General features: G+C 41.7%; 18 protein-coding genes and 1 long non-coding RNA gene across 51 annotated transcripts in view; 11 read left to right on the top strand and 8 right to left on the bottom strand.

Annotated features, from left to right (window-relative positions):
* Positions 1 to 57,777: 57,777 nt before the first annotated feature.
* shox (shox homeobox) lies at positions 57,778 to 68,889 on the bottom strand. Of its 2 annotated transcripts, none has more exons than XM_030429337.1 (6): positions 68,396 to 68,889; positions 66,390 to 66,598; positions 62,778 to 62,835; positions 62,484 to 62,593; positions 60,275 to 60,487; positions 57,778 to 59,915 (listed from the first exon to the last, which is right to left on the bottom strand). In XM_030429337.1, the coding sequence occupies exons 1-6, from the start codon at positions 68,640 to 68,642 to the stop codon at positions 59,826 to 59,828; spliced, it is 927 nt and encodes a 308-aa protein (XP_030285197.1). In that variant the 5' UTR covers positions 68,643 to 68,889; the 3' UTR covers positions 57,778 to 59,825. The 2 variants fall into 2 exon arrangements, with proteins under 2 accessions (XP_030285197.1, XP_030285198.1); XM_030429338.1 differs by having other exon boundaries at positions 62,484 to 62,572; positions 68,396 to 68,888.
* Positions 68,890 to 160,810: 91,921 nt separating this feature from the next.
* Positions 160,811 to 185,129, top strand: ppp2r3b (protein phosphatase 2, regulatory subunit B'', beta). 5 transcript variants are annotated; one of them, XM_030427806.1, is made up of 15 exons: positions 160,821 to 161,028; positions 161,536 to 161,930; positions 174,530 to 174,715; positions 175,087 to 175,190; positions 175,851 to 175,953; positions 177,321 to 177,395; positions 177,528 to 177,614; positions 178,912 to 179,068; positions 179,734 to 179,782; positions 179,902 to 180,015; positions 180,267 to 180,442; positions 181,249 to 181,367; positions 181,470 to 181,573; positions 182,729 to 182,770; positions 183,762 to 183,898. In XM_030427806.1, exons 2-14 carry the CDS (start codon positions 161,577 to 161,579, stop codon positions 182,745 to 182,747), a joined length of 1,647 nt encoding a protein of 548 aa, XP_030283666.1. In that variant the 5' UTR covers positions 160,821 to 161,028; positions 161,536 to 161,576; the 3' UTR covers positions 182,748 to 182,770; positions 183,762 to 183,898. The 5 variants fall into 5 exon arrangements, with proteins under 5 accessions (XP_030283664.1, XP_030283666.1, XP_030283665.1 ...); XM_030427804.1 differs by lacking the exon at positions 182,729 to 182,770 and having other exon boundaries at positions 160,811 to 160,936; positions 183,762 to 185,129; XM_030427805.1 differs by lacking the exon at positions 182,729 to 182,770 and having other exon boundaries at positions 160,822 to 161,028; positions 179,926 to 180,015; positions 183,762 to 185,129.
* LOC115587801 (cohesin subunit SA-2) lies at positions 185,130 to 203,436 on the bottom strand. 5 transcript variants are annotated; one of them, XM_030427799.1, is made up of 32 exons: positions 203,277 to 203,435; positions 202,728 to 202,825; positions 202,565 to 202,652; positions 201,249 to 201,413; positions 200,362 to 200,458; positions 200,167 to 200,243; positions 199,996 to 200,067; positions 198,771 to 198,975; positions 198,538 to 198,689; positions 198,383 to 198,456; positions 198,173 to 198,296; positions 197,984 to 198,082; positions 197,289 to 197,368; positions 197,071 to 197,178; positions 196,863 to 196,983; positions 196,597 to 196,714; positions 195,095 to 195,198; positions 194,883 to 194,975; positions 194,656 to 194,742; positions 194,019 to 194,219; positions 192,054 to 192,130; positions 191,872 to 191,959; positions 191,683 to 191,763; positions 190,902 to 190,994; positions 190,636 to 190,810; positions 188,446 to 188,588; positions 187,300 to 187,401; positions 187,057 to 187,208; positions 186,836 to 186,964; positions 186,558 to 186,748; positions 186,382 to 186,457; positions 185,130 to 186,274 (listed from the first exon to the last, which is right to left on the bottom strand). In XM_030427799.1, exons 2-32 carry the CDS (start codon positions 202,775 to 202,777, stop codon positions 186,139 to 186,141), a joined length of 3,558 nt encoding a protein of 1,185 aa, XP_030283659.1. In that variant the 5' UTR covers positions 202,778 to 202,825; positions 203,277 to 203,435; the 3' UTR covers positions 185,130 to 186,138. The 5 variants fall into 5 exon arrangements, 4 of the variants coding, with proteins under 4 accessions (XP_030283659.1, XP_030283660.1, XP_030283661.1 ...); XM_030427800.1 differs by having other exon boundaries at positions 188,452 to 188,588; XM_030427801.1 differs by having other exon boundaries at positions 198,383 to 198,450.
* Positions 203,437 to 206,175: 2,739 nt separating this feature from the next.
* Positions 206,176 to 212,788, bottom strand: LOC115588073 (uncharacterized). 2 transcript variants are annotated; one of them, XM_030428371.1, is made up of 9 exons: positions 212,284 to 212,788; positions 211,865 to 211,983; positions 211,163 to 211,210; positions 210,890 to 210,950; positions 210,739 to 210,806; positions 210,508 to 210,610; positions 206,958 to 207,076; positions 206,714 to 206,859; positions 206,176 to 206,625 (listed from the first exon to the last, which is right to left on the bottom strand). In XM_030428371.1, exons 1-9 carry the CDS (start codon positions 212,342 to 212,344, stop codon positions 206,517 to 206,519), a joined length of 834 nt encoding a protein of 277 aa, XP_030284231.1. In that variant the 5' UTR covers positions 212,345 to 212,788; the 3' UTR covers positions 206,176 to 206,516. The 2 variants fall into 2 exon arrangements, with proteins under 2 accessions (XP_030284231.1, XP_030284232.1); XM_030428372.1 differs by lacking the exon at positions 211,163 to 211,210 and having other exon boundaries at positions 212,284 to 212,786.
* A 1,423-nt stretch (positions 212,789 to 214,211) lies between these two features.
* Positions 214,212 to 229,347, bottom strand: med14 (mediator complex subunit 14). Of its 2 annotated transcripts, XM_030428369.1 has the most exons (29): positions 228,702 to 229,347; positions 228,222 to 228,248; positions 227,998 to 228,103; positions 227,688 to 227,861; positions 227,454 to 227,583; positions 227,187 to 227,315; positions 226,911 to 227,018; positions 225,801 to 225,933; positions 225,502 to 225,652; positions 225,267 to 225,378; positions 223,136 to 223,261; positions 222,226 to 222,304; positions 221,725 to 221,884; positions 221,386 to 221,580; positions 220,929 to 221,063; positions 220,755 to 220,831; positions 220,445 to 220,605; positions 219,907 to 220,053; positions 219,385 to 219,629; positions 218,876 to 219,145; positions 218,064 to 218,313; positions 217,400 to 217,522; positions 216,990 to 217,166; positions 216,550 to 216,788; positions 216,267 to 216,446; positions 216,001 to 216,108; positions 215,434 to 215,559; positions 215,136 to 215,325; positions 214,212 to 215,008 (listed from the first exon to the last, which is right to left on the bottom strand). In XM_030428369.1, exons 1-29 carry the CDS (start codon positions 228,875 to 228,877, stop codon positions 214,935 to 214,937), a joined length of 4,308 nt encoding a protein of 1,435 aa, XP_030284229.1. In that variant the 5' UTR covers positions 228,878 to 229,347; the 3' UTR covers positions 214,212 to 214,934. The 2 variants fall into 2 exon arrangements, with proteins under 2 accessions (XP_030284229.1, XP_030284230.1); XM_030428370.1 differs by lacking the exon at positions 217,400 to 217,522.
* A 3,048-nt stretch (positions 229,348 to 232,395) lies between these two features.
* Positions 232,396 to 274,205, top strand: usp9 (ubiquitin specific peptidase 9). Of its 5 annotated transcripts, none has more exons than XM_030427572.1 (48): positions 232,397 to 232,869; positions 240,221 to 240,495; positions 242,888 to 243,033; positions 244,008 to 244,087; positions 244,882 to 244,994; positions 245,804 to 246,022; positions 246,831 to 246,946; positions 247,084 to 247,335; positions 247,460 to 247,595; positions 247,693 to 247,845; positions 249,472 to 249,576; positions 249,760 to 249,966; positions 250,081 to 250,217; positions 251,264 to 251,302; positions 252,761 to 252,894; positions 253,012 to 253,102; positions 253,976 to 254,089; positions 254,208 to 254,436; positions 255,367 to 255,462; positions 255,562 to 255,773; positions 256,103 to 256,343; positions 256,576 to 256,725; positions 257,692 to 257,812; positions 257,934 to 258,064; positions 258,402 to 258,680; positions 258,826 to 258,963; positions 259,283 to 259,420; positions 259,683 to 259,849; positions 259,952 to 260,060; positions 260,206 to 260,352; positions 260,496 to 260,642; positions 260,737 to 260,944; positions 261,038 to 261,258; positions 261,584 to 261,771; positions 261,878 to 262,051; positions 262,148 to 262,289; positions 262,430 to 263,186; positions 265,626 to 265,749; positions 265,842 to 266,067; positions 266,284 to 266,413; positions 266,850 to 267,035; positions 267,309 to 267,529; positions 267,619 to 267,707; positions 267,803 to 267,959; positions 268,102 to 268,314; positions 269,792 to 269,821; positions 271,385 to 271,483; positions 272,131 to 274,205. In XM_030427572.1, the coding sequence occupies exons 2-48, from the start codon at positions 240,388 to 240,390 to the stop codon at positions 272,359 to 272,361; spliced, it is 7,851 nt and encodes a 2,616-aa protein (XP_030283432.1). In that variant the 5' UTR covers positions 232,397 to 232,869; positions 240,221 to 240,387; the 3' UTR covers positions 272,362 to 274,205. The 5 variants fall into 5 exon arrangements, with proteins under 5 accessions (XP_030283433.1, XP_030283432.1, XP_030283434.1 ...); XM_030427571.1 differs by having other exon boundaries at positions 232,860 to 232,959; positions 272,131 to 272,361; XM_030427573.1 differs by lacking the exon at positions 269,792 to 269,821 and having other exon boundaries at positions 232,396 to 232,869.
* Positions 274,206 to 275,868: 1,663 nt separating this feature from the next.
* rpl8 (ribosomal protein L8) lies at positions 275,869 to 278,936 on the bottom strand. The gene is made up of 5 exons (XM_030429314.1): positions 278,649 to 278,936; positions 278,399 to 278,540; positions 277,221 to 277,439; positions 276,928 to 277,043; positions 275,869 to 276,065 (listed from the first exon to the last, which is right to left on the bottom strand). The coding sequence occupies exons 1-5, from the start codon at positions 278,784 to 278,786 to the stop codon at positions 275,907 to 275,909; spliced, it is 774 nt and encodes a 257-aa protein (XP_030285174.1). The 5' UTR covers positions 278,787 to 278,936; the 3' UTR covers positions 275,869 to 275,906.
* A 6,187-nt stretch (positions 278,937 to 285,123) lies between these two features.
* Positions 285,124 to 292,584, top strand: LOC115587628 (homeodomain-interacting protein kinase 1-like). 3 transcript variants are annotated; one of them, XM_030427553.1, is made up of 16 exons: positions 285,124 to 285,512; positions 287,490 to 287,700; positions 287,901 to 288,092; positions 288,189 to 288,370; positions 288,488 to 288,611; positions 289,085 to 289,195; positions 289,333 to 289,410; positions 289,492 to 289,640; positions 289,768 to 289,971; positions 290,102 to 290,266; positions 290,483 to 290,577; positions 290,666 to 290,830; positions 290,964 to 291,101; positions 291,340 to 291,447; positions 291,931 to 292,111; positions 292,204 to 292,584. In XM_030427553.1, exons 2-12 carry the CDS (start codon positions 287,506 to 287,508, stop codon positions 290,788 to 290,790), a joined length of 1,620 nt encoding a protein of 539 aa, XP_030283413.1. In that variant the 5' UTR covers positions 285,124 to 285,512; positions 287,490 to 287,505; the 3' UTR covers positions 290,791 to 290,830; positions 290,964 to 291,101; positions 291,340 to 291,447; positions 291,931 to 292,111; positions 292,204 to 292,584. The 3 variants fall into 3 exon arrangements, with proteins under 3 accessions (XP_030283413.1, XP_030283412.1, XP_030283411.1); XM_030427552.1 differs by having other exon boundaries at positions 291,931 to 292,129; XM_030427551.1 differs by having other exon boundaries at positions 291,931 to 292,584.
* Positions 292,585 to 315,421: 22,837 nt separating this feature from the next.
* On the top strand, positions 315,422 to 338,758 carry itga4 (integrin alpha 4). The gene is made up of 29 exons (XM_030428463.1): positions 315,422 to 315,857; positions 317,078 to 317,272; positions 318,408 to 318,526; positions 319,305 to 319,405; positions 320,104 to 320,236; positions 320,381 to 320,448; positions 320,761 to 320,893; positions 322,535 to 322,620; positions 322,844 to 322,906; positions 322,988 to 323,128; positions 324,175 to 324,283; positions 325,217 to 325,311; positions 325,480 to 325,570; positions 325,680 to 325,725; positions 326,070 to 326,224; positions 326,845 to 326,999; positions 327,137 to 327,289; positions 329,248 to 329,324; positions 330,577 to 330,718; positions 331,169 to 331,270; positions 332,014 to 332,090; positions 332,425 to 332,514; positions 332,805 to 332,892; positions 333,523 to 333,630; positions 334,036 to 334,161; positions 334,708 to 334,833; positions 335,024 to 335,122; positions 335,390 to 335,509; positions 335,675 to 338,758. The coding sequence occupies exons 2-29, from the start codon at positions 317,091 to 317,093 to the stop codon at positions 335,777 to 335,779; spliced, it is 3,090 nt and encodes a 1,029-aa protein (XP_030284323.1). The 5' UTR covers positions 315,422 to 315,857; positions 317,078 to 317,090; the 3' UTR covers positions 335,780 to 338,758.
* Positions 337,558 to 376,260, bottom strand: cerkl (CERK like autophagy regulator). Of its 4 annotated transcripts, none has more exons than XM_030428464.1 (14): positions 375,915 to 376,260; positions 373,250 to 373,359; positions 363,118 to 363,348; positions 355,430 to 355,561; positions 354,609 to 354,672; positions 350,199 to 350,329; positions 349,989 to 350,063; positions 346,331 to 346,508; positions 345,534 to 345,599; positions 344,820 to 344,845; positions 344,626 to 344,734; positions 344,403 to 344,499; positions 340,915 to 341,111; positions 337,558 to 339,580 (listed from the first exon to the last, which is right to left on the bottom strand). In XM_030428464.1, the coding sequence occupies exons 1-14, from the start codon at positions 376,052 to 376,054 to the stop codon at positions 339,502 to 339,504; spliced, it is 1,635 nt and encodes a 544-aa protein (XP_030284324.1). In that variant the 5' UTR covers positions 376,055 to 376,260; the 3' UTR covers positions 337,558 to 339,501. The 4 variants fall into 4 exon arrangements, with proteins under 4 accessions (XP_030284324.1, XP_030284327.1, XP_030284326.1 ...); XM_030428467.1 differs by lacking the exon at positions 375,915 to 376,260 and adding an exon at positions 373,463 to 373,568; XM_030428466.1 differs by lacking the exons at positions 337,558 to 339,580; positions 340,915 to 341,111 and adding an exon at positions 341,174 to 341,476.
* A 3,327-nt stretch (positions 376,261 to 379,587) lies between these two features.
* Positions 379,588 to 384,606, bottom strand: neurod1 (neuronal differentiation 1). Its single transcript, XM_030429258.1, has 4 exons — positions 384,476 to 384,606; positions 382,399 to 382,649; positions 381,051 to 381,280; positions 379,588 to 380,747 (listed from the first exon to the last, which is right to left on the bottom strand). The coding sequence occupies exons 2-4, from the start codon at positions 382,635 to 382,637 to the stop codon at positions 380,188 to 380,190; spliced, it is 1,029 nt and encodes a 342-aa protein (XP_030285118.1). The 5' UTR covers positions 382,638 to 382,649; positions 384,476 to 384,606; the 3' UTR covers positions 379,588 to 380,187.
* Positions 384,607 to 390,606: 6,000 nt separating this feature from the next.
* Positions 390,607 to 433,505, top strand: itprid2 (ITPR interacting domain containing 2). Of its 4 annotated transcripts, none has more exons than XM_030428686.1 (22): positions 390,607 to 390,712; positions 399,441 to 399,566; positions 401,648 to 401,812; positions 403,439 to 403,481; positions 405,571 to 405,620; positions 405,866 to 405,919; positions 411,288 to 411,327; positions 411,469 to 411,564; positions 413,611 to 413,758; positions 414,619 to 414,679; positions 418,711 to 418,818; positions 419,255 to 419,618; positions 420,216 to 420,420; positions 421,083 to 421,134; positions 421,804 to 421,886; positions 423,634 to 425,436; positions 426,411 to 426,458; positions 426,845 to 426,969; positions 427,131 to 427,245; positions 428,230 to 428,295; positions 428,446 to 428,781; positions 429,504 to 433,505. In XM_030428686.1, the coding sequence occupies exons 2-22, from the start codon at positions 399,524 to 399,526 to the stop codon at positions 429,609 to 429,611; spliced, it is 4,113 nt and encodes a 1,370-aa protein (XP_030284546.1). In that variant the 5' UTR covers positions 390,607 to 390,712; positions 399,441 to 399,523; the 3' UTR covers positions 429,612 to 433,505. The 4 variants fall into 4 exon arrangements, with proteins under 4 accessions (XP_030284546.1, XP_030284548.1, XP_030284547.1 ...); XM_030428687.1 differs by lacking the exon at positions 390,607 to 390,712 and adding an exon at positions 390,759 to 391,036; XM_030428688.1 differs by lacking the exon at positions 411,469 to 411,564.
* Positions 433,506 to 434,316: 811 nt separating this feature from the next.
* cwc22 (CWC22 spliceosome associated protein) lies at positions 434,317 to 449,903 on the top strand. Of its 2 annotated transcripts, none has more exons than XM_030429058.1 (20): positions 434,317 to 434,408; positions 435,656 to 435,712; positions 435,822 to 436,048; positions 438,237 to 438,568; positions 438,733 to 438,984; positions 439,265 to 439,393; positions 439,782 to 439,950; positions 440,346 to 440,399; positions 440,494 to 440,629; positions 440,780 to 440,986; positions 441,090 to 441,152; positions 441,236 to 441,331; positions 441,536 to 441,617; positions 441,989 to 442,049; positions 445,905 to 445,982; positions 446,318 to 446,470; positions 446,616 to 446,743; positions 446,990 to 447,091; positions 447,291 to 447,484; positions 448,734 to 449,903. In XM_030429058.1, the coding sequence occupies exons 2-20, from the start codon at positions 435,658 to 435,660 to the stop codon at positions 449,447 to 449,449; spliced, it is 3,234 nt and encodes a 1,077-aa protein (XP_030284918.1). In that variant the 5' UTR covers positions 434,317 to 434,408; positions 435,656 to 435,657; the 3' UTR covers positions 449,450 to 449,903. The 2 variants fall into 2 exon arrangements, with proteins under 2 accessions (XP_030284918.1, XP_030284919.1); XM_030429059.1 differs by having other exon boundaries at positions 434,355 to 434,439.
* An 8,179-nt stretch (positions 449,904 to 458,082) lies between these two features.
* On the top strand, positions 458,083 to 515,265 carry znf385b (zinc finger protein 385B). 4 transcript variants are annotated; one of them, XM_030428675.1, is made up of 11 exons: positions 458,083 to 458,316; positions 480,869 to 481,006; positions 481,703 to 481,846; positions 482,407 to 482,523; positions 503,818 to 503,954; positions 504,098 to 504,208; positions 506,751 to 506,913; positions 507,065 to 507,406; positions 507,627 to 507,811; positions 509,145 to 509,240; positions 509,587 to 515,265. In XM_030428675.1, exons 2-11 carry the CDS (start codon positions 480,871 to 480,873, stop codon positions 509,851 to 509,853), a joined length of 1,698 nt encoding a protein of 565 aa, XP_030284535.1. In that variant the 5' UTR covers positions 458,083 to 458,316; positions 480,869 to 480,870; the 3' UTR covers positions 509,854 to 515,265. The 4 variants fall into 4 exon arrangements, with proteins under 4 accessions (XP_030284535.1, XP_030284534.1, XP_030284533.1 ...); XM_030428674.1 differs by having other exon boundaries at positions 509,584 to 515,265; XM_030428673.1 differs by having other exon boundaries at positions 509,548 to 515,265.
* Positions 515,266 to 515,375: 110 nt separating this feature from the next.
* On the top strand, positions 515,376 to 528,834 carry LOC115588239 (solute carrier family 22 member 5-like). 5 transcript variants are annotated; one of them, XM_030428678.1, is made up of 11 exons: positions 515,376 to 516,778; positions 520,945 to 521,154; positions 522,640 to 522,743; positions 523,169 to 523,323; positions 523,788 to 523,959; positions 524,270 to 524,396; positions 524,477 to 524,577; positions 524,957 to 525,171; positions 526,567 to 526,749; positions 527,291 to 527,426; positions 528,053 to 528,834. In XM_030428678.1, exons 1-11 carry the CDS (start codon positions 516,569 to 516,571, stop codon positions 528,144 to 528,146), a joined length of 1,707 nt encoding a protein of 568 aa, XP_030284538.1. In that variant the 5' UTR covers positions 515,376 to 516,568; the 3' UTR covers positions 528,147 to 528,834. The 5 variants fall into 5 exon arrangements, with proteins under 5 accessions (XP_030284538.1, XP_030284537.1, XP_030284542.1 ...); XM_030428677.1 differs by having other exon boundaries at positions 520,942 to 521,154; XM_030428680.1 differs by lacking the exon at positions 515,376 to 516,778 and adding an exon at positions 517,045 to 519,445.
* On the bottom strand, positions 526,739 to 529,158 carry LOC115588240 (uncharacterized). The gene is made up of 3 exons (XR_003985295.1): positions 528,949 to 529,158; positions 528,047 to 528,151; positions 526,739 to 526,841 (listed from the first exon to the last, which is right to left on the bottom strand). It is a non-coding gene; the product is annotated as an uncharacterized LOC115588240 (long non-coding RNA).
* Positions 529,159 to 531,043: 1,885 nt separating this feature from the next.
* sestd1 (SEC14 and spectrin domains 1) lies at positions 531,044 to 550,259 on the top strand. Its single transcript, XM_030428608.1, has 19 exons — positions 531,044 to 531,331; positions 534,000 to 534,069; positions 534,197 to 534,305; positions 535,231 to 535,321; positions 535,409 to 535,522; positions 538,461 to 538,574; positions 538,707 to 538,801; positions 538,920 to 538,975; positions 540,051 to 540,125; positions 540,931 to 541,088; positions 543,425 to 543,547; positions 543,806 to 544,000; positions 544,224 to 544,338; positions 544,448 to 544,613; positions 546,363 to 546,444; positions 546,579 to 546,701; positions 547,500 to 547,691; positions 547,901 to 548,004; positions 548,373 to 550,259. Exons 2-19 carry the CDS (start codon positions 534,000 to 534,002, stop codon positions 548,671 to 548,673), a joined length of 2,283 nt encoding a protein of 760 aa, XP_030284468.1. The 5' UTR covers positions 531,044 to 531,331; the 3' UTR covers positions 548,674 to 550,259.
* Positions 550,260 to 550,551: 292 nt separating this feature from the next.
* dnajc15 (DnaJ (Hsp40) homolog, subfamily C, member 15) lies at positions 550,552 to 555,043 on the top strand. The gene is made up of 6 exons (XM_030428609.1): positions 550,552 to 550,703; positions 552,862 to 552,913; positions 553,139 to 553,212; positions 553,642 to 553,718; positions 553,857 to 553,927; positions 554,480 to 555,043. Exons 1-6 carry the CDS (start codon positions 550,596 to 550,598, stop codon positions 554,548 to 554,550), a joined length of 453 nt encoding a protein of 150 aa, XP_030284469.1. The 5' UTR covers positions 550,552 to 550,595; the 3' UTR covers positions 554,551 to 555,043.
* Positions 555,044 to 562,996: 7,953 nt separating this feature from the next.
* Positions 562,997 to 576,716, top strand: part of plekhm3 (pleckstrin homology domain containing, family M, member 3) — a 55,967-nt gene continuing 42,247 nt past the window's right edge. Inside the window, exons 1-2 of one of the 2 annotated variants that reach the window (XM_030428872.1) lie at positions 562,997 to 563,072; positions 566,043 to 567,037. In XM_030428872.1, the coding sequence (XP_030284732.1) occupies positions 566,515 to 567,037 (523 nt within the window). In that variant the 5' untranslated portion in view covers positions 562,997 to 563,072; positions 566,043 to 566,514. The other variant, XM_030428873.1, reaches the window with a different exon arrangement.

Here is a 576,716-nt window from a genome sequence, read left to right as displayed (position 1 = left end):
CGAGTCCAAAATCTGAAAACACTTCACACAGGAAGCGTTTTTCATCGACACAGTTTATTTGATTTCGATTTCCTCCCTCTTTTGGATGAAACGAGGTTTGACATCAGTGACACGTTTCAAATCACCGAGTACACAAACAGCGTTTAACTTTGTAGCTCAATCTACCCCTGGTTTTTCATCTCAGTTTGCCAAACTCCATTTTGCAATTGGCGATTCTCAAAAGCAGGGCAGCAGTCCGCGTTAATGTGGGTTTTGCTTGGGAAATCTTATTAACTCCGCGCACTTTATGAGATGTGGTTACGATTGTTTAATTAAATAAGCATTAGGGGGTGTTTTCAAACTCGTAAAGAAGTTATTCCATTTCCTCGGCTTTCAACAATCGTCGAAAAATGGTGTGATAATTAAAAGCCTCTAAGTGTTTCATAACAGAGAGCACGCTTAATGCCCGACTCTCATTTCGCACAAACACACACGCGGTTTATGGAGGATAAAAACCGGCCACGATGACATATTTGTGGGCTTGGAGCTGTTTTATCTAAACATGCACCGATGTTACCAAAGTAAACTTTTTTTCACTCAAAGTAAAATATGACGTACGCCCACCTCGTGAGTCTTTTTTTTTATTAATCTCTGTGTACATTATGGCACATACAGAGTGGAACTTTTAATATCAATCCACATCTTCTGTGCGCTGGGTTTTGTCAGCCCCTCAGTGAGCCGCTGCTTATTTGTTTGTTATCGCAGCTGATGTGTAACGTGGTTAACAAACACAACATCAGCAACTTGGCACACTGCGAGGAACCTTCAAAGCCTCAATCAACGCCGCATCCAGGGATTACGTACATACACTGACTCACTCACACACACACAAACGGGTCCTCAAGAAAACATTTTGGGAGTCGCTGCAGAGTTGAACGCGAGTGCTAGTGCCGATGATCTTGCTCTAACAGTAATAATTGGGGATGATCGTGTGCTCTCCTCAGCTCCACTCGACATCTGACGGAGGCCGACCTGCAAAAGTTTGGAGCTCCAGATGTGGCTGAGGCTCTCACCCCGGCGTGCTCTCCCACACTCGAAGTATATCCTGCTCCTGCACAGACGCCCACGTGTCACTGCATACACACAAGTATATGCATGCAGAGAAGACAGACACACAGACACCGCTCCCACACCCCCACATTTAGCGCAAGCATACACACTCCCGAGCACTCACAAATAAAAAACAAGAAATCAATGTAACCTGTAATTTTTACAGGGCTGATCTGAGTGTGTGTGACAGGCCAAATCCAATAGCTGCAGCCGGGCTGACAGGCCTGACATGAGTCTTGCCTTGCCGGCCCCTCAATTATGCATGGCCCAATGTTTCCCCGGATCTTAATTGAATCACACTGTCTCAAACTTGTTATTTCTAATTTGTTGCATTTGATTTCTGACATCAGCGCTGCCGTGTCATGAATTATGCAAACAGGAGGACCTTTAATTGTGAGTGTTATTAAAACAAAACTAATTGCAGATGATTAAAATGTGACTAGGAAGCAGGATGTTGGGGGCTTCACCCTGACATGGTTTCGCTACTACTGCCAAATAATGATTAGGTCTCACGGCTGTCTGAGCTGTTGTTGTTTTGTGGTTGGGACTGTAACCTTGGGTGGAATATGTCGCATGGTTTAATGGAGGGACATGATTTAGTCTGTCGGTGGAGGTCTGCATGCTGCGCACACGGCTCCATGGTGATATAATGTGCGACGATGACACACACAGCATACACTGGCATGTAGGAACACATACACATTAAAATATCCACACAACTTGTAGGAAAAAAGCATTGGTCTAATTCATCACTTCAGCCGAATCACGCAACTTCGCTCACTTTTATTGATCATACCTCATGCATTCTGATTAGTTCTTCATCCAGAAAATTGTTTGATTGTCCCCTAAATACATAGAAAATTGCTTTCAATATTGCCTTCGAGGCCGACAATATACAGACATTGACATAAAATGAGAATTCATTCTGTTTAAGTGTGTTGTCGGGCAAAAGTAATAAGGCATTTGATTAGATACACGAAAGGAGCATAAAAGGAGAGTCAGTCAATATAGTGTACGTCTGTAACATTCCTAAGTGATTACCAAATAAAAAGAATGTAAGTATAGTGTGTGTTAAAGGAGTGTGTTACTCTCTTTTCTGGGCTGAGTAAAAGCCTTTTTGTTCCTTACTATAAAGTCCACTTGTTCTTTTAGCCCCTATTTATGCAGCTAAGAGCAGTTGAGCAGAACACGATTATAAAATGAGATACCATGTAAAATAATTGCGCAATTATTCCAATAAAGTCAGAGGCATGCATGTGTAAGGTTGTAAGCAGTAAAATGAACCCTCCTGTTCTACTCATAAGAGATTTAACAATTGAATTGTGCCTGCAGGGCAACAGCTCAGCACCTGACTGAAGGTAGGGATCCTCACGGCTGTGTTCCATACGGGACGTTGGAGATGTCTGGAAGTCATTTCCACATGAGAGGAGGCGGGAGGGAGGGCACACTTTAGTTTCATGAATGTTCAATCAATTCAATAGGACAGCTTAACTTTCTCTTTTCCCTCTCAGAGCACATTTATAGGCCCACAGGCATTCGCAGGCTGCATTCAAAGGCTGACTGTGCCTCATACAAAAGCAGAGTAATTTCACTGTGGGGGGGATGGGGGGGCAGCAACTGAAAGCTGCAGTTTAGGGGAAAAGTAAAGGAAAAAGGTGTATTTGGTGCTGAAACAAATGTGATCACATTTCATTCTGTTATGTGTGCTACATGCTTAAATGCATCTGAAGCTGTGTTCCTAAATCTGTCAGTTCAGATTTCGTACACACACTTGTGGTCCCCAGATGATAACGCCTTCTGAGTTTTGCTTGTGTGGTAAATTCATTCAATTTGCCCATAACCTTTATCCATGACTTAACCTATTGACATTCCCATCAGAGTCAACTGGTATTTCTATTTTATACCAAATGTTAGAATGCTAAAAATCCAAACAGCTAAACATCACTGCGAGCATGTTAGCAATTTTTTCCTCCATCTAAATTATATACAAAGTGAACGCAAATAGACGCCAATTTAGGTATATTCAAGCTATGAGGCTTAAACGATGCAAATGACACAGCAGCATGCGTCATTCATGTATTCGTCAAGTTGAAAATACTGAATCTTCGCTGAGAAACGTGAATGTGTCGCAGTGTTATGTGAGGTGAGCCGGGCGGAGCAGGACGGGACAGCTGCTTCTCAGCTGCTCAGAGCGATGCAGATTTGGAGGAAAGAGTTGACTGAAGAGCCCAATCTTCTGGAGGAATAAACACCCAGAGTCTCTGCAGATTCTGCTTTGATCCGGGGGTTAATCATTAGCAGGAGAGCTCAGAGATTACTTGTAAACTTTTTGGGGAAAAAAAATTATTCATCTTCACTTCCTGCTTATCAACCTGACTCCAGCAGCAATCCGAGGAGGGTGTTTATGAACGGCGTTGACTTCCGACGAGAGCTGAAGAGGAAATGTTTATTATTTCATTAACGTACAGAGGAGAGGGGAAAAAGAAGAGAGAGAACTGGAGTCTCCGGTGAGTGTCAAGTTGTGTGCCATTGCATGCTAGCTTACGGCTTATGTACAGCAAAGTGTCATGGTTGAATTAACACTTGCATGTAAATGGCAAACACAAATGATTCCATCCCGGATGTGAACACACCATTAGTTTCAGTTGACTATTCACTACAGTTCCATTTTGCCAGTGGATCCCATTAAAACACTACACACTGGACCTTTAATTCACTCTATACCGGGACATCATGATTATGTTTTCTTGGCATGTTTCCCTGCCTTACTGTCATATTCCGTCTTGTGATTTGCTCAAAGCGTCCGTTATTTTCTCTGATAAAACAAACAGCTCGTTCAGCTTCCATTAGGAGAAGTGTACGCGACACTTCAGATGACACAGCACCGGCCTCAACCTAATGCTATCGAGCACTGAACATTTGGTAAAATGCTCTACTCCTACCTAACACAATCATCTAGAACTAGCCCAGGTCCAGGAGATGAGGCAGAGAATATATACATTTCCTTGAACTCCCAAACCCTACCTGTCAGATGCTTGTGTCTCAGCCGGGCCCTAAAAAGCTTTATTCCCATTATGTATGCATGCTAAGCAGTGGGTGACGTGACCTGCCAATTCAAAAAGTCTATCTTTGCATAAAGTCTATGTCAATAAGGTGCCTTGGTGGTTGGCTTTCTGTCTATATGATAAAGTAGCTAAGTATATTTTGCCTGTGCCTTCAGCATGGCTGCAGAACCTTGTCTGTGGAGATGACAATTAGAGTCACTTTCCACCCAGGTTAGGCCAGACAGGCCCTGTCAACCAGCAGGAAAAGAGAATGGAGGGAGACAGAGAGTAATATGTGTACCACTCTGATTCCGCTTCACCTCGTGATCCTTGCACTGACCACCGCGGGGAGAGGAGGCTTCCGATGCGGGGAGGAGGGAGGGAAAGTGGAGGCAAATACACCTCAGCAGTTACCGTGGATCTATTTCTAGTTTTAAAATGGTTATGAGCTGTCAGTGAGTCATTCTTATATTTACCATGTTCTCATATCAGCTTTCATGGACCCTCAATGTTCACCGACCAATAAAAGTGCCAAAGGAATCATTTCTGAGATTGTAAAGACGCATAATATATGATACGATAGAAAATGATCCGGCGCAGTGTGTATATGAGACAGAGTGAGCACACCGTGATGCACACTGTGTAAATTAAACATCCAATGGGAAAAGGGGCCTCACCGTGTTTTATTGCCATGCGGTCCAGCCAAGCTGCCATTACAGTTGATGTGCGAGAGACGAAGCAATGATCTCAGATCAGCTTTTGAATCTGACTCACACTCAGCCCCAATGTCTTCCTAACAAATCTAAAGTAGAGCAGGCTGTCAAACGTTTTGGCACAGCAGTGCAACTGTCAGGTTGGAGTGTGTAAGAGATGTGCTGCATGCCTCTGTGTTGCAACTTCCCCCTGAAAGGATTAATAATTTACATGGGATTACTCTAAAATTCCACCATTTGCCACAAACCTGTGTAGCATTGATTTGTTGAACTGTCATAATGGCACATCACTCAAAGTAAACAACCATCGCCTCACCACGAGCTGGAGCTAAATGTCTCTCTCTGAGAAAGGGAAGATGGAGGTAGGGAGGGGTGGGTTTCACTCCTTTCTCGTGGTTTCCCATCGAGTGGCTCTCTCCAAACCGAGAGAGGGAGAGAGAGAGGGAAAGAAAGAAGGAGCTGTAATTGCTGTCAGTCTCTCCTGAGCACAGCCTTAAAGGCAGCTGCTGTTTCACAGCTGAGGAGTGAAAGGAGTTTGGGCTGTGTGGCTTCCCCTCTAGGCCTCTGGAGGATTTGGTGAGTTCTCTCCCCCTTCTTGTTTACCTCTCATTGTCAACAGCAGCACGCAGATTTTTGGGTGCAGGGGAATCAGAGGGCTAAGAGCCTATCACGCTCAGAAACAGAGGCACAGGTAATTGAAATGATTATCCTCAACATGCCAGCTATGATTTAGAGGGTTTTCAGGTGGTGAAAGTTTTCCCCTCCAGAAGATTGCACACAGATATCAAAACAACAAAAGGCTTCCCCGAAAACATCAATGGGCGGATTTTGACATGTCGGTGTTTACTCCAGACGCCTTGTCAACCACTTTGGCAGATATATATTCATCCAAGCTCCTTTACTTTGCCGTAAAGCAGCCTCTAACCTGACAGACTGTAACGTCATTTTATGTGCATTTAGAGCACATGCCCCACATACGAGGTCTTAGCTGGCCCAATCCCCTGACTCCACCCTGCTGGGAACAGCGGTATCAACAGCGAATGCAATAAATAAACGCACACGTTTATGCGCTGATGTGTTCGCCTTAAAATATGTTGCACTTCAACACAACGCACTTTCATTCATACATGCACATATGCACATATTCACGGTTGTTAATTGCAAAAGAGCACAGTCTCATTCTCTCCTCCACTTTCTGGCCGACTTAATCCCTCCTTATAGGCAAACATTAGAATTCGCTTTAAGTGTTGCCCGCAGAGGTCAAATCCCCTCTTAGGGTGAAAAGCTGCAGGAAATTGCCTGCATTAGGGAGATGTATTGGTGTGAAAAGATCCCATGACATGCTGCTGAACAGGTCAGCTCTCTGCTATTTGTTCCTCCCCGCATTCCTTCTTTCTCCCCAACTCTGTATCCGTTTGAGAGCAAGGAGCAATACAATTGTCTAATTAGTCTAATGAATCTAGTTTTTATTGATCAGGGACATTTTCAGTTTCTCTGTATCAGATCAGTAATTGTCTGAGGTCTTTGGTTAATGGATTTATGCTGACTTGACTTGACTTATGCTACCTACGCTCACCCCCTGTTTATGAACATGAGTATTATGGTTTGTCTGACAAACAGTGGTCCAGTTTTTCAATTTTTTCTCAAAACTAACATGCCAACTGCAGCTTTATCATCTTGTTTAGCTGACGTGAGTTAGATTTAAGGTTCAACTCATCTGTTCCCATTTCTTTTTACTCTCTGTGGACTCTCGTCAATCAAGCCTTTTCATCATCGACTATATTTTTGGTTTGTTTCTTGTCTTGTTTTTTATTTTATTTTATTTAATTTTTTTGCATATTATACATATAACTTGTATCATTTGATCAATTTATGGTTGAACACTAGAACTGTCATAATTATAGTTTGTGTTTTGTGGCATGGAGCAATATGCGTGATCCAACCCCTGGAATCCAATGTATAATGCAGTGTAGTACACTGTAGCTGCTAAACGGTGACAGTATCTGCGACATGTATTATTCAATGTACCAAATGTGTTTACATTCATCTCGGAAGAGAAGTCTTGCTCCTTATTGTAACTGGGTGCCTCTGAAGTGCTCATGATAAGTCCATTCGGACTAAAATAAGATAAATTATCTATTGTTTTTTTTAAACAGCTGGAAGTGTAAGCCCTCTAATATAACAGCGTAAAAGGTCTTGACTAATGATACAGAAGCTTGCTCAGACCACACCCATCTTTGAATTTGACCTTGTTTTTTGTTTTTTTATCTACACAAATGCAAAGTTTTGTGACCGCTTCTTCAATGTTTTGGATGGCATTCTGCCAAATGCTTTTTAGGCAAGTCTTGCCACTCATCTTGCCATCTTAGCAAGTTATTTCAGGCTTACAAGGCCAGGTCCTCATTTAAATGAATGGGGAGAGAACCGGAACGTCACTTTTAATGGTCACAGGACAATTGGCTCATGAGTCAAATCTAAGAAAAAACGCTTACAAATTTGGCGACTTTCCCGACAGGATTTACTTCTGCTGTTTCACAACAGCAACTGCTTTTAGAGCTCATCCCACCGGAGCGCTTGAACAAATGCAAGTTTAGTGTCCGGTGTCTGAATAACCTGTCTTGGTGATCTTGTACATCAGCGTGAAATCCTCCTCTGTTCGTGCTTATTAGACGTCCGTGTGCAGAATTGGTTTAAAACTGTTTGGAATCTCAACTGTGGACTCCCATCAGTGCAACAACACAACTGGCTGATATCGTTCCCAGTTCAGCTGTGATAAAGCATGCAATCAGCTTTTTAGGGGGTGGGGGACACAATGACAACCATGCTGGATTAGGACACTTTGTTTCTGGTCTGCCTGCTGTTTGTGTTTAAGCTTTTGGTGTTAGTGAAGCATGCATCATTCTGCTGAACCAAATATTCATCAAGATCTGTGCTGCAGAACGCATATGGATGTTTTAAATGGATGTTTTATACTATTTGAAATCATGCAAACTTTGTATTTGGATATCATTTTTCAAAAAAGCCAGCTGAGATTGCGGTATAAGCAGAGAGCTTGTTTGGTTTCCTGTAACGAGATGCAGCAGGATACTGTTGGATATTGCGCTCGACGTGCTCTTTGTTTTGATGTATTGAATAACATACAGATTGATTTCTCTTTGCAAAAACAAACCAGCATGGGCTGTGATGTGGTTAATCAAAATCGAATCTGAATCAACTTTACTAAACAGGGCGAATTGGAGCCCTTTACTACGTCTGCCGGATCCAAAAACAGCAGCCCTGAAACATTTCGTCCATCTATAGAAAAAAAAAACCTCACAGCCTCAGATGTTAATCAACATGTCTGAATTAGTTTTGAAAGTTGGTGAGTTTTTAAGCAGCCTCTGGGACTTCCCGTCAATAAACTACAAACTCATTTTATTTTCCCTTTCAAAGTCCCATAAAGGGTACTTCCCCTCCAATGCTGCAACGCTTTACTTTGAAATGCCTTCACTTTGATAAGAAATGAATTAACGCTTTGGAGAGAGGCAGTGATAGCAGGATGTGACGGGCTCCTCTGCTTCCATCTGATACATATTCTAATTGCTGAGTGCTGACCCCTACTCCCACTGATGAGCAGCCGGAGAGATTTTGACCTTGTGGTGTGTGTGAATCGATGGGAAGTTGATAAAGCCAAGTTCATTGCTGCCTAACATAAAACAAAGCTGATTTGTTTACCTAGCTAAGCCCGCGCGTGTCAATCCCATTACGGAATGATTTATAGACCAGCACCCAATGAAATTGTTTAAAGCAGATTAGGTAGAGCCAACCATCACCACTAATATGACAAGCTGATATGCTGTGACAGGTAACCAAGCAAACAAGTTCCTGAAATTCAGATTGAATTAGAATCCTAATAATCCTACAGGGAGCAGTAAATTCAATCAGGAGAGGAGAGGAGGAAGAGAGGGAAGGAGGGAAGAGGCGAAGGACGCCGGTTTCTTCAGCCACCTCTTTTGTGATTTACTTGTCAGGACGCATCATTCAGCTCGCGCGGAAAGGGAGAAAGGAAGTGAGAAGAAAGCGAGAGAGATTAAGAAAGGGAGAGCTGTCTCCATACTAATACATGGCCAATAATTTCTGCTTTGATAACAGAGATAGTTTTTTTGATAAATGCCCAAATTTCCATTCTTTTGCCGCCTCTCTGTGCACTGCTCCGCATCTTTATCCATCTTTGTGTCTGTGACTGTGTTTCATAAATTAATTTAGTTAAAAATTGTATTATAATATCACATATCCCCTGAGAAAATATTTGTTTTTAGCATTATACAATATGCATGGGGTGTATTGTGTTACATATGACTGCGGTGCCACAAATAGAAATATTAATGTAATTTAATGTGCAAAGACTCCACGAAAAGGATACATGGAGCCACTGTCCCTCTCAGAATGATAAAAGACTCCCTTAATGGTATGGATATTGTGTTCCAATAAAATCTAGTTTAAGGTCATAGTACAACTGGAACATCAAGTATTTAAAACTGGAAAAGTAATCAGAGGATGTAGTTTAAACCCCACTAATATCTCTGAGAGTTTCTACATATTCATCATTTGTCTGCTCTGCCCCTTCTCTCCGCACACAGTGTCTTGTTTATTTGAAAATAATGAGAACAAAATGAGGAATAATACTCCTTTTCCTGGACACATTAAACTGATTGTATCTAAATTATGGTATTAATGTTTAACTAAAGTGTATTGTTTGGACATTTGAATATGCATGATAATCATTACATTTTCGAGGACAGAACATTTTCCCCCAGATCTGGCTGCACACATACATTATGCATGTTTAATATATCCGCTCCTTCACAGAGCACAATTAGAAAAAAAAAAACTTTTGATAGATATTATTCTGTGAGTTGAATATTAGTCGGGGACGCGAGCAAATGAATCTGCTGCATTTGTGCATCCTGTGGCTTTTATTTGTGTGTTTTAATGCAAAAAAAAAATAAAATAAAAATACATGAAAAAAAGGGGGCAAATCACGGCAAAGTGAGACGAGCTTAGTTGTAGACTTTTCATATTTTCCCCCCAAAAAAACCTTGCCTAGACAGAAGCGGCGCCGCTCGGCCTCTTTAGAATACTAAATGAATGCGCTTCCGTCGCGTGTGCACATCACAGACACAAACTGTTATCAAAACTTTCCCTTATATCCCTTCCACATTCATTTGATTAAACTTCCTTCCATAAATGTCAGCATTCTTCTTCCCTGTGATGAAGGGACATGGAGTGGGGGGAGGATGAGGGGATGAGAGGAAGACAGAAAGTTTCAGACGGGGACCTAATTAGGGAGCGCGCAGCCCAGTTCTCTCCCCCGCTCCTAATGAGGGGTTTGTTATGGCGCGGCGCGAGCGACGTGTGTCACGGCGAGGCCGGAGTAGAAGAGTATAGAGCGTGGCGCGGCCGACAAGCAGATCCCCTGCGCAGTGTGATTCTACACCTGCAAATCCCCAACACATTGAAACCAGGCCTCGTTTGATGTGCTATTCTTTTCATGTTGAGAAACGGGAGGGACCCGAGGAGTAGGGACCTAGTTGAAAAGAGGCAGGGGGGCTTGGGAGGAGTGCCGGGGTCTATTAGACGTTTTAATAATGTTAATTAATGAATAATAGGGTTTGTAATGAGCTACCGGCTGCATTTTATTCATGTGATTATCTCAGCCGCTCTCTAATTCTCTCTATGAGCACTGTCAAGGGAAGACGGCGATCAAGTGAAACACAAACAGACACACATAACTTAGTTCCACACACACACACACACACACACACACAAAGTTGCACATGAAGTGGAGGCACACCAAAGAGTTCAGAGAGAAATCCACCGCGCAGAGGAAAAAGAGAGGATTGGTACAGATTAGGTCGCAGTTAGTGGTGCGGTCAAGCAGTGTTTAAAGTCGTGGAGTAACCCAACGTGGCCCCCCGATGACTTATAGACCTCCTTCACAGGAAATGAGAGCGTTATCAGCCACCAATTAGGCCAAGAGGCTGATTTACACACACACACACAAACCAGTGCACACAGAGGTACAGACAAATGCACATAGGCACTCTCACACACACACACACACACACATGATTTATAGGAGTTAAACAGGTGGGTCTGTCTGTGTCTCTTCTCCCTGTGGTGTGAGAGTCGTCCACGTCCAGAGTGAAGGAAGGAGCCTGGTGAGCATGTGGATCGACACTCTCTCCCCGACTCTTTAATCTTTCTTTTCTCCTCGTGGCTGTCATCTGCTTCATCCCTCAGCCGGAGCGGCTGAAGAGGCACAGAGCAGCCACTAGTGGGCCTCAGAAAGGCGTCCTCACTCCTCCCACCGTCTCACCACCTCCACCGCCACCACCCCATCCCCCCCCTGACTAACAACTCCCTCTTTCTCTCTCTCTGGTAACGCTTGTTGGAAGGTGCAGAAGGGCCTGTTGCCAGAGACAATTCAATCAAAACGCGGTGGACGACTGCCAGTAATTAGAGAGATTTTCAAAAACACAACAATGGGTTTAGATTGAATCAGTATTTATTGATTCGCCGGTTCATTTGTAATGAGAACTTATTCAGAGGCAAGTCAGAAAGGTTTCCTCTGAAAGCGTGAATGAATCTAAGAGAATAAACCAGAAGTTTAAAAAAAAAAAGGCACAAAATAAAAAAAAAATGTTCATGATCTAAAAACTTTGACATTGACATTTGACACGCACACATTGAAAAAAACGTGCTGCACACTCACACCTGCAGCACCTGACACTTTCCCTGCTTGTCCAATTCCGAGCCATTTCCAACCCATCTCCCTTCACTTTCTATTGATTCTAAAATCAATAGTGGCTCCACCAGAGCTGTCTGTGTGAGACACTGTTACGCAGAACTGGCTTTTTTTTTTTCTCTTTTTTCATTTCTTTTTTGCTTTTGAGGAAAGAATTTCAAACTGGGGGCCGAATCTCCGCGCTTGAAGCTATATAATGATGGAAATAAATTAATGAGGTCAGTCTGGCAACATTATCTGCAGTGACTAAGACAAGAGGCCGAGTGTGAACTGAAAGCAATCACCCGGCTCATCCTTTCGGAAACCTGAAAGATTCCCAAAAGCTGGCTCCATCTGTCCGCTCTGTGGTCGTAATGAAGTTATCAGTGGGTGTTGGACTTCTATAAACCCCCATCCAGGTCTGTAAAGATTCTCATTAAGCCCATCCTCATTGTCAGCTGCAACACAAAGTCGGCCAACATTGTTCCCTTCCTTTCTTCCTCTGCTACTCTGTCCCTCTCTCCTCTTCCGGGGAGCGGGAGAACAAAAGGCAGCCCCGGTCCCAATCAGCGCCTCGCGAAGGGGGGATCCCACTCAGGTCTTAATCAGTGCTCTGCTTAATAGAGCAACACTTCCCAAATATTATTAACCTCATCTGTCTGCATTAGGCCCTAATGGCCTCCCTCTCTGTGTATTGTCTTTGCAGCAGCTGGTAATGTACATATATATTAATCCACTCTCTCTTCTCCTCCACCGCGAGATTGCGCGGCGCTCTCAGAACAAACGGTGCCCTTCAGAGAGCGAGGCAGACACAGGTTAGGAAGCCACTAATTAAATGTCAGACTTGACAGATTAAAATTATGAAATTTAAAATCTGCAAGTGGCTCTTTGTCATTGTCAAATTAAAGGGGTGCACTGTGTGATGAAGGGGAAGGGGACGGTGAGCTCTAATGGATTGAAAGGGAATGTGCTTTAGCAGCAAGCGGCTCTCAGTGAATAAAGATTTCGCCGTTCCTGCTTTTTGGTAGCACGGCTGCATGTTGAATTCCTCCATATTCTCCCAAGTCTGGAGGGTCGAGAGGTCACTCCAATGCTGCCGAGGCCCATCCTGACCACTTCATTTAGATTTTTCATTCCTCTGGCAACACAAATACCTGGCCACGAAAGCAACGCTCCGGGAAAAGCTATTCCACCTTTGGCTCTCCGTATCTCCGCGTTAAGCGAGAGGTAGGAGGACATCAGCGGTTATCTCCTTCGTGGCCCATCAAATCCCAGAGTTTGGTGAGGAAACAGCCAAGATGAGCCGCCTTTAAAAAAAAGTAACGTGGCTTTGGTTTGTGGGAGGCGAAGCGTTCATTAAAAAAACCAACAATTTAAAGAGGCAAACAGTTGTCCTTTTAAACCCTCTTTAAGATGCAGCAGATTTGTTCAAAGCAATAATTACAAAGATCCTTTCTATAAGTGTGCTTTAACCGCCTACACACAGACAAAGTGCACCTCACAGGGGTTGAGCTAACATGCTATTATCCCTGCAATTACGATCTGCACATCAATATGCTCCCTGTATTTTCAGATGTTGTTTTATGGATTTATTGTAGCCTGTCTCCTCCACAGTGAAGCCCACGACAGGATCAGGCAGGAGTATTTCCGGATATTTCCTAGAAACACTGATGATCTGACGCCAAATTAGAGCCGTTCCTTTACTCTCATCTGACGACCAGGGTTCAAAGCATCCACGGCGTCCACCAGGTCCACGCGCGTTTGGCCCAGGCGAGGTCGAGGACACGCGTTGCAATAAAACTCGGTATGAAGCGTAGGCAGCAAACACCCAACAAGGATCAAAACACCGGCAGCATGAGAAGTGACAAGATCCAATTAAATTTAATTACTCGAGCTGTAGTTTCATTTTAACTGACAATTTTGATTAAAGTGGCTCCGCACACTTAAAGCTAAAAGCAGAGGCCAAATTGTATCAGAGTAACCGTATTAGTGTGCGTGGAACCTTGACTAGCTAATTGGGTTTAATTAAAGCAGGGTCAAGAGGAACGTAACAGGTTCAATCAGACAGAGGAACGGGTCACAGGCGCGGCTCTGGTGTGTGTGTGTCTGTGTGCACGTTTTGTGTGTTCATCTGAGAACCACAGTGACTAGTGTCCACTGCACAGCTTACAGTTTGTCAAGTTATAACCCGCGTTTACTGTTTTTGTTTTCCTCTCGTTTTGCATGTGGCTATCACATCGGTGTAGAAAAATACTGTTAATATAACTTACATTCCATAATGTGTCCCCAATATTGCCTTGCTTTAATCAGTCTTACCTTTTTGAGTGGCCCCCACAAACCCTGCCCGGCGGTGGCTGAAAGGGGCTACAGAAGAAACATGGCAGGTCAGCATTTCATAGAAGCAGTCCTGCTCACTCTGTAGATTTAAAAGGCCCATTATAAGATAATGAAAACACAGTTATTCTTAGTTTCAGGTGATTATACACTAATGGAAACACAACGCGATAAATATTATAGTCCAGTAGATCCTAAATAGATCCTACACACAATTTTAGTTGTGTTTCATGTTTAATGTGGTTGTTGCCTTTATATCTAGATTAAAATGGTTCATTGTGTACTCAAGGTCTATTTCACTGCGCCTATAAAACACATCAGATTAAATGGTCATACCACATGTACACGCTGTGTCATACAAAGCGGCTATAATTGTGTGAAATACACCCCAGAGCAGTAGTAGCACCAGACAGATCCAAACTTGTGTTTTTGTAGCTCTGCTCTGAACAAGAATTTTGATATTAACTCCTATCCGGATTGTCTCCAGACCCTAGACTGGAGACAGATTGCTGTTCACAACTCTGAATCTCAAGTATGTCTCGAGTGAGCATTTGTGATCACATTTCCTTTCCCCACTAATTTGATTTATTCTGTAGGGAAACTACAACCGCCATTAAAATGAAAAAAAACACTCATTTGTTATCAACCACACGCCAAAGAACAGGACTTTGGTGGTTGTTACTCTACAAGTATTACAGCTGTGTTGGGTAGGTTTGTTTTGATGTGCAGCACTGCTTAGGATGTATGCGGTTCCATGACCTCCTGTCAGTAAAGGCATTTCAATGTGTCCTGTTTTTCAGTTTACATTCACATATGTACTCTAAAAGACCATTCAGTGCCTTTGTAAATATCACAGTGATAAAAAGTTATACCTATGTATTCATACCAGTTTATACTGTCACAATAAAATCTATGAATACCACATTCTGTCAGCGTGTAAACAAATGCTTATTGCTTAAGTCCAACAGCTAACCTTTCTGATAGAATTACATCTATTATTTAAATATGTCACAGAAATAATCAAGTCATGTTTACAATATTTCATTGAAATATTTGAGAACAGAGTATGTTTCAACATGACGTTGATGCCATTGACTGTCACTGCAAAGAGAAACGTTGTCAGTCCTCAGACGGACAGCTGCCTGTCAGGCCAGGGGTCTCAGAATGTCGTCTTTCTTACACATGGAGAATTAACATTAACATAAAATAGACATGAGACTGAGACGCGGTAAACATGGAGTTAACCGTCACATAGATTCATCTCACATAGTAATTGATTTTCTACATTACCAAAATTTAAATGAAAAGACTATTATGGATGGTTCACTCATCCCTGTCAGCTGCCCCTGTCCAGCCTGCTGCAGCCATCAACTGCCCCCATAGAACAAAATCATCCGAACAAGTTCACCTTAAAAGTATCACGGTGCTTTTTTAAGGCCATCCTCCTCTGGCTAGTCACCGTCAGGGTAGTAGTGCTAGCAGTGGTAACATGAGGATTGATTTTCCTTCATTTCATCATTGATAGATAGTCACAACATACCATGATGTTGTATTTATAAAGGTGGTGTTGGAGCTGTACATTTGTGTGTGACGGGGCTGTAAGCGATCTTCGCTGTATGGAAACAGGTAGGGAACTAAATTGAAATGAAAATTTTAACTTGAGAATGAAAATGCATTTACACAACAGCATTAAAATTCTCCACGTGTGTGTGCAACTTGAGTAACGATTGAAATAAAAATGCAAGAAGATCCGATTCGCATGTTTTGCGTAAAGTGCTATATGAATAAAGTTGAATTTAGTTGAGTAAAGTAGGTCAGCCATCTAAAAGGGGGGCCGTGTCTGCAAACAAGTTTTACATGAGCGAGTGAGTAAGTGAGTGAGAAAGGCCTCAAAATGAATCCACACCAGCCGTTATTACATCACCATGGGGGGGCGCTGTATCCCACTCAGCAGCTGGATGTAAGTTACAGCGCTCATGCCCTCCCCTCCCCACACACAGAAGTTCACTGACAGTGAAGACGTGAAGTGTGACCAAAGTGTTGCTTGGAAAAAAGAAGAAGGAGGTGGAAGATGATGCTTTTTATTATTTATCATACCTTCATTTAGAGGCATACTGTGCAGGATTTGTCGGTCCCCATTTATTTAAACACTATTAGAAGTTGGCACCGGGTCTCCAACTCAACCAGGGTGATAAAGACAGACAGCGGTTGGGTGAGCTACAGAGCGAAGGAGGAGAGCGAGCAGCGGTATCACGAAAAAGCAGTAAATTAGAGAAATAAAATGTTACTTTGTGATTGTGTCACAGCGTTTTTGCTCTAAAGCTAAATAATGAAACAATTCGGCGGAAAACTGCCCTCATGCTAGATTTTGTGTGTGGTTTGGTGTGTTTAGCTACAAATATGGGTGCGTTCATACATTGAGTCAAAAACTGTCGTCCACAGTTCTAGTTTCAGAGCGCTCAGAGCATCCTCTGCATGGAAGATATTTTGGGTCATGATCAAAATTCAATGTCCAAATAGATATTAAAGGTGAAATAAAGATAACGTGCATTGAAAAATAACACTTAAAATGTAAAATTTATATATTTTTAGGCTACAGCTGTCTTAATAATGAGTTAAAAAAAATCTATATGAATTCCTATCCAGGATTTCATATCATAAACTCTACCTCTGACTTCTCCAGTAAGGAACTGACCACATTTTGGCACCTTGACCAGGTTTTGACGTAGCTTTTCTTTTATTATAACAAGCACTGTAGAGCTCACTAGTAGACTGTAGCATGAGAAAACACATTCTGAAGATGATGCAAGGCGTTTCAACCTAGCTGTTTCAATAATGACATTAGATTATGGTTCAAACGCCATCAGATATTCTACTATAGAGTCATGTAACTGGTGTGGACTGAGAACTGCACCTCTGTAAAATCCTCAGAGGCAAATGAAACTCCAAAGCAAAAATGTTCTTTTTCTGCTCATCATACGCCTTGAGCATCCCAAATAAAAAATGACGCCGAAGATATTAACATACTCAGCACTGGTTTTTATCCCCATTGTTAAGAGACAAAGGTGGCAGCCCTGGCATCTCTACGGTTTTTGTTGTCAAACTTAGTAAATCAGGATGCCAGGTAGATGATGACGAAGGCCTCCACCTTCAAAACCATGCTTATAATAGTCAAAATCATAATAATAACTAATTATATATGTGTGGACTCACAAATGTATACAGTTCAGTCATAGATACGTTTTTTTTTGCCACTTTTATAAATCCGTATCATGAATCGCAGCTCAATGTCATCCAACTTCACTGCATTAACCCTATGAATTACCCCCAAATGTGAAATGACACCTTTAAGACTGGATGGTGTGTGTTCGAAAGGTTAGTGGGGAGTGTGAGTGGCAGGAACAGCAGTTAGCCTAAGGTGCTTCACTTTTTCAGTCACATGCTCTGCTGTGAGCACACACACACACACACACACACACACACACACACACACACACACACGCTCACCTTTACACAAAAAGAGACACATCCTCCACAGGGATGAGGCTCATCTGCCTGCCCTCTGGTGCTATACAGTTTTCAAAGCACCCGCAGCATTTGTTTTCTCAGAGTGTCTGTCAATGAAAGACACTCCAGCCTATTTGTCAACTTACCTATGACATGTATTTGTATTGCCGATACAAGTTTAGGGCACTGTACTTTAAGGTAGGTTAGCATTTTAGTCAGTGGAGGCAGGTGTTAATAATAAATAAAATAACATACCAGTATGTAGTAAACTTATTGTAATGATATGAAAACTGTGGTTATAGTGAATTTGTAACCAGTGGCGGTTCTAGACCAGTTTTAATAGGGGGGCCAGGTTGGGGCCGGCTTATTTGTTAGGGGGCACATACAACCCGGAAAAAAAGATAAGTCCCTCATTCAGACAAAACAGTGTTTACAAATTCAACAATCTTGATTGGGTAGTAAACTGCTGAGACACTTTATTTCTGCCTTTCCCTTCAGAACAAAATCATTGCAAGAAATCTGTCATTGTATCATTAATGCAGACTCCCTGTCAGGGGAGCCCACAGGGGGTCCAGACTTACGGGGGCACCGGCCACTGTTGGCCCCCCCCCTAGATCCGCCCCTGGTTGTAACTGCTCATCTGTTTTCAGCTACATTATATTGGCCTATAAAATATTTATCAAATGCAGGGTTTATGCTAAATGGGTTGTGATGATTGTGTAATTTACTTCCTGGTCCAGGGTCGCCCAAATTGCGGACCTTAGGCCAAAATTGGCTGGCAACAGCATTAAATTTGGCCCAGCAAAATATGTAGATTTGTGAGAAAAGTTATAGATTTATCAGATTGTATGTGAGGTAAAAATGCTCTTTAAATATGAGGCCTCACTAATATTTTTCTTCTTTTTCTGAATCTGAGCACAGCAGGAGTGAGTGGGTGTTTGATTTTGGCCCATCAGTCAAGTTTTAACTTTCAGCCCCCTAAGGGAAAAAAGTCTGGGAGCCTAGTCTTTAAATAAGTCCTTCGATCATTTTATTTCCAATGTCAAAAATGTTTGCCCCTATTGTGACTTTTATCAGTTTAAAATAAAATTATTTTATTCTGGAAAAAAAAACAGAGATTTTTTTATTTTACTGCAGCATCAGCTTTATTTTGCCTCATTTTAGATACAGAAAGTTCCGGAAAAAAAAAAATCCTGAAACAAGAGAAGTTGCAGCAAAGCTGAATGATCCTATTACATTCATATCAGAAGGAGTTTCCTCTTCTGTGTTGACATAAACCATCAAGAGTTTCCAAAGATTCTAAAATGACTGAGGGTTTTGTCTCCAGTATGTGTGAGTCTCAATGTGTCTATCTGTGCTGCGATCTGTGTGCTTATATGTGTGAGCGTGAATGTTGTTAATCTATGTGTTAATCCCTTCCCCATCTGTGCCGGCTCCGCTGCTGCTCTTTTGCAGGGGTGTGGGTGGCGTGCGCGTCTTAGTGGTGTGTGAGCGTGTGTGCGCCAGGGGGGGTCAGCCGGGTCAGGCCTGACACCATCTTTAACTGTTATTTACTGTGATTCCACGACAAGACAGATACCAGCTCCTACGACTCCACTGATGTATGTTAAGCGCGCTCCAAATTACCAGCCTGATGGATCTATTGATGGCCCATTCCAACCTGTCACCTAGTCTCCATCAGCCTCTCAGTTATCCCCCTGTTCCACCTCCTCTCCCGACCCTCCCTCCACATCAACCCCCCTCCCCCCTTCTTTCCTCCACCCTCCGTCCCTGTGGGTCTGAATAAGAAATGAGGAAGCAGGCAGATAGAGACCTTTGTAACCCACTGTGTGCCGCCTGCTACAAGACAATGGCCACCGCTGACACTATTGCAAAAGTTAAGCAGGTCTGTGTGAGAGCACAGCTGGAGCACACACACATACAGACACACACACACACACACACATTCATGCATGCACGAAGACACACACTCGTACTCGTCCCCAGAGAGACAAGAAGGGCAATGTAGACCATGACCGTGCCTGCTAACAGCCTAGTCTTATCACATCCTGTCATTTATTATTCTCTATACAGCCTCCTGCTCCAGATAGTAGACCCTGTCATAGGGGAGATGAAGATCCCAGAGGTATCTGTTACAGGTCTTGTAATATGCTGTCACCTGTGTGCTCCACTGATAATATCCTGCAAGCATTGATTGAGGGGAATCCAGGTTAACACGCTCGTATGATGGCGGACTGAAATGATCTGGGGAGGAAAAATCAACTCTTAAAAGACTTGTTAGTGCTGCAAATCAACAGCTACTCAATTTCAAAAACTCCCCACAGGCTTTTCAAAGAACCTATCGCTGTATTTTAGAGTGGAGCTGATGATGGGCCCTGTGGTCCCATTAGCCGAACGATAAGATGAAGATGGTCAATACACTGTGCGTGTGTTCTGGTGTGTGTAGCTGCTGCTCCAGCAGATAAATACTGCACTGAATCTAGTTGCGCTAATTGACTCTCGCAGGCATTACTGGGATTAAGTTAGCAAGCGTCCAAAGTTCATTACGCAGATAAATGCATCTCGGCCTGCTAAAGAGCCCTTGTGCAAACTTAACTCCTACACAATGCAAGCAGCTGAGGAAAAGGTTTGTGTTGGAGTTAAAAAGGGGAGATCGTTTTATTTGGGAGCGCCTCTGTGCACCTCCAAATCACCGGTGGTGGAAAGTAGCTACATACTTAACTCCAATTATAAGACCCTTTTGCTTTACTTCGATATTTCCATTCTTACATCTGTATGAATAATGCTTTTTTTACAACAGTGCTTTTATGTGGCAGCTATTGTTACTCGTTTTTCTGCAGATTAAGATTTTATCTGCAACACGTGAACAATTTATGAGATATGAATGAATTTATGGCTTCCGCTCTATAGCAATATGTAAAGTAAATGAATCAGTAGTAAGAATCCCATTATACATCATATAAATCTGAAAAAAGCCATTCTGTATAGATATATATAATACTTTTACTCGTGATTTAGCATTTAGCTGTTAATGCTGTACACAGTGTGTCATTGTGATCTTTCACAACGGCGAATTTCATTTTATCATGAAAGTTGGGAAGAAATCGAGTTTTCTTTGCGGGAAAAGCTTTAACATGCATATCACACATGCGTTATTACCGATCTCTCACAGTGAAATAATTGTCCTTATCACTCCATGACGGAAAAAAAAAGCTCTGCGATGACATCTGAGTTGATAATGGCAAAGCAAGTTAACATGCAATCTTTGATAGCATTTGAAACACTTGCCCACTTTCTGTATCTGCAGCGATGAGTGACACAACAGCAGGTGCTCGGAGAACCGTGGAGAGTGCTTTCATTTTGCCACTTATACGACAAATTACCTAGACAATGGACCTGGCGAGCCGGGACCCTAATTCAATTCCAACTGTTGACTCTGGGCATTCGCCTGCATGCATTCGCCGGAGAGGAGAAGGGAGATTCCCCTCCGCGAAGAGAAAGAAAGGGAGAAAAAAAGATAATCTGAACACAGTCAAACAAAATGAAAGGTAATATTCTTTATCTGGCCGAATATAGCAGCAGATGAACTGCCCTAATATGAGCACAAATATGATTTAGAGATTCCGTGCTTCAGATGGCCCTCTACTCAAAGTGATTTGGATCAATAGTGTTTGCTGGGCACAGCAGAAACAAAGACAGAGAGAGTCAGGGAGAGAGAAAGGGAAGGAAAGAAGGCAGGAGAGGAAACACATACATTTCACAATGGGGGGAGCAAGAGAGCAGAGAACCAGAGCTGTAGTCAAATTTCACTGGTGTCAAATTAATTTCCATGTTATCTGGAAATTCAATTAGAAAGGACCCCCCCTCGCTCTCCTCCCTCCTCTCCTCCTTTGTGAGTAAGAGAGTGTCGGACATCCCGGTGTGACAGATTACACTGCTCAGAGTGCATATCAGGCCGAAGTGTTGAGGCCCACTAATCCGCCCTCTAATTCTCAATTAGTGTAAAATGAGGCCATAAATCACGCAGACAGGCCGATCGATGGAAACGTTGTTTTAGGAGTGATTGGCAGCCTCCCCAAAGGTTACTGTTTAAGTTGGTTTAAGGTTACAGCTCTCTCCAGGCTGGAGGCAGGCTGGGTGTGTGTGAATGTGTATGTGCGTGCGCGTGTACGCGTGTGTGCGTGTTGGCTTGGCTTGTGGTTGGGAGGGCTGGGGGGGTCGAACTCAATCTATATGATGCAGGGCCTCGGTCCTTTGGGGATACAGCAGAGGGACAGCACCAATTTTTAGCCCATCAGCCGTCCAATTTTTCTCCTTTTCATACCTGCTGTAGTAAATGAGAAACAAATTAAATTTCACCCCACTATCTCCACAGAAACCATTTAAATCCTTTATGGAAACCAAATTGTCCCCAGACAAATCGCCCCTGGTTCTGTGGAAATACACTATGGCGCTGCAACCGAAATAAATTTGTGTCACTCTGGATATGGCATTGTCTGTAATGCCATTCATTGGAGGATCCTGGTGAAAGAGAGAGGGGAATAAAATAAGGGGCACTTTTGGAGGAACAAAAGGGGTGAAAAAGACCCCAGCTCCACATTCTCTTTCTTGCTCTCCTCTCCATCTCCCTCTGTCTTTCCATCCTTCTCCTTTGCGCCCTGCTTTTCCCCTGTGTGGTGTTATTAATTTTCGGCCAGAGTTTTTGCATTCATGAGGTTGAGATTGAAATGGAAATGAGGGCTGGCTGAGCGAGCGGAGTGAGCAGCCTCAGCAGTGGCCGCGGCCAAACGGGGGGCCCCCAGCGCGGCGCGGCGCTCCAGCGTTCAGCCGACACGTGTCAGAGACAGAGGGGACTCGGCGGCCACCATCCAGCCTCTCATTCCCCCAGATTACCAGCCCCTGACATCAATCACTGCATCAGGGAAACAATGCATAAAACGGCCCCAACAAGGGCGATGAAAAATTACTGACAGTGCAGGAGTGGAGGGGTACAGGGGGCGGAGGGAGGGAGGGAGGGGAAAGTAGGAGGAGACCTCGTGCCATTCTACCTTCACCGAGCCAGGCGATTAGTAGCATTCACAAGGGAGCAAGAAAGAGGTAGACAAGGAGAACACGACAACGAGAAAGGACATCAAGCAAAACTGAAATGAGTAACAGAGTGGAAAACGCTAAAGCGAGAGAAGGCTGCAAAGTAGGAGGCCATACTGACAAGCGAACAGTTGAAATTGCTCTAATGAGGTGACAAAGATGTGTTCTTTAGTTATCAAGCTTATTTATGTAACAGAAGAAAAACAAAGGTACGAGTCAATCTTTGAACACAGTCTTAAAAAACAAAGTCTTCTTTTACCCTAAACTCCATAATTACACTATACTCATCACATATATTATTTGAGAGTAAGTGATAATTAGATTATTAAAGAGATACTGGATGGAAGTGGCAGAAGAAAGTTGTAACCCCCTCAGATTTTCACTTTGCAAACTTGTTAATTAAGTTGTCTTTTTACACACCGTGCAGACATGGAGCATTGGAGTTGTGTTTCTGGAAAATTGTGCAGTATTCACCTTCCTATGTAATGTTTATGTATTTATGTTCAGTAATATCCATCTCCTTCGCTTGTGTGTTCTCTTTTTCCTTCACCGAGTAGTCACTGATACTCCAGCACAGAAAAGACAAGGAACTTCTTTAGAAAAATTCCCGAGCCAGATTCTGGTAAACTTTTACAGAGGAGCAATAGAACACATCCTGACAGGAAACATTAGAACTGTCCAGAACATCACTGGTACCCATCTACCAGCATCAGTGATATCCCAGTGTTAACCCAGTCATAGTCTGTTCCCCCTGCTGAGAACTGGCATAAGATACAGTGTTATAGAAGTCTTTTAAGCAGTAGACTGGAAGAGAGCTTTAGAAACTCAAGTCCGTTTACCATTTAACTCTGAACTGAGATGAGAAAGTGAGATGTCTCTCATCATCAACAAAAAACCTAATGTTTCTAATTCAGAATATTACTTATTAAGACTTTTTAAAACATCCTTTGGATGTAGTCTGATGAGGTAAAGTGTATGATGACGAACATGACACGCAAGAGAATAAAAAAAAAAAACAGAAAGGCATACTTGACCCCAGGCAGTGGGAAGTCAAATGCCTATTTTTGCAGGTTCACCAGCTTTTTTAAAAACCTGCATATTCACACTCATTTTGGCATAAAAGTCGTGAATAATTAACCGGCATTGCAGCATTCTCTTAAACAACAGAGGTCGATGGGGACTTGTTTTAAAACATTGAAAAAAACAACCCATAAAATGGCTCCATACAGCTCATCTGGAACTCTTACTACTATTGTAACTACTAAACCATTAGCGCACACCCCATCTGAAGTGTGTGGGTGTATATCATCTTCTCAAATGTATTTGGGCTGAGGGAAGCTGCAGAGTTGAGTAATAGTTATCTTGTCATTACAAGCTTTCCCTTTCACACTGCAAATTGGTCAATTGTTAATATACAAGTATCATTTTGTAGCCTCTTTAATTAATAACAACTAAAATTATAGGCCTGTTTTAAAGCCGTGTGAAGCATCGGGAAGACGTCAATAATTTAATTTAATTCACTTCTGGAGTGATAGCAGGGTCCAATCATGCGTTTGCAAATCGGTGTTTACCGTCTGTTGACACTCTGATCATGCATTGTGCCTGAGCTAAAGCTGGAGGGTGACCTGTCACACATTTTGACTTTCTCCAGACAACAATTTTCATTACCTTCTTGAAAAGCCCCGTCTCTGGCTTTGCCGTAAGGGGTCACCTTTTTACGACGGTTTCACCCCAGGTTCACGTCTAACCCAATCGGGGCCATTATTGATGACATCACCACTTAAGGGGGCCATTTTTGGGGCCAGTGGAATACCGTTTCAGCAGTGCCAGACGGGTCTATTATTATGTTCATTATTAACCGTGTGTTCCTTTTCTTTTCTTTTTTTTCCTCCTCTCTTCCCCCTGCAGTTGCTCGGTGTCTGCTTTGTGTCCTCCGCAGCGAAAAAGCTAATGTGCTGAAAGGCTGGTTCTTGTCTCCCTGTGCTTATTGAAATCATGTGAATGCCATTTGTGCTTAATCCTTCTGGGTGTGCCATAAAGAGAAGAGATTCGGCAGCTCCTGAAGTGAGATGAGAGGACCTCAGGGGATTCACTTTGCGTCGCCTCGTCTGCTGAGAAAGAGAGAGGGAGAGGGAGAGAGAGAGAGAGAGCGAGCATTAGACAACTGACAACCTAACCAAAATACGTCTCATAATTTGATTAGGTTACAATGACAATCTTTATTTATAGTCGGTCTCAGATGCAGGGAGGGGGGGTGGGGTTTTTTTGTAGCATCAGAGTCATATTAACTGGTTTCATGGCTTGAATCTAAACAAAAAATTAGCAAACGCTCGTGTAGCTAGAGGCTAATTACAGACAACAGCATGTCCATCTGACGCCCGGCCCCGACCGCTCCGAACACTCGTTTGCCTCATTAGGTTTGTGATCGCTCTTTTTTTAGTAGGCAAGGGGTCGTCTTCTCCTCAAAACCGGGATATCAAGTCACTGGAACACCTTCCATATGCATGAGAATTACATCAGAGCCGGCGCTGTTGTTCGAAGCTTTTGAAATAATAATGCGGCAAATGATAACGCCTCGGGACGCTACAACACCTCATTACGGCTCTGAGTAGTTCTTGTAAAGGAGAAAACAGGCTGCAATGAATAGGAAACATGGCGGCGCTTGAACAACAGTGGTATTTATATTCATCCGTTTACATCAAATTGTTGCTTCCCCACAAAAGCCTGGAACAGCAGCGGGGTTTTGAACTCGGGGTTAATGAAAAAGTCCCTGGCGTCAAGTTACCTGCTCGTCTGCAGGCGAACCCCGTCTGTCGAAACAAACATTTCATTTGTGCGCCACATGTTTCTCCGACGAGACCCCAGTAAAAGTTGTTCAATAAATTTTACCGTCTGTTTTACAGACCTCCCCTTTCCCCCCTGTGTCATTTTTTTAATTGAAAGTAGATTCTAACTCGGCTATAAACATCATTCCACCCAATCAGAGCTGGTTTAGATCAAACGGTGTGTTTCAATGGGCCGCGCGCTTACAGATGCCTTCAACCTCGCCTTGTCTCCCAGGCTCTCGTACTGTTAAACACTCTGGCACTCTTTTAAGGCTGGGAGATGGCTGTCACTGTATTTTGTCAGCAAAGCATAATATTTCTTCAGGAGTTCTGAACCTGGCACTCAGCGGGGTAGAAATGAAAATAAGGCAGTACATAAACGGAGGGAGTCAGCCGTAAATCACCTAACACGCAGAGGAGGCAGCAGGTAGACGCGCTGCTGGCTGTCACAGCGCTCCCCTGGAAAGCAGATTGGACACCAGCCATCATGCTTTAATCAAACTGCACATAATAGACATGTCCCCGCTCTTTACCACACACACATACAGTGCGGCGCGCACGCACACGCACGCACGCGCACGCACCAAAGAAGTGAGCTTTTCAGACTTCTCCAACTTGTGCTATTTAAATGTGGCTTATGTTTGTTTGTTTGGGTGTCAGAGGTTATTCTTTTGTGGTATCCTAAAAGCGATCTTTGAAGCTTAATTCAGCGGTTCACACACGCACACACAGACACACACACACTCTCTTCAAAGGTCGGCTCTCTTTACTGTGATATGATTCAAGCTGTTTTTTTTTTTTGTTTTTTTTTGACACGCTGCATTTCAAATGATAATGTTATTGTTGGCAAGACTCTTTTATAGCGGTATAATTTTATTCTGACTCTTTCCTTTCTTTTTTTAATTAAACAGTAGATGTCTGGTGTGGCTGTGGGTTTGCAGTTAAGTGCGGTTTGAAAGCTAACACCAAACAGATGGGGAAGTATTCATATTCTTATGAGAGCAGAACTGTGCAGACCAGCGCAACAATAGAAGACCTTATCTTATCCCAAAGATAAACGGTCCTTACGAGCAGAGGCGCTGAGGTTGTGTGACTGCATTCAGGTCATATCGTTGCTTTTTTTAGTTACATGACAGACTGGGTTTCAGAAACATCCCTCAAATGCAGCGTTATTATAGAATCTGCCTCTCAGCTTGTAAACCGGGACTCGCGTTGCTCATTTCCTGCTGAATGTCACAACTTAAGAAATGTCAAGAAACTACTTACAGGCTGTAAAAAAGGAAATGACATTCCCCCTTGTAAACCCAAACTATGTAATATGTCATTTTAGTCAAAAATAGGATAAGAAAAAAAAAAAAACAACACCCGCAACACCTCCTGAGTTGTTACACTTCAACAAAACATGTAGGGATGTGACTAATGATGCTGTCATTATGTGGGTGGTTCACTCTAAGGTGCGTGTGATTGCTGTATTCAGCTCAAAATGCAGCGCTGATTGTGAAGAGACTCTTCTGGACCAAGTGTCCTCAGAGGCCCTACAGGTCAAAACATCGAATTTGGCTTCGAATTGTCTTTTTAATCCTCCACCTGCCAACAATTTGCGACTGCGCCCACTTCACTGTAAGAAGATCTGAAAACCAGTTTGGAAGGGTTCCCGCCATTTAAGAGCAAAGGATGTAACTTCTGCCGCTACGCGTGTCTCAATTAAAACAAAACAAAGTAAGTGGCGTGATATCCAAGGGCGTACGAGTATCGCTCCGGTGGTCCGGAGTATGCACCGTATTTGTGACGTGAATTAGCAGCGATTCGTTTTTGATTTATGTAGAATAAGGAAGTGAACATAAGTAAATGGCGTAACGTAGGTGACATATGTTCTAACAGATTTCTCTGGGTTTAAGCATTGATGAAACCTTTTTAAAGTAAGTTTAAGGAAGTACAAAATATAAGTTAACTGTCTGGTCCTCTTCGGACATTTCAATGCAGAAATGTCACATACTATGTCTTTAAAGGAAAGTCAAGCAAAAAATGAAATAAACTGAATTAATCCAGCACTTTCTGGTGAAAGAAGCATGCAGTTTGTTCATGGAGTTGTTTTTCTGATGTTATATCACCTGAGAAGTGACAATGTCTCTGCAGCTACACCAACCGGTCCCCGAGGGGGAGGGAGACAGATGCGCGCTGATTTGAGAGCAGGCATCGGGGACAGTAAACCAAAACCAATTGAGTTACAGCTTCATTACATAAAGCCAGAGAAGGTGGTTTAAACTATATGAATGATAACCCAATATATTGGACATTAGCAGTGCAGATTGACATGTGACAGAGGGGGAGAGTGGCGAAAGAGAGGAGCAGATGGCTCACCCTCTTTCCTCGGTGTCTCCGCTGTAACACGGTATATCTTGTCGAGGGGCGAGTTGTATTGATTGAATTCCTGCCCTCAGACACAGGTCCTATAGCTACATGTGTCGGTGCTGCTCCTGGCTGCGGGAAACCCAACACCAGAGCACAGGTTGTGCAGCGGGGCGGGGAGTGGCCTTTTATGACAGTCGCACAGCCAGTCCCATCTGTCATCCGAAATAGTGCTTTCCTGTTGTCAGGGTCTCGTAGACGAGAGCCTCATTATCACATACAAATAAGAGCAGGGGACATTAGCAAAAAAAAAAAAAAAACACCATCTCCCTAAATTATCTTTGTACATCAGAGTTTTGTTGGTTTGTTGTTGTTTTGTTTTTTTTTGTGTTTTTATTTTGCGTCTTTCATCAAACTGAGATTTTAAGTCAGAATCTTTAAAAGCAAACACGATTCAAAGCCTCATCGTGCGGAAGATGAAGAGGTTATTTAACAGGGAAAAAATAAATAAGTAAAAGAAAGCCTTGGATGTGATCATGTTGTTTGTGTTTGTGTTTTGTTATCCTGTCAGAAGGGTAATTGCTGCGGTTTGCGGAAAAAGACTAAGGTCTTGTGAGAAAACACGAGTATTGAGTGGACACAGTTATGCCGCTAACCACAGTTTAATCACGAGAGCACAGAATGACCCCGCTCCCGCAAACAGACCTCTTAATTGCATACAGAAGGCAGCACAAAAAAAGAAAAAGAAAAAAAAAAACATTTCCCTTCAACAAACGGTTCATCATTTGATGTAAACTATGAAATGATGTTATATAATGATAACCATCAACAGTGATCCAGTGCACCCAAAGACCTTTCTCATCAATTATCTGTTATTGGAGCCTCTGTATCCTGTGTATTGTGATATTCGTTTACGTTTGATGAATGTTGCGCTCGGCGGGTGTTTTGGTCCCCAGGATATCTTTCTCCCACTGATGTACTTATTAATAATAAATTGAGCGAGGAATGTGTGAGTTCTGCCTCCCTCCACTGTGATTATAGAGACAAAAGAGTGTTTGAAGTATCCATCTTAATACAAAGACACTTTATTAGATAAAACTAACTTGCCCAAGACAAATAGTGACGCCGAGGCACTGGAGGAACAGCGGTGCTCGCGTTCCCTCTTTGCCTCTCCCTGTCTCTTCTTCCGCCTACTCGCCCCCTTTTTTTCAACAAATGATGATTTTTTTTTTTACCCGTAATATCATCACACAGAGATCATTGCGAGAAGGGCAAAGACCTTCCGCGGTGTCAGGTGAGGAGAGACCAGAGGCTAGGATGTGGTCTGAGCGAGTTTTCTGGCTGTGCGTTAAAACCACCAGAGGTTGTCTGCAGAGTCATATATGTCATTCATCCATATTACCACACTTCCCACCCCCTCCTGCTGTTCGAACACCAACAATACATAATCTTCATGTGTCGGACATTCAAATGAAAATACAGAGAGCGGTATTTATGCCTTCGTCGCACCTCTCGGATATGTGGGTCTTGTTTTTTTCTCCCGCTCTGTCAAAGAGCAGTCAGTCACCTCGGCCGTATAAATCACCCCCGAGCTGCACTTTGTGAAAACACGCCGATTAAGTTTGTGCACCGTGGTTCGGACTGTGAAGGCAGTAAATTTCCCTAGTAACAAAGTTAACATTGATTCAGATATAAGCACTTGTCCGCGTGTAACAACGATAACCTTTTAGTAGATTTGGAAAACATATTTGACACCCATTAAAGTAACGAATGATTTTTCTCTTCCCCAGAGGAAGGCAGGGAAGGTGTGTTTGGAGAGGAGGGGGGGACGGCTAACACGCTGTGACTTCACGGGCAGCCCGGCATCCTGAGTCGCGCGGCTCTCCAAGCAGCCCTCAGGAGCAAACTGGCTATTAAATTACAAATGTGAAAAATTATGTTGGCATTTGACAGTATTAGGAAGCAATAAACTGGAATACATTAAACAAATAACATCCAGTGTTTTTCATATAAACAAGGATCCTTATTGTAATAACAGAGTCATGACTCAACATGTCCGATTCAAACTTACATTTGTTGGCTTTTTCTCTGCTTTCACAACAGAACCTCGTAGGTCAAGGGAAATTCTGATAGAAGATTTAATGAAAAGCTCGTTGTGCAAATTTTTGTAAAATGTTATCAATCAGTCGCTATGTACTGCTCCGTGTAAAAGTAATTAGCCTGTGTGACTTTACTCGCCTTTCAAAAGCTCCAAAGTCTGCACGCCGACACGCCACATCCCCTGAATTTCATGCCCGTAAATAGAAAATGATTCGTTATGGTGTAACAGGCAGGCAGCCAACGTCTGGAGGTATTTACTGACCATCGACAGCTATCTTAACATTAGCCACGGTGATAACTTTGGGATTATTGGGAGGTGCCTTTCTCCTCTCCTCCATTTTCTCCGTGCACCAAGCTAAAACCGAGGCAGGGAGCACTTAATGCTATGGCAAGAGAAACTTATCTTCAGCCTCAATCAAACTCCCAGAAAGACAGAAAACAAGATGAAGAGGCAGAATGTAACTGGGAATAGAAACCTTAATGTGGTTACTGAATTCAAAAATGTAATGCCTTGATATAGCTTAAAGTACCACAGCACTGCTTTCACAGATCTCTGGTAACTGTAGTTCAAAAGCTCCCATGCAGATTATCTTACTGAACAAAGCGTGTAAGTATCATGAACTTGTGTTTGCCAATAAGTTTATTTCTGGCAATAATCCAAAATCTCCTGGTAAACCTGGTTAACCTACAAATATACGTCATCACCACAGCTCAATTCAATATTAAAGCTTAATTTATGCTTCTGCGTTGAATGGGCGGCATACCTACAGCATAGCCTCTGTATAGTTGTATGCCCTAGCTGTAACCTCCCTAGATATATAACTGCATGTTGTTGCTGCAACATCGCTGGGGTGTCTGCTTCGCAGGCGGTGGTCCGGTTTGCCAGCTGTACTTTCCCCTTTAAACACACTGACCCATTCTGATCGCAGCTGTGACTGGGCAGCGCGGAGTCGGCTGGCAGAGTGTCTGCAAGGAGGGCCGCCTCTCCATACAAACCGATATTTGAATGACTCGCTTTCGGCAAACGGCAGCTTGCCGAAAGCGAGTCATTCAAATTTGGACACGATGCAGACACGCCAGCTATCAGCCACTTATGTATGTCACGGTGTCAGTTTAACACAGAGCCTACGTCAAACTATAAATCAGCCTTAACTCGGTGGTAGTCTAACATTCAAAAAAAGTATACAAGTAGCACTTAATCTCACATTTTTGGAAGGATTGGAACAAGTGTCAATAATAAGTTGTTAAGAAATGATTAGTAAAATTAAATTTTTATTATGTAGTTATTATAGATAAAACAAGCAATATACCTTTCTACTGAAACAGTTTGTTTACACCTGCTTTTAATTTGTCATCGAAAGACTACAAATGTACGTGTAAAAATGCCTCATTAAGGCGATGTTTAAAAAAATATTTAAGGTGTTTGTACAGTGCCGGTAGGCCTCCTTGAAAATGCACAGACGCTCAATGGTGTTGAGCAGCATAATGTTCCATAGCAGCTTTAAAATAAACTCTGTCTACCTAAATAAACCTGATTACCAAGATTAATAACCAGAACAACTCATGGACTTAATTCAACACACCTGAGTTTCATGTTATTACACTGCAGAGATTTTTGTGTGTCTTTAAATATTTTCCAAGCGCAGAAACCAGACTTCAGCTCCAGCCTTTCATGATACCGCACTGTTCAGGCATGCAGGCAATAGTTTCCATTTTAAGTGCATACATAAGAGAGTATGTACGCGTGTCCATTCTTTTAGAGCTGATTTTGTCGGGGAATGTATTTTCATAATGCCACGCTCAGGTTAGCTTCGACTTCAATGAGTTGTGACAAGAAAAGCTCATAGTCTTGAATTTGTAAAAGTATCAAAGAACAAAAGAAAGAACAAGTATGCCTCTCTCATTTTCTTCTCTCCCAAAAAGCAGGAACACATGTCAGTCGGTTGTGTGTTCTTCCCGAGGTAAAATATTTTTCCTAGCAAAAGCACCAAAGTGACAACTCCATCACTGAAAGTAGTTTGTCCTCTGCAGTTCAGTGAAAATATTATGAGAAGCTGGAGAAGCAGAACTAAGGAGGAGGGGGCTGGGATGAGTGACGGACAGCTTTGACACACCGGAGTACTTAGACAATTACTAACAGTTTCTGCCAGTCACCACATCTGACACAACACAAACATGGCGAGGATAATTTTACATTACACTGCCGGGCACGGGTCACTTTAAAGGAACACAGGGAAGCCCGTCTCAGCTTGCATTTCAAGGCCAATCATCCAAATTGGCCCCACAACACAACCGGCTGCCTGAGACTCATTCTCGTTCCCCCTCTTTCTCTCGCTTTCTAACACACACCTCCAAAAACAGATGATAACCATGAAAGCTCCACAGCGAGCAGATCTTTGAAGTGCAGCTGTCAGTCAACATGTTTGAGTGGGAACGGTGAGGGTAAAATGGTGTACAGGTGTGGGAGCAGACACAGTTGGACCCCACTAGGTCAAACTGATACAGGGAGGGAGGGGGGGTAGGGCGCACTGTTATGGTGGGAACTGGCCTTGTAGGGCAGAGGAGGAATGAGGATCACTGCCAGCATAAAAATGGCAACATATCAAGAGGTGAGATGAGGAATTATAGCACAAACGCTCTGTGACGCAGTTTAAGACATTCCTTTCAGCTCAGATTTAAAGCAGTAGGGTGACATTTTGGAAAAGACGCCACAGCCAACAACTAGTTAGCTTCACAAAGCATAAACAAAGAGGAAACAGCACCATTGCTAATCCATTTGTGTTCGAATTAAACAGGTAATCAAATGAGGTATAAAATGCTAAGTAGATGAGGGATAATGTGTTAATTAGTGGATTTCATTACCATGGGACTGGTGACTGTTTCCATCTCCCCTATTAGCTGAGCTAACTGGCTTTAGCCCTGTTTACAGGACAGTTATGAGTGCGGTGTTATTCTACTCATATAACTTATGGCAAGGAAGCAAATGAGACTATTCTTTTCCAAACTGTTTCTTTAAATTCTGGTCAGTTTGGACTGTTTTGCTCAAATGCTTTGCCATGGGCTGGTGAACAGGTATTAATTCCTTTCCTACCCCCAAAGGCTGTTTTTACATCTTAATGAGATTCAGCTACTTTATCTCTAAGCAAAGCAAAAAGTTCACCAATCTTCTTAACATGTGATGTACGACTAAAGCACATTTTATGAATACATAAATAATCCCTATGGCCCTAGTTTAATTACCGGGTTTTCAGAATAAGAGCAAAGAAGATACCATGTGTACAGAGCAGAGTTCAACTGGTTGTAGAACTGTTCTCACATTATCAAGGAGTCTGACATGTTCTGACCTTTGACCTGTTACACCTGTTTCCACATCCAGCGACCCTGTCTCCTTGAAACCTCGTTTTTGTTTTCACAGTTTTCTTTTGGTAACTTTACAACAGTAAATGTAATGTACCAATGGTGCCCATCTTAATTGACAGATAGAAATGTCAAAGGTTAAACATGTATTCTTCAAGTGACATCGTAAAACTATATAAGCGGTACCTAAACATAATTAACCATTTATTAGTATTCTTTGTGAGCCTTTATTTTTTTTTTTTACATTTTTTGTTTCAATTGACAATGACAATAAATTTACAAAATTTCACAAAAGATACTGAATTTTGATAAAGTAATGTTTTTTCAGCATTGTAATGTATTAATGAATATTCAATTTACAGTTTATACACAAAAGAGACTCCCTGGGGCGCACAATTAAGACAATACCTTTTTCTCTTTTTTTTTTTTTTTGTTGCCTAGAAAGTCGCTTTCTCCTAATTAAAACAACTGCCCAAGATTCATCTTATTTAATTTTGCACAAATTCAGATTTCTAAACCGCTAATTATTGATTTCATTTCAAATAAAACTAGAAAAAACTAGATCTGTAGTTTAATTCACCCACCGTGTAGACATTCAGGCACGGCGACACAATGTTAAAAGAATGTCTACGATGGAGATAAAGGAACAAGGATACCTCTATGTGAGGGCCATTGAGTGTCCACTGATCACAACTTTTACCAAAAGTAAATACTAAACCGGAGGATGGACAAGCAAGTGGACAGTCGTTTCCCTTAAACATCACAAAAACAAACCCTTCTCTCCTCATGGAAATGGATTATGGAGTGGAGGTTTGCTTTTTCCTTCATCTCCTTGCAAACATCCCTTCATTTCTTGTGTGTGTTATACTCTAAAAGCATTACTTAACCATAATTTATCATTAATTCATTGTATATTAAAGGACAGTGGAGTCAGACAGCCCTTGCAGACTGGACTGGGAAACCCCAACTACTCACTGAGTGGCACATGTTCTGACTTTTCTTTCGTTTTCCTTTTTTCAGTGGTGGATGTTCAACATGTGTTGCCGTGTCTGAACGTCTACCCAGCGGGTGGGTGAATTAAATATGAATCTATTTATTTTTTTTATGTTTTATTTCAACTGAAGTCAATAATTTGGGATTCGAAGAGTTTTTGGGATTAAAGTTTTGTCATTAATCTGTCATTTAGTCCATTGTTAATATTAAAGTGTTCATCATAGCAGCTTTAATCTGCTTTTTCCTTCTTAGAGAAAGTTCCTCTAACAAACTCGGCTGACAGAGTGGATGAAGTAGAGTGCAGAAGTCGTATATGTTAATTATTAGTCTGCACATTTTGGATGTGCTTAAAGGGAAATACTGACATTTTTTCATCTCTCATTAGTTCACTACCATACATATACCAATGAATACAACATGTCATAAAATAACACACTTCAAAGAGTGTTTGCTTTCCAAAGCTCTCGGCCTCTCATTCAGTTTGAGCCTGCATCAAACATCCAATTGACAGACATCCTTGTCATTTCATCACTGGCAATTCACCAGTGTCCACTTTCTGCAGGGAAATTATTTCCTTTTATTTTCAGACAGCAGCTTTGATAACAGGCAGCCAGTCTTCAAAAAAAGTAGCCTTTGAATTCTTTTTTCAACAGAAGCAATATAATTTCTGTGGAACCAGTGCATGTGGCGCCAAATTAATACTCAAATATCTCCAGTTCTGTGACTGCTGTCAGAGCGCTGTAAAGGTATATAGACCTATGCAAATTTTGGACATGTTGCAACTATATATAAAGTGCAAAGACAGAAGTTGATGCACATAGACATGATTTTTTTTTTTCTGGTGGTGTAAATTAAGCAGATATTGAAACACGAAGACAATGAGAGGGAGTGTGAAGGAGAATCACAGCAGGCACTCTGCACACACAATTACTGCACATGTTGCTAGATAACTACCGTTTACTTATGCATGGTTGATAAACTGACTGTATGGGGGTCAATGAAGACAAACTGCAGAAACTCTCCAATGGGCATGAAATATTTGCATGAAAAACACAAGACAAATTTGTATTTTGCTTAACGGAGCCACATTAATGAATCCACTTCACAAAATCTGGTATTCCATTAATGCGTGATGGGAGATGCTCATAGCATGATTGTGCTCCGATGCTCTGAGAGTGAGCAGTTTAGAATAGAATAGAAAAACAGTTTTTGTGAAGAGAACAGCTCCGTACTGTATGAGACTGTTTTTTGTTTTGATGCAGTCGCTTGAAGCTGCTTACAAAAAACACAAATTTAGACGATGATTGCATGAAGTACAAATACAAGTGCGCCAAAGTCCAATTTAGCATGCAGGTGATTCACCGCTTCCTCCCATTAAGTTCTGTGGAAAGTGGTATAAAAAGCAAGACATTCTCAGCAAGTTGGATGTTGAGACTGATTCTTCAGTAAAATAAACACAGGACTTTTCCCCCAGGAGACCAGTGTTTATGTCCCATGTGAAAGTGAAAGTCAGTGTTGTCCCTTGTTTTAACTTTGCCTAAAGGTTTAATTTGTAGAATGGCTAGATTTCGAAGATTGCTCCAAAAACATAGGGGGCAGCACATCACCAGAGTCCCTGACAACTGCTTCTCTTTTCAAGCTAACCATGGCTGTAGCTAGCTACTGTAGAAGGATGGGAAAATAGCCTCTATTCAAAGTTAAAGAAAACTGACAACCCCTTATTTTTTTCGTGTATTTATACATTTAAATGGCTACTTCCTAAACTAGTCCCTCTCAGATTTAGGGGTAAATGTTTCTGTTTTTTTCTCGTGATAATCGGCCAGGCACAGTAGGGGACGCCATACGACAGGCAGAATAAACATGGCGCTCGCGTTGATCAAAAGCAGATAACTTGTCTGTTCTTTACTGCTTCACAGGTGTGTTAGATGTGTTTAAAGCAACTTAAAATGAGTAAACATACTTGTTAGATATTTTTGACAGTTTTATGGCTGATGTAGGTGCTTAGAGACCATATTGGAATATTGTTTGGTGTAATTTTTGTCAAGGTAGCTCCTGTTGTTGTTTTTTCACTGCCTAACTAAAAATGGCTAAATCTTAACAGTACGAAAAAATAATACTTGTCTGTTTGACATGTCTTTCGAAGTTAACAAGGTGCAGTAGTAGTGCAACATTTTCATGACAAGTATTCAATTTTGAGTTCATAAGCTATCTGTAGAACACAGTCAATTTGTAGCAGTTTTGTGGACCGTAATTGTTGTTTACAGACGCCACATGATTTTGCCCTGTGTTAAAGAACTGAAGTTCTATAGTCAATGGGAAATACATGAAGCATGTTTTTACTGTTATTTAACTGTTTTGTAAAAATTTTTGCATGCATTTGTCATTGTCATGATGCAATGGTATTCTACTTGCATGCAAGTATTTCTAATGCTACAGTACTGGTACTTGGATCATTTACTTTCACTTGGGAGGACAGTAAACTGTAGTATTGTGCATTCTAGGCCAGTTTGAATGGTTGGTGATGTGTACATTTTGTGACTGGGATATAACTGTAATTGTTTGTAGTGACTGAGGATACAGAATATATTATGTGTTCAAGTGCTTATTTTTGATACCGAAATATGTTTAATGATAATGTTATGAAACCTGAAGGATATCTATGTAATGGGTTGTTGCCACGCAACAGGCAACATAAACATGGCCCTTGAGTTGATCGCAAGCAGATAACTTGTCTCTGTTCTTTACTGCTTCACAGCCAATCAGGACTGTGCAGCAAAATAGCTACTGGCACAGGTACCCCTAGGCTTGACGTCAATAGCACTACCGTTAGCTAATTACCTCATGGCTGAGTTAGTCGTGGAGCCAGTGGCCCTAGAGTTTGTCTGGATGGGGAGCTCAAATCACAGGGGGAGTAACCATGGGCAAAGGGCTTAGCTTAACTGGATTTGGCAGTCTGATGTGAGAGTGAACACGGCTGGACACCAAAGTTGGCCTGAATACAGTCAGTTTGACAACAGAGGACACAGTACAGAGGTGATTTACAGTAAACCAAGACTATGACCTAAGAGACAACAAGACTTTGCAGGCGGGAAGCAAGAGAGAAGCGAGAGAGAGCTGGAATATTTTCACATCTCATTGTGGTGATTTATTTCAACCAAACCAGAGGTGCTTGTAGAAAGACAACAGTATTATATTTAGTTAATGTCAAGTTTGATCTGAGTGTGTTTTAAACTGAGTTACCGATGCAATTAAGCTAATCTTATCTCAATAAAAGAGAGAAACTTAAATTCAGATGGTAAATGATTGTATATTTCTGCTAAGTAAGAGTATTTTATTTCCTCACCTTTAGTGAGTTCATTTTGCTTATTTGTTATGCTATACATATACCTGCCAGCTGAAACTACGGGAGGCTATTAACTATAAGACTATGACAATTAAAGTTGAATTAGGAGACAGGATTAGCCAGGGCTAACTGGCTAGCATGCTAGCCTCATTAGAAATCACTCTAACACGGTACATAGTTCTTTAACACAACATTAGCACCGTTGTTTCTCCATTCTCCGTTGATAATGTTTGTTCTTTTTAAGAATGTTTTGCCAACTGAACTGAACTAAGATTCTGGCCATATCTTACAAGATTCTTTATTCTTTGACATAACGTATTTAACTTACATACTGGCACCTTTTCTAAACCTAACCAAACTGATGTTGTGTTGTTTTGTTGCCATGACAACAAAGGTCAACTGACTATGGATCTACTCTCCACAGGGGTTAACAGGCAGATTGGTGTACCACCTGCCCACAACATAGGACTTTCCATATCAGTTTAAAAGGTGTAAGTGTGCTTTCCAACACAGCCACACACACATTTATGCATGATGTCAGAGGCTACCATTCAAAGTGCCAGACTGCTCATCAAGAGCATCTTGGGGTTCAGCATCTTGATCAAGGATACTTCGACTTGCAACCAGGGAATCGACCCAGTGACTTTCATCTTACTGGACAACCCGCTCTACCTCCTGAGCTCCAGCCACCCCACTATTGGAATGCAGATGGATGCGACCAGGTTTCCTTAGTGCCTCAAGTCCCTGTACAGCTCCACCAATAAAACTAGTGTGAGATACTGACATGAAGCCCAGACCGAATGCAGCTGGATCCAGACGTCCTTGTAGTAGATCAAAAACTGTAACTTGGTGGCCACACCTACTGGACAACATGGAGTAAGGACTATTCTACTGACTGGATGTTTAAAAGTATTTTTTTTTTTTTACATTATGATTATGTGAGTATGATTATCATTATCTGTTGTCCTGCAGATTTCACATTTACATATATTACAACTCTTTTACATGCTATTGTGAGGTGACAGTGGTTCCCAAGACAAAGTGACCCGTTTTCATGATGCATGTCTCTGACCTGATTTCACCCTCATGTAACTTCAATGGCTCTAAATTTGGAACAGCTCATGTCACCTGTCAAATCTGACAACACTGTCACTTCTGTTCACTCCAGCTTGGCCGTGCATCCAGGCTAATTGTTCCCCAGATGTGAACATCCACCGCCATCTAATCACACTCCATTCTGATGTCTGTGTCGGAGTCCAGGTTAATCTGAACTGAGCGTGGATTTCAAGAAAAATCAAAAACATCCTGATTGGCTGACAGTCCTGGTTAGCTGCGTGATTTCAGAGTGACTATGCCATCTCCAATGGACCTGGACCTCCTACTGATGAGTGCTCGATGGAAATTTGTTTGAAAGACACTCCTTAGAGATCTTAGACGCACACACACACATACTCACGCATATACACAAACACACACTTCCATGCATATCAGAGAGAGAGAGAGAAAGTCCAAACTCATAACTGTCAATGATGGACAGGTTGATGCAGAGACTTTTTGAAGTGACAGAATGGACCAGGTTTTCCGCTGCAGACCCCTTCTGATTGTTTTTGCATTTTACTCTGTTTGGCTGAGCTCAGATGTTCACTGGGAAATCACAATATTTCTATTGTTGGTATTTTTACACAATGTCTGTCTGGGTTGTTTGACTGGGCAAATTAACAGGTCTAATGGTTGGAATAATTAGGAAGGCGATGTTTTGTTTCGACAAGCACTCTGCCAAACAGCTGAAAGAAAAAAAGGTAAGACGCAATTCCCTCCCTGTGTATACATGCCAACACATGAAAGTCATTTAGCTGCACTTAACTGTCGAAAAACAATTAGGGCAAAGCATAACAACATCTGCATGCACGACTCCTGTAGCGTTTTTTTCTGTATCCTCCTCCTTGCCTGCGGAACAAGTATTGGCAACCCTCAAATGCTAGGTACACTTCATGAATTTTACATCACGCCCGATCATTACCATAACGATGCTATCAAAGATATTAGGAGCCTTCAACGCTGTTTTCTCTTACACAGGGATCTCTCTCAGATCTCTTGTCAAGGAGGTGGGTATCATCTAGCATCATCGAGCATATAGCTTGCACGAGCCCCCTCTCCTAATGAGTGTGTGTGCATGTCTGAGTGTACAATATGTAAATCCTCGCGCTGAGTGATAGAGAGGGGGGTCGACACTGTCTGTGGGTGTGGGTTTGTGTGTCATAAATCCTTATAAAAGAGGCAACATTGTCTCCGCCGCGGTGTTGTCTCATTTGTCTTGGAATCAGTGAAAGCTTTCCTCGCTATTACTACTTTATTTTCTGGAGAAAATGAGCCCCCTTTTTTTTTTTTCATCAGCTTGGACAAACTATTATTCCAGCTGTTTTTGGAGCAAGAAACTATGAGGTATAATGTACCTATTTCTGCCCACATGTGAAGTGTGTGTTAAGCCCAGAAGATTTAGATTTATTACGAGTAAGTGGGTGGTTTGACAGACGTCCAATATGAGGTGGAGTAATTAGCATTCTCATCTAATAGTCTTATCTCTCTCCTGCTATTGTCTCTCTTTCTCTCCCTCTCTCTGTCACCCCCTCTTCTTCCTGGGTGATGTGACGTCCTCTGAAGCAGTAAAATGAAGCCAGTGTCTGTGTTGTCCTCGCTCCATCGCCGCGGCTCACAAACAGACTGTAATTATTTTCTGCCAGGGACAGGATCAGTGTGGAGAACAAAGTGCACACAAAACACCCTTGTGACGATCAGACTGGTTTTGTACAAAATATGTGTCGCGCACACACACGCCCAGACGAGCACACACATGATCACAAGCGGACAGGCATGTTTCCGCAGACGCGTGCACACACACACACAAAAAAAAAAAACGTGGATGAGCAAAGACACCAAACGAGCCCAACTTTTTCCCCCAGTTGTCTTGTCATGCTGTGATTATTCCCAGGGAGAAATTGATTTGCTTATTAATGCTACAAATGCTGTCTGTTTTCTGGCCATTTAAAAAAATGAAAATAAGTTGTTTACATGGGATTCATGCAATCACGTGTTCTTGCTTTTATTAACAACATGCACACACGGAGTTGTACATACACACGCCGCGTGCATGCACAGCAACCGACCATCTAACAATCACTCAGCACACTGTGGGTTTCTTCCTCCTATTTGCTGCCAGTAAATTGGATGGTCTCCCATACATATTTTCATATGCTGATGGCCACATTACTGGTGCAGGCATCCCGCTGAAGTGATTTGTGGTGCTCATTTGAAAGTGATAGGACGCAGGCAGCCACTGAACTCCTACTCAGCTGTGGCTAGAATCAGGCTGTCTTTATTGCTTTACAGCTAGCGCACTAACCTGGGCACATTGATAATGGGCTGTTGTGCTAACAGGCAGATAACACATCCAATCCATCACTAACGTCGCAGAATGTATGTGTGTTGTTTGCTTTTAAGTAACAAATATAGGGCCGGTAGCCGCGGAAATGCACCCGGCTATCTGTAAGGAGCCGTCCCTAAATGAACGATGAATCCGTTAGATTGTGCCGAGTTCGTTTTAACTACGGGTAACAGGCGTCTTAAAGCGAGGAACGTGCAGTTGTTACTGACAAATGATGTAGCACATAAAATCATGAGTACTATGTACAAAGTTGCTCATTATTCACTCTGAACTCTTTCTCTTATCAAACTGTCAGACTATGTGGTTGTTATACAATGTGATTACCTTCCTCTCTCTCCTTACCCCCCATATCCCCGATTCTCCCTGTCCCGCTCTCCTCCATGATTACCACACCGCCTCGAGCTAGTGAATTTGAATTGGGGCCACCTATTATTTTCCCCCCATGTGATAGTAATTATTTACAAATTTGTGAGTGTTCATGTGAAATACAGGATGTCCTATTAGAAGTTATGTGTAACAGTGGGGGAAGGTGGCAAGGTCTTGATTTTGAATATGCTATTAGTGCAATCAGATTAAAACACAGCCACAGGTAGTCGAGCAGTCAGGCTGGAGGAGCCCCTGAGACACTGTTAACCCAATCAGATTAATATTACAGATTGTCATGACCGCCTTTGTTTTCCATTTGGGAGAGGCTCGGGCGGCTCGCGGGGTTGGGACACTGTGAATGTGATTACCAACACGAAACAATAGGGTACAAAGAGAGCATCGCTTTCGGCGCTGCTGTATTCAATAACCAGGAGAACAGACCGGATTCTCGCCCATTATATTTCTTAATTTGGCGAATCTTCACGCAAATTACTCAGGCTGGCCTCATTTGGGTGGAAGTGCAGATTACAGAGGGAGGATGTAATTGCAGGAGACGTGGGGCCGCTCACTGGGAAAGTAGTGAAGCTGATTGCACAGGAAGTAGTATTATTGGCCGTGCATAAGGAGCCGCCGTAAGTGCTTCTGCAGAAATCAGACTATCAGTACCCAGTTAAATAAAGTAGCAAAACATTCACAGATTTAGGCTCTTCAATTAACATTGTCTCAAGCATATAATTATGAGCGGTACACCACTGCGATTGGTGTTGTATAACCACTAACACCCTAATGCAGCTTGTGCTACTCCATGGCACCCAGCAGTTTAGCTCATGGCCTGAAGCATGCCACAAGGTGTACAAACACACACTCAAAGCCAGCTCATTCTCTGTGTGTGAAAAACACACAGGCACAGATGCCCTGCAGAGACAACATTTTGCCACAAAAGCCTTTGTTCATTATCTGATACTACAGACTATGGCATTTTACACTGTGTTCTTAGAAAGTCCTCCATTCAACATGTTGGTTTTATCACAGCTGTTTGCAGGCCAGCCATTAGGAATCATGGAGAGGGGGATACGATTTTTCCAAATTAGGCCCTTAATCCAGACCCACACCAACACCACCGTCACCTCCACGCCCTCAGCTTTAATACCAACATGGGCAATTTCAAATACAGTCTTGGTCATTAGTCTTGTAGTGACACAGGTGAATCTATTCACATCCAGGCCCAGTGTTGCATGCATCTACTCAGCATGATTATAAATCCCAAAAAGGGGAAGTCATTAATTTAAAAAGGTGCAGAAAATATTTCTGTCAGATTAGGCAGTGACAGTTACAGGTATACGACCTTTAAACAAAAAAAAAAAAATGCTTTCCATTATAATGGTCATCAGAGAGAATCAAACTGTGATTGAAGAAATTACTGCAAGGTACTAAATCATGAGATCAAATCATGGCTGAACAAATTATTTTACTGGTTATATATCAAATGAATTTTTTTAGGGCTCAAAGTACTGGACAAATTGTGGGCAGAACTGAAATACTAAACTGATAAAATCGTATAAACAGAGGCTTATTCATCTCTCCCTCACTGGAGATGGGGATCGCTCAGTTTCAGTGAGTGATCATTAAGGGAAAGTCTCATTACATTCTTGCTAAACTCAGGCTGAACATTTTACTGTCTGCAAGCATTTAATATCTGCAAAAATGAAATTTGGCCCTTGCCATCCTATAAATCTGTTATGGTCTTTCTGTCTTTCACAAGCTGGTTCAACATTGAGATTTATTGATACGAAAGTTCCCTATATATATATATATATATATATATATATATATATATATATATATATATATATATATATATACGTATGTATGTATGTATGTATGTATGTATGTATGTATGTATGTATGTATGTGTGTATATACACGGTGCATGTGCTGTCTGTCCGTCTGAATTTTACTTGAAACATGTGAAAGGAATGAAATGTCATTAATAAAGTGAGTACAGATGATCGATAGTGTTCAGGACTCTTTGGTGTCTTCACAGGAATCAATCAGTCGCAATCAACTCTCGGTCATGTGTCATTTGTTTATTGATTGGTTTGCTCAGCATCAAGGAGGCACAACTTATCTAATGTGAGAGTGTCAGATGGCAAATGCTAGGAAAGAAAAAACAGGAAGAAAGAAGAGGGGACAATGGAGTGCTGATGATAACGAGGAACTCTTTTGCTTTCTGTGATGCACAGTGACTAATAACTCTGACGTCTTTTGAGTTTATTTTCTCTCTGTGTCTATTTGGGAGCTGTTGGCTTCACTTCACTAAATGAAGTGGCGCTAACACCGAGCTCAGTGCACGTTGATGACATGAGAAGAGGACCAAGCGTGTGTGTGTGTGTGTGTGTGTGTGACGCTGCAAGGGATGAGTCCACTGACTACAGAAAGCTAGTTGTCGTCACCAAGGTTCAAGTAAGGTCAGCATCCTTTTCTTGAAGGTGGCAACCAAAGGTTTTCAATAGATTTATGGCCTTTTAGAAGCTGGTGCAACATTGAGATTTATTTATAATAAAGTCCACTTTACCTAGCAAACAATCTTTTTAGTAGTAGTACTTGTGCTGTGGCAGTCAACCTTTAAGTACAATTATTTTAGCTATGGCCAGCCTGCCCATAAGGAACCTGAGTCAATGTAGGCGCGGCAACACATAATCCTATAAACTGATCTGATCTAATGGGGACTATCAAGTTTTAGTTAAAAGAGCAATCTGATTCTGAATGCTCTGCAAAAGCTGTTTATTTAAAAAAAAAAGTTAGACCTTCATATGAGCGTTTTGACATTTACAGATGAACAAAATTATTTACAAAGTGTTATGGATGAGGAGATCAATATGACTCTAATGTCTCTGCATTAGAGGTCCAAGGTCCAGGTGGTTGTAAGTTGATATATCGGTATAGTTGCTTAGAGTCTAATTCCCATCTCGTCCAGTACTGACTGAATCCAAAAGTCAGTATTTGACAAGTTGGGGGTGAGACTCAGCTATCATCTTTATAACAAATGGGACCTTTAAGTGCAGTTTTGGAGGTGATTAGCCTAGTTTAGCATGAAGGCGATGGAAGACAAATGGAAGCAATGGAACCTTGACTTTGTCCAAGGTTCAAAAGAGGCTATTTCGGCTCATTTTATGTGTTAATCAATAAACAAGGAAATGTAGTGTTTAACTATTTGGACCCCCAGGGTGTGTTTTGTAAGTAACAAGTGCCCCAACTATGTTGGAATAATTTTGGCTATCTTAAACCTGGTTTTGCACATGATGTGCTCCCATAACTGTCATCAGGGCCTCAGTCCATGATTCATTGGCTGGATACCAGTCACCTAGACTATCTCCAGAAACCTACTCTTCTCACTAAATGGAAAAATACAACAGCACAAGTTTCTCTCTTTTATTAAACTAAATCAAGCCCAATTGCCTTGTTTACTCCATAAAACACACACCATTCAAACTGGACATCGATTAAAAAAACCTCACCAACACAGTCTGTTTTTTCTTTCTACAGTCACAAGTTTGGTTGAAATAAATCTTCAATTCAGCAAGTAAGTAGTGAAAATATTCCAGCTTTACACACACTTTCGGCAACTCCATCTTAGTCTTCTGCCACTTCATGCCTCTTCTGTCGCCGTCTGTCACATCTGCTCGTCCTGAGTTGTGGTCTTGCTTTGAGCTGCTATACAGTAAATCACCTCTGTACTGTGTCTCAGAGGCTGGGTTCAGTTAAAGTCTGGTATCCAGCCATGTTCAATGGGAGGCCGTTTGGATGTTCCATGATACTTGCAGTGACTACCCCATGACGTCATCCGTGGTTGCTGTGTGGGCAGACCTTAACAGCTAAAAGGGCCTCTTAGCTTCACAACTACCTGAGCTTTACCTGCTAACGACTGGTAGTCGCTACAGCGGAAGATAGCTAACGCAACTCCTTGTTTGAGGAAGGCCCTGGGACCTACACGGAGCTCAACCATATCAGAGTGATAACCTCATTTGCATTAATCTCTCTCATTCTTTACATCTCCATCTGTCTCTTCCTTACTTTCATGCAAAATGGTACTTTAAATGCATCAAGTCCTTGTCACTTGGACAGTTTAGCTATGAATGGGGATCTAGAATCAGTAAAAAGAAAAAGAAACTATCAGACTTTTAGCAAAACTGAAGTTGTAATTCTAAGCAGCACACCCCCGTCTTTCTAACTCTATCCATCTCTATTCCTCTGGTGTATGTATGCAGCAGCTGCTGTGGCCAACATGCTGAAGGGTGTAGAAAGGGCTTGCGTGAAGTCGATTCAATATCACACATACTACACCTTAAAACAAAACAAAAAAAAGCACAATGTTATTGCCTGAAAACATCCAATAATAGCCAATTAGATCATCAAAAAACCTATTCCCAGCAATATACCCTCGCACAAATACACACAGCCGGGGCTCAAAAAAAAGGCACGAGGAACCCCACGGCTGTTAAACTTTAAAGCTCCTGCTTCAAAAACTACATAAAATAAATGATCTGACTAAAACCATAACCCTGGGAGACCTTGCTCACTGCCTGATAATTGTCTTCTTTCATGACACCATCCATCCAGAACATTAGGCTTGTGTTCTCAGGCCTGCTGGGTGCTATCACATAGGGCAATCGCAAATGAGGGGGGGCTCCAGAAAGGCTAACCTCCGCAGGGAGCTCTACAGCCCCCTGCTTATCCGGCCGTAGGGATCCGGGCCTACATAAACAATTTCAAAGACAAGCGTAGATTGTTGCAAACAGCCTCGTTACACTGCCGGGGCACAGTATACTTACAAAACGCGATTTATACGCACACAAACACATGAACGAATGCACACACACACAGGCTGGCTTTGGTTCTTACTCTTTGGTTCTTCACTCAGTCTTTTCTTTGAGGCAATTGCTGGTTTCAAACAGGATCTATAAAAGATGAAACAACCTTTGCACTCGTCTCCCTCTGATGTTGGGAGACATACCTGCAGCCAGTGTTATTAGTTACTGCTCATATTGATATGCACCATGCCCAGTGCAGCGTGTTGGCGGGTAAATACCACTATGTGTTTCTCCCACGCCTCTTCCCTTTGGACAAACAGACGCACTCTGGCCTCCAACTGCAGGATTGTGTGGGATATGTACATCTAATTGGGTCTCAGAATAACAGCGGAGAGGAGGAAGAGTTCATCAAGTTTAGCATCCAAACTAAACAGGTTCAGTCAAAGAATTCAAAGCAGGATTACAGACAAACAAGCGTTTGATTGAATATACACATTGCTACAGAGCGGTTATATGTTGCCCGGGTGTGATAATAAATCCACGGCGATATGCCGCCGAGCATTCATCATAACAAGCGCAACTCAATTTTAGCGTGAGCCAATTTCCTGCCTCCCATTGAAAGTCATCTAGTGTGGGTTGTGCTATTCAAATCACAATTAAATTCATCTTTCACGGCCTCATCTAATAGAACCCTCTCTAGTCAAATCCAACCCTGTTAATCTGTTCATCAATACAGCATGAGCATGCCTGCAGGGACAGACAGTGCAGTAACAGTAAGTTTTCATCAGCGTGTCCCACATTATGTACCTGCGACGTTTATTTGTTGTGCAGATAGAAACAGTTATCAAGCTCAGCCTGGCAAAAATAAAACATTCTTAGTTCTCTCTGAGGGTGATTACACAGTGCATTCATTTTTGTTAGCGTGTTAATGTGCTTGTGTGTGTGTGTGTTTGTGTGTGCGCGTCATCCCTGCGGGTTTGCAGGCGTCAATAACACTCTATAAATTCCTCCAACACATCCATAATAACTCGCGATAGGGTTCTCTGCCCTTTACTTCAAAGATGTATTTTTGTGCTTATGTGATTGCCACCAGAAAGCAGTAATATCCGTGAGGCGTAGCTGGAGAAGTGAAAATCCTAATGATCATTTTTTATTAGGCATAAGCGAAGATCTGTCACAGCGAGATATTATGATGCTTTACTCAGAAGCATCCTGTAAATAAGGGTAATTAGGTACTCTGTTCTCTTCAAAGCAAACAGCAGCCTTGCTGGATTTACTGATGTATCTTTCACTGGCGGATAATCATTACTGCAGTGTCTGAAATGGAAGGTGGCCGCACAAATGCCTGTAAACACCTAGAGAATAAGAGTTTTCAAAGCTGACAGATGTATGGGTTTATGTTCTCCGCTGCGTCGGTTACATGCCATTAAAATAATTGATTTGTTTTGTAACAAAAATACACGTTGAAACTACAAATGCAGTTGTGGTTTGTGGAAAAGCTGTAAATAAGGCACAAAAACAAGAACAAGGTGGCACACTTACCACTCAATTTGGGTTCCCCTCTACACCTCACGGGTTTGTGAAGAGTCCCTTGACCGGTGTTTATCCTCCCTCAGCATGCTTGTTCCACCAAACCAACTAGTGCTTTACTGCTTTAACAAACAACCTCCCTATAGACCATTTGACCATTTACCTTGTGGATCCAGCCTTTAGTGTTTTATCCTGACTGCTGTAAAGGCATGCCTGGGTATACATTCAGCACTTGAAGGTGTCAATTAGTCAAGTATCGAATATTTCTGTTTTTAGATAAACATTCAGAAAAGTTGTTGCATGATATTTTAGACGTTACCTTGGTAACTGAGTAATCTTATTTGGCATGATAAGTCCAGGTGGACTGATGAACTGTGTATACAGTCTGTGTTCATTTCATTTATATTGCATTCAGTTTAGTTTTTTCTTTTCTTGTTGTTGTTGTTTGTTTTTTTTGACCATTGCACATACGGGTATCAGGCATGTGACCTTGTTGTATCATATTTTGTCATAATTCTGTATTACACATAAATTGTCAGTTTGTTTATTTGGTTTTACACAGCAGCTTGTACTACTTTCACAAGTGGCTCGAGTTAGCCAAATAAGAAAGCACTTTGCTGTAGTTCAACTGCCAGTACTTTCAAAGTAGCTGCCCCAACGCATTTAACAGCAGATTTGAAGAGTTTGTAGTTAAAACCTGTGAAAGAAAAATAGCGTTTCAATAGCCTTGAATTCATAGCTCGCAGTAAAATGAATTTAAAAAAAACATACAAAAAAATGTACAAAAAAGTGATCAAAACATCTAAAACTGACATTCTGAAAAATATCTTCAACTGAAAACGTTGTGAGCGTGTGTGTGTGTGTGTGTGTGTGTGTGAAGAAGAAGAGGAAGAAGAAGGATAAAAACGATGCAGGGCTACAGTCTGAAGAGTGTAGGCGAGAGGACGAGCAAGTCAGACCAGAGGCAAATGTCAATAAAGTTGAAGGTCTCCCGCCAGGTTGAGTGAAATCTGGAAGGTTTTTCTTATTTCTTTTTGAGACATGTTTCATCCTTTTAAGCCAGCTGTTATCCTCGCTGTAAACTAAGTGCAGCAGAGGTCTCGACCAAGTGTTGCACGTCAGCAGTCGTTTTCTGCGTTGTCACCTCTGCCGCTGGGTTGGGTCGCCAGGTACCACCACATGTATCCAACACAGAGACTGATCGCTATGAAATTTGGAAATTAAAGGGGGAAATTGCCAATCCAGAGCTGCAGCAAAGTTTTTATTCAGACAGTGTCTTACATAGCAAAATTCAACAATATCAAGAAAAAACATAGTCTCCTATGGGAACAAACAACCGAAAAAAATGAAGCTGGCTGTTTGGACTGTGGCATTGCACAATTGACAGGGAAAGTATCCATCTGTCCGCATGCAGCCTCAGTCTATTTATAAGGCTGCCATTGACTGACAACTACTCCTTAGGCGTACTATAAAAGACCAGCGCTGGCTGAGAGGCTGCATGTGTAGTTATTGATTACCAGTCAGAAGAGCATAAAACATCTGGGAAACAGTGAGATGAGTAGCAATCAGCAAAGCTAGCTTTCCCTCAGGCAATTTATAGACCCATTTGCCTTTATCGTATGAAATATTCCCCTATTCTTCACCCTAAGGGGGCAGCGATAAGTAACACATTGTGCAGAAAGTATGTGCTGCAAGTCTGGGTGCACCCCTCAAGGCACTGCTCCTCGCCAGCGAGATCCAGGCGGGGTGAGAGGTCAGATGTGTGTATATGACACACAGTTATTTTACATGGCTGGAGATGACCCCGGTGGACCGTCACGGGGATTGTCTAGTTTTCTTGAATGCATTTTGTCCCATTTATATTCATATTTATCTCGTAATGCCACATGCACCGCGCTCAGTGTTGAAGATAAGACTAAAGCGCTGAGTTAAAGGCTCTGATTCATCTGTAAGGTCACGGGGTCGTACAAAAGTATGTGATGCACATACACAGTGCCGCTGAATTCAAATTTGTATTCATCGATTTCTAATTCTTAAACTGTGCGTTTGTATTTAACTTTGAATTAGGTAAGATCGTTCCAGCACTGGCTGTGAATCCAAAGATCGGCACACAGGTCAAGCATTTTGTTATCTAGAAGACAAGTCACTAGTGTTTGTATGGCAGTGTCAGTTTTGTAATTTCACATCTAAATGCACCTGGATTTGCATAAAATTATTATCTGAGCGCAAACAGTCCAAATTAATTCTGCTAGCCATCTGCTTTCTATTCAAATTCACATAATCCAGAAGTTAAAGAATATGAGTTTGGTTGCTGAAAAGCAGCTGTCCCTTCTTACCAAAGCTGACTCTGGTTCAGAGTTTGAAAGCGAAGTTGCTTTTTTTATTTTTGTAATGAGCACAACAAAGATGAGGAACCATGGAGTTGTGCTGTGATATAATTACAGAGGAGCCCCGACCCGTCTGGTCAAATGAGATCATTTTTCCAGAGCCGTGCCCTGGGCCAAGCCTGATTAATTTGCTACACATTGTGTTGGCTTATTGTACCGGTTGCATTACTCGTTCTCATTTTGTTGCTGATCATGATGAATCTGCTCTGATGCGACAAAAGCACAGAGGTTTTTCAACCCAAATTTATGAGGTAGCACAGGCTGTTGCTAGATTGGTCAGTTCAGGGACTGTATGAAATATCAGGAAAGGGGGGAGGGTTGTTACTTTTTGCTTTCTGATAACAGGAAGTAGCTCTAAAATATTTGGCAGGGCCCTTTAACTCATCCTGGAGAAAAGTTACAATATAAAGATCAGATTATACAGTACAGGTATGTGTGCCACAGGTCATGAAATTGCATTGTGTTATATGAAGACAATAATCATGTCTACATATCAGCAATAAGATTTTCACATTCAAATTTACTAGTCGTTAATAGGATCGATGTGATGAACCAAACGGATATGGATCTCTGCAGGGATTGGACGGTACATTTCCAGAGTGCATATTATTCATCATTTGTGGAAGAAAGTAACTAAGTACATTTACTGCAACGACACTACTTAAGTACAACTTTAAGGTATTTGTACGTAAACCACTTCATTTCGGATGGAGATATTTGTTATGTATATTATCCACTCTCATTACATTTATTTGACAGCTTCAGTTATTAGTTACTTAGGCTGCTCAGCGGTATATCAAGTAGCTACATACAAATAGCCCAATGAATGAATGGATCAAAAATCATTATTTTTATATATTATCCAGAAACACAATATGAAGTATTCTGAAATGGGCAGTTTTGAATAGTGATTACTTTTCCTCTCTGTGCTTTAAGTAGACTGTATCTGGATGGGAATGCATATATTCTTATTTTGAATATTACAGTTTTAAAGCCAAGACCTGCAGAGTATTTCTACACTGTTTTGATACTTTTACTTGGTAAAAGTCCTGATTACTGTTTCACTTGCCTACACCAGCTCCTAATTTAACCTTATCTTGCATCTTATGAGAAAGGGGAAAGAAAGAAAGAAAGAAAGAAAGAAAGAAAGAAAGAAAGAAAGAAGGTTGTATGAAGTGACAGTGACAGCTCTCAAAAGAATGGCAGAAATGTTGAATAAACAGAACCAAATGTTGTTATCCTTTTGCCATAAATCTGACAATACACTGTGCTCTTTTCAATTATTGATGGCAAAGTAAGCTGTACCAGTTCATTGGTGTCATATTAAAGTGGGGGTAGGTGTTGCATTCTCTTTTTCCGAAGGGGAGGTTCCAAAGAAAATACAGATAATATGCCCAAGTCCATTGCTTTCTTACTTTTTTCACACATTTGAGTTACAATGCCGCAGAACGCTAGTCAAACACTTCAGTTGCTTCTATCCACTCACAAGGTCACACTTTGTAAGGCGATATCGTTGATTCTGTCAGCGATGCCCTCTTAACAGAAAGTATTTGTCCACCTTTGAATGTACAACTGCCAGATTATTGACACAGCTTTCTAAATTTCACCAATTTCTGTCATAGGCACAGTTTCAGGACAGGCTGTCATCTCAGTTTTAAAAACAAAGTATTCTTCAGGTCTCAGCTTTTAGTTTTAGATATTAATACCAACCAAAAACAAGCTGATGTGCAGTCCTGGAAGCTTCAGTGGTTTTTCATTACTGCACACATAGAGCTGCTGACCAGATTTTATGTAAATCACATTTCCTACAACCCGAATGTTCCCTGAGGACAAAACTCTGAATTCACCCAGTCAGGTCTGACCTCCTGGCCTTGAAAATAACGGGTTCAGACGGAGAGACTCAAAAGTTTAATCTGCTCATCCACTCTGAAATCTCTTTGTGGCTTTCCAGCAGAGGACTCATGTTAAAAGTTTCAACAGTTGAGTGAAGATCAAGGTGACATTTTGTTTTGTTTTTTTATGTTTAATCTTGATTTCCTGACCAGCTCTGCCCATTGTCCCTCACCAAGGTTGTTTCATTAAAGAGGCCAAAAATCAAAGTCAACATTCTTTGTTCATTTCTTTTCAGTCTGAAAAACTTGGCACAAACTTTCCCGAACATGCTCCCACTGATCACAAGGTTTTGATCGAGGCAAAACATGTTTTCCGCACCGCATTTTCATTTTTACATTTCATTAACAAGACTCAGAAACCGGAAGTTGTTTTCATTTGCATCTAAATGCATTTGACCCTCACACTGGAAATGACAGATAATTATTTTCCCTGAAGTGTTCCTTGTTTGCAGGGCGAGCGGAGCGGAGTACAGAGCCGCGCCAATTGCTCAAACATGTTTTCCAGCGCAAATTGCAGCGGTGGGCTGTTTGCTTTTTCATTAACATTCACCCTCTGTCTGATTGCCTTGAATCGGTTCGGCTTTCTCTTCTAGAATCTCCTTTAAAGCCGCCCGGCTGTCAGGACACAGTGAGGCAGGTTTTGTCTTTTTTACCCGTTTAGTGAGATGAGATGCACTCTGGGACAGCTTGTTGCATGAGATTAACTGAGATGAGAACAATGAATTGAGATGACATGACATGAGACAAGATGAGATGAGATGAGATGAGAATTTGCATTCTCACAGTTGCAAATGAGTTGTTCATGAACATGGAAAGATGAGTTGAGATGATTGCTATGTATCTCTAAAGGATCATGAGTTTCCAGGAACAACATCTTTTCTTTCATACTATTTCGGCGAGTCTGGAGAAAATGGTCCAGAAAATGGATTTGAATCAAAGTTGTGAGCGGTGTTATACGTTCATTATGTCACACCACACAAACGAGTGTCGTACACACCAGCCCAAGATGGCCTCCTTGTCAGTAGTGGGGCCCTTTAATAAGGCACAAAGTGTGTTCCCAAAATGTATCAGCACCAATTCTCTGTCAAACAGATGTTTTGCAGAGCTACATCAAAACAAAACACTTGTTGAAAAGGGGAAATCATTTTCGGGACCTTTGCTCCGCCTTAGACCAGATTAGCGTAAACCACTCTGAGTGACTGAGAATGATAAAAAAAAAAAAAAGATGCAGAAGTTACTCTGCACTGTCATGGAGTCACACAACAGTCTGGCACAGCATTAGAGTCATCTTTCTAGTTTTTATATTAAAAGCTTACATGATATATTTACTTTAGAGTACATTAGCGTTAGGTGGCTAACTTTACCAATCTTTTGATTCACTCACTGTGACAAGAGCAATTAAGACATCACTGTGGACAAACATGTACTGAGATGAGAACTGTGAATTTGAGACTTCCTGGCGATCCGAGCTAACTTAAGCTAATAGTCTTGGGATTGACTCTGATGGTCTGTTGGGATGGTTAGCAAACGTTTACCGTTGGCATCTGTTTCAGTTCCTCAGCTTAATCATATTTGCTTTCCCATTTAGATTTTTTTATTTTTATTTTTTGTAAACATGAGCGTAACCAAAAGTGTCTATGTATACAAACCAGACGGTATCGACTGAGTTCCCCATGCAGCAGCGGCGGCGGTGGAGTGTGCTGTCTGCAGGGGAGAGCAGCTCAGATAAACAGGCAGCCCGGCTGGAAATAAAACTGCTGTTTGGTCGGGATTATTGATCACATTAATATGCAATGATTATTTTCTCTGGGTGAATTTGTTGTCTAAATACTGGTTTGAAGCCGCGTAATTACAAAAAATGCTTTGAAGGGGGCTGCGGTAAAGGGATTTGACATTTTAAGAAACATTTTTTGAAAACAGCTCTAAGTGAAGTGTTTGTTACTCTGCACTTCAATGGAGGACATTTCAAAATGAATTATGGTTCTATAAACCGCGTTTATTTGTACCAGATCCACCATGCTGCCGTGAAAAAAAAAAAGGAAAGAAAGAAAGAAAAACAATGATGCATCATTTAGCAGGGATGGGTTTCTTGTCTTGAAAATGAAGCAAGTTCTGATTTTGAAAAAAAATAAAAAGACGATTGATAATGGAGTTCATGTGTTCTCAGTGACTGTGGGCACTTCAAAGACTGTTGATGAACATGAACAACTGTCAGCGAGAATAAGAGACGAGACTCTCATGTCTAATGTCATCACACCATCTGAAGCTGGTCCACCAGCTCGCAGAACAAAGTTTGTTCTCTTTTGCCTTCTGGGAGAAATGCATAGCTCTCGTCAACATATAAGGGATTCTATTTTTGAATTAACATCAGCTGTTTATCTGTTTAGTAAAGTAAAGGGAATCCAAGGTAAGTATATAGAACTACAGTGCCCGCAGGCATGCAAGCTACTTTATTTATTACTTATACTTTCTGCCTGCTGATGAAGCAGGTGTTCGTACACAGTCCTACATTGTTGGTTACCTTCAACGCCACGGAGCAAGGAAGCATTTGGAAATCGTGACCTCCGCAGAGAAAATGCACAGACAAAAGAGCACGATATCCAATCAATTATTAAAGATTCCCTGAATAAAGCAATATGGAGATTTTGTATTTTAGAAGCATGTGATTGTGGTAAAAGTCTCCTCGTTCTATCTGTTTTATATTGTGGGATATTTTGTCAACTGTCAGTTCAGTAGACTTATTCAAAGCTAACATTTGTCTTGTCGTGGAGGCTCTGTTCTCTCCAAGTGTCCCGATAAGCCACGACACGAGTTGTTGACGGTGAGCCAGCATGAACAATCCTTTGGGACCCTGAAGCTGAAGCAGCTAAATGGAACCCAGCCGCCGTCCATCATGTTTTGTATGTGCTTTTCCTGTTGTGGCACAACACTCAAAATGTCCTCCGTGAAATCTGAAATGTTCTGACTTTAATCGCAGCAAACTATGTGGAACTGTTGCTGGAAGAAAAGAGAAAAAAAAGCTACACAAATAAATTCATTACATTCTTTATTTATATGAGCGTGCTTGATTGTTTTCACTGTGATTAAATTCAGAATATCTTTGACTCGTGTGACCCCGTCTTGAAAAAATGCGAGAGAGAGAGTGAGACAGACAGTTTGGGGGGGAAACAAGAGGAGGACGAGGAAACGCTCGGGTCAGAAATACTCTGAGCCCACTGGATGGAGCTGCAACGACACGCGGCAGCAGAGGAACCCACTGTAACCAGAGCTAACCAGAGGATTAAAGCGCAAACCAAAACATTTAGCTCCAAATGCTGCCACCGTGCACATATTCCATATCTCTTACTACATCTGCTGTTTAGGCTCCTACAGTTATTTTAAAGCAGAATGAATCGTAAGGTGTGTGCGAAAACGAATGAGTGAGATGGGAGGTGGATAGAAGGCAGAAAAAAGTCACGATTAAGCTGAAATTGTTCCTACGTTTCATTTTTGAGACAGCGTTTCAAGTCTCCGTGTTTACAGATGAAGCTGATACATCCAGTCGTAATGACTCCAAATTGATGGGACATTACACTGCAATAAGACAAGAAAATATTGTGTTTTTGTAAGATAACACACTTGGATTACAACAACACAAGCCCCGGAACGCTTCATCTGAAAATAAACTGCTAATGAGAGTAACATAAACGGCTGAACGGAATGTGAACTTAATGCCCGGCTTGCTTTTTTTTTCTTTTTTTTTTTTTTTTAATTCCTTCTTTCCTCAATTTTCTAAGTTTGAATTCTTGACACTTTCCACCTCCACTGCAAAAAAAAAAAGAAAAAAGAAAAGGACAAAGTGTTGACCCAGACTTAAAATGTTAGTTTTAATATAGTTTTGCACTGTTGATGACTCCAGATACATTTATGAGCATTAGCCAACAAAGCAAACCCGAGTCTAGCCCAAACAAACTGGGATGAAAGGCGGCCTTTGATCCCGGGCCGACCGGAGTGACTTCAGCACTTCAGCTCGATTGTTTTCAGCTGAGGTTTTCTCTGGGTGGCTTCACTTCAAGCTACAACTGAAACTGCCCGAGCGGGATTTACTCGGGATTTAAGAGCCGCAAAGTTGGCCCTCCGAAAAAAACTCTCGGCTAAACCAAATAAACGCTTATTTTCTGAGTCGCTGCGAGCAGCCGCCCTCCAGTTGTTGTGATATAGGATGACAAAAAGCTCCAACTTTCGTGCCTTTGTGCTGTGCGCTCGCCGCCTTCTCGGGCCCCCCTGCGCTGTCACTTCACACCGCCGCTGGCTTTACATTGAGGCTGCGACAGCTCACATTCCGTCTGATCATAGTTGTGTGTGACATTTCAAAGAGGATTATGAGAATGAAATGTGATAAAAACTATTTCCACGTGACCCCTGAGCACTTGACCTCTGATGGGCTAGTGCAGCACAGACCTCTGGGACTGTTCCGCAGTCCGTGCGAGGTAATTGCAACAAAACTATTATTTAACAGAAAAAAAAATCAAGTCTGGATATTAAAGAATGTGTTCTGATTCTCTTCCAAACACATTCAGAAAGAAGAAAACACTAATCAGCAATAAAACCAGATGTAATACACACACTCTCGCACACACACTCTCCTCTCCCCTGTTAATATATTATTGTGTATTTGTTACTTGTGGCCAACACAAACAGAGTTATGTGCCTGAACATGTTGACAAAGCAGCCATGGCTCATTGGCGGTTGATGGATGGCCGTGTGCGCCATGCTAATTATTAGTCCGCATAAAAGGATGCTGTTATTTCCAGACCTGGCCCGGCAGGTCCCAGCCGGAGGGGTCACTGGGTAAGTACGGAGCCATCAGTCTGCGACTATATCACTCAATCTTGATGTATGAGCAAAGAGGTACAAATTAAATGCGCGGCGACCTTCTAGGGGGTGCTGCGCTCAACAGGACGCCATTTGGGCTAATTCCTGCATGGGGCTCAGACAATAGGCCACTATACCACATGGTGTAATTACTTTGTGTACACACATCTGGAATTAAGCTCCCAGTGGAAGCTAATACGCTTGAAAAGAAGGAAAAAAAGGAGGCCGAGCAATTTTAGATGTGCAAAATTTAGTACGTGTGTGAGGAACAAGTGCGTTTGCCGATGCATGTGTGTGTACGCGTATAATGTGTGTGTGTGTGTGTGTGTTAGGCGGTGAGCGGGAGGTTGTGCTTCAAATGTAGATGCTGATGAACATAGGCTAACTCTTGACCTTGGCATGTCATCTGCTCAAAGTTAATCATTGCCGTTGAAACAAGGAGAAAAGATCCTCTTTGAGCATCGAGCTCAAAGCAGATTACATGTCATATATACAGTATCCCTCAAATCTCTTCCTCGCCTTCTATTTTTCCCTCCACACTTAAAGGCCTCCCACTCAGGTTACAGCCATCTTGCTTCTATTTGACGACGCCGCGGCCCCCACTTTCCATACCAATCCTATCCGTGTCATTTTGACGAACACGGGCAGGGAGATGGACCGCGCATGAGGGGGCTCCTGCGAATTCTGGCTGCATCTGGATTTTATAGCAGCTCAATTTTCCGCGGCCGATGCGCCGCTCAGATTGGATGCGATGAGCTGGGCCAGCCCGACATGGAGTGTATATGCGAATGTCAAGTCGAGGCTGATATTGATATTGATCCACAGGTTGAGACAGTTGGTGAGCATGAGCACGCAGAGAGCACGAGGGAGGGGGATCAACCCCGACTGCTGCTGTTATCTCCAAACCGTGGCTAGTTGTGTTTTAGCAGGTCACTGACGGGGATCGTCGTCTCTTAACAAGTCGCAAAATCACCTTAAAACTCAAAGTACAAATATTTATAACTTTATTGATAGTTTACTTGTACAAGATGTACATTCATATTTTGTGAATCAAAAGGGGAAAAAACAAACCGTACGATGATTCATGTTTAGGCATGCTTGCATATGAAATGATAATCTTTTTTTTTTTTAATGGGTACAACAAATTCCATGGAGTATTGTTCAGTTCAACCGTCCCTGAAATGTTTGTAAACTCGGACACGCTACATGTTTTTTTTTTTTTTTCTTTTTCTCTCTTTTAGGCAAACAATGCACTACAGCCACACCTCCTAATTCAAATTGAACACTTAAAAAAACAAAAAAAAAACATACAAAAATAAATGCAAAGCCATGTAAAAATGTACACTTGTAGTTCAACTATTTCATCTTTCATAAACTTTCAGACAAAATAATAATAAATAAAACACCAATATGTTTAATTTAAAATGGAGACATAGATAAACGATTCTAAATGGAGGTCTGTGAACAGAGAAAAGGTGTTTTTTGGAGACTGTTAGAGGTACGTAGAGCTCAGACAGATCTACACGTTTGGCGCAGCTCTGACAGCAGTGTTGAAGAGTTGAAAAAAAAAAACATAATAACCATCATCTTTGAAATCCAAAACAAGCCCAATGTTCTGCTGATGCCCGGATAAAATTTGTAAAAAAAAAAAAAAAACAAACAAAAAAACACAGTCTGAATTATTTGGAAAAATGATCGATGGAGATGTCACACATAACATGCAGAATTAAGCTAATCATATTGTAAACAACTGCTTGGTTTGGATTTAAAAACGCTGATCGTGAAACATTCCCAACAATCGGAAATATTCTTCATAATGTCGAGATTTTTTAAAATCATTTTCGAACCGGACCCCAATTTCTGCAGCATCCCAAAAAATGTGCTCGTGTTTTCCTCAACAAGAGGACGACTGCAGCAGGATGTGTACAAAACTGCTTGAATACACAGGCGGTGTAACGTTTGGATATGGCACCTGGTGATGAGTGACTTTCCTCGAAACTCAATAAAATAAACGCTGCTGTAGATAAAGTTTGGCAAAGGAATTCAACACTCTGACAGTGCGTGAGAAAGAGAAAGCGAACAAAAATAACCGTTGGGGTCTCTTTATCGTTGAGGATTAACTGCTAGCTGTTTTTACTTTTTTGCTATTTACAGTATTGCACTTAAACTGCACACCATTGCATTTCAGTTTGACTGATGCTTTCTTCTTATTTTCAGAATTACAAAAAAAAAGAAGAAGAAAAAAAAACAAACGCATGTATACCCTTTATCCAAGATCATGTCCCTTTTGCTGATCACATGACAATATCAAATCCCCCTCCCCCCTTTTTTCAACTAGCAAAGTAGTATCTGCTTGTAGTGCCATTTGTAAAACAACCCAACATACAAGACCTGAAGTGCAAAGGCTATCTTCACTTCTTTACCCGGGATACAACACAATAAACAGAAAGTAATAAAGACAGAGGGAGAGAGCACGTCGCGAGGAGAAAACGTCTCGCCGTCACGTGCCCGGCAACACAGAGGAACGTCTGCAGCAAAGGAAAAACATGAGTTGTTGCTTTTTGTTACAGCACAAGTCCTTAAGAAGAAGGGTATCAAACTGTAATGGAGACCGTTGTCGGTGTAGAGAGGGGGGGGGTGTCGTGGGCATGTAGAATGGCAGTGTTAAAAACAGCTGTCGAGCGTGTATGTCAGGTGTGAATAGAGGCCAGTCCCACAACGCTCCTCCATTAGAGCTCATGCACTTGGCAGCAGCAGGGAACACAGTGGTTGGAGACAAATATGGCCTTTTTTTCATATTTTCTTTTTTCTTCGTTTTTTCTAGGGTGAGGGCGGGGAGGGTCGGAGTGTAAAGGTGAGAGCTGTTCCAATGCCTCGATGAGGTGGTGTTTGGGTCTTTTTTTCCCCCCATGCTCAACCCCTCTGCATTGTCAACATGGCGACAGCCAGCGTCAGCGAGGCTCGGCTTTTGGCCCTGCTGCTGCCCTGCCAGTCTGTTCTAACATCTTCTGGTCTGACGGGCCCCGGCCCGGCCCTCAGACAGACATCCACATGTGTTTGTACGGTCCTTGGGATGTGATCTGTGCCTGGAGTGGACTGAGCCACTGGCCCCGCAGAAGTCCTGCCTGTTGGGGCGAAAAGTAAAAGGTGATTTCATTGGTATTTAATTACCGTTCTCTACAAGTGGTTTGTTTTGGCAGCTGGTTTTGTGACAATTTTCTCGCTCCCTCCTTTTTTTTTTTAATTTTCTTCCTCCACTGTTCTCCCCCCTTTTCTCTCTCACACACACTCTCTCTCCCCCCTTCTCTGTATGTGTTCCTCTCTTTCATTCTCACTCAGTGTTTTTGTTTAGTTTAGTTTTAGCTGTGAGTGTCACGGCCCTTTCACAGGCTCAGTCTTGTGTGAGAGGCGATTATGGGCATCAGGCGAGCGGAGGGGCAGCCCGGTGGGGTCAGAGTCCCAGAGCCTCGGCGTGTTTTCTTGCCTTGAGTCGCAGGTCGGCGATGCTCGAGTTCTTGCTGTTGCTTTTGGCAGCCGCTGCCACAGCCGCTGCCGCAGAGGCCGAGTCGGCGAGCGATGCGATTGGTAGTCCGAAGGGAGGGGGCGGGAACATCAGGTAGGGAGCGTGAGCGGCCAGGTGAGGGTGCAGGTGAGGGTGGGAGTGGGTGACCCCGTCCAACTGGAGCTGGGCTTGGACCTGCAGGAGAGCGAAACACAATGTTAGTCAGCGTGGGCTCCTCTGGCTGTGTGTGTGTGTGTGTGTGTGTGTGTGTGTGAGGATTTAGGTTTCACAGTCTGACACTATTAAATTCCACCTCAAATTTTACCCCCTCAAAGCAGTTGCTTACAGTGTGTTTTCTAAGAAAATAGTTAAGGGCTGCACTCTGCGCTTTAGCCCTTTTTTCATGTCAGCTATTCTACAAGTTAATGAATCATACATTGCTCTCAGACACCACATCCAATTTAATCGTCTAGAATCAAAGTCTTTCTAGGACCCAGAACAGATTTGTTTAATTCAGACTGAGGACTCGGTTATACCCTTGGAAATATGCAGTCTTGTTATCCTGATTATGTATTCAATTGCATAAATAAACAATTTTGCACTAAAAAGATATTCACATATTTGGAGTTATAAATATTTATCCAGACATATTCCTGAGTCAAGGGAAAAAAAGAAACCATAAGGAGCATAGAATATCAGTTTTCACATTCTTGGCAATTATTTTATGAGAAGTAGGTGAAAATTAAGCATCCACTCACTTCAGAGGGAGCAGGCTGAGCCTGTTGCCATTTCTCATGTGTTTCAAACGCCACAGGAAGAAGTGGGAAAACTCAAGTATTTCATGCTTTCTTCTCCAACCAAAATAGAACCCATTTCAAGTCAAAGTTTTAGCCCGACTAAATGTTATTTTCTTTCACTCTCCCTCCTTTCGTATCTTCCTAAAAATACCGAAAATGACTTAAGTTGTTAAATGAAAGGGAAAATTAATTTGGACCGCAAATCTACGGTTGCTCGGCAGCGCCGCAGTGGCATCCAAACAAAAACCTCCTGCAAACAACAAGCGTTTCCACATATCTCCTCCACCAACAAACTGTGGCTGCGGCTGATCATTTCCAAATGTATCATGCAATTACCTCTGATTCAAGCAGTGGAAACTTGATTCCGTGGAGTGTTTTAGGGGACATAACAGAATCTGATCCACTCCTGACAAAAACAGGTGGTGGACAGTTGACGTGCCTGCGCATTAGGGTGTGTGTGTGTGTCTTATTTGAATCCTCACACACACCCGCAGTTGTCACGGTCTTTTTGTTTATTAGGATTGATTTTTGACTTTTTGTCTGTGCTTGTTTGTTGATACTGAAGAAGGATGAGAAGGTTTTTCGGGCCGGATTCGACCCTCAGACCTCTGCCTGCACCTTACCCATCCAACCAACACCCATTCACCGGTTCTTAAATGCGGATTCTGCGTTGCAGTGTCAGCGCGGCCCCTGTGCGCGCCGCCTGTTTCAACCTCAAACAGCGAAGCCTATCTCGGTACGCTGGGCCTCAAGCCTCCACCCCTGCCAGTGCAGCTCAACGCCAATATCCATCAGAGCCCACTCCATTCCCCGCTTTCATCATCTCTTTTATGTGCTCGCGCCTGCTGAAATGTTGGCTTAATTAGGCCGCTTGCATTTCACGGGGGTCAAGCAGACAAACACGGCAGCCGGGACGCAAAGCAGATAGCGGCGGATCAGATGTCTGTCCACCTCCCCTCTCCCTGTCTCCCTGTACGGCCCGACCCTCTCCACACAGTCAGGAGGTGAAAGGTGCACTGAGGTCGGAGCTCCCTCTCCAACACACACACACACACACACACACACACACACACACACACACAGTCTCTCATCACTTGTGTCTAATAGCTGCACATGGCCTATAGATTCATCTGAGTGTACAGATATAGAAGGCCTGCTCTGCCTCTGATCGCACCACAACAGCTACATGCACGAGGCTCTACCTCGCTCACTTTGACCTTTAGGTGTCTCACCGCTGCATCACAATGTGCTGAGTAATCATCTTTTTCTACATTTTTGACTTTTCTACATTTAATTCTGCCTAAGTCCCTTTTCCCAGATTGCATGTTACATATCACACGTTTACATTTCTTTCAAGCATTGCCAGCTGCTGCTCACAGAGGAACGTGGCCTACCTGTTGAAAGGGCATCCGGAGGGCACCCATATTGACATAGGGTGCTACTCTGCACGCGTCGAGGTGACTGCCGCTGCCCAGAATAACACCTGGAGAGAAGGGAAAGATGTCTGTCAGACAGCCAGACAGTTGTTGTTATGTGAGATGGGGAGGTCAAAGGTTTTTGTTTTTTTTGTTCTTGTTTCAGCTTTAAAATGTGTAAAATTGTCAAACTGAAAATAACAACGGAAAAAAAGGAAAATAAAAATAAGTTCATTCAAAGGGTTATTTTAGAAAAAAAAAAGCAGCATTTACCTTTGTGCATCTGGTTTTCTTGTTTTCGACATTTTGCTCTCCTGTTCTGAAACCAGACCTACAATTGAAAAAGCAAATGACATTAAGGAAAACACGTTAAATTGAGTTTTTAGCACACACAAAACAAGTAACTGATGTCCTTTTAATTCTAATATGAGATGCTTTTCTAATAATACTATCATTTATGGACAGGTCACCTATTTGTAACCAATAAAAATAAATATTATGGGAAGGTAACATATGAGCAAATTAAATTGTGTGTTAGCTGTTGATGTAAAAAAAAACAAAAAAAACAATGTAATTGAAAAATAAAAGATTCATTTGTAGGCTATAAATAATGTTTCATTAGTAGGACACAAATAAAGAGCTATGTGTAGGATGTGCATACAGTTTTTTTTTCTTATGGGATTAAATAAAGTGAGAATAAACAAAAGAAAAATGGAAAAAATAACATAAATAGCCTGCACACAGGAAAATCATAAATCAAAAACACAGGCTGGCATAAATATGATAATTAGCTTCACAGTGAATTTTTAAAGGGGCATTATGGCGTTGGATCATAAAATACTAAAAAAAAAAAAAAAAAGATCATAGACTGAGTGAGCTGCCACAGCCTCACAGTCACTGTGGTAATATTATAGGAATCTTATGATGAGATAAAAAAGAAAAAAATTAAATAAAAAAAAAAAAAGGACTTTCATTAAGCACCGTCCAATTTGCTGCGTGTGTGTGAAGCTGCGGGCTGCAGGCTGCGGCCTATTGTTAATCATCATCAACCTAATTTGCCTCGGTGAATAACGTCAGCCCCCCTCCCCTCCCCTCCGACCCCCGCAACGATTATCATTTACAGATGCGAAATTAGCGGCCGGTCGCAGGACCACAGAGGGCGCAGACTGATGATGATGATCCCCCTCATCATCATCACCACCATCGGTCTCAAGGTGCCGCGGCGGAGCCATTTTGAGCCGCGTGGATCGGCGCTCAGCGCGGCGTCGACGGGACTGCAACAACAGGGCCGGCTGAGCGAGTGTCCGACAGATAGAAGAGAGCAGAGACGAGCGGCGGGCGAGGGAAAAGTGACCTGGAAATAAAAACGTCCTCAAAAACCGAGCCTGCAGATATTCTATACGAGAGGGATATTTTCAAAATAAAATACGAGATTTGGAAAGCCCAACTGTACGTGTGTGTTTGTTTTTATCAATCAAATTACATTATTATTATTATCATTGTTATTATTATTATTATTATTATTATTATTATTATTCCTACTACAAATATATAAATAAAGGCACACATTATAAATGGTCACGGGTGTAGAGGCGGTGTGTTATCAGCTGTGCAGCGGTAAATGGTGGTAGAAAAAGGTGTTTGTGAAAAATCCCAGGTGATTTTGCATAGACGCACAGTGATCCCTCAGATAAATCAAGGCTAATATTAGACGGGCCCGAGATCAATTCCAATTACGTGCCAGTATGTTAAGCAAAGTGAACTACACTGGTTCAGACAGTTATTTCTTCATTAAGGGCCACTCAATGATGCGCTTCACAAATACCCTAATCTCATTTCCTTTTTGATTTTTTAATAGAGACAGTGAATAATGACATTTAATTTAGCAGCGCGCCAGAAACCCAAAGATATTAGTCCTAACCGAATTACTGCCTGCTCCTCACCAAGCTCTCATAACTTTCAATTAGATTCATTGACAGCTGCTCGGAGCGCAGGTTCGCAGCCTGCAACAGCCCTGCTGCACTTCACTCCCACTAAATCTGGAGGAAACGTGTCCCCCGTGCGTAAAAGGGGCCTTTAAAAAAAAAAAAAAAACGAGACTTATTTTCAGATGCTTTGTATTATCAAAGGGAGGCAATCAACGCGTTGGGTGCGTTCACGGTCAGAACAAAAATGCAACGCACATCTAGCCATATTCACACCATCAATTATTTCAATAAACTTTATTAGTGGTAGTTGTAATGCTATCCCGCATTAGATCTACTGACGGTAGCTCCGAACGGTAGTCGGTGGGCTTATAAAAGCTCTATGATGGGTCTGATTCATCCGATTAGATGGCTGAACAGCAGCAGAGTTGGGCCAGAATTGAGTTATTTCTAATCTGTTTTTATGGGGACACTACATCAAGCCAATGGCAGATATTACAAAGAAAATGAGGAGGGATACGAGTTGACATAAGAGCGCGTCCCCCCCACACACACACCCCCGAAGCAGCCATTCAGCCTCTTCATTCATTTTAATCATTGGTTTGGTTGGGATTTTTTTTTTTTTTTTTTTTCTCGAATGTCCCCCATGGCTGCTGGGATCGTAGGAGTCCACAGGCTGCTGGCTGTACAGGCCTGCTGCTGCAGGTTCAGGAGGTGGATACATCCCGGGTGACTTACAGCATCCTGCAACTGTCTGAGAGCACTGACGTCTCTGGAGCTGAGGGCCTTTTTCTTAATCTTTATTTTAACTACTTGTCAGCAGCACATAGAGGCGCGCGCGCACACACACACACACACACACACACACACTTGATTGAATATTCAGTCTAAATGTGACTTCGTTTCAATCAGTGAGTCTGCAAATCGTGAAAAAATCCGCTGTGATCGTGCAGACGATTTTGTGTGCGCGCGCGTGTGTGTGTGTGTGTGTGTGTGTGTGTGTAGAATTTTACCCAGCTGTCACAGTGGAGCTGCGACTCCCCCTCAGGAATATTAAGACACCACGAAGAATGAGAAATAATATTGCAATAAAGTTCAAATAAACCCACCAGTGAGTATACCACGGGCGCTTAATAAATCCCAACAGGGATATTTTAAGAAGATTTTCAGATTTAAGGGTGGGAGCCATCGTTTCTGTCTCACGCTCGCTGCCTTGTTAGGAGGGCATCCTGCCTGCAGACTAATGAGCTCTTGACATTTTGCTTTTAATTTGTTTTCCAGGTTGCCGCGCGCACACACACCCTCGTCTCTTGTATCGCACACAGAAACGTGAGGAAAAGCTTTCTTTAAACATGTTATAAACATGACATCCAGCCCCACGCAGTATGTCTTGTATTAATGTCACAAGCTCAAAAACATTATCAGCGCCAAATTCTGCCACCTGGATTAATAAGGAAGAAAATAACAAGGGGGGGCGTGATTGTAATCTATTTATAGGCCGAACACGTAATTTTAAGATGAATGATTTTACGGATTTATCAGGGAGAGAAAAAACGTGCAACATCTTTTGCACGTGGCACCATTTTATTGTTTTATGGTCGTCTCTTATTTAGAGCACCGGTGCGTAAATAAAGGGCCTGATCACACCATTGACAAAACTCCAACGTGGCCCGTCCACGCCACTGAGCACCTCCTGACGGTACACAGCGCCGTACTAATACTACTAATAATACTTCAAAACAGCAGGAGCGTTGTCACTGACAGATCAGGACGGTGTAAACGCTGCAGGCACACTCCCCGTCCCTGCAGGAATACTGGGAGAAAAACATCGATGCTTGTTTGTTGCTCACACAGCAGCCGGTGTTAGCGCCGTTTGGAGTCAGATAAGTGAAAGAAAGAAATAAAATAAGGAGAAGAAGAAGGAGGAGGAGGAGGAGAGGGAGAAGGAGGGGATCCTCACCTGCACTCTGGCCTCGGACAGTCCCAGCCGCTGGCTCAGCTCCTCTCTCATGAAGGCGTCCGGGTAGTGCGTCTCGTCGAACAGCCGCTCCAGCTCGTTGAGCTGCTCCAAGGTGAAGTTAGTGCGACTCCTTCGCTGCTTCAGTTTGCCCTGTGCGTCCTCGTCCTCCGACTTCACGTCCTCCTTTTTCTCCTTACACTCGTATATCCCTGTTACACGGCCCCACGGTTGGGAGAAAGAACAGAGAAGAAAGACGGCGTTCAAATGCTGGCCTTTACGCCTCCCCTCGCAGTGACACAGACACAACGCCGCCTCGCTCTCCTGTCTTACGCTCATCACACATGGACATTACCGGGGGCCCCCCATGGCACACACCGGGCCCTGTGAGGGGCCTAAGGCCTGGCAATTTTGGCAACAACAACAACAACACAAACACATACACACACTACACAGCCTTTCGCTTTCTAGAGGGAGAGGCCCGTGGCTGCGTTTCCAGCCTCCATAAGTCGGTGTGTAATGTCAGTGCCGTTATAAAAGTAAATCAGTCAATACATGGCATGTAAGCCTATAAGCGATTTAAAGGGCAGCACATTAAGCCTCGGCTAAACGGACAAGATTTAGGCCTAATTACTCGCTCCGTGAAACAGACCGAGGTTATTTCAGGCTATAGATTTTTTTTTTTTTTTTTTTTTTTTTTTTTTTAATAATTCTACCAGAAACATTTAGTTTAGATTTACAATCAAACCTTAAAATTTCCTCGCGTTTGTCAAGCAGCACAATAAGCTGCACGGCTGTCAGTGTGGCGGATGTGTGTATTATCAGTGTGTTATCATCAGTAACACACTTGACAACTGCTGTACTCACTGGCCCGTTCACTCACAATTTGTTTGTTTTTTTTCCCCCTCCACGGTTGAAAGTCATTCAATATTATACACAATGTTATGTAAAAATCTTATCAAATTAATCCCCCCCACCACCCCACACACACTCACACACACACACACACACACATACAGAGGGAACACGCAGTCTCTTGCATAAGGCAAAATAATACAGCACAATGCTGACCCTTTCTTGCTCCTGAGACAGGATAAATATAGAAGCGAGTTAAAATTACTCACTAAATGTCTCAAAACTGTGCCCACAGCCCACTATCTGACTGCTGGGTGAAAAGAGGCCTGTCCTGCTGCGAGACTGTACTTTTTGTGGAATTGATATATTTAAAAAAAGCCTCTTTTTTTTAAAGGGGATCCGTTTTTAAGAGAGTGTTTACTTGCAAAAAAATTTCCAATTCACAGGAGCTCAAAGTGTGACTTCTAGGTGCACATTCTACAGGAGGACGACGACCCTACAGGTTATACTTTTTTTATAGGGACACTACATCTGAACAGCAGTAAATAAGGCCGAATGTAATAGAAGAAGTCAACGGGAATTCATGCAATTGCTTAACAGATAAAAAAAAAAAAAAAAAAGGAAAAATAAAGTGGAGGAGGGAATGCTTCCTGTAGGATTACACTCAGTATTTTCGTGTTGGAACAAAATGCGAACTTGCCATTAAAACTTCGCATTAAACACCACAATGAAAACAAAAGAAAATTCTGTTGTTAAAATACACACACACACACACACACACACAAACACACACACACGGTAGTGATTTTTTTTCTCATCACCAAACACGGAATGTCTGAAAAACATTCCTCAAATAGTTAAAGCGCCCGATCAGACGGAGGGGCCCGCCTCCTGCTCTGCGAAATAATCACCGAAACGACAGAATAACGTGTTGTAACTCTGTAAAATGTACTCAAACTAAGAGCGTAAACACAACTCCCTTTTTTTACGCACGGATTTGGAGACATTCGCCAAAAACAAAAAAACAAAAAAAGAAAACCGTCGCGCCGATGCAAGACAACTGAACTTGAGACACTCTCCCAATACAATACGGAGCATTCTCTTTATAAAAAAAATATATATATATATATATAAAAAATAAAACAAAGCCTCACCCTCTGTCGCCCTCGAAACATTAAACTCCTTCAGTTTCTCCTTTTCCAGCTCGACGTGGTCCTTGAACAGATGCACCGGGCAGTGGTTGCCCTCCGCTATGTCCTGCAGGTTTGTCTCCGGGCTGCCCAGCTCCCTCGCCCTCGTCAAGCCGCTCTCTAAAACTTCCCTGTACGTGATACTCTCTTTGCTGCTCTCCTTGGTTTTCTGATCGAAAGATTTCGACACGAATGCCGTAAGTTCTTCCATGGTCGGCTCTGCGGCTCAGTTAGTGGTCCTGGTCGGGGAAATCCACCGTGAATGTGTCGGTGCGCGTGTGTGTGTGTTACCTCGCCGTCTTCTGTGTAACACCAGCACTGCTCGCGGATACGCTCTCTCCTTTTTTTGTGTGTGTTCGGAGGCTGGCAGCAGCGTTAGATAGAAGGGGTGGAGAGGGAGGTGAGATCACTCCTGCTGTTGTGACTGTGTATTTGAGAGCACACTATTTATACACGGCCACCTCAGCCCAGCCCCCCCACCCCGTCTCCCCCCTCCGATCTCTGTGTCTTGAGCAATTACAGGCCGGCTCGACTTTGCAGAATTCAACTTTCAGCAGCTTTTTTTTTTCTTCTTCTTCTTCTTCTTCTTCGTCGTCTTCTTCTTCTTCCACAAATCAATGATGGAGCTGATGGAGGCGGTTAATTGAATTACGGGGTCATTAAAAATGCCCACGGTGGCTCAGTCCTGTGAGGAGGCTGTATATGGCTGTTATGTCTAATTAATTCGGCGCAACATTTAATTAACGCGATTAGGAGATAGAGAGGCGCGTGTTTGTGGGGTAGCCTCTTGATTGATTTCTTTTTCTTTTCCTTTTTTTTCTTTTTTTTTTTTTTTTTTTTTTTTTTGGCGTTTGTTGAGTTGACAAATATGTTTGAAGGCTAATCAGCGCACGACTCCGGTCCGCAGGTCCCCACCTATAACCTCTGGTGCATCAGCTGATTGGACTTAAACTCCTCTGATGTGGAGTCAGGGCGCGATCCTGAGCGCACAGGCACGACAGATTCAACGATATCAAATCAGAATTCAATATTAATCCATTCATTTAAAAAATAAATATCTTATAATATTTGGACACGTCCCAATAAATCTCCAATATAATTTTTAATTAATTAGGCTCCAACTCTTATCCTCCACAGATTTTCGTGCAGGACAAGTTCGTATTTCTTGCCAATTTAAAAGGCATTTTTTAAGAAATTATTATTATTATTTATTTATTCTCAGCTCTCCCTGCCTTCTGTATATTCACATGAATCAAAAATACAAACTGGATCTAATGAGGGAAAGTAGCCAGCAGTTAACAGCAACCAACACACACAGCACACACAATGACAGCGCTGTAATTAATATTAGGGCTGTTATAAATTCGGGTCCCATCTGAGTATTCACTTGTAAACCCTTTGTGGTTTCCGGTTACAAATATGGGCAACAAATCAATAGATATCAGCAGTGAAAAAATGTTCCCTCTATTTACAGGCTTTTCATGGGAATAAGTGAGCCCATAATGGCTCGACGTTATCTCAGTCGTTCATCAGTCCAGCACACAAACACAAAAGGCCGGGAGAGGAGTGTGATCCCCTGGGTCCGCCGCCCTGAGCGGCCCGCCACTGTGAAAGTCTCATATCTCAGCTCTCTAATGACTCGGTTTGATGTCTCTCCATTTATCAGTGAGCCCCGCTCCACATCACTGCGGCTGACGCACAAGCCGAGGTCTCTCCCTGGTGCCATGAACTGCGCCTTTTGTTGTTAATAGACCTAAATCCTCTTTAAGACGCAAATCTGCGCTCCCCTGTCGCGTGCCTCGATATCATCCCGCAATAAAAAGTTGCGTTTACAAAAAAGGCGCACATGCGTGTAACGAAATAATCCCACCAACTGGAGGCTCCCCTTAAAAAAAATGGAATTAATGGAAATGTCTTAACTTTTTACGCACGACATCTGCGTGCAATAAAGAGATCACTTATCTTTATTTGCTCGGTGGTCGTTTTAAATGAGTAAAAATATCAGAATATAACAATAACAAAAAAAAGATTTTCATCAAACAGTGGAATTAAATGTATTGTTACCAAACTGCGTTTATGAAGATAGGACATGTTGACGTGTTGTGTTTTGAACGGTGTACCCAACACTAGAGCTCATTTACAATTCTTCAGAGCAACAAAATATTCATCCAGAATAATAACGGAAAACATACCGCCAGAAGGCCTATAGGCTTTGCATGTTTAATACGAGAATACGAGTGACGAACACAGCGCCCAATTAAAATAACCGCGTGTAGCAAAAACGTATCCTTCCATTTTATTTCTTATTTCTATAACATTATTATTTTATCTTTTCACTTCATCCTGGGACGCCAGCAGCAACGGTGGATTTTTTTTTTTTTCCAGTCAAATCTTTTCTGAAGATTTAAAAAAAAACAAAAAAAACGTGTAATCTCGCAGACTCGAGGCACGTGGTGTCCAATCAGCAGCAGCCTGGAGGAATATCAGAAGAAGAATCCAGGATGGATGCTCTTTACGCACCAACACTGGTGTCGCTACAGTTTAGTGGCCAAAAAAAAAAAACTCTTAAAGGGGCCTCAATCATATTTTCACATGCTGCTCAGCTCACCGCGATCCCAGCACCCACTCCTCCTCCCCCAACACTGCACGTGCGCGCCCGAAAAAAAAAAAAAAAACACAGACATGTTATATTTAATTATTCAGCTGATTATTTATTAACATTGTTGCTGTTGTTAGTGGACAGAAAATGGGGTGTGTAAATGCACTGATCAATAATAATTCAAGCAGGAAAACGTCATCATCACAAGTATTATTATATCTATTATTATTATTATATCTATTATTATTATTATTATTATTATTATTATTATTATGAAATTCCAATGGTCATCTTTCTGTATTTTTTAGCTCCCCTTAATGTCCAGAAAATGCAAATTCAATTATTTAACAGTATGTATGTCCTTTTTTCCCCCCCTAATATTGTGTGTTCACTTCAGGTCATCAGCTTTGATGTGGTCCACTAAAATTATCTTCCTCATTTTCACTCTCATTGGCAGCACCACTTTTGCACGCTCATGTTTATATACACTGCACAACAGCTGTTCTGCCTCACTGGTAAATCAAATAAATTGAACAACCGAAAGCAGATAATCAACAAAGCTCAACCGACCGGCTCAGGGAAAAAAAAAAGAAGAAAAAAAAACATAGATGAATTTGTCTTTTGTCCACACTGTTGAATCTATTTGGAAAATGCTGAGTGCTAAGTAGACTTCAGGTTTCCTAACATTGGGTTACAAGTGAAATATCGCTCCCAGTGAGTAGCAGGAGGTGACGAGCACTGTCTTTTTACTGCTCATAAACCTACTTGGGCCCTGATCGTCCGTTTACTGCTAATTAGGGGAGCTGAGGAATTCCTCCTCTACCTGCTTGTGAAGGCTTTGGAACATTATCAAGACATCAGCAGACTTAAATGAGTCTGCGCTGGCTGGAGGAGAGCAGAGACAGAGGGAAAGGGAGAGGGAGAGGGAGAGGGGAAGGAGAGGGAGAGGGAGGGTAGAGAAACAGTAGGAGAGGGAGAGAAAGTGGGGGACATACTGTAGCAATGCAAAGCGATAAACAGATTAGGATTGTGTTGCCCCCATTGATCAGGCATCAGATTCACACGTTCGCATGTCAGATATGAGAGCACAGCTGTGTTTGTGCTCTGTGGCCTGCGAGGGCTCAAACCCCCTCTAATCCTGCCAGTTCTCAGATTTAGAGGTGCGTCCTCAGAATAAATGCCACAACGCTGCTCGAACCTGTTAATCCCTCGTGTGAGGAGGGACGGTGATCCTAAATATAGACCTCAGCTGCTGGAAATCTGCCAAGAATTTGTTTTTTTTCTCTCCCACTTCTGAAAGGAGCCAACAACTAAATCACTTCATTACTTAAAACTGAGCCATCAAAACAAGTCAAAGGATGAGAGGGGGGGGGGGGGGGTGGTTGTGCATATTTATGAATTACAAATGACATGCGTACAAAACAGAGATGGGAAAATAATACAAAAAAAAATGTGTGTTTTTTTCACTTGCGCACCATGCTCATGTCTCTGCGCCTTGCTTCAGTCAAATCATAACATATGACAGATGTGATTGTCTAAGTGTTGTACTTGGCCGCCAGAGAGCAGAGTGAGTTTTGGAAAATTGAACTTAAAAAAAGCGACGAATGCACCTCTAGCTTCTAACATCATTTCCATGACCATAAAGCCTCTTTTAGAGCAGCGCTTATCTCCAAATATCATCATCCCATACTGTAGGGACAGGGGAGCAGAGCAGAGAAAACGCAATAAAGCGGTACACTTGAATCTGATTCACCAATGCCGTACAGATGTGCAGGAATCAGAAAATTGGATTCCTCCCCTGGTAGATAAATTCAAACCTTTCCCTGCGAGGCGGAGGAGGATTTTTATCTTGCATCCATGTTAATGGCAGTGATTGTGTGTTTGTTTATTAGACTCCTCTGGCTTGTCTGCGGGGTGCAGGGATCTCTTGGTTGTTACATTGTCTGGTGCCTTCATTTAGGTCCTTTTTTTTTTTTTTTCCAGTGCTGCAGCGGTCCACGGAGACTACAGGCTGTTCTGTGTTCAAAAGCCTTGTCTGCCATCTAAATGAGGCTTTCGGGGCAAAAAAAAAAAAAAAAAAAAACGAGGAAAAAAATTCTACATGAAAATACCACAATGTGCTGAACATTAGCTCACTCTCGACTGGGATTGTTCTGGGAATATGTTGGTTCTCCTTTTTGCATTGTTATTTTTCCCTGTTATTCTCTAACTGCTATCTACCCACAGGGCACCGGGGCCTCTTGCTGAGGAGAAGAAAAAAAAAAAAAAAAAAAAAAAGAGGCATGAAATTGACATTATATCCTTAAATGCAGCGCGGATTTGCAGGGAAAACACTGTAATCCACTGACGATGTGTGGAAATCGAATACAAACTCCCTCTCTCTCTCTTTAACAAGCTATTTTGCACTCCAGGTAAAATCTTCTCATTAATTACTAGCATCTCCCTAAAAAAATCATCTCCTCTCATTTGTGCCCCCCCAAAAAAAAGAGAGTATTATGAAGATACTATTGTTCTGGTGATGAGGCACTCCAGGGAAATGCAACAATTTATACAAATCAATAGCGTTCAAATAATTCATGGCTGATCACATGGTGTTTTAGCTCCTTATTTGCAGTAGAAAACCATGTTTTGTTTGGCTCCCAGAGGGCAACATGAAAGACCTGGGGAGAGGCGGGGAGAGTCGGGGAATGGAACTGAAGAGAGCGCATGAGGATAATAGGAGGACATTGATCATTTGGTGCAAGAGAAGACAACTGAACCTGCGTGTCAGGGCTAACAAGATGTATCATTTATACATTATTTAGATGCGTCTGGGCTTCTCGTGCACATTCTGTTACATCAGGTTTGCATCATCGTCTTCGGAGGGGGACACAGCCCGGGTGACCCGAAGAAGAAAATACTACTTACGCAATTGTCCAATTTCTTTTTTATCGTGCGGGGAAGAAGAAGAAGAAGTAGGAGAAGAAGAAGAAGAAGCGTTACACAAAACTACAAGCAGCATAGCAGTCGGTCCGGTGTCACTGCTGTGCATTGTGGGAGCAAATAAATCCCTATTTGGACAGTGTTAGTCAGTCACAGCTTGTAATAGAAATTAATTTTGTAAATGTGGAGATGGATCAAGTTCCCTCTTGGCAGGGGAACCATCCCACAGACATGTTAACAACGTCTACAGAGACCAATGAGGCCCATTTACAATAAGTGTCTGTTTTAAGTTGCTGGGCTTTGTGTGTGTATGTGCGTGTCTTGCCACAGCAGGCTATAAGGGGTCCCTCTGGTGTCAGCCGGAGAACGGCCTTTTGAGGCAGACTGGCTTTTATGGAGTGATGTTACACTTTCTCAATCACACAATTAAAGACCGGTTGAGAGAGGAAAAGAAAGAGAGAGAGATAGAGAGAGAGAGAGAGAGAGAGAGGGGAGAAAGAGGAATAGCTTCTTTTACAGAGAGTGATTTATGTTGTGGTGTTGAGAAAAGAGGAGTCCTTGATAGATGACTTCATTAGATTTAATTAACAGAGCCCAAGACCCGGCTCAGACAGAGGAGACGGAGGAGAGACAGAAGGGGAGAGAGTGGATTTGAGGGGGGATTGAGGGATAAGAAAAAGGTGAGTAAAACACAGAAGAGGGGTCTACCCAGGAAAACAGCGAGGTAGAGCGCAGGGAGCTGGGGGTGAATGGAGAACAGATGCCGGAGATTAGGATGAGAATGGCGATGCATGAAGAAGAGGCTTGTTTTTATGTGTTATGTGGCGATCAGACAGGAGAGGACAGACAGACAGGCCCCATGAAGCCCCATCTGAGAGACGGTGCACATACTTACATTACGTTTGCGACACGCCAACACCCGCATGTATATAAGACTGATCTGGCATGTGCCGCAGGCTGTGTCTGTTGGCTGAAGGCAGGCTTTGATGTCCATCAGCTCATCCGATTGAATTTCTCATCTCTCACTGAGACAGAGACCAGAATTGCACTCATAAGTCAAAACTCAAGTCCACTTTTTGTAGGCCTCAAGGTCACACTTTACAAAGTGCTGCACAAGAATGTGAGTAGTTACCATGGAATGAGCGAGGAACTATCTGACACTTAATCAAATGAATTGTTAATGAGTGACTCATATAATAACTGTATAGATAATGATGAGTAACTAGAGAACAGACTTCCCTTTCATGGTTAGTGAACACAGTGAGTAATGGTCAGATAATCAAGAGGTAATGTGGGACCACTTAGTAACTGCTTAGTGAAGGGGCACAACAGGAGTAACTAATGATAAAGTCATTACTAATGAATGAGTCGTTACTAGTTTGTGGCTCTTGATGGCTAGCGCAAAGAATTCCACATGTGCCTGTGCGAACGGCTCGCTACAGTTTTGCTCGGTGCTCCTTCGTCTGTCAACACCCACCGGCTGCCTTTTGAGTGGACCACGGTGCAGCACTGCCGGACAGCTGGAGTGGCGAGACCAAGGAATCCCGCAGTGTTTGCACTGCTGTCAGTGTTTTATTATGAACAAGTAACCAGATGTTATGATGTTCTATCGGTGTCTGACTTCCTGTCTGCTCTGTGCATTTGAATTTGGCTAAATTGATGCGCCGTGGTTTTTTGGCATCTGGCAAAAATAGAGACCTTGCGTATCTACTACGGAAGGGTCCAGATTGCCGGAGCTGCAACAGAGTAGCGTTGAATAGACACAACGCAGCAGAGCCAGTGGAAGTATATTCATATAGACTAGAGTGAAACCTGTCAGCTCCACTGCCGTGGTGGATCAGAGACCGAACACAGATCTGGTGGAATTTAGGGGTAATTCGTACTTGCGCCTTGTTTCCACATAGCTCTGTGTACATACGTGAATCAACCTGGAGTCCATGAACTTCCACTATTTCCGTTGAGAATGTGAAACTCTTCCTTCTGTATTTTTTCCCAGTCAGGAATATGCCCCTATTACCTTGAAATTGTAATTTTTCTGGCAGATTTTCAGACTGTATTCACTATGCGCCACAGGAAGTAAGCATTAAAACTGAACTAGCTTACTGACTGACTGATGAATGTACAGCTCTATTTATATATGTTTTTCTAAGCGAATATTTCAACAGCATATTAAGCTAACATTAGCAGTGTGCTAGCCGTGTAACAAGAGTGCGTGCTTTTTTTTGACAAAATATATTTCCTTTTTTTAAACTGACAACACACATGGCAGGTCAACATCTTAATTTTCTTTTGTTGCCATTCATTATTGAGATTTGAGAATTATTAGCTTATTTTCTCGGTGCAATGCTATCCATCCATACAGAATTGCAAGTCCTTGCGATGAATGTGAGGGGCCTGGGTAATTATAAATAATCCAACTGCAACAACTCATTATGCAAGTAGCTGTTATTTTGATTCACAGATACTTATTAAGTAACCATTACCTAATGATGCATTAATGCATGGCTCTCCCAAACTGTTATCTAGTTACTAATTATATACTATATAGTACTAATCAGTAATTCAGGAACTACTCATTAACAATTCATTAATTATTAGACTGTTCCTTATTCGTTCTTTAGTGCCTACACACATTTTTGTCTCATCTTCTGACTTATCTTGGTTTTAACACTGGAAGAAGGTGAAAGGTAAACGTGTTAGAGTCAGATGGACAAGGATGCAGATGAAAAAAGGTTGAAGAATAGAAATTGCATTTTTTAGCAGAAGCACTCAATTAAAAAGCAGCCATTAATTATGACAGCGCAATATGAACTTTGCAGGGTCATGATATCATATTTATATCCTCTGACCACTCAGTGATGAGATGAGAAAACATCATTGGTAATAGATTGGGTTGTGAAAATGATTTTAGATCACACGTTTATTGTGTTGTTTCACATGTTAGTTGGCAGTGGCACGCGGCCCCTCCTGACCGTCATTATAAGCTGCTAGTAGCAGCTCAGTGAGCCGCTTTAGGCAGAGAGCACCTGTCACTGCTCATCCATCCATTTTTGTCTGCATTCACTCAGGTCTGATGGAGGGAAGAAGACCCTCAGAAGACCACAGCAGCCTCACCAGCTGAGAGCAATAATTAATCTAATTCCCACTCAATTCATTTGACACACCTAATCTATAGGTGCTGCAAGCACAGATGTGATACTGCAAAAAGTGTCAAATCAAATATGGACTATATTTTTTCTTATAATTACATCACCTTTCTCAACCCTCCTCCCATCCCCTCATCCATCCGTCTCCGCTCAGATGGATTCGGGCACCAAACACGTGGTCACATGACATGAATGGGTAATCAGTAGGTATTAGTGTGTGTTAACAACCCCTAAGCTGAAAGATGATTCCCCTCTCGATATTAAAGAGATAACACAGTGGAGGAGCAAAAAAGCAAATGGCCCTAACCCTCCAGCTATGCTCCCCTCCAAAGTTGTTTTCCTGGAAAATTAGGCGATTGACTAATGGCGTAAATGCTGTTAATTACCGGCACCACTACCCCAAACAGTCGTCTCTGCCTGTAACTAATAAGAAATCAATTAGCTAATGAATTGGTCATTAAGTGAAAAGCTAATCTTGGCCGAGGTATTTTTTAATGATTATTTTTTGCCTATGATCCTGGCTAATTGCCGTTGTCATACGGCGCTCTCAGCTTTCAGCATGCCTAATGAAGCTTCATTAGATCATAACTGGCACTCTTGGAAGATTCACGGGCAAACCTGCTTCCCAATTATTTTTAATTGCCAGACATTCTGCACAAACAAGTGCTGCTGCACCTTGCGGAACAGGAGAGCTCAGGCTGGCTGTGCTGTGCTTCCTTCATGACTTCATTTGAAGCGATTAGAGCGTGGGGCAGGGTCGTCGCCGAGCCGCTGTTGTCTGTGGTGGATTTAAAGAGCCCATCAGCTCAAACTGCTGGGCTCATTGTTACGCTTCCTTCCTCACTTTGATTTGGACTGAGGAGAAAAGCTGCTGCCTCCGACGTGGCTGATCTGGCTCCGTGTCGCCCATGTGCACAGACACTGACGGACACGTTGTGCACACATTGTGCACACAGACAAAGACAGATTCATGCATTTAAACCGGCGTTTCTGTGCAATCAGAAGACAGAGACAAACACAAACATATGAACACACACACACGCACAAACACACCGTCTGCACACCTGTACATGTGTCAGCTGACAAAAACAAAGGAGAGAGAGCATCCCTCCCGGGCATGAATAATTAAGAAAAGACAAAAGAGCCTTGTTTTTTTTCCTCCTGTATCTCCTTCTTTTGTGTGTCTAGTAAACCCCAGTGTGGTGTACTCTGAGTTCTCCACTAATAAGATGGAGGATCGTTCTCTCCATGGTGCTCACACAACACATGTTTCCAATCTGACCCTGTACAAGTATCTCTCTCTAACATGAAGAGGCTTGTGGTGAAGACAGAATTGCTGAAACTCAGTTTATTTCCGAATTTGCCACCAGGTCTTTCCCCTCCTCCATTGTTCCTGACGACAAACACAAACAATGCCGCTTCAATGGCACAGGACTGAAACGCGGTTTTGTTTTGCTGGTACGCGCAAAGAGACAAAAGAGATGTGTCCGCGATCGATTGCTTGTTCTCCAAACGATATTCGCGAAAGCTCAGACTCAGGTTTAGCCAGGCGGGGAGTTACACGAGGTGATTACCACCCGCGCTCGAGAAGATCCGGTGATACACATTAATACAGATATCAAGAAAAGGCATATTTGTCTCATCACAATACAGTTTTATGCCAAAACACTGTGCCTTTGAGAAAGCAGCCAATCTCTCTAAGGGGCTTGATATTGTGGCCAAGGCCTCTGATTCACAGTGATGCCAAACACCTCTCCCCAGGTGTCTTTGTGTACATGTGTGCCTGTCAGCCACGTGTGTGTGTGTGTGTGTGTGTGTGTGTGTGTGTGTGTGTGTGTGTGTGTGTGCATGTGTGTGTATGCGTGTGTGTGTGTGCGTGTGTGTGTGACACACTGTAAAGAGGGCTGGGACTGCTTCACTGGCACGCTGAAGTTTGATGGTGGATGAATGGCACTCCAGATGTCTATCAATATTTAGCAGTAAACATCCCAGGCAGGCGGGGAGACGTGGCAGCTGAGAACATGAGGTGGTGCAGCTATGAACTGTTGACTTTCAGTTTAACTGGTTAAACTGGGAGGTAAAGATTCTCTGATGCTGTCACAACCAGCCACAGCTGTTGACAGCCTCAGATTTTGGTGATGATTTTTCACCAAAGTGCGCACAGACGTTTTGCATGTGCCCTACCGTGCAACAGTTGTGTTTCTGGTAATTAAAGGTGAAGGGATTACGATTGCTGCAAAATGTTAACGAGGTACCCGTGCTTATATAGAGCAACAGTCAATAACTTTTGTCTTTGTTGTTGTTGATATTCAGTGAAAAAGTCCTCAACCAACAAGATAATGTACATATTTCTTTAATGTTTACATTTATCTATTTTTTTTCAGGGCATTTAACAGATTCTTTTGTCCAAAGCAACTTACAGCAATTCATACATACATTCATACAATGATGGTGGTGGCTGCCATGCAAGATGCCGACTAGCACATCAGGAGCAGTTTTGGGGTTCAGTATCTTGCCCACGGACACTTTGACATGCAGACCATTGCAATTGAACCAGCGATCTTCCGATAACAAGACGCTGGCTCTACCCCTGATCCACAGTCGTGATGTAAGACTGCATTTTGGCCAATGCTTATTTTGCTCTTCACACGGACTGCCTACCTGCATTCAACCACAACTTATAACCTGTGAAACCTGATCAAAACCGCTCAACTGTTGTGGCTAACACTGTGAGGTGGTCGCAGTTAGGCACAAAAACTACTGCTCAGGTTCAGGAAAAGATCATGGCTTGGGTTAGAATAAGCACTTTAAAGTTACGTTGCGTTGCGTTACGTTATGTTACATTACGTTATGTTGTGTTACGCTGCGTTGCACGATTTGTGATGTGAAATAAGTTAAAATAAGCCAACACTGACTTTTGGTTTGACACACACGGGATATGAACTGTCTTCGGGGCCCATCCAGCCCGAGCTCCTCCCTACACTGACTTTGTTATTCTACATGCCATGTCACCTGACTTTCTCTATTACTGCCACGGATAGGTTGACATTTGAGGTTCGTCAAAAGCCCCTGTGCATCTCAAGAACGGGCATGAGAAAATGTCGCTATTTGACTACATGGGAATAAGAACAGTCTGCAGCTAAACTGTGTCTTCTCCTGCCTCCCTTTCTGCCTTAAACCGACACACTTGGACTCGCACACACATACACACTCAAATCGCATTACAACACATCTAATTGAAGTTTATGATGCAGAGGAGAGCATATGCTCATTGAGCCAATTGAATCATTAGAAAAGCACACAGTAGGCAGAGGACCTGCCAGAACTGCAGCTGAGGAAAATATGTGAGGGCCCGGATCGGCTGTCCAAGACCGTTACCGAGATGAAACATGTAAACACGTCAACACAGGCACACGCCGAAGCACACATTTCACATGCAGTGTGACATTCTTCCGTTATGCAAATCCAGCTTAAGGCTGTGTGATTGTAGCCAGGTCTGTGCCTTGACATCTCCCCACACCTCACTTCCCCCTTTTCCTGAGAGCCGGTTGAGCTCTGACATCCGTGCACGTCCACACATTCTGTCTGACATCGGGCCCTGTGGTGAGATGCTCCTTGACCGGCCTTGATCCACAGAGGAGGGAGTAAGTGGAGGGGAAGTAAGATAGACAGGAGCAAAGACAGCCTGTCAGAGTTAAAGGCAAACAGACATTAGGCTTTCCAGAGCCGCAGTTGCTCTCTCTGACTCTCCTCCGCTCCACACTTTATAAAATTTACATGACGCATCAGAAAGGCCACAAGAGCCTCTTTGATTGTGGAACTATGCCTGAAAAATACATCAGTCGCCATCTTTTCTGGCGGTGAAGCTGGGAGACAGAATGAAGATACACTCGGCGCGTTCGCACGTCCTCTCGCGCTCTCATCCGCAAACAACATGGCACACACAAAGGCAAGAGACAGAGGAATAGTCGGAGACACAAGACACACAGACATTCACTCGCATGCAGGCTTCACCCTGTGTGTCTGTGAAACAGTGGGGTGCAGCTCCTCAGTGTCATCTCCAATCGCTGTGATCTAAATGTATAAGAATTGATGGTGCCTTCCACCAAATGCTGTTATTGGGGACCTGGTTTGTTTATTTAATGAAGCCGGTGTCACAGTGGATCTGCGTCCTTGCCTTTGGAAACGGTGGCAGGTGTTGGTGGCAGATTTCCCTCAAACAGGGCCACTGAATTAACAAATCAAATTAACATAACACTGGCGTCAGATCTGGGGGCCTGTTTCTCTGGCACGGCTGTCCCTGTAGTTTGCCTGCATGGACGCTCCCCTCTTGTGTCCAGATGTCCCCACAGTGCCAGCTTCCTCTGCCCAGAAACCACTGAACTGGGCCCAGGCTGGAATTAAAACAAATCATGGGCAAGGACAGAACATTTCCCTCAGTGCTTGAATAAAACTTTTTCCGTTTAATGTCATCATGGCAACACATCCTTCCATTACATCTTTTACTTGTTGGGGTTGACATATGGCTCCTGTTTGTGAGTGTGACTTTGCCGTGGACACACGTGATGACATGCGGCAGTCTGCATGGTGATAAAGTTCTCACCAAAGGAATTGGGGAGGTTGGCTAACCACGCAAACAAAGGGTTAGACTTTAAATTATCATTTTAGGTTTCATTGACAAGGTTCCCAGTAAATAGGCTGAACCAAGCTGATTTTTTACAGTGTTTCAGACAGATTTCCAAAAAGCGATAAGTGGATTTGAAGACACTGTAATGGCAAGAAAACCGCCAGGATAAATGTTGGCTAAGTATGTTTCTGCAAAACCACAGATAAGTTCGATACTTGTGTTTCTTTATGTTGCAACGTAACGTATGTTAAGGCCCAGCTCCCTATTTCTCTCCTGTCCTAATTCTGTGCTGGTTTCGAGCGCAAAAAAATCTCAAAAGGTTAGGGTTAGGAAAACATCATGGCTTATAATACACAAAAATGCCTGGAGATGGTCCAACTTCCCAGTAAAAATAGCCTGTTTTGGTCACCAATCAAACAAGCGGAAATGCTCCGCCTTCCCGTGAAAAGCATCCAGTTTTAGTCTTCACAAAAAAAGCCCTGAGATGATCCGAAATGTCCCAACAGAGTGGAGCTGTGGTCACCAGTCTGGCAGCCTTGTAGTTTGTGACAATGCCATCTCCTGATGAGAAAGTCCCTTAATAAGCATATAATGTGAACTTGATGTGCCACATCCGGCGCAAATGTCAACCTCTGACGTATCTGCGGTTTGCAGAGATGTTAACTGCTCACATTATTTTCTGTCGGCTGACAGACAGACGCTGACCTGAAACGGATCAAATCTGAATGGAAGATAATGGCAGGGTCATAATTACACTGGGATTGCAAACCACTGGGATGGTTCCAAAAGCATTAACTGTAACCATACCTCAACCAATTTATTTGCCATAACCAAAATATTTTCCTAACCTACCAACCTACTGGTCTTTCAAGAGGATGTGTTTTTCACGTTGCAGAATCATTCAGTGTTGATGTCGTTGTCTGGTGACAGGCTTGTTGGACTAAACGTGGATTTAGTCTGATAATGACACTGATTTATCATTTTGTTTTCATTTTAACGTGACACTGGGTACATGCTAGACAACTTCTTTTCTGGAAGGGGTGTTTATTACCCGTTGTGATGGAGGTATGGTCCCATCAACACCTTTTTCAGTCAATATGGGAGAAGCAGCAGCTGGCAGGGCAGTAATATGGTGTTTCTGGAAATCACTCCACAGTCACCTGTACAGCTCCGTTTCAGCTTTCTGCTGCTATTTTTCAATCTCTGGCACAGGAATGACATCCACATTCTCAATCCCAACTACACAACTCCGAGTGGTACGCTTGATTTTCAAACCGAAAAAATGACATGGTTGACTATGCAGAGGTTTGAGCCATGCTGAATTGAAATGTGATTGACTCATTTGATTCATGTGGGAAAAAAGAAAATAAAAATAATTTAACTCAACTAGACTCAGTTTACTCAGTGTAATAAAAGCGCAGTTAAATGCAGCATATCTAAAACCGTAGTTATGTGTGAAAGGGGTATGACAAGCGACATCATGAAGCACTAACAAACACAACACTATATAAATCTTCAGCAAAGTGGCTGCTGTAACTAATATTATGCCCTCAGTGCCGCCTCCTCACTCTGATGCTGATGGGCCAAAGCAAAAATGTGATTGTCTTAACCTCATCATGGCAGTTATCATTATAAAAATAAGTCAATGGTCATTGACTCAGGATACAGTTAGCATCATTTTTAAGCATCTCTAATTTATGTTCCCTAATTAACGTCAGTCAGCAGCCACAGCTTCATCAGTGGGTAGCAGAAGTCAGACATCCAAGTTCAACGCATTCTCCTCCGCTAGACGAGGTGAAATGTCACCGGGCTGTCTTCAAGTTTATTGTGAGAGATTCACAGCCCTTCACTACAGAGGAGTCCATTTGGTTCAACTAATTGCTTGGTAGACTAAAGTTGAACTTTGTTCTGTCGTGGAAACCAGAGATTACTCATTTGTGCTGCCTATTGTTAATATTTCAAACTGTAGGGAGGAAACCACAGTCCTTCATTACTGCAAAAGGTTCACACATCTTTTCATGTCATGTCTTTATTTTTCACAAGAAATTCTAAGTAGTATCAATAGGAGTACTGAGAAGAATTGGTATTGATCAAATATTAGCCATACCCGTCTCCACATTTGAAGCTGGGCAGGTGGTGTAAATAATTTTTTTCAGTGAAGACAGCTGCCTGCTGCTTGTGGAAATTGGGTTAATGGGAGCAATGAGACTGAGTGAAGTGGTTAAGCTGCAGATCATGAAACCAACAACAATGACCTGAAAGGTGCTGAAATGCTCAGTATAACAAGGTCTCTTAGGGAAGGGTAGCTGCAGAGTCCGATGTGATTCTCTGTGGGCTCATTACTACAAGTGACTCTTTTTACATAAAACATAAAACCTATTCAAACTATTCATACAAAAAATATCGGTGTAGCTTTAAATAAATGTACATCAGCAACAGCATCAAAATGTGCATATTTATTAAAAATAAAGGCAGCATTTTGTACAATAGCTGCTATTTTATTTACTGTTTGAAAGTTAGTTGGTTCTTAATATTTTATAAGCCAATCGTATATCTGGTGTGTAAAATCATAATTTATTTGACTGGACTGAGCTAAACAGCACTGTGCTGCTTGCAGGTGTGATGTAGCTTTGCAGAAAAGCAGAAGCGTCTAAACTGACTGTAAACTGGCTGTCACAGTCATTTATGGCCTCCTTATCCATCGACCTGATGTGGTGGATGTGCTGGCAGCACAAACAGAGACAGCCCAGAGACTGTCTCCCAGTGTTAAAAACAGTTAGCAGCATTTAGCTGTATTAAACAGAATATTAATGGATTTGGAATGAGACTACCGAGCACCATTAAAACCTCAAAGTGAGTTGATATGCAGATATAGATTCCATTACCTCCGTTTACCTTGCCTTTTATTCACCCGTTGACAGTGGTAAACAAAAAGCAAAGAGCTTAAAATGAGCGATTCCCTCCTCCGCGTACAAAACATTTATCATTACTGGCGAAAACCGACTGTGACGTTACATTTTCTAATCACCCAATCACGCCGGAGACTGCCTCTGCCAGCAACACTTCAATGACGCTACCTGTCCCGAGGAAGAGATTTAGAGTGAAAGCACACGTCCGACCGACTCAGTGTTAGACACGCGTATACAAAATGAAGCTGGACACTGCAGCTCAAGTCAGCCGCGGCATAAATGACATGAGTTCTGATAGAATGCAGGAGGAGGAGTTCCTTATTCATAATTATTGGTTTCAGTCTCCTCCATAACATGCCGCTACAGTAGGTGGATAAACAGTGACGGCTTGCAGAGTTATGCTAATGGATGTGTACAGTGACAGCCGATGGCTCAGTCAATCATAAACACCTCTCATCTCATAATCACAAGCCCGACGCAGGCCAGGGATGCCTGCTAGATACACTACGGCACAACACTGACAAATATAATGATCAACAACCACTGACAATCTGCAACCAGCGCAAGTACACACACACACACACACACACACACACTTTTCAGATCCGCAGACGTGACAGAAGATCCAAACTCTGAAACACCTCGTCACCGCGCCTGTGCCCGCATCTTATTTTAGAAGTAAGCAAACAGCGAAGATTGCCTCCGTTTAATGACAAAAGAAGCCCCGAATCAGGCGCAAAATGAAAGTTTGCTGATCCCTTTCACAAAGGAATACCAAATCTGTCAGAGTACTCTCCAATTCCCCGCTGTCGGGAGTTTGGGGGGAAAACACAGCAGCAGCCACAGTGCCTCCCTCAGCTCAGTCCATTTCCATAAATGCTGCTGGCTGTCTTACCTGCACCAGAAACACTGCTCGGCTAAATGCCCTGGCATATCATTTCCCCCCCGTTCTCTCCCTCACCTATTCCGAACCAAATGTTCATTACCATGCAGCCTGCCTTAGAGAAAAAGAAGGAGAAAACGACTAAGAGTACAGAGCTGAGATCATTGACAGCTTGATGTGACGAAGGTCAATTGAAATAACAGGTTTTTGTGTGTTTATATTTTAAATGGGCCACTTGTGTCGGCTGTTCTTGGCTCTCCGCACACGGGGGAAGCTGGGGAGCACCGCTGCGGCTATAGGCCTGCGTTGAAAGTGTGAGGCCAACACACACACACACACACACACACACACGCTCACACACACATACTCACTCACTGTAATGAGCAGGTTATGCTAAGGCACAGGCTGCTAAAATCTGTAATTATAATCAACCTCTCTCTCCACCTCTCCCCCTCATCTCCATCTCCCTTCCCTCTCTCTTTCCTTTTTTTCCGTCTACATCAGTGAGCAGGCATCAGGGAATCCTTCGCTAAGCACCGGAGGTAATGAGTTTATTGATTAACATGCAGAGATGAAGCGGCTCTCTCAAATTAGTGTTGTTTTACATTATTAGATCGACTCAGGGCACTTCAGAGCGCTACAAGACCATTACCTCATCGGGGTCCCAAAACTCACATATGCATCAACTCTATTACTTAACCTTAAGTAGGGAAACCTTTTGCCAAACCGTGCGCAAGGTGTTCGGACTTTTCAACATCCCGAGCGGCTTTGTTCGGCTAGTTTCTGCTAAAACAGAGCTCTGCGGTAATTTTTGATGAATGCCGCTCTCTGTTTTTAATGTGTTTGTTTATATGCGGGTGGGGTGTGCGCTCTGTCAGACGACTGGCAGCTCCGCATCTGGCAAACCATCTGGATGTGGAAGATCACATGTGACCCACATAACTGGTGTGTGACCCCGCTCTGTGACACGTCTCAGAACCCTACAGTAACTGCAGCAGGAGTTGTACAACGAGTGCAAGACGATTGTTGGAGATTTTGAAGAAAAGGTACGGATGATGTAAAGGAAATTCTTCGCGTTGGATTTTGAGAGTTGCCGCCCTGAAGAATTACAGACTCGATGCGATGAATCAAATCTCTTTGAGGAGACTCAGGCATGGTTGTTCTCTCCAGACTTTTCCGTTCCTCGCCATATATACCCTCAGGTGAACAACAGAACATTCATGTTTTTGGTCATGCCTTCCTCAGTACGATGACCCTTTACTGTTAGTTCTCAGGTGACTCACTACTACCAGTGGCGGTTCTAGACCAGTTTTAATAGGGGGGCCAGGTTGGGGCCGGCTTTTTTGTTAGGGGGCACATACAACCCGGAAAAAAAGATAAATCCCTCATTCAGACAAAACAGTGTTTACAATTTCAGCAATTTTGATTGGGTAGTAAACTGCTGAGACACTTTATTTCTGACTTTCCCTTCAAAACAAAATCATTGCAAGAAATCTGTCATTGTATTATTGATGCAGACTCCCTGTCGGTGGGGCCACAGGGGGGTCCAGACTCAGGGTTACGGGGGCACGGGCCCCTGTTGGCCCCCCCCCCCCTAGAACCGCCCCTGCTACTGACTCTAATCTGACTTCCTTGTGACTTAATCACAGTGAATCACATTCACATCAGCAAATCGATACATTGGTCACCAAACCCAAAAATGTGAATTAACCACAAAGAACTAATCGAGTTAAATTCTCATAAAAAGTGTGTAAATATTTATAAATGACAACAACAGAACCATCGTAGTTGCGGGATCCACTACAACTCACTGACAGTGACGACTAGTATGTCACATCTGACTGAGGTGGGTTCATTTATCAAATAATTTTACAGACTAGTTTTAGGAGCGGGGAATTAAGTCGGTTGAATCCATTAGACTACCAGTGCTCGAGTTCTTTTTCCTTCATTTTCACATTCATGCCTTTCAGCTTTGGCAAATACATCGTTATTCTGCAGTTTAATATGAAACGAGACCTTGTCGAAGCCAAAGTGCTACCAGAAAGTATTCCTTCAAGATCTCATTTACAACCTGAACAGCTTTGTTTTTACTTTCAAATGCTCTTAGATAATATGGTAAAAATATAGGAGATTTTCCCATCAAATACAGAGAAATATTTCAAAATGCCTAAAATGGCTAAATGAGTCTCCGATTTCCTGTGATTCAAGAGGCAGCGTGGGTCATCCGCTAATAGGGGTTGGTATAGTTATCCCAAGTTGCTCCCAATGGCTAAATACATTGGTCTGTGAGTGGACGTGTGAAGAAGAAATAGAAATATCATGGGGCACTTTGTTTAGGAGGCCCCGTATCGCTCAGCTCAGAGCAGGTCAGCACCTTGCATCTGCCATCAGTGTGTAAATGAGTCCGTGAATGTGGCAAGTGAGGTCAAGTTTATCTACTATTCTGGGTCATAAAATACTCCAGGCCATTGAGCTTTGTCACCGTAAGGTCGCTGGTTTGAAGAATAAATCTGGTTGGACACTGGTTGTACTGGTCAGCTCACAGGTGTGAACGTGAGAAACTAGCGTGACCAAAAAGAGAACAGCTTACCTAGATAAATAAAGGTTGAGCGTACTGTAAGTGTTCCAGCGTGGTGAGGCAAACCAGTGATTTAACAAAACACCTCTTCCTTCATACTTGAACCCATCCACAGAGAAGAGTCACACTGCTGTAGGACCCCAACCCCTCTTCAAAACAGCCCCCCTACCCCCGTCAACAACACAAACACACAAATACAAATCCGTTTAAACAGCCTGTCATGTACTCTCAGTGCATCACACGCTCATCCTCCAGGAAGGTTACCCATGCTCACCACTCAGCCAGAGGGGAGTCCCTCAACTCAGGCTTCCCCCTTTGCCACCTGGATACTTCCTCTGAAGGTTCCTGGTGCGCAGCATGTCAGAGGCGCTATGAAGATAGCAGCAAAAATGGCAGAGCAAAGGAGTGGCGTCAATCTCTCACCGCCGGTGCCTCTCTCGCGCCACTTTGATGTGATGGCTGCTCTTTGCTTTGTGATGTGGAGGAGCTGTCAGATTAGTGGGCCTGTCATGGCTCTTTCTGCTTGTCTGTTGGACTTGACAGAGCCTGTGATGGAGCTCAGACTAAACAAAAGGGCTATCACCTTCCCTGCGCTCGACCGCGCTACTCTTTCATATATGGGGAGGAGGGAGGAGAAGGCTTCCATCCTGCGTGCGGAGAGAAGAGGAGGAGGAGAGCATGTCACCCTTCAGCCACCGTCAAAAAAGATGTGAGCGGGAAGAAAAACGCAAGCGATTACCAGGCCTATCTGCATCCATCTGCATCTGCATATCAACTGTATCAACACCTATCTAAATATGTAGATAGGCTCATGCATATAACAATACTGCACATGCACTCATACATGTAGAGAGAATGCACATATTCACAATGCGCGCATATAGGTAAGACCCACTAGGTGAATTGGTACAGTAACCCCCAAGCATCGTACTACAGGAAGTCCCTGCTGCATGGACTTCCTCTCAAACACAGCTGTTACTTGAAATGAGGCGAAGAAAAAGCGATCCATTCTCTGGACACCTGGCGCCCACAGTCTACAGGTGCAGTGTGTGTGTGTGTGTGTGTGTGTGTGTGTGTGTGTGTGTGAATGTTTCAATGAGGTGAAATCACACCGTAATGAAGAGAGAGTGATCACCGCTGACACAGCCAGGCTCACACGGTAATAGGAACTTCCTGTTTCAAGTCATTTTTATTTCCTGCTCGACTTGTACTATAATTAAGGGGCCGGGGCCTCGACTACAGTTACTGCAGCCCGCATTACTGCGCGCCTCCGTGGGCAAGTTCAGCACAAAAATGCACAGTCCAGATTTAACACATCCCCATCTGTAAATAGATGGATGATTAGAGGGATCGCCTCCAGCAACAAATTAATATGTGCCATCCGGGTACTTGCAGAGCCCAGCTGACTCATTATAAATGCTTCTGTTTTCTGGATGTGCAAAATTAGTAATTCTTACCCTTCAACAGCGCGCTGACGCGGCCATGGTCAAACGTTCCAACATGACTAACAACACGACGAGTTCAGTGAAACGCATCATATATTCTAGGATCCGGTTACACAGCCCTGATGCGTAGCTAACAGTGTGTAAACATTAAAGTCCGCCTCCAGTCAAAATTGTGGGGTTTTTTTTTCTTCTTGTTCCTACAGCTGAATGTTTGAGCTTCACTGTGTCGGATGATGTATGTGCAGCGTTTGACACTAGAAGGCTGTTTTCCACATTCATTGCTGCAAGTGTAAATTCTCTCTGTGCTCGTTAAACATCGGATTTTAAGAAGCGGGACTACATCATAAATACTTTGGAAGCCAATCCTGGATTCATATCAAGCAGACACAAGTGTGATGTGGAAACCTGAACCATCCAGGGACCCTTTGTTGAGAACGCACTCCAGGAGTTAAAGCTTTACAATGAAACATTTTTGCTCATACAGATATTCTGAAGTGTTTTATCAGGTAGAAGGACTAAGTGCCATTTTAAATTTTCTAATCAAAATAATTTCAGATATACATTACAAAAATGTCATGTACGCCTCGATGTATGTCTAAAGGGGATCTTTAAGTCACTTCCTGAATTTTGACCATGATTTCATCAAATTACTCAAATCTGTATCTTCAACCTAAGGCCAGTGTGCCGTCCCTAATGAACAACACCATTGGCATTGTTCCATATATACAGCTGCCAGCCAGGCTCTACTCGGTTTGACTCTGCAGCAGCCCAGCCCAACAAGGATTTGCATTTTCAACACAACTGGGCTTCCTGCTTTAAGATGCGTCTTCATCTAATGACATGCTTATCTCCATCACCGCGTAAATATTGAAAAGTGGCTAAGCTAATTCAGTTACAAACATGTTTAATTTCCTTCAACTTCTTTGTAATTTGGTCATTTAAAAACTTCTATTATGACGCATCATTACAGGAAATGTTGCATTTTCACCAGGAGTAGCTGCACGACTACCGAAACACCTGAAGGAGAACACGATGAATCAGTAAAACACAGCTGATGTTTGAAAGTACGAACATGATGAGAGAAACTAAAGAGATTCAGTTAGAAGATACAAAAGAGAGCTCAGCACGCTGACTTTTAGAAACTTCTTTCTGTCAGTTATACATTTTTAACACACATTTGTCTGAGGAGGAGACGGTGTTTGTCACAGGTTGGCCACAGTGGCAAGACGTCACTGCAGCCCGTCGTGAGGCGGGACAGGGCGGGCACGGCTTGGCCTCGCTTCGGCGCAGGTGCTAAAAGTGCTGGTGGAAAAACACGACATATGGTCTGCCTTTGCCTAAGAGGCAGCTGAGGGGCTGATGAAGATCATTAACGCCACACATTGCAGAGGTCTTCTTCACCTGACAGATTATGCGCCGCTTTCTTCCCCTGTCCTCCTCTGGACAAGACATCTGTTATTTAAATAACAGTTTCAAACGGGAAGGAAAAAATTGTTATCCGGCACTGTCTCAGCAGCTGATGACAGAGGGAGTAAAGTCGAAAGGAAAGAGACAAACAGAGAGAGAGAGAGGGAGAGAGAGAGAGAGAGCATATTGAGTAGGTTAATAGTAAAAAAAAGAGACAGTATGAATTCCAATGACAGAGGAGGAGATAATGAGGTGTTTTGATGTGACACGAAAGACAGAAGGATCTAATAAAGGTAGTCAGCTGGTGGTGCGCGGCTGCACTACAGGTCATTCTGTTCACACACACACACACACACACACACACTCAATCACATAAATGCACAAAAACAGCTACTGCAAACTAGTTGCATTGCATACACTCAATAAAATCCATGTGCACAAAACACACACACCACGCAGGACTCTGGCCCTGTCTGTCAAATTCTACAGTCTCTATTTTCTACCTTGACCCACTGATCTGTAACGATACACATATTCACACCAGTTTTTATTAGTACTTTACATATGTATGTGTCCCTGTGTGTGTCTATCTCTGCGGAGTGCTGAATGTGTATATTCTCATTGCATACACACTGTACTGTGTGTGTGTGTGTGTGTGTGTGTGTGTGTGTGTACATCTGTGCATTTACATCTGCTGCATTTCCATTTGAAGGCGTCTATCTTGGCAGAGATAATAAGAAGCGGTGTGTGTGTCTCCCCAGAGGAGTGAGTGACAGTCTGAGGGAGCGTGGCGATACACTTATTCACACTGATGGAGAGATCAGAGTGAAACATGGCAGACGTTGTCATTGCAGCCTTACACCAGAGAAGGGAACGCTTCCTAACATTGATGTTACAGTCCTGTCTGGCAGACAGCGGCGCTCTGAAGACAAACAATCACCCAGGACAGCTTGAAAGTGGCAAAAGGAGTGGAGGAGGACAGATGGGCAGGGAAGAGGAGGAGAGGGAGGAGATTGTCGGATCCGTCCCACCGTAAGCTCCTCCTTTTCTACCATTTTTCATTAATAATTTCATTTTACTTCAATCTTCGTGGCGTTCTGGGGCTGTCTCCACTGCTTCAACACAGCCCTAATCTGTGTGTGAGCACTGTTACCCCATGCACCCCGTTGGAATCTTCTAAAAGATCCCCATACGCTGATATCCAGTTCGTCTTTCACTCTGCGTGGGGAAGACGATGCTTAAACCACAAAATAGCCTCACTTTAATCCATTTGTGTGTCTGTCCATTTGTCTTCAAAATATAACGTTTATGTTGAATACAAGCAAATTTTGAAGGAATAGGGTCCACTGGTCAATTCAACTCTCAGTTCATGACAGTACAGAGACCAAATATCTGAGGTGAATGCAGGTTACTTGCATTCTCTCACTAGACCGCAGATGCTGTGGTTTGATTCCTCTGGCTAGGTTGAGTTCTCAAAGAACAAAACTGTTAAATAGATGATTTGAGGCTCAGATTTTAGCAACATTTACCAAATTCCACCCCCCCCCCTTTTTATCCCCCCTCTCCATCCTCCACTGCCAGGGATCAGAGGGCTGGTTTGTTGTGAGAGTTAGTCTAATCTGCCTGACTTTGTCCTTTAACTCACTGAGGTTTAAGTCACGGTTTATGTCACGGTTTAAATCATGGCCTAGCACAGGACTTTTATGCTGTAGACCAGTGTCGGTTTTGGGAAAATTGGTATATATCTTTTCTGGAGTCACTGGCAATCGACTTAGTCAGCCGTTTAGGTAGAAGAATATGTGAAAAATTAGCAGTAGCTTAACTGTGATGTGTATCAATAAATCCATGGCACTGTCCGTTGCGCACATTTTTAATTGTGCATTTTTCTTGACCTTTTGTCAGTTTATCTTGGATCCATAGTAATCTACTAACTATATATAATATATACACAATTCTATACTATATTGTCACCTGTGTACGCTATAGAGAGGTGTCCAAGGTGTATCAAGGTAACACGTAGGTAACATGTGTAGTTACGGAAGAGCAAGAGAATGATTGAGACACAATGCTGATTGTAGTATTTCTCTAATATTAGTACAATCATTCAGAAGCATCTGTACTGCTGAAAATGACCAAGGCCAAGACACCTCTGTGATAAAATAATTTTGGGGAGACGTAAATACACAGATAGTTTTCATCCAGCAACAATGTCTTTGCTCTCATTGGGACACCCCCCTGTTATAAATTAACAAATCCCAGACTGCAACTGGTAGCCATCATAGATAGGAAGCAAGTGCTCGGTCTTGGACCAGAATCATGTTACCGAACTAATTACCCCCACTGGTGAGTCAGATGACCATGTGCACATGTAACAGCTCCTCACTGGCTGCTTATCCAAGGGTCATTATTTATTCATAAATGTATTGCACTGAAATGACATATCACACGAAAAAGACTTTGCATGAGCGCTACACAGAAGACAAGGAGGCTTGTTTACATCCTTCAAAGCAAGTAATCAGAGACAACAGCTCTGATGTGAAAACCTTGAAAAGCTCTCCTATCAAAGACAGTCACAGCACAGCAGTCAGACCTTCAGTTTTCCTTCCCAACACCACCAAACATCGCCCATATGTATTCAAAGATGGTTACCCAGGGAGAGGTGCACAACTTGGAGAAGTGGTGCAAAAAGATCACAAATTAAAATGGTCCGATGGACATCTTGTGATTGGAATAAAAGATGTTAATGTGACAAACCTCTATCCTTTCAACAAATTACAGGGGTTTATCGGGATATGTCCTGTTAAAGTGCTGGGGTTTGTCATGATGCTTTAACGTAAAGCAAAAATTGTATCTTGACAAAAACCATGCAAGGAACTGAGGTTTAGTTGTCAATGCAGATCACAGATAAAAACAAAACAGGCTCAGTTATAAGTCAACAGTGGGGGAGGCAACAATAGTGAAACATACTGAGAGCTGGCAAAAATGTTGAACTTGAATGTTCGACAATCAAATTTTCTTGAATCCAACCAACTTGGCGCCTGGTGATGACTATGATATTACTTAATTGATCAACTTAATATGTTTTTTTTTTCTCTAGATAAATGGTGATTTTAAAAAAAGATTTAAAAAATAGAATGAAGGAGGAAACCATAAATTAATTTGCCTAAGGCCTCCAAAGCACCAAGTTCACCCCAGGGTGTTCTCATCACTACACATATAGGCTGACCAACAGGCCGATCTCCTCTCTCCCTTCTGTTTTCTCGACATGTTTCACCAAGGATACTGTGCTGGTCCCATGTCTGGCTTCAGATAGGACCTAATTGGGGTCTAGTGGGGTCAGGTTCCAAATCGTTGGAAACGATAAGAACACCATGCATGAAAACCAGAGGACAGTGAAGCAGTGATATACCTGTTGGGTAAAAAAGGAAAGTAAGATGGAAGACAGAGGGAGGAAGGAAGGAAGGAGGACAGGGATGGCAGATGATTTAGGCTTTAGGGGACGCAGGGCCTTGGCATGGTAACAAAGGCAGCAGCGCTCTCTCATCTGTCGTGGCATTAGGACTTTCATAAGTTAGCTGTGTAAGCACTGTAAGCATTACCGTCTGATGATAATTAACTGTTTGCTCTCAGGGATTTAATGTCTTTTTCAGCAGTGTTACTTGAGACGTTGTCTCCGTGTAAAACCCTGCAACTGACAAAGCAGCATTCATGATCACAACAGTCTCTGTAATTAAATTATTATTATTAATTATTATGCACAAAACTGCTGAATCGGGGCAGGTAGTGTGTGTGTGTGTGTGTGTGTGTGTGTGTGTGTGTGTGTGTGTGTGTGTGTGTGTGTGTGTGTGTGTGTGTGAGAGCATGAATGCCTTAATTCCAGGCTGCTGTGGGATGGTGAAATAAATCAGGCCCAGCTGATGTGTGTTTACCTTCCCTAAGCCCCAGGAGACTTTGGGTAATTGAGCATGAGCAGATCTGCAATAGAAAACCCATTTCACAGGGAGATAGACACACACCCCTAAAATGCTACACAGCAACAGCTAGCAATGAGGCACACGCACTCACACAGGCCCCTTGTTGCTCACTGACCCTTTGGGACAACATGGACATGTTTAACGTGTCTCTAGTGAGTTTATGAAGATGAGTAAGACCATACTCTAAATGTGAAATATTGTGATGTTACTAAGTGCGTTCCTGTTCCACCCTTACAGCATTTTTTCATCATTTTAGAAATTCTGTTGGTTGCTTTTTTTCCCAACAGTTAGAAGATTAGATTAATAGCACTCTCATGTCTGCCCAATGGATATGAAGCTACAGCCAGAAGTCAGTTAGCTTAGCTTAGCTTTCAGACTGGAGACAGGGGGAAATAGGCAGTCAGTCTGTCCAGAAGTAACAAATCCACTCACCCACACCTCTATACTGCATTAATTAACACTTTTCATGTCATTTATTTAATCCATACAAAACATGGAATCATGTGAAAAAGACAGCACGGTTTTTTAAGGAGATTATAGCTATATGTCAGATTTCGGCATTAAAATGTCTAGAAACAACTTCCACAAGTTAACACTTCACGTTATGCGAATGAAACCGTGATACATTACCTCGTGTCTGAATCAGAGAACAGATGGGTAATAGTGTGTTCACCACCGGCAAATTTTTGTGTTGTGAGAGTTTGACCGCAGGATCATTTGTTTATTGGTACTTCTTGCATTTGCCCCAAGCAGCCAGATTACTTTACCGAGTATCAGCTGCAAGATAATGAGCGACGGCATGAGCTTCAAAACTACAACTTGTTGTTTTTGCACTTTGTTTTTTGTCCAGATTAAACAAACAGGACGAAACAAAAACAAGTTCTACGGACAGAACCAGGACAGCTGTTTTCCGACTGCTTCCAATTATTTATCCTAGCACAAACCAACCTGCAACGAGCTGTAGCTGTAGATATTCAGGGTCCATGTCAATACAATGTTGTTTTTCTGTGAGAACAGTGCTGTTAGACTGATTGAGTGGTTAAGAGGAAAAAGAAAAATCCTGGTTGGTTTGATTGCCATTAGCTTGGTAGCTAACTTGAAGGCTACATTAACAGAGGGTTAGCTCACAATAAGCTTTCAATGCCTTGGGTGATGAAACATTCAGGGTTGGGCTTTTCTGTCTCAGTTGTGATAGTTTATATCACATATATCATAAACCTCTGTGCAGATGCACAAAGCCAGAAGAAGCCTTCCTGCATCTTCTCGGTTACCAGGGTGACGGGTGTCGTGTCCCATCCTATTTATTATATGATTGGTTGGCTGATACTTTTAACTAAAAGCACTGGGAGCGGCTGCACAAAAACCTAAGAGCGGTATGAAAAAAAAACACTTAGTGCTGCGCTTTGTCTCTAAGCGACCGCACGTATGCTCTTTTCTCATCGGAAACAACTGAAAAAAAGAGACACAGGGCCTTAATGGACCAGTATTAGAGTAGTATTTATTCTCATCTATATCTCGAAAAGAAAACAAATGAGCGGATTTCCCAAAATGTGGGACTATTCCTTTAATCACATACTGTAGCTTACCCAATAACGTAAGATCTGTGTGTTTCACGGAGCTACAAATATAATAATACTGCAAACCGGAGTAAGACAGCATCTCCTGGTATGCATACGCTCATCTGAATAAATGCATGGGTTTACGTGTGTCTGGGATTTCTACGTGTGTGTGTGTTTGTGTGTGTGTTTCTGTCAGTGTGCGCATGTTGATGGCATCCCTGTAGTCGCAGCTCCCCTGCTCTTGTAATGTACCCATGTAATGGTGTAATGAGAATTCATGATGAGAGCATGTTAACTGCATTAGCCAGTCTCCCGAGTTCCAGCACATGAATAAAATGAACAAGGAGAGGAGAAAAAAAAAAACAGGGAAACTCATTTTGATGCCTAATTATTTTTGGACTTGACAGCCTGGCAGCGGCCTGGCCTGTGTATGTATGTGTGTGAATGTCTCTGTGCGTGTGTGTGTGTGTAGGTCGTCAGTGTTGCTTAGTAGATGCACAGCGGTAAGCAGGGCCCTTCATTATGGGCCATAATGAGTACATCCACCCCAGATACAACAGCCTGGGAACCTTTGTTGCATTGTTTTGTTCCAACACCTTGAGCAACAAATCAACACATTTTACATGGCTCAAGTACCTGAAATTCTTTTTTTTTTCCTCTAAATATGTAACAGGGCCACATCTCGCCTTGGTGTATGTTTTTTCTCCACGCTTTCCTTTCATTATGTCCACATGCACATTGTGATGCGCAGAAATCATTATCATCTGAGTACAATGCTGTAAAACCATTAAATTGCTCGAGGAAATGTGTGTTTTATAATAATTGAGCTATCATACACATGCGCAGATTCCAACTGAAAATTGTACACTTGCAGGCCACGCACGTTTAACGACGCGACAATATGTAGTATCTCGGAAGAAAAAAAAATTAACTTTGCTGAGCCGCTTTCTCCATCTTCGAAACATTTTTACGGTACCCGTTCTTGCATTTTTGTCGCCGCTACAGGTTTTTTCCTCCTCTCACGTCGGCATGTAAATGGAAGACTGTTGACTTAAGGGCTGAGCTGCATTCGGCGGAGTCGAGCGTTTCTTTGTGGTTACTGACACGGATCTGTGTAATCCTTACACAGTCGCTGTTAGTTTAGTGGAGTCAGATGTTGTCCTCAGCTCGTTTCACTCATAACAAAAATAGATTCTCCTGGAGACTGTGGTTTGTTTGATTTTTGCGAACGACGTCTCAGGGAGAGAACCAAAAAGGCAAAGTGCTGAATGTGATCGCTCTGTGAGGGATTGGGAGGAGATGACTGCGAGTTTTTTTTCTTTTTTTTTAAATAAATCTCTTCTTTTTTCGCTCTCTATACTCTTTGTAAGGCAAATGCCCCTCATATGGCTAATATTCAGCTGAGCAAAGGTTTCCTACCTTAGATAATCAGAAGCACCTGTGAGGCACAAATGACTGTGTGTGCATGTAATCAACCCAAGGGGACTGACTGAATCCTTCCTGCCAATGATGGAGACGCGCTCCAGTGCAACGGATGCAGCAGAGGATTCCCGAAAATCACCATCTCCCAGGATTAGACGTGGAATGAAAGAGAAGCGGGGCATCCGGACGGCCTTTATTGGTTTATGATTGCCCTTATCCTAACCACATTAACCTCCTGATTGCTCGAACAGACATTATTAGATGCTTCCATTGGAACAAAAAAAGGAAAGAGGAGAAAACAGAGACTAACGGGCAATCATGCCCAGCGGCCCATGTAAGGAATTTAGGGCCAAGGACACAAAGAGACAGAGGGAGCGAGAGAAGTGAAAAGGAGGGGAGAGGGAGAGAGGAGAGGAGGTGGGGGAGGAGGGGGAGCGGGAGTTCGATCGTCGATTAAAGTGCAATTGTGCAATTTCATTCCTGTTCCAGCACAATGAGGAATGAGATTAAGCTCAATTTGGACCTGTTCAAGAGATCTCCTCACCTCTGTCTGAGGTGCACTGTGCAACACACACGCACACACAAGCTCGCAAGCACACATGCACGCACGTGCATACACACACCTACACACCCCTGGAGCCCCTCACCATGTCAGCACCCCTCCAGGGAAATCAGGCGTCTGGAGACAGGTCAGCCCTGGCCCATGTATATATTCATGGGCTTAATCTGGCATCATTTCTCTCTGCTGCCGGAAAAAGAAATGTATTTAATTTACACAATCCCCATTTGGCCTGTTCACCAAGGAGAAATACATAGGGAAAGTAGGCCCACAGCGAGGGCTTCACCCCTTCAGCATGGACTATTTTGCAAGAGTGTGTGCATATACAAGTGTGTGTGCGCGTGGCTATATACTGTATGTCAGCATGCATAGTGGTGTTCTGTCTGTGTATAGCAAAAAGGGGAGGAAAAAAAAAAAAAAAAAACATCTTATCATATTCCAGACCTGTACAGTACACCCAAACAGTGGCAGCTGTGCTAGTCAGTTTGAATGGGAGGATGGGAGTTGTACCCAGCAGATGCTGTGTGTGTATTAAACAGATTAATTATTAAAACATGCTTGACAGATGAAAAGTGGGTCCTCAGGCTATAAAGGAAAATGTTTATTCTTCTGCCATAGACTGTAGTACACTTAGCTTCTGCTCTCAACTTATCCAGCGCCTCAATGAAGAGAGTAAACACTTTCTGTGCTCTGTGTGGTTGGAATCACATACATAATAATTTGAGATGGCCGCCTGGGATAAACCTTCAAATATGAATGTGTGTTTAGTTATTGGGGTGAAATATGATTAGCATGCAGCACCAGCATGTACGTGTGTGTGTGTGTGTGAGTATGGAGTTAGGTAGCCTGAGGACAGACCCAATCACCTTTTTTTTTTTCCAAACTGCGCACCTAATCAAGTAATGTTTCGCCTGTTCTCGCCGCCTCATATTAACTTTCTTCCTCGCTCTCGTTTCCCCTCCAACATTTGGAGTTTCTCTTACTGGTAGCACCGTAAATATGTGACTCTGATACACTGTCACAGGCGTGGCGAGCAGCTGTGGTGATACTGTTCGGCGCAGTGAGTTCAGATCGAGTGCAAAGATGGGGACAAATGCTGGTTACATCGCAATCACTGTGATTTGCGTTATGCTAAAAGACATGTTGTGCTGTAAAGAAAAGAGGTTGAAAGAGGTTAGTCATTTTTAGATACCTGTTACCGTGAGCTGTTTGACCATGTGTTTCATTATTGGACCTGGTTGGAAACAGCAGGAATTAGCCTGTATGCAAAAGTGTGATGAAGCATGAGGCTCCAGGCCGACATCTCAGTTATTTATCTCTGTTCCTGTCACGGCCTACATCTTGTGTGTTGTTCCCTTTCGGTTATAAATTAATGGAGATGCCTGGTAATGTCTCAACATCTTCTTGTTGTGAGCTGCGACAATAAGGTGTAACAGAGAGCTACTACTGCTGTCTTTACATTTTGGGGTGGAAGGGTGCAAGGTCAAGTCAGGAATCATCGAGATTGCTTTATATTCTGTATTAAATTGTTTTCTACTGTCATTAAAAAGTCTGTCAAAAGAGGTTGTTGATGCTATGTGTGGAGGTCCAAATGAAAAAAAAAATGTGTTGTCTATTAAACTATGAGATAAACTGACATAAAACTGTATCTCAATCCAAATGAGCACACTAAGAATTGTGAATAAATGTAGAAGTGTATAAGAATCGAAAAAAATATGGGCTCAAATTCATGTGTAAATGGCCTTTAATTAATACATCAAGGCTAAGCACTTAGCTACAGTATGCTGTTGTCCTTTTACACATGACTTTTGCTACCATCCTGCCCTGCCTCAGATTTGCAACTGTGTGTGTGTGTGTCTGTTGCTGTAGATTGTATTCACCCTGAACAGAGGCTCCCAGGCTCTCGCTGCCAGGCTCACCCTTCTCAGTAAAGCACCCGTCACTGTCACAGGGGAAGGGACCAAAACAACACTGGCAGTCACACATAGTTATTAACAGACTGTACGATTCTTTATGCTAATGACAGCAGTGTGCATGTTCAACTATACTTTCAGTAAGTCACCTGCGCAAGAGCAATTCTCCCTGACTGCGTGATGTCACAAGATAACGGTTCGTTTTTTTGAAGGTGATGGGTAAAACCTACACCAGTGTAGGCTGCTGTCGAATAATTTGGACTTATCATATGGTTGTATGAATGTAGGACCAGAAACCATTTAGTTCACTGAAGCTGTTTCTGGGTTGCCTTTAGAGAACATCCACAAAGACCCCTGATGTTTTGTCTGTTGTCATTTGGCAAACTTGCTAAACAGATTAGCTGGTCTGGTGATCATCACGGCTCCAAAATGTATAGAACCGAGAGAGAATCTTTGCAAAAAATCCAATATTGCTTGAAACAAAGTATGTTTTTTATTAGCGATAACAGGAACAAGATCGGATCATTACATCATATCATTTAGCCAAATCAGGTGTTTGACATGTTATTCCAAAAAAATTGAGAGGAACCACTGAACTGTGAAGAAGCACTTAGTCTGTGATAGTGTTTCATTATAAACACATCTGTGATCTGTATTACTGCTGTTGTTCTGGAGCACATCTGGTCGGGTGGTGTTCAGTGTAACAGGCTGAAGGATGATTCAGTTTCACTCAGTCACTTGACTTTTGAGAAAACTGGGTCTGTAGTTGATTTTTAGCTCAACAGTGTCACTGTGACCCGACCAGGCTTTTCATTGCACTGGAGGTCAAGATGCACACACCCACACACACACACACGCAGGTGGCAATTCTGTGCAGCAGAGCTCGCACTGTCTGTGGAGCGGAGTCCACTCTGTCCTGTGTGTTCGCTGGACATCTAGCATGAAAGTGCTGGATAAAAAGTGAATACTGAAAATATAGTGAAATATTTAGTGTTTCCTCAATGCTTTGCCACAAATTAAGAGTATGTAGCGTATTTTCAAATCAATTTAGGAGCTCGGAGATTCCGGTGACTTGGATAGAGTCATGTACCAGCTGCATGTCATTATATTTTTGTATATATATCTATACTTTACATCATTCTAAATCAATTGTTTAGGAGATTGATGCAATGCTCTTTTGCTGTGAAGCTCCAGAAAAGTTCTGTGGGCGATGAAACTTCACCCGACCTTCCACTGGCATGGGGGCAGGAAGGTAATGACTGAATTTTCATTTTTGGGTGAATTTTCCCTTAATGCTCTGATGACTTTACCTTCTTTTTTTTTGTTTTTTAATTCAGGGGGAGTTAATTGTTTCCCCTCTTCTTTTAGACAAAAAGACACTGCACTGCATTGAGAGTGAGCCCCAGGAGAAGAGAAGGGGATGGGGGGATGTTTGCAGCCAGATGCTTCTGTCTCTGCACAAGGAAGAGGGAGTGAGAGTGAGAGAGAGAGAGAGACGAGCCACCTGCTCTTGCCATTTTTCCAGTTCTTGGCTCCATGTAAATAGGTGACAAATTATTCAGTCCAGGATCTGAGCATCCAAGCCCCTTCTGAAGGTGGAGGCCAAGAAAAACGGACCAGTTACCCTCCCAGCATCCCCTTAAAGATAGCTCCACCCTTGCTTACACTCGCGTAGACACACATAAACACTCACACACAGAATGAAATCATTTCTCCCATCCCCCATATTAGATACAGAGACAGACACACACACACACACACACAGACACGGGTTGCTGGGCCCCCTGTTGCCTCATCTGTCAGCCCCCACAACCAAACACACACCAGCATCAGGCGCACACGCACAAGCGCCCTCCCAGGGGAGCGGGTCTCAGATGCAGATCATCAGTATTAGCGGGCGGCTGAGGGATTAGCATCCCCCTGCAGTGACCTACAGGTGTAGCCCTGGGTTAGAGCAGACACTTATCTTCCAGATCATCGCTGGGCCCTGACCCCCGGCGCCCCGACCAAACACACCTCACTGGAAAAAAACAGTTCTGACAGACAGATGGGGGAGGTGTTGTGGGGTAAAGGGATAAGGAGTTACAGGAAATGTGTGGAGATAAAAAAAAAAATGACAGGTAAATATAAATGGGTAAAAAAAAGAGGAAAATAGAATCTATCTATCTATCTATCCAAAAGCAGTATCACACTGGATGGATGGATGGATGGATGGATGGATGGATGGATGGATGGATGGATGGATGGATAGATAGATAGATAGATAGATAGATAGATAGATAGATAGATAGATAGATAGATAGATAGATAGATAGATAGATAGATAGATAGATAGATTTTATTTTCAATTAAGTTCTAATTGAATTAACCTAATCCCCCCATTGTGTCTTAACACTGACCTCAGTACCATTCACAAAAATGCACCTTTTGTAAGTGAATGTATAGACCAACATGTGAGTCACTGTCAAGTATGCAGGCCTTCAGCTGAGTCTGCAGTGACAAGAACAGCAGCACTGGGGAACTGGCATTCGGGGTGGAGAAAAGGTGAGAGATCCGAAAATCAAGCAACTTCATTGTTTTTTTTTTTCCAACTAATGAACACTTTCATTTATCGCGTTGCTTTCTCTTTTTTCCCTGTTGCACTTTCCCTTCCCTTCGCCTCGCCACGCTCCTGTAAGTTATCACATTTCTGATTGAATGCGCGAGAAAAAGCTCGGCTTGATAAGCAGACGAAGTAAAAACAATGGGAAGATCGAGGTAGACAGGCAAAGGGCCTTTGGTGGTTGACGCTCGTGTTTTGTTCGCTGTAATATCATCTGAACCCGGCTTGTGTTGTTGCCTCCCGTCGGACTCGGCTCGTTCTGTTGACATTTTGCTGTTATTTGTACACTGCAAAGCGGTCCATTTTCCCCGCATCAAAAGTGCTTTTACGCGCGTGTGTCAGGATGTCTTTGGTGCTTACCTTCAGCTCCTGTCAGAGAGCGAGAGCAGGGCCTGTGCTCAGGAGCAGAGGGGGGAAGGCTGCTTTGTGCCCTAAGCGTTTTTAGTGAAGGCGAGAACTGGCTCAAAGGCTGTCAACGCACATGGAAACACACATCAATACACACACACACACACACCAACAAGCGGTGTTTTCGATCTCAGCTGCACTCCCAGTAAGAACCAAGTATTTGAAATGAACTCGGAATCATAAAGCGCACGTACACACGGGCGCGCATACTATGCTCATTACACAGGTTTTCTTGCCTGTGTTTGTCTTTCTCAAAGGCTATAGAAACATGAGGGTGGCGAACGCAGCCCTGATCAAAGAAAGTAGAGTTAGGACTTAAGACCTGACAAAGGCAAACAACCCACAGTGTGAGACAATGTGTGGTGCAGCGAGAGCGGCCTAACAATTGACACGGCCGTTCTTTACGGAAAGCGCAATTACGGAGAGATGTTCACACGTCTTCCCGTGCCACGCGGCAAATTCCGCCAGATGGAAGCGGCAATCTGCTGCTCCGAGCGGCCTTTTTAGTTTTAGCCGCCACTGTGGAGAGGACAACAGGGTCAGACTTGCACTGTGAACTCTGCAGACGCTGGGAATTCATTTCATTAGTGGGCTTTTTGAAAGACTGTACCCTCATGCCACTGTAATAATTGTTTATTATGGCGCTCTATAAAAGATTCCCACTGGCTACTTTTTCTCTCACATCTTTGGTTAGGAAAGAACCCAAAGAATCCTGCACATTCTTCCCACTTTATTAACAACGCAGCGCTCCTGATACCTTCCTCAGGTAACATTCTGAAAGACACGTCCGAGGGTGCCAGGACAGTTCTTTCACAGCTGATGTTTTTTTTAGTCTTTTTTTCGCTGACCTCCTTAAGAGTGGGAGTGGTGTTTGCAGGTTTGCATGGTTTTTTCCCAAATATTGCTAATCAAGTCCAGTGCAGACGTCTTCTCTTCGTGTCTTCGCTCATAATGTGTCTAAGCTGTGCCTCAGCTCAGGGGCTTGAATTTTTAAAGGATGAAGTCTATGAACGTGGTCTTTCAGAGGACTTGATGGTTCAGCTGAACCTGCGCTTCCTTTCCAACGATGATGCCCTGGGCTCACAGCAGCTAAATGTGGTGGTTAATTCGGAAGGCACTCTGGAGAGGAGGAGTCGTTCCTAATCCAGCTGACCATCATGGGACCTTACTTCAGAATAGAAATATGTACCGTGAATGGCGAGGGGAAAATATATTTTTTAAACCCATTTATACCACGAATTACTCTTATGATGTCTGTCACTATAAATGATAATATGTCAAGTCAATAAAGTGGCTTTGTCGCAATCAACTAATTATGAGACTGTGAAAATACGCAATTAGAAAGATTACACACCCGATAGTCACCTAGGACACGTCATCTCATTTAACACAAACAAAAAACCAATAACTGAAGCCCTGTAGAGTCTGTCCTGTATATCAGCCAGTTCATAAATCTGACTAATTCTCCTTTTGCATTACTGCAGTTGTCAATGTGACCAGACTAGTTTTGATTTTCGACCTTTTCAAATACTTTGCCTGCGCCAAGGTGACGGCCATGTTGAGGTTGGTGATTCATATTTTGTGAGACGATGTAGATCACTGAGGGTTTTTACAAAAAAAAAAATTCATTATCGTTGCCACAAACTGCGACCGACCTGAACTGCAAAATAATTCTTTAAATTGAGAAATATGTGTAATTCCTGGCACGATTCAAATATTATCTGTCTCTCCATAACTGACTGCTGTTCAGTCCTTTTTTCTGAAATAAGGTCCCATGGCGCACAGCAGAAGGAATGTTACCTGTATTTATCTGATATGTGATGAAGAATTCAGGCTGCTGAACTGAAGCAATTGGGGGAATTTGTACCCTTTATTATTTCTATATTGCATTGTTTTGGGTTTTTTTTGGTGTGGATCAATCGATATATCATCCATTTACTAACGGCTATTTGAAGGCAAAGACGGTATCCGGTGAAATCATGTAATCGTGTGATGTTTCCTAACTTCACAAGTTGACTGGATAGTCAGTAGTGATGGGAACTGGGAACCTCAACCACTGACAACTGCTTCCACATTGTCCGATCCGCTGGAATTGTTTGCCTCCGAGCTTATTAATTCCTTTTAACGATGCCAGCATGTTTTTATGACATTTGTGTGTTGCGAAACGCTGACGTCAATCTTAAACAGAGCAGGAAGAAATCATGGCGGTCAACAGGGTGGCTTTGTTTCATGAAGACAGATGAAAAAAGATGGAAACAGCGGTAGTCGTAATGTCTGAAAAACTATTATTTCAAGAGTGGGAACACGAGCTATATGCTGTAATATCTTTTTACGCAACATAGGCTTAAAGTCCATGACACCACACTCAAGTGCCACCCAACAAAGCATGTCCATCACCAAGAGTGAGTAACAACATTGGTGCTGCACCGGCAGGCTTAACGCGTTTCTTCCTCTGACGAATTGACCTGAATGAAAACGGATATTTGACAGTTACCACAGCTAGCTCGATCAAAATTGATCGAGAAGAAAAAAGGGAAATAATAAAACGTCGAACCGATACACAGAACAGATATCGGCACTCATATGAATAAAACCGTATCAATTCCCGCTCCCAATACTAAGGGCCAGAAAGAATACAAAATGATTATGTCCATCAAAGAAGCAGCTGCAGTGGCTCTGAAACCTTTCGAGAACAGTGTACAGATTTTATAAGATAAACACTTCCAGCTGCTGTAAGCTAGCCCACCCTGCTCCACTCTGGGATGTTTTTGAGATTTCAGCCATGAAGTAAGTACCTGCAGACTATCATCATCATCCAGCCCCAGCATTACGCATGCAAACTGGGGGGAGTGATTTACCCTCTTCATTCCAAGTAACATGTGCCCTGTCTGTGGAATTTGGGATCTCAAGCATTTCTTCCCAGCGAATGACAGCAGTGTACCCCTGGTGTGTTGGAGGCTGCCAACCACTAAGCAGTCCTGGCATTCTGCAGACAGGCCAGACTTGTGGTTGTTGTTTTGCTCGCTCCTCCTCAGTCTTTGGCTGCAGGCTATATGCAGAACACAGACAGCTAGCCTGTTCCCACACCAGGGCTCAACACTGAAGGTACTCAACCCCACACTCCACTCCGGGTACGTTAGCAGGAAAGAGCTGGTTGGCGATGTGAGAGAAAAAAGGAGTCGTCAGGGAAGAAAAACGGCAAATAACCAAAGAACTGTGCGCTTATTTGGACACATGAAACAATGACAGACGGGCGGTTAAACTCTGTCAGTTTAAGGGCTCAAACTCATTCGTGCAGTTCACTTTCTCTCCCCTCAGCATTTTCTCCCTTCCTCTGCCTCATTCCACGCTTCGGTTTGTTCCGTCAAAAAATGGCTGACCACAAACTCACATTGTCTCATGTCATTCTCCACAAAAGGAACGTTCAGGACTATGTTTGGGTCCCTCGGTGAGCCATGGGCAATTGTGACTCGAGCTAACCATCCCCTGTCGCATTCTTTCAATTAGAAATGACAGAGAGGCCGGAGTGTTCTCTGCGATGGAGTATGTGTCAGAGGCGGCCTGCTGACCCTCTGCCCAACCAAAGGGTAAAATCCTATAGCTGGCACTTTAAAACGAGCAATGAAATACGGAGCCCGGGATTTTAGCTGTGTCATTCATTCCATGTGAAAAAATGCAATTTTGGCAACAAGCAAATAATTAATCTGCTTCTAATTATTAATCAGACATCCAGCTGGTACATTGTGTCTCTTTGTGTCACAATCAAGCACGTTTCTGATTAGTTAGTGTTCGGTATGCCCCTGTTCCTTCTGATCCGTGTTTTCATGTCCCACCGTGGCCTCCCTCCCTCCTGGCTCAACTGGTCGGTCACTAAGCTCAGACAGTCTGAGGCCTCTCCAGCCCAGGCCTGTTCAAATATGCAGTTTTAATTGAGTGATAATGAAGAGAGCTTGTCTGAGATGAGGTTAACAGGAGTGTATTAATTTGAATAGGGCCCTCTGGATTATCCCCAGCTCCCCAGTCTCTCCTAGCTCTGAAAACGATGTGCCGTCCACACGGGGAACCGAGGACGGGCTGCATTTCTTAATGGACCACAGGGCAACATAAGGGTCATTAGCATGAGATTTAGACCGAGTGTTTATATATGTATGTGTCACGGACACAGTTGATCCACCTTGACACAAACTTTGACAGATAAAAGTGCTAGAGGTAACTGATGAGGAGGAGAGCTAATAACCAGAGGGCAAAGATAAAAATCTATATCTCTCAATCACGATGTGGATTTCGATCTTTCCTCCTATTTCTCTTCCCGTCTGTCCCTCTCCCTTTCTCTCTCTATCCTCCACCATTGTTGTTATCAAATGATACAGTTGCTCAAGCGCAGCGTTTGAATCCTAAGGACCTCTGGGAGCGGATTTGTCTCCACCAAGCCCCTTCTAACGGGGATTAAGAGGATTAAAAACCATAAAATGACCCCAGCTCCAGGTCCCCAGAGCCAGGCCCAGCTAGCTTCAGCCCGGCCCAGCCAGGAACGGAGCGCAGGCCGCAGGCCTTCTTTACCAACGGCCCCTTAAAGCTCCCTGTTAGCATGACAAAGGAGAGAGCAGTCCCCTGATCCGCCAAGGAGGCAGTACAATGGAGTGGCTGCTTTCTCCCCCTGCTCATTTTCATGGAGACAAACAGCATTACACTTGGCAGTGACATTGTTCTAAACTCCAACATGGAGCCCCTCTTTCTGTGCTGAGCTCAAGGTGTCATATTAATTATTTAAATCTGATGTGGATTTTCAGCGAGGGATCCCTCCAAGGCCTTACCCGCAGCCAGAAGGTCTGGGATCTGCATTCGTTTGGTTAATTAGACCTGAAACCACGCTTTGATCTCGACCAAAATCGGAAAAAAGGGAAACTTCCAGAATGAATTATTTTAGCCCTAACCTATTTTTTCATTATAGATCTTTCCTTCCCATTTTTATCCCCTTTATAATGTTGTGAATGAAAATGTGTGTATGTTGCCCTGTGCGCGCGCACGTTTTACGTGTGTGTGTGTGTGTGTGTGTGTGTGTGTGTGTGTGTGTGCATGTGCGTTCGTGTGTGTGTGTGACCGCATTAGAGCGTACAATGACTGAGTTTAGGGTTAAGGATTTTGCAGTTAACCAGCTTCATAAGGTCAATGATGAAGGTAATTGAAGGCCACTTTAATCCACTCAAGAGGCCTGACAGAACCATTTACTCATGCCGTCTCACAAAGAAGGTACAGTTGGACTCAGATGAAAGGAAAAAAACAGAGGGGAAGATAGAGAGAACAAGACAGCGGAGGCTGGGGTGGTCTCCCCCTCACAATCTCATTTAGACATGCAAGAAATGAGGACCTGGTAGGAAAAATGTAAATGCAATAAAGCTTGGAGCCGAACATTTTGTACCACGATAATGCAATACCAACAGAGCTTGGATGGCAGTTCAGTGTTAGATAGTGTTGATATCAACACTGTAGTGGAAGTCCGAGGTCAAGAAAACTCCTGCAGGCAGCTTCATTCAAGCTAACCATGGAGCCCAGCCGCTGCAGCAGCGGGTAGGCAGATGTAAAAATATATCACAGGGCTGTGTTGTGGTATTTTAGATGCTGGCTGGGTTTAACTTCTATCAGATATGGTTAATAACATGACTGTGAGGATGGGTCACACAGGAGTGAGTGTGAGAGACAGGACAGTCACTAAGACATGTATTAAGCTTCCTGTTGTCACCGCCTGAGATATATCTTCAGACAGCCCTCTCCACTGGATTCCGTGTCATTCCTCTTTGAACGGTCAAACTGACGAGTTTATGCATAATTGAGACTTGTACTACGAAAAGGAGAATGAGGGGAGCGTCTCTTCTCTGGCTGTGAGTGGGGGGATGAAGGAAGCTGGTAGGGATAGGAGGGGGGAAGGAAAAAGAGAGGCAGCCTCTCTCCCCCCCCGGTCCAGAGGACGAGAAGGGCGAGAAGAAGGAAGAGGACTTGGAGGAAATGAGGGTGTTATCTGAGGTGGGGGGGTTAAGACAGCCGGGGCCAGGAGGAGCCTTTCTGGATCTCCCCATCGAGCCCAGCTACACACTGAGCCCCCTCGCTATCTCCACCGAGGCGGGCCTGCGATGAGCTCTGGGGACTGTAAGTGAATTAATCCCTCTGGTCTACTCGGAAAATTAATTTACTCTCTCAGTTGCCGCTCAGATTCATGTGAAGACGATGGAAAAGGACTTTGATGGAGGAAGACGGCGCTCTCTCTGCTATTTCAGTGTAACCAGCTAATACCACATTATCAGGCATTAGATCAACTGTAGATGGCTGTTATGATGGCATCACACCACACGGCATTTATGCATCTCAGTATGGTCACTACGACCACCCAATTAGTCAACTGAAGGAAAAATATTGTGCAACTATTTCAATGATTAAATGGTTATTTTTGTCATTTTTTTTAAAGCAAAAATCCCAGACATTTGTTTGCTCTGGCTTCCCGGACTGTGGGTACAGGCATCTCTTACCATCTTTCACATTTTATAAACGAAACAGTTAATTGATGGGTAACCATTAATTGTTATTTGCAGTGGTCTCTTAATCAGACAGAGTAAGATTGTGGTGCTTGAAAGTGTCAGTTCAGATAAAATACATACACATGAATACTTCAGATTTTACCTCCTGTAGTATCTCTCACAATATCTGGTTTCTGTTTGCCCAAGTTTAGTTTGGTTGAGTTTAGTTTAGTTTAGTCGGAAGGAACTGGATTGAGGAAATAAAAAATAAAAAACAGTGCTGTTTACAGCAATGAAATATTACATCTATAAAGTTGAACAGCAACACCTCCTACCAGATTCAGCGCCCTGTTACCCTCTGATCCTCAGATCTGGCTGTGAAAAGATTTGATCATTTTCAGGAGAGAAAAAAAGTCACTGTGATAAAGTTTGTATTTGTAGCGCATCAGTACCCTTTAAAATTGTACAAACTCACTTTTTTATCAAGCGCCATGCATTATTCCCCCTAGAAATGAACTAAAATGTTGAATAACACTCACAAGGTTAAAGAAAAAGTGAGAAAAAAAAATCCGTCCCTTTATCCAGAACCGTGCCAAAAGTTAATCTGAGATCAACTCCCTCTGTTCAGGTTTCATGGAACTCCATTTACTAGTATTTTTGCGTAATCCCGCTGACAAACCAACCAACAAACGGACCCAGACGAAAACATAACCTCCTAATTCAAACACATTAATCCACCACGTCAACCAGATTTCCTGAATCATACTTTATTTCCTCACCGGCACCTGAAATGACACCAATGCAGTGCTGCTTCAAACCCATGGTTCTGGTCAGAATCCCTGCATTATTACAGAATACGTTTTCTTCCATTATCTCACACTCGCTGGGATAAAACCACTAATTGCCATGCACTATTCTCACTAGTTAAAGATTCGGGCGATGCTGTGTCGTCCGAGGATAGCCTAACTTCACTTTTTTAAAATATCTTGCGGGCTAATACAAAGGGGTTGCCATCAAATACAATAAAATATGCCTGCAGTAACAAATCCTGAAATAAGACCATAAAATTCCATATGAAAGTCCGAACTCGCTCTCTGTGGGCCTCTTCTTCTCGGCTTTCTCACCATCGCTCCATCCCCTCCTGTACGTGGCCAATTTAACTTGCTCCTCTGTGCTCCATTTCTCAGATGTAGATCAAACTCACACAACAAATGTGTCTCGCTCTAATCTCCCATTTATTTACAAGGGATAGCCCCTAACCCAAGCACGCGCACGCACTCACACACGTGCATGTCCCCGCACACACTCGCGCCGACGACGACTTAATGACAGTGAGTGAAATAATCATCCGCCTCGCCTGTAGCACTGCGGGCTTGAAGTTGACCCCCTGCCCTCAGACACACACACACACACTGGTCCACACGTACACACAAGCAGCGGGGCCCTCTCCTCAGGCCCATACGACCAGCCCTCGATGAATACAAAGGATTGTGGGGATTAGCCAGACATTTGGTCGGGCATTGTTCTGGCTTACTAAATGAGGTTTGGCCGGTGGCAGCCGGCACGGGGGCCGGGTCCTGCGTGAGGCTGAGGCAGAGGTAGCGGCCGCCCCTCGGAGGAAGAGTGATAATTACCTCTTCCTGAGAGAGATGACAGCTTTGGCCTCTGCGTCCCTGAATCTTGGACATTAGCAACTGAATAGAGAGCTTTCATACTGTATATCATTTTAATCTTTCATGTTCAGATCCAGCAGATGGCTTATTACTGGCCTGGGTGAGGAGGCAGCTAGGGAGACAAATGGCCCGTGTCTCTTTTAAGGAGGGATGCCGGGGAAATGGCATTCATATAGGGCAAGAGCAGCGGATAATTGTATATCTGGCTGTTTGGAGGTGCAGCGCTGCTCACACACTGCCAGCCTATAAATCATAAAACTATTAATCTTAGACAAATCCCACTCGGAAGGGTTTGACGGAGGGGTAGTGAGTTTGGAAAAATGAGATCCATCCAAAGTATGAGGGTTTCTCGTATGACATGCATGTTAAGTCTCCATGTGTGCTCGCGCAGCTGAATACATTGTCATTTGTTTACATTTGCATTTAACCTTCTTCCGCGTGAAAAAACAAATCTGCAAAACGAGCATGCACTGTACATATACACTGTAGCCATCCTTTTATTCACCATATATATATGTATATATATATATATATATATATATATATATATATATATATATATATATATATATATGTATATATATATATATATATATATATATATATATATATATATATATATATATATATATATATATATATATATATGACCCGCTTTTGAGTCACTTTCATCACTTTTTAAATGGTGTTTCATGTATTCAGATCTGACAATTGACTTATTCATGTTTCTTGAGTTATTCATTATCTGATAATGAATATTAACTGTGTGGATTGCTGCGGGGGACGGCACTACAGGACACAACTTTTGATGCGATCACCAGAAGAAGTCAGCAGTGTAAATCGTCAGATGCTGTCCAGAGATGATGCACGGACTCCAAAAAGTAATAAAAGTCTTGAAGTGCCTGATTTCTTATCATTTGGGAAGGTGCGTGTGAGCAACATCAGATTTCTGTTACATCTCGATGTACTTTGCATTTAGAGAACATACCACATTTCTCTCCCTCTCTCTCTCTCTAGCCGGCTGTCTCTCCATTGACATCGCCCATCCAAAGAGAAACAATACGGTTTCATCTCTGCGCTGACAATGATGCATGAGCCTGATGGGAAACACTTTTCAGGTGTTGTCATTATAAAGCCATTTTTTTTCCATAGGCCCCATGTGAAAGAAATACAAAGACAGGGCCCAGAGTGTAATACTCTAATATCTCTGAAGCTTTTCATTGGCATCTGTGGAGCCTCGGCTGCAGGATTGTCTCCTTTTCAATTACCTGATCTTTTCAACTCGGTGGGAAATGAAAAATGTGCAGCGCGGTTGGAGCTCCGAAGCAAAAAAGCCTTCACACTTCTCTCTCTCTCTCTCTCCCTCTGTTTCTCCCTCTCTTTCATTCTCTCCAGTCATCACTCTCACACATGTTGGACAGGTTGCAGTGAGGGCCAGTGTGTTTGTTACATGGTAGTTAGCGTGTGTCCAAAATCAACCCCTTACTTTTGAACATAAACAGTCAAAAAACACCAACAACGCCATATTAATTTAGCGTTGATGCTAACCACAGATCACTGCTATGGCTAATGTGCTGCACAAGCATCCAAACTTTTTTGACGAATGGTTTCATTCACTCACTGAGACTTTTTTCTGGGCTCAACATCGACTGGGGCACCTCCAATTTCTGACTTCACTTCTCCTGTCCAGCTGCATTGCTAAAGACATTGTGCAGTTCTATATTTATCAAGACAAGATGTTCTAATGTTTGTCAGTGACACGGAGCTGGGAAGAAGGAGGGAGGAGAAGGAGCTGGTTATTAATAAAATGATTTGCCAAATGAGTCATGCTAGCGAGACGGTTTGAAGAGGGCCAATGTGACATCTGCTTTGAGCTCATCCTGATATCCTGATTACACCAGTTACGACATGTGAGTCATGCTCAACACAGCCTGGTTTATTCATCAAAACAATCAGGAAACAAAGTGATTCAGCTGATTCATTTAGCCTGGAGTTGCAGTGTTCAGCCACAATTACAAATCAATCTCCACTCACAGCCATACCTTCTGCTTTTAACGTATGTTATGCAGAACGCCCCCCAAAAAAGAAAATACAAACCTATAAATGATTAATTCCACTATCACCTTCACTTATGTCCCACTAGTATTGTGTGAATCTGCCCAGACCCTGTCCCCTGTATTTTTCTTTTTTAAGTATTTTGCTGTGTGTGTTTGGGATGTTTCTGGCGTCAGCGATTCTGGCTGGTTGCACGACAACCTAAAATGACGCAGCCCAGTCGCCAGAATAAAATGCTGGCGTTTTACATTTCTGCAAATAACCGGTATGTTTACACGTGTATATGTCGCATTTACCATGTCAACATTTCTTCATTTTTTGGGGGGGGGGGGGGGGGGGCTTTTTTATGGCAGGAATGACAGGAAACAGGAAGCGAGAGGGGGGGTGACACGAAGCAGAGGGCCCCCGGTCGGACTTGAACCACCGGCTGCTGCAGTGGGGACAAGGCCCATGAACATGGGAAGCCCGCTGTACCAACTGAGCTAATGGGCGCCCCCATATTAACGATTCTACAATATGTGTCATATCACGTTCACATTACAAGTATCTGAACTGACTTACATGTCAGGAAATGGGGATGGCAGTTGCGTGGCCGCTGATGGCTGCCAATCGAAAGATCATTTGTAGCCGTTAAACCCCTGGATACATTTAACTAGGGTTGAGTATGAGATTCTAACTTAATATAATTATAATTAAACAACATCATGGTATCACTTTCTCACAGGTATATACATTTGTTACTGATATTATTAATAATCATCACAATGAAAGTAAACAGAGGGTTGTTTGGTTAAATAAATGCTTTGTTATAATATCTCCTAAATATTGTCTTCTGACGGACATGAAACGTGAAATGCATTTATTTTTGATAACACTAAAATGGTAGAATTTAATCCTGTAAATAAGCAAACATAAACGGTATGATAATTTTCAGTTTTAATACCCCTGTATACCATAAAACGGGTATATTGCCACAACCTAACACTAACCAGACAACAGAACACTTTCCAGCAGCGTTAGTGATGATAACTTTGACCAGATGTTGGGATCAATTTGCAGCCGAAAAACCAGGTACTCTTAACCAGACATAGGGACAACATCTGGCTGTGTTAGTGGTAACAGAACAGAACAGTAACAAACCAAGTGATTTTTGTGTCTACACCTAACCACACTATCAGCACAGTGACATACTTATTACTGCAAACTGAAGGAAAGGAAATGCAAAGTCTTAACCTTGTTCTGCTGAAACACAAATTGGCTTTGTGCTGATTTTGGGGATTAGACTCAACAATCAACTATCTTTCTTGCTCATTGCGTTTTTAACTTCACAGCCACCAACACATCCTGCATAGTAAGCTTTTAATATTTACAGGCGCACAGGAATGCATGGTATATCAGACATGCAGTATGTAGCCCAGTGGTTTACCAGCATCACAGCCCAGCAAATGCATGACAAATATTTGGCATCAGATGAAAAAAAAACAGAACATAGGTATGTATGGTGGAAATTAACTGTGGTCGTTTTGTAAAACATGCTCTCTCCTTTTTTCTTTTTCTGAAAGATGTGGAGCGCGAGCGTCTTTTAGTGAAACGTGCATCACCATACAGAAAGAGAGCATGCTTTACACCTCTGCAATCCGCCACCAAAGACGCTGCATGCTGATTAGGGGCAAATAAAGTGAGCTGCGTCTTTTGATTTTTAGCGGAAAAACAAAACTGTGACAAAGAGAGCCTCGCTCTCTGTCTCGTCAGTGCTCCCTTCAGAAACAAAGAGAGATTTGAGATTTCAAAGTCGCATGCAACCGCAACTGCATTGTCTTTTAACAGTGGTTCGAGTTCAAAACCTTGCGGCTCGTTCGATCGCGGCAAAGCGAATTCACTACACAGGGTGCACGCAGGCAGATGTGAGGGGAGAGCAGCTTGGCCTACTCTCCGCGGAACTGCCAGAATGTGATGAAAAAAAAAATACAGCTTGCTCACAATAAATAGCAACATCTGATAAATATGGTACAATCATTATTTTGTTTGTGAATTTCTAATGACTATCCCAATAGCCTCGTTGTATCTAACTGGGAAAAAAAAAAAAAAAAAAAAAAAAAAAAACGATGAGTTCTACTTTAAACTAAACAAAACAGGCCTGGAATAAACACATCAGTCAATTTTGCATATTGATAATATTATTTTGCTTTTGTTCTTTCCCTGCTGCTGCTCCTGCCTTCACATGCCATTGTTCATGTTAATTTAATACCAAACAAGTCATTTTATTTTAACTATGGACTCTCCCTTGTGACTAATTACTACTCGACTCTAAGTGATGTTTTACCCCTAGACAATAAAGAGGGACATGCTGCTTTCACACAATGAACCGATACATTTAGCCTGTATAAAAAAAAAACCGCTCCTGTTGGAGTGATTTGGCTGACAAATCAGCGAGCGTGTGAGCCAGTTATTCAGATCACAGTGTGTAAAGGTTACCTCCTACTGTTTGTCCCTCAGATCTGAGGGACAAGCAGGGAGCCTGCTGGCTGCTCGGCCTGCTCGCTGGCTGAGTTTTCAGTCTCCTGTGTGCGAGTCATTAGAGAACTGCAGCAGCAGGAACCGTAGGATGTCTCTGGTCGACGGTGCGATCCAGCAACGACTCTGAAACAGAGCAGGACGGTGGAAGTACAGCAGATCATGGAAACAGAACAGGACAGAAAGGAAGAGAGTTAGGTACGGCACGCCTCATTAGCACTATCCCAGAGGTGAGGGGAAGGGGCAGGGCGGGCTTCCCACTGGCCTCTCTGTGACTGATGATGTCATCAAACTGTTCCCATTTGTGAGTGGGATTGAAGTGGAACAGCTGGAGCGGGGTTTCTGCAGGTGACCCTTTAATCATGAAGCTGCAGGCCTACCACCTAAAGGTCACAGCGAACTGCTCCATCGCACTCAAAGAGGAAAGACACAGAGAGCATGCTAGCATGAAGCATGAGGTGTGCAGGTCCAATCATACCAAATATGAGGGGGCTCTGCAACGAACTGCCTCACACACACACACACAGCTGGCTCTGATGTGCCATCATCATCATCACACGTCCGACAGATCGGAATCAATGGGGACTACATTCTGGGGATAAAATCAAAGGCCGAGGTTGGAGGGTTGACATTTGACCCCCTGTCACTGTGGAAACTATGTCAGGGATTTCCTTAATTGGGCCACAGTCACTGTAGCTCACAAAAGCTACACAAAGAAACAATCATATCGCAAAAAGATAAAAACGCATATATGTGGAAAAGAACCTAGAACCTGCTTCAAAAGCACAGGGGGAGTGGTGTGAGTATGTCATCGTGTGTGTGAGTGACAGTTGGTGTATGTGTCATCCAGGCTTTTAGGAGCGATCATGAGGCGGAGAGGGGGCCACATGTTACCAAAAGCATCGAGCAGGTGTTCTCACAATTGTCCTCAGATCAGCTGACAACTGTTGCTCTCAAAGCACTGAAGCCAGTGAAATAAATGCTGTGTGTCCTTTTAAGTATTCCAGCCGTCATGGCCTCCTCTGTCTCGCACCCTCTAATGCTGACAGTTGCCAGCGATAGAAGACTGTGAGTAACATTATAACAGCCTGCTAAAAAAACAAAAGGCCCGGTGAACGCCTTCCCTAGGTGAAGAGCGATCAGGGCCAGAGCGTTGCAGCGGCTACATGTTTGAAGGCTGCTGCTCTTCGGTGAGCCGCCAACTCCTCCATTATTCACATCGCTCGACTCTTCCCGTGGCCCCGCTTCATGCCCTGACAGCGCTAATCGCGGCCGCTGTAATTGCATGTGATTGAGCCACGCCAACTGTCCCGTTTGATACGGGCCCAGACTGAGACCTCTCACTCAGCTCCCCGGAGGTCAAGGGGTCGACTGACGCAGACAGACACGCACAAACCGTCCCCAGAGCACGGGCAGGTGACGGAGAGATGATGCCAGATGATAAAATGGACGCAGACATTCAGTCAGGCGGAGGGGTGAGGAGAGGAAGAGTTTTCAGAGAGGAATGGAGCGAGGACGGGTCAACAAGGTCGGTGAGGGCGATGGTGATTGATTGGATACATCACCAGGTAGCTATTTTAGGTTTTAATCAACCCTCCAAACACCACACACATGCACAAGCAATAAAATGTATGCACACACACACACACATAAGGCGTGAAGTGCACAGCAGAGGACCAAGAATTCCTTTTAGCTATGTTTGGATTAGAGAGTGCTGGTGCAGACAATGCCTCACTGCCGCAAATAAATGATATAAAATATATCATATCTTATGTCATATTATATCTTATTATTATACATGTGGTTAGGAAAATCAAGTATCAAGTCAAAAATCTGCTATTGGCATATATCTTGATAAGATCAGGCCACTTCCCAACACCTTATCTGACCTTAAAGATGCATTAATTGATTTTTTTTATTTCTTTTTTTTGCCTCTCTGGGACGGCAGAAACAAGCTGTAAACACAACATTCATTAATCATCATCTTGTAAGTTGATAAAATGAACTTGTTAGCAGAGAACCGCTGAGTTACAAATCCAGCAGTTATTGTAATATAAGCATCGTTTCATGTTGTTTTTTCTAATTGCCTGGCAAAAGTGAGTCAAATACTCACTCTCCTTTTACCTCAGTTTTGGTCTCCACCAACTCCTGAGTGCTCCACTAGCTACTTTTTTGGTGCTGGGCAGGCCGCATACACTGCTGTTATGTGGTACTTTATCATTAAAAAACTTAATTCTACAAAGATTATCAACATGAATGAACATGAGCATTCTGTACAGATATTCATGTTTTCCAAAGGATCAATTGTAAGCTTGACACCTTTTTTAAAATAAGCATGTTAGCAATGCTCAAATCACCTGCCTAACTACAGCCCTACAGAGACAATAGCATGGCTGGTGGGAGCCAGGCACAAGATGGCTGTCATCCAATATCGAGACCGTTGGTGCACAACCGTGGCTCGAGTTGATGCAGTGTGTCCCACACCATTGGCAGCCATTGGCGGCAGGTTTTTGGCCTATAGAGCATGTGGAATTGGCGGTGCACCCGTCGGGAGAGAAATCACTCTGATTGGTTGTTCCACTAAGGTTAACATTGGACAGGAAAAAAAAGAAAACGGGACCTTAACTCAGTAGCTCTTATGTAGATGATTTCACCTATGTGGTGCAGTTTCTCCCTATGATTTGCCTCTGCCTCTTGGTCATTGCCATTTGCAACTTCTTATCAGACATATTCTCGATTAGAACTGGCTACATTAGCGAGAGCGCTGCTTTATAATAACAACAGTTTGTAACTCTGCAGTTGCGAGTCCTCCTGACTCCCGACTGACAAATGCAGACTACCACTACCTGGTGGTCTAGAGAGACATTTCCTCTCATGCATTCGGCCGTCGGCTGTAGTCTTTGAGGTATGTTTAAGTGCTTCGGTCGTGACACAAGCAGCCTCACTAGAGCTTAAAACAGTCTTTGGTCCAACCTATGTACACGGTTATTACTTATATAAAGGAAAAATAAGAAAGTTGTAGTGTAGTCCTACTTTATAGATGTTTGTGGTGTTCCTTTTCATCTCCGGCTGATAAATACATCCCGTCTAACAATGTATTTTCCACACAGCAAAGAAAAACTTTATTCGTGACTCTTGTGTACCCTTTCGCAGTGCATCAGATAACAGAGCTAATCCCAGCAGCTTCTGAATATCAAAGAACATTCAAAGTTACAACAGGTCACCGTGTTAGCCTTTAGTCAAATGGCTTTCTGTGTGACTTTAAGAGGCCAACTGTCCCATTTGATAAATGAATGTAAGCTTTAAAGCGTTCACTGTCGTCCAATTAAGATTCAGATAATGTGTTTGTTTTATGGTTATGAGATGTAAATATAATCAGGAGCATATGTGTTGTTTGTAAATCAGTGCAGTTTAATGCACCGAAGGCAGGCTTTTGTTGTAGCTCTTTTCACACACACAGAGACAGAAACACACACACACACACACACACACACACACACACTTCACCCGGTATTGCATTCCTTCAGGAGGCAGGTTGGACACATCTCACTGTATATCTTTATCAGACTTGAGCTGCATTATCATAATTGTCAGCTCTTACTGTATCTTGTCTCTTTAACATCATTTTGGTTGTATTTTTAGATCTGCAGCCTGCTTGAGATTCAACACGGCTAATTAAATAGACAGAGGCGCTCACCATGCCAAATAAACTGATGTCTTTTCCCAGGAACTCTCCAAAGACTGTCAGATGAACCTAAACACACACACAAACACACACACAAACAACACACACACACACACACACACACACACACAACCCTTCAAAGCAAACGATCCCGCCAGCAAGAGATGCAGAATCCGTCCTGATTACGACAATTGTCACAGACTGACCAGTGAAGTTCTGAGGAAGCTTAAAGGGATGATTACTGCAATAATAAAAAGTTTACCTGTCTTATAAAGACGGAGGGAGACAGTGAGAGGAACGGAATGTGTTCGTAATTGAGTGTGTTTCAGTGTGTGCGTGTGTGTGTGTGTGTGTGTGCATGTGTGTGTGAGAGAGAGAGAGAAAGCGAGAGTCAGCGAGATAATGACCTGCGTGATTGATAATCGATGGCCTCCCTCTCCTCTTGTCTCGTGTTTCTGTTCTAGGGTTGTGTTTTAATGTCGCTCCTGTGCTCGCTGACCTCATTAAAGGATCTGGTTACCCTCAAACAGCTTTTTAATTTAGCCTAATGATTTTTTGCATAATAGATCAGATACTTGGTAAGCCCCGGGGAGCAGCCCTCCTCTTCAAGGTGCCTTTATAGTGAGAGGAGCCGAGGTTTGGGAGGTTGTTATTGTGCTATACGTGTTTTTGCTTAATTCCTGTTTTTTTGTTGTTGTTGTGTTTTGTTTTTTTTTCTTTAGCTGGTTAGCTTCTTATTAAATGTCTTTGTTGGTAAATGATTGTGTCTGCGAAAAACCCCGAGCCCTCCTCCCTAATTCTCATTTTCTTTCAACCAGACTGAGCTATTCTATTGAAATGTACCACTTTCATTCAAACATTCGGGCAACACATCTGAATGTCATTCACCTGTCATCACCCGACAGCCTAGAAAAGTCTAATTAACTAGATTCTTTTTTATAGATTTTCTTTTTTTCTTTACATTGTATTGCACTTATTGGACAGATGCTTTAGTGACCCTAGTAAGTGCGTTTAACCTCAAAAGAAACCAGAGCTGTGTGTCATCAAATATAGGAAGTGCGTCCTCAAAACAGCTGAAAGTGTGTGAGAGAGTAACATAACAAGTGATTTTTTCTGTACAAGATGTGAAATCGAAATGCTACAGCGAGGGGGTCCTCTCAAAAGACATCCAAGATTTTTTAAAACAAGCAGATCGGTTTAAATTGATTCTCACCTCGGTTTAATGCGATTAATGTCTGACGCTCCACCACACTGTAGTTTGAAGTCAACGAGGTCCTTTCACAACAAGCACAGCTCAACAAAATCTGTTAGTGACAGAAGGTAAAAAGGGAAAAACAGAGAGAAGGGTATTTTAAAAGGCTAAGTCTGGTGCTGTTCTGTTTCTTATGTATTGCCAACAAATCCTGTGGAAAGACCACAGCACACCACAGTAATAGTTGGTACGGGCTGCATGATATTGGAAAAAGCTGCCATTGTGATATTTTGGCTGTCGATATGAAAGAACACAGGAATTTCCTCCAGATTAGTTGAATAGGTCTATTTGGGGAGAAAAAAAAAAAACATGCATTCAAGGATAATTGGGCTGATTTTTGGGGGGAGTCCATTTCATCAAACAACCAAATTAGGGCTTGCTTTGTTTGATAAACTGATGAAGAATGGTTGTGATTGGTGGTTCGCTGCGCACGCAGAACCTGCCTGTCACTCACAAGCAACAAACTCCCATGCATCCATGAAATCTTAAATTGGGCAAAATTATGTAAAATGAGACAGTTGCTTCTTGTAGATATGTGATGGAAAAAGAGAACAGTGTGAGCTTTCTTTTTGTTTTAAAGCAGCATAAAAAGTTGTAGAGCAACATGTTTGAGTTATTCTGCTCTACTTGACGTTGTTGAACCCGCGATGTGATTATTGCGGAGGTGCGAGTTTCAGTGTCGATGCTGAAACCTGATGCTGAAATTTTGCAGCCCCGAATTTTGTCATGAACCGTGCCTTGTTGTCATAAGTGAGAACTTGCATTTGGTGCGCTGTTCCATCTTGTCCCAGAAATGTAGAATACAATGATTTGATTCTCCTTTTCATCTTATATCCGACTGAATGCAGTGTAATGAAAAGATATCTAATGTTCAATCTGATAAACATTAATGTTCTCTGTAAATATATGTAATAAGGAATTTGATGCCTGCAACAGATGAAGTGAGAAGAACCACAGTGTCGTCACATTTTAAAACCAAGGCTGTAGTTGTAGTTGACCGCACACATTGTTCTGACGACGTACATTTTCACGAGCAAAGAACATCCACTGAAATTGAAAAATAGTTAATGCACTATTTACTTCTGTTTGGGTAACATTTGCTGGAAACTAGAGGGCCTAGCTGCTCAAGACAACTGCTTTCACTGAGACAGAAATCAAAACTGTATATTTGTGTTTTCGTTTTTTTCATTCTTTGAGTAGAAACATATGAGTTTGCGTGCCGCAGGCTGCAGTAATGATTGAAAGTCTGACTAATACGCTTTTGGTTTTGGTTTTTTGATGGCATTTGTTGACAGTAACAGAAACATATAATAATATAATATAACAAATGTGCTAGAAGTTTGAGATTTTTGTATGCAATTTTGTATGATTGATCTTCTTCCATACAAACTCCAAATAAACACAGAAAATGATTGCTTTCTTTCTTAAAAGCCTTTCATGAGCCCTGAGTTTAAACAAAAGTTAGTGTGAGCCGTTGTTAGGGTAAGCTTTGTCTGTCTGCATCACTTCACACGGTAAACAACCATATCGTAAGCGATAAAATTATTCACAGCGCTCAATCTCAGGTTCATATGCATTCCTCAGTGAAATGTCTTGGGAACGTTAAGTATGCAGAGCTCATACAGTAGCGTCCTCGTACACACGGTGAATGAACTGTCACACACAAAAACCCGAGTGATGAATGGAACTCAAAATCAATTTTATACAAATGTCTTGGGAGGGATCCATCCCCTCCATATATAGCGGACCGAACTGTAGTCTGAGACACCAACACAAACACATTCCCTTCCCACACCCACAACATGCGCAGCCAAATCCACAGCCGCGCACACAAACACACACACAAACGCAGGCAGTGAGCGTGAGGGGAAGAGACAGCCTCTGTCCCTGATCAGCAGTCACCCAGGCCTCTTCGTCTCGACATGATCACTGCCTGTCATTAGTCAGTTACTCTGTGAATTATTTAACCATGCACATGTTTGGAACCGTCTAAACACACCAGACACAACGCCACGCAAAGTGCTTTCATGCGCCGAGCGACGCGCTGACACGCTCTCAGAAAAATCGGACTCTTGGAATGAATGAATAAGTAAGGCGGGGAAATAAATAAATAAGCGAAACAAACAAAAAACAAGCTTGGATGGGGCTGGGGAGGGGGTGGGTGGGGGGTGAGGGGGGGTTGCTGAGCAGAGGAGGGGGGGGATGACGGCGTAATTTAGCGCTCGACTTCAATCCCAGTCAAATTAAAAGGGAATCTTAATGCATGTGTCTCTCCCAGCATTGATGTGTTCGCTCTGTGATATGGCGCAGAGATGGTAGAGGCAATATGCCTGACAATCTATTCCCAGACTGGCCCCGCTGCCACTCAAACTAAGCAGAGCGCTACTGTAGCTATTAGACAGGCTCTTTTGGGGAACTGATGGCTTCATAGTGGAAGGGAAAACTATCAGGGCTCTTTTGTGCATGTTTATGTGTGTCTGTGCACGTGGATGTGTGTGTGTGTGTGTGTGTGTGTGTGTGTGTGTGTGCGTGCGTGCAGGCTTACGCACGTATAATGGCCTAGAATTGTCTTGTGTTTCTGCATCTGTATTTTCGCCTGTTAGGATGCTTAGCCATGCATGTATGTATATATGCGTGTTGAGTACGGGTGTCAGAACTCAGGGGCCTTGTAATCAGCCTGACAAGGCCATTCCCCAACGCTGAGGCCTCGGCAGCCGGAACTTAAGACAACATCGCGCACAAAGTGGGTAAACAGTGTTTGACATGTTTTCAATATGGTTACATTAGAACAAGCTGCGTTTGATTGAAAAGCTAATATTCAAGCGATGCAAATCATCAATCATGGGAAAAGGCCTATTAATTATTCAATAAAACAGTCTAATTCAAGAATCAATGTAGGGGAAGCGGAGAGAGGGATGAGGGGGCTCCCAGCAGAGAGAGTGAGGGAGAGAGAGAGGGAGAGAGAGAGTGGGTAATATAAAGGAATAGGGAATTACCCCTATCTCTCTGAGCTGTGGCCCATCTCGTCCCGAGCTGTCAAAAACAACTGCCGCTCCCGCGTTTCATCTCGGCAAGTTTAAAGACGACTTTGGAAACACTTCATTTTCCTCGCGAAAAACTCGTTAGGTCTTTGTTCCTCATTAGTTCATCTTCTTTTCTCCGTCTCTGTCTCTGTTACTCCTCCTCTGTTGTCCCCCCCCACCTCCACCCCTTCCCCATATCAGTCCTTTCTTTTTTCTTCGAAGTCATCGTTACGGCTTTTACGACCGCCTGGCTAGGGCGTTTTGAAGTTTGGCATTGTGCCGTCTGATCTCTGGCAATTACAACTGGGCCAAATCTCTTCCTTGGGAATTCATTATTTACGTTCAATTAAACAAATTCATCAGCGGTCTCCTCTGTAGAATTCGGGGCGTGTAAGTGGTCGGCTGTAACGAAGCCGGGGCACAGACCAGCTCAATCAGCTCTAATACAAAGACTTGTAGTGTTTCCTCCAGCCAGGCCCCCCGGCCCCCAGCACCTCAAAGGTGTTTTCACAGGCTTCATTAGTCACTGGGGACTTCTAAAGTCCAACAGTACACCCACTTCAAAGCTCATTAGAATCTATTATTAATGAATTAATTTCCAATATCTTTGATAGACCTAGGCTATCGTTAAAAGTTCTGGACCGAGAGTTAACTTCATTCGAACCTCATTTGGATGCTGGTGTCTGAACTTCCACTGGAAGACTTTTTTTGCAGATAATTTGGGCCATGCAGCGCCTCAGCAGCTCTATCGGCTGCAGCGCTGCGAACTCTCCACTCTCTCATAAAACTCATGAGGTGTCTATGAGGCGTTTAAAGCCCCTCAAACCACATGGCCACAGCTGGCCTATCTGATAACAACGGTGCGGTTCAGGAACAGGACAAAAAAAAAGTCAATAGGAAGTGGTTGTGGGGTAAACAGGGAACAGCGAGCAGAGGAGGGTTGTCTGCGTAACCACAGTCGCACAAGGTGTCAACCAATTTATACACAAGCTCTTATCACGTTAAGCTGCTGTATACTCACTAACCCCACTACTACGACACATTCTCCTGTTTGAGAGGCGTTTGCTCAAAAAACTATATTGACAAAACTTATATTAAACTTATAAACTTGTATGGACATCACATAAGAAAGTAATCATTTATCGGCCAGGTATGGACAGGAGGAATGATGTGGGCACCTACACTCTTTTAAGACAGAGTTAAATATTTGTGAACGTCACTCTCAAAGATGTTTGTTGTCAGAGAGTTGGGAAGCTGGAAGATACTGAGTGACGGACCAGTACATCGTTGATTTGATCCTTTTTTATTGACCGATGCCAGCTGTATCCTTTAAGACATCTCAGCATGAATTTTAAAGCATTTATCATAGTGACTTAGAGTGACTTTATGTGTGCGCTTTTTGACGATCTGTTAAATGATTGCCACGCTTTCCGACTAGTCTTTATGAATATGTTTTTATGTTTCGTTTTTTTTATTTTATTTATTGACTGCTGTATTGCTGATTGTGCTATATGTCCGTATCTCGTTGGTTAAAAAATAATAGAAATCTAAATCGCAAAAGACAGAACTGACACACTGAACAAGTTAAAGTGAAACTCTCGCCAAAAAGCAACCAAGGCTTTATTTGCGATTGAATATGAGTCAAACCTTTGTGTAAAAGCATAAATACGATGAAAGAGACACTTTTAAGATTTACCATAGTTTTATTTTTGGGCAAGCTAATTTTCAATGGGGTGCAGGGGCACTAACAGGCAGGAGAGTAATGGTGGACCGCTCCTCAAGCGTGCCTGTTAGGTCGCACTCTGGGATCGACACTTGTCTGCCATGACGGCAGCGTGCCGGAGGTGCTACTGCTAACGTGAGTTGTCCAAAAACCTTCTTTTTAGTAAACTCTGTGTACACAAACAATGTTCTCAATGCTCGTGTTCACGTGTAGAGACCCTGGTGATACTACGAGCAAAGTTTCATGTTGCGTCGAGCCTTCTTAGTGTTTTAAAAATAGCGATTTTGAAGCTAGCATATGAGTGCCCGTAGCACTCCATTGAAAATTAGCTTGCCCGAAAACAAAACTATGCTAAATCTTAAAAGTGCCTCTCTCATCGTAATTATGCTTTTACACGAAGGTTTTACTCATATTCAATCACAAATAAAGCCTCGGTTGCTTTTTGGCGAGAGTTTCACTTTAAACTGTGACATGAAAACAACATGCACTGGCTATGGCGTAGATGTCAGGTGATTTGAGACGATTAAATATGATCCAAGAAGTCCCATAAGAGTAAGAAATCCATTAGACTGAAATTTTACCAGATGCCAAAACAGTGAATAGTGGTTTATAATACTATAAGACTGGATTTTCATCATTCATGGTATCACTTTATTATGGCAACGATTGTGATGTAAACAACAGAATTATTCAGTTCAAGTTCAAAATTGACAAGGTACTGTATATGAGTCTTCTGTATTGGCACCCACACTGATCTGATTTAAATGAACGAGTGCTATCTGAACACAGCCTGAACCATGAAAAACTACTTGCCTAATCCCAACCACTACCTTCTCAACTTCATTCTAAATCGAACCCTAACAACCAAGCACAGTATGTCATTTCTGCCACTGGGTGCCCAGACAAAAGTTGCACCGGTAGTCTGATGACACAGTGAAGCAGCGTGGAATCATTTGTTGTTGTTGTTATTGCTGTTTCACAGCCACCATTGCTCATGAAAAGGTGAAAAAAATCTGACATGACTCAGGCAAAAAATGCTGACGGATGAAGTACTGAATTAAAGTTTTATTTATACATCAAGCCGTGTTTGCCAACTTCTCTCCTCATCCCCTCTGACACCCCCGAGGAAGTTATAGTGACAGGCAACCAAATGAAACCCATCATTACCTTGAGTAATGTTAAAAATATATAACAAAGGCCCATTGTTTTAGACATTTTAAAGCAGAAATGTTATATTCTTACTTTGCGTGGCAAAGTGTCCTGTAACAGGTGGGACAAAGAAAACACTATGTTTGTGAGTGACCAAACTTTACCACTAAGAAAAGGCACAGACACACACACACACACGCAGACTGTAGATACACTGACAGAATCAGTATAAATGCATGCTAGTTTCTTAAATAGTAGGGTCACATACACAGAGAGGAGTAAAAGGACAATCACAGAAAACAAGAAAGCACAAATTTGTTCTCTCTCTCTCTCTCACACACACACACACACACACACACGCACACATAACAGCACACACACACAAGGAGGATCATGAAACACAACACCAAGGGCCCTCTCTGTGCATGTTAAACAATACTCTGACTGTCAACAATCAGGCATAAATTAGCAGCCATGGCCTCTACTGTATTTATTCTGGTAATTACCTCCCAGGAGGGCACACACACACACACATACACACACACACATACTCGCAGACACCACAGCGTGGCACGACACACTTGCAGTGCACCAGCCCGTCGCCTCAGAGTGTGTGAGGGAGGAAGGGGGAGGAGGGAGGGGTCTGTAGACATCCCATCAACACTGTGCGCGAGTGTGTGCGCGCGAGCGTGTGTGTGTGTGTGTGAGTGCGCACGGAAACATATGCGTGCAAGAAGAAGAGTTATCCGTCCCTTTGATTGCACTCAAGAGCTTTAAACCATATAAATGAGTGAGCTGATAAAAGCTAATCATTCTCTTCCATTAGGGGACAGCAACCTCCGAGACAGATAGTGACTGATTGATTGACAGTTCTGAAAAGACTACAGATTCGGATATCAGAGTTCAATAAAAACTGACAAAGAAGAGTGAAAGAGCGAGACAGACAAGCAGAGGGAGAGAGAGACAGGAAGGAGGAGGATAAGAGACAGGAGAGTACGAGAGAGGGAGACGGAGCGAGACAGGGACACAGGCAATGACAGCCACATGAAATCTCATCTCCATTTTTGACAATGGGGGAACCATCTGAAGAGCAGAGAACAGAGGGAGGAATTTAACTGCTTTCATCTTGTCATAATTATCTCCAAGAAGCCACATGAAAGGGAAAATCTGTGTTTTTTGTTTATAAATTAGAGAACAAGGACATTTTCTGTGTCAACTTTGATGGCATTTTTCCTCTGTGCATGGTTGAACAGTCCTGGGCTAATGATCCCTTCTCTTCTTAAAGCGAGGGAAAAAAGCGCTGATGAAAATTGCAATAAGAACGACACTAAACACAATTTAGCGAATGAACGGAGAGCCGAAGTGTCATAATTCAGAGAGCATCATTATCAAAATTGCTGCAATTGTTGTGCACTCAGACGTCTGTGAATACATAAGTATCACCCGTTTTGTGAGCCCACCAGCGTCCGCTAAGACTCGCTGAAAACAAACTATACGTGCCCCATGTGGGGAGAGAATGCAGCGTGGCTGGCCCGGCTGTTAGTGGCTGAAGCAGGTTTTTTTTCTTTTTCTCTGAGACTCAAACATCATTAAAAAAGAGCCGGGGTCATTTCTATGATCCATGCAGTTGGGCTTTCATGGGCAGATCAACAAATGGAGGCTGTAACCAACGGCAACAGCGATCAATAGTTCCCCTTCAAGACAAACAGGAGCACTCTGGGTATCCATCAATCTCCACGCTCAGACAGGAAGTTAACCACAAACTTGAAATAATATCTACATGGGTTAGTTGGCGCCTCGTTGCCACAACAACTCTTCTAGTGACACTTAACATTCTTCTATCTGGCGCAAATGCTTTTTTCATTCTACTGATGAGGCTTTTTATATATATATATATATATATATATATATATATATATATAAACATGCAGCTAATCAATCAGTCAATCAATCAGAATCAGATCATCTGAATCCCAAAAAGAAAAAATCCACACCATGTCAATATTTCCAATTGTCCCTCATGCTTTCTAGAAATAAAGGTTCTGGAAAGAGACACATTTAATGGTATTTTTGCAATGCTTTAAACACCACAAGTAAAGGAAAACCTGGGGTAAGTGGGAAAAAGTATGTTTGTTAGTGGTGGTGGTGGTGGTGGTGTTGGTGGGGGCGGGGGTGGGGGGGGAGTTGTGTTCCTTCAATTGTGCTTTATCTCAGCATTTTTGTTTAAAACATTCTAAAATTATCAGCAGAATGTAAAGAAATAGCAGTTCTGACGTCAAAGACGTCTGTATCTTGTGTTACAGAGATATCTGGTTAGCATGCTAACCAGCTTGCCCCTGTCTAACATCGTACCTCAAAAAGGAAAAGTCCATTGGACGCCGGGTAACCTTCCTCTTCGCTCCTCTCCCATTAATGCCTCTCCTGTTCTTGCCTGAACCCATCATGTATGTGTAGCACCCAGAGTCAGAGTCCTGGCCAGAGTCACTGCAAATCACCTTTATACTGTATCCCTGTAGTCAAACTGGTCTTCGTGGTCTTGGACGGTGTGTTCTGTCCCAGTCCAGCCTGAAAACCTCCTCCTCCCAGCAGTCCAAAGCTCCCACACTAATGGTGTAAACAACACAAACACTCCCCCTGTATGTCAAGCTCCCAGTCTGGACAGAGTCGGTTAACAGGACTGTTAGCTGCATGGCTAACCGGCTGAACTAACTAACGTCAGCTACAGTTAGCAGCAGGTAGCGATTACCAGTGTTGGGCAAGTGACTTTCAAAATGTAATATAATACATATTACTAGTTACCTTCATTTTAAAGTAATATATTAGGTTCCAATTTTACTGTCTGTGCAGAGTAATATAGTAAGTCTAAACTCATTTTAGTTACTTTCAACAAATGGCCCAAACAACCCATGTAGAACAATTAAATAGCCGAGATCTTTTTAAATAAGCAAATGGCTTTGGACACAGTGAACAGCAGGCAGACAAAGGATCAAAGTCTGTATATCATGAGATAGGAATAAATATTTTCAATTGGAGGCTTAGTCATATGAAACACAATAGACCGATACCTTCTATAGTGTAGCCTTTAATGACATGACGGGACAAAAATCTCCGTTTTCTCTCTTCTTGTGCTAATTAAATTGCGCTTAGTGGATTATGTATACGCAGTGTGGACAGGTTCTTAAAAAAACAACACTGAATGCTTCACCTTGGTCGATAATGCAGATTGTAACACGTTATATGACATAACTGTAGTAACATATTACTGAGGTATTATTAGTAACACACTCCATTACCGCTAAAGGGAATTTATTACAGTGACAAAACGCGTTACCCCCAACACAGGTGGTTACTCAGGTGATACGCAGTCCCCTGTTTGTTTGCAGTATGAATCTGACAGTCACATATTGCACCTTTATGTAGGACACACATCCACTTACATGCATATTCACTGAGAGACCAGGAAAACACAACCCTGAGTCAACTGTCATGGAGATCCAATCCAGCGGTTCTTTTATAATCATCATTCCTCTATTTTAAATACTGTTTACATTAAGTATTACTCTAATGAGTAACACTGATACATTATCTGTATCCTCGAGGGGTCAGACAAGCATGTTGAATGCATGAACTGAAACATGATGAAACCCTTGTTGGCATACATGTTAACTCGCTTGCAGTCTTCATCTTCCTTTGTTTTTTCGTGCATTACAGCGTTTCTGGGCATGTTACTGTCACCTGTGGGTCTAAACACAGTCCCACCCATAAAAACAAAGCTTCTTAGTGTCTACTAGTGGTCGAAACTCCACAGTGTGCCTTTAATGCGGGTGACGTCTACACTTTTTTTTGAGTTGCTTATCGAATAATAAATTCAGTACAGCCAACTTGTGACGCACAAGCTGTTTCAGCTGTGAAGAATTGTTTGCATGTTTGTTTTGTTTTTTTTATATGTGTACTTTATCGGGAGTTTTTAGTTGAAATCTTGGCACAGTTTTCATGACTTACCATATGTCTTCATATCAGGCTTTGTGTTTTGCACACATGGGTTGCAGAGAAGCCTAAAATAGCCTGGCAGTTGCAGACAAACAGGAGCCTCAGAGTGGTTGTGTGAATAATGCAGACGTAGCAGTCACTCTGTTAAGAGACACGTGTTGCTTTCTTCACAGGAGCAGTTAAACAATTACAGCTCAATGTAGACTGGGAGTGAGACGAAGGTGGTCGAATCTGTCACTCAACTTTTCTTTGGAACTGCAATATACTACCTCTGCCAAGGAGGTTGTGTTTTCACCTGCGTCCGTTGATTGGTTGGCTCGTTGGTTTGTCAGCAGGATTATACAGAAACCACTGAACGGATTTCCATGAAACCTGGATGGAGGAAAACATCCAATTTATGTTAAAGTTATGTTATGTTGGATAAAGGGACAGATCCAGGATTTTCTTCTTTTTTTCACTTTCTTTAACGTTGCAAGACTGCAAGGGTTACTTTTTGAGGTTTTCTTTAATTTCTCAGGGAACAATGCGTGGATCTTAACGAAAAAGTACAGACGTATTTAGCTGGCTTGTATATCTATGAGTGAATACAATTTGAAGCAGAGACTTTTGGGCGTTTTGCTGCACTGTTTTTCACCTTGCTGAGTGTCCTCTTGGAAGGATTATCAGTTATCAATATTGGTTGAGAATATTGTGTATCCCATTTTCTTTTTTTCTTTTTTTTTTACTTGTTTGGCTTTGTGAAGTCCTGTAAACATTATAACCGACTTGAGGAATGTACCTTTGATATCTTGTTTCCAATGATTTACAAATTCCTCCACTTATAACAATTAATTTATTCTTAAAGGTCCCATATTATACTGTTTTTCATCAATTTCACACAGCTGTCAGAGGTCCAACAAATCTGTATTCGATATGTATTGCCCCAAACACATCCATGGTCCTGAACTCCAGCTGTCTAAAAGTCGCTCTGCTGAGCTCTGTTCACAGCACTCTGTTTCTGTGCCTGCACCTTTAAATGCTAATGAGCTGCGTCTGTCAACGCCTACTTGGGGAGCCTTGCCTGCTACGTCACTCTCAAGGAGGGGAAGCCCCTTATGCTAACGGTAGCATGCGCTAATGTTTACGGTGGATGTAACACTATGGCTCGCGGAGATTTTTTCGTTCAACCGAACCAGTTTGACCCAGAATCGGACCCAGAAGTAGAGGCTCCGGAAGAAGTACAGACTCTGCGGCTGCAGCAGGACGTTTCAGAATGGTTAGTGTGTCTGAATAATGTTATTTTGTGTGTATGTGTTGTTACAGCTACTGCCATGTAGCTAATGGCTAATAGCTAGCGAAAGCTGTGTTTGTCTCCAACACAGTCTCCAAACTGTTATACACTGTTCGCATCGTCTCTGTCTCCAGTCTGCACATGTTTCCAGACTTTCTACTGTGACAACAAAGCTCCCTCGTAATATTATTAACATTAAACTCGCTTCAAACGCCATTGCATAGCGGACCGAAGCGGAGCTAACTAGTTAGCCAGTTTCAAGCTGACTTCACCATACTCGTCGCCGTCGGCAACTGTAAATGCTATCAAACCGCGGCGACACTTATCGCTGGCTCGGGTGCAGTTGCTGGGTCCCGTATGGTTGGGACTGATCCTTTTAGGAGGGTCAGTGTCGAGGCAAAGCCAGCTTTGTATTGACTCTTGTTACTGAAGCAGTCCGACGTGAGGTGGTTAGCACACACATACAAGCTAACACGAACCGCAGCCGGCACGTTGTCATTAAAAATGAAACACGACCACTGTCTCTTCTGTTGTTCTGTAACTGGGACAGAATATAGGCACTTCTGTTGATTTATACACCAACAACAGAGCAATCCCAGTCGTACATTCGCCATTTTCTAACCGAGCGGAAAAAAATTGCGCCGTTTAGATAATTCCTTCGGGTGTGGCAAACCTTCACCTGGGGCGGTGCCACCAACCTAGGGGGACGCGTCTAATCTGTCGTTGACGTCACCGACAGACTATCTTCAACTGGCCTGTATAAGCACACATTTTCTAAAGGCGGAGAAAGCAAAAAAGGGAGAGGATGAACTTTTTTCATACCAGGGGTGATTGTAGACAGGCCGGGGATGCATATTATTGATAGAAAACCGCTCTATGGTGTATTTTGCATAATATGGGACCTTTAAATTATCTGTTTCCTAGAAGTGTTCTAGTTGATCGCATCTTTTTAACATCTAACTTTCGTCTATTATCAAAATTGGTCTTTGGATGTTCCTGTGTTCCCATAAAATATCCCAAACCATAAATTGATATTATAAACATCTGCAAAGATTTCATACACTTTTGTGGTGGATCTCCACTGAGAAATATATCCATTACAGTTTGGACCAAGCACTTCCTGGTCAGAGCCAGTGGTAACCAGCCCGAGCCCAAAACTAGTCAAGCCAACTTCTCCAATGCGCCTCCTTCAGTCTGCCAACTGCTGAGCCGTAGCAAAAAGGTATACCAAAGACACGCTTCATAAAAAAGCAGATCATCTATCACCTAAGTCACACACAAACATTCCTTCCTTTCTGACTGATTTCCAGTGCTAACGCTGTTAAATGAATGTATTTTCCCTCGGACAGCTGAAGCGTTGTGAGAGCTGCAATCAGCGTCTGGAGCTGCGGCCTTATGTGGCCGAAGAGGATATGAAGCTGAGCCAAAACATGCACGAGGCAGACCGGATCTAATTAATGTTCATTAAAAGTAAAAGCAAGGGAAACGGCCAGGTTCATTTCTGCTACTGTGATCTTGAAGCCTGATGACTCACAAAAAAACAACTCCGACCTCTATTTTGAGGCGGCTGTGGTGTTCTGCGCCGCTCGGGTTTAAAGAGGGCCCACGAGGACGGTCCAAACTGAGCCATATGTCCTTACACTCTGCACGTTAGGCAGCAAAATCTCTGGTCATCCATCACTGCCTTGTTAGAGAGCAGGGAAACAGGAGGTGGGGAAATTATTGGAGCAGCATATTGCGGGAATACCATCACATAGACTAAACTGAATGTAGATTTGCACAGATCCATGTTTCAGACTCAAGTAACCTCCAATCTTTCATACTGTGAGACTGAGAAATATCTGCATCCCTCTGTCCTCTCTGTCCTGGCTTGCTTTCTCCAGCCATCTGTGGCCCCTCTCACCTCTGACCTTTAGCAGAGGTCAACACAGGTCAGGCGTCTCAGGTTCGGCTATTGTCACAGAGAGGCGGGCAGCGTCTGTCTCATTCTCACACACTCAGGCACACGCACAGCTTTATCCGAGACATGTCTTACATTCAGAACATCTAACAAACTTTCAGAAGATGGCTGCCCCACAAAAATTACACTACTGCTAAATTCTGCTCTACCCTGACCAAAATAAACACACACACAGCGAGCAAGAGAGGATTGCACAGTGCAAGAGGAACTATCCAGAGACATCATGCAATATGTTTATCACTTGACTTGAGGCAGGGCGCGGGGGCCACGGAAGTCTGTGGGTGTTATACAACCAAAGAGAAACCAAAAACAACTCGGCAAAACACCGCCGGAAAGTTGTCCGCGGAAATTAGACAAACAAGCAGCCATGAACCAGCGAGGGAAAACGCTCAAGGTTTTCCTCTTCACTTGGCGGTCACGCACGTTTTGTTTCTCCGTCACCTCTTCGCCGCGTTTCCTCTTTCGCCTTAATTGCAGTTTACAGGGAAAGGGTAATCACTTGTGAAACAGGGCGTGTTATTTTCTCGCCCAGAGTGTGAATCCTAAGCAGGCCAATCGCCGGCTCCATCGCTCCATCTCTCCGCCGGCTGAATCCTAATGGCTGGATGGAGAGAAGGAGCGCAGGGAGCGGGGTGAGAGAGAGAGAGGCTGACAGCGGGGCTTGACATGGGCATTAAATCATGCCCCGAGGAATCCTCCATCCACGGGCTCCTGACAGCCGCGCTGTCATCACGGCCAGGCCACTTCCTATGCCTCTTGACAACACTGGAGCAGAATTAGTCAGAGCATCAGATGTAAATTGGCGCTGTTCAAGGATGATAATGAGCACCAAGATACATGTCGGTGTCACTGACGGGACGCCATCATGATTGGCTGTCCCTCACACCTCGCTCCATTAGGTCTAATGGTATTCAGGCCAGGTATGGGCGGAAGGCGGGAGCAAGGGGGAGGGGGTGAGCCGGAATGGACAGGGAGAAAGTTTCTGTTGTGATCAGTTTGTTCTATTTGTGCGCGTCGAACCCTGTGGCCGGATAGGGGGACATCTGCACGGGGTCCAGGCAGCCACTGCATTCAGCTGTCCACTGACTGACAGGCTGTCTTCTCTGTCCGTCTCCCTCTCACACACACACACACTCATATTATCCGTAACATTTACACATCTATTACACAGTTTATATATACAAAAACTACGCGTCAGTTACTCTAAATTCTGCCTCATAATGGTTCGTATCTTTATGTATCATGGTGCCACATGCAATAAGCCGCCTGGCCTGGAACGGCACCAGTCGTATCCCATCCTGAACTCATGAGAGGAACACACACACGCACACGCACACACACACACACACACACACACACACACACACCAAGTCACTTCCCTAAATTTTCCATCCCCATTCAGTAAAAAACTCTTGGCTCGCCTGTTTCCTCTCTCTCTCTCCCTCGGTGCAGTATGTATGCATGCAGTGTGTACAGCTTGCTAACATAATGCAGTAATAGTTGCCAGTGTGCCATTTTCCCTCTGCCCATGCGGAGGATGAGCCAGCCAGAGCCTGCCCCAGATGCATACATTTCCCATAATGAGGCAGGTGGCCTCGACAGACGGCTCGGTCGTGTGGGTGACACCGTGTACACCGCAGCTCTGGGCATCTGACTGACAGACAGTGCCAGTCCCTTCTCTCCTCAGCTACCTCTCTTTTCTCTCTCTCTCTCTCTCTCTCTCTCTCTCCTTTTCTTGCTCTCTCCTCTCTCTCATTTTCCCTTGCTCAGTCTCTTTTCCTGAGTTAGTGCAAGTGTGCGTGCGTGCACCCGTGCATTTGTGTGTGTGTGTGTGTGTGTGTGTGTGCGCGCGTGTGTTTGCGTGTGTGTTTCTGGGGCTTTGTTTCACTGTGGGGTTTGGGTAAATTCCTCCGCTCCACGGCAATTTCAAATGAAGATAGCTGAAGGTCATTAATTGAACTGCCGCCGCTGTAACAGGGTAAAAACTCACTGTAATTAAGAGTGAATAAATAATTGATTATGTATATTTTCTTGTAATTGGCTCCTCGTTACCCTTCTACACGCTGAATGCTAATTGATGCTGGGAGTTAATTATCATTTCACTGTGAAGTTAGCAGTACATCCAGAGACATGTTGAAGATGAAGCACCAAGGTCCCGTCATGGCCGTTTCCATGCGAGCCAAGGTCGGGCCAAAAAAAAAAATTACAGCGAAAAAAAAAAAGGAGAAGTGGTCAGAACGTGGAATGATACAAAATTGCCCCGCCAGCCACCTAATTGAGAGTATTTAGCAAACTAGCATAGGAAGCGGTAAATGGCAAGGATTAAGCCAGAGGCCCTAAACAAGAGGATCTATTAAGAAGGATTCCCCAAGGCCTAACTAAAGACTAAAGATTAAGACTCCAATCTGAATGTAGATCCAGCAACAGAAGCCGTTAGCTGAATGAAAAAAAAAAAAAATAAATCACATCTTCATCGTCAGATAAAATTACTTGCAACAAGATACAATCAATCTAGTTCCATTGAATGAAAGTCAGTTTGAGGAATAGGGCAGGCAGCTGGTTGCTGTCCATCAAATAAAGGTAGAAATAAAGGCCTGATCCTCTCACTCTGCATGTCCAGTTGGAATGGCCTCACTTTTTGCATAAGAAAATGTAAACTATGCTGATGGAGCAGCGATTGTGCATATTTGTGGAAACTAGCCACAAATTCAGCATGCTTTTCGAGCTATTCCGACCCACGACCCCATGCGTCGCATCGACTGAGCCACCAAGAGAGCACACGGCTCATGCTTTGGACTGTGACGGCTGCATGAACAAAAGGGTCAAAATTAAATTCAATGCTGTGTTGTGACAAAGTAGTATGTCCCAGTTGTTTGTATACTGCAAACAACAGAACGAATGTTGTAAGGGCAGTACTAGGAGTAAAAAGTACGCCTAAGCAATTTTGAATGCAGTTTAAGATTCATGGCTCCAGCGGTTGACGAGGCTTTATTATGGATTATTATGGTTTTAGCAAGAAATCATTGGACTGGATGAACCAATTTAGACAGCAAGCAAGGTTAACTAACTTCGAAAGAGAAGGCTAGTTAGATTAGCTTGCTAACGTCGTCAATGATTCCAACTCAAAGTAACTTTCACCTATACTATCGCTCCAGCCCCATATGTTACTCAGTGATTCAAATCCTGACACCAATTCAAGCACCATGGAAAGCGCAGAAATATCAATAAAACGCACATTTCTTCTGTTTGGCAATTAGATTTTTGAGCACATAGATACAATGTTGAAAAGAATTATACTTCTTTTCCGTTCCACTTTAAATACTGCTGTGTGAGAGTAAGATAGAGAGATAGCGAGATAGAGAGAGAGAGAGAGAGAGAGAGAGAGAGAGCAGTCCCCTGATAAGTTGCTTGCTCAGTCAGAACAGAGGCAGCCGACGGCTTGCGTGTCAGCCTTCCTTAATGGAGTCTTAATGTGTCCGGCAGCCAGCAAAGACCAGAGAATCTACATGTCTTCACACTGCCTGCCTTACAGGACCCCTTCTGTCTGTCTGTCTCGCTGACTGAGGTGTCCTCCGACTTGCCTGAATTAATTTTCTGCAACAGGCCAGGCCTAGGGCAGCTGTGTCAGCATTTCATGAGCACGGGGAGGACTGCGGATTTTAGCACGTCTCGTCTATAGGCCCACGTGTACTCTGACAGTCCTGTCAGGAAATTAGAGGGCAGAGATGCTCCTCAGCTCCTCTTACAAAAGTCTGTGTGATCAGCTGCCTCTCTGGAGAGCTTTCAGAGTATGGAATATGCCCCTTTTTGCAATGTCAAATATTGCTTAAGTATTACAGGGGATAAAGAAATTGCAGATGTGGCAACTAGGTGATAACTGGGGACTTAAACGATCATCTAAATGAGTCTGTTTGCTCTCATTTTGACTCATTACCGCCTTCAGCGTAGATCCTCTCTCTGTTCTTGGAAAGACAGCGCTTCAACAACGTTGGTGCTAGTTTGTAGCACCAGACAGCTGCGTTGCATTGCACTGTAGCGAGCAACATATTTTTCTTTTTTTGTTTTTGGATGCGTTGTTTTTGTCTTTGAACGCTGCTTCCCTTGTGTCCTCCCGCTGCTTTCTGCATGTTTAATGTATCAGTCATTCAGGTGGGGAGTGACTGGTATGGCATTGTCTTTTAGAAGCAAAGAACTCTCTGTTTTCCAACTGCTGCGCCAGGTGTAACTGAAATTGACACGTCTTTCGATACATGCAGGAAATATGTTATTGGATGAGACATCTTTTATTCTCCAGAACTTTACATCACACACGATCTTGGCCGAGCGCTCTGATCTGGATCCCTCTGTGGATAAAGGGGAGGGGAGGGCTGCACATGTATGTGTGCGAGTGTGTGTATTAAATAAATAAGTCCAGAGACAAATCGATTAACTCAGAAGTGAAGAAGTTTTCTGTGGAAACAAGGCAAAAAAAAAAAAGAAAAACTTTGATGGAACTGCCACAATAGAAAAACTACGTTAAATGTAGGACTCCGTACAAAGCTGCTATATGCATCAAATATACTGAGTTCAAAGTTCAGCCTGTAGGAGGCAGCAAGCTTTGTATAATTCAATATTATCTTACAATTTCGGGGGGGGTTGCAGGAACAAAGCATGCGAGCAAAATGCTGGAATAAAAATCAAGTAGGAGTAGAATAAAGGGAATGATGGATTCAGGAGAAAGGCCATACAGGGGCAAGAGGGTGCATCATGGAATAATTGGCAAGAGTTCCCTCCCCCCTATAAGTAAACACACTATATGATCCATTTGTCAAATTCAATAACAATATTCTGAGTGGATGTTATCAAAGTAGAAGAACTGCCCTTGTCTCACTGTGCTGCGCTTCTCTGATCTCGCTCTCTGGACGTGGATAGCGTTAGCTCCCTGGGCTCCGGACCCAGGCTGGCTAACACCTGGTCCAGGGCCTGAGCCGCTGCGGGGCAGGCAGGTGAACCAGGCAGGAAATGAGAGGACGCTGGTCCTGGAAGAGTGACACGGCTTGGATCCGCACACAGCGTTTCAGCCCAGCGTGTTTGAACATAATGTCATTCAGTGACCGTACACTAGCTTCTATTACATGCACGTCTCTGTTGGAACATATCAGAGCTCTTCCGGATGTTTTTTGGCCCTGATCGTCCTGCTTAGATGTGTTCTTTCTGGCCTGGTGAGTGCGAATTTACCTTGGACCAGCTTGATACATTTGAGCGCAGGCCGAGGTGTTTGAACTTGCAGTTTGGCTCTGTCTGTCCAAGGCCTCGGCTCACCGTCTCACACACACACACACACACACACACACACATTTGCACTCTCTCTCCCAGTCTAACTTGCTCCCTTGCGGCCCTTCATCACTTTGTTGGAGTATGCATAACCGTTGAGGGAGTGCCAAACTGGGCTGAGCCTGAGATGCTGATACAGTAGAAACCTGCGCTATCCCTTTAATGAGTACACACACACACACACACACACACACACACACACACACACACACACACACACACACTCTTTCCACTGCTTGGCTATTAGGCACCAAGAACAGGAGGAAAACTATTTGAAAGTGAATTTTAGATTTCCGGTCGTGGAGCTTTGCCTGGGAGTGGCAGCCGAGCAGAGGTGCAAGCAGTGCACACGTGCACACACAGACACACACACATACGCACACACACACCCCATACACCTCACTGTTTCAGCTCCGGTTGCTCTCGCACACAGCATGGATGATCAAAAGAGGCCAACGGCTGCCGACCATTATGCCAATGACACTTTGAGTAAGAGTCCAGAGAGCGCAGCGACATGACAGCCATTAGGGATTGAAAGTGAGACTTTAAAGGAGGGCTGAAGGACAACTGTCAGTGCAGAATCAAAGGCAGAAAGTGAAATCTTCATAATGTATTGCACTGGAAAATTCCGGCACTAGCTGTCTCTCTCAACCACTCACTCAAAAGTATCCCATACACAGCTATGCCATTCAACTCTTCCAAAAAAATAAAAAAAAGGGAAAAAACATGAAACAGCCAGGAACAAAGGGTTGATGAGGGGAGTTCAGAGACTGGCACTCTGTAAATGAAAGCGAACAGCGGTGTGGGCCATTGTGCGGGTGGTAGACAGATAGATCATTAAGGACTGGACTGGGTTACAGTCAGAGCAGAGGACTACTAGCTAGCAACTCCAGCAGTGCACCTCTGTTTCCCCTCAGCTTAGATCCAGCTGACAAATGTGACTGAACCAGTATGGCAGCACAATTAGAGCTAATGGATCACACTCGGTGACAGTTACAAAGAGGAGTCAAACTTTTGTCAAAAGTGCCAGCAGACGCTTTGTCGCTGCACGTCCAAAATATAGCTGTGTGTGTGTTTCAAATTGCTGCGATAGTTGAAAATCAATAAGCCGGGACAAGACAAGCTCCATGTCCTCTAACTTTGATTTGTCCACTCATCGTTAAAATTGACAAAACAGAGGGCGGCTTCGTGTGCGCTGCTCTCGCGTTTTTCATTGGCGAAATCAAGGCCCGCTGTTGGCACTGACCAAACACTCTGCTGCTCTCCCAGCTTGGCAGAAAACTGCCTCTAATGTGTCTCTCTGTCGCATAATCAAGGATTTCACACTCTAAATCTTTGATCTGGGAGAACCCTCTCTGATGGGAGAACCCTCCAACAGCTACCACACACACGCAGTACACACACCCCTCTCCGATCTCTGATCTCCCTCCAATTAATGATGTCAAATGAGTGTGTTTACAGGCTCATTAGATTACTGCTGCAGAAGTAGAGCACCGCCCTGCATCGCCCAACACACACACACACACACGCACACACACACACATATATATGCACACCAGGACCAAGACTCTCACTGTCTTGACACAGCCCTTGGAGGGGAGCCTGATGGCAAAGCACCAAAGTACTACTGCCACCACAGTCATAGCTGTGGCTCGGTATGGTAACTGAGCCATGATGGCACGAGTCCACACACACACCCACACTCAGACACACATACACTAGATGTCCAACCCAGCTGGACCAGTTTGGAGGCTGTTCAGGGCTGGTTAAGCTGTAGCCAAACAAATCCCCTGAAGAGCTCAAAGGGCCCGGAGACACAGGCTTAGGCCAAGGCCTGGGGACAGACTGACAGGTGTGTGAATCTCAGCAGAGTCCCAAAATGAAGAAATGGGGGCGCATGCACGGGTAAATCATAGAAGAAATAGAAAATGTGAGGAAAAAGAAGCAGAGCTCATCAATTCCATCCAGCAGTCCCTTATGTTTCATTTATCAGCCAGTCAGTTTGCTCTTCACAACAGCTTGTTACCATGCAAAGCAGCATGTAGCTTTTAAAAAGACCTCCTGCGCAGCGCTGTGGACACGATGAAGGCTGGGTTCAGCACGTCTCTACTGCCCCCTACTGGGCTGGAGGTCGGCCTCAACCCCCAACTGAGCGCACCACAGGCCCGCACTCTCACCTTAGCGCTCACCGAAAGGGCTCGCTCCGGCCCTTTGCTTTTCAACCGACGGTAATTATGACACTAATGAGAAGAGCGTGAATCAGAGGGTTACACGCGGACAGGAAGACGGATTTGACACGCTGCTTCAATTACTGAGCAGTCTGTCTCTGTAGAGCCCCAAAGACGAAAGGGTTTGAGAGGAGTTAAGAGGATGAGAGAGCCGGGAGGGAGGAGGGGGCCAGATACGGCCTCTGTAATTCATATTTAATATCTGCATCTGTGTTTCACAGCACCTAGCAGGCCACCAGTGACGTAATCGCCTCCTTAATTGGGTAGTAATGATTGTTAATGCATGAGTCACGTGCAGCAACATTTCCCATACGGAAAAAAGCACGCGTGAACGCACCAAATGCACAAACTAGATGAGAACAAGGCATTGTTTCAAAACACAAATCCAAATTCCGTTGTGAAACGTTGAATGCGAGCGTTATTCGTGGATATACCAGACATATTCCACTAAACTCTGTGAGCCTGGTCAACTTCTTCTTGAGCGATTCGACTAAAGAGAGCATTTCCTGACAGCGTGACCTCAGCTGGAGTGACATAATCCGTGGCGGAGAGTGCTGGCTCAGCAAACGCCACTCTAAACAGTCACTCAAAACATCACAACACTCACACGCCCTGAGGAAAGCGCTCTAACACACAGCCACACACACATACACACACACACACACACACACACACACACATTCACAAGCCATGACACTGACAGTGACAAATACCTCTTTCAGGTATCAGCCGGTGTACACTTTCACGCACACACACACACACGCGCGCGCGCGCTCACCAGGAGGAAGTACACAAACAGGGGGAGAAGTGGCACACACACACTCACACACACACACATACACATACACACCCACACACAACAGCCGGAGCTGGCACATTACTATTCTATTGAGGTTTAGCAGCACTACCTTCTCCTCCCGCTGGGAATTCGATATGCAGGAAAATCGTGGCATTTTTCACATACACACACACCCATGATTTTTCACTTCTGCTACCTTCCAGTCCTCTCCCTAAAATTGTCCCCCATCCTGTTAAGAAAAAAACATTACTGGTGGCAACAGTCCTCCCAGGCTTGATCATATTGGAGCCATTACAGCCATGGCTTTTTTTCTTCTTTTTTTTGGCCCTGTATGTTTTAGCTGGGGCATCTTTTTTTTCTATCCTCTGGTCCTCTCTTATCTCGTTACACACTCTTCAGGCTTTGTGGTTAAATTATGTATTAAGGTCAATGTCAAAACACGGAAGATGTGTAATCTGCAGGGAGTTTCCTTTTATTCATTATTACAGTGAAGGCTGAGCACAACTGTCAGCCAGCCGCGGTTGTGCTCAGCATGGAAGCTTATGTGCTCAGCGGGGCCCCACCAACCCTCTCTCCCTCACTCTCCTCTTCCCTTCTCCACCTATCCCTTGCCCCCCTCTCCTCTACACACACGCAGCCTCTTCATCCTTCTCCCCCTTCCCCTCCTCCTGCTCCTCCCGGACGGACCCCTGATAGATTTACCCAGCTAACCCATCTCACTTTGGGATCTCCCTCTTCTACAGCACCAATCTGAGAGCTGTCAAGTGCACCTATATGCCGATGTCATAAATCTGAAGGAGAAAAATGTGCACGCCAGAGACGGAGGGGAAGAGGGTAGGAAGAGGAGGGGAGCGGGGAGGGGATGCGAGGGGGTTGTTGGGGAAGAGGAGGGTGTCATGGCATCCGCTTGTAGTTTAGGGAATTTGTCTAATCTGGAATCATGTCAGGATACAGAGAGGCTATGCACGGCACTACCTCTCCCCCTCCCATGTGTATCGGCGCTTGCACACGAGTGAACGAGAGGAAGAAAATCAAGAAAGGAATGGAGAGGGAAGCAGACAGAGAGAGGCTGCCAATGTTCTTTGTTTTAATTCAAGGTAAACTGACGTTATGTGTTGACAGGACAAGCAATCATCTCCTCGGGTTCTGCTGTCCTCCGCAGGGATTTGGATCAGGGGGGTTCGCGCCTTCCTCTCTCCTGTCTCACAACAGCCCAACACTTGACCCCTTGTTTTCTCAATTGCTGTCAGTCAACGTCAGAGCCCCTTTTCTGTGTCAGATATGTACTGACAGCTGTGGCACAGCCAGCTTTTGAGGTGCACCGGACGCCTTTAACCTTACTAGGCTTGCAGATATCTCTTCCTCTGGTGGCTCACGGGGGCAGGAAGAGGTTTGATAAATCTGGCCCAGCTTTGTTCCAGCCAGTGTAATTATCTTCCGATTAGATTAATTCAGTTAGGCCTCTGTCGCATTTACAATACTAACAGCATTCCTCGGAGGCGACCACTCTGTCATGTTAACCGTTACACAATTACGTCTGTAAGTGATAATAACTGCTGTTATTATCAACCGTGCGACACGCAAAGCCCCCATAAATAAACATATGCAACAGAGGCAGATGCATTAGGATGAAACAAACAGGCACATATATGAATATTGGAGAGAAGAGAAGAGAAGAGAAGAGAAGAGAAGAGAAGAGATTTTGAATTTTAACAAAAAAGCTTCAAAGAGCGGTTGTGTAAACGATAAAAAAAGAGAAAGGGCACAAGACAAACAAAGCTGAAACCCAAGGTTATCATGCGTTTTCTTTTTTTGCTGCTGACAGAGTGATGGAGAGAGGTTAAGGTGCTCAGCAGCACCCAGACAGGAGAGCAAGGAGACCAAGGTTGGCTTTCTTTTCTCAACCACCCTCCCCTCTCTCTCTGCAAGGCCCCTCTCCTGGTGGTTGCATCTTCTCTCTCTAAACCTCACGTGTTTTGCTCTGGAAAATGCCTCCTGACTGGTGGGCCTAATTACTGGCTCTTCGCTGACCCGCGCCAGACCGAGACCTCGTCAAAACACTGATTCAACATGAGGCCCGCACCGGCCAGCACCTCACACTAATGAATACTAATGAGTAATTATCACTGGCTGGCTGGCGCTCCGGCCCACTGCAGGGACACATGTTAACATACCCACTTGTAGAGCGGTAGGAGAAGAGGTAGAGGCCCTTCCCCAGGAAACAGGCCACGCAGCCCCGTGCACAAGGCTACACAGGAATATGCAGCCCTCCCTGAAGGGATGGAGCCCACAAGGTTAAACAAAAGTAACACTGAGAGGACTGGAGTGCTGCGACCCCTGTGAGGACTGTTTTGATTGTCATGACCGGTATAGGGATTAATGTATATTAGGGCATGCCGTGGCAGTCGATCCACTGCGGGTTAACTCAGAGACTGTGAGTACCCAGCTTGTTCGTGATATAGTGAAATGTGTCAGCTCAAGCGGGGTGTCAACGATTAAAGCGATGTCAACACTCTATTCTGCTTCTGACAGCTATACATTAAAGTGATAGTTGGGGTCTGTTGATGTGGGGTTACATTAGGCACTTATGCCTAGTCAGTGTATTACCTGCAGTAGAGGACCACCAGCTACTCCCCCTGTGTGGGGAAGCAGCGTGCAGCACCTACAAGGAAGAAGAACATTGTACTGCTAAACGGCAACAACAGCAATATGTATTCTAGCCACCTGGTGTAAAAGAAGGCCCACCTAAAAATCTGTTTGTGTGTAAGCTATATTTAAGATTTATTTCCACTTAACATTTTACATTTTGCCGCTGATGGCAATGTAAATGTGTTCATGTCCATGTTAAGCACCAAATATGTTCAAAACATCAAAATATTGTGCAATTTACTCCATGCAGTGGAAAAAATTGCAAAATATTTTGATACTTATGATGCATTGTTTGAGATGGAAAATACTTGCCAGTATAAAAGGTGGTTTAAATTAGCCCCAGCCTCGACCAGCGACAACATTAAAATTGAAACAAGTGCTTTGGAGCGTGCGCCAGCCGCGGCCCGGCAGCCAGACTTTGACACGCTTCCAAAACGTCATGTGTTTTGGACATCGTGTGAAAGGGTTCAGTGTGACATCCTGTTTCCACCATGCAGCACACACTCAGATGTATTGTCACAGAAGACTTGCTTCCCGTTTCCAGTAGGTGGGGCAATCACTGTACCTCCAAATTTTCATGTAGAAGTGTTATGGATTGGGATCTGATCAAACATGTGAAACTGGGGAATGATTGGATCATTTACACATAAGTTATAACAACTTTCTGTCTAATGGCAAATTCTACCTTGCAGCTGCATTGTCGTCCAACTAAAGCAGACAATCTTCACTATGGCGTTGAGGATTTCCTGACCAGAACTTGAGGTGGATTTGATCAGCCTTCTAGCAGGAGTACACAGAAGCAGAGGAACATCTAATTTCTTGTTGCCACGTGGGAGGGCTATGAGGTTAACCGAACTGCCATGTCAATGTGTTCAGGGCAGCAAACATGAAGTTTGGAGCAGAGTTGAGCATGTAGAGTTGAGTTACAGCATTTTGTGTTTTATGACAACACATTGATCTACGCCAGGCCTCCACTGCCACGCACTTCAACAGAAACTTACAAAGTGCACTGTACAGCATCATCAAGGCCTTAAGTGTAAACCTTTTCTTTAACTTCAATTTCTATTGGACATTTTAGAGCATGTGATAAAAAGCATTATCCATGTTGGATTGTCAAATTACAACCAGAAGGATATGGAAAACGAAATGAAGTAAAATAACATAAAGAACAACAATAAACACAAATAAAACAACCATGGTTACAAGTGTCCATTATCTAAGAAGGGAGTATACAAGTCCATTATCTTAAGATGCATGCATCAGTTACTCACTGTGTCATAAATCATCCATCTCTTCCATTTGCTAGCAAAAGCACTTTCTCTCAATCTGAGCTGAAAAGTCGGCTTTTCCATCTCATAGATCTCAATTTCTAACCACTGCTCAATAGAAGGGGGGTAGGTCTTGTACCAATTTCATGTTATTGCCTTTTTACTTGTGATTAATAATATCTTGGTTAGATATCTATCGCTACCACTTACATCTTCATTTATACTTCCAAGGTACATAACTTTATATCCCTTGGGTATTACATATCCCGGAATGTCCTTGATTATAACATGCACATTTTCCCAAAACGATTGTATCTTGTGACATTCCTAAAAAATGTGTGTATGATTTGCCTCTCTACTTCCACATGTTCTCCGACAAGGCTGTTGAGAACCAGTTTGTTTACTCTTTATTTCAGGCTTTTATCGCAACACGTTTTGAGGTTGTTGTGGTCTTCTCCGTGTGTTTGCACCTGAGGGCACCATTACTGTAACTATAATTTTGTATATATCATATTGGTGTGCAAATGTGTTCAGGGACTCTAACCAAAGTGTTGAGTTTGGTGCAGATTGGACCATGTACAACTGAGTTACAGCATCTTCTTGTTTAATGGCGATTCATCATTATTTGCCACGCCACCACGGCGCCGCTCTTCAACAAAAAGTTGTGCTTTTGATGAATTTCTTGAACTGGTGAAAGCAGTCTCGGGGGCGCTAGTGAGCCATTTTGCCATGCCCATGGCCGAAGCCCACAGAATAAGCAAATTTCCACTATGATTTAATTTGTCCAAAGTTTTGGGAGTTTTTAGCTCATTAAAATCCTCTTAATAGCACTTTATTTGCCTAAATAATAACCAAGCAATTCCTATAGGGCCTTTACATGGATCAAATTTCGTGCTCGGGCCCTAATTATAATAAAGACAATAATTAACTATTTTGAAAGCAGTGATGGAATGTAACTAAGTATATTTGCTCAATATAAGTTACATGTACTTGAGTATTTCCATTTTCCGCTACTTTAACAGGCAAATATTTATTTGATAAAATGAACACTACATCAAATAATCAGAAAAAGTATGAATATCAGATCAACTCATAGAATACAGTATACAGTATATACCTGCAGGTAAGTATATCAATTAATTACTTTTACTTGTACTTCTGAGACCTAAGTAAGTTTGATATCATATACTAAGACTTTTACTAAAGTACTTATTGTGTGGAGGAAATTCTCTTTCACCAAAATAATATTTAATAACATGATATATTTAGCTTTTTCAATAGAAATGTCTAAAGCCAGAGATGACGGTTGTATGACACATTTTCCACCCCTTCTCTCCAAAAGCCAATCGTCTGCTTTATCACAGCTGAACTGGGAAACATACCCAACATAGCCAATCGTGTTCTTGCACCTACCTCAGGCACAGAGTTGATATTTATCCGATTTGGTGCAGCTGCAGATGGACCTCTGTACATGCAGTTTTTATGTCTTGTTGACCGCTGAAGTGAGTAGGTATATTTTACGGATAATACTTCTATACTTCACTACCACTTTTATGTAAATCCATTTTTTAAAAGCAGGACTTCTGCTTGGAACAGCATATTTTCAAATGGTGGTGCTGCCACATCTACTTAAGCCAAGAGTCTGAGCACCTCTTCCACAACTGGACCTGAGTTATAAAGCAACTCGCAGAACAGTTCAGCATATCATCGAAGAAAGTTGTGTATGTCTCGCTATGACAACACTGGTTGAATGTTGTCATTGTTGGAGCAGATCACTGCAGGTTCTAACATGTTACTGCAGAGTTGTTGTCAGTATTATGTGCAGAATGTTTATTCATGCTAGAATACTCCGATTTCACTATGTTACTGGTGCATTTTGAATCTTTTATCATTCTCTCCTCATATAACTTTGGTACTGCTCAAAACAACATTTACAAACCAATAACACATGAGAAGAGTGATTCATATAAGTGCAAGATTTTGGCCAAACTAAAAATAAAAAATAAATAAAAAGCTGAGATGTGAGTTCACCCTCCTTCCTACATTCCTGGTGTTAACTCATCTTCATAGTAGGAATATTTCTGTCTGGCAATTTTTGGATTAAATTACGCTAAACTACCTACTCTAAATGTGAGTGTGCCTCCTCCTGTGCCTGTGTGTGTGTGTTTGTGTGTGTGTGTGCGTGTGTGTGTGTGTGTGTGTGTGCGCGCGCGCGTGCGGGTGAGGAAGTGTGCACACGCTGGTTTTCCCCCTTGTGAGGAAATGTAAAACTTCTTGGTGTGTTATTTTTCTCCCCACCGTTTGTTCTTTTGATCTGTGTGTACATTATCTCCAGCTCTTTGAATTTCAATTTCACTGTCATGTAAGCTCTTTTCATCACAGCCGATGGTTGCAGCTCTAATAATATTCAACTTTTAGGTCACAGTGGAATGCTAATTAGATTGCTATTTTAATTAATATGTCCCTGCAGGTTTCCATATCAAATCAGTTTTAACACTGTATCGTGCACTTTGAGCCAATAAATTACAATGAAACCCCAAAATAAAAACCACTTCAAAAAAAGGGAGGATTTTAAGGTGTACAGGAGCAGCGCTCGTTTGAACTGTGTTTACATAAATTGCTTATTGTTGCTTAATAAACTGCATAATATTAACCACATTGGGGTATGTTTGAAACTGTTCCAATAAGCCATAATGGGTGTTGCTATTTTCTACTAATATATCCATACATGAACCTGCTCACAAGATAAAAGCCTCAGCTTAGCTGGTTACTTTCAAGGGCAGTACAGTGTTAAATGTGCTTTAAACAGAAGGAGATAATCGCCGGTGTTGTAATATTACGGACTGTGTGTGTGTGTGTGTGTGTGTGTGTGTGTGTGTGTGTGTGTGTGTGTGTGAGAGAGAGAGAGGTGCTGCTGCTGTTGGCATTTAAGCCCTTAAAAGTGCTTCACTTTCCATCAGTGTGTCATTTGTCTGTCAGCAGTTCTATGTGTGTGCACGTGCAAGCCCATGTATCTGCTTGTGCGTGTGTGTGTATGCGCGTGTGTGTGTGTGTGTGTGTGTGTGTGTGTGTGTGTGTGTGTGTGTGTGTGTGTGTGTGTGTGTCACCCTGGATCCTCAAATGGTTGTTTTGTCCTGCAGCTCAGGGTGTCCCATTCATCATGTTGAGAGGGAACGGAGAGGCCTGGGATATAAGCACCGCTGTATTCCTCTCATAATCAAAGGTCATACTGGGGCCCAGTGTTCAAATTGCTTTACTTCACTGCAAAGGAGACACTCACATGAACACACACATACACACACATACACACATACAAATTAGTTGTCATGCTGAAATTATGCCACGCCAAATATGCTGCTCTGAGGCATGAATCAGGTTTGAATCCAAACCTGTTTTAATGTTCTATTTTGTCTTTAAACAGGTTGTGTATTTCCCATAACAATGTGCTGTATCACCTGCATTAAAAAAAAGCAAACGCGTCATCTCTCGCTGACTCTGAGTATCAATAATTCCCCATTTTCACGAGTTTCATTGTAACTTTTTGTCTGAAAAATTATGATTGAATTTAGGTTTGCCTGTCCAACGTTGTTCACTTCAATTCTGCTCTCCACATATCTTACTTTCTGTAAAAAAGTCTTTCTGGAACAGATTTATGAACAGCCCGCCTCTTCCCGCACAACCTCCTTGAGAGCAGGAGAGCCAGGCTTTTGCACACTAACAAAAAATTGATATTCATGGGGACGGGAGGGGGGGAAACTATTTGGATGTTTATTATACTTTAAAATGAAGTGATCCGCGTTTCGCTGCCTGCGAGGTAATTAATGTGGGGAAATCTTGAATTAAAGATGTAAATCCTGACACTTTGGCAGGGGGGCCGGTAAGGGACAGTGGTCTCCAAGGTCTAGATTATTCTTAGCGTATACCAATTAACACCATGTATCTTCTTTTATGTTCACTTCAATTAAGAGCCTTTACAATTTTTAAGTTCTTTTCTTCTCAGTAGTTAGAGAATGTCAGAGAGACTGATCAAAGGCATTAGCTGCCGTCCGCGCACCATAGGTAATGCTGCTTTGCATAAAGAAATCTGCATATTGCTAAGAAGGTTTTCATTTCATTTTGCATGAATTACAGAGCCAGAGATGCAGTAGTAGATCAGTAGATGTGGAGGTGTGAGCACGCACACAAACACACGAGACAAAGCATTCGGCACCGAATCATCAAACTTCTTTAATTTTGATTTTAGCACCATGGTGACAACATCAAGATGAAACAGGCTACGACCAGTTGAATGAATAAGTTTCCTGTTGTTTCTCCAGCTGTTGGGATTGTAAAAGAGAGATTGGGGGTTACGCGAGGCTTCTGTTACAAGCTGTCGCTCACTATTAAGAGTGTTAATAACGTTCAAGAGCGAGCGCTGCTATGTTAGCACCCAATAACTCCAGCTCCTGGAGTAATCACACCCTGATTTATGTGGGTGATTTTGGTGCAACTGTCTCACAAAGGCTTTCCTTGTTTTCTAGATCACCATCTTTTAAATAGGCCTGCAAATCAGACTGGGCCTAATAGCCTTCTCCTCTACGCCACTGCTTTTCTCATTTGTTTTGCTGCTTTATTTCCTCCTCCCTTTGTAGTTTTTAGCCTCAGGACCCTCTATCTCCTCATTTTGTCAGAATTATTTGTATAGTTTTGTGCACTTGCATGAGAGCGTTGCCAGATTTGAACGCATGTGCGCAAGCAATTGTCCACCTCTACACGGCCGGCGCTGAAACTCTTTACCGCAGTGAACAAACACAGGCAAAAACTAACAAACAACCTGTTTGTTCGTGATAATCACTGCTACTTAATTCAATTACGCTGTCAGCTACCAATAAATCAATGAGCAAATGAACTGACCGGCTATGAGGAATAGCTGTCCGCTGTGTGGATCTGTATTATGCTATTGATGTTCCACCAACGGTCGTCCTGGAGATATTGAATGCTCTTTAAGCAGAGTGCTGACATCATAATAAAAGGCCACCATGGACTGGCCGGCTGTGCGGTTTGGGAGCTTCGGGCTAAAGAGACGGACGGCCTCTGAAGGAGAAGAAGAAAGGCAATCTTCAAAGTCAATACTGCAACCAAGTGCTCTATGTGGTTGCATTTACTGCACATAATGAAACTACAAATAGCCTCTTACAGAAAACACACACACACACACAGTAGATGCACTAATATAAAAGACAGTCATAGAAATGGGGCTGCAGTCAGAATAATTATATGATAATGATAAATCGTGTGTTCAGTGGTTTCTTTTGACACTAATAGTACTCCTGACTTGTTTTGAAACCCGTCAGTTTAATTGAAGCCTCTCCTGCCCCGCATGAGATTTGCGGGATATATATTAAAATTGACATTGCATAGAGTTTATTTTTAAACCTACTCAAATGCACTTTCACCCCGGTGAGTGTGCATCTGTACCTGACTTTTCTGATGACAGTATATTTAATCCATTGTTCGTGACTTCATAAAAAAAATGAAGGGCTGGCAAATTCAAACATCAAAACATTAAGTCGGGTGCTATGTCTGTGTAGCTGTGTGTTTTCATAACCCGAGTGTCTCAAAGCATTATTAACAAAAAAAGAAAATCTTTTGCTCAGCCTTGCATTTCTAAGGCCCAGCAAAAGCAGCGCGAGGAGGGCTGCACCGGTGCCGATACAAGGCACATGTAGCACAGACAGCCATCTAGTGTTGGAAAGGAGCAGATGCACGGATCCAGAGAAGGGGAGAGCCACTTCACTGTAGACACTGTGTTCATACCTTCATTTGGCTTTAACGGCCACAGAATGAGGGCCGTTTTTTTGTCAGAACGCATACACAGGAATATATTACAATGAACTAACAAAGCCCGCATTAGGAGTTATTTGTTGTGCGTCATCATTACACCCACAAATTGGAAGAAAAACTCATGCGCTTTTGTACTCTGGAACCAGGCACAGGAGGTACGCTAATGGTCAGAACTTGTCTTTTTCAGCCCACACAGAACACAGCGCAGCCCGGTTTAGCCTAATAGCTAGCGGCTGCAGGAGCTTCACCTCTCCCAGGGATGCTACTGAAATAACAAGGCATCGGCACCTGGAGACTTCTGCGTCCACCTCCTTTCACGAAAAAAACCTTTATTTGCTGTTACCGTTCCCCCCCTGTTTGCATCAGAACCAGGAGAAAAAGAGAAAAAAGAAAGGTGATTTCGTTAATGTATGCAACCCAAATAAACAAAGATTATAAACAAATGTGTGCTATTGTGTGCATATTGGGAGCATGAATATGTATTTGCTGAGCGTTCAAACAAAGACACAAAGGGAGGCCCAACCTGTTGTCGGCTCAGCCCCTTTTCTCCCTGCTGTGAAAACCCTGCTCCCTTAATAATCACACATCATTATGACAATAGATGTTAGGCAAAACACATAAGCCACGCACAAATCACACAAGGAGACAGAAGCACAGGCAGACAAACACGCATAAATACTCTACATGGCGTATATCATCACAGCTTCGTAGATTCCTTCACCTGATGCGTTAAGATCTAAAAAATATCTGACACATTTTCACAGTTCGGCCCCTCGCTCTCCCCGCTGCTGTAAAGGTCCCGGCCCCTGTAGCCACGAGCTGCTCCCGCAGACTTATCTTCTAATTGCTTTTCATTGATCCTGTCCGATCAGGTGCCTAATGTTCATCCTTTTTTTCCGACACCGTCTCCCGAGCACTTCTGCCAGTCCTAATCTGAGAAGTGCGTGTCCTTTCCTGCGCTTATAATAAACCCAGACACCAGGAAAAAAAACAGGAGGATTGTTTTCCCACTGTGTGAAAAGGTTTCATCGAAAAAAGGAAAAAAAAAAAAAAAAACTCCATTTGCTTGTGCATTTATGCGCACACATGTGTACTTGCATGAAACAGAATATTTCCTGGCCCGCTGTCAGTTCCCATGCAGACCAGATGAGGACATTTGTGCTCATGTCGGGGCTTTAAATATTTTGGATTCATTGTGGACAAGTTCATTACCTTACGACAAGAAGACAAGTGTGTGTGCCTTGGACAAGATAATGAGTCTGTTTATTTTGGAAGACAGACAGTAAGGCTCATCCTGGAAGGTGATCCAGATCAAGGATTTGGGACAGAAACCCGCAGGCTCCTCCTCAAGATTAAATGATGTCAGCATCAGAAGTGAAGGCCAATGTGTGTTGGCAGGCGCTGAGCTGGACTTCTGAGGGATATTACAGTTTGTATGACTATCAGTGGACAGCACATAACTCTGAATACATTTTCTTGGGCTTTTTTTTCTCCCTGTAATACCCTGAACCTGGACTACAGCCATGAGCCTGCACGCTGACACACACACACACACACACACACACACACACACTAAACTCATCTGTCTCTGAGGAGCTGTATCACAGCGTCAGTTTAATATGCAGGCCAGTTCTTGGTGGTATCAGATCAATGGAGAGTTTCAAATCAGACACAGCCGCTGAGACAGACAGAAGAGGCCATCTTTGGCGCACATTAACAGGACACTTTCCTTCCCCTCAAGATCACAGCCACTCCGTTTTTGATGGAGCCATTGAGTAACACTCAACCGTCTTGTGATGCTCATTAAAAATATTATCTGTAAATGCGGAGAGTTCTTTTTGCTCCAGATTGTGTGATTGGGTTACTTTGAAAGTAATGGCCTAATTACAGCAACTTAATGTGTTATTATACTAACCCATCTCTGGAAAGATGTAAAATGGTAACCTTGAGTTCCTTTGTTTCCCATCCCTGTCTTTTTACAAAACCGCAATCTGCTGTTAATACTTTCCAAATTCCTTCAAGAGAAGCTGTAAGTGTCTGGCTTTGAGGCACAAACTAGTAAGGCACTTCAGTCACTTAGCTCACATTTTGTTTTCATTATCCTCTATATCTACAAATTGTTTTGTTGCTATAAGCTATAGAAATCAAAGATTTCATGGCTCTGTTAAACCATTTCAATTAGTTTAATCGTATAAAACTGAATCTCAAACAAGTATCTGCTCCCTTACAGCTCACCTGCCTTCTAGTTCACCCTCTACGTCTAGCGACACAAATTCCCCAAAAACCTCTACTCATCTCACTTCATGTATACACTCAAACTGTTTCATATATATGCTATAAGGCGGCAATCATCTGTGCTGTTGCCGACTCGGTTCGAGCCTCTGCCTGCCTTTGCCCGTGCATTATTCAGTCTTTTCCTGAAGTAACAGCAGCCCTCTACATGCAGGAACGCCGACCACTAACACACTAATGTTATGTAAAAATGAATGATGAAATTCAAGGAGGCCAAATGAAAGAGAAACCACTGTGTGCTTGTGCTCTATGTGTGTGTGTGTGTGTGTGTGTGCGTGTGTGTGTGTGTGTGTGTGTGTGTGTGTGCGAATGTGTCTATATATGAGCAAATGCCGGCCTGGTGTGAGCTTGTGTGTGTGTGTTCAAAGGTGAGGCCTTGGGTGATGCAGAATAAGATTCCCTTACCTCCTATAAGTACAGAGGAGGATAAAAGCCAGCTGTAATGACCTTGGTATAATAAGGCCTCACTGATTTCCATGATTTTCTTGCTTCCATGCCACAAATCTGCTATTCCATAGGAGGGGTGAGAGAGGGGGGGAAAAAAAAAAGAGCGCCTCATCCGGCCAAACTTTAGTATCCAACAACATTTGCCCAGAATCGAACACAAGCTCTTGTTCCCATGCTCAAGTCATTATGTTAAAGATTATCATCTCGAGGCAAATTAATAGATGAAACACATTTCTCTTAATGGGCTGGTCCTCTTTTTTTTGTTTTTTAGGTGACCAATTTACGTGCAATTTCCTTAATTCGTGGAGTTATTTAGCTAGTGATGTAATGCTTGTTCCTTTTTATCTTGAAAGCGAAAGGCAGCATGTTGTCTAGGGCTGCTCAGTGCAGCTAATATGGCACAACGAAATGAAAGGCTTCAAAAGAGCTTTTCCACTTGGAGCTGATGTAGTGCTGTGGCTGACCTCCAAATGTGATTAGACTGCAGTAAACACAACAATAGCAAACAATAAACAACTGGTAATTGGTGTGATCCTCTGTTCCAACAAGATCTTTCTTGATTTGCTATGAATTATGAGCATTAGTGTGTGTGCACGCCGTGGCCCTGTGAGGATATCAAAAAGCTCCCGCTCCGTCTTGATGGGCCTGTCTCATTAAAGGAGGAATGGAGGCCAGTGTGGGGTAGTGATGTAAAGTGCATTCATCAGTATAACTGGCATGAACTCACCTCTAATTCACACTGTCTCCGTGCACTTATGTGAGATGAATTTACTCAAATGAATATTGTTCATGTGTGTTTGTGTGTGTGCTTGTGTGTAAAAAGAGAGAAATAGAGAGAGAGAGAGAGAGAGAGAAACAGAGAGAGAGAGAGAGAAACAGAGAGAGAGAGAGAGAAACAGAGAGAGAGAGAGAGAGAGAGAGAGAGAGAGAGCATTGGGAAAGGTGTAGCCCAGAAGCATCCCAGGTGAAGTGTGCCCTCTACAGGCAGCTTCTATATTCTTGGATATCTATTGTACTGTATGTGTATCAATGCTAGTGTGCAGAAGATGTGCAAATGCTGCTGAAGTTAAGAGTTCTTGAGAAACAGCATATACCACGTCACAAACACACCGAATGTGGGTCTGTCATGTATCCGTGAATATAAAGGCAGCTCTATTCGGCGCGCTCGCAACCAGGTTTTCCTGCTCGAGCTCTCCAACGCCATACATGCCACCTCTTTCATTAATATGTGATGAGAGAGAAAATCTCCAAAGACCCCAATAGACGGAGGCATTGTTTCTCTTTTAAAGTCATCTCAGATGGAACGAGCAAACTTCAGAGCGTTAGTGAAGTGTCTAATGAAAGAAGTCTCCTCCTCTGCGGCTCCGTTTCGCGCGGCGTATTAGGAATCTAAATGTTGACTGAAGACAGTTTGATTCTCCGTCTGTGATTTTCTTAAGGAATAAAAACAGTGTAGCGTGTTTACAGTGTAGCCATGAAAGAGCTATGAGAAGGCTCATCACTACTCGATGCCATTTTGGGAGGCGGAAAAGTGAAGTTCATACCACAGTTCATTTGAAAGCCATATCAAACAGAGGATGTTTAAGACCAAGATCAAAGCGTTATCCGGTCAAAAATATCACTAGACTAGCTACATTCTTGTAAAATTGTTACTTTATGCAAGCAGTTATTTCAACAATGGTGGGCTATTATTGGAAATGAGACACAGAGAGAAATATCTACAAATCTCTGCTGCCTCTTAACTGATGTGCACTATGCACAGAGTGACATTTCAGGACCATCGTGGTGGCTGGGGTAACTAAACTGATGTCTGAAAGTTTAAATCAGCCTGTAACAAGCAACAGCTTGTCATATCTATTAATCTAGTGCAACAAAGCAGGAAAAAAATACTTAAAATAATACATACAGGGCTTGGGAGGGTGTAAAATTGATAGGATTTTTTTTTTCCTGTTTTACTCAAAAGTACTCAGTCCTCAGAAAGTGTGGAAAATCTAACATCTAAGATGGATAAACAATTAGCTTTAAATTTCATTCCAGCCCGAACACTGGAACCACATACATTTTTTTCTGCACAGAAGAAAATGAAAAGGGAAGATGAAAACACGCATGTAGCGCTACATGCTCAGTCATGACAGTAAGTCGCTGAGGGGAGAGGAGGTGAGGCGCTTAACTGCATCTATATTACTTTTACCTAAATTCTGGAATTTTGCAGCACAGATATCATCAGGTCGAAGACATGCAGTGGTAAATGTAATCTGCTGTTATACAACCTACTTTTTTACTACAGTACACCGATCTTCTTTGAGGAGGGAGGTAGTGCGGATAATGTGGAGAAAGAGGCCATGGGAAGTTGTTTGAAAAGCTGACAAATAATCAAAATGATGAAGTATAAATATACCTCACACTACTTCACATACTGATGTGTGCATACAATTCCCAACTCCCTTTCTAAAGGTAACAAAATGCTTATCCTATCTAGCTTTAAAATGGACAGTTTACGACACAGAAAGCAGCCGGTTGATTTAGAAAGAAAGCATTAATTGTCCCAAGAATATTTTCACACATCTTATTACACAGCTTAAACTACAATCACATCTCAAAAGTATGTTTTTGTTTTTCTTCACTGAAATAATTCTGAAAACTTTTTAAAACCAACATCAACTGCATAGTGTCACATCCGACTGCATATCCAGGACAAAGATATGAATTCAAAAAAACTAAAATCAAATTTTAAACAATGTTCCAGAGTAGAAGCCAAAACCTTATGTGAACTTTTGATCTTTTTCCTTCAGTATGTATTTAAAATTGATTAAAAAGATAAAAAAAATAAAATAAAAAGTATTGCAAAATTTTTTGTTTGTTTGTATCACTGTGGTGTGCCTTATTTCTGGCTCACACAAAATTTTTACAACAGCTGGTCCAATGACGTATCAACAACCAGAAGTGGAAAAGCAAGTCCAGTCGTAGCTCGACGTGTCATCTTCATGTCCGAGTACATTGGTAATTCTGGAAACACCAGAATTCCCAGGAGCACAGAGGACCTGCAACCTTTGCAATCGCAACCATCTGGGAGTCGAGTATCAGTATTTGGTTTAAATTTTACAATGTAATCATAATAAGTAAAAGGGGAAAGTACTTGCCAAAGCACTATTTGAACCATTGTTTACTGTATGTCTTGATTAATTTTCTTATTATGACTGGATGAGTTAAAAGTCACAGATAAATGAGGTGCCTTCTTTAAGAATGATGTTAAAGTCATCTAAGTTGCACAGTCCATTAAAAATTTGCGTCTGAATCTGGAAATATGTTTTTGAGAAACAAAGAACAAAGTTTCATCCACACTGTGAAACAAACTTTAACCTTAAAATAACTGTAGCCTATTGCCTATTGCTTATTCTACTATGTACATGGACTGTGGTATGGTCCGAATAACTCTCTACAGCGTACAGCTACAACACAACACTTTCAACTCTATTCACTCTCCTTATTAGAGCAGATTGCTTATCGCCTACTTCACAGAGCACCCATATAGCATTGCTGACAGCAGTTAGGGAGAGCTGCACACATGAACTCCTCACTAACACTTTCCTACGCTAACCAGCTGTCCCCCTGTGGTTTCAGCCTCGGCCAAACCTTTGAAATGTCCTTCAAGGCGTGAAAAAACAACATGCACACTGCTTTGGGTAAAATCCTATTTGTACACTGTAATTACGCTTAGAAAAGTTGCAAAGTTTAAAGTTTCAAGACCTTCACTTTTTCTCTTCTCATTTCTGATATTGATTAGGCTCTAAAACACATGTTTCTAAAACACACGCTGTTCTAAAGAACAAAGAGGTTTCTCATTACGTGCTGCGCCTCAGACAACTTTGAATGTTTCAGATTTGATTTGTTGGTGTTATCAAGGGAAGCAATCAGGAGCATTCGGTCAATAATTTTCACAACCGTGAAACCAACATTAATTTGCTCTAAACACAAAAAGGCTACAGGCACTTTGAATGTGGTCATTAATGAGAGAGAGGTTTAGGCTGATAGGTGTCTCTAAGGTCTTTCATGCTGAAAATTTTGAGAAACAGAACACAACACTCTGAAGTCCATTTCAGGTGATTTTTCATCCATAAATATAAAACTGTGATGGTCCTCATCAAGAATGAACATTTTAATTAACTGTTTAAAACTTAAAATAATCTATCTTCAAAAATGTAGGCATAATGTATGCTAATGTAAAAAAATGTGAAACAATTATAACAAATAATTACATTAGAATTAAATACCCCCCCCCCCAAAAAAAAAGTAATGATTTGTTTAGGCCTATAATGTATCATTGCCAAAAGGGACTGACTGGTCTAGACAGCATTTGTTATGTTGCCTCCCCGATCATAATTACCCAGCAACGCTGTATTTACAGAAATATTGAGTAATTAAGTTGTTGTTTTTGGTTGTAGTGCTGGTGTGAGTAAAAAATAATTTCAGGTGAAATTGTTACTGCATCATTAATGCCTAACCCTGATGTCATAAAATTGTTCTTGTATTTTTTTTTAAACATGTAAGCCACTCAAATGCAACCAAAAAAGTATTTACTCAACGTTTAAAAGGGTATTAGAATAATATGGTGGTGGCCTTGGCCTGCTTTTTTGATTTGGTATCATATGCAGAGTTGGAAAGTTCCATCCTGCTGAAAACAATCCACTCCATTTTATTGCCCCAGGTGTCAAACATGGTGCCCATTATTTAAACTGACCTTTTTTCTTGTGTTGCTTGCTTTCTACGCTGGGGATACAATGAGGGAGCCACAATGTCTGGGACCACTCCTCCTGCAGCAATCAATAAGGATGCCCAGTTCCATACACACCAGGTGCTCAGGCCTGCTGCTTCGAGGCTAGGAGAGGAGAGAGGAGAGTGGAATCAGGTGCAGATGTAGCATTGTTATTCATGCAAAGAGAGAAAGGATCAAGTTTATAAGAGGCTAAATTGACCCCACAGAACTAATTTCCTAGAAATGACGAGTGCAGTAATAAGTAATGCAAGTGTGTATTATGCACCACAGAAAACAAACATCCATAAATCAACAAAAGAATGAAGATGGTATTTATAAAATGTGATGGATACAATGTATGGAATTTATAGTGGTAAGCAAGGTATATATATAAGACTAAATTTACAAAAAATAAGAATGCCCACGCCATGGTTAGCAGTGCCTTGTGGACAGTGTTTAAGCAAGATGGACTTGGCATATGCAGAGGTGGAATATAACTAAGAACTGCACTTGAGGGCAATTTTGAGGTAGTTTACTTGAGTATTTTTTATTTGTTTACTATACAACTTTGTCGCCTCATAACATTTCAAGGGAAACTTGTATTTTTTAACTATTTTTAACTCTTTTAGAATAAAATGTGTTGCAAATTAAGTTGCCCAACTGAACTAAAGTGATTAAACTAAGATCTACATGGACTACAAACAAACGTTTTTAATGTAAACGTAATCACTAATTGGCTACTTATCCAGTAATATGTTATAGTGAGTGTTGAATTAGAAGGGCCGATCTGCAGCAAAATGTGTACTTTATTTAAAATACTTTTAAAACATTTTGCTGATTATACTTACCTTCTATTATTTACGGAAGCTTTCGGTTACACTTAATACTGAATGTTTTAAACATAAGTATACGCTCTCAATACTTCTTCAAAAATTACGTCTTCGGAATGAAAGCGAAGAAGGTGGGCTGTAGGAGTAGTTTTTTTTTCTCCATGGATGAGAAATCGGGGAAATGAACTAAAGGTGTGTTGAACTCTCACCCCGTAGAAGATCTCGCGTTAGCTCTTTGCTGTTACCAGGGGAACGCGAGCCTGAGAAGTTGCCGCTGTGACCGCTTCAGTCTGTGCCCACATCGTAATGAACGCCAGTGATAACAGCGCTACTCCTGTAATTCACAGGTAAACAGAAATGCATGCAACAGCTTCGCTTATGGTGGATGTAACCTAGAGTCGTCTCAACGCATTTGGCACTACCCTCCATTGACTCGAAGGTTGGTAAGCCGCCGTAGTTAGCCGGCTAACGTTAGCTTGTTAATGCTAATGTCGCTAACAAACTGTTGTTACCTGCTTCTCTTTGCTGTTACCACCAACTTTACCAACTCTCTCGACTCTGACTTCTTTGTTAAGTAGTCTGGCTGCTCTAGGTTACGCTTGCTTCTTAAATAGAGTTTTAAGCAATTGTATTTCCGACACTGGAGTTAAAATTAGCTAACGTTGCTGGGGATCAATATGGGCTTACTACGCTTACTTTCGCCTACGGGGCTAAGTCATTGACAGTTGGCGCTAAAATTCAATAACGTCAGTGCGTGTTTTATGTGTATTCAACGCAAGGATGGCTGAGACCAGACTACTGCATAATGTTATTTTTCACCAGTCGCTGCATTTATCAGACCTTGGTTTGCTCCTCGTTTGTGCATTGTCGCCGTTAAATTAGGTTGTGCTTGAAATTTTGAACGGGGTGTGTTGTGTTGTGACGTAATGTTTTTCTTTCTACACAGGTGCTTTTGTCAAAGAGGCCGATAAGTAATACACTGAAAAAATGCCTTCACCACAAGTCCTACAGCCGGTTCTTAAAATGAAGGTGGACGAGCTCTTTCTTAACTGGTTGAGTGATCCTGCCACACAGTCACTACTTAAAGATTATCTTGACCTAATCAAAGGTGGACAGCACATTGATTTGAACAGTGGCAACACCCAGGACAAGAGGTCGTTGACCTTCAATGAGAACAACAATGTGGCATCCCAAAAGAACCTGGCAGAGAAGAAGCTTGCTCCACTCAGCACTCCCTGCAGCCCACCTACGACCAGTACCCTGCCCTCTGGCAGTAGCAGCAACACTAGAGTGACCGGGCCCAATGGCAGAGTACTGCGGAGATCTGTCAGCACAAAAAAGGTACATTGTCTGTTGAAACAATAGATTAAAAGACTGAAAAACATTTGAAAAGCTGTCAACAGATTTCTGTAGTCATGTAGCTCATCACTCAGGGCAGTCATTCATGAACCTCTTACGGACTGTTATGAAACAGTTTTACAGGTTTAAACAGGGTGTAAAGTTCCATAACACGTCTTGCCATGGGGCTTTCATCTAAGGTTGTTTTTAATAGCATTAAAACAAGGTGTGTCCTTAAGTTTCACTCTTCATCCTGGTGCCACCTGAGCTACAGTTTCGTCTCTGTACAGCAAGTATTTGCATCTAAATCTACGTTGAACTTTGAGATGGGGGACATATTATTTTTGGGAGGAGGGAGGAGGAGCCTTAATGCAGTTGATTTGTTTTTTCAACATTGAGTTTGCCAAAAAAAAAAATCACTGTTAACCATAAAATCTAAACTTACATAATACAAAGTTTTACCAAAATGTATCAGTGGGCCTTTTCCCCCATACATGTTACTGTACAAAAAGCAAACATGTATGCAACACATTTAATGACAGCTCAATTCTATTTAGCTGCTTCATTTTCAGAGTTCTGGTATTGTTCATGCTGGCTCACTGTCACACTTACTTACTCGGGGATACCGATACTGAGCAAATGGAGCCAAAATTAATATCAGTAACACCTTCACATGTCCTGTCATGACGGCTCAAAACGACTGCTGTTTCATAATATGGTGATGTTAATTATGCTTTCATGTGCATATAAGTGGATTCTGCACCAGCATTATAACCGAAGGTTGCACCTCATCAAAAATAGATCCATACTTTTACAGATTACATTTTTAGCTTTAACGTCCAGTTTATAGAATTTCCATGTGGTCATCTGTCATGTTGGTAGCAACAACAATTGCTTTCCTTTTTCAAAATACTAACATCCGAAGTCCCCAAAGTTGGACATCTCACACATGGTCTTTAATCAGTTTATTTAATCCTTATCCATCATGACTATTTATAGATTTGAATATTTGTAGTTTCTCAATCTTGACCTTAATGTATCCTCTGGGATCTTTATTTCCCCAGTCTGACCACAAGAGGCTGCTGAGTGGTCTACAGGATCAAAGGCAATGGAGGGCTCTAATCAGGACTTTCATATTGGAGCCTCCATGTCTGTCGGCATATGTAGTGATTATTAGTCAAATACTTTCCAAATGTTCAGGCCTCACCCGTGTATTAGTGTGTTATGAGAGTTGGGAGTGTCTGAACCTAGCCTATCCCTGGCACTCTAGTTACTCCTATCTGCCTGTGTGTTGCACATCTCATTATAGTGTGAGGAGGTCTCCAGAGGTAAATAGAAACTTTGCTTGGGGCTGCTTCAGTTATGGAAGAAATCAAGTCACACTGGGCAGTTAAAGCCGCAAAATGTTTTTGGATGTTTGTTTAAGGACTCCCCCCTCTGCCTGGATGAGAAGTTGTGAACATGGTGAATGTGATGACAGTGAGACAGCCAGACAGCTGGAGGCACGTGCTCTTACAAGCTCCGCCCTCTACATGTTGTTGACATGCTAAAGACAAGCATAGGGAGGCGTTCGAGTGGTCACTGGTGCAACATCTGTTTTCTGTCTAAATGAAACACCAATGTTGGAGAGCTCAACCTGATGTTATACTCAGAGCAAGGCATTTGTGTCTTGAGCATGATGATGAGGTTTTTTATTATTATGATATGCACATAAATAAAGTCACATAGACCCTTTTACAGAATATAATTTTAAACTGCTGTGCTACCAGTGTCAAAAAAGAGCACCACTTCACCTACTTAACAAAATCAGATTTCCAGACCTTTGTGTCCACAGCAAATTTGAAAGCTTACTCACGAAGCATGTATTATTTTAACCAACGAGAACAATGGAAGTGAAGCCTAATTAATAAATCCATCATGCTTTCTTTGCAGTTCTTTTTGGACAATTTTGTATTACCAGAACACAGCAAATTTAAACATCCATTACAAATTACAATCTTTTGTCCATCAGAATTTCTCAGAAATAAAGACGAAATTATAGTCTTGGCAAGACTTTCTTGTGACCTGATGAGAAGTCATTTGTTTACTTAAACAAACTAACCACAGGCAGGAGAGGTTGGAAAAATGAGAATAACCTTCTCATTCTCCTCTATAGGTTTCACAGTTTAGCCTTCTCAAAATAGTGATCAGTTGGCTTTTTAATCTTCCTCTTTGTTTTCTGTCTTGTCTGTTTAACATGTACCTGTATGATGGCACAGTCTAGCAAATGAATTTGAATTTTTTGCCTTTCAAATCCAAGTATCTTTCCTCCCAGTGACCTTTGGCCCGTAATGCCACCCTCATTCCAGATTAACATATAGCAACTGCTGGACAGTTTGTATATTCTGCTATGATGTGTCATGGCATGTGGCCACACTGTGTCACTCAATGTTAAAGGGATTGTGAGGTTGTATAAAGTAATACTTCTATTTTAAGACAACAAAATAAATTCCCACATACAGATGCATTCTTCAAAGGATTACTCAAAAATTCAATTTATGTCACGCTGATGCAGCCTGGAACAGCTGGTCTGACTTTGACATCAGACACTGATATAGATAGCCTCGGTTCCCGTCTGTTGGCATTGGATACCAGGAACGTTGCCAGTGAGATGAGGTGTGGCAGCACATTCATCCTGTGTAATTTACTCTGAAACGACCTCCATTAGATGCTGCTCATTGTCAGAATATATGGCCGTAGATCTTTTATCTAGGCTAAGTACAGTAAATATCAGCTCTCAAGGAATTCTTGGCTTTCAGTTCTGCTGTGTACCGCAACACCTACTTTTTTCTTTGTGTTTTAAGTGCAATAGTTCATACACAGAGACCCCTCAAGAGTCTTGGTAATGTAGAACAGTAGAAATAAATTTACTTCGAGTGTTTACTTTTTCTTCTTCTCTCAGCGTCTGCATTTAGCATCACAGGTTATTTCTCAAGATGTATTTTTATAACATGCTTGGTTGGGCTCAGCAACATTGAAGCTATTTGAAGCAAGGGGTCCAGGGTCACGTTATCAGTTGCCTGACCTGTCAGAGAGAACCAGGTGTTAAACTGTTTCCTGCTAGTCCTTTTATTTTGGAGTATTGGTGACTTGTGTATCAAGCATTTGTTCGCAAACCTTGGGTTCTCGACTAGGACTCAGCAGGTTTTGCCCTTATTTTAGACTATGAGGTTTTTATTAACCTATTTGTTTTAAGAATGGTTCTTGAGCACTAATGAGCCTTCTACATTTTAAAGACTTGAGGCAAGAACCACTTTTGTTTTAACTTTCTGAAGTGATATAATAGTTTAGTGATAATAGATTTTGATTTCTTTACTTTAGCTTTGTCATTTGTCTCAATTAAGCTCTAATTTTTTGGGTTTCACTAACTTATAAACTTGTAATTGAATAAAGGTAATAACTCTAAACACAAATATAGCTTGTTCAGTATACAGTCACATCATTTGGACTCTCACAGTGGTTAAAACTGAAAAAATATATATATATATATATATATATATATATATATATATATATATATATATATAGATATATATATATATATATATATATATATATATATATATATATATATATATCTATATATATATATATATATATATATATATATATATATATATATATATATGAAATAAAAAAGGGAAAATCCACTTTGAAGGTGTGGTCTAACTAGGGCTACTATTTTCAGTTATATAGTATTTGCTGAAATGTTGCTGTTCTTTCTGTAGTGTTCTGAATCTTTGCTCCCCTTTTGGTGCCTGTATGGATGGCACCAAAAGTGGAGAAAATCAGTTATCATGGAAGTAATAAATAACTTCCATGATAACTGTCTGACTCTGCTTTTGCATTATTGCACTTGTGCAAGCTAGCTGATCTGCTCACATCATGTTCTACTTGTCGGCCTTCCCTGAGCCCACCATGTTGCCAGTCTATCAGGCCTATTTTTGGCCCATGTTCACATGTATTCCAAATCCCTGTCTCAGACATGTGATTGTGGTAGATGGAGCTGGAGCTTTCTGGATTTCACAGCAACAGCAGCAGTAGCAGCATTTCTGTAACTATTCTGTGAAACAATTGTGGCAATGTCTGGGCGTTACAAAGTTTCATATTGGTTGATAAACACAATAACTGATCATTTTTGATAGTTATCAATGACCATTCCTATTTTTATCATTTTTACGACCAGCCTACAAAGGTTTGTATTTAACCTCTCAATTTTAAATTTAACCACTTTATCAAGGTACACAGTTTACACAACAAGGAAACCCCAGAATCCACACAATAGATAAGGCTGTTCGCATTTTTTCCCCCAGCTTTATTCAGCATTTTTAAATAACAAAGCATTATCACTGTTGAACTTCACCTCATGCTATTTCCAAGCAGTACATTTAGTTGTAGTTGTCAATAATTAGAATATCAGATGTTGGTATTACAGAAGAATATTGTAATCTTCCTTCCTAAGTGTAGTATAGCTCAAAGTCTTTCCTCCATCCAGATCTTGTCATAGTGAATAACCCTGATGCTCCAGATTATAGCATTGTGTGGAGTAAAAATGTGCTTATAAATCACATTCCAATACAGTAATGCCTGCATGTGATGATCTGTTAACTTTAAAGGCAAGTGAAAAATGATTCTTCCTACCATTTGAAAAAGGTAGGACGGTTAACTGGACCATAAACATATTTTATATATTTTATCTAAGTTTGCAGCCATCTTAAGTGAATGACTCCATTCATTACTTCAAAATCAATTATAGTCCTACCCCCATTTTATACGGATTTTACCATATCATGTTTTCGATCCAAGTGTTGTTTATTTACCAAAAAAAGTCATGATTAATGTTCTTGATACAATTGTCTCATATAGCCAAAGAATATGCTAGGTAAAATAACCTTGATATGTTTTCTATCTTGGGATTCTCCCAAAAATAGAAATCTTCCTTTGAAACCAGCTATTTAAAATGTTTTGATTCTTTTGCATAACAATTTTCCTGTCCATTGTACCTTTTTTTAATAGTAAATCCCAAATATTGAACTTAATTTTTTTAACTGGAATATTATTCATTAAAGAAGAGCGCTGGCCATATTAACCCATATCCTTGTTGATTGAGGTTACCGAGTGCTGTCATTAGGAAAAATAACGAGAACATTTGGCACAATATTTACCAAGTATCAGAACGGCAGCTAAAGCGAACCTATGGGGGCAGACATAACCAAAAGTGAAACTTAAGGATGTCTGCCCCCATAGGTTTGCTTAAGCTGCCCTCCTGATATTTGGTCAATATTGTGCAAAAAATTCACGTTATTTTTCCTACTGACAGCACTCGGTTACCTCGATCAACAGGGATATGAGTTAAAAACGGCCAACATTCTCCTTTAGAGTCTTGGCAGGGTTCTCCCCAGACGGTGGAACAGCTATACTGCTAGCTCAGCGCCACTTTACTCATTTTCAATGTTAGCTGCTTTATAGCGGGTGTTTGTGGGTTGCTGCGGTCTTCTCGTTAAAGAAGCGCCCCTCGGCTGACGGTGACGAGCGTCCGTCCGTCTGTCCCCCGGCTGACAGTGACGATTGTCCGTCCGTTGTCGAACTCATGGGAAAAGATAATTTCCAGAGTAGGATGGTTTATAAAAGAAGCCCAGGGCAATTACAATTATACACTATAACATACTTCATTATTATAGCTTTACACCTGTCTGTTTTCATAAAATGGGTTAAATAGAAAATTGTTTGTGTTGGCAATCTAAAAGGCAGGTAAACACCTTTTATCCATGTAATGCAGGCCTGCCCTCTGGGTCCGCCTTTCTGGAAAGATATAATCAGAGCAATACAGGAGTGTCTGGGCACACCTTTACCTGATATTATTTAATTTTGCCTTATTGGGGACAGGTCATGTGTACCCATGATGTCCATGCCAGCATTTTCCCTATCTCTAACAGGCTTTATTTCAGCTGCTAGGGTTATTCTCCACAATTGGAAAAGTCAAGTTAAACCTGAATATAAAATGTTGCAATGACTGTGATATAAAGGGGTGTTCATCAGCGTACCTAATCCAATAAATCTAATATGAGTCAGATATTGTCGTATTAACCAATATTGAAGAAAACCAAATTGTGTATTACTGATAATTTTATTCATACCACTTTTAAGTCTACTAGTTAATACATAAGAAAATATTTTGTAATCAACATTGAGTAATGCAATTGGCCTGGAGTTATCAGTTGTTTTATCTTTGTTTGGTCTTGTTATGAATTTTCTTATACCTCGTTTCATTGTTTTTAGTAATTTATTACTATCTAAACATTCTTTTAATGCTTCAAACAGCAGTTCTCTTATATAAGTCCCAAAAAACTGATAAAAGTTTGTTGTAAATCCACCTTGACCTTGTGACTTGTGAACTATTTCTTTCACCATCTTCAATCCTCTGCAGATATTGTAGCTCCGGAAACATATGTAAAGATTTCTTGAATTATTGACCAATAGTCTGTCCCTGATTTGCAACTTCCATTTGGTCCAATCCATTAAAAATTGTCCTTCTTTGGGATTAGAATGTCTCCAAACATCAACTAGAGAATTATCTGTGCAGAAATCTAAAGCACCTTGATTGTATTCATGGTCTGTATTTTGTAGGAAGTCTATCCAAAGAAAAACATAATCAAGGGCCATGATAGGCTGTTCACAAGCCAGGGTGTTGTCCTATAAGCTTTCAGTTGGATTGAATGCATTGAATGCATGTATTTGAAACTATTTACTATTGTCTTATTGCTATCAATGGTGTGTCTATTGCACAACTACACACATACATTTGGCTATTGTTTTATCGCCCAAGCCTAGTTTTGGCTCTACCCCACGGTTGGTTTGGTTCCCCTCTGTTTTGATTCAATGTGGTACATGTCACTGGCTCAGTGATTGTTAGTAATGCAGATACTGAAGCCAGCTGTACGTAGTATTAGTGGGACACCATGTATGCGTGTATTGACAGTTTCGAGATGCCCTCTGGGGAGTTCTGCCCCACCCTTCCGCAATCTATTTCTTTCCACTGTGGTTGCCTGTTTGCCCTGCATGTTGTCCCTTGAACGTCATTGTTTGACTATCCAGCAACAATGCTGAACGTAATTTTGATTGAAGCTAAACTACAACCTCAAGAACCTATGAATAGTCACCTGACTGCTGGGTGTTGTAACATGTAACAGTAGTAACTATGTCGAGACGGTGTGTTTCAAAATCTCACTATTAAGCAATGAAATGAACATGACTGGAAACATGTTTACTGTACGGATCAGATTTAGCAGTCTACAGATTAGACACGTCCGAGTTCTCATGTTTTTCTGAACCATTAGACCACCAGTGAACCATTAGACTGTGTTCACATAGTACATCTGTCTGACTGATAGTTGTCTCAGAGGGTGATTTCGTTCGGACAATCTGCCTGCAATGGCCCTAGGATGATTTAATTAGCGATATTGGTTGATGTAGCTTGTCCAGTCTTGTTATTTAAAGGACAGTTCACCACAAAATCCCAAAATACGTTTTGTACATTATGTTTCGTACTTTCCATAAATGATGACACAGTTACTGAGATGACCCACAGACCTTCTTCTGGCCATTTTCATGTAGGAGCTTATTTTCTTTCTATTGAACTACACCGTAGCAATGCACAGAATACAAGAGGCTCATGGCCTTGACGACTCGGGTTTAAAGCAATATTGGCAATCATCCTCCTTGGCCGAGCTTCAGTGTTAGCGAGTTTAGTTAGCTTTGCTAGCTCGCCTTTCCTCAGTTACAAGATGAATGCTTCCTTCTGCACGGTGAGAAGAGGGCCCTCAACAAGGTCTGTGGATTATATTCTGGGCCATGAATTTTTGGAAAGTGACATAGCTGTTGATATTTTTCGAATGCATTTTTAGGAACTTTGAGCACCACAAACCAAGTGCCTTCTGGTTCCATTATATTAGAGAAATGGCAGACATCTCTACAGATTATGTCTCTAAACCTTAGTAAAACAGTCTACATGGATAAATGGCACTATAGGTATGAGGCAAGATTTCCCTTTAAAAGACAGACATTTCATACAATCCTGTTGGGCGCTACATTCAGAACTTGTGTGTGTTTTTGCATCTGAGTTGTTGCTCTTAACCCATGTGTGTCTCGATTTTAAAACATCAACAGGGCTGTTGCCTTATATATAAACCAACGTATCATTATCCCTGCTGTGTTGTGATATCTCTGTTTATGAAACACACTTCAGATTTTGTTTGCTCAGACATGAACAGAACAGAACGATTCCATGTGAGCTGACAGTTTCATCTGATTCACCAGGTGTTATTTTGGCCTCTGTGCTTTCCTTTCCATATTTGGTTTAAATTGATGAGCACGAACAAAAGGCAACCACAGTGAAAAGCCATCATACAAACAGCTTATCAGGCATGTGCAGCGTCCTGTATGGAGGATAACAGGAACTAGGTTTGAGCAGTAACCAGTGGAAAATGTTGTGATCCTGTCATCTAAAAATACCATGGGTGTGCTTTTGCTTTCTGTGCAATAATACAATAACATATAGGTTTATTTATTGTGCTCACTGATGTGGACATCTCTATACAATTTCAGTTGAATTTACATTTACAACTATAGGCATATAGTTGTTGGGCTTTCCCTGTGTAGAGTCAGTGCAGTGAAGATAGCCTCAAAGGATCAGCATACTTACAGAGAATTGATGTAATTGCCATCAGTTCAGGAAAGCAGCAACCGGAAGCGTTTTTTGTTTGAGGACTAAAGATACACCCTTGTTTCTCCAGATCTAGTTTCTTGGATTGCCCAAACAGTGTGTGTTGGTGCTTTTAATAGGCACAGACTGGTTTGGTCATCATTCTTTGAATTTGACATGTCTCCCCCCTCTTCTACTGCCCATCAACTATAATAAGACATGGAATGGCTGGCAGCTCAAGCTTGCAAACAGAAGGCAAAACAAAGACTACTGTAAGATCGGATGCAGAAGAGTTCATTATGTGTACATTATGTCTTACTGTTGTGTGTGTCATGTTGTGATTTGACCCACAGTCATGCTATCTATTTATTATTGAGTCATCATACTTTGGTTATTTTCTTTATTTGCCAGTGCTTCATTGAGCCAATTTTGTCTGCCCTGCTGTTCATGTGATTTATACTTGAAGGCAGATTTAGCAGAACTAGCATGTGTCTTTCATTATGTTCCATCACTGCAGGGGTTTTATTATTATACATTTTCCCATTAGCCTATATATTTACTGTCCAAAACAGCAGGGTTCCTGTTTGCATGGTTCAGAGTACATGCAGGCATAGTGTGCTCTGAAGTACTTAAAAGTATTGGAGCTTTTCAGAAAAGAAGCCAGTGAACATGAGCAGTGTCTCACAATGATATTGAGGTGCATCCCTCATTTGGCTACTGCCTCTGCTGCAAGCTGCAACAACAGGTCTGTCTCTTTACATAACCTTCTATGAGCACGGAGGAATGCAAACTGGAAAGGGCAGATCCATTGCACACACACACACCCCTCCCATCCAACTCCACACATACGCTAAGTGACTCCCATACACATACACCCCGTCACTTCTTATCTCCCCAGCAGCTTTGAGGCAAGGGCTCCCTGACCCTTTACTGTGTGTGTATGTGTGTATGTGCATGTTATGTAGAGACCAGGACAGAGCAGGAGGCAGAGCTGAGATTGTGCGACCAGATCTGGAATGGGAGAGAGAGTCACAGTAGCAGCTGCTCCCTTGCATTAAGAGGCTCTCACTCTGACAGAGGACAATCACAGGGACACAGACACAGAGGACTCCCACTGCTGCCACTGAATTTTGCTTCCAGTGCTCACTGCTACTGATTGATTTGTATAGTCAAGAGGATAACACTGGACTGAGTGTTGTGTATATGTGTTCCCCGTCCCGTCTGGAGCGAGGATGAGGATGAGGGAGCTGTCTCTGCGTCAGGACCCTGACCTAAGGAAGGAGTTGGCTCAGCTGGCACGTGGCTGTGACTTTGTTCTGCCCTCTCGATTCAAGAAGAGGCTCAGAGCCTTCCAGCAAGGACAGGCAGGTGTTTGTATGAATATACCTACTACCGCTCAGGCTTGACTGGCCTGTTAGCCAATGGGCTGGTCTATTAATTTGAATTGGTATTTGTAAGGCATAAAGATCGCATTAGTACAAATCTTTTGTGTTACCGTCCAATGTTAAACTACATGAATTCTAACTAATCCTCTCTGTTAGCAGTTATTGTTCATAAAGTGGAACTACAGGTAGTGTTGGACTCTGTCACACCTTGGGCAGGTGAGGACAAGAGAGCAGTTACATCACTTTCTCTTGGCATTTAAAATAAAGGGGGATATGAGATATGTGATGTGAGCCTCGGTTACTGGATGATGTTTCAACTTGTGTGGTATGGTGTGCTCAGCCGCTTTACTGTCCTCTTTCAGACCCCATCATTGTGAATGTGCAAAATGTCATGGGGCTTAGCAGTTGTGCTCAAGAGCTCTGCTAGCGGTTAGCATGAAGCAAGAGAGAGACAGAGACAGGGGGACAGTGTGGGGCAGGGCAACAGGAGATGTTTATGTCCTTTTATAGCCATGGCTGACACCAACACACAGGACAGAGAAGAGCAGAGGATCAGCCGCTTTTATCATTTATCAGGTTAAATTAAGCAGACTATCACTGAAAGAATACAGAGAAACAATTTCACATAAACATGCAGAAGTGGACATGGCTGGATTTTGTCACATTATATTCTCCTCTGCAATTTTAAGGTTGTCATTTAAGTTTATTGTTATTTAATGGTTATTTGTAGGCTCTGTTAAATCTAACAAGAGGTGAGAACGATATATGTGTAATGTGTTGTGCGATTTAAATCAAACAAGATAGTGTTTTTATCTCCTAGTTGAGGACTGTGTAGGTCTGTTTATGTGATTATTAAAGGCCATGGAGAGTGATCCAGTTAGCAAATACTTGAGTCGTGTAAATAGTCTTTGGATATGAGATGAAGATTCAGAGCGAAGCATGCTGTGCTTGAGCTGTTTTTAGAAACTGGCTAATATGTGCAACATTACGCATTTGGATCCTAATGTATTCTGGCTTTTTATGTGTATGGCCATGAGAATATCTTCATCGATTCGTATCTTGTTAATCTGTGTACATAGCAATACATTAAATGATTACCAGTTTTTGTGCCTACTGGTTTTTAATAAAATGTGTTATCACATAAAAACTTGGGCCCAATGTAGCATGATGTCATTATTGTTAGACTTAAGAATACACGATTTTCTGTCACAGAAATATGACAGAATACAGAATATGCTACAAAGTCCTCACATATAAAGCTTTTATTTTGGCTTGTGGGCAGATGTAGTTACAAGGACACACACATAGAAGTCCAGCCTCTGACATATCTGAAGTTTTTGTGTTAATGAGTGTAACGCCTTAAAATGACATCTGTTTGAGTTTGTTAGAAACCAGTTTGTCACACACAGACTGGAATGTAAAGACTCTAAGCTAACAGACTGTAAAGACCTACAGTACCTTTGCTGTTAAACCCTAAAACGCACAAACATATATCAACTGGATCACATGCCAGCCATGCTACTATTTGCAGGGCTGTCATTGACAGATGTTTACCTGCAATGAGGTACGCTGTTTAAACTTTCCAAGGTGGCGTTTTTAGGGGAACACACATTTATGTTTATGACATTACAGTGTAAACCTGTACAACGGCTGCCCACTATAGAAAAACAGGTGTAATTAATAACATTAAAAATGCGCATTTCCTTCTATGAAGTCATAACATCTGCTGTGACAATGCAAATTAATTGATTTATTTGATTGTGTTGTCTCTCTCTTCAGATCTCTACAGTCATTAAAACATGTAGACTTTGATTTATAAGAAGTCAAAAAATCTTAGCATTCTGGTTTCCCCTTACTGCCGATTAGAATTATTAGTTTATGTCAAACCTCACTAATTAGTAAACATGAGTTAATCAGATCTTTTGGTTGTCTTGTTTTACCATTTCTCATGATGTTTAGAGAAACCATTTTGTTTACAGTTAGATCACAGATTATGCTGTTTAAGACCAAAGTTTTTCATTATTGTGATGCCCTAAATGTAATGATAATTTGATACATTGTTATTCCAGTTGCATTCCTCCATTATTAGCCTATATTGTTCTGCATAGCTCTTCCACATTCTTTACACAAAACAGTAGAGTCTTTGCCGAACATTCATAATGATGATTATCTGTCACATCAGTCTACACATATGAATGTCAGTTGACGCATCTTCATTTAAATCTGTCACAGACTGACAGTGTATTAGAGGGGAATGTCTATCACAGAGGTATCTATTACAGATAAATGGGTAATATTCATGATTGCTGAGTGGTCACAACTCTTGCCTGATGGGCATTGGGGTTTTCTGAGAGGTGTGCTAGCAATGCGAAGTTTGTGCTAAGGTGAGCTTGAGCACATAGTGGAATGCTAGAGCTGTGAGGTGTTAGCATTTGCTAGCATCAGTTGTTAACAGTTTATTTCTGTGTTTGTCTCAGGCCCAGGTGAGGACGAAGGAGCCTGTCACCACAGCGCTGAGTGAAAGCATTCCAAAGTTTCACTTCCCACAGGGCCGGCCCCAAGCCAACCTCAACATCGACAGCCTCATTTCCAAAATTGAGAAAATATTTTCCCAATTCCCAAATGAAAGGGCCACCATTGAGGACATGGGCCAGGTTGCCAAGGTGAATATGTGATTTGTTGCATGGAGGTTCAGCTGCCACCCAGCAAATTATTTTCATTGGTGCAATTTCATTCCTTGTTTGCTGATTTTTTCAAACCTCTCGGAAAATATTATCTACGTCTCCCAGAGGAATGTGAGAAATGGCCTGAGGGGAACCTGAGAGAGGAGAGAAATGACAGCTAGGTTTCCTCAGGGAAGGCTTAAAGTGATGCAACACTGCTTGTCAACCCAATAGTGTAAAGTGTCATTGTGCTGTTCTTTTTCTGCAAAGATCAAATGTGTATCTACGAAGTTAAAGAGCGTATTTAATTTTTTCTTTCTCTATATCCATTCCACACACTGCCCGATATCTCCTTCTTCCTCATCTCCTAGGCCTGTGAGTGCCCTCTTTACTGGAAAATGCCATTGTTCTGCTTGGCTGGAGGCGACAGGACCGGCTTCGTGTCCGTTCACAAGTTCGTGGCTATGTGGAGAAAGTAAGACAATGGCTCCACTTATTCTCACTAGACCACTGGTGAACACATAGCTAAATGGCTCACAGTCTCTTCAGAACAATAATGACCAGTTGCTGAGATTACAGACACTGCATGCAGCTCTCTACTAACATGGCACGTTCCTTTTCAATTTTAAACACAAATCATCGATTACAAATGCTCACAAATGTCCACAAGGGAATAGTTGTTCTGCATATACAGTATTTGAACGAAAACATCCATTCAGTGTCTTTCTGCGTAAAATTGAAAGGAATACTATCAGGCTTTTGTAATGCCGGCTGCACATTTCGATTTGTGATGAATGCTTTTGTATGCAATATGCCTGCTCTTGTATTACTTTGTGAGCCTCCAGAGAACTGGACAGACCTGGCCTTTGACTTGAGCTCATGACTGAGCCATTCTTTAATGAGAGGCCACAGCAGACACTTGCATTATTTCCACGTTGCTACTATAACACTCAACACTTATAATCACCAGGCATCGATTCAGAATCCTAATTTCAGAATGTATCATATGTGCACTTGCACGTGAATGGAACAATTTGAGTCTTGCACTCTTGAAAGAACAATAAAATGGATTGAGAACATAAGAGCAAAAGAGGGCGCAACCTTGCAACCATCTGTTCCCTCTTTTCTTCTCCAGGACTCTGCAGACCTGTCATGATGACGCTTCTAAATTTGTGCACCTCTTGGCCAAGCCTGGCTGTAATTACCTGGAACAAGACGACTTTATTCCATTCCTGCAGGTACTAGCTGCAGCACACCCAGGGAGAGGGCCGGACTTGGCCGTGTGGGATGGCAAAATTGCATTGGCCTCAGTGGTGCAAACTGGACTTAATTTTTGGACAGCCCTGCTGAGGCAGTGCTTTTTCATGTGGCGGAGGACTAATTCAGGGATGTTACTGTAAGCCAGTAATATAGTGGAGGGGAGTTAACAGAAGAGGGGTTTCACTGGTGCACAACTAGAGCTCAGCACATTGTACACACACATTCAAGTGACAAAACAATTCCAGAAAACACGGACACAAGTTTATCAAGTTGTTTCATAAGAATCGTCTAATTGACTGTTTCGTCAGTCTTACCATGTGGACCTGCTGTGCTGGCTTTTTGTATTCTCATTCCCCCTGACAAGCTGTTGGTGCTCAACACCCCGCCCTACACCTGATTCATTTTCATGCTGGCAGGAGCGGCTGGGCTGTACCAAACACCCGTTAGCATACCAGCAGAGATGCTTTGTGGCACTCGCTGTTTAATTTGTATGGTCCTGCTCGGCGAATCGCCTTTGACTGTTTTGATGAATGAAAGGCGGATTGCAGTGGAGTAGATTTGACTGTCCCCGCCTGTTTCCTGTGCCCAGTGATTTATGTGTTTCTCTATGATTTAATTTCTCACAGTAAGAGTCAAAGAGGCACGACGGCTGCCCTGAAATAAGGCCTTTTAATTTCATTGCCGCCTCCGCATTTATGTCAACAATTCTTTCCTGCAGCAGAAGGGAAGGGGGTAGAATAAAGAGAAGACATGAGGGAGTTTCATGGCAAGAATTTAGCTACAGTTCATTTGAAATGCAGCACACCCCCTGTGACTTTATGGCATGAGTAAGGAGAGAAGGTTAAGCAGTCACAAGCAAACGTCTTTTGTCTGGCCTTCTCGCCACTTTGCTGTGAAATCATAAAGGTTGAAGCTCATCCAAAAACTGGTTGACCCAGTGTTTTCTGACTTCAAAGAAGCATTTAAATCTGATGGCCTCTCCCAACAAGGCCTGGAGCCTTTTCTTTACATAGCACAAGTTATAAAGCATATGGCATGACAAAGTGAAGTAGATGGAACCTGACAGCTTCTGATGTTTGAATAAGTATGCATTTATATGCCTATATGCTCTGAATGTCATGAGTTCTATCTACAAAAAATAATGACACGTGGTTTGCCATTAAACTCGTCTCTGAAAGAAACTGTAGAATTTAACTTAACATATGTATTTGTTATTGTAGTATGCACAGTGTCTCATGGGGTTGTTCTTTTGCATTTGTGTCTGTTCGTTTTGTGGGGTTTGTAATTGAAATGAGGCAGAAAGGCAGTGGACACAAAGTGAGCTGACTTTACTTTATGTTTTCAGGATGTGGTGAACTCACACGCAGGCCTGGCCTTTCTAAAGGAGGCACCAGACTTTCACTCACGATACATCACCACGGTATACCATAACACAAAACACAGTACATTACTGCTGCAACATTGCAAGTAGTGAAACATTAAAATGGCACTGTATCGATTTTGCTTTCTTAGGTCATATACTGTATTATAACGCTGTCAACTGTTTTTTCAGGTGATTCAGAGGATATTCTACAATGTGAATCGGTCATGGACTGGAAAAATTTCGTTTTCTGAGCTCAGGAAAAGTAACTTTCTTCAGGTATATGATACTACACTTACAATAGCTTTTTTTTCCCCCTCCTGTACTGAAATCCGTTCTCAATGCTGCTAAGGGTGTCTGCTGGCACAAAGTACAACATATTCTTCTCAAACACAACTCTGAGTATTAGTTGCCTTTTAACCATTGATGTTTAGTGCGTTATCAGTAGCAGGCATTCAACCAAAGAGGTTTCTGTTTCTGTAAATCTTCAGTCTAATTACTTAACTCATGCCCTGTGATCATGGTCACCCCTCCAAACCTGTGTCTGCTGCCGAGTTTTGTGGTTTTTGTCTGTATGTCAATGGTTTCCATAGCTTGTCTGGGATCAGACAGCATTGTTGGTTACAAAAATACAGGTGAAAGATTTGTATAATAATTCAAATTGTACTCAGTACTCAAATATGATTTTAAAAGTAACTGAGTAGATAACATGGTGGGATGTATACTTGAGTATGATTAAAAACACACATTGAAAAATGTAAGGTACACAATATAATTAATTACAGTAATTTGAGTAGATGTAATAAGTAACTTCCACCCCTTAATGACCCCTGACTTCATAAATCATTAAATTGTCTTATAATGTATGTACAGGGTCTTTATAATATGAACATATATTTCAGTTGCACAGTCACAGGCTTTAAAAGAAGGTTTTAATCACATCTGCAACAATTAATCAAGTAGTTGTCACATACTCCATACATCTGCATATATTATAAAACTGTCAAAATTCTCTGATTTATACTTCGTAAGTGTGAATATTTTCTGATTTGTTTTCTGCTCTATGACAGTAAACTGAATAACTTTGGCTCGTGGAGAAAACAAGACATTAGAGAACATCATTGTAGACTTTTGGAAACACTGACCAACATTTATCACTGTTTACTGACATTTTATGGACCAAACAACTAATTGATTAACTGAGATAATTATCAGCAGATTAAATGAAAATAACTATTGATTGAAGCCCTAGTTTTAATATAATTCTTGAATTTAATTCCACTTAAGTAATTGCTGAAATCTGGAAATATTAGTTCATCGCTACAGTGAAATCCAACTGGGCAAAACACATGTGCATGTCAATTGTTTCATCAGATCAGAACATTTTTTTAGAGGTAAAACTGTGAGTGAGGGCACCCATATTGTTGGAATAACTCATCATTGCACAACACCAAGTATAGTCGTGTGAACAAGGACAGTTTAGCTAAAATTAACCTAATTAAAGAAACTAATTAAATGTAATTAAAGAAAATTTACACATCAAAATTTGACCAACCTTTTTTGTCTTCTGTCCCAGAATTTGGCATTGCTTGAGCAGGAAGAAGACGTGAACCAGCTCACAGATTTCTTCTCCTATGAACATTTCTACGTTATCTACTGCAAGTTCTGGGAGCTGGACACAGACCATGACCTCTACATAGACCAGAAGGACCTGGCACAGCACAATGACCAAGGTGCAAAAGCAAACCTTAATGTTTTTGTACCCGATAAGAATCAAACTTTAAAATAATTCTGAAATAGGTTGCGGAACTTGTTTTGTTTGTGTATGTCCTATTGTCACACATATAGTTCAAACAACAAATGACTAGTGCTGTTAGAACACAAGAGATGATGATTAAATTAACTTTCCTTAACCTTCCTGGCATTTGTTGGTACTGTCAGTAGGCTACAACTACATGTAACAACACAAATCATTTGTTAATGTCATTTGGTGCAGGTTTACTGCTCACACACAAACACTCACTTAGGGGAAAAAAGAACTTGTCTTTGGTGCTTCCTCCCCACACACTCAACACCACATGTTCTTGGTTGATGGTCTGTGAGTGAGGCAGGGGAAATGAGACACAAGATCAATAAGAGAGCAGCAAATATACTTTGCTGAAATGACGCCATGTCTGGAACAATTTCTCCCACTATACAGTCGAAATGATGACCAAAGGATTTATAGCATTGTCAAGATAATAAAAAAAGCTACACTAGCCAGTCTGGATTTACAGACTGTGAGAATGGATTACATGTGTTGTGAAAAAGTTTTACATTAACTGAAAGAGCTTTTGTAGAAGAGAAAGCCCTCTTCTCGGACAGTCTGGATTGTAAATAATGTCTGTATTTTTTCCAGCCATCTCCCACAAGATGATTGAGAGAATATTCTCAGGAACAGTAACAAGGTAAGTGAAAGTATGTAGGTTTTAAGTTTAAAGGATGTTTATCATGTCATGACATTCAGTTATTTTTCTCCAGAGTAGACAGTATTTTTTTTTTTTTTTTCCACTTCTGGTTTCAATAGTGATTGTGTGGCTCATTTCAACAGAGACAGACGGGTGTATAAGGAAGGGCGCCTGAGTTACGCTGATTTTGTTTGGTTCCTTATCTCTGAGGAGGATAAGAAGACGGACACAAGGTACATACGGCTTGAATTTGTGCTTGATACTGAAATAATTGTAGTCTGAGACATTCTTAATACGCTGTGTGCATTCTGGGTGGAATTATGTAAAGCATTGTCTGCTATTTTATTCTTGCCCCCCGTAAAAAGCATTGATTGTTTTGTTTGCATTCAAGACTAAAAGTTCAAGTAAAACGTTTATTGATGTCCTTTATGTCTTTTCTCACATGCACCCCTGATCACTTCTCTTTTCCTTACTCGGTGTCCAGTATAGAGTACTGGTTTCGCTGTATGGATCTGGATGGGGACGGGGTCCTCAGCATGTATGAGCTGGAGTACTTCTACGACGAGCAGTGTCAGAAGCTGGAGACCATGGCTATCGAGCCCCTTCCCTTCGAGGACTGCCTCTGCCAAATGCTTGACCTTGTCAAGCCTGAGGTCGAAGGTCAGTCCGGTCTTACATTTATACCCACTCTGAGAAGCTCACACAGCAGAGAGTCTGACAGGTTTCATGTTTTTAGCCAAGACAGTCATAGACTCTTAGGCCAGGGCATTGATCATTAGCTAAGGAAAGGGTTATAGATGAGAGACTGACTGACTGACTGATCTGCACTGCCTGCTGCCTGCCAGCTGCTGGTGTCATCCACACCACTCAACAAATTCCCTCCAGCACTTAGCTTTACCACCATCCCATTTAGAAGACACTAGTACATGGTGAGGCTATGCATGTTTAGTATTGATAGCCACAGAGAGAATGTGACCCTAAGTCGACCTGCTGGTATGCTGCACTAGTGGAGCTGTGGAATATTACACGTAATGTGAGATGTTACAACGTCTTGACTTGGTATTTGAGGCAGATGTTTCCCTCCAGTTACGCCTCCTGATAACACAAGTCTGACTGTTTTAACAGATGTAAAAGCCTCTCTAAATTTCACATTAAAATGTGACAATCTTTAGGAGATTTATGGTCTGCGGTACAGACATATCAACTTGAGCATTAGTGCAGAGGTGCTACGCATGACATGATATGCAGAGAGTTAAAACCAATAAAAAAATATCTGAAATGCCACTGTTGAGGAATCCACAACTTCCAAAACCACATTTTAGAAAGATATGACAATGAAGATGTCAAATCAGTCTATTCCAGGCATTTAAGTGATTTGAAGTTTTATTTCACTGATCCAGTAAAACTCTAAATAAAATCTCAAATCTGAGAATTTGCTGCTTTTTTGCCTGTTTCATCCCATCCAGGTAAAATCACTCTGCGGGACCTTAAAAGGTGCAAGTTGTCCCATATCTTCTTTGACACGTTCTTCAACATAGAAAAGTACCTGGACCACGAGCAGAAGGACCCATTCTCTGTTATAAGGGTAAGGCTAGAGCGATAGGATGACACAAGATATGAGATGGTATCACAACTTGTTTTACCATCAGAGGTCAAGTGGCTTACATATCTTGTCGTGTTTTTTCAGGAGGTGGAGACAGACCAGGAGATCTCAGACTGGGAGAAATATGCGGCTGAGGAGTACGACATCCTTGTGGCTGAGGAGGCTGCCAACGAGCAGTGCAATGATGTGTAAGTCTGACTTTACATGTGGGTCTGGGAGCTACAGCTGTTTACCAGAGCCTGGATTTATCAAACTGCTCAAAGTGTAACTAGGTAAAAAATCATTCAGCTTGACTCTCGCTCACAACCTTCATGGCTGCGCTGATAGATCTTTCTTGTGTACTTCATCTACCACACAGCAGCAGCTGCTCCAGTTTGGTTTTATTTTGTATCATTTTTGGCTGCTTTAATTTCATCCCTATTTGTATATGATTAATATATTAGATTGTTGTTAATTTGGTAACATGGTAATCACTCCAGATGATGAGAAGACTTGAACAAATGAAATGCACTTTATTTTGAATGTGCTGGCAGATTGGCCAAATCTATGTATAAGTTATTCCTTTTTGCAGCACACATGATCACTTAAATTTGCTATGAGACGTTATTGCTTCATTTTTGTGTGTAGTATTCTCCAGTTACAGCAAAGTTGTACTTATGCAGCATTCCTATGTGTACTTTTTAATACAGGTCCTAATTATTGTGTCAGCTAATGTAATATTGTAATTACAACTATTTATCATGATTATGAGTGCTGCATTACTGGTATTGTATGGCTGTCAAATGTGAAAATATATAGACATTTTTATATGGCAGACCTGTCATGACAGGAAAAGTACAGCTGTAACTCATTCCATTTTTAAGAAATTGTGCTGTGCTGTCAAAAAGTGGTGATTTAGTACAAAGTTACTGTACTCTGAGAGAACAATACTTTTAAAGCTGTAGCTATTAATAAAGTAATTTATTAGTTTTCAACTATTGAATCAATCATTACTGTTCTAACTTTAACTGAATACATATAGGTTGAGGACAAAACAAGACATTAAAGAACAGCGACTGACATGTTTAACCATTTTCTGACATTTTATTTATGAAATTGATTAATCTCGAAAATTATTGACAGATTCATCGATAATGTAAATAATCATTAGTTGCAGCCCTGTTTTTGAATTAGAAGTAAGGGATGCCAAGGGCAAGATGATTTCAGTTTTCTCTCTAACAAGGTAATACACATAGCAGATCGTCAGAACTTTATGTCTCCATACTAAGACTGGGCATTTTGTGACAGTGAGTGAGTCAGTGATAGATGAGGCTGCTGACAGGTATGTTGTGTGGCTGTTTTAGGAACACCACCGACTTCTAAAGACAGGCTGCTAACCAGAGCAGGTAAGACACGCAGGGTATCAGCAGGGACTAGTGTTATCCTCCTCCTCCTCCTCTCTGGGCCAGTCCAGTCCTAAACCCACTCCTAGCTCCTACCCTCACCATACCGGTCTGAATATACTGTTACCAGCAGATCAGAAAGCACAATCGCGTGTGTACGTAGTCGTGTCCTAGAGCTGGGAGTCTGTTTTTGAACCAGACACTTTCTGTTTTTATCCTGCCTCTTTAACCATTTCTGTCTGCACCTTCATGTGTTGCTCCTTCGTCCTTTCCAGTTGCACTGGTTTGTTTAATTTGTTTTTTAGAGAACTGGTTTGACATTGTGGGGACTACTCTTATTTGTTTTCATGCCAAAAGTTGGATGAAAAGATCTCTACCACTCTCATTCCTGTGTGATAAATATGACACTGCTGCTTGCAGCCCGTAAGCTTAGCTTAGCATAAAGACTGGAAATTGGAAAACAGCTATGATCTGTCCAAAGCTAACAAAACTTGCCTACCAGAACCTCTAAAGCTCTTTTATTAAAATTGCATATCTTGTTTGTTTAAGATGTTTGAAAACGTGTATAGTGTAAACAGGACAAGTGAAGGTTTCACAGGGATAGAACTGGGTTGGCTGGGTGCAGTGACCTCCTGCAGTTGTGATGTTACCATGAGGTTCCAGACAACCAGGGGAGACTCATTTTTACACCTTATCTTTTGTTTTTTAAAATGTATCAGTAAGTTTTAGAGGTGCTGGGCTTGTGTTACCCTTGGACAAAGCAATACTAGCTTTTACCCCAATTTTCTATTGTTTTTTGCTAAGCTAAACATACCAGCTTCTGGTAGTAGTTTCATATTTACTGTACAAACTGAGTCGATTGTATTATCTGTAATTCAGAAAGAAAGCAAATAAGCAAATTTCCCAATGTTTTTATATTTATGTTATTTATCTTCCATTTCTTTCTATTGATGACACATTTCTGACTGATGTCATCCTCTGTGTGTCTGTTTAGGTATGAAAATCCTTTGAGCCCTATAGGGCAGCATATCTCCAATGAGCTGGGTCTGACAAAGAGACACTTCTTTGAGATCCCTAGTCCACATTGCAACCTGGACCTGGACGAATATGAATATGAAGATGATTTTGAATGACCCATGATCCTGCAGCATTATCCCACAAGCCTGCTGAGCGCTGTGCGCTCCCAGACCCGGAGTTCAACCAGCAGTGTTGGTAAATTAATCGCATCAAGTCAGAGCATGCAGGTTTAGGCCCAGTTCCCATCCAGCAAAACAGGACACGGTTCAATAAACAGGGAGTGAACGCAAACCCATAAGAAACTGTCAGAACACTGGTGGGGTCAGATGTTCTGTAGAAATGGACACAGTATCACACATGCAAAGTGGTTCAACACCATACTGTATTATAGCAGATGTTCTAATATTTCACTGGTCACACAGCTGACTTTATGATGTCACAAGCAGCACGTTTATACTTTTACTCCATCGCCACATGTTGACAAAGAAAAAGTTATGTTTTGCCTGAAATGCTTTGTATTAATAATGTCTGTGGCGAGTGTTGTTTAATCTGAACATCAGTGCCTGTATGACACATTCACATGAGCTGAATCACATTCTTTACACACTGGAGCTCCCTTGATCAAAAGACAGAAACCATGTTGATTTGATTCAGGTTTTGAACTAATTACCATCTGAAGTCATTGGCTAATGTTACATTCCAGTGTTCATAACTATGAGACTGTAAATTCATTAATGGTTGTTTGTTGAAATGAGAAGCTACTGCAAATGCCAAACAAGCCACCGTTGAGCCTGCTGTACACACACATGGACACAGTTCAGACTTGCACACACTGCGTATATTGTACAGGTTGTATTCATTATGACTTAGATTAAATGTATGTGTGAGATGGGGTTATAAATTATTAGAGATGAATTTATAAATAACTGTAAATATTAATTTGGTGCGTGCTGTGTTGTAAATGATTTGGGCAAGTGTTTTAGACAAATTCTTTTTTCTATGTTATAAAGTACTTAATTTGAATGTACTTTGACAGAACAAAAGGAACCAATTTAAAAAATCTTTTGCTTTTCTTTAAATTAATAATAAAGCCTTGGTTAATGGAAGAGTAAAGAAAACCGACTATGCAGTTTAATTTGATCCATCTTGTAAAAACTGGTCTTGATATGGTCAGTTTCTTCTACTCATACAGCTGCTGATTGCAAACACAAATATAGATGTTGAAAGGCGATGAAGTGCTTTGATATGTTATCGCTCTTGTAAAATGTCTTCATGAGTTACTGAAACAAGGTGTGATATGTATTTATAGAAATGAACATGATAAAAATGTGACAGCTTGGGAACATTTGCTTGTTTGGACACATTTTTATTTAAATTAATTTACAGCGATGCATAAGCAGTTTTTGGCAAACTAACCCAACTATTTCCTATAAGGAGCAATAATAAAGTGGCAGAAAGGACAGTAAAGCAAAATCCTTAATGTACTCTGAGATAATTCTACAATTTGGACCCAAGTGTGATCCGTAAGTAATATTCAAAGATGAATCATGATGCGTCATTTGGAACATTCATGTACAGTATAGACATGTATGTGGGGAAAACACCTTCAGACATAATGACACAAGTTCCTCAAATAAAAGTGGTCTGTGAATAATACAATTATTCGAAAAATAACGCTAGTATTAGTCCATTTCTTTCACTGTTAACAAATCCCATAAAAAGCCCCTGCATGTGGCCTCAATCAACTATAGTTTTCAACTGAAAATCTAAAATATAAAGCTCACTTTTTAATCAAGATGCGCTTTGATTTACTGAAACAGACTGTTTTCAGCTGCGAATAAATACCTTTGTAGTGCTCTGGTCATTATTTACAGCAGCAGGACACTGAGATTAATTCAAAGTAAACTGCAATACCAACGTTACCAATACCCATTTTCTAATACTTTCTGGAGAACTATTTAAGTTTATGAAAGTCAATACTTTTTACCCTAGGATTGCAGAGAATTATTTCAAATCTTTTTAAACTTTTCTCCTGGCACAGAGGAATAATACATTAGGCTGCAGATGTAGTAATAGAGGGCTAATTAGTGGGATCAATTTTTGTTGGTTCTAAATTCCTTATGGGATTTGTTGACAGCAAGAAAAATAAAATCACATCAACTTATCCTTTGAGAACATAATACATGAAACATAACACTTTTCAACAGGTCTGCGAAATAAAAAAGAACACTGGGATGTCTGCACATCAGAAAAGAGAAGACCCGACAAAGGAAAACGCCCCCGAAAGTTAGTGATGTCCGGTGAGGTTTTTTTCGTCCAGACAGAAGCACCAATTCTGCTCAACCTCCTAATTGCTACAGTTCGATTTCCACGGTGTCTTCGTCGGCCTCGCTGCCTGTGCTGAGGACAGACTCGCCGATGTTCAATCTTTTCGCAGGAGGTTCCACGGGGACAGAGAAAGGATCCATATCAGGTGTCTTGTCCTGATGGCTGAGGTTAGACGAGGTTACAGTACTTCACATGTGCAAGGTAAAAAAAACAATTTGCTTCATTAAAATGAATAAGAACTTTGAAATTAAAGTATTCCTGAGCCTCACCTTGGACTGAAGCTGGACCTGTGAACCTTGCTGTCTTTGGAGTCAGCAGGGTTGGATGGGCAGGGGGATTTACTTCCTAAAATGACCCCAAAAAAAGTTACACACGATGCAGCTGGTGCTTTGTGACAATGAGAACATACACATTTTGTGCTTGACTTTCTTGTTTGGTTTAGTACCTTCCAGTTTTTGTTTGGAGAAGGGAGAGCGGTTGGGCATGTGCGGCTTCCTGTCGGAGCTAACGTAGGACACTGCGTCCTCCCCTTCAGCTACAGCCAATAGGGAAGCGCGATAGTAGATGAGCGGCTGCCAGCACTCTTCCCTGAGGTTAATTATGTGCTCTGCAGTGTGCTTCTGCAGGTAGGACAACCTGCACAGACAAGAACAGACTTTTCAGAAAGCTTCGTATATTTAAAAAACCTGTTTTGAAAACCCGTATGCGGTGTGCAGCGCTTACACTGTTTTCTTGTCAGGTTTGAGCAGTTTGCTGGAGAACTCACTGAGGATGGTCAGGTAGGAGAGGTACGGCGGCGTAGGAGTGTCTGGGGTCTGACTAAACTCTTGGAACACAAACTCTATGCTGTTCCTGCACATGTTGACAGACGCGTGTTAGAAACAAAAACAAAAAAAGCACACACACAATCAAATCCAAGTAATGAGAAACGGGCCCGTGCTGACCTGTGGATCATGACGACGCACTCACGAAACTTGAAGGGGTCCCCGAAGGTGAGGGCGAACCGCCTGGCCAGCTCTTTGATGCTGGTGAAGGTCTGGACCCCTGGGTGAGCCCTGCCGCCGCTCTCCTGCTCTCGCTTCAGACGAACAAACAGCTGTGGAAAGAGAAGGAAATCACATCAGCACCTCGCAGCTACCAGAGTTTAGCGGCAGCTTATGTTTTTAGGGGGTCTGGGGAAACTGTACCTGCTGCAGGCAGAGCACCAGTGTACGAGCACTCTCGATCTTATCTGTCTGTCTGGTCCTGTACATGGTCTCCTTGATGATGTCTCCAAAGTCGTTGTAGTACTGAGGACAAATAGAATAGAAGAAGCTCCAAGCAGATATCTGTAGTATATACTGGCATTAAAGGAATAGGTTTGAAAATACTCTAATTCACTTTCTTGCTGAGAGCTAGGTGAGAAGATTGATACCACTGTGATGTCTGTATGTTAAATATGAAGCTACAGTCAGCCAGTGGTCCATTAACTGAGCTTAGCATTGAGACTGTGAACGGGGATGAACAGCTCGTCTGGCTCTGTCCAAAAGAAAACTGAATCCACCAACCAGAACCTCTGAAGCTCACTTATTGTTAATGCATTATATGTTGATTGTTAAACCCAAACGAAGAATGTGAAAACAACAGGTTCCGGTTTTAAGACGGCCATTTCTTTGTCAGCCTTGGTGACTTCCTGCAGTCTTCCCCGTCTGTAGAGTGAATTACACACAAGTGAGGAATTTAAGTTGAGAGCTTTATCATGTGGTCAGAATTTCAGAGATGCAGGAGCCGACACAGAGCCAATGGAAAGAGGCATTTAGACACTTGTTGAACACTAGCTCACAGCTAACGTCTGTAAAGTCGTTTTACTGACTGCTCAGCAGCCAATTTCACAAGGCTGAACACCCCTTTACGGTGACCTTTGGACGGTGTCAGGCTAGCTGTCTCCCCGTTTCCCGCCTTTGTGCTGAGCTAAGTGGCTGCCGGCTATAGCTCCATATTAACTGTGGATGTGTGTAACTAGTCAACTAGATAATTAGAGGGTAGCGCCTTAGCTGAGTCACATCACTCGAGGTCATTTATCAGATTACATGCAGCTTCCTCTGGAGCCACAAAAGGCTTCATACTACTTTATTCACTTATTCAGTAGTGCTCTACAAGTCCTGTAAACAGACTTTAATATGTAAAATTGGTTAAACAAACAACGGTTCCAATTGGCTTTAATGTTAATTCGGACAGTTTTAGAATTTTTTTTTTTTGAAATTAAATTGTGTGTTTACTACTGAGTTTAAACTTGTTTAAATTTCAGAGAAACAAGTCGGTTGGAACATCCCCAATATTTACTTCCAGTTCACCTTTACCTTCCTGTAGTACATGAAGACCTCAGCTGCCATGCTCATCTCCAGCACTCCGTGAACTATCAGTTTGCAGTAGGCCGCGAGCAGATTTCTCCGTTTGTGAAGGTCCTCCAGCCTCTCCACTTCAGAGTTCTCACTGACTGAGGGGGCCAGATGGAGTTGAACGGTGTGGTTGGATTGTGAGGCGGTTGAGAGCGAGGGGAAAGGGGGTGAAGCAGGACGAGTGATTAATCATGGGAAATCATATAACAGAAAGAAAAGAACAAAGCGGAGGCGGAAAAGAGTGTTTCAGTTAGTTTCGGGACAATGGCTTTAGCAGGTGGAAATCAAAGATAACATACGTCTAGAGTTATGGTTGTGACACCATGTGGCTTCAATCTTTCACGAGGCTAATAAAATAGGCTCGGAGGTGAGCCAGAGTTAATGGAATTTTCTCACGGAAAGAGATTGCCGTGATTTTATGATTTAACTCGGTGCCTTTGCCCTCCGAGTGATCTCTGATCCAGCAGCTAATAGAAAACACTGTCTTTATAACAAAACCATTACCAGGCAAATCCAATAAAACAATAGCGTTTTATTACATGTTCAAAAACCAATAATCCCGTATTGTATTCGGTTGAACATTTAAGGGATTTCCACCAGGACAGCTATTGACTTCTCCGGACGATCCCATATTTGGTTGCAATATGTCTGTGAGAGTGGAAGCTATTGTAAAGGTAATAAAAGGTTTTAGTTACAGAAGACCATGAATGGATTCATAAGTTTACCTGCAGGACTTTACGCAGAGAACACTGTGTATTACCAACATGTCAATCTTGTTTTCCTCATTTTAAAACAGACAGGAACACACCGCCGTCACCAGTTTACAAGCTGCAGCACTTTGCATAACAAAGTCGAACATCCTTTCATACAAATGAGTCGAGCCGGCTTCAGTCTGAGGATATTAACAGGGCTTCCTTTGTAATTGGGGGTCAATTGTCAGGTCAGGTTGGAAATCAGAGCCCATTTACAGTCAGCGGGCAGCTCTGCAGCGAGGTGTGAAGCCAAACGTGTGGCCGTGCATTTAATATCTGCATGTTTTCACCACGGTGAGATGGTGCACCGAATCAATGCTTCACTCAGAGGCACCGAGGGCCCCGAGGAAAGATGCTGTGCTCCGAAAGAAAGAGTGAGAGTGCCATCTACTGTGCATTAGTAGCGCAGTAGATGTGTGTGTTCACTCCCGAGTGTCCCAGTTTATAGATGGATAAAATAAATCAGCAGAATAATCAACAATGGAAATAATCATTTGTTGCAGCCCTATTTGAGGATCTTTATTTTATGCTATTTCATCCTTAGCTACATTTTGGAGGGAAATGTTGTACTTCTTACTGCACCACATTTATTTGAGAGGTATAGTTACCTGTTACTTTTTTGTAGATTGAGATTTTACATTAAAAAATGTGATAAGAAAATCCAAGAAAATGCTGTTCCCAGGCAAAAGGCACGGCTTTATTTGAATAACTGTTTGATGGCCCATCCAATTATCCAATAAAATTATAGAAAAAAATGACAATCCTGCTACAAAAGCAAAATGCTACTTATGTATTAAGAATCTAATATTAGACTCAGCCATTTTTCAAATACATAAGTACATTTTGAAGCTAATACCTTTATACATCTAAGTAGGATTTTGAATGCACTGGGGTTTTTTTTTTGCTATGGAATATTTTTACATGGTTGTTTTGTTACTTTCACTTTAGTTTTTGGAGTATTTCTTACAGCACTAGGCCTTTGTTACCTGTTATTGATACCATGTTTCTTCTCACCTCTCTGCTGTCTACTGTCAATTTGAGCAAGACTGATAAAAACAAAAGAAAGAATCCTCTAGTTAAACAAAAATGTTGTTTATGAACTAGGAGAATAGGAATTAAAAAGGTTTTTCTTAAAGTATCCTCCAGACATATAAAAATAGACAACTTTTTGCCCAGAAAAATTACCTTGTTGAAGAGAATCTACAATTATGCAAATATTTTTACTTTAATCTGAAGTTTAACTGCTGGACACAAGAGATGTCACTAGTTTTGACACAATGTTATTGATGCAATGAAGCTCAAACCTCCAAGTGAGGTAACAGTAAGCTCAATATATTTACATGGATGATAAACAAGTGGAAAAAGGCTTCATGTACACAGGCTGAGGTCTCACCGCTGCACTGGCTGTCACAGTCTGGTCCAACAAAGATGTGCACGCAAACAAAGTTCAACAGCGCCCTCTGCAGTTTCGGACTGGGAGTGTAGAGCAGTGGACCAAAGGAGGTGGGATCCCACACGTGTAGCTGGTAGGAATGAGCCGTCAGAACATCACAGATGCCCAGAAAGGCCTGATACGGACAAATAAGAGAGTTAGAAAGGCTGCAAGAAAGATTTAACAGTGCCATCGTTGATAAAACATCAGTTTCCTGTCCATCCCACCTGCTGTCGCACATCGTGGTCAGAGTGGGAGAGACAAGAATGACCCCTCTCACAGAAGAGACGCAGCTGGAGCCTCTGAGACACAGCTTTCTCCTAAAACACACACACACACACACAGATAATGGACATAGTGACTTTATGACTGTAACATCAAGGTTAAAATTGATCTGATATGTCAACTGGTGCACTGGCTGCTTGTAATCACTTAAGACTTCAAGCATATTCTTGCACCACAATCACTGTAGTGCAGTGACCACTTATCAATCAATAATGCAGCAAAATTAATCAGAAAAGATGCATTTATGCAGCAGCGGAGTCCTGCAGCAGCAGCAGCCCCTTCTCCAAAATGCACCAGTGAGTATTATGTAAAACAAAAGCCTCAACAGTTTCAGGTCTTCACAGGCATGAAACCTCTGTAGCACAAACAAAACTGTCTTTTGAAGGCATTAAAAACTTTTATTTTGTCCTTTTTTATATATCTATTGTACATGGTATTGCATTTCATAATCAAGCCACTTAAGAGGATACAAAGGAATGTCTTCAATTTTCACATGAAATTTTGTTGTGACTGATGCTTTGCCCACTGATGGTGCAAACAAAAACATAATATATGAACTCTGATGCATTTAAATACACACATTTATACTGTATATTCCCAAAATGTAATACTATGTTGGGCACTTTCTCTCAATTTGGCTGTTCCTAGAAATTTCCTACTGTCTTATTTTTAAGTATTGATACCACTTGATACTAGGTGAAAGCATCAGCGGCCATAACTCACTCTGGAGGTGAGAGTTTCACTACTTGTGTTGAGGGACCAGAGCATGGAGTAACACAGACACTGCAGCACTTCAGACAGCACCTTCGGACAAAACAAAAAATGGAGACGAGAGAAAAGACTAAGGCACTGGATAAACGAGTTCGATCAACAAACTTGATCTGAAGACAAAAAGATTTTCAGTGTTGGTACCTCAGGCAGTGCTCCTCCCTTGCTGCTTTCCACTGACAGGAGAGGAGACAACAGTGTAAACAGGTTCCAGCCAGAGAGGTCATGACAGCTAACAAAAGATGAAGAGAAATATACATACAACCAATAAATATACATCACAGGCAGAATACTGTGGGCACAAACTTCATTCTAACGATTCTCACTTGTGGAAAGCTCTGAGTTTCTTCAGTGTAGCTAGAATTTCTCCAGTTTTCTCCTCGTCAGAAGACAAACTGTCACCCTGCAACAGAAAAACAGGAAATAATAAGTCATCTTGTCAGGTAAAGCTCTTTGTTAATTGCATACAAGGATGTTTGGCACACCTCCAAATACTTGAGGCTTGTGCGCTCTTAGTATAAAGCTGTGGTGACTGTGGTGGAAGAAGTATTCTGGCTCTTTACTTAAGTACAAGTACTGATGCCTAACTGTGAAAATACTCCACTACAAGTTCTGAATTCAAAACATTACATTAAAGCAACATTATGTAGAAATTAGCATGTAATTTGTAATTCGACAAAACTCATTACGTCATAACAATGTTATGTCTTCTGTATGTAAAAACTGCATGTGTTATGGTTTGACTTTTTGGTTTAGTTACTTCATGTTTTATTTTGAAGTTCTCTTAACCTGTTTTGCTTGTTACTCCCTTCCTTTGTCCCTTTTCTGGCCCTTTTTTCTGTTCACTTAGTCCCTGTCTAATTAAGCTTGTGTTTTTCTCTTACGGTACATTAGGACCAAATCTGGCAGTGCGGCGAAAAGCCTCAGGTTTGTGCGGCAGTGTGGGAGTGTCACTCCATGGTCCGTGTGTGACGTGCTGGGAACCCCCACTGATCAGTCTGCCAAAAGGCGAAGCTGCTATGTTGTTATGCTACTAGCATGATGCTCCTACCTGTGACTGTTTGTCCACATCAACGGATTAAAAATAACAGTAAACAACCAGGATGTGAGGCAGCTCATTACTGTGTGTTTTAAACTGTGGCACAAGACCAGATTGAGTGATCGCAAGTATAACATATTATACAAAGAAATGTCTGCTGTGTTCCCTATGTAGCAATTAGCCATGCTAAATAACATTCCTCACTACTGAACTGTTCTACTCTGCCTCTGATCTCCAGTCATGTCTCTGCCAGAGTATGTCAGGCATGCCTGTCCTACAGTGATCGTTGGCATACACGGATGTGTTTTAACTGGTTCGCGATGCCAAACTGAGTAAATACACATGACTCATCATGTAACAATCCACTGTGGTTTCGGTCATTTTCTGCTAGTCTGATTGCCAGTTTATGTGTCTGGCCACCGTAATGTGACGTCGGGCTGCATTTCTCCAAAGGTTTAGTCAGTCTCAACTTTTTTGCTGCAGTCGGCTCAGTTTTTTTGGGTAACCCACTGAAGCCAACACCACCTGTTTACGCAGTGCTTCTTTAGTGTGTACTCGATTTAGTTTTTGTATTTGAGTTGTCCTGTCTGTGCCTTGTGTTTTTTGCCACATGCCTTTTTGTTTCTTTTTTTTTGTTGTTTTGAAATTCTTAGAGATATACTGATGATATCGTTATCGTGTATTTGTTTGGCCACAATAATTGTGCACTGAAAATCTGATGTCATGACAGCCCGAGTAAACAGTATGCAGTAAGATGGTTACAATCAGCATTGTGCTATTAGGCTATTTAAGATGTTTTTGGATTAATATTATTGCTAAATTCGTGTGTATTCGTGTTTTAATGCAGTACATCTTTAAGTTTGAGCTACTTTTAACCACTGTGTATTCTGTTAGGTAGTTTAATATATGACAATGCATCATATTCTATTATCATATATTTCAAGTGTCCCTGTTGTACAAAGTGGATTTTGAACTTGAAGTACTGTACTTGAGTAAATGTACTTTGTTACATTGCACCACTGAAAGTAATGTCTCCTCATGATCCCTCTTCAGAGTGACTTTTTTTTTCATTGATTTAATTCAAATGGATTTTTGAGGTTGAAAAGGTACAATTATGCTACGTTTTCAACAAAAAATCAGCCAACAATCAAGAAAAGTCTGAAAATGTGCATTACTTTTTGTAGCAGAGGTATTCTTAAAAGTTCCTTGGGACCCCTGAGATGTATACAGACATTGAAACAGTGCCCCTCACCTTGAGTGAGTCCCCCAGCAGTGCTGTCAGATGGTCTACCCAGCGCTGGACCAGAGAGTCTCTAGCAGCCCGGGCTGTGGAGCAGCCAGCCGTCTCCTCCCCACACAGACTGAGGTAGGTGCGGGCTGCAGCCTCCAGGACAGCAGGGTCTGAGTGGAGCTCCAAAACAGCTCCAATCTCTGCCATCAGGCTGGACACTGCCTGAGGAGGAGGAGTAACAATGCACACTGACTTAAATGCATGGACAACTTAGTGACAAATCGCAGAGCTAATAAGACAAATAAAAACAATATACACAAAAATAGCTGATTGAGCCGTTAGCAGATGACACAATTAAATCATTTAAGGTGATTCATCCTTTTATGTAAATGATTCATTGAAAATACCAGAACTGTACCTTTGTTTTAGTAATAAACCTATAGTTAACTATTCAATTTAACTAATAATATAATAGTGTCTCAGTAATCATTTCTTAAAATAGTTTCATTTCATAGCTCCAATACTTTGGTCAAACACTCTAGTGTTAATTGCATGGTTTAAAAAAATATTCAACATGAAGCAACAGTGTCACCCCATTCATTTTTCATGAACTTCTTCCGGATGTTGTTTGTGCACACTGAAAGGCTGGAATGCAGACCTGTGTGTTTTCAGCCTCGGGACACTCGGGGAGGAAGTGCTGAGGAATCTTCATCAGTGAGGAAACAATGTCACAGCTGCTTGAGAACTGCACAAACAAAATCATTAAAGAACAGACATTATCATAATGCAATGCTCAGAATCTAACTGTGCAGCACAGAGTTCTGAATGTTCTTCATACAGAATCAGACTGGCTCATACATGGACCCTTATGTGTGAAATAAATACCTTGGTCAATAGCTTAGGAAGCACCGTGAGGAGATGTTCAGTGAGCTTAGCACTGTCATCAACCAGAATCTTCTTTTCCCTGGCACTCATCACCTAAACATCAAGACACAAAGACTAATTTCTTGATTTCTTAAATTATAATCCAATATGTCCTTACTTCTATCACATCAGACTTAAAGTGATGCTGGAGTCAGAAAACATGTCCCACTGACCTTCTTTGCTCCGCTCCTTCCTGCCAGAGCCGGCCCCTCTGAGGCCTGACGCACGGACGCTACCAGGACCTCCACAAGTACAGCCTGTTCTGCCTGAGTGAGACCTGCACACACAGTCATACACACACATACAGATAATGACCGCAACGGACTTAATGCATATCAAATAATCTCCCTATCTGACAGGATACAATGAAGTGTTTGAATAACAATATTTAGTAATTGAATTTTATGGCGGAAATGTACTTTACTGCAAATGAAGGATATAAGGCTGTCAGAAGTAGAGATGAACCCACTTAATGAGAAGAAGATAATGTATACTCAGACATGCTTTAAATAAAAATTTGAATCAAATAAAGTAAAAAAAAACTATATCTTATTGTAGAAATGAAAAAGATAGACCAGTGTCTATATTTCTTTATTTCAAATAAGCTAAAATTAAAAAAAACACACACACAATTAGTACTTAAAATGTGGTACTGTTTTAGCTAACAGATGCTCTTAAATTTGCATGGGAACAAAACCAGCACAACATTTTTAAAAAATATGTATTATCTTAGTGAATAAGTCTACTCGTCATTATAAAGGGTGATAAATGGTGGCTTGTTGAGGTGTTTTACATTTCTGGGAATCACAAATATAATCAAAAATATGCTTCAGTCATAAATACGCACTAGATTTAATGAAATCCTTCTGGATGACCATATTTATCCATAATCATGGGATCCGGGGCAACATAGGCAGAGGCCCCGGCTAAAATCTGATTGGCCCCTGACCTGCTCCTGTTAGTTTCATAGCACTTCATTGGCTGAATGTTCAAAGATCTTCAAATATCAACATCAGTTCAGCTGATTTTAGCTGTGAACTGGTCCAGTACCAGAGAACCTGGAAAGGACCCATCTACCTGTATGATCTTTACCTCCTAACAATAGTCTCACTAACCAGTGAGTTAGCTAATGTTTGACTGACCACTTACCTGCTTTCTCTGAGCATTAAGCTGTCTAAAATTGCTGAATTACTACTTTCTTCAACTAAGAGTTAATGTGAACTAGCTGTTTCTTACCGGTAAAGAAGGTGGAAGGTAATGTTGTATATACACTGTGTTCTGTATAGGCTCCGGTCAGGCTAACAAATACGTCAGCATGTACCTAGAGCTTAGGATCTTAAGGACTAGGAGGGACTTGTACTTGTCCTCCACAGTAAATAACACAGTAAGTAATATAAGTTATCTGGACACTGAATTCATTTTTTGTCTTTTTAAAGACAAAACTACGCTAAGATGATTTGTTGTTTGCAACGTTCCGTGGTTAATTACATGCCTAAAATATCAACAGGATATAAAAACTGAAGTGTCTCATACTCTTTGAAAGTGTTTCAAACAAAACATAAATATGTGTATTTTTGAAAGTAAGTTATGGTGTTCTACAGTTATAAATATAAGATACTTGATCACATCTGCCTGCTCCACCACAAATACACAAGCATGCACACGTCACAGTTACCTGGGCTTTGTGAGGAAGGGTCCTGCAGCAGCACAGATGTGAGTGTGGGCCAGTCCTTCAGCAGGGCTCCACCACAGTCCCACAGACTGTCCACAAGGTACACCACATGCTTGTGCAGCTGAAAGTGTAATAACGCAGACAAGGCGTATTAGCTCGTGTCTGCGCCATGGAAGACAACTCACAGCATCATCATCTCAATATAAAGTCAGTCCAAGTCATTTTCTCAGCTAAAACAAGGGCCTTGAATGAAAAAAATGTGTTTTCACCTCAGACTCCTGGTAGAACTGCAGCAGAGCCTTCAACTTGATAAATGTTTGTTGTTTGTGTGCCTCCTCCTCATTCATTTCATCCTGAGTATCAGATGCAGGGGCTACAGTGTTGAGAAGCCTGACCAACAATATCCATGCAAACACTAATTAACTGTGTGTTTTTGTTGGCTTGTTTGTGTCATTCAAATGATGGAGGTCAGCATACCTTGAGTAGAGCAGCTCCCCTGCTGTGGCCGCTAGAGGGCGCTGTGAGGAGTAAACGAACTGGAGGAGCTGCTTGTAGTCCTCCGGACTGAGCACATCATCAGAGGTTCTGAGGAGTTAGAAGTAGTTCAACGCAAAGAAACATAGAAGGATTACAAGGGTGAGTGGAAAATGATAAGCACAACGTAAGAGTGACAATAAGACAGGCTCGTGACTCACCTGGAGATGAGAACCAGTAGCTTCATGGTCTGTACTGCCACTTCATTGTCCTTATCCAGGGTCATGGAGATCATCCTGTCCTGGAGCACAAACAGTAAACATGTATGAGTCCACACTAATTCGTACATGTCCATCTTAACATGCATTACTTGAATTCTAAACAGTAACACTGAATCAACACTCTGGAGTATGAAAAGGATGTTTGAAGTATCATTCATTATGACAGAAAAACAGCCTTCTCACCCAATTCTGCATCTCTACAGAGCTTTTAACCCTTTTTCAGCTGCTTGTTTAGATTTTACAACCGCATGTGTATTGTTTGGTCCAGTCTTATAACCCTCATCAACCTAACTTCCAATCGGAAAAATTAAATAAATATAGATATATAAGATACTAATCACGTAGTAAACTTACAGGAAGTCAAACATTTAGTAGGCAAAGGGATTCCAGAATTGTTGGAGACCAAACAAAGTTAAAAGAGAGTAAATACTGGACTTCAATTTGCCACATGGCCAGAAACATGAATCCAGATGTGCTACCACTGTTCTGTGTCTGATAATTGTGTAGAGAGGACATTTTGATAACTTCATGAACCGCTGATATTTGATGGTTGTGAACCTGTGCGCTTGTTTTGATGTCTTTCTACCCCTTAGTGGCCATAGTCCATTAGTGCAGCTTTAAGCAGAAGAGTTTACCTTAAAGCGACTGGTGAACAGGTCCATTTTAGGGAGGAGCAGAGGATCTCCATACAAACCCTGTAGGCCTAACACACACTTGAGACGCACATCTGGTATCTGAAAAGTCAGCGCAGAGACAATGCCGAGTGTGTACAGCACCTACCAGTTATTTTTTCTGTCACATTATGCGCGTATGCTGACGTTTACCTTGTCGTGCATCATCCAGCCCATGTATTTGAGGTAGCTGTCATTGAGGAATGCAGAACTGTAGCGCTTCATCCACAAACCCAACTCCTCCATGCAGATGGAGCGGATTTCTGGAAGCACATCGCTGCGCAGGCACACGCAAAATCCCTAAATTAGCTCACACTCTGATGCACGCTGAAAGCTGTGCCGAAACAATGTCGGAATACCAACCGATATCTTTTCAGAAAAACTCCTTTGAAGACGATGTCCATCATGCTCTCTATCTCCGCCCTCTTCTCCTGCAGCTTAAAGAACACATGGAAACGAGTTGGACATGACTTCACACTGACTTCCTCTCTGCACAGCCAAAGTGACACTGTTCTCACCTCTGTGATCGTCTTCTGTATTCTCTCCAGTTGCAGTGTGCTCCTCTGTCTCATCGTCTTTGACTTCTGCACCTCGCACAGTTTCTGACTGTTTTCAATGCTGACGCTCAGGCTCAGGGCCACACCAACCAGGGAGCTCAGCAACTTCACCGCTTAACAGATCAATACCAAAGTTGAGTTAGTTATTGAATGTGTTTATGTATCCGCATTTGTGTGTGTTTAATATTCCTCACCTGCGAGACTGCAGGTGTGTCTGAAGGCCCGTATGTAAGAGTTGGACAGCTCGGTGAGCAGTGAAATGAGGGTGTTCATCAGATAACTGTCAAATATGACACTGTGCTGACACTGGGCCACCAGCACTGACACAAAGTCACAGAACTCGGAGTGAAACCAGCGGCCGTATGGTCCAGATTGTATCAGAGGATACTCCACACTATCCTACAGCGGAGAGAGAGGGAAAGAACTGACTTTGAAGGGCAGCAATGACTCATATGCAGGCACAATTATCTGGCATCTTCCCTTCCCTGATGTGAAGGATTATGATGGGACAGGACATGACTCAATCACTCAGAACAAGGAGTTTAAACCAATTAGATAAAGGTCATGGGAGAATTTCTCTCCATATGCAGTACGGAAGAGGGAGGGGACACTATAGTCCTTGAGTGGTACCACGTACAAAAAAAGAAACAAACAGGTATCACAGATTGTGAAAGACATTAGTGGTGTATATTTTAACACAGTAAGCTCATGGTGCAGTTGTGCTTATCAGATATAGTCCAGTGTCAGATGTAATGATGCGTGTTTTATCTATTAGCACTACCCCCAACTGCTCCGGTGGAGATGCTCAATAATTCAGACTGTGAACAGTCTCCTGGTGTGAATGAGAGTTACTGAGACACATACGCAGCCCGTCCTCATCAGAAAAATTGTCTGACAGCCAGCTCATTCACTTGGTTTAATATGAGGGTATGTTGCCTGTACGGTTTGTAAAAAAGGTTTTACCTGCAAAACAGGATTCGTGCTCTGTGAACCTACCATGGATAAATAAAGGTACAGAAATGCCAGGTTGAACACGTCAAAGCTGCATCCGATGCTACTCTCATTTGCTCTCTATATGTACTTTTTGTCAAATTCCTGTCACTGAGGGTCTGAAATCAAAGTACAATATGTATGCACCTTAAAGCAAACCCCCAAAAATCCACCAATGAATGAGAAATGCAGTGTCCGACACACTGCACTGACCTTAGGTAAATATGAATGAAAACTGTCCTATATCTCAACTCACTATTAAGATTCTTACTTGAATAAGTGAATAAGGGAGTGAGCTATCAAAACAACATCATAATAGATACATCTAAATACTGGCATGTTGATTTTCTGAATCACGGACCATAACGGTGACTAAACAATTACTGAGACCCTCTCATACAAGAAGGTATAAGACGTAAAACTACTGACTGTATCCATGGGCCACGTGACTGTGAGGATCCAAGGAAAGGCGAGAAACTTCTTATACTGCAGACCGGCGACCTGAAACACAGCACGTCACACAGATTCAGTTCAAAGCGTTGAAAGCAGACGTAACAGTGACTGACACAGGAAGAAACCTGTGAAGTGAAGACCTCTTACCTCATCCATCTCCTCCACCATCTTACTCATGACGTCCCTGTCCTCTTTGCTCTGGCACATCTCTGCCGTGACCACACCTGCGACAGACACAGACACAGAAACATTGACCTGACGTATGTGTGTGTGTGTGTGTGTGTGTGTGTGTGTGTGTGTGTGTGTGTGTGTGTGTGTGTGTGTGTGTTTAGTATCTGATACCTTTGCACCCAGAGCACTGGATGAAGAAGCTGATGAGGTCGAGGAGAGAAGAGTCTCTGTCCCTCACATAAGCCTCGATCCAATCGTCAATCACCACCTAACCCAGACGATAAAGGCTTTTTTCAGTTTGTACATTCAGGTGTTCAGGATATGGGTTTCTTTTTTAATTTTGCTAATGTTGATTACATGTAGCTGCTCGTTAGCTGAACATATCCTGAGTATAACTGGAATATCATTGTGCATGTAAACCTACCAACAGGAGGATAAAGCACTACGCTTTCATGATATATCAAAGGTGAACAAATGTTTTCTGTACATGTTACTCGCATTACTGACAAAACTAAAAACCCAGATCAGTGTAATTTGATCAGATTACATATATAAGACAACCTAGAGTTAAAACAAATACACGGATCAGCCACAACATTAAAACCCACCAACTTAATATTTTGCAGGTTACCCTTGTGCACCCAAAAACAACCCTGACATGTAAAGGCGTGGTCACAAGACCTCTGGGGGTGTCCTGTGGTGTCTGGCATCCAGACGTTTCTAGTAGATCCTTTGGGTCCTGTATATTGGGGGTTGGGGACTTGTTCTAGAAATTCAGAGGCCTGGTCAACACCTTGCGCTCTTTGCTCTAATCCTCTTCCTGAGCAAGTTTTGTGGTGTGTCAGGTCGCCTCTTCCTGCTGGGAGGGCAACTGCCACTGGGGAGTGCTGTTGCCATGACGGGGTGTACTTGGTCTGCAATGGCGTTTGGATGGGTGGTGTGTGTCAAAGAGCCAGAACATTGCATTGTAACGAGATGCTCAATGTTTTTCACGTCACCTGTCAGTGGTGTTGTGGCTGATCAGTGTACATAACAGTTTGAGTTTGACTAATCTTTACCTGCATCGCACTCCTGCCCATGGTGATCACCTCGAACAGGGTGACAGCCTCCACATGCCTCTTTTTGCGGGGGCTGCCTCCTGCTCTCCTCACACCGCTGCGGCCGGCTTTGGCACGTTTTTGTTTGACATTCTCCGAGCCCTTGTGTGCTCTCTTTCTTCGTCTCTGTGGGTTATCAAAACGTGACAGGTGGGACGGTACAGATCAGTCCATGGAGCGATGCACTTTTATTTCATGAAAAAGTCATTTACATGCATATAGGTGATCTAGCATGGCATCTCAACCATGTCCTGAAGTCAGCAGGTGGAATAGTTGGTTGTGAATGCTTCCAGCATGAATAATGATATTATTCAATAAAATAATAATTCATTATACTGTCTCTAATAAAATAAGTGTTTTGTTCTGCACTTCTATCCACTTGTTACATAAAGGTAGTTGGTTTATGACCTATTTTCTTCATATGTTGATGGTTTCATTGCTTTGTTTAGTTTGGTATTGTTTTATATTTGGTTGGTGTCTTTATTTTTTTGCCTACAGCTGTAATTTGTTTGCTAGTTTGTTTGCTGGATTTTTGAAAGTGCCTCACTGGTTGTGTGCACAACATACCAACTACGGCTGTGCTGACTGATATTTGTTCGTTCATAAAAGACAGAAATGATTCACATATGAATGAGTTTACTCCAGTGGACTGAATCCTAAACAGGACTCATACAAATGTATGAGTGGCAAACTCTGTCTTGGCATCCAAGTACCTTGACTATAAATGCGCAAATTTTAGAGAGTAACTAAGGTGCCAGACACTTCACTCCTCCACCAGAGTGCCAACAGACTGACTAACTTTTCATTGACATTTAGTCAAATAGTTTTCAACACATGATTTAATGATTAAAGAATTAGCTTTAGCAATTAGAGAATTTTACAATATTAAAAAATATGAAAGTGTCCAGGGGTGCAACTAACCAGAGATTAATCTGCCAAATATTTTCTCAGTGACCCAAAGAAGTGTCTTTGCAGGGAAAATGGTGATAAAAGCTCATTAAAATTTCAAAAGGTGTTTGATTTTAACAGTCCCAATCATATCCATTTTACTACCTCCCAATTGTTTTGATTTTTTTGCTGGAAAAAAGACTGAAATTATCAAAAGCTTTTGTTTAATAGAAAAAAAACCCATCTGATTAGCTGATCGCCTAATCAATTGATCAGCTGATAATCTAATCTATCAATTGTGGTTATAAAGTATAAAGTTTAACCAACATGGTCGGTTACTGTTCCTGGACGACACCCTGAGTACTAAATCCAAAAGAAGAAGCACCCACCACACTCTTTTGTCTGTTCTCATTCCCTGACTCGTCCTCTGAATGATTGACAGCCCCCGAGGAGTTTGCCTCATCCTGAGAGTTCTCACTGGGAAGTCAAAAACACGGAATTAGATTACATGAAGAGAAAATGAAAGTGGTACTCTAGATTCAACACTCTTACTTCTGCTCTGAGGGCCTGGATGCAGCTGTAGCTGTGGGCTCTGGTATCATCTCCTCCTCAGACCTTTACAACACAGGTTCAGGTGTGTGACTCTGCATCTGGAAATGAAGCATGAAGGTAAAAACAGAGCTAATATCTGAAAGCCTGTGAAGCCAGAATTATATGTACTCTATACTGGACATGTAGCAATAGAAGATTGCCATAATCATGAATGTATAGCCAACAGAGACCCTATCTGCAGTGAGAGGGGACATGTACATGTTTAAATGCTCGCCTCCTCCACAGGTAGGAGCTGGGAGGGACGTAAAGGGTTGCTCAAGGACACTTTGGCAGAGTAGAGACAGAGAAACGCAACAGTGCCATCTCTGGACTATGTTAGCGAGCACGCATTATTTAAAACTAAAACTAAAACAAACAAAAAAAAAACCCCAACGCAGTATCAGTAATATGTCCCTGAAGTAGTCCTGCGGTGTGCACAGTAAAACAAAGATTAAAACTGACTGACAGCCAAACGGGAGGCTCAATTGCTCATAAACTTTTCAAACTTACCCTCTTCACACGTATTCATCCTTCCTTTGTGTCCACTGGTGTGTAGCATTTCATGCGAAGGCTGTGAAATTACTCAAATTACAAACATCTCAATGAATATCCTGCTTCTTTTTCCCACAGCTCTCACAGTCAAGCTGCCGGACAGCCTAACTCGTACTGATTGGCTGACGAACCAAAATCAACTCAAATGATTGGTTAGTCAGAAGCGTCACTCACCTTTTGGTCCCGCCCCTTATCGCTGTCTCACACCGACCCCGTCCTGCCGGGTTTTGTGCATACCTCAGCACTGTAAACATCTGGAGGAACAAACACGTCAGACCCACGAGATGTCAGCCAGTCGGTGACATGAATAGTGACAGTGTGTTAAATGCTTTAATACAACACCAACGAACAATGCAACACATCTTTCAAATGCTGCCTGCTGTTGGTTTGGCGTAATGTGTGTTAACATTTCCCTGTTTGTGTCTCTCGTGTATTTTAATTAACTACACTGTGTTTATTCAGAAGGGAGCTGTCTGGTTTAACATGTTGCATGTATTAAACAGCAGGAGGCGCCGTTTACCCAGCCTGCACCTACCCTGCCTATTTCACTCAGCCCCGACTCCTCACAGAAAAGACAATTAAAGAATTGTTCAGCTGCTGTATCTGTCACACAGACTAACATACATGGCACGAAGAGCATTCTAATCAGCTACTTCATCATAATATCCTGCTCATCTGGTCCCTGTCGTCATGGAAATCCCTGATGCAGATCCTCAGTCCCCCACGTCACTGGCTCTTGCAGACAGAGATTGAGATTAAGATTTGCAGGAGATTTGCCATTCAGTGTCACTTTACCTTTGAACCCATTTGAGAATAACATACCAGTATAACAGAGTAGCATTAATAATCTGAGCAACTGAATAAATGTAATTAAAAATTTAAAAGACGTACTACATCTGGTGTTGGCATCTCCACCTTCTAAAGAAAAATATGTAACAGTGTAACAGTAAGATTATTCATCACTGAGCTATTACATTAGGGAAATTGAAAAATACTTTTGTTAATGTTAAAATTGTTAAATGGTAAAAAGGACTTAACTTGTAGCACTGTTCTTGTTTTGTTTTTTATGTTAAAATAACAGCTCCAAGTTTAAAACACATAACATTGTAAAAATGACTTTTGTTTGTAGTTATCACCTACATTGCATCTGACAAATTGTAACCGACCTGGGATATGTATTTACAACAGTGGTGTTGCACTCAGAAACTGTGGGGGGCGCCAAACCACACAAAATGCAAGTTTCTACACAGTGTTGCTTTAAAGAACATGCATGCATGTATGTATTGTTGTGTCATTACAAAGTGCTTTGGATTCAAGGTGAAATATGGCCAGAAGTTTGAAGTTGGCTCAAAAAACACGGTAATCGCTTTCTTTGACACTTTTTCTACCAAAATGAATTTAATTAAGTTCATTTCCACAGCCTGAAGGCAAGGCAGCACATTTGTGATTTTTATCTGAAGCATTACATTGTATGTCACTGACGTCATGTTTCACGTCATGAATGAGCTGGAAACAGCTGTAACAGAAGAGAATAAACCCATTATGAAAGAATACACATGTTTCTTTCATAATGGGTTTATTCTCTTCTGTTACAGAGAGTACAAAGAGTTTTTTTTTAGCGTCACAACCCCACAAAATGACTTGTTTCACTATCCTAATTTGAACGATTTGGTCAATAACATTTGGTAAGTCTAAAAAAAACTGCAAGATTAAATTACGTTATCTCCCTTCAAGTTAGTTTGGTGCTTAACCAGAAGTTAGCCTGCTTGGTCTACGATCCAGGTATTTTCATGGCTGAGAAGTCAAGCTTTTTTGGCTTTTTAATTTAGACCCACCCCAAATTATGTTGATAATGTGTCATCACTTTGCACGACGGAATTTAGTGTGTTCACCTGGGTCTTATTTGCATCAAAGCCGAGCTGAGGTTGTCAATTGACCTGGGTGTAAATGCAGAGTTTATATATTCCATTTGCACCATAAATGCCCGATCTCCACAGTTTAAAGTGTGGCTTTTGACCAGTGGAAAAGGTGCATTTGCTAGCTAGGTTTGGCTGTAGTTAGCAACAGCTAATTGGCTCATGGCTCAGTTAGCCGTGGAGCCAGTAGCCCCAGGACTGCCTGGACCAGGACCCACCGGGGTTACCACCAGTGTCAGGGACCCAGAGGTCAGTTTTAAGATAGAAGATCGAGTAAGGAGGTGATTTACAAGGACTCTGACCAGGACTTTGACTTTTGAGACGGCAAGACACGGCAGAGACGGGAGAGACATGAAGAAGGAGACAGAGTCGGACATAAGCAGTGGGGAAAAACTCTATGTAGAGCCATGATATTTTCAATTGAAAATATTTATGACATTCTATCCAACAAATAATGACTTTACACAGAGAAATCGTCTAGTGAATGAATAGTCTGTCTGTCTTCGATTAGTCAGCTCTCACAGGACAGAACAGGCACCACCCACCATGTTTTCACAACCACGACCATGCTGAGGTTGTTATAGTTGTGACATCACAACCTCACGGAAGTCCTGACAACTCCTATGGAGTGTGCATTTCCCCTCGGATTAAGTGTTATGATACTTTCACAGTAGATTGTAGCACCTATACCGGCTTCATAATAAAAAAGATAGGAAATCTCACTTTTAACAGAATTGGGCCATTTTTCTTGTTACGTTACTAATTCAAATACCATCAGCTTTTATTAGAGGTGTGCTAAAATCCCTGCACAGCGGTCTACTGAGGGCCGAGATGCATTTAGTAGTTGTGCCTTACCTGCCAAGACAAGTCTAAATGTTTTTGGGTGTGATCACCTCTACCAAACATGTCAGAGGACCCATGACAGGGAGAAACCTAACACATTTTTTCTATTGCATTCAATTTTATTATTCCAAAACAAAAAAATTATACCAGTAGTGCAAGGAGGGATTCAACAAGCATACATTCCCAACAACAAACGCACCATATGGACTAACGGACTAACATGTGCCACATTCAGGAGGACAATATAAAAAAAACCTAATGATTTGTAAATGAAGAAAGCTATCCACTCCCACAGTCACTCAGCTGAATCGAGTTGTGTAGCACCTTTTTTTCAAAGTCACAACAACATCAGTTCATTTAGAAGCAGGAGACTCCTGGAGAAACCTGGTGCATCTGAACATCACGGATCCATGGACACAGACGCTTTCGTTAAGGTGAGTCAGGACAGGAACTGTGACATGAAGGTCACGGCCTGGTGAAGGTCCTCCGTCAGCTCCTCCGGTAGTGACAACACCGCTGATGTCAAACTCTGGGTTATTTCTAAAATCCTACATCGAGAACAACATGTGATTATTATCTGGTTGCTGCTACATTTGTCATCGTCTCTGCCAACTTAACATTTGGACTTTTGCTCACCAGTTGATGTATTGAGCGGCCAGCTGCGGTTCATGCCTGGAGCCTTCCTCCACCACTAGACACTGCTTCATCTGTTTGAAGTTGGCCTCAATATCTTTCTTTATTTCAGTGAACGTCTGAATTCCTCTGAACGAGCTGATGACTTGCTGCAAAAATAAAGCAACATCAAAAAGTAAAAGTTGAGGAGGATTTTGCAAAATAGAAGAGGCTTGAAAAATTGACAGTTCTGATTTATTCTCCTTACATATATAACTGAGAGCTGGTGGGCGATGTATTTATGACTTCCAAGGTGCCTGATATCTTCTTCGAGCTGTTGACTCAGCACCAGGAGCTGGTTCAGTTTGGCGATGTGGAAGAAGTAGTCTGCAGGAGAAGCATCACCTCGTGTTAATGGTGTTCTTTGGGCAAACAGGAATGCTTTTTAATCATTTGAACAGCCATAATGGATGTGAGAAGAAGGTCATCTTCTTTGTCACTGTCGTCATCGTTATTGTGTCGACCAAGACCTAAATTCAAAATCCTATTTAAAGGAGCTGAAAAAATGAAAGTTCGGTCATTATCTCCTCACCCCCCCATGCTGATGGAAAGTCAGATGACAATCTGTAAAAACACTGCTGGAGCTTCACAGCAAAACAGCTTTGCAGAATCCTCCGAAACACCTGAAGCAGATGGCTCCTACAGCTCATCTGACATGATCCAAGTCTCTGGAAGCCCCGGGATACCGAATATGCCTACGAGCAAAAGTGAGAAGGAGGAGGGGCACTGTGGCGGGTCTCTGTGTGTAATGTGATGTGTGGATCAGACCAGGTCATTATCATTACCATTAGGAGGTGGTAGAGTGTGGGTGGGTGAAATGATTAATCTTTAATGAGGAACATATTAATTACACAACCTGCAGCGAGCTTCCAGCATCAGTAGGAGCAGGAGGAGAATAGCTGCTTTACTCCAACCCTTTTTCAATGTAGGTGTTGGGGCTGTGAAGAACAACACAGAGAAACCAGCTAATGTTAGATCCTTACCGATCCTGTTGGAAGATTTCAAATATGAATTAAGTTTTAAGTAGACATGCACACCGTCTCTCCTAAGGCGGAGAGGTGGATTGGATGTTTCTGCTGCTGGTGTCCACTGCGGGTAATGTGTCTAATATGATCTTATTAAGGATGAATTATTTCCTCCACCCACATCCCACACCACGAGATTCACACAGGGACGCACCGCAGCGCTCCTCCTCCTCCTCCTCCACTTGAAAACAGCATTTTGCTCACATGCAGTCAAACAGATCTGTTGCCATCATCTTTATTGAGTATGGATCCCTATCAAAGGCAAACTCCATGCAGTAAGATTGGGGCTGTCAGTAGCTGCACTGGTTAGCTTGCATCCACAGCTGATCAGGGAAAAAATTACTATCTCCAGAGGGAGGACTGATTCTTTCCTCAGCACAACCCCACGCCTTTTTAAATCCTCCTTAGTACAGACATACCCATCACAGTGTTGTTCCATGCCGTGTGCTCAGTAACAGCAACATCTCAACACATTTCAACCCAGACATGAAGAAGAACTACATCGTTTAGATGAGAGTAATGAGTAAACATCTTGTAATAATGTCTCATAATAATGTTACATATGGACTGTCATTGTGCTCTGTGGGTGTTTTGCTGGGCTTGTGTGTGGTTCAGAGGTGCTGTGGAGTCGCTGGGCGTGGTTTCCTGTATAGACATGACCCTGGGTCCCCTAATGAAATCAGGTATTCTAACTTTGTTTTCCGTCGTCTCCTCCAGTGATCGTTCAGCTCCTGGATAAACTCCCTGCCCTCGTCACGACGCAGCCTCCCGCACCTCCGCCACCAGTCAGCTTCACCCGGGACTCTCACCCCTCATTCAGCCTGACTCCACCGTGAGCCCGCCTCACCTCCCCGGCGGAGCCACCAGCCCGCTGCTCCTACCTGTTCACCATCTCCCTGTTTCTGGCGTCCGCTTTAGGGTCCTTTATAGGATCCTAATCTACCGCAGATCGTAACAATATACTGTAACAATATACATTTTTTCACGTCATTCTAGTATAAATGATCAAGTTTTAAACGTGAAACTTAACACATTCTTACAATATCTTATCAAATGTTAATGGAAACTTCCGCCTACGGAGGCCGGGAGGCGCCATTAAGTGTTTGTTTGTTTGTTTTTAAACGCGCGCGCGGATGACTAAAACTGGCGCGTGAAATACGAATAAATCGCGGGCGTGAGTTCGGGAAGTGAGAAGCACCGTCCGTTGCTGATGACGGCCGGATCAGCTGTCAGGCGGCTTCAACAGCTGTAGACACGTCGGATGAATTCATGCCAACAAATGCCTTCATGTATAATTGTTTAAATAATAACTTAGAACTAAAACTTGTCGATAGATTTAAATAATCAATAAAGTTAAACTTATGTCCCGCGTGCGTAATAACCCTAGCAGGGACGCACTTGTGTCGTTTCTTATAGTGAAGCTTATGTGAGGTTTTATTCTTTAATGACATGTTTTTCTTCACCCACCAGCAGCTCATCTGATATTAATTACAAGGTTTAATTTTATTTCCTGGACCCAACAATATCTACACAGATTTTCTCGGGGTGTCCATTGATAAACCTGCAGTTTAAGTGTAATCAGACATTAACATGATTAAAGTTAGTCAATATAGTTTACTTGGAAATTAGACTGTGATGAACTTGATTCATGGGTGGGTTCAAATAAAGAAATGATTTCTTTAGCAGTTAGTAGGCTACTCTGGATTATCTCAGCTGCTGCCTGTGCTGCGGACGGCAAACAGTTTTGCTGGATGATCACTTCATTTCTCCGAGGGCTGATATCTGGAGAATTTCTGACAGCTGGTTCTGCGTCTGCTTTAGCTGTCTGGTCTTGTGGTTTGTGCGAGATCAGTTCCTGTGTGATTCTCACAGTTTTTATCACTCATTAGACGTGTCAGGATGTGGTGCACCTGCTGATACCCTGATTGTTCATTTTCACACAAACAAAGCTTCTGTTGAACACATTAAACTTCTGGATTTTCTTTTTGTTAAGCCACAACATTAAAGTTTGAATTTCATCTGTGATTTTCTGTCTGTTACATGTTCATCAGACACCTGCATAACAGGCTGCAGTCTCTATTCATACTGTGTGATGTATATTTATACTGTGTACTGTCGGCTCAGAGGCACAGCAACCATGTCAACGTTTTGTTTGTTGGTTTGTTGGTTACAGATGTGCTGTATGGAGCCGCTTGATGTTTCTTCAAGTCCCCTTCTATTTCAGCTGTCTAAGACAATATTGCACCGCTGTGAAGCTCCAGAAATGTTTTGTGGATGACAAAACGTCACCCGGCTTTACACTGGCAGGGGGGTGAATAGATAATGACTGACTTTTCATTTCTGGGTTTACTGTTCCTTTAAGGATATGTACAGAAGTGTCATTATGCAGTATAATGGCTCTGTGAGTGTTTTAAATTTACATATGAATCACTTGTTAACACGTATTAACTGATATTACAAAACGAACAACATAATTGAAATTCAATGTGGAGCCAATTTTAAATATATTCTAAACAATTGATTTGCCTTTTATCTATGACAGTGAATCATATTCTTTCAGCCAGTCTTGTGTTTTCAAGTAAAGTCGCAATCTACATAGCAACAAGCAGCTGTTACTGTCAAGTGTAATAAAAAATAATGATACTAGCTTGAAATCTTGTTTAAAAAAATTAGCATATAACTGAAATGCTTAAATACATGCTTCCCCCTGGAAAGGGACAAACATCCTCTTACCGTCCATCGGCGGCCTCTCCAGCATGTCCACCGGGCTGCCTTGAATAAGGAACACCTCTACCCGAGGAAACATTGCTGATAGACCCACCATGTCCAGATAGTCCTGAGGAAACACATACAAATGAATGGTTTCTGGTGCAGCATGTAGCGGTGACGTCACATTACAGCCTCCTTGTTTCAAGTGCTTCCAGGGAAGAATTTGAAGTGAATACTACTTGTCAGATGAAATACCTCCAGCTGTGGCATAGGCTTTGGTAGATGTTCAAGGCACTGCAGCATCTGGTCGAGAATCTCTGATCCTTTAAGAATAAGGCACAGAACACTTCAGACACACAGGAGGCTATCCAAGGCAAACTGAACACACTGATGCTGTCACACTGACCTTGGGCCTGGAAAGTATCTGACTCCTCTGGGCTACAGCCTTGTCCTAGCTGCTCCTGGAACTGTAACACAGAAACTATAAATAATGCCACAGGACAAGAAGAGGAGCATCGATGCAAAGCGAGCTTAATCAACAGTAGGACAGACAACACAGTTCTAAACACTTAATAAGTCTTGGGATGTTTAGATGGATCATGTTTAAGTTGCCAACGACCTCCTCAGTAAACTGACATCCAAAATTCAAATACACCAGAAAAGAGGAAATTTGACTCACATTGAGGAAGGCAGAGCCCACAACTTGCTCTTGTGTAGAGGACTGTCGCTTACGATTTAATGAAAAAACAAAAATATAAAAAAGAGAAAGTATGTGAGTTTTGGCCTAACTGTGAATTATCTGGAGTCAGATCTTGGCTGGTAGAACCCTACATTTTTAAAAGCATTTTGAATTAAAGGCAGGAAGTAAAAAAAGTTTCCTTCACTTTTTTTTAATTTGACTGTGATTTTTCATTTTTAGTGGGTTTCCATGTAAGCAGTACGATGTAAAATAAATTGCAGGAATAACAATTTCAAGAAAACCTGCTGTAAAACAAAGAGACAGATGATGTGCACTTTAAGCTCCTATTTGCAGCTCGATGGACATCAGTATGTGCATCGGCTCATTGTTTCTTGTCATCTCCCTTTAAGGTGATGGAAGACCCACATTAGCTGTTGTAATTAATGTGCAGCACACCCATTTAGTCTGATTGACTAAATTCTAATAGATGCATACTGTGCTTCCAAGATTGCCCAATTATTTGCTGATGGAGAAGAAGCACATGGCCCCAATCACTTTTTGATGGGACTTTGACTTGAATCTAACTTTTCAGCTCGACTGCAACTGACGAAAAAACTGAGGAGAAACGTGGCAGGGAAACATGTGTGAGTTTGGTCAGCAGCGGTGAAAGTGTTGGCACTGAGTCCCTCAGGTCAGCCCTACCTGCTGCATCTGCGCCCTGATGAGGAGGTCCAGCTGCCCACAGAGGCACAGCATCTCCAGACCCACCTGCTCCGGGCTCAGCTGGACGGGCATCAGAGGTCTCTTCACCTGTAGCTCCACTGGGCACACAGACAGCAAACTGAAAACCAGCAGGCCTGCCTCCCATTACATCACCTTCCTCCCTTCACATCTTTGACGGACACAAACACACAGGCACACCACAGCCGCCTATGAAACGGCGCGCGTATGTCATCCACCCTACCGCGGAGGGATGGAGGCGGAGGAGTGGTCAGCGTCTTCCTGCCGGGCGCACTCCTCCCGAGATGCAGGTTAACACCGACAGCAGAAGAGATTTCAATAAGAGCTGAAATAAAAATTAAAAAAAACACAAAACAGGAGTGTGTGTTGCTGGGACTCACCTTTGAACGCTTCATGGTAGGCGCACGGCTGACAGAGAGGATCAGATGTGCTAACTGCCATCTCTTGATGTGAACCGGCTCGGGTTTATTATCTCACTGTCCTCCTAGATGCGTCCCGCTGCTGACAGCCATATGAAGCTCATGGAGAGCAAAGCCAAACAGCCCAGTTGAGGCGACAGAGACAATAGATAGTGGTCTGTTTGTTTATTTTATTGCATTTGGTCGGAACTGTCCATCGCAGAGGAGGGGGGGTGCGTTCGAGTGCCACACGTTCGGGTAGGGTGAATAAAAGCCGCCGTGATGCTTCCCCCGCCCTCGACGTAACTCGTCGTTTCCCTCGCAGGTGACGCCGCTCGCACGCAGCCGCAAGGTGAAGAAGACTACATCCTTTTCTCCCGTGTAATTTAAAAAAAGAATAAGAAAAAAGAAAAATACACAATGTCCACGCCCTTTGCAACTACAGCCGTGCAGTCACGGTGTTGGATTTGCAGTCTTGAACGCCCCTCACAGCCCCCCCTCCCCTCCATCGCCACACACACACACACGCCTTTCTGAATGATGTCATGTTTTAGGGATGAAGATCGTCGCAGCATCACTTGATGAGGATGCAGCAGTGTTCCCCACAGACTGAGAGCCAGAAGCACACCTGATGAGAGCGCTGGAGATTATATACATTCACTTAATTGTCAGGCAGCCTGCTTGTGCTTCGCTCAAGGATGTTCATTTTATACTACTTCACACTTATACTCCACTAACATTCAAAGGGAAATATAATGTACTTTTACTCGACTTTATTGGATTTGTACAGCTGCAGCTAACAGTTGTTTTCATTATATTTTCTCCATAAATCGTTCGTTCAATTGCAGATGTACCTTTCTTCCCGATACTGATTGTGATACCTAATCTGTGTGTATCGGCTGATAACGATTACTGTTTAGAGACCGGTGAGTAAAATATGTACTTTTATGGATACTGGCTCCTTGTGCAATAAAAAAGTCCACTACATGTCATAAAGGTATGAATGAATGGATACATTACATGGAATCAATGCATATATCGGTGTATATATTTTTGTTTTCCACTGAGGCTGATTCCAGCATTTTAGGCATTTGTGTTTTTTGTGATACTGGTTTTGAACAACCCTAGTCTATGTACTGGTCTATATGATATTTTATAGAAAAATAAGCAGCGGGATTTCTGAAAACCCAAGGTTGCTTCTTTCCAGTTGTCCAAATGCTTAACATATTAAGTTACAATGACAGAACAGCATAAAAATAGGCAAATCCTCACAGATAAGGAGGTTGTAGAGGGAAATGATCAACATTTTTTAGGCAAAGTCCCTCGAATGATTAATCACTTTAGAAACTCATTTTCAGTTAACAAATCACATCATTGTTGCAAGACCAGTGTATGAAACACAATACGTTGTTATATTCAATTGCATTGTGACTGATTTAATATCCCAAATTAAATCTTGTGACTAAATTCTCTCTTCCTCAACCTGCTAAACACTGAAGCAATGTTTACATGACACCGCACCAACATAATCTGTAATGCAACATAAAAAAGGTTTTTAACTGCACTTGGTGCCAATAAATTTACACTTGAAATGGTCGGAAATACTGTAGAAAACAAAAATGCTGAAAACAGTTTAGTTTTGAATGTAAACACTGGATGGAGTTGAGGAAGCAATTTAGGTAGCGCTGCGTGAAGTCTGAAAAATGCCAAAAAGGGTTGAAGAGTAAATTCATGAAGGCTAAAATTTTGTGGTGAAATAATAATAATACTAATACTAATACTAATACTAATAATAATATTCATCTTTATATATTTGCTTTTGAAGGTTTGGTATATCTGTTCCACTTCTTCTTGTACTTTTACTTCAGTACAACGTTGTAAGCAGGACATTTATTTCTGTAATGCCAGTGGAAGATCCTCAAAGCACAAACCAACTCTGGGCGTGGTTTATTAAATAGCAAAGTCAGACAGGACGTCTCAGATCCTCAGCAAGGACTCAAAATGGGTCTTAATAAAATACAACTGGCGTATAAAGTTTGTCACAGTTTTACAGTATCCAAAGAGAACGATTGAAATAAAAATGCAGAGGAAGTAAAGGCAAGACATTTAAATAGTGCTAAGGAATATATCTCCCGATCCTATAATAGTCCAGCGTTATAAAAAAAAAGGAAAACAGAACTGAAGACAATTCTATAGCAAAAGTCTAACTCACCTGATTCTTTTCAAAACTCAAATATACAACAATGTACATATTTTCGTAAACAACCTTAATTTCAATAGATAATTTTGTTTCAAGTGCACCTCGAGGAAAAATAACATTTATATCCTTTTGCATCAATTGTCCCAAATGTCCAAGATATACCGTAACGGCAAATCTTATTTGTAAGCTTCTATCAAGAATAAAGACCGAAGTCCACAACTGTCTGTACATTTTACTCCCTTTCACAACAGCAATTATACATCAGGTCAATAGTCCAGTGGCTGAAGCAGAGAGGACACACATATGTTGGGTTTTGACATCTTAGGACCACAGATGTAACTCTCCTTTGTTCTTAGCTCAGGGATGGCCGCCTCCTCCTCTGTCTCAAAAGGGACTCCAGTTAAATTCCAGTACCGGCTCTGGCTTTGTTGTTCTACTGACGGGCACCGGGGGGCAGAGTGAGGTTGGCCATCAGCTCGTGAACAGATGCAAATATCGTACACTCACCTGAAAGAAAGAGAGAACACAAAGAGTAAGAAAAGGAACCTTGCAAAAAAAACTGTATTATCAGGTTCAGTGTCGTAAATGTAATACCAGTTTTTCATCACAGTAAATTGTTCAGTGTGAGTCTTACCCTGTCTAGCAGGGTGTAGTTCATTGAACCTCTTTAGGATGTTGGAGACCATGAGAGCTGCTGCCCCAGAGGAGCTGTGCTGTCTGGGAATGTCAGCCTGCTGAGTGAGGCCAGTGGCCATGTCGTACACAATGGGCACAATAATGCTCACCGGCTCCTGTGGCACTGGAATACGCTGCGTCAGCTGCAACTGTGAGGCAAAAGAGACCAAACACATAGGGTTAGGTTTCTCTATGCGTTTCAACGTGATGATACTCTGGTATGCAAGAGCTAATGGTGAGGTTTGGCTGAGACTTACAAAGAAGAGCATCTTGGACTTGAGCACCACAGCGATGGTTCCAGGAGGGGCGATGGGAGGAGCACTGGGAGGGATGGTAAGACAGAACTGGACATTCCACTTCAGCTGTGCAGCCTGGTCAGGGAACTACAAAGAAAGGCACATTTTTATTGCAAAACACAGTGGTAATTACAATTACTTATATAAAGGTAAAGAAATTGACTTAAATGATGTTTAACCCGTCCTTCCTTTTTTCCCCTTCCATAACTAAAACATTTGCATGTGTAATGCGAGCACAAACTCACAAATTACAGCAATGAGAAAGGAAGGTTTAACTGAGCATGGTGTACTTGTTCTGTATCGCAATGTTTCCACTATTATTTTACAGCTATAGCATAATAAAATAATTGGTAAGGTATTTATTAAGTTTGTTAAGCTTGAAAAGTGCGGTTAAAATTGTGGCTTCGCATTTCTAGGTTGCATTCAATGTTTTGTGTAAAAATATTTATTGTTTCACATGTGAGGCTCATACACATTCATGATTAAATACATGTACCAACCCCTCGTATAAAAGAAAAGGCTACTCACCAGTTCGAGCTTCATGATGCGCACACAGTCCCTGAGGATGTTAGTGGGTGCCCCCAGCAGCTTTGTGAAGGCATTTAGAGTGTTGTATTTGAAGGGAGGACCAGCAACCTTGAAAGAGGAAAATAGGAGATTCATTCATGGAATATCATACGTGCAGGAAGGTGTTCCCATGTCTCAACATGCCAGTACTAATGCCTCAAATGTGTTTGTGTGTGCATGTCAATAGTTTGTCAATAACGCTTTGAGTGGATGCTACTTATACTAACCCGCGTCTCAAAGAACTTCTCCAGCACTTGAAGCTCCTCCTGGGACCAGGGCCCTGTGTTTTCTGGAGTGACTTTGAGCTGCAGCGTCTGGTAGTTCTTTGGGTTGAGAGCAACACGGCACTTGAGCACTTCCGTCTTGAACATGATCACCCCCGGCTCATTTGAGTTTACAATAGATAACTGCAGCAGAGGTGACAGAGTAGTGGAAGTTAGGAAGACATCATGTAATTGTAAGAGGACAATAACACACTAGGACTTTTTGAGTATTTTGTGTGAAACTTACATTGGCCTCCTGCTGGATGATCCTCTGTAGGTGCCGTCTCATGATGACTGAACCCAGAAATCGCTCAAGCGGTGAGCAGAGGTAGCTTCCTGCCAAGCCTGGCACAAGGCAGGGAGTGGGTGAAGGGAGCAGAAGCACATGCAGGGCACTGTGGGTAAGGATGGTAGGAATAGAGGCAGCCCAAGGGCGCTGAGGTAGCTTGCGGGGGGGAGGCATACTGGTAGGCATGACCTGTGAACCTGAACAAAAGACACAGAGAGAGAAGTTTAGAATGGACTATCTAGAAACTATGTCACCTAGTTTGTGATACATGTCCACTGACAGGGAGAGTACTGACAGGTTCCTTTCTTCAAGTGTAAAATGTCACAAAAAATGAATGAACTGATAAAAACAAACAAGAGGGAATTTATAATCATGGCACCACTGATAGCAGAACTTACTGGTCCCAGCACGTGGAGAATGAGGGTCAGGGATAGGCGAGTGCAGCGATGGGTTGCCAGGGGACATGCCATGGATCCTTGCCCCAGGAGAAGGCCCTGAGACCTGGGGTGAGCCTGGCCACTGGCCCCTGTTGCTTGGAGACACCATGGCATATGGAGAGCTGGGGTCCAGAGCACCTAGGGTGAAGGAGAGACAGCCATCAGTAACCAAACAATGCTTGATGTACAACAATCAACACAGTCAAATGAATACACCACTGTGTGCCCACTAATTGAATGCCATTGTTATATGCTTGCAAGTGTCTGCAGCTAAGTGCCTAGTGAAGATTTTTGGTTCAGCCCATTCCAGCCCTTGCCCAGCAGACCAGAATCACCACCAGGCCAGCATTTAGGGCCACCCTGCTGCTTACCGTGGGGACTGGCAAAGCTGGTCTGGCCCATGGCTATGCCCAGAGAAGATGGAGACGGGGTGGGCCCGAAAGGAGAAGGTGCCCTTAGAGCTCCACTAGGGGAGCCAGAGGCATGGATGTTCCCTGTGCACACACACACATACCAAATAGCTCTTCAGACTCTGGGGTTGACAGGTTCTCCTTACACACACACACACACACACACACACACACACACACACACACACACACACACACACACACACACACACACACACACACACACACACACACACACTAAGCAGGGCGGAAGGGGCTACAGCCTCTGGCTGGGGGGCTGAGATGGAGAGGAATGGAAGGAGCAGGACTAAATGCATGCTTTGTTCCCTCATGGCTGTGAGGTGTGTGAATGTTGCATGAGAAACACAACTGATCTCATGGTTTCACGAAATTAAAATGGGCACACGTGGTTTGCTCTTCCTCATTCTGTAACATTTACACATTTGGCTTTTGCAACAAACACCCAAGTGAGCAGGGAGGTTGATGACAGCAATGTGACCAAAACAAAGATCTGTAGCTCATATCCTGTATGGCAGGCTTGACAAGCTTGGATGACACAAGCAATACAGGATGTCATTCACTCACAAAAACTTGGACAAACACCAGGTACCAAGCTTGCTGTTACCTGGTGACTGGGTGGGCATCATGGAAGGTGAGGGAGTTACATTAGCGTGGTAATTCGGGGGCGGTGATGTAAGAGGAGGATAGACGCCTCCCGCACCCCCTCTCATTGTCTGTGGCTGCTGTTGAGCTTGCAGTTGGATCATCAGACTGTCCATCACGTCTACACCCACTGGCGAGGGTGGGTTATCATCTTCATTGACAGAACGTCTGCGAGCATCCTGATTACTGTCTACAAACATGTTCAGGAATGTCTACACAAGGAAAAGATAAGAGGGAAAGAATTAGGAACTTAGTCGTTAAAAGATGGACCAAAAAAAACTTAAGTCATTGTTAGTAAAATTATTATCCGTATTAAATTTAGTTTTGTGTGTGTTTGTTTGTTCAGGTTTTCACACTTGAGTGACGACTGGAAACAGCTAGTCAAGGTGGGCCAAAGTAGGGCTGAGAACAACTTGGGAATTATCTTATGAACAGTTAATCTGTCGATAACTTTTGAACTGATATTTAATTGAGATTTATAGAGTGATGTCTTCTTATTGCTTCTTTTGAGGAACACTCATCACATTTTTCATTGCCTTTCATAAATATCAAATTAAAGCTGTCATTTAAGAGGCCAGCAAATGTTTGACATTTTTGCTTGAAAATGACTGATTCCATAAATCAATTACAACAATTCTTGGGAGATTAAATGCAGGAGACTTCCTGTTGGGCGCAGAGACTTCCTGGCAAGACTCCAGACAAGTGAAACCTCACTTCAAAAAGAATCTGTTTTTACTCTAGACAGTGTCTGATAATTGACTAAGTCTGGTATACCTTCAGTCCAGGAGCAGGGTAGAACCCCTCTACAATCTTAGTATTGTCAAAAAGACTGTAGGCTCCATCTCTGATGGCTACCACACCACGGCTGCGGCAGTAGATGTCGATGCAGTACATGTTTCGGAACGCCAAGCGGATGTGTGTGGCTGACTGGGGTAAGATGGAGAAGCACTGGTAGGCAGTGTTGGTGCGCTGGGTCAGGCCCAGCATGGGCACTGTAGGTAGCTTGTTGATTGCATTCAGAGGGGCCTGTGTGTCAGAGAGCACCTGAGGAAGATGATAAATAGAAACATTACTCCGGAACTCGAAAATTGAAGGGAAAGCATGCAGTATAATTGAATTGCCCACTGACATTAAGCCCCATTTACCAAGAATTTTGACACATGAAGGTTAAGTAAACACATTTAACCTTAAAAGTCACTTGAAATTATGAGTTGATCCTGATCTAGCAAGTGTACATGCACATCTGGGCTGCATTTTCAAAACATTGCCATAACTTTGTTTACCTGTAGCAGCTGCATCACATTTGGACACTTGTTGAACATCTCCTGTAGCTGATGGAGGATGATATTGTGGCAGTTGGAGCAGCCAGAATTGGGCCCCACAGTGCCCAGGGCTAGGTGGAAACGGTGGCTGCTGGAGTTCCACTGAATGGTGACAGAGCTGCCCTTGGTGGTGCCGTAGCACAGCACCAGCTTACGGTAGTTATACAGCCGAACCTCTGAGAACAGACTCAGGGAGGATGGCATCTCTGAAGGGGGGAAACATTTACAATGCGCAGCTGGATTAGATAGGAATGGTTTTTTGCAATGCAGTAATTCACCACTGAGTCACACTAATGAGTGTAAACTTTCACTCATTGTTACTTGACTTTATTTTATACACACATGCTTGAATTATTAGAGATAATGTCTCTGGGTTTTACAGGTTTTTTTTTTTGTTCAGTACAAAAGTGAACACAGGCCAGGAAAGCGACGAACTGATTTTCATCCAAAATCACACGTTTACACGAACGACAATGCATGTACCTGGCAGTGCACGAGAGAAATTGAGGACACACTGGTAGAGTTGACTGATCGCACTCCAGTCATTAAGAAACATCTCCACAACCTTCCGCCCACCCACTGGCTCCGACAGAGGGTTTTCATAGGTCAAATACACGTGCCGCGTAGAGGCTGACAGAGTGGACAGATGGGTTTATTCAAACACTGAGCAATGAAGCAGATGCTGACATTTCCATATTCACATGCTGGCCATATTTTGATCAAAGCACAAAATGTGTAATGCAAGACATTCTTTGAAACACAATGACGATGTTTTTAGCAAAATGTGTTTAATGCTTAATTTGCTACACTAACAAGATCATAGGGCATGCGCTGGTAATATTAATTTGATAGTTTACTGTTTTTAGATCGTGAACTTGCAGGTTTTGATAGGATGAGATTTTTTATCTCAATGAAATTTTCTGAATATATCGAGGTAAACAAATAAATGAATAAATGTGATAAATACATAGAAACCTTTAATGATGTACTTGGAATATTCTGCATCTGTGTGTCTGTGTACCTTGCTCTTTGCTGTGTGTGCTGTTGAGAGGGCAGTTGGCCAGCACTAGTTCAGTCACCCAGGTCCTGTTATTCCTGCCCTGCAGTCGGAAGGTGCAGTCAAGTAGGGATCTCTCTAAAGCTCTCCTAGTCTCCTCTCCTACACCTTTACAGGGAGGGATCCTGCAGGACAAAATAATCACACTGTATGGTTACAACGATACAATGATCATACTATTTACTAATATACTAGTACACATTACACATTTGGCTTTCATCAAGTGTGTATACAGTAAATGTATGCATGTGTGTGCATGCTTGTGTATACTTACTTTAGTAGACGTATTGCATGACTGCTGCCATCTCCCTCCACCTGGACACCCTGGTTTGGGATCTCCATGTTGGACAGCTACTCAAATATAGAGACAGATGGTATTAGGCACAAAACACATGACTTGGATCACCATTCTTTATGTTTTCAAGTTTTCACACTGTCTGAGACTTACCTCTGTTCTGAGGCCAATGAAAGGCATGTTGGTGTCGCACATCGCTACTAGGTGAGCCAGCTCTTTGTTGAAGGCACACATTTCTCCAGAGCGCTTAGGCTTCTTTGGCTCTGGGTCCCCCTGGTCCCCAGAGATCTACAGAACAGAGTTTGACTTATCCAGCTGTACACATCTGCTTCATCTTAGCAATGGATTGTTTAACATACACGAAAGGAACTTTGACAGGGTGTCATTGTATTAATGCAGCCCACACATATGGCTGACAGGGCAACACCAGTGGCAGGCTACTTAATAATTATATTACACAGGAAGATTAACTCTGAAATGTTATTGTATAACATCTCTAATATGTCATCGTATAAAATGTGCTTTGAGGGTGGGCACAGCAAAATGCATGGTTTTAACCTCTCATCGGGCACCAAGCCCATTGGTGTATAACCACTCTAGCACTGAGTACCTTTCTCTTAGTACCAGGCCGGGCCCCTCTCCCTGTTGTGGTATCTTGGACCAGGTGTTCTAGGTTTGGTTTGAAATGCTGTAGGAGCTGTGCACACATGGGTCCATCCTCTCCCTCCAACTGAGTCACAGACAGGAAGGAGTACTTGTACTGCAATGCTGTGGGACTGCTAGGCACTTCAAGCATTTCTACCACCTATAGAAAATAGATGAGGATGAGGAAAGATCCAAGATGGACAATCAGACAGATGACATCAAAATAAGTGTTTTTCAACTTTTTTGTGGAATTTTCTGAAGTAATTTTGGTTCATTCCTCTTCAGCAGGGTATTTTGTACTTACAATGTAGTACTGCGGAAGACGTGTGAGCTTAATGAAGAGTTTGTGTTTGGACAGGTTGCCAACAGGGTGAGAAGCCGAGTTGGACAGGTGAAGGACATCAGTACACACAGTGGGAAGGTGTTTCACAGACTGTCGAGAGCGCTGCTCCCCCAACCAGAACCTTGCCAGAGAGCAAGCCAGACTTGGTGTTAGAAAAAGTCAGGGGTTCATAGCTCATACTCTCTCACATCATTCACACTATGTGGAAGACTCTAACAACTGAGAGCCCAGGAAATCATTCTCAACACCAATCTTGCCACATGCCTAGTCAAGTGTTTCTACTGACAGCTACTGCTACTAACTGCAATTAGTCAGTTTTGGCAGGCTAGAGGCAGGAAACTACTGGAGGACTCTGAGCTGTCTCTGCTCTTTTCTCTCACTGTGTTAAAACACAGACTCTGTACTGTCAGCTGTGAATACACATCATCTTAAATATATTAAGGACTGAGGAGGTCGACTTACTTTAGTTGTTGAAGCCAAGATATGATGCGCTTCATATCATCATTGATGGTCTTTTCAATGTCGTCTAGCATGGACTGATCTGGAGAGACAACAACCCAGAGTCTTATTTTCACAGAGCTAAGCATACAAAATGGTAGATGTAAAGACACGGTAGCCCTTTTCACACAGAGTAAAACACTCTTTTGGTTGTTCACACTGAACCAAGTAGCATCGGCTAAAAGCTTCTACAGTGTGTAATTTCATACAGTTAGATGGCGTTGCAGAACCAAAAGAGGCGTGACGGTACACATCATGACATTGACATCCATGTGTTTTTTTTGTATCAACTTGTTTCCCCAGTTTCCAGCAGCAGACCCTGTCTGTTTCTCACTCGCAAAAGGGATTTTTCTGTTCCGCTGTTTTCCGTGCAGAAATGTGACACTGAGTCGGTAGGACTGAGAGGAAGTGTATGAAGTGGTAATTTTTTCTTCATATAAGTTGCCAAAGACACTACCAGTTACCACATCAATGTTGTTTGGTCCTATAAAGTTGTTTTGTGGGTTTAAGTGTGGGACATTTCTTTCTTTCAACTGATGAGTGAAGGATCTGTTTAGCTGTCAGACTGACACAACCCTATAATGCGTTGCCGCTTTTCCATTCACACAGACATTATCTTGGATCAGAGCTGCAGCAAAACTGTCTCCCTTCCCCGCATCTGTAACTTTCACACACACAGCAAAGTGGAAAGTCGGCACATGATTCCCGCATAGAAAAGGCAGTGTGAATGGGGCTAGACAAATAAGTACAAAGTTTAATCATCCACACCGAATTATTGTAAAATATAAAAACCAAGCATACCAATAGGACCAATACAATGAACAAACACAAAACAAAAAAAAATTGCTACGAATGAGTATTTGCTATGACTTACCTAGTCCATACAGCATGGGTTGGAACATACCAGAGTGCAGGTCTACAAAAATGTGTAAGCACTCCGAGCGACCACAGGGCTCGAGTATTGGTATGACGAGGGTCGGTAAAGCAGTCTCAATGAATGCTGAAATAAACAATCACAAGTGTGAATAACACCATGATTACAGTGCATTAATTTACAGAAGATGAAGGGAGGATGTGTGAGACAATACTTCTCTATGAGCTAATGGTTAATTTCCCCATCTAATTCATCATAACTTATATCACAAAGTCTTTTCAGGGGAGTTAAAAAGATGACTATTGTGTCCTAAACAAATGGGCTGGGATATGCTTATTTCCTGATTCAATACTATGATGATACTTGGGTGCAGATTCAAATGCACTGCGATTCAATATTGAGATTTATTGAAATTTAATGTTTTTTAATCTTTTTTAACACTTGACCATGTGAAAAGTCGAATTATACACTTTTAGAAATAGTATAGCAGTAATACAGTAGGTGGTAGTTCCCTAAAATAATGCACTTCACATGTCAGTTTGTCTTTCTGAGTTTAATTGCTGGAGCATCATTGCTATACTGATATTATGCCATGTCATACTAAATAACAACAAATACATCTGTCCATCTGCTGGAACGTCTTTCCACCTCCTAGTCTCTAATAAGCATAGACTAAGATAAAGCAATTGAATATGAATTATATTGATCCCAATAAATAAATAAGTGAATTCTTTTTTTGTTTTGTTTTGTTTTTTTTTTAAAAGGAACTACTTTCTGTATTTCCCACCATAAATGCAAATATAATACATGCCTTGGTTTTCAACTGTTACTGACTGGCACAAGTCAGTAGTTGCTGTTGGAGACAACACTTGTTTCTGTGCATTTGCACTAGGGGTGGGAATCGAGAACCGGTTCCGACCCAGAACCGGTTCCGACTGACCAATTCCATTGGAATTGTAGCCTCCGGCGTTATCAATTCTTCTTAACGATTCACTCATTTCCCTGCCTGCACGAGGAAATTTTGCGTCGCGGTACATTTGCATCACACTCCCTGACGACTCAGACCTTAAACCGCGAGGCAGCATCATGGAGAAGAAGAAGCTATCTATTCTGCTGTGTGTAATCAGTGCAATCAACCTGGATGCAAGAGGACGCTACTAAAATATCGCCGCTTCTCAATTCGTAGCAAAACTGCTTTTTTTTGGAGAGATGGAAAGCCAAGCTGTCCCTACAAGCTCTGGGACTGTGCTACTAACTTTGAAGGCTGCACACCTGAACAATTGTCTCCATGGACTCACCTTTCTCCCCTGATCAGCTGTTAGCCCCGCCATCAGCTGTTAGAACTGCCATCAGCTGTTAGCCTCGTCAATCAGCTGTTAGCCTAGCAACGCTAACTTTCAAACCGATGTACTCAATACTCTGTAGGCTGTCCATCGTTGCTCCGTTTGTCCTCCCTCCACCACTACCTCGGGGTTATTCACCTGGCCCCTTTATCATTCTCCTCTGCTGCTGTGCTCTCCCCCGGCAGCGGCGATGTTGGACGGGACCTCCAGACTCAAATCTGTTTATAAGAATGGTGCTATTCCCTCCGTGCGGACTGACAGGCGCTCAATTTGTTCTTTGTTTTGTTTGTTTCACTTTGTTAAGTGTCCCTGGGTACCCTAAATGGCACTATATAAATTAAATATATTATTAATAATGCTGTAATATCGTGTTAGGGCGCCTGCGTTGCTGCTGGTCAAACAAGCTCCACTGGGACCTCCATTGACAACGTTGACATTAAATATCCTGCATTAGTGCACTGTAGCCTTACAACTGCAAGCAGCATACACAGTTTTTTGTTGTATGTTTGAGTTGAATGAGTTCATGTTCACAGTCTTGTGCAGACATAATTTGGGGAAAAAATAAAATGGTTGCTTTTGGTGCAGAAGACTGTGTAGAACTCCTTTTTGCCGCTCAATGAACTACTCAGGAATCGATATGAGAATTGATAAGGAATTGAATTGATAGGCAGAATCGACAATGGCATTGATATTGATAAAAACTTATCAATTCCCACCCCTAATTTGCACAATATATTCCTAGGAATGAGTGTTACTGGCAAGGACAATGAAGCAGAGTAAATACATACAGTTGTCACTGGGATTGCTGGCCTTCAGAATGGCTTTCAGCTCCTGTAGCTTCTGATGGGACCGGGCATGAACACTGTCGATCAAAAGTTTCTCCACTGAAAGATGGTCAATCTAATGAATGTATGACAGAAAATAAATCATTAAAGTGCAATATATTCATACAGTAAACCATACTGCCCCATACTTCCTCTTACACTGAAAACATATTTATCAAAAAACATGTGTTCTCCATACCTTCATAGCTCTCTCCATTAACTTGGAGTCACAGGCAGGGAGAGGAGGCTCGTGAGATATTTGCAATGGTTTAGAGCCATCTGATTCGTCGATCTTGATAGTGACTTTATGCACTGACGCTGTACCTGTTTTTCTACCCAAAACCTGTTGGCTATGAAAACAAAGAAAAGCAAAAGAAGAAATCAGAGCAGTGAAAATACATACTGCGATTTCAAGCTCTCTTTTCATTCAAATCTGGTAGTTTTTTTAGAACACAGTGTCCTTGTCCATATATGTGAGGGTAATTAATAAAGTCTTACTTCCAGACAGAGAGAGTGAGGTATTTTGCAGGCACGTATCTCTCCTCTTGCACCAGGTCTCCCCATCGCTCTCTAATCAGCATCAGGGTCTGAGAGTGAAGCACTTCTAGTTGCAATGACAGACAGAAGGAGTCTGGAAACAGTACGGTTAAAGAAGACACAGTGTGGGAAAATACAGACCTGGCAAACAAAGATTAAATACTACACAAATCTTTCCATCAACATTCAAGACACACACACACACACACACACACACACACACACACACACACACACACACACACGCGCATATCCTCAAGACACACGCACTTTTTTGGTAAAAGGGGTGTTTGTCCCCAACACAGACTGCTCTTTGACACGATGAGTTGCCCTGCTAGCATTAGTGGGGGGAAAGGCAGATCCGAGATGTTCTCATTAGCATTGTGACAAGCACAGTCGTGCTCATCATGCATGCTTGATTAGGGTCTTTCATATGGGCAAGAATGCAAACAAGCTGTTGTTTCTCTCTATGTTTTATCACAGACTGATGAGTGATAGGACCTGACTGTGTGATGACAGCTATTCTCTTCTTCCTAAATGTATGGGGTACAACAGCTGAATGGCACGATTATCACTGCACTGACATCGCAAATGTTAGGTGATGGGTTTTGAAGTTGACTTGATGGTTCATTTATATTGCTGAAGTTCTAATTTAGCTTTAACTTTCACATGGACACATAAAACAAAATGTATCTGAGTCTTAGTACAGGTGTTAAAAACACACATCTCCATAAGAAAGGAATTATGCCTCGGATGATCTGTCTGGTTGATAAGTTTTAGTGAGGACATTGCTGCCCTTCCCAGAGCAGTAACAAAAGGCTGTTGTGTTGCTTGAGAATTAATGAAAAAAGAAAGGGGGGATTTAAGAACGAAGCAATTCTGCAGCTGTGTTTCTCATTGGAATGCTTCACGTGTCTGCTTAACAGGTCAATACTCTATGCTCCAACACACACTCCTGCCTTCCTGCAGCAATTCACACTGGACTGGGAGTAAAGCCATGTGGTTTTTTGCAGGACAAACAAAAAAATGCTCAAATGTGTGTGTGCAGATAGACAGTCCAAGAAAGGATACGTAAGCAGTTGTACATGTCCTGTAGGGGTTTTTCATCTGCACACAGACGTGCCTGGACCAACTCGTGGATGAAGTTAACCTGCAGACTGTGGACCAAGGCTCGGCCATCTGTCAATATAGATGTAGGATAGGAGTGGGAGTAGATGGAGTGAAGGGACAGGGCGAAAGACAAACCGGTTAAGAGTCAATCAAAGAGGGAAAAACATTAGCAATTAAGTGCTTTGTCAACGGCACCCTCTGAAGTGCGCGGCAGAGCTGGATGAATAAAAGCCTTACCTCCAGTTTCTTTGTCCTCCACCAAGACCTCCAACTTCAGCAGCCTCCAGGGAATATCAGGGTCATCCCCCATCACCGTCAATGTTGCCTCAAACTCTCCTTCCACACGGAACTTTACACGCCCATTTGCTACACAAAAACACACCCAAGCAAAGATGCAAAGAACATCTTCTCATTACCAATACAATAGAAAACCAACTGGTCAAGAAATTATGAGAGCGGCTTTCAGTTAAAATTTACGAAAGGGAGTATCCACAAGCTGCTTACCAACTGTGAGGTTTGCTAGCTGAGGTGGCAAGTCTGTGGTGACGAGGCGGTGTCGTAGAATCTGATTAAGCTGGTTCAAGGTGGTATGCTTCTCTGACTTAGTGATGGGGTCGGGAGGAATTATCTTATCCTATAAAAATGGACACAGAAATCATTGTGCCGACATTCAAGATGTTAACGACATCTAAAAACACAGATCAGCAGATGCAGTGAAGGAAGTTTAACAACACTTACTCGTATACATGTTGGTAGGCGTGGGTATGACCCTGTGGTGAGAACATCAATGGCAAAGGGGATGGCAAAGCTGGGCAAACGAGCATGTACGAGGGCATCTCTCGCCAGCGATGCAAGCCTGTCAGCTGTATCTACAAACAGGATGGTCTGCTGATCCAAGAAGCTGGAAATCATCTGTTACCATGGATACAGTGGACAGAGGAAAGATCTAATTGATTAGCGTCTGACAGACACAAGGCAATGTGCAATGTACTATCAAACTCCAACCATGTGGACTGATATTGAGAAAATTATGTTACACAGAACATACCGCACACTTCTCAACTTTTCCTGCATTGCTTGCCCACTTCACCAGGGCCAGCAGACGCACAAATAGCTGCCTGGTGCGACTAGCAAACTGGACAATTTCAATTTTTCTGGAAAACAAACAAACAAAAAAACAGATGATTATGGTAATACAATCAGCCTCACAGAATCAGTGGCTACAGTTGTGAAGGGATGACGAAGTTCTCAATGGATTTCAAACAAACATACCTCTCCATGTCCGTTTTTCTGGGAAGTCTAGAAACAAAAAATTAAATTGCTTGATTATTGCCATTCTGCCCTGAGTATAGAGCACAACATATTACCTGCCCCCAACAACATACATCCCTGATGAGAGAGTCTGCTATACATAAACACATACATTTATTGGTAAGACACATATTTGTCGCCCGGAGCAGATAGGTATCCCAGATTACCGTAAACATAACTTTAGGGACCTTCAGACATATGATGATGATGATGGTGTTTACCGGTACGCCCCCTCACTTAATAGTAGTTATCTGTGCTATGCAAGAGCTCATCCTCGCCATTAATATAGAAAGCACACCATAACTTCTCATTTGGTGAGCCGGTTAGCGTTTATTTCATTGGGAGGAAGAAGAGCATCCTCTGGGTTGACCAACGTTAGCTGATTAGCCCGCCGGTTACCCTAGTTAGCTTTGAGGCCTACAAGCTAAAATGTTAACTTACAGCTCTGCCAGCAGGGTAATTTCATGGTAGGTCCTCTGGAGAAGAAACTCAATTAGCAGACTCAGTCGGACCCCCTGTGTGGCCGGTGCTCCAGGTGGTGGTGGTTGTGGTCCCGAGACAACCGGACCTCCAAGTGGGACGAGCTGCCCATCTGACCCAATCTGCACCGGAGCCATTTTACAATGACGATTCTGAGTAGTTAGCTACGGCGATGCACAGGCAGCGCTGCAAAGAGAAACTATCGAGTTGAACTTCCTAACTCCTTGCGAAAAGGTGTTAGTAGCAGTCTCACAACATTTCTTTCCCGAGACGAGTTCCTCGGCATGGACTTAGTTTCCTTATTCAGCCGTAAACTCAACAAATGCACCAAATTTGGTAACCCATTAAGGAGAAGACTCAATGCCGCTCGGCCGCCATCTTTGCTGTCGGGAATCCTTACGGCAGGCCCCCGGTGGGAAAGAAAACCCAGACTGGAGTATTGAGGAACGAGAGTCATGATTGTCTCGCTCAATTGCCAGGCCACTGGTTCCCACACTGGGGTAGACTAATTGTGGTACCCAACATATTGTTTGTGTTGCTTATAATCCCGGAGAAACGCGTGTCTGCTGACGGTAACGTTTGTGTGTTGACAGGCGACGCTCGATGGGTAGTATCAGTCTGTCATCCTGTTATTAACGTGTACTCTGATCTGTTGCCCTGGTAACAGATGACAGTTGTTAAAGAAAAGTCTGTAACTACGTGTATCATACTAAACTCACAGAGGCACTATTGTGTATAGTTTTGAATAGGACTGCTACTTCTGATCATTACTTTTATCAGTGATTCGTCTGATGTTTATGTTCTCCATTACTTTGTTGGTGGTTCAGTGTTTTTGAATGAAAAATAAATTATCATCTATTTATTTTTATTTTTGGGGGGGGCAATTTATTTTCTCAATCAATCAATCAGTCAATCAATCAATCAATAAATCAATAAATCAATCAACATCAACATGTAATCTGTTAAGTAACTAGTTAAAGCTGTCAAATAATTGTAGTAAAGTAAAAAAAAGTTTTAAAAAAATGTCTGAAATGTAGTACAGGACAAAAAGAGTGGCATGAAAAGAAAAGGCCCGAGTAAAGTTGCCCACGAGTAAGTTAGTAGTCAGTTACATTCTGCCACTGATGTACAGAGTCAACCAACATAGTGTGGGTTACGACAAAATGAGAGAGAGACTGGAAACAGACATCTGCGAGGATGTCAACAACTTGCCCGTGATGCAACGAAGACAAGACTTGAGTATCTTGAGTGGGGCGGCTGTGGCTCAGGGGGTAGAGCTAGCATCTTGTTATCAGAAGGCTGCTGGTTCGATTCCCCCTGTTCTGCATGTCAAAGTGTCCTTGGGCACAATATACTGAACGCTAAACTGCTCCTGTTGTGCTGGTCGGCATCTTGCATGTCAGCCACTGCCGTCGGTGTATGTATGATTTACTGTAACTTGCTTTGGACAAAAGCATCTGCTAAATGTAAATGCATGGCGGACCACCTGGAGGAGGACAGACTGAAAAAACACCCAGAGGCAAAGCTCAAGCGCTCCATTCACACATGTATTGGGGACCAATATTTAATAAGCCATAAACAACAGAATGTAATACTACCCATCAAAACTCCTCAGATCTGATGTGTGCAACTTTTGATAGAGATAACATAAACAACTTTATAACGTTTTGAGTCTCTAATACCTGGTGTTCCTAATGTGTGTTTAACAAATCATTCTGGTTAACACAGATTTTATTATAATACTATTACATCCGGACATCTGTGAGTTAGTTCAATATGTGGGTTAAAAGGGCTGATTAGATGACTAACTTTTATTTCTACCACTGGCTTGATCATAGGTCTCAGTTTACATGCATTGTGATTCACTTGTATTTATCTTCCCACATAGAGGCAGCTAAGCCCTTCTTGACCCCTTTTTGAACACAGGATATTAAAAATAATCAAATTAATGTATTTCATTTATCACAGAGTGATCCTGCATTAGGCCAGGCAAAACACAGTCAGAGCACAAAGAATCTAATGCAGGATGGGATGGAGGCTAAATGACTTTTTTCACTGTATTTCTGTGATGTGGCCTTGTTTTTTTGCTGTTTGATTAGCGAACCTTATAGTTACACTGTGTCTAGAGATGTAGCGAGATCAGTGGTCTCCCTATTCAGTATTTAATCTAATCTTCCTCTGCAAAATCTCCATTTTAAAGAGGTGGAGGGGAATAGCATGCAAAAAGAAACGGCAACACACCCGTATTCACACATCTGCGGTAAGACTGACTGTCTTTGCCTCTTTTTGTAAATATGATGCTACCCTGGTCATCTATTTGGTCAAGATTGTTATGTCTTAAGGACAATGTGTGTCCGTAGATACAAGAAGCCAACAATGTCACAGATTCATGTTTGAAAGGGAGTCATACTGGCACCCATCACCTCAGGACTTCTAAGGATTAATGTTTATGTACACATAAAAGCATGACAAATTTGGGGTGAGAGAACGAACAAAAATAATAAAAGAAAATTAAACTGACTTCAAGAGGTGATATTAAAATATTCTGCATCTTCCAATGCCACCAGTGAACTGCTTAGAAATAAAGGGGGCCCTTCAAGCCTTATTTCCTGCCAGCTACTGTGAACTGCAGCTGCAAGAAATAGCATCTAGAAAAAATGCAAACCATATGCATTGGCAGAATCAATACAAATACCTTGTTGTAAATACCAGCACTGTAAAATCCCTCTAACATATGTTTAGGTTGTGGCATTTGTATCTTCTGACTCTTAGTTTATTGCAGGACTGTTGCATTAGATTGAATTACCGTGAATTACACAAACAGTGTTTGTGCGGTGTATTAACAAAAAGTGGGTGCGTGAGTAATCGGAATCAGAATCAGAATCAGTATACCTTTATTGTTCCACAGACGGGGAAATGTCTTTGCTACGTCAGTAAAAGGACAGTAGTGCTTTAAAAAACAATAACAATAGAGGATAATAAACAAAATAATCAGAAAAGGTAAGACGGTGAATAGAATGCATAAACCCCTATATACATGTGAACATATTTAGTGAAATTAGAGTGCATACAGAAGCAATTAGACATGTGACTATAATAACTGTGAGGGATATTGCACTGTGCATTAATACATTATGTACAATGTCACTTGACATGATGATAGTCACTTTCAGTAAGGATGTTTTTAACGTCCAGTGTGGACAAGAGGAATGATTTCAGCAGGACAGATGTGTTTCAGTGATCATACGGTGAACACGTCCTTTAATCTGGACAGGACCGAGTCCACAATCTTTCCTTTCGACTGCTACAAACACACTGTAGTCGCCTCGCCTATACAAAGCCTAAATCTGAGTTTCTTTGCCATTACCACAGTTTTTCCCTTGTCCAGATTCTGGGGATGGATTCTATTATTAAGTGTACCCATACCTGTATTTTCTCACACGCTCTCTGATATCTACTGAAATGTCAGTGTGTGTGTGTGTGTGCATCTGAAGTTGCCTCTGTTCTGTTACTTTTGACATTTATAACACTTCATGGTGTGTGCATGTCTGACCTCCCCGTGCGATAGGAGGCGATGTGGTTCGGTGCGTCGGGTCGCTCGCTTCTCTTTCTCGCTCGGTTTTAATCAAACCACGGCTCGGACGATCTGCTGGAGCCGGAATCATTTATCAGAATTGAGAGGGGTTTTATGCCCTTTCCATTCAGCGGGTGTTGTGTTTGCCGAGCTGCTCTCGGTTGCGGTGCAAACTAGCTCGCAGACGACGCCGACTGTCGAGAGTTCACATAGTCGTCTGGCCTGTTTTTTTTTTTTTTTTTACTGAGCAGCGTTTGTGTCCGACTGCGCTTCCGCCATGTTGAAGTGATTCAAGTTGTGAGTGACTGCTGGGACCGAAGTGACAAGCCCCAGAAATCGGACTAGATAGAGTTAGGGGGCTGTTACCGCGCCGGTGACGCAGGAAAAACACCCAGAAGCAGAGGAAAAACGTAGGAATTAGATCTTTCTAGTAACAGGTTTGTGTCCTGCGAAACTGTCACCGATATAGGCCACGTTTATGTAATATACGACGACACCATCGTTCAAGGCTGGACGTAGCCCGTGAATAGAGGGGGAAGTCATATCAAATTCCTGGTGAGTTGTTAGCTAACTAGCTCGGTACGCTGGCTGATGATTGTTAGCTGGCTACCGCTAGTATTTGCGTCAGCTGGTGGTGGATGCAAGGTAACATTACTGCATTTGGGTTACTTGTGTGATTCATTTGCTGGTGTTTTTTTCTCTGTTAGCAACTGCTTACTGCACCTTTGACAATGTCAACGCGATTAAACTGCAATTCATGGTCTTAACACTACGGGTAGTATGATTAGCGTACCCCGCTAGATTCACTGATGCCAAGCTAGCGCTAGCTACCCGCAAATGGTCCTCGGCACTGTCTACAGCCTGAGGAGGGACATTTCCTTTAAACGGCTCATGTTTACAAGTTACTGAAATTTGGTTATCTTACACACACATTTATATTGCCTTTCATTAATATTAGCATTGCCAAAGCCACATTGCTGTTAACATCTTGTATCACTCGGGCCTCCAAGATCTTATTTTCAGTTTGTTTTAGCTAAGTTATAACTTGGCGTTAGACGGTACAGGTCAGAACACTCACTCACTAAATTTCAGGAAATAGACGACTCCCCTGTCACTAACATATTAACGTTATCTAAGATAGCTAGCTGGGTTAACTTATTCTAAACGCTGAAATGACTGCAACATGACGTTTAGATTAATCTGTGAGTGTTCGTTTTATAGATAGGAAAACTGGTTATTTGTCGAGCCTTATCAGCAAGCCGCTTGTCAAAACTGAAACGTTAACGTTAGCTAAATGCACCCTCGGGTATTTGCTCGCACGTAAGCTAACGGCTAGCTAACATTTACTGTTTATCTAGATTGTCCCTCGTTAGCACGCTAGCACGACCAATGCTCATTGTAAATGGCGTTACAGGAACATGGTTGTTCAACAATAAAGCCGGGGAAAGTAATATTGGATCGACAATGATATTAGTTATTAATCAAACTATCTGTGTGTTCAAGCTCGTCCGTTATGTTGCAAGGGCTTTCTGTGCAATTTTAATGTCAGGCCCGACCGAATAATGAGGCCTGCATGTCTCAGCGCAATGGGCTTTGGACGACAAGGCCGTCACTGCTCTGCTGTCTGGGCGGATCGCCTTGCAAGCTAACCTAACGTTGGTTGCCGCAGCTAGCTAGCAGCAGGCGTTAACTAACTAAACTACCAGCTGTTAACGGTTGTTGACGGCGCTAGTTTGTAATCATAGTTACGTAATGTCACCGTGTGTTTTATGTGCATCTGGACTGTCTAATTTTGAAAACAGTCAAAGGTGCCTCACGTATTGTTCCGTGACCGATTTCTCCGTCCATAAGATGTTTTTAATAACACTAACGTTAACGTTTCAAAGCCGGTTCAGTCCAAAAGGCCGCAGTTGTACCTAGCATAGCGCCTGTCTATATAGTGTCTGTTGTTACCGTGTATTTGAGTTTTTGGCTCTGTTGATAACGCATAACATTTAGTTTTTTGTACGACATCAGAGTAATCTGCCACATTTCCCCCATTTGTAAATAGTTTGATACTGAGCGATTGTATTGGTAGTAGCCTCAGATACATGATCTGACATTTTGTTCACAGCAAGCCAAAGACCATGGCCAGATATTGCTTTCAGTAATGACTGTAAGATAATGTGCTGTCTGCCATGACAGCTGCAACCCAAACTGCAGATGTCACTGGCCACCTGTAAAATAGATAAAATCTAGTTTCACTACCCTAACAATAAGGAAGACAATGGCCGAGTCGGTAAACAAAACACGTCTTAACTGTTTCACCGAATGAAAGAAACTGGAATGAAGAAAGACATGAATGGCTACTTGCTAAAAAAATGAATATAGTTACCAAAAGTCACATCAGATGCTTTAGTGCAGCAGTGTTAACTTGCTGTAAGGCACATGTTTGCAAGACAGGCTGTTGGATTTAGATTGTTATTCCTCTCCAACAGGGTGGCGGTTATGCTTCATAATTATATTCACATTCTCAAAAGTTGGGCTTTGTTAGTTATAATTAATATTCGTTTGATATCTATCAAACATTATATTTGAACTCTTGTTATTTCCAGTCATTTGTTGATCTGGTAATCTGTTGATGTTTGTTGGCAGAAGACACTGTGGACATGGGCTTTTTGAAAGTGAAAGAGAATGAGATTGTAAGTAGTCATGGACTCCTGTCCTTTAGAGCTTGGTTTTACAGCAGGTCAGACTCTATATTGTGATTGTCACTTTAACTGAAGCTTTCAGCTGGTTAAGTTGCATAGAAGATGTCTTAATGTTTTTCCGCGTGTTCTTCTAAACACTATCAAGTTATGTTTCCTTACCTTTATGCCCAACACCTCATTTACCATGGTCAGAGGTCACAGGTCACAGGAGTAGCTGTGGATAAGGGTTCTGGCCTCATTGCAAGTCTATAAAACGCCAATAACCCTTTTCCATGTCAAATTATAAGATACTTTTAAAACAGAATTCACTCTGAACCAGCGTATAGACTAATCAAACTGTTCATGTTAATGACCCGAAGATTAAAAGGTGTGGTGTTAATTGCCTTGACAGAGATGCACATTGCAATTGGCAATCATTATGTTGAAATGTATTCTGGTGCATTTAAAATAGCATTTGGCATGAACCAATTAATAGCCCGTAATAGCTTATTACCTAATATCAATATTCATCTTTCATCTTTACTTCTTCTGAATATGAAGGTATGTGTGCTTATGTATTTGTACCAAATGTTACAGCAGTTCATTCATAGTCCCCTTTATTGTGGCCAACAATATGTATTTGAACTTGTAGCTGCCATTGAAATTTTTAACAAATTCTTCATGTATGCCCTCTTTTGGAAGCTGAAAATTGGAAAGGTTGAAATCAAATTGAATGTGAATTAGGCTACACAAATAATTATCCAAATTACAAGAACTGCAATTATTTTATAAAGGTAAATTGTCATTGTGCAATCTTTCAATGGCATTTTGTAGTGCTGCAGCGATGCTCCGGCCCTCACAGCCTTTTCTCCAGATGTGATAAAACATGTTTTTTTGGCAGAGACCAGGAGACACTCCACATCCTCATGATTTTACTCGTTTTTCAATGACAATGAAAATGTGATGTAAAATGTAATCATCCATGAGAATCATGAATCATATTGCAATATCTATCAAAAATGATCACAAAATTACACTATCTTTAAAAAGGGTATGTTTATCTTTAGCATACGCCATATAGCCTACTAAAAAGCAGGCAATATTTCTTTTATTGGTTGTCATACTTGCAATGTATGGTTTCATACAAACTAGGTGTGTATCTGTCCCTCATTCCTTTTGATAATAATTACATTGCAACAACTCAAGTAAATTATGGAGATTAGAGTTGTTCCAAATCTGATACCAGTATCGGAAATGTTGCTGATACTGCCAAAAATGCAGGTATTGATATTGGCGAGTCTATGCACTGATCTGATACCATGTAATTTAGAAACAGGACCTTGCTACATCAGTTAGCTCCGTTAGCTTTGATTAAGGTAAGACACTGGAAATCAATTATTCTTCGCTGCTCTAAAAGCCAACACAGGAAGTAGCACTGTGCTGCTCCTGGCAACTACTGTTTTTAGAGCGGTGAAGAAAAAGTTAATTTCGCGTGAGTCAGACAGAGCTAGCATCATGTCAGCTATTTGGCAATATTTCATGCTGGATAACCCCACCAGTAAAAAGGCGTGTTACCAATTTTAACACCAGCAACCTCAAAGTTTTTGAAGATGCATCACGCAAAAGAGTGCGATGAAACTGCTCTCCCCAAACTTCATTAGACAGTGAGGGAACACATTTCATGTAGGCTGAAAGACATGCAGGCAATCCGTTTAACTGCTGACATTTGGACCTTGTCTTTGCTGAGTCTGCACACTGGGTGGACACAGTATCGCCATCATCATTTACCCATCAAACTGCGGTGCTGCAAGTAAACGAGTTCCGTGAGTACGTTTTTAAAGGAACTTGTCACTCCTAGATTTATTTAAGTTGCTGTTGCAGTACTGTTCTAAACTGTTGTATTTCAAAAGTGAACTTTTTAACTTAAGTGCACTTCAACAGTTTTTAAATAAATTGTTAGTCATTAGTAGTAGATTTCTTTATATGTTCTTTTTCAGTAAAAGACTGACAGTCAAATTGATAATAAAAGAATGTTGTATGGCAGTTATTCTCTGCAAGGTTTAACCTGAACCAGTCCATACAAGTCCGTTTTTTTTCTCTTCTTTTTTAAAATAAGCACTGGTATGGGATCGGTAAATGGAATCAGTCGATACCCAAAGCCCAGGTATTGGCATTGGAATCTGTGGGAAAAAATCAGAACATCTCTAACAGTGATCAGGGAATGCCTTGACAACAACAATTTTCAATAAATGTATTGGATTTTTAAATAAATCAAGTAAAGTTATTTGACAGTCATAATGTGTAGAGAGACAAGAAACATCTGAAGCGAAAAAGAAAACAAGGGAATGACAAGATGACAATAAAAACAACAACAAAGTTTCCATGGCCTGAATCAGAATGTGGATTTTTATTAGTAGTCACCATACAGATATTTCAGCTGATACCCCAAACTAAAAATGTTGCTTTTTATGGCTGATGCCAATAAGGTAACCAATAATTTCCCATTTTGTCAAGTTTCTTACCTGTAGTATACCTGAGGGCGAGAAAGGGTCCTGAACGAAGACAGATGCTTTAATATAGTCAGCATTCTGCTGGTGTAGTGTTGCCTGATGCATTTCTACATACTTGAGAGCGAATTCCAACTATGGCCTTTGCTCCTTGATAAATGGCATTGCAAGGTTTCTCAAACAGAAATAAGCACTAGTCCTTTCTTTTTGTATTAACATCCTCCTCCTGCCTCAGACCTTTCTCACCTGGTTTGTAGTGCTGCATTTTGGTTCGCTTGGAATTTTTTTTGTGCGTGTGAAAAGTACACCAAACCCAAGAAAAAATGTTCCTATTTCGTACCAAAGCTCATCAACTGATTTGAACCAGAGCAAATGATTACAGGTTTGCAAACACCCTTAGGTTACTTTACTGTAATGACAGTGGCATGTCATCCTTTTCTGTGTATCAAAGCATTTGCTAAATAAAGGTGATTGTCACAAAACAATCAGACCATTTGTGCTTTTCACCTTCTAGTCATGCAACTAAAATACAGCTGAGTAAGTTAAGTAGGAATAATGCTAGACTTAAGATTCAATAAGACTAATGCAACAGTCGATGGGAAGACATGCATGTATTCAACTGACATGACAACAGGTGCAAATGGATAGCCTGGTAGATATATGGTGGGTGTTTGCTGGATGCCGTTTATTTGAAACTCAAGACCAACCAATACTGATATTGGTGAGTAAACATTTCCAATACTGATATATTGGCTGATATACTCACATTGCAATGATCGCTCAAATGTGATTATCAAACCCTTATGACAAATATAATCAATAGAGGCAAGGTATTTTAGAGTTTAACAGTACACTAAATTATTAAGTCAAAAACAGCAGTGGACTGACACACCAAACTTAATTGTACAATTTTAATTTAACCCAAAGTGTCTTCGTGTGCATTATAATCTCCAAAAACAGAATTTTTTCACTGATATCTGCAATCGACCCACAAATTTACAGACCTGCTTCTGGTCTCGAATTTGTCTTGCGGTACTTATCGTAGTTATGTGAGCACACTTTTTTCTTTTGCAGCGAGGGAGAAGTACTAACATTGCAGGGTTCACCTCCAAATAAATTTGGATAGATGATATGTCCGAACTCCTGGCTTGTCTGAAACTATCTGATTGCTTGGGAATATTGCTCCATCAAACTTTTTTCATGTAGCAACATTATTATGTTCCCAGATCTAAGGAGTTTACTTGGGGGCGGCACAAAATGAATGGCCAAAACAACAAAAAGAAGATCCAGGTTGCAGTGACCAAAGTTGTTCAAGGCTACGAGAAAGCATGACAGTGTTCTCAGACTGTTCTGAGGTGTCTTGTTATCATTCTGTTTTATTATCATGCTCAAGCTTCTCACATATTATACAGTAGTTTGAGAAAGGATACATCACTTGATCAGTAGCCATCAGAAGTTGACAATATGTATTGATAATAACTCCAGTCAGTGTTATTTGGATACGCCAGTAACAAAAACACTAAAAATGAATGTCAAACTTTTGTATTCACTTTGCTGTCAATCATAGCTGCCCTGTCCCATCAATACCCACCTAAGACTATGTTTGTGACTGCCCTCGCACGAATATGAGTTGGATTCAGGCAGGTAGTATTATCCTCTGGCTGCTTGTTCACAGCGACTATTGGGACGACCTGTGTTTTCACAGTATTTAAATAGTACTTTTGTTGAGTATAAGAGGTGATATGTTCCTAGGATTGGCCAAAGTGCTTGAGGAAAATATTTACTTGTCTTGCAGCTGCTGCGACAAAACATTTAATTGGACATGAGAAGCAACATCTTTGGGACAACATAATTATTGTCAGGCTACATGGGCTGGTAGTGACAGAAGTCAGTGCAATTTCTCTGGATGGCAAATGAAAAGATTTGTAAAAATGTCTGTCAGTAATGTAATTTGAGCTATGAAGCTCTGCTGTATTAATTATACGGATTCACGATATATATCAGAACAATAAATTACCAATAATATGAATATAAAGAAATGTATATTGTCTATTTATCAGCATATAAAATGCCTCCATAATGTCATAGTAACAGTGTAAATTGTAAACTCTGATACCATGGAAGTTGGTTTAAAATTAACCATAAAACATGAAGAAGAGGAAGAAGGAATCATAATGGTCCATCTTTGCTCATTACATTTGAGCCTTTCTCAGTCCTCTTTTTAGAGTTTGAAGTGGTTATCTTGTTGGCATCAGCCATAAGAAGTAGGTAACTATCAGTTATTATCATTATTATTATTATTATTATTATTATTATTATTATTATTATTATTGAAAAAAAATATCCATATTGTGCATCCCTGGTGACCAAAGCATGCAGTTGCAGGATACATGTATACATCAATTGTAAATGTAAAATGAGACAGTTGTTCACTTTGTTTGGTGTAATTGCGTTACAAAGAGCCAGTAACAGATCTTTGGTTGGTACTGGACTCTAAATCTACTGCTACTACTATGTATGCTTTAAATCAGTGATCTGCGTCAGACTATCAAAACCTGTCTGGAGCATCCTGATTAATAACACATGTTGTTGGTCGCAGAACCCAATGTTATTTAGGTGGCTTAGGATAATTTAGAGGTTAATTTCAGCAGTACATGATTATAACCACCTAACCTATTTTGAGTGTGTATTACAAGTAACTTTTGACCTTTATCCTCTTCCCTGCTCCAGGTTATGCAATGGTCTCAGCGGCACACCCAGATCTCCAGGTGCTTGTGTCCCTCTCTCGTGTGTTCGGGCTCTCTTCCCTCTGCTCTACAGCTGAGGTGGCTGTGATTTCCCTTCTGGTCAGCACTCCCTAAGAGGCCAAGATTGCCAAGATCTGCCCGGTGGCGAGCATGACGGCCACCACGCGTGGCTCTCCGGTGGGGGGCAATGACAGTCAGGGCCAGGGCCAGGGCCAGGCACCTGATGCCCAGAGCCAGCCCCCACTGCCACAGAACCAGGTAAGCTTTAGCTTTCCAGCGAATACTCATCATCAGACCTTTCCTTACTGTCCTTCAACACACCCATCATATTTTTTCCTTTTATGTTGAATATTTCTGATGTTGTCTCCCTTTGGCTGGCTACTGCTTTCATCCAGTCCCATCACGTTGTACTCATTTTAAATGACTGTGCATAACCCTTCCAATGGTAGACACATATTATTCAATTAACCTCTGAAGGAAGGGAAACCGGAGTGTGTTTAGATAGCTCTCTTTTTGTACATCCACACACTGCAGCACAGTTTTTTTCTAACAGATATTGCTCCTACCTAACCTCACACAGATGCCAAAGTGGACGAGAAGGGAGGGGAGGAGGGAGCGGAAAAGGGGGAGAAAGAGAGTGAAGGCGAGGCATCAATGAACAGAGCCTCCTGAGTGATGGATAAAGGATGTGTGTATGTGCAGGCCTGTGTTGGTTAGAGATGAGCCGTGGTGAGACGTGAGAGGCAAGCTGCCTATGTAGGTCAGCCAAGCAGAAGGAGCCTTCACCACACACCCCCACATTTCATATTTCTCAGTTGTGCATCTCACCCGTTTATGTGTATCTCTCTTTTACTCTCTCACACACAGCTGCTCACACCACCATGATGTTCATACACACTCGTTAGATGAGGAAAGAAATGAAGAAGGGAATGGTGACATTGGAGCTGAGATGTGCATTTATTGATGCACATTTGCTTTGTTTCTCAAACACTCCCCCCTCCAAAAAAAAATTAGTTTGACAGCACTGTAACAGAGATACTTACATACTAACACAGTTATACCTCTAACACAAACGTGTCAGCCCCCAGTTTTTGTTTCCTCTAGGTAGATTAGGATGAAGAGGGCATATCTCTGTATGCCAAATACCACGAGTATAATGACTTGAATGGCTCTGTTTAAAGGCCTTTCATGAGAGACACCTGCTTCTTTATACCTACATATATGCACTTGGTGACCAGAACAATAGAAACCCTACACCATACAGGAAGTGGGCCATGCCTTTCCATTGGTATATGTTACTATAGAAAACGATTTAACAAATTAAGTTAATGTCTTGCTTTCGCTGGTCAATAAATCGTTTCAATCTGGATCTTGCATTTTTTGGAAGGTTTGGTATCAGTTGCACAAAGCCAGGCTTATTTCTCATCCTTTGTTTTAGTGCTCTGGTTACACCAGTGATCCAAAATTCCCCTTTGTGTCTATCAAAACACTGCAGTTGCATAGGCCTGTTCACAAGTAGCCGGATGAGCACACAAATTAAGTAGAAAGCAGCCTGCAGTTTCAGAAAATGATATGACAGTGAGCTATCAGGCAGTTATTCATGTCTCATAATCTGAGTGGTTGCTAATGATGAAAGTGAAACTGTATTTGAATTGGTGTTTGGTCATAGTGAAGATAAAACTGTCCAAGTCTCTTAAATTGTTTTGTCATTCATACGCTTATGTACACAAAATCAGAACGGATCAATCAAGGCGTCTTGATGGCTGAGTGGGTTAATACACATTCACTGTTGCCACGACAGCCCTTCTTAGTCACATATCCCCACTCTCCCTCTCACCTGGTGTTTTATGTGTCTGTGTCAACGGTCTTCCTCTGTTTTTTTGTTCTCTGATATTAATCAGTAGGGGTTGTTCAGTATGGCTTTTTCAGGGCCGATACTGATGATTAGAAATCAAGGGGACCGATAATCAATATGTTTAACCGATAACCATTACTACTGCTATACATTTCATTACAGTTTACTCAAGTACTGTTCTTAAGTAAAATGTTCAGGTACTTTACTTGAGTATTTCCTTTTTCTGCTAATTTATTTATTTGATACATTTAGTTACTAGTTACTTTGCAGATTCATATTATTGTATTGTTTGTAGGCTATTATTTGTGATAGGTTACCAATAAGATAGTGTTGTGGACGGGAGATTGTATAAGAGGATGTTGCATCAGAACCAAACTAGCACATTTTTAATGTAGTTTATTTTATTGGCAATCTGACAGAAAAATCACTAATACCGATAATCGACATTGGCCAGATAATCGACCAGGCCAATTATCAGAGTATAACTAGTCATGAGCATTGCATGTAATTGATGTGTTTAACATCACCCTCAACATATAGTCTCGTTTGTTTTACCAATTATTACTTAAGATTGATGTTATAAAAAGCCACCAGCAATTAACTTTTTACATTACCTTTTTATTTAGAACTCTACCTTGTGCAGGTGTTTCAATTAAATTACATTTAATTCATTACTTTATATTAATACTGCATAAAGACTTTTTTTTAGGTATTTTGTTTTTGACACCTTTCTGTCAGATTTTGCTTATATGATGCAAGCAGTGATTAATGTGCATTTGATTCTGTTTTTTCTAGACATCATCTCCAAACTCATCTAATGAGAACTCTCCAGTGAGCCCACCAGATGAGCAGGGCCAGGGTGATGGGCCCCCACAGTTGGAAGAGGAGGAGCCCGCTTTCCCTCACACTGACCTAGCTAAGCTGGATGACATGATCAACAGGTATTTCCTCATTTGTTGACACAGAGGCTGCATCCTTAAAGCCCCCACACACCGCCCAGACTTCAAACCAACAGCCAACTGCCTTTATCCGACCGCTCTGTTGCCTCTTGTCTGACCCATTTGGCCGAAAAGTTGCATTGAACATACCGCTTCGACGTGCTGCCAGCTCCACAGTAGTGTGTACTTTCTACGCTTGCGCAAGATGCAATAAGCGGGTGGCGCTACATGAAAACAGGAAATGACGGAACAGAGTGCATAGAAAAACAAAGCGCACACAGTATTTCGCCCCTCCCACACACTGCACTGATTCAATAGCACACCGCCAATCAGAATGGTCATACAGCTAGCATACAACTAATCAGAGAATTCAATGGCTCAGACGGCCGACAGCCAACCTTCTCAGACTTCGCATGTTGAATTGGAGCAGACAACGTCCGCGCAGCCCCGAAAGCTTCCTACGCAGCTGAACACACCGAACATATTTGTTCCTGACCTCGTCCGAGTCTCCCCAAACGCTTCAGACGTCCAACGGTTGGGCAAGTGTGTTCCTGCCTTTAGTCACCCCCCAATTCTCCACATTGGATACAGAGTGTGGACCCAAACTTGGAAACATTGCAGCCCTATTAGTCTAAAATTGCACTGATTAACTTCAGTGAGTTTCAATGTGCATTTGCTTGTACATTTTTATCCTGAGTCTCTATTTTTATTGTGTTGTGACGGGTGCACATTTTTGACTTGGGTAAAACATTTTTCAAGACATTGCATATGTTTTTCCATCGACTTTGTATGTGCCCTTTAAAACTGGCTTCACATTCAGTCTGAACACATCACAACAGTCAAGCCACCACAGGGAGGGTGTTTAACAGCATGTGAAATTTAGCTCTGTGAGATGCAGGTAGACATCATATATGCAACATCCATGCTTTTTATACATCTATAGTGATTTTTCTGTTGTTTTCACTTTTTTCTCCTAGGCCTCGTTGGGTCGTTCCAGTTTTGCCAAAAGGAGAATTAGAAGTCCTCTTGGAAGCTGCTATAGACCTGAGTAAAAAAGGTAGGAATATACAGAATCTGGCAAGACTTTCCAAACAAAATATTCATGTAGTGCTGATTATAGGTAGTAGTTCTGTAATTTAAAATGTAATAAAACAGGGAAAAGCAACAAATCTTTACATTTTAGAAACTGGAACCAACAAATGTTTGCTCTTTTTGCTTGAAAAACTGAATTAATAATATTAGAAATAGTTATTGAGAATAGTTGGTAGTATATTTGTTATATTGATACATGATTGATATATTTGGATCAACCAACAGTCCAAAATATTGTCAATTTACAGTGAAATCAAACAAAAAGCAGGAAGTGATTAAATGCTATTGTCAAAAGAAAAAACGGCTTAATAGACTGAACATTTCATCACTAAAATCGAGCCTTATTCCACCTGATTGTCCACTGTTCATTGAACCAAATATCCAGACCTTCATTTCTGCACTGATGATGTTACGTTATGAGTATCGGTATTTTGTCAACAATTGAGCGGTGTCTAAATTGTAGTTCACACTACCTATTACATTCAGACTGCTGGTAAAATACTCAAAAACATTAAATGCTTTGATGCAGTAATCAAAAGTATCATGTTGGTGTATGTTTTGCACTTCACATATGAAATGTCGAAGGTCAAAGACCAGATATTAATTTTATTCATCCAATTTTAAAACCACAGTAGATATTCCTCTACCCGGGCCATTTGACAACGGAAACCTTTACGAATTATGTCATAATCTTGTTTAATTCTTTACACATTTTATATGAATGTTCTGATATCATATGAGGAACATATTTCCTTGCAGGACTGGATGTGAAGTGTGAGGCATGTCAGAGGTTTTTCCGAGATGGTCTGACCATCTCCTTCACAAAGATCCTGACAGACGAGGCAGTCAGTGGCTGGAAGTTTGAAATCCATGTGAGTCCTCATTGCTTCTTTATATTTTGGTACTTGAAAAACTTGAAGCCAAGGAATCTATGTAAATAGATTATCTTAAACAGATAAAAGCATCATATAAGCATTAAGACTTTTGAAAAGCTTTTGAATTTGACTCCACTTTCATTTCCCACAAACCTACTATGTACTGGTTTAGTGGAAGGGATTAAAGGTGTTCTGAAAGGTTAACAAAAATCTATATCATTATCAGGTAGCGTGACTAGGCACAGCCATCTTGGCTTTGTTTGTTCTCTGGCATCTTTGCCCTTATCTCTTTGGATGTATGCATTGTTAAGATGGGGTCTTGCCTGTAAATTGAGTTTCCTGTTTGTTTTACTTAGGGCTGAGGCAACGCCAGCAGTGATCAATGATCTTTTTGTAAGAAGTAGCTGAGGCTGGCTGTAGTGTTGTATTAGCAAGATTGATCCCTTGAACCTTTTCACGGTAAATGGAGTGAGACAGGCAAGGATGTTAAGGAGCAAAATATCTTTGTTTCCTTTACTCTGAAAATCATGCTGACAAGGTTATTGTTAAAATGATGATTATTATTATTTTTTTAATGTTTAGAAAAGATGTCTGTGGCAGCTGCCTGTTGGTATTTCCAGGTATCTAATGTAAACCTATCAATGAGGTATAGGTTATTGGTGGAGTTCAAAGTCAAAATGGTCATTGTAACTAAACCAAAACCAGACCTTGAAATTCTCACCTACTGATGCTTTCTTTCTCTTACTCTTGTAGTAACAAAGTTAATATGCAACTGTTTTTTTGACACACAAACCCTATTTTCATAGAGGTGCATCATCAATAACACACACCGGTTGGTGGAGCTGTGTGTGGCCAAGCTCTCTCAGGACTGGTTCCCTCTACTGGAGCTGCTGGCCATGGCCACCAACCCTCACTGCAAGTTCCACATCTACAACGGCACACGGCCCTCTGAGACTGTCCCCGCTGGAGCACAGCTGGCCGACGATGAGCTCTTCGCCAGACCACCAGACCCACGCTCTCCTAAGGTGAGTCGGCACTGCACCAGCTGAACAGACATGAAAATTGTATCATTGGTCACTTCAACTAGTCTTGTGGTCAATCACAGGCAATTTTTTTATTTTTATTTAAACAGAACTTTTTGACTTACATTCTGTGATTAAAGAAATTGTTCTTTTTCCACTTTCTATAGTCTAGATTGTGTGTATTGATAATACATTATTTATTCATCATAAATTTTCAGGCTGTAGAAAAATCTAAATTATCTTCCATCAGGAACAGTCATTCTGGAAATGGGCTGTTTTTTTCCTCCAGAGGACAGTTGGCCCGTCTTTGTATCCTAGACAGAATCCATAGAGTCACAATTTAGTCTTACCCTCGGGGCCCTTGTGAAACAAAGAGAATCCCTCTCTGGAAAAGTCTGATAATGAAATGTGGAACTCACAGTCCGTAAGAACCTTAGTGCTTCTGTCAGAAAGCAGATTTTGTAAAAGAAGGTGGATACACCAGAGAATAGGGATTTTACAGTGAAAGATGTGATGAATTCAGCGTGGGCAGGGGTCAGTTTGAACAGCACTGCAGCACTGATCGCCTGTCTGCTTTTGTTGGCAGGGGCCCAGGATTACTTATGGTTCCACAGTCCAACGATTAAACCCGATTTGCTGTCATGGTTAAAATTTAATCAGAAATGTATAAAAATTAAACTGCAATGCAAACTTTATATTTGCTTATAGTTAGATAGACCAGATAGGTCAGATAGACCAGCTATAATTCCACCTTGAAATCTGATTTAACATTCTTTCAACATGTTTTGTCTTTTTTTCTATTTATTCCCAGGGCTGGTTGGTGGACTTAATAAACAAATTTGGCACGTTAAACGGGTTTCAAATGTTGCACGATCGCTTCATGAGCGGCCAAGCACTGAACGTCCAGATCATCGCTGCACTTATCAAGTAAGGCTGTTCTGCAAATGCATAACTACTGTCAATGGGTTTCCTTAACATTTTATGGACTAGAAAAGTGCTCTCCGTGTAATGCTGGTGTTCTTACAAGTTTGTGTGAGCTGACTGTTGTTTTCTTTAAATTGCAGGCCTTTTGGCCAGTGTTACGAGTTCCTCACATTGCACACGGTAAAGAAGTACTTCCTTCCAGTCATCGAGATGGTTCCCCAGTTTCTAGAGAATCTAACTGATGAGGAGCTGAAGAAAGAGGCCAAGAATGAAGCCAAAAACGACGCACTGTCCATGATAATCAAGTCTCTGAAGAATCTGGCTTCTCGTGTACCAGGGCAGGAGGAGACCGTGAAAAATTTAGAGATTTTTAGGTTAAAAATGATTCTTAGGTGAGTACCACAAAATTATGTCTGATTGCCAGTTCTTGAAATCTGCCTGCAATTAAAATAATTATCACTATACACATTTAATATCATTTTCTATTAATTAAATAAACTCAATTTTCATCACCAGGTTATTGCAAATTTCTTCTTTTAACGGCAAAATGAATGCACTAAATGAAGTGAACAAGGTGATCTCCAGTGTGTCTTACTACACTCATCGACATAACCCTGAAGAGGAGGAATGGCTGACAGCGGAGCGCATGGCGGTGAGTTCAACTCAGCATTTAACACTTGTACTTTGAGTCTTAGTTTTCTCTGTATCTAAAATCCACTTCTCCTTATGTGTCTTTTGTCCAACCTCAGGAGTGGATCCAGCAGAACCACATTCTGTCCATTGTGCTGAGGGACAGTTTGCACCAGCCGCAGTACGTAGAGAAACTGGAGAAGATCCTTCGCTTTGTTATCAAAGAGAAAGCGCTTACAATGCAGGATCTGGACAACATCTGGGCTGCACAGGTATGCAGCAACTAACATTGTTCTTCGAACAAATGCACAATACAAGTTAACAGAGCCAAATAATTCACTCTAAGATAATCTGATAGAATACAAAGCAAGGTAAGCCAGTAAATCCTACATTACAGAAATAATGTAAATTGTTACTTTTCATTTTATTGTCTGACTGCGATAGGGCTCTGTTCTGGCAAGGACTAAGCTGTCATAACAATTAAAGTGCACTCTTGCACTTCAACTTGACACACTAAAACGGCAGACACACTGAAATTGAAAAGAAATATGAAAAATAAATTGAATCAAGTGTTGTTTTGTGACACTGAACTTGTGTAGATGCCATCAAATTTGCACTATAGTGTTAAACGTATGCCTGAAGCTAGTGTTTTCAACCTCACTATGGGGGCGCAAATCTTAACAAATGAAATGCTGAGCAAAGCAGAATAGTTCAGTAGCTAGGCATGTTATTTAGCTAGCTAAACGCTCCAGAGAGAACGCAACCAACATTTGTCTGTGTAGCGTGATGTTTGACTTGTGATCACTCAGTTTGGTTTAATGCCCCAGGTTAAAACACACAATAATGATCTGCCTGTCGTATACAGTTATTTTTAATCCATCGATGAGGACAAACGATCACAAATAGGACCAGCATGCTAGTAGCATAACGACATAGCAGCTTCCCCTTTTGGCGAACTCATCAGAGGGTGTCCCCAACACGTCACACACATGGACCACAGGTTGACACCCCCAAACTTCAGCACAAGTTTGCGGCATCTCGCCATACCACCAGATTTCCTGTGAATGTACCAAGGCCGTTTAACCAGTCGGAATGTACCTATTTTAGCAGCCGTGTCAGTTATGCGGCTTCCTGCTACTCTGCTCGAAAGCACCTGACAAGTCCAGTCAACTAGCTGTACTGCAACATCTACAAGAGCGGATGTTGTAGGCTATTCACAACCTCTTTAAAACATGAATAATTTTTGGAAAATATTGATCTTTTGAGCCTGATATTGACACAGTATAGTGGGGAAATAAATATTGTGATATATTACTGTTTGTTTTTTTATGTTTGTTTGTTTTTATAAGCACAGCACTACTATACAGACTTATGATATTGAGTATTGCTGTATGGTAGTTGAGAGAGTTAAAAAAAGATGTAATGGTGACACTAGGACCTGCTTGCTTTTCAGGTTTGTCATCATGGACGGATGAACCTGATAAAAGATGAACCAGATAAAAGCAAAAACGTTGGTCTAACAATAAAATTCTTTGTACAGCAAGTGTTGCGGACGTTTTGACTTCTTCCAAACTTTGGGTGGGGCAATATTAAGATAAAGCTGAAATGTAAATGTATTAGATTAGTATGCAAAAGAACATCCAGTTGAAGAACATGGCACATATCATGGTACTGAATTAAATTTAGTTTTACGCAATTAGTTTCAGTTAATCCTGTAACAGAAAGAAAGCTGCAGTTGTTCGTTCAACACAAAAAGTATAAGTCTCCGTGTTAATTACCAGTTGTCTGCATTGCAGCTGCAGCACATCCCTGACACTGCCGAGAATGCCTGGCTCTGGTCGACATTCCAAGTATATTGTTAACCCAACAGTTTGGTTGTTGTCTCTGTATATCTGCAGGCTGGTAAGCATGAGGCCATTGTGAAGAATGTCCATGACCTCCTAGCCAAGCTGGCGTGGGACTTCTCACCCGAGCAGCTTGATCACCTTTTTGACTGTTTCAAGGTGAGGAAGAGTTGTATTAATCAATTAGTCAATCGCAGAATATATAGGGTTCTTGTCCACAATATGCTTTATTTTATCATTTGGATCTGACCTAATCACACTACGGATACATAGTTCCATGTCAACAATATGCCATTTTGTGCAAGGTCTTAACATCTGCACTTGGTTGTTTCTCTTTTGCAGGCAAGCTGGACCAATGCCAGCAAGAAGCAGCGTGAAAAACTGCTGGAGCTTATCCGGCGCTTGGCTGAGGATGATAAGGATGGCGTGATGGCCCACAAGGTCCTTAACTTGCTGTGGAACCTGGCACACAGTGATGATGTGCCTGTAGACATCATGGATCAGGCTCTTAGTGCTCACATCAAGATATTGGATTACAGTTGCTCCCAGGTACATGTTGGGAGAATGGTGGGGATTATGTTTTAAAGGTAGATGATGTGCAAAATAATTGATGGACTGCTCATTTAACTTCACATACTGAGAATGTTGAATATTTACTCACAGGACAGAGACACGCAGAAGATTCAATGGATAGATCGCTTCATAGAGGAGCTACGAACCAATGACAAATGGGTGATCCCAGCCCTGAAGCAAATCAGAGAGATCTGTAGCCTCTTTGGAGAAGCCCCTCAAAACCTTAGGTAAGTTCATGATAAAATCAGCTTTATATAACAGGAACAGGAAGATTATTGATATGAAATCTGTGTTTTTTAAAGTATTTTATTGAGAATTATTAATGTTTATTTCGCACATAATGAATGAACAGCCAACATTTTTGACCAGCTGACCTTCCTGGCATTTTAAGCTGATGCTTGTCAACTTGAATGCTTAGTGCCCACAAGTGTAAACAGCCTAGCAGTTATGCTTTTTATCATTGAAAGATAACATCAGAATTGTCCTGTGTGAAGTCGTCTAAGTGCACTAATTAACCATCAGTGCTAATCGGCAGGACTGAGCAATACACCCACATTTTTAAACTGATGTGAAATATCCGTGACTAAACCAATTAGTCTTAATAATGTGACTTCTGTTGTGACCTTGAGGCCCCTTACATGAAATATTAGTTATTTGGCCCTGTTTTTATTTTTTTAGTTAGAATGTCCTGGGCAACAGATTCTCATTGTTCTTTGAGTACACTGATATGAGCTGGAAGGTACACTTCCCTTGTTTGCCTAGTTACACTGTAACAATGTAAATGTTGTAACTGCAATTTAAAGATGTCACTGGATAATGTTGGTAGACTTAACATGAACCTTAACCAACACCAAGTCCATGCCTAAACTAAATCACATCCAACCGGTTGAAAATGCCCACTTGTGTCTTCAGCTGACTAGCTAGTCATTTGTGTAGTCTATTAGCTAGCTTGTCAAGCACATGTTTAGTAAAAATTAAAATGTACTGTTTGTGATACATGAATAATTTGTTAAATCATAGACATTTTGACTCATGGTAGAAATAGCAGTTGTCAGGATCTGTAGTTAAAAAACAAACAAACAAACAAAAACTGAATCGCGAATCACAATGCTAAAAAGATGGCCATTAATATAATGTTACCATGGTAAATTTGTGAAATTATTCTAAGATTGATTTGAAGTGATATTGTTTAGCATTAATCATAAACTATTTTGGATTTTAAATTTCTAGTCAATATAGAAAATATGTAGTATACATGCCTGTTGTTTTTCAGAAAGAAAATGCCAATTAACATACAAACGAACTTAGTGGGGTAAGTTGAGAGCTAATTCCAGGGTTCTACCTATTTCTGTGTTACGTCAAGTCTAACTTTCTCTTTGACATGTTTATGATATGTACTATATAAAATGTCATTCTCTGTCATGGATCTGCTTAAGCAATTCTTTCTTGGGTTTCATCTCAAATGACTCATTCCTCATCCTGTTCAAAGCCCTGCACATGTATAGTACATTTTTGGTTTTGAATAACTTTGAATTATTTTATCAGCTCTGCTCTTGCTGTTGGAAACCCTGGCAACCCATCTATGCCTATCCATCCCATTCTTAATAACACTTGACCTTTAGTTTAAGAAATTAGAAAATTAGGCTAAAAAAGAAACGCAGATTAGCTGGACTGAAAACTGTTACAATATAAAGTAGGCTCTAATTATTACTGAGTGATTGATAATGATAATCCTTGCTGATTATCATTATGCTGTTAAATTGTTAGCTTCATGTCATTCAATTTCATTATTATTATTTGAAAATTGCTCGTGATGCAATGGTTTGTTTATATTGAATGTCTTTTTACACTGGATGAAGTTAAGGTGTGGTTACTTGAAGCAAGCCAAGTCCAAAACTTTTAAGAGGCTTGGTTACCATGATCACTGAACAGCACTTGTTGGGAGTTTCTGTGCAGTTTGTCAGTACTGAGCACAAGCCATAGAGTATCCACATAATAGTCCATCAATCCAGACAGTTACACAACTGAATGAAAGGTCCTTTGAGATGGAGCCCCATTCTTCCTGATGCCAGCTCTTTTCAGCGCAAATCACTCGGTGCAAAAATATCAGGGATATTTCATGCCTTGTACCCACTCTTCAAATCTATTCTAATATTGTTTTCCTGCATTTTAAATGCATATGGATAATTTACTTAAAAAATGTAATGGAGGGTCAGTGTGATATGGCCACTACTAATAAGTCAACTAAAGCCATAATTTATCTGCGGAATTTTAATAAATTCGAGTCACTTTTTTTTTTCCAATCTGAACTGATTTAGGTACATTGCAGATTTCTATGTGGCTCTTCTTTGTTTGGTGGCTATCAAAAGTTAATCATGGATTGCAGGCTCATTTGGATTTTGAGTTTAGCCATTTGTGTGGAAAACAAGGCAAGAAATGGCCTTTTTATGATATGACCTCTTCTGCTGGTTATTCTCTGAAACACACACACACCCCTACACACACACACACACACACACACACACACACACACACACACACACACACACAAATACACAGTTACACCAAAAGCTGCTTTCTATATGTCCCTGATAGACACAAATGAGCCAAATCAGCCATGCTTTGTTTTCCCAATATGGAAAATCTGTTACTAAATGTACAGTAAGTAATGTCTGCTCAATTCTTACTTTTTTGTCTTTCTTGCTTCCTCACTGAATTTTTGTCTTTGTCCCTCTTACAACCTCCACTACTCCTGCTATTCTCTCTTTAGTCAAACCCAGAGAAGTCCTCATGTGTTTTACCGCCACGACCTGATCAACCAGCTGCAGCATAACCATGCACTGGTCACCCTGGTGGCTGAGAACCTCTCGGCCTACATGGAGACCATGAGGCAGTTCTCTAAAGGTACACTGCCGAAGACAGAAATGGAACCTGTGTTATTCAGACATTTCATTTTTATAGGTACAGCTATAGGCTCAGTGATGTGCACTGTCTGTAGTCTTACTATATGTTCTTTTACAGAAGAACAAGCTGAGTTTGACCCACAGACAGTCAGGCCGGGAAGCCGCTACAGCCATGTCCAGGAAGTACAGGAGCGACTAAACTTCCTGAGGTACAACACACCATATTCATCCCACACTCAAATACATGAAATTTGACTAGAGGAGTAATGATTTCTGCCAGGTCAGTCCGGGGGACTTGTTGGTGGTCAACAGGGTGTACAAGTTTAGCTGTATGTCCAGAGTGAATGCAGGATAATAATGTAAAGAAGAAGAGACAGCTGATTCCAAAACTACAGCAATGAAAAATGTAATTTTAAAGTGGAAATGGCAACAAAAGAATCAGCAACATATGTTGTCCCTTGTGGAAACAAGATTCCAAACTGAAGCAGTTGCGTTTCACTTGCGCCCCTGAGCAGTCAAAAGGAGTAAAAAGTCAGCAGTAAATATAGACGTTTGTAGATAAGGAGCATTCGAAAAAAAGTATTTTCAAAAATCGTGAATCATCGCAACCCATGGGAGTATACAGTCATAAATGTGCACAAAAATATTAGGTAGATGAGTCTAAGTATCCAGGATTAGTTATGGAGACAAATGACCAAATGCATGAACTCCTCTGTGCTGATGCCTGGCGGAGACGGCGCTAACAGGGGTTTTTGGTAACTACACCTAAAACCTAAAGGTAAAACAAGGAATGGAAGAAAGAGAAATCTAATTATTTTGCATATTCTACGATATGTACAGTTTAATTCAGAGCTAATATGTCACACTGTAATACAGCCTAAGTCTAAGACTCTGTATTATGTTCATTAGCTTGTTCAAGGACAAATGTGGGTAATTACAGAGAAGCAGGTGGTACCCAGAGACTTCACCCCCACTAGCAATTATGATGCAAGTCTGGGACCAACTACAACTTGACAAGCATGTTTCTGTAACTCTCGGGCCACCAGTGTCCACCATTGATCGTCTTGTTTTTTTCTTGTCAGGTTCCTGCTTAAAGATGGCCAGCTGTGGTTGTGTGCCCCTCAGGCCAAGCAGATCTGGAAGTGTCTGGCCGAGAATGCAGTGTTTCTCTGTGACCGTGAGGCCTGCTTCAAATGGTAGTGTGCAGTTAGATCTCGCCTTAGATCTTGCCTTTAGCTTGAATACATTTCCTTATATCTGTTTATCAGCACATGTCTGTTCTGAATGTAGTGTTACTTTCCTCCCACCCAACAGGTACTCAAAGTTGATGGGTGATGAGCCCGACCTGGACCCAGATATCAATAAGGACTTCTTTGAGAACAATGTTCTACAGTTGGACCCCTCACTGCTCACGGAGAATGGCATGAAGTGCTTTGAGAGGTTCTTCAAGGCTGTCAACTGCAGGGAGGGCAAGCTGGTAGCAAAGCGCAGGGCCTACATGATGGATGACCTGGAACTCATAGGCTTGGACTACCTTTGGAGGGTGAGGAGATGTGTTGCGACAGTCACACACAAATGGATGTTTTTGTTTATTGGGAAAGGAGGCAGATGGTTTTGATAGTGCCTTTCAACTTTTATGCATATTGTCTTTCCATTTTCTGCTTTGAATTTTTATAATAGCTATAAGAAACAAAATTGGATATCTTGAAAACTGGATAAAGAAATCTCCATTTAGTCTCCTTGAGCACCATTTAAATCAGAAAACATACAGATGATTGTAAAGCTTCTGTTCAAATGTAGTTTGCTTTTGTTGGGGAAACAGTGGTGATAAGCTGTGGGTCTGACTGCATGACGAGTTATGCTCTTTGGTTGCTTTGGACAAAAACGTCCAAAGGCTCACATTGCTCACAGACTCACACTCGGCTCTAAGCCAACTTTTAAAACTTGATATAATGGTGATGACTTGTGACACATGACCAACAGCTGCTCTGTGGTTTGTCCCTCTTGTGCACATTTAATCAATTAGTTGTCAACTGGTAATATTAATCGCCAAATATCTGGAAAACAAGTCCAAATCTCTGATTTCAACTTCATATATTTGAATATTTTCTCCTGTCTTTACTCCTCTATGACAATAAACAAAATATCTTGGTTGTTTACGTTACAAGATAATGGGGGATTGTTATTGAAAGATAAGTTTGCAGTGGTAATTAAACATGAGATCTAGCTTTCCCCCAGAGTCAGTTGTTCTGGGTTTTGTCATCCTGTTTGTCATTCTAATTGCAAATGATAAAAATGCAGCCCTGTAGTACATTGTGGCTTTTTTTCTGAGTGGTCAGTGATGGGTTCCTCTTAACCTTGGTGCTTTAGAACTCAACAGACATGTATGCTTGAAAGTCAGACTCTCTGCTCTTGAGTGTGTTGAAGAGCCCTTCTCTTCGTAACCTTTTTTCCATATTCTCCTCTCTCCCAGGTGGTAATTCAAGGAAGTGATGACATCGCCAGCCGAGCCATAGACCTGCTGAAAGAGATCTACACCAATCTTGGACCAAAACTGCAAGTCAATCAGGTACATTAACTGTTGTGTTTCAGAAATGGATTACAATCTTTTTCTGAGACGACAAGCAAATTATCTTTACCATTGTCATCTATTTTCGCTCCCTTTTAGGTCGAAATTCACGAAGATTTCATCCAGTCATGTTTTGACCGTCTGAAGGCATCCTATGACACCCTGTGTGTGTTAGATGGAGACAAAGACAGCATTAACTGTGCCCGTCAGGAGGCAATCCGCATGGTGCGAGTTCTTACTGTGCTCAAAGAGTACATCAATGAGTGTGACAGTGACTACCATGAGGAGAGGACTATCCTGCCTATGTCCAGGTACAGTCACCATGACATTGTGCTTAATCTGTCATAACACATTATAGTATATCACATACATACACATACATACACCTTGCAGTGCCATTTTGAATATGACAAAATGACAGTAATATGAAAAATCAACATTGTCCTAGAAACCTAGAAACATCAGTAAGAATTGAAATATGGTCACACATTAGAATTCATGTGCATTGTTAGACAAGTTAACTGAGGGCCTTTGTTTTCCCTTTCCTCAAGAACAAGAGTCTATTTGCTTGATTCACGTTTATTGCCATTGCCTAATTTCTGTTTCACTTAAACTTCACATTCTTCTATTCCTCCTGCAGAGCTTTCCGTGGGAAGCACATCACATTGATCGTCCGTTTCCCCAACCAGGGGCGTCAGGTGGATGACTTGGATATTTGGTCACACACTAACGACACAATCGGCTCGGTTCGGCGTGGCATCCTAAACAGGATCAAAGCTAATGCTGCACATACCAAGATAGAACTCTTCATCGGTGGGGAGGTTGTTGATCCAGCTGACGACAGGAAGCTGATTGGACAGCTCAATTTGAAGGACAAAACGGTGAGAATGTTGAATGGATGTTGTTTTTTGGCATCAAAAAGAAAAATAATTATTTTCTGTTTAGGTCTAGTGCTGCCTTCTTTGTGCTTTTTATGTGCATACATATGATAGGTATTTTCATCATTAAAATAAGTGATCCTAGCGGCTGTGTTCACCTCAAAAGCAACACTTATTTTGAAGCCAGAAGGACTGTAAAACTGATGCATTAACTCACTGTGATGTTTGTGTATAGCTGATAACCGCCAAGCTGACCCAGGTGAGTGCCAACATGCCCTCAAGCCCAGACAGCTCCTCTGATTCATCCACTGGCTCTCCTGGTAACCATGGCAACCACTACAGTGATGGGCCCAACCCTGAGGTGGAGAGCTGTCTTCCTGGTGTGGTAAGTTTACAGCAAAAATATTTTATTTACTCTATAAACCAATGTTCTTGTTACCTCCAAATCATGTACACTGCTTAAATTATGGATGAATTAGTCAAGTTGAAAATCTTTACTGATACATCTTGTATAATTTGTTGAGAACAAAATGAAACCAAAATCATCAACCCATTGAGGGCTGGTTTTAAAATCACACAGTAAAAAATGGAAATCACAGGCTTATCCAACTTGTGTGAATATTCACACAATACTGCTGGTTTGATGCTCTTCCACGGCCCTGTACAGCTCTGCTCGTGTAACGGCAGGTCTCCTGGTATCTCCTCCATGCTCTTGAGACTTTGTTGGGAGACACAGCAAACCCTCTTGCGATCGCACCCGTTGATGTGTCCTCCTGTAAGAGCTGGACTTCCTGTGCAACCTGACGGGGCCGCAGGAACCACCTCATGCTAATAGTAGTGACGAGGACACTAGCAAAAGAATCAGTCAGGAATGATAAAGAGAGAGCAACAACATGCTAAACCATTCCCTTTCTGGGGGTTGTTTTTCTTTTTTACCTGTGCACCAAAGCAGGTGAAACTGATTCACAATCATTTGTGTTTCCTAAAAAGACAGATTGATATCCCTGAAGTAACTGACTTGGTGTTGTACTATAATGATTAAGTGTTCCCTTCATTTTTTTGAGCACTGTACTTCTGTCACGATATCAAAGACTGGGATATATATTTTGTGTATAAGATTGTGGTTTTGGGATTCTATGAAAGCAGTTGTTAATTAAACGTTATTTTATTTTGTATTTATCAGATTGCGTATTTATTTTTTATTTTAGTCAGTTAGAAACCCTTATATTATACATCATTGTCTTGAGAGGTCGAAACCAGAATATGAAAATGTCAGCATCACTTGGTCCTAATTTTGTGTTTGTCAGTATGTGAGCAGCAGAACTCTAACATCCCATAACTTATTTTACAGATCATGTCGCTGCATCTTCGATACATCTCCTTCCTGTGGCAGGTGGCTGACCTGGGCTGCAACCTCAACATGCCACTGCTCAGAGATGGAGCTCGAGTTCTCATGAAACTCATGCCCCCAGGTGTGCATACGGATGTGATTTAAATACTAAACTGCCAGTTAATTTAATGAAAACATAGACGGAGACACACATGGGGAGTGTTTACTTCGTGGTCATGTTTGTGCCGTGTCTCTGTCCTTAGATAACACTACAGTGGAGAATCTGCGAGCTGTGTGTCTGGACCATGCCAAGCTCGGTGAGAACAGCCTCAGCCCTTCACTGGACTCACGTTTCTTCGGCCCGTCACCCTCACAAGTGCTCTACCTCATCGAGGTGGGTCCCAGTGTATTGTGATACTGTCTTTGCCCATTTTTTATCTTCTCAACTTGTGATGTAGTTCTGTAATTTTGTGTGTTGATTTGGTGTGTGAACAACACTATTACATCTCTATTAATAATCATTACATAGTGTATGAATTTGTAATGTGTCTCACAAGGAAATATGACTAATGTAGCTGGAGAACTGCAGTGAATAAAACATTTAAAACATGCATCACATTTGAGAGATAACACATTTACACACATTTATTCTGCAGTGTGGGATAAACCTATGTTTTCAGTCACATGTCTGATCTACAGGAAGGTTTTCACTAATCATGCCTATTTTCCAGGTTGTTTATGCTTTGCTGATGCCAGCCAGTGCCACTCTGGGAGAGGATGCCAGCGACTTCCAGTACAACTTCTTGAAGAGTGGTGGGCTTCCCCTGGTGTTGAGCATGCTCACCAGAAACAACTTCCTCCCATCGGCAGACATGGAGACTCGGCGTGGGGCTTACCTCAATGCACTGAAGATCGCAAAGCTCCTTCTTACTGCCGTAGGCTTTGGGCATGTCAAGGCTGTGGCTGAAGCCTGCCAGCCCAACGCTGAGGGAAATATTCCTGTCTCACCGGTTAGGCCACACACACACACACACCTACACACACACCTACACACACACCTACACACACACACACACACAACTCACCAACATACCTGTATGATTGGTTCCTTAAGAATTTGACTCTGACATGTCTATGTCTTTCTCCACTCTGCAGATTAATCAGGCCACTCATGACCAGGCCCTGGTCCTCCAGAATGCCCTGCAAAACATCCCTAACCCTGCCTCAGAATGCATGCTGCGCAACGTAGCCATCCGCCTGGCCCAGCAGATTTCTGATGAGGTTACAGAAAATGTAAGGAACAGATTTTTCACTTGTTTATTGTTAGAATATCGTGAACTAATTAAGGTACTGAATTTTAATGAATAGTTTTAATCTGCACTGTATTTCAGTTAGAAATTTAAGGACAAATGTCTAAATAGAAAAGCTGGCTATAGAAGCAGATACCAAAACCTGAAAAATGTATTATGTAATGTCACGTTGGTTATACGTTAAGGAGACAAGAAGAAAGTAAGAAATGAATGTTCAAACAAACACTGGATAAGTAGATGAAAATCTATTTTGGTTGAGTGGTGCAGTCTGTAATGGGTTTTATGGGACTTTTTTTCACCAGAATTTCTTCCAGGCATCAAAATACATCCCAGACATTTGTGTGATCCGAGCGGTACAGAAAATAGTTTGGGCGTCAGGCTGTGGCACAGTGCAGCTCGTCTTCAGTTCTAATGAAGAGATCAGCAAAATATATGAGAAGGTAAGTTGACTTTTGAAAGTTTAATCTAATTATTTTAGAAAAGTCTCAAGCCTTCTAAATTGAAAAGCAAGCATGCTCGCCATTAGAGCAAAACTGTCTTAGAACCTAGCAGGCAAAAGAGTAAAAGGCCCTAAGCTTTGAGCAAAGTACAATGAAAAACCAAAAAAACCCCAAAGGGCTCTTGTTGGGCTTAGTGGATTAAGCAGTGCAGTGCTATATGTATTTTTTGTATAATATCTTTTGTCTTTCTTTTTCTCGTTAGACAAATGCAGCAAAGGAGCCGGATGGGGAGGATGAGCAGGTGTGTTGTGAGGCCCTGGAGGTAATGACACTGTGTTTCGCCCTCATGCCAACGGCTCTGGACACACTCAGTAAGGAGAAGGCCTGGCAGACCTTCATCATAGACTTGTTGCTTCACTGCCACAGCAAGTAAGTAGACCAAGATGCATGTCACCCAATTGCTGAAAGAAAAAATGGAGACATCCTCATCTCGAATGTTATGATGGTGATGGTGTCATTCATGTGAAACAGATCTGTGCGTCAAATGGCCCAGGAGCAGTTTTTCTTAATGGCAACTAGGTGCTGCATGGGCCATCGACCCCTTCTGTTCTTCATCACCCTCCTATTCACTGTGTTGGGGGTGAGTGACTATACACTTTATTTTCTTAAAGAGCATTATTTATTTCTCAGCCATTTTGTTGAACCATTATAATACATCACTACACTGCCAGGTATGTTTAAATTTACTGTTTACAAGATCCTAATGCTAAATTGTCCATGTGCAGAGTACGGCCAAGGAGCGCGCCAAACATGCCGGAGACTACTTCACTTTACTCAGACACCTTCTGAACTATGCCTATAACAGCAACATCAACCTGCCAAATGCTGAGGTGCTCCTCAACAATGAGATTGACTGGCTGAAACGGATAAGGGTAAAGAAGCTCTTTAATCTCAATACTGCCCTTTTAATGTGTCATTAGTGTTTGTTATGCCCCCTAAAAAGCCAGTTTTAGGTTACTGAAAGTTTGCCATTTGCAATCGAAATGATGATACTCAACATGTTTGCATTTACTAGGATGAGGTTAAGAGGACTGGGGAGACTGGTGTGGAGGAAACCATCCTGGAGGGCCACCTCGGAGTCACCAAAGAACTTTTAGCCTTCCAGACACCAGAGAAGAAGTATTACATTGGGTGTGAGAAAGGAGGAGCGAACCTTATTAAGGTATAACAAATGGAACATACCTGAAGAAGAGAAGAAAAGCTCTCCTTTGTCAGAACATATCTAACAGCTTGCTTCTCCTTTACTTATTGATTAGGAGCTGATTGATGACTTCATCTTCCCAGCATCTAACGTGTACCTGCAGTACATGAAGAGTGGGGAGTTCCCCACAGAGCAGGCCATCCCAGTGTGCAGCACCCCTGCTTCCATAAACGCTGGCTTTGAGCTCCTGGTTGCACTTGCTGTGGGCTGTGTACGCAACCTCAAGCAAATAGTCGACACCCTCACTGACATGTACTACTTAGGTAGGGAGACACCAGTGTGGCATTGTCATTGATGCATTTTACTGACCACTTGCAAGTTACATCATGCATGAGGTTTCCTACCTTTCCTTCCAGGTTGCGAGACACTGACAGAATGGGAGTACTTGCCTCCAGTGGGGCCACGGCCCAACAAAGGCTTTGTAGGGTTGAAGAACGCTGGGGCCACCTGTTATATGAACTCAGTCATTCAACAGCTGTACATGATCCCTCCAATCCGGAACGGCATCTTGGCCATTGAGGGCACAGGCACTGACGTGGACGATGACATGTCGGGGGATGAGAAGCAGGAGAACGAGGTACATTGAGGGTTTGTTGGCAAATAAGTTTTTGCCCAATGAAGATGCTCATCCTTTTTCAGGATCCTGTGACTGACAAAAGTGGCTAACTCAAGGCTCGTAGGCCATGTAGGCTGAGCAAGAGCTGAGGGCATCATATAAAACAGCATCAGCTTCAGGGACTAATTTATACAAATTATCTGATCATAATTAGGCAATTGTTTCTCAGTGTTGTTTCACCAATGAAACAGCACAAAATGACATACAGTAGCAACAAGTTACACAAAACAAATGTGGCTGTGACGACTTGCAAGTTATGTTTCATCTTTTTGTTCTGTTTCTACAGAGTAACGTGGATCCTCGTGATGAGGTGTTCAGCTACCACCATCAGTTTGATGATAAACCTTCCAGCAAGTCAGAGGACAGGAAGGAATACAACATTGGTGTATTACGTCACCTCCAGGTCATTTTTGGACATCTGGCTGCATCCAGACTGCAGTACTACGTCCCAAGGGGATTCTGGAAACAGTTCAGGTATGAAAGACTCAAAGTAGACTCAAGACTCAAAGTAGTTTTGGTTGAATATGCAAATTGCCTGTTTAGTGGATGCAAATGGCTTATTGTCTTCTCTCCATTCTAGGTTATGGGGTGAGCCAGTGAACTTGCGGGAGCAGCATGATGCTCTAGAGTTTTTCAACTCTTTAGTAGATAGTCTGGATGAAGCTTTGAAAGCCCTGGGCCACCCTGCCATGCTCAGCAAGGTGCTGGGTGGGTCCTTTGCTGACCAAAAGATCTGTCAGGGATGCCCCCACAGGTTAGTGCATTCCTTTCTCCTGTGCTACTAGTTTGAGAACGAAAAACTTCAGATTGCATTGGGTTCTCGTTTTCTAATACATGTTTGTGTTGTCAGGTATGAGTGTGAGGAGTCGTTCACAACACTCAATGTAGACATCAGAAACCACCAGAACCTGTTGGACTCCATGGAGCAGTATGTTAAAGGAGATCTGCTTGAGGGGGCCAACGCCTACCACTGTGAGAAGTGTAACAAGAAGGTGAGTTGTTAGACTCTGACACTGAAAGTGCATTGGTAAAATAAAGGAGGCTTTGATGGTTGCCCATTAATGGCTTACCCAAAAGTATCTGTTGCACTCTGACCAGAGAAGTGACCTGTGATGTTTGTTCCCCTTGTCAGGTGGACACTGTGAAGCGCCTGCTCATTAAGAAGCTGCCACCTGTCCTGGCCATCCAGCTGAAGCGCTTCGACTATGACTGGGAGAGGGAATGTGCCATCAAGTTCAACGACTACTTTGAGTTCCCCAGGGAATTAGACATGGAGCCGTACACGGTAGCTGGTGTGGCCAAGTTAGAGGGTGATGACGTCAATCCAGAGAACCAGGTTATCCAACAAAACGAACCCTCTGAACCCACACCCCCAGGCAGCTCCAAGTATCGTCTGGTGGGAGTGCTGGTTCACTCAGGCCAGGCCAGCGGTGGACACTACTATTCCTACATTATCCAGAGGAACGGGGGTGATGGCGAGAAGAACCGCTGGTATAAGTTTGACGATGGGGATGTGACTGAGTGCAAGATGGACGATGAGGAGGAGATGAAGAACCAGTGCTTTGGAGGGGAATACATGGGCGAGGTGTTTGATCATATGATGAAAAGAATGTCGTACCGCAGGCAGAAGCGCTGGTGGAATGCCTACATCCTATTCTATGAGCGTATGGACTCACTGGACAAGGACAGCGAGCTTGTCAAATACATCTCGGAGTTGACCATCTCCTCCACCAAGCCACATCAGGTCAAGATGCCTGGTGTCATTGAGTGCAGCGTCCGCAAGCAGAACGTCCAATTCATGCACAACCGAATGCAATACAGCCTGGAATATTTCCAGTTCATTAAGAAACTTCTGACCTGTAACAGTGTCTATTTAAACCCTCCTCCAGGTATGTATCATTTTTTTCTGTTTTGCTGCTGAAGGGTTTTTTAAATGCAAAACTAAATCAGTGAATCTTATGTTTTAGTATATGACAGAATAAATAAAAACTAAATTGCTGTAGTTGGCTACATAACCTTAACTCAAACGTCCGGTGGCATGTTTTAGAAGTACCATATGAACTCTGGAACCAAACTGCAACAAAGAAGACACAGGAGTTTGCTCTGGCAACAGATATTGTGCTGGTAAATGATGGTGGTGAATACAACTGCGTTTTTATTAGCTCACTATTCCCATGCTGTGTAGCTGTTTTCATTTATCATTCCAGTGACAGGGACACTGTTTTATTTAATCACAAAAGGCCAATTAAAACTAAAAACCTCTTCTGGGATTGAGACCTTGCCAAGAGGGCAGCTAAAATAAAGTTACAGGTAAAATGATACAAAACTAGGCAACGGGTAAAACAATACTATGAAAAGTAGAATAAGCAACTAACAGACATGGCATTAACTAGTCAAGTAGTTGGCGTGGGTGGGTATACATGGGTAATACATCAGAGATCAACAATATTAATCAGGAATTTCTGCCACTGCAAACACCTGGTCGTTTTTCCATTACATCTGTCGGCCTGGCCCTCCTCGGTTTGACTCGGCACACCAGCCCAGCACGGGTGGGGTTTTGCATTACAATCACAAGCGGGTTACCTGGTTGAAGTCGTGTCTTAAACAATGATACGCTTGTCTCGATCCCCATAGTGCAGTGTAAAATAGTTTGAACCCGTTTAATTTACAATAACTTGTTCACAATGAAAGCCCCACGTTATTGAGTCATGCAAAAGCTTTTATTATGAAGCAGCATTGCAGGAAACGCTGTGTTTTCACCAGCAGTAATTAAATATGGCTCCTGAAACAGCTCAAAGTGAACATGACGAAACAAAAACTGCAGATGTCTTAATGTACAAACAGGATGAGAGAAACTAAGGAGTTAAGTTGGAAGCTACAAAAGTTTTGCACAGGCATGAGATCAGTATCGATTTAAGGGAGTTGGTCACAGTTGCGAGACGTCACCCAGGCCCGCTTGGACGTGAGGCGGCCACAGCTTGGTCCTACTCTGGAGCAGGCCCATCACCTGCTCAGCTCGACTCAGCACAGTTAAACTGCTAATAGAAAAGCAAATTGGTGCGGCTCCATTTGACTCGCCACAAGTGCTAGTGGAAAAATGGCAATAGTACGCTCCTTGTGTTTGCAGGAAAAATTGGATTTCTTGTAGCTGTACAGTCTCGCATCACTCTTTCAGTTATGTCTCTGCATATCCAATAACAGAGAGCTGAAGTTATCATCATGTCTCTTAGGCAATTCAAAGCTTTTCTATTAAAGACAAAGCAGCTGCCATTATAATTGTATCACTAATCTCTGGCTTGTATTACACACATTTCAAAGTGATGGTTATACGCAGAATCCCTGTGGCAGGAACTGGTGTTCAGTAGTTTTGAGCAAGGGCTGCCGAGAAAGCACTCCCCCTTTAATACATTATTAATGGAGCCAGAGCCTTGTAATGTTCTACTGGAAAATAAATATTAGAGTGAAGTCATCAGCACAGAAGCACTTGATTGGGACAGAATGATTCAGATTGTGAAGAACTTTCCTTTCAGAGCAAAGTGATTTTTAAAACAAACTTAATTTGTATGCTGTGTTTTTATACAATCCATCTACTGCTGCAATACAATGTGCAAGAATATTAGTTTTAATGTATTGATTTAAATGTTACTGATTGGCTCAACTCAGATCAAGGGATGTTATTTTGTAGCTTACTATGAGCCTTTGCACTGCTGTCTTTATCTGAGCTGACTGCTTGCCAGTTGCTGTGTTACCCTCTGCATTTTGTGCAACATCATTTTTTGGCATTCAGTGTCTTTACCGTCACTATTTATAATGTTATGTAATATGTATATAAAACAGGCCTGCTGTCTGTTATGACTAGGACACATTATTCATTGCATTGACTCTGCACTGTTTGGATTTGAAATGATGACGATGAGTTCAGAGAGCCAACTGTCGGCTTCAGCTTGCGGATGTATAGGAATTGCATATATTGTAAAACAGATTAGTCATATTGATTATTTTATTTCTCCAATGTGATTAAGTGCCTAAACAAAGGATAATGTGTCATTGTCCTACTGGTGTACTTGCAGACTACAGTGTACGTTTTTGTATGTTGTGCAGTATACTATACATATCCATGTTAGAGTAGTGTGCTTTGTGAAGCTTAGGCTCATTGAATTGTCACTAACTATGCATTTTGGCAATGAGTACATTGTAACTTTTTACATTGGTCTGTGTGTGTAGCTACATAGTTTTCTTCAATACCGCAACATAAACTGATGCCAATTGGAGCAAATTGCCTGAAGGATTTTCACTGTGTTTTATTTATCACTGCTCCCTTCTATTAGGACAAGACCATCTTCTGCCAGAGGCAGAAGAGATTGCTATGATAAGTGCTCAGCTGGCTGCCAGGTTCCTCTTCAGCACAGGTTTTCACACCAAGAAAGTAGTACGGGGTCCTGCCAGTGACTGGTAAGCTCCCTCTGCCTCTGAATGCATTCCTTTTTTTCTGGTTTTCTCCCTATTTTTTCCCTCTTTAAATATTCTGCTCGTTCTTCCCCCAGGTATGACGCCCTCTGCATCCTGCTGAGACACAGTAAGAATGTACGCTATTGGTTTGCACACAATGTTCTGTTTGCGTACCCCAACCGGTTCTCGGAGTACCTGCTCGAGTGCCCGAGCGCTGAGGTCCGTGGTGCATTTGCCAAGCTCATCGTCTTCATCGCTCACTTCTCCCTGCAAGACGGCCCCTGCCCCTCTCCCACCGCCTCGCCTGGACCCTCTGCTCAGGTTGGTGCCGGACTTAAGCGGAGCCTTTTGGGCAAATGGCTTTTAATAGGACTTTGAGGAAGATTTCATGTGAAACAGTTTGAACTACTGATTTATTTGAATATACTTAAGGTAGATTGTATCACAGGCTGTCACCAACAGTTTTCATCTTGTGCTTTGTATTGATGTAACCCTGCTGTGGTTTGTTTGTTGTTTTCTATATTTGTGTATTATCAGGGCTGTGATAACCTCAGTCTAAGTGACCACCTGTTGAGAGCTGTACTCAACCTGCTCAGAAGAGAGGTTTCTGAACATGGCCGTCACCTGCAGCAGTACTTCAACCTCTTTGTCATGTATGCCAATTTGGGTAAGGAGCACACAGCCATCACACTGCTGTCATGTACATCTGTTCTTTTGTGAATTCTACAAGCAAGGTTCATGGAAAATATAAATGATAATTAGCTGTGATGGAATGTAACTAAGTACATTTACTAAAGGTCTGTACTAAATTACAGTTTTGAGTATATCCATTTTCTGCTACTTTATACTTCCACTGTACTACTTTTTGTAGGCAAATATTGTACTAAATACTATACTACATACATTCAATAAATTCAGTCATGAAACTTAATATTTCAGTACATTTCATGTCAGATACTTTCAGTTTCAAGTAATTTTAAAACGATGTCTTTACTTTCTCTCAAGTATGACCCTTTTTTTTTTTTTTTTTTTACAAAACTTACAATTAGTTCGGGAATAAAAATGGTACCTTCTCTCCCCCCCTCACTGCTCCTACCACACAGGTCTGGCAGAAAAGACACAGCTGTTGAAGCTGAATGTCCCCGCCACATTCATGTTGGTTGCTCTGGACGAGGGTCCCGGCCCTCCCATTAAGTACCAGTATGCTGAGCTGGGCAAGCTCTACACAGTGGTCTCCCAGCTGGTCCGTTGCTGTGACGTCTCCTCACGCATGCAGTCCTCCATTAATGGTAAGGGTTTTGCTCTTACTCTTCATATGAATAGCCTGGGGATGGTTCAGGGTGGGGAGAGATGGAGCCCAATGATGATTTTCATCCTTGCTCAGGATCTAGTGACTGATAAAGCAGCCATTCTGAGCCTCTGTTGTGTAGGCAGAGCTTGGAGCTGAGGGCTTTCAGAGATGAAGAATAAAGGCGCTGTGAAGAGAAAGTGTATATTTCTCGAGAAACGACCAATATTTCAGTTATAGTAACTTTAAACTTCTGCTTCTCTGCCCTCTCCAGGTAACCCTCCTCTTCCTAACCCATATGGTGACACCAACCTGACGGCCCCAGTGATGCCTGTGCAGCAGCTGGTGGCAGAGATTCTGTTTGTGAGGACGAGCTACGTGAAAAAGATCATCGAGGACTGCAGCAACTCTGAGGAGACAGTAAAGCTGCTTCGCTTCAGCTGCTGGGAGAACCCTCAGTTTTCTTCCACTGTGCTCAGTGAGCTGCTCTGGCAGGTAAATGTCTTATGAAAAGATGAACAGGATATCTTTTATGTGTCCACTAGAGCCAAAGTCCCGATCATATATGTGTTGTGGTTCTGCAGGTGGCTTATTCCTACACCTACGAACTGAGGCCTTACCTGGACTTGCTGCTACAGATCCTGCTCATTGAGGACTCCTGGCAGACACACAGGTCAGACTCATTGCTCAGGATGGAAGTTACCAGAGCTGCGTGGTTTTAAATGTGATCACAGTTTAAATTTCCCCTTTCCCTCTTCGGTTGTATAGGATCCACAATGTGCTTAAGGGCATTCCAGATGACAGAGATGGGCTTTTTGACACAATCCAGCGCTCAAAGAACCACTACCAGAAACGAGCCTACCAGTGCATCAAGTGTATGGTGGCCCTGTTTAGCAACTGCTCTGTGGCTTACCAGATCCTACAGGTACGCTTACATCATTTCTCACTACATGTATATGCCACGGGGAGGACCAATTCTGAAACAAAAAATAACTTGGATCCTAGATGCAGGTTGCATAACATGTGGACCCATAAATGCTGATGAGCTTGTTCTTTTGTGTGTGCAGAGTAATGGTGACCTGAAACGAAAGTGGACGTGGGCAGTGGAGTGGTTAGGGGACGAGCTGGAGAGGAGGCCCTACACAGGGAATCCCCAGTACACCTACAACAACTGGTCCCCTCCAGTTCAGAGCAACGAGACCTCCAATGGCTACTTCCTGGAGCGGTCACACAGTGCACGCATGACACTGGCCAAAGCCTGTGAACTCTGTCCTGAGGAGGTAATGCCATTGACTTTGTACACTACACAGACACAGACACACACACACACACCACACACAGACACACACATACAAAATGTGTTTGGGGAGCCTAACTGTATTAGCATCTACAGTAAAGCTATAGGACACTTTGAATATGTATATAGAGATGTACTTAAAAAAATCTGAAGTTCAGCAAAGCTGATCAAAATCACTTCAGTTCTGTTAGACTGATTAAGTCAAACATCAGTATAGAAGGGGTCTTTCTGTTAAAGGCAAATATGAGAAATCATGAAGGCCACATGAAGACTGAATATGACCTCAAAACACCACAATAAAGCATATCTACTCTAAATGGCCAAGGTTGCTATGGAAACATGTTAACCATGGTGCACAGTGGTGAAGGTAATAGAAAAAATCCAGTATGACTGAGCCAGAAGAGCTTTAAAAATCTGGGGCTGTATTCATAAAGCATCCTTAGCTCCTTGGGTGAAAAACAGTTAGGAGTGAGGAGTAGACTTTCCATTGTTCCCCGTGTTACACGGTGTTCCTGCCTTGGTATTTGCCAACCACCCCGACATTGTTTGACTTTTTAAAAAAGCAATACATGGTCATACAACAGACGCTACAATTAGTGTCGCGGATGACTAATCCGTGCAGCAGCAGTATCAGGAGTCACATTTCACTTATAATGTGATGAGAGTAATAAGAGTGACAAGACAGTAGCTGAGGATTTGTTGCCAATATTAAATGCAAATTCTCCTGCGTCTGCCCCTTGCTTTGCACTTTGACACAGGGCCAAATTTTCCTTGAAAAATAATTTTACACTGCAGAAATAACCAGCATGTAATAGGCCTGTGTTTTCAAACCTACAGCTTACAGTTTATTGTGTTTTATAGAACATCATACCTAGCAATTGAGTCAACCACACCTTGTCACTATGATAAAGTTTCTAGGCTGGAACACCTTGCTACAAATGTTTAGGCTGAGTTGGGAGCTCTCCGAGAGTAATCTCTGAATGTTTGCGAATACAACCCCTGATTTAGCACATCACTTGAACACAACAACCCACTGATTCACCAGAATGACCAGAATATTTATTATCAACAGTGTTAATGATTGATTAATAATTGTTCTCTATCTGATGTCATAACAAATGGAATATGTTTCAGTTTTGTAGTTGTTGTACTGATATTTGGTAGCATAATGATGTATAGACTAAAAATGTTAGCGTCTGACATTTAATAGACTTAATGATTAATACTTAATTTGACCCATTAATTTAGTGTTTACAACATGCCGTTAAATGTAAATGTCCTCCCTGAGTTAAAGCTATAACGTGTTTGCTATGCTGAATATGTCTTGTATTGATTAATGGCTGCAGTTCACAATGCATACAAATATCATTATTTGTTCTCACTTAAAATAAGTGACTTGTATTTTTATGTTTAAAAGTCCAGTTAAATGACACACTTCTCCTGTAATATTCCATACACAGCTCAAGTGTACTCAGGGAAGCCCAGGGAAGGTCAGTATTCCAGGCACCACAACATAAAGGAAGGAAATGGAACAAAATTGAAGTATCAGCAGAGAAACTATTGGCCAGTGTTTAGGCTTCCAACACAGTTAACATATGTTTAGATAGACTTGCACAATGTTAGGTTTGTCTGTAGCTTGAATAGTCATCAGTGGCAGAGGCTAGAAACATTGTGGCATGTTGAGTCCCCATAGCTTTTCCCACTTTGTCAACTTTGCTCAGTTTTGTTTTCGGACTGGATTTATATTAATGTGATGCAAAACACTGTACAGAGAGTTAAGCACAGGGGGTTAGAGTAAGGCTATGTTGATACAAACTGCCAAAATGATTTAAAAAACAGAGTTTTCAAGTTATATTTCCAGTATACAGCCATTTGTGTGTGCATTATTGTTTTATCTGTCTTTTTATATGTAGTCAGAATGTTTACTTCTCAAATTATGGATATGTTCATGCTGACATAAATGACAAAGTAAAAAAAAAAAAAAGACCATCCTCATCTTGTTATCCACTCGTATAGTTAAAGGAAAGGTAGACTGCCATACAGTGGTACTGGCATAAGAAATGATGTTATGCAGCTGCGCACAGTGAACAGATCTTTGTTCTGTTGTTGTCCTTCTGCCCAGTCCCAGTGATTCGCCAAAGCAACATCACTGACATAGCCAGTCTTCCATCTCAGTCTGGTGCACTTCTGCCAATTTTTTTTTTTTTTTTTTTTTTCCTGAAACTGTGACGCTGCCAGCCACCTGCATCTTGAAAAGGCTGAATATACTCAGGTGTAGTCTGGAGAATCACTCCTTCAAAAACACTGACACAATTTGACAAAACAACCTCTAACCCAAGGTTGTTAGTCATGTGTTACTGGCATAAAATCAGATATAGTTTAAAATCACACAGTTTGATATGTCACCTGTAGCTAGATAATAGCTATATTGAGTGGGTTAAAACAACACAAGGATGGTTTGTTATTATAGCATTTATTAACAAATTAACTAGAAGTATATGTTAACAGCTTGACAGGTTTTGTTGTTTTTCCCTTACGACTTCATGTTGTCATATTTTTATTTGCACTTGTTCAACAGAAATGTTATTTCCCTTGTCACATAGATAAATAATTAGGTTATTTAATGATAGGGCTGAATATATTTGATATTTTTCCTACTGTTAAAAAAAGACAATGATCACTAGTCTTGTGCTTTGTTGCACTAAAATTACCTCCACAGTAGAGTGGGAGTTCACTAGCAGCTTCTGTTAGCTCAGGATTACCAGCAGCTCTGGTGCTGAGAGGAAGCTCTCAGGTGTAGAATCCACCCACACACATAATCACATCTCATTTAAACCTCATTCTACTTGATAACCTAACACTGATGAAAATGTAACTTCCCCACACAACCTACTCACTATTTCGCAGTGAAAGGCAGGAACTTAACATTACACTCACTATATTGTTAAAAAAAATACTAGAAAGTCCTGCTGTGTGTATATATATATTTACTGTAACATACTTTGACGGGTTAAATGAATTTGTGATGATGTTCATTTCATCTCGTCTCCTAGGAGCCAGATGAACAGGAAGCACCTGATGATCAAGACTCCTCCCCACCTGAGGACACCTCTCTGTACCCACATTCTCCTGGAACAACTCAGTTTCAGCAGGTACTGTCTCAGGGTCCTCGTGACAGTCTGGGAAGTATAAATGACTGATTTTCCCCTGATTGTCGTATTTACTGTTTGTGTCTAGCCTGCTGTAGCAGAGCAGAGTAACAAGCTAATTTGTGTTTTTTGTAACTGCTTTTCTTTTTAAATATAAATCAATGTAACTATTACACAACATCAGATCTCATAACACTTTTCATCTTGGGTGGTGTGCTGCTGTTGTTTGAGATTTGCCATGACCTTATCTACCTTGGGATGCAGAATATATATCAGGCCAATAATTTATGGACCTGATCATTGGAAATTGATATTTTCAGCTATGGCCGATATTAGATTTGAGCCAATTATACAATGCCAAATTACATACTGTTCAACACAGTAGATTGCAGTATGCACCGTTTAAAAGTTTGCCATCTGTCAATAAATGGAGAAGAACAACAACAACAAACTACTGGACCTGGGTACAGCCATGCTACATTCAACAAAATTAAATTGTTGTTACCCTGTTAGAAGATTAAAGCAGACAATACATCAGTCTGTGTCTCAGGACATTTCTACTAGGATTAACTAAACATTGCCACATGTAGCCCACTGCAATGATGTGGTTCCAGTGCACTGATTTCTGTCCACTTTCTCATCCTGAACAGAACAACCACCCCCATGGGCAGCCGTACACCGGACCTGCTGCTCAGCACATGAACAACCCCCAGCGCCCTGGTCCTGCCTCTGCCCCGACTCCAGGCCCTACCCAGACCCCCACCCCGGCCCCTGGTCCCACTCCTGGTCCAGGCCCGCGAGCACAAGAGAACTGGGAGAGCACCGAGGAGGTCACCCCTGCCCCCACCTCTACCCCGGCGCCTGCCCCGCCTAAGGAGTAACATCCCCTCCCCCCTCTGCTGTGCCTCGAGCCTCCATCGTCCCGCTCTCCTTCCTCTCATCCTTTGGTCAACAGAGCTCCTCGTCGGGCGCTCTCTCTCTCTCTATCTCTGGCCCCAGGGCAGGGCAGAGCCAGGCCTCCCCCTCCCGTCAGCCTGTGGTAGGTGCTCTTCCCTGGCCTGGGGCTGCCTGACCATGTGACAGGGGTCTGCTGGCGGCTGCAGAGGCGTGGGAGTGGACAAGAGTTCTAAGAAAGAAAAACAAATTTACCCAGAGCCGACGATGCTGATGCGCTTGTCTACATGACGAAAAAGGTGTACATAGTATGTTAATGTTTTTGACTGTTCAGATCCCCCAGTAGCATAACTCTGTGTGGTTTGCTGTTGGGAGATGTTGCAGATATTATGAAAAACAAAAATGGATATTATAAATAAGAAAAATTCCCAAAAAAAACTGTAAGAAGACAACAACTCCTCTTTGTTTTATCACCCATGCTCAGCAGTAAAGTTTGTTCTACCATCGGACAGTTACTGGTCATTCAACTGTAGAAGGACGCATTGTTATTATCATAATTATATTATTATTCTTAAGCTCCTTGGCAACCTTATGACCGATGCCAAATCAACGCACGAGCTGTGGTTGGTTTTAGTGTGAGATATGGAATGGTTGGGTGGACTTGATGTTTGGTTGATGTGAAAAAGCAGTGATGCAACATTGTTCTGAAACTCATTGCCTTTCTTCTTTTTTTTTTCTTTTCTTTTTTTTTTTTTTTTTTGTTTGTTCTGGTAATTAATTCAATCCTTTTTGAAGCTCTAGTTAATATGCTGTAACATTTAGCATGGCTTCTCACCAGAATAGTGTAGCCCAAGGGAAGACTTGTGATCATAACAACCTAAAGCTGTTCTTAATCCACATCTCCAGAGGGGTGTTGTTACCCTTTAGGTTTATTTGTTTTTGTTTATTTTTCTACTCATCTACCCTATCTACAATGAGGGCGATATTTTGAACCAATGTATGAATAAGTGGCTTTTCAATTGCACATTATAATCCTCCAACTTCACATTTGGCAGTCCGTTTTGGTGGGATAGACAGCTTAGCTTTCATCTTTAGAAATTCTGAAAAATGAAACACATATGCAACAGAATTGCTGCACTGGGATATCTGGTGTATAATAGACTGTGTGGTTTGCTTCTGTCTCTTCAATACAGCCTAGTTGTAGACAGACTTGTTGCCCATGGGCTTCCTTTCTGCCATGGAGCTGGTCAGGTTTGGCTTCTGGCTGTGGTTCGGCATCCCGAGCCGGCAGTGAGACCCTTGCCCTCTCGCTCCATGGAGAACGGGTTCCACAGCAGGGTTGTACCGTAAGAATAGCGGCTGGTTAGTCATGTTGCAACTTGAGCTAACTTGTAATTCTGTAGGAGTAAAAGGTAAACATCAGTAAATACTGTATTTAATTGGTAACTTGAATGCATGTATTTTTTGAATTTTTTTTTTTTCTTTTGTCTAAAACATACCAAATACTCCTGCAAATGAAAATATTCTGCCCATCGTATTATATTTAAATATTTTGCTCTTATTTTATAGAATTTATTTTGTTGTATTTCACTAAAAATAGAATTTGATTTAAGAGGAACATTTTTGTCCTTGTGTTATTTTTAAAGAAGATATTGACTGTACAGAGTTCTGCGCCCTGTTTTTTGCCGACTTTTGTTTTGGCCATGGTGTGACGTTGAATTCTGGAGCTACAGTCGCGATGTGGACTTTCACTTTGTGAGGTTTTTTTGTGCACAGAAATATAACAAAAAAAAGCATTGCGCCCTTAGCAAATAAAGAACATGGAATCTTGCCTGTGTCTCATTTTTACTGGTGGACATAACCAATAAACATCTGCTGAGCGTCACTGACAGGATCATATTATATGAGCACAACAGTATTCTTACAAAGTGTCGTCATATCTGCTGGGTTATTGCAACAGCTCACAGTTGACTCTGAGTTGTGCTGCATTGTTTTGTGCCGAGGTGTGAGGTCCTGACTGGTATTGTTTGATTCTGCAGTTATGACAGTGAGCAGACTCCTGGAGATACTTTGTCAGCTATGAGAGAAGGTCATGCGACACATTTGAGAGCCCTCTTAAAGGGGCACCGCACACATTTTACACACTGCCTTTCACAGGTAGAAACTTCGGAGCAGACCCACACTGAAGGTGGAACCCTGGCTTGACCGACCGGGTTGAGGGGGTGAGAGAGTCGGAGGGAGAGAGACATAGTCACAGTGACAACAATGATGACAGCTGCAATAGTAGCAGCTCTGAACAATAATAATACAATTGTACAATAAATCTGAAGGTTATAATGTTGTTTTACAAACTGATTCAACTATATGGCCAAATAAGATAAAGTTTGTGCTGCTGTTTAACTTTTATCTAACCCAATTGATAGAAATGAGGTAAAAAAAATAATAGAAATACCTGCAAGTACGTTGCAATACACGTCAACAAACCCAAACATTTAAATATTAATGAATACACCTTTTTTGTATTACAACTATGGAGGGAGCATGTATTGCAGGACTGATGTACTACACTGCAATAGCTTCAACTAGGTATACCCAATAAACTGGCAAGTGAATGTATAATGTCTTGTACCTGGGGAGCAACCTTGCAAGACACATCATAGAAGATGTACCTGTTCACCAGACGGAGAATTTAAGAAAGATGCTACAGAGTTGCATGTTCTCTTAAGCTTGACACATTGCTACTTCTTCATATCAAGATATCTTGACAACTAATACATTCCATCATCTCTCTAAGTGGGGCCCTCAAGAAAATGTTTTATATATTACTGTTAAACAATCATTTTTACTGAATACTTAATGCCTCTTTCACATAAAAACTCTTCCACATAGATACAGTCCAAGAGGAAAATGATGGATGTTTTTAACTGCTCACAGGTCACAACCACACAAACATCATAATCCGACAGGCTAACAAAAATATTTTGTTCACAGACCAAATAAACTCAGGAACATCTGCACTATTGAATCATCCCGTCTATGAATAGATCCAGGATTGCATTTGAGGACTTTAACAATTGAAGCTTTTTTCCAATTTTCCTGCTACACAAGCTCCCCCTGGTGTACAAACTGTTAGATTCCATTTACTGGCTAAAATTAGTCAAATTAAAACTACTTTAAACCACACATCAAGTTTACAGTGTCAGGATTCAACATCTGGGTATAAGTAATCCAATGGTTTGGTTTTACAGTTATCGCTTATGTCATTAGTGGCCAACAGGCATGGTCTTTATTTTTAAATACACTGAAATTTTTATAGCAATATCCAGACCATAAAAATGAACCAGCTAAATTGAGTTCTTACATTTACACCAGTGTTGTTCCTACGAAAAGGTCTAATCATGCATGTTTCTGTGTGATTATTGTAGCCACACACTACACCTGTCCCATATTTTACCTTTTGTGTGAGTGGACCAAGAAATAAAAACAGAACAGAATTCTTTTGGAACAGGTTTTATTATGAAGACAGTCAGATTTAGTTTTCCTTCTCCTGTACGGTCTTTGTTCCGCGCAGTCTGCCTGTACGACGGGCAGCAATAAGACCGACCTTGCGACCAGCAGGTGCGTCCCTCCTGATTGTTGAGGGTTTGCCAATATGCTGATGGTTACCACCACCGAAGGGATGCTCAACGGGCTGTGTGGAGAGAAGAGAGGAAAATCAGTCTGAGGAGCCTTGAATTTGTTTTATTCTCAGCCTACAACTTCCTGCTGTGCCTTTTCCTCATAAGCTGCTAGTGTTGTGACAAGACCATGTCTAACCAGCTACATTCTGCCTTATTCTGAAAGTGCAGAGACTGTCAAACACAAGCTATACAGAAATTGTCTTCAGTACATCAGTGCCTTTCACAGTGAAAGCATGACAATATTAACTTTTTTTTTCAAAAAAAAAAAACAAAAAACAAAATAGACACTCGGTAGGGTTCAAATAAAACTTCAATTAGGACAATGTTCAATGCCCGTCACTCAAAAATGCTGTGAGATAGAAGACCTCCCAATGAACCACCTTACATGCACAGAAATGCTCCGCTTTAAAATGTGCAATGTCTGGAAAAACTAAGTTGTGCAAGTGTAAACAGTTACTATAACTAATGACAACTTTTTGGGCAACCAGGCAAGAAGTGACAAGTTGTTAAAGCTTTATCGTCGCCTCCACCTCATTGTAGAACAAAAACCATGCTGTGTGCAACTCTCTCCTCCAGGTTAAAAGTATGGAGCCCTTTTCAGCACATTTAACATTATTCTTACAATTTATTAAACGCTGAATTAAGGTGCTCATAAAACCTCTCAAGATGCTGAAGACACTTGGAATCATGACATACAAGCACAGATAATACAGACTTGTATTCCAGCGACAATTTAACAGAATCTACTTGTCCAAGTCTCATCTCTCGCTACAGTCTGCTTTGACAGTTAAATTCTCTGCACACACTGACTGCATCTAATCAGCCGTACCTGGTTTGCATTATACAAAACACAGTTGCAGAATGTCGACTTACGTTCATAGCCACACCACGGACACGTGGCCAGCAGTTCCTCTTGGCCTTGTACTTGTGGTAGGCACGACCAGCCTTCAGGATGGGCTTGTCAATACGTCCACCTCCAGCAACCACACCTGTAACACAGGGCAGAGCCCGTCAAACAGTGTACGGATGCAATCACACTCTTAAGCTCACAAATGTCAGTTCAAGTGTATTACTACACAGCTCCTCACATGATCACATCAGTTCCCCAAGTATGTCACAGTGGCAGTAAGGAAATGTGAGCTCTAGCAGACATCAAGGGTCCTTACCAACAACAGCTCTGTTGGCAGAAGCGATGACTTTCTTGGAGCCTGAGGGCAGCTTGACTCTGGACTTCTTGGTCTCAGGGTTGTGGGAGATGACTGTGGCATAGTTTCCTGAAGCGCGGGCCAGTTTGCCTCTGTCGCCGGGCTTTTCCTCCACGCAGCAGATGATGGTTCCCTCAGGCATTGTGCCGACAGGCAGGACATTGCCAATGTTCAGCTGAGCTGTGGGTTAAAACATAGTGAGCCATGGGCTTCATACCAGAATATCATATACACCCATCAACACTGATAACCCAAATCATTAAATTCCAAGCACATTAAACATGAATGTAATTAAACAACCTACTATGATATTATTCTGACATTACAAGATTTGGAGGCAGAATAAATGCATACAAAAGGATGTCAAAAAGCATCTGTACGTGTTTGATAAGTTTCAAACAACATCTGTATATGGCAATAACAGAACTACTGAAAGCTATAAATCTTCAACCAGTATTTTACCAAAGGCTGCAGCAATATTAAAAATGTTTGTATGTTCAGTGATTTTGTACCAGATCTGTGTGCAGATTTAGATTTAAAAATATCCCATTGACTCATTGATCCCTTTTCTCATTGCATCAAGAGGTATTGAGAGCTGTTTTACTTTCTAGCATCTCAAAAAGTTTTAAACTTGAGTTCAAGTATGACATCCTTAATACAAAGACACCAGAAAGATGCCAAACATTCCACAAATGCAGTTAAATGAGACAAAGATTCAACCAATCCAACTCGACATAATTCAATCTTCCCCACGCACTTAATTACTCAACTTTTAAACGGGTCATTTTACACATCTGTCTCATGTTTGGATAAATCCTCAGATCTTAACCCAAACATCATGAATGCAATCTCACAAGTTCAGACATAATCTTTTGTAACATTTCTACATCAAACACACCAAGATCCTTAATTTACGAGTTAAATGTTACTGTAAGGTAAATTCATATAATTCACTTAATGATATTGTCGGTGATAATCCTGTCACATTTAAACCATCTCAAATCAGTCTGAGCAAAGACCAAACCAGTGTTTTGAACATGTGACGACTGAAATGTCAGATTGTGTTTGAAAAGGACACAAAAGTTGTTAATGTACTTTAAGCTGCAACAACCCTAGAAGGTCCACTTCCAGCCTCTTACCCTTCTTGCCACAGTAGATGAACTGTCCTGTGTGGATACCCTCAGCAGCGATGAAGAGTTCGGTCCTCTTCTTGAAGCGGTATGGGTCACGGAAGGCCACTTTGGCTAAGGGAGCACCACGGCCAGGGTCGTGGATGATATCCTGAGAGTGCAGACCACCAGAGGAGAAAGATGTCACACTGGGCGCTCATCAACCAACACACGGGCTTTGGTCTGCTCCCACAGGACGCTGACAGAGCACCTCACTTACCTTTACAATCCCCTTGATGTAGCCATGACGTTCGGCGAAGTCAATGTGACGGAGTTTAGCAGCACCTTTTCTGTGCTTGACGTGGGCTTTGAACACGGAGCCCGCACCTTTTCTCTGTCCCCTGATCACACGTCCCATCGTGTCCTGAAACACAGACAGTGAGCGTTATTTACCGGTCTGACATGTGAAGGCAAACTTTACAGGCCTCTGACTGATGCTTCATTCACCAAGTCAGTGCACTTGTTCTAACAGATTCCCCGTCTCGGGTGGGCAACTTAACCAACCACGTTGTAAATGAGCTACTTCACAGTCTAGAGCGAGGACACACACTCGCAAAATCTTAGAAGTTGTTAACTTAGCTGCTGTTAGCCTAGCAAGCTAGCCACCGTAACGTGCTATATCTTCACATTGAGGGCAGAAGTTCAGTTGTTTTAGTCACACCGACATGTTTTGTCAACGTTGACAGCTGAGCTCAAACTCAACAATCTCTAGCTTCTATAACCGGCTCGTATACAAGTCACTTCTGCTCCGTGTGTCGCGGCTGCCGGCCTTTAGCCGCTACACACCGCTGTTACAGCGCCATGTCATCAATGAGCCAAACAGAACTAATAAAATGCTTCAAAACAGAGGTCTGTCGTGACAATACTCAGTAGTTCTTAATCTTAGACATCTGCTGCACATTTACAAATGTTGGTTTAACGCGGATGAACACACAAAATCATGATTTAAAGCAGATTTAAGGACGGGGATCAGATCAGTAGCTGTCCTACCTAAACTCCGTTGACGGAAAGAGGAAGTGGAAGGAAAAAGCGGAGGTTTTCTTCCGGAGAAATCACCGAGGGGCATGATGGGAAGTGTAGGCAGAAACAGTGGTGTGGGCGACGGTTCAACCTCTTTGCTTTACCCTTATGTAAACAGGCTAATTTTGCTCTCATAACATTGATTTTTTTTGACATTTTCACAGAAAATCACTTATGTCCACATTTCGCTCCTGTCTTTGCCGACATTTAACGAATACATGTTGACCGTTATCAAGCCGCTCATACTCAAACACCAAGCTCAACACATATAATAATAAAGCTTCAACCGTGTCTCTCCTCATCCCCACACCTTTACAAGCCCTACATCCTGCTGAAGAAGGAGGTTTTAGTGTCGGATGGGTTGTGGAAATTTTTTATTACAAAAATTAGAGTTAAGTTATTAAATCCTTTTTAAATTATATGCACTGGGATAAAAATGCGTCTTCAAAATAAGAAAAAAAAAAGAAGTAATAATAGGTAATGAATAAAAGGTGTTGCTTGTAATGAGTGAAAAAAAAAAATCTACCAGTGGAACTAGTGAAAAATGTCCAAAATAAGTCCTATTAATCTCACTGAAGGGTCTGGTAGTAACTGAATGTCATTACTAGAGAAAATATAAAAGTGACAAGAGTGAGTTTTTGCAGTGTGAATTCAAAATGTCATCATTACAGCCTTTAGTCTGCACTGGTTACTGGACAGTCTGAGCACTGAGTGAATCTGTCTGTATGAAGTCAAATGGCCCAAGTACGTTGACTTTGATCCAGACGCGAATATGGTCCTTCACTGACATCTAGTGGTAGTGAGACGCTACTGCCGGTATTTTTGGGGTCAAGTCTTCTGCAGGATTTAGTGCTGTTAAACTTTGTCCCTGGTGCATGCAGTCAGTTCAACAGGTTTGTCTCAAAGCAGTAGGGAGAGCACCATGTTGGCCGGACATCCTACAATGAGGCGAATTAAGAGACAAAATCCTGAGTTTCCTGTTCGTCCTGAAAGTTAGATGACAAGAACAAGCTAAAAAACAGGAAGACAGTAATACTGAGGACTTCTGAACACTTATGTAGGCTATAAGTGCATTTTGGTCTGTAAGATTTTTCACATGTCTTTTACACTGAAGCACACCCTAACAATATGTCTGTAAGGTCCCACAGCTTAATGACAATTGTAGCTTTTAAAAAGTTATGTGAAATGACTGTAACATACCTCTCACCTGTGGATAATGGTTTCTTGTAAACAGTCATGCCAGGGGACTGTGCTTCATATCATCCTCAGAGCCAGTATATCTATTTTCAATCTCTACCTGATCCTCATGATATAAATAATAAGTGTTAGAGTCTGATGTTATTTTATTTAATCCATGCATATTGAATCCTTCTGCCATTCAAAATTAATCCACCTGTTTGAGTCATTGTTTCAGTTTTGCATGGAAATGTGCCTGACTACTGTAAAGGCCATAGGTCTGACCATTTAATGCAACAGATGGAAATACCAGGTACGCTTGGCACTGATGACCTTCGTTATGTTTTGATATTGTACCAATTTACATCTGAAAGACAGTAAATAAGCTAATAAGGCTTATTTAAGTTACCTTTCAAAATTGCTTAACGTACTTGTAGCTTAACGGCAGACTAGCCAGATCTATTATATATGAGCTAACATTTAAACATTGACGGATGAAAATGAATCCATTACTTACCCCACACACACATACACACACACATGCACTGTGTCCATTCTTACATCAACACAAAACTGATTTGAGCATCATTTTGTTTCTCTAGAATGGTCACATCACTTCTGTGTGTGTGTGTGTGTGTGTGTTTCCTACTTTCTGTCTCATTGCCCTGGTTCTCGTGTGAACCATGTCTCCAGGAGGTGCTCCCTCTAGAGGGAGGCCTTGCTTTAGATTTCACAAAGCATACAAAGCATATAAAGTTTAAGTTCAAGCTGCAGCTCTCTTCTCTGACTCTCCTGATGTCACTGCAGTTGTTATCTTTGAACACATGTTCTTGTGGTTGGAATTGGCAGTGGCCTTGACTGTGGAACATGTTCAGCGTTATACCTGCTACACATCAGAATGTAAGCACTGAAGATGAGACAATGCTACCAAGCGGGAGACTGTGTGTCTTGGTCTGTTCCTACATAACACAGTGCAGGCCTCGTCTGCAGCCGGCACACGCACAGACATGTTTTTTAGTTTCTCATTCTTCTCATTGCCATAAAGCTGAAGGTGTCAGTCTCAGTTACACATTAAATCTGCACCTCTCACTTTAACATCATATTTTTTTCCTCCAGCAGTCAGTGTGACAACAAATTTGTTAAGGACGGTTTGAGATGATGTTCAGTGTCTCATCATCTCTGATGTTTAAAGGGTTTGGTACTGAGTTCTGTGTGTTTCATCTCACCACAGAAGAAGAGAAAGTGTTGAGCAACAGATGGTTCCCCCCCTGAGACAGGAGCGTCCCGCTGGAGGAACAACACTGCTGTGATTAATGAGGGCGCGCGCACGCACGCACACACACACACACACACACACACACACACACACACACGCACACACACAAAAGCACTCTCAACATACACGTAGGCATGGGGCTGACACGGCAGGTGATAAATATGTGGTTCAGTTACAATGATGCTTCATTGTTTTATACAGTCCCACTGGTATATCATGCATAAATATTGCATTCACACACACACACACACACACACACACACACACACACACACACACACACACACACACTGTTTTTGTTCTGTTCCTTATTCTTTTCTTTCAAAAACACACCTCTGCAGGTTTGTATTCCTGTGGGCTGGGGTCAGCAGACATTTGTTTAATGACTCCACCTGACTTCTTAAAGCCTTTAAAAGTCGACCATATGTTTGTTTAATAAATGTTATTAATCGTATTCTTTAGAGCTCACTTTCCTTCCCACAAAACACTAAAAAAGTGCTGATCAAAGATGTTTAGGGGCTTTTTGTATTTCATACACAAAGTCTCTTAAAAGTTATTTTCATAGCCCCTTAAAAGCATTGAAAAGAAAGCAAAATGTTTTAGCGTAAGAAGCATTATAGAGTAGAAGTGTTCTATGGCTCATGATGAGGATTTAAGGTTGAAGGTGGTCAAAGGTGAGGCTGGTTCCAACACCGTGCTGCACAGTAATTCAATACTGCTTCTGTTCAGTTTAGTTGTTTGGTCAGCTTAATGTTTAGTTCTTTATAATCAGTGATGAAAAAAATTATGTGCATCAATAAACAAACATTATTCAGTGATTTCACTGCTTGACATCTACCAAACAAGAGTGTAAGGCCATTTGTAGTCCTCCTCAAGTATTTTGTTTTTGAAAATGAAGGGAGAGCAGCAGATGATGGCTTCTTTTTTTGATCTCATGAAATGCTCAACTTTCTTACATGATCTGGTCAGAAAAGAGAACAATTAGAGAGAATGGTGTCTATTTTTGTCACAGTTTCGTTGATCCATCAGCTTCCTTTGTCATTATGTCGAAACAACACAAATTTTCTCGATAGCAGTGTTTTCGAGCACAGCAGAGCTCCAGATTGCGCTGTCGTCGATTAAAGCAGGACTCCCAATGGTGCTGTCGATCATGGCGGGATTCCTGATGTTTCTGTGGAGACTCTGCTGCTGCTGATGCTTGTTACGTACAGCAAGGTTCTCTAGATGGGGCTGTTGATCATGGCGAGACTCCAAATACAGGCAGGTTGTATCCTTCTTGCTAACGGACAGGAAACAAAACAGTGCTGGTTTCATGGTTGACTTGACCCCTTTTGAATTTTGTTTTTTGATGAATCAGTGACCCACCTGCACCAGAATCAGACATGCAGCTTCTTATCCAGTTTATAGGCAGCAGACACCAGTGTTGGGGGAGACTTAAACTACATGTAGTTGAACTACATAGCTTAACTACAATTTGCTGTAATTTGCTGGTAGTTCAACTACATTCATATTTTGTACTGCGTCAAGTATTTCAACTACTTTTTGGGTCATTTTTTGTAGTTTAACTACTCAATTTACAAACTACAATTTTGGCCAGTGAGATGAAATATATTTTTTTTTATATAAAAAAAAAAAAAGAGCTACATAATATTCATTTTATTTTATTTGTCTTTGCAAAAAGGCGTGAAACATGTCATGACATGCTAAGCCAACGCTGCCTCTGATTGGTTTGCCCTGGCAGCACTCAAATGCTTCACAGAGTGGGCGGGTCTTTGTGCCAAGGTGCTCATACGGCACAAGTACGTCATGGACAACCTTCCTGTTACCACTGATGCACCCCTGAATGCACCAGCCCAACCATGGCCATATTTGAGCATGTACATGTTGGATATAGATGCATCTACAGACACGACCTACAGTGTTAGTGCCTCTGAAGCTCCTGTGATGTTCAAAAATGTCAGCTTTTGTTCTTTAAAAAATATAAATTGAGTTGAGAGGCATATATCTGCCGGCATGTGAATTTTTTTGTAGGCTATTATATTTTGTTTCATATAAACCATATGTTGATTTATTTAACGCTGAGTTAATTGAGTATGATGAGTATAAGTAGTTGCTATTGCTACTTTTTTTTAGCAGTAGTTTTACAATCTACATTTCTCCACGGGTAGAAATGTAATCTGTTCAAACTACTGCCAGGCTGAACTACATGTAGTTTTACAAGCTACGCTTGCAAAGTAGCTTCTCCAACACTGCCAGTAACAGAGCACAAGTGATTTCTGCTGTCTGGATATTTCAAAATATTTTAAGTCAGATTTTATGGATATGTGACAGTCACATCAAATATCAGGAAAGACTATATCACCATGTGTCACATATTAACAGGATCAACTGGTCTGTTAACAACAGAAAAAAATATAATAGGAAATGAACAGAAATAGCAAGGAAAACCACTTCAGTGCATATTAGACGCTTTTGTTATACTGATTAAAGGCACAAAACTGAAAACTAGCCTTCATGCTGTTTCTCTAAAGGGCCCTTTGGCAAGTGAACAAGTGGCTAGTTAGCTGTGTTGGGCTCCACTTTTTGATGCAAACTTGTAAACCATAATAATGATTAATTTTAATACGAGACAAATGGTACAATGTTTAGGCGCTCTGTTCTTCAGGTGGTGGATAGGTATTTAATTTGACATGTCTATGACATGTGATTTTTAATCTCATAATTTACATGTTTTAATCTCTCAAATGTTTTTTCCATAATTTTCTGGTTTTCATCTTTGTTTTCTTTAACTGGTGGAAACGGAAAAGCCTCTCTCCCTCTTTCTCTCTCGTTTATAATTCATTTATTGATCTCTGCCCCTAACGTTCGTTATTTTAGACCCCCACAAACTGAAGATTAGAACTGGAGCTGTTGTAGAAACACCTGCTGCTCACACAACAGTCCCACAGTTTACATCTATCAATACAAATAAACTTTATTGGCATGAATTAAGTGACACTATTGACACTATTTAAATAATTTCCCAGTCTGGGATCATTAAAGTAATTCTATCTATCTAAAGTAATTCTATCTATCTAAATGACATATTATTGAATGACGACATTTTACACAAGAAAACTAAATATATTAATTTGCTGCACAGAACCTGCATGATCACGCACACGCACGCGCGTCACCGAAGGCCATGGAAACAGAACGTTCACCAAAGCTATAAAAGCTGCGGACCTCATTTATTTCTCATTCGCACATTAAACTTTGACAAGTTGACCTACTGCGGATTTGTTGTTGGAAAGTTCAATCTGGGAAACCCGATCGACTGGAAAACTTCTACTCTACCAAACATTTTGGATTATACCTGTTCACCTGGAAGACTTCATCTCAGACAATCCTTTTTTGGATTCAATCTGATCACTTGAAGACTTCTATCTATCTATCTATCTATCTATCTATCTATCTATCTATCTATCTATCTCTGACAAACCTCTTTTGGATTTAACCTGATCACCTGATCAAACAACCAACTACTGCCAGAAGAATACCATCTCTAGCTGCTGGAGAAGTGGCCTCTGGTTGACCCCCTGTGGGGACACCTGCTGTCCTGAGTCTCTGCAGGTAGGACATCTTTTATTATCACACCAAATGTATTTATTCATCTTCTTAAACGTTTAGAAGTTTGTTTCGGTTGGCAATGTGCGTATACTCTTGGAAAATTATTTAATTTACAGATAGATTACTGATAGCATTTTAGCTAGCCTTTCACGGAAAGTCACTTTTGGCTCATACTCGACGTTTTCTCGGTGTAAAATGTTTTTTAGAGGTTAAGAATGCGCTGAAAGTCCCGCGAAAGTTGAGGAATGTTTTCACGATTGTGTAATGGTTTTTAAAGACTGTTATTTTTGTTTGAGGCATTACATGTTTAGATATTTAAGGTCGAACATTTAGGGGGAAAAGATGGCGGCTAGGCCTTTTTTTGAAAGATTTTGAAAAAAAAAACATGTTTGTCTTGTGCACCATGGAGACGATGGAATGTTAGGAGATGAGAACGTGCAGGTGTAGACACACCAGGGCCGTCTGTCTGTGTACAGCTGAGACAGCTGATAGAATTGTGGAAACTGAATTTAAAGTGTAACCGGATATGTTGTAGGAGAGAGTTTAAGTTCACAGTTTTATATATTTGAAGGCCTTCTCACTGTTGCGTTCAGTCAGCGCTCAGAGCTTGTACTTGAGGTGTTGGTATTGAAAATGTTGGGCCACAACATATTGGCTTTATCAGTTTTCCCTGCCGTGAAGAACAGATTATTGTGTGTGCTTATTGTGTGTCCTCTTGTTGACTGCGTGCTTTTTAATGAAGGTAAGACAGGTTAGGTGCGTAATGGCGCAAGCTGTTCTGTGCACAGCAATATATATTTGGTATGATAGACAGTAAATAAATAGGACAGTGGGTAAATGGTTGTGCTCTTGGAGGATAAGCCAACTTACTTTAGACTTGATAGACTTGATAGATTGCTATAATAAACGAATCAACTGGTATTCATAACTATAACACTGCATCGAATTTTATGAGCTAATGACAGGTTTTAGATGTAAAATCCTCATCTGTAATGTAACTTGGAAGAAGTATCTGAATTAACTATTTCTGTCCATTCAAGGATTGTTGGAGACTCTTTACTTTGCCATTTCCTGGTTATTGCGTTTTTACTAGCTGCTTGTAGTATTATTACTACACTCTCCAGTAAGCAGAGATATTAGGACACTCCCAAAAACTGTGATAGTGACCTGCAGACATGTTTGCACACATTCTCCAGCAATGGCCATATTTGGATTAATTACAGCTGGATTGTTTTATTCTGGTAGTAATAAAAAACCTCAAGTTGTTTTCCAAGGTGAATTCCCTCCAGATACCTGAACTTGAGGTGTTTGACTGTGTCTTACAGATATTTATTCATTTTCAGTCATTAGTATCTTAGCTTCTGTCTCCCATCTTGATTTAATATACACTGTGGAAAAGCCCCTTTCCACTTGTAAAGATGAATAAATCCTGGAGATAAGTTTTCTGTTATTTTGACCTTTAAATGCATCAATGAATACCCTAATCAACCTAATCTCTGTCTCTCTAATAGTTTTAATGTTATTGTTGAAGCCTCCTGTAATATTTCTGTGTAGTTGATTTTGCCATTTCGTTTTAGTTTAGACATTGTTTTTTGAGTTGATAAGCTTGAATTAGGACATTTATCACTGCATTACCCTCCTTTGAGAATTCAGGGTTTATCTGTTCTTCATTTAAATCTCTTATTTGTAGAGATACCTGTAGAAATCATTAACATTTAGTGGAAATTCCCCTGATTTTGCTCAGACCTCAGACCATCGGATGATCACTGAAATGTGGAATATGAAATATATACATGATTGTCTTTGTAAAGACCTGAAGCGGCAGTTTAACAAGTTTTGTGTCATCTAATCATTGACGGGGTAGAAACCGTAGGATGGTAGCAAGATTATATGTACTCAATATCTGAAACATTGTTATGGTCCTTCAAAGGGAATGAGAGTAACATCTTATTTTTCTTGTTTTCACCTGTTTTGTTTCAGTATTTTGAGAGACAACATGGGATCCAGTGTATCCAAGGCATCCACCTCATCTTCCGAGACTGACCCCGTCCAGCTCCCCAGAGGATATGAGGTCCTGAAGGTTCTGGGAGAGGGCTACTTCGGAAAGGTGTTGAAATGTTGGAAAAAGGACATCAAGCAGACGGTGGCTGTGAAGATACCTAAATGCTTCGAGAATGACACCGTCAATGAGGTAGGAGGTGTTGATTTTGATGTTCACGGTTGTAAAAGATATTGTATAGCTACTTTAAGATATCTACAAACGTCCCTTTATGAAGATATATTGATTATCTGCACACTAAGTTTTAGGCGCCACATTATAAAGACTTCACACGTTAACACATTAACTGACTGTGAAAAACTAATCATGTCAAACCTGCCGTGTGTCTCCAGGTTTCCATGCTGAGACGGTTCAAGCGCCTGAAACTCCACCGACACAACATCGTTGAGTTCATCGATTGCTTTCAAACCAAACATGGAAAGGCAATCGTGTTGGAGGTGTTGGATATCACCCTAGGCGACTACCTTGGTTTGACAAGTTTTGCGCCTATGCTTCTGAGTGACATCAGAAGCATCATCCAGCAGGTATGACTTCCATCAGCACCACAGATGGAAAGCAAAGCACTGAGCACTCTGTCACTTTTAGGCTTTGGTACATTCTTACTGACCTTGTACTTTCAGATGGGGACAGCATTGGAGGCGCTGAAGGGGATCGGGGTGATCCATGCTGACCTGCACCTCCATAACATCATGATAGAGAATCACCAAACACGACCCCTCAGAGTCAAGCTCATTGACTTCGGTGTTGCCATGTCCAGATCAGAAGCCAGCCAGGGCAAGCGCCTGCAACCGATGGCACTCAGGTAGGCTCCATTGTTTTAATGATTACACTGGAGTGAGTTGGAAGTTTACCATTTATTGCTCCCTTCCCAAGTCTGACGGTGTAAACATCCTGTGTAATGTTTCTCCTCCACATTCAGGTCTCCAGAAATCCTGTTGGGCTGTCCATTTTCTGAGGCCATTGACATGTGGTCCCTGGGCTGTCTGATGTTCGTAATGATCTGTGGCAAACTACCGTTCAGTGGACGCTCCGAGTATGAAATTGTAAGTCACTTAATTTATTCAGACAGTTTGTCAGTCGCTCATACTTGTGTGTCTTCACTCGTGCTTACGATTTTGCACTAATTAGGGCTACATGTACAATAATAAGTTGTCTAAAGCTGGAAATCAAATGGAAATTTAGATAACATAGGGAATGAGAAACCATCTTAGTGTTTTGTTCAAACAGATGAAAAAATGCTCTTAATTTACTTTGAGTGTGACAGAAGGAAGTAATCTGATGTTTAGTGGTTCAAAGAACTTTGTACCTTAGCTACGATGGGAGGTGTTAGCATTAGCATGTTGTGAAAGGATGACCTGCCCTACTTTGCCTCTGATTGGCCAATCTCACTCCTCGTGCTGGAATCTAACTCACAGATGAGAACTGGCCATTCAGATATGGCGATTTATTACTTTGCCCTCCTAAGAACAGTACTTGCTCTTACATGTCTTGATGTAATGCTGTGTTTAATCTCCAGCTGCGGAGCATCATTGATCTCTTGGGTCAGCCAGAAGACCTTGTTCTCAGTACTGGTCTAGAGACAAAGAAGTACTTTAACTGGACTGAGTCCAACAGCTGGGAGCTCAAGGTACCACAGTGAACCTTCTTTGACCTTTAATCTTTTATCATCTTTTATTTCTTGTTAACATTTCCCAACATTTAACGGTCGATCATTCAAAATGATTCTGAGGATCATTGATACAAACCCTTTGAACCTTCTTTCAGACATCTTTTGAGTATTTCAGATGTCACCTCAACAGTGTCAAGGACCACAAGCTCCAGTCTCTGGACGATCTCAAAAAAGTAAGTGTGAAGTAACTTTCTTTGTCACTATGATCGATTGTCTTTCATGATTGTGGAAATGACCGTTGTTTCCCCAACTAGATGTGTCTTGAGGAAAATAATGAAGCTGAGGCCGCAGAGCGAGAGCAGTGCATCGAGCTCCTGAAGGCCATGCTGAAGCCGGGCGAGGATGAGAGGATCACTCCCCGTGAAGTCCTCACTCATCCATTTAGCACCAAAGACTACCCAAAGTAAGTGTTCGTGCGTGGTGTGAGTCCTGTAGGTGGTGCTTTGTTAGTTAGTGATGATTTGTCATTTGATCAGTGTCCTGTCGTGTTTCTGGGACATCAGTGTAACAGCGAGTATGTCTTTTTGTAGCAATGGGGCAGAGAAGTCTGAGACGAGCAGTCGTAAGATGATGAGACCAAAGGCGGCAGTCATGAGTAAAAGACGCCCCGCTTTTCCTGCGACATCGCCACCTTCCAGTCTTACTTCTCACATTCCACCAGCAGGTGTGATCCTGGTTCGGCCTGCGACGGCTGAGAACACACTGCTGCTGGAAGGTCAGGGGAGCGAAGTCAGGTGAGATGTCTTCCTCTAGGCACGACACCCATTTCTCAGATGAGAAAATGGTTCAGATCGCCAGGAATAATAACAGAGACATGATTCTTGAAGATGTCGTGACAATAACAGGATAATCGTGCATGTTCAGTGGCAGGTCTTACATTGACAAGACCTCAGGATGTTCAGCCTTCACTTCCCTGTTCTCGAGTGAGGACTGCACTCCATCTCCCACATATCTACCATCAGGTGTGATTCTGGTTCGGCCTGCGACAGCCCAGCGCACGGTGCTGGAAGATCAAGAGAGTGCAGACAGGTGAGATGATGAAAAATAGTATCAGAACGTTTTGCCTTTGTTTTTCACTCACTTCCACATCAAATCCACACGAAAGCTAGATCAAGATCTTTACTTCAGGAGGTTTGGTCCGCAGGAGCCTCAGAAACAACAAAAATGAAAAGTTCCTCGTTGCGGCATTACGATGTGATGACAATAACAGGAATGACAGTCTAACTTTTTTTGTTGTGTTTTCAGCTTTCAGTCTGGCCGGTACGAGACGTCAGTTTCCTTAGTGACCGACGTTGAAAGTGGCATGGAGTCATCAATATGTGAGGACTCGGGCTCATGTGGTAAGTAACAGTCCCCTCTACTTGTGTCTGAACTGTTGTGCTTTTTGGAGTACGGCTGAGGACTTTAATGTCCTTTTTTTTTTTTCAGAAAACACGGGGGCAAAGGACGAGCCAGGGAAGAAGAAGAATTTCCTCCGACGTGTCTTCTCCTGGATGAGAAAGATGTTCAGGCCATGTGTTCCCTCTGTTGATGGTCTGGCCTGCGACAGCTGAGAACATGCTGCCGCTGGAAGGTGGGAGGGGGCAAAGTCAGGTGAGATGTCTTCCTCTGGTCACAACATCTATTTCGTGATGATAAAAAAATAGTTCAACTCACCAAAACTAATAACAGATACATGATTCATGACAATAACAGGACACTTGTGTGTGTGTTTTTTCATGCTCAGGGGCAGGACTTACATTTACAAGACCTCAGGAAGTTCAGGCTTCACTTCATCGAATAAGGACTGTGACTGTGAGCCTGATCCTGGGTCGGCCTGCGGCAGCTGAGAGCATGCCACTGCTGGAAGGTCCTGGGACAGAGAGTAAGTGTGACAGTCAGTGTTGCCAACTTGATCAGTGCTTGAAAAAAAAAATGTTTACAGTGATTGATACCATTAATGAGAACCTGTGTGCATTTCTGTGTCTGTAGTCAGAGTGTCTGTGTGCCTGCGTGCCTGCGTGCGTGCGTGCGTGCGTGCGTGCGTGCGTGCGTGCGTGCGTGCGTGCGTGCGTGCGTGCGTGCGTGTGCTAACAAACAGTGTGTTGTCCATCTGTCCACAGTGGAAGTCAGTGTCAGCAGAGGAGCAGGCCATATATTACCAATTGGCCGACAGAGAGAGAGAGCTCCACGGCCAGAGTCACCCCGACTGCTCTGTCAGCCAAAACTATGTAAGTACACACTGCTCACACACAACTCGTACATGTTTACGTCACCGCATACATCACTGGAGAAGAGTAGAGACATGTTTGTTTTTGTGTAGGGCAAAAGCTCCTAAAGGTCAGGACTGTCATGTGAAATGTGATGAAAACTGCAAGACGTTTGATTGATGAATAACATACATTTTTCAAACAAGGAAATGTAGTTCAAGGTATTTAGTTCAAGTAGTAACATTTACATGAACACAACGTTCAGGACCATTACAGATGACCAATGGTAAATTTTATTAGATTTGACTTTAATGGTGCAGAACAACTTCCCCACTGTGGGCAATAACACTGAGGTACAATGGTTCCTGATACAAGATCTTTAAAAGAACACTGTTTTTAATCAGAAGAGAAAGATCTTCACTGACTGATTTTTTTTATGCTTACAAACTAAATAAACAAACAAAGTTTTGGAAGATTGATCTGTGTTTTTGTTTGTTGGTGTAGCAGCGTCAGTGGTGGCTTCCGCCTCACGGGCAGCTGTGATGGAGGCCTCGACCTCACAGAGAGCTGTAGAGGAACCGCGCCCCCGCAGACAGTCCCGGTCCTGTCACAGCACACATCAGCGGACAGCCGTGGTGCAGCTGCCGCACACACGAACTCCAGTGACCGTGCACGCGAGTGACATGTATCACCTGCCCCAGGAGTATGTTCTAAGCCACGCCGCCTCGTGGCTGCATGTTCTTGAAACAGCAGTCACATCTCTGTCCTCCTCTGCAGGACTCACAGAGTCCAGCCAGAGGATGTGGAGCATCACCTGGTGACGGAGCAGCTTGATCCTCCACGAAGTCCACCCAGTGCAGAGCATCAGCTGCCCTCCTCTCCTCACGGTGGACTTCTGTGATGTCATGCAGATGGATCAATGGATGTGTAAATAGATGTACAGATAAATGTTTAGATAAATATATAGATTGTTGTACAGATAGATGTATAGATAGATTTTAAGATATATGAATAGATAGATTTAGAGATTTGTTTAGATTGATTTTTAAATAGATGTTAAGAAATATGTCTAGATTGATGTATAGAGCGATGTAGAGATATATGTACATATTGATGTATAGATATATGTATAGATTGATGTATAAATGCATGTTCAGATATGTGTATACACATATGTATAGATTGATGTATGGATATTTGTATGTATTGATGTATAGATATATGTATGAATTGATGTTTAGATATATCTAGAGATAGATGTAGAGATATATATGTATAGATAAGATTTTTTTTACAGTAAAACTTTTTAAAGTATATGATCCAGCTCAATATGATTCAATTTGTGCAATTACATGATAAATACACCTAAACCTTTGAGCATCACACTGACTTATTTTATAGTTTTTTTCAAAATTCTTATTTTTTCACAGTGGAGTTCAATGGTAACTACAAGATACATAAAGCTGTGTTTAACATAATTGCTGTAATTAATAACTTGATACACAAGACAGACACAAGAGCCAAAGCTCAAGACACATTAAGTGTCAGAAACGACAGCAGGCTTTTAAGCCAGTAACTGCCGTGGTTCATCAGTGGGAAATGTTCCTTATACAAGGTAAACAAACAAAGCAACAACACAAGAAAACAATACATCAGGGTGCTACTTGTTGCATATATGAATAGGGTGTGGTAGCCACAACTCCACAAAAAGCTGTTTTTGAGGTGTTAGTGCTTCGTCTACACTCATTTCTATTTCCGGGCAGAATATCTCTAGAATATTTCCTGTTGCCAAGTCGTATCTATGGTCTGTCCTATCTACTGGAGGAGTGAACAACGTTTCCATTGTATAAGAACCTTAGGGGAGGGTAATGATTGTTCCAGGTATTAGTCAAACCCTCAGGCGTAACCAGGAAAACTTAGTTATGGCTTGTAAAAAACTTTATATTTTGATTGTAAAACGGACTTCGCAGAGGCCTAAGAACCGTCTGACGCGCAGCGAAGTCGTCCATTAATTCCTGATTATGGACACCTCGTCGGGCATTATCCTTTACTTAATGGACGACACGGAGGCCTAAGAATCAACCGACGCGCAGCGGAGGTTCTTACCTCAGACAGGAAGTTAGCTGAACCGACAACAACCCTTACAGCTCGGTCCCCTTCACCTTTATCCAGCTGAGAAACAAATAGAGACTTCCAATCAAGTCAGTTTGAATTAGTTTCAAACACTGCGAGCTAGTTGGGGATAACACAGGAGTGAAGCTTAAGAGCCTGATATTTTTCTCAGGGGTCGCCGGGGACCAAAAACAGAACTAAAAGGAGAGTGAATATTGGTTCATCAAATGGAAACACACATCGCTCCAATATGATGACCGCTCTGTGTCTGTGCCATATTAACGTTATGAAGTGGGTACGATGTTTTCTGTTGTGGCAGAATGGTCAAAAACTCTTCCTTGCAGGTTTGAATTCATTTGGAAACGGTTAGTCTACTAAATCTGGGTCTTGAATCAAAAAAGCCTTTTTATATTTTCGAAGAAAATACTTCCAATGGGCCTGCTGATCCTCAGTATCTGCTGCTCATCATCTGTATGTAACACTTAATCTCCCGAGCCTTCTGGGTAATGTCTGTTCCGCCCAGAGATGATGAAAACATGATTTGTTTCCCCACAAAGAGGAACATGAACTGTGGAATCGTTTGCGGCTTAAGACATCACAGAGGTAGGAGCGGCTGTGGGACTAGGTGGAGGCGACCTTTGGCCTCTGACCTCCCAGTGGTGTAATAACCTTTGAACTCTATAAGCAGGAAAATGCAGAGAGCTGCAGATGTGACAACAGAGCTCCATTCTGCTGTCCAACAACAGTGTGTGTTTGTGTGTGTCTGTGTGTGTCCGTGTTCGCCTCCTCATCATTAATACAGTTAGCTTTGTCAGATCTGGGACAAAACAGAACAATAGAGCTGAAACTCTATCAACACACACAGACTGTTCTGTATATTTTTCTGTTGGAGGGGAAAAAAACCCACTGTTTCCTGTCCCATTTCTCTCAGATTTAACCAGAACATGTCCAGCAGTGATTTCTCTCCTCCCATGCTGCTGCAGGTTATAGCAGAAGCAGTGAGACACAGTTATAAGCAGATTTGAGATGGTAAAGAGACAGATTTCTGATTTATTTTGGCTTGTACGCCTCACGTGATATTGCACAACCGCGTGGGGCTACTGCATCACAATCCCACCTCACCGCTGTTCATTTGGCCAAATACCAACAAAACCTGTGACGTTAGCCTGAGCTGCACCTTCTGCTTCGTGCTTACCGGTATATGCCTACATTTTAGCACGCCAACACACTAGTCTTTGAAATAAAACCTAATACCTGCTAAACATCAAGACCGCCGAATCTGTCCACTCCAACAGGTTAAACAATTTGTCTGGTGTCATGACATGAAAGATTATCCAAAGGGTTGTCAGGGGGACTAATGATCAGACAATCAGTGACGTGGCCATGACTAAAACCACTGTTAAGCTGTGTTCTGGAGCCAGCAGGGATAATGATAATAATAACAACAATGGTGATCGCTTCAGACAAGACATATTTTGCTTTCCCATGAGGGATTTTCAGAGACACTGTAGTTTGTTTTCACTTTGCTCTGAAACCTCTGGCAAAACCAGTGTGTTGGCACGTCGACGAAGGGTGGCACCTTAAAAATAATGTTATATTCAGGCAGATGCCGTAGTCTCTAGTGATTGGGGAAAAGACAGACATGCACAACAGTAGTACTAATTAATGTAACCATAACTTTTGTTTGCTAACAGTTCTCACTCGTACTGGATTTTGTGCTGATGGTCGGTTCAATGCAGGGCTGGAGGTGCCAGTGAGGTCATGTTTTTGCAGGAATGGAAGGGTTTCAGCCATTTGCAGGGAATCCACACTTATATTTCACTGGATGAATACTGATAGGCTTTAACAGCATTTAGATACTTTGGTTGAGAGATAAAATGAATTGAAAATATAACTGAACAAGCCTCAGCTCAGTTAAAAGTCAGTGAAAGCAAAGTGAACTTTATATCTGTGTGCTACATATATGTGTGTGTGTGTGTGTGTGTGTGTGTGTGTGTGTGTGTGTGTGTGTGTGTGTGTGTGTGTGTTTTGCCGGACAATGATGACTACACACCCCCTCAGTCTCTCCCACGGTCACTATGAGAATTGTGGACAGGAAGGACGAATTTAAACTTTAATTAGACATGGTATTTACACAAACACACACACACACGCACGCACGCTTACAAACACACTCACACACACACACACACACACACACACAAAACTGTAGGTCCTGATTCATATTTCAAAGTTGCCCTCAGTGTTTGTCCTTCCGTCTGTGTATTCTTTGAACTCTTATGACTTTATCACCCAGTTGACTTAGTGGAACTACTTCATCCAGCACATTCCTCAGCAGGCAGTGAAGAGGCCCGTCTGTCTGCAGGAGAGTCCACGTTACACACACTATTTAATCGACCTGTTTTGTCATTTCTTTTATTTTCTTCACAATTTGGTTTCATGGTCCAGGTTTACAGATTCCATCATATGACCTTGATACAGCTGTCAGTAAGGTCCGGACCCAAAACTAGAGTCAGTGATGTAATGACCCTTCCATCTTTTTTGAGTTCCTTGGATGCCAGGTGGGTTTCTGTAAGGTTTTCTTCAGTCCACATCTTGTAGGGTTTGTGGGTTAAGAGCCAGAGTTCCTCACAGTTAATGTTAAGGGCAATCCATGATTTCAACAGAATGAACACTGATAGATTCCTGGATTTATGTATTCTTGGAGAAAACACTATCAGGACAGTAATGAGTCTGACTCCACAGCGCGTCGGCTCGCTGCACAGAAATTCATCAAATGTAAATTTGGTATGGAGTTTGTGACATGACAGTGCAGTTACCTAAGACAGGTTGTGTCCTGTTCTCATCTCATTTTCACAAATTTCTATAAAAAAAAATCATGCTCTTCAGCTGCTGAAATGCCCCTGTTTGTTCACAAGATAGTCTTGAACTGTTTGGTGCTGAGCAGGTAGAGTTTACTTTTTGATTGTAACCTCAAAACAAGGACCTGATGAAGCTCTGTAGAACTGAGGCTGATAGTTCATCACTACACATGACCCCCTTTGCATACATCTGATCCACTGTAAAATATCTATAACCCCTTAAATACATTTCTGCTTAATCAAATTGACTAAAATTAATTGACACTGACACAGAAAATGTAGTGACAAGCAGTGCCCCATGTAGGAGTACTGGTCAGTTTCTGGGTAAATAGTGAAACTGCCAAGTATGTGCTGTGTCCTGCTGTGTGTGATCGGCACTTAATGGGAAAGAGGTTGTGGCCCAAAACAACAACTAATTTTGTCTTGAATAAGCCGCCATGTTACGACAAGAGACTGTCTGTCCCTCCATCTTTTTCTAGGTCTCTTCGCCCCTGGTCAGAACAGCTGTTTTGCTCCAGAGGCATTGTGGGTCTGTGTTGCTGTGGCAATGCCTCCAGTTACGCCAGCTGTTCTGCTTCCTGATGTCAACATCGCCACTGGCAACCGTGATGAAAACAACATCATCGTTTTGCTCCTTACCATGGTATTTCATTAGCATGAAGACAGGATTCTCTATGTATCCGGGGTTTTTGTGTTTGCACTCAGTGTGTGTGTGTGTGTGTGTGTGTGTGTGTGCGTTGCCCCAGTCAGCTGAAACCAAAATGTCTCTTTGTGTTCTCCCTCCACTCGCTCGCTGCAGCATTCACACACTCTGCCTCCAGAAGTTTTGCCTGAAAATAGAAACCAGCTGCAGTTTTCAGAGTTCCCATTCGACGGCGCTGAACTGACAGGAAGTGACCTTATTAGAGCCCTCGTCTGGGATTGGACGTCGCTGCTGCGGCTCTCCTCTTACAGGATGTCCCATTCCTGCCATTCTGTTTCACTTCCTGTTTGTTTATTTTAACCAGGAAAATAAACAGCAGAATGGGAATATTGTAAAGTGGTTACGATGGAGATCACACACACACACACACGCACACGCGTGCACATGCACACGCACGCACACACACACACACACTGAGTGCAGCTGTCAGCTGGTTGAGAAGACTACCTTGTTGTTTGGGAGAGAGATGAATGAACAGTAGAGACGTTGTCAAGACAGCATTCAACAAACATCACATTTAATATTCGGCTGCTCGGCTCCAGTAGATGAGGTTTTAAACAACACACTCTGCTGGGGGTGTAAACAAAAGCCAGCATATTATAAACCAAAAGAAAAGTATACTGTGTTTCAACAGTGAGGGGTTCATAGGACGAAAAACAAACAATACTTTGGTGGCTCGATGTGTGTACGTTGTGTGGAGTTTCCATATTATCAACACAAGAGACTTGTTTAGTGTTGGTGATATGAAGACACTGAAGCCTTTCTTTAGTTGACCACTGGCTAAACCATTCCCCTGAACAGTCTCTGTCCAGTCATTGTATAAAGAACTAAAGAAGTGCACCATATCAAGGCTCAGCAGGTCTGTCAGGCTTTGGATTTCTCCAACTGTTGAAGGATGTGCATAGAGCTGTAGAGAAAGAGTATTTTCTGTATTTTCCTGTAAGTACGGAGTGTGGGGTCGGTTTTAAACCCTTCCACAACCAAAAACACAACGGCTAAAGAGCAAGAGACGAATTAAACTGTGTGGTTTTTTTTTTATCTGCTCTAGCGTAAGATACAAACATGAACAAGTCCGGCTAACTAGCCTACTACATACAGTTGTAACTGAGTGTTACTTCCAAGACCAAGAAGCAATTCATCAGCTAACCTTGTTATTAAACTATATAAGACCCAAGAAATAGTCCAGTATATCAACCCCCCACCCTCCAAAAAAACCAAAACAAAAACAGAATTGCGTTTATTACCTGTTTTCAGATTCAGGGGTGCAAACTTTGGTGTATTTTCATTGTCATTTAATCAATCAATCACTTATATTGTCTATAAGATGTCCGAGAATGGCCAAGATGACGTCCTTACATGCCTTGTTTTGTCTACAGCTCATAGATATTCAGTTTACTGTCATAAGGGGCAAATGTGAAAAGTTTCAAATTTAAGAAGCTGGAGTCAAGGAATTTTAACTTTTTTCTTAAAATCTTACTGAAACAGTTTATTCAGTTCGGTTGGAGATTAATTTAATAGTTGACTAATGGATGAATTGTTGCAGCTTTGGTTCAGATTAAACATGTCAGTGAGGTTTAGAGTTGCTTTTGGACAGTGGGTGGAGCTCCCCCCCCCCCCTTGTTTTGAGTCTTTGTGCGGAGATAAGCTACAGAGCATTTGTAGCTGCATAATTGCTGTACAGACATGCTATCAATCTTCTCACCCCCCACTTTCCGCAAGAGAGAATACTGCTCAGAAGCGGAGGGGGTTTCCACAGTTACTTCTGCTTTAGAGAGAAAAGATGGAGAAACTGTTACTGTTATGAAAGATATGTGTGAGTGTGTGTGTGGGTGTGTGTGTGTGTGTCAGGAAGTTTATTTGTGTCTGAAAGAGGTGAAGGACACAACTCTTATTTTGACAGGACATTAGCATTCAGCCCTTTTATTTTGACGTCCTTACGCAGGAGAGGCCTTGACAGAGGTGAACATCCTATGACAACGGGAAGCGGGAAACCAAAGATGAGCTAACACGGTCACCGAGGGCAACAGGTGCCAAATTCTCCCCAGCAAAGGCTGATCAGTGGAGTGCATCATGGTAGAAAAGCAGTAAGAGGAAGTTTGATGCAGCCACTAGGGTTACTGAGGTCTTAACAACCCAAACCGGCTGAGAGGAAGCTGCAGTTAGTGTGGTGACCCTGACCGCTGACTGTTACTGACTAAACCTTTTTTTTTTATATATAAAACACAGACACATTCCTGAAACTGAAAACACGCAAAAACTTCAGATCATAAGTCTGAAGTACTAATATATATATCAGTCAGTAGTGTTTGACCACGTAAATTAAATTTTTGGGATCATACAATCCTCATTTGAACTTTGAACTATGTGTCTGCAAAATGAATAAATATAAATATCTTATCCTGACAGATCATCGTGTCTCTCAATCTAAATGGAAATATCAGTTTGAATTTCATTTATTTGAGGTTAAAATCAAACTTGACATAACAAGACAAGATGAGCATCGATTCCAAGAATACCCCTACATTCAAACAACACAGGAACATGGGTTGATCGGAACATGTCGTGTCATGTACCATGTTATTTGTTTTATCTTTCATAGGAGCAATTGCAGGGTAAAGAGTAGAAATTATGTAAGATTACCACAATGATACAAAGTAAATCACCAGGAATCATAACTTCTGGAGTATATGGGCGCCTTTACAGTCTAAAGTCATGCTAGGGGCAGTCGTCTTTTAAATGCTAACATTCTCACAATGTTGATGATTCACAGTTATGTCTACCATTGTTCCATTTTAGCCTTACTGCAGACGGGACGGCCTTTCCAGACGGGAAATTAACGTCTCAACCCCAATTCATGGCAGTCCGTGAGTTGATCAGTACATTTTATTACAGTCTCGTCAGTATATGTTGCTGTAGACTGAAGTGCTATGATGGACTGTCATCACCATCCTGAGGCAATTTGTGTGTGTGTGTGTGTGTGTGTGTGTGTGTGTGTGTGGGGGGGGGGGGGGGGGGGTGCATCATATGACAGCCATGTTGCATCCGGGTCACCATGTGATTCTTGTGAATCCTGAAGGACAAACAGTGGCTAAGGGTCATTTCACTGTTGAACTGCTGCAACACTACAGTCCTCAGTCATGGGTTGTACGTCCTAGAGGTACGTAGGCCCCAGGACAGGAAGACATATACAGAATGACACTACATGGTCTACACATCAACTTTAAGAGTGATTCGCTCTTTAATTTTGGCATAAACACAACCACAACAAAGTGACTGATAGTAGTCAGTCAGTCAGTCAGTCAGTATGGTCAGATCTGGTTCAGCTTCCATTCATTCGAAAGTTCAAATAATTCAGTGTGAGATATCTTAGCTCTCAGTTAAACCCATCTGTCAATTATTGTTTTACAGCAGTACATGCTAATGAGGATCAAATTTATAACAAGAATGTGAGAAAAAAAAGAAAAGAAATTGTGGTCTGTTGTACAATGTCATTGGACATGTCATTAAAGGATAGATTCACATTTTGTAAAGTTATTCTTAAAGCAATACACACATAATGGACACCATAATCATTCCCCCCCTTTATTCTGGCTATGAATATATATAGGGGTAACGCAGAGAGAGAAAAAGACAGCAACTTTGTAACATACTCGCTACAGTATCTACTAATGAATACTTTACTGTCATGTCTCTCCTGGAGGTGGTCCAGTGACAGAAATCAGCAGCACGACCGTATTGGGCGATGCACACTGCTGCCATTTAACACTTCAGGTTTAAACTCGCAAACTTCAAGTTGACAGTTAATGTGATGACGCCTGTCCATGATGTTATACAGTATGAAAGTGACCAGCGATTGATGAAAACACATTGTTATGATAAAGCTAAAATTAAAATGCATGGTGTTTTTTTTAAACCATGACCACAATCTTTACTTAACCTTAACAAAGTAGTCAGCAGCCCTTTTCACACAGAGACTCTGCAAGTTATGTTTTTTTGCTCTTAATTACATAATTACATAATCACCATCAGTAAACAGCAGACCCTGTCTGGCTCTCACTGGAGGGGAGGGATGCTATTTTCCTGGGGAAAGCTCACTGAAGTCTCGGTCATGAGGGCTCACAGTCACAGTGATTTATTGCACTGTAGGTTTCCAGAGACAGTAACTACAACACTATAGTAGAAGGAGACAAAGACATGGTTAGTTAAAGTTTAATGCTCTTAATTGGGCCACATTATCACCGCTATTCAGCTGCGGGGGGCCGCCTGTCTCTGCTGCTATAGACAGATGCTGTGTTTTGGGCAGAGCGTGACGAAGAGTCATTAGGACAGACAGGATGACGGAGGCTTTTCCACGTATGGCTGCAGTATTTTTTCCCTCATATAAGTTACTTCATTATTGTTGTTTGGTCCTGTAAGGGGACATTTGTCTTTTATTAATGAGTGAAGGCTCTGTTTAGCTGTCAGACTGTGAACACCATTAGATCGAGACACCCCTGATCCGGTCCTCAGGCTTTTCCATTCACACAGACAGTGTCTCGCCTCTGCTGTGGCTCTGATACTACCTCCGGAAGCAGATCAGAGCTGCAGGGGAAAACTGACCCCCCTCTCCACATCTGAAACTTTCACACAGGCGGCGAGGCGGAGTATGGGCGCATGATTCCCGCACAAAAAGGGCAGGGTGAATGGAACTATTGTAACCCAAAGCATGCTCTCTCCCTAACCAAGTGGGTTCAGGTCTTTGTGCTTATATCTAATTGAACTTTCACCCCATCCACTGCCAATGAGAAAATGTATTTTTTTCACGGATAGTGATTTTTAAGTCATAGAAAACACTGACAAGTGATTGTTGATTAATTAGATTAGGAGAAGTTTCTCTGGGTCAATGTAGCGGGCACTTACAAATTATGTTTTTTTCTATGTTTAATTTCAGTCAGGCCAAAAGCCTGAACTGGACCACGGTGGAATGTGCCAGGAACATTTCATTTAATATAAATTATGTCACATCCATTTGAGTAGCCTGGTTTTCATGATGTACCACAGCTGTGTGCGTCATGACACTGTGTCAAAGCATAACAAGACCTAAGATGGAGGAAAGACCTAAGATGACAGTCCTAACATAAAGAGACACGTCAGGAGGAAGAGCTTCACCTCCAGCAGAGTCTGTTAATGAATCATCAACACTCCGAAACCAGTCAGAGCGGTGGGAGATAACACAGCTGTTAACACGAGAGTGTGTGTGAGAGTGTGTGTTTTTCAGTTAAAGTCTCAGTAAGACATCACACTGCAGTCTCCGTCTTGATGCTGACATCACCATTTTCCATCCCAAATAAGGGTCTCGGTTTAGAAACTTACCAATAAGTCGAAATACCAGAGTTATAGGCTGATATGGGCTGATGGATGTGTAAAAAGATGCTTGGCTTGATTTATAATCATTAAATTCCCAGTGACATTTCCTGGCTCCGTCCACTGAACTGTGGATCTCCACAATAACAGCTCGACTAAAACGTGCAGCTCCTGAAGAATCGCAGACTGAGAAAAAACAAACATCGATTGTTGAAGTAGGCTCGAACTCTCCGGTGTGCAGGACCAGCGCTTTAACATGTACTCTTAGGCGTACTGTAACTTCCTTGTGGCCTCAAATAAACGTCATAGTGGTACAACAGTTTCGACCGGCTCCTCTGCGGCCGCTGGTGCCGCTGTTAACACTGTAGCAAGCAGTGTTGAGTTCTACGCCTTAATTGACATCACACGTGCTGTGATGTGACTACTGTGCATGTGCACATTGTAATGTTTGTTCTGAGACCATTTATCTGGAGGGCCCTTGTGCATACAGTACTTACTGGTCAGTATATTAATATAGAATAGCCTACCTCATATCGGCATGAGCCCCCAAATTGGAGTATCAGTGGGGCTCTATTTAGGAGTGAATAAATGATGGTCCCAGTCACTGAAAAAAAGGTTTGATGGTTCTTTCACAGGTTTACACAGTATGTAATCAGTCCACCGTCTTGAAAGAACATACTGTGTAACGATGCTGACGGAGCATTTCTCTGTCATTTCATTCATATCCTGTACTGCTCTGTATGAGCCGCAATCTCCATCAAACTGTTTTAGAATGTTTTAGTTCTTTCCTTAGTTCAAGTTCATTCATTAGTACCTAAATGGAGAGTGTCCCCCATCTGCCTGTCTCTCTCTCTGAGTCTCTGATCTCATGCGGACACACACACACACACACACACACACACACACACACACACACACACACACACACACACACTCAGGAGCTTCATTAGCGATGATATTAGTGTGAAGTCATTATAACTCCCTCCCCCCCTAACACACACCCACACCCACCACAGGAGGTCACAGATATGAAGCCAACAGCTGGATTCAACTCACACACACACACACACACACACACACAAACACACACACACAAGCACACACACACACACACACACACACACACACACACACACGCACGCACACACACACACACACACACACACCAACGACAGTTTGAGCTAATCAGATGGTTCCTCAGCCTTCAGCTCATTAACAGACTATCAGTTTCCCTCCAGGAGAGATTTTAACGGCAGTTCATTAACATAATTAATTGATGCTCATTAGCTTAACGAGGCTGCAGGTTAACAGACAGAACAAAGTCCTCAGCGTTCATGAGACTCTTGACACAGCAGAAGAGCTCATTTAATACTTTAAATCTCTTCAGCTCCACAAGCAAAGAAACAAACATGTAAACATTCAGTGAGAAATGAGTCTGACTGCGTTCAAAACACTTTAACAACATGACACCCGGAGATGGCACCATGTCACTCATAGGGACATTGTCATCCGTGACTGTTGAAAAGCCAACAATATGTTCATGATGCAACACCTTAAAAATTCCACATACTATTCAGAAGACAGTGCAAGCTACAACCCAAAGTCGTCAAAAGTTGGAACATAACCAAAACTGAATGATATTTTCCTCATCCTTTCAGACATATACTCAATTAAAAACTGAGCAAAGACAATGTATTTCATGTTTTACAACTTTTGCATATATATGGTTATTCTACATTTGAGGGCAGCAACAAGTTTCGAACAAGCTGAGACGTGAGCCACAAAAGACTGGGAAAGCTGTACAATGCTCCAAAAACACCTGCTTGGAACATTCCACAGGTAAACAGGTTCATTGGTAGCAGGTGATAGTATCATGATAGGGTATGAAAGGGCCATCCTCGAAAGGAGCAGCTTTTCACATGCAAGGATGTGGCGAGGTTTATCACTTCACCACCGGATTGTAAAGATATCAATCCAGGCTGCATGCGGCCTTGGTTCGACTGATTTGATGTGTAGGCTAATAATAGTCTGGGGAATGTTTTATTTATCAGACAGCTAACAGTGGCTGCTGCTCCCTCCATTGTTTTCAGTGTAAACACGTCTGCAAGACAGACAGGACGGCTTCCGCCCTTGTGAAAGTGCGCGACTATTTATCGCCGCCATCTGATTATTGATGAAAGTTGTTCAACTTCCCGATGTGGTTCGTTCTGTGACAATGGCAACCACTTTACTGGTGCCTGACTTCCTGAGTTATAGTCCTGTCCATCCACAATAAACAAACTCCGTCAGCTTCAAAGCCTGATTATCTATTCTGGGGTAATAAACAGCTAGTGTGCTGTGTGTCCTCAGTTAGTTAGCCTAACTTGCTGTGTCAACAATGTGTCATGGTGTCTCACATAAGCTAGGTGAGATAAGAGTCGGTGGACATCAGCAACTTGTATCATAGGGTGGAGGTCCTTAATAGAACCAGATGTACTGTAACGAGCAGCCACAATGGTGGAGTGGAGCCCTGCTGCCACCCAATCAAACTTTGGATCATCAGTGTCACCACGGGTGACAGGTCCAAATCGTGGGAGATATCCTCCATACTTTTCAATACTGCCTCTTTTCTGACTACTAAACGGCCTGTGCTGGTTTGAGCATACTGTAACTAAAGTCACTGTGTTACATTCACACAATTGCGCCATGTTGATGAATCTTCAATATGACCCTTCCTGTTAAATAGCAGCAGAGGCATCGGACTGCGCCAACTGACCACAGATGGAAGAATGGACTCTCCGCGGGAAGTTCACTTCCTCGGGAGCACAATAGCTGTTGTTCTAGACAGGATGTGACATCATCCTCAAGGACTTTGGTACAGGAAGGAACTGACTTGGGTGAATCTGGACAGAATATCATATCTGTCCATCCATTTTTCTCATGCATGAGACATTAAGCTCCACTGCAGCAAACATAGTTTGACGTGTTAGGCATTATCAAGTCATGTTGTGACATAAAGTAATCTTCGCTTATGTTCTTTCCTTCACTGTGTGGATAAGAGGAACAGCCACTCTAAACCTATCTTCTGTACCACTGGAGTGGCACACTGGATAAGTTCTTCCAGACTGACACCAATCTGTTGCTAAAATTCTGTGTATTATGAAGTACAAATAAATCATTCACATGGTTTATTCATGTTTGGCCACGCTGTCTTTACTGTTAACAATAGTTCATTCATTCAGGAAACATGGAGGAGGAAGCACAAGCAGTCCCAGCTGACCAATCACAGCCCCCCTGCTCTCCATGTGGTATCTGTGCAGCAGCTCTGATGTGTTGTTACAGGTTTGAGCTGCACAGTCTCCGCACCAGCGTGACACAGGAGAATAAATCCAGCTGTGTTTAGTTTAAAGTGCGAAGGCTCAGGCATCAATGTCTGCTCATCCCGACGCTGTGAGACTGAAAATAGCTCTGACTGAATTCAAACGGGAACACAGAAACACACCAGACTCCAGAGTCATCACAGCTCAGCTGATCAGACGGACAATATTGTGTCAAAAATGATGGGTCTAAATGTGATGGAAATGTTACATGCTGGGCTCATGTCAGAATGGATATGTGGGTCACCTTGACATAAAAGCCATGGTTCAAATGTAATTCCCATTTAAGATACTGAACACATAACAATGCTGACTTTGTCTGTTAAAATTACGGCCTTTTAACTCTCGACAAAAGGTGCTCCTTATTGCTTAATACAGGCATCACAGCAAGTTCACGTTTGTGTTTTATGTTTGCTGCATCACGGATGATTTTTTCCAGTTATTTTGCTGGTGGAGCTCTATTAATGACCATCGTGGTGAGTGCGAGGGACGCTCGTCCACACTTCTAACAGGGTTAGACTAACTGATTCATTTTTGCATACATCTGAGCTTATTGGTTAAACCTTATAAACACATGCATGCTGTGATTGGTCAGAGTTGGTCAAGTAAAATGATGTCCTCAAATTGTTTTTAATAATGTTCTTTTTAATACATGAACTTTTTAATCGTGAATGTAATTTAATCTCAAGAGATGATTGATGATTTCTGGCTGTCCGAAGGCATCTTCTTTAGTAACAGCTTGTGTTGCCTGTGGGACAACACACACACACACAGAGTGTAACTGCTGCAGGCTTGTAGCTCATTACTGATTCAACATATGGCTACAGACACACACACACACACACACACACACACACACACACACACGCACACACACTCTAATCATTAATTACTGCTGTATCTGAAATAAGATAGACTGATGATATGAATTCCGACCCAGTTCACTGGACCGAGTTTATTGATGTTGACTTTCCCAGTTGGGACCCTTGCGTCATTCTGCAATCAGAGTTCAGTGCTCTGTTTTCTGTTAACAGGAATCAGCAGAAGGCATCTTTAACTTATTCAGGTTGTATACTAAAAGCAATGAGTAAAAGGCAGCTGGGTTTGCTGTTTCTTCTCTCTTCTCAGTTCTCCCTCCTGGTGAGAGGTCCCAGAGATTTTCATCCCTTCTTTTTATATTGTAGCTATTTTTGTATTTTTTTTCCATTTGCACTACCCAGTCCTCTCACACACTGGGGTCCTTGTCTTTCCAGAGGCTCTGATATGGTGTGTACAGTCTGCACTGTCATGAAAATTTGGGCTGCACACATAAGGCTGCAAAATGTGTCTGTGGTCTCTTGTGGTTACGGGCAAATGACATATTTGACTTCATGTGGTTCCCCGCAGACACAGAACATTTAACATGTGTTTAAAGGAAAGGTTTGACATTTTTGGAAATGTGTTTATTCGCTTTTCTTGCCAAGACTTAGATGACAAGATTGATACAACTCTCAAAACCTGATGAATATGAGGCTGCAGCCAGCAGCTGGTTAGCTTAGCTGAGTATTAAGGCTGGAAACAGGTTATTAGCTAGCTTGGCTCTATCTGTGTTTCCTTAATACAAAAACTGAAGGTAAAAATGACCCATATCTGTATTACAGGGCGTTTCTGTTACGACTTCATCTTTGCCAAGCTAGTAACTTTGTCTCCATTGGTTGCCAGGCAACCTCACAGCGATGACAAATTTCCTGGAATTCAAGAAGAAATCTGCCATAATGACCTCCTATGAAACACATGTTGAGAAAAAAGAATGTGAACTGGTGTTAAGCCACCTGTGAAGCAGGTCAGTACCTGGTGATTGTTGTCCTTCCACCTCATAGATGAAGGTCTCTTTGTGCTTGTTCATGTACAACCTCCACTTTTTGGAAATAGATGGACGAAAAAACGCTTAAGACTTATTAAAAACATACTTGCAGGCTCTGAGTAACTGTGACTGGGAGAGTTTATTTAGCCATTACAAAGACAACAGAGCACACACTCAGACACACACTCAGACACACACAGTCACACACACACACACACACACACACACACACACACACACACACACAGTCACACACACACACACACACACACACACACTGAGGCCTGATGGAACCAATTAGCAGACGTTATCATGGCCTGGAGACGTCACAAGCTGTTCAGACACCCCCTCCTCCCCACCTCCCCTCCTCCCCCCAGGGGGTCTGTGGATGTGTATGTACGTGTGTGTGTGTGCGTGTGTGAGAGAGAGAGAGAGTGTGTCACTGCACATACATCACTGTTAAAATATTTACAGTCCTCTGTGTTTTACAGTTTATATTACTGACCTACATTTATCTGTGTGTGCGTGTGTGTGTGTGTGTGTATGTGTGTGATGTTATGGCTAACTGTCAGTGACCTCAGCTACAGGAATATGTACATATAAGGCTGTAAACACACATAGCATCACGGCGCTGTGTGTCCTCAGTTTTAAAATCGGACTGGGTTCTGACCCGTGCGTGTGAAGTGCATCTGTTTACAGATTTTCCAAGGAAACTATGTCACCATCAATCTTGGTGTCTGCAGGCAACAATTGAGAACAGAGTACGGGCTTGGGGCACAACCTCGATGGAAGTGAGTCCGACTAAATTAGTGAGAGTCATCTTAGATTGTGCTTTGGGAAAAACACAACATCAAATTGGAATTAAAATATAATCCCAGTCTATTACAACTTGAGTTTTGAGTCTTCTCCATCATTTTTATCAATACAAATAACACTTAACTCACCAAATTAGCAGCAGAAATCTGTGAACTCGACTACATCCCGAAGAAAAACCATATAGGTGAAGAAACATGAGCAGTCACACTAACAGACAGACTCTTAACAAACCCTCAGGTCAGACAAAGGTGGATGGTAATCAAGCTGTCTTTTGTGAAAATCCGTCACAGTTTCCAGTGTCACTTCCTGCTCCAACTTTGATGTACAAGACTTACTGAAACTGCATTTACTCAGTTTAACTGTCCATTGAGGGAATATTACTGATATTTAAGGTGTTCTTACTTTCAGTTTGACTTCCAAATATGGGCCTATTGGTTTGTTCACAGTCAGATTGTATGACTGCTCATGATTTTTTAGAAATCTGGCTGACTTCTTTATAGTGACAAACTCTTGCCGAGTACAATGTTATCACTGCCAGTAGAAATGGCGGACGTGTTTAACACTATAGAAATCCACAAATTCACATACATGGAGACAATTCAACTTAGAAAAGTCAAAAAACACGAAAGGCAACAAACATACTGGAGGCAGTAAGGCCTAGCAGATGAAGATCATACGCATGTCTTCTGGACTTTCCGAAAGACGGAGCCATTTTGGGACAGAATTAATTCAGTGTTGACGAAGGTATTAAGAAATTCAATCTCCCTAAAGTGTTACATTTTATACCTGGGCAATGTACCTAAAGTGGTTCCAAAAAGAGATAAGTACTTGGTCAAAATTCTAATCACTGCAGGAAAGCCAGTAGAAGAAATTGGCTTGATACAGACATATGAAGTTTAGAAGTAAAACCATCACCACTGTATAATTTCTTTGACAAAAATGTAAAATTATTGTTCCAAAGTTTTAATAGGCAACACTAGCAGTAAACCGTACATGTTTTGATGATATTTATTTTGTTTTCTTTTGTGTGTATGAAGATAAAAATAAATAAATAAATAACAGATGGACATTATGGTAAATGCAAAAAAAAGAAAAGTTGCACACCAAGCTATCATTGTTTGACTCGAACTGATCTCAGGCGTGCCACCTATTACCTGGGTGCAGAAAAAATATTACACATAAAGGTTTGGTCATACCCGCATTCAAAACAAAATAAAACAATTTCAGTGAAATTTCCGTGATCAGTAGATTTAGTCATAGAGGGGAAGTTCAACTTTGACATGCAAATTTGTACAATTTAGATAGATAGATAGAATTACTTTAATTTAAAAAATAATTTAGAATAAATTAAGTAATTTTTTACGACAGAAGAGCCGTGGATTGCAGTCACTTACGAGACACGAGTTGAATTAACTGTTCAGAATAACCTCAGATCTCTCGATGTTATATACTGTCCGGCGTGACCAGGTCTGTATTAAATGTGGTGTGTGTGTGTGTGTGTGTGTGTGTGTGTGTCTGTGTGTGTGAAGAGGCATAAACAGTTATTTCCTCCCATTTTCAGTAATGTCAGCAGCCCTGCCCACCTCCTCCATCCTCTCACTCCCTCTCTCTTCCTGACCCTGTACAGCTTCCATCACACACACACACACACACACACACACACACACACACACACACACACACACACACACACACACACACGACAGCGACATCAAAGCCCTGTATCTGACTAGAATCTGTGATCAGTAGATGTGCACACAGCAGGGCTCAGCTGTCTATTAGCATACCACAGATAACAAGATAAGACACAAGCCCACACTGAGTTCAGCTCTTGAATTACAAATAAGCAGTTACAGAAAATGTGATCTGTTGTTGGTTTCACTTTGCATTTTAAATTTAGGTTTATGTTTGGTCTCCATTCATTTTATCTAATATTTTGCTGTTACAAGTGGCTGTGAATTAATGTGTTTACTGTTTTACGGCTCCCAGATTAGCAATCACTTAACGAAGCCGAACCAGACTCACAAAAAACAAACATCTAAATATCTGAAGTAAACCGAACGTCGGAACTCTACTGAAGTAAACAACGACTTTCCTCAAAACTTCACCAAAGGTAAATAAACAACTCTACTGACGAGAGCTACACGAAAAGAAAAACAAATTTAGCTGAATTAAAGTAAAGAAAATTAAAACAAACTGAACTAAATTCGAGACTATACGTTGAACAAACAAACGTACAGAAGAAAATGTATACAGTGCCAAAGTACATCGGAAACTAAGATAAGAACAATCTAAACAACAACACTTAAATTAAAGTTAAACCGCACTGAGGGGAAACCTTAATAAAATCAGCTCCTCACAATGTTTAGCTGCTTAAACCAGTTTGTGACTCTTCATTCTGAGGTCATTTTGGCTCTGGTTGCGAGTTGAACTATCACATCACACAGATGTTGTCACTGACATACTGTGTGTTTGTGTTTTGGCTGTCATGACAACTGCACTAACATTATCAAATGATTTGGAGGAGGCTCACAAATGCTCACTGCTCACTGCTCATTCGGCTCACCGGGCCGCTGCACTGACAAAGTTGTTTTCTGGATTGTGTGTTACTGTTACTGAGAATCACTCCTCAACGCCAGCAAAAGCTGTGACACATCAGCGATTTAGGAAACTGTCAAACGGGAAAACTGCTGACGTGTCATGTCTTCTGTTACATGTGTTTGAATGCATCACAAAGACCAGCTGACAACATGCAGATAGGGTGCACCCAGCTGCCAGTTCATTGGGTACACCTGGATAAATTGAATGCAGTCTAATTGAACAGTCCTGCGTCTAATGTTTAATGTCACATTTAAAATCGGCGATCACAGAGAAAGTGTGAAGTGCTAGAAAGTCATCCTGCCCCCACCCTCAGTTTACGTCATCATTCTGGAAAAAAAACTCTGACACACAGTGAGAAACCGAGCTTTTTAAGATTGCCACACTCTGGAGACTGATTTGAAAAGCTCTATTTTGGGGGGACAAAAATGTGGATCGGGGGCTGAAACGGAGATAAAATTCCAACCTCGTTTAATGTGAATGCACTCTTTGGGCTGTGAGAAAAAAGTCAGAGGGAAATGAAAGAGAACAGAGGAAGTGTCAGAGCTATTAGCTGTCATCTGGAACAGTCCCACGTAGACTCGGTCAGCACATGATGGCTGCATGACTGACAAAATGACTGCTGTTTTATAAATGTGTGATTGAGGGAGACTACTATCAGCGTTGTTTTGTTTAATGGGTCTTATGGGCCTCCTTCCAGGCAGCAGCATACTTTCAGTCATTTAAAGTGACAAGCATAGAGACATCACAGCTCTTGTCTCCCTGCAGCTTATCTGCTTCATGTCTTCTGTCCTCCTCCTCCTATCTGCCGTGACCTCTGACCTCCTAATTGCTGGTCGAGCAGAGGTTCACAGTGACCACAATGGAGCCATCATGCAGCTAACGCAGTGCTATCAGTGCTATTAGGAACGCCAGCGCTTGAATGAGCGGGAAGTCAGCCATTGTGTAGACTGCAGAATCTCATTTGAGAGATCATGTAAAAAAGAGCAACATTTGAATCTGCAAATTGTCTATCTGTGACAACGAGTTGTAGACAAACTCATGTTTTAGGTTGTGTTTCAAAAGATCTCTGTGCACATTGTAACATCGACAACACAAAGTCTAAATCTCCTGTTAGAAGTGAAAAATATGAAGAAACCACACTCAACTAAATTGATATTGCGCACATGCACCCCAACAGAGATTAGAAAGGAAACAGATGTCTCACTCCTTAGCAGCTCCTATTATCAGCTTTGAAAAAAAAACCAATGTGTCTAATTTAGGCAAACTTGTCTCCTGGCAATGTTTTAGCGAGTTTGCCTGCATATACACACTCTACCCCCAATTAACGCAACGCAGCGGAGACATATCCAGTGGAAATTTGGTGTAAAAGTGGAGAGTGACTCTCCATTAAAAGGGTTTGGACGTAACAGAGTTTTACTTGTGTGGCTAACTATCTTACTTTCTATCTGAACATACTTACTGCCTGACCCAAAGTAGAAACTAAACATCATTTCCAACACCACCGAGCACATCATGGACTACATTAGCTTGTGGGTCACCGGTTACGTTGACATGTTACCTCGCAGGGCAAGCTGTCAGCAGGTGAGGAGAAAATCCTTCTCTCTGATTGGCTGCCAGGTGTTTGTTGACCCATGTCAACACTTTAACCAAAGGTTAGGTGATTAGAAGTGAAACTGACCAGCCACGACTTAAACAGTCAATATAAACTCTTTGGAACATGGAAGAAGATTTAAACACAGCCTCTCTTCGGTCCGTGTGCGTGGTATAAGTGACAGCACGGACTCCCAGATGTTGTGATTGACTCAGAGGAGGAAACATGCTCTGCGTCATGCCTTTTTTTTATTTATATATATATTTATTTTCAAACAAAATAGGGACTGTCAAAGTGTGTGAGAGTTTGGGAACTGTAGCTAGTCAAGTAACTGTGGGGTCATTAACAGGAAATACCAACAAACACACTGAGTGAATGTGTATGTGTGTGTGTGTAGCATGGAGTTCCTGTCGGACATTCACACAAACAGCCTGTCTGCCCAACAAGTGTCTCTCTGTCTGGAGCTATTTTTACCATAATGGCTAAAATCAGAATGATAGCTGATGGTGAACAGAGATATTAAATACATTTTTTTTCACTGCTAAACAGGTCGAGCTGCTCTTCAGTCTTTTTTTTTTTTTGTCTATTCATCTATTATTCGATTATCGTCTGTGTAAATTCTGCTGATAACTTTCTGTGAAAAAATATGCAGAACATTTTTTTCAATTTAAAAAATGTGCCCCTACTTTTCTGTGCTGTCCCACTGGTTTATTTACTGATGGCTGGTTGAAGGTCTGGAATGAATCACAGAGCGGTCGGAGTTCTTCAATGACTCTTTAAGGACAAATATTTTCCCCCTGAACTTCAACAGAACACAGTTAACACCAGCTATTCATCACATCCGACTCAAACTACTCACAAACTACTTATAAAGACATTGTTTACTGAGTCCTGTAACTATGGATTAAAACTGTTTGAATCACACAAAGTAAATCTAGAATCTATTTGTAGTGTGTATTTAGACAGAACAGCTAGATCGATCGGTTGACAGACAAACTGCAGTAACACAGAAGGACTGAAGCTGTATATCTTTACACTTTGGCTCTGTAATCATCTTTCAACCTATTTTACTGCTGAGCTATTTGAGGATTTTGAGAAAATCAGGCAAATTACTATGACAATGGCCATGCCTGCATCTCCGTGAGGGTGAACCATATTCAGTCCTTGGGCTGCATTCGTGCACGATGGTGTTTTCAAGCTTCCTTTAGTATATCTCATAATTTTACTGGCATGTGGAAACATGACCCAGGTGTCATGTTTCCACGTGCCAGCAGAGAGGTGTCGAGGAGTTTGAAAGTCAGTCTGTCGACCTGTCATTCCACCACTTTGGTCAAAGTAAATATCTCAGCAACATATTAATTGTCACAAGTTTTTGTTCCAGATATTCATCGTTCCTATAAGATGAAGCCTAATGACTTGGTGATCCTTTGGCTTTTCATTCACACCACCAGCAGGACAAAGTTTGTACTTAGTATTATGTGCTATATCTCAAGATCTACTTAACGGTTTGGCAACAAAAAAGATATTTTTTTATATAAGATATTTATGGTTCTCAGACGATGCACAAGCCTAGTAATGACTTTAATAATCCTCAATCCTTCTTTTACAGATTGTACAGATTTCAGTATTGACACAAAGTGATGATGATAATGATCTATAACTGAGTGCCTATTAGAGAAGAGTAGTGAATGTATACAACAAGGTAGTAATTTCTGTTTTATCCCTCATCTTGCTTTGTCATGGTGTTGTTTTGAGTCTGCAATCTGGCTTCGACGTTCAGCTATTTTGCTAGATGAAGTTTTTTTTTTGCAACATCATGTCCTCCGCTTTTCCAGGCAATGCTGCTCTGAGTCGTCCTAATTTTACTTTACAGTGGTCAAATTTTCACTTCTGCTTATCATTATTACCAACCACATGACAGCTATACATGTTACTGTGGTTACACTCCAATACTGAAAATACAGCCCTCTCCTAAACACTTTTAAACAGTGTCGGCTCATGTCACCTTTACATTTTAGGTCCATCAGTAGTGGAAGTGGTACTCAGATCTTTTACCGAGATGTTTTAGGCGAAAGTAGCTACACCACAGTGTTGAAATACCTCTCCACAAGTAAATCTTTAAAAGTAAATGTACAAAAGTGCTGTAGTAGTCTTGGTACTTGCGGCAAAATAACCTACCGAAATAAAAATAAGGTACTTATTATTATTATTATCAGAATTGCCCTAATCAGAATGAATATAGGTTATATTTCTGAACTATATTATTAATGCATTGTGTGTACATTGTTGGAATTTGCTGGTGAAAGTGTTCTGATTTGAACTAGCCTAGTTTAGACGGTTTACTGACGGGTAGCTTGTGAATTTCCCCCAGGAAGGAAGTCTTATCTTAACCTATAATTCTTCATAATTGCTTGTTTGGAATACTTTGTATTCTGTCTTAAATTGCGAAGCAAAAAATTATATTAGCTAAGTCCAAACAAACCAATATGTCCCTCTGAATTACAGGGAAGTAAAGTACGTCCACGAAAGAAATACTTCAAACTTGTTGGCAGCACTTATGGGCCCGTTTGTATGTTTCAGCCTTCAGACACAAAAATCAGATTACAGCCCCACTCACTCCATTCACACAGTGGTGATAACTGAGGAGGAAACACCCCGAACACACACACACACACACACACACACACACACACAGCCGCGTGCACACCACCGCCCGCCTAGTTTAAGCGGACATTGAGGGGGTGGAGAGGAAACACCGTTACACACACGCGCACGAGTACATGCAAGCGCACACGAACACACCGACACACACACACACACACACGTTCGCACTGAAGGAGGCTCCCCGCGCGCTCAGCTCTCAGTTTCATTGACTTCATCTCAAACTCACATGAACTTCAGTTTCAGCTCTCATCCTCTCCTCAGTTCCTGTCACTTAGTGTTTTTAGGTCTCAGGTCACCTTCCTGTCACAGGAACACGGACCCGCGTGCGCTGCCCGACGAACGGTTCACGCACGAGACGGTTAACGGGACTGAGGAGCAACAGGAGGTTTCACGAGCGAGTCACACCGAGAACCAGACGGACACACCGGACACCCCGGGAACAGACCGCGGCTCTGAGATCTTATCTACCCAGTACTGATTCAACATCTACCCGGTTCCGACTGGACCCGCACTCTGACCCGGGATATCTGCTGTCTGAGCGGTACAGTAGCTTCTCCTCCTCGTCAGCTAACGTAGAGCTCTAAGTTCGGTTTGACAGAACATTGATAACCGACAGAGCTGGTGAAGAAAAGTTTTTTGACATAGAAACAAACATTTTCTGTCTCTTCTGTGCGACGCTCTTAAACAAAACGTGTTTGAATGTATTGACTGTTGGTCAGAATGAATAATGTTTGTTATCGTTATTTAGAAAAACGGAACCGTTCATTTATTAGTGTAATCTAAGTGACAGTATCAACTAGACTGACCGAGCCCAGTTGTTAGTTTGAGCCCAGCTCCTGTCCATGACTGAAACATCCTCAGATCCTGAAGCTGCCTTGAACAGAACAGAACCTAACGTTGAAAATGTTCAGATTCGAGTAATTCCCTCAAATCAAACTTCACTGATCAGAAACAGGCTGTCCCTAAGAAGAGTTCAGTGACAGGGCTGGACCCAGAAGTTTGGGTGCCCGGGGCAAGATTTGTTCTTCCAACTGTTCCTGATTTCATGTCGAAGTCTGAGATGTTCAGAAGTCTGGTTTAAACTGTGGACAAGAAAGTTGATACCACTTTATGTGTCAGTCATCATCTATTTTAGCTTAGCTTAGCATAAAAAAGTATTAGCAGGGGAATCGGCTAGTCAGGTTATCTCCTAACAAAATCCACCGAATGTTACAACAATTCAGTATTTGCTGGAGGTAATGTGGCAGACCGGTGGGTTTTGTTACCTTACAGCCGGGCTTGCTGCTACCTCCTGTTTCAGTTTTTATGCTAAGCTAAGCTAAGCGAACCATCTTCTCACATTTGATGTACACACATGGTATCAATCTTCTCAAGTATATGTGGGCAATGAAGCTATTAGTGAATCCCTTGAATAGATTAAAATTGAAAACGTCACATCACTGTCCGTCTGGGCAACCTTTAGTCATGAGTTTAAATTTTTTATGGATATACGATTCAATTAAATACTTACTTTTTTTGTATTTGTAAGACTTCGTTAAGTCTTTTCTCCAGCTTCTCCATAGAACTAAAACATTTGGTGTCTGGGAATTTTATGATCTCCACAAGAATGTTAAATAAAGTTATGTAAGTGCAGAATTTGGACACTTTTACAAAATCAACTGCTGATGGTTTTTGTGGTTTCTCCAAATAGAAAGTTTGTTCTGATCTCATAATTATTGATTGTAATAGATTGTTGATATGAGTCTCTTTGATGTCCTGTAGTTTGGCCTACATCATGCGTCCCCCGGCGGGCGGTCAGTGTGCGCGCAGCACCCTGATCTTGGTTCAGCTCCTGGTCCTGGTCCACTGTGCAGCAGGATACAATCTGGATCAGGACCACAGTATGGAGTTCAGCGGCCCCTCCTCCTCCATGTTTGGATACTCAGTCCTGCTGCATCGCCATGGATCTCACAACTGGTCTGGATCTATTTTGTTCATCTGATATTGATCCATGATTTATTTTCTTTTTGACTGATCCCTATTAATACTGTGTTCTGCTTCTGTCAATCTGCTATTTAGCTTCCAACGAACCCCTCTTTCTCTTATGTTGATTCTAAATTTATCAGATTTGGATCATCTATTGATCTATTATTAATTGTCTATCAGGGTAATATTGATCAAGGCATATATCCCCACAAAATATCTACCTATTCTCTATTGAGGCTGTGGTGATCAGCTATTATTATTTATTGATCTACTAATGATCGGCTGTTGATCCTCTGTTGAAACTGTTCTGACCTACAATTGATTGTCGATATACTGTACCACTCAGCATTCATCGATCCAGCATCGATCGACAATTAATCTTTAAGTGATCTGCTTTTGATCCTCTATTGATCTTGTAATCTTTCTATTTTGATGTATTATTTATGTTTCATTGATCTTTTCTTAATCTTCTATTGGTCTTCAATTGACCCTCTGTTGATATGTTTGTTTTCCCTATACTGGCCTGGTACTGGTCCCACTATTGACCCTTGAGTGATCTGCCATTGATCCTCTATTAATTGGCTGTTGATCCTCTACCTTTGATTGGTCCTTACTCACCTTTTTGATTTTTTAGGTATACACTGTTTTCTAGTGTGGTGATGGAAGCTGTCCATAAAGCTACACAGTCATGCTGCACAAACAACAACTTATATGAACTTCCAACTAATGCTTAGCTTTCAGTGTCTTATGTTCTTGCAATGATTTGCGAGTGATGAGCTTACAAATGGAGGAACTACCTTTCAAAGCACTATGGGTGTTATTAAAGTTGATGCTGAATCTCCTCAGTTGTGAATTTATGACCTTTAAATGGTTAAAATAAATGACCCCTGTCCCTTTAGAGCTGCAGCAATCAATAACTTCAGATTAATGTAATTATTATAGTAATACTGTTAGCTACCGTCTTCACAGTAAAACTGTGTAGTCACATGTGTATGTGTATGTTTACGAATGCTAATTAGCCAGTCCTTGTCAAAGAGAGAAGCTCTTTGAGGCTTCACACACAGATGCCATTCAGACACTGATGAGACAAAGACAGATCCTGTCTAACTGTCTCTCTCCCCTGCAGGTTGGTGGTTGGAGCTCCAGTAGCGAACTCATCCTCCATTCCGTCGGTTCGGTCACCAGGAGCTGTCTTCCGCTGTGAGATCACTGCTGAGCACCGCCGCTGCCAGCACATGCATTCAGGTGTGTTTGTGATTGTCTGTGTGTTTGTTGATGAGTCCTTTCTCCTCGCACCAAATGTACAACCACACATGGTTTGTGCTAGACAGAGAAATAAATGAGCAGTATTATCTAAGGCATACCAATCCTACATAGCAGCTAACTGACATAATAAACTACGTTATACTTTTGTTCTGGTCTCCCGCAAACATTAACCAACAGAACATCCACTGTCCTGTAGCCTCAAACTTTCATGGAAGTTGGTGTACGTTAAGTCAAAGGTACAAAATCCTGATGGAAAATCAGGGCACTATTTTCAAAGTGGGACGTGCAGCTGCATGGCCTTCTTCTGTGCAATGTCAATAAAGCTGCATTTGGGCTGACATCTGCATGATGTGTTATCAAACACAGCATCCTCCATTTCCACTGGATTGCGGCAACAGAGGCTCCAGAAAAAGTTAATCCTGTGTGCTCAACTATAGGGCAACATTGTCTGACCACTGGATTAGCCAATCAAATATGTGCATATAACATGTGGAGACAATCCTGTAGTTTGTATTTTTACCTTTTACTTCACAAGAATGGAGAGAGAGGATGCAATGACTGTTCCTGCAGTTTCCAGTGCTGTCTTGTGGTATCTAATAAGCTTTCAAACTCAGACTGGACTCCTTGGATCATACAGAATACAACAAAACATCAACACCACCAACTTCCTTTTCTTAATGTATGCAGTGCTGTTGTCGGCTGCATGTGTGAAACAGTGTAAGCTGTTGAATTAATTTGCGTGTGTATGTGTGTGCAGATGTGCTGAGCTGTGGGAAGACGTGTGAAGCAGACAGCAATCACCAGTGGCTGGGAGTCAGTCTGTCCAGACAACCTGGAGACAATGGAGGACACATCCTGGTAACGCACACACTTTCACTCTTCTCTGACATTTAACACATCACATCAGGGTGACGGAGGGACTGCAGATAACCTGTGATTGGTCAGCCTGGGCTGCTTGTGTTTCTTCATCCCTGTTTATGGTGATGATGGTTGATGATGTTGGGACCAATATTACCATTTCTGTAAGATTTCAACACAGCTCAAGTCCAAAGTGAATGATGATGTACTGTTTGCTGTTCTCTGGCAGTGACACAAGATATATAAAGCCCTAACCATATTGGTCCTGTCATGTATGAAGGAAGCCGTTATGAAACATGCACGTAACAAAGTACTATGATTGAACAGCGCATTCTGTGAACAGATACTGTAGATGTTAAAGATTTCCTCGAATGAAAGGGGCTTTAAATTTAGGGATTGAGCAAAACTATTTATAGCACCAACTGTGATCATCTCTGTTACACACTGAGGGGAAGAGTGCCAACAGGAATACTTGAGGTTTAAAATAAATACATAGCAGGGCTGATAATGTTACACACACACGCACTCACAGAGTCCCTGTCACAGTGGCTAGGGTCATGGGAATAACAACACTGTGCTGCTAATGTGTTATTGTCAGTAATGAGACCATGTCACATGTTGTTTGTGTGTGTGTGTGTGTGTGTGTACGTGCGTGCGTGCATTCATGTGTGTGTGTCTGTGTGTTTGTGTGTATTCAGGCATGTGCTCACCGCTGGAAGAACGTCTTCTACTCTAAGAAAGACAGTCAGAATCACAAGCTTCCGAACGGAGTCTGTTATCGCTACGGCAATGACCTAACACATGCCCAACCCATCATCCCCTGCTACAGAGGTAAACACACACACACACACACACACACACAATGCGTGTGTGAGAAAGCAGCAGCTGTTTGGCTGTAGGAGGCAAACTTTTGAGTTTTTACTTCTGGTGTGTTGTAAGTTCACCTTGACCTTTCAACATGTCTGTCTCTTTCAGACCACCAGAGGAAGTTTGGTGAGGATTATGGGTCCTGTCAGGCTGGTATTTCCAACTTCCTGACAGAGGTCAGTAACACACAGGCAACAATCTTCTTAAAATCCTGTTTGTATTCACTATTTCCACCGGCAGACTGGATGTGATCCATCACTCCTGTCTTTTGTATGATGTACTTTTCTTGTTCCTCCTCATGGTGACAAAATGCATTAGAAAATACTGACATTGTAAGATAAAGAACAAACACTGTTATCTTCTTGTATAAAAATCAATGTTAAAAATGTACTTTAAAGCATCAAATGTTGCTTCATTAAAGAGCTTCATTGGTGAGATGTAGTTCACATTATGTCATACAGACTCTGATATCTGCCTGTCTCTCTCAGGATTTGATCATCATGGGGGCTCCAGGGACATCTTATTGGACGGGTTCAGTTCTGGTGTTTAACACGTCCAGTGGAGGGATGTCTGTGTACCTGGATGATGAAACTGGAGCTGTCAGCTTTGGAAGCTACCTCGGTAAGTGATACACCGTTTCTGTTCCAGCACTAATAAAACTGCTGCTACTGCTACTAATATACAACAGGTTTTTCCATGGTCCCTGGTCGGTCTTCTTTATCCAAGTCAGAGTCCTGCTTTTTTGTGAAAAGAAAAATCCAACTGACACCATGCGATGGTTAACTGATGAGAAAAGCTGCAATTTGGGGTCAACAAATCCTAATCTGGCCTCTAGTATGTCTTGAACTGACCCTGCTATGACAGCACTGTCAGCATCCCAGCAGGAGATGCTCCATGTCACACTGAACCATGAGCACTAATAATTTCGGCCATACAGTCCACACTGGTTTTTCAATGTAGTGTCTTTCTTTGGCTAATGTGATTCTGAAACAGGTTTTAAATTGCATTTTATTTGGTATCAAAAAGTCTTCAACTTAACTTGGTAAATTTAGTAAAAATCTATGTTCAGTGCTTACAGTACATGACCAAGAAATTAGTTTACTGCAGAAGGACGAAAACATTTGTTACTTTTCAGATGTACCTAGTTCAGAGAACACCATCACTTCTCAGTTATTTGTGCTGTACAGGATGCAGAGCTGAAAGGTGTGATGTTGCTTAGATGAAGGTGTTTCTGTGATCTAATTCTGCCAGAAGAACACACTTTCAATGTGTTCTCACCGTGTCAGAATAGACACAGCTAAGGAACAGACAATAAAACCAGCAAAGACTGTAAAATGTCAGTTATGATTGAAGTAGAAGCTTTGTCTTCAGTAAGGACTCTGTGTGTGTGTGTGTGTGTGTGTGTGTGTGTGTGTGTGTGTGTGTGTGTGTGTGTGTGTGTGTGTGTGTGTGTGAGAGAGTGTACTGTACTCACTGATCAACATAAATCGGCAGGAAGTAATGGCTGAACTCAGGGACTAAGGTTTGATCTGAGCACATTTGAAAGCTGTGGTTGTGTTTGTGTGGCTTTCTCTCACACCCACACCTCCCCACACACACTTGTCTCTGGCGTAGACTGACATTTGTTTCAACCATAACCACGACATATGCATAACCAAGTCTTAACCCTTTTTGGTGACACTGTGCAAGTCAGTTCTCCATTTTTGTAAATACCCTCTTCACTTTCTTGCAAAGAATCTCGTAAGAAGACTGAAACCACTCTCCTTTTGTTTGAAGCTACATTAAGCAGCATGTTAGCCTTACTTAGCACAAATGTAAACAGCGAGCCTGGCTTTGTCCAAAAGTAACAAAGTCCCTGAAACATCCCCTAAAAAAAAGTGCAGCTAGATTTCTATTTATTGTGTGGACTTTTTTGTATTCCTCAGTATATATCTGATATTGGATGACTTGGTCTTTAAATTTGGTCCGAAATCAAATATTTTAAGGGAACCATGCCAAAGTTTAGCGGAGAAATGTCTGTTTAATGGAGCAAGTCATGCGTCGCTTTTTGTAAGAGGTCACAATTCAAAAAGAGTTTGGGACTCACTGGTTCAATCTTTACAGATGTGTTGTATAAAGTAAGTAGAAGAAGTATAAAGTTGTATAAATGGAAATAGTCTTGCAAAGTACAGGAACCTCAGAAGTATACTAAATTCCAGTACTTGAATATATCTTCTTTCTTACATTTCACGCTGCAAATATCTGAATATGTGGCTCCTGCAGGTTACTCCGTCGGAGCAGGTCACTTCCAGAGTCCTGCTTCTATGGAGGTGGTGGGTGGAGCTCCGCAATACAACCAGAAGGGCAAGGTAGGACCTACCTGTGCAGTGCGATGGTGTTTGTGTTTGGACCAGCTAGATACATTTTTGCAACACTAATTAGTCTCATCCTCACTTCCTCTTGATATCAGTGTGAAGACTTTGAGATTTGTGATACAAGTAATGTTGTTATCGATTTTTTGCTCACATGTTGTGTTGGGATTTGTCATTGCTATGGCTGAGGTTAGTGTGTGTGTGTCTCTTTGATGTGCAGGTCTTTATCTTCACTGTAGACAAAAGCATGCTGCAGGTTGTCTCCGAAGTATCTGGAAAAGAGGTAAGAAGCCTCTTAGCATGAGCATCCTCCATTCACAACAGTGGAAAACTGAACGCTTCGCTTGTGTGTGTGTTTGTGTAGCTGGGGTCTTACTTCGGCTCGAGTGTGTGCGCGGTGGATCTGAACGCTGATGGTCTGTCAGATCTGCTGGTCGGCGCTCCTATGGCGACGGGCATCGCAAGGGAGGAGGGAAGAGTCCATGTGTACATCAACCAGGGGCAGGTGAGCCGACATAAACACTTAAACACACAGACTGTATGAGCACATAACAGAATTTATTTAGTTGGGATCTGTCGGTTCAACGTAATTCAGTACTATGTGCTAATATCCTGCAGTTCTATGTACTAATTGTCACAGTGTACTATTTCTGGAGTCTGAGTTGTTTCCCAATTATTTTAATTTCTCCCAGCTGTGAGCAAAGCATCTGCTCTAGAGATGTGAGTTATGAGTCAGTTAGCTGATTTTCTACTTTTCAATCAGTTCAGTTTGAGGCTTGTTTTAACTGACCATGGGGCTCCTTAATTTTTTTAAGTAAGGAGATCTGATGACAATGTACGAAAGTGCACTTCAGTACATTATCAGTGAGGGCATCAGGGTTCATACTAGTTAACAGATTAACATCTCAACAGTCACTTCTGTCTGACAGTTATATTATGCTTTTCACAGTTCTGAACAATCTTTTATAAGGAAGTAATGTGCTGAGTGAGGGAAGCTACACTACTAAAAGCTACTGATTCCCTCATTGACTAAAATAAATGCCATTTCCATCACATTTACTTGACGCTCACCTTGTTGCATTTTCTTCTTCTATGATTGTTTCTTGGCACCTGACTATTCACAGTCTACACCTGAGTGCAAGATCAGTGGCACCAACTGTTTATCTTGATTCACCTAACTCTTAATATTTGCACAACGGTGGTGGATTGAAATGTATAGTGTGTCACATTTTTGTTTGCAGATTTTCTGAAAAGTCTGCTCTACTTTTGTTTTAAAACTATTCCAGGACAAAAATGTTCAACAACAACACACTCTAAATTAAAGGGTTTTTAGTATGAATACTGACTTTTATGACTTTTCTTTTTCTTTTTCTTTTTTAGCTGTTTCAGATCCCTGCAATTAAAGCTGCTAAATTAAATTCAATTATCATGTTTTTTTATTATCACACCTCTGCTTTTCCTGCGGAGACTTAACAACCTGTCTTCTGTGAAGAAAACCTTGTGGGACACAATATGTTTTGCCTGTTTCTTCACAAATTGACTCCGTCTTAGGCAAATCTATTGGAGGCAGAGTTTCAGCTGAGTGGCAGCGACGCCTACGCCGCCCGGTTTGGAGAGACCATCGCTGACCTGGGAGACCTGGACGATGACGGTTACCCTGGTAATGACCACACCTTCACGGCCTGACCTATCAGCTTTTATTCTTGTGAAACCATTTCAAGTATGTGCGGTACTACTGACATTACTGCTACTAATAGCTTAATTAGCAGTAATTAAAGAGCACTAAATGTTGCTCTGTTGCTTTCTCCCCAGATCTTCTGCAGCACACATTAGCCTTCAATTCTACTAATATTACAATACTTTGATGACTGCTACCCCACAAAGCCAAAAACACACATTTTACCAAGGGGGCTAAACCCACACACCACCTTCTACGACAAGAACAACAGTAACTGCCACTTCCTGATAAGAGTACACATCACTTTAACACAACGCCCTCACACATGCAGACCCCTCACCATCTGTGTGTATGTGTGTGTGTGTGTGTGTGTGTGTGTGTGAGAGAAGGGTGGAGGGTGTCATTAAGTTCATTAAAACTGTAATGACAAACTGTTGCTGCTCTGTTACCGAACCTGCCTTCTAATCAGTCACGGCTACATAAAAGGCTGTGTGTGTGTGTGTGCGTGTGTGTGACGTTCAGACCCTTTGCATCTTCAAAGACTCAGGTTAAATATTAAAGGACCATGCTGGTATTTTCTCATGTTTATGTACTGGGCCTGAATACTTTCATCCCGCTGAACATGTTCCTACAGAGCCTCATCCGAGACTACTGAGGTCATACATGTTCTCCTACAGACCCTTTACACCCCTTAAATAATGATTGATTAATCAATTTATGATTTACAGCAAGTTTCAAGTCTCTAAAAATTTTAGCAGAAAAAAAATACTACATAAACCAGGCTCTGTCCAAGGAAGGAAACCAATTTGTAGGTTAAAGGTTGAGGTTAGGCTGAAAGGTTAGTCAACGGAGGCAGCAAATGTCCTCACAATAACCATCATATAAACCTCTGTGTGTGTGTGTGTGTGTGTGTAGATGTGGCAGTTGGTGCCCCACAGGAAGACGACCTTAAAGGAGCTGTTTACATTTACAATGGCAGGAGGGATGGCATCTCACCAACTCCGTCTCAGGTACTACACTGGTGCACATAGTGCAGAATATTGTTCATTTTATGGTGCGATCACTTTTCATGATACTTAGATACATTGGATTATGTATGGCAGCGTAAACATTGGACAGGAGGTACATGCAGGTTTGTTCTGTGATATCCAACATGGTGTGTGTGTGTGTGTCTTCAGAGGATAACTGGATCCACGCTGGGTCGAGACCTCAGGATGTTCGGACAGTCGCTGAGCTCTGGCATTGACATAGATCATAACGGCTACATGGGTAACCTGAACTGGCACAACCGTATACAAAAAAACGTGTTGCCATTTTGTTCATTTCTGCTCTCATCTGATCTGCTTGAAACCAGGTTGAACTCTCTCTGTCTCTGCAGATGTGGCTGTTGGTGCATTCCTCTCGGACTCTGCTGTTGTTCTCAGGTAAAACCACGCTGGACCTAGAATACTGCCATGCAGCTTCCTCAATTTTAGCTGATTTGGAGGTAAAATTATACCACAGGTAAATCAGGAAGTGCCACAATAGGGTCATATAAAAGTTGTCTAAAATTTTCTAAACATCTGCAGAAAATACTTTGGTTGCAAATTGTTGTTTTGAGGAATAAGATTTTCTAAAAGCAGATTACGATCGTAAATAATAAATTACATCTTCTGTCTTAAATTCAGACATAGAAATTGGCAAGAGGGAATCATATGACTGTTTGATTGCTTGACATTTCAGTCCAGTCAGCATGCTGTAACAGTTTCTGAATGTGTCCTTTGTGTAGGACCCGACCAGTGATTCAGGTGAAGGCGTCTCTGGCTTTGCCTGAGCAGATTGACCCGCAGATGGCGCTGTGTCGAGACCACAAAAATCCAACTGTCTGCTTCAATGTCACTGTCTGCTTCAGTGTCAAGTCCAGACATTTCAAAGGACCTATAGGTACTGTAAACTGATTGTTGTGTACATAATGCTATTTTTTCCTGATTTTAGACCCAGCCTGCTATTGGTCTGACCCAACTGACCACTCTCTAAGTGCTGCGACCCTTTCTTACTTGCGTTAATTGTGTGTTCAGCTTTGTAATTCCAGCACATATGCAGATAAGAACATTAACAGTTGTAGATATAGTATTATATATTGAAACAATGGGTCCTTCATTTTGACAAAAGCTGCTTCTCAGTGGTGGCCTTGGACTTGAAATGACAACTGTCACTGTTAGATTGTAGCTAGCCAGCCAATGTTTCCTCCATGGTTAAAATATGCACTTTGGGGCTACATAGATGATTTTGTGCTTAAAGACTGAGGTTAAGCTCACATAGACCAGGAAAAATATCAGCATCCTCACCAGATGATGACCTATGTAGACAGAAAAGCGATAAAAACAAATGGTTGTTGTATTGAAGACTAAAGCAAGATAGTCCTACCATTATAAGAACAGGACAGTGCAGCCACATGTTGCCTGCTGTGCCCAGTTTTGGTTGCAAAGCTATGGGTAGTCAGTTAAATGAGTGTGGAACTTATCTACTGATATTTAGGATTGTGCCTCTCTTCTCCTCCTCAGACCTTCACTATAATTTGACCGCTGACCTCCTCCACAAGCCATCCTTCCCTCATCGTTTCTATTTCCACGGTAACGGGTCATCCAATAGCACAAGGGGGCGTTTGAGAACACGACACGGCCAGCTCGCTTGTACAACACATGTGGCCTACCAAAGGGTAACACACTCATGCACAAAAACAAACAGTGATTAAGTTTAATAAGAGTGTAATGACTTATTACTAAGCAATTGGATTTGCTGTAGTGATGCTGACAATGTTTATTCCTCCTGTGTATCCGTGTCATCCTCTTACAGAAAGATGTGAGGGACATTTTTACTCCAGTCCAGTTTGAGGTTTCCTATAGTCACAGAGAATCACACAACCAAAGAGCCTCATCCAAAACCTTCCCCCCATTGAAACCCATTCTGCAGCAGAGTGCAGGACACCAGAACACTATTACCAACCAGGTACAGTACAGTCCATCGGTTACACCACCTAGTTGCCAACTAGTTTTAACAACAACCACTTACTAGCTGGCACTAAAAGCAAGTAGGTACGGGCTAGTGATAACATCACCTAGGTACCAGTGCTAACATCAACAATGTTCTAGCAACCAACAAGGTATCAACGAGCTCCAACACCAGTTAAATACTGACTTGGGCCGACAACAACGAGGTACCAGCTAGTGCTAACACCAACTAGGTAGGAGCGAGTGTTGTGCTGACTAGTGCTAACAGCTTGTAGGAACCAGTTATTATTGCCATCAGGTTCTGGTAAGTGCCATCAAGCAACAGCTAGCCTACCAGTTAGTGCTAAAAGGTAGCAATGCTAACACCAACCAGGACTGTGTTCCGATATTCATACTTCCATGAGTACACTTAAACGTAGTACACTATCCGCACTTACTAAGTACGCAGATTTCAGCAGGTGAGTGTTGTTCCAAATCTAATACTCCGTGGTGCCCTTACCGGAAATTACGATCGCGACAGCCGCCGCGGCTCATCACCCGCCCAAAACATCCCGCTTTGAACAGTGGACAAAAGACATCTATGACTTTACTTTTTAACAATTAAAATCCTACAATCCTGCAGTATGGCTACGCTGCAGGCGCTGTCGTCTCGGTAGCCATTTAAAAATTTTCGAGCTGAGCACCTCTGCCTGGCTCCGCTTCTTCCGCTACGTAGACAAGATGGCGGCCGTTGAGCGCATAAAGTGTACATCGTTGCACACTCAGCATTTTTGCCGTTATGAGGGCAACATCCGGGTTAGGTACACTTCTTTTCGCCGCGACCGATATCGGAACACCCTAAGTACTCACTAGTAAGTACAGGAAGTATGGATATCGGAACACGGCACAGGTACCAGCTAGAGTCGAACCCCCAGGAAGAGCACCGGGTTTTGAAGCTTTCATAGTGGCCTAACTGTGTAATTACATTGTAGCTGTGGAAAGGAGTTACTGTAGTACCATCAGGTCGTGGGAGTTGGAAAACAAGTTAAGAAAGAAGAAAACTCTTGCTGCCTTGTTCTGCACAGGATTTTTGGGCAAGGAGTAGAGTCTGGAGTGAAGTTTATTATTGGCAAATAGCAATTAGTAACTACTACTTTCTTAGCCATATACTTAATAAAAAGACCTTGAAGCTAAGTCTCAAAGCTAGTATTTCATCTAGCAACTAACACTTAATAATTTGTTCTCTATCTAACAAATTATAGGCTGGTCAGTATGATTCAGGTGGAAATTCAGCAAATTTGAAGTTGTTGAACTCTTAACTGCCCAGAGTATTGTATAGTAACTCCTTCATTAAATATTGACCTTTAATAGGAGCACCATGTACTGAATTAAATTAGCCTAATTCACTAGAAATGAATAGTGGTTTACATGGAACTTTGAGATTCACCTATATTACATTCACAGTGTACTTCTGCCTCTACTACCTCTCTGTGTGCTGTGCTGCGGTTGGAATGTGTCAAGTTTACTGTTGAAAAAAAAACCTGAAAACCTAACCCATCAGTTTCCTGTTGGAGCAGCCTCAAAGTCAGATCTGCCTGTTCATCACAAAACTTATCTGTCTTCAAGGGAGGGAAACAATTAATCTGATGTAAGCGCCGCCACACACACTCATAATGACTTCCTGCTAATCCAGATGTGTTTACGGCTGCAACACATCATCTGCAGCACATTAATGAACATCAGTCAGCTCCTCCTGTTCTTACACCATGTCCCAGACTGACTCCAAAAACAGACCAGGAAGAGTTAACATGTAGGAATTTACAGCTGGAGTGAGTCAACAGGACATTAGTCGTCATCTTTGAGACAGGGGTCAGAGGTCACATTAGTCATCTGTAACGTCCATTGCTCCATTCATCATTATTATCATTATTGTTACTGATGTCATCAATTAACTCTGTGCCTCTTTAACTCTGTCAGACTTGGTTTGCTCGATCCTGTTCTCTGGTGAACTGTTCGACCAACATGCAGCTGTCGGCTGAACTAGTGCTACCACAGTAAGAGCACACACACACCTACACATGCACCCACACACCTACACACTCAGAGCTATCACATGGAACAAGATAGAGGAAGAAAGAAACATCAGCTTTGACTTCACCAAGATCAGCGCCTGTTGTATTTTATTTATCCAGTTTTAACATTTAAGTCACACACAGGTCATAGTAATGATGAGTCCTTTTGTGTTGTGTTTTGCAGCATGTACGAGACAACCCAAGACTAGCCTTTCAGTTCCCTCTAAAAACTACAACATGAGGCCAACACATGATCCTAATTAGCTGCTGGCAAATTGAGGAGGATTTATTTAGAACATCAGTCGGCAGCAGGGCTTTGATCTTGGTTTGAGCTGGACCATGCTGTTGTTATGCTCTCACGGCCTTAACTCTCATTGACTTAAGAACGTAAACCGTACTTTTTACATTTCTTATTGATTATTAAGTGTTGGAGGTGCTGGTGGATGTATTTTTAAAGTATGGACAGAGCCAGGCAAACAGCTGGCTAGCCCCCTGTTTTGAATGCAAAGCTAAGCTAACTATGTCCTAGCAGCAACTTGATATTTAACATACAAACATGAAAATGGCATTGACCTGCTCAGCGTATTTTAATATCTAAACCTATTCTTTCTTACAGTCAATATTTTCGTTGAACTTGAATTCCATTAGAGTAGATTCAGAATCCGAAAAAAGGACCAAGAATTGGAGGAACTGCCAACAGGAAGTTTGCATTTTACAGAAAAATGAATAAAAAATGCTTCCCCTTGTCATATGAAACTCGCAGTGTGACGTTGATAGCCAGGGAGGTCGTTTAATTCCCTTCTGATACAATATGATTACAATTCACAATTGCATAACGACAGTAATGGATCTCCACTGTCCATAATAGATCTATATGTTTTAAGTTGTCATATCTGTTGAGCTGTCACCTCTCTGCTGACAACAAAAGTTTCTTTTAATGGAGCGCTCATCTCTCCGGTCACTCTAACAATCATGTGTTGTTCATTCATTTTGGTAATTTAGCCCATTTTGAAGTGCTTATTTTTTAGAAGTGGAATCCCTCCTCCCAAAACATTCTTACATGACTGGTTACAGATACTCATTATGCAGTGTAACTTTTTAACAGCATGTCAGCGTAATGTTTCTGTGGCGTTAACATCATTGCTATTGCCCAGCAGTAGTGTTTGTTGTTGTCGTTTGTGATAGTCTTAATAGTAATTGTGATTGTAATATCAATGTTCTTGTTGGTTATCAGTCAGCAGGAATACTTTGCTCTTGGCTCTGGACAGACCATCATGTTGAAAACCTTGTTATTGAACTCTGGAGACGACGCCTTCTTGCCGCGACTGACACTGCGTTTCCCCAGCAACATCCAGTACATTAAAGTACTGCAGAATGTGAGTTAACATCATTTTGATTGGGCAGCTTTTATGCAATGGCTGGTTGGTTTTAAAGTTGTTGTTAATTTTTCCCTCTCTTTCATTTCTCCTGAGTTTTCTAAATTTACCTGACATGGTGAAAAGTGATCTGCCATTAAAAAAATTACCAAGATCGCCACCATGTGTTTCACCAACTGAAAGCTTTTAACATGAAGCAGTAAATGTTGGGTTAGCATTTGCAGTAACTTTATCCAGCTTTGCGGCTGTAAGAGATTGAACCCTGAACAGCAAGGCTGATAGCAATGAGATAATGTTAACTGCATTACATGCTGCATTATGTCCTGTGAATCCCTCATCTGTTTGAAGGCAATCTGAATCCAGCACAAGGCCCTAAATAGCATCAGAACAACTTCAACAATAACTCATTCGACAAAGTAACAGCGACAAACTGTGTGTCTGTGTGTGCAGCAAGACAACGTGGTCAGTTGTGATCTCACGCAGGACGTCAATAGCACAATGGTGGGAGTTGACTGCGGTGTCACCAGCCTCCTCCTCACCGCCAACGCCCAGGTAAGCTTCAGTCAATCAAACACTACTATTAGATTATGTTTATTGTAGGTGCAATCTTATTTCAGTGTGTTAGAATGGTAAAATTGGCGAATTAGCACAAAACACAGTACAGGTGATGCAGATGGGAATGTCATAAGTTACGCAGGTACAGGTACAGGTACAGGTACAGGTGCAGGTACAGTATATGGTCATAAACCAAATTATTGGATAAACTAATTGATTTTGATTTGATGGTAGTGCCATATGAGAGACACTCTTGGTGGTGCGAGAGGAAAAGTCAGGTGATCACCAAAACCATTAGGATTCCTGGTATTTGAACCATAAATGTTTGAAATCCAGAGATCCAAGACAAGTTCCAGTCTGTCTTTTACTCCTGCATTTGTCTCGTCAGCAGATTTATTGCTGTATTTTCTCCGTCTCAATTGCTTTTAAAGGAAATGTTGTGAAATGGAATGTTGAAATGTGAGTTCCTCTCTGAAAAAGATCATCAGCATCAGTGTTAAGATGGAATTTCTTTCAACATGTAAAAGGTTATTGTTAAATATGCACAATTGAACACAATTCAATAAAGATGAAAAAAAAAAAGGAATAAAGATCCAAAATTGTCTACAGAAAGGGTTGAAACTGTAAAGAGGAGGAAAAAAAATCAAACAGATCATTCAGCAGCAATCAGTCTTCATAACTGATGTATAAGGAAACTGATAACTATCTGAAGTCACTCATTTATTTCGTATTTCTTGTAGTTGAATATTAGCTTCCTCTTGGACGTGAGTCAGAACAGCACACCTGGTGACATCATCATTCACGTCACCACCAGCAGGTAAGGACCCACCCCCTACTGTCACCTCCAGAGAAGAAAGTCCTCTACAATTACAATTTCAATTTTCAGTGCAACATTTTTGTTGTATCAGGATTAAAGAGTTTATGAGCAAAAAAAACTATTTGTACAATACATTATTTGATTAATAGAAAGTACAAACCTACAAAGCCACAAAATAAAGCAAAGTGGTCTGAATATTGAACCAGTTAAAGCTTAACAATAACTTTAAGATTAGTGTTCTGGCTTTGCAATGATTCAATCCATCTGCGAGTTCAAGATGAGATATTTGCAGGTTAAATATTTCTCAATGCATGAAATCTATTTCTGTCTTCAGTGATAACTATGAGAGGGAGGAGTATCTCAATGACAACTCCATCAGCCTTCTTCTTCCTCTCAAGTATGGAGTTAACGTCAATGTCCACGGGTGAGTCTGCATATCTTGGTATTACTTTCAAAGCTAATTTTTATGAGGTGAAACTATACCAGCTAGACTAACTTCAAAGGTGAGTGTATTTGTGTCCATCTATCTACACAGTATATATACTAAGTTAGATACTTGGATGGAGTGTGCTTTACTGTGACAGTCTTCGAAAGCTAAAGTCAAAGCGAAGTGCAACAAGATAGACAACATTGTTACCATGTAAGCGCCTGTAGCTCCCTGGTAAATAACCACCAGCTGTCTGTCTGTCTGTCTGTCTGTCTGTCTGCCTGCAGGTTTGTGACTCCCACATCATTTGTGTTTGGAGATGAAGACTTGACTCCAGTTGACTGCTACTCTGAAAGATTCAACTACACGTACAAGGTAAACATCAGTCCGGTACAGAAGTTCCTTCAGAGGTGTTAGACAGAACACAAAATGAATTCTGGGTGCAGACCAATCACATACAAGTCAATGAAAAGATACAAGGCGCAACAGTAATGTATATAAAGATTTATTGCTATGGCATTTTTCTAAACAGAGATGATAAAGTGCTTCACATTAAAGGTATCATACATGTCACGGTGTTAATAACAGCGTTAGTGATGGCTCTAAATGGCCAATTGCAAATACATAAAGAAGCTTTGAGAGCTACTGTGACCGACTAGTGGTAGCATATTCCTGTCTGGATATTGTGTTCACAGTACATTTGCGGCAAATATCCACAAACAGCCCAGCAGTCTGTTTGTCCGTCTGAACTCACATTTCCACTCCCATACTGTACACCCAGTTATAGTTCAGCAGTTATCTGTAGCTGCCTTAAACAGGCTGGCTAGGCTCTTATTTCCGAGGACAACTAAAAGTGCTTCTGCAGTCTTTGTAAACTCACGTCATTGCTTCTGGTGGCAGCGTGAACAGAAACCCAGCATCTATCAATGGCCATTAAGTGGTGAATCCAGGTGCCAAAAACTATATTCTCATCTTATAAACATCTGTTGTTTTGTCTGTCCGCAGGTGTTAAACTCTGGTCCCAGCAGGTCTCTTAATACTGTGGTTGACATTACTCTACCAAAGATCCTCACACCTTACAAACACAGACTGCTGAAGGTGGTCGACTTGCAGGTATGTCCAATACTAGTAACAGCAGTAGTGCTAGCAGTAGTGTAACCAATTTGGGTAAAGAGGGCTGGAGGTGAGATAGGTGAAGATGAGGTGGGACAAGCAACCAGCAAAAAACATTGTGTGATGAGACACCCTGAATACCTCTAATTAAGCTTTAAATAATCACCTAATTGAACAATAATTCTAAAAATCTTTTCACTTTGTTGTTTGGTAAATGCTGACTGAGGAACGGTAGGAGCTGAGGTTGAACTGAAATATGAAGTAGCAGTAGAAGTGTAGAGGTGGTTGTGGTGATGGTCGCGTTTGTTGTGGTAATCATAACCAGGGTACGTTACAAACATCCGCAGTAGCATCAACAGTGTGTATTAAATATTTAATGTACCGTTTCTTTGTTTCTCTTTGCAGTCGTCTCACGGTCTGTGTTCAAAGAGTGACACGACTGTTTCAGTCATTGACGACTGTGATGTCCCTGAAGCTTCCTTCATCAAACAGCTCATCTTCTTCTTCTCCTCCACCTCCACCCGCAGAATGGTATACACTTACAGTACTTACAGTGGTGCTTTGAGCCAGAGTTTAATGTCATCGTACTAGTTATCTCACAATGTCACTGCCAACATGTCAATAATATTATAGTATAATGTTTACCATGTTAACCTTTGCTAATTAGCACTAAACACAAATATCAGTGATGGCTGATGGTAATTTCATCCGTTTTGTTGATATTTTGTTGATATATCAACCAATAAGTGTTGGACAAATGAACAAGTTCCACTTTATAATAGTGCTGGAGGAGTTATGACAGTTTAGCCTGAGGACAGACTGATATAATTTATGAATCAAATTCCATAGCAATCCATCCAGTTATTGTGATATTTTACTCCAAACCACATGCCAAATTCATGTTGAAGGAAAAGGCAAAAGATGTTTAGCCATTAGAAGACAACATTCGGTGCCCATGAAAAACATTTTGTGCCAATTTATCTAATAGTTGTTGAGAATTTAAGTCTTGCCAGCACTTCGACTACACACTGACCTACAATGAATGATCTTCCATCTTTTTCCTGTGTGTGCGTGCAGTTTTGTGGCCAAGGTGATGAGCTGTGTGAGCGGCTGGTGTGTCATCTCGGTAACCTGGAGGTGGGGAGAGAGGCCAGTATCCAGCTGGAGATCAAACTGAACCCTGCTGTACTACTGCAGGCTCCGGTAAACACACACACACACACACACACACACATGGATACATGTTTTCATTCATATTTATTCACATCTCCAGAAGTTGTTCATATACAGTAATTACAAGCAATCTCAATGATTAATCTAAATGCTCTGATGGCGTTTGGGTAAAGTAATACCCATGCTGCCTTACTGATGTCTGTCTGCGTCTCTGTGTCAGGGTCGTCATGGTATCATGAGGATGGAGAGTACTGCGATGCTGTCAAATCCAAGGGAAGATCCTCACACCATCCTCATCCATGGACAACCTGTAGCACAGGTAAAACACTTCACCACCAGTCACACCCAAGAACGAACAACACTGTAGAGTCACACCAGACCAAATCTGGAATGAGCTCATCAAAGGTTCACCCTGGAGTTTCTACTTGTGTTCGCGAAATTCGAAGTGACCTACAGTACAGCTCACAGTAGTGCATCATCAACACCGCTTGTAGTTGCTGAATGTTAACAGACTAATCAAACTCTAATCTACTGTGTATTCTAGGTGTTGCTCATAATTCATATACTGCATGTCACACATTTCCAGGTTGTGGTGGAAGCTCTTTTTACCCAGAAACCCTCAGCAATAGTGAAGGTCTTCATCATCGTTGTCAGTTTAGTTTTGGGTCTGCTGATCCTGGCTGCTCTCATCTGGTGTCTGTGGAAGGTAAATATTCATTTAATAACACGAACACCTGTCGTAAACAAACATCTTTGATTTGATGATATCTTACTGTTGAAGAATACACTTGTAAATGCTGCCTGCCTGCCTGCCAATATAACGTATGTAGCAGAAACATTAACTTAATGGTATGTCGACTTGTGTCCTCAGGCTGGTTTCTTTAAGAGGGAGTTCCAGAAGAAGGAGGAAGAGGAGTTCAAGAGAGACAGCTGGGACTACGTTCCTAAGCTCGACAAAAGAGAGAGCACTTCCTAACCTCGCCTGTCGCCTCTGGCCATGACCTCTGACCTCTGACCATAGGATTAAGTTCACATCGTGACTGTGCAGCAGTTTTCAATGAGACATACGAGCTGATGGATGGATGGATGGATGGATTACTGTGTATGATTTGTCCAAATCAGTCGAAAGTCATCAGCCAATGAAATCCACCCGGACTGGTTCAGATGATCTGAAGCCACACTCGTAACAACTCAGCAAGACAGACCTGTCACACCTGAGTGTGTGATAAAATGTCTCAAGTGAACGCCCCCGAGCACACCTGAGTCTTCCTGCTTCTTATACTATTTAGCCTGATGTGCCTTCACAAATACAGACAATTTGAAAGACTTCATAAAGACCGCAGCAACGGATGAATGGGCGAAGGATTAATTAAAAACGAAAGTGAACCTGAACAAACAAACAAACCTGGACAAATGAAAAGTCTTCAGGGCTGCCTGGGCTGTTGCATCACGTGTGACACTGTTACAGGTGACCTCCGTCTTGACTCCTTTAAGAGGAAATACACCAAAGGAAGTGACTTTCTGGTAACCTTTGATCTCAGGGGATGGAAACCTGAACTCTGATTGGCTCATAACTCTCTGTGTACATCATCTTTTTATGTTTCTGTTTACCTGCTGACCAAACACTTTATGCACTGGTGACTCAGTGACTGTGTAGCATTGATGTCCGAAGCACACACCAGGGGATTTCCAGACATGGAAATCGAGTGTTGTCTGCTGGGGTGTGCTGATACAGGGAGTCCTCTGTGGGTCGATGCAGGCCGATGCTGGCAACAATCAGCACGGGTGTTTTAGTGAACATCATATCTGTTGTTTCTGTATCTGTTTTGTTATTTTGAGATTTTTGTCCCTCCGAAGGCCCAGTCACACTAGCATTTCTTGGCACAATCAGCTTCAATGGACTTGCATACATTTGCTCATCGGGATGAAGCAAATGTTTTGCGTTGAACTAAACTTACAAATGCGAATTTGTCCGACAGCAAGCTGTCTTCACACTGTCAGAGTTAAAAATTGCAAAAGAAGGAAGGTTTTTAGAGAGTTGTGAGACAGTAGTCAGTGGTACAAATACGTCTTCTGTCTCAGTAGCGAACCACCAGAGACAGTAACTGACTGTGAGCTGAAAGCTCGAATTCTCTCTGTTAACTTTGCGTCTGAATTCCTCTATTGACATGAAGGATGTACAATCCTGACAACAAAAGGCTGGGGGGCAGTAAACTCCAAATAACAAAAATACAAAGATGCTTGGAGAGCCGTTGTGACTGTGTGCTGGGGGTTTGCACACTGGTTGTTCTCCAACTAGCCGTATGCTTTCCACTTGGCTAACGTGGCTCCTCACAGCCCTCACTCGCATCTTAACTTTCCCAGCTGGAGGCGAGCGGTAGAGACACGAGGAAGGAGGAATTGTACAGTATATACCAAATGGAAAATCCTCGCTAACTCAGGTGCAATTTTGAAGAGACGGCACATCCTCCCAGCCCACTGCATCTTATGTAAAATGTTGAGAACATTTTTTCAAAAACAGCAACCGTTTAAAAGAAGAAGCACCTGGTGACTGATGAATGCAGCTTCGGTCTGACGTCTTTTTCAGGCTCAAGGTGAAATTATTGGACTGATAATAATAACTGGGACTGTACAGCTGTAGGACTCTAGCTATATGTTATTCCTAAATGAGCAACGATGCACTTGGGAAATAGGAAAAGGACGAGAAGGAAAGCGTTTTGGCTTGTGGAGAAAATACAGTTTTTAAGATTCAGATTCTACACACGTGATATTTTTTATTTTGCAAATCAACATGAATACCAGAGTCGCTGTCGATGCTGTCATTGCTGTTTACGGTTATACCAAATCTATTTTACAAATCATACAATAATTATGTCGTTGCAACAGCACACACCACTGAGTAAAGTGATTCACATTAAAGGGCTGTTGCTGTCCTGTCCTGTGTCGTTGGCGTGTCATCGAGGACACATTTGAAGGATAAGAACTTCCTTGATAATGGTAGACCGTAGACAGTACAGACTCTGTCACAGAGCCTCTGGAACTAAATATTACGAAGATGTGCGGATGGATTTTGCTGTGCCGCTATCTGTGACTGGATCTGACGTCACACCTACTCAGTTTTTCATGTGCTGTCCGCTTGTGAATTCTGCTGTGCAGCTGTTAGCCACTCCTGTGAGGAAGAACAGCACATGGACATGTTTTAAAGTGTGCAGGGAAACTTTGAAATAATATACAGTCTGGCATGACTGCCAAAAGAGAGCTTCATTTCCACTGTCCTCGCAGGGACAAATATCACGTGATGTCAAGTGAGGCTTGAATGTCTTTTTGTTTTTTAGACATCAATTCAAATTTTCGTCAACTTGGTAAGAAACATGACCTGCCCCTGTGAATAGACTCCTGTGGGAGTTCTACAGTAATAAGACAGCTTTCTACTGATAGAGCACCTCTCCACTCAAAGATGCCGTACAACACAGATATAAATAAAGTAGAAAAGACAGCTGACTCTATTTGAGACAGATTCTTTGTTGACAATTTGGTTTGTAAAAAGCTTGAGTGTCAGAGATTTGAACCGAGCTATTCAAAGTGAAAGCTCAGTTAAAGATGCATCTTGTTGGCTGTGGAACAGAGTCGAAAAAATAATTGAGCCACAGGGTTGAATGATGGAAGACTACTTGAAAATAAGCATTTAAAAAAAGATTATATAAGATGTTTTAAATATTCAAAAGTGTTGTTTTAATGGTCTGTACCCTATACATGCGGACATTTAAGACAGCTGCTACCCTCCCTTTTGTTTATGTATTCAGTACAAATGCACATCACACAGAGAGATGTTTTTTTTTTTATGTTTTAATAAGTTAGTTTGTTGTTTTTGTTTATGTGAAGTTGTTCTGCACTGGAGTCTCACTGCTTTTATCAACAATGTTCCATTAAAATGAAGGATTTTGTATTTAAACAACAACCTGTACTTGTTTCTTTCTCATAAAGACCACATGAGTTAATCTAAAGATCTGCATTATCTGAAGAGACAGGCTGGAAAGAGCTTCTAAATATAAACAGCCATATTAAGTAAAAACAGCACATAAAAAATTCAACTTTTACAGTCTTTGGACACATTGGGCTCCTCTGGTCTGGTTCTACTTGTATTGCAGCAATTGTTGTCTGTACAGAAAGCTGCTCACCAACACACAAACACTATTCAAACAATAATCAATACACTGAGGACGCACTAAATTTGTTCTCCCTTTTCTCACAGTGTTGGGTTCATTCAACTGTTTTTAGCTCACATGTTTGTATTTTCACAAACTAAATACAGAGAGACCAGAGACTGGACCAGATGAAGCAAAATGGAAAAGGTAGGCAACACATTTGAGATAAAAGTTCAGTTCATCTGAGAGACGCTTGTAATTAAAATATAGTAAAATGTAAACATTATTTGAATATAAGACATTCATCTTCATCAGTTAGCTCAGTTCATAAAGCACAGGCAGATTGGAGTTAAATGTAGCTTACAAAGCACCTTCTGGTTATTAAAGCTATATCAAATGGCCTCAAAAATGCAAAGCTCTGCCACGGTTGTTGCTACTTTAAATGAAAGTTCTTCATTAGTTCACATTGCTATGGAAACCATAATGATCTAGAGGGGACAGGTCACTATGGCAACGTGTCTTGGTCCGAACACAGCAGCTCCCTCAGTTGGATTCATATGCAGCTGCAGGAGACGGTCATCTCCGCCTCATCCACCTCCTCTCCGTACAGAGTGATGAGCCGTGGATGGACCCTGAATGCACCACGCGCACAAACACACATGCACACAAAGTTATGGGTGAAGTATATAGCTAGAGTTTGTCTGCCTGATGTTAAATATAATGCAGCATCAGGAGATTGAATGTAAAATTCTGTACCAGGTAAAGGGCCAGTTCACCCAGAACGCACAAATATCGGATCGCACCGTGCAGCCTATACTCCCACACTGTGGTGAGCTGAGCCAGCTAACTTCTAGTTTAGCCCTCGTCTAACCTAAATTGAGATAAAATAATATAATTGTGCAGCTTTTTTTGACTTTTCAAATGTTGTCAAACAGAATGAACTAAATTAACAGTGCACCATTTCATTTCCTGGGGGTTGTGACCATAGATATATATAAGTTGATGCTGAATTGACTCGCTGGATCGTACGTCCACGTCACCGCCATATTGGATGTGGCAGGTCTGCCCTGTAAAACAAATACTAACAGGCGTGAAAACTGTGGGTTTCCTGAATAAAAAGCACTAATGTTTCCATTTAATCGATTTTGATGAATCATTTCTATATTCAGTGATTTGTGTGAAAAAAAGAGGGCATTATACAACTTTTCCACGGGCTGAGTAGTGCTAATAAGTGCACAGATGAGTGAAACCTCAGAGTCAGACATCTTGAGGCAAAAAGTAAACAAAACAATCCACTGGGACACGGGTCGGCTCTTGGCATAGGCCATATAAGTGGTCGCCTAGAGCAACATGCTGGAGGGGCTCCGTGTCCTTCCCTGTCCGCTGCAGCTACATGTTTTTGCTTGTGCAGTAAAAATCGGGCTAATCTACTCTATAACTGTCCAGATGCTCTCAGGACATTTTTTTTCACAGAAGCCTCCAACAGCTGCTGGAGAAGGGCCTTCTGATCTGCCATCTACACCACTCTCTGACTCTGACGCATGCAAGTCCAGAAAATTATTTTTATGGTCTCTGTTATATTATTATTTGTACTATTTTTGTTATTTGTATAATTCCTGAATGTTACAGTTAAACCTAATCTTGCCTCGAGCCCTAAAATGGCTAGAGTCGGCCCTGCTCGGACAGATAGCACTAGAGGGAAGTGACACTGTTATTTTCTCTTGTTATTTGGGCGAATTGATCCTTTTCAAGAGGGGAGACCTTAATTGCACTTTAATATAATATACAGTAATGTATGTTTATCTAACTGTAGACTGCAGTTTAACAATAATAAAATTAATCATTAGTTGCAGCTAATGCTACCCTGTTTCATGCAGTGTAATGAAATATGTTAATATCAATATACATTTTTTTTGTACTTAAAAGGGTATATTCTTTTCAGGAACAACAACACTGAGCCTCATACCTGATGATTACTTCGTTAGCGATCTCCACCAGCTCTCCATCGATGTTCCAGGGGAAGGCGGCTCCCTCTGATTGGATGATGGGAGAGGTTTTAGAGTCGCCATCTTCCTCACTCTCCTCCTCCGACCAGCCAGTCAGCGCCCGGGGGCGGATCCTCACCGCTGACACGGCATGTGTCTCCACGAAGGAGAAACTGAACTGCAGAGAGACAATCAGACAGACAGACCAATCAGGAGACAGAGGAGTGTTTGTGTGTGTGTGTGTGTGTGTGTGTGTGTGTGTGTGTGTGTGTGTGTGTGTCCTTGCAGGTCAAAGATCTACTGAGGATGAAAATGGTCTTTAAGCAGCTTATTTATCTGGAGCAGTGACTGGGTTTCTTCCTGTTTACAATTGACTGCTGTCTCAACTGTCGCCCCATGGAACTCCAACAGGGGGCAGCAACGACCAGGAGACAGACAGAAGGAGGACTGTCTCATTGTCCTGTCTGTCTGCTTCACTTCATCCTTAGGTTGCTCTTTTTTCTTAGAATAAAGCTGATCCTGCAGGAGAGGCTCAAAGTAGTCCTGTGAAATGATGTAGATGTAGAAATTCTAAGTATATGTACTTAAATTGAGTATTTCAATCTCATGGCATTCCACTTCTATTCCACTTAGTTTCTAAGGTATAAAGTACATTTACCCCTCTACATTAACATGACAACTTTACTTACTAGTTACCTTGAAATATAAGATTCTGAAAACATATGAAGAGCTTTCAAAATTTGATGCATTGTAAAAATTGTAACTACCCAGGGGTAAGAAATTAGAGCTTATACTTAATTAATGGATTTGTTGATCAAGAATCAAAATAAAGAAAAAACCAGAGTGACTGTTTTGATAACTAATTAATCGTTCAGGTCATTTGTCCATGCAGAAATGCCAAACATTTCACAGTTTCAGCCTCTCAAATATGATTACAAACTAATCGATAAATGTATAGAAAAAAAATGACCTCCACCTAAACCAACTACAACAGTAAAATGCTGCTTAACAACTGAGTAACAACAATCTGATGATATAATAATAATAATTTAATACATATGTAATCAGATTTCAAATATAACTCACAGGAGTAATTTCTCGGTGTGAGCATTTTTACTTTTGAATAATCAAGTACATTTTCCCGATAATACTTAATATGTACTTTTACTTCACAACATTATGTAACATTGTTACATTAATATAACAGCTTTAAAATCATCTTAATGGTACAGTGTCTTGAAAAGTGTTTGTTACATACAAGTAACATACAAGTTTTCAACACATCACATCGCTATGACAAAAAATGTTTTTTTTGGTAATTGTTGTTTGTGAGGAGGCGCCAATTCGCACAAAATGCCAGTTTCCACATAATGTTGCTTAAAGTTACATTTTTGACATAATAAACTATTTTCTATAGCTTGGTGGAAAGAAGCAGAGTGGATGTCTCTGACCCTGGTTTCAGATCATATTCTGATTCTCAAGTGACTCAGCTGAGATCCTACGTCCACAGTTGGACTCAAACCAACTGCTCCACCAGGACACCCCATCCTGTCAAGTCTGACGCTGAGCTGCATGTCACTTCACCAGAATAGAAGCTAATAAGATATAGGTCAATGAGTAAACAACCTGTTTACTCTTGAGGACAGTGAATGCCACACTGTCAGTATATTTAGTAAGTGGGTTAGTGTGCTGTCTCAAAGGCCGGGCCGGGCTGAACCAGGTTAATCTACCTATTAACTAGTTTGTTTTTTGCCCTGTAAGAGTTGGAGCATTAGGATGGCGAGGTCAACACTGTGATGTCATTAGCGGTAAAACTGGTTTACATAGCCGCCTCCATTTTGGATCCAGTTTGTGGTTGTAATTTCACAGATATCGATATATCTAGCCAATAATATGCATGTCGGGTCAATAATTTGTTAGCTACATATCATGCATCCCTATTTAAAATGTTAAAAAAGTTTAACCTTATGAGATTAGATAGCATGGTTACAAAATTTTAAAGCAGCTACAAGGAACTTTCATTTTTTGTTGAATCAGGCGCCCCCTGTGGACAAAAGCAGTACAAGTGCTGACACAACCCATCTGAAATACTATTTTCATGAGGCAATCTATTTATTTGAGGCTAAGATTAATAACTGTATTATGATGATGGTGAATTAAAGTAAACTTTGTTTTAGTTAACTGTCCTAGTTCTGTATTGTACGACCAGACTACAGGCGGGAGATATGGGTTACTGAGCAAACACTTTACGACAGTCGCTACTGTAGGAATATAGAGCTATTTAACTCATTTAACAAAAATAAATCACTTACAGCAGTTTTAAGATCAACTTATAACAATGTAGAAACAGCCAATATCTGCACCGATGGTCTCATATGCTTATGTAGGTCATATAGAGGCATCCATGGCCCTTGTCAGCTATGAGGACACCTAGGTCCAGGCCTTCGTAATTATTTCCTTAAAGAAATGGGCCGACATTTTTACAAAAAATGAAGTTATGTAACTGTAAAATCAGGAGTTGAAACATCTGGGGAATCCTTTAGGCCTGAGTGTCTGTTTGGCAGCACTACTTTAATTAATCTATCATTTTCAACACAGCCACGCCTCCACATGACTGTTCAAAGTAGAAGCTGCAGCAGGAGGTTGGCTTTCAAATCGCTCTGACCACTTGTATTTACAGATGAGTTAGTGCAGCAGGCTACAGCTGTGAAGTCATCAGGGCACCAGGCTGACAGAGAGCAGTAAGTGCGTCTGTTGTGTTACAACTTATAATTGTAATAAATGCACACGTTGCAAGCTTTAAAACTTCTACCACTCCTGCTTTCTGGCGTAATGAAGTGAAATATTCAAGCTAACGTCTGCATTTAATTAGTCACGCTCATTAGTGCAGCCTGATGAAGACAGAAGTGGGGACCAAATCATGCACACACAGGAAAGACAAACTGCTGATGAAATGCTTTAACCACAGGAGGATCTTCAGGTAAAAGTGACATGAAGACACGAGTCAAATGAGTCATCCCACATGAGACTGTTTCTGAAAGATAACAAACTAATGTGGCCACATCTCTAATCTCGTGTTCATCCGATTGGACAGATCCAGATGTTTGGGGTTGGGGTAACACCTGAACTGTGGTTGCCTGAGATGGGACCTGGGATTTTGGACATCTATAATGGGATTATCAAAGTTTAAGAATGCTGTTAACACTATTTATATTTACTTTTTGGCACAACAGACATGGTCTATTATGCACATATAAACAATTTGCTCATTTATTTTCTGAATCATTATATAAAAAGAAAATGATCAAACAGTAACATTTTAACTCAATAGAGTATTATAATAATGTCATGTTGTGTTCACACTTGACTGGGAATATTGTCCCGGTGTACATGTGGAATTTGATCTAATCAGGAGATGATAATTTGTCATTTCATCACAAAAAACTACAGATGTCTGTTCACAGCTGACCTGTCCACTGGAGCTGCTGTATCTCTTCAGGTGTTTGACGAACTCTGACCTGGAAGTGTTTCCAACGGCAATCAATGCAGCGCTGCCATTGGCCAGCCTGTCACAAACAGGAAATGGAGGAGTATGGTCAGTGGCAGAAAAATTATGACAAGACCTGCAGTGTGGTGCATTCAAGGTCACGACACAGCTGATTTAAATATTCTTGGAGGGATTAACTGCTCACCTGGTGTTCGGAGCCAGTCCTTGAGGCGTGTGTGGACTCAGACAGGGGATGGACATGATGCTGATGCTTAGATACAGGCCCTGATTGGTCGTCCAAGACTCCTCCCCTTCTGTACCAACCCCACAAAAATGCGTAACCATACAGAAATATAGAGATGGAAATCTGAGCCAAGGACAGACAAGCACCGAACTCACCTGACTCTTGGTCTTGGGTCTGGTCTCTGCAGGAAAGGAAATCAAATTTTGTTTTAAGCATGACACAAAGTTTATAAACACAGTATTTAACAGCTGCATTCAAACCAGTTCATAAATCAATGATTATATCAGTTATGCCAGCAAAAACAGTGAGACGATAAGTTAAAATCTGTAATTAGAGCACAGTGGTGATAACAAAGTGATGATACAGATTTGAGGCAATCACTTTTTAAGCAGTTTAATGTTGCTTCAAATGAACCCCAAAAGAGAAGCTAAGAGAAGACAATATTTAATCACTGAAAACTGGAATGAATGCACATTCAGTGTCTAAGTCTATATTTCGACATATTATTTTTCAAGTCCAAGTTTTGTTTTCAAGAGGATCTTTGTGCTCACTGACAAAAGAGACAAGCTGTGCTGCTGGATGGAGTGTAAATTGCTTTTTCTGATTTCATTGTTTTGTAAATGTAACAGTTGTCTAAAGGTGAAGTCAAAGCTGCTTCAAGCCAGACAACAACATTGTTGGTTCACAGACGTTCTCAGTGCCACCCGCGTAATTAATCACTAGCCGTCACTGATACATAGCCGTGAGCTTTGAAACAACCCAGCCTGATCTGTTTCACAGTGTTGCTCTGACGATGACCTACAATTTACTGTCCATATATAAAACAGTATGTGTGTGTGTGTGTGTGTGTGTGTGTGTGTATTTCTCACCGTTGTTCAAATAAATTCTTTTTTGAAATCTTTACAGGTAGAAAAGACAGTTGACAGTCCTCCGGCCTGAGGGAGACAGAGGACGAAAAAATGAGAAAACAGACTAGGGCCCAAATCAAAACCGTTCACTACATACTTCCACTTAAGACAGAGTGTGACCTTTCATGGATGCAAGGAGTCACACTTACAGCTGTGAAGTGTCTCTTAACTAAGGGGGAGGGCACAAATGTACTGGCAAGCTTTGTGACATCCTCCCCTTCTCCCACGGAAACCGGAACATAGACATACCTTACATATTTTACACATCTGTACTTTTTATTCTCTCTATATATCATTATAATTATTATAAACATGTATATTCCCTGCATTGAATTTAACTCTATTTCAATTTTCAATGCTCAACATTAGCATGCTTACATGTTCACAATGAAAATAGTAAAAGAATGATGTTGTACAGGTATGATGTTCACTGTGTTCTCCATCTTAGTTTAGCCTGTTGGCATGTTGCTAATAAGCAAAGGGGAAAACACAAATGGGGAAAACTTTTAAAAGGATATCTTAAAAAATCAGGAGGGTTTATCCCCTTGGCACCATGGAAATGGCACATACAGCTAACAATGTATATTTTTAATTACAGAACTTTTTCTGACATACCTTTCGAGTCTGAATTGAAGTCAATTTGATTTAAATAGCCCTAAATCATGTCTCTTCTCATCATCAATGTACACAGGACTTCTAAACAAGACATGACCCCTGTGTGTTTATGTTCATATATGCATGCATACTTGTTGTGTTACCTCAGCCTAGCCAGTGTCTTCACCAGAGCGTACTCTCGTCGCCGTGACGATGGCATCCATCTCTTCTTCTCTGCCAGTGCCAAGCTCCGTCCACCAAAGCCAAACATGGCAGAGAAACCAAAACGCACCAACTGACCGAGAGAGGAGAAGCTGCACATGTCCACCTGCTGCAGGTGACCTGCAGACAGAAAAGAGAGGGGGTTACGAAATACAGATCCAATAATATTAACTTTTAATATTGAAAAAAAAAATAAGGACCCTAAAACACACACACACACACGCACACAAACACACAGGCTGTAAGAAGGCCAAGTGGTCGTATGGTGAGAAGCTAATTAATATTAATGAGAAGCAGCACTCTAAATATGGGTGAAAGAAAAAGGGTCAAGAGTGTGAGAGTGTGTGTGTGTGTGTGTGTGTGTGTTTGTGTGTGTGTGTGTGTGTGTGTGTGTGTGTGTGTGTGTGCGTGCGTGTGCGTGTGTATCTTAACATCTATAGACTTCAGTGGAGTTGTTGACCACTCTCTGGTTGTTATTGCTCCAGTTTGGCCAGTCTCTGGCGGTACATCAGTCCAGTTTTACCAGTCCCCTGGCTGCAACAGTCCAGTCTGACCAGTCTCTGAAGCTGCAGACTTCAGAGGACATTTACAGCAGATTTAGGACAAATGTGTCTCTCTCTCAGTGTGAGTGAAGATTAAATGACAATCTGTCCCTCTTAATGTTTTCCAAAGCACGAAGATGCTTCTTACTTTAAGTAAAATTCTACATTCAGTGACATGTTAACATTAAGTGCCTTAATTTGCTGTGGAAACAGTCAAGCCAACAAAAAAATACATGACACCTGTTAAATTTCCTTAAAACTGTCAAACACATCAGCTGATGAGGGCCAACAGATATGACTTATATTTTGAAAAGGTAAAGTTTCATTTATTTTTCATTTCACAACACCAGGCTTGTAAAAGGAAACTGAGTTTAGTCCCTTTATGCTATATACCAGAAACATATGCTATGTACACCGTTACACAGGACTTTTCTCAGTTTCTTTAATGTCTGGAGTGGCTCAGGAGCCCAACCAACTCTGTCCAGACTATCTGTCTCAACAAAATATCTAATACATACTCACCACACCAGTCAAAGTCAAAACAATATAAACACCCAGAGCTGTTTAATGTTTATTTTTCCACAGCTTGTGAACACAGCACAAACCATAATGGTAACTGGAAGAAATCTAATCAGCCTCATCATCAACCTGATTTTGCTATCAAGACCATTCAATAAGATTCTACACACACACACACACACACACACACACACACACACACACACACACACACACACACACACACACACACACACACAGCATGCCATCTGGCCACATACCTGCTGTAACCTACTGAACTGCTATCTCCCCACCTGCCTGTCTGACCGACTGCCTGTCTGTCTCTCTGGATAGAATCTGATTTCCTCACCATATGGCATGTCGTCCGTGTGTGGATGTATGTGTGTCTGTGTGACACTGCCCGTCTCACAGTCAGTGAGATCAAACCTGCAGCGACTCTTAAAAAAGCTACAACCAATATATATTTTGACCATTTAAAGAGCAGGTAATCCAGTATACTACAGTCTGATTAATAAACAAAAATCATAGCTGATTTATCGATCATCTTGCCCCTTCCTGGAACAAGGCATCAAGGTTTCGTAGATGAGAGGGAGGAGCGGAGCCACAAGGGTCCCACAAAAACAAATGAGCCTCCTCCACTTGCTGTGCATGTGCAACACTTTAGGTGCTTGATCTGATTGCACAACTGCCCCCTGCAAACCTTTGTGTGATGAGTCTAACAGTTCTCCTCTGACAACTCTGTGGCCGGCCCATTATTATTTATCTATATAATATTGATATCGTGACATGAGACTATATGTCAACTTAGGTTTTCGATATTGTTGTATCATGATATAGGATACGTGTTGTCTTTTCCTGGTTTTAAAGACTGCATTGATGATAATAGCACAGCCTTAACACACGATGAGTAATGCTTACATTTCATTACAGTTCATTAAAGTTTAGATATAAACTCACCTGTGGTGTCCATGGGAAAAGCTTCCTGCCTGGGAACTGTTTTCTATTGTTTGGGAATTAGTCTTATTTGTGCCACTGAATACTCCCATCTGTCACACACACACACACACACACACACACACACACACACACACACACACACACACACACACACACACACACACACACAGAGCTCTAGCATTAATTAGTGTTAATGAACCGCCACCTCACCACAACCTATCATTCAAAAACAGCAGCCTACCCTGCTGCCAGCTGATTGGTCAGCAGGTTTACCTGGAAGGATGCTGGGAGTGGTGGAGGGGGCGGGGCTCCAGTGAGCAGAGTAAACCAGTGATTTAGTGTGAAAGTGATCCCGCTGTTAGACATCTGTCTGCTGCCTCCCTCATGAGACAAGTCACACCGTCTGCTGCTGTCTGTAGGTTTGTTTGTTCTGACTATAAGCCAATCACATGAAAGCTCGACAAAAACACAAGTTCCTCATTGGCTTCCTGCATGAAATAAATTAAATTAGAACAACGCTGGAGAGATGACCATAGACCTAGATGTGCTAGAACCCACAAAGTACAATGCAACAATAAAGAAGTGGAAGAAGTCACCCAGAACATCATGCCCATAGATCTGGAACAAATAAAACTCATCAAGTACGATGTGACTCTATCCGTAACTAGAACAACTTCAATCGGAAAACAGACATGTAACAGGAAGTGCTCACCCAGTGCAATGTACCATAAATCCAGACCTGGTGGAGCCCAGCAAGAACAATGCTCGAACAACTCTGCATATATCTACAACAAGTCCAGTACAATGGGAAAATAGATCTAGAACAGGTAGAACCCATCCACGACAATATGGTAATAGGTCAACAGATAGAGCCAGAGGCTGAAAACTGACTACAGATCTAAGGTAGACATGGCATAGAATAGTGTGAATATAGATATAGAACAGGTAACGCCTAATCTGTATGAAGCAACTACAGATCTAGAACAAAAAGATCCCACAAGGAGAGCTGTGTTGATAGATTTAGAAGAGGTAGAAAAGCTACGTAGTACAAAACAAACAATACATCATTGAATAAGACACTGAAACCACCCAGGACAAAGTGACTTTAGATATATAACAGGTGGAGCCTAGCGCAACACAAACATACTTTAGAACTACAAAAGATATAACACATCCAGGGTGCCCCAACGATGTATGAACCCACCCAGAACAATGTGAATGCAGATCTAGAAGAGGTTGAGTCCACCCAGGACAACAGAAACATAGACCTACCACATGTAGAGCACACCTATGATGACCTGACGATAGTTTGAAACAATTAGAACTTATTTTACCCAATACTCTATGTCTTTACTGTAGATGATGAACAGATAAACTGAACCAAAGAGCTAGAAGAGGAATAATTCACCAATGGCAATCAAAATATAGATCTAGAACCTGCAGAACTAATCCAGGACAATGTGTGTATAGATCTGGAACAAATCGAACCCTCTTGGAAATTTAGAGCTATAAACCCATTATAGCCAATGTGACTATGGTCATCGGATGTTGTACCTACAGATCTAGAACAGGTAGAACCTACCCAGGACGATGTGCAAGGCTGCAGTGACCGGATCTCTGACTCCATGAACAGAACAGGAAACCACATCTGTAGAACCTGAAAAGATGGCCAGGCAATGAAACACAATGTCTGTTTTTACATGACATGGATATATGTGTTTCCGAACAGCGTTGGTCCAGTGTGTGGATCGGCACACTGTGGATCTATATGGGGATGTGTCCTCTTTCTCACCAGCCGGAATGATTCCAAGTGGCAGCACTGGTTTCACTGGTTTCTCTGGAGAATCAGCATCCAGCTGAGCTCTGAGGACCACAGCATGACAGAGCTCTGCCACTGAACCGTCCCCGCCAACACACACCACCCTGACAGACAGGTGGAGACAAAACTGTGTGAGAACAGGTGGATAGTTTGGATAGTTGTCTTAGTCATCTAAAATAAATACATATATCATATCACCACTTATGATGGTTGACAGGAAATCCAGTAACAGTGATCACTCATGAATGGGCCTTAATATTTTTTAGCAATTTGAACAGGTATGCTCAAGTACACAGTCATCCAACAGGGGGCGTGGCTTTTCCATATGGTCATTGCTGAGGTCAATTACTGTCAGGGCTGTAGCTACCACTGACATAACGTCCTCTAATATTTCTTGGAATTTGGGGGTTTAATGTCCTGAAGAGGTCAATACTTACCATACACAATCATATACCTGAACAGGTGAATGCATAAATAAAATGACATTTATATTTTCTTTAAATACTCAAAAAAATGTGTTTGGTTTGTGGTTAGTCAAAATGTGTTTGAAGAAGCCGAACTACTGGGAGAGTTCGATGTCTTAAATGCCGTTTGCAAAACCTGATAACTGACACGTGGACATCAACTAAAATATAATAAACAATGAGCGTGCAAGAAAATATTCAACCTGATTTGTACCTTCAGTCAAATTTAGAGAATTTTCTTATTATTAATGTCATGATATTTCCTTTTTGTATGAATATGACTGCATGTTAGGTATGATGGACTTTGGATTTTGTGCAGATGAGAGAGAGTCTTTGTTTGTGTATCATTCACAGTAGTACTAGTGGTAGTGTTATCGGTAAGATTTAACTAATCTTAAATAATCACAAGTTCATAGTTTGACAGGTCTGTGCGTGATTAAAAGCGAGGAAGGCTCATCTTCAGAGTTGCAATAAATGTGATGTAAACAGACTCCGCCCCTCCCCCTGTGGATGGGATTACCTGAAGCTCCGGTCACCACGGTGACAGCCAGCCTAATTGGCAAATGTAGGTTTCAACCAAATCCTCCTGAGCAGCCTCACACACACACTCACTCACTCACACACACACTCACACACACACACACACACACACACACACACACACTCACACACACACACACACACTGAGCAGCTAGCTTAGCAACGAAGCTAATCTTCTCTAAGCACATTAAGCATTATGAGGGCTGAGCACAAAAGCTGCTTACACACGCTCATGAACAGGAACAGACACACACAGAAACACACCATATAGATACATAGACCATCACAGATAATAATGAGTTTGATCAGGATTGTAGTTGTAGCCATTGTTGTTGTTGTTGCATTATCTCACATTACATTATTTCCATGTCAAATAGATTTTTTATTTCCAGCTCGTTTAGACGTTTGGTCTTTGACCTCACCTGTCTGCGTGTATGAGTGTGTGTGTTTGTGCGTGTCTCTAATCAGTCTGGGTCAGTGTGCTTTAGTGTCAGCCTCTGACAGTAAAATGCTATTTAATTATCTGGTTCAGTTAAGTCTGTTATGTAAGGATGAGGTCACAGTATAGTCATGAACATTACCCTCCACTTTAATGTAAACACTGGGCCTTTATTTTTTATAGCTTGAACTTCACTGAGCTTCAATGTGTTAGACTATAACTAACCAACTATACTATAACAATACTGTTTGACAATAACTGTCTGATCTTAATCTTTTTCTGCTTAGAATTAACTATTTCTCCTCATACATCCTCTACATGGATCATCAACTAGTCAGGATGCTGACTTGTAGCCTGGGTAACGTTAGCTTTAGCCTCACTTGTTTAGCATGGAAACATGTATGTGATCATCAGGTGCAAATTTTAGTGTGACTAATTTTTGGTTAACTTTCAAACAGGACAACTGAAAATATTCAAAACTGATCCATAGACAGAGTTTTCAACCAACTCATTGTATTTGTGCATGCGTTTTACAGCAGTAAGCGCCATGTCTTATTTTACATTTACTAGTGCAGTGCCCGTAGGAAATATGTATTCCTATAGAAAAGTGGGAGGTTAAGTAGCTTTTTCATGGATGGCCAAATGAGGCTGTGTTTGAAGGTGGGACATCAGGGATATTTAGGTTTGTTGTGAAATCCAATATTCCAGGGTATAACTGGCCGTTTTTGACTATTTTTGATTTTGCCATTATATTTCACCTTAAAAACTATTTACTTTGTGCGATTATTTTCAGCACAACCTCACATGTGTGACTGTACAGTTATTTTTCTATTTTGACATACTGTATTAACACAATGGACCTAAAATCACAAAAAAACATAGAATCCGTGCAGAAAAAGTTAGATTTTTTACTGTGAAAACCACAAATATGTTTAACAAACCATTTTTTATTACTTATAATGCAAATATAAATTGTTTGCTAAATATGTGCATAAATTTGAAAAATATACAAAGTTATATGTAACTATTTACATTTAAATGCAGGCAATGCTCAGGTCTGCACAAAAGCCATTAGTATTGATCTCCGAATGCGACTTAACATGGAGGTGAGTTAAGGTGAACCGCTCCTAAAGCTTAGTTCCATATAAATACACGGATAATCTGTTGTTTTGTCTTTAGCAAAAAAGTTGAAGTTGAAAAAGGAGCCTCATATAAGAAACAATACTAAAATAAAAAGCTGGAAAAGTCACGTGAGATAGGGCGTTGCACTGTTGCTGTAAGACAGTAGTGGTCCACCTTACCTGTCCTCGGAACAAGCTACTGCTAACGTGAGTAGTTCAAAAACTCTCTTTTTAGTAAACTCTGTGTACACAAACTATGTTCTCAATGCTCGTGTTCATGTGTAGAGACTCTGGTGATACTACGAGCAAAGTTTCATGTTGTGTCGAGCCTTCTTAGTGTTTTTAAAATAGCGCTTTTGATGCTAGCGTAGAAGTGCCCGTAGCACTCCCATTCAAAATGAGTTTGATCCGAAAACAAAAATAAATCTTAAAAGTGCCTCTTTCGTCATAATTATGCTTTTGCACGAAGGTTTGACTCTGGTACATTCACAAAAGAAGCCTAGGTTACATTTTGGTGCGAGTTTCGCTTTAAAATGTCCTTGAAGCATTTTATTGGCAGCTCACAGCCTTCCTATACATATGTATATACATATACTACCATTTTAATTAAATGTGTTGAAATGAAGCTCCAGTGAAAGTTCAGACAGGAAGACTACTCCTTCGCATGCTCAATTTTTAGTTTATTTCTGATACCATCCTTTAATTACTCCTATCACACATGCTTACTAATAATTGCCTGTCGTTACAATCAATTATTGATATGTCAATTGATATCAGCCGCTCACATCAGCTAGGCATAACGCAACTTCACTGTTCATCTTGCTGCTGTCTTTTTAAACATGATTGTGTCCCTGCCTTTAGTTAATTCATGCTGCTGGTTTGCGCATTTGCCCCATCAGCCACCACCACCACCACCAGTGTCTGGTTCATTCATGCTGCTGATCAGGTCAAACACCCCTCGATCACAAAATCTTGTTGTAGAGTCTAAGCACCAAAGACTTTCTGCTGTAATATATCCCATATCAACTGCTGTTATAAACATTTTCTTTACTTCATTCACTAGTCTGTCCTGATAGACATTGCGTATTTGTGTACAGCACATTTCACCTGCCAGTGCAATAAGACTTTGGAGAATTACCTTGAACAAATTATCTAAATAATTACTAAAATGTGTGTTTTATGACATATTGATGTTGTAAGACTGTTGAAAATAAAGTGAGATGAGGCCTTAGACATTCAGACCGGAAATCACCCTAGTTTCAACTAATAATCAACACTGAACTATCGTTTTTCTCTCACTCTGTGCGGAGCAAGCCTGACCCAGTATGTATCCCAGTGTATTACGAAATAAATCGCTCCTGCTGGTTAGCGATTTGAGTGGAGCGGGAGGAGATCTGCATGGTTATAATGAGCGGAACGGCCTGAAGCTGAGCGGCAAGTGGGGTGAATGACCAGCTACATAAGCGAGGAGCAGAAATTCTCACCGCTTCACTCTGCTCACATGCTTTGAGCGCTACCGTGCTACTGCAAATACTAAACTACTTATGTTAATATAACTGAATCAGCTTCCAAGCAGCAGCCGTCTTCTGTTGTTGTGTATAGTGTAGTGTACTGAGTGCAGGAGATCGAGTACATGAAAGAATAACATCACATTGTAAGAATGAGTGCTATTTTCTGCATATATTTTCTGCTGATTTGCAAGCTTTGTTGCATGAAATCACTATTTTCTTGGGAGAGCAAAAGAATAAATGTAAAAGTAAATGATCAATTTGAAATCACAGGAGTGACAGGGATTTGTTAGAGGGAGGGGAAAACTTACCCATCATATTCATCCAGCTTGCATTCCTTCATCACTGAGAGGGCATGTCCCTTTCTCTCTGTCACTGGAGAGACAGACAGATAGAGCGAGAGACAGAGAGGGGCAGAGGAGAGAAAAGGAAAAAGAGAGGGAAACAGATGGAGAGACATTAAGAAGGGCAGAGACAGAGTGCTCATGGATGTGTGTGGTCACATGTACACAAGTGTGTGTTCGATGGATGCCAAAAAAAAGTGGGACAACGGATATCACACCATCTGCTGAGAGGAGGAGAGGAGTGCAGAGTATAGGAAAGGAGAAGATGTGAGGAGGAGGAAGTAAGGGGGGACCACGAGAAAAGAGGAGAAGGGGAGGAAGGGAGAGGGAGCAAGGGAGGAGAGAAGTGGAGGCAGAAGGAAATACAGGAGAGGAGGGGAGAAGAGAGGAGAGGAGACAGTCGGAAGAAGAGATGAAAAAAGGGGAGGTGATGAAAGAAGGGGAAAGAGGAGAGGAAAAGAGAGGAGAGGAGCAGGTCGTCTCCCCCTGTCTCAACAGATGGGCTAAGCTCCGCCCCCTGTATCAGGTTACCTAGCGACCAGGGACTTCCATTAACTCTGACCTTTGGACCTCCTCTCCCTCTCTCTTTCCACAAACACACACACACACACACACACACACACACACACACCACACAGATTTTCTATCCTTCTATCTTATCAAACTACATGTGTGACATCATCCAAAAATCTACTGTGACCTCGCCACCTGTCACTCACTACCTGAGGGATAAAATAATGAACACCTGCAGATGATCAGTTGATGAATAAAAACGTGACAGGACTGACCAGTGATGTCAGTGCGGACGTCAGCCATCTTGAAGAGCGGAGCCACATGATCTCTGTAGATGTGAACGGCCTCCTTCTTGTGGCTGCTGGGGTTGATGAACACCTTCAGATACCTCGGCCGACTGCTGAACCCTTTGCACATAAACAGAAACACACGCACAAACATACATACATATGACGTTTTGCTGAAAGTATAAAATAGTAAACACAGCCTGTAGTTTTCATACGTAGCGTGTGGCAAATTTGGTTGGTCCCCACTTGGTCCAAACTGAAATATCTCAAAAACTACAGTATTAAGTGGAATTAAGAGTATTCTATGAGATTTTCTATGCGATTCCAAGAATATTCCTCTAGCACCCGCAATTGCTTCTCAAAAGCTGAAAATCTACTACATGGATTATACAAAAAAGTATGTTTCACAGAATAATGACTTGAAGAAATGTATCCTGATGACTGAAGTGATCATTTAACTATTCTATTAGCACCCTCATCCGGTCAAATGTTTGATTTGTCCTATACCTGATTGACTCTGCTTCACCTATAACATCAGGAGGAGGGCTGTCTGATGCTAAATATTGAGAATATCGGTTACATCACTGGTGGACGTGTAAGTGTCTGTGTGTGTTATCGATTCCACGCACACACGCACACGCACACACACGCACACACACACAGGCTGACCCCCTGTGCAGCTCATCATTAGGCAGATTTAGAGACCGCATTATAAATCCCCAGACGAGCACAGATCAATATACACACACACACCAGCTCCATTATCCAGCTCATTACTATAATCTGCTCCCAAAAGGCTGCGACCTCGCCCTGTTAATGACCCCACACACATACACACAGTGTGACTCCTGCTATCACTCTGCCCCACAGCTCTGACCAGGTTCTCAGAAGCCCCTGTGAGGAGTTAGCCAACACCCCCACCACTCAACTGGACCCCCACCAATACCAGAAGCTCCAATCGTTTTTCTGGTGTCCCCAATACATTTAGGCCCAACCCAGCTCTAGCCAACATGACTCAATGGTGACTTCACTACTGCATTTATCAGCCCCAAATGTAACAACAACTTGGATTGGACCCTGATTTACAAGTATCAAAGGATAACACGAGGAGCCGTGGTGTCCAGGAGCTTGAGATGGCACTTGGCTACCAAGCTAGAATGGCACTGCAGGCCAATAAGCCCCTTTGGACAAAACAGTTCCAGGAACTCACTTAAGCCATTACAAGCAGTCCCTAAACTCAGGAATTCAGTTTTTTTTTCCAGTTGCAAGACAAAAACTCCAGAGCATCTGTCAACGTTTTAGCCTTTTCTGCATAACTGCAATAAAACAATCAGCAAATTAAAATCCTGTTCCAAGATCCAATCACAAGAGGTCACTCCAGACGCATGTCAAGAGGCATGTTAACGCTAGGTGGGAATTGGAGGGCATAAGGCTGTACAGTTGTGATCGGATCACTCAGGACTGATAGCAATACTTAATGTGAACAGCCTCAAAGAAAGAGGAGCATGCCGGTGCTCTCAAAACAACAAGAAATTGGTCATTGTAGTTTGCCCAGGGTACAAATGGTGTCCGCAGCTTAGCAGCAGCAGTCACTGTGACGCACAGCTAATGGAGGCTATTAAAGGTACTTTACAATGTGCACTTTAGCGTCAAAATTTTTCTGAGTCATAGGTTAGTCAAACACAGAAACATGAGACCAAATATCTAGATCCAGGTTATCATTATCTCTGATCAGAAATAAATGTTCATGAAACCACTCACAGAAAAAAAGACTCCTTATATTCATAATACTTGCCTGAGAATTTTTTCTCATTTTTAAGTTTTCTTCAAAATAATGATGTACTAGTGATAGCTGTATGTGTATCAATGGGTACAGTGCAAACAAATTGTTTATAGCTAATTTGGCATTATTTTTATGGTGCCAGCTTACCAAAATGTAAGCTAATGTAGGTGAAAAAGTTAATTGGTCTCATATGAAATTATCTCAATCAATTTGATGATATATTCTAAAAAGAAAGGTAGACCGACAGGTAGATACAGAGATCAAGTATCCATCAGATCATCTCCCTGCCTCGGCCAGTGGCAGGTTTCTATGGCACTGCTAAAACGTTACCATGGTAAACAATCCCAGCGTTGTCAAGGAAGTGTTGAGTTTCTGTCAGGCGACTGAAGACTGAGCTGCTGAATGTTGTTGACAAAAACAGATGAGATGTTGGTGCAGAATCCATCCGAGGTCGGTGGACAGTAATCAATTAGAGGCTTTAAACATCCAGCGTAATAAGATTGATGAGTCTTGGTTGAACAAAAAAGATGTCACCTTGAACTTTGGGAAATTGAACTTTCCTTGAGCTAGGAAGGCTATAAAGGGAAAGTGTACATCCCCGGTTCTAAAAAGTGGGGATGCTGTTTAAAACGGTTACTAAAAACAGAATGCAATGATTTGCATATCCTTTTCATCTTACATTCAATTAGACAGAGAAATAAGACAACAATGTACTGTTCATGTTCAATGTGAGTACACGGTCATTCTGAATTTGATGCCTTCACTATATTCAAACAGGTGGGGACGGGGACAATGAAAGACTGGGAAAGTTGTTGAATGCTCAAAAAACACCTTCTTATTCCTCAGATAAACAGGTTATTGGTAACAGGTGATAGTATTGGGTATGAAAGGGTCATCCTTGTAAGACTCGGTCATTCACAAGAAAGGATGTGGTGAGGTCCACCACCATGGTGAAACACAGTACGGGCAAAAAGTCCAACAGAACGCTTCTTAACACACAGTGGGAAAGAACTTATTTCAAAGATTTAACCATCAATATTCCATAATACACTTAAAAGATTCAGAGAATCCGAAAAAATCTCTGAACATATGGAGAAAGGCCAAAAAACTTGAAAATTGAATGCCAGTGAACTTCAATCCTTCAGACGGCACTCCATCAAGGACAAATATGACTACATAAAGGATATTACTACATGGGTTTGGGAACAAGCTGCTGACTTTCAATTTCAAAAGTATTCCAAAAGCTTATAGTGTGTTTTTTAAAGACGAGGTGATGCAGCACAGCGGTAAACATGCCAGTGTCCCAACATTGCTGGAACGTGTTGCAGGGATCAAATTCATTATGACTGTATAGTTACGTAAAAACAATAAAGTTTCACGGTTTGAACATTACATATTTTGTCTTTGTAATGTATTCAACTAAATATGTGCTGAAAAGCATATCTTAATAATTGCATTCTGTTTTTAGTTTCATTTTACATAACAAGTGTGCAAAATATGAGGGTTGTCAGTGGGCATGACCTTCTGTATACTAACTGGGCGTTTGGGATTGGGATACGCATGTGTGCTGACAAACTCATTAAGATTTCAACCTACAGGTAAACAGGTTTTATCCATCCTGTCACTATGGATACACTCATTGACTTCTCAGCAACACCAGTTAATATGTAACACAGAGCTGCACACACACACACACACACACACACAGACACCAACACACACACACAGACACACACACACACAGACACACACACACACACACACACAGGGCCATAAAGCAATTTACAGAGGCGTCCTCTTCTGTTAAAAAGAGAAAAACTAGAAAATAGCAATAACAATTAAAACACATTGAAGACAAAACACACAAAATGGGGACTGTCAAAACCGCAACTGATAAAAGCATTTTTTTAAGTGCATATCTATTTCATAATGTTAGGCGCTAGGAAGAAACATTCTTGGAGCAAAAGATCTCTGCTTTTGCTGCATAGACGTGGGTCTTTTATGAGTACGACAATTCATACATTATTTTGCTCACTGCAGCTTCAACATTAGTTTGGCTACCACAAAAAACTGTAGTGTTTCTCATTTCTCTTAGACATCCTTCAGTCATTTCAACTTTTAACTTTTCTGGCAAATGTTGAAAGGCAAATCTGAAAAGATTCAAAAGAGTTTCGAAAGGATTTGGATCCCATTGGTTGATTGATCCTTGATAAAGGATTTGAATGTGATAAATTGCTATCAAACCCCATCCCTGTTGGCCATACAGTATGTTAATGGCGCCATTTTGACCTTATGACACTTTACAGTGCTACCCGACTTATTGCTGCCCACCTTTCAATTTGTCACCCCGACCTCAAATGGACTAACCCTGCAAGAGAGCATAAAACTGACATTGGATTAAAAAGACAATTGACTTGGGAGGAGTCGCGACAGCCCCGAGCTAGGTACGGCTGTCCCATGAGCGCCACCGTCGGCCTGTCAGTCTGTTGTGCTGTTAACAACTGCGGTCAATCCATCCCGCCATCTGACTGCGTGTATGGAAACAGACTCTATACAGCATCACTGCTTGCCTTTTGTCAATCTGACTGCCATTCACTCTCTGCACGGCGTTCTGCAGCTGCTTCACACAGCAAACAGCACAGAAAAACGCTCTGGAAAGAGAGTGTCTGCTCCCTGCTCACCATTGTGCAGCTGAATGTTCGGACCTGAAGGTTAAGAAGCGGCGGTGGTGTCTGCAGCAGCGGGACTGCCCGCTCTGCGACACCACAATTCACACAACAATACACTTTTCACACTGACCTCTGGCTGGAAAATAGGCTTAGTGTCCCCGCAGCAGCGGAGCAAACTCGACTGTGTTTACCTTCCACACACACACACTCCTCTCCCGCGGTGTGTAAAGTCACAAAAGCCGTCACAGTTTGAAGTGCAGTGTGACCACACGAGCTGACACAAGACCTGCGAGACATTCACGTATGTGTGTGTGTGAGGCCAAAGACAAACACTTAAAGAAGTTGTGACTTTGCTGCAGGGCCTCATGGGTAATCTGGTTTGATGGACAGACAGACGGACAGACAGACAGGTGACCAGCGATAACGTGTCAGACCGATGCCATGGTGATAGGAAGACGGTGGCGAGTGTGTGAGACCTTTGACCTCCTCATTTATGGATCGCTTGTAACGTCTCTGTTTGAGTCAACATCATTGGAGGAACGGTGAAAACCTGAAATGCAAAGTGTGTGAGATAAATCCATACACCCAGCACTCAAACATTTCTTTTGTGTGTTAAGTGTCAGCCAGGCACCGCCCACTACGGTGCACCTGGAAAAATAGCGTCTGGGAACTTGAGTCTGCACCAGCATCCAGAACCTTATTAAACAGGTCCTGTCAAGAGGTTGTTTAGTTGCTGAGGTACAAGTTGGTTGAATTAATGCAATTTTTCTTTCACAGGAACATGTTAAACAACTGACATATTGTCACCTTTTAAAGTACTTAGTGGCAAACTAATATAAGTAAGGTTAGGGTTGGTAAATTATTCTAAAAGCATATTTTCTTATATTTATATCTGTTATCAACATCAATTAAATCAAATCAAATATATCAAAATAAATAAATCTGCTGCAGGCCTCCAAACAATAGCTCATCCAATAATCTCATTCGGCCTGTTTGAATGTTCTGTCTTCTTAAATACTTGCCTGCCTGCAGTGTCCTTTGCATTTTGCAATTAGGCGGATGTGCTGCTAACAGTACACAGCCACTGGGCCTGCTCTTTAGCGGTCTGCTAACTCAGATGCACTAAACACAAGCCCCTGAGCCAAAGAACGAGTGAGCAGCAGCCGCAGGGACAGTCGTTCAGCTGCTTATCAAGTACCACAAAGCACATAGCCCCTGAGCCTAATAAAATGGTCCCTTCAGCTCCTGTAACAGCTCATGTTAGTATAAAGCACACGGTCCTGGGGCTAAACAGAGCTGCGCTGGCGGCAACAGCCAGAGTAGCTGTTGTTTTTGGTCTGCGGTGCGTTCTTGACAGCTATTTTGTTTGTTTTCATGATTTTCACAGTTGTTTTTTAAAAAGTATTTATTATTCTCAAAGCCACTAATACATCACCCTGATGGCCAGTGAGATGGGTGAGGTAGGATGCAGAGGCTGGTTTGAAATGAACTGGATTCAGGTCTCTGACCTTCCACATCCAGCGGCTTTGAAATAAACTGAAACTACACTATCAGTGTCGCACCTCAATAATGCTCTTGTGACTGACTGGGTGCAAATCCCTGAAGCAAGATTCATAATCTAGCTCTGTTCAACTATCACATATGGCTGTAATGTTTGAGTGTCCACACATATTTGGCCATGTAGTGTTTCAAGTTTCTGCAGGATGGTTTTCATTACACTGAAGTGAACTGGACTCACATGCATGTATGTTACAGTGTTTTCACTAATCTTTCTTGCAGACATGATTCAACTGCTGACAGCATGCTGCTGAGTACTGCTGAATGAGTGTGTTGGCGTGTCTGTGTGTAATCTGTCACTTTGTTCCGGTGGATTAGCAGATTAGCTCCATTGTCTGATGTAACTGTGACTCACCTCATAACACTCAGTGACCAACAGGCTGATAGAAAACATTGAAATTATAATCTGAGCAGGTAGCGCTGCATGTGGCTAAGAACTAGCTAATCCTTGGACATAACAATATACGCTCAAGTTTTTTCCTATCGTGTCAATAGAGGCCATCTGTAGAAATACAGTAGACAAAGGCGATTTGTATCCTTAATGCACATTATGGGTGACTGCAGTGCTGAATGACAGAATGAATGAATGTCATCTGAAAATCTATTTTTCAATAAACATTTACATGTTTGGACTTTATTCCAAATCACAAAAGATAGTGATATATATTATAATCAATCCCTGGAGTGTGGCTTTGATGAGGTGACCACCTGTAAGGGCTACACAAAGAAGAACCAGCCTCCCTTTTCCACTACTGTCCATGGACAGTTATGGCTAGCTAGCCACAGGTATGGCTAGTTAGTGAAAAGCTAGCAAAAGCTCATAGGTAATAACTGTTATAATAAGCAATTTAATTTGAACCCTTACAGTTTTATTTATAGATTTATATCAAAAAATGATAATTGCTATTATCTGTAAAAACAAGTGTAATTGAGTAATTGAGTGTCTGGCCAAGTCACTGAAGTGGAAATCAGTAATGCTATAAAAACTGTATCTTGAAGCTCTGATCTAGGACTGGTGGTCCAGGATATACATCTGATGGAGCACAGACATTCTAATCATTAGCTCTGACTAATGACTGATTATCTGACTGATTATCAGGTGAGAGTATCCCGTGACAGTTAATACTGTCAATAACAGTATCACCTGCACAGTGTGTGTGTGTGTGTGTGTGTGTGTGTGTGTGTGTGTGTGTGTGTGTGTGTGTGTGTGTGTGTGATAATCATCTTACAGTATGACGCTCATTGACTAAAAGTACTGAGTCATGTTTCCAGTGTATCTCACCTCTTGTGTAACACAGAGAAACTGTTCATCACACAGTAAGCTTGGGCTTTTTTTGACAGATTTTTTAAAAGAAGGAAAATCCAAAATTGAGTTTAAAGATCTATTCATTCAAATTAAACACAAATATATAATCATAGTCACTAAACAAATTTTACTTGGTTTTTGGTACGAAAAGCATCCAAAAGTAGCCATAGCTTTACATACATCAGTTGAACTGTTGAAATGCACTTTCTGCACACAAAAAAATCTGGAGATCTTACTACCTTTACCTTTTGTGTAAGATAATGTTCTGGTAAACTGTTTTAGGCTGCCCCTGGGAAAAAAAATAAGGTTATCAAAAATAAATTCATGCTTTGCTTGCTGACAATCTGAATGTGTGTGTTACCTGCGAGCAGCTCCTTTAAAGTGTTGTACCAGGTGTGTGTGTGCTCTGAAGAGGCATTGTGGAGGTGAAGCGTGTCCTCCTCAAGCCTCTTCCCTCTCTTCTTGCAGCAGAACAGAGCCACACCGAGCACGGCCCCTCCGGACTGCTGACCTATTGCTCGCCGCCGCTTCACCTTCACCGCATACACGTCCTGTAGCAGTACCACACCTGGCTGCACCACGCATGCCTCACCTGCGCGGAGAGAGGAAGAGTTAACACCCGCACCTGGAAAAAGATCTGTATTCTTATGTATAAGTCAATGGATGATCATTGTTGCAGTGGTAGAAGGTTTGCTTTCCGCTTAATCGTGCTCATGTACTCACAATGCCAATACTAGCAGATAAAATGTTTACCATGCTCACGATCTTAAGCTAAAAACTGTTAATTTGTAGGAATAAACCAAAGTATTCAACACATTTTATTTTGTTACGATGCTGTTTGGCATATTCTACCTTCATCATACCTTCATTGCAGCTTCTGCAATTTGTATATTGTGCTTGGCTATGTTGCAATATCGAAAATATTTTGTTCAATTGCTCAGCCCTAGTACCAAAATGGTTGAACAACCAATGTTACCATCCATGCTAGCGTGGCTAAAAAATAATTTGGTCTAAAAAACACATTTTTAATTGATTCAAAAAGCTGACTTAATCCAAAAAGACTACAAACCTTTCCATCTAATTGAAAATCTTTAGTAGCCACACAGCACCAGAATCTGAAGCTCCCTGACAGGTTGTTTTTTTTTATGTTGCTAGCTCCCTATCTAGTTAGTTTGTGATCTTTTTACATTTTTATAAATACAATTGTTTACTAAACAAGATACGACATGTACATCAGACAGCTCTGGAATTGGAAGGTGTTTTTTTTTTCTCCTTTGATGGAGCACGGCTAACAGTTTCTGAAACCAGTCATTATGCTAAGCTAGGCTAAATAGTCCTGGACCTATCTGGAAGCAAAAAGATGAAACTGATAAACATCTGCTCATCTGATTTGCCCCCAAAAAGTATTTCGCAAAATGTTAAAATGCTACTTTAAAAGTCATTTTCATTTCATAGCTGTGACGACACCAGGATTACCAAAATATGTTTGACTTTTTCTTTAACAATGCTGCTTTTCAGAAGCCAACTGGTGTGGTCAGGATTAACTATAGCCACACAGTCACACAGAGACGCCGCGTTATTGCCGCAGTGGTGGTTCGCCAATTCTCCGCCGCTGGTCGTTCGCACAGAGCCAAGCATCTCTGCCTTAAAGACAAACGCTGTGTAACGCAGAAAGCCAGCGCTGCAGCTCCTAAAGAGGCATGACGGTAGATGTCATGATGATGACGTTTTCAAGGTGTTTCCCTGGTGTCCTCCTGTCAATCTAAACCTGCAGATAGTTTATAATCATAAGGATGCTGTTTTAATGTGTCGTGATTGAGACCCTGAGCCACAAAACATCCTGGAAAGTGAAAGAGTTATGTTTTTCGCTCTAAATTACATGATTAAATAATCACCATCAGTAAACTGGATGCTGTCTGACTGTCACTAGCGGGGAGAGAGGCTGTGTTCTGGGGGAAAGTTCACTGAAGTCTCAGTTGGGAGGGATGACCGTCGCGGTGATTTTTCTACAACAAACACTTGATGAGCAAAAGTTTTTTGCTGGTGACAGACGCTGTTTTTCAGGCACAAATGTGACGAAGAGTCGGTAGAACAGGCGGGAGGACGGACACTTCTCCACATACAGCTGCTGTATTTTTTTCCTCATATAAGTTGCCAAAGACAGTTACAGTTTCTACCTTACTGTTGTTTGGTCATGTAACGTTGCTGTGTGGGACATTTCTCTTTATTTAGTTGATTGAAGGACCTGTGTTGTTGTCAGACTGTCAGACCGACACGCCTTCGATACGCGCAGCCGGCTTATCCATTCACACTGGTTTGGTTCGCGAATAATGCGCCTCTGACACTACCTCCAGAGGCGTATCAGCGCAGGAGCGAAATTTCACCCCTCGCCGCCTCCGAGACATTTACACAGAGGTGGAGGTGGAGAATTGGTGCAGGATCCCAGCATCCAAACAGCAGTGTGAATGGGGCTTATAATAAAGGCTGACAGTAGAACAAAGACGTTAACTCTTAAACATCCTTACAACAAGAGGCTCTGTAGTACACTATGAAAATTATACATCCAGTTCTATTTTAATCTCAATACAAAAAGTAAAGGTACATTTTGTTTTATGAAATATTAATCAAAATATTGTGAAGAAATAATACAATCTGTAATCATTGTAGAATTGTAAGAATAACATTATTGGATGACTGGTACTCAGGATCCAAAGAGGACGTGTCCACATTATTTCTACCACTCCCCTAGTCAGTCAGAGAAATATGAAAGTAGCGGCCACTAGTCGTTCTTCTTTGTTCACATTACATAATATCATTGACTGTATTTATCACAAATCCTCTGATCAGGACACAGAACACATTGCAGTACCCGTCAATCAAACAGTGTAATCAGGTATGGCAGATTAGTCATCCGATCCTCAGAGGATAATGTCAGCAGAACAATACGCTCAGAGTTACATAACAAACACACAGTGACTCTCACACACGTGACACACACAAACACTCCAAGTACAACAAGATAGATTGTTACTCTTTTCGATTATGACTTATGACTTGACAATGAAAATTAAATATCTGTAAATTATCTGTAAAAAATTTCCAGGACCTATAAATTGGATTTGTTTTTAGTGCTATTCAGTCCTCTCTGTCCTGTTGTTGTCACAGTAGAGTAAGATCTAACGCCTCAGCACACAGTTCTTTCGTTGAAATACAAAGTTTAGCCCAGAAATGTCTCAGACTTACAAAAGGGTATTCATTAAAGGCAGCTGAGAAAAACATAAAAACTAAAGAAACAATGTTTTTGCTACGAATGTTGATGGGATGTTTTGTTTTTCTTACATCTGTAACAGATCCCTAAAATTCTGTTTTTTACTTAGGCTCAATCAAATAATTGAGTAATCGTGAAGTTCTTTCTCAAGGAAAATCATAAAATATTTGCTGGTTTCAGTCCCCTAAATGCAAGAATGTTTAATTTTAAACTAAATATCAAACAGCTTGGATTCAGAGAACTTGAATTTTTTCACTATTTACCAACATTTCGTCAATAAAACAAATAATCAAGAAAAAACAGTCCCCAGAATACCACATAATGGAAAAAAAGAACATTAGTTACAACTCTTTATGTGTGTGTGTGTGTGTGTGTGTGTGTGTGTGTGTATGTGTATTTGAAAAGATTAATGGCTTTCATTTTGAGGATCAAACTAGCTTCAGAGGGGACAGGCTCATGCACAGCAGGTGGACAAACATCTGTACATAGAAAAAACAAACTCTTAGTGAGATATATTAATCCTGGAACATTAATTACTCGTAGTATTTAAATCCATTCTCAGTTGTTTTTTTACTATTCATCTTTTCAGATTTAAACCTCCAATGATTTTCATCCCTGCCATAGACTACTGGATTGCCAATTCTTACAATAAAATCAAACTTTTTGGTTAATTTGAATCAAATGTGTTGAGACTTTTTTTTATATACAGTATAAATCCACCACTCAAGAGTGAACAGACCAATGTAAACATAGTAATATATGATGAGAGCTGATTAACCCTGCTCTCTATGAAATATCCTCCTGCTTTTATCAAATACCCCAACCATCCCACCCCTCTTCCAACCGGAAAGCGTCCATATGTCAGGGTCACAGTGTGCAGTGCAGTGGTCTGTCTGTTGTTTTTGATTCATTCTATGTTCACTGCGTTCACTTCATTTTGTGAATATCAAAGAAGTGTGTTTTCAGATGTAATCATATCTGCAGTATCATTTTTGAACAGTCCAACATATCTTTATTTTAAAAAGTTGATATAGCGAGCTTAATAGCTCATAAGCAAACAGCTTACACATCCAAAAATAATGCATTGGATTTACTCAACTAATAGTGAATAATGGTTGCACACAGTTCATTTGCTTTGAGTGAAAGCAACGTAAAAACTATGTGTGTTCAATTAACACAAATAATTAATGTTGGTAAAAAAGCTATTTGGTTACTGTGTAATAGTTTTCAATTCGATTTTTCATGACCATTCTTAATATTAAACACCTTTTCCCTGATGAAAATGATTGAACAGTTTGCAAATGAAGTAACGGTTACAACCTTTATTCCAAAACCTGGAAAAACAGCAAATATTTGCAACATTAAATGTGCATAGATAAAAATAAAAAAAATCACATAAAATGTAAAATATTCTCAGCTACGAAAAATACTACCCTTTAGATGTGAGTGTTCATGCTGCTGACACCAGCTCTCTACATCAGCAAATGTTTCCATCTTAGCCATATCAACCAATGCTGTCTCATAAGGAATACAGTTTGAACTTTTTCAGATGCCAACAGTCGGTGTTGGACCAGATCATCAGGCTCCTCGTTGAGGTAGACACTGGTATCTCTGTCTTTTGTCTCAAAACATTTATCCCCACTGTGGGAATTAAGTCAGATAGAGTCAGGAATGGGCACATACATAAACATAACATGCACCACACTCACAGGCCATTTACAGGCTGAAAGAGTTGTTGGTGTGTGCAATCGTTCTTTTATCCAAACAGTGAAATTAAGATAAAGTTGATCCAAGGCTTCAACGATCTGAGTCAGAAATTCATTTGAAGCTTTTGGCTCCAAATCATCTTTTTGACAGTGACTGACTTTCGGGATGAAAATACCCATTATTTTGTCAGTCAGGCTAATGAGGGCTCAGTTATATACTTAATATACTAAATAGAAGACTTAAATAGTCGATTTCATTGATCTGAACCCTAGAATGTATTTTTTGTGAAGAATGAGGTTAGTTTTTTGTCACTCATCTCTACATTACATTATAATCACGGGAAGCCAGTGTGGAACGGGGGAATGATCAGCCCCACATGTCACAGATGAGCTTTAAAAAGCTCTTTAAGGGCTCATTTTAGTTTGACTATTGAATAGGAGCTAGCTAACATCTGCATTAATATTAACTGGCTCAAGCTGCTTACTGGCAGATAAACTGGATGACAGCTCAGTACAAATAATGTATGTTAAACAGACCATCTCTAACGCTTACTGATTTGATTTGGTTTTAATTACCTTCACTGTGGAGAAAGTCCTGGAGGTCCACAACAAATCCTCTGACACAAGAGCCTGTAATGCTCCTTGGCTGTCATTGCGCCTGTTTTCAGGAGGCGGGGCTTTCCATTTTGAACAAAACATAACTCCGTTGAGTCATCTTAACATGATTGAGACTTGTAAACTCTACATCCCTCAAGATTAAATGAGTTCTACAAGATTAAAAAATGTCTGAGAGATGCTGGCAGTTCTTTTTGGTAAACTCCAATCTCCTCTCTCCAGTTCTGACTTGTGTCTCCACCTTCGTCTTCCTGCAACAACTCACTTCTCTTGAGATTTCAGTGTGAGACAATCCCCTTAGGACGAGACTTGCATTCCTGGTTACAAATAGGATGAATTACTTACAGATCAAAACATGTTTACATGAGGGCAAGGTTCAAAAATACTGTAATTCCCCTTTAACTAGGAGTATTAGGGTCCAGAAATTCACATGATGAGATATACTTCAGAGAAGAAGTATCACTCTATTGAACCACATCTACAGAACTGCTCGCCCACTCTGACAGTACAGTTGCATTAAAGACAGCAGCTACACTAAAAAGACAACAGGCAAGTTTAATTTTGCTTGCCTTCAAATTACTCACAAAATATAATTTAATGTGTTAATGTGACCTACCAAACAGGATGTTTTTCATTTTAACCAGAGAAAGGACAGTCATTGCCAGCTAAAAAGGGAGGACCTAAGCTCAGCTCAGGACATCTCTATTTGTGATCCATTATTTTCTTTTTCTATATGCTTTGGCAACACGAACGAAAGGGGAAAAAGTGAAACTGAAAGATGCGACAGATTTTCCATCCACCCCAACAAAGACGACTCTGATCTGATATGAGTTGACGGAACCTACAGAGCTGCTGCGCACACATACCGTGTGTTGCCCATCACAGGTAGCGTATTGGTTGGTTCCAGATGGAGATGAGTTTCCCATCATGCCCTCACCAACCCACTGTGCCAGCACACACACACACACACACACACACACACACACGCATGCACGCACACACACATGCACACATACAAATTCAAATATATATGTTATGTTGGTATTATTATTATAATTGCGAGTACAACTTCCATTCACTTAAAGTTTCACCTTTTCCTAATGCTACAGTTAACAGAAAAAAACACGTCTAAATCCTAAATAACTGGTTTAATATATAGGGATAGCTCTGCGACACACAAACACACCCACCCACGCGCACACACAGACATACACACTCACACAGTGGCAGTCCTGTCCCATGGTGACCTGGCCATGTGGCTCACTGTGGGGAGTTATGGATCATAATTTACACACACACACACACACACACACACACACACACACACACACACACACACCGTACTAGGCACACGCAGACGCACACACAGACACACACACACACTGAGGCTGCAGCACTGCATCACTCGTTCAGTGTCACTGACAACAATTGATCATGTAAACAAGTCCACTGCTATGATACTGTAAATTGATTGTAAATTGATCAGTTATTGTTCCTTCACATCTTTTCACCCTCCTTAAACCTCCAGAGATACTGCCAGCGGGAATTCTCAACCCAGAAAACAGAAAAGAGAGTGTCCCAGTTCCAGTCTAATATTAAATGTGTTTTTTGAGGGGTGTAAAACTGCGATGTAGAAAACTTTATTGAGGTACTTAAAAAAATTGCATTACATTTTTGAATGTGCTGTTTATGCATTTTTGTGTTTTATTATACAGTTCAATTGGTAATCATATTCCGATACTATAGTTTTAAGTTTGTGCAACAAATTTCACACTGAAAGAGCCACTGCTTTCAAAGTGTTCTTCCCCATTCTGTATTCCCATTTTAAATATTTCTTGAAAGTCTGACTACACCTCAATTCATTTGGAACTCTCTTTTTTCTGGGCAGGATCTAAAAACCATAGTACCAATCAGTGTGTTAGCAAATCCTGTGCACTTCGTTTTTGAAGTTGAACTACTTTAAAAGAATCATATCTTTCTCCTGTGTTGCGCTGATGATTCAGCTAGGAGTGTTTCATGCTGATCCAACACTTGAAGTGCTCCATCTGTGACCTAATGTCTATGTAGCAAATGCATAGGACATTCACCTCAGATCCCAGGGGTGCCCGAAATCGCTTGAGCTACTTTGATACTCTATCAGATTCTGTCTGCATGTATATTTCATGATTTAATGACAGTGCAAAACACTTAAGTACTCTGATTTATAGTAACTGCAAATCAGACTCGGTATGATTTGAAATTCTTTCATTAGTACAGTCATAATATCTGAGTGTACCAATCATACAAATCACGCTCTGTCTGTCCATCTGTGTGAAAGCTCAGGCCTCACCTCCCTGTCAGACAGAGAGACAGGTTACAGGGTGAGACAGGATGAATTCATGTATACAAATAAACAACAACAGCTGATCCATTTATATAGAAATATCTCATCAACACACTCACAGCATGCTGACAGGCTGATTCTCAGTGTGCGTGCGCATGTGTGTGTATGTGTGTGTGTGTGTGTGTGTATGTGTGTGTGTTAATCTCCTCACACTGAGAGACTCTAATAACCCCCCATGGGCCGAACCAACTGCTCTGTACTGCTGCCAATACACACACACAAACACACACACACAGAGTGCTGGCTTAATGACATTAGCTTGGATGAAATACAGCAAAACAGATTGGCTTCAACCTCACAGACACACACACACACCACACAGTTTTTATACCTTTATCCTGGTCCACTAAGCAGTTCTTCCTGAATGAATTTCAACCAAAAACTAAACACATAACACAATACTTTAACAAAATAATCAATACTGACACAACCATACTACCAAAATATTACCGCATGACTAAACCAGATACTGTGTTACTGTGTTAGGGTCATGTACACTCTCAGTTCCAAACTGGAAGAAGCTTGCTCTTTTCAGTTCCTTCAGTTTTAGAAGACTTCTTCTCTCACACAATAAAAACTTAAACGGTGTCTTTTTGGCGTGTTTTGTTGTTGCTAACTTGAAATGGAGTTTCTCCTATATCCTGAGAGGGAATCTCCTTTCACCAGCTTTTGCTGACGTCAGAGCTGACAAACGTCAATGTAGTTTTACTACAGTATATGAGAGATGGTGGTGGCCTACTCTAAGGCCTGGACCTGCAGTAGTCCAAGTTATACAAAAAAAATAATTATTATGTCGTTAATAATTGTTGGCAGAATGTAAAAAAGGTGGGACTGTGTTGTGAGGGCACAGTACAGCATCCGCATGGTGTACAACAAACAGCCCTCTATGCTGTGTCTGAAATCATTCCCTTATGTGTTTAAGCAAAAGGAGGTGCTTCAACCCAGCAGTTTTGTCTTTAAACATTCTGTACGCACTGGAATTCAGAATGTGTTTTATTGCTATTTACAATGTAGGGGTATAACAATACATCTATATATCGATATATCGATTCAATGATCAAAGATCCATATCGCCACAGTCGTTAAGATACGCCTTTATTTTGAAATCATATGGCACATTTCTGTCACCGTTTCCATCCATACACCACTCCATTCTAAACAGCTTTCCTTTTATCAAAAAGAATAGATTATTTTCCATTTAAATGTCTGGAACCATTGATAAAATTATATTTCCACTGTAGCGTTCAGTAATAAAATTGTCAGTTTATATTTTAGTTGTTCTTTGTGAGTTGATATAAATGTAACTGATTGTGTTAAATGGACATATGATATCATCTCATATCACAGGCCCCTGTATCAAATCCAATCATCTTTGTGATATCGGCAAATATCGCATCGTGATTTAACTGGTGATTTACAGCTGTGGCACTAATCAGATCAGTTCTCCCACACAGTTCTAGGATCAGCTGGTCATGTTTGTGTTTTAATAGTCCTGGTCGGAATGCGTTGGTGTATTGTGTTGTATGTTTATAACAATTCCATTTGTTGTTGAGTGGCCATTCAAAAGGTGCTGACAGGACGTCAGTCACAGTGGAAACTCATTTGGTTAGAAATCTATTACACACAGTCCAGTTTTCCATAACAAGCTGATTATTCCAAATATTAATAGTTGTTATTACTATAATAAAGTTATATATACTTTAAAGTTTTGATTGATGTTGCTAAAATTAACAAAGCCAATGTCAGCTGATGTAGTTGTCTTTTGTGATGAAGGAGAATAAAGCTGATAACTACCAGTATATCATCACACATCAGAGCTCTTGAAAATGTTGTTGATGTTCCATTGGAATTATAGAGAACACTTTACTGACCTCAAATTAAATGTTCAGTACAGTAAATTTAGTTTTGCAAGACAAAGTTTAACTATTCAACATCAGTGGGATGCCAAGATCTGCATTAACAGAGGAGCTGGCAAATTATGCATCACTTTACAAAATTTCAGCACACTCTGAGAAAATAACTACAAGTGGATCAAAAATGATACTGTCATGTTGGAATAGACTGATATCGAATCCAATATCCAGCAATTTATCGGAACTGGTGTTTTTTTGTCAGATTGCAGCTAAATCAAATAAAAATGTGCTACTTGTTGAGTGTTGGTGACTGCAGCCACATATTTGTGTCTCCAGTCACCAACACTCAACATTTTCTCCACAACACTATGTGATTGGTTACATGTCACAAGTAATAACCTATCAGCACTGAGAATTCTGATCTGCAAAGTAACTAGAAACTTACTTATTCAATTAATGTAGTGGTGTGTGTGTGTGTGTGTGTCCGTGTCCAGATGTCTTGTTTCAGGTGGTCTCAACATGACAAACCTTCTCCATTACAGCACCAGCTGCCTCGACATACACACTGTCTGTCTGTCTGTCTGCCTGTCTGTCTGTCTGTCTGTCTGTCTGTCTTTCAGCAGCAAGAAAAATGATTGCCGTGTCAACCCATCACTGTTGTTACTGACCTGTGGGGGTTTCTGGGGTGATGGGGGTCCAGGTCAGTCTGGTTCGGGTGAGCAGGACGTCATGACTCTTTTTCCCCAGTTTGAAGATCCCACGCAGCACAACACACTCACTGACACACACAAACAGAGTGTATTTTTTGACAAATCGGAAGTTTAAAACTGATATGGAAAAAAATATTTGGGGAATTTATATATTGTCATCATTGCACTGACTGGGTCATACTGTTTCTGCTGATGCCTGGAAATCTGTTCAGAGGCGAAACCGATTTCACTCCCATTTACTGCTGATTCTGTCATCAGTGAATCTGAAGGACACAAACTAAACACCTGGCTAATGAATTGTATGGACAGAAGGCGCTCTGTTCACTCTGATATTATTTTCATCCATCCATCGATCCGATACGGCTTAAGGTTTGATTACCTTATTCACCATGCACCTCTATCAGACTGTACTGAGGCAGGCCAGTACACAGCTAGGTGTACTTGATGTTAGCATGCCAGCACACTGATGTTTAGCAGGTTTAGTGTAAACCAAGTTCACCATCTTAGTTTAACATGCGCTGTTTCTCAATAAACACGAACAGTACGCTGAGTCTGATGGGAACGTGATATGTTAAGTAGGTAAAAAAAAACAGTTAATACTGCTGTGTTAATAAGTACCTAGGCTCCTTTTCCCTTAAAATATTACCAAATGTAACTTATTTCATAAAAATGAAAACATTCTTTCTTGGGCGTGACAGGGTGCCTTCACTATAACAAGTAGCAGGGGAGCCTGCATTGTTTATCAAACCTCAAAAATATAGCTGAGATTCAAATTATGACATGAATTAAGCATGTGACTTAAACCTCACTTAAACTTGATGAAATAAATAATGGTAGATGTGACAATCAGACATGATCAGGAAAAACATAAATATGTTTCCATCATGTTATCCACTTGGACCTTGGATGTTGTTGTGTACTCTTCTCCAATAGTTTAATGTAATCTGACTGGAGTTCTTTATCATAAACCAGCCAAGAGTCTGGCATAACCAGACCTACTATGGCACTGTGTCAGCACTACACCAATTCTCATTCTGGTATAGGGGTAATAAACGTTCTGGCTTGTTTGCATGTCTTTAAACCAATCACAATAGTCTTGGGCGGCGCTCAACCTAGAATGCAGCAACAGCACCCTTGCAAAATAGTGCCAGGGGAAACTTTGGGGAGGCGAGTCTTGCCATTCATGGCTAAATCCCTGCAAACTAAAAGGTAACAGCTGCTAGCTTGTTTTGTGCCGTTAGAGTAATTAGTGCTGGAGTAATTTCGCAGTTTCAGTGTGTAGCTTGCTAGCTTGGAGGTTGTTGGAGTACTTTCACTTGGCGATAGGTATTTTGAAAATGGCACACATAGATAGTGGAAGGAAGGAGCTCACAGAGACACTGCAACTGCGACAGTGGTGCAAATCTGGTCGATATTTTTCAGATCTTTGTTACATATTTATGAACCCATTATCATTCCAACTGAGTAATTTGTTTTGAGACATTTTATATATAGCATAGTCTTTAACATTTGATATTATATCATACATTAATACACACACAGATCTACATCTAGGTTATAGACCACCCAGATTTGTTGTTGCAGGACAACATACTGAGAAGATAACTCCCTCTAAACACTCTGTCTTTTCTCAAAGGTACACTACATGAATGTCAAGTTATTCTAATTACATAGGTAGGACTTAATTAACTTAGAACAAATTAAAATACAGTTTACTTTGGCTTGTGGCCTAAAACACATTGCCTCAAAGCATGCTGGAAAACTCCACCCACCCCTTACCCGCTACAATACTTTTATCATTGTATAATTTATTGAATTCCTTGTTTATTATTCATTTGAGCTGAGTTACTATAAACTTTAGTTTTCCTGACTGATGGTGGTTAATAAAGTGAAATAGCACCCCCGTTTTTTTGGACAACCTTGTTTTATGGAACAGAGGTAAATGAGACTATCCAATACCTAATATTTGTGATACAGTAGTGGATTGAAAACACAATCGTTTTCATGTCAATTAAATCTGAATTTGCACAAACCTCTGGATGAAAACGTGGCAATTTAGGGGTTCTGTTGCATGAACCTGAACCTGGAAAACATGTGGTTCTTTTAACTGATGTGAAAGTGAGGTATTTTCACTGTAGCGGCTGCATGATGATGCACGATCGGTGATGTGATGTACAATTTTGAGTATTTGTGCTTTATTATGTACATTTTGGAGGCAAATATTGTACTTTTACTCTACTACATTTATTTGGTAACTTTAGTACTTTGTGGATTGCTTGCTGCATCGGAGCCCAAAATAGATGATTTTTAGCTTGATTTATTTTATCTGCATCTGGATTGAAAAAACACTGATTCAGACCATTAGAAATATGCTGAATATTGATGCAATACCTTTACTCATGCATGACTTGTGGGTACTTTTACGACATTGCGCATCACTCATTCACAAGGATCCATTTTTCTACTTTAGTACAGTTTTGACAGCATTGTTTCCTCTTTTAAATACTTCTGTGATTTTTGATACACGAAATATAACATTGAAGGATTCGTTTCACATTGTATGCTGTAAATGTGTTCTCGTCTGATTCATCAATTTGTTGTGGGCCTCAGAGCCAACACTCACCTCTCGTCCTCCTCTACCTGCTGCTCTTCTTCTTGCTCCTTCTTCTCCTTTTTCTTCTTCTTCCCGCTTCGTTTTTCTTTCTTCTTCTTCTTCGTGCTATCTCTCTGCTCTCCCTGCAGCTTCTCCTCAGGCTCCGACATGTTTACCAGCTCAACCCGCGAACAACAAACAAACAAACAAACACACAAACAAAGAGTCGGCTATTAGTTTGTTTCTTTGATAAACAACACGGCAGATAAACACGCGTTTGCACGTAAGCTTATCACCACCGGCGCGTTACGGCGTATTTCCGGGGTCTCGTCGCTATGGAGACAGACAGCCGCCGCTCTGCCGGACCGACAGCTCGTGCACGCGGGCCGCTGTCTAATCAAAGGGCCTGCGCGCTCCTGTGTGTAGCTTTTCTCCAGGCGGACGCGCGCACACGGTGAGTAAACTTTAAAGCTGGTAACACGTTACCTCATTACGTCATCAACTCAAGTAGCCTACTGTAGCCGATACACTTAGAAGATAGACCTTCACACTCTCTTGTACAACAATCGTATAGGTTAATCAGGACCATTACTGATGTATACTGTATAATTTAAACTACTGTAATAGTAATTTTACATAAAACTCTTTAGTTTTGCTGATAATTTATCTGTATTTTTATTTAAGTAGAAATTACAATAAAGGACTTCTACCTCTGTTGGGATACAGAGTGACTGTATCTACAGTCTGATACTACTTTTATTGCAGTAAAGGATGATAATTTTTCTTTCAATCTCAATGATCGAACAGGTTGCCCGTTGAATTGAGGGTTGCCAGTTTGATCAATGAGTAGAGACTGAACAATTAGCCCAACTAACCTAACTTTTCCAGCAGCTTCTGGTGGACCAACATGAGACCTTATTTCAGAAAAAGCATTTATGGTATTAAATGGCAAGACACAAATGATTGTTGCAGTTCCTCATAAAACAAATGCAAAAAGAAGACTGTGAAAATACGTCATTAGAAAACATACCCAACAGCCGCCTAAGTGACGTTGTCTCGATTGTCACTCACCAAAACCCATAACCAAAACCTTGTAGAGCTGGTCCTGTATTTGACTATCTTTATGACAAACTGCAACGTTCTTGACTTGCAAAATCAGCTTCTGAATTGTGTGACATCATATGTGTAATTCATGTCATAATTTAAATTTGATCGAAAATGTATTTGTCTCTCACTATTGACTATTGTACAACTTTCTTTAGAAAGTCCCATGGGGCTAATGAAGATTGGCTGTAGCTTTTGGTCTAATGTCATGTTTTGTTTTATCATCATAGACAAAAGCACTGTAACGTTGCAGTCAACATCTCTGAAACTGCTTTATCATTTGAGAGTTTTCAAAGAGAATGAATGGAACACTATGAGGTCACAGTGACCTTGACCTTTGACCATCAAAATGGAATCAGTTTATCCTTGAGTCCAAGAGGACAATTATACCAAATTGAAGAAATGCTTTCTCGAAATACAGTGTTCACAAAAATGGGACGGATGGACAACCCGGGAAATAAAATGCCTCGGGCCATGGGTATTGCTGGCACGGAGGCAAAGCAACGAGAATTTGAGGCATATCATTACGGTGGGTTTGAAACTGACCAAACTGAGTGATTACAAGACAAAAAAAATTCCCTCATGTTTCCTCTGTAGCTGTTTTTAAATCCTCCTCTGTTTTGTGTTCAGTGTGTTTGTAGACAGTTTAACTCACGGTGTCTCACGACTTTGTTAACTGTTAATGGAGTCTGAAGCATCACTACTGTAAGGCTGCCTGCAGCTGATGCTCAGTCCCTCTTTCCCCCCAGTCCTACACCCCTGCTCCCTGGCTGTGGTATAAACACCATATTATGAGCTACAACACCAACACCAACAGGGTGTGTGTGTGTGTGTGTGTGTGTGTGTGTGTGTGTGTGTGTGTGTGTGCGTGTCTGCGTGTGTGTGTGTAGGTGACAGATGGCTGAGTTTAAGCTGCATTAATCAGTGTTATGATCGGCTACAGACTGAAACACAAAACCTCTATCACAAAGACTACTGCTAATACTACTATTAATACTGCTAATATGCTGCTGCTAACACAGGAGCTGCATAATCATGAGAAATGTCCACCTGATGTTTATGTTAATATCATTCACTTATAAAGAATAAAAGGTTAATCTCACCATCAACAAGACCATTTTCAAAGCAATTTTCATTTGAATTTAACCTTTCTTCAGATCTCTCTCTCTATATATATATTCGTGGTCAAAAGTGGTAATGACAGTGTTGAGTTCCAATGATTTCTACAACTCTCAAAATTTGGTTCAATAATGAATTAAATATAGGTCCACTCATTCCATCACAGACACAGGTGATGTATATAAACTTTTGCCCCTGACTTAATCTGTAAAGTGTTTTTCATTTATGTAAATTAGCATTTCTCTGACTAAATAACATATATTACATATTTTAGTTCAGCTGTTTTATACCCTAAAATGTATTCTGGAAATCGTTTCTGCTCCATTTGAAGAGGATAAGTCGCAGTCACACATTACTATTCCATTTCAAGAGGGAAGCTAGATGGTGGGATATGGCCACCATATTGTCCCTGTTGACATACACACGTGCACACAAACACACACACACACGCACACACAGCAGGACAGCAGTGTGTATTGAGGAGGGCTCTCATGCATAAGCGAGATCATTTTCATAAATTAAAATCTTGCCTGCAGAACGAACATCTGTGTCCGTCACACGCACGCGCGCACACACACACACACACACACACACACGCACACACACGCAGTAATCCTGGTTTTGTCCTTCAGCTGGTGTGATAATGTAGTTAACATGCTAACAGGGTTTCCTCTGTAAGGAGATACATGTTTTCTCCGCATGTGTCTGACCAAAATTACAGAATATGGCTGCAACTATCTATTTTGTTTCTGGATTAATTCTTCCATCTACAAAATGTCAGAAAATAGTGTAAAAATGATCAGTACAATTTCTCAGAACCCAAGGTAATGCCTTGAAATTTATTTTATCCAACCAATTGTCTAAAAACCAAAGCTGTTCAGTTTCCCATCATAAAAGACAAAGAAAACCAGCAATTATTAAAATTCGAAAGGTTGAACCAGTGAAATTTGGGCATTCTTGCCGAAAATAACTTTATTCAGTGTCTAATAGAATAGGTGGACTTAAAGGAAAGTGCCACCCAGATACATTTCCTGTGAATGGACTAATTATTGAGTCATTGTATCTCTGTACCAGAAATCCATCAGGTTGTCCAAAAGCTTGATTATTGATTGTTTGGGCAATCAGATGTAATTCTGATTAGTCACTGCAGGAAAATTTGGGATAGAAAATCTGACATAATTCACCATCAACAGCAACAAGCTGCTCTAAAAGCAGCATGACTAAAACTGGAGATAAAAGGTTTTATATGACACTGGTGACTTATTACATTTTTACGCTGAAGGTCTAGATATTTCTGTGTGTGTTTAAGGTATACATGTGCTTTTTAACATCATAAGCAGAGTTGCATTCAGTTGTGAACAAAGTGAACTTGACCAAACTGGACTGAAAACGACTAAATGAAGCTGGACACAGCCGCAGTAAAGTGGACTGAACAGAGTTTTGTTGTGTTGTTGCTGATGAACAGAGTCTCTGACATTAATCACATTGAATTCATTTTAATGAAAGGCCTTTATAAACATCTATCTTATAAAATATCAACAAAGGTCACATGAAATGTTAACAGAACGCTACAGGAACATTATAAAAAGCAGAAAGTAAAAACCACATGAACAACATGAACACTTCGTCCCGATGCCGGCCCAGCACCGGCTCAACAATGCCTTACACACTGACCCAAAAATAGAGCAATCTTTATTCTTTTAACATTTGGAATTATTAGCTGAGCATAGCTCAGGTTTTAACAAAATTGCATAGTTTCTTCCGGATTATTGCTTATGATTATTTTTAAGTGATAATATTGATAATAACGAGACATTCATAAAGCATGTCCTGCAGGATGAAGCGCTACAAAGAAGGTTACATCATCGAAGTGACATCATCACCGACGTCACTGTCTTCATGACCATACTAAGGAGGAGTTATAGAACCTGACGCAGACAGAAAGAACAAAAGAAAGAAGGCAGAAAGAAAGACAGCTATGAGATGATAGAAATAAACAGAACTGTCTCTCTCTCCACACAACAGTCTCTCTGTTCGTGTCTGTCTCCATCAGCCTCTCAGTCCTTCATCCTCCACATCCTCAGGAGTCGTGGAAAATGGCATTCAGCTGGGCATTCATCATTCGCTCATGATGCGAGTGTCCGTCAAAGCCCATCAGCCCGTCCACCTGCAGCTCACCGCACCGTGGGTTGGACCCTCCGCCGCCATAGATGGCAGCATGTCCCCCGGGTCCTCCTCCCCCGTAGTGCACACTGAAGGAGAAACTCTTGTCGTAGTCGGCAGGTGCGACGGACTCTTGCTTGAAGGATGAGAAGTTCCCGTTGATGCTCAGTGGAGGGCTGAGGGGCGGGTCAAATGCTGGGCCGTCCGACACCAGGACGCCGTCGAAGAAGGGCTCCAGCGGGCCATAGGGCTGACCTTTGACCTGATGGAAGATGTGGGAGGGCTCCATGGTGCCGTAGGGCGGGCTGGGTAGGCCAGCCGTCAGCCCAGGACTCTGATAGGAGAAGTGTCCAGGATAGGTGACGGTGCCCGCGGGGGGAAGGTGAGCTGGCAGGTCAGGTGTCTGCTCTGGCAGGAAAGTCCGAGGATTGAGCTGCAGGCAGCCTGCCACCAGGTTGGTGGTTGGCTGAGACAGACCTGAGAACAGAGAGACAATAATTATTCAACGATCAATACCTGAGTAACATATATAATGTTATAGCTTCCCATACCTGTCAATGGATATCAATACTTATGTAATATGAATACGTATTTGTCCCTGTTAATACTTGTCACTGTCAATAAATCTTAATATTTGTAACATGTGAATACCAGTGATGTATATTCAGATGAATATGACGATGTTTATATAGTTTTTTCCCTTCCTTTTAATGTTATGTGAGCTGAGATCAGGCGTCTTGGTAAACCCAGTTCATTCTGTTGATGTAAGGTAATGCTGACCTTTGCAGAGCGCCTGGACGAAGCTCATGAGGTCGGGTGCCTTGCCCGAGCGCAGGATCTCACTCAAGGCCCAGATGTAGTTCTTTGCAAGGCGAAGCGTCTCGATCTTTGACAGTTTCTGGGTTTTGGAGTAACAAGGGACGACTTTCCGCAGACTCTCCAAAGCGTCGTTCAGCCCGTGCATACGGTTCCTCTCTCTGGCGTTAGCTTTCATTCGACGGACCTTAAACCTGCAGAAACAAAAAGCAGATTGATCTTTTAGGCCTGCTGTCAATTAACTTATCTGCTACATCCTAGAATAATAACCAGCATTCAAGAATCTCTTGTGAGTAGGCATGTATGCAGTCATTTTGCACCCAAACAAATGTAGCTGTTAGCATGTTACTGCAGCTTACACCACTGTTACATTCCCACCAACAACAGTGCCGCTGTAAACACAGAGGCATTTTGGCAGCCTAATGTATGATAGAATTATTACAGTCATGCCAGAATTAAGCTAGAAAAGATGGCAATGCAATTTATAGTTGAGGAGAATAATATAATCGCACATTGTCACTATGCCTCAAGCATTTTTCTAATACATCAATCATAAACTGCCACTGTTGTGTTAAGAATGTTAAAAAAGGAGAGGATATGAAACCTGAAGAACACTGACAGATCAGTAGCACAAATCAATTGTTCAATTAATGTGTGTATGTGTGCTTGCATGTGTTTGTGATAATTGTATTGTTTCTTTTATAATTAAAATATTATTATGTAATACCACATGATAACTACACACATCGACAGAACATCGATGTTCCTATAAAAGTATTGTCTTAAATTTGTCCCCCCCCCCCCCCAAAAAAAAAAAAAAATAAAAAATATTTGGGTGGTCTGCCCTCTGTTACAATACTCCTGGGAAAAACCTCTTGGTCCTTGTGAGCTCGTGTAAGGATATTTTGCAGAATAGCCCACTCTTGCACTTGTAAAATGGATTTAGACTAAATAAAAGAATGTGCACAAGGTGTACTGGGACAGACTGACAATGTCTTTTTCTGATTGGACAAAAAGAAAAAAAGTATTTTGATCATTTTCCTCATTTACCTGGTTTACCTCGGCTGTTGAGCTATATTCTCATCAATTATTTGTGCCTTTTTGGTATGTTTAGTAAATTTTTGAGTGATGATGACATTGGTCATTCTGACATTTCAATACGATGTACTGATCCCATCCTGCTCCTCAGAGGATGAACCCTGATGCTTTAATGACCTTCTGAGCCCCCCCATGACACACTTTAGCTCACATGCTGGAAATACTTGCTTTTAAAACTCAGAACAAGCAGGAAAAAGAAATCAATCCCCTTTACCTCTGTATACGAGCCTTCGTCATTTTCTTCTTCTTTGGCCCCCGCCTCTTGGGTTTGTTCTCACCGTCTTCGTCCTCCTCTTCTTCGTCATCATCATCATCATCCTCTTCATCTTCCAGATGGTGGAGGTGATCCTCCTCCTCCTCGCCTCCTCCCATCTCTGACTCTTCCCCTGCGGGGCTGTGAAGCTCCTGCTGCCCCTCTGAGTCCACTGACGCCTGCTCCACAGACCTGGTCATGATGCTGATTCTCTGTGTGACGACAAAAAGAAATGTCTTCATTAGAAAAAACAAACTCCTGCAGAGAGCTTATTATTGCTCTTAATCTCTGAATAGACCGAAATAAGCATATTATTAGACTATTATTATCTGTCAGATCATTTAAACATACTTTCTCAGTCAGTAGGATTTTGTTGACCTTTAAGAACCACATTTTGCATATATTGAGGAACAGATGGAATTTATTTTCACATGAGCAGGTCTGATCATGTGCTAAAGGGTTTCTTGAAACATTACTTAAAAAAATGTTGCCAATTAACGAAATAAATGTCTTTAAGCATTTTGCTCCATAATATATATATATATATATATATATATATATATATATATATATATATATACATATATATATATATATATATATATATATATGAGAAAATGATTTTACAATAATTGAATCATCAGATAGACCACCTGTTTGTTTATAGCGGTGAAATTTCCCAGAGGACTGGAGTCGGAGGATTTGGTTACATTTCAACGTGTTAATGAACGTGGCGCGCCGGTTGTCGATGAATTAAAGTTCTAATTTCCTTCAAAAGAAAATAGAATTGGCAGAGACACAATTAAAAAAAAGTCTGATGCGATCTGATTATTTACTTGTCTCAACTCAAAAAGTAGAACGATTTTAACGTAGAACGGGATTTTAAAATGCAGAATCATGGAGCAGTGAGAGCTCCTGCTGATTCAAATCGGAATCTAGAAATATCAGAAATGAAGGACTAATTTAGATTTAATGAGCGCGGCCTCCTGATTTCAATCGGATTTAGAAAACTTGAAAAATCTCTTCAAGAGTTGTCGATGTAAGACTCTCTCTCATTTTATTTTTATAGGACTAAAAATATAACATTTCAGTTATAATCAGTAGGCTGAACAACATTTATGATTTTTATTTAAATTGGAAAATCATTAAAATGCAACAAAAATGGAAATGTTAAGATCAAACAGTCTTCGGATTGTCCGGAGAGAAAAAGAACACGCTCTGGTTTAGTTCAGGCCAATTACTGGTAAACTGTTCCAATCAACATCTCTGGTCATAAGAATTATTAGTTTTTATCTGTTTAGAAAACGTCAGAAATAGCCTGTATTTATATTAATAGAATACATTAAGTAAATAAGAAATAGTTTCTATCAGCAGTGAGAATATTTAAAACTAAAGAGGAGGAGAGCTGAACATTTAATAACGTCTTTAGATAAATTCACCGTTGATTAAATGTAGGCTTTAGTGGACTGCGACTGGAATATAATCTTTTAAATAGTAGCCTCATAACAATAATCTGATAATTGATCCTGTGATGACGAATCAAATAGTTTTTTTTTTTTTTTCTTTCAGTCCCGTTTCCCGCTGACTGGTCCCGTTAATATAACAGGTGAGCGGATGTATGGGACGCAGCCAAAGACAAATAAATCGAGTTTAAAATTCCAGCGAAGAAGAAGAAAGATGTTCAGGAGGGAAAATATTTGACTGAGAGCAGACAGGTGGCAACGAACAGAATTATAGACTACCTTGAAACAAAAGATAAGATGATAAAAACTGCAAACTGAACAATAACGTCAAAATGAACCAAAGAAAAAACTTCCCAATTAAAAAAAATGAGGAATCTTTATTTATTTCAACGCGTGCTGAATTATTTTTGATATAGGCTACACGAGACTAATTATTGAGTTAATGAGTCTCTGTGAAATTTCCATTAATGGATTGATAATTTGCCTGATAAGTCATCAGATTGATCTCCCTAAAGATGTGACTCAGAGGAGGATTTTATCAATCAGGTGTTGGTCATTAATCTGTAAAAACCTACCTGTCGTAATAAGCCGTTGTCCGTCAGATCTCACTCATCCCGCGCGTCCCAAGTGCGTATCCGTGCGTAATGGTGCGTGAACTGCGGTGAGCTTTCTGGGGTGTGTGTGAGATGCTGCTGCTTTTATATTGGGCATGCACACACATACACGGGGTTAGGGCAATTAGCATATGAGGCCACGCCCCCCCGGCACGCGCCATATGGTGTGTACGTCATTAAAACGGCCCCGGGGATCACGTGACAAATCTTCCATTTGTATCAGCGAAAGAGTCTCTCTCTCTCTCTCTCTCTCGCTCTCTCTCTCTCTCTCTCTTTGTGAGGAAAAGTTGACCATCTGTCGCAACCTACACGCACGCATGCGCGCACACCAACGTGGTGATCAGGGAAGGTGTGTATTGTATGATGAACTCTACATATCTGAGAGTGCAGCAGGTCCCCAGTGGTTTGGCCCATCCTTATCTTCGTTGTTGTTGTTGAAGAAGAAGAAGAACGTTGAGGCAACATGAAGCTTCCTCTCACACAGCCCTGTGTGAAAAACGCGTTTCAAAAACATTGTGCCACAAAAAAAATAAATAAAAATAAACGCGCAATCTGAATCAGTGCCACATCTGGTCCCCTAATAAACTGGTCTAGACACACCTGTTAATCTGTGACGACTGTCTGTCTGTCCGTCCACCACTGACTGAAATATCCTGATAATTATTGAATGGATTCTCATCAGACTTTTTGCAGATGTACATGTTTCTCAGAGGATGACTCTTAATGACTTTGCTGATCCGCTGACATTTTCCCTCGGCATCCACAGCAGATTGACCCCTGGTTTTATGTGAAGCAGGCGGTGTTGACAGCTATTGGGTGGATTGGACAGTGAAAAAAGTGTCCCACAATCTGGCTCCATATGCAGTTTTCTTTAATTAGATGAAGTCACAGCCAACTGTTGGATGGGCTGCCATGGTAGTCGCTTCAGATATCCATGTTCCCTTTTAAATTAATTTAAATTTAATTTGGTGATCCTCTGACTTTTTATCTAGCATCATTGTCGGTTCAGAATTGCAGTTTCATTCAATCAAGTGCAATCCAGTATCAAATAAAACCTATTTAAATCTGCTGGATCTGAATTCTTACTTGGACCCACATCAAATTGTACTCACTCATAGAGACTGGCCATATATACAATATACGCTGAATAAATGTACAAAAATATTGAAGAACTTGTTAAAATTAGCGAGATAAAACATCTGGATACGACCCAAAGGTTAATGGGATCTATTCTGGGCCGAGACCCATCCTACATCCAGGTGTGGTGGAAATGCTTTGGCCAGTTTTTGTAAAATCCTCCTGACAAACCAACCAACTAATGGACACAGGCAAAAACATCAATTCTGGTGAACAGTGCAATGCTAATGTAGTTGCAGACTTGTCAAGTTTTGTTTATGGTCACGAGAGACCTACGGGTGACATCACAGAGACTATTCCATCTTTTATTCGTCCATGGGGCTAACTAGCTCTTTCCTAAATTCAAGGGGCTCTATGTAACTATTTGTAGCAATTGAAATATATAACACTTTTCACTGGCCGTATGAGCGGAGCAAAAATGAAACCTTCCCGTCTCTCTCTGTTGTCTGTAGGATCCTGTGGATGATTTGTTTGAATTGCTTAATGTTGCTGAATTGTGGATTCCTTTGTGAAGGATTTGGAGTTGGTATTGGGACTTTATGCACGTTCTCGAGTGCCTCGTCTCAGTGCCTCTCTCCGCTCTGCTAACAGAAAGCAAAAGTTTAGAAATGGAGTCCATTAATATAAACCACTCCCACTTCCATCACTTTTACTAGCCATCTTCCAACACAACACAGAAGTTCCACAGAGCCCATTATTTAGAAGTTAGCATGTAAGCCACATAGACTGTGTGTGTAAAAAGGAGATCGGAGGGGGAGTTGGAAGAAATCAGTGGATGTGACTTATCTCAGCAGTCCACATCCTCTGAGTGACCGCCTCAGCTCTGACCAATAGGAAAGAAGTTGTGGACTTTGGACCAGGATGTTCTCCGGTGAAGAGGTTGCTATGGTGACAATAAACCGGTTGCTAGTAGGTTACCAGGCAACTCTGGAGGAGCCATGTGTGTGTCCATCAGCCTGGATCCTCTGGCAGCTAATGGTTAACACACAATCAATGTTTCTGTCTCTCTGCCGCTCAGTTCAGGTTTCATGAACATAAAACTAGAATCAAGGCAGGCAGCCCGAGGCTGTGTGTTCATGACTTGTGAAGCTAATAAACCTCTATGGCACTTTTTTATCGTAACACTGCATTGATGGTTTGGTTTGATTTGACTTAAAACATTTTCAAAAAGTGGCTCAGAATTACACGTATTTACAATTTCCATGGGTCAAAATATTGAGAAATTGAGAAGTTGTGATTTTACCACAAACAAGAGGCAAACATATGTTTGGAAAAGCAGAATTTTGGATTAACAGCAAAGTAGAAATAGATCACCAGAGAGAAATCTTCTTTTGTCATTGAAAGCAAAATGAAAAAACAGCACAGCAACTGGCTGTTGAATAAGAAGTGTTATTCTATACTACGGGCTGTGTGAGTTTGTGTGTGTGTGTGTGTGTGTGTGTGTGTGTGTGTGTCTGTTTGTGTGTGTGTGTGTGTGTGTGTGTGTGTGTGTGTGTGTGTGTGTGTGCGTGTGCGTGTGTGCCCATTGTTCCGTTCTATATATGAACTGGGTGATCTGACCTTCTCTGTGTTTCATTATCTGTTTATATACCAGTTTTAACTTTTGGCTGGTCTGTTTACAACCCCACTGTTAACTGTTATGTGTTATAACCATATATTCCATGTTTATGCTGCGTCTCAATGTGCTTGTTACTGTCATGAAAAAAAATTAACAAACAATAAAGTATCTGAAGACGAGTGAACAAATATGTGCAGGCAAATTATTACAATTGCCAGTAACATTAGAGCTTTGTAATTTCTCTTTAAAACCAATTTCATCACCGACAAATGAGAGAATTGAAGGATAGAGTGATCTGATCTGTCTGATCTCTATGAGTAATATGAAATATACAGTTAAAATGCCTTTGAAAATAATACATATGGTGCCAATGCAAAAAAACAGAAAAATACAAAATCTGCAAAGCTAATTTGGCCTATAAATAACGCTGTGATGAAGATGATTGGATTCAGAAGCAGTTTGATGAATAATGTTAGTGTAATAAGTTAAAAGGGGAGAATTGTTCTGACATTAAATATAAGTAATGATGCAAAAACATCAATGCCAAACTACTATAATGAGATCATTGTGTGGTTTAAAAGTTAGTTGAAAGACAATTAATAATGTTTAATTTGACCAACTTTACTTGAAATAGAGAGAAAAAGAGAAAATCTATTTTAATTTAGTGATTGTTTTCCAGCTTAATATACAAGCAAAAATGTTGACGGCATCAGAAAATAAATTATTCACATTAAAAAAAAAAAGTATTTGAAAGTCCCTGAACGGGTCAGTTTGGGAGTGACAGCTGCCTCTCCAGTCCATCTGTTTGGATGTCTGTGGTGAATGGAGCTACAGTCTGGTTTACATTTAGATCACTTGGACCCTTAAATATGATGATCAGTGTCTGCCCAGATGTTCAGTCATCTGTAATTCATCAGATTAACACCAGATCCAACAGCAGCAGATCCCTACAATAAAGAGGATCATCAGTTTCATGGTGTTTGGTTTCCATCTAGTGGTTTTATTTAGATACTGCATTTAGATTCTTTCTTTCTTTCTTTCTTTCTTTCTTTCTTTCTTTCTTTCTTTCTTTCTTTCTTTCTTTCCCTTTTAGAGTGTTACATGTTTTATTGGATGATATTATTTCATTTTTGTTGTGTATGGAGGTACTTTTAGGTGGTGTTGGTTTGGTTATTGTTTTTTTACAAACCTATTACATACAGAATCAGAATCAGAATCAGTACTCCTTTATTGTCCCGCAAACAGGCACATTTCTTTGCCACAGCAGCCAAAGGACAGTAATATTACGAAAACAAATAATAGTAAAAAATAAACAATATAAAAAAAGGTAAGAAATTGAATAGACTCGTATATATACATATAAACATAATATTGTACAAAATGAACATGTACAAATAATAAATATGGGTATTAAATATAATTGACCAGATAGTGCAAACCAAAAATGAGAAATTAGTTGTGTATAGAGTTTGTATTGCACTGTGAGGTCTACTGGGAGCAGTGCTGGTTGTAAAGTCTGACAGCAGCAGGAAGGAAGGACCTGTATGTATGTATACATACATACATACATACAGTATAAGTCACTCAACCAGTGCATGTTTGTGAGGTCAGGGCTGGTAAGTATAACACAATATATGTTCCTAAAAATTGTCCAACATTTTACCTGACAGATTGACAAAATCTCGGTAAGAAGTAGGAAAAGTAAAAGCATTTGATTCAAAGTAAAATGCCTTTTGTGAAATTCTTATTCTATATGGCATTATTAGATGGATAATACTGATTTGTAATGTAATATGTAAGCAGCATCTTTGATAAAGCAGGTCGAGGTGGAGCACTTTATGTACAGTATGATCATTTAGTACAGTAGTTTCCAGCCTGGGGGTTTGGGCCCCTCAGAACGGTTCCAAGATAAATCTGACAATGGAAAGAAGAAAAAGATCCATCCATCTTGCAGTTTGTCTTCTTTGTGAATACAGACACTGACCAGGAGCCCCAACGCTGGTTTTCACTGGAGGGTCAAAAGTCAAAAAGGTTTGGAGTTAGTAGTACTAAACCATTAAGATAAATGTAATGGAGTAAAAAGTACAACATTTCCAATGAGTGGAGCTGAAGTAGTAAGTAGCATGCAATGGAAACACTCAAGTAAAGCACAAGCAACTCAAAATAGTACTTTGATACAGTACTTGAACACATGTACATAGTTACTTTCCTTAGTTATTTTCCAACAATATAATAATATGTATAATATACAATATATATTATATATCAAATAAGTAGGGTGGGATACGAGCTTTCCTATTGCTTTAAACAATATATTGGTCAACATAGAATGCTGGACACAATTTGTCTTCATTTATACTTCTATATAACTGCATTTCGTTGAGACATATTGTACTATATAATCCACTACATTTATGTAACAGCGTTCGTAACATTACAGATTACTTTAAATTACTTTAAGTAAAATCGCTGGTTTCTTTGTGATGCGTCTTTGAGTATTTTGAAAAGTGCTGTATAAGCGCTTTAAACAGTAGTGTATGCAGTAAAGTTCTTAAAATTGATCACACATTGACAAATGATTGAGTAATAATATCCAATAAAATCATGTGTTATCAACACACTGAAAGTATGCATAATTAGTACTTTTATTTCAACTGCTTTAAGAGTATTATGCTTGGTAGTACTTTCTTTTAAGTAACAATTTTGATTTCAGGACTTTGACCATGGACTATGATATTTTTTTACTTAAGTTAAAGCAGTGAGGAATTATAACAAAGTCCATTTACTGAAGTACTGCTACACGAGTACAATTTGAAGTTATTTGTCGACTACTTTACTATAATATTTAATTGTTCTGCCATTTTATAAATCCACCCCACTACATTCTGGAGGCAAACATGACACTTATTTACTTCTCTACATTAATTTGATTGCCAATTACATTCTGCATCAGAGCTGAAGTGGTGCATTTTGAAATTCAACAATTTTATTCGCAATTTTATTTTTAGATATGGGGTCTGCAAAATTATTGGCATTATTTACTTTGACTTGTACTTTTGATACTTAACTTACCACGCGTTACCAGGAAATTACTTTTAATAGGCTGCTATAGTATCAGACACTTTTACTCAAGTAGATCTGCTATTCTTATGACTCTCACCTGTACCAAGGTAATATTTTGGCAGGATACCTTTGATTTCATTATCAATACACTGGGTACTTTTTAACAGAGTAAAAGACATGAATACTGTCTGTACTAGACCAGTGTGTCTCTCAGTGCTCTGAACGCATCACTGAAGGAGCTGCATGTCCTGAAGCATGCCGGCAGGTGTCGCTGTTTCTCCGCTGCAGCCTGCCGAGGACACGCCCCCTCCTCCCCTCTGCCTCCATGCTGCTGGTTTCAGGAAGCGGAAGCAGGAATGTCGGAGTGTTTTTTTGAGAAAAGTTTGTACAAGTTTGACAGTTTGGCAGCAGAGACACACACGCTGTGGAGGAACATGACGGTGAGTTACTGAACCGCTCACGGCACTTCTGCTAACACTGCTGGAGGTGAAATTGCTGCTGGTGTTTGCAGTGGCTCTGTGTTTTTACGTTTTTTTTTACTACGGCTGCTGTCAGTCCTGTGGTCCGTGTCAGAGGGAGCAGGACCAACTGAACAGGACAGACTAGTTAGTCTCACGGGGAAAAGAAAGGGAAAGTTTAGCGACACGTGATGGTTTTAGAAGTGTAGTTTTTTTAATCAGGATCCAGGATTTAAGAGTGTCTGGATGAGGCTGATGCAGCAGATGTTTAAAGTGATAGATTCAGATCAGCATCTGTGGAATACAGTAAGTCCTCATTGCTGTGTGTGTGTGTGTGTGTGTGTGTGTGTGTGTGTGTGTGTGTGTTATGTGTTATGTGTTGTAATTGTCTGCTGCTTCATACTTCTACTCATGTACATTTCAAGCACGCAATTGCTCAACAGTTTATGAAGCAGGCAGGGCCGGAGCTACCACTAAGGTGAAGTCCTCTTTTTCTTGGTCTTTGATATAATAATACATATAAATATATATGGTAAGACTTTATAATGTCTGTCATAAAATTAAGATAAACATTATATGTCATTACAAACTGCACATTTACAGTTAATTAAACTTCATGTAACAGTTATTACACAGTTTACAGCAATGAAACGCTTTGTAAACCACTTACTAGGAGTTGTTTAGTGGAAAGTTGCAATTGATGTTCATAATAACAAATGCTATGTTGCTCATTTATAAACATTATTTGGATGAGTTGCAACTGATGTTTTTAACCTTTACAATTACTACTACTTAATAAATGTTTGAATGAACTGTGTTATTGTTTGTTAACAGTAACATTGTTTAACTATGAATTTTATCATTTATTACTGATGGTTGTTATATAGTGTTACCCGTGTGATATAATAATATTAATAATACAATGATATGTTCATATAACATTCACAGTGGCAACTGCATAATCAGTACATTTTAAGTGCAGTTTGCTCTTCAAACTTGTGTATTTTTCACTATTATTACTTTTTTTTTTTTTTTTTTTACTAGTGACGGGGTAAAATGTGGTTATATTATGGTATAGCTATTTTTTACTGAACTATGTGACTTGAGTACTTCTTCATAGAAACTGGATCTAGTTATCTGGATGTTTTCTAGATCATCTGTGTAATTTAGACACTCGCCTCAACCCGCTTGTGATTTACATAGCCATAACCGTTATATCTTGCGGCCCTTAAAGGAACAATTCGTATCAAAATGACTATTCAGTCATCGTCAACAAAACAGAGTTTATGGGATCTCAGGGCTTTGGGAGGCTTTGATTACTGTGGATGAGCTGTGTTGACGCCATTTGGAGCCACATGTCCCCGTCTACTTTAGCTGTTTAGGAGAATGCTGCGGCACTGTTTTGCTTTGAAGCTCCAGAAATATTTTTGTCAAATGACAAAACTAGCCAAGTAGGGCTGCAGCCAACGTTCATTTTTTTTTTATTGATCAATTTAAAGACGATTCTTCAGCTGGTTACCTGTGGAGGATGAAGTGCCTCGATTGTTTGCTTAAAGGTGCACTGTGTAGTTTTGGAAAATAAATTTAAGGCAGAAAGATAACATTTACAATATTGATAGGGTTATACAAACTCACAAATAATAATTTGACATACAGCATTTCCACAACTGATTAAATGAGCTTTCTTCAGAGGGGAATAAGGTCCCTAGAAGATGTCAGCTTCTTAGAATGGACCTACAAATAAAAACAAATTAAAACGGAATGAAGTTGTGTTTTCCTGTGAAGACTGTGAAGTTTCTTGAGTTGTGAAAATCACGAAAGAGTGAATGAAGGTTTTTCTTATCTGTTTAAAGTTTATTTCCCAAAACTAAATTGTGAACTTTTTAAGTAAAAGTAGTTGCACCACACTGTAAAATACTCCACAACAAGTATGGTCTTGGATTCAGTGTCTTGAGTAGCTAAATGCACTTCAAGTTTCAAAAGTTGATCCCTGTTTAGCGACAGAATTGATCTCACCAGTGTAATATTATGAAATAATATGATTATTATCAATGATACAAGGATGGGAAATAGTGTTGTCACGATGTTGAAATTTCTAACTGCAATACAATACCTTTTGAAAATATCGATGTTCGACACCATGTCGGATACCGCAAGGAAACACTGACAAAACATTCTTTACTTAAAGTGGCAACAGACAAATCCCCCCCCCTTGCTGTTCAAAGTGGTATTATTGTTGATGCCATAGTTGGTTTGGCTTTATTGGCCCAACCACAGTGCATGTGTCAACTCGCAGTCTGAAACAAAAGTGAAAAAACGCTAGGACTAGTGTGTTGATTCTGCAAAAGAAGTATTGAGCATTGAAGTCGTTTCAAAGACTGAGAGTCAATGGGTAACGATATTTCAATATTTACAACAATACTCATAAGTAGCGTTCTATTATTAGCTTGACATTAAGCTAATTCTAACTACTTTATGGGCTCTTGGGGAGTTTGATGCATCATATTTTCATGTGTTTCCGTGTGGTATAGATCCATAAATATCCTGATCTGACTAGCATTTGCATTTGTTTTGGGAGTAAAATAAAGACTTCTTTTGTTTTTTAAACGCAGGTGTTTGCAGGATGCATGATGATGGAGTAATGTATCTATTTGTGGCTATGTAGGATAAATACAGGTAACAGATTTTGCTGATGGGTTAGTGTAATTTTGTTAGCGGAGGATGAAAATATCAGCGTCTTTTGGTAACGCTTTGTTTCATAATAATGATGCAAGAGAGAGATACAGCTCCTGTAGCAAAGCTGATATAAGATATTACGCTTTAAGTCTGTTGTTCTTCTGCTGTCTGGCAAGATGGGAGTATCTGCTGCTGTACCACCCGACCACAGAGCAGCTTCTTTCCTCAGACTGTGAGACCCCTCAATTCATCCTCAGCATTAAGCCATAAAAGATTGTTATTATTTTATGACTTAGGCTACTATTTTGCAGCGAATCCAACCTGTTGACAGGCATTCAGAATATCTATAGAAACTCACATGTAGATTATTTTCTTCATTGGGCTGCTTGGATAATCAACTACACCCGAATACTGTACATTCAACTCATTGTTATGTATCATACAAGTCTTCACATTTGAGGAAACTAGAGAATGTCTTGTGTGGCTTTTATTGCTCAAGAAATGACTGAAACAATTAATCAATCATCATACCCGAATTTTCCTCAGTTGTCGATTAATCGATCGGTCATTGTCATACTGACACTGCAGTGTTTTGTCTGCTGATTTCCAACAGCCTATGCCTTAAGATTCATCTTGACACTTTATGATATTATGAATCTGACTTTGAAGCACTCCTACGAGCAACCCTCACTATAAAAACGTAAATTAAATTAAAGATAGACAGGTTTTGAATACGAAAATGCTGTTGCGATGTTTCCTTCTGAATTGCAGAGCACCAGAGATTATACAGTAGCATCAAGTGGAAATATGCAAGTTCATACAGTAAGCAGAAGTATTTGAAATGACTTGAGCCTTGGTTTAGCTTCTCTCTGATCTTCTTGTGTGTCATCTTCCAGTTTGCTGTGACAGTGACGTAAACAGGCTCTGTCACTGTTGTTTAACTCTGTTTGCAGTGATCGTCTCTTTCAGCGAGATTAAGCTTCAAGTGTTAGCACAGCTGGAATGTTTGCTGTGTTCAGGTAGCAGGAACAGACTCTACATGTGGTTTCACGCATGCAGTCATGGCCTCTGTGTCTGGTTTATGTCAGACTGGGCAGGTATATTCATACAGTCAGTCAATGGGTCATCTTCGCTCAAAGACATTCCTTTGATGATATGAAACAGAGCATATTCTTTTTTAGACTTTTATTACAAGATAGATTGACGCACTGCATAACTTGCTTACATAATGTTCATAATTCTGCCGTACATTTTACATGACTGACACAGGAAGGAACTGAATAAAGGCAGCAAAGAGATTATACGATATAACAACATACAGCATCCGTACAGAAACTATAATGACTGCCAATACTTTATCACAACTTAGGCCATCAGTTTGACTTTGGATTGAATGCAGCGGTTACTCCTCATTTTATCACACTACATCTGCATTCATCCATAGTAATACATTTCACTATATTCTACTCATCGGTTTCACTCTTGGATGAGAGGTGACACCTCTTCAAGAAACTGAAACCCGTCCAGTTGCCCACGATACAGCACTTAGAATTACCATGACCTGGACGACTGAGAACCCTCATCAACGCATTTCACTACATGATTGATGTGATTTAGTTATGAGTCTCCTATTTAATCCATTATCTTCACTGTCTCAAATATTTCAGTCTTTTTTTTTCAATTTAGTTTATTTTTATTTTTTTTTAACTTTAGTTACTTTTACTATCTACAACTGTATGACTTTGTAATTAAGAAATCCTCCCAGTTAAGATTCCACAATGTTTGGTATTTTTGCTTGTTAAATTATCGTAACAGTTCATCAGTTTTCCATTCTGTATTGATTAGTTTTCTAATTAAATCATCACTGATTTGGTGTTTTGCAGGTTGAAACATGTTTAGGTGCCAAGGCTAACCTGTGTTTGGTTTGTCACTTCAACAGCATACAAAAATGAGTCAGTCTCATGAAGGTTGTGACTATATGCTGAAATGTTTCTTAATTTGGTTAATCGGTAAACTAGACAATAGAGTTGTAATGATAACTACATTAATCGTCTAGTCAATTGTCGTAAAATAAATCAATATATTATAATCAAAAATAATAGTAAATGAAACTTGATAATTCATACATATTATGTATTATGAACAATTGTTTCCGATTTGTATTTATCATATAGCCAGTGTTTTGAATGGTGGTTCAACAAAACAAGCAATGGGAAGATGCTTTAGGACATTTTGGTCTAGATTTTTTGCATTCAGCGACCATGTGTTTTCCATCTGTCCTGTTCTCTTGAATGTGATATTTAAGGACTACTTTGAGGTTATTTTTTCAAATTTGGCACAAGCATCCACTTAATGATGAACTCATTAGAATGTGGTGGTCAAAGGTTGAAAGATCAAGGTCACTGGGACCTCACATAACCTGTTCATACACTCGTTATGAAAAAATCACACGCTTATGTTTGAGATTGTCAAATGATGTCAAATGATGACATTGTGAGGACATTTTAAATACAAACGCCAAAGGTCAACGTCACTGACATCGTAATGCTCTACAAAACACTTTTCTGGCCATTATGTCATGCCCTAAACTCAGCAACAGAAGAAGAGATTGTGACCAAATTTCACATTTGGTCAGATGCTGAATTGTTGACACTAATCTTGGTTGCCCACATTGAAGCTGTGTTGATGGGGTTTCCAGTTATAACCTGAGCTCTGTGTGGTTTTATGAAATAACTCATGTTAGTTGGAGAGATTAAGAAGGAAATAATAGCCAAATGGATGCAATCTCCATAAGAGAGAAAGAGAGATATTTCATGATGTAGCTGCCTCGCAACATCCTGCTGCCTGTGCTTGTGTTTGAGGGTCTGACAGTCAGCAGGTCTGGTAGCAAAGTTCTTTGGAAAACATGCTCCTTTTAGCTTATTTGTGTCGTACACGTACATAGACTCATAACAGTGAAGCATGCATTGTTTGTGACTAAAATAGTGGTTGTTGGTTTAAGTGACCCCCGCAGATGTTTGGTTTTACTGCCTTCAGGGGAGCGCAACTCCCAGTGGCCCCCACATCCTCATTGTGATTGTATACATACATGCCTGGTTGAAGATGTGTGTGAAGCATCCACATTTAAAAATGTTAAGCTTCTCTGCAGCAACATGCTAACATGATTTCTATCATGAATGTTGCCGCAAATTAGAAGCATTGTGTCCAACACATGCTAGTTTTAATGATAATGGGCTTCACATGGTTGTTGTTGCACCATGTGATGAGACTCTCCATCAGTCCTCTGTACCACTCTGTAAAAAGAGTCCCTAGATGAAGACAGCATGTTTCTCTCTCTCTTGGGAATTATTCTTTGGAATCTTACTACTATGTCAATATAGTGGTGACTTCCATTTCACCAAGAAGGACACTTAATACCTTTTTAGTAAATTCCTTTTGATAAAGTCTTCACTACATAGTGTAATATGAGAGTTTATACTGTCAGACTTATGTTGGTCGAAGCTTTGTGTTTCAGTCTTAATCTTTTGACTGAACAGTAATCAGATTTTGAGGACTCCTCTTGTATTTTTTTTTTTTTATCTCAGATGGACTTTTTTTATATCAAAATCTGATTTGGAAGAGTCCTTCTCTGCATAAACAATCTAAATTATTGCCTCACTTTTAGACAGCCAGCTAGCAAGTAGTACTGCTGTTTTTCTATATTAATGCCAATAGTTAAGTCTCAGTCGCTAGTTACTAAGCACTACTTTGCTTGATACATCGTATGGAGGATTGGAGAATATAAATGTTTTCTTTACCAGATGTGTTGATCTAGACTCAAAATTCTCAACAAATCCTGAATTGATTGTCATAAAGATCGATACACATATTGGTACACAAGTGTCCCAAAAAGATGAATTCTGAAGACACCTTTAGAGCTGCCATCAGGTCGAAGGTTTCACTTCTGTAGTGAAATATCTAAACATCCACATAATGGATTAGGACAGCATTTGGTCCACATATTCATGTTTCCATCAGGATTCATTGTAATATGTTTGGTGATCCCTTGACCTTTCAAAGCATCGCCACACCTAAGTACAGCCTCATAGAGCTGCTAGCTTGGCTATAGGCTCTAGTCTTGTTTCTGTTTGTTAAAGCAATTCACATTTTTCACAATCTGTGTTTAACAAGGTCTCAACACAAACGTCTTAAAGGAAGAGTTGGAGAGTCTTGAAATTATGATATTTTTGCTCAAAATGGAAAGAAGGCTAAAGAAAAAGTTAGGAATCCTACCAGACATTGGACACCAACTTTTAGTAGTTGACAGGTAAATACTCGGTGCCACACACACACGTCTGTCAGGAGCAAAAAAAAAGGCATTACGTTTCAAAGCCAAACAGTTCACTACAGGTTTTCTTGGGTTTTGCTTTACTGAGAAAACTTGTCACCATTGAATACTTTAATAATTGTCAGAATCCAAACTAAACACTCCTGCCATTTGGCACTTGAAGACAGAAAGATAAAATCTGTGGTGAAGCATGAATTAAGAGGGCAGTGATGGGGGCGAAAAACTGCTCGTCATTTGTGCTGAGGGCTGTGGAGGATGCGCTCTGCACACTCTGACTGTGTTGTTGTTTTCTGACATTCCAATTTGTTTTGCATTTACATGAGAAATCTAAAAATAAACTGATCCCTCCCTCATCCCCATCTCTCTCTCTCTCTCCCTCTCTCTCGGACAGGAAGTTGTTCTGTTATTTATTCTAAACACTTGTTTCCTGTTTCACACGTTCCCATTTAGATTAGCTGCACGCAACTCTATTTTTTTTCCCCATTCTCCTCTCCAGTCGGTGAATTATGCTTCTTTCATCACCTCAGTATCCCTTTGTGCTTTGTTGATCTCAGTATGTTATTTTAAACTTGCGTTTTATTATAGTTTATAACAACACACCTATTGTTTGCAACCATGTTACCAAGTTACCTACCATGCCATTTCTGTGTGTAAACAGTGTTAGGTTAAAGACGGACTTCCTCAGTAGTAAACTGTGACTCTGGCTGCAGGGGCTCAGTCACCTGTGAGACGGAGCTGATGGAGGGTGTCAAACGCCATTAAAAAGCTGCTACCATGATTCATTTTTCACCGACAGTTAATCATCACATGTCCATCAGAACTTGTCATAGTCCAAGGTGATGTCTTTTGCAGAAATCAGAAACTGGATGTTTTGACAGTTTTTCCTGACCGTGAGTCCTGACCAAGTCCTCCATCAGTTTTTAGATTGACTTCCTTCTTTTCAGTCAGTCACTGGTTTCAGATTCTTGCAGAGACTTGAAGCTTGTTTCAGAGACATCCATCATAGTCAGCATTTACTCACCTTTGTTGTTTTTGGCAGAGGACAGACACACAAACACAAGTCTGAGTTTTTCTTACCAAGTTATTCACAGAATCGGTGTAAGTTAGTAACGGCTGATTTTCACAATGTTCGCTCACTGTTTGTCTTCTGGGTTTGAATTTTGGATACTGATCTTCACACTTGTTTGCTGCTGGGTGTCGGTGTGTGTGTGCGTATGTGTTACCTATTGGGTTACTTTATCAGTATGCACTGAACTAGTCAGAGCTAGTAGTCCTCGTGTGGACCAGTGACTGGTCCTAATGCTGCAGAACGTCTTTTCTGAGGTCCAGCTAGCCAGACCTGTCTGTGTGTGTGTACGTGAGCAAATGTGTGTGAGTGATCTCCGCTGGTCTCAGTGTGGGTAACTCAGTCATGAATAATAAAAGCCACTTCTCAATTCTCATCTCCCCACAAAACAGCTCTGCTGTGTTTCATCTCTCCATTTGGTGTATTAAATGCTTTTACTTGATGATGATTTAATGCTTTAATTACTGCCTAATAAGGCAGCACAAAGCCTTCTGTGCCACATGTTTTCATTTTCACTGTGTGCCTGTATGACATCTTTTCAGGGAACCACATTTACAGCAAAGCCTGATAATGTGCACTTAAGGTACGTGTTGAATATAACAGTCTCTCTCTCTCTCTCTCTCTGTCTCCCCTCCCCCCAGGTGTGTTACCTGTTGCTGATGTTGCTGTAGAGTTGTCAGTCTTCTCTGACTGACTGACTAAACAGGCACACAGACAGGCAGATATGGAGAGTGGAGTTCTCGGGATGGACACTGGCACTGCTCCAGGTGAGCTGTCTTACTTTGATAGTCAACATATTCAGCTAAAAGTGACAGATAAACAGTTGAAATAATGAACTGAAAGCAATGGATGAACAGTTGAATTTGCTTGCTAAGTTGATGGATGAATAGTGGAAGTACAGTGCATTCAGAAAGTATTCAAGCTCCTTAAATTTTTTCACATTTTGTTTTGTTGCAGTAATGCTAAAATCGTTAAAATTATTTTTTTCCCCCTCATCAGTCGACACTCAATACGCCATAATGACAAAGTGGAGACTGAATTTTAGAAATGTATGCATATTTATTAAAAAGGAAAAATGGAAATATCACACTGACATATGTATTCAGACTCTTTACTCAGTACTTAGTTGAAGCACCTTAGACAGCATCAAGTCTTCTTGGGTATGAAGCGACAGGCTTTGCAAACCTGTATTTGGGGATTTTCTGCCGGTCTCCTCTGCAGATCCTCTGTCAGGTTGGTGGACAGCCATTTTCAGGTCTCTCCAGAGATGTTCAATTGGGTTCAAGTCAGGGCTCAGGCTGGGCCGCTTAAGGGCATTCACAAAGTTGTTCCTAAGCCACTCCTGCATTTTCCCGGACTCTGAGTGCACTAGGTTTTCCTCAAGGACATCTATGTACTTTGCTCCGTTCAGCTTTCTCTCAACCCTGACCAGTGGCCCATGCCCTGCTGCTGAAAAAAAAAACCCCAAAGCCTGATGGTGACACCACAATGCTTCTCTGATGGGATGGTATTGGGCAGCTGATGAGCGGTGTCTGGTTTCCTCCAGACATGACGCCTTGGAATTGAGGGCAAGCCGTTCAATCTTGGTTTCATCAGACCAGATATTCTTGTTTCTCACAGTCTCAGTGTCCTGTCAGGGGCTTTTTTTGAAAACCCAAAGTGGGCTTTCACGAGTCTTTCGCTAAGGAGAAGCTTCTGTCTGGCCTCTCTGCCGTAAAGCCTAGATCAGTGGAGTGTTGCAGTGATGGTTATGCTTCTGGAAGTTTCTCCACACAGGATCTCTGGAGCTCAGCCAAAGTGACCATTGGGTTCATGGTCACCTCTCTTACCAAGGCCCTTCTCCGCTGATTGATCAATTCGGCTAGGTGGCCAGCTGTAGGAGTCCTGGTTGTTCCAAATGTCTTCCATTTAGGAATCATGGAGGCCGCTGTGGTCTTGGGGACCTTTTGACGCAGCAGAAACTTTTTTGTAGCCTTCCCCAGATCTGTGCCTCAACAATATCCTGTCTCTGAGCTCTGCTGGCAGTTCCTTTGACCTCATGGCTCGGTTGTTGCTCTGATAGGCATTGTCAGCTGTGAGACCTTATATAGACAGGTGTGTGCTTTTCCAAATCATGTCCAATCCATTGAATTTACCACAGTTGGACTCAAAGACACCTCAAACGATGATCAAGAGAAACGGGAGGCACCTGAGCTAAATTTCAAGTGACTGAATACTTACGTCAGTGATATTTCAGTTTTTAATTTTTGATAAATCAGCAGAAATGTCTCATTAAGGTCATTGTGGTGTATTGAGGATGGATTGATCACAGGAAAAAAATAATTTAAACAATCTTAGCATAAAGCTGCAACTTAACAAAATTAGAAAAATTGTAGGGGTCGGAATACTTTCTGAATGCACTGTAGTTAGCTAAAAGCAATTGCTAAACTCTAGATGAAGGCGGTCTGTTGTTAATCTGATCAGGGCTTGCTAATGTTTGTTGAATTAAATTCATATGTCAAAGTACATCAAAGTAGATGGTCAGGTGATTGATGATGTTTAAGTTCACCTTACGACTATGAGTCTTCAGATTTATTGGAATTCACTGTGATATTTTATTGTCGTTAATGTTGGGCTCTAAGTCATATCTCTATTGTCCCTTATCAAATTGTTGGGCCAGTTAGGTTGCCTAGATATTCAGGGTGGGGACTGTGGAGCATGTGATCGCTCGGCTCGACTCGTCTGATGTGTGTGTTGGTATTCAATCAGTTGTAGTTTCTGTTTGTCTTGCTGAATACCTGCCAGACCTGACTGATGACTTCATAGCTGTCACTCTCTCTGACTAACTGTTTGCTTAATTGATCCTCAGATCCCTTAGTGCAGCAAGACTGCAACGTAGCCTGTCTGCGGCGTCGGGCCTGGGCCCAAAGCAGAGACTCTATCTGGCAAGAACAAGAACCAGAGTGCTGTGGCTCCCAAGGGCCCCAACAGAACCAGAGGGATGGGGAGGAAAAGAGACCCTCGGAAGAACCAGGTTAGACTGAGCTCAGCTCTCACTAAGGCAGCATTGTAACTGAGGATATTTCAACAACCTTAAATGTTATCTGTATTTCCCATTATCCCTATATTTGCCGACAAAATTCGATTGAGAATCAACAGAACATAAAGGGCAACGGTGTAGTGTACTGTATTTATTTGAGGTAAGTTAGAGACTGTGTGCCCATTACATTCCAGAGAGCCGTTTATTTTTCACAGTTTGAAACAAATATTGGCAGATATATTCTTTATGTCTCAAATACTGATATTGGTGTGGCCTCAAAAACCCAGCTCTAATGCTTACCTGTGTGGAGCTGGAGTACCTGTAATGCCCACCAGGTGTGGTTCTAGAAAATTCTCACCGTATTGGATTTAATGGCGTGATCGATGGTGAGCTTCTGATCCACTGTGCTGCCTGCTATAGTTTATGTTATATTGTTTACAATACGTCACCCAAGGAAGAGCCATTTGAAGTAACATGTACGATCAGCATATACATCTAGTTGGCTAGATCACTGAATTGGTTCACTCAAGTAGTGCAGAGCTGCCAGTAAATGAGGTTATGTCTAGTTTGGAAACAGAAGTCTCTATGATGAAAAGTTAATTGTGAATGCTTCCAAGTTCGATAACGATCTAAAATCATCAGATCCCTCAACACAAGCGTAAAGTACAGCTAAGCCCAAGGGCATCCTCTCATTGCCCTTTTCGACCAAGGCGTTTCAGATGGTGGTTCAGAGCCGGTGCCTACTCTGCAACCAGTTTTTTGCGTTCTGAGCGCCGAAGAACTGGCTTCCTGCCAGAATACTGATCCCAGAGTGGCTACAACACTTTACTGGTTTAGAACAAAGGACCACTTACATCAGGGGCTGGGGGCAGGGTTATCGTAACAAAGGACCAAAGCTAGTGTAGGGTTTTCTGACTTATCCAGGGAGAATAAACAAAAGATTTTAATTATTTTCACTGATCGAAGCAACAGTGGTCTGAGCATCAGTCATCAGGATGCAAATGGAGGCATGCAAAGCCATGAGCAACACTTGAAAAGAGTTCCATGGTTCCATAGTTGTTCCTTACAGTGCTGGGAAACTGGAGACACGTACAGTGACCAAATGATGTGACTCTACAGTGGCCCTCTGGGGAAAATCAAACTGGTTCTTAAAAAAGACAACTTTGAACCGGCAGTAGTTAGTTGCTATTTAGTCTTTAGTCAAAACTCGCACAATCCTCTCAAATCATTTTGGCTCTCTTAAACTGGAAACAACTTTTGGATAGTAAAATGGGATGATTTCCTGCCTTCCTGTTTTCTTACAAAATAAAAATTTTTAAGACATCACAATGGGCTCCGGGAAACTTTGATTGGCATTTTTCACTGAACAGCTTGATTGAAAATTAATCAACAGATTGAATGATTAGGAAAATAATCATAAGCTGTAGCCACAGTGGTGTGAACAGGAACTGGAATGCATGTGATGCATGTAGGTGTAAACTGCAGTGGAATTGCTGAAATGTTGAGAGTCGTATCCTGAAGCTCAGCACCACTGTAATGCTTTTACAGCGTGTTGTTATCACCGTTGCACCAACATCTGCTGGCTTATTGCTTTAACATACTCACCTGTCTCTCTGTCAGGGCAAGTCCCGAACAAGATAACCAGCTGGCTGATTGAATGCAGGTACAGTATCAATTAACCACCTGATTGAAAGACGTTATCAGTGTTTTTTGTTGTCCTGTTGTAGACTTTTTCCTGTGTGTAATATATGCACTGCACACTTTTCAGAACAATCTGTACTTTATGAGACCAAATGTTGGCTGTGATGGATTATTTTTCAGCTTCCATTTTCATGTTGCTGCAAATTGATTTTCCTAGCAATTAACTGAAACCAGCGACAGCCCAGAAGAAGTAAATCAATCAAAGGGTTGATGGATGATTAGCAGAGAAGTACAGTAAACAGACTTGGTAGTCTTTTACATCCTGACTAGCTGGTTTAACGATATTAGTTTTATTGCTATGTATTTTTTTATATGTTTTCTCAGTGTCTGGCGGTGTATGTGTGTGTATTTAGCTGCAGTGTTATCAGCTGCTGACGTAGAACTGACACACAGCCGACGCCTAAACATAAAACACACAGAACACACACACAGAAGCGAAGGTAGCAGACCAACGCCCAGAGATAGGGCACATAGAGCTGTTCAGGCAAAGAAAAATGGAAAGAATGGGGCAGGAAGAAGCTGACAGAAGACGGAAAGAAAGGCAGAAAAACGAGAGAGAAAATAGAGGAGGGGTTCCCCCTGCTGAGTCCACACTGTTATCACACACACACACACACACACACACGCAAACACACACACACACACACACACACACACACACACACACACACACAAACACATTATTAGCTGCATTTACTTTTAACCGTCTGACTCTACAACACTCTGACGTGTCCTCTGTGTTGTGACATCACTGTGGTAACATGACCAGCAGACTTAGAATTGCATGTTACCATAGCAACAGCCGAAGGACAAGAGCTTGAGGCCAACATCATGGCCGCCAATGGAAAGTGGGAGGAATAGCAAACACTGCGGCTGCAAATTGTTACACAATAATCTGTGTGTGTGTGTGTGTGTGTTAAATGGTGGCATGAAGTTTGTCCCATTGATAAGAGCTGCAGGTTGTGTAACAGCTCAGTGTTTTCAGTGTTCGGCTGCAAACAGCAGCTCAGACCCACTAGCTTACTGCTGCTGTCAACTAGCCTGATCTGTCAGCTAGTTAGCCTGGGACAACTAGTCTGGTCAGTAGAATATCTGGGATAGATAGAAGCAGGATTTAGCATGGGATTTTGAATCTAGCCTGGGCAGTAGTTGACTACAATAAGAAGCTTGGCTTTAGCAGGGGTCAGTTTGGAGTAGTTAGCCATCACCTGACAGGCAGTTAGCCTAGGATAGCTATTCTTAATCTGACAGGTGTCTTGCATTGGGATAATTAGCCTGACATGCAGTAAGAATGAGACTGTTATCTTTAGTCTGAATGGCAGTTAGCATAGGATGGTTATCTTGAACCAGGTCCTGTTCAGTAGATAACCTGAGATACGTTGCCTTAGTCTGACAGGCAGTTAGCCTGGGATAGTTTAAGATAGCTTTAGCATGACAGGTTGTTATAGTAAGTGTAGCCTGGTCAGTGCTTAGAGTGGGCTAATGATCAAGGCACGACCAGGATTGAGCCTGACTAGCTGTTGGTATAGGATTGTTATTTTCTTATGGGCACGTTTGCAGGTATATCTTGTTTCATATCAGCCAGGAGCTTTCAAGGGAGTATTACTGTCGGCTTGGGCAGGAGCTAGCCTCGGATAGTTATGTAGCCTGGTTTGTTATTAGCAAACCTAGCCTGTTTAGGACTGTGCCTTATCTGTCAGGCTACATGTATTTTAAGCTAGCCTTATGTAGAAGTAGATGTGCATCAAGGGAGAACTCACCAGCGTTAAGTATTTTTGATGTAAGATCACACATGGCTACGAGAAAAAGCACAATTTTGCAAGCTGACACATCATGTTCAAATTCAAGTTCTTGTGTGTGGTGCTATGGGCATTATAGATGCTAAGTGATGCCGCTGGTGTGTTTTGCCCTGTATAATGTGGTGTAATAGGAGCTGACATGATGTAACTGACAGAGAATTCTGTTGAATTGTTACATTTTTAAATATAAATATATATGTATATGGTGTGTATATATAACTCTTTTTTTCTCTCTCTGCGTATGTTGTCTAGGACTCCCCTCGGAGCTTCTCTAGATGATCAGAGTGCTTCTCCTATTAGAGGTAATTAATGTTTTCTTTGTGTGTTGTGAAGATGCCAACCTGTTTAAACACTGACATAGCCTCTATTCTGGGAACTAAATACTTCAAAGTAGTCATCACAGCTTGTTTGGTTTAATGGCAGTGGTTAGGTTTCATAATTGCTTGTGAAATTTCTCTTACCCTGTGTAACTATGGTTATGTTACTGGAGGGATTTCATAACTTCATTACTTTGTGTATACTCTGTGTACCGTATGTGTGAGAACAGGAGCACCGAGGAACGGCTGCAGCTTTGAAGATGACCTTTCACTTGGAGCAGAAGGTCAGTACAGAGAAAACTAACAATACCAGTAAAGATTGCAGATTTCTGCTCATTGTTAACAGTTTCCCCTCATTTATTTTAAGTGACGCCACTAACTAAAGGAACACTTTGACATTTCATTAGATCCTCTTGTTCTGCATCTTACCCAGGGTCAGATTAGAAGAAAGATGTTAAGGCTCTCTGACAGATATATGAATTGCTAGTCAGGAAAAAGCTGACTCGAACCATATGTTTTGTGAGTCTCATTAATCGCTAACCTAACTGAAAATGCAAATAGAAAAGTGCAACTGAAATAGCGGGAAGACTGGCACAATTCCTGCTCTGTGTATGCAGCCTGATGTCCGTTGCCCGCTCAATGTGTGTTAGTGAAGTCGGCTACGCTCCCCCTGCTGTATGCCAGGGTGATTGTCACTAGCACTCTCAGTGGTCAGTCAGAAAAGGAGCTGTACAGTGCATAACTATTTACAAAGTAATCTAGCTATGGTTTCACTGTCTATTTTATCCAACTGTGACCTTTGTGTGTAACTGCCTGATTTGTATCACAGTGCTTAATGTAAAACATAGATTTGATTGGCTTAGTAATTTACAAGGCATGCTATTGGTCTGTGAGCTTCCTGGGCTGCTAGTGCTGTATAGGCTAGGATAGCTGCGCCCATTGCAGGTGTAATGCTCTGTCGAAGTTGATCATTTCTTAATGATCGATCCTGGTACCTGGTACAATACAGGCAACTAATAACTGACAGCAGCGCAAGAACACAGCATTACACATCATAAACATACACATTATAGGTCTCTTAGCGGAGCTTTAGCAATGTCACAGTACCTAGAAAACTGTTGCATCGCGCAAACTGTTACTGTTTGTGTTGTCATTAGTTACACTAAAGATGTGTTTCAGTGTTTCTCTGAGGCTGTTCACTTATGTGCAGAAGTTACAGAAGTTGGCTGGCTCGACTTCTTCATCCTCTCATGTGGCACACTAGACGCTATAGTGACTCACAATCGCCCCCGAGGTCACACAGACTTATTACAAAAGAGACGGCCAATCCTTGGCTGCCTGGAATATCTCTGCAGTACAGTAAATATGCATCTTGGACATAACGCCAGATCTGTTACTTCCTCACACTCTTAGTGAATTTTTAAAAATGTTTTAAACAACATTTTTGTCCAGATCTTACAAAAGGCACCTTTCAAAATAAGTCAGTCTTTTATGGAAATAGCATCAGAACAATCCCAGGCTGACCTTACATACCAAAGCAGCCTGGAATAACTTAATGAAACTGGCCCCTGGCCGTGGTGTCCTGAGAGTCTAAGCACAAGTTGTTCATAATTTGGTATGCTGGACAATCCGGTGCACAAACGATGAAGGTCAGACTTTTAATTGTCTAGCAGTAATTCTGCACCCTGTCAGCGCGGATAGTCAGCTCTGCAGTTTCTTCACAGCACCGTACCTGTCAGACAGACATTATGCATACAACAGCACATTGTTTTTAATCTTGTCACAGTCCTTTAGCACGTGTAGTGCCAACCTCCAACCTCCTTATGACATGTTAGGATTTTATTACTGAACTGTGACCAGGAGTGTTCCCTGGTCGTTTACTTTCTTACTTACTTATGGACTCATTCATTCATTCATTCATTCATTCATTCATTCATTCATTCATTCATTCATTCATTCATTCATTCATTTATCTATACATCCATTCATTCATTCATTTTATAGCTAGGAAGGTCCCACTGAGATGCAAGATGTCTTTTTCCAGGGAGCCCTGGTGAAGACGAGAATCATTTAAAAAAAATATTTTTACATGTCAGAACACATACAATACATAAAGAACAGAGGCATACAGGCGATACCGGCCATAATCATAACACATTCCACCTCAAGTCAAGGGTTATGTACAACAACAACAAGTTTTCTTCAGGGTCGTTTGCAAAAGAGCTTTAAAGGTATTTTAAGAGGGGAGTGCTTCTAAAGTAATGGGACTTTGCAGCTCATTCCATGGCCAGGGTGCTTAAAAGGAGAAGCAGTTCTACCAGGCTCAGAGCTCACCCTGGGGACATTTCAAAGAATCCTATTTGTAGATCTAATACTCATATGCATACTTTTACTCTAACGTGAGTAGATTTCTTGAGAAAAATCTTTACTTTTACTCTGTTACATTTGTTAACAATGGCACTACTTCTGGAGCTACTTTTATTTGTTATTTTATGCGTTCATGCACATTCCCTTAAATTGGTCACCTGATCCCACGTCTGCTAATGCGCTAACGGCTTTTATTGTCGGGTGAAATACATCACAGTGCATGCAGTTGCATTCAATCAGTAGAACATCACAGAACCAAGCGCTGACAGAGAGCAGTGAGTGTGTGCGCTGTGGTGACAAGTTTGATAATATATACATACAGTATATCATGCTTCAAAAATACTGTTACTGTTCCTTCCTGCCCTAATGTAAATAGTCAAGACAAATTGTGTGTGAGCGCAGTGTCATGCATTTAACTCATGGTCGTTGGTGTAACCTGATGAAAAGAGACAGAAAGGTGGAGATATAATGTTCCAACCACAGGTGGTCTTCTTCAGGTCTATGTGAAGAAGTGAACACACTTGTATTTAATATATGAAGATGAAACATCACAGACACAGCTTTTTTTCCTGATTCACCCAAATAAGTGATTGAACCACTTCTGTGGTCTTGTAGTGTGACAGGGAATGGACAATGAATAATGGCGTATTTTCTCTTAATTGCAGATAAGATATGTAGATGATATATTTTAAATGAAAAACATTTTTAGGATGTTTATGCCTGGCAGAGTTTGCAATGTGAGTGTTGCCAGACTTGTGTTGCCACAACACATACGTGTCCAGCCTTGTGTGTTGTACAAAAATGACTTTGATATAATGCCAAGCTTGATCATGTGCATGTGTAAGTGTAAATAAAGATGAGATGTCTGACTAACTGTCAGTAGAATCAACAGAACATTGGGAGATTCTGCGCTCCATCCTCATTCCTCAGTCCTGTTTCTTCATGAGAGAAAAGAAAACAGTCACAGAGGTGTGGAAACACACTGCATGCATGACTGACTGTCCAACGAGTGTGTGTGTGTGTGTGTGTGTGTGTGTGTGTTGTGTGTGTGTGCGTGGTGTATGTGTGGTTTTCATCATACGACTGATCTGCTGTGAATACATCAGTAATGGCTTTGAGAGCGAGATGGTGTATGTGTCATTTAGCGAACAATAGACTGTAATGACTTTATGTCAAAGCACTGGACACTGACGTGTGGGAATGCTGAGTTTGTGTGCGTGTGTGTGTGTGGGAGGAAGATCAGTTGGTGGAATCTGACACTGAATAGATGCTAATGAGTCGATGTTAGAGGTCACAGAGGTTGTGTAGATCTGATCCGAGAGTTCAAGATCAGCAGTCTCTGATACAGTTTAGTGACAATACAGTTGCACCACATTTAATTTACGTAATTTCAAAGCAGCCGCTCTTTTGCCATTTAACAAAGCTAGTGCTAGAATTATGAATTTCTAATGATTTTAGTGTGATTGATTGCAAAATTGATCATTAATTGATAATGGTTTCCTTAACCTGGTTGACTTTTTTAGTTTGTCAGTCTCCTTTTAACATTGAAACATCTTGCAGTTTTTCTCTTGAAAAGTTTGTTCAATTCTTTGTTCATCAAATCTTTTATTTGACTTTAAATGAAAGAGTAATGTCGAGTGATTGATAGTGCGTTTGCTCTTAAAGCAGCACAAATTATCCTCTGTTGGTGCCACCAGGGCTGAATCTGTATCCTATTGCCTGTATTTGAGTTTCCACACTTTCCTGCTTCCTCTAAATGATGTTTTGTCTTTATCTTCTGACACAACCGCCTTTGAATACTTACGACCTTTCCCCATTTGAATTGGATGAGGTTTTTGTTGAAGGCCCAAACAACCTCTTTAGCTAAGTGACTCTTTCTACTTCTTGTCATCAGCCTAAATCTCAGCGTGTGTTGTTACATCATGGAAATGACAGTTAGTGCCTTAATCATGTTGAGAAAGACATTTGTTAGAAGTTGCTTAAGCCCTTTGTGGTCCAGCTGACTTACGAGATGTCATGTACGAACACATCCTGAAGGGCTGTCATGATCTTGAATGTTATCAAGACAGGATGGCAGGGGATTAAAGTGTTAATGCATGAATTGGATGGAAGTGAATTAGTCGACCAAGGGATTCAGAGTCAATAGGATGGAAGTGAGTTAGTGAATTAGTCTTGGGGGCGATTTGATGCCATGTAGAGCTCCTTAAATCTAATTTTCCATCAGAGAAGAAAAACACTGGGTTCAAAGAAAGAAAAGGAAATTCAGCTGAAATTACGTGGAAAAGAAGGCGAGACACTTGCACTGACAGTGGCAGGGCGACAGGTCCCAACAGGTTCCTTCAAACTGAAAAACAGTCACACCTCCAGCTTGTGATGACTTTCAGCTCTCTGGCAGACTGAAAGTCAACCTTCTCAGGCATTATTTATAACGTCAGAAGATTTAACTTTCAAAATAGTAATTTTTGAAAACATGGTGCCCTTGCTTTCAGACAAAGATAGACAAAAGCAGCATTTGAACAGATGACTTGATTATACTCTCTCACTATACTGAACTGAAACTGGCACAAATGTTGTATCTGCTAAGGCTTGCTAGCTAGTGAAGCTAACATTAACCCTGGTTAAAAAACACGGCTCTGGCTGACTTTTGAATGTTTCCAAATGACTCATTTTAAGATGAGAATCATGTTAAAGTGTTAATATGCACTTTGTGGTCACTACAGTTGGGAGGCGAGTAAGATAGTTAGCCAGACATGCTAATGACTGCAGCTCATGTTAGAGTCAATAAACAGTCTTTTTTTCGATTCCTCACACTTTTGCTCTCGTGTTTTTGGTTTTGGAAATGCTTAAAGTCGCACCAACTTCCAAACTCTATGAAAGCGGAGTCCTTATCAGTCTCTTAAACCTTCTGTACACTGCTTCAGGCAACATGTGGAGAAGTCCAGAGCTTTACAGACCTAGCGTGCTTTGCTACGTAAACTAAGCTATGACTGAGGTGCAGTGAATCGACAGTTCGTCGGATCACAAAGCAGTTATGTGTCAGACAAAAGAAGCAACATTTTGAAATCAGCTTGAGCAGTGGGGGGATATTTTGATTTTGTTTCACAGTTGTGAGAGTGTGGTATTTCTCTCTCTTTTTTTTTTTTTACTGCTTTCTGACTTGTACCGACTGAATGATTCATCGATTAATACTGACAGATTTAAGAAAAATAAGCATTAGCCACACGCACAACATTATTGGTTATTATTCATATGTGAGCTAACTCATTTCTTTGTTTCTCTCTGCAGCCAACCATCTTCAGTCCGGTAACAATAAAACTGAATCCCGGTGAGGACACACTTTTATCTTTTGCAGTCAGTAAATAGCTGATTGAGCTGGTTGATAACTTAGTGTCTCCTCTCTCTCCCCTCTCTTCTCTCTCCTCTCTACTGTGCCCTTGTGTTTGTGTGTGTGAATGTTTGCATGTAGCTTTGGTCTTGCAGCAGATCAGAAGAGGAGTCGGTATAAAGAAGGAGGAAGAAGTATGAACTCTACAGGATCAGGGAAGAGCAGCACTGTGTCTAGGTCAGTTCACCTCGTCAGTGCAGGACTTAACGTAGTGGTCTACACAGACACAGAGGGCTCTTATTAAACTCCATTTCAAACCAATTAAATGACAACAGTGAACTCATTTGTACCCAATCAAACAATTTGAAGGTAAAGGCCTTTTGAGCATTGTAAAAATAATAAATCAGTTACATGAAATTATGATCTTTAAAGGTTTTTTTTCACCTTGTGTAATATTACAGATACTTTTCACCTCTTCAGGTCTCTAAAGTCCGTGAAAGTGAAAAATCTTAGCAGAAACGAACATTGTCCTTAGTGTATTTGCATACTTTATATAGCAGTTTTTATTTTCAACAGCAGGGTCCACTTTTCCTGCACTGGTTTTAAATCACATTGAAGGCATTCAAGTGGCGAAACATGGGGTTGCTTTTATTGTGAAGCAGTCAGAGTTAACATTAGATAACACCAGATTTTTTCTTAGAGCTTGTCCCAGTCAAACTTGATTGGTTTTGATAAAGAAAACGGCTCACAGTGTCAGTGTCGGTCAGAAATTTTGGTTTAAACTTTTAAAGATCTGCATCTCAGAAGCAGGTGTGGTCAATGAACTAATTAAATTTTATATCTAAGGTGCATGAGTAGGTTTGTGTTTGGAGGATTTACTGTTCAACTGATTGTCTGTGGTGGATGTTAGTCTTGGAAGGCTGGCTGATTGGTGGTGGTGGAGGGTGAGCGGGGCAGAGTTATGAGGTCAGAGCAGGAGATGTGGCTAATGGGGCCAGGCTGTGGGTGTTCCAGCAGATGCAAGTGAATAGTGTGTTGTGCTTGATAGTTCACAATGGCCTATGGTTTAGGGGGTTAGGATATATAAGGTGTATATATTTATATAAGGTGTATAAGGTTTTAGAGACTCCTTGGCCGTGTTCTGTTTGATCGCAGGATTGATCAGCTTTCTGGGAGTGTTGGGAAGAAACCTAATTAATTCAAGGTGTCCAACAAAGCAGTGATATAGACGCTTATGATGGGAATGTCGAAGCTTGGTGATTCGATACGTCACGATTTGATTTCAAGTCCGATGGCTACGATTCGATTATGGATTTATCTTCAGGCTTCTTAAACATCAACATGTTTAAAAAGAGGGAGGCCTAGCTTAGAAAATAAACAAGATGCACATGTTTATGTCCATTACCTTTGACCATCAAATTGCATGAATCGCCAGAAACGTAAACCTGACACAGTGACACGCATGCTTTACTTCCTTTACATAACACTGTGCAGTTGGTTCAGCTGTAAGGAATGTAAACGCGACACAGTGACACATGTATGTTCTTTATGTTTCAGCCATAAGCAACATACAGCCCATTATTACGAAAACATTACTTCATGGAGCCACTTGAAGTGATAGGTCATGTAGGGATAGGTCTACTTAAAAACAACACTCAAGTGCCTTTAGATGGCTTTAATCATTCTTCCTGGTCAAACAAAAGGTCCTTCATGCCTCAAACACTGTGTGTGTCAGAACACTTTAATAGATGTTTTTGCATGGAAGGAAGGCTGTAGATTACTTACATTGAAAGTGCATCAGAAAGGTTTTGAGAAAAGGTAAAAATGACAGAAGCTGCTGCAAAATGAGCTCCACGTGAGTCTTTCTGGGCCACTGTAGTCACAAGAACAACACTGATGGATTCTAGAGGGGCTGATCCTCTGCTGCTGCTCAGGTTTCTGGTTTCTTCCTCTTCTCTTCTAGGTGGGTGTGTTGAGGAGCTGGGAAGTGGCAGAGCTATCACACTTAACTAACTACCTCACTAATTAAAGAATTAACAAACTACTTCACTAACAGACTAACTCACTAACAGCGAGCTGTGTGTGAGAAGTACTAACTGGCTGTCTGTGTTTTCGTAGAGTTTCAGAGGTGCTGGAGCAGTCAGAGACGCTTCCCGAGGAGATCCTCCTTAACCTGCGGTTAGACTGACTAAACTAACCAGCAGCCTAACTCACCAGCTAACTGACTGACCGGCTGACTTATTTACTGACTGAGCGGCTGACTGCCTGTGTGTGTGTTTACAGTGTCTCAGAGTTGCTGGATCTGTACGAGGAGGACCCTGAGGAAATCCTTTTCAATCTTGGGTTTGGTCGAGAAGAGCCCGACCTTGCCTCGAGGGTTCCATCTAGGTTCATCAACAACGCTTCCTCTGCCCGAGGCATCGACATCAAGGTACCAATGACAGACGTGTTCTGACACTGTAAAGAAACAAACAACAAACACGTTTGATACGAGGTCAATGAACTCTTGGTTAGGCCTGCACGAATACTGCAGTACAGAACACAGAAGTCTTATACACAAACAAACGCTTACACAACTGTACCAACTTGTTTTATTCAGTTATGGAAGCAAAATTTAATCCAAGGAAAATAAGAAGGGCAGTGTGCTCCCAATTACAATGTTAAGATCTATCTCAATTTAGCATGTTGTCATGCCAACAAAGTTCAGTTCATTTTGTAAGTATTTGTTCATAAACAAGAACAGTCAAGACACAAAAGCACTTTGATCTGATGATGGTGCTATATTAAAGTCACAGGAGTTATTATAATTTGTCCTGAGGAGGACGTCAATGTCTGATCCAGTTTTCATGGCAGTCCATTCAGTCGACATTTCATCTCCTCAGAACCACAAATGTGAACCTCATGGTGGTTGTTGGGGAAAATTGAGAGAATCCCCGAATTCATTACGATTCAACCGTACAAGATTTTGTGCCAGTCCAGCTAGAAGATGCTAAGATATTATGAGGGATAAGGCAACATTTTGACCTGCAGTTGGCACTTGAGGTAAAGTCAGGGGATCATGAAAGACATTAGGTTTCATCCTCTTAGAACCATAAATGTCTCCAAGGAATTTCATGGAATTTCATTAGTAGCTGTTTAGTAGTTTAGAAGTCTCGACCTAGGTGGTGGACAACATTTACTGGCCAGAGCACACCAGATTAACTTGTTTGGAGTTTGTCTTGCATCATCAATCCCAGATTCTTGTTTTATAATGTTTTATCATGACATCACTTCCTGTGGTTCCCCCTGTAGGTCTACCTGGGAGCTCAGCTGCAGCGCATGGAACTGGAGAACCCCAACTATGCTCTGACCAGTATGTACCTCCAGACTATCTACAGTGCTCTTCCATTCTTTGTAATTCTTTATGACTGTTCTCCCTACATCAACAACCGTGTGTCAAATAGTCAGCCTAAGAAGGGCAACACCACCTAAACACGTCAGCACTGCAGATGAAGGCTTACCACTGGTTAATGATGACGAGCTCAGAGGTCCATGTCCTGAAACTGTATACGGAGGAAGTGAAGCTCAAAGACTGTGTGTGTCCTGTTCCCAGTATTATTTTGGTATTTAGTAAGGTCTTTTAGCTCTTTTAGCTGCTCTGCCAACTGCCCGGACAACACCGCCAGCAGAGACAAAGATCTGTTTGTCCCAGACACAGACACACATGCTCTCGCAGGCGCACACACACACGCTCGCATTCGCTCACACATGCGTGCACACATGCACAGACCTGCTCCGCTAACATCCTGGCCTCTTTTTGTTTTTCAAACTTTTGTGTTTGAGTGAAGTTACTGGCTCCAAAATTAAACACAAGCACACGGCTGATTTTCTTCTTCTTGACAGTTTAACTGTCTTGGTGCTGTAAAAAAAAAGCCGTAGCCAAAGATCCTCAGTGTGTGTGAAGATGAGTCACTCCATAGTATAAAGAGCTTCAGGTCTGCAAAGTTTGAACTCATCACTGGCCACAGGTTGTTTTGAGGTGACTAAGACAGATGATAATTTCGTTAGGCCAAGTGCTCTGAGCGTTTGCACTTCCACATGGGCTAAATAGGTTTTGATTAGAATTTGTAATTATATGTCTGCTATTTTGTTTTTTTTACGATGTTCAGTGCAGCAGATTTATAGTTTTGCCACTAGGCTTCAGTTATTCAACTCTTATTGACCTTATACAGCCTGGCCAATTATTTTGTTTGTTCAATTTCCAGTTTTAGCGTGCTGTAGTAACAGTCACGTATTACGTATCATTAAGAGAGAGACAGAGAGAGAATGTGTAACAAAGTGTCCTTTACATATTCGTTCCACATTTTACGGATATAGACGGCGGTTTAATGTCGACGTGACTGTCCAAAGGTCTATTTTTGCTGAGAACTGTTCGCGTGACTCAGGAGAAATAGTCCAGACTCTGACTGCCTAGATGGCGCACCGTTACAGCCTAGCATGACAAGCACTTGAGCCACGCTACTCAGGCTGTGTGGCTGCTTATTCCTTCTGGGCGCCAACATGAAAAGCAAGACGTTTCACCACTCATCACTCACCTAGGGTATGTGGCCCTGTTGTCTCTAAAAGTATGCTCAAAAAAGAATTAGTTTGTACAGCATGGCATCTGGCCACACCTGAGGGCAGAATTGTTATTAGGTGTTCCAAGCGACCACAGTTGAAGGCAGTCAGTTATAGAGAGAGGAGGGGCGAGAAGCATTCAAGTGAGGAAAGCGGCGTATACCTTTGTGTCTTCTAGAGAACATTACCAGTGTTGCATTCAGTTGTACACATGAAAGGAGATCAAAATGTGTGAGGAATGAAAAAAGGAGGTTTTAGAAAGAAGTCCAACCATTGGTTCCGTTTCCCCCCTCCCCACAAAAAGCAAAACATTGCGTAAAGTGGGCGTGAATGTTAGAAAGTCTGATTTGGAAAGTAACAGAATGTGTCAGGCGTAGGTCTCCCACACTTCCAACATAGAAAAGGTTTGGAGAGTGAGGCTTTTCAGACGCTGTTTGTCAAACTGTTAACAAACTTTGCGTGAATCTTTAATGAGTTTGGTGAGTATGTGAGCTGGATCTGTTCTTTTAAGTGAACTGCTCCTTTAACAGTCCCTCGTTTGTCTGTGGTTCCTGGAAGCTTTCTTCTTTTCCAGAACATTCTCATACTGTTCCGTCGGTTCCCTGGATCCCAGACACGTGTGTGTGTGTTGTTGTTTGTTATGTAAGCTCTGTTCTCACCATCAGAAAAAAATCTCTTGGGATGAGGAGAGAAAAAAGTAGGGAGTACGTGTCGTTTTCTCTTATTCCTCACTTCCTGTTTTATGATCCTCAGAATGAGCATTAGTGCGGAGTCAGCAGTCAGCAGGAAACACACACACACACTATTACTATCATCACATGGGGCTGCTTAAATAAGAGGTTTAATGTTCTGTAGTCATGTCCACATGTGACTGTAGTAGCTGAACTATATGACTGGCTGGTTTGAAGCGTGGAAATAAGTTGTTTATGAATTGTTTTAACTGGAAGGTTTTCTTTATCTTTTGTGCCCTCCTTCAGAATTTTTGCAACTAGTTGTTTAATAATGCATTAGCTGATTTTTTCAAAAAGCCCCATAATGCTCCATTGTGTGTATTTGAGCCTGTCTATGTGAAATAAATAACAACAGAGTGGAAAAAAGGAATATCTCTAAAAAGAGATTAATAAAAGTACTTCTTCTGGTGCTGAGTTGCTATGAATTGACTGAGTTAGGCTGTGGGCTTCAACTTAAGATTTTCTTGCCTATATTTGTTTACATTTTGCTAAATTTGCATCATGGAAACCATGCTGAATAAGCTATAAGCAGTTCCCGTCTGCAGTTTACCCATGTATGTACATGTTTACCCACCCTGAAGCAAACTCAGTTCTGTTCTGTAGTTATAAGGAATGTCTCTTTCCCCCTGATTCCTAAGTGGTTTTGTGGACATTAAGTCACAATGGACATCAAAATGATATGTGCAATAATAAGTCCAAGACAACTGAGTTATGACTCAGAGAATGGGTGCAATTTTTGACACAAATTGTGGCAGTTAGAAGCTAAAGGTTTCCCTCCTTGTGCTGTGTGTCACACTTACTGCTGCTCCAGACTGGCCATCCTGGTAGCCAAATGTTCATTCTCGCTGATACAAGTTCAAATTGGCGCAACAGTAATAAAAATAGCTTTCCTTAATTTGGAGAAGACACTTCGTCCTTCATCAAGATTGAAAATCACCGAAATTGGATGATATTCTCACATGACAGCACTCATGTAACTGACAGCCACCAATGAATATTGTCAACAGCAAGTCTGTTAAACTATTTTGTTTCCTGATATACTGGCTGCTAGATATCACATTGTTAAAGCCCCCTATATCAAGCACCCTTTCACAGATATTGTAGTTATTTTATTCCATCAGCTCCTGGCTATGTAAACGCAATATCATCAGCCTGTGACAGCTGTGGAGGTGGATGATTTCTGGCTGCTGCTTCTTCTCCTGGTTCATTGCTTATCACACTGTGTGAAATAGATCTAATAGAATCTATGTTGGACTTTAAGATATCGCTTTTAAGGTTGCCAGATTGTGTGATTAATATTTGTGCTACAGCGTAAATAGAAAAGCACAGACCGGTAGTAAATGCAAGTAGAAAATGATCATCTGTCCTCAACGCTGTCATGTTTCTGAGAAAGCAGCAAAACACAGCTTGCAATGTTGTGACATCCGGTACATACTTCTAGCCTGATTCCAAACCTCTGACTCATTGCCTACGTGTCAGATTTGTTAGGTCTGCTGTTTTGCTCATTATTAGCTGATTCCACTGGTTGGACGAAAAATCGACCAATTTAGGTTAAGATTTAGACTGAAGATGTCTTCTTCCTATGTAGCTAACTAGCTGTCTAGCTACTTCCATGGCCAACCTTCTAGGAGGCCCACCTACAGCCATCTGTGCTATTTATATGTATGAATTGCATCAGTGTTCCCATTAAGTCCAGTCTAACCAGCACTACAGTGTTAGAATAATGCAGTTTGTGTGAAGTTGTTGTTGTAATTTGATTACAAAAAAAAACTGTATTAGCAATATACATGTCTGTACAGTGTAACTTTATTTTGACATGTGATTTGTCTCTGCTTGGAAGAAGCCCATTCCAACTATAAAGATGTTGGTATGTCAGTTTTGTGTTCACAACTTGTGAACAATCTCAGGGCATTTCTTTTATAAAGAGTCATTTAGCGTTTTCATAAGAGGTTTCCCAGATGAACAGTTTTATATATTCAAGTTTTTACATTTCTGTGTTCATTTTGGCTCCCTTTAACATTTTATAACACTTCTGTATTGTGTCTGTTTCCACCAGGTCGTTTCCGTCAGATTGAGGTCTTGACTACAGTAGCTAACGAGTTCTTCCAGCTCTACAGTCAAGTTTCTGGTCAGCCTGTTCAGTGCTTCAGCTCCAGGGACCAAGGTAACCAACCACTGAGAGACAGTTTTTATATATTCTAGACTTAAGGGAACCAAAGCGCCATGGGCCTTATACTGATTTTTATACTGACTGTTATATAGAAAGATAATTTGTATGAGGACATACGGTGAATACTATTTTCAGATTTACTTAAAGTTTTAGTGGTGATGTCAATGGTCCATGTAAATTGTGGTCAAATATAGTCATATTCTTCTTATGTGTAGTCAGTTTTAGATGGAGGAAAACTCTTGACAACTTTCTTATTCGTCAAATTCTAATTTTGTCAGCTTTTTGATTTGTCTCAATAACATTTTGTTTTCAAAACTGACAACAAGTTACTTGACAAATATATTTTGTGATAGTTTAAGTCCACATAACATAAGCACCACATTGGACTGATAGTGTGTTTTATTTTGTTCTGTTCCTGTGTCTCTCTCAGGAGGGGAAGGAGGAGAAGGTGGGGGTAAAGAGTCGCCTCCTTCTCTGAAGAGGAACAACTCGGCTCGTAATGTTGCCAAACTCCTCAAGAAAACCATCAGCAGACACAACCTGCATGCAGCTTCCTCTGAGTCAACTGAAGCACACACACCTAACACACAACACACACAGATGAATGGGCAAACCCCCTCTAATCACACAAACACCAACGGTCATGCACACACGGCGCAAGAGCAGGACGGTTGTAGGACTGACCCTGACCACCAGGTGGAGACAGTCAACCAGAAACACAACCGCAAAAAAGACAGCTGCTCCCTGGCAACAGTAACGGAGGAAACCAACGGGGATGGAGAGACAGACGACAGGTAATGCTAAATAGGCTGGTAACTGAAGCTAACGTTAGCTTGCTAGTATTTAAAGCGGTTTGCAGTGGTGGAAGAGTAAAACAGTGAATAAATACTTCAAATAGAAGTCCTTCAAGTACATTAGCAAAATATACTTTAAGTATCAAATTAAGATACTTGTATGTGGTTTAACTAGTTTTTAGTATTTCATACACAGTTAGGTGGTTTAGTCCAGTTCTCAACCTAGGGGTCACAAGATGAATCTGGAGGAATATATGTTAGTCGAATAGAACATAGTAGAATATCTAGACTAGTCCTGATACACACATTTGTGTACTTTTCTTTGGATTTGTGAAATGCTGTTTAGTTGACTTTTGGGTCTCAGAAATGATTGAAATTCAATTATTTGAGAAGTTTTTGTTAAACCTGCAAACAACATTCAAGGCAAAATATGTTGGAAACCATTTGTTACATTTTTAACAATACATTGTTTTTTTTGCATTCATACAATTTTGAATTTGGGAACAATTCTGTTACTAGCAAGCCGTCAGAGTAAAACATCCACATAGAAATGAATGAATTTCGGTCTGACTGCATCAACCTCTCTCTTCGTATCAGCCCTGAGCAGAGCAGCACCAGACCAACGGCTAATGGAGAGCATCAACCAGAGTCACAGAGGACAGATGATGGAACCCAGGCGGTCACTGAGGTGCAGGAGGAGAAGAACCTGACCTCAACCCCAGAGAAAGCTCCTCCCAACCTGGCTCCACTGCAGCTGGCCCAGCTTCGCACAGAGACCACAGACTCTTTCGACATGGAGGAGGTGAGGGTTCTCCTGGAATAGGTTCTTCATACTTTTACAGGGTTTTACAACCTCCGCCCACACAGTAAAAGTGTAATGTTGTCTTGGGTCAGCACTGTGTCGCGGATGCCTTTTTAGTAAATTCTGATCATTTAAATCACCTTCCACATCGCAGAGTTTGCCTTCTCCTGGACCAATCAAACATCTTACCACCCCATATCTTGGTAGTTATGGGAATATGCCTAAATTAAAACCAGAAAGCTCACAGTGAAGATTGTGGCCTTGATCAGATTTTATGAGTATCGATAATTAGCTCACAATTTACGGACAACAGAAGATTTCTGGGATTTGAAGAGGTCCCTGTGGAGCTTACGCTTAACTTATCTTGCCAGAGAACAAAAGAACGTTGACTTGTAGATGTTACCGAAGACAGACAAGTGACAAATGTCAGAATCCCTGCAACAACCAGAGAGGATTGCCCGTTATTGTCATTACCTACCTACCTGCTTAGTAGCCTGATGGGCTAGCTGCTGCTGTAGGTGTGCAAGTGTTCACCCAGAGTATCTGCACAATCATAAGCATGTATGGAACAACCTGTTAGTGAAAGGTCTCAGGGTTTCTTGAGTGAAGTACTGGCCCTCAGCAACTTTGTTTTAAAATCCAGTCTGTTGTGTTTCTTTCAGATTCAGAGTAACGAAGATGAATCTCTGCCAAACAGATCTTCCAGAACCACTGGTGAGTTCACCTCAACCTCTAATCTCAACTTCAACACTAAAATCTGTAACTGAAATGTAGGATAACCACAGATGAGAGAAAATATTAAATGTCTTTTTAGAAATACCAGAAATATCTTTTCCGAGAGGAAGGATATTCAACATTTAAAAACAGAAATCAGTGTCACCATATCTTTTGTTTGAAAAATTAGGAACTTCTGAAAGAAAGGCAGTGGAGGATCTTAGTAGAACTTCAAATGAAAGGCAGTAACTGATACATGTCAATACTAGGTAGTCTAATGCTTCATAAAGGAGTATATGGAGTTAAAATGGGTCTAAAATCTCACAGATCTGTAATCTGTGTCTTAATCTCTTAAGTGAGACTTGATAGTCGAATATTGTAGCTTCTTTCTTTCTACTTTGAGTACATTTTTTATTGAGTATCTGAGTGTTTTTTCTGTTTTGTCCATAGGATTTAAAAAATATTCTGTCCTGTCCAGTGTAAACTGTATATGCAGCCTGTTTCTGTACGCAATAAACATGTTTCCTGTTCCTCAGTTTACTTAGTGAGGACACACTGTCCTGTCACCTCAGGCCGTTTTTTCATGTTCCGTGTAAATGATAACACTCTGACACCACCAGCATAGAAGCGGTGCTGCAATAATCATAATGTTTGTCTGTCTCTTATCAGACCTGTTGAGGACAGTCAGTCAGCAATCAGACAGCAGTGGATTTGCTGAGGAGCCCTCTGCCGACTCCAACAGCTACCTGAAGGTTTGTTTATGTGTTTTGTTTCATATCTTAGCCGCCTTTATCTCAGTTTAGATCCCCAGTTGACCTTTCAATTTTGAAATGACTCATATGATTCCAGTCAGAGCCTTATCTCACCAAATGGAAAAACATCCCACAGATTAATCACATATGAACTGGAGGAAAAAGGATTTGATTCTGTGTAATGAAACTTATTAATGTAGTGTGAAAAATATTTCTCTTAGAAAACAAATAATTTAGAACCACTGTAGCTGCTTCTCTTTTTCATAACTGTACAGAATGAAGTGGTTGGCTAGTAAAATCAGATACACTTCAGGTTTAGCAATTAATAATGAATAAATTAATTACTAAAGTCCATGTGTTTAAATCCTCCTCCATAATTTTAAGGTGTATATGTAATAGAAGACATCAAAGTATTTACAGTTTATGTGAATATGTTTCTGCTCCAGCACTAGCTCCATTTCACCTTGACTACCTACAGCACTAATGTGCTACTCACACATGGATACTTCAGCGACTATCTATGTTACATATGTAACCATTTAAACATTCAAAATATTCTACAAAATTAACTTGATATTTTGAATGCAATATAGGACTTCAAAGTTCAGTGTCTAGTATTTAGGGGCAGAAATCAAATGTAATATAGGCAGAATGAATCACATGAAATTAAAAATTTAGAGCTGTTATACAGTATCAACAGAGGGAGCAGGTCCTTTTCCACAGAGTCTGCCATGTTGCACCGCCATGTTTCTACTAGGGCCCAACCGATTAATCTGCCGGCCAATGTAATCAGCCAATTATAGCCTTTTTGAGATTAATCGTTACAAATGTTCTGAACGCTTTTATTTTTCCTGAAAAAGTGCAGGGAATATGACCTGGTTTTACTTGCGTGCTTGTGTCGGTCATGATAATCTGTCTGTTATGTTAGCAGGGTAAAGTGCTAACATAACAGACGCATATATTCACAGCAGCACACCAGGCATGTTTGTTTTTTTTACATTGGATTAATTTACATTACATTACATTGAGAGTTCCCCCTGCAGACAATAGCAGATACATTGGTCATCTCTTGACTGTTTGAAACCATTGTTCACTAAAAATGAAATATTGAAAAAGATGATATGCGTTGATAATGTGAAACAAGAAAAGCCTTACAGGTTGGAGTTTTGTTAATAATGATTGAATGGTTCAGAACGATAGAGAAACTAAATTAATGTTAGCATCACAGAGGTGCATTACAAATGATATTTTGCCAGTTACTTGACTTATTATGTTTCTTATACACCAACATATTACCTAAAAAAGAAGATAATAATCCATTCATTATTTGTAAATATCAGCTTTATTCATGTAAACAGGCCTTGCAACAGAAACAAGCTTATTTTCTGAGTTTTATTGTTTCAAAATGCCCCATGTAACTTTTATCGGTATTGGCCAATAAGATCCATATCAGTCGGGCCCTAGTTTCTACAGTAGCCCAGAAGTGACAGTGAAACACTGCCTCTGGAGAGGGTCATTTGCATTTTTCATGTTTTCACATAGCAGCCACCGGAGCGGAAGGTGAGGTTAGGGATTTCTTTGTCGGTTGCAGTCTGTAACCTCACTGCTAGATGACACAAAATCATACACACTGGACCTTAACCTGTAATGGAGTATTATGAAGTATTTAATTTTCATTGTTGTGTGTCACTTTTATGTAAAATAGGTATTTGAGTTCAACACTGGTATGTTAATTAATTTTGATTAGGTGCAGGAGAGCAGTGATAGCTGCGACAGCGAGACCACTGTGACATCACACCCTTCACAAGATGTGGCCACGCCCCTTGCAGTGGACCAACCAGCATTTGTGCTTCCAGATGGCACAGAGGAAGAAGCGGAATGCAATGGAGCTTCTGAGGCTGATGGGAGTAGTAGTTCCAGGGTAGAAGATGAGCATTATGGAAGCTCAGAGCAGGTTCCACAATATTCAGCTCATCAGCTCCCCAGACAACCAATGGAAACGCAGCAGGATGAGGCCAAGGACGAGGACCATGTTGATAATGAGGACCGGACCGAGTCTGAACCAGAAACGGAACAGGGGATTACGTGTGCTGCAGAACAAGAACCACAACCAGAGTTAGAACACACCGAGAAGCAGCTTGCTTCGAAACAAGAACCACAACACTCTCAAAACAAGACTGAAACTGCCACGGACACAAAAACCCCAACAGAGGAACTAGATGCTGTGGACAGGGCCCAAGGAGAGCATGCATTCTTGGATGATTCTGGTTCATCCTGTCCCTCTGTTCCATCCTCTCCGGTTCTCAGCGCTCTTGAACGAGCCAAACGGCACCAGCTGAGTCGGGCAGGGTGGCAGGGTGACCCCCAGTCAGTTGAGGAATCCCAAATCCAAGGGAGAGGACAAGGAAGAGGGCGGGGACGAGGTGGTATTCCCCTACAGAGGTCCTCCTCCCTGCCCTCCTCGCTCCTGTCGCCCTCAAGGGTTGTGTCCTCTGTAAGGATCCAGTTTGGACGAGGCCAGGCATCCTGCACTGAGCCCAGGTATTCCTTTAGATACACCCAGGAGTCCGAAGGGGACAAGGAAGAGAAAGAGGAGGGTGTGGACGGACAAACAAACTGTCTGTCTACTCTGATCATAAACCCTGCCTCTTCATCTGACTCTATTAACCAACCAAGGCATACCAGAGAAGCTGTAGTACCACCCAAACCCATCCCACGATACCTGATGCGATCATCCTATTCCCTGCAAAGCTCTAGCCCTCCTCCTGATTGGTCACCAGGAGGCCATGCTCAATCGTGGAGCACCCAGAGCGTCCCTGATCTCTCCGTCAGTCAGCAGCAGCCAGGCCAGTTCCAACAGAACGTGAACACCAACCAAAACCAGCAAAGTTGGTATCCAGGGCAGATGATGTTCCCTAATGCTAACCCTGCTGCCCAGTACTTAAACCCAAGCCCCAATCCTAGTCCTAGCCTTAATCCCAGCCCTTACCTTTTCTCTCCAAGCCCTTCTCCACAGTACCCCTCCCCTCTCCAGCCATATACCAGCCTCCCTAACCTCCATCACCAGCACAATCCCACCTTGGTTCACCATTCTAGTCTCACGAGTCTCCACCAGCCTACAACCCCCACAATCCCCCAGCATGGCAGCCACTTAAACTTGCACCAGCCATCACCTTCCACTGATCATCACTATACCAGTCTGGGAAACCTCCAGGGCGTCAATCCTCTATACAGTCATCACTCGCCTTACCACACCACACCTCACAGCTCGCAGTTTGCCTCACCCTACCTCGGTTTCCATGGGTACCATATGAATCCACACTTGGTCTTCCCCCACCCCGTCACCCAGTGTCCGCCGTTGGCTCCAGAACACGGCCTCCACCCTGGGCTCGCTCCTTCTGCTACAGGCTTCCTTCCAGGCTTGGCCTCAACTCTCTGCCCGGGTCACGGCCTCCACCCGGGGCTCACTCCTCCTGCTCCATCCAGCACTGAGATGCAGCTGAGGAAAGTTCTGCATGACATCAGAGGAACCGTTCAGAGTCTTAGCCAGGTTGGTTCTGTTCAATCCTGTGCTCTTAAGTTATTACGTTTTAGCAGCTCCTGCCATCTTACTATAGAAATAGGTTGATGGATCTACAAACTTGAGTGGATAGACAAACAGACAGGTGGTAAACAAGTCAACAGTTCAACAGATCTGGATCAAAAAATAGTCTTGCATATATCCCTTGTAAAATGGTGTTTTTGCATTAGGTTTTGTACAGATTTAACGGAGTAAAAATGTTAGTTTATGAGCTTTAGAAATGCTGGTATGTGTAAGCCATGCTAGCTGGTTCCCCTGTTTTAGTCTGTATTCTAAGACAGTAGCTTCATATATACTGGACAGTCATGACAGTGGTATCAGTCTTCTCATGTAACTCTCAAAAAGAAAGCGAATAAGCATATTTCCTTAAGTCAAACCCTTCTTTGAAGATGAAGGTTGAGGTTTTACAATAGACAGTTGGGTTGCAGTTTTACTCGTTGCCTTTTTTGTGTTTGTTTTGTCTTCCAAATAAATGGGTCTATCCAGGGGGTTTGTTTAAAATGTGCATGCTTGCAATTAACAGTCAGTAATTAACTTGGTCAGTTATCAAAACTGTATGAACCAAATGACCAAAGTAATACCCACATTTTTCACCAGAGGAGTGTGGTGTAGATCAAAACCAACCGGCAACACTCTGTATGTGTGGCACTCTTAAGCTCCCATGTCTTTGTGAACAGACCTATATTTAGTTGTTTAAACATTGGCCTCAAGTTTCACCTTGGTAAACTAGCAGTAATGACTAGTAATACTGCAGGTCGAAAATGTGGGGATTGATCTGATTCTGACCCATGAAACTCTTCCCTAACACCAGCAGTGACTACATCACTTCCTCTGATTTATTGAATGGTATAGTTTGAGTGACATGAATGTAATTAGGATAGGTTTATTAACTCATCCTATTGTGTTCCTGCTCCTGTCCTGACCTCATTTTCCTCTCAATGTAGACTCCGGACCCGTTCAATGAGCACAGAGCAGCCCTGCCCAGCCACCAGGTACTTCCCCATCAATCCTCCCTTGACAATACTTCCTGCTATTTTAATCTCTTTTACTGGACTTCAATGACGCAAACACAAAATCAACACTTCCCCTTGAAAGCAGCTCTGATCTTTGACAGAGTCATCACTGCGGAGAACATTTCAGGACAATGTGCCCCTTACTTGCATATTTCCCACCATTGTGTATTCAGAGTCATATGATATTGACACAGTAGCTTTGCATATCCTAATATTTGCAAACCATGAGTTTGCAGGATGGTGTATTCCATCCACAGCAGGAAGCATCAGAAGACTGTTTTCATTGTCAATAAAGTGGGTTTCACTTTGTTTTGTTTCTCTCTCTCTCTCTCTCTCTCTCTCTCTCTGTCTCTCTCGAATTTCAGTCTTTGGGAGAGTTTCAGCAGAAGAGGCGGAGTCTGAACATGTTCCGCAGTCAGATGATGGACCTGGAGCTGTCAATCATCCGACAGCAGGCTCTAGTCTACAAACACCTGAGCCCTGCTGACAGGTGACTCATAACAGCAAACAGAAAATGTTATGCAGTAATCTGGACTGATGATATGTGATACTATGATACAAAACAAACTTGATTTGTGTGTTTGTGTTTGTGTTTGTGTGTGTGTGTGTGTGTGTGTGTGTGTGTGTGTGTGTTTGTGTGTGTGTGTGTAGGCTGGAGTTGGAGCAGCTTCAGTCCCTGAGGTCAGCGGTCAGAGAGGAGCTGCAGGAGCTGGAACAACAGCTGGAGGACAAACTGATGGAGCTCACACATCACACTCAGTGCAGGGTACGTAAATGAGCCACAGAGCACACATAACACCTATGCAGTATGGAAACATATGGAAGTTGATTTGAGTCATTTCCAGATCTGGATGAATATGGAACAATATTGGTGTTTTCAGACTATTTCCCCTAATTTGTTTGGTCAGATGTAAAAGTCAGAATTTCTAGTAGATTAATTGTGAATTAAAAGGTTAATGTTTTGTTCAGCTGGTAAAGCGTGAACCCCCATGTTCATACATGTGTCCTTGCTGCAGTGGCCCAGGGTTTGAATCCCACGTGTGGCCAATTAGCTGTCCCCCAAGTGTCTTATTACTGTAACAAATCAGGACATCTGCGAAAAAATGTGTTTAAAGGAAATGTGCAATATCTTTGAAGTGCTCCATACATAGCATCACAAACTTGTTCTCAGACACTAAACAAAGCTGCACGGATACCAGTTCATTTTTATGAAAGAGATATGGGACAAACGATAATATATTATTTATTCAATATGTTAAGGCAGCTCTTCACAATCTTAAGAATGACACAGCCCTATTTGAAACAGAAAATCTTCTTGGGCCCACCAAAACTTATAATGACAACTCTGGTCCCATCAATGATGCGATGTAAGATATGTGCCACAGTCAAATGATATTATTCATCTGTCAGAATTGTGTTTCAAACAGATTTCAACACACGACACTGAACAATAACTTACTTCCTTTTTGCGTATAGATGTTCATCCAACTTTCTGCTAATTTCTGAAGTGTGGACTGAATGGCCACTATTGATAAATGCACGTTTTCTAAGGCCTGGCTTGACAATCCCAAAATTTGAAAAGAGAAATGTGGGCCTTGAAAATAATGCAGTTTTTAAAATGGTAAATGTATACAAATCCTGCATGTACACACAACTTAAGGGGTGAAAACACATGTGATATGATATTTCAGGATAAAGAGACAGGCCTGCGATGTGTGAACATGTAGTGATGCTGTCACCTCTTCCTCAGGGTCTCCATAGCGAAAGCAGTATTGACAGTCTGTCCACTGTCTCTGCACTGAGAGCCATGGATCCGGTCAGCACACACACACACACACACACACACACACACACACACACACACACACACACACACACACACACACACACACACACACTTGTTGTATAAGGCTTGTAATGCTCAACACCGTCATAGTGTACAACGTTTTCCTATCTGTCGGTCCAGGTGTCAGACCTCCTCAGAGAACAGCACTTCCTGCAGTCTGAGATCAGCTACGATGGTCAAGCGGCCTCCACCAACCCCTCCTCCCGATCTTCCAGTCCAGTCCGAGGAGAAAGAGAGGAACGCGAGCAGAGAGGAGGCACGTATAGAGCATCAATTAACATAACCCCGGCACCACCACCTCGACCGAACACACATACTGAGGAGGAGGTGGAGGAGAAGGACGGAGATGGGGACAGAGGAGGAGGAAGAGAAGGAGGAGGACGAGAACTTTCAGACGTGGAGGGAGCAGCAGCAGGAGGAGTCAGAGCGGAGAACCTGCAGCAGCTCATCAGAGAGGTAACAGTCTGTCAGCACTTTTGATTTATAGTTAATTATAGTTATTATGTTTTAACTGTATGTACAAAGTGAAAATATCCCCAAATAAAACGTGAAAATGGAATATAATCTTTAACATTATCGTTGCTTTTTAAATACATTTTGTCTTCCTTTTTGTTTGTCAAGGTTTCTTTTTGTTGTGAAAAAAAGTAATCAACTGTTAAGTTTAGCTATAGGTTTTATTCACAGAATAATCTTGAGCATCGTATCAGGATGGAGAACAAGGTACCCAACAGCAAAATGCAGTGTTGACAATCCAATAGTGACAGTACCTTGTCACTGTTGGTACTGCTCATTGTTTTAGTTTATCTTAAAAATAACTTATTATGCTGCACCAGTATTAAAATTGGATAACTGTTTCAGCCGTAAGATGAGCTGCAGACGGGAAAACAATCTAAATCTAAATCATCTCAAAGAAACTAATGGAGAATTTTTGCACAATGTAGCTGTTTTTAAGGAATAATTTGACCTTTTACCTTCTTGCTCAGAGAAGATTGATACCACTCTCATATCTATATTAAATATGACACTGCAGTCAGGAGTTGATTTGCTCAGTTCATCTAACTCTTAGCAAAAAAGCAATTAAGCGTTTTCCTTTCAACCAGATGACCTGAATGACGACAGCAGCTCTCTCCCTGCTCATCAGGATTTATTTCACCAGCCCTGTCTCTATTACATTCCAGATACGAGAGAGCATAGCGCAGGAGGTCCGACGGGAGATCTACAGCGAGCTACTGGCTACCATGTCGCCACGGCAATCACCGCTGCCCGCAAGGCAACGCCCCCTGTAGTCATGTCATCAGCAGAGCACCGCCCCTTTCACCTTCAGCCTGAGCAGCAACACTGTCTGTCTGCAACACTGTATAGCTGAGTAACACTGTAGGTCTGTAACACTGATGATGAAATGAACACATAACTTACATGCTATAAACCTCACTTACCCCACCTGTGGACCGGCCTGCTGTTAACAAGCATGCTTGTAAGTGAGAGTTGGAGGGTGAAGCCTCAGACAGGACGCAGGGTGGGACAAGGTTGTTTATGTGTTCTAGTGTGCCGGTGTGATGCATGCTGGGAACACCAGTCTGGACCAGCCTGTCCCTGTGAAGCATAAGCGATAATGTGTTGCTTTTTCATCACGATTTCTTTTCCTTACAGAGCCAGACCTAAAACTCTTCTCTCAGTGCCACTAATACTATAAGTACTACATCTAGTACTTCTTACAGTACTCAACCAGTATATTCACTACTAGTGATAATGTCAGGACATGCGCAAAAGATATGTCCTGATGATGATTATGATAATAGTTGATAATCGGTAGCTTGTAACTTAAATATTCATCACTGTCAAAAACTGTGGATAGACCTGTCTGTAAAGGACACTACTGTGAAAAATTCACAAACTGATAAAGGTTAAATGTACTCAATATAAACTGGTTATAACTCCAGAAAACTGTTGGCTCACCCAAATGAGAAAAAGGACATTTCCTCCCTTCCTGCTGTTTTTTTTTTTTTAGTTCCAGGTTTTAAAATCTTTCTGTGGATTTCTGTTTACAACTTAATACAGTGAAGGTGAATTCAATTTAGTTTAATTGGGAGTCTGTCATAGGAAGTAGGACGTTTTGGGAGATGTTTTTAAAGGTTATAACCCTCAAGATTTCCGTCCTGGTTGATTTAACAATATTTAAACCTGATACACTGGTGCCAAAATGCCAAAAACTACCATGTCTTATTTTGTAGACACTATTCAGATGAGCTACGACAGTCAGTGCTAACCCTGCTAACAGTTACAGTGCATTTCCTGTGACTGATTCACAGTAAACCCACCTGGTGTTTCACAGCCGCACTAGGAAATCTTGTGGTTGCATGCCTTGGCACCAGGCACGAGACACCAGGACATGGATCCATTTTTGATCCATGGCGGTATATATTTGCAAAACTTCCAAAAGCGATTTAATATCTGTGATCTGTGATGTCATCACAATGTAAAGTCTATGGGCAACAGGGACTCGCGGGCGGAGCTGATGGGGTAAATTGAATGGGATGTGTTAAACACAGAAGCCAGAAAATGTTTTTGGCATTTGCACTAGGCGAGCAATTTCCATCGGTTTGAATTTGAAACACTCAAAAAGTAGAAATTAAAATTTTTTTTTTAAAAGCCATGCAATTGTAATTGAACCCATCTTCATTTTGAAATAACAGTGTTTACTTTAAGTATTTCAGGAGTTTCCAGTGGCGTTGCATTGCATTCAACACCCCTGATTTGCATAAAGAAGCCAGAATTAACCTTTGTGCAGATGAGGAGCGGGCACCATGGGTGCACAGTGCCTCGTCTCTCAAAACCTATACAATGCTCCGCTACCAGAATGTATTGCACTCCTACAGTACATAGACAGTGAATGGGAGGTGTGAAAATGATGGATCCTGTGGACAAGTACCATTAATTCTTCTAATTCTCAACTGTAGGACAGTGAACACTAAACAGTGCAACTGATACCATTGTGTGTACGTTTGTCATTTGAATCACATGCATTAGTGGTGGACTCCCCCATTGACAGTAAGAAATTGCCACATCGAGAGGTAATCACAGAATACAGATACATACTGATCACAAATTATATCAACAACAGGGTTTGATTCGATGAACATCCGATTTGATGAAAAAGGTTTTTAATATTCAATGATATTTTCCATGCTTTTCAAACGCCACAAAATAAATTATTGTGTCTTCCATGGAGGCTGAGATCTTCGATGGAGATATCTCAAAACTTTGACCATTGAAATCAAAAGTCTGCATGGCGAGATGCCACCAGAGGGAGACGTGACTTGGCTGAATTGAGCCTTTAACATTTTATCAGACCAACACACGGGAGACTAAGTTGCCTTAAAAATACTGGAAATGCCTTAATAATGTTTTATTCTATGCTCTCACACCTTTTATAAAGGGGTTACATTCCTCATTCTTCAATGAGAGTTGAGTCAGCTGAGGTTCAAACTGAGCTTTTACATCGGTTCCATGCACATTTCATTAATGTAAAGGATTCAAAGCTTTGAGGAATAAAATTAATGGATTATGATTCTGCAGCTGTCAACATTCCTTTTTCATCATCATCATCATCGTCATCGTCATCACCACCATCATTTTCACTGCGCTTATGTTCCTCTTGCCTTTATTTTTTATAGTTAAAAGCCCAGGTCCACCAAAAGTTCAATCACCAAGTGTTAGATATTTAGCTGATGAGCAAAGGTCACCAAAAGTGACTTTATTTGTCAAATAATCAAAGCTCTAAAAGACACAGCAAATATATCACATCAGAAACTCTGTGGAATCGGTACTAGAAGAAGAACACAACTTCTGAAATGCTATGTGCACCCTCTGGCAGTTGTTAGTCAACAACTACATCGGCTCAGTAAACAAGATTTCTGTTTTGACTGAGCAAGCTAAGCAATATCTCCTTGGTTCTGCTCTTTGTGCTAAGCTAGGCTAATCATGACCTCATTGTAAAGATTTCACAAAACAATGGACTGTTCCTTTAACACTCAGTCTTTGTTTTGTGTGTGTACTGGTTGTTACTGTGCAGGTTATAATGTTAATGTGCGACGTCATGAGGTACTGTGGAGGGCAGGACGTAGAGATAGAGATTTACTCTGCAGCAGTAGGTTTTGGTAAGTTGTCATGGCGACAGTGATAATGTTAATGATGATGATGATGATGTGATGACCGCAAGGGAGGGGGAAGCTTATCCATTATGGGTGAGTAGGCAGTTAAGCCCAAACCTTAGCCTCATTAGCATTTTAGCCACATCAGCATGTTAGCTGCGAACTGTCTGATGGGAAATCTGTGTGCAATAATAAGAACATACTTACTGACTACTGGTAAGAAATCAGTGAGTCAGGGCTAACATTTCATATGTGATCAGACACCATACAAATTAATCTTCAGCTTGCTGGTTTTATTTAGAGATGGGTTGTTTTTCTTCCTCTTTGCACAAAATACCCAGGACTGATTGACCACTAAACAATTCATTACTAACTGCCAATCACCAAACCTCTGTTGTCTGTAGCGTATAGCCTGTATCAGTCAAGACAAAACACTCCTAAATACCTCTTTTTTTAATTTTCTTTATGGAACAATTATTCAGAAATTTTCATACAAACTATCACTAGAATCAAAATTACCGAAAGCTCAATTTTTGGAAAAGTATGTATTGACTTTGTATTTTTTGTGGATGTTCATCCTTGATCTGTGGAAACAATGTATGGTGAATAGATTTTAAGCTCAGAGTTAGTAACGATTGATCTCCATTCAGCTATTGGAGCTGGTTCAAGTTTCATCATGGAAACTAAGTCAACGATCATTGTTTGGGCCTTTGAACTCAGATTCTTTTCACCATTTATTGACTTTGTGTGTTTAGAAAACTTTTATTTTCATATTCACTGATCACAAACTCTGCTCTGCTGGACCAACACTCACTGTGAGCTCCGAAGCTCAACGTGCTTCTTTTTTTTTACTGATCAAGAATCCTTCACACACTTCTAATTACACTTACTGTCTTATTGTTGGTGTTTATTAATTTCTTTTTATGTCAATTAATGATCATGTGTATTTTGTATTGATGTCAGTGGGATGCAGGGGAAGGATCACTCTGTAGAGATGAGAATAATAAAGATGTATTTATTTTCAGTACAGATGAGTGGTGCCTCAATTCTTATACTCTCTCTCTCTCTCTCTCTGTGTGTGTGTGTGGTGTGTGTGTGTGTGTGTGTGTGTGTGTGTGTGTGTGTGTATGTGTTGCCATTTCCAGCCAAGCTTTTCAGATGGATAGAGTGCAGTTTTTTTCAATGGACTACACACTGTATTATTTTTTATTTTTTTATTTTTTTATATTTTGCGTACAAAAACAATAATACCCCTTTTTTACCTAGTCTCTCAAAGTTTCTATTTGTTTGTCCTCGTGCTGCTTTAACACCCAAATCTCTCCTCTGAGGAATAGATAAAGGATTACAAGTCCATAGGATTCGTGTGGTGACTGTCACATTAACTTTAATCCAACTATTTCTATATTTATCTTTTTCAAATGTCCAAACTACAAAATGGACTCATTGAGCACATATACTTCAGAACATTTTGTCTCCTTCATTTGGATAAAATGTAACAATTTTACAACATTTAGATTATTTTCCTCTATCTTTAATGCCAGTTTTCCTATCCTAAGATTAAGGTTAAGATTATTATAGTCTTTATTTATCCCACAACGGGGAAATTAACATGTTACAACAAATATGCATTGAATTAAAAAGAAAAAAAAAATGATATTTAGAAGAAACAATAAGGTATTTACCAAATAAACAAGTGAATAGAAAGATTTGATTGTTAAGGGACCAAAACACAACACCCATGGAGTCGTTATATTATATCGCCACTGTGGGGCGCCGCTAAAACAGACGCACCATTCAATCCAGCCCAGCAAGATTTATTTTGAAATCCTGAAGCTAACCTGACCCGGAAGTATTTGTTCCATTGTAGGAAGTTTTCCGTTAGAACCGACACTGATTGAACGTAAGGGACCAGAAGAGTGGGAAACCAGAACGGTACGAAGACTTTAAGGCTTAACTAAATACAGTAAGAAGGCAGAGTCTCTCTTTAAAACCTGCCAAGGCAAAACAAAACCCAGTAACACTCCAAGTAAAATAAGTTACAAATTTGCAATTTAGCGGAATAGCTGGAACTAAAATAGGATTAGCAGACTAGCTAACTTTAGCTTATCCAAACACACATGGCCATAAAACTGAAACTTTTGCTGGAAATGTTTTTTAGTCAGATTTGATCTTGTTGTTTTGATAACCTGCTCAAACAAACCTTAGATATTATCAAACGGACAGCCTTTCTCATGTCCGGTCGTAAAGGCGGTCACTTAACGTAACGTTAGTGTTAGCTATTCCTGTACGTCAGCTAGCGGTGAATCTCTGATAAGTAATATAACTTGAAACCATCCAGACACTCAACGTTACATGTGCAAAATATTAAGACTTATCCTAATGACGAAACAGGACCTGCGTGCTTAATTTCGTTTCTATCTGCTGTGGTTGGAAATATCTGTCATTGAGACGGTGGATAAGTTGATGGACACAAAACAAATTTTCGTTATGCCACGTTAATTATCGAATTAAATTGGTGCTTTTATACATTGTTATTGGCATTTCCCATTTTCACTGCTTTCCCATCTTTTAAACACGAAATGATTTATAGAATAATACAATCTGATGATGATCAGAAGTTGCAGTCCTACTTTGTGCCCGGTTCTGTATATCATCATGTATTGGTCAGGGGATTTTTCTAAAAGAAATGCCTTCAAAGACCCTTAAACGCTTTCCTACAGCAGATTGTTGTTGCAGCAAAAAAGCTGGAAAAAGAAGATGAGAATATGGTTCTGCGTGAATAATGCAGAACCTATAAAAGTTTTCCTGCTGTCTGATATACTCACTAGATCCCTAAATTAATATACTGTTAATCCAAGTAATTCCAATGCCTGTTGTAAACGTGACGCTATGTATCTGTGAGCCATCTTTAGAAAAAAAATAAAAAATAAATAAAGTATATTTATTATCAGTAGATGCCAATACCAATAGGTGCTGGGCTGAGAGCCACAGACAGGGTAGGGATGTCAAAATATAGAGAGTCTAACACATTTATCGTTGGTTTTGGGATTAGATAATGAGAAGTAAATGTAGAGTATAAAATATTGTTGATTACAGACCTCTTTGTTTCTCAAAAAAATCTTTCTGTTTTTCTTTACTTAACCTTTCAAAATGCCCATGAATTCGATTGTATTTTTCAGGTATGGACTCTCCAGGCAGAAGTCGAAGTCCTAGTCCTGTGCAGAAAAACCAAAGTGGTGAGTGAAACTGGCTGTCACTAGTTTGTTACTGCGGTAACAGTATTAATACTGGTAGCTGTTGTTTTGATATCCACTTAATAAGGCTGCTGTCTTTCTCTGACTTCAGGACCTTCGGAAGACGAGTCTAGTCCGGCAGCACAGGGGCCGCAACAAGCTGGCTCGGTTGAGAGAAGCCCCAGAGAGAGGCCGTCGCCTCAGGCGAGTCCTGCAGCCAGGCCCCATTCCACGAGCCCTGCCTCCAGCAGCTCAGATGACAGCAGCAGCAGCAGTGAAGATGAGGATGAACATCAAGGGACACTGAGGAAGATTAGGAGCAGTGTGGCTCAGATCAAAGTAAGCAAAGACTTATATGGATTTTTATGGCTTTTTTATATGTTTACAACCGTTGATTACGGCCCACATCCTGTGGCTGAAGTAAATATAAACGAGACAAATCTGTGGTCTACAATCATGGTCAGGGGTTAGGAAAGTTGCACAAGGTTGTATTTATTTATTTTTGTTTATACATGAACAATTTAGCATGTTCAGGATAATATCTTGGAAAGGGAAAATGTTGCTGTAAGAAATCTCATCAGTTGTCTGAGCTGGAGAGAGGTGCTGATCTCCTGATTGAATTCAAGTTCATGAAGGCCTGAATAGATTAGTTTTGACTAGGCTCTTAACGATGTAGTTATAGCAGATAAATACCGATGTTGCATGAATCAGAGTCTGTTTACCAAATAATTTTCTGCCGAATCAGGTCAGAACAACAGCAAGCTAAGCAAGGTAGTCCGGAGTCACATGCAAAAGCGGCGGCTAATAGCTCCTTGGTTCCTTGCTACATTTTGATTTATTTTTTTCAGTTTTTTTGCTATCTATTCCTTTTTCTACTGAATCACATTTTGCCTATGATAGCTATGCACTTATCAACAGCAGAAAAGGAGGTTGTGTGTTTGAATTGAGTGCAGCATATTGCGAGAGGATCTCCTCCAGCAGCATCTGCCAAAAGGCCAGCCAGACGGGCGGTACAAAATGTCACAGAAAGCGCTGCGACTCCCCCAAGAAGGGACGAAGAAGAGGCAGCATCAGAGCTAAGCTGACCGGCTTAGACCAAGCGCTGTTCCTCTATCAAGCCTTCTTCTGGCTAACGTCCAGTCCCAGGAAATTAAAGTGGATGAGGTGCGACTGAGGCTCATCTAGCGTCTGGAAATCAAAGACTGCTGTGTGCATGTCTTCCAGAGAAGTGGTAAACCCCTAATGTCCCGGATCAAGCCAATGCACTAGATGGGTGGACCTTGTTCAGAGCTAACAGATCTCTGAGAAGGGGAGAGGAGAAGGGCTTTGTGTCAAAAGCGGTTAAAGTGGATGGTGTTCACCAGATGTCATATTTCTGATAATGTGGACCTTATTATCTGTCCAGAGAATTCACCAGTGTTTTTATTGTTCCTCTGTACATTGCAAACTTAAATAAATGCACTGCAGGAATTGTTTGATGTCAGCTGTTGAGCTGTTTTCCCCACTTCCAGCAGCATGTTCAGATCCCCACCGGAGAAAGAATTTGACCATGTGTATAGACTTTGATATCTACCAGCCTATCTCATGGTTATTTTTCTTATAAATGTCATGGGTCTCGCAAGAGAAATGAGTATCCTTGTCATTGTATTGTTCTATTTGTACAGCAGAGGGCACAGTCATACTGCTCAAGAACACAAACTCATTCTCAAGACCCGCCCTACTCCACCTCTGATTGGTTGACTTTGTTGGCTTCGATTTCAATGCCTGACTGTTAAATTGTTAAACAGACTATCCGGTAATGTCTGTTTCTTGGCAGTGTTTAAGCTGTAATAACACTCCGTCCTCTTCACTCATTCTCTGGAGCCGCAATAGCGTCTCTGGGCTCTTGGAGCAAGCTGGCTGCCTGCCAGGCTGTCCTGTCGCTGCATTGCCACCCGTCCTGTCCGCTTTATCTAACAAGCCCAAAGACACTGCAGAAACTCTGCTGATGACTGTTAGTTTATGCAAAGCAACTGTGAGAAAACCTCAATGGCATTAACACCTGACAACCACTGAACATACAGGTAGGAAACAGAAAGGCGTCTGTTATGCTGACAGAGGTTTTTGTGCCCTTGGTCTTGTCGGGTCCTGCAGCCGAATGCTTGTTCTTGGCTGACTTCCAGGGTCACACCCCCCTTGGTGCCCTGGTAGTCCTGCTGAACAACCAGAGGTAGGAAAGGTTTGCTGCTGGCTGCTGTATTGTTTTGCAATTGTAAATAATCCAATGGCTACTTTGGATTTTTACAAAGAATTACAAATGTAAAAGAATTCTGTCCATTACTTTGATCTTAGACGTGAACTCCCCCGGGCCTTCAAGCTATCTTCATGCTTTTACTTTGTGTCGACCTTGGCCTAGACTGACTCATTGTGTTCTCTAACAAGTTCATGTCCAAATCATTCAAGCAGGATTCAGGGACAACCCAGATCTTTTTAACACGTGAAGGCCAGAAAAAATACTCTTTACACTCTCTGTTTATTTGTTGTCCAGAGATCAAGATCCAAGTCTAGGTCCAGCGAGCAAGACAGATCAGCATCCAGAGAGCGAGACCGGTCTGGATCCAGGGAGAGAGACAGGTCTGGGTCAAGAGGACGAGACAGATCAAGATCCAGAGGACGAGACAGGTCCGGTTCCAGAGGACGAGACAGATCAAGATCCAGAGGACGGGACAGGTCCGGTTCCAGAGGACGAGACAGATCAAGATCCAGAGGACGGGACAGGTCCGGGTCAAGAGGACGAGACAGGTCTGGGTCCAGAGGGTGGGACCGATCCAGGTCCAGAGAGAGAGACCGGGGGCGCTACAACAGAGGACGCTATACTCGGTAACAGACAGACACACATACTAAGACACAAACATCTTTTGATTGGCTTGTAATAACTTTAGTAACTTTTTGTTGGTTCAAAATTAAGTTAACATCATTTAAAAAAAGTAACTAAACAAGTTTTTGAAGTTTTTGTTTTAACCTCTACTCTTGGCTCTGCCCAGGGATCGCTATGACGATCGCCGTGACAATAGAGGTGGACGTTTTGACCGGCGGATCGATCGAGATGCAGAGTCAGATTACAGGAGACGAGGCCGCTCAGCCTCCCCTACAGACAAGGAAACCCCTGCCACTGAAGAGCCGCCGGTCAAGAAGAAGAAGGAGGAGATCGACCCGATTCTGACGAGGACAGGTGGAGCTTACATCCCCCCTGCCAAGCTCCGCATGATGCAGCAACAAATCACTGACAAGAGCAGGTACGTGTTTTCAATTATTCCTTTTGTTGAGACTACAAACAGCCACGATCAAAGTTTTATTTTCTTAACTTACCAATCATCCATCAGGATGTATGTAGATTTTCTTTTTCAATTAATTTCTATTAAAATTTAGAACCTGACATAACAATAATGTAACCATATGCAGCAGTTTGACTGAACTTGCAGCTAGGTTCTGACTCCAGAACTGAAATCTCTGCTGTTGGTTTAAATGACTACATATCATCTACATGTTTTAACTGATGCCCTTCCTCTTGTGCAGCCTGGCCTATCAGAGGATGAGCTGGGAGGCTCTGAAGAAGTCCATCAACGGTCTGATCAACAAAGTCAACGTGTCGAACATCGTCATGATCATCCAGGAGCTGCTGCAGGAGAACATCGTCAGGGGGAGGTAAGCAATAATACCAGCAAACATCTTCACTTGTTACTCAACTATAAAAGTCGAACAGAAAATTCGTTTTTTCTTTGCAGCTGATAACATGGGGGCGTATTGCTAGTGATAGCCATGTATGTGATACATGGAGTGACAGTGACTTCTGTTCTAGCTTCTATTTTTCACAAGAGTGAGGAAATACACGTAATGATGTATCCTAAATGTAGAGGTAAAGCCACATTGTACAGTAAAGGATCTGTCAGACATTTTTGGACACCTATCAGCTGATGTGTCATCTTTGTCAGACAGACAGTGAAACAGAGAAACATACTTGGATCTCTATCCCACAATAGAAAGAAAAGTCTGGAGGTTGTGTGCTGTCTGACTCTAACTATCTGTCTGTCAGGGGTCTGCTGGCTCGCTCAGTGCTTCAGGCTCAGGGAGCATCTCCGATCTTCACTCATGTTTATGCCGCTGTCGTTGCCATCATCAACTCCAAGTTCCCTCAGATTGGAGAGCTGATCCTCAAACGCCTCATCTTGACCTTCAGGAAGAGCTACCGCCGTAACCTCAAGGTACCTGCCTAAATGGCTGTAGAAAAGATGCGACGGTGGTGGATGGAACGATGTAGTCGCTGAAGGATAATTAATCTTACCTTCTACAATTCTGAATTGAAAATGTTACTTTTGTATTCTAATAAAGTTATTTTGAGTTAACAAAAGGGCAGAATCAGCTGTACTCATAGTTTATTTTTAAAAAGGCATGCATTTGTGTACATTATGCATTTAATAACTATTTTGTTGTAGGTTAGGGCTAATGATTTTAATAATTTCAATTCATATGTGAGTTTTTAAAAGATTTTCTATGAATTTTTTGTATTTCTGTTATTATGAATATTGGTAGTATTGACTTTCTGAACAGCAGTTCTAGAGTTAATGATGTATTAAAACCGGTCTGTTTTGTTTTGCAGCAACAGTGCCTGACAGCCTCAAAGTTTGTGGCTCATCTCATCAACCAGAATGTGGTAAGTTGTGCTGTCTGACTTTGGTATTGATGGAAGGTTTGAGTGTCGATGTTCAGCTCTAAAGACGTATGTTTGCTTTTCTTCTCTCTCTCAGGCTCACGAGGTTCTGTGTCTGGAGATGCTCACTCTGCTGTTGGAGCGCCCGACTGATGACAGCGTGGAGGTCGCCATCGCCTTCCTGAAGGAGTGTGGACTCAAGCTGACTGAGGTGTCCCCGCGAGGAATCAACGGTACACTGTAGCCGCAGCACTGTTGTACTGATAATTCTCTGTTAAGCTAAACAGTAGTTGTGGGTGAATTAGCCTTTCCAATAAATAGATCCTGTATATCAGCGTAGTTAATCTAGCACCAACAACTCCTGCTTATCTCTCTCTCTTCAGCCATATTTGAGCGTCTAAGGAATGTCCTCCATGAGTCGGCTATTGATAAGAGGGTCCAGTACATGATCGAGGTGATGTTTGCCATCAGGAAGGACGGTTTCAAAGATCATCCAGTTATCCCAGAAGGTCTGGACCTGGTGGACGACGAAGACCAGTTCACCCACATGCTCCCACTGGACGATGAGTACAACACAGAGGACATCCTCAGTAAGCCCCAGAGACAGAGGGGAGGGGCTCTACCTGGCTAAAACATTCAGGGCTGCATACACATACTAATTTCTAACGTGTCTGTATGTCTGTGTTCACTCAGATGTGTTTAAGATGGACCCAGACTTCCTGGAGAATGAAGAGAAATACAAAACGCTTAAAAGAGGTGAGAACAAACATCACACTGCAATATCCAATCAGCTGTCACTTCCTTCAAAGTTTAACCAATCAGCCGTCACTTCCTCACAGATATCCTGGACGAGGGCAGCAGCGATTCAGGGGAGGAGGGAGACGGCAGCGACGAAGAGGAAGACGATGAAGAGGAAAATGAGGAGGAGGGAGAAGGTGAGATGAACGGGTTGACTTGCTGATAAAGATATTTTATCTAAAAATTAAGCAGTCAAATGAGGAAACTCAGATTTAAACCTCCATTGATGGATGGGAAGTTTAAGGACCCATCATCGATTGTGTATACTGTTCAACATTCTGATATCGCAGCTCAGCATCCTAAACTATCTAAAAGACACTCGCTCTCTGTCTCTCTCTTAGGTGAGAAGGTCACCATCTTTGATCAGACAGAGGTCAACCTGGTTGCTTTCAGAAGAACCATCTACCTTGCTATACAGTCCAGGTACACACACACACACACACACACACACACACACACACACACACACACACACAGAAGAAGGCTTGAAAAACGAACTCACACAGTCAGTGATTCATTTGTCTCTCAGGGTTTTTTGGCAGGTATTTACAGCTCCTTCTATATCTGATAGATTTGGACTAATATTTAAAGCTGTGAGTGTGTGCGCAGCCTAGTTACCATGGTTTCATTGAAGCACAGTTCACAGGTTTGGAGGATAGGATGAAACACTGAAACAGATTGAGATTCAACATTACACACATACAGACACACACAAACGGTAACACACACACACACACACACAGTTTGGTCCACAGAGATTGATTGATTGATTGATTGATTGATTGATCCTGCAGTTTGGACTTCGAGGAGTGTGCTCACAAACTGATCAAGATGGACTTTCCTGACAGCCAGACGGTGAGTCTAAACACACACACACACACACACACACTTGGCTGATGTAAAATGGCTCACCAACAAACACAATGAAGATAAATGTGTTTTTCTCTCAGTTTTCCTCTTGAGAGGACACTGTGGATAAATCTGAAAGTACCACTAAAAAGTGAGGCACTATACAGACACCAATGCCAAGAGGGGAGCATAAAATCTAGAGCTTAACCAATGAGTTGATCAATAACAGGAAAACAGAAATTTTGACATCAACAATTCTGTTAATGTGATCGAAATTGCTGTGAGTAATATGGTGTGTCAGGGGACAATCAGCTGTGTGTTTTCGCTGTCTGTATCCTTGTAAGCACCAGTTAATTTGTTTGTCCTCTCTCTCACTGTTGACACCTCTTAATACAGACATGGAATCCAACTTCTAACTGGTGATTGGGGAATTGATACGCAGTGTTAGAGCTGGCTCAAGCTATTAAAGCATGAATATAAAATAGTCGTAATTACGCACTTAATTGCTGCGTACTAGATGCTAAAAGGGGGGGGGGGTCGAATATTATCGCCAATGCCAGGAAAAGGAAAAAGCGCAACGGTGATGTCACCAGCGTTTTTCTGAAAATGTAAGAGATTTTCAACTCAGGAGCTCGAAGTGGGCACACAAAAATCTAAGAAGGCTCGGAAAAAAGACACTGTGGGCGCTGCACACTTTCTCTGGGCCGCAGACCGTAGCTCCACATGGGAAACAACAGAAAAGGACTCTGGTGACTGAACTTTTTATGCACTGTGCAAGCCAGCAGATCCCTGAACTAAAAAAAAACACTATGTGGACACAGGCCCTTAGTTGTCAACTATTAAATTAATCAATAAATACTTTGGTAATTGATTACCTGGTTTGAGTAATTTTTGAAGACAGAATGTTAAAAATCTCTTCATTCCAGCTTTATAAATGTGACTGAATTATGGTTTCCTCACTCCTCTATGACAATCAACAAATATCTTTGAGTTGTGGAAAAAGCAAGAGATTTCAGTGTGTTATCTAAAGCTCGGGGAGACATTGTTTTCTGACATTTTATAGACCAAGCAACTAATTAATTAAACAAGTAAATAAACAATGAAAATGATTGTTAGTTGCAGCCTTACTAACAACTGTTTAACCTTGATATGTCATTGACTTCTGTTCCACTGGATGCAAACTGTGGACCTTAACACGTGATGCTTTGAGCTGCTGATGGGCTGTTCGTGTGTGTTGTTATTGTTCTGTTGACTGGTTAGTTTGACAGAACTTTAAGCTGCAGTCATTTTGACAATAAATTCAAAGTTTAAGTCATTCATCAAGCGAAAATGGCAAAGATTCACTGGTTCCTGCATCTTTCATGTGAGGATTATCTGTTGTTCTCTACTTATTGTGTATCGAGATATCTTATGTATCTGGTTTTTGGATAGTTGGCTTGATAAAAACAAGATGCATACATAGATGCAGTGTTTCTCCTGTGATGGTGTTGTAGCTTTCACATCAAAATCAAGAAGTCTGAAGGCGCCTCTGCTGAACTAATCACAACAGAAAGACTTGAAATCTTGTGGACTGACCGGGGCCTTGCTTCCTAACAATCAGGAAGTGTTTCTATGGATGCTTTCTAAACTTTTTCACTCTTTGTCCCACAAGCACTTAGGAGTAAGAGCCTGGGCACAGCATTCAACATTTCTTAATGGCTGCCTTCTGTGGAGCAACATCCCTAGATACTGCGGAGGTGTCATGTGTGCAAAAAAAAATGTTGTTTGCAAAGTGCATCTAGAGTAAATATGAGGTGTGACGAGTCAGTCACTCACAAAAAGGAATGCTGTAGCTCTGCTAAAGAACACGCTGTCACCCTGCCCACTAAGGAAAACTACATTGTCCCTCCCCAACACTGCCAGTCACGTTTACAGTGATGTACTGGGCAGGCAAATTATATTTTTCCCAGGATGGGGGGTCATGTTCCCCCAGCGTCATGGTGCATGTTGTGTGAACTGGCCTGGATATGAAGCGTCAGCAACGAGAAAAAAAATACAGCTTCAGTTTGTAAAGTTAGAAGATGGAGTCCTCTCTATTTTTAAGCTTTCCTAAAGTGAAATCGCAAAATAATATAATGTTTCTAAAGTTAAAAGAAGGCGATCCTCGCACAGATTAACACAGTTGTGTTAATTGACCTAGATAAGAAGCGTCCTTAGCATAAAATCATATAGGCCGACCATTAGATATAAAACACAGCCCTCTCCACTCCTCTTCTCCTGTCTTCCCTGCAACGAATATTAAAAATACAGAATTCTGCAGCAGTGGTCACGTTTCAGCTAGGTGCATATCAGGGAGCACTGAGGCTAGATTTAGTGATTTATTGTGCTTAAGTCGGTTAACTGACAAAAAAACAACTGGTGAACAAATGGTGTGTGTGGGTGTGTGTGTGTCAGTGTGTGTGTGTGTGTGTGAGATCAGAGCAGATGACCTTGTCAGCCAGAGTTTCATCAACATCAGGAGTGATTCACTTAACACAACAGCTGGAACACACTCACACTCAGAGATGTTTGTCCTCTGGCACATTCTTCTCACAGCCGCTGTCTCTCACTCACTTAACAGCCACACTGACCGAGGAGTTCTTTGAAATACAAAAACAAACATTTTCATTGACTTGAGCTTTCACATCAAAATCAGGAAGTCTGAAGGCGCCTCTGCTGAACTAATCACATAGAAAGACTTGAAATCTTGTGGACTGACCAGGGCCTTGCTTCCTAACAATCAGGAAGTGTTTCTGTCGATGCTTTTAAACTTTTTCACTCTTTGTCCCTCAAGCACTTAAGAGTAAGAGCATGGGCACAGCATTCAACATTTCTTATTGGCTGCCTTCTGTGGAGCAACATCCCTAGATACACGCTGCTAGTATACTCATATCAATATTGTGATATGACTTAAGTGCTGTCTTTTCCTGGTTTTAAAGGTTACGTTACAGTTAAGATATGTTTCGCAAGACTGTTTTACTTATTCCAATACTTGACTTCACCCACTTACTCACTATATCCATATTCCTGATAATTATTAATCAGGAATCTCATCGTAAAAATACCAATAGTCAATGCTGTCGGTGTAATTAGTAAAAAACCTTGTGATAATTCATTTTGTTGCTCCGTCACAGCATTTATGAAGTGCTTTAGAGTAAAACTTCACTGTAAGGCAATACCACCCATCCCCAGTTATAATAATGGAGGTTTATGTGCAGTAACCAGCCTGCAGCTTTTAACTCACAGCCTTCTTATGATTCATGTAACTGGCAGGAAGTTAGCATAAATTAAACCTAAAATCAGTTGTGAATGTCAGTCTGTCATCATTTCTGAATTTGATTTAGGCATGTGGCAAACAACGTGCCAGAGGAGATTAACATATCAGTCAAGGAGAGTGAGAGGAGGATGCAACAGAGACTGGCACATCAGTTGTGTGAATCAAATGTTCAGTTTTTTTTTTGTGTCTGTGTCTCTCAGCTCTCACTATACACCAAATGTCTCTTAATATAGAGTATCAGCAGTTGCAATGAAAGTAACTTAAAAATGATCAAAAAAACCAACAAAATGAAACAGCCCTGCAGAATCATGGGATGTTCTAAACATCACACAGGATCAAAACAGATTTGCGTGCGTCGACGTTTTCCTTCACGCAACTTCAGATCTCACCCCACAGTAGGATTTTATACCTCTCTGCTGCACGCATACTCACACGGTCAAGTCATTTACCCCATCTAACACTGCCCTATCAGAGAGCATCTAATCTGACCACAGCCCATCAACATGATGTGATGATTGTATAAATGTAGTCTTTATTGTGTGTTTGTTTTTTTGTTTTTTGAACAGAAAGAGCTGTGTAACATGATCCTCGACTGCTGCGCTCAACAGAGAACCTACGAGAAGTTCTTTGGTCTGCTAGCCGGGGTGAGACACGCACGCACATAAAACACACACCTGTTGGGTGTGTCCCGCATTATCTCTTTTCTTTCCATTTGTATCTATCAAGTCCTTTTATGTGTCCAGGTTTTAGGAATCTTACTCTGAGATTTTTGCTTCCAGTCCCACTCAGTGATGGTGAATGCAACGTAGTTTTAGGTGCTCTTTGTATTGAGAAAGTGAAGACATAATAAAAGCTACAGATGATTTCATTTAGATTGATTTGCCATTCAGTTACATTTAGGTGTAACTGGACAAATTGAAAGCACTAGTTAACACTTGCGTGTGTGTGTGTGGATGGGTGGATGTGTTCATGTGTGTAGAGGTTCTGTCTGCTGAAGAAGGAGTACATGGAGAGTTTTGAGGGGATTTTTTCAGAACAGTACGAAACAATTCACAGACTGGAGACCAACAAACTGAGGAACGTGGCTCGACTGTTCGCTCACTTGCTCTACACAGACTCTGTGCCCTGGAGTGTAAGGACGAACACACACACACACACACACACACACACAACCATTAAATCCATTCATGTCTGACTGTATTCAAATGAAACGCACCGCCCAGTTTTTTTTAATACATCCATCCCTTTCTCTCTCCTTTTGTCTGTCTCTCATCCAGGTGTTGGAGTGCATCAGGATGAGTGAGGAGACCACAACGTCATCCAGCAGAATCTTTGTGAAGATCCTTTTCCAGGAGCTCTGCGCCTACATGGGCCTCCCCAGACTCAACCAGAGACTCAAAGACCAGTATGTGTCTATCTTCAAAGTTAAATGAGTCTGTAATACTGTGACTGAAAAGTCTAAACACTATGTTGAAGCAAAAACACAGTAGTAAATAGTTTGTAAACTAGTAGCAATAAATAGTAGAACGTAAAAAGAACATACAGATTCTTTGATGATAATTACAGAGTGTTCCGTAAAGTTACTGATGAATAAAAAACAACACAAAAACATCGTATTAAGCTGCAAACTGTGTGTATGTGTGTGTTTCAGGACTCTGCAGCCGTTCTTTGAAGGTCTTTTTCCTCGTGATAATCCAAGAAACACTCGCTTCGCCATCAACTTCTTCACCTCTATTGGACTGGGAGGTCTGACGTAAGGGACACATACAAATACACGCACGCACACACACATATATATCTGAGGCTCAATGAACACTGATTGATTGTTAAACATCTCATTCCAGAAAAATGGGTATTAATCTGTCACAGCATATCAGCAATGACTCCTTCGTGTCCATCTGTGTGTGTGTACATTTCAAACAAATAATTACCTTTCTTTCTTTCTCTCTCAGGGACGAGTTGAGGGAACATTTGAAGAACGCTCCCAAGATGATCATGACTCAGAACCAGGACGTTGAATCCTCTGACTCTTCCTCATCCTCTTCATCCTCCTCTTCCTCATCTGACTCCTCCTCCTCTGACTCCTCCAGCGAATCTGATTCAGACTCCTCAGACTCAGACTCCTCCTCCGGCAGCAGCAGCTCAGGTACATTCTTATCTATTTAAAGTCCAACATTAAATTGTTTGTTTTAGAAAAGACTGACTGAAGCCCACATAAAGAGAATTGCAGTGGACAAAATGTAGGGTTAATATCTGAGGTCTCCCATGCTTTTATTGTGTAAAGTGAGAAAAGCTACTGCTGATGACGAAATTGATTTGTTAAAATACAATTTTAACTTGGTCAAAATTGACGTTTTTGACTTGTGTTCAGAGATTTGAAAAGAGTTTGGTTTCCCTACAGCCAATAAAATAACTTTTATTCAAATAAAACAGTAATGTCACTATTACAGACAACAGTTTGCTACACAAGAGCCACAGACTTTTACAAGAACCCACATTTGCTTTCCTGCTAAAGCAGTGCTTCAGGTTGGGACTGTTTTGATTGCACATATTCACCAAAGTCAAGTGCAACTCAGCACTTTAATTTATCGCACAGGGCGCGTCTGATATTTAGCAGGTCTGATTCAAAAAAATAAATAATAAAAACTAATAAAAATGTTTTAACAAACACCAACTGGATGTGTAGATGGCTGCCTTTAAACAAGGATTAGCCTATAAATATATTTTTTGTTGATTATTCTGTGACTATACGGTGGGATTTTTTTGTACTTGCATATGTGCTGTGCACAGTTGTGTGTGCAAGTGTGAGACCAGGACGTTTAATGCCTCCACATTCCTTTGTAATTTTATCTTTTTTAGTTTAGTTTATCGCATTTGTTTGTAGCTTGTGCTGTAATTTAAATGAAGAAAAACAATTATCTGCGCCTGTGCCAGAGCAATGTAAGGTTTCACAAATCCTGTCCTGCACCTTAGCTTGTTGAACGAGCCACCAGCGTCAGCACTACTAACGTCACTTCAGTACCTGCAAATATAACTGTTGTCCAGTTAGATGCTGCCATGGTTGTTACTCTTCCGTGCTGTTCCCTGTTAACAGACCGGCTGCCCATGGCCTGTAAGCTTCAGCACGCCAGCTGGCTGAGAGGCAAAGGAGCATTTCTGATATTTCTCCAAAGACCTTTTTATCCTTTCAGTAATAAACAGCTATTAAGAATACATTTAAAAGACATGTTGACATGTAAAAAGGGATGACTACATGTGAATATACTTTACTTTAAATAAGTCTGTGTGAAATGTCCTGAACAGTTTATTGGACCTGAAATTGGCTGCCTCTGTATTTACAAATGAGTGAGTGATGGATAAACAAATCAGTGATTATTGTTCCCCTTGTCCTCCAGACTCTGACAACAAACACAGGAAGAAGAAGAAGAGAAAAGAACAAAGTGAGGAGAAGAAAAAGAAGAAGAAGACAGAGAAGGTCAAGAAGAAGAAAGACAAACCCTCTGACAAGAAGCGAGCCAGACGCAAGCACGATGAAGAGGGCGACAGTGATGATGAGAAGCAGGCAAGGAAGGACAGGAAGGGCCATGCTCGTGAGGCGGAGGAGCGTGAGCATGCACGCATGACGGAAGAGCGAGATCGTGCACGTGGGACGGAGGAGCGAGATCGTGCACGTGGGGCGGAGGAGCAATATCGTGCACGTGGGACGGAGGAGCGAGATCGTGCACGTGGGGCGGAGGAGAGAGATCGTGGCCGCGGGGCGGAGGAGCGAGATCGTGCACGCGGGGCGGAGGAGAGAGATCGTGCACGTGGGGCGGAGGAGCGAGATCGCGCACGTGGGGCGGAGGAGCGAGATCGTGCACGTGAGGGCGCCCGCCGGAGCAGGCGAGAGGAAAGATCAGAGGAGAAGGAGCAGCAGGAGGAGAGGAGACGAAAAATGGACTTTCAAGGCAGACAAAGAGATGGGGAGAGGGAGGGAGACAGAGGGAGGGAAAGGGACAGAGCGGGAGAGAATGAGAAGAGAGAGAGAGAGGGAGAGAAGCAGAAGGATAGAGAGAGGAATAAAGAGAACAGAGACAGGAACAGAGAGAGAGAGGAGAGGAGGAGGAGATAAAACTCTTGATCTCCGTCCTGAAGCAGCAGTGATGGACTGATGACTGACGGACATCTTTTCCTTCTGTCATCCCTCTCTTCTTTACCTCATCCTGTCATTCTCTGGTGTTTTGGATGTGGGACCTGTCTCTCTCTCTCTCTCTCTCTCTCTGTCTCTCCGTCTGTATTTTCTATTATTAATTTTTGTTGATGATGAAATGTGAGAAAAAAAAAATTAAAGTTGTTTCAGATGTTTTTTGAAATGACTGTCTCAACTCTTTCAAGCTCCAAACTAATTACACACTATTTTATTTTACCTTGCAGTCATAGGAAGCAGCGTTCAGTCAGCAACTGTCCTTCCTAGAAAAACAACCACATCTGCCATTGTATTTTTTAAACTGTTGAAGGAGTAGTTTGTCCTTTTGCAAATATTCTTCTTCACTGTATTACCAAGAATTAAAGAAGATTGAAACCACTGTCGTTGTGCCATAAGAAACTGTAGCCAGTATCAGTTTTATTCAGCATACAGACTAGAAACAAACAAAACCTTTTATTTCTATACAAAAATGGATGCGTAAAAACAGTTTTAGGTTTTAGAGACGCTGGACTGTTTCATGACATGGATATCACTCTGAATGGTTCCAGCTGGTTCCCTTAAAAACAGGTGGGGCTGTAATTACAACTGAGTCAGAGCACCCCGCCTCTCTTTGGAGAAATAAATTCAGTATGAATGTGTCTCTGTTAAGTCACTAGATCTCTTCAACTAATTTGACCCCATCGCATGAGTAATGTAATCAGTGTCTTTCTGCTAAAGCTACTCCAGCTATGGGCACGAACAGCTTTTGGATGGGAGAGAATATTTGGGGAAAAAAAGGGCTGTTCCATAAAAGTCGGTGACTGTTCAGTAGAGTCACATTTTGTCAGTGAATCACAAACAAAGTCTTTGTTTCTCTCTGTTGCCTGTTAGTGTTATTTATTTTTATTTGACTTTTTTAACCAGTCAAGTTATCAATGTAATTTACAATGCCAGCCTGGAGAGCAGTCTAGTGTAGGGCTGTGCTGGGGCACTCCAGGTGTCAGGAGTGAGCTGAGGAGTAAATAATACATATCTCGTATGTGTAGATAGAGGTATTTCAAAAAGAAAGCAAAATAAAAGTGTTTTCAAACTGTCTTACTGCTTGACGGGAAGAGGCTGCACTGCCTGAACTACCATTTAAAGGGTAACCACCAACTTAACACATTAAATCGAATGACAAGTCTTGGGGAGTACTACAGCATATGTGAAAAAGTAGCGTAGAGCCTTTTTTGGCTCCAGTTGGAAGTTGCATGTCGTTTAATAAATCCCCTCCAATGGTGTCAATCTGTGGCTAAGTTGCATTATGGGTAGTGTAGGCACCAGGACGAAGCGTGCATGGGGAAAAATGGGGGTAATATCTCTTGCATAGCTGAGTCGACTTTGATAATTTGTCTTTAAACTGTCCACAATGAGTCCAAAGCCACTTTCGCATATGAACTCTGGACAATATCGAGATAGTCAGATCAGGAGAATGTCCGCACATTGTTCACACATGCAGCGCACAACAGGAGATTGTCCTTGTCAGACGTGTTGACACGTGTTGGAAGTGCTCCATATGGTTTGGGGGAGGGGTGGTGCCTCGGTGGGAGGCTACAGACTGCTCAGTGATGATGATGGATTTATGTGTTAATATCAGTAATACCTACATGTGTTTGGACGTATCCGCAATAGCAACCAGAGGGCGGAAAATAATATACAAGCAAGCATAGAAGAGTATGAAACCGTTGCACCCTGTGTATGAAGATGACATCACAGAAACAAAGATGCAACACTGTGTATCGGTGTGTCCAGCAGCAGTTGACACCAGGCCACACGGAAGAGCAAGAGACTGAGCAGGGAAATATTTCAGCAGGTTGAATGCCATTTTCACATTTGAGTATGTGTTACAGCTGATTTAACCAGCACTGTCGCGGAATATTACATGTTGTTGACGCACCCACATGCTGGCTGTGGATTCACCACGTACAGTTGTCTGCTCTATTCAGACACAGGTGCTTAACGGTCTTTTAAGGAGTGCAATGCTACACCAGTGGACTGCTTTTCAAAACCTGACACCCACATTGCCAACAACACAATTTAGCCACTGGATGACATCACGGGAGGCAATTTCTCAGATTGCATGCAGCTTCCACTGGAGCGGCAAAAGGCTTCATACTCCGTCCTCATGTAGCAACTGCTTTAAAGGTAACAGAATCTACCTACAAGCACCTAAAGTTTGCAAATTATCATGTTATCTTATTTGTTTGATTCATAAAAAGCTGAACAGATTCAACAACTGGGGGGTCTTATGAGCTGGACAATTTCCTGGCCAGGACCAGTAACTTTCTTTGGACAGGGCCAGGTTAGCTGCTTTCTGTCTTCACGCTAAGCTAACTAAGCTTTCTTCTCATCTGACTCTCAAAAAAAAAGCTTTTTTTTTTTTTATATCAAGAGAGACAAATGTTTTGATAAACAGAGCGGAACACCTGTTTTACATTGAAAATCATTTGGGAACCCAGATGATACTACAGTACCGAGACTAACCAGTTCTGTTGTCACCACACACACACACACACACACACACACACTGACACTGACACAGAAAATTGGCTACGAAAACTCATCATACGTCTCCGCAAGCTTCAATGGCAGAACATCCTGTCGTATTAAGGCAAATATGACTTGAAAACACGACAATGCGTCGCAATAATCCACTTAAGCATGGAGCAACAGAAAAATAGCTGGCCGAAGGTTAAGACCAGCAGGATCTCAGGGTAACACAGGTACAACAGGATGTCTGTGTGTGCTCTGTCTCACACAGTCTTATCAGTTCCAGGTTTTTACACCTTTATACAGAAACATATTGGTTGTTGAAAAGTAGGTGAAAGCAGTATTTTGTTTACAGTAAACAGTCTCCTCTGGTGGTGCCACCTCAGAATATGCTTATGTGTGCAGTTCAGTGACACATTCTTTCTCAACAGTGTTGGATCTTTCCCTGCGTACCCTCCCCACACAGCCAGCTGTGTCTCTGTCTCTTTCCTGGACTGATCTAGGTTATGTTATGACTTGATGTAGTGTCGCTGCGAACTAAAAGTCACGCTGCTGCGTTCGTTTGTCCTTTGAGACACATTCTACTACTCTATTCTGCTTTTACTCGTTAACCTCCCCAACAGTTACCTGCCACTGCAGTCCTCTGTTTCCTCTGGACAGATCCTCCTCCTCCTTGAGTCCTCCTCAGGGCCGCTTCAGTCCAAAAGAAGATCCTTGTAGCTCCTCAGAAACCCCACAGGAAACCATTGGTCATTTTAGGTCAAGCAATCTGGGTTGTATTTGGTTGTAAAGTGGAACATTTAAGACATCTGTGCTGGGCACGAGCCATCGGAAAAGAGCCGACAGGTCGATTCACTTCAACATACAATTTTAAGACGCTTCGAACAGAACTACACACCGGCGGTCTGTCGACACATACAACGCTTAAAACGCACAAAAGTACAGGAAATGTAAAATGCATTTCTAGTGCAATTAGTTTATGCATAGAGGACGTTAATTTTTTTGTGTTCGCAATCTCTTCTGTCTCCTCAACAAAGGGGATGTAAACCAGCATATACATTAACAAGTTCACAAGTTTCTTCACACTAAAACATGGAAGCAGCTGGCCCCAGTAAGTCACTGCATTTGAGTCACGGAGCAGAGCATCCGATTCTCTCCAAGAGGGAGTTAAGAAGATTGGCACCCCTGTTATTTCTGTACAGTAAAAATGAAGCCACAGCCGGCAGCAGATTATCTTATTTTAGCATAAAGACTGGAAATGGGGGGGAAAAAGCTAGACTGGTTTGGTAAAAGAATAGAATAAATAGACAATGTGCCTACCGTCACCTCTGACGCTCACGAATAAACATGTGAATGTATGTCAGATTTGTTTAATCTGTATAAGAAAAAAACCAAAATGTAGGAAATACAAGTTGTGGCTTCATGAGTGTACATGTGTTATTGGAACCTGTAACTCAAGTGGATCAGAAAGTTTTCACCAAACTGGAATCTTATGCTTAATATACATCTGTATGTGTGTGTTTGTACTGGTTTTATTGGAGTGCTTTCTGCCTCCCAGCACAGCCTCCCCCTTTTCTCTCTCTCTCTGTCTCTCTCCCTCCCTCTCTCTCTCACGCACACACACACACACACACACACTCCGATATCCTTGCACAACCTTGATGTGATGTTCAAGGTGAGAGGGGGAGATGCCTCTCTCTCCGTCTGTGTGTGTGTGCGTGCGTGCGTGCGTGCATGTGTGTGTGTGTGTGTGTGTGTGTGTGCGCGTGCGTGTGTGTGTGTAAGGGTGTCGTTGCAGGGCTGGTTGTGATTGGCTGGATGTCCTGAGGAGTAGAGGAACTGGATTGGTTCACTGCAGTAGCAAAGGAACATGTCTGCTGGGACCTGGGAGCTGCAAGGCACTCTGGGATACCACAGCAAGACCCTCTGCGGAGAGAGAGCGAGGGGGGAGAGGGGGTATGGAGGTGAGAAATATAGGAGCGAAAGAGTTAAAAGTGGAAAGTGGAACATGGAGAACACCAAGCTGTTTCACCACGTTGGCAGAAATGGAATATTGTTCTCATAATTCTGTTTTCATTAGTGTATGATCACCTGCATCACATGCGTTCACCTTACAATGAGCCTTTTATATCTACGGAGGGATCTGGTACCTTTCCGAGGAGTAGGCCACGTTGCAGTCGACCTGAACAGACAAACCAAACACTGGCTCTGGAGAGGAACTTTCACTTGGCAACATCAACGCTAGGGTTACTAAATCCTACATACTGGTCCTTTAATTTCGAGAGCCCAAACTCTCCAAAGATGTCGAATAAGTCTGACTGAATTTTGGGGGAAATGTACAAATGACTACAACCGTTTCTGTATGTGGTCCCGTCAGAGTGAAGGAAACGTTTTGAAACCCACAGTCGCTGGTTGTGAGGCCGACTTGAGGCAGCAGAAGCCAACTGTGACACGACACTGACATATTATCATCTTTTACACTTCATAAAGAGAAGTTATTGGCAAGTAGTTGATTATTCACAGATCCAGCAGTTAAGGAGCAGCATTAGCATTAATGTAGAATCATATTTCACCACGGCGAGTGAAAGTGTGATAACTACTTTCTTTTGGCTCTGTTTTTGATCTCCACCAGCTCCTGCGAAGAATATGTGTTCCTTTGGCTACTAAATGCTAGAGGGATATATTATTGTAGGTTATTAGAGCTTGGTACTAGAAAAAAATAATAGTAGCCCTATCAGAGTGTTATATGTGGAGCTCTGGAAACTCTGTGGCTCACTGATGGGTTTTCATAGTTCCTCTTCAGCGATGGTGCTCTACGGCACAGATGAATGAGCCTTATCAGGCTTTGGATACACTACTAATACTTGTAATAGATGAATGGATTAATGGATAATACAGCAGCATTTTTGGTGCTGTCATGTAATTAAGTGACTGTAAGGAAAATATAGAATACCACCAGTCTTATGCTGGTGGACATAAAAATAATAAAAAGTAAGAAGAAAATGTAGTCTATAGGATGGTCAGCTCAGCTCTTGGAATTTCTGAGCTTCAGAGGGAGACAGAAGAGTCTCCATCAGAGCACTAGTGTGAAATGTCTCAGCTGTCTGACATCATGTTAGGTGTCTGTCTGTCTGCCTGTCTGTCCGTCTGAACTCTGGTACTGAAGAGTCTGTGGGTTCAGTGACAGTGCTCTCTGAGGTGTTCTGATCCACAGAGGTGTTACTGAGGCAGCAGGACTTATACCCCTGTGCCCTGCGCCCTGCATCCTGCGCCCTGTGTCCTGTGCCCTGTGTCCTGTGCCCTGCGCCCTGCATCCTGCGCCCTGTGCCCTGTGTCCTGTGTCCTGTGTCCTGCGCCCTGCGCCCTGTGTCCTGTGCCCTGTGCCCTGTGCCCTGTGTCCTGTGCCCTGTGTCCTGTGCCCTGTGCCCTGCGCCCTGTGCCCTGTGCCCTGCGCCCTGCGTCCTGCGTCCTGCGCCCTGTGCCCTGCGTCCTGCGTCCTGCGCCCTGCGTCCTGTGTCCTGTGCCCTGTGTCCTGCACCCTGCGCCCTGTGTCCTGTGCCCTGCGCCCTGTGTCCTGTGCCCTGTGCCCTGTGCCCTGCACCCTGCGCCCTGTGTCCTGTGCCCTGTGCCCTGTGCCCTGCGTCCTGCGTTCTGTGCCCTGTGCCCTGCGTCCTGCGTCCTGCGCCCTGCGTCCTGTGTCCTGTGTCCTGCGCCTTGTGTCCTGCGCCCTGCGCCCTGTGTCCTGTGTCCTGTGCTTGCCCCTCTCACTATTAAAGGTCTCTCTTGAATTTACTCACGAAAGTCCCTCTAAACTAAATCTATGTTCTATTGAGCTCCCAGCAAGTAAAGACACATTCATCGAAATGTTAATATGTCCATCTACGTTGCTTTTGCATTTTACCGTGGGTTCAGTTATATAGAGGCTGCTTCTTCACCCTGTGTATAGTGGGAGTTATACCTGCAGCCAGAGAAGAAGTCAAGCATGTAAAGACATGGCAAACTCCTGCAATATGTATGAAACGCCTCTATATATACTAAGTAGTCTATCAGTTAAATATAGGCAAATACAATATTTATTTATCATTTGGTACCAGGTGAGGAAAAAGGTGGTGCTATAGTGTATTACTAATACCACCTGTATTTGTATTTGCATTCTTATTGGACTAAAATCAAGTTTGTAGTCTGATAGCCTAACAACTAATTCCATAAAGCTATTTGCTATTAAACATATAAATGTATAGTAGTAACATTGAGTTTTTCTATGCTTTTTTAAGGACCCCATACTTCATGTCCCCTGATGAGCATTTGAGTACTGTATATGAACACAATTGAAAAAACTGTGAGCCTGTCCTTTAAGCATCAGAAGGGTTGCTGTGTTTACCTACAGTTAAATATTGAGCAGCACTGATATATAGACAGGAAGTTAAACTGTTGACTGTTGTTGATATGATATTAACAGACACCTGCCAGCCAATCGGAGGGCAGGACTTTGTATGGATTTTGTATGTCCTCTAAGTTAAACCCCTTCATTCAATCATTAAGAAGAAGAAAAAGAAACGTTCCTCTTTCAGACGGTGTTCACTGAGTCGTCAGCAAAAACACAGATGATTTAAATTGACTGCGTTGAGAATGTTCTGCGTCATTAATAAAAAAGGTCACATCTCAGCTGGTTTGTTGAGTCTCTGCTCAGGTTCTGTCTGAAGTGGCACTTCAGCTCTGTGCACTCGTCACTCAGCATTTTAAATGATGACAGTCAGTCCCTCGGCTTAGTGGAATCAGTGGATCTGTACATCTGTGCAAAAAAGTGTGAAATCGAATTTGACACATAAATTCATGCTTTTGGACAATGGCACGTTGTGTACACCACGCTGACCTTTGGGGGAACGGGGAATCAAAAATGGAAAAAAGGTATTTTTAGTTGCACCAAACAGTTTTATACACTGCAAATGTATTTTCTCAATCAGCTTAAATCAGAGCCGACACGAATACAGTTTTCTGCCAACTTAAAAACAGTTTTGCTATTTCAGTTTGGCTATTTCAGCTTTCTTTTGTTTTGTATGAGATCTACTCACAGTTCTGATGTGGGCGAAGATCGGTTGGTTCAGAGAATGTTGGCAGAATGGAAAGAACAGGAAAATATACGGTTTATTCTGACTTGGAAGTATTTACGCATTATTCCAAGATGGTTACTTCCACTGCAGTGCTAAAGTCACATCATCTAAAAAGCATACATTAGCCTCTTCTGCTCTGTATACATATTTATGGCAGTTCATAACAAGTGAAACCAGATACGAGCTGATCTGAATTGAAACAAGTGTTGGCACTTGATTTCATTTTGATGTAGCTGCTCGTGATGGAGGCTTGCAGCCATTCTGCACCCAGTGTATTGACACTTCTGCTTTGCAGTAAGAAATTATTAATACTTCTCCAATATAGAATTGGATTTAGGAGTCTGACATGACTAGTTTTGCAGTCTGACGGAATAAAATGTGAAAACAACTTTAGTGTCATTCAGATCCGATGAAATCACGCCCACACAGGCCCAGAGAGACAGATCGTCTGAATTTTGGGAGCATACACTCTAAATGATAGTTGGCTGGAGAAAACTGTGAAATGATCCTTTATCCTGACACCTTGACTTCATGAACAGGTGAGTTGACAGTAAATACAGGGGGAGAGAGAGAGAGAGAGAGAGAGAGAGAGAGAGAGAGACTGAGAACAATGTGTGCTGCCTTGCCAGCCAGTATTTACACTGCTTCAAAATAGATTTTATCCGGTTTTTTTGCCAACAGCAAAACCTGGACACAAGTCAACCAGAACCTGCTGCACGCGCACTCACTCACACACACACACACACACACACACACACACACACACACACACACAGGTAAAATAAAAGTCCTTTAAAGTTCATCCAATTCTTTGTTTTGTCATTGGATGCAATTTAAGCCACTCTCTCTCTCTCTCTCTCTCTCTCTCTCTCTCTCTCTCTCTCTCTGACTGTGTACGGCGCATGCGCGGTCCTGCCGCTCTGCTCTCGGTGCGGCGCAGAGCGCGCGGCTCAGCTGCTCAGACAGAGTTGAACGGTGTCCGGATCCCTGATGGATGGATGGATGGATAGATAGATGGATGATCGGCGTGTCATCACTCAAACTCAGACTCTCAGCCAGGGGCCACAGAGCCGTTCAGTATTGATTCCTGGTCGATGACAGTGTGAGTGAGCGGAGTTCAGCGCCTCGAAGCCACAGGACTCTACTTTCTTCATCCGTCCATCTCCTCCTCCGGTAAATCACCTTCCCACTCCTCTTCTTGTTTTTCTCTTCACCTTCTGTCGCCTTCCCTCCTCCTCCTCCTCCTCCTCCTCCCCCCCTTTCTCCTCTTCTTCTCCTCCTCCTCTTCTTCTTCTTCTTCTTCTTCGTTCTTGACACTGTAAGTTGAAGGTTATGAATCGGACAGAACAGCTGGATAAAAACTCGACTGGAGCGGAGACGGTCCGTCCGTCGGCCCACTGGGTTTGTTCTGGATCACTTTCAGGCTCCTTCTGTCAGTCTGACTTTTGAAATGCACTTTTTCTCGTCCCTCTGTCTGCTCGCTCATCTTACAGGAGCTCTAGTTCTTTGTTTTGTGTCTCTTTTGTCCAATTTCGCTGGAATGTAGCCTGTTGTCAGTTTTACTTCCAGTGGATATTTTTGTTTTAGTGTGCAAAATAGTTGCGCCATGTTTATCATTTTATGTCAGTAAAATATGTAATATCTAATGAGCTGATTTGTAGAATATCGATTGGTTAACCACAACAGCTGTCAAGGAAATGTGGGTGTGAGTAATATGAAGCCATAATAATTAAATTGTAGTGAGGTAAAATGGAAATAATCAAGGAAAGAGCCTTAAAGCTGTACCTGGACAGTGGTGGAAAGGGTATTCAGATGTGAATCAGATGTGATGTCAGCATTCCACTCCTTTATGTTGTCTACGCACATAAATATGGCTGTAAGTAAAATGTCGCCTCCTTAAAATACCAATAGTGGAAGTCTGCATTTTGCAGTGCAAGTGTTATAAATGATCACATTACCTGATAATCAATGCTCAGTATTAGGAATGTGTAAGAATCATGTTTACTAGTGGAGATGGTGAGATGATACTTATGTGTGTATGTATGTGTGTGTGTGTGTTGACCAGCCTGCCTACTGTCAGGGAGTTCAATCTGTTTTGTTTTTTTAAAGTGATCACATATTTTACATGTTCAGCCTTATTTTGAAAAAAGAAACCCAAACTAGCCTACCTGCACATATTTCCATGAAATATACTGGTGTAGCAGTATGAAGTGTATTGGGAATACCTAAAACTGACTTGAAGTACAGTATTTGAGTGAGTGTATGTGCAGTACAACACTTGAAATACTTATAATTTGCTCTTCTTTGACCAGCTACAGCATTTACAATAGTACAATGAGTAATTATCCAGTGATATTATAGATAATAATAAAATAGTATTCAAATGGAACATATCTGCCCACCAGCATCTCTACAGCTCTCGCTTGTTTAATCCATGGTGGTTTAATATCGAGGTTATGTGCTGGACTTCCTGCACGTGTCCTGCACCCACCTCCCTATAAAGCAACATGTTTATTTCTTACAAATTGATATGACTCAGTAGAGATACAGCATGTTAATTAATGAGCTTTAGAGGTGCCGGTGGGCAGACGTCTCCCTCTACCTTTGAACAGAGACAGATTAGATATATTTCCAGTCTTTATGCTAAGCTCAGATGACCACGGCTGTCGCTGCTGAATTATCGTACAGATATTAGAGTGGTAATGATCTTCTCGTATATCTTGCAGCAAGAAAGCAAGTACATTTTCCTCCCCAAAATTTGAAAATGGCTAAGTATAATACATGCAAATAATTAAAAATGATTTGTAGAGACTCAACATATGCAAGCAGAGTGTTACAATCAGCCCCGCTATGACCAGCTGCAACCTTCAAAGCTCGCTCACAACACAGTCCATTAGTATAATACATAATAACATAACAGAGATTGTTTCTGATTTCTGTTGTTTCATAAACCAACAGGTGAATCAAGTATTAAAAAATGATAATCAGAAGAGTTGATTAAATGTGTCATTAGTTGCAATGTTCAGTTGTATGTTTTGTATTTTATTTACATTAAAAATTTTTTATTTATCACTGTTCCTGTTGTTTAAGTGGGACTGATCGGGGCTGTAGGGAAGAGCAGACAGACAGACGTATAATCTCCTGCGTGTATTAAACATGCTTTATTGTTGTCAAATAATCCCTTACAAAGCCTACACACACACACACACGCACACACGCACACACACACACACACGGCCAGTCGCATTGTCACCTATGTGAAAATTAACAACATCTCCATGACAGAGAGGGAGAGACAGGACAGCCCCAGACGGTCTGTGTGTATATGTGTGTGTGTATGTGTGTGTATGTGTGTGTGTGTGTGTGTGTGTGTGTGAGTGTGTTTATTCACCATTCTGATAATGACACCTGATCAAATGGACTGTAGCGCCCCCTGCCGTTCGACCAGAAACGGACCTGAAAACAGATTTTTTCCTCCTCCACCTCCTTTGCATGCCTTCTTCCTCCCTCTCCTTTACTATCTCCTCCGTTCCTTTCCTTTTTCTTACCTCCTTCTTTCCCTCTACCTTACCTTTTGCCCTTTTTATTTTCATCCCTGCCACAGAACCCCATTTTGTCTTGTTAACTGAAAGCTGATTTTCCCCCTAAAGTCCCTCTTCCTTTCCATCTCTGTCTCCTCCTTTCCTCGCATATATCCTCCCTTCTCCTTAATTCCTTACCACCTCTCTTCCTTTCCTACCTTTTAATACATTTTCTTCCCCCACCTTCATTTTTCCTACTTTTCCTTTGTGACCTGGAAACTGATTTCAGTGCTGCCATCTCACCACATGAAATGAGCAAGACCTCCATCCTTGTGTCCTTTCTGTCCTTCCTGCCTCCCTTCATATTTTCTCTCACAGTGTGTCTGAAGGGCTGCTGCATACCTCACCTTGTTTGGGTGTTTGGACCTTGAGTCTGTGTGTCTCAGGCCTCTGTGAGTCTAATTAACACTAATCACCTTAATTAAAGCTGAAGTCTTCTGTGTAAGACAGAGGAGGGGAGCTGACAGTCTGAAGAGGAGCAGGAACACAATCACACTGGGTCTTACCGTCTAGTGTCAGAGGAAAGAACAAGAGGCGGGGAGCGTCCTAACTAGTTGTTAGATGGCCCTTATCTGCTGCTGGACTGTAATAGATAGTTGCTAGAGCATACTCACTTGCCATTAGAATGCACTAACTAGTTGTTAGACGCTAACCTGGTGGTGGAGTGCATTATAGGTGCTAGACTGTACTGACTCATTGTTAGACATACTAACAAGCTGTTAGACGATTCAAACCGGCTGTTTGATTGTTTGAATCTGCTGTTAGACTGTACTAACTAGTGGTTAGGCCATACAAACCGGCTGTTAGCCTGCATTAATGTGCTGGTTGTCTGTTATAAGTAGTTATTAGACTGCATTTACTTGGTGGTAGACTGTACCACAGGAACTAGTTCTTAGACCATACAAACTGGCTGTTGGACTGTACTAACAAGTTGTAAGACTCACTGCACTAACCTGCTTTCAATCGATTAAATTGTAATAACCAGCTTTTTGTTAGCTTTTTTTGTTCTGTTAGGCAATTATACTGTACTCATCTGTACTAAGTAGTTGTTAGATTGCACTTAGTTGTTGGTAGACTGTACTAACAAGTTATTAGACTGTACCCAGCTGTTAAACTGTCATACTGTACTAGCCTGTACTAACTAGTTGGTGAGCTATACAAACTGGCTGTTAGATGTTCTGACCAGTTGTTAGACTGCACCTACTTGTTAGTAGACTGTGCTACAGGAACTAGTTGTTAGACCATACAAACTGGCAGTTGAACTGTACTGGGTAGCTGTTAGATGTTCTGACTAGTTGCTAGACTGTTCCTAGTTGTAAGGACATACAACCTGACTGACTAACCTGCTGTCAAAGTATATAGTGTAAAGTTGTTAGACTGTCATAACCAGATGTTGAACTGTTGAACTTGGATCATACAAATGGACATTAAGGCTGCTGGTAGATTGGGTAAAGAGTTGTTAGGACACCTAATGACTGTCGACTGCACTACAGGTGTGCAAAGCCCTTATTAATTTGCGCTGTCCAATTTTACAGTAAAGGAAGATTTATCCTACTGTAACATATCTCTCTTGCTCTCCTCCACACAAATCAATTTTTACCTATTTATAGAACATGACAACATTGCTAAACTCTGTGTGTGTGTGTGTGTGTGTGTGTGTGTGTGTGTGTGCCAGGACTCCAGCAGTGGGCAGATTGAGAAGCAGCATGTTGTTACGTCAGGACAGATTAGTTTGGAAACCTGCAGAGAGCACAAATACACACACACCAGACACACACACACACACACACACACACACACACACACACACACACACACACACGCAAGAATGGTTGTTTTTTTTACTGAATCTAACCCAGCTTTTTTTGCATTGTGTGCAAATGAGCGTGTGCGTGCGTGTGCGTGTGCATGTGGACTGACAGCAGGCAGGTATAATGAGCTCACCGTAACAACTTTGTTGTTATTCTGTTTAAGAGGTAGAGACATAAATGTTGCATCATTATTTGATTAAGATCAACATTTTGTGACTCAACGAATAGTTTAGAGTTTCTGAAGTAGCTTTTTTTTTCACTTTGCAGACAATAGATCCCACTATGTATATCAAATATGAAGCCAAAGCCTGCAGACAGTAAAGTTAGCTAAGCATAAAGACCAGTAACAACGGGGAACAGCTAGCCTGGCTCTGTTAAATTAAATCCAGCAAACAGCACCTCAAATGCTCATTAATTAACACATTATGTGTCATAGCAAAAACTGAAGTCTAAAGGAGATTTAGCAGTTTAACAAGTGGTCACATGCCGGACTATTTAGAATTTGAGAGCAGTTTTTTTTTCCAGTCTTTATGCTAAACTAAGCTGTGCTAACCACCTCCTGGCTCGAGCTGTCTTGTCTCATCTACACACAACAAAAATAGTTTTTTTTGCTCCCATTTACATAAGTTGAAGTGAAAGATTTAAAACTTTTTCTGTGCACAGGAAAAACTAATTTCACCACACTTGGAGAACAAATTTGCGAACCATCAAAGTAAAAACTTCACTGTCGCCAAAATAATCCATCCACCTGACAGCTGAGGCATATCAAGATGCAGATGAAGACACATTACTATTGCACAGGTGTGCCGTGGACCAGTCACAATAGAAGGCCACTCTAGAATGTGGCCGGTGTAACTCCCTGCAAGACACTGAGTAAATGTATCATCCAAAATGTCGAAGTATTCCCTTCAGAAAATCTAATAAAACATGTTGTCTTTACTCATAAGTGTCACTGTTCAAATTAACTTTGTGTGCACTCAGTCGTTTGGTTGTTGATGCTCCTCACAGTCACACACTCTCACTACTTGTGTTGAAAACTGTAATGCAGATGTGTTTTCGCACTAAGATGGTCCCCTGTCACTGTAGCAGTAATACTGAGAGTACTGTGGTATGTGAAGTACTGTGTGTATTTGGAGTACTGTGTGTATGTGCGTGTCTCTGCTTAGCTAGCTAGGTGTTGCCTGCTGTACAGAGCGCTAACAGCTAACCACCTCATTACTCCCATTCTGTCTGTTGTGATTTATGAAGCTACCTGTGTGTGTGTGTGTGTGTGTGTGTGTGTGTGTGTCTGTGCATGTGTGTGAGTGAGGATGTGAGTGAGTCTGCACCTGCTCCCTGCATTGTCTCAGTAAGTTTTAATTAATTTCCTGTCATGTGACAAAGAGGAAGTGATGACATTAATGAAATGTGATTGGGAGATTATTGTGAAAAACACAATTAGTGAGTGAGAGAGAGAGATTAGCGGAGTGTGTAAAGGAACAGTTGACTATGTGTGTGTGAAAGAGAAAGCCTGTGTGTGTAAATAGGACGGCAGTGATGAAGTGTTTCCTCGCGACTTGCGTCTCTGAGGTATTACACACACACACACACACGCAGAGTGAGGTAGTCAAGGTCACACTGACACACATACACACACTTAACCACTGTGTCATCAGTTGGGAGACTGCAGAAAGTTGCCAGGGAAGCTAAACTGCGATCTTGTGGTTCTAATTTAACCTGTATAATTTTATATTCAGACAACTGAATGAGCACAAAACAGTGATTTGATCAGGACAGAAATAATCAACCGGGTGAACAGTAACTCCTGTCCGACTGCATATCGGCTGAGCCCCTTTTTATGAAGTCGAATCAACATAAGCACGAGTTAAAAGTCAAAAACTGTGCTGCACATTCAAGAGGAGCGATCACTGGAAAAATCAGAGCAGACAGAGAGCCGTCTTCTCAAAGGATTAAACTGGAGTAATTCAATAATTTTCTTAATGCCGGCAAATCTTACTAAAAGGCCAAAGAGAACAATGTATCAGTGTGTATCACGATAATTTATGACTTCCCTTTTCTCATGACTGTGGAACTCAGCCATTAGGCCAATTACATCCTACAGAAGACGTAAAAATGGCTCAAAAATTTATGTTTCATTTCTTAAATAGGCCTAAGACTATCCTTAAACAGCTCACTACTCAAACAGGAGGATATAGTACATTTATCAGGGTCTATTTTAAGCAGCAGATTAATGGGGCTCTGGTGAGTGTTTGCGACAGCAGGACGGTGTGTGTGGGATTCAGTCAAAGTAAACTGCAGGTTGTGTGTTCGTGGTAATGACGGAACTTGTCACAGTGCAACAGTGTGGCTCAGTAATGGAGCTCAGCGGCACAGATGGATGTGACGTGTCAGGCTTTGGATACACAGACAGTACTTATTAGTGGGAACAATGTATTGGTGAATTTAGTATTTTATGGGACTTGTTGACAATATGAGAAATGTAGAATATAACCACTTATCCCTGAACTCTCCTACAACTAGGCTTCATCTACAGTGGAAACTTTTTTTTTCTGAATGCTCAGTTTTCAGGCATGAACAGTATAAAGTAAATTTCATGATATGAGTCAAATCTGTACAGCATATGACACCCTCTATCTTTTGACCCTCGATTCAGATAAGGCAAAACTGCAGTAAGAAAAAAGGGACTTAGGGTGGACAAAGGGTCAAAAATGGAAAGAATAAAGAGGTGTTTTCAGATTCAGCTGGCTGGCTTAGTGTAGACACAACTCTCACAGTCACACAGAAAGACAAAGTTTCTGTGTGTCAGCAGGAAAATTACAGTAAAGTTAATCTCGCAAACACAAAGTCACAGTGTGCTTTATGTGAAGGTTGCTCTTTATATGGAAACTAAGACGCAGTTTTACATTCTCTTCTCTGTCAGCGTTAAACTTCGGCTAAAACCCCCGAAGAAGACAAGCGAATGAGTGTGTCCTCGCCCAAACCACCTTCCTGCCAAGGTGTGTGTTTCTGCCTATTTGTCTCACATTTCTTCTTCCATTAGTTGAGTGGCAGAGCTGTTGAATGTTTGATGAGTCAGCGTGTTTAGAAGGAAGTGATGTCATCGCCGTCTTCTCGCCTTTCGGGTAATGTTTCGGCTAATGTTTTCTGGCAGCGGCTTCAAGTCTTCAGCCGTGAATGCTGCTGATATTCGCGGTGCAGTTGTGCAGTGTGTGGTACTGATTTTCTGTGTGTACTAGTTTGGAAGGAAAGTGTGGATATGAATAATTCAGACTAAACATTCACAGCTTTCCTTTCATGTCAGTCATGGAAGTGGTGAAACAGCGGCATGTGTTTGTTTAGCTGCTGATGACACACTAAATACAAATAAAACTAACTGGGTGTTTCCATTAGCCCGACTTTACCTTGCTGTGCTATGCAGGGATAAACACTCGCACCATGACACGGCCTGACTGCCTGCATGCTAACATGCTGACTGTAATGATGTTAACATGCTGATGTTTGGCAGGTTAGGATGGCCACTGTGTCTATCAGCCTTACCATCAGCAATACATCACTTTTTAAGCACTAGCGTTAGGTACAGCTGAGACTGATGGGAGTGGGTTTGTCTTTGTGTATATTTGGTCACACGTGAATGTTTCATTTAGTAGGAGTGGGAAAAAATATCGCTATGGCAATATATCATCACCCTTCCTGTACAACTGTGCAACAGAGATCCCTACCAGTTTGACTCCCCAGTGTTGCTACTTCATGGCTTCTCACGGTGGCAGACAGCAATGCGACGAAAGTTATATGAAGAGGTCCCTCAGCCACGTTTAAGTCCGGACCCATTTTGGCTTTAACAGCATGGATGGGACAAACACAATCGATATAGACAATGTGATATGCAAGAACTGTCCAGTAAAAGTAAAGTACGCGGGCAACGCCACCACCCTGATCTCCTTGTTGAGCAAGCGGCTAATGCTAACGCCGTAAGTCAACCTACAGCGGTGAATGCAATGTTTAAAGGAAAGCTTCCTTTCTCATCCCTGAGGGTTGCCAGTATTTAAGTCCATCGTCGGGTTAATTTGCAAGCACTTCCGCCTGTACAGCGTGGTGGGAAATGAAGGTTTTACATACACAACTTGGTTATGATGGCAAAGCACTACAGTTTTTATTTTTAAAAACTGCAGGACTGTGAAGTTTTTTTAACAGTTTGGACTTCTGCCAGTTTACTGACTTACTTTACTGACAAGTGTCAGTCATTGTGTTGGAAGAGGAACTTTGCTAAGTTTTATGCACTTTGTGTTCAGTGTTTCATCTCAGTTTGTGTCAAATTCTGTGAAACTGACACCTAACGACATACTGAATACACCGAGTAATACTGCACTTTACCTCTTTACGGGCATGTTGTATTCTTCAGTTAGACAGATCTTGTGATGTATCGTTTTATGATTGTCTTGCAATATATCAGTTATCGCAGAACCGCTGTGATAATCCAAAGATATGTAAAGAGGTAAAACATACATGATTGGTTATAATGTAGAGCATAGATTGCAGGTGAAATAATTCAGAGTCAAGATGTCCGGCATAAAATATATTCACTATAATTATCTGAACTGATTATATTATAAACTCCAAAACACAAGGTTGCTTTTAGCACAGTAGTGATGTGCGGATCAGTGTTATTAACAGTACATGGACACTGTTAGTAACAAACAGTGGGCACAAATTCATTGAACGTCTCTACAACCGTTAAAGCAAAGTCCTCAGAAACGCTGCAGAGATAAGGAGGGCTCATTTCTCTTAAAACATATTTCCTTGCCTGCTCTTCCCTCCCATGGTTTCCTCACATCTCTTCACGGCCATGGTGCTAAAATAGCTAAAAAAAACTAACCAAAACAACATGTAGGGTAATACTGGACTGGCTGAGAAGCTGAGTCAGGCTGATGTCTGAGGCTTAGTGTTGGCACGCTCATCTATGCACCACCCTCAGAAAATGGCCCAGATGTTGCAGCCACATTTGGCTAGGTTTTGTGTTTTTCCGCTGATCCGGGCTGAGAATAACAAGCAAAACCTTTGACCGGCAGAGAAATACAGCCTGATCTCAATAATCCATACATACATGCATACATGTGTCATACCTGCTCCAGCTGATCGAGGTCATCAGGGCTTTGGGCCTATACCGGAATGCATCAAGCTGGAGATGAGATATTCGTCTATCAAAGGGATTAACAAGGTGATTTACAGTTTATGTTATTCCATGGGATAGTTAGAGTACGATCCTGTTTACAGGGTTCTGCAGGTTCAGTCTGGTTCCCAGCAGTCAAAGCTCACTGATCACACTCCCTGTGGTTTGCAAGAGCTATCTCTGTTGCCACTGTAGCCCCAGTGGGTAGTTACATCTTTGAGGAAGACCGCAACCGTAAAACACAGTGTAACGTGATGACACCTGAACTATTCCATTTATTGATTGGTTTCGGTGCCTGTCTTCAGCACGCTGGTGTTCACATCAGTGACACACACTCTGAGTCACAGGAGGAGAAAGGAGTTCAGTGTTTATCTGAAGGTATCATCAGCAGGGAGGGGGCAAAGTCAGACGACTGTCAGTAGACGTTCAGAAGAGTGCAAGTAATCTCTATTATTAGACCACAGATTATACTAACTGAGCTAAAACACACACACGCACATTCATGCATGCACATACAAACACACACATTTATAATCCCAATCCCACAATCCCCCTCTGGGTCAACCAATCATGTCCCACCAAATCCTGCGTGGCCTGCTGTGTGTGTATGTGTTTGTGTGTGTGTGTATGTGTGTGTGTTAATCCCTTATAGTTTGTAATAGAGGAACATCTGGTTCATCTCTTCCACCCTAAAGCTTCCAGTTCAGATAGGGAGCAGAATCAGCAACACGTTCACTTTAATTCCCAATCAATTTACACTTTGTGAACAATTGCTCGTCTTTGGCACTCATACTCTTTCATGTCCACTTCAGGTCTTAGTCTGTTGTGGGCAGTGTTGTGTAGTAATGTTTCGCTGAATGTAAAACATGGATGGAGCTGCTGAGTCTAAAAGGGGAAGAGAATGGTGAAGTGCTTTAAACCTGCTTTGTTTCTAAATGCCAGCAGGGGACTACTTGTATCGAGTCAGATGTATGTAAGCTTATGAGAAAATGACCCTACTTCCCACATTTTACCTCAGTAAACAGTTTCCACATAAGTTTATGATCTCATCACTGGTCTTCTTCAGTAGAGATGATGTTCATCTTCTAAATGATGGTCCCACGTCATGTCCTCAGGTTCTCCATCAGGATTTCCTCCCCAGCTCCATCCTCTTGTTTAAATATGGTCACCCCTGGCTAAAAAAAAACCTAGATGGCGACAGCTATAATGCCAAAGTCCGAGTTTCAAACCGGTAGCCCAAAAACCAAGGATTATTGGAATTTGGGTTTACAGTTGCATTGAATACCGTTTCCATCAAAGAATAGTTCAGGTCTGAAATTACTATACATTTCAGTTAGTAATCCCAGCAAGACTTAGTTATTTTGATGTTTTGGTTGTTGGCCTTTTTGCTGTTTTGTGATATGCATATCAAACCTCCTTCAAGACACTAAATATGGAGCTACAGTCAGGAGACTGTTAGCTTCGCTTAGCATAAAGACTGGAAATAAAGGAGAAACTGATACCCTGGTTCTGTCCGAGGGGAATAAAAAAAATCACCCATCAACACCTCGAAAGTGGGATTATATTTTGGCCAGGTGCAGTGACTACTTGAAATCTCTACTGGTGGCCTGGCTGACCCACAGTGATGACAACATTCTTATATACCAAAGAAACAGGCCAGCACATACACCAATCTTAGAAACCATGAATGTTGTTTTTATAGAATTTGGATTTTGTATGAATTAAAAAAATGAGACATGTCAGGTTAAGTAGTGAACTTTAGAGGTAGCCAGTTCCTGGCTATAGCTTGATATTAACCATAGAGTCATCTTCTTCTGTAACTCATACTAAGAAAGCAAATAGCAAAACAGCCTTTCCCAAATTCCTCAAACTGCTCCTTGCTCCGTCCTCGTGCACAGTTAAGCACATGAATTGTGGGGGTTGTATATCAGGATGTGAAGCTGTAAGGTCAGCAGCAGTCTGCAATATGCAACATCTATACACAGATATTGAAAAGCAAGTATCTCAGGATATTTGGAGCCTTGCAGAGGAAATAAATCTGCTGGCAAGTCAAAGGATTTCTGTCCGCTCCAAAGCAACAGGAACACAGTCATATCTCCTCTTTGTCATTGAGTCTCAGTAGCAGTTGTCAGATAGCGAGCGAGTTCATTAGCTGAGCGCTGTGCGAGGTGACTCGGCCCCTCAGGTCTGCACCTTTGTTAGTCGGATTTTAGATTAGATTTGAGTGTGAAAGCTGAGTTTCACCTTGAACAGTGAGTGTCAGGTCCTGATGGAGCAGAACAGCTATTTAAAGACAGAACAGAAGTCACACTGTCCTGAAGTGAAGGTTGGACAGACAGAGCGACCTCACTGTTCTTACTTCTGTGTGTGTGTGTGTGTGTGTGCGTGCGTGTGTGTGTGTGTAATCCCCGCTGCAGTATGTAAACCATACAGCATGATGTGAGTCGTATACATTAGAGCAGTGGTTCTTAACCGGTGGGGCCCGCCCCCCTGGGGGGGCGCGGACACTGTCCAGGGGGGGCGCGAGTATGTTACAGGATGGGAGGAAAAAAAAATAAATAAAAATCACGAAAATTCCCCCCATGTCGACATGCAAGTGGTTGGACTATTAAACACACAAACAAATCATCCTTCTGGCGATTTATATGTCAAAAGCGTCTACCGACAAATCTATCTTTTACTGGTGTTACTGGAAACTTTTGTGGTGTTTGGAGACTCTGACTTGAAAGCACGTATCACTCCGCAGTTACTGTGCTCGACGAGCAGCGGGTGCTGCTGTGAGTCCCTCCCCCGTCCAAAAGCACTCACAGGCGGTCAGTCTTTTAGTACCTCGCGCAGCAGTCCAGCCTGCAGTCGGAGCAGAGAGGAGACACACAGCACTCCGCGTCCAGGCTGCACATGGCAGCCGCCGTCCCAGCCCAGGCCTTACAGAGCGGGGTGTGAATGTACCTTATATTACCAAATAATAGCCGGGTTTCAATTAACCACAGGGTCCCTTTAAACGCAGAGTGCAGGTGTATATTTTGATAAATAACCAAATAAATGCCGGGTCTAATTCATTTATTTTTTTTAAATCAAGAAAGAAGACGTGACCACTGACACTGCACGTTTTTCTTCTTCGCCTTCTTCACATATTGTGCTTGCTTCCTGTCAGTCAGCATCACATTAATGATCGCCATGGCTCCGGTGCAGCAAAAAATAAAAAGTACGACTTGAAATTCAAACTTTCTGTCGTAAAATATGCAGAGGAAAACTCGGGAGTGCCGCTAGACGTTTCTCTGTCGGCCCCAAGAGAGTGAGAGATGGGCGAAAAAATCAAACGGGGCTTCAGCGTCTGTCCGAGGAGGACTGCAGCAGGGCCAGGCTGCCTGCTGGAGGGAGGAAGAAGGCTAGCGAGGAGCCTGAGATAAACATGCGGGGATGAGTTATCAGCAAATGGGCACGCCACGAGAGAGTGTCCCGCAAAATGATCAGGGCAAAATAAATGTCCGCCACCGTGAGTGACAGCAGAGGATGCCAGAGAATTCACCGAGAAGCTGGAGAAGTTTGTAGAGAGGAGGAGGGGGGCCCCAACTGTAATGAACCAGCTTTGGGGGGGCCCAGCTTGCAAAAGGTTGAGAAACCCTGCATTAGAGGATTAGATTCACATCGACACACAGAATCAGCAAATTAAATTGCTGATTCTGTCAAACTGTTCCTGTTCACAATGAGACCAATAGACTGGAGCCAGTCATCAGCAATGACTGATTCATGATTAATATCAATCACATTTGATTATATTAACTGAGTCAATTACTGTATCCTCCACCTAATGTTAAAGCTAATCTCGCTATTGGAAGATTCACTGTCAAAACATGTTTTTTGACAAATTTTTCATTAACAATGATCACTGCCTGTTTTAAATACGTTGCATTTCCCGTGACTGCTTCTGAATTAAAATCATCCCTTGTTTCACCATGTGGAGCAGCAGGAGAAGTAAATTTGTTAAAATGAGCAGTAACTTAATATGGCCTCGGTGAGTGAACAGTAAACAGTGGTCCTGATATCAAATTACAAACAGTAATGCTGGATTTAGAGCTACAGCACTGTATTGGCCGATATCAGTGTATTGCTGATATGACATTATTGTCAGCTGATAAGTAACAAGGACTTCCAGTACAGAAATGCCAACCTATATTTGAGGTCATTTGGAAACTCCAGCACAGAGTTGGCCCAGCAGAGAGGTCCGACAAGTTCATTTTCATTTGTGTTTATGCTAATAATCACTAAATAGTTTTCTAACTCTCTATTGTAAAATAAAGTTGCCTTAAAAAAAAATCTTGTCAGCCATCGGTGTGCAGTTTTAATAAAGCGCGCAAATAGTGGCGTCCACCACTTATAATGACATATGATAAAGTGATGCAATGTAAATGAACTGAAATTGTGCATTGCTAAAAAAAAAATGCTGACCACAAACAGAATAAAAAACATGGCTTAACTTTATAAAGCCTTAAATTAGCATTTAACTTTGTAATACAACGATAATATGACTGTGCAACACTATTGGCAGTACAGTTTGTTACATTTTTTCAATTTTTCAATTTTTTCTGTTCAATATCATGTAAAATATTCTACTGTCTACATGCAGCATTTATGTAGCATTTATTTATACCATTAACTAGATAGCCACACTATTAACTATTACTATCATCATATATTGCAGCATTACTCCATATAATCTACACTAGTTATTATGTAGTACTTTACAGATATATTTACATCTCTATGTCCAGTAGTATTGTTATTTCTATATGTATAAGTTGCTACATGTAGTTTTTTTTTTACAGTTATTTTTTATATTTCACTATTTCATCCATTTTATTCTTACTTACTCTTGTGTTTTATTATCTTTCTCTTCTTCTATATTCTTTTTATCTAATGTGTGATATCATTTTTACCCTCAGGGATTAATAAAGTATTTCTGATTCTGAGTCAGCAGTGTTGACAGAGGGGCTGATGAACTTACCCTCAGATGAGGAGGAAGAGGAAGAGATTATTTTGCTTGTTTTAGTTTTTCTTTTTTTTAAAATTAATTTTAGACTGAGACTCTGAAGGATGTAGACGGAGAACAGAGTGACTTCAGGACACCTTTCAACCAACTGTGTGTGTGTGTGTGTGTGTGTCATAGTTTCCCAGTAGACTAACCGCGGTGACAACACCCGTTGTGGTGTTACTACACATGCTTCCCTGACAACCAGAGAACAGACAGACAGAAGGCTGTACTGTCTTCAAACCCTGTCTTACCTGCACGGTGATTTCCATTTAGCTAACAAGCTCCTCAATTCCCTCTGTTGCGTCTCTTGCTCTTCTGACCCTCTCCCAGCGAGGATGTGCGAGAGATGTGAGGATGGTGGAACTGCAGTTTCCAGAGGGGACATCCGTGCTTCTATTAGTGTCATTTTGAGGAGACTACAAAAAGTCCCAAATGACATCATCATATCGGACCTATGATATATAACACTAATAAAGTGACTGTTTTGAAGCTTGATGACTGCTGCTTCAAAACTGACTATAGATCTGTTAGGTCTCTATAAAGTGTCATGAAATGTGACTGATATAAATAACACCAACAGACAGAAGTTTATCCTTTGAGTTTATGAATGAAATAACTGAACAGATGTGAGAGAATGTTAAAAGCACTGCACGTTGTCTTATTTAAAAAGGCTGTAGGTGTAGTACGTTGTACACTCCCACTAAGGCTGATATTGTTGGACCAATAATAACAGTGACTTTGCAGCTAGAAATTAATTGTAGGGGTGCTGCCATCTGGTAACAACCTACTCAAAGGATACACCTGTGGTTCACGTTTAAGGTTTTGGAACACCCACAATGTTATTGAACCTTCATTGATTTCTGGGTCACTGGCTTGAGGAGGGAGGAAGCATAATTAGCCGAGTGGAAAGCACCTTATGTGTCCCCACAGTGTCTTCAGGTTACGGCCTCCTGCAAGTCTTCAGGTTCACTGCAGTCTGAATGTGAATGGATGCGATCTGATCTAATTCAGACTGTTGTTGTTAGTGTCACCGTGGTGCACGCATGGTTTTACATCTGACGCTGTTTACGTAAGACCCTGTGTACCTCTCTGATGAGAAAGGACAGGGAAACTATTTACATTTGAAATGTTTGACTTTATTTCCAACACATTCTTTCAGGTACGCTGACTGTGGTTAAAAAAACAAACACGATACAACAGCAAGAGATGAAAGCAAACTGAGAAACATATTCGCTAGTTTCATAAACATGCAGATGGAGTTGGATAAGTTTATTTTACAGCGACAAATTCAACAGGTCAACGAAAGATCAGACTTTAATACAAGGGATGACTATAACCTTAACCACGTGTGTATTATTGTTACCATTATGACAAAGGTCTTCTAGCCTCACTGAAGCAGTCATTGTAAACCTAATCAAGTTGTCTTTGTGCCTGAACCAAACCAAACCAAACCAAACGCTAACCTAACCTAACCTAACCTAACCAAACCTAACCAAACCAAACGCTAACCTAACCTAACCAAACCAAAGCAAAGCAAACCAAACAAACCAAACCAAACGCCAACCTAACCTAACCTAACCAAACCAAACCAAACCAAACCCAACCAAACCAAACCAAACACTAACCTAACTTAACCTAACCAAACCTAACCAAACCAAATGCTAACCTAACCTAACCTAACCTAACCAAACCAAACCAAACCAAACCAAACCAAACCAAACGCTAACCTAACCTAACCTAACCTAACCTAACCAAACCTAACCAAACCAAACCCTAACCTAACCTAACCTAACCTAACCTTACCAAACCAAACCAAACCAAACCAAACCCTAACCTAACCTAACCTAACCAAACCAAACCCAAACCTAACCAGAGCCGTGTCACAGCATAAAACAGATTTATTTTTTACAGTGATTTGCAACAGTATGGAAGAAAACACTCATATGTGTCAATCTGAAGGGTATAGACAAACCATGTAATGTAATTCCGAAGACTTGTTATGCAACACAACCCAAATTAGATACACCAAAAATACATCCAGATCCAGAAACACGCGGAGGTTGAACACCTGTCACTGGTGTTGAAAAAATTGGCCAATCATGGATGTGTTAGAAAACGTGTGATAATGATGATGTTCGTCCAGCTGGCTGTCTGTTCTATCCGTGTCCTAGAGATTTGACAAACAGTATATAATGTCTGACACGTGCTTACATGTAAATGTAGGTTAGACTCATCATTCAGCAGCGTTACAGCAGCTGGTCTTTGTGAGGACAGTGTGAGTTGTTGGGTAGCGGAGTGAAGAGAGAGCCAGGATAATGAAACTTGTGTAGAAGTTTTTGCCCTGAATTCAGCCTGTCAGCGAGTTCCTCCTCACAATTAGCTTCATAAATCCAGTGTTGGGTTTTTCGCTTTCAGGTCAGAGCTGATCCAGTTTAGCTTTTGAGGTTAGAAACAAAATGAAGCGATGAAAATTGAACTTGTGGAGTCTGTTGGAGGTCATACACCGCCTGGGAGAAAGCTCTGCCTGGGTGGATGTCTTCCAAAGGAGACAGACACAGATATTAATGCGCTTGGTGGGAAAATGGTTTCGCTTGTGTCCGGACCTTTTAATCCGTCCACTCCACTAGGTCGACTGATTGCATCGCGACAGCGGTTTCATGTCTGAAAAAGTCTAATCAGCACCAAGGAGCGAGAGTAATGCAATGGTCAAGCTGTTGTCAAGCTGAGAACCAAGACGGAGTAATAAGAACAATGATAACCGCTATAGACAAGTTTTGCTTCTTTATCAAAGATGGAAGGTCTTCTCAGTACTGCCTGACATTGTAGTTTGTCTTCAATTTGCTCTCCCTCGCTCTTAAAACTCGGAAAACCAGCATGTTGGCATGGCTATGTATCAGTGTCAAATGAAAATGTGGTTATACATTGTTCTTTAGAGATTTGTTTGGGAAAATCAAACCCTTCTCCTGCTGGAATCTCTTAGTGGAGGCATCATCAGACTGTAGATGGGACTTGAATGTAACGAGTTGACAAAAATGTCATGGGTCGATTTTATTGGACTTCCTATGATTGGTTCTGAAAGGGATTACTGTGTGAGAGAAAAGTAAAACGTTTGTGATTATTATACGATTATTGTGTTTTCCCTAAATACATCAATGTGTAGAAAAGCTGCTTGTGAGGCAGTGGTTTGAGTTCTCACAAGTGTCTTCTGATCGTTGGATCTCAGAGTCCTGCAGGGACCAACATACAAACATCAAACTGTATGTAGTGGTTTGTTTCAGCTTTTGTGCTGCTGCTGGCCACTGCCCTGTTTACTGTGTGTGTGTGTGTGTGTGTGTGTGTGTGTGCGTGTGCGTGTATGTGTGGGCGTGGGCGTGCGCACGTGTGTGTGTGTGTGTGTCTTTGACCACTGCCATTACCAGCTACTGGCCTAAGGGTGAGAAGCAGCCACTCTAAGACCTCTCTTTCTGTCTTTTCACATCTCCATTAGTTTCTTTGTCCCGTTCTCCCCTAAGGTCACTGTGTGTGTGTGTGTGTGTGTGTGTGTGTGTGTTTGTGTGTGTGTGTGTGTGTTGTACAGTCTCTCTCGGAGAACAGCGACATACATTAGCGCCCCTGTCAACATCTCGTTTTCTCTATCTTTTACACTAGCAGAATTCAGAGCATTCGACCAATCAGATGAGCCCATCATTTGTCCACTTTGCCGACATATAACCAGTGTGTAACCAACAAAAGATGAGATTATATATCTGATAGTGTTAACCTTATATATCCTTGTCAGATGATTTCCCATGTTGTCAGAAGCTGGTGAATAAAACTGCTGTGTGGGTTGAAAACATTCTTCAGACCTGAATAATGGCTGCTGAAAGCTTTCATAGCCCACTGCACAATCACACACACACACTGCACTCGCCCGTTCCTTCCTGTAAAGCTGACATACATATGGGACATAAAAGGTTTTCACCTGACAATAGTCAGATAGTATTAATGGTAGTACATCTTGGTGAGTGGACAGGCCAGTGGTTAGAGTGAGATTATTTCTATTGTAAAATAGTTTTGCTCAGCAAATTAGATGATTTTTCACTGCAGGTGTGATATTGGTTGGAGGATACATCTTATTGAAATGTGCTGTTGCCATTCAAAAAAGTAGCTGGATGTAGTTGATGCCCTGAAGTGGCACAGATTTCAGTCCCTGTTTGCATAACATGGCATCAATAGGTGCATTCAAAGACATGTAAGTCTTACAATCTTACAATCATTCAAGCCCATTTAGGAAGTCTGTCCAAGTTCAGTGTTAAATAAATGTTCTTTCTCAAATCAAACACAGCTTCATCAAATCACTTGGCAAATATAACTGTTACCACTACAGAAGATTGCTGATGATCATTTGATATTCAGAAATTCAAGTTATAGATACTATATCCAATGGCTATAATCTGACTGTGACCACTCTGTGAGTTATTTATTTTTGATAGAGGTGTTAGTTCAGTGAGAGCTACAGACTTTCAATACTTATCACACTTGTAAGAGCATTTGCTCAAAACGTCACTCGTGGATGTGCTGATAAATTGTACTTAAGTTTTTCATGCTTTTTTTAGAAATTACCAATTTGTCTGCTACGTCAGCACCACAAGCATGACCATGACCATCAGTTAGGCCACTGAAATGTAAGACCTATAGTCGGGGTCATGGATTCTAACCTACACAACACTGCCAGATCAAGGATCAGTATTTTTATGAGAATACAACACATTTTGTTTAATCAGCATTCAGTGCATGATTGAGGTAATACAGATATGCATGAAGAATGTTAGAGGCAGACAGCTATCTTGACATACTTTGAGTTGACAAGGAGCCAAATGCATCCAAGACTGTGTCATGTGCAAATACCCTGTTATTAATCCCAAGATTTTTAGGACACAGATGACCTGTTTTACCAGACAGTTATGCTTTAGATATGATATAATATCTATTTCACCCTGTAATAACATTGAAGACGTGTAGGTGTGACTGAAGTGTGTCTTCACACTCTGCTGAGTGTCTCCAAGGTCTTCAAAGAATTAAGCATATAGTTCTCCAGGTCGATGTTGAAGTACTGACCTTCTTTTATCAGACACTGAGGAAAGTGTTAGACTTTTTTCTCTTCAATCAGGAATCATATTGTTGCCTCATAGTGTCTGTATTTGTGTGTGTGTGTGTGTGTGTGTGTGTGTGTGTGTGTGTGTGTGTGTGTGTGTGTATGTGTGGAGGGGATTATAACCCACAGCTGGCCTCTCTGATTACTGACTGCCTGGTCAGCTTGGATTAGACTCTCTCTGTCTCTCACACACACACACACACACACACTCACACTCTCACACACACACACACACACACACACACGCACACAGAAAAGGTAAATACACATATTTCATTACACTTTGATGCTGAATGCTTGGTTCACTGGCTTGCTTTTTCTTTGTCTGCTTCTTACCATGTGTATCTATGTGTGAGTGTGTGTGAGTGTGTGTGTGTGTTTTCACCTGTGTGTGTGTGGTGTGTAATTCCCAGCTCAATAGAGCAGATATATTTAATCCTGCCTTTGCTAAAGCTGATGTCAGCATAAGCTGGTTCTGTGTGTGTGTGTGTTGGTGTGTGTGTGCATTTTGTAGCTAATTCATCACAGTGGCAGATTAACCAGCTGTCTTCAGAACATAAAGTCAACTTCTAACAGCCAGCTGGAAGAGAGTTAGAGGGAGAGAGAAAGTGTGAAACTCTCCTGATAACTGAACCCGTTTATCTTATGACCATCAGATATGAATGGTTTAACTCCCTGCCTGACATTTTTCTCACATATCCTCTTTGTGTTTGACTCACAAGACAGAAACCTGGGGATCTTCCTATCTCTTCCACACAGCTCATATAATGTGTGCAGCTCACTCATTTCAGACTGCCATGTTCAGGTTAAAAAGGATGATGTGATGTCAGAGTTTATCTAATATTTCCGTTTTTAGCAGCATTTTAGTGACAACATTACCCAAAAGCCCAATGCCACTGTAGGTTAAATACCAGCTTTAACATCCATGTGAGCTGTAATTATTTATTTATTTTATTTCTTATAATAATGAATCCATCTTTTTTTATTATTATTATTTTTGGTCAAAAATATTTTACGAAAAATTCTCCAGTGAATGATATAGAAGATGCACACTGGATATAGAAAGTAAACCTCAGGAACATGTTTCACTTTTTCCACAAAGGCAGATAAAAGACACCAGTAGTGAGAGATTGTACTGAGCAATAGAAGAAAGTGGAACAGAGGCTAAAGAGGAAGTGATGTCAGATCTCTCTATGGATCAGATCACTGTGATTTTGTGCTAACATATATACATATATTGTGTGGATGAAAATGAACAAAGTCTGCAAATGGAAATTTGCATCTGCTTCCTTTTCTTTTAGCAGTGTAGTGATTTACTCATGACAGCAAAATTATACACTTATTATATTGCATACAAGAACATTTCATAGTAAAAGAAATTAGTACAGTTGTGGTAGGCTACTATTATGTAAGTCAGTTGTCCACATTTAAAGTAAAATTAAATCAAACAAGCTGACAGCAGACAGTGACATGTAGTAACACTACACTACTACCTATAATATATGGTGCATATTTATAATATTTTAGATGAATGAGATTTATACATTTAGAGTTGTTAATTGGTTGTAGCAAATTTAAACTAGTGTGTACCTGCAGTAAAACACAGCACCACAGTTACTGACATTATGCAGATTGTAGAATCACTTTCCTCTGTGCTGTAATCCTAAACTTCCTCATGCCATCAGCAGTTCACCTAAAGAACTTGTGATTGGATGTTTTTTTGTCAAAATGCACCTTGGGAGTTGAGCTTCTCTACACATGTTTTACCTTTGACCTTTTCCAAAAGAACCAGATATTTGTTAATCATAACATAATTGTTAATCTTTTGTACTGATAAGAGAGTTCCATGGGAACAATTAATTGGAACAACTGCTTCTTGAACCAGGGGTGAATGAAATAACAGACTACTTGCTTTCCTACATATTCAGTAACTTTGCCACTGAAACCACAAGTAAAACACTGTGCCAGAGCTGTCGGAAGCTTCTCGGTAGACGCCGAGGGCTGACCCCTGGCCATAGAAAAACAGTGGCTTCCTGATTGGCTAAATGTCAAGTCAGTTCATGTGAAGTGGATAGCTCAAAATGACAAATTTGCCTCAGAGGGCTTCAATGTTAGCCAATCAGCATAGCTGGTGGAGCTGGTCTGTTGACGCTGATAGTGGAGATGTAAGGACCTAGACTTCCTCGTCAGTACGGGCCATATGGCGGCAGCAGCTGCTATACCATACAATGAAATATAAATATCATTCTGCAAAAATTTCTCCTGTGCCATCAGCCAGTGGTGTGACCTTACAACCTTAGTGAGGTGATCCAAATCTGATCCAGATCCCCAAAGTCAGTTTAAAGAAGCGTGTATACAGTAGTCGTATATGCAGGTAACGGTATTAAAGCTAACTGAATATTAAAATATTGAGAGGGTGTGTTAGTGCATGTGTCCAGTCAGAGGTCATGTGACTTGGCAGAGCTGAAAAGACAACAGATGGACACAGTCATGGACTGACCTACACACTCGCACACACACACACACACACACGCACACACACACTCACTGTACACTGGATTCACACACATGTCATCCTTCCTCTATCCTCTTACTCATTACTTCATCACTCTCCCTGTGAGCGTTTGGTGCTTCACACTCAGCATCCGGTGTCATTCAGGCCTCACTCTTGTCCGTCTGTCCACCTCAACGTCCCACATAGAGTGTCTCGTTTTAGGTGATTACTAGTCTGACTCACTGGACGTAGATGGTATTAGCCCAGTACTGTGCTCATTTTACAGGCAGCATTGTCCCCCTTATGTGTGTCTTTCACAAAATAATTGGTTTAAGACGTTTTGTGATAACATTTTAGCAGTAGTCAGTCCTAATTAGCTCTTTGTGCTTATTTCTAACTTCCTCTGTACCAGGCTGTACTGTAGGAGAAAGTAAATGAATATCAAGGACGTTCAACATCAGTGAGTGACATTCATGTCTGTGTCTCTTTTTCTCCCTCTTCCTCAGGGATGAAGACTCCTCTCAGCCCCTCTCAGCTCCTGGAGAGTGGGCAGATCTTTGCTTTCGGTGGAATGTGTCAAGAGCTGATGGACAGATCCACAGCTACATCCATCAGTCTCTCAGTCCAGCAGACTGCTTCTACAGGTGACTGACATGTTTCAGAACCAATACTCTGTACCATCTTCTTTTATTATAACCCGTCCTCACAGTTTTGTCCCACAGTCTGACTCATCCTTGTAGTTTTCTTCGACAGTCTGACTCATCCTTGTAGTTTTCTTCGACAGTCTGACTCATCCTTGTAGTTTTCTTCGACAGTCTGACTCATCCTTGTGGTGTTCTTCGACAGTCTGACTCGTCCTTGTAGTTTTCTTCGACAGTCTGACTCGTCCTTGTAGTTTTCTTCGACAGTCTGACTCATCCTTGTAGTTTTCTTCGACAGTCTGACTCGTCCTTGTAGTTTTCTTCGACAGTCTGACTCGTCCTTGTAGTTTTCTCCCTCAGTCTGACTCATCTTTGTAGTTTTCTATGACAGTCTGACTCATCCATGTAGTTTTCTTCTACAGTCTGACTCATCCTTGTAGTTTTCTTCTACAGTCTGACTCATCCTTGTAGTTTTCTCCCTCAGTCTGACTCATCTTTGTAGTTTTCTACGACAGTCTGACTCATCCATGTAGTTTTCTTCTACAGTCTGACTCATCCTTGTAGTTTTCTCCCTCAGTCTGACTCATCTTTGTAGTTTTCTACGACAGTCTGACTCATCCTTGTAGTTTTCTTCAACAGTCTGACTCATCTGCGTAGTTCTTTCCTTCAGTCCAACTTATCCCTGTTGCTTTCTTCCAGGTCAGGGTGGGGCCTACTCGCTGTGCGAGGTGTGTAACCTGCAGCTGACTTCTTCTAGTCAGGCCCAGATTCACTACAATGGCCGTTCTCACCTTCGGAGAGTGCGACAGCTCCAGGCTGGAGAGACTGGACAGCAGACAGCAGGTACATGATGATCAATACTGTAATAAGATATTAGTTGCGATGCTATCTGCGCAAGCTTAACAACCACTCACTAAGACAATTAAATGTTATTGAAATAAATGTGGACAAAAACCACTTAGGAAAGGACTTTTTGTTTACAACAAGAAGACGACTAGCAGTGGCAGTGGCAGTAGCAATAGTGGTGGAAGTAATAGTAGTAACCAAGGTTTTTAACAGAGAGGAAATGCTCTCAGATTTTTGTGTCCTTGCAAGCGAATGCACAAATTTTCTGCCTGCACGTCAAGACCAAGCATCCCCTAATCTGACTGCTGCTGCCAAAGACATGAAGCTATATCTTTGCTTTATATCTGCTGTATTTCAACCATTACTAATTATTTGAGTCTGAAGCTTCGTCTTTATCTTTGTCCCATGTATTACTTTCAGGTCGGGTAGCAGAACCCAAGGCAGCAGTACTAGTTTTAGTAATTAAAGTTGCAGTAGCAGCAGCAACAGATAAAGCAGTAGCACATCATCATCAAGTCTTTATATTTTCTAATGAGTCTCAATTTCTTTGAATCCAGCAGGGACTCAGTCTAGGTGTTTTCCCCAGGCCGCGGGGATCAGCTCCCAGCCTGCAGGACTAACTTTGACCCCAGGATCCAGTCCATGCATCAGCAGTCCAGCGAGCACCTCTGCAGGTAAAACCAGAGCTATTACTGCATCTACTCCTCCTGGTGTACTGCGCCAGCAATGATACATGAGATATTTTGTGTCCCCTCACATTATGTGTTGAAAGGTCCACTAGAACAGACCACAAAGACTACGGCTGACATGCATGTGCACATCCTGTACCTGCATGAGAGAAAATACCTAGTCAGTAATGGGTGCTCTTAATTCAAAATAGCTATGTAAGTTGTCACAGAACATTAAGAGCTAAACAGGACATTCATCTGGAGAGTCTGACTGTCTGCAAAATGTCCATCATCGACAGCTGCTGCTGCCTGGGAGAGGTCAGAGTTGGTATTTGATGGATCTCAGATTGACCCCTAAAAAGATAAAGTGACCCTGCATTAACTCAGATCATAGCTGCTGTTTTATACTCAGCCTCTGTATGGAAATCCTTAGCTCCACCCGAACACCTGTCAGTCAAGTTACATGCTGTTTTTTTCAGCCATATTTACAGCTTGGTTCCAAGGATGACAATGTCTGTATGTTGTTTGAAATTTGGTACAGACCCTCATGGTTCCCAGACCATAAATCTTGATGACTTAATGGTGATTAGATGCATTGTTGTTGTGAACATGCTAGATGTTGGAAAGCACTTCCTTAGTTCAGCCTCACAGAGCTGTTAGCATGGCTGTAGACTTGATCACAGATTGCGTTTACAGAATGCATTGTGTGGGGTTTGAAAGTGGAGTTACGGTTCTCATATGATTGTGTCTGAATCTCTGAACACTAGCATTCTTTAAGGCTTACTGGGGCTACATTGCCAAGTGTCAAAAATCCCATCCTTCTATTATTTGCATAACTCTTATTTGTAGTGTTACATTTTTTAACGATATCCATGTTAGTTGAAATGGATGTGTTGATACAGAAAATAAAATTTCTGTAGTTGCAAGATGAAATGATTCTCAAAAAAATGATCTTGATGGGCAAAAATGCCTCGTGTGGAATCACTTCTTAGTCACCGCTCACAACCTAAAGACACACTTTGTCAGTTTTAGTTTTAGAGATCAAACAAACAGTAACAGTATATATACAGTAACGTGTTAACTAGTGAGCTTTAGCGGCACTGGTAGGTGGATTTCTTTATGATTAGAGCCATGCTGTTTCCCTCTGCTCCCGGTCTTCATGCTAAGCTACACTGATAAGCTAAACTGGCTGCTTCATAATTAACACACAGACAAGTGAGTGGTATACATTTTCTTTTCAAAAGCTCAACTAAGACTATTTCTATTTTATATTTTGTATTATTATTATTGTTCATGGTTTGATCATTGCAGCAGGTTTCTCAGCTCTTCCTGCAGCTGCTGAAATTATAATCAGAATTTTGCACATGGCATGACCCTCTTTGGCTCTGTGATGAGATGTGACTGGAACAGTTTCGGAGCTTCTTCAGTGATTCAGACCCAGTTTTTAAAGTCAAACTGCTGGTCAACAGAGTGAGTATGTGCTATGAGATGTAAAGGACTTAAAGTGGAGCAGACAGCAGCAGGTCATTAAACTGGGGCAGAGCGCTGCTCTGAAACCGCACTGACATTTCTCAAAGACGTCGCTAGATTAGCTTGCATTGATTTGTTACATTATATTTGATGTTTGTCCATAGTGTACCCTCTAAATAATCTACTGTGATGACATCATAATGCTCCAATTTGTCCTTATTTTACTTGATTGAAAACACAAAGCAGAACTTCCACTGAAAATCTGCCCGTTGTATTCCCTCAGCAGAACTGAATTACATGTTAAATTCTGTATAAAAAAAGGTCCAAAATGAACATATACACACATACCTAATTACAGTACATGGGATAATGTTAACGGAAAGACAATCTCACACACAAACACACACACACACACATACACACAGCAGCTCTAATTACATACTGTGTGTCCATATCACTGTACAGGCTACAATAACACTGATTAAAGATTAAATCTCTCTCTACTGGACACACACACACATGCACACACACACACACACACACACACACACACACACACACACACACACACACACACACACACACACACACACACACACACACACACACACTTAGCCTGGCCTAGTGGAGATGGGTTCAGACCAAAGAGCTTTTCATAGTCGAGCAAGCATCACGTAATAGACAAAGAGAAAGAGAGAGACATGACCATTCAGGCTGAGTGGTGTGCATGTATCTGCATGTGTCTGCATGTGTGTGTGTGTGTGTGTGTTTGTGTGTGTGTGGCAGTGACCTGCCCGGTTGAGCAACCTATCAGCAGTCAGGTCAGATGACATCATGGCCAATACAAATGGGTGTGCCACAGGGGGCCAGATGACGCGATCTGTGAGCTCCTCAATCAATGATGTTCATGCTAAAACGGCTAAAATCAGTTATTTTGAATGGATTTTTGTATTACTCAAGCCATAGAGATAACTTAGATGCAGAGATAGATAAGGGAATGTTAAGTAAAGTCATGTTATCTCTATGTCTTAATTTCTTTTCTTCTTTTTTTTTTCTTACATGAACAATCAAACTTAAAAACTTAAACTGGCAGCACTTAAAGATTTAAATTATATATGACTGGAGAAAAGGTACTCAGAGATTTCTTATTTAAATTGACGTATCGGTACAATTGTGTAATGATATTCCATTAAATATACTCCATTACTTACAGTCATTCCAATTTAACCAGTGAAATATCAAATGTATGTAAACATGTAAAAAATGTTACTGGGTTATTAATACCGATGCATTAATGTGTATGCAGCATTGCCCGAGCTGGCGAAAGTGGATGTTAGTACTAATTTTTCCAACCTCATGTACTACAGCTGTCAGATAAATGTAACATTATGCACAGTGCAGAAGTAAAAAGTACCGTATGTTCCTCCGAAATGTGGTGAAGTTCTTCTGCCCACACTGTGTGTGTAGGTGCACAGCCACAGTACGCAGCAAGTTAAACACACCTCCGGTATAGTTTGCAGACAAGGAGTGGGATTTAAAGTGTTGCGTGGAGGACACTGCCATTTCATACAGGAGTCAGGTATGTATGATAATGTAATATTAAACTCTATCTATATAGCACTTTTATTAACGAGTATGAAATAAAAGAGAAATAAAAAAAAAACAGCAGATAAAGAAACTAATAAAAACAGCACAGGGGTCATTAAACATTTACAAGCAGCCAATAGATTAGGTTAGCGGCCTGTGCTGGTTCAGTGCTGTCCCCATTAGCAGTGACCCCGTAATAAACCTGAGAATTATGCAGAGTTACATTACACTTCACACTCTTCCTCTCTCTCTCTTTGCTAGTTTACCTGAGCGCTCTCTCTCTCTCTCTCTCTCTCTCTCTCTCTGTAGACCTGGTTAGGTAAAGTTTAAAGATGATTCAGTGAAGGGCATCAACTTAAGTTACAGACTTTGGAGCCTTGCCTATCTCGTCACAGTTGGGGATCAGCTAAAGATTTCAGCTGGACCAGAAATAGCAGCTTTCACACACAATATTAATGCTGTTGGAAAAAATGTGCCTTATTAAAAATTCCAACGTGACTCTATGGGCTTGTAATTCCTCCGCATCGAGCACATACATATTGTACAGAAGTGATACAAAATGATGGGAACGTGCTGCACAGGGTTCAGGCTCTCACTGTGTTTTCTCCTCAGTCACAGTTAGTTACCACTAGGGGGCAGCATACACAGTCAGCCGCACACTTACACACTGTGATACACACATCCACACTCAGTCACTAATGAAAGAGGTGAATTCCCATGATTCACATGCTCAGAGCAAATGAAGAGATGAACTTACATGAGACTAATAACATTTAGGATATTAAAAGCGTGTCTCCTGTGCTCCACTCTGCTCTCCTCTCTGGTAGCTTTCAGTGTTCGTTGTGGGCAGAGTTGTTGCTGGTTACTGCAGACAGCAACACTAATGTGTGTCTATTGGTTGTTCTGTGGTGGATGTATGCCGAAGAATGTGATGTGAGACGTATTTCGGAGAGGGTACTGAAATTTATATTTTTGCGGGGTAGAATGTAAATGACGGGGAACCTCAGTGTTCCTGACTGGATGCTTTTCTCTAGTACAGTCGGAATGTCAGAATCAGCTCACCTTTTTCTTTCTGTTTGTGTGTGTGTGTGTGTGTGTGTGTGTGTGTGTGTGTGTGTGTGTGTGTGTGTGTGTGTAAGATAGCTCTAATTAGCTCTCCTGAGCTAATAAAGGGCAGAATATTGTCCTGCTGATACCCCATGCATAATGAGCCGAGAAATAGACAGTTATTAATAGATACATTTTGTAGTAGCGTGTGTGTGTGTGTGTGTGTGTGTGTGTGTGTTAGTGTGTGTGTGTGTGTGTTAGTGTGTGTGTGTGTGTGTGTGTGTGTGAGAGACAGAGAGAGAGAGAGAGAGAGAGAGGGATGTAAAGATTGAGCAGGTGTTGATGTATGGTCTTGTGTAGTGTATGAATAGACCCTGCTGACAGACTCACACACTCATAGTGCTGTACAGTGGTGACATTAGGCTCAGAGTGGGAGCGGCGGGGCAGGTGGGGGCTGGTATCTGACCAGATTTGAACCCCTGATGCTGCGTCCACATGACCCACATCTGTGACCACAGGTTGACAACTTGTAATACTTGTGGAACTTGCGGAGGGCTTTAAGGAATGGTAAAGGACTTGTACAGTAACAACCAAACAACATGTCCATGTTGGTTCCACGTTTGTTCAACAGCATATGACACTGTGGCCGAAACAGCCGGGGACTGATGAGATACTAATACTACGCTCGGTGCTATTTTCGGTGTGCTGTGTCTGTGCTTCAATAGCTATTAAATCCATTCCGCTTGCTGGTTGCGTTAATTCCCCAAAAATGATTTTTATGGATCCTACTGATCTTCTCGCAAGACCTGCCCTACTCACCCTCTGATTGGCTGGCTTTGGTGCTTGTATTCCCCATGAAGAGCCGGAGCCACACCCCTCCCGGTTTGCCCCACGGGACCTTGTTTCCGAAAAATCCTGTGATGGAGAAAGACAAATCATTTTTCAAATACAGTTTGAATTGTGTCATTAATAACACATATGATGTTTGTCAATTTAAAGAGTAATTTTCCAATAAAGTTGCAGTTTGTCGTAAAACTAATGAAATGTAAGACTGTGAAAATATGTCATTATGAAGGCTACACAGCCAACAGTCACACTGGTGAAGTTGTCTCGTTGAACGGTCACCAAAACCCATAACCTAAACATTGTAGGGCTGCTGATATATATTAGCTTGCTCACATTTATGGTGTTTATCATCTTTTTTAGTACCTTACCTTTTTGTGCCGAGTTGGCAGCCATGTTGGTGTTGGTGACGTGTGTTGAGTGAGGCGATGTAGTTCACCGAGCGGTTTAACAGAATAGATGTTTTTTTACAAACATCATACGTGTAATTCACGGCGCAATTCAGGTGGGATCAAAGAGCTTTAGAGCTAAAAACATTACTTTGTCACTTTCCACGATGCACGGTGAGATTTGCAATTGTAAACCGGTGAAAAAGACATCAAAGAAAAAAAGAAAAGAACAACGCCATCTTTAGGCGATGTGCCACTTTTTACTAGAAAATTCCAGTAAGAAGCTGTTATTCAGGTGCTAACTTCAGCGTTGTCTGTTGCAGTGTGGTGGAAATCTCTGCATGTGTCTTACTAGTTTCAAATACACCAATACAATTCACTCTGAGCCTTGATCCCCTTGTTGGGGAACTGGAAATGGTTCCAGTGTGATCACGGCGTTGATTCACTGACTTACAATCATTGCAGGATTCTGGTTTATCAGGCTTTCTTTCACACTGAACTGTTGGCGGGTGAATTTGCTGCATGCTTATCAAGTGCAACACACAAAGAAGTCAATAACTTCTGGGTCAAACCAATCGGACAAACTAAATATCAAGATAAAGTTCGTCTTTTTTCCCCGATTTCTCATACTTCGTTTTTTTTGGTATGAAAAGAAACAGATAATTTTTTTGGTATCAGAATCACAAACGAATAACAAAATAAACGTTTGTTTCTGATTTCGGTTTCCCAACTGAATATTAAAAGAACGTATGAGACACTGATTCTCCTCTCCTCCTCTTTTTATTTTTTGAATCATAATGCCGTGAACTGACCGAGTGTGCGTGAGCAACACAGACACAGCTACAGAGATAGAGGGATTTCCTCTGAGACAGAGGGGCTGTCAACACCGCTCACCCTGAATATCATCACCTCAGTGATTCAAGTACACTGTACACTCTGTCTCTTTCTCGCTGTGTGCGCCTTCCTCGACACACGCACACACTTACACACACACACTCACACATGTCCCTCTGCGATCACATATACAGACAGTCAGGTGGCGATTCTCTGCTGTTTGTTTTGGGTTTTCTCTCTGTTGCTTTTTATTATCGGGGGAGCAGATGATAGAGGGGACCGGGGGCAGGAGGAGGAGGAGGAGGTGAGACAGCTGTCTCCCGATCGATGATGTGGAGTAGTTTCCTGAGTCGCGGTAGGAAATCCTTCTTCTGTCTATTTGTGTTTGAGCTCCACATTTAGCCACTTTGGTATTCATCACTAGCATCTTTTTCCGTGTGGATGCCTGATTACACATGCATAGTGTGTGTGTGTTTGACTGTAGTTTTGGGAGGGATCGGGAGGATTTCATGACCCAGGAGTCATGACCTGGACTAGAAACTTGAACTGAGGTTGTAGTCTCTCTGCTCGCAGCGTGTCTGTAAATGATTGTTCCTCTATGAAAACTGTCATTGTCTCAGAGAAAAAATCAGCCGTTCCACATCCCAAGAAAATATCTAATTTTCTCGGACTATTTTATACAAATTAACCATATTGATTCTGCTGAGGGGTAAATGTTGTGTTGTTGATGCTTGCTTGAAGGCTAACAATAAAGGACCATCTCACAAGACCAAATATTTGTAATAACTTTAGAATCTCACAAACGTTGTGTATTCGAGGATGTTGATTGAAAAATGTAAATGTTCTAAATTAAAGAACAGATTACAGGATATTGAAGGTATAGCATTTGGAAACACCAGTCACACATCAGTGTAATCAAACACTGTGGAAACCATACAGATAAGATGAGCGCGCTAAATTGTTTCCTCTGATAGTAATCTAAAGCGATTAGTGTCTGAGACAGTTAGGATATTGACAACGCAGCATCAAGGTGCATTAGATCAATACAATCAGTCTACGATCATGTTTTTGTGCGTTTGTATTAAACACAGCTGTGCGTGGAACTACATGCTAATAACAGCACACTAACACGCTCCTGGTTACAATGCTAACATGCTAGTGCTAACCAGCTATAGTGCTTACCATTTTCACTATTTCAGTTTAGCATTTTAGCATGCTCACATTCTCTGATTAGCAGTAAACACGGAAAAGCCGAGGCTGTTGGGAATGTTGATAGTTTTGGAGGCAAATATATGAGGGTGTTCTGCGGCAATCCATCAAATAGTTGTTGAGTAATTCACAAAACAACACAAATGTGAACTTTATTAAAAGTCAGCGGATCACCACAGTCAGAGGGATTCGTTCTATGAGGACCGTGAATGTCTATACTAGATTTCATGACCGTCAATACACCCAGCAGTTGTTCTTTCAGGAACCTGGCTCTAAAAAGAGATCCACCGAGCAACAGACCATACACTCCCATCCCAGAGCCATGTGACTAGCATGTTCACGTTAGCCATCTTCTCTTTCTTGATATGCCGACTTTTCTACCCTAATGAGGTACACTACTTGTACTTTTTTCTTCAAATTATGGCATGTCCACTCAGGATTTTTATGTGCAAATTGAAAATGCACATTAACATGTAGATGGAGTTGTACCTGCATAATGCACTGTGGATGGAAGGCAGATAATTGCTCACTTCAGTTCTCTGCTACACACCACAACACCAATCTACAGCCTCTCAGCCCCTGTTTTATATGCTCACTCATAAATGTGATGATCTTCTTATGTGCGCTCGATATGTTAATCTGGCTGCCTCTCTTCACATAGAGGAGGACGTGTTCCCGGAATGTCTTTAGCTAAATGAACATTATGGATGCGTGGATATGGATTAACGCCGAAAACAGTCGTCAGTCAGGGAAAAAAAGCAGTCTATCTGATTAGGAGAAATAGATGCTGCGATTGGTCCGCTGAATCTGTGACTCCTTCCTGTCTGTCTGACAAACTGTCTGTCTGACATTCTTCTCATTATAGATAGCGTGACTGCTTTGATTACCCACACACTGCTGCTCATCAGCGCAGTGCATGTGTGTGTTTCTATTTGTGCGAGTATGTGTGTGTGTGTGTATGCCGCAGAAAAGAAAAAACACACTCAGACATGTGTGTATGCGCACAGACGCACACTGAGGCACAATGGTTACTCTTGTCCAGCGTGTGTCTGTTTTTTAGTTCCACAGATTTAACCTGAGCTTCATCCCTCACTGTTTCTTTTAGATGTTTTTTGTTTGTCTGTGAAACTAGTAGAAAATCATAAACACCAAGTTGATTAAAAAATAAAATTTATCAATACATATTCATATTCTGTCCCTTTGGTGGTTGTGCTCATAGAGCTCACACTTGCCAGGCCCTGGTTTACTAATATATTTAAGATTGGTCTGTAGTGTCCTGATTCTGTGTTTAGATTTATGTAATTTCATTTCAACAGTCTTGCAAAAATAAAGACCAACATATTTGCAGCCAGTAAAGTTAGCAACTCTATCCGCAGGCTAATGCTGAATTAAGAGCCATGTTTCCATGGTAACAATCAGTAACACCTCCTGATCAGTAATACAAAATGACAAAGATGAATAAAACATGGCTCATAATATGTGGTTTAATATCATTATTAAACCACATATTATGAGACATGTTTTATTCATCTTTGTGGAGTGACTAATCAGAAATAGCCTTTGGAAATATACAACATTCAATAAATCAATCATCCAATCTTTATTTGTACAGTGCCAATTCACAAAAAAAGTCATCTAATGACACTAGAGCATTCTCTTTAATTTATTTACAGAGATCCAACATTTTTCCCATGAGACAGCTCTTAGCGCCAGTGAGCGCCCTGCCATCCTGAGCCTGACTGATGAGTTAGCGTTATGCTACTGAACGTTTTGTGTGTTCTGTGTACATTCTTCTCTAAACCTTCCAAGTATACAGTGCTTGTAACTTCTGAATTTGTCCAGAAGGCAAACATTTTCTGCTGGAGTGAACACAGATGAGCAGCTTGTTGCGGTTGCTTCATCAGCCGTGATTTTAGAGCTGATGAATATAGAAGTCTGTATGTATTCTAAATAGATACCAGCCAGAGTCAAGGTCTGTCTTTTTGAAAGCGGTCCTAGGTATCTTAGTGTTGTTTCATCTGCTCGACTGTTCAGCGTAGTTGGAGTTGCTCTGTAGAGCCGGACTAATTTATCACACAGATATTTAAGTTTCTATGACGGGTGCTGCCAAAATTCAAGTCAAGTCAAGTACATTTTTTCATATAGGCTAAAATCACAATTCACATTGTCTCAGTGGGCTCTACCGTGTCTACAGTGACCTTACACCCTGAGCAGAATGTATACAGATTTACTGTAAAACAGACAGACTGTCAAAAAATAAATATTTACAAAAAGGTTAGATCAGATAAACATACATGGCTCCTTTTTTCTTCACTGTGCTCGGTCATTTCAAAGTAAAATTCCCTCGTTTCACCACGTCTTGCAATACAAAACATTCCAGAGTGAGAGATATTTCATATTCTACAGGTCAGATTCCCATTACATTTCCTGCTCACATCCATCCACAGACACCAACCTCACATTCCTCCAGTACTGGTAAGAGCAAATCAAAGAAAAGCTTAATCATCAGTGTTCCTGCTAACACTTTAATGCACAATGTTAGATCGGTTCTAAGGAGATTTGTTTTGCACATGATTACACTATTTACTTAGTTATTATTTTCCACCAAGTCCCAGACTGGAGCTCTCCTGTCTGCCTTCATATTCCTGATTGGTCTGATGTGTATGTATGTGTGTGTGTGTGTGTGTGTGTGTGTGTGTGTGTGTGTGTGCATGTGTGTGTGTGTTATTTTGGATGAAGAAGGATCTGAACGTGACCTACTTAGACACACTCACACAGACACACACAGGCTTGTTATGCTAATGTGCGTGTTTCTGTGCATAATAATAATGCAGTGTGATGCCTAATGCTGCCATCAGCTAAATCACACTCCGTCTATGTTGCTCTGCCACCCTCCCTCTCGGATAAAGAATGTTTAAGATGCAGATGGAGGTAGTGGGATGGGTTCTCCTCCCAGTAGGATCACTGTGTGTATTAATATCATACATTCTTCCAGGCTTCTTCTCCAGCTGCAGTGTATTCAGCTGCAGCACTTCTGCAGCGGGAAGCCACAGAGGGATCGTGTAAAATCTTGTGATGACGTCCCGGGGCAGAACTGGGCCCGTAAAGGCTCCACTGCACAGGTTTTGGACTGTTTCTCAGAACAAACAAGACATCTGAAGATATGAACCTGGGCTTTGGATTTTATTTTGATTAATCAAGAAAATTAATTCATCCTGACTGATGAAAATGATCACTAGTCGAAGCCCTAGGTGTCATTGTGTAATAACAGCTCCAGCTATGTCGTGTATGTAGCTTTGCCAAGAAACAGAAATGCAGTTTATTCAGTCATACTGTTTGTAACCACATTTTCCATTTGTGGCATTGCAGAACAGCGAGCAGCATAGATAAAGCAAATGAAATGTTAACAACAAATCGCAGCGATCCAAATAAAATATTCATGTAAGAATGGCACTCAGTAGAATGTATACCTCCACTGCCCGCTTTTGTACTCACCAGTATATACCAGTCATCTGAATATGCATGATTTTTTTTCATCAAGATTCATGTTTTATTCCCCAAGATAATAATGAAAATATTGACCTCGCAATATTATATAAGAAAGTGGGAAAATAATTCTGGTCCGTCCCTCTATCCGGTTCCACACAGGAAGTTGATAGGCGCTTTTCTGGGTCAAGATCCTCTCAGCAGTTTCTGTATAATCCTGCTGACAAACCGACTGGCCAACAAACAACTGGACACTGGTGAAAACAAGACCTCCCTGGTAGGTTGGAGGTGATAAGCACTCCTGTTGAAGCATACTGACACTATTACTGCAGGTTTGTCAGTGCTGGCTGGAGTCAGTTACAGTGAGGGTAGTCCTGAAGGGCTGCTGATTGTTTTGCTCGTGACTTGTAGGCCCTCACATGACCCGGGGCCTGGGACAACTGCCGCCCCCCCCCCCCAGCCCCCCCAATAGCAGCCCTGCCTATCAGGGAATAACTGGAACTGGATTATTTTAAGGTGTATTGATATATTAACTATGAACCAGATGGTTTTGTGTGTGTGTGTGTGTGTGTGTGTGCGTGTGTGTGTTTGCGTCTGTCTCTCTCTCTCTCTCCCTCGCTCTCTCACACACATACACAGTGTGCTTTGTGTAACTGGAGACAGTGTGAAGCAACAACTGCTCTCTGATCTCATCACACACACACATACACACACACGCACACACACACACACACACACACACACAGAAAACTGACTGCAACAGGGTAATGTAATCTTTAATCCTCCAATATAATCTGTAAGTAGTGTGGTCATCTTTCTCTCTCTCTCTCTCTCTCTCTGTCTCTCTCTCTCTCTCTCTCTCTCTCCCTCTCTCGTCCCCGGGGATAGGGTTTCTTCTCTCTGGAGGAAATGGCAGCAGGGGATTAAGAAAGAAGTAACACAGACACACACACACACACACACACACACACACACACACACACACACACACACACACACACACAGAAACACACACCTGACGCTCAGGGTTTGGGGGTTCAGATAGCGATGACACATGCCACTCTTGCTGCAGTCACCTGATCCACTCTCTCTCTCTCCCTCTCTCTCTCTCTATCACACACACATACACACAGAGTGAGTGGTGGGTGTGTTTGGCTATTGCTCTTTTGGTTGGTAAAAGGACAAGAGCAGACTTACACAGACGGACAGTAGACGACAGAATAAATAAATAATTACGGGAAGAACAGTAGAAAAGACAAAAAGTAAACCCCGGATCGAGATAAAGAGAAAAAAAGAAGTCTTATTCAGGTAGGAACCTCTTAATTTAAATCAGTGTGGTCATCTTTATCGCCATCCTCCTTTTCCTCATCATGAGCCTTCATCACTTCCTGCTGTCTTTGTGTGAAGTGTCTTTGCTGCTGTCGGTTTCACTGTAACTCCATCCCCTCAGATCACTTTAGTCTGATGAACAGCACCAGATGTTGCTCTTTTCTCTGCTGAGGTCGATGACGAGCTAATGAAGTTGTGATAACAGTCTGGATGATGATATTCTGACATTGACCACGGAAAGACACTATTCCTTCACACGACTCGTCTCCAGCACACCGCTCACTCAACCAACAGAATGTGAAAGACATGGCGGTGTCGACTTTTTTTAAAGACGTTGATGTACCGTGCTGTAGAAATGCCTGCTGAAGCTAGCGTGCTAACAAGATAGCTTCAGCTCATTCCGTCTCCTAAGACCGCTCTGTACCTCAAGCAGCAGTACCTCTCTCTTTTATAGACTACCAAGTGAACATAAGCTCAGAAAATGTCAAGAAAGTAGATATTTTTACACTTAATTCTCTTACTAAAAAAAAAAATCCAACCAGACACCTTCTGGATTCAAGCTTCTCTCTGTTAACCAAGTAGTATGAGCTTGGCTACCTCATTAACTCATCGTAAAACACACTTTGTTCAAACTCAAGGTAAACAAACTTGAACTCACCTCGTCTTGGTTTGTCTTTCCAGATGTATCAAAATAGATCTAAATAAATCCTCAGTTCACCAAGTAAGATATGACAATGTTCCGGCTCTGGGTGCTGACTCTCTCTAGCTGCCCTCCTGCTGCAGTTATCTCCTGCCTCGCTGCCAGCTGTGTCTTCTCGTCCCCTGAGTCATAGTCCTAATCGGAGCTCCGTACTGTATCCCGTCTCAAACTGACATCCAGCTGTGTTCCCTGGGAGGCAGCTGGGCCTGGTTGAGCTGACCCCTGTGAGCTAATGGCTAACATACTGGAAAGCTGAGCATGTGCCAGTCAGTCACAAAGAGCATCTTTGCTTTTACTCACAGCTGATTTCGCTCCGTGGGATTTGAGCTGCTCATGATTTTACACAGCGGTCGAATGTACCTACTGTAACTGCTGCACTTCCTCAAGAGTTGTAACTATAATGCTCTGCATGTTTTAGATGTTTCCATCCTCCAACACACCTGATTCTAATGATCAGCTCATCATCAAGCTCTGCTGAAGCCTGATAACAACCCATACATTTGAATCAGGTGTGTTGAGGCAGTAAAACATCTCAAGGCCCAGGACTGAAAACCACTATGTTACTGTTAAACGGCTGTATCCTAATACCCCCGCTACAAATGCTGTTCCTTTTGCTTCAATACATTTACTAAACACCTATTGTTAGTAGTCACTTTTAGTCACTGGCAGGTGATGAAGCTAAAAGTGACAAAGCTAGCAGGCTGGATGGTGCAACCTAGCTAGCACAGCCACTATATCCTTCTCTATTTTGGACTTTCCGGCTCTATGTTCCCTCAAAGGTCAACTCAGCACAGCTATAATCAAAGATGCAGAAGACTACACCAAAGTTGATCTTACCTCTCCTGTAACGCCGTGTTAAAGCTGTAGTCGGTGTGACAACAAAAGAGCCATGTTGATTAACGGACTCCATGCCTGCTACAGGATATCAAAGTATCTCTGTTATTCAGAGCTGGTATGACTGAGACACTTTGATATCTGCTTCAACACATATAGAGTGTCAGGAAGAGTATTACTGTTTCACAGAGCTCTCACACACACACTCTCACACACACACACGCACACACACACACACACACACACACACACCCACACCCACATGCACGTACACACAGATTTACATTCATTTTGTGGAGCCTTACCTTTACACTAAGAACTACTTGCCTAACCCTTACTCTAACCCTAACCTTGACGACTGACCCACAAATCATTGTTTTCAAATTGGGGACACAGCTTTTGACCCCAATTGCACCAGTCTTCCCCAATTAGCTAGTCTGTGGCTGGTGCTTGATTTGTGTTCCCAAAAGTAGCACACACACACACACACACACACACACACACACACACACAAACACACACACACATACATAAGAAGTGCATCGTGCAGTGGAAACATGAGTTGTTATCGGCCAGCTGGTTGCTATGTGCTAGTTTTATTTTAATTACACCTACCTAGCAATGTTTGTTTGTGAGTGTGTGTGTGTGTGTGTGTGTGTGTGTGTTAGTCTTCCACTTCTTTATATGTAGCTGAGTTGAGTGTTTCATTAGATTTATTTTGGCAGTTCACCTGTTCACATGCTTCCACCCAGAAATAGTTACGCTGAGTAACATATTAGTTTGTTCAATTGATTAATTATAAGCTGTTGGCGTCTTCATTGAGGCAATATGTGAGAGTTGGCCTCCTGTCGAACTCATACTCAAAAACAAATAGGGGGCAGTATATAACTGGAGTAAGCACTAACTGCAGCTAACTGTAGCCGTAGCGGTAACTGTAGTTTGTTGGTTGGTTGGTTGGTTGGTCGGTTGGCAGTAGGGAACACAGTACCAAGGTGGTTTTCTTGCCAGGTTTGGCTCCTGGCAAGGGTTCCGTACCGTACCGAAGCACGATTGTCCCTTCTCCCCACTCCCCCACTGACCTGCACTCAAATTGCCCTGGCCGCAACTGAGCCTGAGCACAGTTACCTCTTGTACAAACGCCATCATGTTGCAGCGCAGTCGCGGCACAATGGAGAACAACACATAGAACATGTCAACACTAACTTTGACTTTTTTGTGGCTTATTTCATGTCATTTCGGTCATAAACGGCCCTCTCACATTCCGGATTCTTGATTATACAGGGTGTCCTACTGGGTATGACCTGCCGAAGCACAGCCGTTCCAACCATGCCAGGGCCAAGGAAGTGTACTGTGCTCGGGCAGGGTGTGGAATGCCTAGTGTGAGTGCGACCTAGAACACCTCAATATTGTTTCTGTAATTCCAAATAGAATACATATTAAAACTTTAACCAGTGAACTGAAACACAAATTATTATTTTTCCAAGCAGAGCACTTTTAATTGACTGAAATGTGTTTGGGGGATATCTTTAAGAAAACCACCGTGATGCATATTAAGACATCATTTTCACTTTTTCAGATCGCTAATTTCTACAAACAAGTTCTAACCTGCCGGAAAGAAGACAGATGTTCTCTGTCCCAGTTCCTGCAAATAACTGAAAAGTCGTGTGTAAATTAATCAGTCCCATTTTGATTTATATATAACGGGAGGGGGGGGGTGTAGGATTAAGTATCAGACGCACTTCTTAGTAACCATACCCACTGGCTAATATATGGGGTGGTTTGTGACAGATGACACAGAGCTCTGTGGGTCAGATCAGTTACAGAAGGTTCAGTGTGCATGTGAGGGTACAGCAAAGCACTGTGTGAAGTTTGACTTCTTACGTCTTTATCATACGAGCGTCCAAGCAGAACTGACTCTGTATGTGGGTGTACGTGTGTGTGTGTATGTGTGTGTGTGTCTGTGTGTGTGTATGTGTGTGTGTGTGTTATTTTGGATGACGAAGGATCTGAACGTGTTTGTGTGTGTATATAGATATGTTTATGTGCATAGGTGTGAGGTGTGAATACCAGAGATGACCCTGACTGCAGCCCGTATCATAAATCTTACCGCTGCAGATCACACCGGGCTAACCAGCAGCAACGAATTAAGAACGGCTTCAGAATGAATTTATAGAGCACTTCATCTCAGCATCTGCTGAGGTCAGCAAACACTGCACCAGGAGAGATCAAAGAAACTTTGATCATTTTGAATTTTGAGAACTGGGGAATGGTCTGGTTGTATCTGTTTTATTCAAGCTCTGATCAGATCAGCATTTAAAACTGGGAAGTTCTGGGCAACCTGTTCGTTTCAATGGAATCGCCATGATCAGTTGGAGTGGCTTCTGAGGGCAATGACAATTAGTGAGATTTAGTGAACACCAAGCTCAACTTTGGTGAACTTTGACATATGCATGTACACCGCTAAATATCTAACCTTTGGGGGAACAGAGAGTCCAAAATGGAGGAGGAGTGTGTCCAGTAACCTCACGCAGTGTCCAGCATCGCTCTGCCAATCCTCAACCTGAACGCAGGTCCTCGTCAGTCAGGATACATGAGGGTGCATAGGGCCTTTAACCTCCTCTGGAGTATAAACTGCTCCACAAAAGAGGGGTGGTATGTGTACACTGTGAGATAAAAAACTTTTTGAAATTGGTGTCCTGTTCATGACAAAGCTTGATAGCTTGCTAAGTCTTAAAGCTTGTTTCCCACCTCAGTCACTATGTATTGAAAAAAAAACAGATATATAATCAGAGAATGATATCCCAGGGTTGAGTAAATGTAAATATGGCACGAAGATGGATTTTGCTATCCTACTTGCTGGAGCATACGGGCCATTCGAATGGGTTTATACCTGTCAGGTAAAACATGCTAAACAGTCAGTGCCAGTTACAGTAACACACTAGTCCAAATCATCCACCTCTGTTTCCAGTATTGGACTTAACAAGACAGTGCTAATTCCATCCATCTGTTCTAAGAAAGTCAGTTCTAGCATCAGACTGGCCTAAAAGGCAAAACGGTTTCCACACTAGTCTAAACGTATTAATTCCAGTTCTGTTATCAAACTAATTTAAACAGACCAGTTCCAGTTTGAAGCCTCTCAGCACTTTTATTACTCTGTATTTTTCTCTTCAGATTTGCAGATAGAAATGTGTGGAAACTTTCTGAGTATTTGTTTGCGGATCTGTTAACTCTTCTGACCAGTCTGAAATAAAAAACTGTCTGGCTCTTAACCTCGTTGTTGGCTGGTACTCATACTGGTTCACAGACCGTTTCCATGCGAAAGCAGTAGCAGATGTGTTTCAGTATTTATAGCACCTTCTTAGAACAGCAATTTACTGTAAGACAGAAGGGTTACTGTGTGTGTGTGTGTGTGTGTGTGTGTGTGTGTGAGCGTGTTGTAACCAGATCTCATAGGACAGAAGGACAGAATTAAGACGACTCTGTCATCACACTACTCGTCACTCCCACGCATACTGAAAGACATCTCCAATTCATACGGATCATATCTGAAACCATCTCAGACTACATAAAAGTTTGTAGTAGATTCACTCTGTAAAAATGACTAAATTCACAGTTTGAACAGCCAGCATTCAGATTGAAATCACTGGATGTCTGAGTGTGCTGCTGATGGAGACTGAAACACTGACATTGAAGATCAGACTGTGTCGAATGGGAGGTGACGGGATTTGTAAAGGCTTAAGGAGTCTGGGAGAAGACTCTAATATTCCCTCAGGGTGTACGGGGTCCTTGAGGTGGTTTAACCTCTCCTTGAGCAGATTCCAAGGGTTTGTAAAGACATTCTAATGTCTGACGGGTGGTTATAGTAGTCATCTCCCGTAATCATTCAGGAAGTTCAAATGGTCCATGAGGGAAAGTGAAACAAATCTTGAAGCTTTGGCTTAAAAGTCTCTCTTAGAAAGATCCTTGAGTTGTTTTCAGTGTCAGTTGCTTCTTGTGTTGTTTAAGAATGCTCTCGAATGTCCTTCTAGGGGTCTGTATTGGGTTCAAATGATTCTTGAGATGGTCTCGAATGTCTGGTAGGAGTTTGCAGTGGTTCCTTGGTCTCACAATTCAATGCTTAATGTGGAAAACATATTTGAAAAGTTGATAGAAGTGAAAAAATGGCGGGTGGAGGTGTACAATAGTTAGTCTTCCTCAGTCTCGCTTTGGATCACCTCCAACTCCTGATTCAGTAGAGGAGCAGCACCCCTGATCATCAACCACTGGGCAAACGTTGTCATGATGTTATTAAGTATTACAGACCAGCCGGTTAAACAAGTACTTGAAATTGCACTCATTATGTACAGTAAATACATTTTTTGTGCTGTTTTCCACATGGTACGATATAAACCAAAGCCAATCAAATTTGGGAAGCTACAGCTAAATACTAAGTACTGCTAATACGAACTCTGACAGTTATAGGTTGATGAATACTTTGCTGCTTCCTTCACAGTGGGTGTAAATACCTTTGTGTTTGTATTACTAATGACAGTCTGCTGGAGTTCAGATTGAATCTGCTGGTATGACATCTTCTCTGGCACACTGTTATTGAGTGCGAAGCTTTCATTTTGGCAGGTCGCCGAGCTGACACATTACGCCATCTTTGAAAATAGACACTAATCTGTATTTACTATCATAAATAATCTCCCAGCTAATCGCAGCTGATCCAGACAGTCATCTGAGCTACATGTGTTTGATTACAGCACTGTGTTGTGTCATGCTGTCCTGAACTTAATAATGAGCCGTAGTGATAAATACAGACACTGACTCACAGCTCTGCTATATGAGGACAAACTCAGGCAGCAGAAACACGGCGCAAGGCTTATCCACTGCTAGTCTAGTGTTTTCCTAAAAACACACACACAGTTGACCTGGCCTTGCCTGGTTTGATCTGGTTACATATAACATGTAAGACCAAAACCAATAATATAATTATAAAGCATTCAGATTGGGTTAGAATTGAGTTATACCAAATTCAGATTGGGTTATAAAGGTTAAAAGACATTTGGAATTGGATATGGGCGGGTATAACACATTTAGACTGTGTAAGTATGGGTATAACCCATTTAGATTGTGTAAGTATGGGTATAACCCATTTAGATTGTGTAAGTATGGGTATAACCCATTTAGATTGGGCTGGGACAAGTTATAAGGCATTTAGATTGAATTAGAATAGGTTATAAAACATTTAGATTGGGCGAGGATGGGTTTCAAGATATTTAAACTGGGTTTAGATTGGTCACTGTATAAGACATTTGGATATGAAGGGGTTGTTGTGCTACGACTGGTAATAGGACATTTAGATATGTTAAGGTTGGATTAAGATGAGTTATAAGATATTTAAATTGGGTAAGGGCTGGTCAAAATACATTTTAATTGGGTTATGATGGGTTATAAGACATTAAAATGGGTAAGGATGGCTAGTAAGTCATTTAGAATGGGTTTGGGTTTATTCCAATGATGTACGCCTACAGTGACTAATATGGTATGTCAAAATAGGATATATTGCATTTAAAATGGAATAGTTAGGTATGGTACATCAGAATGGTTACATTTAATTGTAAAGTGTTTAGAATGGTTTATATGATATAAGAAACTTACAATGATTTAGAATTATCATTTATGTTTTAATGTGTTATTTTTGTATTTAGAAGTAATTAAAAGTGGTTATAGGTCATTTACAATAGATAGCAGTGGGTTGATGAATGATTGCTATGGGCTCTAGAACAATTAAATGGGCTAGAATGGGTTATATTTTATTTTGAAAGGATTGTAATGGGTTACAGTACATTTAGACTGGATCATGAGTTATAGGACATACTGAGAGGTTGAAATGAATTTTAAAACATTTAGAAGTGATCTGGCTCATTTATAATGTATTGAAAAAGAATAGAATGGGTTCACCTCAGTTAAGTTGGACAGATGGACCAAAACAATAAGACCAAAACTTCTCCTTCTCCTTCTCCTCTTCTTCTTCCTCCTCCACCTCCTCATCCTCCTCCTCTGTCAGGGCTGATTCAGTCACTCTCAGTGTTTCCACCCACACTCCGTTATGAAAGTATTCACTGCAGGGCTTCTACAGGCTATAAGAGTAAACGGACAGAAACCAATACGCTTATTCTAAATCAGACCTACTCTCTGTGTATACTGTATGTGTGTCTATGTAACACCTCCTGTGTAACTGGGAACAAACTCAGCAGGAAGCAAGTTTAAATTTGGATTCTCACTTCAGGTGCATCACCTTCAACGGCCCACCGCATACATGATCGACAGAAATGTATTGACTAGATATGACTCTGGCTTTTAAACGTGTATAGTAGGTAAAGTTTGGGTAATGATAGTTCCTCTTTGAAAGACACTCACACACTATTTTTCCTTTCCTTTCCTTTCCTTTCCTTTCCTTACTTTACTTCATGTATGGTGTGATGTGTATGACTCTTGATTTAGTCACCTTGGGTCCCACTGTAAGTGCTCAATTAAAAGCACATCTAATTACTCTCTGCACCTTTAAATGGAGATGAGGAAAAAAACAAGAGCAACTCTTACTGGCCCCTTTGGCAACTGGACACGTGGTGGACACATTAGATGAGCGCTCATTCACCTTTTCCTCCTTTTTTTCCTCGCTGTATCATTACCTCTATCTGCCTCCAGCAGCTGCATCTCCATATGTTCTTTATCACGCTGCTGTACAGCTGATCAGCTGCTCAGGTCTCCAGGTTGAAATGACATAAATATCAGAGTGAGATGGATTTCATCCATTTGTTCTTCCGGGAGGTTTGCCAAGAAGCGTCTGTATCACTCAGCAATATCTTCGTTTAAGTTCAAGAGAGTGGACAAGCTTGGGATACCTTCACTGAGCTGCTTACATTAACACAAATGGTTACAGATCCAACAATTTATCTGAAACCTTAATGAATCGCTTTTTTTCTGACATCAAAGCCTCAGTATATTTCATCCGAACTCTGATCTCAGCACTTCATACATTAGTCAGTAATTCACATAGCATTCCTACTCAAACTTTAGCAGAATAGTCAAAAAGTGTGTGTCTTCAAAGGTAGGTTTTTGATCTAACAAATGTCTTCGGTTTGCTGTTTTTTTTTTCCCTTGCAGCCAAGCCAACATTTAAATAAAATACTTCCAAAGATTGAGTGGATGTAACGTATATTCTGTTAGAAAAGAAGATGAGAGTGAAGTGGTGCAGTCTGTAGAAATGTTATATTCATGTTAATGTTCTATTCATACATTGGTTCTGCCTGTAGCAAATATTTGTAATTTCAACCTGATAGTAGACATCTGTGAAATCACGTTTTTTTTTAATATATTGACTTTACCGTATGAGAAAATGTGAATGATAATAGGAACAGAGGGGGCAATGTGATGAGCCATTTTGAAATGACATCCCTTACTTAGTTTGACATTGTATGGACTGCCAATGACCGGACCGCCAGTGATGACCCTTCAAGTAAAGAGTTCCTTCAAATCAATCAGGTATCATAATTCAATCATTCAAACTCTCTGTCTCTCTGTTTCCAGGAAGTGGGTGTAGTGCAGTGGGTCGGGCATTGCCAGGGCTCATAGGCGCCACTGGTCCCTCAACGATGATGAAACCATTCCTGTCATTTCCTGTCGAGACAACATCACCAGTTGGACTTTTCCCAAACTTCAACACGGTATGACAGGGTGTTGTAGCTGCCGGCAGTGCAAGACCGGCTGCGATAAAGAAAAATGTCACTCTGTCAGCATCAATCTGTCATCACTGTTCAGACTATCCTGAGCAGCATGCTGACCTCTGACCTCTGTCTGACTCCTGTAGATGGACCCGGTGCAGAAGGCTGTCATCAACCACACCTTTGGTGTTACCTTGGTACCCAAGAAGAAACAGGTCATCTCATGTAACGTCTGCCAGCTGAGGTTCAACTCTGATGTGAGTGTCTATGTTTGTGTTTCTATGTGTGTGAGTGTGTGTAGTTTTAACTTGTAGATGTGATTCTTCATCCTCTTCAAGACGGTTTGATTATGTTTTGCTACTGGGATCAACGTCCATCTACAGCCTGGTCTGTCCACTATCCAACAGCTCCAAAGATTGCTCCAATACTTAAATGTCTTCTTTTTATATTCACATTCTACCCTAACCCTCAATGAATACGATACAGAATGTGAATCAGTCCTGAAGATGTTTAAAGGTAAATTTTGTTCTATTCTAACTGAGCTAGACTAGTTTGCCATTTGAGAAGAAGACGGAGAAGAAGATTTCATAAAATTCTTAATTTACTTTATTATTGGCAAATGTTGCGTGTTAGCTAGCAAGCCAAAAAAGTCAATAACATTAGGTCTTATTGGCAAGCAATGTCAGCTAATATGAGCGTAGCAGGACCTTATAAATGCATTACAGGCATGCCAGGAAAGTTAAAAAATATGTTCTTATGATTCCTAATGCAGACTGTTATAGCGTGCTTTACAAGGCTTGTTTGTGAGTCTGCTTTTGTGTTTTCCTCCAGGTGTTCCTAGCAGCAATTATAGCAGGTATATAATTATGTGTAACCCATACCCGTCTATATTAACACAGTGCTGTGTAAACGACACTCAGCTCATTCACCTAATGACTGCTGAGAGGTAACAAGCTGCCTCGTCAGTGACATGCCAATCACACATGACTAATGTATAAGAGCTGGTAAAATTATTCATGAGTTAACATGAAAACAGGAATCACTGTTGAGGAGAGGAGGGCAGCAAGAGCGGGCAACATTTTCTCAGTCTAATAAGCTGAATAAAAGTTGAGTCATGGAGCTTCCAGACAGCCACATGAGGACACTGTTAACCTGGAGGTTTGTTACAGTGAACTGACACACTGTTACTCTGGGCTTGGTACATCTATTATGATGGTAATGGTAACAGATTATCCCATCATAATAATAGGATGATCTGAACAGTTAATACGCTGCATCACAATTCAGGCTGCATATTTCAAATATATATATGTGTATATATATATATATATATATATATATATATATATATATATATATATATATATATATATATATATATGTACCAACGCAGGAGCACTCAAATTCCTGTGGTTGATGTACATGCCGATTGACTCAGTACACCTAAGACCCCATGTCAACTTGGCATTAGCATGTAATATGTATCTAGATATCTTATCTGGGTGAAGTCACAAATGAAAATACAGATGTGAATGCACACAGATTACTGCAAACACAATTACTGCAAACACATTACTGCCATGAACCATATCACTGGAGGTGATATGGTTCATGGCAAAGAAAGGATAAATTGCAATGGCTTTGGTCAGACTGAAGAGGTCGGTGTGAGGAGGTCGGAGTGTTTTCACAGCTCAGACACAGCAGAAAACAGACATTACCAGGTTTACCTGTGTGACCAATTACAGGTGGACTAGGGCAGGATACATAATAATGGGAGTCTGTCTTCTTGAGCTGATGATTGCGCCCTCTGCTGTTTAAACAGAACAATAGAATGACAAGGAGAGTGAATACAATGCATTTATACTGATTTCCTTGCTAAGATCAATGAGATTTAAACGTGATATGTTGGTAGATAATGTCCAAGTCCCATGGCAGTATCGCAACATTTTTTTATTGTGATATTGTGAAATTTAGCATATCATTACATCCCTAAAAGACAGCAAAGACGACAGTTAAAGTTGGAAAGATATAGAACTGATACAGAAGAGAGTGTGGGGAGATATCACTGATTCTGACTACTATGATGTATACAAAACACACTGTTGTGATCACTGTAGTTTATGTCATTCATATGAGTTTACCTTGTCTGAAGTTGATAAAGAGTTATCTTTTTGAAGGAGAATCCATTTACACTTTTAGGTTTGTTTACAAGTGTTTAGGAGTACTACTGAATATGAGAAAAAACATTGTGAAGCCTTTGTGCCTCTGAAGTTGTGTGAAATCTGACAAATGTCTTCAAGAGTTGTCACTTGAGTCAGCCTCAGTTGGCGCTAAAGACTACATGTCTGAAAGTGGAGAGAAAACTCTCGAGTTAGACAGAAGTGAGTTTACCAGACCTCTGTAGCCGACTCCTCATCTCTGCTTTAGGCTAGCGGCTTGAAGTTACATTTGCTGCTACTGGGATAAAAGACACATTCTCCAACTCAATCGCTTGTAGTCGAGCTGCATTCTTGATGACAGGCTCCAGTTATTGATAACGCAGGAAATGAATGAAAAAGAGAAAAAAGTTAGCGTAACTGTCCATGAGTCTTACAATATTATGCTCTAGCAGTGGAGTACTCTTTTCACAACATGGATAGCAAACTCAAGGAATATGTTTTAACAATTTTAAAGGCTGTTAAAACGAACCCCTCCACGAGAATCTCAGAAGCTTGTCTCAAGTGAAAACAGCACTTTTATTCTGACATGAACAAGTGCAAATAGAAAAAGAAATCTTCTGTCTCTTTGTCTCTTTTTCAGTCCCAGGCAGAAGCTCATTACAGAGGCAGCCGTCACGCCAAGAAGCTCAAGTCTCAGGAGAACAAGGCCAAGCCTAAGCTGTCCATCTCTGCAGAGTCCAATGGGGGCAGCACAAGTCCTGCCCCTCCTGCCTCAGTCAACAGCAGCACCAGTCAGCACACAGGTAGATTTTATTCACTGCTAACACTGATCTGAGCGCTGTTACTGATGATGTTTTCATTCAGGGCTCTTTGTGCTTGCGTACAATTGTTTTCATGTCTTCCTCCTCTTTTTTCTTCTCCCCCTCTTTTTCCCCTTGCTCATACTCTCTCCAGAACTCTTACCCAGCCTCATTGAATCCTCCCCTCCTCTGAAACCCCTCCTCTTCCCCTCCTCCTCCCCTCTCTCCTCCTCTCCATCCTCCAGCAGAGAAGGGAGTGAGCCTCCCCCCTCCAGTCCCCCCTCTGCTACCCCGGCCCCGGGCCTCCTCTCTTCCTCCCCCTCCCCTTCTTCCAAAGCCTCTCCTCCGCCCGCTCCTCCTGCTTCCTCCCAGGCCTCCTCCCAGGATGCTCCTCTCTCGGCGGAGTCGGAGGAGGAGAAGGCGAAGAAGCTGCTGTACTGCTCCTTGTGTAAAGTCGCCGTCAACTCCCTGTCTCAGCTGGAGGCTCATAATGCAGGTTAGATGGGCTAAGGGGGTGATTAATGTTTAAGGACAAATCTGCTGGGTGAAAAAAGAAGATGTATTTTAAAAGAGTTTAAAGTCCAACCTGGGACAGTGGAGAACCATGTATAGGTTGCCCATGGTAGTGTATATGGAGTCCTCAGCAGCTGCTTGTGGCCCTTTGGGATCTATAGCTGCAACACTACACACTAAAGTTGGTTTCTGGGTGTTTGCAGGGTCAAAGCACAAGACAATGCTGGAGGCTCGGAGCGGCGCCGGGCCAATCAAGGCCTACCCTCGACCCGGTGCCAAGCTGAAGAACGGCACCACCTCCACTCTCAAGGGCTCCGGCCTGCAGAACAAAACCTTCCACTGCCAGATCTGCGATGTCCACGTCAACTCTGAGATCCAGCTGAAGCAGGTACAAACACAGCGGGCACATACAGAACAGCCTAAATTCAACCGAGATGAGGTAGCTGGTTGTGACCAAACTCCCCAGTTTCACGTGAGAACCAAAATATTGAACGCTTGACTTGAAATGCATGGCCTTCGCCCATAGAGTCACTGGATTTGGCCCCAGTAACCCCCGCTCCACCTTGAAAAAGGTGATATAAAAGCGGTAACATCACCCGCAACCCGCATGGATAAAGCGGAAGAAAACGAAACGAAACGAAACTTGAAATGCAGCTTTTGATTTTATTTATTTTTTTCATTTTACTCTATAAGCTGATGTTTCAACAACATTTATGTTTCCATATCTATTTTTTTATTTTTAACTCTTTAGGTGATTCGAAATTATTGTTAAGTTTCTCTAACTTCTTAACTTTCTCTATTTCCCTATTGATTACGGTTTAGTTTAGCACAGTACAACTAATTGTACTCAATATGTTTAATACAGCATTTCCAAAGCAGGTTGTATGGGTCCATTGTGTAGTAAAGGTATACTAATTCAGAAATAAAGAAAAACATGATTTCTCCTGATTCCTCCATGCTGGCATACTGTCTCACTGTAACGGCATACTGGGACCCTCAATAGAATGGAGCCATGTTATGTTAACAGTAACAGCTGTGAAAACATCTGCTGTAACAAAGGGTTACATGAGATATAAGCCCAGTCTGAAATTGCTCCCTCATCATTACTCTTCACATATATTCTCTTTTGCGTCAGCATTGCCAGCTGTGTATGCTTCTATAGAATGCATTGAATTGTTGGATGACCTGTTGTTAATGTAACATACTGGAATTATATCTAAACTGTATAGTGGATACAACACTAGATTAAAATGTTGGACAGTAAATAGCATTCAGTGCATAGTGAACAGGAAGTGATAAAAGACGTAGTAGGGATGTTATGTTTTGTTTTGTTTTGTATTTATACTTTTATATTTGTCTATTGTATTTGTTTGTTTTTTTTTTCTTACAAAACCGAAATAAACACACTAAACTAAACTAAACAATTAAACTAGTGGATGTGATGATAATGCGAGAAGAGAAGAGGAATGAAGATCTAAAAAAAGAGGTGACAGATTCCTCACAGGCTATGATGTGCTCAGATTTTGCTGCTTTTCACTCAACAAATCATTATTGAATTTTGCTTTAGTCTTATGGTGTGCCGAATGCTTTGTATTTCATTTTCATTTTAACAAAAGCAACTGTAAGCTTGCTCTGTTATTCCCCCTTGAGTTACAGGCTTCTCTGTCCTTAGCTTAGTTCTCAGTGTGTCATTGTGTTTGTTGTTATTGCTGTTGTTGCAGCACATCTCCAGCAGGAGGCACAAGGACAGAGTGGCGGGAAAACCCAGCAAGCCCAAATACAGCCCTTATAACAAACAGCAGCGCAGCTCCCTCACCGTGAGTATCCCTCTACTGCCCTCTCTCACATTTACATTCAAATTTACTTTATTGAGGTGAATAAGCATGAACAGTATTGCCCTGATCAATGAGTGCATCAGCACAATAGATACATGACAGTATAAATCAATAATGGTCAACTGTAACAAGTCATTTCACAATGAGTTATTATGCGTTGCTGAATTACTTAATTTTTAGATTCATTCACTTTTTCATAACTCTCTTGTCCTTGTTTCCTTTCCCTACCTCCCCTCCTCTTCTCTTGTTGTTCCCTTTCTTCTCTGCTCTCCACTTCCTCCCTCTCAAGTCTCACCTCACTTTTCCTCGTTTCCTCTCTCCTCAGAAGGAGTTGGCGAAGCCCTCCCTCTCTCCCTCCTTCCTCTCCGCCCCCTTCCCTCCTCCGCCCACCTCCCTCACCTCCTCCATCTCGCTCCCTCCCTGCTCTCTCTCCTCTTCCCCCCTGCTCACCACCACCGCCTCGCCCCTCACCCCGACCATTTCTCTGCATCCTCGCCCTCCAGCCTCCTCGCCCCTTTTCACTGCCTCCTTCCTGCGTCCGGCTCCTGGACCAATCAGAACGAGCCAGGGATCGATTCTCTTCACACCCTACTGATGGCAGAGTCAGCGGCGGGGAGTCTAACTCGTGACCTTTGACCTCTGTCCTCCACTTTGTTGGCGCTGTGGGGGCAGAAGAGTCCAGAAGAAACAGCTCTGCCATCGTGGCTGCAGGGATTCAAAACCCGACTGAGGCTTTGAAAAAGAGATGAGAGTTCAGGACCTCCTCTTCCTCCTTTTGTCTGGATCAGACCACACAGATCCTGGAGAACCTGGGATTTTTCTAATATCTGGTCATGGTAAAGTCCTCGAAAAATAGAAAGCAATAAGTGGTCCAGAAAAAAATCTGAAAGCAGCTATTTTGTCCTCCACATATGTCATTTTGATTCAAGTGATTCAAAGCATCCAACTAAAAGAAGAATAAGTGTTCAACTTGTGCATGAAACCAGAGAAAATACTTACAGGTCTCTTTTCTTTGACCTTTTTTTTGTTTTTTGTTTTTTTTTTTACCAAGAAGAACCCCAAAGTACCTCGTCATTACTGACAAATGACTCTTTGTGGCAGCCCAAATCTACTGATAAAGCTCTTTTTAATATATTTGTTTGACTGAATTAACATGAACAAAACCCGGACTAAAGGTCTCGACCAGATACCTGAACGTGCTCCTGCTTAAAACACTGACGAGTGCCAGAACGTTTGCAGCCCTTTGAGGCAGCTGGAGTCAGAGCTCGGTTTCAGGTCCGGTTGTCAGAGTTTGGAGGGGGCTGGTTCTGTCACGACACAGTTCCCGCTCTTCCTCTCGCTGGAGGAGCTAACCAGCACAAACCTGATGTCAGAGAACTCAGCAGACGTCCTCCGTCATGAACAAATACTACTGCAGATGTCTTCAGGTCAACGCTGGACTGTTCTCCTTTAGAGCTCCCTGTGCTCATGCTCGGTTTGTTCCTTGCATTTGCTATTGAAAACAAATGAGTGGAAGGCAACATGCGACCCTCTTGCACGGGGGAATCAAATCCTCCAAAAACATCTAATTCCAGTGAAAAAGAGTATTTCCTGCACAAACTTTTCTTCTCTGCATTAAAAAAAGCGCAATGTTACGATCACAAAGACCTTTCTCAAGACATAACACTCTCAAAGTGACACACTGCTTCAAAGGATAGCTCCACTAACCTTACACATTAAAGTGTGTACTAATGCTTTTGTGAAATAAGCTGTAAAAAAAACCTTTTTCAACTCAAGAGGAAGCTGCATGTAATCTGTTATATTGCCTCCAATGATGTTGCTCAGTGCGTAAATTGCATTGTGGGTATTATAAGCAGCAGGTTTTTAAAGGGAAGAACAATGCGTGGAATGAGTCCCTGGTTCTGCAGTATAGTTTTTGATAATTTAGTTGTGAACTGCCCATAATGTCTCCAGCAGTGTTGTAGGAGTGCAGTGCAGACCAGTGGCCTGCTGTTGAAACCTGGCCACTGCATTACCACAGTGCAACTTAGCCACTGGGTGACATCACTGGAGGCAGTTTAACAGATGACATGCAGCTTCCTCAAGAGCCCCAGAAAGTTTTATAATACTTTTTTCACAAATTCAGTAGTATACCCCAAAACATGTTAACATACTTGAATGTGTAAAACTAATGGATTGATTGTTCCCCTTTGTTAGTCTGTCTCTCCATTCTGACTTCCCGGCACAGTCTGTTGGTCTCAAACCTTTAAATCTGGATCATAAACGTCCTTTTTTTTTAAAAGGCTCTGTATTTTCATAAAACAGCTACCTGCTGTAGGTTTAAGCAAATCTTATTAAAATGGGAGGGGAAAGGACATTGGTTGGGAGCCATTTTCAGTTTGACTTCCAAAGAAAGTTGTTGTGATGATCTGTATGGACCGTTGGCGTGGTTTCAACCTGATCGGCTGACTGCTCGTGTTTTAGGTCAGGGTGGTTAATTTGGGACAGTTTGTTGCTCATTCTAGAGCTCCCACTGACTCAACTTGCTATATGTTTGGAACCTGAATTTACAAAGACATGAACTCCTCCTCCTTACATCTGATGTCCACACTTCTGCCTGCACCTGTTGTCTCCACTGCCGGTGTGTTAGAGACTCATTCTGCACTTGGGACTGGGTTACTTCCCGCTTTTACAGTGAAAAAGGCCTTTTCCTCCTGACTGCTGCCTGCAATGAACATCTGGTCGTCAGCTGGTTTTGTTTCAAGTCAACCTTCCTGCTGTAACTGAGTCTGACCAGAACTGTCTGGAGTTTAAAGCGTCTGAGCAGAACGTTTAGGGTTCATGGACAGTGACTCACAAAAGAGTCGGAGAAACTTTTTAAGGCTTCGAACACATCACTGGAACTTATTTCAAAAACCTGCAACAGCAAAGGAACGTTTTCCTTGAATAAGCTTGTTCACTTTCCATGAGCAAAAGAAAAGTGTGTGTGTGTGTGTGTGTGTGTGTCTGTCTGGTTGCTTTTTCTGTGTTTTAATAATTTATTTTACAGTGTATGTTGTAAATATGTAACCGAAGCTTTTTCATGACTTTCAAACAACCCCGTTATTTGCCTGTCGATCCAACTCATTGGTCTAGAGACAGATATCTCATATTGACACAAGATGCCACCCTCAGGATCAACATCACACTCAGCAAGACTCTGAGAACAGCTCAACAAATAGCGTGTAATGTGTGACTAAACAGTCTCTAAACATACAGTGATAAGAGCTTTATCCTGAGCTTTTAACTACATCTCTTTATCAGTGAATTTTATGGCTCAGGTTTCATTGCTTGACTTATTTGTTAAGCATAATTACAGGTGGTCATATATGATGATAAGAAGCTCAGTCCTTGTCGAAAGATGAACTCTCACACCTCACAAATGTCCCCGTCGTTCCCTCTTCAGCCATCCACTGACTCCTATGCTTTGACCACTGACCCCAGCTTGAGTTCATTGTGAGTACGCAATGTGGTTGAGGCTTAAAAAAAAAAAAAAAAGAGCATACATTGACCCTTGAATTGGCGTTATTTTCTCTCACAAACTGATGATGGGTCAGGAGCTCATATCCAAACTCAAGATCAATGAACACTGGAGCTTCTGTGGGGCATCAGCAAGACTCCCAGCTGTTTGTCTGGTGCTCTCAACAAGCTAACAGATGTCATTGCTGTAGAAGATTAGGTTTAATTGGCGTTTTTAGACTTCTGTGCAATGCGAACAAAATGACGGATGTTCGATGGTTGTGAAAAAAAGGGCTTCAGAGAACCGGGAGAAACCATTAAAAAATCCACTCAAAGTCATGAATTGATTAATTTAACAATTATTTCAATCTTAAAGAATCATTAAGGGCATCCCCTCATTTATGAGTCGTCGTCCATGGTGATGTAAGAGGGCTGTTTTTAAGTCTTGTCCACTCAATCTGTGACCCTCCAGAGTCTGAAGGCTCTTCTCTGATTAGATGGAAACAATGTGAACTAATCATATTTTCAGATAAGCCCTTCAATCAAAGGAGCAGTTGTAAGATATGGCCAGAATTTCCAATTTAAAACAAACTAACAATATCAACACAATGTAAAGAAACAACATTCTTGACATTCTACACCCTAAAATCAGTGCAAAAGAAGGATTGAGTGTCGAATGTAATGAGAGGCTCAAATACTATGGACAAGAGAAATAAATGCAGCAAGAAAATTATTGTAAATTATTGTTAAACAGGGGAATGCTTACTGTTTGTGTATATTTGCTCATTTTCGTTTTGTTGTGAAGGACCTTTAAAAAAACTAAAATTTTTGTAAATACGAGAACATTTTCATACTCCGCTTTAGTTAGATGCAGTACAAAGCAGTTTTTAGAACTTACATTCATTGATCTTGTGTACAAAACATTTACAGATGGGCTGCGCAAAAGTTATTTGTTCTCAAGCAATAATCTCCAATAGAGATTTGTTTACATCACATATTTGGTATGTCGCACTACAAAGTCTTCATTTAAACATTTGTGGTTTGACACTACTCTCACTTCGGTCACCTTTACCAGAAATGAGTGTTAAAGAACATCACGGCAAAGTTATGCCAATGAAAACACATTTGCTCTTGAACACAATCAGGGACACTGTGTGGACAGACTTTAAATATTAGATAAGAGAAATCTAAAATAATAATACAAGCAGAAGTACTAAGTAAATCTGTCATTTGGCTGATTTCATCATCAGTTAATTGTGAAAGTGATTTTTCCTCCTGGCGTTGTTTTCTATGGTTTCAAGTGGTCAGTATTTTCCTGTCTTGTCTTCCTGCCTCCTCCTGAATAACTTGAATCATCTCGGTCTTCCAATAATGATCAAACAGGTGTATGGACATTGTGTGTGTGTTTGTGTTTATCTATGCAGTATTTGGTCTCACAGTGCAGTAACTCTATATTTCATCAACATGTGACTGTAAAAAAGAAGAAAAAAGTGTCAAATCCATGTTGATGAAGCTGATTAACCACCGCTAAGGCTGAGCTGTTCAATTTGAACTTCCTCCTCTGTCCGATGATGTCACCATGATGCAATAATGTACAGATCAGCTGCTGCTTTTCTATCTCCGCTTCGCTTCCTTATCGGCAATACAGAGGCCTGAGGATCTGGGTACTGGGGCCGAGTTGCAATACTGGAATGAGACGAAAGGGGATGTTTAAACTGAATTGTTGTTTATCGATGATTCGATGCAAACTTGTCACTTTCGTCCAAACCGTTGCGATGTTTCTGTCATAAAGTGACATTGTGAGCGTGTGTGCGAGTGTGTATGTGTGTATTTTCTCCATGTTTGAAATGAACCTCTGCCGTCTGATTGCTTCCAAAATAAAAGCACATTTTCCATTAAACCAGAAGACATGCAAACGGTGAACATTTTCAGCGTTTAAAGGAGCAGTTCACCCAAACTGCGGCACACCAAGACCTGGCATCACACAGGGGCTTGTACATCGATACAGAGCGTGCACAGCTGGCAAAATCACAGGGGAGAGACATTCAACAGTCCCCTCGGTCACTTGATCCGGGCTCCAGGCCTGTGCACACCGGATGCCACTCTGCACCAGAGAGTTGTCTTTAAAACATCTGGTACATTCAAGTTAATTGTTAACTGCAAGTAGTTCAGTTGGAAAGTTATTTGTGCCAGCGGCTATTGAGGTGTCAGAGGTGATCCTGTATGGAGACAGGGTGAATTGATACATTGGATAGCCAAGATGTTTAGACCTTAAAGAAGATATTTCCTTTTGATCAGAGCCGAGAGCAGCAGTGTTCAAGAAGCAACACTTCCTGCTTCAGAGAACCTGAGCCCGCTCCTGCGTGTAAAGCATTTATTCTCTGGGCTTGTTGTTTTATTTTTTATGATGACAATTATAATGATGCAAATATGCAAAGGTAAACTTTTCAGGTTGAGATTATTTCTCTCCTCATCATTTCATTTCTGTAACTTTGTTTTATTTGTTTTAATTAAAAAACTGCGAAACGTCCGACATCAGTCTTCCGTTATTTACAAAAAAGATATTGGCTTGTTGGACTTTTTTATTGATTGGAAAACTGGTGAATCAGTTACTTCACGATCAGATCAACTACTGCTTCAATTAAGCCAACAAGAATACATTAAATAACTTGATATTACCATTTCGAGTGACAGCCTTGAGACGTCACCACTTGAGAAAATTCAAATATGAGGGGAATTATTGGTGGTGGTTTTGGCGATGGATGGGGTAAAATGCAAATAACTTACATGCAAATATTTGCTTCCAGTCACAGCATCCCTTAGTGCAAGCAAGAAATAAAATGTTTTGAAACAATGACGTCCTCCTCCTAGGCTGACGGGGCAATATGGCAGATATGAATTATTCTCCGTTAAACAGGAAGTTGCTGTAACTCGACTGTGCAGGGTTGAATTTGCAACAGTCCCACCGTGAAGACATTTAGATGTCAATGTTTGCTTACTATCACAGCGCTAGTGGCAACAGGAAATGACATGTTAATCTGCCTCTATGTGCCTCTGCTAGAAGATTGACAAAATCCACCTCCAATTTGGACAGAATATCCCCAAAACCTTGATGACGGTATGAAGTGAAGGTTGTTGGTTCTTATTGGACACCGATGCAGCAGTAAGGCATTTTTCACCATCAAACAGGAAGTGGTTATAACTATAAAACTACACAGGAGGCAAAGTCATTGCACCACCTCCTGGCAACAGGAAGTAAGCCAGTTGTGACAATCACTCTTTTATTTACCTTCATTTTCATGGTGCACTCTAGTCTTCATATACTCACACCTAACATATAATTACTGAGTGTTCGCTAACATCTAGCGAACAGATTTACATTGTGATCAATTCAAACTGTATGTTTTCAGAGCTTTAGTTTACTCTCAAACCTCACCAGGCCAATTTAGTCCAAATCATCAAGTTTACCTTTTAAAGGGACACCGTGTTTCTTACTGCCCTCCTCTCTGTCCATTTCTGATAAGACGGGTTGTTTTTTCTCAACATGAAGAGTTGTAACAAGTTGTTGCAACACAGACTTGGTGGAGGTTGAGCTCATTTGACTTGCCTGGCATAAAGGAGCCCCGGACAGATCCTACATAGAGAAGGTGACACTGCTGATTTTGAACAGTATATGTGTTTAGAGAGATTAAACATTTGTACTTAGTGCAGCACGTATAGGTGGAAGAATTGAAGTTGTAGTCGTTGTCCTCAATGTAGGTTTTTGTTCTATTGTACTGAAGCAGGTGGAAGATAAAAATAAGGTAGAATCGAGTAGAACACAGTCCAGTAAAATGCAGGACTATGAGGTGTCAGTGGCGTTCCTGGGGACCTGGGGCCCGTTCCAGAGGAGAGTCTTCTTCCTGCTCTGTGTCACCTGCGTTCCATCTGGATATCAAACCCTGTCCGTGATGTTCCTGCTCGCCAGTCCCTCACACCACTGCCACATCCCAACCCACAGCAACCTGAGCCAGGACTGGATCCAGGCGAGCATCCCCACACAGGTCAGTATTAGAGGTATACTATTCAGAATTTTCCTTAAGATTTTATACGTGTCAGTCATATAAAAATAATATCCCTCAATCACCTGTTATGGCCTCCTAGGTGTGTAGCATGTCTATCTACAGAGACCTTGCCTATTTGTCTTATTGTTTTGCTGTGTTCAGGACATCTGTGGGCGTCACGGAGGCGTTTTTATGGATAAAACTTGCCGAGCTGATAAATACTAGTGACTACTGCAGAGTCATTAGACAGCAGAATGAATGTAGATTATGACCTTTCCCGTTGAAGGCAAAAGCCAGATGTTAGTGGGATTCAAGTCAAGTGTAAAAGGGGTATTAAAGGTTTACGCCACCAGTTTTACATACATTACAGTGTGTTGACAGATCTTGGGGATTACAACCGCATATGTCAAAAAGCCCCTTATTGGGCTCCAGACTAAGCTGCCTGGTGGCTACATAACCCAAAATGCAACTTAACCACTGACTGACATCAGACATTAGTGATCATTCCTGTGACCGTAATGAGTCATGACTTCAAATTAAACTCTCAAAACTCTTATGAATCCAAAGATTTATGTTACCAAAATATCTCTCACCTCATCTCCCAAAGCATGTTAGGGGTCTAAATAGCGAGTTTCATCACAATACAATATTAATTCGATTCTTGAATACATTTTTTCACTTTGCATCGATGCTATCGGAATGTTGCTCATTGAATCGCTAAATCGATCCAGATCTATGTATTGTTACGCCCCTAAAACACATGTCGCTGAAATCTGTCACACTAAAGCTGGTTTGACCTAAAAACATCTGGACAATGGGAAAGATAAATATAATGAATAGCTGCAGAAAATGAAACTGAAACATCCGACAAACTACTGACACTACGATCTCCCCCTCAACAGAAAGTGTTGACTCCCTGACAGATTTAAGATAAGACGGTGGCGTGTTCATTAAACACTTTGAAAACATGTTACACACACAGCCTTGAGAGGATAACAACGTGAGCTGTGATGGGAAACTGCCCCCCTGCACCCTCCTTCTTCTAGTAATTCACAATCTGCAGACTGTGTTTCTAAGAACTGATGAGGGATACATCAGACATTTGACCAGAGGCTTTGTACACAGCTTCAAGATCATCTGAACTAAAAGAAAACCCCTTAGTCACAGCCTGGCCTGAACAAACTGGTTCTGCTGCAGGGACTTCGAGCTGTATTGACGTTCTGGAGAAAACTGGACTGCACTGGAAGCTTTTACCTGGTTTGATCATTTACTGGACATACTGTTTCTTTTCCTGTTCTGTGGCACTAAATAATGAAAAAGTTAAAAACTGACAGCGTCTCTTATGTAAGGAAAGCATCAGCATGAATAACTTTCTCCAAATCTGCAAATGACAGGAAAACACTTCCCTGTATATTTTTTTTATCTTGTGTGCACACGATTTGAAAAAAGGACTGACTGATCCTTTAATCCCTTTTAAAACTCAATCAATTCAATTCAGTTGAGTTCATGAGACTTATATGGCGATACATGTTGTGTTGGGAATGATTCTTCTCCTTACATTTCTGTATGAGTTTTGCGTTGAAGCACACTCCACCGTTTTTGAGCGTGTTCAGCTCCAGGTTGTTCTGACCTTGTCGGCTCTTCAACTCATCAGTGCCAAAAAACAGGTATTTTGACTGGGCTTAAGCCCTGTTTCTGACAATTAACCGCAGGGTTGCGCGCTGGTGTAGGAGACATTCCATGGCCTGTTTGAGAAGATTCCAGAAGATGGAAACACTTTGCCAGCCACCATTAAAAAAACAGAGAAGAAAAAACAGAATCGTTGCTGTCTGGGATGTGGCAGATGGCTGCTGTGGTGCCTTCAAACTTCAGGAGCGAAACAGATGGGACAGTTGAGCTGATTTCACATGTGATACATTTGAAGACCGCATTTTTTTTCAGCACCAGCTTTTTTAATCATGCTGTGTGTAAAATCTCACCAGGACATTTTGTTAAATATAGTCTCAATAATCAGTAACCTTTGTAAAAGACACAGTGTTTATCCTTGCCCTGCTCTTTGTCCATTTCTGACCTTATGAGGAGTTGTGACAAGGAGGAGGAGGAAAGGTCAATCTCTGTTGTCTTGTCAGGGATAAAGGAGGTGTGAAGCCCCATAAAGATCCGGCAGAGAGAGGCTTGGCATTGCTGCAACAGGAGTATAAAGGGCATTTGTGTACAGAGAGACTAAATACTTCTACTTTTTGCTGTTTTTATAGGTGGGAGAATTGTATCTGTAGTTATATTTAGAGTAACAGTTTTTGGTACGTATTGGTGTAATATACATTTTGTTCTTTGTTTAACATCTATTGTAATAACAGTAACATATGTTAGCCACACTAAATAGATTGAGGAATCGACTGTGGGTGTAAAGTAAAAAAAAAACCTTGAATAAAATAAAGTGGAATAGAGTCCAGTAAAATGCAGGACTACGAGGTGTCCGTGGCGTTCCTGGGGACCTGGGGCCCGTTCCAGAGGAGAGTCTTCTTCCTGCTCTGTGTCACCTGCATTCCATTTGGATATCAAACCCTGTCTGTGATTTTCCTGCTGGCCAGTCCCTCACACCACTGCCACATCCCAGCCTATAGCAACCTGAGCCAGGACTGGATCCAGGCGAGCATCCCCACACAGGTCAGAACTAGCTGGATTTGGATCCAGGCCTGTTCAAGAGGAATAACTGTGAAAGTAGCTAACAAAATAATCATTAAATGTGACAATTAAGACTATTTATTCAACACCTGTTTTTAGCAATGTACCTTTTTATTTTATTTTTTACAAAATCAAAAAAAACTTTTTAACCCTTAAAGTGACTTTTTTGAAAAAACCCAAAAAACCAAAAAAAACCCTCAGTGCATTAACTACTACTTGAATAAGAAAGGGATTGCTAAGAATCCGCAGAAGATTTCCAGCTGACATTGCAGTTCCTCTCAGCTCTATGGAGTGTTTTACTTTCTTTCAGCTCACTGTTTTGGTTTTAACAAAACTTGATTTTTATTGTCATGCCACACTCCAGCCTCAGTATAAACAGTTAAATAGTCTTCACTGCAGTGAATAAATGTAAGAGGAGTGTAAAATTTGGGATAACATGTTCGGTGCAAGAGGATTCTCTGTTTACTTTAAAGTCGTGCATGTGATCCTGCTTTCTTTTAAGAGAATTATGGATTATAATGGTGCAGAATTATGGTTTCATGTCTTGTGTTTCATTCGTAGCTCTCCATCAAACAATCAGAGTAAAAGTTGACCTGAATATTTATTGTAATTACACTGGTGTTATTGGTTTGATAGTTAGTTGGGAATCTTTTATTTTGGAAAACTTTTGGACAGTTGTCCCTTCTTTAGCCTGATGGATGAATTACAGCTTTGTGAAGCGAACCAGATCTTACTGCTCTATTTGTTTCAGTTAGGGGTTTCGGGGTGGAGTTTATTTGTGAAATAACCCTGCACCAATGTAATTTCATGTTTAAATGTGGACTGGGTTTAAGCTTAGCAGCACTAAATGACTCTTATTCTCAGACCTAATGTCTGTAAACATCACATGGTGTGGCAACATATCCCCTCTGCTTTGAACTGTCTACTTTGAATTTAACCTATGTATGAAATGTGTTGGGTAAATAAAATTGTCTTGGCTTGAATGCAATTCATGCTACACTTATTAATCTCACTGTTCACATATATGGAACTGGATTTAGTGCAGACAGTAAAATCTGGGCCCAATGATAAAAAAGTGTAGCTTTCACAAAGTACAACTCGGTCGACTTTGTTGATAAAAAGCCATTGAAGAGAATCGGGTCATTCGGAAATCACTTTAAATTACTTTATTTTCTCATTCCCATCTCGTTACATAATGACACTCTGTGTTTCCCAACTCTTCAACTCTGTCCCAAAGTGTCAGTTTTTGATGCGTTGGGAAATCCAACTCTAACTAATAACTCAGTTGCAAGGTAAGGTAAGTTTTCAGTAAAATCAAATTAACAACTTGATAAAGGACTCCCCTACTGTTTGCAGCATCAGTTGAACTTTTAAAATGTCTTTTAAGTACATCAATTACAGAACCTCCGAGTGTGCCATGCAGCACAAGTTTAAATAAATGATTGACAAAAATCAATCATTTTTGGTTTCCTGGTCAGCAGGTGGCAGAGCAGCCAGAGAGGAGCAGTTGTAGCCGGTACATGCTGGACCAGGTGCAAAACCTGTCTACACTTGGAAGTCTGGAATTGGTCCACAACCTGTCCACACTTGGATCGAGTCCAGAGATCCTCCTCTCCAGTCTGAAGCAGGAGGGCTGTAAAGATGGATGGAACTACAGTACCGAGTACTACCATTCCACCGTAGTGACTGAGGTACACCCCCACCCCTGTCCGCCCCCTTGTGACTGTTTGGACTACATCATGTTAAATACAAATTCAGACTTGTCTGAACAGTTTCTGTTGTCAAACATTAAGAGGAGGGACCTCATTCCAAGAGGAAGCTCAAATGAGAAACTGACCATGACTGGATTGAGGTCTCCTGCATCTGTTATCTCACTCTATGATGTAATGCTACAACTTATGTTGAGCAAGAGCTGCAGCAACTGAACTTGTGTCTTTAACTTTATTTCCGATTTTCCAATAAAGGGTGTCTGGCATTGACATAAATACCTGAATATAACCATGATAGCAAACATCAACCGGCCTGGAGGGTGTGTGTGTGTCTGTGTGTGTTCAGTTTTGTCTCTGACCAAAGTTCGCACTCACCAGATATTCCTTCTGATGTCCTGCAGTGTCTTTTCTTGTTGCCATCTTCGCTTTGTGCACTCATGAGGAAAATTTCCCCTCAATTTAGAATTATAGCACATGGTGGACCTCCACAGGTTGAGAGCTGAATGAGGTTCTACAGTCAGAAAATGTCAGGAACAGCAGAAAGTCTTCATACATAGAGTTTGAGTCGTAGGAAACAGACACTCAAGAAAACAAGGAGGGCTCAAATATCATGAAAACTTGGCGGTAAGGCACAGGCCGAGGAGATCACAACAATCACACCCCCAACACACTGTGATTTATGTACTTGTAATCCTTTGAGGTATTAGGTCTGTTTCCATTTGTAAGGCATATCATCCCTGAGTAAGTAAACTTATGGCATAAGAACAGCTCAGGAGGACAAAACAGTCCAGAGGCAAGCTGAAGCCACAGCCCCAGCTAAACCCAAGCAACTTGGGGGCTGTTTATACAGGAGGACACCTGCTGGAGGACCACACTCTGAAGAGCTGGACACCACGGACCTGGCTTGGAGGCACTGGAGGAATCAGTGCCCGAGAATGTTCTGAGCAGCGCTGGAGGACCAGGCTCTAAGGCAAGAGTCTCATTTGTCATCTTGTCGGAGGGCCGTTTCAGCAATCAAGAAATAGAAGAAAGCGCAATATTTCTGAAAATGTTCCACTATTAACATGATAATACAAAAGTGCAAGCAATATTACTTATAAAAAATGCAAACAGAAGCATACCTCTATCTGTGGATGCTGGTGGACTGGGCTCAGAGGGAGAACCAATCAGCTCAAGCAGGAAACATGAATTCAGAAACTTGGGCAGAAGACTGAGAAGAACAAACTGACTCAGGATAATCAAGTACAAGAAGAGAAAAATCAAGCTAAGACAGACCGGGTCGAAGGAATCGCCCAATCGGCCCGACTGCTGGTAACCAGGGGAACCGTTTCTTTTGGGCCTATTGTCAGTGTTTTCCAACTGTCATATCATTCCAGGTGTCATTCCCCTACATGCTTTGTATTTCAGTGTCTATGTGTCTTTTGGGAATGTCTGCTGCAGAATTTGAATATGTCCCTTGTCTTCCAGTTTAACCTGGTGTGCAGCGACCAGTGGAAACAGCCTCTGACCTCTCTCGTCTTCTTTCTCGGAGGACTGAGCGGATGCTTCATCTCCGGACGGATCTCTGACCGGTACTTTTTTCAGTTTCAGTTCAAACTAGCCACACCTCTCAGCTACAATGGAGTTATCAGAGGCAGAACGTTTAGCCAAAGTATGCCCGACAGTTAGCGGTCAGCTGACCAAACACTGACTGAAAGAGATGTCGGTCTGGTACAGTCTGTGAAAAAAGGACATTCATGGTGAATACTCAACAACGTAATTTTGATGTTTTGCTAGCTGAACGATTTAATGTTTATCCTAGAATCTAGAAACCTTCACCATGTACATACCCTGCACATTCAAAAACACAAAGCTGTCATGGCTTGCTGGTAACATGGACAACCATCATGCGACTAGGCACCAACAGTATCTTCCTACTTAAGTGTCTGTCCACTTACCATAATACAGTATGTTGCTGTCGTGGCTGACACCATTCTGTTGTATTCTTGTACCTCAGGTTCGGTAGGAAGCCAGTACTGTTTGGCTCTGTTGCTATTGTAAGTGTCTTCAGCGGCGCCCAGGCCTTCGCTCCTTCCTGGCCGGTCTTTACCGCGCTCTACTTCATGATTGGCCTGGGCCAGCTCTCCGGCTACATAGCTGTGTTTGTACTAGGTATGTGTTTCTCGTTTTGATCATACTGTAACAGCTGACTTTTATCCTCCTCTCCACTGGTCGTGAACAGTAGTGTTGTTGTTCTGTTGTTGACCTCAGTGGAGTCTCGCTGGAGGACATAATAAGACTGTCCATACCCATGACACATGTGAAATCCGTCTTCTGTAAGTTTTGGCTTGGGATAGACAGCCAGTGCGTTTAACCCCTGTGGAGAATTTTGTTTTGCTGACAGGGCAAAGAGATTTTTCTTAATAATGCAGAAGAATGATTGTCAGCTTGTTATCCTTGAGTGATTGTCATTGTACATTTGTCAACCTTTCACTATCTTGGATGATGTATTAATACTTAAAGAGCTGTCTTAGCTGTATTTTATTTTTGTTCAACAGTCTGACAACAGAAACAGGTGCATGAGGACGCTTCTTTTAATTCTCTGACACAGTTTTTTTTTTTTTTTTTTTGCACAGGTTCAGAGACCCTGACCGGTTCGACTAGAGTTTTCTTTTCTAACCTGGCCTTGCCTTTTGTCTTCGTGTTTGCTATTATGCTGCTGCCTGCTACTGCCTACCTGGTCAGGGAATGGAGATATCTGTCACTGTTCATGGCTGTGCCAGGCCTGGCCTGTATCCCTCTCTGGTGGTGAGATGGTCTCAGTACACTCAAGATATACCTTCGTATTGTGTCAAGTTATCATTCAGGAATTTATGCAAACTACTTTAGAACACATTCAGTCAGACAAAAGAATCAAAACAATAGTAGAGTAAAAAAACTTTGTTGCATGAGCACTCTATCTACTGTCTACCTTAAGATTAAATAATTGTTGCTGTGCTAACTCTAAATGACTGAGAATGGGTATATAACGCACAGATGAATGAAGCAGATTGATCTAGAGTCCTCCCCCATTTCCACCAAAATAATGTTTAACTGTAAACGTCTATCGGTCCACCAGGCTGGTTCCAGAGTCCTCACGCTGGTTGGTGTCTCGTGGCCGTTTGCAGGATGCAGAGACCCTGCTGAGGTCAGCAGCTCTGGAGAATCAAGTGGAAGCTCCACGTGTCATCTTCCTCTCAAGCAATGTAAGTAACCTCTAACCTCAGCCTTGATCTACACACTAACTGAGAGCGGCTATTGTAATGCAGCGTCTGTCCTTCCCCAGGTTGAAAGAACAACAAGCGAGAAGGACGAGTCCCTGAGCTTCCTGGATCTGCTGAGGACCGCAAACATTCGATATATCACACTTATGCTGTGGCTCATCTGGTGAGTTCAAATACCTTTACACCACAGTTTTCCCTGCAATCCAGGAACTTCCTTCTTTCTAGCACGGCATGGTCCATTAGTTCATTCTTCCAGAGCAACTGCCAGTTTTATTTTTTTCAATTTACTGTAGATGTTCATTGTCCCCACTTACCCCAGTGACCCTCCGTCACTTCCTCAAGACCACCATCAAGACAATATTTTTCTCTTATTGCGATAACGTCACCATTTAATGTTGAGATTGACATTCCTCTTCTCAGAGGATTAACTCTTTAGTTAAAATGGCCTTGTGACCTCTCTTCTGGCACCACCCTCATGACAAACCATCATCAGTGTGTTGTTCTCTCTGCCCAACACTGTTTTGCTCCCTTCTTTTCCAAAGGTTTTCTGCTGGCATAAACTATTTTGGACTGTCATTCAACATATCTATTCTCTCTGGCAACCCCTACCTAAACTACTTCCTGATGTCAGTCGTTGAGCTCCCAGCATACGCTGCCAGCTGGCTGGCGGCACGCAGTTTTCCTCGTCGTCTGTCCTTTATCAGCCTCGCCCTGCTGGGGGCAATAGCTCTGCTCCTCATCCAGATAACTCTGCACGGTAAGACAAGCTAGCTGCACACCGCTGTTTTTTTTCTTTATGCTTTTATATAAAGATTCATCTTATTGAAAAAAATATTGAGACAGTGAATCAGTTTCAACAATATTGATTTTATTAGTGACTTGAGCTATGCCCGACAAGGAACATATGCAGTTTACAAAGAGAAGGGTTGCAGATTCACCATCGAAATTCAAAGGAGGACAGAGATGCCTCTTATTACAACTCAGTGATTGTGGATTTCAGTTGTAGTGAGCAAGCACTGGGTAGTTAAGCAAAAGCTAACTCCTTGGGTTGGCTGAAAACTCTGTCTCCAGCTGACAGATCTGTCCTTGTAAACAGTTTAGGCTTACATACGATGTAATCTAAATGTTTCCGTCTTCATAAAACATTTGCAAAGTGTTTTTTAAAGTATTTTCAATCTGGCATCGTTGACATTATTGTTAACTCTGTAGTCGTCCTTTTTCCCGCTTTTGAAGGCGTCCTGCTGGGTTTTTTTTGTTGGCACCATCTGCTGATTCAGTGGAGTAATGTGAAACCGTTAGCGAGACTGTGTTCTCACTATAGACTGTCCTGTATGTAGTGTAACGTGGTGTAATAGTGGACAGAGCTTTCAGCTGAAAAGTTAAGGCAATGTGGAAGTGCCTTTTACCTGCCCTCTTTCTCTGGGGCAACTCCACTGGTTCCAAAAAGAAGACAAATGGTGTTAAAGCTTAAACAAAAATAACACTACCTCTCACTTGATTTAATCCGTCAGTTTTTTCACTTTTACAACAATAAAAGGCTTTGAACAAATGTATTCGGCAAATGTCATAGTATCCAAGGAATACGTTTGGCTGGAGTTTCTTCAGTGGAAATCTGCCAGATCCAATGAATGCGCAGGACCGAGCAAATAATGTTTCCCTGAAACAGTAGCATCTCGGCTCTGACACCGGGGCTATGTCAGTCCTGAACAGGGATTTTACTTGCAGTTCCAGAAAATGATGTAGTTAGCTATTGCTCTTGAACTTTAAAATCAACACTGACATCCTACTGTAACTTATGTTAGTGGTCAGGCATGCTAGTGGCTGCAGTTTATGTGAGAGAAGATAAACACACTGAAGGGTCTATTCCTTGCAATTACATTTGGGTGATTTTGAAAAGACTAACATCAAGACGCCACCCTCCTCGCTCTTTCTATACAAAATGCCTCTTTTATTTCTGCCCCATGCACACCACACATGTTGAGGGATGCGAAACTTGACAGGCCTGCAGTGCCAAGTCATGGCATGATTGGGCAGTAGCTATTCGGGGAGAGCTTTTTGTGAACAGTGAATTGCTTCGTAGATTGTTTTCAGTGCTTCCAAAATGCTTTGTTTCTCCCATCACTAGCTTAAAGCCCTATACTCCTGCCTGCAGGTCATCCAGCTTTCACCCTATCGCTGGTGCTGCTGAGTAAATTTGGTATCGTGGCCAGCACTGGGTTGTTGTACGTATTCACCGGTGAGCTGTTTCCCACAGTCATCAGGAACACAGCGATGTCGTCTTCTGCCATGTTCTCCAGAGTGGGGTCCTCTGTTTCTTCATACCTGCTGCAGCTGGGTGAGTTCCTTTACTTTATACATCACGCTGCAGCCAGTGTGTGTGTTTTGACAGTTGGGTTCTTGTAGGAGGGCCACTTCAGAGTTCAAGCGCTGCAAGAAAGCGCAATATTTCTGAAAGTTTAGTTTTTGTATTTCCATTATTAAGATAATAATACACGAGGAGGGAGTCACATTTTACTTTTAGCGTGGAGAAAGTTAGGAGAGTTTAATAGCGGACGATTAGTTGTCGAGGCAAAAATTCCTATTCGTTAATTCTTAGGATATACACTCAGTGATAATAGGGACCCTGATAACGTTAATGGGGGAAAAGGAGTTGTTACCTCACTGAGAAACTGGAGGTCTATCTCCTGTCACCTGCAGCTTCTCCATTCTCGTTCATGACTCCCACAGACTCCCAGACGTATCTAAAATCGAGCTGCTGTCTACAAATGCCGAAAAATGGCATCTGTTTTGCTCTGTAGAGGCATTTTTGGCAGGACCCCTGAACTATGTCATGCTTCAGGAGGCAGATCTGATTTGCGGTCTGGTTTTGTCTCCAGTTGTGTTGAGTGAGTTCCTGCCGTGGATCGTCGTGGGTTCTCTGTCGCTGTTCAGTGTTCTGCTCTGCCTCTTCCTGCCTGAGACCCTCAGACAGCCGCTGCCCGACACCATCCAGCAGATGGGGCTCGTACAGCGGTCAGTCACATAAACAGTTCACTGTGTGTATGTGTGTGTGTGTGTGTGTGTGTGTGTATAAAAGGTGTTCAATACATGTATGAGCGAGTTTTTATTAACCAAACTCAGCGCAGTAAGATCAGTTTTTGTTTGCTGAGAGCAGTGTTGTCAGCTGTTTACTCTATGATAAATAATAGGATGCTAAGCTATCAACCCTATGAGCAATGCTTGTGTATGCCTAGTTTTCTACTTAACTGAGCATGAGGATGCTGAGGATGACCGTCCTCTCAGTATGAACAGTGGTGCATAAACTGAAGGGCATTTAAGTGGTGACGCAATCATTTAACATGTGAACAAACTATATATGTTGATGAAGGTTCTCATCTAGGTCATGGCAATTCTAAGTGCTGAATCGTAGGCAACTGGACGTGTAGAGAGGTGCACCGTCTTCAATAAACTCAAACACGTCCAGTTACCTACGATACAGCACTTAGAATATTAAATATAGCTTCAAAACATGAATGAAAGACAAATATACCAAATAAAAAAATATAGAACAAGATGTTATGTACACTTGATAATAGGATTTAAAAAGAAACTGTGTGCGTACAGCCCGAATAATGCAGCTCTTTTCATCTTACCTCCAGGTTCAGGTGGCCACGGGTCTCCACGCCACTTCCAAAGAAATCAGCGAAAGACCAGACTTCTGCACCCGAGATCATCTGTACAACTCATCTATAAGACTCCTGACGGACGACAAAGGGAAAAAAACAAACTATGGACGACATAAAAACCACCGTAAAAACAACATTTTTTATCCGAAAATGGGATTTTATTCTATTTTGACAGGATTGTGTTGTTGTTAATGACTTGAGAACTCAAGGACCTGCAGAGCTTCCAATGATGCATTCATTGACACCCTAGGAATAGTCACAACCATTTATTGCATTTCCATACAGCATGAACAAAAAAGATCTGTTGCAAATGTTCACTTAAAGATATGGACTCACATAAAGGCTGTGTTTTTTCATTATAGCTAAAGGAGAAACGGAAGTCAGCGTAACTTTGAAAGGGACATTTAAAAATCACACAGCACTTTACTTTGCTTGCTGTAGGTGTAGTTTACTGGGTTTACTCCCGTGGATTAAAAAGAATGGCTGTTAGAGAAGATGAACATGACATGACAGTCAGTCTTAGCGTGCATATGATAAATATGATAGATTGAAATGTAAAATATGAGTGGAAGGAGAAAAATCATTAACCAATTCTCTGTACAGTCTTCATTAGAGCTTTCAGTTTACTACTGTAGCAGCAGGAGCAATGCTAAATTATAAGACTTAGAGTTGGCAATACAGACATATATTTTTTGTTATGTATATAAATAATGTATTGATCATTTTCTTCGAATAAAATATCAATGTGTATATAATGACGTGATGATTTCTTTAAGTCGATTCTTTCAAGTTGATTCTGATGTTGGTTTGTTGTTTGTTGACGTGTGTTTTCATAAAGTTTATTGATTTAATTTGACAGTAAAACTCACCCTGACCGTCGGATTTTGCAGTTTCTTCGGGCACATGAACACGTCAGTGGTCTGAACGGAACAGGGCGTGGCTTGTCTACATGTTGCTCCGCCGCAGGATTCAGGACTTTGTTTTGTAAAATGTTTTATAAGGATTTTTCTTCAAGAACTTCAAATACATATAATTCATACAAGTTCAAAATTCCGATCCATTCTCAGGACTCCAGCTCTATGAAGGTTTTTTTTTTTTTTTTTTTTTTTTTTTTTTTTTTTTTTTTACCGCACAAGGGGATGGGGCCTCCAAAGTAAAAGCATTGAAAATACGCGTTTTTAGAAAAAAATAAAATAATTTAAAGACAATACTCAAACATTTATTCTCCAAAGCAATCTTTGAACATGTAGCGTATTTGGACATAAAAAGTAAAGTACTTGGTGGCCGTGGTGATGCTTTTGGATGATATTACTTCAATCCAGCAGGTGGTTGACATGAATGGGGTTGTAAGCTGTGGGGCCAAAGAGCGCTCTCTCTGATCTGTGTGAGATACTATATCACAGAAGCAGGAGAACTACTCATAGGAGTACTATGGCTCTTTGTCCTTTCTGAAAGTGGCGAGTCTGCAGTATCTGCTGGAATGGATTCTCAGAGCTCTGTTGGTGGAGCAGCCGTGCATCTCTTGCAGTTCCCTGCTCCCAGTGGACCTTACATGTGCACTGTGTAATAAAAACTCTACACATAACCTATTTCTCATTTTGGTGTCCACCAACTTGGCAATTTTTCATACCCATATTTATTATCTATAACACTGCCACACTGTTCATAATTACACTGTTTACATGTGTACATATGTATGTACAGGTCTATCTCTATTTCTTACCTTTTTACTAGACTGTTCATTTAGTACTATTATTATTGCTAACTGTTAAATTTAACTGTCCATTGGCTGCTGTGACACACACATTTCCCTGTTTGCAAGACTGATTAAGGAATTCTGATTCTGGTTCCTCTGCCTCTATGTACTTGGAGTAGTCAATAATGTACTGTTTGCAGTCAACTCAAACAGATGACATGCCACAACCTCAAATGGTGACTCAAGTGTCACTTTTGGGTGGAGTGGCTGTCGGGGTAGCATCTTTTGAATATCAGCGCCAACAAGAATAACACTTGTTGGCGCTTCAGACTGCACAATTTATGCATACCATCCATCTCCAGTCAGCACAGCCAGAGCTGCACTCTGGATAGAGTGTCTAGCCCATGTCCTTGGTTCTCCTTTACTTTATTGTGAGGTTGTACATGCACCAGTGGAGTCGAAGGCCCATTCTCTGGGTGAACATGGGGGCAGACAGCAGTGGCTTCTTGAACATAACTTCCAGGGGGTTTGTGATCACTGTGTTCTAAAGGTGTTGCTGTGGAAAAATGGAGAGCATGTCATGTCATCCCAGAGGATGATCCAATGACTTTGGTGACCCCCTGACTTTTCCACTAGCGCCATGAAGTTGAAATCTGTGGTTCAGAGTGAAACATCTCAACATCTGTTGGATGGATTGCCATGCAATTTGATGCAGCAGTATAGACTTTGTTAGCTTTGGGGACTTTTCCTCAGGTCAGTATCTCCATCTCCAATGCTTTAGTTTATCCAGCAGTTTATGTACAGACCATCGCAGCCACACAGGACCTCTGTAGTGCAAATGTAAACACTAGTCGTGTTTCAGTTCAGTGGTAGAAAATGATCAAGTACCGTAACTCGACTAGTGTCCAATTTTAAGGTAATTGTGCTTGTTAATTTAAAGATCCAACCAGTTAATAAATAGGAGGTATTATACATATACATATGGCCTGGTATGCAAAATTAGCCCCTTAACTAAACTAAACTTTACTCAATAAGAAAAAGAAAATAAATATATACAAATATGATACATTTCTACAAAATAAACAACACATGGTAAATATAATGTGTGTATTTATATATATATATATATATATATATATATATATATATATATATATATATATATATATATATATATATATATGAAAATCAGCCTCCTGTTCCAACATGATCCAGGTTTTAATTTGGAATGTCGCTTCCGGAAGTGGCATTTTTTCCTCTGGGCTGCACTGAGGCTGCGCAGAGCAGCGAGGTCCACCGCCTGTTCTCTGTGTGTGTCTCCACTGTTGTTGAACGCGAACGGTAACAAGCAGAGATCTACAGTGTTTTAATGCTACACAGAATAAACATCTGCAGTTAAATCAGCCACAGAGGCAGAACAGGAGGAGGAGGAGGAGGAGGAGGAGGAAGGCGAGAGGCAGAGCTGCAGAGGAGAAGGAGAGACACAGAGGAGAAGAGGAGAAGGACCAGGAGAGAAAAAATCGGGACAGTATAATGCCGCAGATTTGACTGAAAAGGTAAGAAAACCCAGCCTGATCCATACTTAGTGCCGATCCCTGAAGTTATCAGTGCCTGAGCGGATCGAGGGTGAGATGTGGGAGGTTAGAGCCTCGGCCGCCGCAGCCTGCAGCTGCTGAATGTAGGTCATTGTGTCTGTGGGCCGAGCCGAACCAAGCCGAGGCAAACCGAGCCGAGCCGGGCCGGGCCGTCCTGCAGCTGCAGCCAGGCCGCAGGCAGGCAGTAGGCAGCAGGCGGTGCAGAGGGAAGGTGGAGGATGAAGCCCTGCAGCAGGACGGACCGGTGCTGCACTGCAGTGACCGGATTCATTCATAGTCTAAACTGCAGCTACTACTACTTCTACCACTGTTACTACGACTGGAAGTGATGGTATGATAGGCTCATAACGTTTGTATATTAAAAAAAAAGTCTGTTGGATTCATTATTTCTGAAACAAAGTCTAACGGAACAAAAATGTTTTGCAACAGCAGAAGAATACAGCTCTGCCTCTTGGTTGTGAGTGTTTCTCAAGAACAAAAATACTCATCGCTAGAATCACAACACATCAAGTTAAACTTTGGGGCAAACAATTCCATTTATTTATTTATTTTAAAAATACTCTAGCAGGTCTTTTTCATTAGGGCTGTGTGGGTGTGGTTTGTTCAGATGTGATTAACAACAGTCCACTATTTGATTCTTATTGCACTTATGTGGGTCAGGATGGGACTCACAATGAAAACAAGCGCCTACAAACACGCAGCGAGATGGAAAATAATTCTAAAGGAGTGTTTCAGCGTTTTGGGAAATAACGCTCATTCACTTTGTCGCTGAAAGTTACATGAGAAGAGTGGTATCGCTCCAACGTCAGCTGTTGTGGAATATGAAGGTGGAGTCTGGAGCCGAACAGTGAAAACAGTTTGTCTGCTTTTGTCTAAAGGGGCAAAAGGTGAAATCACTTATTAACTGTACAGTGTGTCTTGTAGTTGTAGTTTGTGAGTCCCTGACCTTGGCCAAGAAATAGTCCGACACATAACACCTCTAAAACCAAAGCATGTCTGCACACTGCAGTTTGTGTGAATCTAACAAACAAGACTGGTCCTGGTCAGTGGATGGAACCAGGCTTGCTGTCGCTCTCTTCCCCGAGTCTTTACGCTAAACTAATCTAACCGGCTGCTGGCTATAGCTGAATGTTTAGCATTGACACACGAGAGTGGAATCGATCCTCTGATCTAACCCTCCAGAGCATTGAGTAAGAAATGACACATTATATAAACCGGTGTCTGTCGCTGAATTGTATAACAATGCTAATTCAAACCAGCAAAGTGCAGAGAGAGAGAGAGAGTTAACACAGCCCCAGATGTTGAACCCGTCACAGAGCGGTGCAGAGACACGCTGTCAGACAGAGAACACAGGTGAGCTCCAGTGTCCAAACGAGGGCTGCGGGAGAACCAATTGAACCTTTCGATTGTTGAACTAAAATGACGATCAACTGACAGAAACGTTAACTGACAGATTTTACTGACTAAAGGCTTTAACTGCGTAAACACACTGACAAAACAGACAGCCGAGCACAGGCCGAGCTGCACCACGATCCATTAATCTGGATCTGCTGGGAGAAATGCCAGTTGAGGGAAAATCCCCGCGCTGCCTCTATGATATCCCTATGATCATTTAGGGGAGGGGTGAATGTGTCTGTGTTGCCACAGTGTCTCTGCTGGGTCAGAAACACTGTGGCAACACCGACAGTTCACAGTCGACTTCATCGCCCATGACGGCGATCGCGATTCTGTGTCGACTTCCAATGTGTTCATCATCTGAGCAGTGAGGTTACTGCGCTTCCGTGACATGTTTGACTTCTATCTTTCTGGTATTCTGTAAGGATGCCCGTGTAGTAACAGCACCTCATTCAGAGCTTTGTATTCATTGTCTGATTGAATTGTGACAGACACACAAAGGTGCTGACTAGTGTCTGAGCCTGTTGGCTACAGTCTTTTTTCTTTTCTTTTTGGGGCCTTTCGTGGCTTTATTTGAAGGGACACCTTGAGAGATAGCAGTAAACAGGATGAGAGAGAGGTGGGGATGACATGCAGCAAGGGGCCGCAGGTCGGACTCTAACCCCGGGCCGCTGCAGTGACGGCACAGCCTCTGTACGTGTGACGCACGCTCTGCCAGCTGAGCTCCTGTGGCGCGCCTTGGCCTGAGTCTTTGCCTGTGGACTTGGATTATAGACTATGGGTCAGTGTCTGTGATTGTGGACTATGGCGCACTGTCTACATCAGCGGATTTAAGGTGGAGCTGGTAAACAGTTTTAGGTCCCTTGGAATTACCATCATTGAGAACATATCATGGTCATCACACATCACCACCCGGGTTAAAGAAAGCACAGAAAAGGCTCTCGTGTGGGCTGCTGGGCTTAGGTTTTTTCTTTTTTCTTTTGATTGTGAGGGCATCATAACAGCAGGTGACTTGTACTACAAGAACATATAATTGTTGCTGGATTTGGCGATCTCAGACGACTGGAGTTTAACAGTAGCATGTGTTGGGGATCTCTTCATAGCCAGTTTGGACAGGAGGACCAATCGCATCCACCGAAAACTGTTCCTAAATGCACGCGTGAGCATGTGAATATATTTTTGGGGTTGACTTGAAAGATATGAATCCATCCGTTGTGTGTATGTGCGTCAACAGATGTCCAACGTTAACATGGAAGCGACGACCATCCTCCCCATCCTCAAGAAGAAACTGGCCTTTCTGTCAGGTAACGCACGCACGCACACTCGAGCTGTGACAACACTTGGCTTGCATGTGCTTCCTCGAGGTGTGCGAGGCCTGCGCGTTCTCAGTTTGGTCAGTAATCAGATCTTTGCTGGTTTGTCCAACTTAAGGGGGCAAAGATCGGCGCAGTGGTCTGATCCTGACCATCCCTCTCAGCTCAGACCAGACCAGCATGGAGGAGCTCAGTGCAACACTGGACTACCTGCTCAGCATCCCCAGGTACACACACACACACACACACACACACACACACACACACACACACACACACACACACACAGACGGCGACAGTAGTGATGCTTAGGTATGTGACTGTGTGTATGTGTCGTGTCAGCAGAAGACTGTTTTGTCTCACCTTTATTGCTTTCAGACGTGCTTGGAGTTAACTTGTCTCTGCTGGATCTGTACTTTTTTTTTTTTTTTTTTAAATCTTGGCACCAGTGTGTGAGTCTGAACGTAAAAGGCTTAAAGGATGATTCCTGTCTAGTACAAGTTGACATACAACTGTTATGGCCTCGGCCCAAATATCAGACGAGAGATTTCTTCCATACAAGACTTCAGATTAGTCCTGTCGGGAAAGTTTCCCAGGGGAACGGAGAGTCCTTCTCCTTGACGACTTTTCCCCCGTAGACACTGAAACACTCCCGTTGAAGCATAATGTAAATCCCACATTTGTTTTCCAGCGGCCTACTCTCACTGTCTGCTGTCAGGCTCCTGGAAGACGTCTCAGTGTTTTTCCGCCTGACCGTTTGAGCGCCTCGTCCTCGCGTTTTCTGACAGCGGTAGTTCTGGGCAGCCTGACAGATGATTCGGTCCCTGTTTCGTTTCTGCAGTGAAGATGTTGTCAGATGCTTTCAACCTGTTATCACTCCTCAGGAACTGATCTCCTCCGAAATGCGTTAGACAAGCTGTTTGAAAACTCCTGCAGGTTAAACTGGGCTACATTAAAACATCGAGGCTACAGGCAACCCATCGTTCCACTCTCTCTGAAGGAACGTTGCAGTGGTGTTACACTCTTCGTTCAAAAAGTTGGATCGTTGGACGGTCAAACCAAAAATAGTGCCACAAACAGGGAACTGTATGTAAATGGTGGTGTTCATAGTCTGATTGATGTCTTTGCTCTATCGAATTCTCTCCCTCACAGTGAGAAGTGTAAGGCTCGGGGTTTCACAGTTATCGTGGACGGACGCAAGTCTCAGTGGAACATCGTGAAGACCGTGGTGCTCATGCTGCAGGTACACACTCTATAATACTGATCTCGACGATGACATACATGACTGCGCTACTTTGTCGGGACGATGATGCTAATGTTGCCGTTTCAGAATGTGATTCCAGCCGAGGTGTCGCTGGTCTGTGTGGTCAAACCAGATGAGTTCTGGGATAAGAAGGTGACGCACTTCTGCTTCTGGAAGGAGAAGGACCGCCTGGGCTTCGAGGTGAGTCTCTCGGCTGCAGCTAGCCCGAGTTCAACTTCAAGTTTCCTTTATCCTCACGTATGCTTTCACTGAGCTCCATCGCCTGTGCTGAGAGGGACCTGAAATGATTTTGGAACTGCAGAAGCTTTTGTGGATTTGGGACATTTGTCCGTTACTCGAAAATGACTTTTTTCCGAACATGACGATCACAGAGATCTGTCCAATCTAAGGCCATTTTTCAAGAGAATTCCGGAAATTTCGAGTGTAGAACCTTGTGAGGCTTCTCATCGTCTCTTACAAACTGTGAGAGTGCAGATATGTGTCATTAATATGTTGTCAACCAACTGTGACTATAACTTTTTACTCGTTGCTTGGATCTGGGGGATGACAATGTCGCCGGTCAGTTGGTCTAGAATCAAACCAACCCTATGAACTAGCTTGTACAACTTGTTGTTCCACCTCGGCTACAGAAAAAGTCTTCAGAGCGGCCTCAGAGAAGACAGGATGGAAATGAACAATCCTTATTCTGACAGTTTTTATTCTGATTTTGAAATAACCTCAGAGACGATCTGTGTTCACAGTTTTCGCTCTTGTCGGGACAGTTTGGTCCAAAACAGAAAGAAACACACGAGCACGCACACGCGCATTGACTTGTGCTGTTACCTATTGTCAAACAGAGAGCAAGGCAGCCACTTATGATAACCTTAAGCATCATTAACTATCCTGAGTGCTGCTGGAAATCAGAGCCAAGACCGTGTGTGTGTGTGTGTGTGTGTGTGTGTGTGTGTGTGTGTGTGTGTGTGTGTGGTGTGTGTGCACCTTCTACTCTATTATAACAGATGGTTCTACTGACAGATCCGTAGCCGGTGTGACCCAGATTTCTGCAGCCATGTTGGCTCCACAGTTGTTGCCACGGATACCGGAGTAACTTAAAAGCTGCTCCTTATAGATAATCCTTCGCAGCGAATGGTTAGATGACTTTGTTTATCGAGAGGAGTTATCATTGCGCGCTGAGAGTCGAGGCCGGCCCCGTCGGTGCGCTCAAGGTCACTCCGGCGTCGAAGGAATCGGATCGTGGAACCACGGGGTTCTAACACGAGGAATGACTCGGCTTCAGATTATTAGCAGTCACAATGTTTGCTCAGGTTTCGCAGTTCCTAGACGTGTAATTTGTGAGATAGTTTAAGTACTAGTTTGGGAGAAGTGCTCATCTCCCATCAATCAGTCTTAATACTCACTCACTCTGCGAGCGCACACTCAGCTGCTGGAAGGGAGATTCCAGTGACGGTGTTGAAATGTGACTCATCCGAGCTATGGAGTGTGTGCGTGGATGTCACAGTGGGGTGTGCGTCGTACAGCTGCTTCAAAGCCTGGCCTAACATTTAAATAAATACACACACACACACTGAGTTGAGTCCAGTTTCCCTGACAGCATCTGCTGCAGTGACAACTGGAGGCCAGTCTCGGTGCCAGCTGTCCGACTGTCCAGGTTTAATTGTAAAGCCTCCCATACTAATGCAGCTCGATGTGCCTCACCGAGTGCTGAGACAATATAAAGAAACATGTACAGACAGACACACAGGCATTTCTATCTGGAGGAAGGATCTCAGGCTTGCGGGCTCTTTTGTGAACACGCTCTATCTCCAGATTTAGACGGCGCTCTGGGGAGTCGAAGCAGAGGTTTGTCTTGTGATCTAAGCGCTCTGCGAGGCTGATAACCTGGAGGAAATGCTTGATACTTAAAGTGCGATCAGCGCTGATGTGGATTAAATGTTTTTAAGAAATGGCCCTAAAACAAGCGGACAAAACATTCCCGGCAGAGAGCAGAAGAAACTTGATATATAGAGAAGCTAAAGGCAACTTAAAAATGAATCTCAGTGCGATTATTTAGTGCTGACTGCAGTGACTCCTCACCCTTAAAAAAAAAAAAACTAAGGCTATAATTATGTCTGTTATGCCAAAATGCCCTCGCTCCACTAATAGCAGGGCTGTAGAAGTAATGTGTCTGAGCTGCGTCACGGCTTCATGCACACGTTGGGGCCTAACGTGGCTCCACAACTCCCTCCTATCACATCTCCATTCCTTCTAGCAGGGATGGAAGAGAGAGAGGATGCACGAGTATGAACAAACTGTATGGACTGTAACACAATACTCGCACACTCGCTGGCACAAGAAATTGGGCAGAGAAGTCACTGAACGCATAGCAGCGCATCGGCGGTGGTGTCGATATCTGATTGTAGATCTGTTTTTATTTTAATAACTTCATAACTGTTGTGTCGCTTTCGGCGTGTTGTATCAAATGACAGCCTTATTAATAACGCACAACATTCCAGGTACCCTGAATGTTTAGAAACGATTTAACAACACTTGGCGCCCACAATACTGTTATTCAAATTCTACTAATTATAGATCTTGTGTGGTGTTGTTTTTATCACATTGTTAGTTATTGGTGCTGATAGAACCTGTTTCCTTGAGTTTGTCCTTTGACAATAAACAACAGTGCTGATGTCACAATTTTCACAGCTGAAGTGGATCTTGGTTCAAAGCAGTGTTGTAGTCCAGTTAAAAAAAAACAAAACAATAACCTCAGAACAGGATACACCTGTGGTCCGCCTCCCCTCACTCTCTACTGAGACACATTTAAATGATTTGGAGCGTTCTTGATGAAGGCAGACCTCGTTCAGATTTGGGTCACTGGCTGGAGGGCAGAGAAACGAGGAAAGAAGGACGCTTGATTGGAAGGGAGAAAAGCAACCATGAGCAAAATCTTGAAGTCAGCTTTAAAGTAAACCAGAGTCGGGGCTGGATGATGTAATATTTCGGTCTGTGATGTGACCATATCTGGCTGATCTGTACGCAGCCGTAGCTAATTAACGTTTATTCCGTCCTTCGGCTGACCTGCAGAATGAACCCCTTTGTCACTGTTTCATTAATATGCTCTTTTCATGCCCCCTGTCAGGTGATCCTGGTTTCGGCCAATAAGCTGACTCGCTACATCGAACCCTGTCAGCTGACGGATGATTTTGGAGGAAGTCTGGACTACGACCACAGCGACTGGCTTAACAAGAGACTGGTCACTATTTTTAAATGAGATAAAAATAAATGAAATGCAGTTCACATTTTTGAGGAATTTATAAACGCTTGTTGCCGTGGTAATCCGGCACCACATCTGAACGTGTCCGGGCATCTTTATCATCTGTTGCAGGTTTTTGAGAAGTTCACCAAGGAGTCGACGTCACTGCTGGACGAGCTGTCGATTATCAATGAAAGCGACAAGGGCAGCTCTGTGGACAAGGACAAGTGCGTTCTCACACACGCACGCACGCACACACACACACACACACACACACACACACACACACACACACACACACAAAGTCACGAAGTCTAGCGCTGTGTGTGTGTGTGTCTCCTGCAGGTCAGCTGACTGTGCCCTCCTGCCATCCTTTGACCCCGAGACGGTCCTTCAGACAGGTAAACTCATTACATAAATGTTATTGTACATGTCGGTTTCAAGTCTGAGAGTGATTGAGAAACTTTATCTCCTCTGCAGCTCAACAAGAAGAAGAAATTCATTTAATTTATCTTTGCATCTCAGACGGTGGTGGAGGAAACATTAAGATCTTTTACTTAAGACGATTGTTCAAGTCCTCAGTCTAAATCTTACTTTACTAAAAGTGTTTAAGTGTGATCGTTGTTACGTTATTATACATCATACTATTAGACTGTTATTATTATTGATGCAGTAACATGTAAGATTCATTTAATGTTGTTGTGTTTCATATACTCGTCATGTGTTTTTTTAAAAATCTTCATCAGTGAAGAAACTACTAATTAACATTTCCAGGCATGGTAGACACACTTAAAAAAATTCTGACCCTCCCCTTATCATCTCTGCAGTAAGTGTCATCTCCAGTGCCCGAATGATTTTAAGTCAGTTTAATCTAAAAACTGTGAATGAACTCATTTCACTACGATGATGAGGATTTTCCCCTCGCTGCGCAGAGGGAACGGCTCACAAAGCCATAAAATGACTCAACCCGTTGACTGTGTTCAACTCACTCACTCGCTCGCTCACTGTGTACAGGACTCTCGGTCACGAGCTGTGAGTGCTGCCTGAAAGAATGTAATCAGGCAGCCGAGCAGCTGAACTGAGTTTCCTCGGCAGACTGTCGGTGCTCGCCCTGACCTGGAGGATGTGGGTGGAGGGAAGGAGAGGTCTTAGATAATTAGTCTGCTGCCTCCCAAGACCTGAAGCTAAATAGACACTAAGGATAGATGGATGAATGGGTGGATGTGTGGCTGTGTTCGTTGTACTGCGCTGCCTGAGTGTGTGTGTGTGTGTGTGTGTGTGTGTGTGTGTGTTGAGCGGAGGTGAAAGGAGTCTTTGTTTGTGGTGCCACCCTCCTCGCTCTACCAGCTCCTCTCATAATGTACCGGCATGTAAACAAACACTGACGCATTATTGTTTGTAATGCTTTTATAACAGGCTCTTAAATATCAAACTCTCTCTCTCTCTCTCCCTCCCTCCCTCTGTGTCTGTGTGAAGGTCATGAGCTGCTGTCGGAGCTGCAGCAGCGTCGCTTTAACGGCTCGGAGGGAGGAGGAGGAGGAGGACAGGGAGGTGAGGAGGCAGCTGTCATTTGTCCGGGGTGCACGGACGGATGGGCGGACGGATGAGTGGAGGGGTGTCATCTGTACTGTCATGTGCAAATTTATTCCTGGACTGTTGTTGTTCGAGACTGACTGTTAAAAGCAGACATCGGGATCAGCAATGAGTGTACATACATGCCATTCAGAGATAGATTACATGTATTCCCAGAGAGCTAGACAGTGTGTTAGCAAAGTATGGTACTGGGAGTTGGATGTCCCACAGTAGAGGTGATTCACCAGCGGTCGCAGCTGAGCTGAAGGACAAGCAAGGCCGAGTCAAAGTCTACTATAGTCCAGTGTCACAAAGCATGACTCGGGGTGTACAGAACGGCACCAAAAGCAACCTCAGCAAAACACGCATTAATAACAGAATATTTTATACCTATCGTATGTACAATAAAGCAGTGAGCAGCTTTAGCAAAATATACAAAAAATCTACAGAAGTCCGAAAGCACACGTACAGGAAGAGTCCAGCAGAGTGAACTACTTTTGAAGTAGTTCACTGTGCTGAGCTTGAGGTGATAAGTTCGAGGTCTGCGTTAAAAGTAGAATCCTAAAGTCTGATCTAGCACGATCGAGGAGCCAATGTAATGAATTAAGGACAAAAGAAAGCTATTGCAGTAGTTGCGCTTAGAAGAGGCAAACGCATGAACTAGACAGAGTTGATGTCCTGAATTAAACTGTTGCAGCTACTTCCTGTCAGAAATAAGGAGATGTCCTGGAATGTTACTCCACCAGCCTTCTGCCTGACCTCTGTCTGACGCCTGACCCTCCAGGTCCAGCCTGGTGTCCCATGGAGGAGGAGCTGCTGGCTCAGCCTCAGGTGATGAAGCTGCTGGACTCGCTCCGGGAGCAGTACACCAGATACCAGGAGCTCTGCAGGCAGCGGAACAAACGCACCCAGCTAGACGAGATTCACGCCAAGGTCATGCAGGTAGCACTGACTTTCTTTCTCTCTTTTTTCATTCTTTCTTTTTCTTTCTTTCTTTCTTTCTTTCTTTTTTTCTTTCTTTCTTTCTTTCTTTCTTTCTTTCTTTCTTTCAGTGAGTTTTAGAGGTGCTGGCAGGCAGACAAAGGCTGTCTCCCAGGTGCCAGTTTTTATGCTAATCTAAGAGGCTGCTGGCTTCATACATGTGAGTTAGCAGTCCTCTCATCCTATATTCCTTAGGTAAGAAAATTCATATATTTTCCTGTTTCTATAACAAAGTTCACTGCTCTTCGTCGACCTTCAAACTATTCCTGACTATCAATGTGTGAATACCCTCCTCACACTCACAACCTCTCTGTACTCATTGTCCTGCTACATTGTCGGCCTCCTTCAGTCTCCTGCCCTGATTCTATTATCGTCAAGGCTTTGACCATCAGAAACGGTGTCAGTAGAGCCCTTCAGTAGAAAGTAGACTCTTCTTTGGTTAGTGGGGTTCCTGTAGCCGCCGGGGTTGATGGGTAATACACTGTCTTGGAGAAGAGCCTGGGGTTTCCATAGTAACCAGAACATGTCGGTCGCTAGCCCGGAGGATTGGAGGTGGGGGGTTGGCCTAGTTCTGGATCGAACTGTGTCTGCTTGTGTTTGTGTGTGTGTGTGTGTGTGTGTGAGCTCTTTTAGGCACCACTGACCTCATAAATACAATTAGATTATGATACTGACACATACACACATCTGGAGAGACGTTTCCAGATGTTCATGCACAGCACTGTAGTGTACTGTGGACATTTTTAAACTTCATCTCATCACAAAATCAAGATCACGGCATGATTTGTAATAGACAAACATACAGACAGCCTTGTCAACTGAGTTTGATGGAAGAGGTAATTCATATTGTATAAAAATAAGCGTCCACAAACATTATGTCCCAATTCTTATTTTTGACTTTATCAGTCAATCTCAAACTCCAGACATGATCCAAGAGGCTATCATAGTGCCGTCCTGTTCACCCTGGGAATCCCTGGTCGTATTGGTGCCAAGGAAAGACACTCTGTGTGGCACTCTGCTGATTCCACACATGAAGCACGTTTCATGGCGTCATCATGGTTGTCTCAGATTGGACTGGAGACTTCACATTCTGAACAAGCAACTGTTAAAAACCTGGGACACGGAGTTCGAAAAAGATGCAGGCACTGACTGGGAAGAGCCTAGCCTAACTTTAACATGTTAATATGTGTGTTCTTCAAGCATATCAAAGAAAATATGAGTGAATAAAAGAAAGTTAAGTTATTTCAAAACAAAATATATAAGACAGAATCATCCATAGTGAGTGAAATGGGACTGTTAGAGCCTCGGAGCCTCTGCTGGTGACTGAGCTGCACTGCAGCACGGAGACTTGAGGAGACGGACAGAAATCATCACAACGTTTCACCCGGTCGGCCTTGTCACTGCAGACATTTTGACAAGTCACAGTGGAAGAAAACAGGCATACATAGTAACATGAACGGTGGCTGAATTAATTCTTGTCCCTCTTTTGAACTGATGATTTAAGCGAGAGACTTTAATGTCCATCTTGTAGCAGTCTCATTAAACAATACTATACTATACATGAAGAAGGATGCAGAGTCAATGAGTGAAAGCAGCTTGGGGCAGTCTCCTCCTAACTAATCAGAGTGTGACGACGCTGTTTTGTGAAGGTTTAAGTGTGGTGGGCAGTGGCACCCAGATCCATCTGCAAACCTCATCCAGATAAACTGTCGGCCAGAAACTCTGGTCTGTTGAGACTTCTTTGTTGGCCTCGTTCTGTCGAGTCGAGGGTGAATTGAGTGCATTCCGCAACCTAGTTGAGTGACCATCAAAAGTCACCATTCAACTAGGCCACCTGCATCAGGGCTGGGCTTATTTGTGCCAGAGTTTTGCTTGCCTTTCAAACGCTTGGCACCTGCAGACTTCTTTAGGTTTGACTTAACTGAACCCTTTGATACCTCGAGTCCTCCGTACTCCTTCAGTTCATCTGATTTCATTTCATTAGGGGCTGAAAAGCTGGATTTTATTATCTGTGGCATTATTTTGTTATCCACCGAAGAGGCATTTATTGATTATTATCACAGCATTGGTGACTGTTGGCATTCCCTATAAATATATGTATTTTTCGTTTGTTTTTGGTGTAACTTGGTGTAAGTTGGCAGGCCATTTTCCTGCCACGACTGCCACAATTTTCAACTTAAGTTCACATTGTTTATAGAGAAATGACCTGGACTTTCACGTCTAGCACCAGCACTTCTCACTTTTCCCTCTAAAGGAGATCACGCAGTTTGTGTTGTTTCTCTCTCTCTGTCGCTCAGGTGGTCACCTGGCTGCAGGGGCCAGGTTCAGAGCTGTTGAAGACCCAGCAGGAGATCGGAGACTCGATTCGAGCGGCTCAGGCCTTGCAGCAGAAACACGAGGAGATCGAGAGCCAGCACAGTGTAATGCAACCCGCTGAACACACACACACACCACACACACTCTCACACACACACACACACACACACACACACACACACACACACACACACACACACACTGACTGTAAAAAGGTCAGAAGCTTATAGAAACAAATTAATGCATTTCACATGACACTCGTGTTTTCGAGTGTGTGTTTTCTGTCAGTGTTCTATGGCGAACACTCCATTGTGCACTGTTTGTTGATGTTAGTACTCTGGCAAATCTGTGTGTGTCTACAGGAGTGGTTTGCGGTGTACGTGGAGTTGAACCAGCAGATCGCTGCCTTGCTCAGTGCCGGGGAGGAGGAGGAAGTGGTGGAGCTGAAGGCGCTGCAGCAGCAGCTGAGCGACGTGTGCTACAGACAGGCGTCTCAGCTGGAGGGCCGACAGAATGTTCTGCAGGCGGCGCAGGGCTTCCACAGCTCCACACAGGAGGTAACACACACACACACACACACGCACACACACGCACACACACACACACACACGCACCCACACACACACACACACGTACACATACACACTGTATCACATGCTGTTAATGCCTGATGGTCAGACTGGAAATCAGACTTCAGTGTGTCAGAGGCAGGAAAATAAGAAGTGTAAAAATGTATGTGATCTATTCTGAACAATTAATACTCTGTGTCCGCCCCTGCAGTTGTCCCAGCAGTTGGATGGTCTGCTGGGCATGCTCTGTGCTGACGTGGCTCCAGCTGACGGAGCTTCAATTCAACAAAACCTCAAACTCTTGGAGGAGAAGCTGCAGACTGTTGGTCCGTGCTCGAAATGAGAAATCATGTTGTTTTTTCTCTTCAATAGTATTGTTAAGTGACAAGTGTACTAGAGTTCCTCTGTGACATTAACCGTCTCCCCTCCACGCAGAGGCAGGCCTAACGTCTCTGCGCCAGAAGGGGGGAATGTTGCTGGAGCAGATGTGCAACCAGCCGTCCTGGTCTCCGGAGGAAACTGAGATTCCAGCTGGAGAGCAGCAGGACAACATCCAGCACATCCAGGCTGTGATGGAGGAGATGCAGCTCCGCAAGCAGAGGTGACTTAGTGACAGAGTTTAGCATGGAGCCACTTGAGCTTTATTTATCCAATCTCTCACAAGGTGGCGTGTGATACTGAGGTTCAAGATGAAATAAGTGTCTACTTGTGACAAATAGTAATCATGTTTGTACAGAACTTTTTATACTTAATTTTAAAGTAAGACCAAAAGCTTGGAACAGCAACAATGCCTTTGTGTCTGTATCTTTCTCCCTGCAGAGTCTCAATCATCACTTACTGGGTCACTCTCATTCTTCCAAAGAACTGTAATTATTTTTCTTAAGTTTCTACTTGAGCAAACTTAAAAAAAGAAGAAGTTAATTACAGTACTAAAGTACGGAACATGCAATATGTCTGAGTATAACACTAGTGCAGACATTTTCCTTCATATCTGTTGCTTCCAACAAAGTCAAAGATGCTGATGTCACTCAGAGTGAAATGCATCACCGGGCGGTAGGAGGTGCTGGTCAGGAGGTAGAGCGATCGTCCAGTTTAGGAAGGTGGCTGGTTTGAATCCCTGGCTCTTCCGACTGCATGTTGAAGTATCCTTGAGCAAACACTGAAACCCCAAATTGCTCCAAGTTGCTCCAGCATCGTTATGTGGATGTGTGTGACAAGTGTTGTAATGTGCTTTGAGCGGTCAGCAGACTGGAAAAGCACTATAGAAATGCATGTCCGTTTACCCACTACCAGTCTATAACCACTGGTCAAATTTCATCCAATGTCCTGCTCCCCAGAGGATGAACCGCCCCCATTAATGAACCCATGTACTTTCCTTTATCGCCTCCTTGTTTTGTTTCTTTTGCTTCACTACCCAGATTGTTGTTTATTATGTCATAAACAGCCTCTAGGGCAGCCATTCCCAAACTTATGAATGATGCAGCCCAATTCTAACTCGGATACACACACAAGACTAAGATAAAGTATGTCCCTAGTTTTTTTATTATTAGTATTTTTTTTTATTTCAAAAATAGCATTCTATGTAAACACAGGCCTAAGGCAGTGCAGTGTAAATTAATAATGCATCCACATACACATAACAGTGTCTTTCAACACATGAAATTATTTCACGACATTGACATGATGTAAGTTCCAATATCGACATGAGGTCTCTTCCCTCGTCAAATAAAATGTTGTCTTCCTGTCAGAATTGTGTTTTCTTGCGTTGCCACCCAGCAGCGGTGAACATTGAGCTTGGTAGATGGCACATGTATCATTTATTTATTTATTTATTATTAATGAACCAGCGGCCCCAGACCACACTTCACTGAAGAAAACGGGTAAACAGGAATACATAATAACAGTCGTGATGCTTCCGTCCCTTGGGGCACTGCCCCAGGGGAAGGAAAAACGACAACATGACAAACGACAACATGACACAGCAGTCAAAAAAAGAAGATATACAGGTACATCTCAAAAAAACCTTTGCAGGTGTTTTGAGTTAATTAGCTGATTAGGGTGTGACACCATGAGTCTACAATATTGAACCTTTTCAAAATATTCTAATTTTCTGAGACATTATCTGTAAGCCATAATCATCAAAATGCCAAGAAATAAAGGCTGGAAATATTTCACTCTATGTGTAACAAATCTATATAACACATTGGTTTCAACTTCTGAAATGAGTGACAAAAAATATTGAACTTTTTCATTATATTCAAATTTTTTGAGATGTACCTGTACACCAAATCTGTCAAAAAAGGTATTGGATTAGCATTAATGACTGTGTGTGTGTGTGTGCGTGTTGCAGGTGTGAGGATATGGTTGATGTGAGGAGGCTGAAGATGCTTCAGATGGTCCAACTGTTCAAATGTGAAGAAGACGCTCTACAGGTACAAAACAACAACAACAAAACACACACACACACACACACACACACACACACACACACACACACACACATACTCACACAACAAAAGCTTTTACTATTAATGAGATGCTAATCCGTGTGTGTGTGTGTGTTCAGGCAGTAGAATGGCTCAGCGAGCTGTTGGACGCCCTGTTGAAGACTCACGTCAGACTGGGCGACGACACCCAGGAGACCAGGACCATGTTGGACAAACACAGGAAGTTTGTGGATGTTGCTCAGGTGAGATTTGATCTGATGTTGAAGTGAAAATATCGATGAGAGCTGCTTCGAATAGCAGTTTTCATCCACAATCGACAATAAACAATATTGATATAAGTGCTTCTGATATATTGCCTGAATAAAGAATGGAAGAAATGTCAACATTTATTATAGAAATGAACCTTTTGGGACAAAGCGTAAAAGTGCTTCATCCCGTGGCAAAGACCATATTTAATGTAGAAATCATTCAATGTTTTATGTAGTAACTAAATTGGTCATGAGATGAGATGCCGTGGGATTTGTCTGCTTCAGCTCAGCTGGTAACAATAACGCCTCTGTGCTATGCTAGCACCAAAACATCAATTCAGCCCTCACAGCCCCCTCCCCCTCCCCATGTCGAGATCCGCTGCTCCACACAGACCGTCTGACTGTAACGTTACAAAACTATCAAAACTGAAGCATTTTTACTGTTTTTCACTTCGCTAAAAGCTAACACCAACATGCTAACATGGACACAATGACTATGCCAACAAGTTCACATTTAGCAGATACAGTATGTTCACTATCTTATTTCAGACTGTTATTGGAATGAACATAATTGCACAGGTATTGAGTAGTGAACAAATCAGACAAATGATAATCTTGACCTGATGATGGCACAAGAGGAAAAGATGACCACCAAAGAAATTACAATTCAAAGTTGAAAACTATCAGCTCTAAGAGACAGAAGAGGACGATCGTTCTGAAAACAAAACACCAACACACAGACAGTAACAGTTTGCCATGCCATCCTGCCTTCTCCCCTGTCCTTCCCCTCAGAGCACCTATGACTACGGCCGTCAGCTGCTGCAGGCGACCGTCGTCCTCTGTCAGTCCCTGCGCTGTACAACGCGCTCGTCTGGAGACACTCTGCCCCGACTCAACCGGGTCTGGAAACAATTCACCGTCAGCACCGAGGAGAGACAACAGAGACTGGAGCTGGCTCTGAGCTTCCACACCGCCGCCGAAAAGGTGACCCAGGATTAGAGAGAAAGACCTTACTGTGCTGTTATTATATCATTATTAGTTAGTTCCAGCAGCAGCGCGTGTGGATGAGCTAACTAGATGTTCATCTATGCATTAGCAGGCCGATATCACGAAGAAATGAAAAAACGATGGCACACCGTTGCAGCCATGTGGATGTAGAAATTATAAATGTACGTGTTTTTACTGTGTTCCAGGTGTTACAACAGGAATGTGTGGACATGGAGTCTTTGGATGATGTCGACTCCACAGGAAAGGTTCTGCTGGACAGACTGACCATGCCTGTTATCTTCCCTGATGGGTATGTAAACACACAAACACACACACACACGCACACACACACACGTGTAAGTGTGTCTTTCTTCTGTTTGGTGCTGCACAGCTTGTGAGTGCACAGTGAGTTTCAGGACTTCATAACTAAACACAGCTGCTCCCAAAAACAAGAGCGGTGAGGTTGAACCGAAACAGTAAATGCAGGGGTCGTAAAACCAGGACAATGATTTCAAGCAGAGCGCCGTGGTAGCTGAATGATTCGATCTATTGTTACAAAAATACTGACCAAATTGTTCTTATTTAAAGTCCGATGATTGTTTTTTTTGTCCCCATATGGTTGCTGGGTCCCTGAGTGTCCTATAATACAATCTCCTAACTTGAATTATTGTTTTGCAGGAGCGAGCAGTACTTCGGGAGCCCTAGTGAAACGGCGGCAGCGGCGGAGGGTGTCAGAGAGCGCCTGCTGCTGGTGGAGGAGCGTCGGCTACAGCTGCAGGAGGCGAGACTTGATAATGAGGAGGAGGAGGAGGAGGGGAGGGTGCTAAATGGGCAGGATGGACGGCTAGACGTGATTGGAGAGGAACTGAGCGAGAAAGAGGAGCAGGAGGAGGAGGAGGAGGAGGAGGAGGAGGAGGCAGAGGCAGAGGAGGCAAGGCAACAGGATGAAGACTTAGAGAGGGCTACGCAGGACTGCTAATGGATCGCCGACGACGTAAAACCAAGCAGCCTTAATGAAGCTCGTCGGTGAAGGGCTGCTGATCAATTTCTGCCGAAACCTCTGCTTTGTTCTCCCCGAGCCAGGAAACCTATCGATCGGTTGCTTCTGTCCCTCTGCAGCAGTAGCTTATTCTTACTGATGGCCATTCTTTATATGAAGACTACATTTCCCATCAGCCTTACTGCTACTAAAGCAGAAGCTGTGACAGCTTAACCACCACCTGCTCCTGAAGAACAGCGCCCTCCAACTGTTGCCGTTGAGTGATTCAGCAGATACACGTGGCCCACTGGATCAATGTAACATACTGGAAATATTTACTGGAATTATTCATATTCACGTCTGTGGATGCTCCGATGATGACCATCAACTGTAAAATAATCAGATGGATAAGAATACTCTTAATCTACGCCTAACACCACCTCAATGTTCCCAGCATGCCACTCGTTCACCTAAGTGGGCGGAGCTGGTGCTAACATGGTTACCAAGGTTTGTGTGTGTGTGTGTGTGTGTGTGCCTCCTGACTTTCCATGAGATTTTGCTTTTTGGTCATGTTATTTCAACTCCTCCGGAGTCCTCGGCAGCTCTCACACACTCAGTGCTTTGTTTGTCCTGCTTTTTACAAAGAGGTTGTGAAAGAAGAATCCTGGGGCGCACCAACGCAGTTTGCTGGTGGCAAATACAGGTGAAGAAATCAAAGAGAAATGTGAGCAAAACATGTAATATGATCTCGAGAGCGCGAGGTGAAGGTCCAGTGTGTAGGACTTGGTTGCAGATTGCAACCAACTGAAGAGCCACCGCCTCACTCTTCCCTGTGGTGACCTCCAGATAAAGTGAAAAAAATAAAAAAATTGCCCTTCTAGAGCCATTGTTGGGTTTGTCCATTCTGGGATGCTGTAGATTCAATGTGGTTCAACATGGCGGACTCCGTAAAAGAGGCCCCGCTCCCTCTGTTGATATCAAGGCTTATTTTAAAGCTTAGTTCCAGGTAAATTTACACTTTTAGAAACACAAGATTGGATATTATCTTTCATTTCTGCCAAAATGTTACACACTGGAACTTAATGTAACACGACAGCATGAATTATCAGATTCTTAATTGCTTTTTGATAGGTACGGAGACTTGAAGTCAATACAGTTGTAACATAAATGCATCCATGATGCAGACATCTTCCAACGCCCCAGAGGCTCCAACCACTTTGCTGCTCATAAGAAACCCCTCTGCCTTCGTGATAGAAATCAAACCTGCGCCGCTTGCCCTCATCCAAACTAACCACGGGGGCTGAGGTGATCTCTGACAGCATTCCAGTGTGCAGACTGGGCGCACTAAGACTGGTGATCGCATTCTGACGTGGGAACATGAGAACAGGACAGATTCCTTTTCTATTTATTCCACCTTTTTTTAGCAAACCTTGATGATGGTTGGTGTTTTTGACCAATAACTGCTGCTGTAAGTAAAACCGCTAATTGCTGCGCCTTGCCCTCTGTCCTCTTCATCCGATGACATACATTGTGCAATGACATCAGTATGACATCATCCTCTAAATAAAGAAGCATTTTGAAGTTGCCGTCCTGAAGCATTTTTTTTTAAGTCTGCTTTTTCCTTTATTAAACAACAGAAAGTGCTTATAAGAACAATTGAAATTGAAACATACATCTGAGAAGTTCTAAAACAAAACTATATAATGGATGCTGTGTAGGCCTGAGAGCATCACTGTCTTTTTAAATGTATTTTGTAACATTTCACATACTTCTTTAGTCTGATCCACACTCCACACCTGTTGGTGGCAGTAAAGCGCAGATTCGTTGTTTTGTTATCCACCAATGAAACGTGAAGAAGGTCCTCACAGGGGCGGGGTCTGTAGGTCCATGGGCGGGGCTTTGACAGTCGTCACTGAGGCAACATGGCGAACGCCGGAGGAATGACCGTGGACGGAGGAGACATGATGCGATATGCTGAATACTCTCCAAAAACAACGGCGAGGAGTGGCGCGGAGATAGACAGGCGGCTGGTGAGTTTCTGTTTCCACACTGAGGACCTCTGAGGAGTCGGTGAAACTGAAGCAGTCCGGCTTTTACCTGTAGAGACTGTCGGGTTAGCTCAGTGACCGCGACGGCATTACGTCTTGCATCAGGTGCAGGAGCTAACGGTCAACGTTTAGTTACGTAGCTGGAGGACGTTTAAGCCGCACGCGTCACTGAACCACACCGTCACACATGTGAAGCTAAGAGGCTGCTGTTGTCCGCAGTTTTAGATTAAGGTCAGACTATTATTATTATCACTACATAATCTCTGGATGATCAGCCTGGCACCACAGCCTTTAAAATGACCAATGACTCAAACTCCTCTGGAAACTTGTTAATGAATTAGATGTATCACTCTGTATTTCTCTTGGATGTCAATTCAAATTATGTAGCAGGTAAAACAGATCGCCACTTCTTATTACATAATACCTGTAACGTTACTGACAGCCAGTGAGCACCGTGTGACATTGGGTACAAAACACATCTGACATCAAGCCATGTTCTGCTTCAGTTCACCATTGTGGATGTAGTTTCACCACCTCTGAGAGAGCTACAGTCACAAGAATCTGAGTCGACTGGAGTAGAAATATCTTTTAGAACTCTGATCAGGAGTTGACTATTTTAGGCTCATTATATAGAAGTTTATACTAGACTCTACTTTGAGGCGCTGCACAAATCATACTGACAACTCATTTTGAAGTAACACGATCAGGTGTTGATCAAATAAGTCACAAAGCATAAGTGTGGCACATTATGAAGTAATTGCTGAGCTCAAAAATGGGATCTGCTATGTTTCGATCAGTACGTTTTTTAAATGCACATATTTCACATCTCAAGTCTTCACAGTTAGATTCCTTCATAAAGGCCACTCATTGTGTTACAGTTCTGAGCAGAGATCCCAGGGTTACTCACTGAGCGTATGAGCAGATAAACCCAGAGTGAAAATGTTTATTATTATCTAAGTAGCCGGCCATCATCTTACCTATTGACTCATGGACACACTGTTTTCTACTTGAGCAATTCTTCTTACTGAACAACAACCAGTAACTAACGTACTGATATTAACAGCCACTGATTAGTGGAGACTGGCTCGCTGCTCTCTCTACAATGGAAAACGTATTTAGACTAGGGGTGTGCCAAAATATCGATACTGCGATATACCGCGATATTTCGTCTTGAGGTACGTTATCGATACACTGGTGCCAAATATCGATATTAAAAAAATCCATCCATCCATCCATCCATTATCGTCCGCTTATCCGGGGCCGGGTCGCGGGGGCAGCGGCCTGAGCAGGGACACCCAGACTTCCCTCTCCCCGGACACTGCCTCCAGCTCCTCCGGGAGGATCCCAAGGCGTTCCCAGGCCAGCTGAGTGACATAGTCACACCAGCGTGTCCTGGGTCTTCCTCGGGGTCTCCTCCCGGCGGGACATGCCAGGAATACCTCCCGAGGGAGGCGTCCCGGGGGCATCCAGCTCTTCACCCTATCTCTAAGGGAGCGCCCTGCCACCCTGCGGAGGAAACTCATTTCGGCCGCTTGTATCCGGGATCTTATTCTTTCGGTCATGACCCAAAGTTCATGGCCAGGATAAGGATTTTTTAATAAAAAAAATGTAAAAAAAAATAAAATATGTTTTTTTTTTTTTTTTTTCGGCCCACCACCACAACCCCTCTTCGGAGGACAGCTTTATCTTTATTCAAACGTAGGTATACAACCAAATAAAAAAATAAAAAATGGTTTAAGTAGCTCTGAAACCCACACATATAGATATTTAATGATAGTTGTAGTCAGTGTGTGTGTTAAGAAGAGACACTGAGCAATATACTCTTTGTTTACTTGGCTGTCATTCATGTGAAATTGATTGACAATGTTTTGTAATTCCTGTGAAATGGATTCAGTGCAGTCAATAAATTCTTCAGTGACACAGATGTCGTGATGTATCGTGGATGAAATTTCTTGCAATATATCGATTATCGCAGAATCGCTGTATCGTGATATTATCGCTATCGTGGGCAAAATATTATGATAGTATCGTATCGCGAGGTACCTGGTGATACCCAGCCCTAATTTGGACGTACTGAAGCTGCCTGTCAAATCTTCTTTGTTATGTGTAGTAACTGCTGCATGTCTTGTTCTGGTGACAGGGAGGGACTCTGATTGCAGTCGGTCTTGGTGTGGCTGCTGCAGGTTTTGCAGGTAAGAAAGGTTTGATATAAGAACAGTAATTTGATAATAATCAAGACAGTACATGTCAACTATTCCTTTTTCAGTCGTTTGCTTACTATCACATTGTGATACAATGCGATTGTTATTTCTACATTAACTTTGCTTAAATACGAAAGTTTCCTTTACAGTTTGCTTTGCGTTATGTTGCACCCTTGTCATTTAGAAATGTCATTCATGCATGTGTTTGATCCACAGGCCGATATGCATTCCAGCTGTGGAAGCCTCTTGGACAAGTCTTCTCTGAGACTGTGAAGAAGATGCCCTCATCAGTGAGTTAAATGATTAACCTCCTATACATTCCCTTTGATGTTCATATACCATCCTGTTCTACCATCACACACTGTATTTCCGACTAATTATTGTGTCCCTTATTGTTAAGTGTGTTGTATCTTTTGCCTTTTAACATGTGTTCGTCTTCAGAATATTAACCAGGTGAAACAAAAATGTCTTGATGTTGACAATAAAATGGATTCAGATCCAACCTAACTTGAGCTTAAACTACTGCAGCATCAAATAGCTAGAACTCATCTGAAAAATGTCTGTTATTGCCATATGCAGGTTTTATCAGGTATCTGTATGACAACTGTACTGTCATACTGTGCATGCAGCCTTTTTTATAAACTAACAAATAAAATTTAGCCCGTCCTCAGATTGAGACGACTGAAGATCAATGCTGTAATCCTCCTCTGTCACCACAGGCTTTCTCGTCATATTACAAAGGAGGATTTGAGCAGAAGATGTCCAAACGAGAGGCCAGCCTAATTCTAGGCATCAGGTAATAGAATGTGTTGTAGTTAAAATTGCTTCAGTGTTATGTGTTAACTTATTGGCAGAGCACTTAAATATGTGTCTCTCACTGCTCAGAGGAGAGCAATAGTTGCTGACATGGATGCATCATTTGTTTTATCTCCAGCCCAGTCACCACAAAGGGCAAGGTGCGGGAGGCACATCGAAGGATCATGGTCCTGAACCATCCAGATAAAGGTAAGTTATAACTCAGACCCTCAAAGTGATGAAGCGTTACTACATTTATATAATCTGTGAAATGGACCTGTATAAAATCACATATTCTGCTGTCTGTGCTCAATCTGATCACTCATGTTGATGTTCATTCATAGTTTGTGTATCTGATGGTGACAAGTGAGCTTTATATGTTCTAATGAATTTGGTATATTGATGATGACAGTTTTGCAAGCCATGTTGTTTATTTTCTAATAATTTGCTTGTGTTTGTCACATGTAGGTCTTCATTTAAGAAACCAACAGTATGAATGACATTAGGATTACCCAATACAATATAACACCCATTAGCAATAAACAATTTGCAACCCATATGGGACATTATATATGACATATACATTGGGGGAAAAATCAAGTCAGTAGTCTAGGTTTTGTACCGGGAGAAGACATGTCATCAGAGAGGGAGCGTGTATTTACTATTTGTTTTAAAAGAATGTTCTTTTGGTTTTACATGATGGTCAAGTGCTCAAGGACTGATCACAGAATTAGACTAAAATTTATTTTCATGTGTGTGCAGGCGGATCACCGTATCTCGCCGCAAAGATCAACGAGGCCAAAGACCTTCTGGATAAGGATATCCGACGATGACGTGCACTGTTATTGACACATGAAAGACTTCCATCACCTTGTGCATGATCTCGGCTCTGTAGTACAGGTCCATTAATATCAACACCTAACCCAGGCAGCCACTAAGACTCCTGGAGTGTTGCAGACATTATCATTAACTTCCTAACAAGGTTACTTATCTTTGACATGAGTTGTCCACATTGTTAATATATGATATCAATGTCAATGGATGAAGGTTACTGCCTTGAAATGACTGGCCGTCATTTTGGATATGAGTTTAGGTGTTATGATTGAGGGCACAGGTGGGTAAAGTTGTAGAGTCGACATCATTCGTAGCTGTTCTTCGCTGCTTTGTATTCGCTATGTAAGAAATATTATGTGTACAAATGTCAGCATATAAGGTATCATGTAATGATGTAATCTATTTAAGGAATAATTTAAAAAAGAAAATCAGATATCGTGTTAATGTGGAAGGGGTGGAAATCATTTTTAAATAAATCCATTTGAAAAGCTATACAGTGGTCGTGTTTGTATAAGACTGAGTGACAGTGGCTGGATGTGTGCAGGTCAACAGAAACATACATGAACCAGGTTTACCCAATAAAGTAGTTAGTACTGAAAGCAGGTTCTTGGCTTTCTTCTCTTCATTTTATTTTTTTTTTGTCCCTTTTTCTCCACTCTTCCTGACATCAATTTGTGTTGGCCTTATTGTGATTTAAGATTAATGAGTTGCTGGACCTGCTGCAGCTGAATGACTGGGAGCAGAAGTCCTTAATCAACTTCCCGTCTATAATCAATCATCTCAGAGCTTTGGTAACTCGATACAATCTCCTTGAGTGTTAGAGGAGTTGTAATATCGTCTTTAGCGATGCAGCTTTTTTTTTTCTGAGCACTTGAAGGACTTTGTCCATGTTTGCATAACAATAAAGCCTCTGAACAAACTGCAGAAAGCTCTAAATGAACGTTAAGGTGTGTAACTGATACTAGGATTCCTGAATTTACTCTGGTCCATCTACAGTAAACAGTCGTTTCATGTTTATGCCACTAGATGGAGTCATTGACAAGTGAAGCACGTGGAGCTGTAAACTGCACATTGCACAGAATAAGAATAAAGAAAATGTTTTGATAAAGAGAATAATGAATTTATTGTGTTGAGCTGGAAGTTAGCAATATATTCAATATCATGTTTGTGTGTTTGTGTATATTTGTTCTTGTTTGTGTCTTATTTGCTCATACTTGTATTTGCAGGATTGTTTTATTTATACCTGCTCCTGTTACACTTTACTTGTGTTTTGCTGTTGCATCACTTACATCTGTCGTATGCTCTCATTTATATTTGCTTAGATCTTTTTGTCTGCTCTTCTACTTTTATATGTTTGTGATTTATTTCTTGATATTTGAGCTTGATACGTGTTTGTGTTTGTGTTTTCTCTTTGTGCTTGTATCTCCGTGTGTGTACAGGTGTACTTTGTGACCCTTGTGGACCCTCGACATGATTAGGGGTCCAGCAGGAGCCTCGAGGCAGGGAGCAGTAGCCCGAGGAGCTGATGGAGTCCTGAGCCTGGAGCTGGTTTCTATTGTCCACGGTAATTGGATTTGGTCTGGGAGGAGAGATGGCAGCCAGTGAGAGGCTGCGATCATTAGGTGTGAATGAGACGTGTGGTGCCAGGGCTGAACGCACACATACACACACACACACACACATTTTATTGTGATTGGAGTATTGTGCTGTTCAATGGACGTAGGATACACACACACACACACACACACACACGTGCACACTAATCTGAAAATTCTGTTTTCACGTCACACACCTTTCTGCCCATTATGTGTTTTCAGATCATTTTCTTACAGCTCACCTTCACACTGACACATTAAAACAAACAGGCCAACAGCGACATCTCCTCCCCTTCATCTCTACAGTGATCTGTCATGAGAACACAGACAAACACACAGAACAGATGCTTCACCTCCAGTTAAGACAGACTTACTGTACTTTTTTGAATGAAACCCTGTTCCCCAGCAGGCTTCAATACAAGGTATGACTCAGATTACCATACGAAAGTTCGTCCTCTAACAGAGTTAGTTTCAGGCTTAATCCAAAAGTTGTCTTTTGTTTTGTGTTTTATTCCATTTTGTGTCCGACGTCAGATTCCCACAGTGGGCACAGCCTTGGCCCGATGTAAATACCTTAGTCTTCTGTCCTCTGTCTCTTCACTTTTCTGTGATGGGATTCTGGGAGATTACAACTCTGTTTCACCTGTGTGAGTTCACAGGTAGGTCGTTGGGTTTTTTTTGTACAGTGGCTGAAGGAGTTCAATGCAGTGCATTTTAAAGTGGACTCCACCGATGCATCAAAGTGTGTTTATGCGTCCTGGGATGTACCACGGTGTTTGTGAAATGTGAACAAGGTCTTTCAAATACACAGGCCTCTTGTGGTTAAAGAGCAAACTGTGTGAAGTCTGATAAATGTCCTCAAGTGACGTCACTTCAATCAGAGTCGGTTTGCGGCTGAAGGCTACAAGTTTGCAATCTGGCAAATAAATAAAACGTCTATCCCCTTCACAACAAAACACAAGCACATATAATATGTATATATACCATAACACATTAATGACTATTAATATCTAATAATAACAAGTATAGCATAGTATTAAATAATTCCGTCCTATTCATTTCTTTGTGAATTTTAGTTGTTAAATGCTTGGGTCAGTTTTTGTTCTGTGTTGTCCTACATCTGATTGTGTTACAGATGTTGTGTGATAATGACGAATGTGTTTCTTAATTTGTTTTGTGTGTTTTTTTTTTTTTTTTTTACATATATTATGTTTCTAAATTTGACCTATTTATTGGGAGTAGTTGAGATGTCTGTGTCTGTGACATCTCAGCATACACCTACACTAACAGAATGGAAGAAACAAGCACAGACTTACTGATTATGCTGCAGATGCGCAGATAAGACAATCATGTTTTAATGAGACACGAAGTTGCCCAGACATTTACTACTCTGATGCTGTGTTATCTTTCCACCATGAGAACTTATCACCCAGCTTTTCTGTCTGGAATGTTGCTGTTGAATGTTGCACTTGTTACTTTTGGAAAGTTTAGCCCAGCTGAGTGTGAGATGTCCTCCTGGTCGACTAAGATCAGCCGTCTCATTAATAAACAGTGCACACGCACTAAATGAGTCCTGGAAGAGGCGCGCAACAATTCTCACGAAAAATAAGTGCGCACTGGCGATTGCGCCGTTGTAGCCCACACACACACGCTGCTTTCTCCAGTCAGCTGTTAATCAAGAAAGTGTGGACATAAAGTCAGTGACTCGAGTCGTTACACTTCATATGGTAACTTTCTGATGCAGGCCACGTTCACCGTAACTTAATTTAAATACATCATGTTTGCGTAGCAAACTTCCACTTTCAAATGATATCGGAGGGCGATGGATGACACTGATCGTCGAGGACAGCGTGCATTCGAGTTTGCAATATGTGCTTTGTAACCTCCAGCTGATCACCTCACTCTTCGCGCCAGAAAGCTCTTTTTTTCTCTCCTCATCTTCGTCTCGTTGTGGCCATGATTCACTGCATCATCAGCGGCTCAGCTCCACTCACATCCAGGACGCACTGTGCACTGAGCTGAAAGTGTGTGTGTGGAGAGGGCGGTGTGTGAGGCGGATCCACGTGCGCGCGTTTCCAGGTTGATTTAGTGTTTATGAAAGGAAACTGCGCACCGCTGGCCTTAACCCATCCTTTGGCGTACGTGCACTTCCTCACTTGTTTGTCTACAGAAATTTAGTGTGTAGTTTAATAAATGAGGCGCGTGATTTTCCTCTGGTGCCAGTATAAAATAAGTAATAATAATTTGTACTCATATAATAGATGCAACTGTGAGCATAACAGCCTCACAAGGAAGGGGTTTTCAATAAAGGACATTTTCATAGTTTATCATAGTCTGTCTTGAAAAGTAGGCTAACTGTTAGGTGCTTTAATGGACTTAGAAACAGGCTTCTTCTTGCATCGCAAAATGTCCTCTACTCTGAAGAGATCAAGTTTGCAGAAAAAGGAGTCTGCAGATTGAAAATCATTTACACACTGAAACTGCATTCAGTCCAGGAGGGATCATATGGGGGCCAGTGTGTACAGGAGGAATAGATAGAGCAAGTAAAACAACAACAACAACAACAACAACAACAATCGTAATAATAATAATAATGAAAATAATAATAATAATAATAATCATAATAATAATAATAAAACATTTATTTCATATAGTACCTTTCAAGGTACTCAAAGACACTTTACAGGTTAAAAGGAGAATAATAAGAACAACACACTAAAAACACAAAGAGAGAGACAGAAGCAATACTTTGAAAGCAGTTTTAAGAAGGTGAGTGTTCTGCAGGTTGTGAGGTCAGTACAGTCTCTGGCGTGTTGGTGGAGGGAGTTCCAAAGGGGGAGTGCAGCTACAGAGGGGGCTCTGTCACCCCAGGTTCAATACAATAGATAACTACTCTTTAATGATGGGCTTTAAAGTGCAAAATGTATCCATGCAGTAATAAGAGCAGCACTTTTTTCTCATACCTAAACAACTAAATAGAGCACCACACTGAGTTGTGTCAAAGTGCCTCTTCAGTTCGTACAAAGGTTTCCAACAGCAGAGAAACTGACGTGTCAGTTGTACTGTTGCACTCTTTTTGTATCTCCGCAGCACTGTGGATGCATAAAGCAGCAGTAAACATGTTGCATTAGAGCAGAGCACATTATTTGCATATTAAAAATGTACCTGTGTGTGTGTGTGTGTGTGCGTGCGTGCGTGCGTGTGTGTGCGCAAGAAAATGTTCTGAACACACATGTACGCGCGTTGTTTCCATGGGAACCAAGCAGCCAGTCTGCTCTTCAATAGCTGGTGAGTGAGTCGAGGTAGATGGCTATTGTGTTTTGTGCGTTTGGGGGGTCGGGTTGGCGGTTCGAGAGGGGTTGGGGAGGGGGCAATATTATGCAGCGCACTAGACAGATGAAAGCACTGCACATCCTTAAATCTAATCATAATTTAGTCATCACTAGAAGATGTTATGATCAAAATAAAGAAGGAAATAGGCGAGGCTGACAGGACAGAGAGAGACCTGAGTGCACGAGTCAAGGGAAGGGGGATGTGAGATTGCTGTTAGATGGGAAATGATGGAGCCTCACGGACAGAGATGGTCTTATTCTTAAAGCTGATGCTTATTTGTTGCATCAGTCCCCATATCCAGACACAGGCACTTAGCCTAAAAGGATTCCTCAGGCTGAGACGCAGCCACGCTTCCACAAAGACAGTGAACTATGAGTCTTTACCGTCAATGCCAAGACTTTCATTCACGCCTTTTAAAATTTAAATGTCTGTAAATCAAATACAATCCAACATTTGAATGAAACTTTCTCTATTAAACAAAACTGTTTTCTGTCCTCACTGAGAGCAGAACAGGATTTTTCAATTTAGAAATGCTTTGTTGAAGAGAAGGAGACAAGGAAACACTGGATGACATTCATTTTTTCATTAATTAGCTTTTTCTGCACATATTCTCACAGTGAGCACATTTTGAAATGAAAAAGAAAAGTAAAATAGGAAGATCACTGAAATCTACCAATTCATACCTGAGCCATTATTACTCTGCAACAAGAGAGTAACATAGTTAGAGCCCGGCCTTCCTCTCCTTCACTGGGGGGAACTTTAGAAACACATTCAGACAAAGAGCATTCAGAGAACGGATGAGAAGAGGAGGAGGCCCGACCCGGTTCTCCTCAAACGAGCTTTGGAAAGCTGATGATGATATTTCTGGATCGGAGCCACTGATAAAGTAGTCTTTCGTGCTGATATTTGGAATGATCAGTTCGAATTCTTAATTGGTTTTTTGTTTTGTGTTTACATTTTTATATATTTTTTTAGCATTTTCATTAAATCCATCATGCCTCTGAACCAGAATGCATTAAATATCATGGAGCAAATGTATCAATTAAAGCAAGAGCAGTATCAATATTTTATAATAACGTGTGTTGTATAGTATTACATTATTTAATCCTAAACATTCCACTGTTAATTTCAATGTCCAAGGCTGTTTTTGTCAACTGTTTGTTATCTATCTTTTTTTGGTTCCGTGAAACTAGTTCAAAATGTTTCTGGAACTGTTGTCAACAAGTCATCAGGACTAAACCTGCTAATCTGTTCTTCATTGACAGTGAGCTGGATCATGACAATGACATTTTGGGTGACTTAGTTTTCAAATCCAATAAGAGGTAAGAGAGGCAAATGAATAAAGAGCATCAGGAATTGCAACAGATGAGAGGACAGAACATCAGAGGTAGACATCTGACATCTGCGTGGACCACATAGTGATTTCTGAAACAGGCTTTAATAGCAGCTCTACCTATAATAAAGTTAGTTTAACTGCCACAGTTTGCAGCCATTATCGTAGCAGGAAGAGATGCCATTCTGAGAAGATCACTAAACAGTTAAAAGTCATCTCTACTTCATGACCTTTACGGAGACATACATGTATATTGTGAAATAATGTGGGAACCCTCACAATGTTTTTGAATTACAACGCATGTTCATGGGAGTGATGCTGCATCACTTATAACATACTCACAAGGTCTGAAATGCTGAACCCTCTTGAACTAGTCTTTCGAAATAGATGTTCTGATCTTCTCTCCTCATTTCCTGACAGACAGACAGAACAGTTAAACCTTTGGTTGTGCAGTGTGTGAATAAGAAAGACAAGTATGCAGGATATATCGAGGATAATGACAGAAAATGTCTGACTTGCGTAGATAGCAATATCCATTGGTCCACTTGCGATGTCGCCAAAGTGGGACTGGCTTTTTGTTATGTGGCTGAGTGTCACGTGAATGATGGAGACCGGGTGAGAAAGAGGGATAAGACAGATTGCCTGGAAAACACCAGCAATGCCCGGGTTGTGCTCATGGTAGTGCTCCACAAACTACCACTGTTTCTTTATCACCACATGAACTAACAGATGTTACAGAGGTGTAATTTACAATCCACTGTAAAACAATCTATGAACACTGTAAAATTAAGCCTTCTCCTACGTGTTAAAAACGTACGTTTAAAATCTTAATATTTACAATATTAATGCGGGAATAATACAAATCACAGAAATATGTATTTAATCAAGAATGATTAAAATTTCATCCCCAAAACTAAATAGTGCACCCTTAAGTTTGACAAGCAAAGATAAGGAGATTCCACTTTACTCCTTAAGGATTTCTTACAGTGAATGTCTAAAATATTACTCTCATCATCTAGGAAAAACCTGGATGAAATGAAAAGGTTTTTTTTATTTGTCATGTGTGCTTTTCTTTCTTTCTTTCTTTCTTTCTTTCTTTCTTTCTTTCTTTCTTTCTTTCTTTCTTTCTTTTCTGGGAATAACATTCTCAGGAAAAAAATATTGAAAATGAAAAAAAGAAACATGTAACATGACCTCATGGTTTTAAAGCATAGTTATAAGTTTTAACAGGGGTGAAAGTATCATATTAGAATTACTCAGATTACTGTAATTAAAGGTGCTATTTGAAATTCAATATTTCTTGAGTCTCATTCCCAACTCGTCAAACAATGATGCTGTGGGTTTCCCAATTCATCAAAAACTGACGCTTTTGGATGGCGGGACATGTTGGCCGCCATCCAAGAGCATCACTATTTGTACATTATACACCAAATGGGACGTTTACAACCCTGATGTACGGAGAACAAACCAAAAAACTCTGCAGCCAGCCAGGGTTTGGAGAGGTGGCAATGACCACTGAGCAGAACAGCATAGGAGTTGTGAGTAAACTGTACAAAAGTTTTAGTGAAACAGATACCTCTTGAATTGAATATCTGCTATCTATTATGCAATAAACAGCAACGATTAAAATGTAACTAATACTCTGGGTAGTGTTTGAGAAGAATAATTTGTAATTTGATTATTTTAAGAGCCTACCAGTAGTTTTACTTGTAATAAAGTAATATTTCAGTAATTAAGTTGTAGCTGCTTGTATTTGAGTAACGACTGTCAATAGTATTTCCACCACTGAGTTTAATAACTATTAGTGTTAGTGGTTAAAGGTGCAATATGGAAGAATTGGCCACCTGTCAAATTTGTTCTCAAAATAAACAAGGGCAGCATATCAACAGAATAACAGCCAACAGCTGCAGTTAGCCGGCTAGCTTGGTATCCTCACATTCTTTTGTAAAGTTTAATCTGTATTGTTTTCAACTAAAATTCTTACATATTGCAACTTTAATCAAAATAAATTTCTGTATTTAGTCATATGCATTATATTTTTATCCTGTCTCATAAGGGCTTGAATTATGTTCTGACTGGTGTTTGTAAAACATGAATAACCTTGTGTATGTAACTACATATCGTGTCTAATACACGTCATTTAAGTCTGTAGTGTAATATCCAAACGATACACGGAACCTTTGTCCGGTAGCCTCGGTTGCACTCAGGGGACTTTATCACTGACGGACTGTCAAAATGACATAGTGGTAAACACAGTAAGGTGAGTCTCGATTTATGTTTTCCAGCTTTAGAATGACGCCAGTTTCGCCACCAGACAATCCCCATACAGGTCCACTGATACATGATCGTTGTGTCTTTAAGGAGCAAACAGTTTTATCTGGTCCGGAAGAGACATTGCTTAAGGATGGAGAAGGGCTAGCGATAGCTGCTAGCTAGCTAGCTCTCATCAGCTGTGGCTAAAAACAGGCCCTGTTCAGTTGGCTTTCAGAATAGTTAATCGACTTTACATATGTAGCCATGTACGGTGTGTGTGTCGTGACAAACAAGACTTGTTGGCGATCTAGCTTGCGTGGTATGTTAATGTTGCTAGCTGAAAGGCTGACCGTGGCTTCACCTCTGTCAGTGTTTACTGCTGAGATGCTGACTGTGTTTGTGGATAAAGGAGCTGAAGCCAACACAAACAACAGCACTGAGGCTAAGGCTGTGGTCTCTCATGTCTTCATTTCATTCCCCTAACCCCAACTTAATCAGTATGGTTTCGTAACGCCACTTAAGCAGTTACTGTAAGATTAAATGAGCTAACTAGCGTCTTCATGTAAGCTGTTACTGTATATTTTAATAGTTTTGATTACATTTTGAGGTTGGTGACGTTCAAGTTTGTTCTCAGAACCAGGAGACGAAAACAGATACAGAACATAAAAAACATTGTAAAAATTGTACAGGTGTGTGAAAACAGCATAGTAAGTCAAGATATAAATACATTTTAACACACAAACGTATGAAGTAGCAATTTAAACGGTATAGTGTGTGCACATTGATAAGTAAGCTGTGTGCCAATGTAGGATGGATAAAAGGTGTTCAGCAGCAATTAACAAATAAACCAGAAGAAATGAGGGTGTATTGTTAAGGAGAAAAAGACCATAAGAACAAAGCTGATGGACTTGCATGTCATTGGCGCTTTTCCAGTTTGCTGACTGCATTTTCAACACCTGTCAGGTGAGACGTTTAGAATTACAGAATTACAACAATTATAATTGTTGAGTAGAGTTCAAAACTTCAAGCAGCTTCAACCTGAATATGAGACCGGGAAAGCATTAAAGACACAATTTGATCATTATTTGTTGTGAATTTAGGGACAAATGATACAGGAGTGGTACCTCTTCTTTTTTAAACCCACCTTTTCTTGTTCCCTTCTTCCCTATAAGTAAAAGTCATTATTTTAGTTTGATAAAGATACTGTAAAGCTCTCACATTAACTGAAAATACATTTTGTTGTAGGGCTTGACAGTATGTAAAATAAGTATTGTTATTTGGATATGAGCGCAATGAGTGAGACTTATATTTTGGATATTATTACATTGTGAGTCGACAGTAAATGGAAGTCATTTTCTAAATGTATTTGATTGCTCTACTGTAATTCTTGCCTTTAAGTCATTATATTTACATTGGTGAACTTTATTTATCAAAATCTCATCATTATTTTTTTTTAAGTACAGTCAACAGTCGTCCCTACAATAGTGTTGCAAAATTAGTATTGAGGTATTTGGTCTTCGGATAGTATTTACCGGACAGAGTCAATCAAATCAGTAGTTAATGTATTGACGTTTGTTAATTTGGCTGTCCCATATTTTAGACAGACTTTCATTTCATTTTGAGTGTGAGTATTGCTATCTGTGCCTTTCCAACTAATATTGGCTGTATTTGCTGGACAGCATGTGTGAATTAACAGGAGTTCTGTGGGAAGCTCGATGACTAACTATCTTGATGACTATCTCTGCTGAAGATGCCCAGTTAGATCAGACCAGTGCTGTATCCTTAGGCAGATGATGTCATGTTAAAAAGACAATATAAATGAGTCAGTTTCAGCGACCCGTACTGCAGTTGATGTCTCAGCAAATCTGCTACCCTTGTGTTTTTTTTTCAACCAACGCAACTAATTGGGAAATGTTTGACTCCACTTTATTGTCATGACACAGATAAACGAACTGCATTGATAACGATATGTCATTTATTAGAGCAATTTCTACCTTATTTCCACTTTTAAATGTTGTGTTTGTTTATTGATTTAAGACATTTGAGTTGATTTTAGATATGAGTTGACTGACTGAAATTGTCAAAATGACTAAATGCATTTTTTCAAAATTGAAAAAATTGGTTAGGGCAGTTTCCATGTAATGTTGCTTCTGTTTACCAGCAGTAAATGTCCTGGTAATATGCAGTCCTGGACTGTATGGCCCTACTTGTGGAAGTATAATGCATTTAAGTTAATAAATGCCACAATGAAATCCTTAAAGACAACAGGGATATATATATGATAATGTCCTCCTTTCTATCTTCAACAAACTGTCATTGATAAATTGTAAATATTCAGTGTATCGCTCAACCTCACTGGAAATTGAATTGCAGTGATGCAATGGTCTTTAAATAATTCATATATGGAGAAAAGTAAAAGAGGCTGAGCTGGTGAGGGGTAGAAAATCAATGAGGGTGAGAAAGCAGACATGACAAAGACGGAGATATAGAAAGAGAAAGGAAAGAGAGACAGACAGAGAGAGAGAGAGGGAGAGAGAGAGGAGTGGAGAGAGTCAGAAGAGACAAGCAGATGGATGGGAACCCCACCCAGGCCTGCTTCCTCTCTGTCTACTCAGTCAAGTGATAAGCAGCAGAGGAGGAAGTGGAGTATTATTTCATCAGGACATGTGAGGGAGGATGATCGTTTCTGTTTTCTGAGGAGAAACCTGTCGAAGAAATCTGATGAAGATACTGAAGGTTCGTAGGTGGTTTGTTGCTTAAAGTTGTTAAACTAGTTCGGATAAAGAAGCCCTTCTTTATCCGAACCTTTCTCTTGCCAAAGCTTATATGTAAATTGTAAGAAATTGTGTGGAGTGGGTCTGTTTTTATATGTAAATGAATCACAGCATTCTTGCTGTCAGCTGTGTTTCCATTCTATGTGTTTGCTCTGCCTGCTTCCTCTTTACTATTTCCTGTTTCTCTCTATTCTTTGTCACAGTGAAGCCACAAACTCACTCCACCTGATGACCTCACAGCCACCTGGCAGACCAGAAGAGAACACATATGAAGTCGATGGTTCATTTTGACTCAACGTCAGACTTTGTCTCCATCCCCTCAGTCCCTCATCTCAGTTTGAGCTGAGGGACATAGTTTGCCACACAAATTGGCTTGTTTCTGGGCTGCCTGTTCTGTTCAGCCCTGGCATTAAGCCGCAGTAACCTTCCCCCTAAGAAGTAGCGGACATCCCCTCCAGAGCTGGAGGCACTCCATTCAAAGGAGGCTGCAGGTTGTGAAGACTGCAGGCATCTTGGATCTTCTACCTGTTCCTGGCTTGTCGTCATACTTTGAAGACCTGTATTTGACCAGCTAGTTTGGCTTGGTGGAAATGTGGATTCTTCTAACTAGGTTTTTGCCCCAATTTTTGAAAACCATCTAGTTGTGAGGCTTGTAGTTCACGAGAAGGCCCAGCCATGGAGGGTCTTGAGCAGCTTGACATGGTGGGTGACATCAGTCCGGCTCTTGAGGCCACCGAAGACTTTATCCACTGCATGGATGGGATGCAAGGCCAAGGTCCGAGCCAGGCTCCGACAGGGACCCTCCAGCCCACCAGGCAACCCAAGCAGCTGCAGGAGGTTTCCAGTGCTGCACTAGGAAAACTGAGCTCTAGTGGTGTGTGGAGCCTACTGGCTGGAGAGCAGCCAGAGGTGGGGCCCCTAGGCCTTGCCTGGGCTGACAACTTCAGCGTGTTGGGGCTCGGTATGGGCCTGAGGCACGGCAAGAGAAGCCGAGCACGGTCCACCAACGACCTGGCAGCCCATACCAAGGAGTGCACCAACCACGCCGCCAACTCCTCATCTAACTCCGTCTTCAAGAAGGGACACAACCGGTCCAGGTCAGACGTCAACTATCGGCCATCTGCATACACAGACAATGGTCTGCCAACTGTGGATTGCAACACGCTGAAGAACATGATCTTCAACCACCAGCAGGAGGGTGAGTTGACATCCTCGGTGTGAGTCTCTGTGTGAAATGATGTAGAATCTTTCAGGCGATTACGCAATTAATCATTTTTGCTATTCTGTACATTATGGATAGTGGACCAGGTAAAAGAAAGAACTAAGATTTGTGAGATTGGACTATATACATAAAATTGGCTTGGTTTGACTTGACAAAACAAGCAATTTGCAGATTTCCATTTGGCTCTGGGAAATTTGGATGGTCATTGAGTAATCCTTAATTCTTTTGTGTAAATGATTTATTAAAAATCATCAACAATTTATTATGAAAGTAAAGTAACTGGTGACATAGATGTTTTACATGGCGAATTCACATTTTGTTTTTACATTTGCACATTGTTTGCTTTTGCTTATATACAGTTGAGGTGAAACGTCTACACACACTTAAAGAACATGATTTCCTGATTTCTACAGCTCTCATTTTTCTGTGATGGAATTAGTGCAACACATACTACTTTGTCACGAAAACATTCTTGAAGTTTGGTACAATAGTGAATTTGTTATAGGTCTTCTGAAAATGCGACTAAATCTGCCTGGTCTGATATTTGGTTGAATGTCCCTCGGTCATTTTCAACTCAATTAGATGCTTTTTGATAGCCATCCAGAAGCTTCCGGTAGTCCTCTGGCTGAATTTTTCGCTCTTCTTGACAGAAGAAGGTGCTGTGTCTGGAGCAAAGGCTTCTTTTTGCATGGCCTCTCATCTCACAGTGATGCAAAACACACTTGACGATGGACACTGACACCTATCTTCCCACAGCTTCTAATTCATTGCAGACTTCTTCTGGTTGATTCTTGACCATCCTGACCAGCAGGTCAGCAGCAGCAGGTGACAGCTTGTGTTTCCTCCTGATCGTGTCTCTGACACAACTGTGCCATGCACTTTATACTTAACAACTATTTTTACAACTGATCTTGGGACCTATAACTGCTTTGAAATGGCTCCTAGTTATTTTCCTCACTTGTTCAAATCACTAACCTTCTTTTTCAGATCAATGCTGAGCTCCTTAGACTTGTAGTGTTTGTGGCTGATACGAATGGTTGTATCTAACAAGCCCCATTAAAATGGGCCCAGAAAAATATTTGATTTGATTGACACAATAGTCGAAAATTACCTAAATTGATCCTTTAAATTACTGTATGTAAATTTTTAACCAGGCAGATTTTGTCACATATTCAGGAGACCTAATTAATCATTGAACCTTACTTCATTGAATGTTCTTTATTGGCACTGAAGACTGCCATGATATACATGTATGTGTATGTAAACTTCTGATCAAGACTGTAGCTATAATCTGAATTTCTCCGTTTGTACTTAGCCTTTGTGGCAGGGTTTTAAAAAAAGTAGTACTTTGTCCTGGAAATATTGGATTATAACATCATTGTTGTGTGTTATCTTCACTTCGGATTGTCTAATGAAACTGGGACACCGTTTCAGTAAAGACTTTGATGCTGTAGACTTTTCAAAATGTTTATTTGATGCAAAAATACCATTGTATTGATGTGATGACAGAAGTGTGAGTGGCAGATATATCAACACCACCACAGATCTGCGGCTATCATTAAAACTAAGTAGAAAAATATATGCTTTCTGATCTGCCTTTAATCGCATTAGATTTGCCTAATTGGGCATTTCTGGAATGAGGGCCATCGTTGCTTAGACTCATGAAAGACGATGTCAAGCCCTCTGGTAACCAACTCATTAAATTTGAAGTAATTCTTCCAGTCCCTACCTGTTAGGAACATGCACACCTCCTCCTTCTGTGCCCTGGTATTGACTGTCCATTCACTGGAAAGCTTTCTCAGCCTTTGAGAGTCTTTTGGAGAACAGAAGTCCTGCACTATTTATCCGGCAGCCCAGGCCATATGCTGTACTTACGTTGAAGCATCCTCAGAGCACGCAATAATGATAGAAGATGATAATAAGTTGAAATGACACAGCTGTGCTATGACAGTCAATCTTCAGGCGCACACACACACACACACACACACACACACACACACACACACACACACACACACACACACACACACACACGCGCACACACACACACACACACACACACACACACGCCATTTGTTTGTGTGTTTTGGCCATCTGAAGGCCTAAGGAGATCCTAAGGGATCCTGAGGGATAATAGCCTGTAATCCTGTCAGCAAATGGACTCAAATGAGGCGAGAGAAGAAGCAACCCAATTACCCGCCCCCTGATACTTGCAGGATTATTTAGTATTAGCATATGTGTGAAAAGGCATCAGGCTATTTAGTTTGGCTTGGCGTGTATTGAAAGCAAAGAAGTAGGAAGAGAAGGGCGGTAATAAGGAGAAGGCAGAGTGAATTAGCTCGGCCTCGCTATGTCTCTTCATTCACATTTAATATTTTTTGCCTGGTTGCCTTCCCATTTGTGACAGGGATGTTTCAATGCACAACAAACGGTCCACTCACACTCACAGAGAGTAATGACACCTTAGGCTTGTAAACAAACAAACAAATTTGGTAATGCACCATGTTCGCAGCAGAATTACAGAACCACTGAAACTTTTACATATAATCAGCTGGTACTAGACCTCTGAACCGGTTTCTATATCCATCCATCCATCCATTTTCATCCGCTTATCCGGGGCCGGGTCGCGGGGGCAGCTGCCTGAGCAGGGACACCCAGACCTCCCTCTCCCCGGATACTGCCTCCAGCTCTTCCGGGAGGACCCCAAGGCGTTCCCAGGCCAGCTGGGCGACATAGTCACACCAGCGTGTCCTGGGTCTTCCTCGGGGTCTCCTCCCGGAGGGACATGCCAGGAACACCTCCCGAGGGAGGCGTCCCGGGGGCATCCGAAACAGATGCCCGAGCCACCTCAGCTGGCTCCTCTCGATGTGGAGGAGCAGCGGCTCTACTCTGAGCTCCTCCCGGGTGACAGAGCTCTTCACCCTATCTCTAAGGGAGCGCCCTGCCACCCTGCGGAGGAAACTCATTTCGGCCGCTTGTATCCGGGATCTTATTCTTTCGGTCATGACCCAAAGTTCATGGTCATAGGTGAGGGTCGGAACGTAGATTGACTGGTAAATCGAGAGCTTCGCCTTTCGGCTCAGCTCTCTCTTCACCACGACGGACCGATACAAAGACCGCATTACTGCGGCCGCTGCACCGATCCGTCTGTCAATCTCACGCTCCATCCTTCCCTCACTCGTGAACAAGACCCCAAGATACTTAAACTCCTCCACTTGAGGCAGGAACTCTCCTCCCACCTGGAGGGAGCAGGCCACCTTTTTCCGGTCGAGAACCATGGCCTCGGATTTGGAGGTGCTGATTCTCATCCCAGCCGCTTCGCACTCGGCTGCAAACCGCCCCAGGACATGCTGGAGGTCCCGGCTCGAAGGAGCCAACAAGACCACATCATCCGCGAAAAGCAGAGATGAGATCCATTGGCTCCCGAACCAGATCCCCTCCGGCCCGTGGCTGCGCCTAGAAATTCTGTCCATAAAAGTAATGAACAGAACCGGTGACAAAGGGCAGCCCTGCCGGAGTCCAACATGTACTGGGAACAGGTCTGACTTACTGCCGGCAATGCGAACCAAGCTCCTGCTCCGGCAGTACAGGGACCGTACGGCCCTTAATAGAGGGCCCCCGACCCCGTACTCCCGGAGCACCCCCCACAGTATGCCACGAGGGACACGGTCGAATGCCTTCTCCAAGTCCACAAAACACATGTGGACTGGTTGGGCAAACTCCCATGAACCCTCGAGCACCCTGGTGCGGGAGGTTGAGCGGTACCGGCTAGAAATAGTCGGGCTCACCTCCACGCACAGCCTGGGCTCTGGAACCCAACTCCTTGAGAGAGGCTGGACTCTCTTCTACTCTGGAGTTGCCCGCGGCGAGAGGCGGCGAGCTGGTGTGGGCTTGCTTATAGCCCCCCAGCTCAGCCGCCATGTGTTGGAGTTCTCCCCGGTGAACGAGAGGGTCGTTTCCCTGCGCCTTCGGGTCGGGGATAGGGCTCTCACCGTTGTCTCGGCTTATGGGCCGAACAGCGGTGCAGAGTACCCGGCCTTCTTGGAGTCCCTGGGAGGGGTACTGGGGAGGGGTACTGGAGAGTGCTCCAACCGGGGACTCCGTCGTTCTCCTGGGGGACTTCAACGCCCACGTGGGCGATGACAGTGTTACCTGGAGGGGAGTGATTGGGAGGAACGGCCTCCCCGATCTGAACCCGAGTGGTGCTTTGTTACTGGACTTCTGTGCTAGTCACAGTTTGTCCATAACAAACACCATGTTCAAGCATAAGGGTGTCCATATGTGCACGTGGCACCAGGACACCCTAGGCCGGAGATCAATGATCGACTTTGTGGTCGTGTCATCTGACCTCCGGCCGTATGTCTTGGACACTCGGGTGAAGAGAGGGGCTGAGCTGTCAACTGATCACCACCTGGTGGTGAGTTGGATCCGCTGGCGGGGGAGGAAGCTGGACAGACCTGGCAGACCCAAACGTATCGTGAGGGTCTGCTGGGAACGTCTGGCAGAACCCTCTGCCAGGGAGATCTTTAACTCCCACCTCCGGGAGAGCTTTGACCAGATCCCGAGGGAGGCTGGGGACATTGAGTCCGAATGGACCATGTTCTCCACCTCCATTGTTGACGCGGCTGTCCGGAGCTGTGGCCGTAAGGTCTCCGGTGCCTGTCGCGGCGGCAATCCCCGAACCCGGTGGTGGACCCCGGAAGTAAGGGTTGCTGTCAAGCTGAAGAAGGAGTCCTACCGGGCCTGGCTGGCCCGGGGGACTCCTGAGGCAGCTGACGGGTACCGGCAGGCCAAGCGTGCGGCAGCACGGGCAGTCTCGGAAGCAAAAACTCGGGTCTGGGAAGAGTTCGGGGAGGCCATGGAGGAGGACTACCGGTCGGCCTCGAAGAAATTCTGGCAAACCATCCGGCGCCTCAGGAGGGGGAAGCAGTCCTCCACCAACACTGTTTACAGTGGAGGTGGGGAGCTGTTGACCTCGACTGGGGACATCGTCGGGCGGTGGAAGGAATACTTCGAGGATCTCCTCAATCCCGCTGACACGCCTTCCATAGAGGAAGCAGAGGCTGGGGACTCAGAGGTTGACCCATCCATCACCCAAGCCGAAGTCACTGAGGTAGTCCGTAAGCTCCTCAGTGGCAAAGCACCGGGGGTGGATGAGATCCGCCCTGAGTACCTCAAGTCTCTGGATGTTGTGGGGCTGTCTTGGCTGACACGTCTCTGCAGCATCGCGTGGCAGTCGGGGACAGTGCCTCTGGACTGGCAGACCGGGGTGGTGGTCCCCCTATTTAAAAAGGGGGACCGGAGGGTGTGTTCCAACTATCGGGGGATCACACTCCTCAGCCTCCCCGGGAAAGTCTATTCCAGGGTACTGGAGAGGAGAATTCGGCCGATAGTCGAACCTCGGATCCAGGAGGAACAATGCGGTTTCCGTCCTGGCCGTGGAACACTGGACCAGCTCTATACCCTCCGGTTTCTATATGGAAGAAAAAATACTGTATGATTTAACATTCACTAATGTTAAATGGAAATGATAAATGAACTGTATTTAATGCTTTTCTAGCCTACCAACCATTCAAAATGCAAGGTGCCGGCCTACACATCAGGAGCAACACAGTGCTTTCTATCCAAAGCACCGCACTGTATTTGTATTCTCAGCCATTCACACTCACTCACACACTGAAGGAACAACCATCTGGAGCTATTTTGGGGTTCAATACCTACTCTACCTCCAGAGCCACAGCCAACTCTTAGATAAACAATTGGTTAATCAACAAAATATTAACGACCAAAAAATACTGCTAAATGAGCAGTTGTTTAAGTCATTTATCATACATAATCGCCTAATATGTGCTGGTTCAAGCTACTAAAATTAGTATTTAAGTATTAAGTATTTGTTAAGTATTTGCTGCTTTTTCTCTATTTTATTGTGAACTGAATGTCTGTGTTTTGGAATTAAGTTCTGAAGTAAAGCATTTGGAAGATGTCACCTTTGGGTCCTGGTCACTGTGGCATATTCATGTCTTTTAAAGACCAAAAAAAAAATAGGTAGTATTAAAAATGTCATAAAGAAAACAACAACAAAGAAAATGGTTACCAAAGATGAGCTGACTTTGTATGACATTTACCTACAGTAGCTGTGGTCAGACTTTTTGGCTGCAGGTGTGCTGTGTGTAAAGAGGTACTTCAGCAGGATGACAGATAGTTTTTTTTTCATTATCATCGAGTCTTGTGCTACAGAATACTTTAGAAATGGTCTATGGTGTTATGGTAACAAAGAAGCATAAATTGTTCCTTTTGTTTTTCTTCCAACTGTATTTAGCAAGTTTGACCACTGCATTCTTTCTGGTCCATGTTGATTACTGACAAATATGCAAGCAGCGAATGTACATGTTTCACAAAGTACAGTACGAGTGCACTCAATTAAGTGTGGTCACATCTAACATAGTTGTCCAAAGCAGTTTCAGTTGTTTTCAGTCGGCCTGTCTGTTTTTTGTTTTTTTTCCGCTTCTGCCTCCCTTCAATAATGAAACTCAGTAGAATTTGTTCTGGTTAAGGTTGCATCTTTATCATAGTTTGCGCTGCGCTGAATCAATATGCTTCTGTTAATGTTGATTTGCATCTTTGTGCTGACTGTGTGTTCATACTTCCCCTATGTTTCGATTCCTGATGTATCTGAACGCACTGAAGCACGTCATTCATGACATGACACACATCCTTTCCCCCCCTAGTTCTGGCATTACCCAACCAGGGGAATTAACAGCTTATTCAGTGAAGTTGGTCTACAGAATATGTTTTGAAGTCTCTAGCTGTTTGATGGACTACAAGTGCTACATTACAGAATGAAAATGTACTGTACCTGTGTGTGGCTGCAGGGGCCTTTTCCTGCTTTATCATCTGCAGTCTATATGTGGTGTGGTATCCAGGAAGTGGTGGGAGTCTGTTAGATTTGGAAAAGGGCACGTAATATTATGATTGGCGGTGCTGTATAGCTACTTCGCAGCGCTGAGAGAAAAGTGTTAATTCTAGTTGAAGGCCTGTATGTGTATGTTAGACTATCACTAGAGTGTGATGTCAAAACCTACCAGGTGTAGATGAAGGCTAATTGAACAGAGCAGTTTTCCCCGCCACAATGCCTAATTCTCATTTCGACTCTCCCAAGCGTGAAGACTGCCAATCAGCCAGACCTGACTCCAGCCCAACTTATTTGCATTTTCATTTGTTCCTTTTGGCAAAAAGGTTTGTTAACATGCAAAGTCTGAGACCTAGAGTGACACCACGTATGCCGCCGTTTTGATAAGATTGATGAGGCACTTGACTCAACAGCGTTTTTAACTGGAGCTGTGAAGGATTAAGCTTTGCCTTTTCCCTCCTTGACTCATTTAGCATGTTAAAGAAACAAAATGCAATATCTGCCAATTAGACTGCTGCTGTGGGGGTTCACAATTAAATCAGATGGTGGGGATTGCTTAGGGCTTTGGAGGAGGTGATTGTTGTTATTTTTAAGTAAACCTGCCTACCAATTACAAGACATTTATATATGAAGGATACTATGCTGCAAAGCTTTTTATTTTACATTTAGATGTCCAGGCTAGAAGAATTACTTTCTAAATAATAGTATATATAAAAACAACCTTTCCCATTATAAGAGAATTTATTTATACTTATTTGAGATGTATTTTGACATGTTAAATCACTTGTGGATAGCTCACAGAAAAAGTCACAGTCATTTTTGCTGACCCATCTTAAGTCCACAACATTCAGCAGTTTTTCAGCAGTTTCATGCCGGACTGTACACTTGTACTCTCCTTCCTCTTTTCATTGGAGGGTTGGTTGAGATTGTAACACAATAGGAACCTTTGAGATCGATGAAGCTGTAATTGTATCTTGTATATGTGTTGCTTTCTTTGAGGTCAAGTTTATTGCACAAATGTGAAACATTTTAAAATCAGCATATCTATCTCAAAATGTATTTATGTATGGGCCCCAAAAACCCGGTATCCATCAAGAAAGATTTGTTATAATTAGTGTTACCCTCACCGTTTACCCCCACCAGTGTATTAAGCATTTTGTAAATACAATAGCTGCTGGAGTTGCTGCTGGCTGGCATCTGACCTGTTATTTTTAGGTATGGTTGCTCCAGCAGAGGTCATTCTTGTTGTCTACATGAGCGTAAACCCTCCTTAATCAAGAAGAAAAGACACATTATATCACAAGAACAGACTAGGACAGACATAAATGAGGGTGAAACAAACCTCCTGAGCAGCAGACAGTGAAGAGATTGTTCCGCTGACGTTAAGATTAGGAAAGTGGGACATTTTGCTGAGTGGCCTCTGTAACAATACTGTTTCTTCCTGTCTTGGTGACAAGAAACACCCGTGTAGGATCTCTTAGGAAAATACTCCCCCCCAGCCTCTGATTAGCCTCACATAATAGACCTTGTGTGTGTGAGCCACCCAAAAAGATAAAAAATGCATGTCCAAAAATGTCACTTACTTGATTGAAAAAGCTTGAGTCCTGCTCCTTCATGTGTCGCAGGATGGCTGTTCTCAGCTTGGATTAACAGCCGTTACAATGGATTCTAATGGAGACCCTGAGTCATGGCAGACGGCATAAAAACAACCATAGACATTTTTTACACTGCCTGTGCAGCATTATGTACACTCTAACATTGATCCATATCTTCCAAACTCGGGCTGACATGATATTGTATTTTCACTGGACAGTTATTGTGGCCAAGATAATTCATGCCAATCATATTTTTGCAATATATACAGACATTTTTGGAAAGAATGCTCTTAGTCAAATTCAACCTTTACTTTGAAAAAAGCAAAACAACAACCGACAAAACACACAATAAACAAATGAATAACATTCATTATGTGAGTGAAGGGAGGTGGAGAGTGTCAAGTCTATGGAACTGTAAATTTCATTGACATGAAATCAATAAATAGCAGCCACAGACCAGATCCTTGCCGCACACTAGCTAGTTTAAGAGGCGCTGGGTTCTTTACATGATAATCACATGTCTATTATTAACACGATATCAAGATTACATTTTTAGACTATCACAGTTATTGTCGTTACCGGTTATAAGCAACACCCCCTATTCCAAACACTTCTCCACGACAGACCTAAATAGAGAGGAATCTGTTGTTCCCTTTGCTGTCGTGTACATTTCTTCAGTGGCTCATTTAAGCAATGTAAATGAAAATATAACAATTAACCTGAATATGACATTTGTTATGAGTTTCCCTTTGAGATTTCTGCATCAAGAAAACATCAGAAGATACATTATATTGTTTAGAAGGATTGCTTCAAAAATAATATGAAGTCATAGTAATAGTACTTAGTAATATAAGTTATATAAGTACTCCATGTGTGTGAAAAACACCATTACCAGTTACTGAAACATCTCAAAACTGCAGCTGCCAACATCCATGAAGGATTAAGGTACAAACTGTATTGAGCCAACGAGCCAGCCTGCAGGGGGTGAATGTTTGATATTTTTCAGTACTCCTCCCATTTTACAGGGCAGCTGGATTTGAGAGATCGTACAAGAATCCACCTTGCCAGACATCAAATTCTGCAGCTGTGTCTGAACCACAGTGGTTCAAATACTTTTTAGATAATAAACTGTCTGGCACGTCTATTTAAC

The sequence above is a fragment of the Sparus aurata genome, chromosome 9, assembly GCF_900880675.1.
Source record: "Sparus aurata chromosome 9, fSpaAur1.1, whole genome shotgun sequence".
NCBI classification, from domain to species: Eukaryota; Metazoa; Chordata; class Actinopteri; order Spariformes; family Sparidae; genus Sparus; species Sparus aurata.
The sequence above is the reverse complement of the archived record's forward strand: the minus strand, read 5'-3'. Positions and strand labels throughout refer to the sequence as shown.

Excerpts from the sequence above, each read along its gene's own strand:
- shox (XM_030429337.1), bottom strand. The coding sequence starts at position 68,642 with ATGGAAGAACTTACGGCATTCGTGTCGAAATCTTTCGATCAGAAAACC. Across the intron at positions 62,836-66,389 it reads TGTCCGAGGCCAGAGTGCAG|GTCTGGTTTCAGAACAGGAG; the intron begins GTGAGGATCCCC and ends TTTCAATTGTAG. Across the intron at positions 59,916-60,274 it reads TCGCCGACCTGCGACTCAAG|GCAGGACTTCTGCGGGGCCA; the intron begins GCAAGAAAACAC and ends TCGCCCCAACAG.
- ppp2r3b (XM_030427804.1), top strand. The coding sequence starts at position 161,577 with ATGCCTTCACCACAAGTCCTACAGCCGGTTCTTAAAATGAAGGTGGAC. Across the intron at positions 181,368-181,469 it reads ACCCATTCTCTGTTATAAGG|GAGGTGGAGACAGACCAGGA; the intron begins GTAAGGCTAGAG and ends GTGTTTTTTCAG. Across the intron at positions 181,574-183,761 it reads AACGAGCAGTGCAATGATGT|GTATGAAAATCCTTTGAGCC; the intron begins GTAAGTCTGACT and ends GTGTCTGTTTAG.
- LOC115587801 (XM_030427799.1), bottom strand. The coding sequence starts at position 202,777 with ATGATACCAGAGCCCACAGCTACAGCTGCATCCAGGCCCTCAGAGCAG. Across the intron at positions 200,068-200,166 it reads TGGTGGAGGAGATGGATGAG|GTCGCCGGTCTGCAGTATAA; the intron begins GTAAGAGGTCTT and ends GCTGTGTTTCAG. Across the intron at positions 190,995-191,682 it reads GTGAAACTCTCACCTCCAGA|GAGAAAGCTGTGTCTCAGAG; the intron begins GTGAGTTATGGC and ends TGTGTGTTTTAG.
- LOC115588073 (XM_030428371.1), bottom strand. The coding sequence starts at position 212,344 with ATGGCAGTTAGCACATCTGATCCTCTCTGTCAGCCGTGCGCCTACCAT. Across the intron at positions 210,807-210,889 it reads AGATACTTTCCAGGCCCAAG|GATCAGAGATTCTCGACCAG; the intron begins GTCAGTGTGACA and ends TTATTCTTAAAG. Across the intron at positions 210,611-210,738 it reads AGCCTATGCCACAGCTGGAG|GACTATCTGGACATGGTGGG; the intron begins GTATTTCATCTG and ends GTGTTTCCTCAG.
- med14 (XM_030428369.1), bottom strand. The coding sequence starts at position 228,877 with ATGGCTCCGGTGCAGATTGGGTCAGATGGGCAGCTCGTCCCACTTGGA. Across the intron at positions 217,167-217,399 it reads CAGCTTTGCCAGTCCCCACG|GTGCTCTGGACCCCAGCTCT; the intron begins GTAAGCAGCAGG and ends CCTTCACCCTAG. Across the intron at positions 215,326-215,433 it reads AGTCCAAGATGCTCTTCTTT|TTGCAGCTGACGCAGCGTAT; the intron begins GTAAGTCTCAGC and ends TTTGCCTCACAG.
- usp9 (XM_030427572.1), top strand. The coding sequence starts at position 240,388 with ATGACGGCCACCACGCGTGGCTCTCCGGTGGGGGGCAATGACAGTCAG. Across the intron at positions 266,068-266,283 it reads CGCCTGGACCCTCTGCTCAG|GGCTGTGATAACCTCAGTCT; the intron begins GTTGGTGCCGGA and ends GTGTATTATCAG. Across the intron at positions 268,315-269,791 it reads GTGAACTCTGTCCTGAGGAG|CTCAAGTGTACTCAGGGAAG; the intron begins GTAATGCCATTG and ends TTCCATACACAG.
- rpl8 (XM_030429314.1), bottom strand. The coding sequence starts at position 278,786 with ATGGGACGTGTGATCAGGGGACAGAGAAAAGGTGCGGGCTCCGTGTTC. Across the intron at positions 277,044-277,220 it reads TGCCAACAGAGCTGTTGTTG|GTGTGGTTGCTGGAGGTGGA; the intron begins GTAAGGACCCTT and ends CCTGTGTTACAG. Across the intron at positions 276,066-276,927 it reads TCCGTGGTGTGGCTATGAAC|CCCGTTGAGCATCCCTTCGG; the intron begins GTAAGTCGACAT and ends CTCTCCACACAG.
- LOC115587628 (XM_030427553.1), top strand. The coding sequence starts at position 287,506 with ATGGGATCCAGTGTATCCAAGGCATCCACCTCATCTTCCGAGACTGAC. Across the intron at positions 289,411-289,491 it reads CTCTGGACGATCTCAAAAAA|ATGTGTCTTGAGGAAAATAA; the intron begins GTAAGTGTGAAG and ends TTCCCCAACTAG. Across the intron at positions 289,641-289,767 it reads AGCACCAAAGACTACCCAAA|CAATGGGGCAGAGAAGTCTG; the intron begins GTAAGTGTTCGT and ends GTCTTTTTGTAG.
- itga4 (XM_030428463.1), top strand. The coding sequence starts at position 317,091 with ATGCGTCCCCCGGCGGGCGGTCAGTGTGCGCGCAGCACCCTGATCTTG. Across the intron at positions 325,571-325,679 it reads AGATCATAACGGCTACATGG|ATGTGGCTGTTGGTGCATTC; the intron begins GTAACCTGAACT and ends CTGTCTCTGCAG. Across the intron at positions 329,325-330,576 it reads GCTGAACTAGTGCTACCACA|TCAGCAGGAATACTTTGCTC; the intron begins GTAAGAGCACAC and ends GTTGGTTATCAG.
- cerkl (XM_030428464.1), bottom strand. The coding sequence starts at position 376,054 with ATGTCGGAGCCTGAGGAGAAGCTGCAGGGAGAGCAGAGAGATAGCACG. Across the intron at positions 344,500-344,625 it reads GGACTGGCTCCGAACACCAG|GCTGGCCAATGGCAGCGCTG; the intron begins GTGAGCAGTTAA and ends TGTTTGTGACAG. Across the intron at positions 341,112-344,402 it reads ACAGCAGCTCCAGTGGACAG|TTCAGTTTCTCCTTCGTGGA; the intron begins GTCAGCTGTGAA and ends GTCTCTCTGCAG.
- neurod1 (XM_030429258.1), bottom strand. The coding sequence starts at position 382,637 with ATGACCAGGTCTGTGGAGCAGGCGTCAGTGGACTCAGAGGGGCAGCAG. Across the intron at positions 381,281-382,398 it reads ACGAAGGCTCGTATACAGAG|GTTTAAGGTCCGTCGAATGA; the intron begins GTAAAGGGGATT and ends TTGTTTCTGCAG. Across the intron at positions 380,748-381,050 it reads CGTCCAGGCGCTCTGCAAAG|GTCTGTCTCAGCCAACCACC; the intron begins GTCAGCATTACC and ends CTCTGTTCTCAG.
- itprid2 (XM_030428686.1), top strand. The coding sequence starts at position 399,524 with ATGGAGAGTGGAGTTCTCGGGATGGACACTGGCACTGCTCCAG. Across the intron at positions 426,459-426,844 it reads CAGCCCTGCCCAGCCACCAG|TCTTTGGGAGAGTTTCAGCA; the intron begins GTACTTCCCCAT and ends CTCGAATTTCAG. Across the intron at positions 426,970-427,130 it reads CACCTGAGCCCTGCTGACAG|GCTGGAGTTGGAGCAGCTTC; the intron begins GTGACTCATAAC and ends GTGTGTGTGTAG.
- cwc22 (XM_030429058.1), top strand. The coding sequence starts at position 435,658 with ATGGACTCTCCAGGCAGAAGTCGAAGTCCTAGTCCTGTGCAGAAAAAC. Across the intron at positions 439,394-439,781 it reads GAGAACATCGTCAGGGGGAG|GGGTCTGCTGGCTCGCTCAG; the intron begins GTAAGCAATAAT and ends TCTGTCTGTCAG. Across the intron at positions 447,485-448,733 it reads CTCCGGCAGCAGCAGCTCAG|ACTCTGACAACAAACACAGG; the intron begins GTACATTCTTAT and ends CTTGTCCTCCAG.
- znf385b (XM_030428673.1), top strand. The coding sequence starts at position 480,871 with ATGAAGACTCCTCTCAGCCCCTCTCAGCTCCTGGAGAGTGGGCAGATC. Across the intron at positions 481,847-482,406 it reads GACTGGACAGCAGACAGCAG|CAGGGACTCAGTCTAGGTGT; the intron begins GTACATGATGAT and ends CTTTGAATCCAG. Across the intron at positions 507,407-507,626 it reads GCTGGAGGCTCATAATGCAG|GGTCAAAGCACAAGACAATG; the intron begins GTTAGATGGGCT and ends GGGTGTTTGCAG.
- LOC115588239 (XM_030428677.1), top strand. The coding sequence starts at position 516,569 with ATGCAGGACTATGAGGTGTCAGTGGCGTTCCTGGGGACCTGGGGCCCG. Across the intron at positions 522,744-523,168 it reads TCCGGACGGATCTCTGACCG|GTTCGGTAGGAAGCCAGTAC; the intron begins GTACTTTTTTCA and ends CTTGTACCTCAG. Across the intron at positions 526,750-527,290 it reads TTCATACCTGCTGCAGCTGG|TTGTGTTGAGTGAGTTCCTG; the intron begins GTGAGTTCCTTT and ends TTTTGTCTCCAG.
- sestd1 (XM_030428608.1), top strand. The coding sequence starts at position 534,000 with ATGTCCAACGTTAACATGGAAGCGACGACCATCCTCCCCATCCTCAAG. Across the intron at positions 535,523-538,460 it reads AGGACCGCCTGGGCTTCGAG|GTGATCCTGGTTTCGGCCAA; the intron begins GTGAGTCTCTCG and ends GCCCCCTGTCAG. Across the intron at positions 548,005-548,372 it reads CCTGTTATCTTCCCTGATGG|GAGCGAGCAGTACTTCGGGA; the intron begins GTATGTAAACAC and ends ATTGTTTTGCAG.
- dnajc15 (XM_030428609.1), top strand. The coding sequence starts at position 550,596 with ATGGCGAACGCCGGAGGAATGACCGTGGACGGAGGAGACATGATGCGA. Across the intron at positions 553,213-553,641 it reads TGAAGAAGATGCCCTCATCA|GCTTTCTCGTCATATTACAA; the intron begins GTGAGTTAAATG and ends CTGTCACCACAG. Across the intron at positions 553,719-553,856 it reads AGCCTAATTCTAGGCATCAG|CCCAGTCACCACAAAGGGCA; the intron begins GTAATAGAATGT and ends TTTTATCTCCAG.